The sequence below is a fragment of the Melospiza melodia genome, chromosome 1 (genome assembly GCF_035770615.1).
Source record: "Melospiza melodia melodia isolate bMelMel2 chromosome 1, bMelMel2.pri, whole genome shotgun sequence".
Classification (NCBI taxonomy): Eukaryota; Metazoa; Chordata; class Aves; order Passeriformes; family Passerellidae; genus Melospiza; species Melospiza melodia.
In genome coordinates this window covers 121,362,769-121,917,277 of record NC_086194.1, presented here as the reverse complement: position 1 = coordinate 121,917,277, position 554,509 = coordinate 121,362,769, and the positions used below count along the sequence as shown (strand labels likewise).

General features: G+C 39.1%; 2 protein-coding genes across 11 annotated transcripts; one reads left to right on the top strand and one right to left on the bottom strand.

Annotated features, from left to right (window-relative positions):
• Positions 1 to 87,014: 87,014 nt before the first annotated feature.
• Positions 87,015 to 99,577, top strand: NAPG (NSF attachment protein gamma). Its single transcript, XM_063166057.1, has 12 exons — positions 87,015 to 87,160; positions 89,256 to 89,323; positions 90,453 to 90,537; positions 91,123 to 91,140; positions 91,682 to 91,712; positions 92,173 to 92,282; positions 92,420 to 92,486; positions 93,148 to 93,218; positions 94,107 to 94,185; positions 94,683 to 94,762; positions 95,500 to 95,629; positions 96,598 to 99,577. The coding sequence occupies exons 1-12, from the start codon at positions 87,105 to 87,107 to the stop codon at positions 96,745 to 96,747; spliced, it is 945 nt and encodes a 314-aa protein (XP_063022127.1). The 5' UTR covers positions 87,015 to 87,104; the 3' UTR covers positions 96,748 to 99,577.
• A 24,552-nt stretch (positions 99,578 to 124,129) lies between these two features.
• PIEZO2 (piezo type mechanosensitive ion channel component 2) lies at positions 124,130 to 410,490 on the bottom strand. Of its 10 annotated transcripts, none has more exons than XM_063165966.1 (55): positions 410,423 to 410,490; positions 360,634 to 360,729; positions 308,059 to 308,184; positions 275,907 to 275,949; positions 254,399 to 254,561; positions 241,497 to 241,707; positions 238,676 to 238,889; positions 222,813 to 222,981; positions 217,506 to 217,637; positions 216,384 to 216,422; positions 214,913 to 215,051; positions 214,445 to 214,581; positions 212,122 to 212,358; positions 208,205 to 208,328; positions 206,381 to 206,628; positions 205,574 to 205,722; positions 204,637 to 204,810; positions 201,327 to 201,368; positions 195,858 to 195,890; positions 195,271 to 195,512; positions 192,185 to 192,345; positions 191,121 to 191,297; positions 190,819 to 190,944; positions 189,216 to 189,416; positions 187,952 to 188,156; positions 187,710 to 187,811; positions 187,075 to 187,240; positions 177,471 to 177,714; positions 176,185 to 176,281; positions 174,215 to 174,374; positions 172,353 to 172,442; positions 170,207 to 170,328; positions 169,307 to 169,378; positions 165,195 to 165,298; positions 163,085 to 163,183; positions 160,733 to 160,841; positions 159,035 to 159,103; positions 155,664 to 155,830; positions 153,848 to 154,023; positions 144,941 to 145,330; positions 143,324 to 143,582; positions 142,624 to 142,806; positions 141,949 to 142,201; positions 141,076 to 141,208; positions 140,512 to 140,659; positions 140,188 to 140,402; positions 138,314 to 138,472; positions 136,864 to 137,011; positions 134,192 to 134,380; positions 133,672 to 133,764; positions 132,378 to 132,550; positions 130,894 to 131,010; positions 128,864 to 128,943; positions 127,394 to 127,562; positions 124,130 to 126,464 (listed from the first exon to the last, which is right to left on the bottom strand). In XM_063165966.1, the coding sequence occupies exons 1-55, from the start codon at positions 410,484 to 410,486 to the stop codon at positions 126,212 to 126,214; spliced, it is 8,391 nt and encodes a 2,796-aa protein (XP_063022036.1). In that variant the 5' UTR covers positions 410,487 to 410,490; the 3' UTR covers positions 124,130 to 126,211. The 10 variants fall into 10 exon arrangements, with proteins under 10 accessions (XP_063022036.1, XP_063022046.1, XP_063022089.1 ...); XM_063165976.1 differs by having other exon boundaries at positions 217,506 to 217,634; XM_063166019.1 differs by lacking the exon at positions 163,085 to 163,183.
• Between the last annotated feature and the right edge of the window lie 144,019 nt (positions 410,491 to 554,509).

The window sequence follows — 554,509 nt, the reverse complement described above, 5'->3', positions numbered from 1 at the left end:
CCAGTGAGAGGTTTAGTTGCTTGCAAGAATAAGACACTGTCCCCACTCTCAGGTGGGGACATTCTAGTTTGGTCTTAGAAATGCAGATAATATTGCAGAGTGTCATGCTTCCTTTTTTTTTTGGTGAGAAACAAAGTGCATTGATGTATCTGTTTTTAACCCTTAATCCTTCTTCCCCCACCCTCCAGGATAGAGAAAAATGCTCACTACGAATTACTTAGCCCAAGTTAATGAACAGAAAACAGATATAGCTCAAGTATTGTCTGTCAGCAATAGCTAATGGTAGTAATACTGCTATACACCAAAAATGGTCTATGAAGGAATTAGCATTGTGGAAACAAAATGCACAGATTATAGATTAATTGGCTTTTGACTTTGAAGATCAGGCAGTACTGCATCCTCTTACACAGTGAAAAAGAATGCTCAGGGACCTCAGTTTCAAAAGATCAGATTTCACAACATTCCTATTTGTTGAGCATTCACTAATGACTGAAATTATTAATCACAAAGTTAAGCAAATGAATGATGTGGGTAGGCAAATTCAAGAAGTTTTTCTTCATGTATTATCATTTGGGTCATATCACTGTATCATAGGAAGGGAAGAGAAAGGGAAATTTAATCTACATCTTGGCCTTCACACTGTTTGACAGCATATTAAAGTGAAGAATCTGTGTAAGTATATTCTATAATTTCAGGCTCCCTGGATATGATAGATACTTCATGCAAAAAGTTTACTTTCAGCACAATTTTTTATCATTTCTAAAATAAACTCAGTTGCACATTTCAGTTTGTTCAACTGAGATAACGTTCAAAGTAATGGAATTAATTATCCCCCTTGAGCTCTTAGCTGTGGCACTAAGCACTCACTGACCTGCTAGACCATTGAAAGTATTCTCTTCCTCCTTCACAATCTTTAACAGGTCAATATAGACTCTCACATCCAAGCACAGCTAACCTGGAGTACCTAATGCACTACTTACTGTCCTCTGAATAGAACTGCACTCAATACCTGGTTAATATTTGCCATATGCAATGTGGGATATGCTTTTGTGATAGCTGAGAGCTAACAAAACTATTTACAGAGCAGAGGGGGTTAAGTGTGCCACTATTTTCTTCTTTTCTCTCTGCTAAGAGGGCTCTGTTTGCACTCTCTGAAATTAAGACGTGGTGTGACCTCAGCTTAGTTGGATGGATTAGTTGGGTTTTTATTTGGTTTTGATGGGTGAATGCAGACAAAGACAAACTATCCAGTCTCAAGTGGATGGAAAATAGACATGGATCCTGTGCACAGCAGTATTTGTGTGTCACTGCCCAAAAATGCAGGTAGTGAAGAGAGAGGCAAAAGAGTGAGGGAGTTAGTTTTGCCCTCAACAATGAAGGCATTGAGTTGCTTTTGACAGATATGTACACAGACCAGAACTCCTCTGAGATGTTTGGTATCAAAATACTCTAAAGAACATTAAGTTGACCCTAAGTGTTGGCTGAAGGATATTAATTTGTGGGGGACAGGTCTGGAAAACCCGGGGCAAATGCTGCAGCCATGGGTCATCCCCTACAGTTACCCAGGGGTGCATGAGAAGTCAGCACTGCTCACAGACATCCTCTGTCACAGCGCAATGGCTGCTCTGTGTGCTGTACACCAGCATCAGTCTGGTGATGTGTCATGTGAACACCTCAGCAGGAGCTCTTTGAAGTACGGAAATTAGACCTGCAGTTGTAGAAGGCACCCTTGTAAATGAAAAACAATTTTCTAAAAGAGTCAATCTTCGTGCTGGAGAAGTGCTGCACAGTGGGCTGGGAGCACTAGTGACCTCCCAGTGTCAGCTGCAGGGCATGTTTGACAAGCAGACTCATCTGGTGAGATTCCTGATGTCCTGGACTTTTCATCACAACCTTTTCCTCAGTTCTCAAAGTGTAGTTTGACAGCTGAGCTTATTCATATTGGTCTCATTTTAGCAGTGATCAGAGATAAAGGACTCAGTCATGGGACACAGGTAGCAATGTTTCCCATTTCTAATGGAGGAAAAAGCAACCCGTTTTAGGGAAATATTGTAAAAGCAGATATTTCAGCACTTGTGAAATGATGGTGTTATCTGCCAAGAAATCAAGAGAAAGGGAGGATTTTTGTTTTGTATAAAATTGACATAATTTGAAAGGATTTAAAAAAATCTAATGACTTTTCAGTGACTCCTTCCTCTGTAATTGAGACAGAAGTGTAACTCAATCAGAGGACAATGTTGGTTGGTTTAATGCACAGATTATAGTTTCAGAGAAGCATTTATTTCCCTACACACTGGACATCTGGAAACATTCCCCTGCCACATTTTATTAGAACATTGAAATCACCTCGTTAAATGATATGGAGGGATTTAGAAAGCAAGGTAATTGTTGGGAGATCAATCACCGATTAAACTTCCCATGCCACTTTAATATGTTCCCATTTACTGCAACAGACACTCATTCTAATCATTGGCTATGCCATTTAAATGATTTTCATCACAGACTTCCAGGTTTTCTGAGCCTTCTCCTGGTGTAATGACCCCCACAGCATTTTCCTGTCTTTGTTGTTGAGCAAACGAGCTGATAAGCAATGAAGTACATATGCCAAATTACTGTTTTACCCACTGCTGCTTTTCTCTCAAGGATGCAATAGTAGAAAAGGGACTGGACAGAAAATCTCACCTGCTTGTTTACATCTGTTCTCTCAAATCCTGAAACAGAGCTTTATTTGTGCCAGTACACCACAGACTAGATGAAATGGTGAGTGTCCTGCTCTGACCAGAGGATATTTGAGGCAGATAAGAGGGAGTACATGGTGGGGATTGGAGTCTGAAGGCAAGTGAGCATTCAGGGAGGAAGGTGAGATCCACTGGGGAGAACTGAAGTGCTGAGGGCTGCCTTGGTGAAGGTGTGCAGGAATGCTGAGCCAGCATTTGACATCTCAGAACAGGAGGCTTTTGAAGGAAGAATATCACTGTTGATGTTGGGGGAAGGAGAAGACCATCAGTGCAAAGGGGAAGCTGTTGAGAGGTTTTGATTAGAGTGTTACTGATTAAGAATTTTGAGAAAGAAAAAATACAAACCAAGAACCATACCTGGACAGGCACAAGTGTCCTAAGGGTCATGGGGCAGAGTTGGCACAACTGAAAAATGGATGTTTTCTTGATGAGAGGAAAATATTCTAAAATTGTGCCCTGTATCAACTTTTTTGCTTCTTTGCAAGGAGAACCAAGAAAATTAATGTCCATATGTGGGTCTTATGGTCTATGGCAAAGTTTTTTCTGCAAAACTAGATACAATTGAGGTACCTACATAATTGTGTATCCTTCATGGTCTTTTCATGAAGACGTGCGTTGGAGAGAGCAATTAATCTGGTTAATATTTATTTGCACTTTAATCCCCTTTTCTGCCCCACTCCAAACTAATTGTGTGTGCATTTGTCCCTCCCTTTAACCACTGCAAATAGAAAGCAGACGGGAAGCCAGGAGCTTTGACAAAAAGCAGGAAGAGGAGAAGAAAAAGCCCTGAGAAAATGATAGCCACACATGGCACACTCTGATCTCACTGTAATGAGGAGGCTTGTAAAGGCTTGCATTTGTGGGTCATTTACCCGTGCCGTACAGAGTGTTTGTTTTACTTGGTAAACAAGGATCACAGCACTCCGCTTTCAGGCAAATCGATTGTGGATATATTTTCAAAACTGAAGTTGAATGACTTTAAAAGTGTGTAATAGCTCTCACTGCTTTTCGTTTCTTTTACACATAGCTTTTTAAATGTTGTGTGACTATTGACAGCCCTGGAAGGTAATCTAGGGTGATTTTCCCCTTGTTTTGATTTGGGCAGTCAAAAGAGATATAGCTCTTTTCCATGTCCAGATAGCACCTGTGGAATTTCTCTGTCTCTGAAGCTATTTTACTCCAGTTTCTGATGTTTCTGCCTGGCTCTCTTTTCTTAGCTATGATTTCAGCATCACTCTGAGGTGCTCAGCCATCGATGCTGCTCACATGTTGGTTTGCTCCAGGTGCAAGGAGATTGGCTTGCCTGGTGTGGAAACCCAGCAGTACAGTATGGACTCAGGCTCTGCCCCTTGGCTCTTGCCTTGCTGTTACCAGCTTGACCCACACATCAAACAAAAGTAAACTTGATCTTGGACATGGTTTATGAAGAGATGAGAGACATGGTCTCTGTTGTTTCACCTCCACACAGAGCCCCAGAAACCTGAGGGTTGCTGCACAGTGACCTCTCCTAGAAATTATAGACCAGTTCTTACCTGTGCAGTACAATGTGATCCAAGACTCTCCACACAGTTTGGGTAAAGTGCCTTTTAATGCTCTCTGTTAGTGACTGCCCTTTGATGTTACTCTCAGTATTTGAAAACTCAATGTTTGTGTTTCTGCTCCTTTGGTCTTTGTGGAAATGAAAAATATTTTACCACTCTTGCAAAATTATGCACTTCAGATGTACTTTGGTAATTTTTTGCAGGAGTCCTCGGACTTACTGATCAAGATCCGCTTCAAGACCTCAGACTGAATCCAGCTAAGGCAAATTTGTATTTATTTTTGCAAGATACTTCATGAGTGCTTCTAGCTTTACCTGAAAACAAAATACCTTGACACCACGTCTTTAATCTCACACCTGCCCATTCCACAACTAGATTGCTGCTGTCCTCCTGTGGGTCTACTCCATCCCCCTTCCTCCCTGGGAAGCTTCTTATCCTGCCTTCACCCCCCAAAATCCAGCTCCCTGCATGCCTGACAGGGCAGCAGCCCCTCAGCCCAGCCCCACAGCCTTCATTGTCATGGTGAATCAGCAGCTTGAATACCAGGTCAGTTCTCACTCATGTGCAACTCTTTCTGCTCTGGGGAAGCTCTCAGGACCCGGGCAGTGTCAGTCCTCCCAACTCTGAGGCTCCCTCAGCGAGGGTGTGAAGGATGCTGACAGCAGGAATTCACAGCAGCAGGGTATCATGCTGCTTACTGCCTGTGAATTTGGTGTAACACGAGGATTTTGGACAGAAGAGCCATTTGCTGTGGGCTCTGGTAATCCTCTGCTTTTGGTCTCACATTAATTTTGTACCCTATGGGGTTTGTTCTGAGTTTCATAGTCACCTTCTGAAAATAGTGAGTTTTGGCCTTCTTCCAGCTAAAAGCCAAAAGGACTGGGTTGGAAGGAGGGAAGAAGCAGAGGGAACAGGCACTAGGCTGAAAACTTTTTCCATGTAAGGGGATCGGCTGGGAACACACACAACCTAACAGATTCTAAAAGCTGCCTGCTGCCCTACCCTTTCCAGAAACTCTCTCTATTCTCAGGAGGGGGAAACAGCTCTTGAGGCAGCTTTTCTCCAGGCTGAGAGAAGGTGGAGGTCATGGAGTCAGGAACAACTTTGATGCTGGAGCTGTGAAGACTTGACCTGTGACTGTAGCCTGCCTCCTGGTCTTCCTGAGATTAAATTATTATATAGAGCAACTCCAGAAATAACACCAGTCATTTAACAAGGCTGAGGAGTTTTTAACTCTGACTTAGCCCTGACCTGTTTTGTGATGCTGACAGACCCATCAGTCTGTTGTGTTCCCAGTTATCCCTGGGAGTCTTCCCCAGTTACTCCTTGTTTAGCTAGGGGGTGATGAAACCCAGGGAGTGACTACAGCCCAGGCTTGGAGGGCTGTAATTTCTGAAACAGCATCTGAAAAGTTTGAGGATGATGGTGGGATTTGAGCAGGTCCTCAGCTGGGACTGCATTCCTGCTATTCTCAGCAGAGGAAAGCCACACTGCATCAGTGGATAAGTGCTGAGAATGGCTCTGATAGCACAACAGAGGGACAGACTATTGGACAAAAGGAAGGGTGATGCCAAATTTTGGGGCACGGCCGTTGGAAGGAATGCCCTGGCAGTGCTCCAGGCTTAAAACCCCAGCTTGCTATAGTGGGTGCTTTTCATCCAAGCTTTCAGAGACATCACATCAGTTTGGTTTAGTAAATATTTCAACAGCGTTTTGAAGTTCCAATGAAAACAGAGAAAACCTTTGATGTCTACAGACCCTTTATCCCACCACACATCTCACCCCATGCTTTTCAGCAACATTGTTTAGTCAGTGCTCGCTGAGGCCAAAGGGATACAAGGTGCAAAATCTTAGGCCCACTGAAGTCAGTAGAAAACTTTTCCCTGTTACAGTGAGGCCAGGTGCATGCTGAAGTAAGTCAAAGAGAGTGATTTTGGTTTCTCCCTTTCTCTCATTAAAAAAAACAACAAACAAGACAACAAAAAAACCCCAAAAATCAAAAAACCACCCAAAAAGAATTCTGGTCAGAAAACAAGAACCTCTGACAAAACCCCTAAATGAAATAAGCATCATGTGTGAGGAATTATTTTTAAATTATTCATTTATTTTTGCAGGAAGGGTTGTCTTGGACATTAATCCATGGGAGAGAAACTAACTGAGAACTATTTTCTTGATGGCCAGCCTGGAAATCCCTGCATCACTGAAGCAGTAGTAACAATTGTCTCCTGAATGGATAGACATGGATTTTTCACATTGGTTTTCCCTAAAAAATTTTTTTCAACAAAATTATTATTCTCCTGCTGAAAATGCCTGTTCTGTGATATGGATATTTTATGCATATTAATCATTCCAGAAAAAATTCCTACCCAGCAAGTCTATTCAATGCCTTAATATTTTCCTTCTTTGTGTTTTGTTTTCCAAATGTAAATATTAACAGTAATTTATAAGGCTCACAAGGAGACTCCCAAGTTTAATAAAGCTGATGTTGTGAGTCTTTGCTGTATTACATTTCTGCTTGTTTGAAAATATAGTGCAAAACAACTGAGGGCCAAAGAATGCATCGACACAAATTGGGGATTTCTGCCATACCTGTGTGGGTGTTTAAGGGGGAGAACACTGCATTCTGAAGTTTGACTCCAGTGAATGTGTTAGTATACATGCATAGTACCTAGTTTGTTTTCCTTTCTGTTTTCTCTCTGCTACTCTATCTTTCTCTGTGTCTCCTTATATTTTGTCAGTGTTTTGTTTATGAGTAGCTTTTTCCATTTTTGTTTTGTTTCAACCACCAAGATGGATTTTAATTTTCTTTCCTTTTTCTTCCTTTTCTTTTTAAATTCCGTTTATCTTCCCATTCCAATTTATTTTCCTTTTATTCCTGCTTCTGCCTTTCTCTGTGGGAGCTCATCCTTATCCCTGATTTAGTGTGATAACACAGAAAAATCCCCTTGTTTTCAGAAGCTCCCCTCTGTCTCAGGACAAGCACTACGCTAGACCGGCTCCTGACAAAACATAGCCCTTTTGTTCAGCATGTGTTGGCTCACCCCAGCTGAATGAAATGGCTTTGTTTTAGGTGCAGATAGTAAGCTGGGTCTGCCTGGCAGGTGCATCTTGCAGCCACTGTCACACTGCAGTAAATTCTGTAATTACAGGTCATGGAGGTGGAGCTCTCCTTTGATGTGACTTTTTCTGTTGTTGCAAGCGGATACAATTTGACTGAGATATCAAATGCAGATAGCAGTAAAAATTTAATTAACAAATCAAAGCTTTTATCTGGGGTTTTAGAACTCAAGCCAACAGGTTTCTTCAATCTAAAGAAATCACAGAGATGGAGGGGCGAAGGCAGTGCCTTTGTAGTGTATACAGCTTACGACCTTTTTTATAATGCTTGCAAAGATAAAGCCTCTTTAACTGTTACTTTCCCTTTGAGAAGCTTTTAGATCTTCCCCAAAAGCAAGGATATTGTTCACTTCATTTTCATCATGTTAACTCTTCAGTGTGTGTGCATTTCTCTCATGATACTGCAGATTACTTACCAGGGGAAGACAAAGCATGCTCACACTTCCCTTCCTGCAGCTGGGACTGCACAGGGCACCCCACTATTCCAAATTCGTGTGCTGGATTGATTATTTCTCTTGTGCTGAGCCAGACAGTGATGGTGTCAGTGGCTTGACATTCCTTCCATAATTTACTTACCATCTTAACAATGAAAGCCTCAGTGAAATGAGGCTGAAACTTGGCTCTTAGCTCCTTCATCTGCAGGGAAGTGGATGCTCTTCGCTTTCAGTGCTTTCCACGAGTGTGTCATGATCAAAGCAGATGGGTCCACATGCTGACTGCCTCAGTCACCCCACTCATTCTACTGCTAACTGGGAGCTGGGAGAGCAGCACTCTGCCTGTTACATGTGGTGTGTGTGATTACTGCTGCCTGTGAACAGAAATAAAGGTAAAACAGCAAACAACAACAACAACAACAACAACAACAACAACAATAATAATAATAACAATAATAATAGTAATAATAAAAAATAATCCACATGCCTGGTGACACCTCTGCTAGAAGCCACATGTCAGAGCACCCCAAAAAAACATAATGAGAGATATATGGATAATCAAAGCATGTCGCACCCTATATCTCAATAAATACAACTGACTTGCATTTATGGGCCAGCTCTTTCTCAGAAGTTATTTCCAAGGCTGTGTACAGACCAAAGTTATAAAATGCTGCATGACAGATTGAAACAGAATAAGTAAAAGAAAAATTATCTCAGCTGTTCACCATGATACTATGTATTTCAATTTTCAAGACCTAGAAGTCCTTCAAATGAATGAACACTCTCTGAGAGAGATCCCAGGCTCATCTGCTGTGGTTCTGTAGAGTCAAGTTGTCCTATATGTGTTATTCCTGTATTTCTCAGTGTATCTGAGATTGGCCCAGGAGTTGCTGCAAGTTTGCACACAAAATTCCTAGTTCTGGGAAACGTGTAACAGTATCAGACAGCACTTAGGAAAGTCTTAAATATAGGAACACTTAATCAGGGTCTTAAGGACCTGCCTGAAATGAAGCCAAAGAACCTGAGTCAAAGACCTCTGAAATCAGCACAGCACCACAAACCTGTGCTTATGCCAGGGTCTGTTCAGAGGCTCTCACCTGGAATTATAGATCTGGATTTCTGAGCTGACTACTAGAGGGACTACTGAAGTAAAACTCTACCAATTCTAGTGAATTTATGGTGTCAATTATATATAGCACAGTTACCCAAATCCAAACTCAAATGATCACTGTTGCAAAAGCATCAAAAGCTTTCCAAAATTCTAGCTGGAGTGTGGAGAACTCTAAGAAAAAAAAAAAAAAAAAAAAAGTAAAAACAAATAAAAGAAAGAAAGAACAAAAAAGGAAAGAACGAGAGAAAAAGAAAAGATAGGCCATCCTTATATTTAAAGCATGCAAATTAACTTCTTGACATTTGCATTACTAATTTTAGTGCTTTGATAGAAGTGCTCTGTTACCAGACTTTAAAGCCTCAGATATCACCTCAAACAGCTAAGGAAAAAAGAAGGAAAGACTTCAAAGTGAACAATTACCTGTTGATGATGTATTATATTTAAAGGCTCTGGCTGTGGATTAAAGCTAGTCCTAGGATTGTTAATAGCCTGCAGTAAACAACTAATGAATCAAAGAAAAGGAACAAAAAGCAGCTCTAGTTGAAGGACATTTCCACTAATACCAAAGCCCAGAGTCTAAGTGTTAAGTGTAACACAATAAAATACAGTCATTTCACACTAGAGTGTATAAGAATTTAGAAAAATGGTCACAGGTGAATTATTAGGGCCTGTCCTTTGAGCTTTGTTCTCAAAGCCCTTTGATGTCATTAACAGCACCAGGTTTTTCAGTCCTCTGTTCATTTTTTTTACATTTACATGCAATTTTTATGTTGTATAATGAAGAGGATAGGTCTGAATGTGAAGAGCTGTACCTACAGCAGTGATAGAAACAGCAAAATTCCAGACAGGAGTAAAAGCTCAAAGAAGGAGGCACAGAGCAGGAAATGGAGAGAAAACAGCTGAAAACAGTGCAGTGTAAATTGGATGTCTACAGGGATCTCTCTGATTTGGAGCTGTTAAGAATCTTGATGAAATAGGAAAGTCAGTGATTTAAAGGGGGTGGTTGGGAGAAATTATTTCAACATACTTCAGCTAAGTAGATGACAGCAGTGCTGCAATCATAGTCCTTCAATCATGGCCCATCTTTGTCCCACCAGAGCAAAACCTTTTAAGCTGTTGGCAGCATTCACATGAGCAACAGTGGAAGACCCTCATTTCCTGCTAAATGGAGCCCTGATTTGAGAAGCTTTAAAAAGGGAATGTTATTTTTACTTAAATGTGTGGGAACTGAGGTAAGGGAGAACTTTTCAGGGGAGTGTACTTTTTCCTCTCTGAAAATCATTTTGGGAGAATTAAAGCACAGCAAAACCACTGTGAGCTTGCAATGCATTAGGGTGATATTGATACATACATATGTGTGTGTGTGCATGGTGCTAAATGACTTTTCATCTTTTGTCAGATCTAAGCTTTGAAGGCTGCTAGATCTCCTCAGGGTTTAGGAATTGATTGAAAATAAAGGAGAACTAAATGTGGATGATGCACATTGCACTGCACAGTGCACATGCACTGAAGAGCTAATAGGCATTTTTAATGAAAGCGATTATTTTTAAGACTGAAGAAAAAAACCCCAAACAACAAAAACCCAAAGCAACAACAAGTCACAACTAGACAAAACTAATTATGCTCTAGAAGTGGCCTACGGATCATCTCTGTCTTTCTGCACTCTGTGGTGAATTGAGATAATAGTGTATCTTCCTGAGGTAAGTTTTAAAACCAGTCTGGCTATTCAGCAACCACCATATCCAATCTGTAGCAGGTCTGAATCATTAAATTTTTAGGGTTGGAAGGGTTCCCTGGAGATCACCTAGTGCAACCCCCCTGCCAAGGCAGGGTCACCTGCAGCAGGTTACGCAGGAAGTCTTTGGGTGGGTTTTGAATGTCTCCAGAGGCAGATTCCATGGCCTCTCTGAGCAGCCTGTTCCAGCGCTCTGCCACCCTCAAGGTAAAAAAGTTCTTCCTCATATTGAAGTAGAACTTCTTGTGTTTCAGTTTATGGCCACTGCTCCTTGTGCTGTCACTGGCCATGACAGAAAAGAGTCTGGAACCACCCTCTTGGCACCTGCCTTTGAGGTATTTACCTCCATTAATGAGATCCCCTCTCAATCCTCTCTTCTCTAGTCTGAACAGGCCCAGCTCCCTCAGCCTCTCCTCATAAGATAGATGCTTCAGACTCCCAATAATCTTTGTGGCTCTCCACTGGACCCTCTGCAGTAGCGCCTTGTCTTTCCTGTACTGAGGAGCCCAGAACTGGACACAGCACTAGAGATGTGGCATCACTGGAGCTGAGGGGCAGGATCACCTCCCTCCACCTTTGGCCACAGTCTTCCCAATGCACCCCTGGATACTCTTGGGCCTCCTGGCTGTAAGGGCATTGCCAGCTCATGGGCAGCTGGTCACCCATGCATGGGCAGCTGTCAGCCCCCAGCCTGTGCTGGTACTTGGGGTTTTCACCTTGCTCTACACAAGCAAGGGCCACTAGCTCTAGGTCTGTGTGGGAAAGACCGCAGGATTCTCATCCCCAGCAGGAGAGATGTTATGTGCCTGAAGTGCTTCCTTAATCACAGGATGCAATATGGTAACAATTAATTAGTTTTTGAGAGTGAAGACTGTTTTTTTTCCAACCATAATAAGTTACTGGTTCAGAGCTGGGAGCTGCTTGCCCACTCTTCATGACATCACTCACACTGAATGAGGACTCGTTGGTCAGCTCTCATCTCAGGGAAAGGATTGCTAATGTACACCTGAGATAAAAATCAGGCTACACAAAGTGTCTCAGAAACATTAAGAAGGATATGAGAGAGAATAAGTCAGCTTGTGAAAAGCCAGGAAAGGACAGTGTACACATGATGATGGGGGCAAGGCTTTCCTCATGACGTGTAGGCAAGAGTTCATTTTATAATGATTGTAGAACTAAACAGAGAAAAAAAGTGTCCCAACTTCATTTTGAGTATCAGTCTTTCCCTACTGGATTCTGGCATTCCTGTCTTCTACCATTCCCTGTCTTGGACATAGGTGCCCTTCTGGGGCTGCAGTCCCATGGGAGGCAGTGAGTCAGTTTGGTGTCACATCACCAGTGGACAAGAGTCCCTTCCACTGCCCCATCTCACCATCTTTGTATTGCCTTTGCTGTCTCCTGACTGTAAGCTCCTGCTGCTTACCATGTCTGGGTTTATGGAACACTACTTTACATGATTTCATTCCAAATATGGCACAGGACTAACATAGAAAAAATGGCTTAGGGAAGTATCTGATGAAGATGGAGCTGACCCAAAGGAGGGTGGGGCAGCACTGGGAGATTCCCTGAAAGGATAGAAGAGTATGAAAGGAGGGAAGGATAGAGGAAACTTGTCTTTTCCCAGACACATTAGCTGTGAAACAGCACCCAAAGACATTTTTCTGAGTTTTGTTAAAGTCCCTGGAAAGAGGCAGGCAGTCTGAACTGTGGAAGCTGAGCTGCTCCCTAGGAGTTTGAATAAAGATAGCCTGAACAATGAATGTGGACTACAAAACAAACATTTGGAAGCTGAAAGTTAAATGAGGTGAAGCCCAAGCATAATCCTTAGCACTTCAGGTAAATTGTTCATCATTATTCCTGTAGTCACTGTTTGCATGCATGTATGTGACAGCTGTCTGTATGTTTGGGGTTCCTTACTAGGCCATACATATTTCTGCAACAAGCTGGCAGTTTCCATGTCCTGTCTCACCCTTGCTGTCCATATTTTTTGCTGCTTGCTGTGAGGATTACATCCTGTGTAGTGTTTTGTTATTGAATCCCAGACCTCTGGAAAGTCTCACAGTCAGTTTGCCAAAGGTTGCCCTTTTAGTGCATTATTTGTTTGTGCTGTAACAATGCCCAGAGGCCCCTTTGTGCAGAGCAGCATCTGTGGCTGGTACATTTGCAGCTGTTTGTCCTAAGGTCCAGGACAAGCTCTCACAGCCCCATCCCTGTCTCTTCGATGCACAGTGTTTTCAGCCATCATTAAAGCTTAATATGTTCCATTTGGCACCATTGTAAGAAAGCTATCTTGTTTGGGGAAAATGTATTTTATTAAGCCCAAAGAAAAGGCACAGCCACTTATGGGTGATGTTGTTGATTATTCGCGAAATGTCATTCCTGAGTTGTCTGGTTTGCCAAGTGTGGGACATATGTTAATAATTGACAACGAGCAGAGTGGATCTCTTCTATAAATGGCTGTTTCAAGACATGACTAGTAATAAAATAAAGGGGCCAGGGGTTCCTCAGAAGATCTAACACTGTATGTCCTTTAAAGCTGTTATCGCTAGCAGGCGAGACTTGTTCTCCCCCTTTCTCTTCCAGACTGCTTTTCTTCCTGTAGAACCTCAGGCCTGTTCCTCATTTTTGCTGATGTTGCAACAGACGGGTTTTTTGTTTCTTCAGGAGACAGCTAGCTGAAATCTATGTCTTATGTTTCTGAATACACTTTCCACCAACATTTGTGCTATCCTTAGTTGAACAACTCCAGCAATGGCATACAATGATTTTCAGGGACCTAAAGGAGGAAACAGTTTCATGAAAATTACTTAATTATTCCTATGGATTCTAACTCTTCATTTCAGTTGCACTGCAAAGATGTAAAGTATTATAAATACTTCAAAAGAGTCAGAGGCCTGAATTTGCTCTCATGTCACCACTGCTTTAATGTGAAAACAATGATTCAGATGACATAATTTCTGAACATACCAGTGAGTTGGAAGGGTTTGAACATACAAATAATTATGTAGGTATGCAATCCTGCAGAGTCTTTTGTTACCACAGACCTGTTTGCTCCAGGAAGTTATTGGTCCGTAGTGATGGAGGTAGAAACAGGCTTTTGAGAGACGTAAGTACCACTGGAAATTGAATGGAATGGACAATATAATGCACGCAACAGGAAAGGTGCCACATATATAAGGCTCTGTCAGCTTTGTCTGATATTTGGTGGGTCAAGATTATATGGTTGTTTGGGTGGCTGGTCACTTTTTTTTTTTATTTTGCAGAATACTGATACATTTGAGTGTAGTTGTGGTAAAATGATGTGTAAGTAAAATGATGGATGCTGGAAATCTGTCCTTCTGGTGACTTGGCCTAATTAGCAAGGAGAAGAAAAGAAGGAGGTGCAGATGACTGATGCAAAGTTATACCTGCCTTTTATGATGTGGCTTTCTTTCATGTCTTAGTAGGCTCCACTTTGCTATGGGACACTTGTGTAACAGAAGAACTGGTTTACATTTTTGCCTGTTCTTTCCAAAGCAACACCAGCTGATGTGATCCGCCCCAGTAAACATTAGCTAACTACTCCAATATGTTCTGTGTGGGGTGTAGTCTAAACCAGAAAATGATGCAAAATTCTGCATCCCACTTCCCAGGCAACAGCCATGGCCAAATTGGTGTGTGATTTATGCACCAAGAGCAATAGCAGCCCAAGGAGCACTAAGGTCAGCAGGAATCTTTCCACTGACTTCAAAAAGCATCATCTCAAGCCACCTGAGACAATGTTAGACACATTTACCCAGAAATAAACATGGATTATGAAACATTTCTGAGAGTGTGACTTCTCTCTTTTATTCAGTCTGGTGATGAACAATCCCAAACCAGAGATGTCCTGGCCCAGGAGAGATGACATTGCCTGGCTGCAAATAGAGCCAAACCTTTGGTATTTTCCATTTGCCCCAGCCTCCAGGATGTGAAGCTTTCCCTGGCCCTTGGGTAGAGGTCAGTCCTTCCATGTGGAGTCAGCATTTGTTTATCTGCTTTCCAGTTTGTATTGCTTGTTTCCATTAAAGGAGGAAAGAAAGGCAAATTACATCACTTTTTGGAAGGAGAGGGAACTGAGCTATTTTTCTTACCTACTTCATATCTATTTAAGTCCCATACATCAGTTCTTGTGCATAAAATAAAGTAAAAATCATAAATAGAAGGGCTGATCCCTGCTTCTCTGTATCCACAATTTTAACAATAATGGATTTACATTCAGCTGTTGGACTCATCATTTATTCACTTTGTATAAGGGTGGTACAGCCTGACAACACTGCTGCCTGGTAAGAAGTCAGAGAAAGTGCTCTAGCAGGGTCAGGCACCATGACTTGGGAAAAACCCAACCAATTAGCAAAACTCCAGGAGTAATAGTATCCCTCACAAACCAAGGAGGGACCTTGATAACTGCAGGGTTGAGCAATTAGTTTTCAGTTCAGAATTAGAATTTCTTATTGAATACTTTCAGGACAGAAATAAAACCAACAATGGTAATCTAGAGAGGTTGGATAAATTAAGCTTTTATTTTCAGCTCTCCCAGCTATACTCTGTTAAATTACATCTTGTTAGGACACGAGTAACAGTGATTTCAGTCCTGTGGCTCTCAAATTATGGTTAAAACCATGACAGGGCCTGAGCTTTTCCTCTCTCCCCACTCTTTCTGCCACATGAGTTATGACTATCCAGGGAGCAGCAGGAGTAGGTTGGAGAGGTAACACTGAGCAACGTGGGTGAGGGGAATCAAGCATGACAAAGTTAAGTATTACCACCCAACATCTGATTTCTTCTAAACAATCTTTGCATTAAGAGAGCCAGAGACAATGGTATTATGTTATTGCTGACAGTAATGCCTTTGTTGGGATATATGTTTTGCTGACAGCAGTTGAAATCTTGGAGGTATTTGCCATTGGGAACTAGGTCCCATCCCTCCTAGTTTGTTTATTATTTGCAGCTCTGATGCTTTGGTCTCTCAGCCAGCTGGCTTGTGTGGAAAGGGGGTTCCTGGAAGAGCAGCTTTAGGCTGGCTCAGGCCTTGGGGGGTCGTTACCATGTCCCTGATTGTGCACTTGACACCGACACGCTGGGTGATTTAGGACCAGACACTTGCTGTCTTTGCCTCCATTTCCCTCCAGTGAAATTGTTAATGGTGGTGGTGCTTACTTTACAAACTGCATAGAGCTGTACAGTTGCCAAGCTCTCTATGAGGCAACAGATGACATCAATTAGTTGTTTTGTACAGGCCCAACACTGAGAAAGAAAAAGGTTGTTTTAGTCGCTGTGACACTGAGGTCATTATGTTTCTCCATCCATCTTGAACATCTAGCCTTGTAGGGCATGAGTCAGGATCAGTTGTGCACTTTGCCTTTCTGTGTTCAAATACAGAAAGGACCTGTAAACATGTCAATAGTCAGCATTTACCATCTGATCTATCAAAAGATAAAAACATAATGTGATTTATTGCCTATCTTTACTTCGGGCCTGGTCTGAAAGATTTTACTTTGTTTGCTCAATGGACTTGTAATTAAACAAAGAAAGAAGAAAAAAGCCCAAAAACCTAGTAATTCTCTTTGTTTTCTTAGTGCTCATACTGTTTCTCCATTATTTGGTCTTCTCCAAATTTCTCTGAATTTTACCCTAAAGATAAACTTCTGCTTCAGTTTGAAGTTAAAAGCAAATTTTGCATAGACTTTAACAAAACCAGAAGAGGCCTCAATGTCTTGCCAAAACTTTTAAAAGATGAAGATGCTGACTTGCTTAGAGGAGATGCTTTGAATTCTTCATAGTAAAAGTTAGTTTACTAAATACTGACTTAATGCATATAAAAAAGGGGGGCAACCCCCTAGAGTCTCATGTTACAGAACAGAAAAAAAATGCCTCACTTGTTTGTGATTAAACCAAAGTCTTATGGATTACTATGCATTTTTTTTCAATACAGGAAAAGCATACAGGGGAAAATTGGCAATTGATTATGACTACCATAGTTCCACCAGTGCAATAGGAGCCAAAAAATTTGCAGTGTGGGATGGTTTCTTTGTGTAGCATTTTGGAGACACATCGGGTTTTTTTGCACAGACTAATGTGTGGCCTTTGCATCAAGTCTATAGTTGCATTACATTTGATAAGGGTTCCTAGAAATTAAGACCTTAAAACAGTCTGTCATTCATACCTTTGCAGGGTGGGGTGAAAGTATGAAATCTCCTCATTAAAAAAGAGCCAAATCACATTACTGGAGAAGATCAAGTTACTGGACTTCATGCACTTCATGAATCTCTGGCATGGTGTTTGCTTCAGGATTGCCTCCAAGATGAGAAAGAGGAAAAAGACCTGTTAAAAAGACCTGCTGGAAAGCCTGTGGTTGTGTCCTCCTTAACTCAAGCAATAATCACTGCAGTTTCCTTTCCCAGTTGTTTCCTCGTGACCCATTGATCCTCCTGGATCCAGGCTCTGAGATTTCAAGGCTCTTGGCAGCCCGCTGAGCTCTGAGGGAAGAGGTAGCACATGTGTGTGATGAAAAGGGTGAAAGCTTTATGGAATCAGCTCTATTTTCCCTTCCTCGTACAGGTGCTCACTTATCACTGTAGTTTTTCTGAAAGATCAAAAATAAAGTCTTCCTGGATCTGGAGCAGTAAGAAGTTGTTTTTATTGCAGAAATGTGACACTGTAGGAGTTAAAGTAAATCCCATTTTTTGGTTTTTCATGGTGAAGCTGCCTTGCCATATTTAATACCGCACTGTCACCAATATTGTGCAAAAGCTTCAGTACAAATTGAGATTAACAAGTAGCAGTGACACCACACCAATAGCAATAATCTAAAGTAAATTATCTCTTCTTCCCACTGTTCTTTGCCTTTGCATTTCTGCTCTGGCTGAATTACAAAATGCTCTAGGCCATGCATTTTATTGAGGTGACTGCAATTCTGCAGTAGCAAGCATTTCTGCCCTTTAGCTGTTAAGCACATGGTGCTCCAAACATGACAGCAAACCACTAGGAATGTCAGCTGCATCCCACCCTACTGGGAATTAAACATTTTTCTGAAGACAAAAATATTTCCCTTGGCTGATATTTAATAATAGCTAATAATAATAATAATAATAATAACTATGATGATGATGATGATGCTGTGTTTTGAAAATATGTTTTCCTAACCTTGGAGTCTGAACGCTGTATATCAATTATTTTAATCAGGTCTGATATTGTATGAAAAGGTTTGTATCATCCTTAGGAAAAGACAGTAACACAAATGAAAATGGATTCTCAGCCAATGCAATCCAGAATTCGTTTTATTGAAGTGTATGATCAGCTTTGTTTTCTTCACCCCAACTATGTGACCATTACTCTAGCGGCAAAGAGTTAAAAAGTGGTAGCACCTTTTGATAAATAATCACTTAGCTATCAAGAATCCAGTTCCTTTTCCTTTTTCCTCCATGTTTCCACCTTCTGCTTTCTTTCCTCTTTGTACTTTTTTTTTTTGTTTGTTTTTGTGGTTTTTTTAAGGTTGTCTATCTGGAAGCTAAGCAAACACTGGCTTTCTTTCTTTCTTTCTTTCTTTCTTTCTTTCTTTCTTTCTTTCTTTCTTTCTTTCTTTCTTTCTTTCTTTCTTTCTTTCTTTCTTTCTTTCTTTCTTTCTTTCTTTCTTTCTTTCTTTCTTTCTTTCTTTCTTATGAGATTTTGGTTGAGGTAGTAATAAAACGTTTGTGGTGAGCATAAAGGGGCCATCTGCAAGGCCTCTTAAGCCTTGGGATCAAGACACCCATAAGCAAGGGTTCAATGCTTAAAAAGTTACTCACAAAGTAAGCATATCAATGAGGTGCACTGAAAGCAAAGCCTCCCAGAGTGCCTCTCTCAAAGCTGTTCTTTTAAGCTTTTGGGTTGCTTCAACCCACATGGCTTTGAACAGAGCTTCTGAGGATGTCTGGGTTAAAGTTGGCCTCTTTTTAACTTGAGGACAGCCTGCTCTCCTACTTCTTCAGCTACTGGCCTGCAGGCAGGAAGATAAAGACCTGCCCCATCTCATGTGCAAGGACTGCAGATTACTGAGAAGGCTTTGGACCTACATATTGTCCATAAGACCTCCCTTAGTAATGAGAGTGCCATTAAATCAAGGGAATGTTCTCATGAATGGCCTTCCCACAACCTCTGCCTGTTGACTATTTGCAAGACTTGTTTACTTTCAGTGTTAGATGATGAAACCTGATGGGGACTACTGCCCTCTCTACACAAACATGTAAAGGCAGGGACCCAAGGGAATGGTTCTTCATGTTTTCACTTCTGCTTGGCAAGTGAGGGTTGCCTTTTGACTGAAGAGCTGGGAAAATCAGCCCCTCCTCCAGTGTCCTGATGTTATGGCTCAGGCACCAAAGGGATCTGGGAGAAAGGCGGTGAAGGCAGCACGAGCTGCTCCTGCCTGCTCTGTTTCAGGAGGCTCCACACTCCAGGTGTCCGTGTCGCTGTTGGTCCTGCACTGCAGTTCCTGCACCTGCAATGGCCCTGCCACCCTGAGGTAGCAGACTGGGACTTCCCACCTCTCACATGTGCCACTTGCAGTGGAAGAGGATGAGATGGGAAGACCTGACTGAGTCTGCTCCTATTGCTTCATTTTCAGTAACGCTGCTGAGGCTCTCAGCTGCTGCCTGCAGCCTGCTTATCACTGTGCTCGCTTATCACAGTGCTGACGGGCATTGTGATCCTGAGTAAGTAGCACTGCAACAAATTTGAGATGTTGGGTGTGAACTTGTCTGTTCTAATGAGCTTAGAAGGTCCTGATCCCTCCATTACAAGAAATTTACAACGCAGCCTGGAAAAGGTCTAGAGGTGGGCAAAGATGATCAGAGGTACAGAAAGGCTCTGTGTGAAGGATGACTAAGCTAGGACTTTTGTATATGGAAAGGAGATAGAGGAGGAGGAGGTGATACATTTACAAAATAAAATATTGAGTGGCATGGAGAGAATGAATAGATTGTTTTTTTTTAACTCCTTTACAGTACATGAGGTGGGAGACATCAGATTAAGCTAATAAAATAGTAGGGTTCCAAACAAAACATCTCAGTCAGCTGACCCATGGATGTCCTTGACAAAGGATGGTGTGGGTGCTAAAGTTTTTAGGATTTCAAGGACAGACTAGAGATTTAACACAAGAATGATGCCCTGGGAGTATTAACCACATAGAAACCACAGCCTCATCAAGAGGTTCTTGTTCTGAAAATATCAGAAAATTGGGAGAGTCTTACAGGGAGTTTTCATGTTCACTAGGCATCTGCTGTTGGTGTGGTGGGAAGTAGGATAGAAGCACCTTCAGTCTGACATTTTACAGTTTTCCTTCTGTTCTTCACAGCAGTGAAAAGTCTGCAAAGCTGTAGAAACTATGAGTAGGCTTTAGGTCATTTAACTTTAACTCTCAGAAAACAGAGGCTCTAGAAATCTCCCAGAAATCAGTGGCATGGAGGGCACACCACCCACCCTAAGACAGGTATCCAAAAGGACAGATGAATCACCATCTCCAGCTACCTTTTATTTCTGATTTCCCAGGGAGTCCAGACAGCTGCCTCGTGTTGGATGACTAGTTTCTTTCTAAGTTCAGTTAATCTTACTTGAGTGAGACTGATCCTGATTAAAGCGGGTTTTGGCAGTAGGTTTAAGGCCTTTTTCTGCAAGGTTTCAAATGCCACTGTGTTAAGGCTAGCATTTATTAGATGAGTCCTTTGAAAAAAACTCCTTGAGCATGACTGGGAATTTCACTCTTCAAAGGTCAGTGGTCTGCAGCAACAAAACCAATCAAGCTCTACCTGGGGTCTGAGGAAGCTCTGTTTCAGAGTGTGGGACTTCTGACATTTCACTGCCTATTTAGACACTGCATCTGAAACTAATTAAAAGGAAGGTGACTGATAGCTGAGAGACAGAGATTACTGGCTTGTGTTATACTGTCCAGAAACATTACATGACCATTCCCAGCTGTTGTTCCGGCATGGGGTACACCAGCTGTCTCATCAAATCACTCCATGGAATAACAGCACAGAAATCTTCCGTATTATCCTGCCATAAGAAAAAAACTCCTACTGACAAGACCCCAAAACTAAAAAAGAGTATCTTGAAAGCTAATTATTTTTTGCTTCCTCTGATTACGTTTTGACTTCCAGGAAGCAGATGTAAACACAGTCCACATCTATTCCAGCTTTGTAATCACCAGCCTTTGTTTTTGTAAATGTATCTAAACTGCTAACTTCATTTTCACAGCACTTAAATTACTTGGAAAATTCTTTCTCATCCAGATTGCCAAGATGTAGAGTGACAGACTGTGGCACTCTTGGAGCAGTGTACCCTGCCTGCCTTCTGTGGATGCTTCTGTGGATATGTTCATCACTGTAGCACAGCTTTCCAAACCCATCAGATATTGCTGAATGTTATATACATATTAATTAAGTGAAATACATGCCTTTTTCTTTTTAATTCTGCCTTTTACAAGAGATTGTGACATTCAAGACGTAAAATCAAATTTGCACCAGAACTTAGATTTCAGAGGGACAGACTTAGTAAAAGACAAGATTAGCAAAAACAGCCCTATTGTATTTTCCTTTTGTAAATTTGACTGGATGTAATTCTTTAAATGAATAACCAGTATCTTATCAACACAAAGCTGCTATACTTGATCCCAGATATGAAACTGGCAGGAAATGGTTTACTACAACAAAATGCAGAAGTGTTCTTTCACCAGCTTGCCTGAGGAAAAGGCTAAAAATGTTAAAACTTTAATTGTAGCTGAATTTTAAAAATACCAGATGCTATTTGATATTTAGATATGGAAATAATAATAAAATCTATGAATACTAATTCTTCAAGGTCTTACAGTGTTATAAACCCAGAATAATGCCAGTGAATACACCCAAATTTTGCTGATACAGAACTGGTGGAAGGGTAGGTATTTTTCACTTGTTGTGTTTAACCTGGCCAGACCTTTACCTACCACAGTCATTGCTGTATGTGCAAAGTTCAGACATCAGAGCTTTTTGTCTAGAGAATATGAAGCAACACTATCCTTAGGTAAAGAGAGCCCATAACACATTCAAAGGCTACACAGTGTGGGAGAAACTCATAATTTAAGCCAGTGTGGGTGGCTGAATACTCTGAATCCCTTTATGGATCTTTTAAAAGTTATGAGCTGACAGCATTGTACCTTACCTACTCCCCTGAATGCCATTTCGTGCTGTCCTTGTCCTGCTGGGGAGGTAAGCCTTGTCTAATGAGTAAGAGTATCTAGATACCTTCCTCCCCTTCACTTCAGTTAAAATTAGGCACAGCAATGCCTTTGTGGGTTTGGGCCTGGTGCTCAGTGAGATATGGCAGGGAATCAAAGTGACCTGCAGGAACAGCATGGCAGCTGAGCAGCTGCAGTGGGTATTTTGTGGCAATGCTGGTGGCAGATGGACCAAAGGAATTGTCTCTGGAAGCACCACGACTCTTCTCCTCTCCATGCAGGAGCCCACACTCACCTGAGGTTGATGCTGACTCTCCAGGATGGACGGGAATTACAGCTGACCGAGTAACTTGTGCTAGCTGTCCCATCAGCTCTCTGCAGAAAGTGTTTTCTTAGAAGCATTTCTAGAAGTCCTCTGCAAGTTGGTGGTGTGGCACTTTTTTGGAATCGGTGAAAAAAGTGACACTGCAAGCAGCCAGACAAGGGTTGGACAGTGTACAAATACAGCTTCCAAGAAAAAAGGCTAATATCAACAAATGTGGGTCAGATACACATAATCATTTATCTGCTCTGGCCATACTAACAGTAAACCAGCTGCAAACATATGCAGATGACATGCTGAGTGTACTTCAAAGGCCTTTTACAATCCCTTAGCTTGGACTGAAGCAAGGCAATGTGGGTGCCAAGGCAGACACAGGAATCTTCCCCAGACAACCATTTCTGAGCCTGGCATTGCATCCTGATTACTCCTTTTCAGAAAAGGAGAGCTGCCATAATTACCTGGTTTCTTTCCTGTTATAATTGGCACTAAGCAACATGGTTTTATGGTTGCATTTAATTCTCAAGCCTAAAGAAAGGGAGAGAAGCCTAGGGCAGGGGAAGGTGGGAACATGGGTTATAGATGAAATAATCTGTAGGGCTGGGCAATTTAGCTAGAGAGCCATCAAATTACCCAGTGGAAGGATTGGGGAAGTTCCTTCCCAGTTTTGGAGGCTGCTTCAGACAATGTTCTGGAAGTTTGTGTGAGGGGCAGGCTGTCCTGCTGCCCTCTCAGGGTCATCATCCAAGAGCTGTGCTGGTGACAGAGAGACACAACAAGCACACAGAGTGGTTAAAGGCTGGTCTGCAAGGCCAGGAGCTGGGCTACATGGGAGCAAGTGTCATGCCTGCTGGGAGGGCCATGTCCCTGTTAATTCTGCTCAGAAACTGCCACCTCACTTTGCAAATGCTCTGAGGATTTGTTGTGAGCCTTTCATGGCAGTGATGTGCACCTGGGCTCATAAACACTGTGTACCACCCATGAATCAGCACTGGTATGGATAAGTCTCGGTGTACTTTCGTTTTTTTCCACACAGATAAAAGATCCCTTAAAAATATCTTTCAGGTGTAGTTCCAGGATATTTTCCATACTGGATACAGCTACAGATTTCCTATCTTCCCAGAAACAAAGGTGACACAAGGGTTGTGTACAAGGCCAGGTAGTAAATAGTGCTAAATCCCAAAGAAATGTCATCATAAATATCTGTTGATTTTGGAGACATGTAAAAATGACAACGGAGCTCAGGTTCAGTAAATAAAAAAAAAAAAAAAAGTATAAGCATCTACAAGAAAGAAACATTGTGCATGTATAAAACCCTTCTTGGGATTGTGATTTTTCCAAAGTGCTGTGAGTTGAAAGTTGTTTTTCATTCAACAGCTACAGCTGTGACTCCAGCTGTCCCTCCCGAATGTTATTTGATTCAGGAAGCCTTTCATGCTGAAGTCTGACCTTTCAAAGGGATTCATATTGTGTGTGTTACCCCTTTTTGTGCTTCATTATGTACATGCTGATGAGCTGAGGGTGGTGGCCAGGTGATAAATTGCCAGCAAGTGATAAATTGCTAGATAACCTACTCATTAGTTGGAAGGTTTGTAAGTAAAGAAGAGAGGAAAGAACTGTGAAGATCAAGGACTGTTAGTGGAAGCTGGTGAGAGGTCCCATGGAACAGGATTAAATGAGTGAGTCTCAACCTGGCTGTGTTGATGGGTGCTGCCTGTGGTTCATGCTGCTCTTTGGAAGGGGTGGCTGGACATTCCCACCGTGACTGGAAGGTTTTCTCCTTTAGCTCTTTGCACATGTGAACTTTTGTGCTTAGGCACGAAGATAAATTGCTCAGCCTGTGTGTACCTCTGTAAGTATGTGCTACTATGATCTTCAAATGAATAGCCATAGTGTCTGCTATGTGGAAAAAAGAAAGTCTTCTCCTTGGGGAAGCAAGGGATGGGATTTGGTTGATGCTGATTCCAGCATGGCTTGAGATGCAGTTTGATATGTAAGGCCATGCAGTACAGCAGTGCCACCTTCCACCGAAGGAAGGCTCTCCGTCTTGTTGAAGAAACCCTTAATTTTAATAAGATTGATTGTCCTTTCCTGCCCAAGACAAAAACATCACACTTTTTTGTTACCTGTGAATGCTGGTAAAATACCTGTAGAAAAATGTTGCAGTTTCTGGCATTTTCTTTTGGAGCTCTTGAGACAGCAAATGCTTTTCAAGGTGTGCATGGCTGGTGGAAGCCATCCCTCTGCCTTAGCTGATAGAAGCTCATATTCAGTGCCTATCAAAACTTAATTCTTGAAAACTGCCTCCTGAGAGAAACACTTATAATTAGCTGGGCTTTCCTGAAATGAGTAGGTGCAAATGAGCCAATTTAATTACTTAATGTAGCAGACTTTCCGTGCAGGCAGTTGTGGATTTTTCTTGTCTATAACTCTTTCTGACAGAACTTGGACTTCTGGTCAGTCGGGGCTGGCAATCAGTGTGAAATTATCTGTGTTTTTGCTGGTATTGGAGTGAGATTGGTCTCTTGCCATAATTTTTTGACAGCACAAGCCACATGTACAAAAGAGACAATGCTGGAGTTGGACATAGACTTATGGATCCCCTGTGGCTGTCTTCACACCTATGACAAGAAAATGCATGATATTGGCACTGATGGACCAACTTTGCGAACTGTCCCAGAAGTTGTCCCTGAAGCATCCAAGGAAGACAAGAGTTAAGTGGATGCTCCTGGAAACAGAAGGGCAAACACACAAAGCATGTTAAGCCCAGGCAGGCAAGCTGCAAGGATGCTGTGCACAGAATAAGCCTAGGAGGAACCACAAGAGATATGTTGGTGCTTTCACAGCTTTGTCTGCAGTGGGAGATCAATCTAGACTTCTGTGTTGTGCCCAAATACAAGGCTGGGAGCAGGTAACCTCCTACCTCTTTCTGCAGATGTTCCCATCTGCAGTAAGTGTAGTCTGGAGGAGTTTGTACCAGCTGCAATGGACCAACATAAAACACTCTAAGACACATAAAACTTTGTTGCTATGAAGTGCTGGTGCTTGACAGCAAATACTTTTATTTGTCAATGCATCAACAGCTCACCTGAGGAAGCAATGCTTATTCTCACTGATTTTTTCTCAGTATAAGCAATGCTTATACAGTGATTTTGAAGGCTCGTCACTGTAAAACTTTGGGACCATTCACCAGGGATTTGTGGTGATACTAGTGTTTTAGGCCCAAAGTTATTTTAGTGCTGCAGACAGCTGTATTTCAAATTCTTGGGGCTTGGAGAAGGATGGCGAGCAGTTAGCAATATATTAACATAGGTTAAAAAATACTTTGGAATATCTGTGCCTAGCAAACACTATTGGTAGGGTGAGGGGGATGTGGCATTGAGGGCTTGTAGCCACCAGCTTTCCAGACAGTCTCTTGTAGCATTCTGTAAAGGGTCACAAAAACACTAATTTCCATGACTATTTTGTACAAAAACATCTTAAATCCTTTCAAAGACCTTTAAGTGAGATGCAATTTGAAGAGAGGAACTTTTTTTTCCCAATTGAGCAATGGAAAGAACTGAAAGGGGAGAAGCCATAAAATTACAGGCTTTTTGGGTTATCCAAGAAAATCTTCATCTGAAAATTAGAAGCAGGAACATCAGGTTAAGAATGGGATGAGAACAATTGCTTTGATAATAAAAGGACAGAAAGTGGTTTCCAGCCCTTAAAAATTACACTGTGAACTCCCACTCTAAATCAGGATACTTATAACAAGTAATGCAGTCTGTGTTGTAGAGGGGGGAAGAACAGTAGGTAGGAGGAATAGGAATAAATTACCAATAGCAGAGGAGGTGGGTACTTGGTGTAGATTGTGAAAAATTCATGCCAGGTAACGTCTCCTTGTACATCTAACTTTTGATGAAAATAACATTTTAAGAACTTCCTACTCTCTTCTCATCCACAGAGTTCTATTTACATCCACACACCCTACTCCTCCTCTTCCTCCCCTCCTTGGTTGGGCTGCACAGATGTTTAGGAGGCCACTGGGAAACTGTACTAGTGAATTGATCAGAAGTCTTTAAAAATCCTTGCCAAAAAGCGTAAATCATCCCTGTGCTGAGCTAGTGGCCCCCACCTGTTTGCAAGGTACAATTATTTCCACTCAAAGTCTCTGTGTGGAGCTTGCACATTCTTCCACAGCCTGGATATAGCTTGGGGTGCCAGCATGTGGTGTGGATGAGCCTGGTTTATCCCATGTGCTGGCCACAGATCTGTCTATGCAAATCCTGACTGAGTTTTGTAAGATCAAGCCCATCTTTTATTAAAGACTCCCAAAATTATCCTGTTTTCCTGTGTTTAAGTGTTCTCCTGACAGCACTTCTTTGTGGAACATCCTTTCCTTAAAGCTTTGTTAAGTAGTAGGGACATACATAAATATGTACATAATCCTGGGACTGGCAGCCTTGTGGATGCTATGCACATAATCCAAGCTTGTCACTGGGAGTTATGAGTATCCCATGACAAAAAGCAGAATCACAGTAGCAAGCAGTGATCTGGTAATCTGTACAAGGTGGGACTGCTTCTGCCCCTCCTCATCCCCATTTAAGGTTTCTCAAAGTAAAAGATACATTGATAATTATATTTTTGCTGTTTTCATCAGCAATTCAACTGTATGGGTTTCAGTTGGCTTAATATAAAAATTTTGTTTATAACTTGCGCTTTGAGTAGTCACCATTTTTTAAAATGACAAAATCTAGAAAAAACCTGATACCATTAAAAATACAACATCTACAGAGAAAAGCCCCAATATGAAGTTTGCTCAGGTTATTTCAAAGAAAGCATAGTTACTGCAATAACTGTTGATCCAAAACACTTCACATGTGGGAAAGTTTAGCTGAAGAAAGAACAGTTCATATATATAAAGACAGACATCTATAAAAATAGGCATATAACTTGACCATTTAAACTCCTAATCATGAGTTTAAATAGCGAGGTCTAGCTCACTTCCTTTTCCCAGTATTTCATCTGCAGATTTATGGGTATAAACTCTAGGAGAGAGATCCAGTTTACATGTTCTATCCTGCTCCATCTGGCCTTTTAAGAAGGCTCACACTAAGGTGGTTATATCTTGGGATGGAACATCTTCATATGGTGGTGATAGTTTGTTCCCTTTAAAGTATTTTTCTATTGTGGTTCTGTGTTTTAGAGGAGCCAATTAAAAGCATGCTCTTGGCAGGACATGGCTTTTTCAGCTTATCAAGGCTGGAACTTGCTAGATAAGCTCTGTTGCAGTCTATGCCTGTATCATGCTGCTGCAGCTTTTAAATGTGCTGTAACCTAAGGCTGCCTACCAATAGTATATTACTTCCTATACTTGGAATTTAAATGCTGGACAATTTGACTTTTTACTAGGTTCACTAGAAAGTTATAAAGAATTATGTTCCAGAATTTCTTTTTTTTTTTGTTTTCTTCACATTTAAGCCTTGTTTAAGAATTCTATATTGGCTTCATGCTGAGGTCTATGTGCACTTAAATCGGTGCATGGGGAACCACATCCTGCCAGTTGGCAGCTCCCGACAGCTTTGCTGTCCTGGGATGAGAATGGGGGTGGGTGTGTGGGGGCTTCACCTTGTGCCAAAACTGGCCCTGACCCACAGGTAGATGAGCAGCTATTGCTCTCCAGTGCTGTTTTGGCTTGGTATGAAATAGAGCTGAGTGGTGTGCCCAGGAATAGGATGTTGGGAGTTGACTCCATGCCAGGAATCCTGTTCCAAGGGACTGGGAAGTGCTGGGTGGCTGCTGGCTGGTGGTAACCTACTCTGCTGTGACATCATCTAAGGATTTCCAAACCATCTAAGGATTTCCAAATCTAAGGATTTCCTTCCAACATAAGGGCATGTTAAAGGATCTTGGGATGTAAAGTACATATTTGCCACAGCCATGCTAAGATCCTTCAAGCCAGAGCCCACCTAGTGCAGTTTGAGTATTTAATACATTTCTGGTTTTAGTTTAGCTTATTATCTGCTTCCAGCTGAGTCACATGACTGTAAACAGATCAGTTTGTCTCTAAGGAAATCATCCCAGAAAATTGGGCGAGTCAGATCAGTCCAAATACCATCTCCATCTGCAGAAATGAAGATTTTAAAACTCACATAAGGTTGACCAATGTTACAGTGCTCCTGTTTCCTCTCTCATGTTTTTCTTGGGTAAGCATATAATTTTCTGGCACAAAGTCTGATTTGTTGCATGGATGCTGACATTGCAGCAATGTTCCTCAGCACATCCCAATTTCAAAAGAAAAAAAGTGGCCTACTTCAAAGTAATGCAGATATTCATGAGCTTGTGTCACCAAAATCAATGTGGAGACCTAAACTTTAAGAAAAACTAGTTATAAAATAATTTGGGTCCTTGAGAACATTGTCCTCAGACTTTTTCTTAATAATGTTACTGTCATAGAATTGCAGACAAAGCAAAACTGGCTAGAACTGCCACAAGAGAAAATTCTCCATCAGCTCAGCTCCACAGCAGCTCACAGAAACGTTGCCATTGCTCATATTTTCCGCAGTTTGGTCAAGTGGCTGCCTGCTCGCAGCAATTTAGGTGCTCAGCAGATGACAGCTCAGTGCAGAAGCAACGCTGGAAAATGTCAGCACTTGGAATAGGGACACAGAGCAAGTTTGGGATTGGGAAGGTGCTAGAAGTGCTGATGAAGCACTGATTTCTTTGCTTTTCAGATTCGCCTTTCAGGCTTGTGCTACTTGTGAGGAAGAGCAGATGGCTGGTTCTGCCAGTGCCCTGTGCTGTGGGAAAGGCACAGGAAGAATAAAATACCACCAGTCACGAGACACAGAGGTGTGCAGACACCCTCTCATTACTGTGGGGAAGCTCGCTGAAACAAACTTATGGACTGCAGGCATACACCTGCTCAGCACTGAGCCCTTGCCTTCAGGCAATAGGATCACAGTCCTTGGGATGTCTGCCATGATCTACTTATCCTTGAGTAAACAGTTGTTAATTCCTCCTCTGGATAATGTGTGACTAACATTAGTAGGACACCCAATTACTACTCAGAGCACAGTCAAAATTCTCTTCCTACCACTTTGCTTTGCATCCCCCCATTTTTTCTGCTTCATTTAAAATTTCCTCTCCCTACATTTCAGGGCTCCTTCTAGGCCGGCATTCTGTAAGCATCACACCTCCTCAGCATGCCAAAGTACCTGTCTACTTTGTTCAGCCATAAATGACAGAATACCATTCATTTCTCTGATTCCTACAGCACTGCCTTTTACAAAAATGCCATACTTCCTGGCCTTTCCCAAAGAAGCCGGCATCCTGCTGTTCTTGTCATAAAGCACTCTGAAACAGTGGGGTCTGAGTCCCTATTTGTTTGTTTGTTTATTTATTTATTTATTTATTTATTTATTTAATCTGGAGTCTTAGTGCAGTGAGATTTGTGTACAAATTGGGATATTAGTGAGACATATCTTAACTTCTTGACTGGAAACTGATCACCTCGCTTAATGCTGTCAATAACATGACTCAAACCCAGTGAGTTCAGATACTGCCTTTGGGTTGATCCAGACTATGGAAAAAAAACATTTAGGATGGAAAGTAGTCCAGAATGTTCTCTTGTTAACGTGGCTGCTTGTACTTGAAATTTAAAATATGATGGCTGTAATTTAAAGTGTGATCTTTAGCTTTTGTGCCTCCAATTCTCAACTCCATCGTGCTGCAGTGGGAGGGGAAGGGGAAGCAAGAGAGCAACATCTGATTTGGGAGAGTCTCCATGGGGGTGAACTGGGGAGTATGATTCCTAAACCATGGCATCTGCAGTAAAAGCTGAGAATCTTCCTGTGAAGAAGACAGCTGGTTTTCAGAAGGCAATTTCTGGGCTTTTTTGACCCATTTAGAATCATCAGACTCTGGGTGTCTTCAGTATGCAAAACTTGTGCATGGTATTTTTGAGCAGTCTGCTTGCTGATGAGCTGCTGCATCACAAAGCTGCCTAACTGGAGCAGCTTCTCACAGCAAGGCTTTCAAATGGATGTCATTGACCTAAGCTGTGGTGCCAGCAGCAACAGGGACTGGAGGAATTTTGCATGTTTTTCAGTCTGAAGTCCAGATTCTGACTAAACTGTGCACGGGTGCTGGTATCCAGTGATGAGCTGTTCTCAGTCCCAGCTGGGTACGCTGCATATCTTCTTTCCAGCCTGTAGTTCTGGATTTTCTGTCTGATGTGGTTTTGAAAAGTACTAGCAAATTCTTGCAGAAGTCTTCTGTTTCTAACTGCAGCTCATGGATATTCTCCAGGCAGAATGGCAAAACTTGTCCTGAACTTTCTCCTCTTGCTTTCTGATAAAGACTGGTTGACCCTCCTTGGTTTACCTTGCATTTGAACTGTGGTGTTGGAAGAAATCCATTCTGTACACACATAATCAAGGCCTGTCACCAAACCTCCCCATGGTGTGTTCCCGCAGAGATTAGCTATGGCCACTTCAGGCACAACCCACATGTGGCAGCTGTGGGTAGTGAACATGATGTTAAACATCTCCTACACAGAGAATCATGAGACAGACTGCAGTCTCATTAAGTCCCTGGTACTCTCCCATTCCTATTTTGTTCATTTAAATTCCCCTGAAGAGGGAGTATCAGCTTTCCAGAAGAGAAGAAACACTGACTGCTCACTGAGCAACAGCTGAAAGATATCATTTTTAGACTTATGATTTCTTTTGACATTGAATGCTTACACTGGAAGACACATTTTTCACTACAAACTATTTCTATTTTGCTTAGTAGAGCAAAAGAAATGATTAAAGCAAAAGCTATTCCCAGTTTACAATCACTTCTCCAAGATGGTAATAATAATTGACCTTAGGTTAGTCTCTATATAAATTATATTTGAAATTGTATAAGTTGCAAAGAAGCACAGCCGGACAGTCCCCAACACATTTTCCAAGAGAAAATTACGTCAGATTTCAGTAAGACATGGAGTGAAACTTGCTTTAGTTCTTAAATGCTGTGCCCTAAACAGAAATCAAGCACTTGTGTCCCATATGTTACAAGTATGATGTTTTGCTAGTCATTAACAAGAAAAGCATTATGCTTAATCTGAGGCTTTTCTAAATCTTTTTTTTTTTTTTTTTTTTTTTTTTTTTTTTTTTTTTGCAATTACGCTATGGAAGGGAGCAGCTGAAATAATAATAAAACTTTACACATGCAGGGAACTTTCATCTGGGAATATCAAAATAATTTATAAGTCTAGTTAAGTTTATCTTGATATTTTCCTAGGACGCTGCTTTCCTGTGGCATTTGGTAAGCCAGTAACTTGGCCCTGGTTTAGCAGAAGGGAGAACTGGGGCACAGAAAGGGTGAACAACCCATGCAGGGTTACTGCAGCAGATCATGGAGGGTTAGCCGAGATTCATGGACACAGAAATGGGGTTTACATGATGGGTTTGGCTTACTCCTTGGTTTCTTATGGTAGGGAGGTCCTCACTGCCAAGAGCCTTTCCCCCATCAGTGTGGAATATCCAAGTCCTGAGGATCTACCTCTGGGTGCTGGTAGCTGCTTGCCTCCCTCTTAATCTCATTCAATCACAAGGGGTCACTTGCTAGGCTCCCTTTGGATGCCCAAGCCCCTCTCTTCCCCATGTCAGAAAATTGGGCTCTGCCCACTCCCACCTGAGTGATGGACTCCCAGACAGCCACACTTACAGGGGAGGCAAAATGCACCTGTTGAAAGCCTGATGCATCTTCAGGTTTCTAGTAAGCATCCTGAGGTACCTGGAGAAGAGCAATCCCTCAGTTGTAAGTAATGAAGGCCTACTTCCTGATGCTAAATCCCTAGCTGAGAAGAAAGTGTGAAATCTCCTGACCACTGAATGTGGGACCACTCTAAGGAGTCTGTCAGCCATTTAAAAGACACATCTTCAAGAACAGGGGGTGGCTCTGATCTATGTCATCTGTCTCTCTTGAAACAAGCTGACCCCTTGTTCCAAACAGCTCCTTTCTGTCTGGAGCTGCAAATACATCTTCTTTAACAAGAACATATTTTCACAGGCCACAAATCAAAGTCTTCTTCATCAAGGGAGAAATGCCCCATATTTCATGGCAGAGAGGTTGTAAAAGCGCAAGGGTACTCCCTGAGCTAACCCTGGGTGTCTGAGGATGGTCTGGGCTGGACCTGAAGCAGAGCCACATTGTGTGCTCTGGATAGAGGAATTTTCCTGTTGTGCTCATTTCTGCTGCCCATGTGACATCTAACTGCATAAAACACTAACTGGGAAACATAAATCTATAGGTCTTTAGGCAGGTGCCAATGTATAGGCTTATGGACACTTGCAAAAATATTATAAACTTTATTTGTTCAGTTTTATGTGTGTTGGGCAGAACGTGTTATGAGGAATAAATCAAGGGTGAAAAAAAGAAATGTGCATTATAGCTCATTGTCAGTCACACACAAGGACTATGAATTTTTTTTGGTGGAGGTTCCAATAGTAGTTTTAAAAGAACCTTTTCCCTTTCAAGGATGCAGAATATAGGAGTTGTAGGAATTCAGAGATTGTAGGAATATCAGACATCTTCCTATAGAGATCTGTAGGAATATCAGAGATTTTCCATCCTGCACTGTTCATTTTGTTTCCATATCTCCCCTCTCCTTAAGTGCTACCTTCTTGCTATAATTTATAGCTGAGATTTTTGGGCAGGAGGTACAGCTTAGAAAGTACAGTGAGAAGCTTTGGAAACCTGGCAGAGTGTGGGAGCTGATCTGAGACACCAGCATTTTTGTAGGATAAATGAGCTGCTCAGTCAGGTAAGGGGGCACCCAAAATTGTTATGAAAAAAAGTATTTGCCTTCAAAAATCTGCATTTAGACCACACACCCCAGTTATATGATATCTCAAAGCAGAAAATAGCTTTTATTTTCCTGGAAGGTACCATGCTGCTAATTCAGAACTCAAACACCACTACTCCACCAAAAGAAAATGCAAATCAGGTATCTGCATGGCTTGCAATCAGGAAAAACCAGGGGATTTTTTTTTTTTTTTTTTACTATTATCTCTGTTTTTCCAGTGATTCTGTTCAATTAACATGACTAGATGGACAGATCCCAATGTCATTTTTGGATTCCAAAACAAACAAAAATAGCAGGTGTCGAGCAGACTTGCAGATCTTCCAGCAATTTTATTCATTAATGAACTCCAACTTCAAATACACCCAAAGCTAACATATGTACAGAAGGCTTAAATTCAGATGTGTTGAAGGAATTCCAGTTCAGGACATTTTATTAACCTCCACATAACTGATTGTGCTTTAGCTCTGCACATGTTTTGATTTGTCACTGTTCAAAAAAAATCAACAGCGCATGCAGATCAGATGCCTGGTTGAAATATTTTGTGAAAGTGAATGATCAAAAGCAGGTCAAATGCCTCATTCTATCTTGCTCAAACATGTTCAAAACCAGAATAATTCATAGCATTTGCTTAACTTTATTAATGCTTTTTGTCTTTTTTTTTCCCCTAAAATCTCTGTAAAAGAACATCACAGTTTGTGAATTCCAGGACATAAATATGTACATACACAAATTAACTGCTAGTTATGATGTGCATTAAAAACCTGACAAACAAGTATATTGAAAAATTCATTTTATGAGTTGTTACTTGCTTGAAGAGCATTATTAAGGTATAAAACTGAGATGTTAGTTTAAGTTAGAAGGAAAATTCTCACGCAAAATGAGTAATACAGAGCCTTAGCTTGCAAGGTGAGACAGGGTTTTGGTGTGAAGGTCCACATGAACTGGGGAGGTTTGTATTAAAAGTATTGTTATAGTCTGGCTTTTCTTCAGCAGTTGATTGTGGCAGTGAAGGACAGAAATGTCATCTTTGGACTGTTTCCTAATTTCATTCTCTTAATGAAAATTCAGCCAGTTTTCAAATAATATTGCTGCTGTTGATTGAAATTTTATAAAATCTTTCAGCACATATGGAAAAGTACCTTCAACATGTACCTTTAATGGTTTTAGGAAGAAGGTAATTAAAACCACATACTTCATAATGAGCAATGTCATTCTAAATCGGAAAACTTTCGTATGTCTTTGATTTTTTTACCATTACCCCTTTTTCCTTGAAATCTGCTATAATTTATGGGAAAACACTAGTCTTTTGTAGAATGACATGGAACTGGGACTTTATAATCTTTCTAAGTAGTATTAAAATGATTTCCCACAATTGTTGTTTCCTTTAGGATGATTAAATGTCCTTATCATTACCATTCCACATATACATACCAATTGTCTGCAATAACTTGGTTGGCAATCAATGCCTCTTATGGGATTTTTTTTGTTTAGTTGTAGTCTCACTTTTCACATGGATGATACATCTTGCCCATATTTTGGACCAATGTGTATTTCTGTGTATGTGTTTATATGCATATGTGTGACACTGATTTTTAGTTTGAGGATCGCTGAATGTGTTGCAAGACTAATTACTTTCACTGTTTCTTTTGACTCAAATCTTTAAAAAAATTATTGTACTTCAAAGTGACTAACATTTGGTTTCTGTTTAGAATGAAGTTTTGAGCCAACTTTTTCTTTTTCCCCCTTCTCTGTCTTCCCCCTCTCTCCTCCCCCAACCTGCCTGCCTAATACCTGAGCCATTTAACAGTGTGATTAATGTGAAATAAAGATCACCCTGGATTTCACTGTCTGTAAGATGAATTATACTCTCCAAACACAATGTAGTTGGAGACTTGCTCTTCACATGTGGTGAGTTTTTTTTCCCTCTGAGTGCACTGTCTGATCTATACATGAGGGACTAGTGAGACACACACTGTTCCCTGCAAGGTTCTGGTTTGATGATAATTTTATTTTTAGGGCATTGTTATTGATATTGGCTAGCATTACTCATAGCCTTTAATCAAAAGGAAGAAGTGATAAAGACATCTTTACGATAAGCTCATATGTGATAAGCATGAGAAATATGGAAAAAGATTAAAGAGCTAGTATCTTGGCCTCAGAGAAAAGAGTCTTTGTCCTGTTAAAAATAAAGTTGACCAGATGTGCTCATTTAGGCATGGCAGCTCTCATTTTCTCATCAAACACATCACTGGTTAGGCTTTTAAAATCAAAACCTTTTGAATTGGAGTTCCCATAATGATTTTTACATTGCTGTGTGACCAAGTTATGCAGGGCACTTCGGCTTGTACCTTTTTTCTGCAGGTGTATAGCCAAAACAAGTTGGCAACTAAATATGTCCTATAATTCCTCACTGAATCAGGATGTCAAGTGACAAAGTTTGTCCCTTGCTGACCTGTTCCTGTGCATGAACATCTTTGTTGTTGCACTGAAGTGAGGCAGGTTGTAAAAAAAAGAAACAACAAACAGCTGTAGGTGCAATCGTCCTATTATTTAACCTGTAAAATCACTCAGTCTCTACATCTATTGCTCTGAAAGGGCCCAAGGAGTTAAAAAACCAAACTTATAAAAATTAAAGAAAAAACTAAGTGAAATACCAACCAGGCCACCTGTCCCTGCAGCACTCACCCACCGGGCTGCATATGCTTGCCACTGTTTGAGGATGAGGTTTGTCAGGAGCAACAGCATCTGGCAGGGAGGAGTCTTCATTTGCACATTCAAGGTTCGTGCGGTTAACCGAGCCCTTCTACTTCAGGGTCACACACAGCTTGTGGGAGCATTTTCTCATTAGGTTTTACAGTTCAGAGGAGACTGAACATATTGGTCTGCAGGACTGCTGAGAGGTTAAATTTGAGACAGGGATTTTAATTGGAATATTTGCATACAACTGTGTGCTCTGGAATGAAGACTTATTTTTCATTCACCCTGGCAGCTGACCGCCTAGGTTCCTACTCCAAGTACAGAAAAGAAAAGGAAAACTTTAAGAACTATATCTCAGGCAGCAAGAAGCATCTGGACATATCCTAAAATAAAAATTTTGGTTATGTACCAGGCATTTATTCCATCACTTTGACTGTATTATGCTGACACTCAGTGAATTCCCATCCTCTTCTGCATTTTTGAAGCAGAACCAAAACTCTAGGAGAATATATATTATTAAGGTCCCCCCCCTTTTTTTTTAATGTGAAAATTGTCTGCTTTTGAATGCTCTGTAGGGGAAGTAAGTCTATCTTTCAAATGTCTTTTTCCATAGACAGCTCTTTCTTGTCTATCAGGAAACATTACTGGCTTTTGCTGGAAGAGTGTAATGAAAGAGCTGTTTAGATTTTACAAGTTCTGAAACAATAATTTTATTACTGTCGAGTGGAACCACTTTTAATGTTTTTCATGTCCTAGATGGGATTTATCAGTGTTGACAAAAACCTTAAAGGGGTGGAGAAAATAGTAAACAGTCTTTTAAGATGGAAGATTATCGAAAATAGTAAACAGTCTTTTAAGCTGGAAGATTATCCAAGCACCTAGCAGCTCTGATATGGATAGTTGATCTTCAAATCTGTAGGAACAGGCACATGGCTGCATCATCTTACCTGATGAAAATCCTATTCAATTTTTTGCCATTCTGCCCCAAGATTATGGAGGGGACAGGTAGGGAGAAGGTTTTATTCATCTTTCAGCAGTATTTCACACCCCTCATTCCCAAATGACAGTGAAAGAACTGCTGATGGTCTGTGATGCCACAGGCCATGCTTACTTGTGTGAATCAGCACTGGAAGGGCTCCACTGGTGTACTTTAGGTCCCTTCCCACCCGTCAGATTGTCACAGAGCCACAGTCTTTTCTTCACTGGGCCTTGCTGTGCAAAATGCATCCTTTGCTGCATGGCAGGTTGCTTGGTGGGCTGCTCAGGCTGCATGTCTGTGTGATGGTTTGCAAAAAAGGCATGTAGAACCCATCACACACCTACACCCAGTAACTGTCTTGACTTCCTGAGCCCCTTGTATGGTTAGGAACGGGGATCAGTAAAGATGAATGGTATCTTTGGTGGTCATTCAAATACAGCAGAAAACTCCTAGGGGGCAGATGAAGTTTGTCTGGCCTCTGCTGCCTAATGACCCTTTTTCTGGAGAGTGTCATGCTGAATTTGTAGTGGTGTCTCTTTGTTTAAACATTGACTTTCAATTTATTATTTAAGGGACCCAGCCATAAATTACTGATGGATCATTATTTGCCCTTCCTAATGGTAAACTGAACTGTGCACACAAACATATCAGAAACAGCTGAGGGTAAAACGCTTTCTAGTCTGGCAGCCCAGCACTTTATACTGGTGTCACTTTGATTAACATAAACTGTCAGTGGCCATGGCAGCTAGAGAAAAGTTTGTCTTTATTACCTGGAAACTCAGCAACACAGTTGTTATTGCTTTGGTATGGCTGTGGGATGGAAAATGGACAGTCTGTGATGCCCCGTGTTGGGCGCTGCGTGAGCACAAGCCAGAAAGTCTGGTTCCATTTCCAGGTGCTTGGAGCAGAGGGCTCTGGCCTCCTTGGCCACAGACCATTTTCAGGGAGGCAGTAGACATCCTCCACAAATGTTCAGGCAGGGCTCCTAAGAGCCTGTGCTGACTCAAGTGAAAATCCAGCTAAGTGTTAAGCACAATTAAATGGACAGGGCCCTCTGGAGACACTGCCATATTGTTTCCACTTCTTAGGCTTCCTTAGTACTAGGGATATCAATAGGCAATAATATAAACCTATCCAGTAGTTTTTTCCCCTTGTAGGATCTGTATCTCATTAATTTTTGTGGGCTGGAGAATATATCCACTAAATACCTAGTGGACTAAGCCCACAAAAGTATGATAGTCTTGGTTTACAAGCTAAGCAGTGTTCCCCAGGTAATCCTTTGCTTTTTTTTCTCCATCACTTGCTGAAATGGAGCTACATGTAACTAGAAGGGAGCCATGTGGGAATAAAAGCATCCAAACAGCGAAACGTGGTGCTGTTAGGAGCACGGAGGTTGGGCTGGAGACCTAAACAAACCTCATTTACTGTAGATAACAGACTGCTCATACTGCTGTGTGCATTCAACATTTTCCAGCGGAGTTATGAGTTTTCTGGATGATGCACATTTTCTATGGTTGCATAAAGAATTATGATATAAAAACAAGGCAAAGCCAAGCTGGTGGAGTTTCATTCACTGCTGGGATGATTCTTATGATGTGTAACTGATCCTCCAAAACTGATCCTCTATGCTTATCTAAGTCACATCTACCACTTCTGACCCCCCTTCAGCCCCCACATTTAAATGTGAGAGTGATATCATTATACAGTCAGAAATGTTTACAGTTTGAGTTTTTCTTTGGCCTCCTTATATTTACTTGTTTGTTTCCTTATAACGTCATGGTTCTGCTTGGAAATATGTTTGGCTACACGGGAAGAGTATCCATTCCAATTTATGCTTCCTGACCTTTGGTGAAGCTAAAATAAATTGCTTTTTGGAAAGAAACCAGAGGCTCTCCTCTCTATTCCTTTCAAAGAAATCTGACCTTACAGTTGTTTCTTGTGGGGACAGTAGAAGCTTCTTTGAGCCAGAAAAAAGCAAACAGGAAAGGGTAAAATTTTCCTATGCTGGCTTTTTTTTTTTAATAATTCGGATATTCCTTGAGGGACACAGGGTTTTTCAAATCTTTTTTCTTATTGACAAGGCTGCTTTGCCTGTCATGCTTTATGCACTTAACTCCTTGTTGCTTTAACAGAGTATCTGGCAACCCCCAGCCACTGTACATGTGTTCCCTCTCCCGGAGCCCTGATGTGGCTGCTGCTGCTCCCTCTAATGCACAGCCAGAAAGGATGAGAAGCCGTGCACAGAGTGGACAGAACTAATGAAGTAAGGTCTGCAAGCCCCTCACACAGCCTTGCATGAATTCTTGGAGATGTTCCCCCAGCTGCAGGGGTCATGGGCTGGGAGTCGAGCTGCAAGTGCTGCACAGGTATGGCATAGGAAACAGAGGCAATAAATTCTGCCAGCTGATGAGGGGTCATCACTCTGGCACTTTTATGGTCTCGGGGATCACAGAGAGGCAAACATGGCATCAGCTTGCAGCCTGTGCTGCTCAGGGGAATTCCTGGAGCCTGCGGGTTCAGGTGCTGGCAGTGCAGGCCTTGAAGTCCCAGATAAGCTCTGATGTCTTCTCTGGGCATCTGATTTCAGCTCCAGCTTTCCCCAGAGAGTGCTCAATTCTGTCCAGGGAAGAAAGTCAGCTGACTTACATATGTAACCTTTTGCTTTTTCAGACTAGGCACATGTGTTTGGAAGAAAATGACAGGCTTAGGAGAGCAGTGACCATGAATTTCTCAATCTTAACCATGTGCCTATCTATGTCTTATCAAATCTGAGGCTCAAGGTTGTGTGAAGTATTTTAAAATTACTTTCTAAAGTGAATAAGCAATGAACCATCCTGATCATTGTTAGGGAAAACAATGCCATTGGAGGAGATCAGGAAAAGTTCCTTTCTGACAATTCTTTTTAACAATGTGATACAATTTATTTGAAATTTGGGTAGCAGTTAGAGGCAAAGGGAGAAACACCCCTTTCTTTGGTTAACCTTGCTCGGGAAATGTGAATCACTGAACTAAATAAAGTTTGTAAAAGATGCTCTGAAAATACTATGCTACGCCCTATAATTCAGCCAAGAATGAAGGAGGCGGGAAAAGAAAACATCAAAAGTGCCTGCTTTTTTTATATTGCTTCCTGGCACATTTCTCTTCCCCCACTTCCCCCTCCCCCCTTCCCATCTTCTCTCTGGTTTTGTTTTGTTTCATCTCTTTTTTGGTTTTCCCCCTTTCTTTTTTTTTTTTTTTTTTTTTTTTTTTTAATCCTTTTCATTTTGTAAAGCTGGTACCATAACTTTAACAACAATCTTGTTGTCTACAGATGACAACAATGAGAAATGCCAAAGGAGAAGTGAGTCCTGTAGGGACCAGATGACAACAAAGGCAGTTTTCAACATTTTTATTAGGACCTCATGATGTACACATGAAAAATTAAGTTCAGAATATTAACTGCTCTTCAGATGGCGCCGTTTAAGTCTGGAGGATGTTAACATTCCTGCTGCATGACAAAGGTCCCCCACCGCCTGTGTTGATACTCGTCCTGCTCAAAGAGGCAGTAACATCTAAGGATGAACAGGCTGGGCACCAAATCCTGCTTGAAGGCTACTTTCACAGTAGGGATTTCCTAGCACCCCCTTGCCAGGGTCAGTTTGTCCTTGAGGGCTAGGCTGCCTAGCTCTAGCTCTTTGCAGCACCCCAGCTGTTTCATTTCCACACATTTGAATGCATGCTTTGGCAGAGAGGATTATTAGTGGCAGAGGAGAAAAGGCAGCAGGGAAGTACCTGTCCCTGAAGTGTGGGAGTGGGAGTTTTGATGCTGTTTGAACAGCCGCTCGTGGAGTCAGGTGATATCATGGGGAAAGAGTGTAGACTGTTTGTATGGACAAACCAAATTGTGCTGGCCTGAGTGGATACTGGGAGCTGGCAGTGGCATGTAGTGGCAGGGTGACAGCAGGCATTGGAAGGCCTTGGGCTTGCTCCCCCAGTGCTTGGGGCAGCTGAGGGTGAAACCCATCCCTTCAGTGTCTGGCATTCAGCCTCACCTGTTTAATAGAAGTGTAGCAGGGGGAGCGTGTGGCTCACAGGAATGGTGTTCCTCTGGAGCATGCCTGAATCTGCCCTACGCTCCTAACTGTGAAGAAAGCAGCAAAAAAGCTTAACTGTCTTATTTTCCTGTCCTTTCTAAAAAGCAATACTGCTGGGCAGACCACTGCTGCTCTGCCCTCTCCCTGCCCCTGATGGATGCCTGGTGGCTGGCTGGAGTTGTGCAGCCACCTGGGCTTTGCAGAGAGGTGGTAGCTCTCACTGCCAGGGAGGCACAAAACCAGCTTGTTGTCTGCTTTTCTCTCTCTGTTTTGCTGGCTGACCCCTTGCCCCACCTCATAAAAACAAACACACACAGCCTGCCTGACTTCCAGGTGCTTTTACTGGTTAAAGGCCCATGGCAGCAGATGCAGCCAGGGGAGGGCTGGGGCCTAAGGCTGGATGGGAAGGGAAGGAGTATTTTTCCCCAGGCTGCCGAGCTCTGCAGTCACTATTGAGCCTGAGGGCTGGACTAGCACGCATGTGGCTCAGGCAGTCCCCATGGAGCACTAATGACCTTTGGGTCCGTAGCTTCACTGTCTCCAGACCTGGTGCTTTTCCATCTGGTTCCTGGTATTCCCTTAAATCCCTGCTGGCTGTTTAATAGCAGTCAGGGAGCTTCAATGAAGCTGAGGTCACTTTGACTCACTAAATGTCACTGCTTCTAAACTGGAACCAGACTGAGTTGAGGGTTGTGTTTCTGCTGGGGGGAGCAATGACAACATGTCCTCTTGACTCTTCCCCAGATGTTGATCATGAGCCCACAGCCTGAGCTCCAGGTTTACTGTGTGTGAGGGTCAGTCTCTGCAGTACATTTATGAACATGCCCCTGAGTGGACTGCTTTTCTTTAGATGAGGGTTTTATGTCAAAGTCCTTATATATTTTGTGGGGGGTTTTTTGTGTTTGTGTGTACTCATTGTTTGTGTGTAGCGGAAGCTGCCTGATGTGCCCAGCCTCTGTGAGGAATATATCTGAGCACTCAGTAGGCCAGCATGAGCAAAGAAACTTCTATATGTCTTTAAAGAAACTTCTATATGTCTTTAAACTTCTATATGTCAGTGAAAGCTGAAAACAGATGATTTCTGACAATTCATTGGCTTCCAGATCTGCTGGTAGCACCAAGAAGCTGTGGCCAGTTAAGTACTACTGAAACAAGCCCCGAGCCTGGCTGTGCTTCACTCTGTGGCTCTGGCTCTGCTGTGCTGTCAAGGAGCCGAGCCTTGTGCCAGGAGAGCTGCCTCAGAGACTGCTGAGCCCAGGGCACTGCCCTTGGTCTGTGGAGAGAAGGCTTGAAGCTGCCCTTCCATGCAAAGCTTGAGTGCTCTGCTGAAGAAGTGATTATGCTGCCCTTCTAACCCCTCACCCTTTTCCTAGTTTTTCTTCCTCTCTTCTTAAGAAAGTAATGGGGGAAAGTTTGAGAGAGAATAGTGTTTGCTGATCTTGTGCAAAGCATGGTGACAAATGATGGCTGGAGAAGCATGACAAGGCATGTAAACTTGTGCTAATGGAAACCTGTGTGTGCCAGCTGAGTGTTTATTCAGGCCTGTCACTGTCAACAGAGACCCCTTTACAAGTATTGTTTGTAGTAACAAGTGCACCATGAAGGCGAATGTGGCTTTGAATTCTATGTATTTGCCTCTTTGAAAGAAATTAAAAAAAAAAAAAGCCATTACCTCATTTTGACATGGAATAATGGTAGTGACTAAATACCTATTTGTATGTCTGCATATTTTGGATTTAATTAGCCTCCTTTCTATAAATCAAACTTCCTCTTAATTGCACTGTTCTCATTGGTACTGCTGAACATATGTTACTGTCCCAAGTGTATGCATCCAGTTTGTACCTGCATCTTTTGATATCCCTGGCTGAAGCAGGATCAAAAAAGGAAAGGATCAGCAGTGTCCCAATGTTTTTTCTCTGCAAAGCAAGAGATAAAGGAGATTGTTGAGCAGACTGCCACACTTATTATTGTGGCTTTTCAGCAAAATGTTTCTCAACTAAACAAGTGATAGTGGAAGTTCATTTTGAATAGAATTTACTGATTTGCAGTTACTTATACAAAATACATACAAATTCTTAAACCTGGCATAAACAAAGCGCTAAATCTTATTTCAAAACTGCATTAGAATGTACTGTATCCATTCTGTAGAAAAAAAAAGGAATATCCAAGGAGTTTTGCTGATCTTTGACTGAATTTATCACATATAGCTTTTTTCCCTTTTTAAAAAAATAAGAATAACCTACAGCTGTACATTTTTGCTAACCTCGTGGACCTATACAGATACTACTGAACAGGATGCCAGTTGATTGAGACTGAGAATTCAGAGAATCAGAAATAGGACTAGATAACTAGGGTGACCAACTTCCTCTACATTTGGGAATTTAGAATAGCATCCAAGCTTTGCCTGTTGGATCCCCTATATTGCATCACAAAGAAATGAGCGTGTGATGGCACACACCAGAAATTTGAGATTGGTCTGTTTCTGATTCCACTCTGACTTTCTGAGACTCCTAATTTCATCATGCCTCAGTGTCTTTTACTTTAAAAATGCCAAAAATCCACACTCAGCAGTACTTTCCTCAAAAAGACCCTGTGAAATTTAATTGCTTTAAAATTCTTGAGGGGAGTTTTGGAGAGAAGATCCCCTTGAAGATCTGCATCTGCACAATGAAGCAGGGATTAGTTTAAATGGTGAATGTGGCCAATGCAGTGATCTTTGAGCTGAGAGAGGAGTCCTGACACAAATGTTGTCTCTTATTTTCTGGTTCACTGGTCTTCTACAGAGACTGCTGCTGTACCAGGGTGCCAGTAACGCCCCCTGAGCATTTTGGTAGAGCTGATTTAGGGATAGGCCCAGATGTGTTTTGGGTATGCTGGCTCACCACCCTCCCAAATGTAACTTAAATCTCAAAGCTGCAGCAGAAACTGTGGGGAGGCAGAGTCTGTTGTGTGAGATAAAGTTTTAATCTCTCCTGTTTCCCTTGGCACTCCGGCTAGCTGGGCACACAGGAAAAGCATTCAAGTCATTTATGCATCTGGCCTTTTTGTATAGCCTTGGGAGGACCCTGCTTACCAGGCTCTGCTCTCTAGTTCAATAGAAACAGCACTCAGTTCGTGAGCCTCTCAAGAGCTTAACTCCCTGTTACTTGGAAAAAAATATCTGCATCAGGTCTTAAGGTCCTCTGCAGCTAAGCTTTCAGGGTGGGCTGTTGAAGTAATTTAGGAGGTAAAGTGTAAAAACCTGCTCCTGGAAAGAAGTGGAAATGGAAAGAAATAATACATTCGAGTACATCGGGGGAGAGAATGTGCAAAGCAATTTAAGCCAGAGCAGTTTAAGCATTGAACAGTGGATGGTGGAAGATTTGTTGTCAAGTGTTCCCATTTTTCTTTATCAACTTGAGAAGCAAATTGCTGGCATTTGGTTCAAAATGTACAGACCTCTACTGACAATGCCAAACTCTTTCAGATGCTACTGACTCCAGAATCCAAACTACCAGTTTCATCTGTGCTTGAATACTGGGCCTGCTAGCAACGTGCTTAACAATGTTTCTTGGCCAGAGCAGGCAGTAATTAATTGGTTTATACATGTTTATACTGGACAGAAACTAACCCCTTGTTAGAAAAAACTGTGCATAAAAATAGTTGTGACAAAGAGCCTGGACTCAAAGAAGGACGGTCCCTTAGGTCACCTAAACAAAATCTCTTGTTTCCTTTTGCTTTTATCAGGAGGTATCTTTGAATTTTTACAATGAAGTATCTTGCCAAGATCCCCTGGTTTCCGTGACTCAGAGCTGTGGGTCAGCAAGCAGCAGAAATGCACGAGCACTGCTCCCTGCCCAGGCCAGCCAGCCTGCCCTGACACAGGGTGTGCTGTCAGGCTGCATTACTCCCTGCATGTGGCCCCAAGGGCTCTGTGTTTCCAAATGGCCCAGCGACAGAGGGACAGGCAAACCTCACTTGGGGACCTGGCCTTGAGCTGCTTTGACAGCCCAGAATAATAGAATATTGCAAGGCACCTTCTATAGCCAAGAATATTGCTACTGAAAACCCAGTTTTATTAAGAATCTTTGAAATTCCCAGGCTAAAAACAGATGTGCTTCTCTAAAGGTGCTTCTGCTGAAAGGTTAATTTTGCATTAGTTACCATCCAGGAGAGAAATTATGTCATCAGTGTACAGTTAGAAATTTGCCTCTAGAAGGGTTAAAGCAAAGAAAACTCTGAGTCATTAGAAAGGAATAATTTCTTTATTTGAAGCACACATGAAACAGGAGTCCGGATGGCGAAGGAACAAAGCCTTATTCTTTCATGTGCATTTGCTGAACGCCTTGGTGTCTTAGATAAAGGACAAGTATCTACTAGTGGATTAACATTATGAAAAAGTCAGGATTAAAAAAAATAAATAATTCTCAGTGAGGCTGTGTAATTGAAACTGCATAGAAGTTCAAAAGCTTAGGCCAGTAAGCTCCTGGCCACCAGCTAATTCATGTATTTTATGACAAGAAGGCAGAATGCTAATTAACAGAACAGCATATGGAGGGGGAGAATGAGAGGGCTGCATGGATATTCGGTGACAACCATCTGAACTTCAGAGGCAGTACAGAGGGCTATTAATGCACTCCCTTGCCCTGTCTGAGAGTGCTGACCTCACTTCTAATCCTGCCCCTCCAGGGTACTTAATTTCCAGCATTGCTCAACCCAGTCAGGCCTGTTTAACAATTTCTTTTCTGAGTTAGTCTCTTTGAAGAGGCCCTATTTTCTGTTCAGTGACATGAAAGAGATACTGATGTTGATTATCAAAGGCATGTGCTCCAAACCACCAAGTGTCTAATGCCCAGGGGAGGTAATATTATCTCTGCCTTCAACATTTACATCCTCCCGCCAAGAAAGATGTGGTGGTTAACTAGCACATCTTTTTTCCTTCCTACTAATTTTACATGAGCTATTAATCAGAGGGGAAAATTAACTAATTCTTCAGCTTGTAGGTCATGCTAGGGCAGCACTCTCATCTAGATTAAAGGGACTGTGGACTGGTGCAAAGTCAGCTGTGCTGTTCCTCGGAGCCAGACAGGTTTATGTATGGTCTTTTTGCTGCATTGCACCGATGAGGTTTCACTGCAAGTCTGTCCAGTGGCTGCAAACCTTAGCCCAGCTGCACAGCTGGAGGGCTGGCAGCTCCCACCTACTCCTGCTTCTGGGAGGAGTCTGCTCCACCTACCAGCTGCCAAGGTAAAGATCAATCAACATCTGCCTTCTCACTGAGAAAGGGAAAAATCTCTCCTGAAGAAGGAGCTCTTGGCCATTCACCTTCTGATGAAGAGGGAAGGCAGCTCTACTAAGCAGTCACAATTGCCTGAGCTTTTAACCCAGAAATCCTTGAAATTCCACTGTGGGCAGGTGGAGCTCAGAGGTAAAAACAGGGGAAGCAATTGCTACCTTAAATGAAGCTATCACTTAGGGTTTCTTTCTATAATGATTCCCTACTCACTGGCTGAGGAACTTTGTCTGCTGCAGGGCAGCAGAGAGAGCTGTGGCTCAGCATAATTGCATAAAGCACTGACAAATGACACCATTGCTGAAACTCATCTCCTGAAGCCAGTGGTCATGCATGTGCAGCAGCAGGTCCTCTCTGATGCAGTGGTTCAAGTCCTGTCCCACCATGACCCTCACTGTACAGCAGCTGAACTAGGCATGCATGTATATATATATCATGCTTCTTACTATGGATTCTGGGGTCTGGACTCCATGGTGCAAGAGATCTCCTTCAGCTTTGTGTCAAGTAAGATTACACAAAGCCAGAGGGCTTTTTCTTGAGATGGGAATTGAATCCTAACCTCTCACCTTGTGTTTCTCTGCACCTCCTCCCCCCCCCCCCCCCCCCCCATCACTCTTAAGGTACATTCTTCTGACTTCCTAGATGACAAAAAAAAAAGCAATCCCAGAATACTGGAGGATGCTGTTTAGCTGAAGTTTAGCTGGATCAGCATTTCTTAATCTTTTGCACAAATCCATACTAAGGGATTTCAAAATACTGTGTGCACTGATAATGAAAACAGTGTAGATATGGTCACTTAGTTTTAAATTTTTATCTGTGATAACATTTTGAAATAAGGGGCTTTGAGTTGATAAAAATGGGTCATATAAGCATCTAGACAGATTTATGGCAATTTAAGTAGGTCAGGTGCTCTCTTTTGAGCTGAACACTAAGAAGTCCAGTGAAAGGTATCTAAACACTTTTCAGTGAAGTATGGCCCTGTGAGTTTTTATAACATTTTACAAATATATAGTATCAGACACTGACTAAACACTTAGAAACGTGTTGTTTTAACAGTGTCTGAAAGCAGAATGAACATGAGCTCCTGCTCTACCCATGGATCCATTGTGGGCAGCTGTCATCTGTCTGTGTGTTGGGTTCTTCCTTTATAAAGATGTAACTACATGTGCAATATCTCATGTAATTATTGCAGCAGAGCACACGCAAAGCACTTCTGGCAATAGGAGTATCTGATCTGCACGTGTTCTTGCTGCAGTGCCAAGCCTGGGGAAGTTTTTCTACTGCTTACTTGTGGACCTGCCCTTCCTACATGCAAACCTTAGATATTCATTCATTCTCTGTGAGAGCTGACCCCAAGTATTTTTGAGGTTTTTCACAAAAATTATTTTGACTGAAAGAACAACACTTAGGTCAAGACTTTCAAGCCTTTGCTATGTTTTTGCCTTTGTCCTTTATCTGGCATGCACAATACAGATAAAAGCCTCCTTTGGCACTCTTATGTGGTTTTCAGCTCCGTATTGCTACCAGCTAATGAGTAATTCCTTCACCACGGAATTGCTAATGAGTTTCTGCTAGGAAACACAGAAATAACATGTAGGAGCAAATGTTCATGATGTGTTTTCAAAAGTGCTTGGATTTGGTCTTCCAGAAGAGGATTCAGCAGTGTTTTCCTCAGTCTTAATTAATCCCAGAATAAAAAAGCACCGAGCTGTGTTCAGACAGTTCTGTTTTGACCAAGACTGACTTTATTCAATAGTGTGTCTGCACATAATAATAATACATTTTGTGATGACTGGGCGTATTCTGCCAACACTTAGCTCTGGAACAAAGGACAATGGCAGTGGTGTATGAAAATGTGTGTAAAAGCCCTTTACTGATGAGATCTACACTGGACAGATCAAAAAACAGGATCTTTCACACAGGAGGAAAAAAAAAAGTATTATTGCTGTTTTATCTTGATTTGGAAACCAAGTGTTCTGGCTCATCACCAGCATCAGACTTCTGCTCTTTTATGCTTCAGCCTCTGGAAAGTCCAGCCTTGGACTGAGGCCACTGGGTAATAACTGGAAGCTGCCATTGATCTAGAAACCAGGAGGAGCTGACACAATGGCAGGGCTGGAGCTAACCAGACTAAATGAACCTCTGTTCCTCAGTCGTGACTTGGAGGGAGCCATGGAAAGAGCTAGCAGATAGTCCAGTCTCACGCTGAAATCAGGGCAGGCTGAACTGAATATCAAATGTTGGCTTTAAGCTGGGTGATGTGTTTTCCCAAAAATTTCATTTCTCACTAAGAGCACTGGTCTTTGTTGTAGGATGTTCTTACATTTCAAACATTCCTTGTTCCAAGGTGAGTTACTTTATCTCATTTAAATTTCATACATTACAAGTAATACCTATATGTTGTCTGATCCAGCTTATTCCACTTATGTTCTCTTGTGTATATAAACTCTGAATACTTTATGTAACCAAAAAAAAAAAAAAAATTAAATGTTTTAACAATTTATCTTGCTTTGGTTATTTTAGACTAGCTGTGAACTAAGCTGTTAATATATTTAGCTCTTACATTGGCAATGGCAGAGCTATAATGAAGAAGACTACATTTGCAGCAGGATTGCCAACAACATATGTGTTTGCTCTTGTCATTTGACAAAAAATTCAGAATTTTTACAATAGGCAAGCTGTGCAGCTCTGATTAGCTATATCCAGTTATCTCAAATAGTCCTCTGCACTAAGGCTGTTTAGAAAATGGAGACTTTTAAGAGGAGGTTGCTGGTTTCCAGACCTTTAGCTTCATAGTAATGGAACTCAGTAACACACCAGCATTTCCATTTCAGTGACACTGATACCATTTTGTTGATATATTCTTATGTCTTATGGGGGAGTTTGTCTGAATTTTTTAAATTTTGTGTTTCCTTAAATTTGAACACTCAACTCCTGACCTCAGAACCACTGGAATCCATCAATGTTTGACCACATTTCCCAGGTATAATTGGGTCTATGTCAGCCTGTTGTGAGCAGGCTACATGATAACTACATGAATACTATGCAGACCAAACTTAATTAAAGGCTGTTAGTAAAGTGGCATTTCTAATATCCTGTGATACATACCACAGTTAGACTAATGTGGTCAAAATACATCCACTTTTTAATAACTTGTCATGAATGCCCTGGGCTTGGCTGTGATAGAGTTAATTTTCTTCTTAGCAGTTGGTACAGTGCTGTGCTTTGGATTTAGTATGAGAATAATGTTGATGGCACACTGATGTTTTAGATGCTGCTAAGCAGTGGTTACCCTAAATCAAGGACTTCCAGTGTCTCATGCTCTGCCAGTGAGCAGGAACATGGCAATTTAGGGTGTAGCATGGCCAAAACAGCTGACCTGAACTAGCCAAAGGCATACCCCATACCAGAGAAGGTCACACTCAGTTTATAAACTGGGGGGATTTGGCAGGAGCCACCTGTCACTGCTTGGGGTTGGACTGGGTATTGATCAGTGGATAGTGAACAACTGTATTGTGCATCACTTGTCTTTCTTGGGTTTTATCCTCTCTCTGTGTCTCTTTTTCATTACAGTTCTTACTATTATTATCATCATCACTACTATTATCATTAGTATTAGTAGTATATTTTATTTTTGAATTATTAATCTGTTCTTTTCTCAACCCATGAGTTTTACTTGTTTTTCCTGTCCTACTCCCCACTGGGGGGTGGGTGTGTGTGAGCCAGCAGCTTCATGGCAGCTCAGCTGATAGCTGGGGTTAAACCACCACAAAGCAGTATATAGGTTTATCCACTGATGCAATTTCCACTACCAAGTTGAGCTGGTTGGCCCATTTTTGTTCACTAAAGTGTCTATGAATCAGCTGATTTATCATTACTACTGCCAACACTACCCATTTTGCCAGTGGGCTGGGTATCTATGTAGCTGTGAGCAATCAGAGAGGACATTCAGGCAGAGTATGGTCTTCCCTAGAATGAACTTGTGCTTTGTGGAAGCTCCATGTCAATTTTTTCCTTCTCCATTCCCATTTCATGTAATTCTTGAACTCAGAGGATGTCCAAACTATAGGCTCCATTAATCTTTTTCATTATAGCCTTGCCAGTGACCAGCACCCTGGAAAGTGTCTTGTGTAGTTTCTAGGAAGGTAATGGTGTTTAAAGAAGTCACAGTATTTTATCCTGATGGTGTTGGTTCTCTGTGTTGTGAAATTTTGCTATTGGTCTGCTCAGTATTATTAAACAATGCTCAAGTCTTTTATTATCTGGAAGGGACAGTAAATGGGTTCAGTTTTCAGTATCTTGAATTGCTATAAGAAGTGCTGGGGGCAAGTCTCAGAGAACATTCATCCACTGTATTCTTCTGTACTAAGTTCACAGCTGTTCAGGACATCTGTGCTACTCAATAGCTCTTGTTACCTTAAAATAAGGTAGGCAGTTTCCTCCACATTTCTTCCCAAGGCTAGAATTCTCCCCAAATTGTTCATATGATAGTAATAATCAAAATTAACTTCAATTATTGCACAGCTTTTTTGCCATGCTCTTTCTCATGCAAAACCTTCCTGCAGAATTATGTCAGTTTCTTTTATAGAATTTATTCCCCCAAATATACTTAAGAAGGTGGTTTTCATGTTCCATACAAAAAATGATTATTTTTCTGAGGCCACTTTCCCTGTCCTTATATTACCAGAGAGAGAGATACACAAAAGCATTATATAATTTATTGAACATTGGAACTGATCGAGATAGTCTTCCTCCCATTACACTGCTCAGCTGAGCTCAGCAACCATCAGAGAAATGCTGGTGGTCTTGAACATGAACTGCTATGTTTTTCTAGTTGACAGATTTTGAGTGGAGGCACAGTTGGCCTAATGCCTCTTTTTCTGGGCAGAGTTTTTACATGCAAAGCAACAAATGCAACCTGTGGTCAAAGAGTAATGTAACCATTCTTAGGTATTTCATACTTACACAAACATCTTTCAACACAGCTGCTCTGTACAAGACAACACTAGGATGGTTTCAAACAGATCTGTTATTGTCATTCTGATTATGGCACAGCTGAGGGCTTTGATGAGCACAGTAGGCAAAAAGGCTGCTGGCACAATAGAAGAGTAATTTTTAAAAAAAATGCTCCAAAAATAAAAGGCTGCAAATCCAAATTTAATCTTCTAAGCACTGAGGAGTTTCTGCTACGTGTTGTGTGCTGTTTCTCCAGGGTAGTCAGAATCAAGTCCTAGCCCCAGAGGAAGACAGGCAGTGAAATTTCTTTTATGGTGGGTCTTTCCAACTGCATGAGGCAGAAGAGCATCTCCTGTAGAATCGGCTCTCTCACAAGCCACTAGGCTTTTTGTCAGCTTTTTTCTCTTGGTTTTTTCCTGCCTGTGACCACATCTCACTTGCAATTCAAAAGAAAAAGCCATGCAGTCCTTTCCCTGGGACAGAGACAACTCCTGCAATGCCCCACAGCCTGTCTGCTGCCGCAGAAAGCCCTCCCTGACTCAGTGACTTATTAGCAGCCAGGGCTTTGCGGGTGACCGCTCACACACCAACTACTCCCTGCAGCTGCCTCAGGAATTGTCTGCTTGTTGGGGCTGAAACAAGAGTGGCAAGGTAAAGTAGCCTCTGCTCGGTCCCCAAATTCACATGGAGGAAATCATGAGAGGCAGCCTGGCCTGTGGAATGTGCTCATGGTGTGTGCTTGCATTTGCTAGCATGACAACAGTCCTGAAGAGGCCTTGAGACATTTTGGGGCCAGTGAGGGAGGAGGCATTCACACTTGTGCTGCTCCTGCACTTCTTCGGTTGAGAAAGATTTCACCACAGAGCACATAACAGAGCAGGAGAAAGCTCTGGGCTTTTCAAGTTTTTTTGCAATACATTAATGTGATTCTTAGTGAGGACTCTTCTCCTTACTTAACCTGTTGTGCCCCACTGCATTACATTTGACTTTGCTGATGAGCACAAGGAGCGCCTCTAGTGAGCTTCCAAGCAGCCCAATGCTGAGGCTTGAAAATCTTCACAGGTGCCTTCATGCTCCTCCTCTCCCCTCCTCCATCTGCTTGAGGGGATTAGGGCCAGGCACGGAGGTGGAAATGACCACAGAGAAGAGAGGAAGCACAGCTGAAGAAGGCAGAGCTGGAAGCCTGCCTGGCATGAGAAAGGGGAAAATGAAGGCAGAAATAGGAGGGTCAAACAGAAGAGTATTGAGAAAGGAGAGAGGAGGTAGAAATAAGAAGTGATCCTTTCTAGTCTGCAGGTTCCCCAGGCCAGGAACCTTACCTGCCTCTGTGATTGCATGCCTCTGTGGTTGCATGATTCTCAGCTATTTTGGGTACTGCTCTGTCATGTAGAATTCTGAGCACAGTGTGGGAACCAGGGGGCTGGAGGGTGCTGCAGTATTGGTAGCTTCTCTTTGCTAGAGACAGGGTGAGATGCAGATGTTGTGCAAAGTTCTTTGCATTTCTAGACCTGTTGAGAGCTTTCTCTCAAGTAAAAGCTGTTGCCTACAGTTAAGGTGTGGAAAGACAGTATGAGCGTGTCCTTTGGAAAGAGAGGTTAACAATTACAGAGGAAAGGAAAATATATATCATAAAATGAGATGATGTGTGTCACCTTAAAAATCCTGTGCAGAGTTGCTAATGGTACTGTTGTTTTGAGGAAGGTTCATTACATTTACAAATCATAGTCTTCACCCTCAGCCTTCTCCCCAAATTTATGTTCATGCTCCTGCTCTGTATTCAGCAAGCTGAATGAATGAGTGAATGTATGAATGAACGAATGAATGAATGAAAAAATAGTTAATATGTGGCATGAAATGCTAACCTAAAACTTTCATAAATGGATTCCAGTCTATAACTGTCCAGTTAAGAAAGTGCAGCAGCTTTACAAATCGAGTGATACTAGACTTGGGCAAGCCAAGTGATCAAAGGTACAGCCAAGCCATAGTGAAACACGCCAAAAAACCAGATATCAGCCAACAAGGCTGACTAAATATGCGAAGTATGAAAAAAAGAGAAAATAATAATAGATATGTAAGATCACTGTGGCCGCCAGGAAAAGGTGCCAAATATCCCTGCTGGCTTTGATTCTCTTGGCCTGGATCTACAAGTAGATGCTGAGCTGAGCCCAAACGAGGCATCAAGCACGAGCCTGGCCTGCTCCTTCATTGGCTCAACAGCTCATCCTTGACAGAATGTGTGAGCTGGGTTCACTATGGAGATTGGCTTGTCCATTGGGAAAAAAGCAGAAAAGCCTGACCTGATCTCCCCTCACTGCCCCTGAAATGAGGCCACCTTTCAAGGTTTCATCAAGATCACTCCCACTGATGTTATAACACTAATTTCTGTTTCTGGTTTTCAGCTGTGATCTGGCTCCTGAGAGCTAATGCTCCTGAAAGCAGCCAGGTCTGCTTTCATTTGTGGCTGCTTCTCCCCTGCACAAAACATCACAGGATTAGAGAGGTGTGGAATGCATGGTGAATGCTTCCAAAGGTTGAACATACTCCAAATATCACATTGACAAAGGCGTTTCATTAGTGTTTTTAATTTCTTTAATGAGATTCTTCATCAAGGTCTGTAGATGGCAGTAGGTTGGTTTTTTCTGAGGTATTTTGCTCAAATACTTATGCAGTAGGGCATGTGCTTTTCTCTACACAAACTTGGATCTCTGCAGGGTCAACCCACACTGAAAGTGGTAACTAGATGCCATCCTCCAATGACTTGGGTCAAGGGTTTGGGGTATTTGATTACTCTATACAAAACTATTGACCAGGTGCTTAACCATGAATAAAGAAATTAACCACAAATAAAGAAATTTCCTATAAATAAACAGAAAAACTGAAAAGCAATAGTACAATACATCAGCTTTTGATATTTACCTGTCTCTGGAGTCTCTCAGCTTTGTGCTCCTTATATTTACAATGGCTTTTGGCAAGAGAGATAAGTGACTTAAAATAGATAAGAAGAGTAAAAAAACATCTGAATCAGCAGTGAAAAACTCCATGAGTTTTTCCATTGCCACTAGTGGCTTTTTGGACCAAGGCTTTCCTGAATTAGAAGTTAGAGACACAATGTTTGGCTCAGAGCACATACTTTAAAAAAAAAAAAAGGTATTCATTCAGATTTGATCCTGATATGCAAAACAAATGTTAAAATTATTAGAATTACTTATGTGATAATTGTTTTTCTTCAGGGCAAAACAGTAATTTGAAGAAACCAGAACCATAACTGATCTTTTGGTTTGTAATTACCTTTATAGATGCACAATTACATAGTTGGCTCTGGCAATTGAAATTATTCTATTTGCTTTTCTTTGTGCATGTTGTCTGTAATTACTGCATCTGAGCACAGAAGATGCTCTGTAGTTGTTTTGTGAGACCAAAAGGATGAGGCAGCCTGTGGTTTAGTTGCTGGATAATTTCAAAGACATTTTGAATACAACTAAATTCCTAAGGAATTGCCTGCTTTGTTGAGTTACTTTTATTCTTCTTCTTCACCCTCTTTTTTTTTTTTTTTTTTTGTGTGTTCTTTAGGGTGTGGAGTGGGAGGAGAGATGACAAGACCATATGGGCTTATTTACTACTCACAGAGGAGTTCAAGCATTTCTGTGCCTGCTCTAAGCATTGTGGAATGTTGCTAACAATTGCAAATAATTTTATGCTTATTTTGCAATCTGCTTGAACTGCATGACTGAAGCCCTTGGTAGTTTTGCTATTGTCATGAATGGATGGAAACTGTGATCTTAAACAAAAATGTGATGCTGAAGTGTACTTCCCCTTTCTTAAATCTGCAGATAGGCTCATTGGTGCCATTCTCTCATTTTTGGAAAACAAAGGGCTGGATGAGAAGAACTGGTCAAAACATGAGGATTATGACTAAGGACAGACAATTCAGCATGATTGTACCATATTTTCATTTCCCCTGTACAAAGGACAAAGAACTTTGTTCTGTGATCTGTCTCTGCACGAAATACTTATAGCATATAGTAAATCTGTTGATTGGCATACTTGCTCATATATTTTGGTTTTTATTTGTTTAATTGGAAAGGTCCCTTTACAGCATTCTGGCATAGTAAAACAACTCCAACTCAGACATAATTTTCAAGGACTCCTGTCTGATGTCTAGACTTCTATCATATACACACACACACATTCTTGTATATAAGAGAAGTGCTATGGGCTACAACCTTGCCCATTTGGCAGAAGAGGACTCTTTTCCATAAAACTAAGGGTTATGTGTGCTGCTTTCAGCCAGTGGAATAAATACCCCCAGGAACTGAGGTCCTGCACAGACTTAGCGCTGTCTGCCTGCCTGCTGCAAGTGCAAAGTGGCTTTTTCAGGCTTGTCTTCTGTAGTATAGATATATATCAACATACATAACCACAATTTAAAGTAACCCCTCAAAAATAAAATAATATAACCCAGTGAATTTCACTGCTCATGCCTGTCTTCCCTGAGGAATGGTGAACAAACAGATGATATGGGCCAAGTCTTAGTCACATGGGAAGCTCTCAGAAAGTGCTCAAAGGCTACAGTAAAGTGCAATACTGGAACATGAACACAACAGGAGGAAATATTCCCCGCTGATTCTTGCTAACAGCAAGCTAAACATTTGGTCAGGACTTAGGCCTTTCTTTGCTGGAATCTCCCTCTTAAATGCTAATAATTTTGGTTACATACTTAATTTTCTAATACACACCTCTCCTTTGGCTTCATGACAGTCAAATGGGATATAAGTGAGGGCAAGGGCACACTTCAAGTTTTCTCCTGTGTGCTATGAGAATCTGGTCCCAGAACTGAGTTAAACTGAATCAGACATGAGCTTCACTAACTTTGCTATCTGCCATAAGCAATTCCATGGGATCAGTTGTGGTTGTGGTTTCTTCAAGAAATTTTTTTCTACAGAAGAACTTTTAGTTTCTCTTACCTCTTCACCCGGACCTTGCTCTGAGAGACACCATACCTGAAGGAAGCAAGGAAAGTGAGATGTACAACCTAGAGCTATCATACTTCCAAATTTACCCTGCACTTTGTCTCCCCTGATATTTTGTCAATTTAGAGGATTTTCAGGAGCATTCAAAATTCTGACAAGACATTTGAAAACCCCGAGACAACAAAGACGTGGTAAAGGGAAGTGCTGTGCAGCCACAGACTGCATTTATTCCTCCCTGAAGGAGCCTCTTTGGTGCAGTGGCAGGTGGAGAGCCCCAGGCAGATGGAGCTGGGTGGAGATGCTCCAGAGAATAAGCCAGAGGATGAGTGAGGCTGGCATGCCAACCTTCACCACAGCCAGAGACAGGGGAAACACCTCGAGGGAAAGATGGGATTTTCCCCTGTGTTGTACCTCAGTAGCATCTGGCTCTGTGTTATCAACGAAGCTTCAAATAGCTTATCTTCTGCCTATGTGTTTGTCCTCCTTGCCAGCCCAACATTTCTTCATTTGAATGTGTGAATAATAATCCCCTGAGTAGATATGCGTAATATAAAAGCATACTAAAATCCCCAAATATTCGGGGAAAGATCTTATCTTTTGTTGCATGGAAAGATGTCTGCAGTCTGGCTTCAATAAAGGAATAACTTAAAAGGCAGAAAAATAAGCAGCAGAACATCAGCTCTCACTTCAGTGTGTAAACTTTGGAAAGGCCACCTGTCAGATCCCTGGTGGAAAGCTGCATTTTGTTTGGCATCTGGCTGATTGCCACGATGAAATGTTGAAGTGTTTGGAAACCTGTGGAACTTTCTTCAAAAGGCACACTTCCCCTCCCCCTTTCTCTAAATAATTAAATCTTAAATGTTCTGGCTTGCAGTTAAGAAAAGATAAAACACAACGGCAGGATTCTTTCAAACACACTAGCTAATAATGTGGGGGCCTTTCGTGTTATTTATTTTAGCTTTCCCCACATGAGTTACAAAAAGAAATTGCCTCAGTGTCACCTTAACTTTTCATCCCAGGCAGTCACTGATTCTGATCTTACTAACAGTGAAGTAAATCTGAAGTAACTCTGTTGAAATGTGACCTACTTGCAGAGGATTGCCTATTTATTCCAGTGCAGAACTGGCATGCAAACACAACTGTGATCTTTTAAGTCTTGTCCTGTCATGAAGTGTATCAGTCACTAGAAGCTACTCCAGATTTGGGAGACTCACTCCTGATTTAACCATTGGGACTAAGCAATGTCAGAAAACAAAATGAGACCCACAAACCGCATCTGGGTGACGTCTTGTGAAAAGATAAAAATTTCACGCGAAGTCTGTTTGACAGCAGGGGCATATTTTGCTCTGATCACTCATTTTGACTGTTTTCCCCAGCAATACATTGTGTTTCAGGGTCCTGCTCGAAGCAAGTAGTTTTATTATTCCAGCACTTTTAGGAATGCAAAGTTCCAGATTAACACCATCTGTTGTTTGAAGATAAAAGTAGAGACACTGTTGTTAGTGGCTAGTTCTTTTTGTAATTGCTGTTCTTTTAAGAACCAGACATTACAAAGTTACTCTTTCCCCAGTAGATGTATAGGGGACTGCCGACAAGAGGATATATGCTCTTGAGAAGCTGAGCCCATATTTTCTTACAGCTACATGGACTATTTAAGAAAAGAAAATGTTTTATACCTTGAGGTTTCTTGTTGGCTTTAATGCTCACCGGCACTGGAGAATGGAGGGCCTACAGTCAATTGTGGCCTTGATGCACAGACTGGGCTGCCAACATTCAGCTTTCTCCCATTAACATATCCTAAAGCAAAGCATGAGAAGTCAGTCTGCAGCTTCTGCCAGAATGGTAGTGCCTACAGATGAAACCAAGTGCTGCTGAAACATTCCCCACTGTTTTCCAGCATGTGTTATGCACACCATAGAAGGGAGCAAGCGCTGTTCCTTCTGGGGATCTAACTCTCTGTCTTGCATATGGGAGTTGGAAGAGTGCAGGGACAAGACAGCTTGGTGATCTTGTCTTCCATGCTGCTTAGTAAATCCAAAGAGGGAAATGAATTTGCCACAGGTAAAGGAGCACAGCCAGAACCAGGAACTCGACTGTAACTGTGCAGTTCTCTCTGCACAGGTCTGGCAGTGTTTTGCCCTAAACTCAAAAAATACCTGTCACAGGCTTCCAAACACTGCCCAGCTACAGCTGGGAATTAGCACAGGACAAGGACCAAAAGGCATTTTGGGTGCAAGCACACTGTTTAGACAATAAGGCAGTTTAGCTTACCCTATAGCTGGGTGCTGTGCTTGTTGGCCTCAGGGCAAAGAGCAGCTGAGCAGAGACAGCTCATTTAATTCACCACCACGCTCTGATCTACCCTTGGGAGAAGCCCAGCACCCAGTGACTGGATACCTGTTACAGGGTCCCTTTTGAGATGTATGATGTATTTCCTACTGGATCCCATGAGGTACAAGTCAGGCTTGCTGGCATTATCCCTTGACTCTGGTACAATGTGGATTAATATCAATATCAGTATTATCTGAGACGCAGGCAGTTAAAGATACAGGTAATCGGATGGCAATCACCAAATTCAGCTTGCAGGAAATGGTGTTGTCTTTACTGACACATGCTGAATTTCATCCAGGAATTTTGGGGTCCTTAACAAACTCTGTCTCATATCTTTTGATGAAAATCTGGAGGTTTTATATTTTAATGTCCAAGTCTTGAATATTTTTTCTGTGCTTTAACTGAGTACAGTAGTTTAAAGAGGAGTATTGTGCAAATAATAAGAAATGAGAAAATCCTCTAGGACAAAACTGGTCCTCAATATTTCAAAACTGGTGACAGTGTCATTATTTTAAATAAAGCAGCGTATTTCATAGCTCCAACATTTAGAATATATTAAATATTTTTTCATTACAAAACTAAATCTGAAGGGAAAAAATGTATACATCTATTAATCACAAGCATATTTTTCTCATGTATTACAGAAAACCCAAAAAACCACTGGGATACAGAAAACACTGAAAAAGGTTTCACTTTAGTAAAATTTCTTGCCATGTCCTGGAATCTTTACTTAGGCAAACACAGTGAGAGGGTTACGTGAAGCTTCCTAAGTTAGGCCTGCAAAGGTCCATCTAAAATTTCCAAAAATATGTGAACAAATGGCTCCTAAGTGGAACCAAAGGCAAAGCAGTTACTGGTCACATTACTTCATGTTGCCTCAGGGCAATCACAAGCACAAACACAGGCTGGGAGGAGAATGGATTGAGAGGGGACCTGAGACGAAAGACTTCACAGAATCACAGAATCACAGAATACTTAGGGTTGGAAGGGACCTCTAAAGATCATCTGGTCCAAACCCCCTGCCAAGGCAGGGTCACCTAGAGCTGGTTACACAGGGTGGGGTTGGAATGTCTCCAGACAGGGAGACCCCATGACCTCCCTGGGCAACCTGTTACAGTGCTCTGCCACCCTCAGCACATGAAAGTTCTTCCTTATGTTGAAGTGAAGTTTCTAGTTTATGGCCATTGCTCCATGTCCTGTCACTGGGCACCACTGAGAAGAGTCTGGCACCATCCTCTTGGCACCTGCCTTTGAGATATTTGAACGTCTTTCTTGTACTGAGGAGCCCAGAGCTGGACACAGCCCCTCACTAGGGCTGAGGGGCAGGATCACCTCCCACCACCTTTGGCCACACTCTGCTCAATGCACCCAGGATACTCTTGGCCCTCCTGGCTGTAAGGGCATTGCCAGCTCATGGGCAGCTGGTCATGCACCAAGGCTCCCAGGTCCTTCTCCAATAGGTCAAGCAGTGTGGCCAGCAGGGCGAGGAGGGGATTCTGCCCCTCTGCTCTGCTCTGGTGAGACACCGCCTTGGGTGCTGCGTCTTGGTCTGGGACCCCTAAGGAAAGAAGAACATAGGGTTCTTGGAGTGGATTCAGAGGAGGGCCACAACAATGACCAAAGGGCTGAAACACCTCTCCTGTGAAGACAGGCTGAGATAGGCTCCAGGTAAACCTAACAGCAACCTTCCAGTTTCTAAAGGGAACTTACAAGAAAGTCAGAGAGGGACAATGTGCTGTTCCCCTTTGAAGCTCCCTTGTATTCCCCTCAGACTTTCAAAGATAAAGAGGCATCCCAATCTCCCATTCCTAGCCTTCAGGGGAATTATACTGCAACCATGTCGGGTGAAAAGCTGACAGACAGCTTAAAGGACTTTTTCCTGGTTTAGAATCTGAGGACAAGCCCTGTGGCATAGCCCCTGAAGCCTGCCCTTTGGTGAAAAGAACAACTAAAATCCCTTAGAGGCTGTGTAAGGGTATTTACACACAAAGATTTTTTTTCTCCAGAGCCTCTTCCTGCGGGTTTAAACTACAATGGGGATAGTTCAGACCACCATAAATGTTGATACAATTGTAGGAAAACAAGAATCCAGTTTGCCCTTTCCTGTCAAAGAGTAATTTCTTCACTCTGAAAGCGATGACTGAGCCCTGATCCAAAGAAATCCTGAATGCTCAGCAATTCATGTTAAGGAGCAAAACAAAACCTAAAATCCCCTTTTTATTCTGCTATAGCGTTTTGGTAACTTTTCAGCGTGCTGTCATCTGGTGACAACAAAGGCCTCATATCTCCTTTCAAAAGCCTTCCTTTTGACCTTGTACTAATTAGAGTACATGTAAAAACAATTGCAAATTAAAATTCAGCATAATATCTGTGTTAGCTGTTTCTAAAAATAATGATGAATGGCACAAAGAAATATCAACACAACAGCTTTGCGTAAGCTGCTTGTGATTTGTAAATGTCTTTGGTTAGTCTACAGACTTGCACACGTTTTTTTGACTTTTATGAGGTTATGCTTTGCTCAGATTGCTGGTCATGTGTTTAAAAGCTAATATGTTGACTTTGTTTTTAAAGCAAGCATGGGGTTTATAAATCAAGGACATGTTTTCATCCCCATTGTACAGGGGTGTATACATATCAGGATGTACTACTCAAAGATAATAGTTTAGAATCACACATAGGCCTGCTGGAATTTTGTGTTTGACAGAATATGCCCATCCCAGCTGAGAGAGGATAATGCAAATAATGTAATGCAATATTTGGGAATTTCCTTGGGAGTTGTATAATACTACATCCTCTTGAGGTTCAGTGATGAGCTCTCCACATCATTTACTAAGCATGTTAGAAATGTGAGCACCTAATTCCTATTTGGATCTGGGGGAACTTGATCCTCATAGAGATTTTTTGTGACTCTACAAAGATTGCTACAGCCCAAACTGTGTCTTGAAGGATAAGAGAGAAAATTCCTTGAAGTAAAACCTGTTTCAGTCATGTGTATCCCTCTCCTTGTTTCTCACTACTGTGAGAAACTAGGAGACTAATATTTTCAAGGTTTCATTCTCACAAGGTGCCTGTGGAATGCTTGGTGCTAACTTTTGTGTATTTCAGTGAGCAGCCAATATACATTTTTCATTGAGAAATGATCCTGAACAGCCTATGCTGTTATTCAGAACGCCTGGGGATGTGACAGGAATTTGTTTTCACTGTATGTTTCCTTTCTAAGATTTTAAATAAGGATAGCAAGATGTCTGAAACACTACAATGGCAAAGCAAACGATGCAGATCAAAAGACCTACTTAGTAATTCACTCGTTAGGGATACTGGGAGTTAATGGGAGCTGGGGTAGCTCAGCTCTTCAAAGGATGTACTTAGAGACATCTCATTCATCTGTCCTGCCCCTTTGGCCTATGTCCCTATATGATAAAGAGGGATACAGGGGTGTATGGAGCCTGGAAGCAGCTGATGGTCCTTGAAAAAATTCATCTGTCCTTGCCTGCCTGGAGCCTGCTCTGCATGGTCTGAAGGCCAAACATCAGTTGTTGGGGCAGCAAAAATCTGCTTATCTACTTTCATGAGCCACCATGACTGGGGATTTGCTGACAGGCTACTTAGGAACAAGCAGGAAACCTTAGCTCATTTACCCTTGAGCAGGTCAACAGCAGATCTGTACACACAGTAAGGGACTTACAATAATGCAACAGCCCCCTTTCCTGTCAGTTCATGAATAGAGAGATGGAATAGCTTTCATTTGATGCAGCAAGAGATAGTACAGGTATCTAGAAGTAGTATGAATCATGATCTCAAAGAAGAGCAATGTTACCCTGAAGGTGTAACTTACTGTTAGCTTTTGTGGTATCAGCTGGTAAGCAGACTGGAATCAGTCTATCTTAGATGCTTTTTACTCACAGTACAGGCCAACACTCTAACACAGCAAGAAGACAAACCTTTCTGAACTCAGCTAATGCCCAGAAGCATGACAATTGGTGAGCCTCATCTTCTTCTAGCCTCGCTGGCATAACTATAGCTGCCCTTCTTATTCTCATAAGAGTGAGGCTGAGGCTGGGAGAAGATTGCTCATGGTCCTTGGCACCTCCTCTGGTGTTGGTCAATGACAAAATGATGCCTCCCAATGGGAATGTAAGAATCATCCCAACTTGCCCAGCGCAGTGTCCTGCAGCTCCCTGCTGAATAGGACACAAATGGAAACAGCCAGTGTGTCAAATGAAGCTGACCACATTCCACAGGAGTTTTTGTAGCCCCCACAGGTGGACACCCAGGCTGTATGCACAGCCCAGCTCTTATGACAAAATTTGTTCAGTACTTTGACTCCATAGGAAAAACAATCTTCAAGAATGAAGACTTTCAGACGCTGGTCTCCACTTCAGATAGTGTTAATTTATATACCCTTAGCAGATCATGCCATCAGTACAGAGGTGGGTGAGGACAACTGTAGTAGAAATAAGGTGAACAGCACCCCAAAAGTGGCAATTAGTAACTAGACAGCCCTGATGCAAAGAGATTGAAGTTTAAAATAAGAAGTTTGCAAAGAAGAAAGACACCAGAGAGAAACAGAGTACCTGGGCTATCTGCTGTTTCCACACCACTCAAATTTGTCTTTTGCTTCTCTGACATAATGCTGCTCTGGATTCTGCTTTCTCTGGCAAATCACCAACATGGAAACTCCTCTTCACTTTTTCAGGATCTAAACTTCCCAGCCTTCATTCTTCACATCCAAAATAGATGCATACACATGTTTAAATGCTTGCTTTTTTTTTTTTTTTTATTGTATAAATACTCTTTTTCCTTATTATGTTTGTATTTGATCATGAAGGAAATCCTACAAAAACTTACTCAATACAGGATCCTGTTCAGTTCTGGAACACTTGTATCCAAGCCAGCGTCCCCAATGCACTTTCATTATTGAAAATAATTACCTAAGTTTGTCTCACTAACAACACAAGTTCTTTGCTAATCAGTAGAAAGCATGTCACTTCTACAAGTGATATTCCCTCAAGCTTCACCTTCTTCCCTTTTATTTTACATTTCTGATTCACAGATTTCTCATTTCAGATTTCTTTCATTTAGAATTCTTCCATTACTCATGCTGAAACTGTAAAATGAAGGTCCCAGTCACAACACTAGGTTTTATGACTTTTTTTGTGTATATGGGTGGAATGTTTGTATAAAACCATAAATGAATACATAAAGAGATCAAGTAAAACATGGCACCTACACTGGATTGCTTCTCCTCTTTGTAGTTATTTCCACTTGCATATAGGTTTGCCAGGCTAGGACTGCAAAGGTTAAATCTTGCTTGGAGAGCTTTAAATTATATCTTTCTCAACTCTGAAGAGCTTGAGATTGCAATTCAATTTTCTTCAACAGAGGTTTTTGTTTGTTTTGGTAATACACCAAGTCTTTCCTGTGAATGTCAGCTCAACATTCATATTATAATAACACCTAGAAGCTCAGAGCTAGAATTAAAATGCTGTTGAGCCTAATTGCACTAACTGCTCTCTAAACATAGATGTCCTTGTCCCAAACCTACAAGATATGACAAATATAAACAGATGGCTAAGATAAAAAAAATAAAGAAATCAAACAGGATATTCCCAGTTCTTAGGAGTCAGTGCTCAAAACTCTTTATTCATGTATCCATAATTCAGGTGGAAGTGAATGCTTAGGGGATGAATGTAAGAATAGTGCAATTACAGAATGACCTTCCCATTGCTTTACCTCCCAGATTCCAGTACTAATTTGTTTAGGGAATCCTTAAGTCACAGGCTGAATCTACATTGTTGTGTTTAGCCATGTTGCATCAGTTTTTTTCCATGAATCTGTCTTAATTATTTTATAAAAGTAATTTTGGGCTCCAAAGCATCCTGTGACAATGAGCTCCCCATTTTAATTATTTGCAGAAAGAATACTTAATTTTGTTTGCTTTGAACTGCTTGTCTCATAATTTAATTAGTTGCCAATAAATTCTTACAGTTAATTGTTCCCTATTTATTTTCTCTGAAGCAAGTATCATGAGACCCTGCTACAACTCCCTACTGTGTGCTTTAGTTTTAGCTAGCCTGAATAATTCTGTATTGTTGCTAACTTAATCACCTCATCCTTCAGTCCCTTCCCAGTTCATTCAATGACCTGCAAGTCAGTACAGCTCCTCATATGGACCTTACTGGTAACCTCCTTCAAATTAACAAGGCAACTATTTATTCTTACCCTTTATTTTCTAAAAAATTAATAATCTATGTGACCACTCCCATGACAGCTTAGTTCCTTTTAAGCATTTCTGTTAAAAGATGTCAAATGCTTGCTGATAAAATCACTGTATCAATTGAATCAATGTAACTTACATGTTCAGTGACTGGATCAAAGAACTGAGATAGATAGTACTTTTCCTGTAAAAGGCTTCACTCTCCTCTTCAAGTCTTTCCTAGATATGTCGTGATTATCCATGTGTGCACTAACTGGTTTTTTTTTAGATTTTCCATTGTATTTATCACCTTGTATTTCTCTTGCGCATGGGCTGATTTAAGCAGTATATCACGCACCACAGCTCAGTCGTAGCCTTCACAGCAAGCTCCTCTGGGCCATTTAGGTAAACACCACATGGTCCTGATTAACAATTATTGTGTGGTTTGCATTTTTGTCTAGGCACAAAAGTCCTTGTATCAACACTTCAGTTTGAGATAAATCTTTGGACTCTTCCTCTGTAAAGGACAGTCCTGGTATAGGAAACGCCATAAACTTCTCTGCAACAAAGAGTGAAGCCTTAGCATCAACATTAGCTTTTACGCATAGATCATTTTTCCGGCTCACTGATTCTCTGGCATGTGTCCTGCTTTTGATGTTTGAAAAGTTTCTATTATTAGTTTTTAAATACCTTTGGTAAATTGCGTGCTTCGTATTGGCCTTCCTTTATGTTTATCTTGCCAATGTTTATGATTTCTTCTATTTTCCTCTTAAAAATAACCCCCAGTTCTGAAGAATGAAATATTACACCTGTTAGCTTTTATTGTTGTTGTTGTTTTAGCTGCATTGGTTTCTTTGTTTACTGACCAAAATTTTTAACTAGTAGAAAATATTTTGTCTTTCAATATAGTGACCCTAAACCTTCTTCTTGCTCTCATTCTCTCAAGTGTTAACTTACCCTGTTAGTTACTCAACCTGATTCACTTTGCCTTATCTTTCACTGGCTTTTCTGAGACTCAGTGCCAAGGGTCTGCATTTCAGAATCTTTCTGAATTAACACATTGTGAATCAGCTCCTGCTCACTCATCAGGCCTAATCCAAGAGCTTCACCTCTTTGGATCTTTCATTTTATTTTTTTGAAATTGCTAATATTTTCATTATTTATAATTTAGATCAGCCTCCTCTTGCGGGATATTTACCTCATCTGCAGTAGGGTGACTGAAATTCCCAGTTACTACAGCATTTTCACCCTGACAGCTTCTCATATCTTCAAGAGTCAGTTGGAGTTTCTAGGATTCTGAACATGTTTTTTCCCTACAACCTCAGTTCTCTCCAGGTGCTACAGAGCATAAGCTGTCTACTCCTGTCTAGTGTATTTTCATGTTTATTATACTCAGCAAAGTTTGAGGAAAAGAAGCTCTTCAGCTCTGTCTCCAAAGACAGTAGCAACCTTGTTCCATGGATTTTGGCATCCTGCCTTTAACAATGTGCAGTTCAGGATATCAGACTAAGGAGAGGCCCTGTGCAGTACTTTGGATGAAAGAAATCTTCTTACAGATCTGCTGCAACGTGATCAGAGCCAAATTATTGGAGATTTCTACATCAGCACTGAAACTGGTGAATTTTTCAATGTCTTTGTGCTAGAACAGGTTTTATGAATATTCCCAAGAAACATTCCAAAGCAGATTATAGTAATCTTAAAGAAGGTCTTTGAATATAAGAGTCTTGGCAAAGGACATTTAAGCTTAAAAATAGCAACCCACAAGTCTTAAATTATTGTTTCTTTTTGCACCCAAACCTTGAAGTTATAGTAAGACTTCATGTTAGATTTATAAAAAGAGAGCACATCCTTTGACAAGATTATCAATCATAGATATCTCACACCTTTAATAACTTTGTGTGAACAGCAATGACTCATTTACTTCTTGGCACAGTACAGCTCCCTGTCTCAGTGTCATAGCTAGAGATGAAGGGAGAAAATTCAAAATATCTAAAAATAAAAGTTTAGGAAAGTGGGAAGAGAAGTATTTAAAGACACTATTTCTGAAAGATAATAGAATGGAAGTTTCCTCACATATGTGAATCTAAACTACTACAGATCTAAATGGGGAAAATCAAACAAAAGTATTTTATTAACTGTTAAATTGAAAGCAAATGGACCATCTTAAGGAATTATTTTTACCATATGGTACCAGCTGTAATGTTATATTCTTCCTTCTCCCCTTTCTGCATATCGTAAGCCATATCTAGCTCTTCACTTTTTAATCTTGTTTAATACCAGAAAGAAGTAAATGCCAAATGGCCTACTTCTATTGATGTCATTCATTCCCAATAAGTTAAGTTTTCATTTCAGGTACACAGCAATGATTGCACATGTGTTTTCTGTGGCTATTTCTGTGGTTGGTGCATCTGCACAGACTGCAGTGAAAAAGGGGATGTGCACAGTGCTAAATTGTTAAAGAGAGAGAGACATAAAGTGATAAAGGATGAGTATGCTAAGATGAAAAAACTGACTAGTTGACCAATAAATGATTTTTAAATTTTTTTTTTTACTTCTGTTCATTTCCAGTAAAATAACTTAGTCCCAGGCCTAATATCACAGATTGGCCTGGGTTTCATTGCTTTGGGAAATCTTTATAATGTCATGTCTTCTCTGTTATCTGCAGCAGTATTTCTAGCACAGATTACTCCTTCTTCACATATGACAGTGTTATGCTATTCCAATCCTGATGTCTCAGAAAAACCTTTATTTTTTCCTGTGAACAAAGTCCACTCCTTGCCTGTGTTTTAATTACCCTGTGAATTTTGTCTTTTATGTCCATATTAAAAGTCTCTCAATTTGTACTCCAAAATCAAATGGGTGGTTTGAGACAGTACTTTTCAAGTAACAGCTCTTATTGCCATAGGTGAAGCTGAGTGATAGATTAAAGAGGACATAAAGGCACCAAATTCTGTAGCCTTTGGTAGCTGTGGTGAGCTTGGGGTGAGGTTGATGGCTCCATGTGCCTTGAGGTGACTGAGCTGCAGAACTTGAATGCAAATATTTCTTCCTTGTACCTTTGCCAAGAGATCTAGTCCCCCTCAAGATTGGAGGAAGCAGCTATCACATAACACAGTGGATGATTTGGGATTGTTAGTTGGAACAGGAGCTAAGTCTGCAGGTATCGTGTCTATTGAGGGCTGAGTACAAAGCTGTTGTACTCTCTCCAATACTGTTTCCTCTTCTGTGTGTACTCAGAGGTTTATCCTGTGGAAGCAGAGACTTTCCTGCCTTCTAAAGCTCTAACAGGAATTAAGGCAAGGAAATGCTGAGAGAGCTGAAGTCCCGAGGACACTGTTGTACTCCTCTTGCGACCACGATCCCATACCTTTTCTTCCAGCACACTACAGAATACACTGGAGTTCAAATAGTGGGAGCCATCCCAAAGCATGCATGCTGTAAATTAGAAAACAGCTACAATGGGAAGTTGCAGAGGGAAAATATGAAGATACAGGCTCACATTTTCTTATGGGAATTTTCCAGGTAGCTCAGAGAAAGAAGTGGACCTCAGAAGTGTGAACCCAAGAAAAAATTAACCAGAAATATCTGCAGTATTTCCAGTAACAGAGAATAGCAGAGAGCTACCCAGCACAGCAGAAATGTCACAGACAAGATAGCACTTTATCACTAGTGTCATTCTGGTCAGGAGAGAAAAGGTTGCCTTCCTGGAACCAAGAGCAAGCAGGCAGACATTCAAGCAGGTGACAAGCTTGGTGAGCAGACTTGATGTCTGAGAGGCTGCCTCATCTGCATGGGTTTGTTTTCTTTTCTTTTAAGCTTTTATTTGTAAATATTTTTTTAATTTATCATCCACTCAAAATGTTATAAGCACTTTGATTTTCACTTTATCTTGGCCTGGATTAATTGGGATTTAGAGAGAGATGAATAATAAATAATTTCTTAAGCAGGGAGCATTAGACAACAGCTGTATGTATCTGTTAGAAGAGCACTACTCTGAGAAGCACAAATGAATTCAGAGATAGAGCTGGTCCCCAGATTAGGAGAGAGATGACACTGATTTTTTTTTTGTTTGGATTATATGTTGTAGCTTGCACGAATAATTATTACCCCTCTCTATTAGTAGGAAAATGTAGGTCTCCTTCAAAAAGCTGTACTTGGCTTATGCCCACATTCAGAATCTTTTCTGTGTGGTGCCACAGGAGATTGCCAGGCACTCTCTGAGCCTAGCTTGAGACATCTGCTGTAGGAGGTGGGTCTCTACTGCATTTTCAGGAAGGATGTGCTCAGACTGGTAACAGTCTAGCTATAACAGGCTGGCAGGCACTGTAGGATGCCAAATGCACTTCAGAAACACGGTAAATTAAACCCATGCCGTGCCCTCTCCTGCTGTTAGGAGAATGGCTCTGCACTGCTTTTTGTGTAGTCACTGCTAGCTTGATACCAACAACCAAGCCAGACTGTTTAAATCTAGTTCAAGTATTTGTGCATAACACAGCAGTGCAGAAGTATCCAGGAACTCTCATTACATTGAACAGACAAGCTATTTTATATTTTTAGTGGAAAGAAAAAAACAACAACCCTGCAGTCTAAAAAATATTTACATAGGACATTGCAATTATTGTTCAGAATTAATGAGTTTTATCCCCTCCTTTTGGCTTAAAGAACACAAAATCCCAATGAAAGGAAACAGATGTAGTTGTTTTAAGCATTTCCAAAGGAAACTGCAGTAAAGTCTGAAACATCACTGTATAAAAGGCTTGTGTGTCATGGAGATGTTCTGATATTGTTTTCATTTGCCAGCTGTGTGTAAAGAGGGAGTTATGTCTGTGGCCAACAGATCTTCCCACATCAGAGCAGTAACAACAACAAAGCAACGGAAATATTAGGAAAACGCTAACTTTACCTTCAAATACACTTGATTTTCCTAAACAAGAAATGTGGATTAGGAATAGTTTCAAAGAAAAATGGCCAGATTTTATAATGCTCTACTGAAAAAGACAATAAAAGGAATAAAGAGCATTAATAAAATGAAATAGTCTAAAGGGAGTTTGGCCAACAAATAAGATATCAGAACATTACCTCCTGGCTCTCCTTGTTAGCTATTTCTTGTCATTCTCTATCCTCCAAGAAAAATACCATCACTTTCAGTTGATCTGAAGAGATAATAAGATATCTCTTATTAGATAAGGCATAATAAACTAGCTAAGAATTTCATTTCTGGAACTGCAAATCAGGTGATTCAAGTCCAGCTCCTGCCTCTGCCTTTACCATTGGTGTTAAATGTTATTATCTGTGTTATGGTAACACCTAGAAAAATCAGTGTAGCAGACATTTCTACAGCAGACCCATAAAACTACAGTCTCTGCCCTGGAAACACCTGCAGCCTGGTGATAGAGGCTTCCTGTGCTTGGTCTTTCTATCAGCCAGTCAAACTGGGAGCTCCTGTTTGACCAGGATGTCTGTATGACCCGACTGTGGGTTTCCGAATGGTGTTCTTTTTCTGTTTCTTTCTACTGACCCCTGTGCTGGAAAAACAACTGTTTGAACATGGCAATCCACTGGTCACAGGTCTGGTTTTGCATTCAACACTACACACTGCAGAGATATGTTCAAACCTTGCTGCATATGGAGTCCAAGCTACTGAACTCATTGGGGTAAAAAATTGAATCAACACATCCAAGGTATAAAACATCTTGAAATGCTTTTGAACCACATGGTTGTATGATAGCATGACACTTTAAATTACTGACTACACTGGTTTCATCTGGGATAGTGTTAATTTTCTTCCTATTAGTTGGTACAGTGCTGTGATTTGGATTTAGTATGAGAAAAATGTTGATAACACATTGATGTTCTGGTTGCTTTTAAGAAGTGCTTACCCTAAATCAAGGTCTTTTCAGTGTCTCATGCTCTGCAGTGAAGCAGGTGCACAAGAAGCTGGGGGGGAGAACCAAACAGGCCAAAGGAATATTCTATACCACACAATGTCCTGCTTAGTGTATAAACTGGGGGAAGTTGATTAGGGGATGCTGATTGCTGCTCAGGGACAGACTGGGTATCAGTCAGCAGGTGGTGAGCAGCTGTATTGTGCACCATTTGTTTTCCTTGGATTTTATACTACTTTCTCTCTCCTCTTACAATTATTATTATTTTCTTTCAATTATTAAACTGTTCTTATCTCAATCCACAAGATTTATCTTTTTTTTCTGATTCTTCTCCCCACTAGATGGGGTTAAACCATGACACCAATGTTTTCTACTGGGAATGCAGTGGAAGTGACAAAATATCTTCCACAAACTAAAAAAATAAAATGCACAACTAATATAAAATAATGGCTAAGATCTGCAGTAAAAAAGATGGTAGTTCTCCCCTGTGAAAATCGTGTCTTGGGTGTGTGGTTTTCTTAATGGATTTCTTTGACAGTGTCTTTCCTCAGTCAGTTGAAATGTTGACACTGATAGCCACTTCAGTAACCTAATTACTCTCTTTGTATATTCTGGTCACCTTTTGCATTTCAAAGCATTATCCTTCAATTTACAAGAACTATAGTATTGTCCTGACAGCTTCCAGTTAAACTAGGAGACCTTAGAAAGCCCTTAACCCTAAAAACCTAAATAAAATTTTACAAAGCCCTAGTACCCTAATGAAAGAGTATATAGGAATAAACTTCTGGTGACCCAACAGAAAGAAAATATCAGAGAACAATAAACCTTTCAGGAGAAACTATTTCGGCAAATATATATCCTGTTCAGTGAATACCATCTACAGTGTTAATAAAATACAGGAAGGCTGTCAGAGCTCACTTGCTGGACAAAAGTTCTAGAAAAGGGAATTTTAATTTTCTGCCAACAGAGGACTGTGTTTTCCATAGAGTGAAGAAAACAAGGGTCAGTTTACCAACAAGGGCATCCTCTCCTACAGGAGCCACAGGGAGAGAGTTACACAAACCAAAACCCAAAAGTGGAATTGTGGTAGCTTGTGCCATATCTGCCCAACATTCACCATCCTTTACCTGTTCTGCTGCGCTGAAATTCATCCATCATCAAGGCCTCTGCTCCTGTTTCAAAGATGTGCAGCTGAGAACAAGACACTGATGACTGAAGCTGCAGGTAGCAGAGGCTTGGAGTAATGAGCTTCTGCAGAAAGGCTCCTCACAGCCCTGTTTTGACAATCTGTGTGTATGTGTGTGGTTTTTTGGAAGGGGTGAGGATACCAGAGTACAGAGAGAGAACAAAAGTACAGATAAGAGTTGTCCTATGCCCAAGGTCAAATGTTTTCAAAACCCTAAAATAAACCGAGGCCATCCTGTATTTGTGATCTTATTTGGCAATAAAAGCAAAATTTATTTAGTTCTTTCCCTCTTCCAGCCTTCTCAACTGTTAATTCCAATTCTAGACTAAGCCCCAATGCATCTTGTATTTAGTATCTGCAACTTACTACAAGTCCCCTTAACATAATTTTTTTCTTAACATTAATATCTTTTACCTGTAGCTTGCAATTCTGTATTTTGTACTTATACCTGCATGTTTTCAACACCATTACCACACAGTTGTCCCCTACAAAGACATCAGAAGACTCATCTCTACAACCAGCCCCACCTTTCCCTTTCTAACCTTTTGTATCTTGAGTCCAGCAGCCATCCATCCCAGCCTGGTTCATATGACACTATTCTGGTAATTTGCAGTCTAATTAGGATGCACAATTCCAGCTTAACAGCACTGGACAACTGCTGTGCTTCTGTGTATTTATCAGCAGAAGCTCTGCAGATCTGAGAACTTGCTTCTTGAGGAAGGCAATTCATTTTCAAATTAGTAACTTGTACACACATTTTCTCCTTCCTCCCACCAGCTTTAATTGAACAAAGTGTTTGAAAGGTACTCCAGAGTAAGAAACTTGTTCAGTTAAGACACCAAAGCCAAGTTCTTTCCCTACTGTGGACTTCCCAGGAGAAATCTGGCAAACCTTATAAACATTTCCCTTCACTATCAGTAAAATTTAGTAAGTGAGAAGGCTATAGTGAGAATAAATCAACTAACAACTGCTCCTAGGTATCCTGGGATTGAAACCACATAAATTCAGAGAAAGCTAAAAATCTGGAGGCTGGGAAAAAGTGAATACAGTATAATAAGAGACAGTGTCTTACTACTGTCCCACCAATGTGCCTCATTAGTATGGATTACAAGAAAACATTCAGAAATGAGAGGATAGTTTGTCCCCAGGCCCATTAAATTCTTGACCCCTGTTTAGCAGCAGTGTCCAGGAGCCCATGTCCTTTTTTTATTTCTTTTTTTTTTTTTTTTGATGGAAAATGTTTCTTAGGATGAATAACCTTAAGACAAGCTATGAGCTTCACACAGGTCACAAATAATCCTGCAAGCTGAAACAGCTTGATCTTTACTACTTTGGTCTAAAGTCACCTAGGGACTGTTGCCTTGGTTGAAGTCTTTGATCAGTCTTATTAATCTGACATAAGTTTGTAAGCAACTCTGAGATTAATGGAAAACAGAGAGATGCTCCAACAAAGATCTTGGAAGGATGACTCAGAATCTACACAAAAATAAAACATTAGAAACCTGCCCTCCTAAATACAGACCAGTGCATGAACTGGGCAGGCGATACAGCTGAATGGTTTTGTTAGGCTAGGCCCAAGTACAGTTTGTATATTGAAATTACAAGTTTTTTAAGGCAAATAAGAGGGGCAGAACCTTGTTCTACTTGTTCACATAAGCCCCAAAGAACAGACCCTGGTAAATCAAGGGAAATGGGCTTTTTCTAGCACAATGATAACAGTGCTCTTTTAATCAGCTTAATAAGCCTTCAAGTTTTATCTTTTTAACATCCAGATTTAACCTTCTATCAAGTTTACTTAGTTTAAAAAGGAAGGCTGATCTCATTTCCACCAACTGAATTCCCAGTTGTTATTTACAACAAATAATTCTGACATTATCCTTCCAGATGCATGTTGAAGGCCAGAGAAGAATATCTGTGGCAGTCTGTCATATTCTGATCCTATATCTCATTTCCCCTTTTGCTTACTAGGCAGACTTCCTTTTCAAAGAAGGTTGCTGAAAGCATTTTTTAATAGATAGAAAGCAAGTTTCTTTGCCCGTGGCCTCTGGAAGAATTCCAGATCTTAGTGGCATAGCTCTGTGAAAAGTGTCTTTCTTGTTGCTTGCATTTTCTTCTTCACTGGTCAGCGTTTGCTGTCAAACACAGCATTGTAAGGGCAGTCAGCTGCCATTCAAAGTAGTGCTGAATGAAGAGTCCAGCCAAGCTGCAGCTGTACAGGACAGAGCACCAGCACACAGGCAGAGATCTGGGCTTACTGTGGTGATACACTGGAAGTGACATGAGCCAAAAAGAGAAACTGTAGTGAGACAGCAGAGAAGCAGGCTTGGCCTTAAGTGACTTCCCTCATATAAAAGACAGGTTTAAAAGACTGTTGCCTTTTCGTTTTTCTTATCTTATTGTACTGTTCTTCAGAAAGATCGTAAAGCTGGTAATGTCCCCAAAAAGACTTCTAAAAGTCTTTGCAATGTACCAGATTAGCACTGGGCAGATGCTTGTAAGGGAAACAGTTCATTGAGCATCGAACACACTTGCACCTAGTTCCTCACAAAAGGGCACATCAGTTGTATGCATGCATACAGCCAGGCACATCGGAGGAACAAACAGGATCTTGATGTCTGCTTCTAATGTGTACAGGAGTGATATTCATGAAAGAAACCTGAATGAGCTGCAATCGCAGTATGAAGCCTTAATATGACTTAAACCTACCTACAGTGGTCAAATTTCAAAATTGTGCAATAGGCTAGCAAAATGTGAGCACATCACTTAAACCAAGTCCTTAAAATATATGTGTACTTCAGGCTTGTATAAGAAGATTTAAGGAATGTATAGACCCAATTTTGGCATAAAAGTAATTTCACATCTGGAGAGATCAGAATATGTGATTCAATCTGTTCACAGCTACAAGGGATAAACTGTATATGAAGGTTCTCTTTGAAGATTGAAAGGCTGCTAAGAGTGAACTCTTTCCATTATCTATGCTAAGTATCTCTGTATCAGAATCTTTCCTGAGAAACATATCTATCAATTATTTCAGCTAGAATTTGGCTTCGAGCATGTATACTGATTCCACCAGGTACTGCCATGATAATACATTCAAGCATTGCCAAGTATAAGCATGTCACACCTACTCTCAGGGCTTTTTACAGGAAACTAGTAGGTCCATAAAATCCCAGCTGTCACAGTCAGAGAAGAAAGGGGGATGCTGTTCAATGTCTCTTCCAAGGGAATCAAATAAAGCTGCTAAAATTCCAGGTTCAAAATAAATCAAAGAAGCTGATTGTTATTGCACCAGGTAGATAAGCTGTGGAACACCTCTTCTGATACTGCAGAAGAGGAAATTTTAAATGGGTGTGAAGGAACACTGGACAAACTCAAGTAAAAAAAACCAACCATGGCTTATGAAATATAAAAAGTAAATTCCACGTAGAAAGTCCACAAAATGAAAGTATTTGGAAGATAGGAGAATACAAGTGGAAGCATCCTATATTATTGCCTTCCTACATAATTTTCTAGCCATTTTGGCTACTCTTGAAGAGTAGAAGACTGTAAGAGATGGTTCTATTGTCCAACCAGGTGTGACTCCTCTTAGCTTCTGACAATCCTCAGCCTCAGATTTGTCAAACATGAAAGACTTCAAAGCAAACAATCCCTTATTTTATTTTGTAGAGAAAAAATTAATCAGTCTTTGAGTTACAGTGTAACATTAAAAAATCATTAAAAAGATAAAGGCCTCAAAGAGAAATTATAATGCAAAAGCTGTGAGATTTTTCCTGCTTGCTTTATTATAAAGCATATAAAGGAAGAGGTTTCAGCTAAAAATAAAATAAGAGACCCTCACTAACTGGGTCTCAAGTGCAACTGATTTAACAAATTGTAGTGTCAATTTCTCCCACCGAAAAAGGAAAATGAGAGAGTAACTGAATAACTGTTTTATGTGAAAGAAATAGCATGTGTAATAATGGCAGATGAAACATTTTCAGATGGATGTACGATTTCTGTCTGTGAAGGCAGAGAAGAACAGTAAACTAACAGAAGGTTGTAGAACCAGTATAAATGTGGCTGCTTGATCTGCTAGAGGCAGAAAAGTCTTTAACATGTTGGACAGTACCTGTGGCGCCTGTATATCGTCTGATCAAGCCTTTACTGGTATAGTCTTTCTTCTATTTTTCTCCTTAAGAATGTTCCTTCTCAAATATATTTCTGTCATTTGTAATGGCTTCTGCTGCCTGCCTAGACTTTCCTCTGATAAACCTGCATTATTTTTCTCACTACCTGATAAAAGATTCTTCTCTGATTCCCATCCCCACAGGATAGCTAAAGTGAGCAGAATCTAGTAGTGGCAGAAAATTCATTATATAGGGTGACTATCCTTTGAAAACATTTAGTTAAAGAGATTTTCTGTCTGTGTTACACCACAAATGTGTTACTACTTCCCTTCATCTTCCTTTCTGGAGGAACAGAGCAAGCACCAAATGATGGAATGGAAGAAGGCAATCATTTGTACACTATTTTCACTGTTTCTCTCCTTTTTTTATCCCCCCCAAACTGAAATTAATATACTGTGGAGAGATTAAAATGCCAAGATATTTGTGGTTGATCTAAATGGAAGCAGCGATTGGAGGATCTGCTACATAAACGCGTCTGTGGGCCAGATTTGCTTAGGAAACCCACAGCTGTACTGCAGTAACACTCATTTTCTTCCTGTCTTCCTGGGTAGTCACATGAAGAGAATACATGGTCTTTTCCATTATGTAGGTACAGCAGTCAATCTGGAATACTTCAGCAGACCTTGCAACAAATATCTGAGAGGGAAAACCTGGTATCGAGCCAACATTTTTCCTGGTAATCCTAATGAAAGAACATATGGTGATCTGAATTAAGATTTAACCCAGAACCTGATCCAAACTTTGCTGAAGTAGGAGGATATTTTCATCCAAATTTAGGTCAGAAGTTTGCAGGTTGTGACCTGTTTTTGTAATCAGACAAATTCACACATTCAGTGAGCAACAATCTTTTCATAAATTCCAATTTCAAAGCTTGGGTCAGTGATTGAAGATCCATCATTGCCTGGGTACTGTTTGTACATGTGTAAGTGTGCCTTGAATTATTTTTATAACACAGCTTGCTGTAAAGAAGTGATAACTTGCTTGTCAAGAAAAGCAAGTCTATAACACAAGAAATTAATCTCTTCATGCTGATTAACTGTACTTTGTTCCACTGATCCCTAGAAGAACTGTTACATGTCCCTTTAGAAATATATTTATTTAATATCTTTATCACTGAAGGGAGAAGAAAAAGAAAATACTTAAGATTACTAGTGGCAATTAACAATATCTAGTAAATAAAAGTAATTTTTTTCAGAAGGAAAACTTGGTTATCTCAGTTAAAAATTACATTCCAGAAATCCTTTGTAATGTACTTTCCTTCCCAAAGGTTTTGTAAATTAATACATCATTTGCTGTGTCTGTGTAGGTTCGTACTTGTTGGCAAAAGAAAAGTCTTGGAAAACAAAATAGCAAAACTCCCAGTTATAATAAAATCTAACCTCAACCACCAGCCTGCTGGAGGTGGTCTTAACATGACATATTTAAACATTAAAGTCAACTAGCATTACAATGGGAATGTGATGGGCTTGACAACTGGTATTGCTTACCTGAGGCACTCACGTGCAATTTTAGTGTACAGCTGAACCGAGCTAATTAAGTCCTAAAGGATTAATCCAATAGTCTTGTACAATTTTTCATCCTACTGGAGTAACTTTACCTTTGATTTCTGATTTAATAATGAACTTGTCCTCTTCATGGATTCTTCCAGACAGTTTGATCTTGAGGTTTCTGTCAATAGACCACCTTCATTATAAGCAGCTTGGATCTATATAATCTGATTTTTAACATCTACATTACTAGAAGTCTCTGTTGAACAACAGATGAGATGGTGCACCTGTAAGGTAGCTGAGCTACAATTCAGGGTTCAGGAACTCCTACCATGGGATGTCCAGCAAGATGTTCAAATTTGAGTAGGAAAAATCCAACTTAGTGCCTATATGCTTCACATACAGTGTTTTTCTTTTGACGATAATAAATGTTGGAACAAAACTCCTTACCTTATGTAGACAGTCATGGATAAGGAGAAGGAACAAGCCTATGAGGGAACAAGCCTCCTGTGTAAAGTCCAGAGCAGTACCCTGGCCCCAGGAAAGCAACATTCCTTCACAGGTGAGCATCTGCAGAAAGATAAGAAATCTGTGGCTTCCTTTTCCTTGTTATTACTGTCATTGGTGATCATCACCCACACTGCTCTCATGGGAATTGGAGAGGTCCTTCTTCATGCAGGGGCTGCCACTTTATTGGCAGATTTTATTTACTCTCTGTTTGTTTTCCCAGAATTGTTCTGTGAAGGGGGTGGTGGGCAAGGGATGCCGGACAGAGAGGAGATACCCACCCTTTCTCAGGGCACTGCCTGATATGAGACCCATTCCTTTGGCTCATGTGACACAGCTGATTCTGAATCATTGCACAGCCCCACTCCTCAAAAAGAGCCAGAGGCCTCGCCACAAGCAGTTTACCATGAGCTGCACACTGGCACAGGCAGGCCCAGTCCCTGCCCCAAGGGACTCGCAGTGACAGGGCTGTGCTGCAGCAGAGTCCTTTGTGAAAGCCTGTTTGTCTCTGTGGAGGAATGATTAAACCCCATTATGCAATAGTGGCTTTTTCTTCCGTTTACTGTCTTTACTCCCCATTTGTTTCCATGGTAGCAGTATGGCAAAATTAGGATTTGTAATGTAAAATCAAGGAGAGAGACCATTTTTTCCTGTCAGAAGCCGGTTTGTGATATATTGAAATATATCTATGACAGCTAAACCTAAATCTGTTCCATAAAGAACAGATACATTTAGCAGAAATGTCAAAATCGGGAATTTTGTTTCATAATAGTCTCCTTCAGCCGGAGATTATAGGATTTATTTTTATATTTTTATGCTCCAGCACAGAGACAATGCTTAGGTATAAACCCATACATATCCAAAACAAGATTACAATTTCATAGCAAAATCTTTTACTACTTTAAACGACATTGCAAATTAACTTAAGGTTATGTAACACCAGAACATACCACTCCTGTCTGGCACCAACCTAAACAGTTCTTAATATGTGTTCACATAGAGCCCTCCTGTGTTTGCTAGGTTTCATTACAACAGCCAGTACATCTGACAGGCAATTTATTGACCTACATGGACATGACTGAGCTCCAGAAGTGAGTGCCAAGCTCCTGTCCTCTCACATTTACACAGCATGGACTGTTGAATTCCACTTGCCAAATACTGTATCAAGCTCCAAAAGGTGACAAGTGAGAATCTGTCACTAGCTCTTAGTTACACCATTTTTCAGTGATAGGTATCATAAATATCAGTATTTTATTTGTTGTTACAAGTATTGCTTATGATTTTTATCACATAATCATAGAATGGCTGGAAGAGATTCAAGATCATCTAATTACAGCCCCCTGGCCATGGGGGAGAGATACTTTTCACCAGACCACGATGCTTAGATCCCCACCCAACCTGGCTTTGAACACTTCAGGGGATGGGGCAGCCACAACTTCTCTGGGCAACCTGTTCCAGTGCCTCACCACCCTCAAAGGGAAAATGTTCTTCTTAATCTCTTATCTAAACCTAATATTTTTCAGTTTGAATCCATTCCCCCTAGTCCTGTCAGTACACACCCTTGTGACTAAAAAGTCCCTCTCCATCTTTCCTGTAGGCCTCCTTCAGGTACTGGAAAGCCACAATTAAGTCACTCTAAAGCCTTTTCTTCTCCAGGCTGAACAATCTCAATTCTCTCAGCCTTTCCTCATGGGTGAGGTGCTCCATCCCTCTTGTCATCTTTGTGCCCTTGCTCCAATGGGTTGTTGTCTTTCCTACCCTGGGGACCCCAGAGCTGGATGCAGCACTGCATGTGGGGTCTCACCAGAGCTGAGCAGAGGAGCAGAGGACAGGTGGGAAAAGAAAGAGAGAACAGTGTAAAAAATGTAGGAGGTAGAAAGCAAACACACAGAAGCTGGGCATGACGCTGTGCTCTGCAACACTGAAAGGCAGAATGCCATGTAAGAAGCATATCCATTGCAAGGAAGACCTGGCATGCAGAACTGAAGGAAAATGCTACCTTGAGTTACCTTTCCTTCTCTGCAGGTCAGTCTGTAGTCATCATTGATTATTTGTGCAGGGGAAGCAGATCTGTAAGTTCAGTAATTGCTCTTTGTGAAGCAAGTTTAGAGACAAGAAGATGCATTTTGCAGGTTAAAAGAAAGATTTTGTAGTTGATTTACCCTATAGTTCTTCAAAATAAAAGTGGAGAAGTAACCCCATTTCCATAGATTAATTTCTCACACTACAAGCAAACATAAAGAATACAAATTTTAGAAGGAGGTTTTGATTCACCTGGATGGAAATTTTCTCACTAGTGTTTTCAGAGGATATGGCATTAATGGTAATTACATTTAAGAGAATTCATTATGCTCACATGATTTTAGCATATGAGAAAAAATTTAACTATGTATCTTTGGACAGCCCAAGGATAGGATATTAAAATTTTTTTTCACAAAATACCAAACATTTTCTTTTCATGAGAAAAACACCTCTGAGTTCTGTCCTACACACACTACAGCCATAAATGGTCTATTCTGGATCAGAACATTAAGTTAGAGATTTTATCAAAATAAGTCAGATAAAAGAAAAGGTGGATTATTTAAACAAAATTAATTTAAATTATTCTGGTCTACAGGATTAGGGCGAAATACAAAGGTTTAATTAATTATGGGAAAATGTGACTTAGAAAGGACTATAGAAAAGGAAATCATGTTTACTTAAGTTTATTTCAAGATTTATTTCTATATTTCAAGGGAAGATCATGAATGGGCCATAGCTAACTATTCTGAACGAACCAAGATATTCACTCTCTTCTAAATGTTTTTCATTAACTCAAAAGGGCTGTTTACAATACAATAATATTTAATTACTATGGCCTACTGGAAGAGAAATCTAAGCTCTGGTGGGACAATGACATGAAATGCCTAATGTTTGTCTAGGCTTTTGTGGACATCATTTTCTTTTTGTTCTGGAAAGAAATGAATGAAAATCTTTAAATGCAGAAACCAGGCTACAGTTAAGACTAATGGGAATGCATTTTTTGAATGTCTTGTTTAACACTTCCAAATAGATTTTCAAAAGTTCATAAGGACCAATGAACCCAAATTGGACATCAGAGTATATCTGTGTGAAGCAGCCCACTGAACTCTTAGAACTTTGAATAGCACACAGAGGTGCTAGAGATGTTTGATTTTTTTATTAGAGAATAGAAATTTCATGCACTATAGTGACTCTAGTCACAGATTAAATTCTAAAGGAGATTTTTGCTACCTTTATCTAAAGACCAAGACCTAATGTACAGATGTAGTCCCTGTAGGGGTAACGAGTCTTTGGGCCACTCAATCAAATGGAATCCTACTATCAAATTCTCCTTTAACATTTAGAAAGTAGCTCACTGCTATGTTTGAGAGTAAGAATCACCAGCTTTAACAGTGCTAAATGAACTGGAAGATTTATTTTCTTTACTTCTGATGTTTACATGGAGAACAACAGAGCCTCACTTCTCAGTCACTGAGCGGCCCATGGAACTGAGTTCAGTACCTTGGGAGGCCTTCAGCTGCACCCCCACGTGGCTGCCTCACCAGCTTGGATAATCAGGTCACTGGAAAAGACTTACAAAAGTGCATAGTTTGGGCTGCTGCAGACATGTACTGCTGCAGCATGATAATAGAGGATGTAAATGACAATTCAGAGTGGCAGAACTGACTCCTCTACAGGGGGAAATAGACTTTGATATTATCTAATCAATGGTGTCATGAGGTAGAATGTTCAGATACATGACCAAAGCAATTAGTCTCAGAAAACATTTTTATGCTGAGGAGTAAAACATTGGGGGAATGCAGCAGATGCTTTCATAAACTCCATGCTGCCATGTGAAACAAAACCTAGCAACTGTGACTCTGTATTGTGTCTCATCCATAGTCCTGATGAGGAGAGCACTGTGTAGCAGCTTCTGTCCAGGCTTGCATTCCTGGTTCTGCCTAGGAGGCTAGAAGATCTCCACAATGCTCTTCTGAAGCAGACTAAGGAAAACAATGTAGAAGAAGGTTAAGCCAATTAAAAACAAACTAAAAAGTTATCCCTTCTCTGTAAATCTTGCTTCATGTGTGCAAAACTATGCTGTCAATAAAAATGAACAAAAGCTTACTGATATCCTCGAATAAGGACAGCCTTATTGATTTTATTGGGTATTAGTGATCTCACTTCCCTGTTCATGGGTGCAGAGTAGAAGGTGGCACCTGAAAGAATCAGTCATGATCAAATTTGGCAATCCTATAGAAAAGCGGAAAACCCTAATTATGCTTTCAAAGCTGACGAAAACAGTTATGTTTTCCTGCCTCTGTTTTGGGATCTATTTCAAATAGTACTTCAGTGAAAAATTGAAGGATATGTGCTCATGTCAAGTTATGAATGCCTCGTGATTTGAGGAGCAATGCTACACGTCATTCAATGAGTCACTGAGCATCTTGTTGTTAAACTGCTGCAAAGCAATGGAAGATCCATGGAAAGCCATTAATACTGCATGGATTCTGCGGGAGGAATAGCTGGCTTAACACCAGGAGAATCTGATGTGAGAGTTTTCTGTAGAGAACAATTCAGAAAGAAGGGAGAATGAAGAAAAACAGGAGAGGTGTCCAGAGGTTCTGGAATTGCAAAGCCAGAGCAGAAAAGGTGTCACGTTTTTAAATTATGTATGTGCTCTATCTTGAGCAAGTTACCTCATCAAGAGAAAGAGAAGCTAAAATAAAGCTATGATTACACATTTATAATGTGGTACTTCAATTGACTTAGGCAATTCATGCTTGCAACTTATATTCCTGCCCCCTCTTCGTGCAGGTGTGACTGCTTGGTAAATTGCCAGAGGGAAAAGAGCCAGCTAGGAAGAGCCCAGCCAACAAACCATGAGCCTAGCCCAGTAACTAACTGGCACCCTGAAGGAGTCAAGGTGATTCCAGAAGCGGTTTTGCAGTGAGATCTCAGTCTCAGAATGGGAAATTTTTGCTCCAAAGGTCATCTTTCCAAGACCTAGTAACCAACAGAATGAAGATATTTTTAACTGGAACAGATTGTCAGGGCTGTGGAATTGCCACCAGTGGAAAACAGAAAATAGCAACTTCTCTGAGACCACCAAAACAAGCTCTCCAAGCATTTGTTAAGGGTGGGTCAGGCACTGGTGGTGCACACACGCATCAGGTATGAAAACAAATTATCATCACTTGTGAATGCAGTGGCTGAGAAGATGAGGAAATATCAAGGAGTAAGACTAGGGGGTGATAAATGCCAAAGGTACTGAGCTGTTCAGATTCCCATTGGAGCATGTGGGAACTGGTGTGGTGCCAATTATCCAACCCTGGGCTCTCAAAAACCCAGCAGAAATAGGTGACTCAACTTTCCTCCAGTAGAGCTCTTTTTCACATCTGTAAATACTGTACATTTATTTGTGAGTCATACATTAAGTATTGTACAAAATTAATTTGACTTTAAATAAATTACAATTTGAGGGTTGTCATGACTGAGGGAAATGGATTATTTTTGGAAGCAAGGGAGACCAGGGGAATGGTAGGGATTCACTCAAAGGGTCTTGATAATCATGATGCATCATCTATCTTGCTTCTTTCTGACAAAATCAACCTGCCTTACCTATGTGGACAGGCCACCTTACTTAACCTTCAATAGGAGCATGCAAATTATGTATGTTCAACAAATCGTGTGGAAGGCATTATGAATGATTCACATTGGCTCATCCTACCAGAACATCCTCCTCCTCTCTCATGTCCAATGAATCTGGAAATCCAAGTAGACATTACCACCTTGCACCAGCTGTGATATTTATAACACCTCTCTCTTTATTCTCTGACAGCTAATAAAAGGCACGCTCACACTGCAGTCCTCTGCTATTTAATTAAAGACAATCAGTATCAATCTACAGAAAACCAGTCTTTATTAACTTTCCTCAGAGGTATTCATTTGCTTTCTGCCATATCCACAAAGACAGTAATGTCTGAAAGACAAATAAGTTACATGGATTTAATGCTGAAGACAGGAAAAGGAAAGATACCAGAGCACTGAGGTGCTGGCACTGGGCTGGAGTGATCACAGAGCACATTTCTGTGTATATTATAGGCCCAAAATTTGTCTGACCCAAATGTACATTAGACCATTAGTGATGGCCCAGTCTTTCTGGGAGAAGAAATATGCAGATCCCTCTCCCTTCCTCCCAGATAATTTCCTCAGCATGGTGGTGTAATATTGTAGTTATGACTCCAATTTCAGACACTAATAAATTACATGGCAGAACTTTCCATGTTCTGCAGCCATAAAAGGGTACCAGACAGAGGTGAGAAATCCAGATCTAGGAAAACTTAAATTCACCTTCCAGATCCACTGGAGTAGCAGATAGGATTCAGCAGCTGACTTAAAGTACATTTTGCTGCAGTCAGTCCTGACTTTCTGCAAGAACACAACAGATTTATAGAAAAGTTACAGTTCATTGAGAAACAAATTTTAGCTATGGTTGTACTAATAGTTTCATATAACTAACAACTCTGAAGGACACCCAGGCTGCTCTGATGCCAGGGCTGTGGGGGGATCCAGCCATAGTGGTGGAAGGTGCTGTCTCCAGCTGCTTGCCTACAGCCTTTAGCCAGAGGTTATCCCCATGAAGTCTCACACAGGTGCTTTTTAACCTGTTTAAGAAAAATTAATTGTAAAGCATATGCACCTTGTTTCTCACAGCTTGATTCCTTTAGTTGCAATGGCGCAAATGAAGAAATGCTTAGATAGAGGACAGAAGCTCTCTGCAAGGTGTAGTGATGGGCGGATGAGGACTGGCTAATGATCAATGACTTCTACTAATACAGCTATTTACAGAGTTCACATCTTTGTCACTCCAACTATTATCCCTGCAATTTTTTTTCACATTTTACCTGGTCATTTTTCAGCACCAAATTCTAATTCACAGCCAAGCACCAGATGCTGTGATATGATCCTTCCCAGATGTAAAATCTCCAGAGGATCCATGTCTACGAAATAAAAGCTACCCAAGAATATCCTATTTCATTTAATACTAGTCTTGGAAATCTTTAGTCTGGTCATTCCAGTATAAAGTGTAACCAGACAGTGCACATGTGCAGTTTCACTAGAAAGTGAACAGATATTTACAACCTAGGGAACAGAGCAGGCCAGAAACCCTAGCAAAAACAAACACACAAACTAGGAGTCTTAAATTTGGTGCTTCAGAACAACAGTCAGATTATTCTGTCATTCAGTGCTGCTGTCTAGGATTTAATTTTCCTGGTTAACACGAATTTATTTGAAAGGCACTGCAGCAAGCTCATAGTTAGCTGGCCAGATCTATCCTGGCTGACATTATGAGGGAAAAAAAAAAGACAGACGTGATGACACAGGAATCCTTCTGATCATAGCTTCCTCTGCTTTATACCTGCTACCACCAAGCACTTGCCAAAAACCTTTTTTGTGCATGTATTATGCAAGACTAGCTATTTTCTCCCAGTACTCCTGTGACAACTCATCTGCTTTTCAAAGCAGAAAACCTCTCTACAACCTTTTTCCCTACTTTGATCTAAGACACAGAATAATAGTATTTAAGATTTAGTAGGAATTTTCCACCATCTGCAATAGATGATAACCTCTCAAGTGCAATGCAAGAACCAAAGTCAGAAAATTAAGTGTCCATGTCGTCAAGGGAATGTGGGAAAAGGAAGGGAAAGCAATTCAGACTGGTGAGTTTTATGACTACCTAGAGTAAAAGAAATCACGTAAATATTGCTTCTTTTCCCAGTTTGAGGTAGAAACTTGTAAAGCTCTGATTCCTGTAAAGGGTATGGACTTTCAGAGAATCACAGAATACTGAGTTGGAAGGGACCCATAAGGTTCGTTTCAATGACTTCTAGGCTCTGGGAAGTTCTGCAAATTTAACTAGGTTCTTGCTTTGCTCTCTCTTTCTGGTGTTCATAAATACTTCACTTATTCAGATTGGAATAAAATAATGATGTCCAAGATTGGAGAAAAAAATACCTTCCTGGGCTCCATGACTGATCTCCTTTTCCTCAGGGTTGTTTCACGTTAACAAAACAAACTAAGTCATCAAGGAAGCTGGACATATGAGCAATTACAGAGACTTTAGCATTTTTGACTTAATTACTGAGTGTATAATTTGGGTATCTTGCATGATTGTGTGGCCTGTGTCAGCAACTCTGGTGTGCTCAGCCACCACTTACATCTTCTGCATCAGATCTCTGTGCCAGCCCGGCTGGAGACACCCTCTTGTTTTCACCAACACTGAATCAGAAGGTCATGTCTCAGCAGAGCTGCGTCTGGAGGCTTCCTGAAGGCAGGGAATGCAGTGTTGCTCAGATTTTGGCCTCTGAGTTGTGCACTGATAAAAAACTGGCCTCCTTTTAAAAACCCTGGGAAACGCAGGTCTTGCTCATTGCTGTTCTGGGCTGTGTCCAGTTCTGGGCTCCTCAGTACAGGAAAGACAAGGCGCTACTGCAGAGGGTCCAACAGAGGCCACAAAGACCGAGCATCTCTCTTAGGAGGAGAGGTTGGGAGCTGGGCCTGTTCAGTCTGAAAACTGAGAGGGGATCCCATGAATACATATAAATGTCTCAAAGGAGGGTGTCAAGAGGATGGTGCCAGGCTCTTTTTTGTGGTGTTTAGTGACAGGACAAGGAGCAATGGTCACAAAATAAAATGCAGGGAGTTTCACCTCAGCATGAGGAAGAACTGCCACTGAGGGTGGCAGAGCGCTGGAACAGGCTGCCCAGGGTGGTCGTAGAGCCTCCCTCTGGAGACATTCAAACCCCATGTGGACGCGTTCCTGCGTCACCTACTCTAGGTGACCCTGCTTGGCAGGACGCGTGGAGCAGATGATCTCCAGAGGTCCCTTCCAAGCCTAACGATTCTGGGATTCTGTGTGATTCTGTACTTTAAAACCCTTCTGTCGGCCTAGCACAGGACGGGGCTGTGCACGGGAGGTGCTCGTCGCCCCCAGAGCGCGGCACAGGCCAGCGCTGGGCACCCCTGCCCACACAGGCCACGCCGGCGGCTCCGCGCCCAGGGCCGGCCCGCGGCACTCCCGGCACTCCGGGGCACTCGGAGAGCTCCGGGCACTCGGGGCGCTCCCGGCACTCGGGCACTCCGGGGCACTCGGGACGCTCCGGGCACTCGGGGCACTGCGGCACACTCGCGGCGCTCCGGGCACCCGGGGCACTCCGGCCGCGGCCCTGGCGCAGGCGCGGGGAGCAGGCGGGGCCCGAGCCGCTCCTCCCGGTGCCCGTGATCCCTGCGCCGTTCCGTAGCCGCAGCGCAGGGAGGCGGAGGAGCGTGGCCGAACCCGGCCCGCCGCGCTGGCGAGATGGCGGCGCAGAAGATTAACGAGGCGCTGGAACACATCGCGAAAGCGGAGAAATAGTGAGCGGAGGGCAGCGGGGCGGAGGGTGCGGGCTGGGGGGAGCTGGTGAGCCGCTGCCAAGCAGCTGCCAGCTCGGCACCCGCGCTGTCCGGGCCGCCCGGCGCTCCTGCCCCATGGAGGCGGCGTGTCCCCTCCTGGCCGGGCAGGGGGGCTGAGGAGACTCCGTGTGGCAGGCGGCCGCACTTCGGGAGAAGGGGAGGGAGGTGGCGGGGCCGCGGGGGCCGGCGCGGAGGGATGGGGGGCATGGCTGCTCCACCCCTCCTCTGCCTGAGGGGAGCCTCCCTACGGGGCTGGGTGCTCTGGAGGGCCTGCTGCCCCGAACAGGGACGGTACAGCGGCCCTAAGACCAAACAGTGCGGTCGGTGAGGCCGAGCGGCTCAGAGGCCTGGAGCCCGAGCAGTTTCCTTTAGGGCCTTGTGGCCTCTGTTGCTCCGACCCTGACGGCAAAGCGAGGGCTGTCACTTCTGCCCTTCCGCTAAAGTCAGTGGGAGGAAGACAAGTCACAGAATCAGGTTGGAAAAGGTGTCTGAGATGATCGTATCCAACCCGTGACACAACACCACTCTGTCAACTAGACCAGGACACTGAGTGCCATATCCAGTCTTTCCTTAAACACCTTTGGGGATGGTTGAGTCTATCACCTCCTGGGCAGCCCACTCCAATATCTAATAACCCTTTCTGTGAAGAATTTCTTCAAAATGTCCATCCTAAATCTTCTTCTTTTTTCTAGATGTCGATCCTAAATCTCCCCTGGCACATCTTAAGGCTAGAGTCAAGTGGGAGAAAAGAGATATGGAGACTATGTTAGATAAAAGGGCTTGACTTTGCTGAGGTGGTGTGTGTTTGTTTCCTGTCTGTGAGAAATGCGTGATTGGTGCTTCTCAGGTGGCTTCAAAGGCCTGTACTTCCGTTTGTCTCGGAGAGCTTAACATCTATGATAGTCTGTAACTGTGCATTTTAACACTGAATATAGCCATTTTGCTGAATTGCAGAGTATGGTATACATGTAACAGAGCTGACTAATCCAAGGATGCCGTACTTCTAGGAAGAGTAGTGAGAGGCCCTCTGGAAATCATAGATCAAATGTATAAATTGGCTTAGAGGGAAAACTTTGAAATCGAAAAAACCCAGCATATCTTACTCAAGTTACTTGATTGAAAGTGCCCTCCTGCAGAATTAATTTTAAGCTTATCTGGAGAGCACTTAAAATAAAAGGCACTAAGACCTTAAATTGTGTGTAGATTGAGTGCATTGTGTATTTCAGTTTGATGCGTTTGGGACTCTGACTGTGATAAAAATAACACAGTATAAAGGCTTGTGTTAGAGTTACACATTCTGGTCATCATCCAAGTAAGACAAATAGATCACCTTAGTATCCACATACAACTTAGTATCCACAACTGTTTTGCCAAGTAAAGAATGTATTGCATCTGATGTGTTGGCCTATAACAAACATGTAAGCAGACTGTAAAGTTATGGTAATATTTTAATTTCTTTTAAAAATGAGGAAGCCAGCATATTGAATTCCAAATTGCCTAATGACTCACCTAATTTTCCAATGTTCATTTTTCCCTATGTATTTATGCCCATGTGTGGGCACCTTTTAGTGTTGTGATCTATTTTAGACATATAAATGACGTGAGTCTTTGTGTTGGTAAATAAATTCTTTTATTTGTGTATGCATTGGAGAATCATTGATAATTCTCAGAAGCAAAAAAAACAGTCCTGTAAAGGAATGCTGGAAACTTCCTGATGTGTGAAAAAAATATTGTCAGGTGTTGTGGTATGAGAAATCTGGAGATATCATGTTGGTGTAGGAGAAAGTATTTTTCTTCTGCTGAGAAGATGGACTTGGGAAGACTCTCTGGGAGCAGTAGGAGCATGTTAGGGTGAGAGTTGTAACTATGGGAGATAATTGCAATGCTTTATGCAATTCTTAACAGTGCTGGCATTTATTTTTACAGTAGTGATGCCACCATAGTATTGGCACATAGGTAATTGCTCATTTCCAGGGCTGTTCTAAAGTTTGAAATGTATCTGAAGTGCCTTGATAGTAAAACATAATATCTTTACTAATTGTTTCTTGTGTTTTAGCCTGAAAACTGGATTCTTAAAGTGGAAACCAGATTATGACAGTGCAGCTACTGAATATGGGAAGGCAGGTATGTGGCAGTAAATATGGCCATATATATTTCAAAGTATTCATCAAGCTTAGTCCCCTATAATGTTTTATGTATTTTTACTGCATTACTGTGTAAGTAAAACTGTTGTGAAGACTAAATGTAAGATGAAGCAACAAGAGATCCTCTTGGTAGCACTGTAAAATAAATTTCAGGTTGTTTTTGGAGATCTAGAACAGTCTCCAAAACCAATTTTTTTTCAAGCTTACAACTTCTATTTTTTGTATTGCTATATGTGACAAAAATAAAGCTTTCTTTCCTTCTTTCACTTGTCCACCCCCAAATCCTGTGACTTTATCTACAAAACAACAGACGTTCAAGCTGGTTTTAAAATTTTGCTTTATCATCATCTTATGAAATATGTCCTGTCGAAGACTGTCTCAGTAAGGTGAGATGCTGCCAGCTTGGGGTTTTTTTTCAGGCACAGTAAGGTCTTGTCCCTCCCTTTTTCCACTGCCAAGTGACACATTGAGTATAAAATCCTTACTTGTTGATTTATTTTTGTTCTTAAGCTTTTTCTTCTTTCTCATGGTAGTAATTTGTCGTGGTCTTTTGGCTTTTTACTCTAGGCATTCTTGCTTATTCACCTAAGACTGAAGACAAAAATACAAACTTGGAAGAACAACTGGAGAATTTATAAATTGAAATTTATTTTAAATCTTACTTTATATTTTATTAGTTAAACAAGATAGAAATATATATTTGTACCCTGACATTATTGTGCTGATGAAGTTATATGCTACCTTTGTTGGTGGCACATTTCTGACCTTGTATAACTTCTAATGATTAAAATGATATAAATATGCATTTCTCCATGTCTGTAATTAAAATCCAGCATGAGTGACTCTCAAAGTCCAGTTAAACACATTGAGAGTTGTGTATGATACTGTGGTGGTATGGAAGTGGTGTTGATAATAAATGTCTTTAATGGTAACTTGTAACTAATGAAACAAGGAGAACTGTCTGGGATTTTTGGGAAGAGGTTGGTAAATTGTACCCATGCATTTAAAGAGCCTGTTTGCATCTCTAGGTAGCTAAACTCTTGAGCAGCAGTGGTAAAAATGAAGACAATGTCAAGTTGTAAATAAAATCTTTATTTGCTTTTTTGCAGCTGTTGCTTTTAAGAATGCCAAGCAGTTTGACCAGGCCAGGGAAGCCTGTTTACGGGAAGCTGAGGCACATGAAAACAATAAAGCGTATCTTTTCACTGACTGAGGTTCTTTCCCAGAAGCTGACTAGTTGCTACTTAGATTGGAGTAATGGGGGTTGGTAGCAGGTTATTTAATACATTTGCACATTTGGCAGTGTAACAGAATTGCTTTTTAAAAGTCTGTTCCTGTGTGCTCTGGGTGAGAAAACTGAAGAGCTGTTGGTGAGAAAGTTAGTGTTGTCCCAAATAACAGCTGGCAGGTGCCTGAGATACCAAGGTACTGCTTCAGAAATTTAATTGGTTTTTAATTATCTATTAATGCATGATATAAACTTAATGAAGCTCTGATATTATTACAGTACTTGTAGTGCTGTTTAGTAAGCAGGAACATATTTTAAGTAAGTGCGCTTTTTACAACTTTTTATGTAGTTATACATTGGTATATTGCATTTATTCTGTCCTTGGAATTATTTATTTTTGACAACTTGCCTGTAGTTGTAGTAGGTTTGATTTGTCTTTATGGGGTTCCTTGCTTTGAAATTAGAAGTTGTGTAAGATCTTATACATTAATATTTTTGCTGCATTATGTTTTTGTGGCTTTTGTCCTTGACTTCAGCAATTTCATGTCTAGTCTCTTTCATGCTGCCAAGTAAGTACAGACATGCTAAGTAATATGAAACAGATTTTTTAACATACAGTACATTTTGATCTCATAGTAAGTGTTTTGATTCAAGTAATTTTGCTGTTTCATAATTAGTTCAATGGAAGTGTGAGCTAGGAAAGTTTGAAAACATGTAATGGCCACCTGAAGAAATTATGATTTTGACATTCTTTAGCACCTTTGCTAGCAAATTTTTTTTCTTAGATGAACTTCTTGTAATTTTGGAGTTCTGCACTGCTGAGCTAATTAAGAAATTTTTAATTAAAGAGTATTTCAGAGATGACAATAATCCAAATATTGCCTGGGGATTGGGTTAGAATAGGTTTTTACTGGGAAGTGTGGTTGAATTTTGGAGATAAAGTTACATGTATGCTGTGCCCTTAAATAAAACACTTGAAACATCTTCAAAGCATGAAATATTAACTGTGAAGATGTTAGATAGTCAGTGCATGTTAACTTTTTCTTCATAACTACAGCTTGTTGTAATACACCATCTCTGACCAAATTGTACATTTTTTTTTCTCTGCAGAGCTTATGAACAAGCTGGCATGATGCTAAAGGTATTCTCATTTACTAGTTTTTATTTTTAAGTTCTATTTTATAATGACAAATATTGTGCAGTTTTACAAATATATATAAGCAAATTGCATATTGAAGTGAAATTTTTTGTTGACTTATAGTCCCCATCTCTGCCTTCAGTAGATTAGAAAAGCAACATTTGTATTTGGGGTAAAAAATAGTTTTTCTTTTGTAAAAGAAAAGAAGAGTTCCTCATGTCAGAGGGTAACAGAAGAGTGCTGCTGCTTTTACTCTAAACTACCACAAACTCATGACTTACAGAAAAGTTTAGTACTTAAAAGTGAATTTTATAGAGTTGGTGGTTAACTTTCACTAGCCCTACAAGTTTGTAAATAAAAATTAGAATCTTAATAAAGAAGTTATTGCAATTTGCTTTGATTTGTGTCCTTGCATGTGAACTCCTTTCCTGACAGCAGTGTTCCTGTGGCTGTTGCCTTGTAGGAGATGCAGAGGCTCCCTGAAGCAGTTCAGCTGATCGAGAAAGCCAGTATGATGTACCTGGAGAATGGGACACCAGACACAGCAGCCATTGCCCTGGAACGGGCTGGAAAGTGAGTCTGACTTATTGGTGGCTAGAATCTGTGCAGGGCATGGGTATGTCTGTGCTTTTCTTCTATGTCTTTTTGATGCTTTCAGGTAAAAAATATTTTTCTTTCATCTAAAGAGAAAGTATTGATGTTTATTACAGGTTAATAGAAAATGTGAGTCCAGAGAAGGCTGTGCAGCTCTATCAGCAAGCAGCATCAGTGTTTGAAGTAAGTGGGGGATTTTTATTTGTGTTTTTAGTTTGCTGAGTTATTTTCTTTCAGCTATAAAGTAAAGAAGAAGCCTAAGATTAGGTTCTAAATTACGTTTCCTTCATTTTATATCAGTGGCTGAGTAATGAAGCTGAAGGCTTCTCATGCTTTAGAGAAGGAGATGACAAAAGTTAGGAGTCAGTTTGCTTTGCCTTTTTCTCAGTTTAGGACTTGACAGAATCTGAATTTTGTAGTTCAAGTGTTCTGCCTCTTGGGCAGAACAGAGGGTAGAGTACATATCTGCTGATGAGTACTTGAACCCAAAATAATTTGAAATCCCTGAAGGCACAGAAGGATAGATTTTGCTTGATGCTCCACCCATTACATGAGACAGTGATTTGCCTTTTTACAAGTGGCTTTTATGTAATTTTCTATTGTCAGTTATTGTGGGTTTTTCAGATTAGCAAATTTGCATTGACATTCCTCTGCTGAGCAAATCCATACAGTAGCTGGCTGTGGAGCACCAATACACTTTATGTTTCCCTTGAGTGTATGAATTGCTGATCTAATAGCTTACAGTTATTCTAGGTTACAGGTGACACACTTAGATTAAGGTCTAGTGGTCTTTATTCTGTGCAAGTGAAATAAGAATGTCTGAATTCTTTTTTTTCTTCTCTAGAATGAAGAACGTTTACGGCAGGCGTTAGAAATGCTAGGGAAGGCATCAAGACTTCTGGTCAGAGGACGCAGGTATAGCTTTATCCCTTTATCTTCTTCTAATGTTTTTGAATCTTAAAATGTGATTTTGATTGTGGTTTTTTTTGTTTTGGTGTTGTTTGGTTTTTTATGTACTATTTATTCTTATTTGAGACTCACTTCAAACTAAGGTCCAGTTTCTGTGAGATATGCCATATTCATCCAGGAACCACCTGATGTTCTGTTCTGGGCTGGGAGAATGTGAGCTGAAAGACTTTTGCTCTGTGAAAACACCAGTTTTCATTAATTCTTAAACTACTTCAGGATTTTTTGGTTTTTTTTTTCCAACATTAATATGTAGAAAGTACTTGAAAATCTTCTATAGCTGTGGGATATAAAGCAGAGGAATTAGGACTGACCTGAAGAATGAAATCTGCAGTGGTCTGGTTCTGGACTTCTTAAAGAAAAGTGAATATTGGAGTCTCAGTGAGACAAGTTTAGTTGTAAATTACTTATACCAAATTTGACCTTCCGTTCATCTTAGACTTCCTTCACTGAAACACTTAGGTCCTTTAAGAACAATATTGCTAGTTCATGGATATCTGACTTACTGGTATGGATATCTGACTTACTGGTAGCTTATAGTAACCTCAGGACATACAGAAATGTGTTAGTGTGTATAACAAAGCATTTGTCTTGTACGGTGTTACAAAAACCAAGGTTTCTCTGAATAAATACCAGAGGTGTTCCTAGCACGTAGACAAAAGGAATTGCTGACTATATATTTACCTTATCTGTTAGTAAAATCTACTGCTGATTTTTAGTTGTGTTGCTGTTTATTCAAGTAGACTTGCCACTGTATTAATTAAACACTTTGTAATTAGCCTTGGGTTCACTGTGTTGTATTCCTGACACTGATACTCCTGGTTTTTTGGTTTTTAGATTAGATGAGGCTGCACTGTCTCTTCAAAAGGAAAAAAGTATTTATAAGGAAATTGAAAACTACCCCACTTGCTATAAGGTAAAGTCTAAGAGAGAACTTTTGATAATACATTTCAATTTTTTAATTTTTGTTGTTACTGACATCTGACAGATGATGGGCACCTCTTGATTCAGCAATAAGTTCCTTGCTGAATGATGAGAGTTTGTGGTAGTGGTGTTTCCCCAAATTTCAGCTGTGCTTTTGTAAGTTTTAAGATGCCATTATCTACAGGAGCTGTCAAAACTAAACACATAAAAAATAAAGATGTTATCAATAAAACAAACTACAAAAACTGTTACTTGGGACAGCAATCCATTAAAATGTTATAGGACATAACCTATTTCATACTAGCTGAGATTATGGCTTTCTGCTTTTTCACTAGATTGTTCTGACTCAGTTGTTGTGTCAGTATCTTAGGATGGTTGTGGATGGTAATGACCTTTCTCATACTAGATATTAACAGTCTACTATTTTTCTCATATTTTATTGGCAATTTCTAAAGAATTGTAAGGCTTGTTTTTATTTTTTTTGTTTAGAAAACTATTGCTCAAGTCTTAGTTCATCTTCATAGAAATGATTATGTTGCTGCAGAAAGATGTGTGCGGGAAAGCTACAGGTAAGTCTACTTTGTGTCCTATGATTTTAAACTGATTGTTTCACTAGTGTAGATCTATCTTGCTTGACATTTTTCTTTCATAAATTTTCAACCTGCACTTCTGTTGACTTACAATACAATAATAATGTCCCCTTGTGTATGGCTATCAGGAATCTTTTTCACACATAACAATTTAGCTATAGTGGCTACAGTGATTCTTCTTAACAAACCTAAAATACAGAGTCATAAAGAACTAGTTATGTGTGATAGGGGAAATGAGATGGAAATCAAAAGTTCTTGCCACGTTACAGGAGAAAATTTTGGTGTCAAAATATGGATTAGTGTTTAACCCTGGCAGTTCTTCATTTCTACTTTCATTGGAACTTCAGTAGCAAAATCTCAAAACAACATGTTTTTACTTAAACTGTGTTTTTAGTGAAGTGAACATATGTGTAAGTTAAATTGTAGTACTTTACCTTTAGAAATAATCTTTCAAAGTCAGTCTTTAAACATCTTGCTTATGTTTTCCAGATCTCAAATTTTATATACAGAAACTCATGACAGAATTATTTTTGTATGTGAGGTGGAGAAAGAGTTTATTGACTTATCAGGAAAAAAAAATAAAAATCAAATATTCTTGTTTCGTCTTAACTATGATTGTGGTCTTATTTGCATTGTGCAAACTAATATTACTTAAAGTTTAATTTTTATGAATATGATTCATGTACCTAAAGAAATCAACTCTTAATTTCCTTCAGTATACCAGGATTTAATGGAAGTGAAGACTGTGCAGCACTGGAGCAGCTTTTAGAAGGGTATGATCAGCAAGATCAGGATCAAGTTTCTGAAGTCTGTAATTCTCCACTCTTCAAATACATGGATAATGATGTAAGTAGACAGATCCTGTGATTGGGGGATTTTTTCAGGTTGAGAGGGTGGGGATTTTTTCCTAGTAGAGGAAAATAAGAGCACAGTCTGTGCATTTATTGTGACTTCCTGTCATGCTGCCCTTTGGTTGTGAGCTTCCTGCATTCTTTTACTTTGCCTGCCAGTGATGGTGCTGCCTACCTTTCAGATGGTGCAGAGAGTTATGTGAAAGAACAGCTTGTTAAGGATTTGCTTAATTTGTTTAATGAGTAGACCAAAATTCAGGCCTCTTCTGTTTGCTTCCATAAGAGCAAGAACAGTCTGCTGCTTCTGCTTTTTCTCAGAAATACCTTGCAGCAGATGAATATGCATAAATATGAACAGAGCAGGATGCATACAGGATGGCATCATTGAATGATTTTTTCCATTACTTATTCTTAGTAAGGTACTCATTCAGGAACTCATTTTGAATTTGGAACCAGTAGTTGTGTCTCTTTCCCCACCATTTTTTATTTAATTGAATTTGTAAATTGTAGGAAGTATAAGATAAAAAAGGTGTGAAGTAATGGAAACATCCATCCCTACCAAACCCTGTAGCAGTATTGGCTAATTTCACTTCATTGAATAGTAAAAATTGAGTTACTAGTCTTGCTGAACAACACTTGTAAAACTGTTTACATGATCTAATAGTAGATAATGTATGAAAAGCTACATACAGAATTATTTCTTTTCTACATAAAGCTTGAACCAGAGGAGGTTAAAGGAGGTTCAAAATGTGGCCAATTTATTTGATAATAAGCAGCATCAATACAGATCTTATATCCCATTCTCAGAGTATTTGAGAAAGAGAAAATTGGACCAATGTTATGTCTATTCCAAGCTGAGAGCATCATCACCCTGTTTTTGTACTGCATGTTGCCTGCTTGCTTATTGTGAGCATCAGTCAATTCTGTGATAGTACAGAAATTAAACTTGCCTTTTATTGTCAGTATGCCAAGCTTGGTCTTACCTTGGTGGTCCCAGGAGGTGGAATGAAGAAGAAATCGCCAAACGCTGCCCAAGACAAAGCCAGAGGACCAGCTGCAGCGGGCTCCCATGCTGATGAGGAAGAGGATGAATATTCTGGTGGACTGTGCTAGCTAAAGACTAGGTTGTCATATCTGACTGACTTGTGATGCTGAGCATATCCAAAGGTACCAGATTTACCAGAGCTTCATTGCAATTGTGATATGGGAATCCTAATATTAACTTGGCAGCTTCTGGGTGCAGTGCAGGAGAAAAAGCATGATTGTACCCATCATCCTGAAACATCTTTGGACTGACTTCATCTCTTACCTGGCAGGAGCTTCCTTAGGGCCCTGCCTTCAGCTGATGGGAAAAATTGAGGAGAGTTTAACTAAAAGCACAGTTTAAAAGAAACCAAAACTTCAGAAGCACTGGAGAGGGAGTAGTACAAAATTTTAAATGCTGGATTTCAACAACTGACACTTCTGGTCCCAGTAAGATGTTTGCTGTTGTCTTCAGAGTTAAATGTATCATCATTCATCTGGCTGTCTATCTCCTTAGTTTAAGGCCATTTGAGGCAGACTGTGCCAGGCAGGATTTTTACTTGTGTAAGCACTAGGGGGAGCATTCAGTTTGTTTCCAACATGTTTTTACTGCACTGGGGAATATTATTTTAATACCTTATTTTTACAGTATCCACATGAGTATGAAAAACACAAAGTCAACTAGTTTGAAGTTATCTTGCAAGCTTAAAAGAACTTGGAAATAAATGTGTCCATAGTGTTTGTAATGTGCACCTTAGAAAAGGAAGAAGTGAACAACCATTCTTAGCAGTGTTTTTGAAGCATGCCATAACCAAAAAAGGAAACTGAAGTTAGCAGGTAACGTGCACTAAATATAAACTTCTGAAGACAAATGTTTAACAAAAACTTACATGGAATGTTTCAATGATATGTTTGAGTTCATAAGTGTCCTAGGTATTTATTAGCTAATCAGTATGCTGAAAATATGAAAGAATCAAATGTCTTCATACATTAGCATGTATGAAGACATTTGATTCTTTCATATTTTCAAAACATTGAACAGGTGTCTCCTATAAGTAACATTTTTCAAACTTGCTTAGAATCCAAGGTAACCAAATTTTAATGGATCCTATTTATATTTGGTTTCAAGTCATCGTATGTTTTGCAAGCTTCATTAGTGTCCTGAATTTTTTTCACCATTTTATGCTTAAAAGTTGTTGAGTCTAGAAGTTGAACCTGTGGCTTGTTTTTTCAGCAGGACCTAAGCAAGGTATGCACTAGGGTGATGCCACTTGGAATCCAGCAGGGATTTGTATGTGATGCCCAAAGATCTGTAAACAAGAGACCAAAAGCACAGTCTAAAGTGTTGAGATAGTTTCTGCCATATTAAAGAATTGGATGTCAACAAAAATATCAACCACATGTGTGACAAAATTGTGTCAGGTGTAATTGTAATGGAGGTTCAAATTTTAGAGCGCTAATGCTCACTTTGCTTGGGGTGAATAGCACTCAGTAACATTGAGCTAGGAGCACAAACTGCAGTACAACTTGCTGTCACATTAGAAGGTCACATTATTCAATTTAATGGGTGTTCAAAAACTAGTTTTTTGTCTTTGTCTTGTGTAATAATAACCATGAGTTTTAAAGCTATTTAAGATGCACCTGTAGGTCTTCACTATCTGATAGGTAATTTCCCTTTGTTACTGATGATGTATGTAAAAGTTTTGGCTCTGTAAAATTTTAGGAAGTGAGTTGCTTTTCTCTGAGAATGCTTGCAATTGTACATGAAAGATGGTTTTGAAGACTTTCCTAGAATTCTAGAACTCTTCTAAAATTTTTGCTGTTGGAGGAACTCGCTGCAGTTTAACTGGAGTTTAACTTCTGCCTTCTGGATTCAAATCAAGTGGAACATAACACTTACTATGGTGAGTCTTCATCACAGGTAGAAAAAAATGCACATGTAGGAACTCAGGGGACACTAAGTTGTTTTCTTCAAGCATTTCCTGCTCCTTCTAGTTCTGAAATCAGTTTTATTGTGTGAGCCCAAGGAGTATGCTTTTTGTGTGTGTGAACAGTTGCATGTATCTGAAATGATGAGGTGCATAAGAAAATTGGGAACTGTGTGTGCTTCTGTGGAAGAATTTTCAGATTTATTTAAACTGTGCTTGTAACACTAACAGGCCCTTAAAAGAAAATTTAAAATTTCTGTTGCATCTTAAAGACATACTTTCCATATGACAAAAAAAAGTGCAAAGCTGTCTTCCTCCCTCCTCAAGTTGTTTCTTTGTTCTGTGCCAAGTGTGGAAAATCTGGGACAAAAGTGACTGGTACTAAACATGTTAAGCTGCCATTAATTGACATTTCTGATTCTTAGTAGTAGAATCTTAATCTTTAATTGCAATGTTGCTGCAAAGACCAAATCTGCAGAAATGGAAGCATCTGAAAATAAGATGGTCTATTTTATATAACTTATTCTCCTATTTTAGACAGTGAAAGTGTGTTAGGAATGTTAACTGCCTTTTAGTAAATGTTTAACTATAGAAGAAACTGTCTGTATATTATGTGTTAGTGTTTGTTTCTATCTTTCAAAGCAATTTGCACACTTATGTAAATACCATTTAAGTGATCTAAAATGGAAAATATAACATTTACAGCAAGAGAATTTCCAAAACCAGTGTTGACTGTAATAAAAAAATAAATTGTGCATGGAGGCTGAGCAATGGCTGATGCAATGTTTATGTAAAATCAGAAGATTTCTAAATTATCTGTAACTTAATAGTCAGATGATCAAGTGCAGTGTTAAACCTGTGCTTTATTTGTTTTTTTTCCCCAAATCTGTGGTGTAATAGAGTACAAAATGTGTTTGCAACAGCTCTACAGATGCTGCCTCTTGAGGCTGTGTGTTTCACCAACATGAAGAATAAAACTTGAAATTAATGCATATGTGGTAGCTTTCTCTGTTGTTGATCAGGTCCCGCTGAGGGCCACCATTTGAAAATTAATGTTAATTATATTTAATTTGTCACTGGGGTAGATTTTCAAAGTGTTTTTGGCATGAGAGTAAACGATTGGAATCAATGGAGAGTTGATATCAATGGGAGTTTGAAAAACAGCTAGATTTCACACAGCTTAAGGATGTGAATTCTGTAATTCTTTGGAGACTTCATAATAGTAGAAAAATCACCTTTTCTACTATTTTAAACTGAAACTTGCTGGAATATTTGAAGCTTGAAGAATCTGGCACTGAAGTTCTTCCAGTGTAGCAGGAATTGTTCCTTAGATGCTGCAAATATGCAGCTGTATAAAATTATAAGAACTAAGCTGCTCTCGGGAGAACAAAAAAAAAAAAAAAAAAGCCATGTCATCTAGATTTATAATAAGTAGTGAACTTTTTTGGATGCAGGAAATGGAAAAAAGAAGCGACCCCAACCTCTATGACTAGTAGTGGTAATAAAATTGGAGGAAGTAGATGTAACTTTAGAGAGCAGGAGGGAACCACTTGGGATCTGCGGTTTGAGTCTGAGCAGGGCCATGAATCTCCGAGTTAATGGTGTGTAGGTGCCGGCGTGCCCAGGAGCTGGGCTCTCCTCTCCTCTGCCTGTAGGGGAGGATGTGCAGAGACTGCCTTCCGCAGGGCTGGCCGCTCTTTGTTCAGAGCCGCTGCCCTTCTGCCGCGATTTCCAGAGTGGCTGTCGGCCTGGAACAGGAGCGGGAGGCAGCTGCAAGGCTGCACGTACGTTTCCAGAACATGTGGCTGTTGTGATTCATCTGCTGAGTCCCGTGGGAATCGGGGTAAGGAGCGTGGCTGGGCTGCGCAGTGCACACTGCCAGCATCTCCGCTGGTGTGCGACCAGTGTGGACTGTGCCACAGAAGTGTTCCAGTCCTAGAGTGACAGAAGCGGGCCCCAGCATGTGCACAGTGAAAATGGGTTACCAGAAGTTGCCTTGTTTTCCATTTGTATTCACGTGTCTTTATCTTGCGTTGTTTCTGGGCTCTGAGTAACCCCGGTGTGTGTGTGTCATCCCAAGAGCGTTGTTCCCTCTCAGCGCTAGATGGTGTCGCAGAGCTGGCACCGGCCTTTCCTCCGCTGCCAGGAGCCTCTGCTCCGTGTCCAGAATGGCTTCTGCCTTTAAATATGCTCAGCTGGAGCGTTGGTTTGGTTAGAAATATCCACACGGGGACCTGCCCTTGCTGCTGCTTGTCGTGGCTTGAAACACCTGCCCGAAGTCCTAGAAGTCAGCTTAGGAAGACAGCTTAGGTTGTTGTGTTTTCACTTGTCAGAATAGGCCTGGGAAATTGGGCGATTAAGAGCCAGGTTGTGGATAGTGGGTGGGTGGGCAAGGAAAGCAGTAGCCAGTGTGCACTATAACCTGTTAAAAGAAATTTTTAGTGCAGCCACAAAATTTTATGAAATGCCTCGTGCACAGACATGAACAAGTATAGGGGGCAGGGAAATTAACAAAATGGAAGGAGTGAGGAAGCTGGTCATCAGGCAATGGTATGTTGATGGGTGGAACAGAGAGCTCCTGCTGTAATTTGTTGAAATGAGTTTGCTTAAGAAAAATATGCCACTTCCTGATTCATCCACAGAGGCAGGGAGGGAAGGATGAGGACTGGCATGACTGCTCTCTGCATGCTGGGGAGAGGTCCTGCTGCAGTGTGCCATGTGAGGCAGTCTGAACACAGACACATTACATCCTTTGCCTGTCACTAACTGACTGGAATTCAGGAATGAAAGGTAAAACTTTATAGCTGCAGACAGGGACTTCTTTGTGTGTGTAGCTGACAACTTTCTAGCCAATGCTTGCTGTGATGGACTGCTCAACAAATGTCCCAGAGTAATTGTCTTGGTAATAATAGAGCAGAGATTTCATGAGGTGTAAAGACCTATGCTACCCCATGTGTTTTATGGGTGCCAATTATTTTATTTAATTGGCCACCATCCAGTCATTTTTTGGCTCCTCTTTTGTGTCAATGTGTGATTTTCCAGGCTGAATGACTGGAGGAAGAATGAGGATCCTCTCAGCTGCACTGGAGCCCAGAGCACAGGTTGGGTGTGTAAGGAGTGAGTGCTTAAAGCTGGGTGGAATTGGGGGCTAAGGCAGCTGTGTAGCAGCACAGACTGAGCAAAGTATTGCAAAGCTTTAATAGCAGAGCTGCAGAAAGAGTAGTATATTTCGAAATTCTCCTTTAAGTAAGAAATGATCAGGTAACTTCTGCTACTGCCTTAATGTTTATCTTCCCAAACGTACCAGATTCTGCACCTTGTGGGAATTCCTGAGAAGCCATTTTCTTTGAACCAACATCAAAGAGTTATTTCTCACCACTTTGAAATACTTCAGTCTAATCCTGATGCACTTTGGTGAAAGGCCGTGCTGCTGAGAAACATTGGAAAGTGAAAGTAAACACCCTTGTTTTCTGTTGATTCAGGCTTTGGGGTTTTTTTCCCCTTTAGATCTTAATATTCTCTAAGATGAGGATTTTTTTCCCTTTGTAGATCATGCATGTTAGTATGCAGTCTGAAATTCAAATAGTTGTTTTTCTGTATTTGTCATCCTGCAGCCAACAGGGAGCAGATTTCTTGTGACTGAGATGGGGACAGGGACAAATCAAGAGTGAAAGTATGCATGTGACTGCACACACTACTCACTTTTTGGTTCTGGGTGTGCTAACACAGAGCTACTTGTGATCTCTTCATGGAGAGGCTGTCTTATGGGTTCACATCTATGTGGTTTTGCTACCTCTTTTCCCTGGAGATGCCATGATTGGAAAAGTTCACACCTTGGAACGGGTGTGAATACCTCATGGCCAAACAAAATCTGGTATTAATGACATGCAACCAAGGTAGTAAGTGCAAGTAGCAGCCTGGATGCACACACATGCTTTATGCATTTCACTACTGGCATTTATAGCATGATCATTTTTGTTTTAGAAGGTCATGGATATCTAAATCAGAAATCCTATTTCAGAAGTAGCGTTTCTTCACATGACTGAAGTGCAGTAATGGGATGACTTGAAATTTACTGTAATTTGGGCTATACATTAATTACTTCAACACTTTCAGGGTGGTTTCTGTTTCCAGGATAAATTTCTGTGTATCTGTTTTGCAGGTATGGGAAAACATTCCACATTTATGATCACTTCACTGGACTTTGAAATAGTTTGTTAAAAATGTTGAAGGGGAGAATTCAGAGTAACTTTCTTCAGGGTATTTCAGGAATAATGCCTGTTGGGTTTTCCCTTTCTGAGTTTGTGTTGTGGATAATTCCACTGATGACTTTGTGTAGTATTGTATTGCTATAATAAAAAAAATTGCCACTTTAAAATATAGGTACTGCTGCTACTAGGACTTTGATATTTATGAACCAGAATATGGGAGATATTAATCAATACATTCACTATGACTGAAATGTAGAAAGAGGCTAGGAGGCAATGTGTGACGGAAAGGAATGAACTTAAAGAGAGGAAACCAAGGAGGATTCCAGTCCAGTGCTGAATACTTGTGCCCTTTTATCATTTCCTGATTGTAGAATAAGGGTGAAGGAACAACTGGAGACAAAATACATTTGTTTTTTGACAAATAATGGAACAGCATGAATCACACATCAGATAGCTTGTGTAAATCACAGAAATCACCATTTTTATCAGACACTTGAAGGTAGTTTGAGCATAGTTCTGATGCAAGGCAGCAGGGGAAAGCATTTTGTATGATGTCCCTTCAATTAATATCAAATTTATACTATTCTGTTCTAATGCATTTATTCAGTAGAGTTCCCAGATGCACAGCAACTGAATAGAGAGTACAATAAAAAGGATCCTGTTTGCTGCATTATTTCCTTTCCTTTTTAGTTGTGTACATTTTGTCTTTGCTGTAGGAGCAGGAGTCTTCCTTGAAGGCTTTGCTGTATATCTTTTGCAGGGTGGGTTGTTTTGTTTTGGGGTTTTTTTTATTTGTTGGGGTTTTTTTGTTTTGGTGTTTTGTTCTGTTTTTGTTTTGTTTGGGCTGAAGAGAAACCAAACCTTTGCTTTAGGTGGATATTCCAGTACATTTTCACCCTTTTGACCATTTTTTTGTTGGATTCTCAGCATCTTATTAAAATCCTTACTTTTTAATTTAAAGGTGCTGAACTTGGTTTGCATCCACTGATAAGAAACAGTAGTTTCTCAGTAGAGTTAATGTACTACCATGGATCTGGAGCAGATGGAAAAACTCATAGTCTTTGTCAGGAATCCAGGATGTGCTGTGTTAGTGGCAGAAAGGCTGGCATCTTGTCACTGTTTTCCATTTTTATCTTTGACCAAATGTAAATAATGGGTGAATATGACACAAAATCATTAGATTTAGGCCATGTCCATGTTGAGAGTTGTGGTAGATAAAATGAAGTCTTGAATTTCCAATGTACAAATTATTTTACCACCCTGAAGCAGATTTTTAGGGGCTGTCATTTGTCACCAAACTCTTTTTCTTTTGAGTGTGGAATTCATACTTTTTCAAGTTAACTTAAAGAAGTTAAGTTGGTGGTGTGGCTCACTAATATAGCGCACACTGTACGATACAGAATTATAGAATTTGAGACAGCTGGGCTAAATGTGAAGTAATTGCTTAAAATAGGAATGGTATGGTCTTTGTCAGTCTTCTAAGTTATTTTTGTGTAGTTATTTGTCTTTGGCTCTCTTCCTGATTTTCCTAAACTTCATTTGTAAGTAGTTTTTAAAGTCTTTGATATTCCTGATTTCTGTATGAATGGTTGGAAGTATCTGGCAGTGATTTTCTCTTCAAATGAAGATTTGAGTTATTCCTAGACAGCTGTGGTATATTTTTGTTCACCTTGTCAATCTCTATATTATATTTGTCCCTATGGTTCACTTTGTTTAAGGGATGCCACATTACAAATTAACGATGTGAGTCTTACTTCATGACTTTCAAAGGGTTCTGGGTTTTTTTGGGGTGGATGACTGGCAGCCTGTGGACCTTTTGCAAACTCTGATAGTCAGGCTGTAATCAAATTGTTTGGAGCAGAAGTCTAGGACAATTCTTGATCTTGTTTCTGCTCGTTGAGCTCTTTAATAAAAATCTCTCAGTGGTAGGAAGGAGAGGTTCCGTGAAGAGCCTGGAAGCTGCACATCCCACCAGTGCTGAAGTTAAAAGAATCAAAGGGTGAAACTTTTGTAACCAGCAGGAGAGTGTTTTGCGGAGAAAAGAAGAAACCTCACAACTTTATAAAAGTTGTAAAGCTTGGAGTGTTTATTACAGCACCGGACGCATGCGGAGATTGCTCTCCTTAAAAGTCATGCGTACCTCTGAGAAATTCAGATCTCCTTTTATCCCCCTCTCGAATACATATGCATACAATCTCACAATAAGTTCATACATATTCATTTTTATGGGTTTCGTGTGACTTTTACCACTAGTTCCTTTTTATCAGAAAGAATTCCGAGGTCAGGCTGACTTGCCCTTACAGCAGTCCCTGTCTCTCTCATCTTCTGTCTCCTCCCCTTTATCTCTGTCCTTCGCTGAAGTAACTTCACTGAGCTTAGGCCTTGCAGTCTGGGTAAGTAACTACGATTTCTAACCACAGACTCAACTCAAAAATGTACATTTCACCTAAATTAAAATGGATTTCTATCCTGGAAAATTTTGACTTTGCTTCAAGAGGATGAAACACTGTGATAGTCTGTGCACAGATCCATCTGCACCCATGAGTGCATATGCCTTAAAAAAAATCACTTTCATGAAAGGACAAGAAGTAACTAAGGTAAGGAAATGGCATTTATTTTTTATTCCTTCAGTGATGCAGATTTTTAAAAAAATTATTATGGATGCTTTTATAGCCAATATTGCAATCACAGAGCTAGAAGCAAATTCTGAGCTCTAGTTTCAGATCTGGATCATCAATTGAATGTCCCTGGACCTCAGTGTGGGAGATAAGTTGGAGTCCAGTGTTCTCCAAGTGCATGTTAAGCAGTAAACTCTCCTCCTCTCTCTCCCTCAATCTTTCTCACTCCTGTTAATGTATTTGCCTACAGACAGAATAGAGCAGATCCTCAGCTGTGCAAGGTGCACTGCCTCGAGGCAGCCAACTGTACCCACCAGCCAAAATTCCTGCATTTGAAGAATTGCAAACCTTTGGCTTTCCACCCTTTCTCCCAGACAGGTCTCCATAGCAGGCAAAGGCTGGACTGAGACTCCTGTATGTGTTTACCAGGCATAGGTAAACCCTCTCTTAGGGGAATGATACTCACTTTCTTCTTCAGTCAGGACTTCTAAATGCTGGATCGTGCTTGCCAAGTCCCTGAGTGGAAGAGACAGGTGGATAGAGAGATTGAGGCCACAGATGAGTTGGAGGTTGAAACAACATCTACCATTTGTCAAGGTCATTAATTTCCAGGCAGATTGTCTTTGAGCTCCGTGGGGCTGTTTGAGTTATTACTGAAATGCAGCAGTTTCCAGAGTTGAAGGATTCACAGCATAATAGTATGCAGAAACCTCACAGTGCAATAATATGAAAAATAATTGTCTCTAAATACTACTATGTATGGATTTAAAATAGGAATTTGATGCTGTTTAGACTAATTGCTGGACTGGTTAGCCTTCCATCATCACTTCTGTTTCTGCTACATGCCTTGGTTCAGCTTTTCTCTTCTGTCATGAGAATTTATTGACTCATATTGTGGTCATGGCCCTGTTACACCCAGTGATCCTGTACCAGCTTACTCTCCTTCTGTTTGGTACTTAGAAATTACCATGTTTCATTCTGTTGGTCTAACAGACTCCTAATTAGACAGTTCCTAAGCAGTAATGCCATGTAGGAATAAATCTGCCAGACAGTAACGTTGCTGTAACTCTCCACTTATAGTGAGTGGGTAACCTCAGGTCAACAGCATTTGTATTCTGCCTTCAGTGGAACCAGGGCTGAATGAAGAGTTCTGGAAAGGTATAAACATACCTGAAGTACTGGCATTCAGAAATATGAAAAAACCTCTGAACATTATGCATTGAAAGCTTTAGCACAAGTCTGATATACTGTCTATTACAGTCAGTCCTTAGTTAATTGCTGGCATTTAAATACTCATAAGACCTGGAATCTGACATTTGTTGGCTTCATCCCCTCCCTGCCTCCTTCTTTTGTCCTCCTCCTCAAAAAAAAAAAAAAAAAGGTAAAAAAAAGCACACTAGTTGTCTATATGACAATCTCATAAATTACCATGGTGGAGTTAGTTTTCCAGCTGCCTGTGACCTGCTGGGTATTTGTTGGGGGAAAAAAAAATCTAAGAGTTTCATGTCTTAATATGAATGATTCTCCATCCTAAAGTTTGGACTGGATTGATTATTCTCCAGTTTGAAATATTTTCCTCTTTTATTCCAGGAGTAGTAACATTAAGCTAATCCCAGGGAACCTGCCACTCAAAGTGCTTTGGAGAGATAACATAATTGGAGAGAAGAGCTGGCAATTCGCCCATGATTTCAAAATGTTATTGGTCTCTGATCACCACACTAAATGGAAGCCAGGTTCATTTCAGGAGTGACTTACTAACCCAGAATGGAGTTAATTTTAACAGAGAACATTAGAAAAACTGTTCAGCCAATGCTAGTGTTGATGTTGTGTCTTCAGTGTGTTAAGAAGAGCTGCAAAGCCACACATGCATTGCTGCCCCAATGGTCAGAAATTTCTGTGAACTTGCAGCGCAAAGCTGTGCAGCACAACTTGTACCTCATAACCCACAAAACAGGAAGAATGCTTATCAGCAATAATCTTGCTTCTACCTTTACTTTTTATCCTAATTCAATTAGCTTATAAATGCATGTCTTCTGAGACATGCATTTATAATGTTTAAGGTGCTTTTAACTGGGAGTGATGGTTGGGAAGCAATCCAGCCAGAATGAGGACCGGCAGCTAGGGACACGGTTTCCTCCAGGCTTTCTCTCTTGAGGTGAGAGATGTAACATTCAGTTTAATCCATCTACTTCAGGTAAAGCTGCAAATAATGGAAAATGGATGACCCACAGTATTTGGGAGATAATGCTATGGTGGTTTCTCTGGATATACAATATGAACTCATGGGACTGACTAATCCTTTTCCTTTGCTCACTCACCTAATTTCATTTCTCTTCAGCCCCTGTAAGGAGATAGAGCAATGAAATCAAGGCAGAATATTGTGAGAAACTGAACTCTTCATATGGGGCAGCTGAAGAAGTCAAGCATCTGATAGTAATTGGTTAGTAAATTAAATTTTAACAACCTAGAGTTTGCATGCAGTCCAGTGCTTCTCCCCTAAAATAAATCACTCAGATTTTCAAATATGAAACACATGTTTTCTGTCTGACCCTGTCTTTCATGGAGCAGTGGAGATTGCAAACGCAGATGCTCAGCTTTGTCTGCGTTCTTGGCCGCCGAGGCCGTAAATGGCAGCTTTGCTCTCGGAGTGCACGTGACACTGACATTGCTCGGTGCACTGCAGAACAGACACAGCTTCAGGCAGGCAAGCTGAGCTGGGGCCTGCTCAAACACTTTCACTCCCTTTAGGCCTTGTTCACCCTGGGCAGGACTGTGACCTGGGATCACAGGCCTGTCACCCTGATTTTTTAAGATTTTCTAAGCCTTCTGATGTTTACATTCTTCTAACGAACTTTCTCACACACTTTCTGTAAATAACTCATTGTTTTGCATTCTTTTATGGGGGAGGAAAAATTTGATAGACTGTTAGTTTGTCCAGTGTCATTGAAGAGGTGGCACTTTCACCCTTCAATCCACTGTCCCTTTTGGAAAGCAATAAATGTTGGAGTCAGGTAACAAACTCCCCTTTGAGAGCAGCGGTGTGTACTTGTGTTGTTTTGTGTCCTATAGCGACACAGGCCCAGCCTCTCTCCCCTTCCTGGCCTGGGAGGGAGGGAATGCCAGCTGCCCCTGTGACATGGCTGACAGCAGAAGGCTGGCAGTCACCTGCCTGTCGCAGACATCTTTTCACTAAAAATCCTTTATTAGGATTTTTTCTCTTCTGAGGAGCTGAGGCCTCAGAAACAAAATGAAAACAATGGTTATCTGCTGCTGTGGAATGCATCAGGTGTGTCTGTGATTGGGCCATCTTGAACGTTTACAATTAATGGCCAACCACACACCAGATAGCTTGGACTCTCTGTCCGAGCCACAGACCTTTGTTATTCATTCTTTTCTATTCTATTCTTAGCTAGCCTTCTGAGGAAACCTTTGCTTCTTTTTTTTTTTTTTTTTTTAGTTAGTAATAATGTAATATATATAAAATAAAATAATAAATCAAGCCTTCTGAACATGAAGTCAACATTCTCGTCTCTTCCCTCATCCAAGAACCCTTGTTACCACTGTCACACCTGCCCTCTCTGCCTGCAGCAAAATGCAGACTTTTCCCCTTTCCTAGCTGTTCTGGCTTAAGCCCAACAGCCATGGAGCACTCTGGCTCAACTGGTCCCTGATGGCTTTCCCTAGGCTTGTTCCCATTTGAGCACTGTCACAAGTGCTCACCCTTTTCCCAGAGGTGTTCAACGGACCTGCCCAGTCCGGTTTACTTTTGAGGGCTAAAGCCCTGGTATTGTTATTCCCAGGAGAAAGCTGGGGCTCTCTGCATGCCATTTCTTCCCTCTTTCTCATCAGAAGGACATGTCCCAGTCTGACACCTAATTTTTAGCACTGCTATTCTGGAGCTGAAGGAGAAGCTGCATGTTTAAAGCTTCAGATCTGCTGACTACAGTCAGGGGGAATTTTCCTGTGTAGGTGCTAAGTATTATTCAGTGTAAGCAAAACTTGGCCTGTTAGTTGTAATTTTTTTTTCCATTATAAATCAAATCCTCTCTTTAATTTTTGCTTGAAATTTCTCCTCCTAGAGAGGAATTTGCTGTAGCTATAACACTGCTGTGAGGTATTCCAGCCACGAGAGCTTGAAACTAGTTTTTTTTCCTTTTCTAGATGTTTCTTAGGGAATCTGACTTGGTCTAAGGCCTCTGTAATTTACTGATGTATTTTGACCCATAGAGTGATGTTGCTGATTGTTGGAAGAGCAAATGGATTTGCTCCTGAGGGCAGTTTAGTAGTCTGAGGGGTTAAAAAAAGCTTCTGATGAAAGCACATGTTTTAATGCCCATGTATCACTGCTCCCTAGGGCTTAATTGGACAGCTTGAAAAATTAAAGTCCTGTGCCTGAACTTCCTTATAGCACCAAAATAAAACAAGCCTTGGTTTCAGGGGAAGCTGGGCTTTGCCTTCCCTCAGATGTGCTACAGCACTAGGAAGGGGCACTCTGGGACTCTCCTCCAAGGAAAGGACAGTGGATCTCCCCATTTTCAGTCACACTGACCCATCACTCTGTTGGTGATCTGTAAGACCCTGTGCTGGAGTCTGGGAGAGGAAATAGAGGCAGTGGGGATGAAGTGAATAAGAACTAGAGAAATTAAAATGTGCAGAGGCCAAAGGCTGGAGCAGGACCATAATTTCAGCCTTTTGCTTTGAGGAGACAACGTTCTTAAATAATATCTGAAAACTCCTATTGCCTCCTGTCCACACCTGTGAACAGGATGGGACAGAAAGGACACATCAGTGGGATAAACCGTCAGTACCAGGGTTCTAACACTGATGTCATGTGTGATTTGGGTATTTTACAGTGATCTAGCTCTTGCCTGGTCCTGTGCACCGTCTCCTGTACCTCTCCATTACTACCCCATCACATCTCCCCAGCAGGAAAGGGCTGAAGACAAAAGGAATCTGGTCCCATGGGCTGAATTGCCTGTAAGAGGTTATAGCACATTTAATATGCAGCTGCAGAGCACCCTCTGTGTTAGATTCAGAGGGAAAGGATTCAGACAATGTGCTACAAAACCACTTCATAACACACGTTAGAGTTTGGTAAGAGGGATCTGTGCTGCAGATCTGAACTACAGTGGTTCTGCTGTGGGCACACCACTAACAGGAAAACAGACATTTGCATTTCACTGCAAAGAGGAGTCCCCAGAGAGCCCTGTGATACCTTGCAGTAAGCAACACTTAACAAGATTTTCTTCTAAGAGTCTCTCATAGCCATGTAATACCAGGAGAATTGTTTTGAGGTGGGAAGGAATTCTTTAAAGCACTTTGATTTAGTTGCACAAAAGAATTTGTCATGTGATCAAAAGTACAGTCTGTAGTTCAGCATTGCTTTGGATGTTCACTGATCATTTTGAATCTTAGTTACATTTCTGATCTTCAAATCTTGCTGGTTACATGAAGCATGTGGAGCTGCCTTTGTGCAGACTTCTGTCAGCAGCCTTATACTCTTTCAATGCCTGCTTTCTCGTACAGGATCTTCAGCATCTTTGTTTGTGGGTAGTTACAGCTCTTTTATTACTATTTTTAGAGCCTAGGGTTCTAATTTCCAAGCTGATGAAGTCCTTATCAATGTTAAATGAGCCTTTGGAGTAGTCAATTATATGGTAAGGGTGGAAATTAAGTTTTTACCTACTGAAATATTTTATTGAAAATGTTTTAGCAAAACATCCCTGCACTAGCCACTTAATAGAGAGTGTATGCTGATATCATGAATGTATTTTGTAATGTAAGAGGTCCTTTCCACTCATTTAGGGACATGACTATGCAGTCATTTCTGCTAGAGGGCTACAGTGCACGTAGATTGTAGTTTCATGTAGGAAGCTAAATTGATGTACTTCATTCTCCAGATTAACAGGCTTATTTTATTTGAGATGATTTATTTATTATCATTTAGGCTTTTAAACCTGGAGATGTTAGTCACTACAGCCTATTATTGTAAAAACTAAAAGCTAAAGCTTCTGTATGAATTGCTGTTTGTTGACAAGCTCCTGCATTTCAATATCATTTCGATTTGTGTGCTATTACTGTCTGAATGTGGTTTCTAGTTCTGCATTAAATTAACGTAATAACACTGGAATTATTTAAGATTTGCTTTTTTTGGTTTTTTTTTTTTTTTTGCTTTTTCCCCTGTTTTCCTCTGAGGGAAAATGTGTTAACAGCAGTCTTGGTTGTGATGTGACCAAGAACATGGCAGCACTCTCCAGTGAAATTCCCATTTGCAGTGATGTTTGCAACCAAGTATTCTTTTATCCTATATTGTGCACAGCCATGAGGCTGATGAAAACAGACCTGCAATCCATCAGTTCTGAGCTGTGCTGCAGCCTCTCACTATTGCACAGGCTGCCTTCATCACCCTGCTTCAGCTGACTTCTTTTAAGCCAAGCATCATATTCTTTTACTCAGCAGGCAAGCCCTTCCTGGAAGCTGCAGCGCCTCCTGTTAAACCTGGCGCCATCTGGAAAGTTGGCTGCTGTGCTTGCTGGGTCCAAGGCTGTGCTGATCTGCTCTGCCCTGTGCTTGGTGGTAGAAGTGTCACAGCTCTCTGCAGCTGGGTTGTGGCAGGGCTGAACCAGGCTGAAGGAGAGGCCACGATGCCTTCCTTGCATGGCACAGACCCACAGAGATCTGTTTCTGTGCACTGACTGACAGGGAAGAAGGGAAGCAGGTCTGATGGGAGGTTTTGGAGTTTTTGTGCAGTCCTTGTTACTGCTTTGTGGGCACCAGAAGCTGTGGGGCTGGGCACTCCAGACAGAGATGGCTCCACGCAGGCTTGTGGAGTTGACCTTGGAGATTGAATCTTTTGTCTCTATGAATGAGTGATCTCTGTGTCTCTGTGGTATCTGCAACTTTTGGAAAAGGAGCAGATGTGGGACTCTGCAAGCTTGCAATCTTTCAGAGCATCGCCTGGATCTTGCTTTGCTGGTCTGGGTAGAACCAGCTCTTTGCTGCTGACACAGGTCACTGGAGCAGGGTCTGCTCTAAAACTCTCCTGTTTGGGATTCTCCCAACAAAAGGTGCCAGCTACCAAGTGGACTCAGCCCATCCATGATGTTCTTAAGTATGTCCTAAGCAATCTACCTTGGGGGAGCATCTGAGTTTTGTTTCTTTTAATCACAAATTACTTAAAGGCCTGCTTTGCTGAAAAAAATCCCATACTGATAAGCTGCTAATGTAATGAATCTATGCACAGTTATCTATTCAATGTATTTGGTTATATGTAAAATATAATAATATATGCATTGCATTAGCTGATACAACAATTGCTTAATGCAGAATCACTCCAATATGCCATGGGATGATGCATATGAGTAAGCTTTAAATGTGTTTTTTTCCAGCTGAGCTACATGGCTGTGAATCTTGTTTCCTCCTGGCTACATACAGTATCTAATGGGGGAGATTGCACAGACTCTGCTACACAGGCAATTCTTTGGAGGGGGATTTCACTGCTGAAGGCTCCCATATTGTTGCCTTTTTTCCTAATTAAGACTGCTGTTAACACTTCTTCCCTCAGAAGAGAGATTTAAATCTGAAGTGACGCTTCCCCACCACCCTTCCAAATTATCTGAGAGCTCAAGGTTCCTACAGCAAGTGTTGTGGTTTCTCCTGTAAGCACCTTGAGGCCCAGCAAGCTGCTTATGGCCACAGCTGAGCTGGGCTCAGCCATCCTGCTGTGACAGCAGCAAATTCCACTACTCCTCCAGTGCTCTTCTCTCTATGTTGTATAATTATTCATCTGCCTAAACCTATAAGTATTTTTTCCTTTTTATTCCAGCCCCTGGGGATTTAGGGAGTTAAATTTTATTTAACGTCAGTGCAATTGTCTGAAAATTCGTTGAGTGTGAACTGGGAATTCCCTGGGAGAGGGCTGGAAGTCCTCCAAACTCATAAGACCTGGAGATCTTAGGGCGCTCTTGCACAGAGTTTTTCATTGTGGATTTCTTTGCCAGATCAGCTCTAAAACAGACTACAGATCCTTGTGATGAAAGCTGAAGAGGGCTGAATGCTAAAGAAAATATAACAGCTGCTGGACTGTGCAAATGTGCAGTCAAAGCAGTACATGACTGCACATGTACTGTATTTGGAGAGAGATCCAAAATACAGAAGTTCATGGGCTAAAACTCACTGAAATATCAATTACCAGACTGTACAGTGCAACTTCTTCAGAGGTGCTTGTGTTTTCAACTACCTGAAAGAAGGTTGTGGTGAGCTGGGGATCAGTCTCTTCTCCTGGGTAACAAGTGACAGGACAAGAGAGAACAGTCTCAAGTTGTGCCAGGGGAAGCTTGAATTGGATATTAGGAAAAATTGGGGTTGTCAGGCATTGGAATAGGATGCCCAAGGAAGTGGTGGAGTCATCATCCCTGGAAGTGTTCAAAACAATGCATAGACATGGCCCTTGGGGACATGGTTTAGTGGTGGATTTGGCAGTTCTGGGTTAGTGGTTGGACTTGATGATAGTAAAGGTCTTTCCCAAACGAACTGGGTTTATGATTCTATGACAGGACTTAAAAAACAAAATCTCTTTGTAACCTTCTCAAATCTGCATTCATTTTTTGCCTTTCAAAAGTACTGGTTTGTGCCATTGCCTTCTGATCTTGTCTGATTCCATTCCTCCTCCCTTTCTTTGTCTTTCCTTCTGTGTGTGCATGTCTTGTGCTCCCACTGATGGGTGTGTTTTGGGGGAAGGTCTGCCTGGTGCTTGGATCGCTTTTCCTGTTTCCCTACAAGACAATGCCAGTTGCTTCATGCAGGCATTGGGCTGGCCCATTCAGTTGGCTTGAGCTAGGAGCAGCTCTACTATTTCACCTTCACATGAGCCTTTCTGATATTTTTTTATCTCACTGAGAGCACGACAGCTGCAAATAAACAATTTGCTGTAGTGAGCACAGAGACTTGGCTGCACAGACTTGTTGGCTCTGGGAGTAAGCCTGAAAGTTAAGTGAGCCAGCAGAGTGGGCAACTACCTGCCTCTACTAGCCCTGGAAAAATGCTTGTCCAAAAAGGAGATCTGAGCATCTCTTCACAGGCACAGCCTTTTTGTTGAGGCCCTAGAAATCCAGGGAGTGATCTCTAACTCAGCTGGGTGATCTCTCGGATCCACTTGAAAATAAGGAGACACATCATCCAGCAATGTTTCATTTCCCTGTTGTTCACTCATTCCTCTTTTGGGGAGTTGCCTATCTTCAGAATGCTGATGATCTGCTATTCCCCTAGTTATTGTAATAGATCCATAAATAATAATTTCCCTCTCTAAATTATATTTAATTATTCTGTCAAGGTTATTTCAAGAGCATGCAGCCATCACAGGTAAAATCCATATCCACTTTTCCCTCTGCCTCCCTCTAACATCTCCTACTCATTCAATTGGGAAAGTTGATCTGTGGTTTGGAGAGGCTGCATCTGCCTCCAGCAAGAGACAGTCAGCTTTACCTAGGCAGGGATCTGCTTACCTTGAAATGCCACCTCTTCATTTCACTTGTAATTCAGCAGTTCAGAGGTAACTGCTGCCTTATGTTACTGAAGTAGCAGAGCAGAAAGATTGTTTTGCATGACTCACATGTTCCACATTTTCTGTAAACTTTATTTTCTGTGTGGCATTTGCCTGATGCAATGAAATCACTGCTTGCCTGATGCAATTTTTTTGTCCCAGCGGTGCAAAGCTGTAAAGACAATCTAACCTTCAGCAACTGAGGTTCAGACACTGCTGCAGCACATGGTATTTGTAATCCTACCACTTGATTAGGTGCTGAATGGTGTCTGGAGAGGCATATGTGCTAATTCAGTTAACTTGAATGGCTCTGCTTGAAAAAAGAGAAAAAAAATAACTAAAAAAGGAGGAATTACATCATAGACCTGGTCCCTAAAATCCATTTCTGTTCAGGGTCTTCCACCTGCGTTAGATACTTTAGGTAAGCAAGCTTTTAAACAATGTGTTGAGAATCAGTGCCATAACTGCCTCCAAAGAGTTTTTTAGGAGCCTTGATCTTGCCTTTGACAGGCACTGAAGATGTGAAGAGAGAGACAATTCCTGATGTGCTATGCAGTCATGTGACCCTGTTAATTACACTTCATTCACCCTCCCCGTGTCTGCTCTGAGTTCTCCTCTTGCCCTGCCAGCCCCCTCCCCACCGCCCAGCCACAATGTCTAGACTGCTGCCCTGCAAGGGGCAAGCGCTGAGCTCAGCCCTTTCCAGTCAAGGAAAGCTCCTGTTGAGGGAATTTCGCCTCAGAGACGAACGCGGGCTTAAGCATCCAGTGGGTTTGCAAGCACTTTATATCCCTGGGCTCTCCGTGCCTGTGTTTTGCTGGCTCAAGGCCACGAGCAGGTCAGTGCTTGGGGCATTATTGCTACTGGCTGGCAGCTGGACAGCTCGTGTCTCACAAAGAAATTTCTCTGCCGTTTCAGACCTGGTTTTCTTCTGACCCAGGGTGAGACGCACAGCTCTGGAGAGTTTTATGGGACAGGCATGCCGTAAAAAGCTGACAGCCAAAAATAACTTTTCCCCGCTCCCTCTTTTCACATCCCACCTTCCAAGCCAATATTCACAAAGGGTGGGGAAAGGAAGGGAGAGGCATGAGAAGACTGTCAGGAAGAGCAGTGCCTGTAAAACTTTTGGGGTGGGCTGCAGCATCTGCTTTGGTTGCTGAGCCCTGAAGCATTCAGTCAGTAATAAAGTTTCACCCCAGAGTTGTTTTTGACAGGACTGGAACTCAATTTCAAAACCACCCTCGGACATTTTATCAGCTGTAATAAGCACACGGATTGAAGAAGTAATAGCTACATCCTAAATGCCACCAGCACTCTCCACAGGAATAAAGGTTGAAGAAATAACCTTTCCCCAGGAGATGGTGATCATGTGTGTTGCAGACATCTTTAAGAACAGAGTCTGATGTGGTCAAGGAGAGGGAAGTAGAAGAGTTTCACAGCAAGGTGCTGGACTTTAATGTGTCTAAGGACAGAGACCCCCACAAGTTTCTTTATCCCTTGTAGTTAAAAAAAAATATTTCTCATATCTAATGGGAATCTGTGTTGGGACTTGTGAATGCAGCCTCTTGTTCCATCACAGTGCACCTTGGAGAAGAGTCTGGTTCCATCCTCTCTAAAGCTACATTTTAGGCAGTTGAAGATGAGAACTCCCTTTATACACCCCAAGTCTTTCTGCCTATTCTTACTTGTTTCCTAACACTGTTTAATGTTTTATATTGCTTCCAGAGACCAGAACTGGGGTTAGGACACAGCATTAAGTGTAGGTTTGCCCCACAAGCTGTATCCCACTGAGGAGCACAGAAAATGCCAGAAGTGGAAAGAGAGCTTGTGGGAGGAAGGATGTCATAGGGAATGTGTGGTGACTCCTGTTTTAGGCCTCTGGATTGATCAGCATAAACATTTCCTATGGTTTGGAATTGAATGGCACTTAATCTTGATAGTAAAAGTCTGGAAACTTGTGCTAGTGATCACTGCCGGAAGGAGTCAGATTTTATGCTTTATAAAACATTCTTAGTAAATGCAGTACAGTCATATCTCATAGCCATCCTTTCTGTAGAGAGTTTCTTTTTTTTCCCTGGTGTGGATGTTTGTCAGGAAGTGTGCATGATGGAGGAGGGCCAGCTGTATGGTCGTGTACCAGCAGAAATGGTTCACTCACGGGCAATGGCTCAGTGTGGTTTCTGATCCTTTTGTTGACTGTTTCTCTGCAGCTGCAGGAGGTGGTCCTGTGCAGGGGGCATGGGCTGGTGCAGCAGATACTGGAAATTTTCCCCTCTTGTTTGCTGACTGGTAACTGTGAGAGAGGGTGAAGATAAAGGCATACTTTCCAGAAACAGAAATAATCAGATGCTTGCACCACGATTCAGAGTTCAGTTCTTATTCCGCTGGCTGAAAGAGTCTACTTATAAACAAAGAACATGAAAACTTGGGTGGTACTGCTCTTGACATCCAAACCAATTCTCCTTCATTTCATATGAAAATGGGATATAAGTTACAATTACTTTGTGAATCCCTACTTTGGACTTTTTAACTTCTGTGAATCTAATTTCTCAATCTGACTATTCCATTCTATTTATAAATTGAAAGAGGCTGTAAACACCTGCAAGCAAATGTTTTAATTGCTATATCAACAGCATAAGCATGTATGGATGGCTTTTAAAATGGCATAAAGGACTGAATCTGGTAGTATCTGCCTTTGTGAAAGTCAGGTGCACTTGGACAGAGGTGTGCCTTCCATCAGTCTTGGAGCCTTTGTGGCAGTGATCGGCTGCCACAGCAAAGTTATACACCACCCTTCCATCCACAGCATGTGTAGGGTTAAAAAGGAACAGGTGCAGTGTAGAGCCCTTGTCAGCTACCTGTAGGTGCAGCTGCATTTGTCACCTCTAATAGTCATCCCTAACCCACCCTCTTTAAAACTGTCCCACTCTAATTTCCTCTTTACTGCTGCCTTGTTTTTGTGGGGCTTATGTGAGTTAGGAGTTTTACAGGCAAAAAAGGGTGGGTTTCATCTGCAGGTTAAACTCGACCATGGGAAGCAGGTTTTTCAAAGTCATAAACCAGAGTGTTGGCTCAGGCTGAGTCACAGTGTCTGAATCTTGGTGAAATGCAGCCAGATCGTGCTGTTGATTAGCTACAGCAGTCCTTGATCTATTTTGATCCATCCTGATAGGTTTCATAAGTACAGGCTGGGAAAACTGATGAAGGAAAGTAAAAGGTTCAGCTCCTAGTCAGCAGCAAGATGCAGTGCACTTAGAGCTGGCTAACCTCTCTGCTTTGTGGGCCTTCCAGATGAATTTGTAATAGTGAAGGAGGAATGGTTTTGGAAGTAGGTGTTGCCAGGTGAAACTGAAAACACATTTCTGTAAACACCACTGGTTGCATTTATTTCTCAGACTTAAAACTGGTGGTTTTTCTTTAACAATCCCTCATGTCTGGTCACCCTTGCATCATTTTTCCATATTACCTGTTGCCATAGTATTCCAGAAATTGTGCCAATGTGATTTGAGATGAGTGAAATCGCACATTGCTCTGTGTTTACCTTTAAGTTGGACAATGAGAATATAATGGAAAACTTCACCAGATGTCTAAAACTAGTAGGGCTGGGAACTGTATTTGGGAGAATATATTCACGTGCATAGCTTTAGATCTATCCTTTAGCTCCCTTGTTCAAACCTTTGGCCCCTTGCATGGTCCAGTGGAAAGAGATGCCCCAGTTCAGGGTATGCAGGTTCTTCTTTGCCCTCAACCACATAGGAAGCATGAAAATGAATATTAAATTGTTCTTTGCTGCTGCCAAATGACTAAAGCTTCTCTTCAACAAGTGACCATCAAAATTTATATGTGTATGTGTGTGTATTTCTTTATCTTCCAGATATCATGTTGAACTGCAGCCCCAAATGCAAGCAGAATTGTCTTCTCTTGCATGTGTGATCCATATCAATACTGCAAGATGAAAAGTTGTAATAAAGAAAGCTTAAAATTATTTACATGTCAAATAGTTCTGGTGGGACCCAGTGCATGACTAATAAGGAAAAACTTCAAATGGGTACATCCTCTACAGATCCCTTTTAGAGACGTTAATTCCTCTGTCTGTTTCATTGCACTTATTCAGCTCCTGACCTGAAAGGCAGAGAAGCTCTTTCCTGAGTCACTGAGCCCTAGGATAGGTTTGTGTAGACAACACGCTTCCCCAAATCCTTTAATCCTGTAGTTCACATTCTTGTAACTGGAAGTGGAGGACACCTCAGTGAGCTGTGCTGGGCTGCAGAGAAATGCTCCAGTGTATCCCTCAGAGGCTGCTGGCTGGGAAAATGCCCTTTTCACTGCTCTGCATGCCCTGCTCTTTATTTGAGCTCAGTGCATGGGTGTCAAAAAGCCTGGCCACAGGAAAAAAGGCGCTCTGCCTTAGACTGCAGGTGTTGGAATTGGCTTCCCCAGGCTGCAGCCAGGACATTTGGCTCAGAGGTGCTCCCTACAGAGTTCAGTGGAAGGTGGCACACTCTGTTTGGGGCTGGCCACTTTGGTTGGTGACTCTAGCTCTGCCCAGGAGATGTGGGGAAGTGTTCAGCATAGGGAGAACCTCCCTGGATGTATTTGGAAGGAGACCTGGGGACATCTGAATCTCTGCTTGATCAGCTGAGAAGGAAAGGGATGGCTGGAGCAGGGAAAATGAGAAATGCATTCGCCTTTTGCTCCAGCACAGCAGACTCAGAATCTGTCAGAAACCCTGATGGAGACCAGTGCCCTTCCTCTCCTTTGGACCCCAGAAAAGACCACCACCAATTTTTTTTTTTTCTTTTTTTCTTTTTTTTTTTTCCTGAAAGCAGTTGAAGTAGCTACATAAATCCCACAGACCTGGTGGAATGGCTGTGGAGTCTTGTCTAAGCAAAACAAGCAGGAGAAATATTACTTCATCAACAAAGTACTCAGAATATGTTTTGAATCCATACATCATGAGCTAAGCACCAGATGGGCTGGCTGAGTACTGTAAAAGAAACAGCTCAGATAGATAAACATCTGATAGATAGAATGATTCAAAAAGCCATCTGAAAATGCATTTTGTCTCCTTGCTCACAAATAACCTTCAGTCATTTTGTTTTGCAATGAGGTACTTTCAGCTCTGCTAGATTTCCTTAGCTCTTTCATTGTGTTTTTTATTCGGGTGGGAGCCCAGCTGTGCCATTCCAGAGGCCAGACTTCGGTGCCTCCCGGTGCCTTGTGCTTGTGGAGGAGTGGGAACCTGGCTGTGCAAGAGAGAGCTTGAGGCTGGGCTTGAGCTGGAGCCTGGGGAGGAGGCAGGGCTGGCTGGCACGGGGATCTCTGGGTCAGAGCCCTGGCAGCTCCGAACTTGTGCAGATTTTTCAGGGACAGGGAAGGGGATCTGTGATGTGGCACACGTGAGACCTGATGGCAAGGGATGGAGCTCAGCAGAAAAAGCCACCTTGGTCACAGTAGGCACAAGGAAGAGAGCAGGCAGTGTTCAACCATGCAAAAATGATGATTTTTGACCTCCAGGGGCCCCATTGAAACAATCTGAAGAGATTTACTTTACTTACGTGTCTGTCAGAGAAATTGGTAGATAGAAGCATTTCCTGAGTTTTTTTCTCATCCAACTATTTGTTCCTTTATCTGTTTTCTTTTTTTTCCCTTCCCCTTTGAATAACAAGACCACAAGCAGCTGCTCATCTCTCAAGCTATCAGCTTTAAGCACCATAGTTCTGCTCAACTGATGGTGAGTTATGGAATAAGAATATAAAAAATCAGCATCTTTTGCAGATCCCACTTGCCTTTTTTCAGGCCAGGTAACATGGTGTTGTATCAAGCCTGGAGTTCATCCTTATTTTGTGACCCTTTTTGAAGAAGAGTATTTTGAAACTTTAAAAGATAATTTTAGAAGGCTTTCTGTGAAAAGGAGAAAAGTACAGTTCATTTTTTGTCCAAAAGTTCCACGTGTTTCCTTTTGATATGTGATGAACTTTACAACTATTTTCTCTCTGTGATTCAGCCCTCTCTCCCTCCTTCCTGTCCCCAGCATTGTTTAAAACAGGGAAATTTTTTTATAGCTAGATGAATATCTAGTTAATACACTGCCTTGACCTCCAAAGTTTGGGCTCTACAAGGTATTTGGAGATGTCAGCTGAAAGGCTTCATAAATATTTTAACTGCATTACCTCATTCTTGCTGCCATAACATTAAAAATGTGCTTTCCCTGAATGTTTGCTGCAGGAGTCTGACGGTCACGTCTGTGTCTGCTGGCAGCTCCCTCTTCTGCCCCAGCACGAGCTGCAGGAGACAACAGCTTGAAATATTAATGAGAGCTAATACAGCAAAATTGTGCTCTCAAAAAACAGAGAGAGAGAGAGAGATGCACACTGTCCATGTGTATGGGTGTGTTTGATGTATTTGAACGTGCAAGGCAAGGTGCTAAGTTGCAGAGCAGGCATTAGCTGGTGTCCAGCACAGCTGGGCTCCCTCAGGCCCTGTGGAGGTGTCAGATTCCTCACACCAAGACCAGGTTCCCTCTGAAAAATTATATGACCTCATGAAAGCCTTTGAAGGAGGTTTGGGTTGGAACCACAGCACTGAGAGCTTTATGCCAGGAGGGGATCCTCGTGGGTGCATTTGTGGCCCCCCACGCCAGGGAAGTGATTGTGTGTGATCTTGCTGGTGAGGAGAGGCAGAAAGAGATGGTCACAGTGCATCTGAGCTCTGTGTGTGATGTGTGTCCCTCTAGATAAACAATCCTGGTTTGAGCTTATGATCTGCTGAGTCCAGAGCCTGGGACTAATACAGGGTTAGTGTTTTCATTTTGTGCATTTTGTTAAGCCTATCAGTAACTTCTGCACATTGAAGAGGGATAGTTTCCTTCATACATGAATACTCCTCCAGTTACTCTTAAGACGAAAGTCCTTTCCTTTCAAGAGGAAAGTCTGCAGTCTCCCTGGTCATCAGCCAGTGTCCAACTAGTTTTCTTCATAACAGAAGATATTTTTCATTAGATTTCTGTTTTAATAAGAGCTCTAAATGGCAGTCAGTGGAACTGGCCTTGGGAAGTACCTGTCAGGCCAGGAGAGGCAAGGAGAGATGTTTGCTGGTCCCTTCCATGGCTTGCTACTTGTACAGCACATTCCTGAGACAAATCTTGAAGCTAAGATGTGAATGATTTCTCATACCATGAACTTTATCAACTTGAAACACAGGATTGAAGGATGAATCATTCCCACTGAATGATTCTGAATACTTATTTCTTCTCCAGCTCTTTTTCTACTGTCTTAAGTATCCACCTTAACTCTTAATATAACCTAAAAACACCTGTAGCCCTTCAGTACAGTGGGTCAGGGTTGTACTGCACTTGCAAGTTCTGCTCCCTTGGTTGCTGAACAGGAATTTGCTTTTCCTATTGCATGCTCACAGGTTGCCTTTCTCTTGTTCTCCCCAGGCTTTTAATAAAGCATTGGATTTCCTCTGGTTTCCTTCCTCAAGAAGGAAGCAACAAAGTCTGAACTAAAATAGCCCATATGCACCCAGAGTAGAAATTCTGTTTAAATATCGCATAATGCCAGGCAGAGCAGCCACAGTCTCTATCTATCTATCTATCTATCTATCTATCTATCTATCTATCTATCTATCTATCTATCTATCTATCTATCCATCCATCCATCCATCCATCCATCCATCTATCTATCCATCTATCCATCTGTCTATCATCTATCTGTATTAACTACTGAGGGATTAACCAGTTTACCAAATCAGGGAAAACTGTGAAATCTTTAATTACACAAGCAGTGCAAGCTGAACCTTTTGCCCTGTCACACAGGCATGTGAGAGTTCTGGGATGCCTGGTGGTGCAGCTGGGTGTGTTGTCAAAGCACTTGTCCTTGCTCTGACTTACAAACTCACACCACTGCCTGCGTAAGCACATGCAGGTTTCTAAATAGAGCCAAGGAAAACAAAACTGCAGCTGAAATTTGCTTCTCCTCCTGCTTTAAGGAGTTATGTCTGGACTATTGATGGGCAGAACGAGGGGGCTAATGCATCCACAGACTGGGAAAGCACACCAGCAGGTTACTTTGCATCTCCGACAGGATCTTAAAATCGTGACATAATTCAGATTGCAAGGGACATCAGGAGATTTGAGATCAAACCTACAATCCAAAGCATGGCCACTTACAACAGGATGCTTGGGGCTTGATCAGCCAAGGCTGAGGATCTCACAGCTTCTCTGGGCCCTTGCTCCAGTGTTTGATTGCCTCATGGTAAAAATAATTTTCCTTTTATTTAATCAGATCTATCATGCAGCTCTGCAGAGATTGGCTTTTCTGTATCTCACCATCAGGCAGCTGTAGGCACCAATAAGCTTTTCCATGGGACTTCTCTGTTGTAAGGCTGAGCAAGCCCAGCTCCTGCAGCCTCTCTTTGCATGTTGTGCTCTCAGCTGCCTGCTCAGTCCAGTATGTCGATATCTTTCTTGCACTGGAGCCCCCAAAGCTCCATGCACTTCTCCAGGTGTGGTCTCACAAGTGTGAAATAGAGGGGACTAATAAATTTCCTTGACTTTCATCTGTGATCCTGTAAGTACAGCCCAGCATGCTGTTGGCTTCCTTTGCCTCAAGAGCGCGCTGCAATTCCCACCCCTGGTCTTGTCTCTTTTTATTCTAAAGCTGTTCCCAACCCATCTGCCTAATCTGCATTGCTGTAAGGGTCAGTCTGCCTCAGAGGCAGGATTTTTCTGCATTTGCCCGAGTTCGTGAAGTACCTGGCAGATAATTTCTGCAGCATCCTGAGATCTGCCTTTCGAGGAAGTCCTGCCCCTGTTGTTGCAGCTGCCCAGCCCACGCCCCAGGAGAGAGCTGACACACTCATGTCATTGCAAACCTCCCCAGACCGAGGTTCAGTGAAGTCCCCACTGCTGAAAGGGCACTCTGCTGTGTCCTCCAGGATGTTAATAAAGATGTTAGATGGTACTGGTCCCAGTACTGACCACCTAGAATGCCCCTGGAAATTGGCTGCCAGTTCAACTTTTTCTGGACAGCTGGGCTCAAAGGATGGTCTGGTACACTCCTCACCCTTTGCAGGTAGCTACCCAGTCCACATCAGTGATTTGACTATAGGCTGTTTTAAAAAGAAATAAAAAAAAAAAAAAAAAACCAAACCAACAGAAGAATCCTTTTATTTTCAAAGTTTGATCAATCCATGAAAGAAAGAGCAGCACATTTTTTGCAAAGCCCAAATAACTGTACAGCTCGTTCTGAAGACAGATTTTTCCCAACAAAAAGGAAGTGCCTGTTGAAGAGAAGGAACCAGGAAGGGAGCTGGGACCAACTGTGGCCAGCATGGTTCTGGCTGGCTGGTACCTTTAGAAACACACTGCATCCTTCACACTTCTCCTTCCAGTGTTCATCTCCTTAAAATCACTGGACACCCAGGTGAGGATCCATCCAACTATAAAAGACATTTTAGCATCCCCGAGTGCTATGTCAGGGCTGCCCTGTATATTTCAATTTTCATTCACAGGACCTATGGAAGAAATGGAGCAAAACTTTGCAGGAGGGAATGCTGCCTGGGTACATGAGCAGCCACCTTTTCACTTCAGAGGAAATCAGGTTGTCTTCCAGTGAGTTCCAGTCATCAAATTATTTTATTGTTACAATATCATGAAGCAGATTTTATTTTGTGCACGTCAAGGTGCTCAAAGTGTTAGTTTTCACAGTATAGAATGGATGTGACAGCATTTGTCATGGAAGCACTCAGCAGAGTATGTTTCAACTTCATTTAGTTGTGCTGTTTTATGAAGTTCTGCAGTAAAATGTGCCAGCAAATTATGTTAGTTTCTTTCTGGTGATTAACTAATCATTCATATAATAAATAGCAGCTAACTACAAGAAAGAGATTTATTTGTCACAGATTAAGAAGAATGTCAAACTTTTCCCATTTCATGTAAAAAGGCAGAGGAAAAAATACTTCTAAAATGACTTTGCAACATGTGCTTTAAGTCATTACTGAATCAAAACTACAAGTATATCCTTTTAACATACCCTACCCACTCAATTACTTTTTTTCTCAGTTTTTTTTTTTTTTTTTTGACATGGAAAGAAACCTACTTTGCAATTGTAAATTTTCATGCTGCAATGAGCCATTTGCTTCACTAATAATAGTAATTTTTAAAAAAAAGGGCATTTCTCAAGCTCATATGTATGTCTGTATTTGGGAACTTAAAAAAAAAACCCGTCTCAGATGTAAAAATGTGACTTGGAACATGTAAACATTTTTGTATACCTGAAACACTGGAAGAAGAATATCAGCTAACAGCAAAACAAGAGTTGCCTTAAATCATCGAAATGGGAAAAAGCATGTCATGGGGAGCAGAGAGAAGCACACACTACTCAGTCTTTAAAGGGTTATAAGAAATGAAGTAGCACATTAGGTCATTAATTTCACTTTCTTTTCTCATCCAATGGAAAGCAGTAATGCTGAAGAGAATGGTCCAGCAGAACACCCCAGAATTCAATAATTATTCTAGCCATTAGTTAATCTTGACAAAGTGTCAAGTTTCAGTTGCTTTTTCCTGAGAAAAGTCATTGATGTTTGGTGGAAATGTCTCATGTGATCTGTACAAATAAAATAAGGCATTTCAAGAGACTGTTACTTGTTTTCTGACTTGTTTTTACTTTTTTTGCTGACAGAGGCTTGTCCACAGTGTCCTTTGTACATCAAAACCTCTACTTTTCTACAAATGGGTATGGCTAGAATGTCTTCAGTTCCCAGTGTGGCCCTGGGTGCTGGGTGTCCTGAAGGCTCGTCAGTGTCCCATTACTGTAGCTTGAAAGTCAGTGATGTACAACAGCATATTGCACAATCCAAACTGTGTGGCTCCAGAGAGGATTAAGAAGGTACACTGGAGTCATCTGTGGGTTCACTCCTTTTGTTTCTCTCTAAGGTGTAATGGTTGTCTGGAAAATTAAATTAGCCAGACAAAGATGCAAACTTTTTGCTGATTAAATTACAAAGCAGTCCCCAGATTGTAGAGGAGTGGCACATTAAAAACAACAAATCATTCAACCTTCTTCACTGTTGATCCTTAATTTGAAAGGCAGCATGGATTCCTAAGGCCGTAGCTTCCAGGATTCCTTCAGTGAAAAATCATTGCTACCCAGCTATAAAAGGCTTAACTCTTAAGAGAATATTGTGCTTTTTTTCTTTTTCCTTTAAAATTCAGATTTAACCAACTTGATTTGCAGTGTGATGCCAAAGAGATCAATTAGTTTTTTCCCTAGTCCACTTGATCATAGTCTCTGGTGAGCGGTACAGGAATATTAGTTTGGCGTACAGGTCTTCCTCTAGTTCCAGTTCTCCAGTCTCTCGCACCAGGAAAATGTCAGTGCATAGCTTCAGGATTCGGTCTACATTGGGCAGCTCCTCAAACATGATGGAGTGAGAGATCCCACTGAAGAATTCACGGACAAACTTCCCTATCACCAGGACAACTGAGGCATACAATCCCATAATGCTGAAAAGAAAGAAAGGAAGAGTTCAAATTGTGCCTCGTGAAAGGACAGCCAGGTGTGAGGAAGCTCATCCACATGGCTAACTGTAGTCTGTCAGTGGGCTGAACGTCAATTTCCAATTAGGGTCATGTTTCTGCTGTGCCACAGGATGAAGGAAAATAAGATCTCTTCAAACACCTCACAAATCTGGAATCATGAACAGCTGACTGCTGTTTAGCGGCTGACTAAAATTCTTTGACCTCAGTTGCTGATGGTCACATGTCCTGCCTGCTACAGCTTGGAAGTCACAATTGGAAATCAGACAGCAGCTAAAAGCAAATAATCTGTCAGGTTTAATATTTAATATTTTTTATTAAATGTGTTTTTTGTCTTTTTCCAAGCTGATTCAAATATTTTTTATTAAGGTATATGTAACTGGTGACAAACTAACATTTACCCTGATAATCTTTCTATGGGGACTTCTCCAAGATCCTACCAGAAGAGTGTATCTCCTGGGAATGCTTAGTCTCCTGCCTTCCTCTGTCTGTGGAGATGTATTTCATAACTCTTTCACACCCAGGGTCCTGGCTACAAGATTGGGAAGGTGGAAGGCACCAAAACCAGCCAGAGTTCAGGCAGAACTTGACCTGCAGCTGAACTAACATATTTTGAGGTTTTTCTCTTCAGTAGGAAATTGGTGTGAAGGGTGCTTCTGTTTTTATTCCCACTGGAGAGCAGTTATCAGGGGTAATACTAACCTTGCAAATATTAATCCTTCTACAGATAATATTAATAGACATGGATTTGAAAATCTCACAAAACCCCTTTTCAAAATGTTATAATGTTCAAACATTACAACAACGACAAACAATATACCCCCAAATCAGCAAATAGTCACTTCTACTTCTATCTTATGTGCTTTATTTAATTTTAGGTAAAGATTTCCTCTTACCCATAACCAGCCAAGAATCCAAGGCTTGGTGGACTGACTTTATCACTGAATATGAAGAGTTCAAGACTCTCATGAGGTGTTTTATGTCTTTTTCCAAGCTGATTCAAAACCCACCATTCTTCAGATGCATTTTTGACAAGGGAAACTGTAATATTTTCCCACTTGCAGTCTATTGAAAAAAAATGTGTTAATATATACACAACAAAAATTGAAAAAATCAAAAATTTTGAGACAGATACTTCAAACATCTGCATTATAAAATGACTGAACAATGCAGAAGCAAAATTCTTCAACTCCATTTTACATTATTTCTGTATACAAAACTATAAAACCCAGACTTCTGTGTTTTTTCTTCTGCAAATCTGATCTGAATCTGCATTAAATATGTAAAATATGTCATATCACCTACATACTCTTCTGTACAACTGTCAAATAATTTTGGTATTTTCAGGCCAAAATATCAACAGCACTCATCACTTCTGCATTTCATACTTACAAGAAACACATTGAACCTGGAAGGGTAGCAGTTAGCTTTTGTGTCTTAAAGAGAAGCTATCACCATAAACCATTTGTGTCTGATATAAAAGATATTATTCTCTTGTGCCAACAAAAGGGTGCTATCCTGTTTTATGCATACTGATCACACAGACAGGAGATGAACTCTGGTCCTCCTGAGAGTGCATTAGCAGTGCATACATTAAAGCCCTTTCAAAGAAACTCTGATTAGGGACCTGAACAATGACAGTGAAGCACTCTAGAAGAAATAACTTATTTCTACTCACAGAGCCGAGTTCAGAATTATTTTTCTTGGTGAACCTTGACAAGAACATACTACATAGCACTACTACTATTACATCCAAAGTCCAAATGTAGCCTCTGTTGAGAAAATTGCTCTTGGATAAAGACTTGTTCCTACTATTCCAACCCAACAGGTTTTTCACATGTATGTATGTGCATGGATGCACGTATTCTGTATGTCTGTGAGTACCTGGATGAATTCTGAATTTCAATGAGTTATTTAAAGTGGATTCTTTGTAGCCAATAAGGAAGGAATAGCTTGGAAAACCATAAAAATAATGCAGTGTTATTATTTAAGCTGAGGAGCTGCATTTGCAGACATACAAAACTACTGACTGTTCACCGTAAGGTAGCAGGGAGATGTGGAGAAGTGAACTTGTAATCACTTACACATAAAACAAAGGAAAAGAGTTCCTAAAATAGACTTGAAGAAGATGGACTTCATCCTTAGAGTCCTTACTGTTAAATTCAAGCTAGAATATGTGGAGATGCATTTCTGCGTTATACTGTATTATTACCTTATCTGTCCTCAAGCTTGCAGACACCAAGTAAAAAACCATTTTAAGTGCATTCAACACTGAGGTGCCCCATAGCAGCTGTGAATATACAAGTGTGAGTGCTGCCTTGCACTTCTTTAAACCATACTCTGTTTTCCATGGTCTGGAGACATACCTTTCAATAGCTGCTTTATGGGTTTTGCCAGAGAATCACTTGGAGCCTTGATGTAGTATGGATAAACTTCCTCTAATGTTCTGGAAAAAAATGAGAAATCAAATATTTCATATTTTTATACCTCTAAAATAATTTAGAAACACCTAACAGTGCTATACACAGTTCCCAGTGATTCTTAAGTTATGACTTTATAGTGTTCAGGTGTCACATCTGAAAATTAACTGGATTTTTCAGCTATGTTTTTTCAGAACTTCAGCAGAGACTTCTGTCCATAACGCCACCATTCACACACCATGAATTCCACATAGCTGGGGCACGTGTGTTTGCATGGAATGCAGACTTTATATTTTGTTTAAACAAAGCTGCTTTTACAGTCAGCAATAAAGTACATAATAAAGGCAGCACATTGCCAGTAGTAAACAAGCTAGAAAAATATGTTGTGAGCACAGCTATTACTTCAGAATTGCAAGGTGGTGTTTTAATAATAACACCTGAAAAGAATGAGAATTTTTGCCGGAATTTTTCATTGGGAAATATTTTCACAGCTTTTAGGCGGATTTCAAACATCTAAAGAAAGATGTTTGTAAAAGTTCTTCCACTGGACTCAAAATCAAATAATCTTGAATGGGAATAAATTACCAGTATCTAGAGGGAGACACATTTCATTAAAAGCAGAGACACTGTCCTAACATTTTCCTCAAATGACTGAAAAATTCCAGGGAAGAGGAGCTCTCAGATAAATCCTGTGACACTTGGCTACATTGCATACACCAGGCTGAGGAAGAAAAGGGTGGCAATTGAAAATCCCTTCTGATCACTCTAACAGGCCCAAGAAAGGGTCAGCAGCTGAATTGTCCCAGCAGAGGTGGCAGAAAGCCTCCTCAGATGCAGAAGCATCTGAATGGCTAATAGCTATCACAACCATTTCTCCTTTATGACCAAGTAAAAAAACCTTAAATCTACAAAACTACTGCAAGACAGGCAAATGCAGCTATATTGTCTACGTTACTGCTTGCCTTTTGCAAAGAGAGAATTATGAATTAATAAATTTTTCCCACAAATGAGAAAAATCTACCCTCTGTGGCCCTGCATCACCTCAGGAAATATTGCTGTATCTTCACACAGCAGAAAAGAGGCATGCAGTATTTTTAATTGCAATGATCACATGTGCAATAGCAGTCTGTATGTATGAGTGTGTGTGGGTGCAGAAAAACAGCTGTGCACAGGAAAGGCAAATCTAATTTCTACCTATTAACAGATAAGAACCCCTCAGAGTTTTCACAATCTCAGTTGGTCTCAGCTTAAACTTTTCAACTCCTTTGGCCACAAATCAGATGAAGTGGCCTTCAGGGATGATGTGTTGGCTTAGCAGTACTTAGAAGCTACTGCTGTAATGAAATCCCCAGTGAGAAGGTGGAAGAGGAAGAGCCAGACTCTTCAGATCTAAAAGAAGTCACCACTATGGTTAATGCTATAAGGATATATCTGTAGAATAATGTTTGATATTCATATGAAGTGCATGCCTTGTGCATTTCCATCACAGGAAAAGGTCTGATGTCAGAAATGACTGCAGATGTTACCCTTTGACTGCAGTGATTTAACACTTCCTTGCCAATCTAGTACTATTCAGGAGTAACAATGTGAGATACAGTCTGGATATTTATTTAGAAAAAAAAATCTTCAATACAACATCCTCAGATCAAGTTGAACTGATGTAACTCAAAGATGAGTTGAACTAAGAATATACTGAACTTGTGCTTATCCAAAAAATCAAAGAAAAGTTACTAACAGCTTCACCATGCTTGTTGTTGATGATCCTTTGTTCTGGGTCCTCTCAGCCTATATTTATAATAGGAAACAAGTTTTCACCTTTAATATTACTATTACTTGCTTTCAGTGCTGTTGGCATCTGTTATTAGAGGGGGATAGATGGGCAGATAAATGAAACATTTGCACAAGCTTGGCCACCTTGGGACATCAGGCTTCAAAGGGGAAAGTTTGCATATAAATAGAAAAAGAAAATAACTTACACCTGTTCCGGTTGATTTTCAGCCATCATGTTAGCAATATCTATTCTGGTATGTGTTTTTAGTGGGAAGGTAAGTTTATCTGATGCTATTTCAGCCTTGGCACCAAGGGAGAGATTCCTGTTGTAAGTAAAAGGGAAAACACATTGAGAACCTACAATGAGAGCATAACCTAAGCTGGGTGAGGCAGCTGCTGGGGGCTGCAGAGAAACATCCGTGGCAGATGATGTGCAAAGGCAGAAAGCCTTTGTAAAAATGTATGCTGCCTCTGTGACACAACAGGACCAAATTACTGCTGCTCGTGGCCTCCTGGCCTAGAAGAAAGGGAGCAGTCAGGCAGAAGGTCACTGTGGTAAGCCCAGAACATTTTCAGTCATTTGCGTTCACAGCGTAACCCACAAGATACAATTTGAGGGTGAAAAATGTCGCCTTGCACTAGCGTATGAATGCTTGTAGCCATGAAAGCATATGGGCAAACTCAGTAGCAGAACTAAAAATTAATGTGAGGCTCAGAAATGATGGAGTGATGTAATTCACTAGTTAATAGCCACTGATTCTAGGGAAATAAGGGGGCGCGGGGTGGGGGATGTCAACTAAAGTTGCATTAAATTCATTACAAGCCTATTTCTGACTGTGGAAGAACGGAGCCAGCATGTCCAGAGCTCCCACAGCAAATAGACTGACCTGCTTGTTGTGCATAGTCTTTCAACAATCCAGCTTCTACTTCCAAGGAAACATGTAAATATGGAGGGTGCAAAGGAACTTGGATTCCACAGAGTGATGACTTAACTCCAATTTAATCCAGTAATGTACAGGAACCCCATCTGGCAGACAGTAGCCAGCAAATGACCTTGGTGACTGGGTGTGCTCTAGCCTGAGTGCAAAAACTTTATACTCCAGGCTGTCTCTTTCAAGAACTTCATTGTAAAGTCAGTTCACTGGGGCCAAAGAAAGCTTACATGAGCAAAGGTCTTAACAAAATGGATCTGTGCCATTGTTATGGTATTTGCACATAAAAATTGTTGGTGTCACTTCCGGACTCCCTTAATAAGAGGATGAAGAACTTCTGTTTGTATTTCCTCATAGGTTTTCTGCCTTAACTAGGTCTAAGTGAATACACTTTCCATAAATGTTAGCAAGGTTGTTGTTAAGGGCAGTTAATTGGAACATCCCCACCTAAAACTGGATAAAAAATTCTTGCTTTTTCTTCCTTACTGTCAAATCCCATTGAAAATTCCACCTGGACATTTTAAATAATCTATTTGCTAGTGGCTCCACTTCTTTATTTTTTGAGAACTGCAGGCAACAAATGTTTTCATAGGTAACAAAACTGACTTCTCTCTGGCTCTCTCCCTCCTACTCTGTTTTTTTGCTCTGCCATATAGAATTTGCTAAACAACTAAACCAAAAATGCAATGTGGACCTGTTCTACTGAGCTAATGCTTGGCAAATGATCCATCCACCTCATAATAACTGTGTTTAATTACCTCTGAATGGTCCATGAAATAACTAAAGTGAAATCAGCATTTAAGTCTCTAAGTCCCTGTATCATTTTATTTCTGCTGGGAGGGCTGATGGTCCACAAAGAGTTTGAATTTCCCTCCAGGTCTGCTCGAGTTATATCTTCTCTTGCATAGCCCTCTAGAAACTGCAAGGCAGCCTGTAGGTGCAGAAGAGGAAAAGAAAATTTCAGTGCAGTGATATTCACAAGACACAGAACCACATTTCCCTGTCAGACAGATTTTTAAATGTTTGATTAATTGTAAGTGCAGTAGTGTGCACTGATAATTTTCCTCAGGTACCAACTGGGGCTTGAGATAGGAAGGGGAATCAACAAAATATAGCCAAGCTAAAAAGGCAAAACAAAAATGGCCTCATTGTTTGATGGCCATGTTGGCTAAAGCGAGTCTAAGAGTTCATGAAACAAACTCTGTAGAGGCTATTTAAACTCGAGTTAAAATTTTACTCTGTCTTTTGTTAAGTATCTTCCTGCAAAGAAAAGTGTCTGCGAAGGATGAACCAACTAGAACCTCGCAACTTCCAAATGCATCTAGGCTACAATATTAGTGCTACTGTACATGGGCTATGTGGTAGGATCTAAGATCAAATTCTAATATCAAATTCTTTAATGAGCTAGTAGCAAGCACTTCTTTTAAAGTTATATCTGATCAAATGTTAGTTACATTAGCAATACAATAGCTCCTACTAACTACTAGTCCTTTTCCTGTAGAAACCTGTGGAAACTGGGCGTGTTGCTCCATTAAACACTAAGACTGTGCTTAAACGCTTTTTTTTGGACATTTTTATGTCAAAAAATTTCTAGGCTATGCACACTTTCTTTTGACAGCACCACCATTCCCCACTGGAAGGTGAAAGATGTGTGCTCTAGAAAGGAGCATGGGGCTTAAAAGTGCATAAGGCATTGCTTTGTCCCCAGCACATTTTCTTTGGCAGTACACAAACAGCATCACATCTCCTGCCGGTTTGGGTCATTTAGAGGAGAGGATTTTTTTCAGACAACAGGACAATTAGGGTTTCTGCCTTTCAGGATTTTGTGCAAAGATGGCTGCATTAATGGTAGCTTGTCTCACCATAACCCAGCACTGTCCTGACAAATTATGCGTCTGAACTTTTTTTCATGCAAATCCTCTTTATAGAAATACCTTCCAACTGATGACAGTACTGATGACCACTTACAACTACACAAACAAAACTCACAAAAGGCCTCCATGGAAACATGCACACATTTTTAAGAAATGAGGTATTCTACTTTTCACTTACAGTGTTACCCCTATAGCTTCTCATAAAGTCACTGAACTCACTCGGATCCAAACTTTTGAGCTGATTCTGCTGAGCACTCATGGTAAAAATAGGCTGGGAAAAAAAAAAAACACATGCTTATCACATTTACTTCACATTGGCTGCTACATACACAGTCCAGCATCCTGTGCATCACAGTCCAAGACAATTATGGCACTCAATTCAACAAGACAATGTTATAATCTCCTTCCTCTGAGATGCAAGCTGCCTACAATTACCTTATATCCACCATGTGGACCTGTAGGATAATTTATTCAGTTTCCACTGGCAGTAGAGGCTGGTTTTGACTTGAAAATGAGGATAATATATTACATCAGTGATAAACTAACATATCTTTAAACCCAGAAGGGGTCATTTATGGAAGCTTGCCAGGTACCTTGCATAAAGAAGGAGGGTTCAATTGAATGGAAGGAAGAAGAAATGGCACAAGGAAATATAATGCAAAAAACAGAGATTGCTTTTAGTGTTTCTTCTTTTTTACCTGATAACCTCCTAGAGTTATTGTGATTGATACATCTAGAGGCTTGTTGGTGATGCCTGCAACAGATTTGATTAAAGACATGAAGAGCAGTGGGAACCAGACAATACAAATCAGCAAGACGATAATCATGCCACCCATTCCATACTTCACAACTTTCTTTTTCTTCTGGCCTCTTGGTTGGGGATATCTCTGCAAAAGCAAACAGCAGTATGGTAACCTCTCTTCTATCAAGAGATTTGATGGGTGAATATATAATGATCTTAAGGCTTCCCATCTCTTGTGGTAATTTGCTACCCCGTATCACAACAGCTATTTTGAAATTTTTTTTTAGTCAAACCTGCACAGGCACCCAATTTCTGATGGCAACAGAGAGAAGTGACAAGTGAACCCAAAATGTGCATCCAGTGTGAAAAATATTGTAAACCTCTGTGATTTTGATTCTTCACAATCATAAAAAAAGAAGACTTTAGGTAGGATAATTTGATTTTTTTTGTTTAAGTGCTAGCATGAACTCACAAGAACAAAATATAAAATAATAGCTGAAACAGTGATACAACAATTTATTCCAGAAACTGCTATAATGAGGGACCCACTTTCTTGTATTTGCACTTCTGAAAAGTTTTATCACAGAACTCCTTAAGGCAGACTTCCTCTCGCAGGTCTTGAAATGCTGCAAACTGTATATTGTGGCAGATGGGGGGAGCAGGAAAACTGTTTGCCAGCAACTGACATAAACAATCAGTTAAATTTCTGATATTGCACTACCCCCACAATCATTTCACACCTCACTTACAGTATTTCTAAGAGCTCACAGGCTTGATCCAATCTGTTTCTACACTGACTCCAATTAACTAATGTTAAAAATGTTGTTGCTGTTCCTAAAGTCTGGATACTGCTGATGTAACAACCTTCTCTTTCTTAGCTTCTGAGGACAAAATGACCGCTTTTCTTCTCCCTTCAAAGCAAATCACATGGCATGTCTGTTCTGCCTTGCCCATAATTCCTGTCCTCCACTATTTGGCTCATGATTGAATACTCTTAATACTCTCGCCATCCTGTAAAATGTCTTACTTTCACTGTAATTTATTTTGGTGTAATTCTTTTACTGTGGTTTAACTCCACAGAGTTTCGTAGCATATCCTCCATGAATTGCACACCACATGTGCAAAATAAATATGCACTGTACTGCACTGCACCTCAAACACCCCAGGAATCTGGCTTTCAGGAAATTGTTCTTGCTTTGCAACATGAATCCATAAAGCCCTATGAGAATATTACATTTGTAATACAATGCTTTATTTAAAACCAATTATTTACTTTTCAGAAACAGTGTATCAAGTAATTTGTCTCATCCTACAGAATAGTATTTTCATTAAAATATCCTATCAAGATCAGCAGGGGTATTATTATTATTATTATTATTATTATTATTGTTGTTGTTGTTGTTGTTGTTGTTATTGTTATTTGTCTGGAGGATATTAGTTCAGGCATTTCTAATGATGTTACAGAACATCTCAGTGGGACTCTAGCAGTCCAAATACTTAGGCATTCCCCTCAGTGAGAGAGAGAGAACAAAAGTACCTTCAACAATACTTGCAAAGTTGTAACACAGTTAGTTTTCTGTATGGCATTAGAACATACATGCTAGCTTAGACATGGGAATCCTCCCATGTCAGATCTCTGCTACACATCATGTGAATTTTAGCATAAAAATATGCGATGAGATAGACAGTCAAAGTAGAGCTGGGTTATTACTTCCCCAACTCCTGAAGTTCTTCAGAACTCCTTCCATTCATGGCAGAAGTGGGAGTCACAGAGAAAAAACCTATATGCATGATTTGTGTGCACTGTAGCTCGGAGTTAATCTATGTGATATACTTAGAAAGCCATTGCCATTAAGAGACAGGATTATAATAAAAGTAGAAATACGTCAGTAACACTTAAAAGTAAATCCACTTCAATACAGATGTAGAATTTCTGACTGGTTTGGTCACTCTTAAAATAATGTTTAATATATTTTTAAAATTGGCAAAATGAGCAAGCATATGGTTGCAATCTTTATAGCAGTTACAAAGAATCCAGAATTTGCAAGTTTAATTTGAACTGAAGCTTAAATGATTTAAAGAGACTGAAATTTCAGTGAGACAAATGGTGGGTTTATCTGGCCTGCAGTTTAGTTCTGGATGTGCAGGGACTCTCCTGGAATAAAGGAGTCGGCTGAATTCCCTCTATAGTTACATGAACCCAGTGTCCCTACACTGCAGGGCATGAGCTCTTCCTTCTACTGAGCTTTCTCCTCAGCTGCAGCTTCCCTGCTCCTCCAGGTTACTCATTTAGTTGTGTGTGACTGTGGGAATACCAGGACTTCCAACCCCAGCCTTGAAACCCAGGCATGCAATTAAGCCAGCAGGCACATGCTTCTGGAGTTCACGTTAATGGTGGAAAAATCAGAGGGGCACAAAAGAGAAACCGTTTGAAGTTTCATTCACAGCAGCTGCCAACTAACATAAAGTACCCAACAGTCTGGATATTTCTGAACACAAGTGCCAGGCATATCTTCCAACAAACTTTTTGTGGTGGATTCCTCAATTATTTAGGGACTCATGATTATTTCTCTTCCCTCCTGCATGGGGGAAGAGAAGGTCTGAATCACTCATATGGGGTTTCCTTACTTTTTCTGACTCTCGCCAACACTTCAGGATGAATATATGAGCATAGATATCTTCAACACAGATCCAGCTGGAAAGACTGAGAGTGGTGTCAGTCCAAACCCAGTCCATTACTGCTCTCAGCTCAGTCAAAAATGGAACCAGGCGGAACCTGAAGGGAGACCACAGCAGGTAACTTGTCAGAAACAGAGGCATCACATCAAACAAGCACAGCAAGTGTATATATGACAAGAGGGAGAATTAAGACAACACGAAAAGAGCTTAATTGGGGATTCTGTAAACACAAATGCAATCACATCCTGAAATTGCCATAGCTTGTTTTACTCTAGATCTTCTTGCCAGGCCATAAATATGCTTATGCATCATGATGTCCATAATTGTGATTGAGCCCCTGATGGAATAGTACAAGATTTCCTTGATTCCTCTGACCTGGGAGAGGAGCACCTCTTTTCTACAGGATGGTAGGATTCACCTTCTTACACCTTCTTACACCAAGTGTTGCATGGCATCTTTGCAGTAGGTGGGCAGCCCTCTGCTGCATTTGGAACTGGGCTTTGTGCCTCAGGATTAAACAGCAGAAGAAGGTGGGAATCAACAGGAGATCAACGCACAATGAGCAGCTGTTCACTGGGCATCATTCCCTTTCCTAGTCCCATACTTTAAAGAGTATTTCATGTGAGGAAAGCTTTCTTCTGTAACTTTTACTTGGAATGCAAGTAGCCTATACTGCAAATACTGTGAAAAGGCTGAAATGGTTCAATTTTTTTTCTGTGAATTACACATATGCTTCAAACTGACTTAATCACAAGGCCACTGTAACAGTGTAAATGGAGGACGTGGTCTGCTTGTGTAAAACCACCTTTCACTCCGAGGTAATGCTGCACCTGTTCCTTGCCCTAACTCCTGAGAAGTTGCAAATGTGCAACACTTCTCAAAGCAAACATCTTTTCTTTTGTGCTTATTTTTAAGTTCCAATTTCTCAGGTGTGTTGTCTTTCACTCCATTCCTTTCACCTGCTGAGGTACAGCAGGTAGACCTGCTCCAAAGGTCTCTTTGGGATTTGACACCTTACTACTTTTTAGGACTGTAGAACTAATAACATTACCTGTTTTCTTGCACAATATGTAGCCTCTATTTCTGTTCACAAAGGTGATTTCTTAGAAGTGTTAAAAATGTCTATTTATTTCATAGGGTACTGAATGGCTGACTGGCATATCAGGCTTCTGGTTTCAGACCAAGAGATGGAATTTTATGAAGTTTGCCTTCCAGAAATAGATTTTTCTTTTTCTTGTGGACTACAGGGGACATATGGCATATACAGAGAGTGCTGTGCAAAATTTACTGTCTTATTTCCAGCAGTCTGTGAAGAAAAGTCATTAATAACCCCAGCATTTCGCTACAGCAGATCCTTATTACACAAAAGAAAGAAAAAAGGCAGTAAGTCTGTGCTTACCCTTGAAATAAGAACAGGTTGACATAGTTATAACTTTTTGTGAGGAAGTTGCCAAGAACACGAGTTGGATATCCGCAGCGTATCTGATAAGCTGATAAGCCAAAATAAACACATTTCACAAAATACCAGAGCTGGGCAACTGTGTTCTGGCTAAATTTCCTGTAAAGGAAAAGATAAAGGAAAATTATGAGCTTTGTATCTGTGCTCGACCAAATTAGCTTGAAATGGTTTTTTGCTCCTGGCAGTTTCCCCTTCCTGAGGTCCTGTGAAACGGCCTTGGTTACTAATCCCATGGCAGGGTTAAAAGAGTATTGGAAAGAAACTGAATGAAAAAGTCTAAAACCAGCATCCACTGCCACCTCAGGCTCCCTAAAGAGTGAAGGCTTTGGGCAGTGCCCTCTCCTTCCATGCTGAAGGTCCCTTGCTGCCCAACACAGACCAGCCTTCCTCAGCCCTCATGATGGCTCAGCCCTCTGTGAGTCCTGGGCAGGGGCTCAATCAAGGCAGCTTTAGCACCTACTTGTGCTCATGGCAGCACCTTGTACAGGAATTTAAGATGGAATGACCTCTGAAAATATTTTCTGCTTGATTCAAGTCTTATTGCAACAAATAGTTCAGATAGCTCTTCACTTTCTCTTCTCTGGACTGAACTAACCCTCAGCATGTGCCATTCTGGTTGTTATTCAATAGCACAGTGGATCTGCAGCAGATGCCTCATGATGGACAGCATTTGCCAGCCAGCCATAACCCAATATTTTCAATTAAATCCCACAGAAGCATTTTAATTAAGAAATTTGCAAGGAGCTCTAATCGCACTTAGAAGGAATACAGGATGTTTCGGATGCAGATTTGATATTAACAACTTGATATAGATTTCTCAAAAGCACAAAGTCAAAGTTATTTTATTTCCTAACAATTCTCAATGTGCAGTAGATAAGAGATCCATTTGAAAAATAATCTTTTTTTCAAACTTGTGCACAATTGCTACTTCACTTTCTTTTTAGACGAAGTCAGACTTTTCAGTTTCTTTTACACTATAAACCTATTTCTTTTTTCCCAGTAAAATAACTTGACTGTTAATGAAGAGTAAGGTGCCCAGGTGATACACTCAATTTCCATGGACAGCAAAGGGAGTGAGGGAAATTCTTCAAGGCAACTTAAAGTAGGAAAAGGGGAGTTAGCCAAACACTGTGGATGGAACCTTAACACCACTGCACTGCAGACTGCAGTGGTCAGTTTCTTGAGCCATGAAATGTCAAATGAAAAATGAAATGGTAAATAAAAAATGTTAGATTTGGGAGTGAGCCTGACCAGGTATGCAACAAAAAATTTCATGCAGCGGGGTGACTGCCTCTACATAACCTCCAGAGCCAAGTGGCAGGAGCACGGGGAGAGAACTTAGCTCTTCAGAACAGATACATATTTTAGACATTCCTCAGTTTAAGGAGATTTAAATCCATAGTTCACACATTTCAGGAAAGTGCTAAGTTATAAGTTACTCTGAGGGAGACATTTTCTACTCACTCTTCTAAAGCAGCATGCGGCAGTCTTGGGAGCAGGGAATTGGATCAGAGGCCAACATTGTCTCAGCTGAAGGCTCTAATCACTCAATTACAGGCAATTTCTCTTTCACCTGCTTGCATTTTGGCCTAAACTGAGAATATTTCTGTACCTATATAACTAATTCTTCCTCAAACTTACATTGGCCACAGTTACTGCTGTGGAAATGCATTCCAACTTTCTGCTTAGAAATGAGGAAAAAAGGAACTTGATCATGATTCCAAAGCCTAGCTACAAACTTCTCCAATTTAAATACAAAGAACTTGGTAGAGCATCAGTATTCCACCCATATTGTTTCTTTATAAGGCTTATACCTTTCTGTCACTCCAGGCAAGATAAAGAACATCCAGAAATGTATTCCGAAAACAAGGATGACCTGGAAGATGACTTTTCCCATGACAGTCTTTTTGAGGTACAGTGCTCGATCTACCACCATGGTTCCAAACTGAATGAGCACCATCACCAAAAATGCCTCTGGGACCTGGTCCTCTGATAATGAAGAGGTGATATCTGCTGCAGCAGAATGTTTCTGAAAAGCAAAATATAAGGATGGTCAAGGATAAAGGACACTTGCACGATATTTAGCATCTACAAGACGTAAATCCTGCTGAGGATTTACAGATGCCTCTGTGACGTACCCCAAAAGCCCAAAATCCAAACACAATGATGATGAAGTCCACCGTATCTGCGAGGAACATCAGCACGTACACATCAGTCACTGCACTGTAGTCTGGATGAATAAGATTGTAGAAAAACTGTCTGATGGGCATGTACACCTGGAGAGTCCTAAAACAACATAGACCACAATGTGATTTAATAACACATAACTTGCACTGAAGAAAGTAAAGGTTGAGTGTGGTGTTATTAATATTTTTAAAGATATCTAAGATCTACTCTCACAGCCTTCACAGGACTGCAGAGACACCAGACCTTTGTTCTGATTGCTTCTAAACCACTGTATTAGGATTTGTTCAGTAGAAAAATACACAGCCAACCAAGGTCACAAGGGACATTTAACTTTTTTATCAGGCAGATGCTATTTTAACAACTGCTGATTTGTCTGATGTTCAGCTGGTGGGACATCTGTGTACAACAAGCACTTGAATTAACATCAGTAGTAGCCTGCTCCCTTTAAAATGCTGGCTTACTGCTTTACTGTTTGGAACCTCCCCCAGACCCACACAACTCCTCATATTGCTCACTTTTTAATTGTAAAAGCCTTGGCTTTGATCATCTGTTCTCGAAACTTTTCCATGAGAAGCTCTTTTCTAGATTTTTGCTTGATGCTTAACACACTGCTTCCCTTCTGACTGCTGTTCCGTGTACTGGTACTTCCTGGAAAAAAAGGGAGCAAAAGAGAAGTCAATTCAAAAGAAAAGTTTAAATACTAAAGTTGGAAAGTAATGAATCTTGAGACTTCCATTTCATATGACTCCCACATTTGAAAGAAGCTTTGAAATGAATTCTTCTTTTTTTCCCGCAGTATGATAAAATCTTGAGAGCACCCACTAAAGGTTTAATCACCAGCAGATCAAAACTTGATTAATAGCTATAAAAAGAGAAAGCAGACTAGTGATAACAGCAAGTATTTGATTGATCTGACTCAGTCACCTCAATTGGTATTATATATATTTAGGCTACAGTATTCCTGCCCTTTTTACAAGATGGGACATGTAATCTGTTTCAATTTAACTAATAGAAACATTTTCTCAATTCAAGTGTCTACAAATGTAGATATGAAAAATACATGTGCTTTGCATTCCCTCTAGCTGGAGATTATGCTGGACCAGAATTCTGGATCTGGTCGACACTGAGCATTCCAGCATTCCTTTCCCAGCTTTTGGATAATGTCATTTAGAAAACATAATGAATCACAAAGTATGGCTCTCCATTTGAACTTTAGGAAGGCTTGGAGTGTGTTCAAACATGAAGATACATTGGTTCATATCCTATTTCATCACTGAGAAGCAGCAGCATTCAGGAGCTCCTCAGCAACCAACCCAAGGTTTCAGTAGAATGATCCTATGGGAAATGAACATTTGTCCTTCCAATCCCAGAAACGCCGTGACATTTACCTCTCTTAGATCTGTGTGAGGAGAAGCTGGACCTGTGAGAAATCTGGGATATGCTGCTAGAACTCTTCCTCCTGATGGCAGTCTGCTGCTCGGGGAAGTGGACATGGATGGACTCCACAGATGCGGCCAGATTGACAGATTTCAAAGAGGCAGAAGAGCCTCTCCTGCCTCCTGTCAGAGAGAGCTCATCATCAGTATCCTCTTTATTGCTGGAGCTGTCTCCTTTCTCATCTTCATCCCACAATCCATGGCACTAGTAGAAAAACAAGAAGAGAACGTATCAAGCCTGTATTTCTGTCACAGTATTTATCACAGGCATTGCTCAGCTCAGTCACGTGTTCACAAGGGAGAAGACAAATTCAGTGTGCTGGGATTTCATCGAAACATTTGGGTTGCAGAATTTCTTTGAGATCATCAATTCAGCTGTTAACCCAGCACTGCCAAATCCACCACTAAACCATGCACCTCAGTGCCACATCTAAATATCTTTTAAGCATTTCCAGGGATGGTGACTCAACCACTTCCCTGGGCAGCCACTACAAATGCTCAATAACCCTTTCATGGAAAAAAAAAATCCTGATAACCAAATGAATGACTTCTTTATATCACAAGACTGATTTAAAAATTAAAATTAAAAATGAAATATAAATAAGAAACTACCTGAACCCAGATTACCTTTAAAATGGATCTGTGGAAGAATAGAGCAAGAAGCTGAACAAGATCATAGTGCACATAACCCTCTTTCTTCTCAATGCCAATAATATTGGGCGGATGGTAAGGTTTATCCTTTGTGTAATCCACATGTTTATTCCAAGGAAAGAAGCCAAACTGGAAAAAGTATTTGATGACAATGGCCACCTGTTCAGAAACACAACACACTTCTGGTGTTTTATAAGCATGTCAGATATAATAGCCTCATGACAGTAAGAGGGATAAAATATATCTACTTTGTCAGTTTTATGAGAACATAAACAAGCATACTCATTACTACAGAGGCATAACACTTCACATTTCTCCAGTAATAAAGTCAATCAAAATTCAGCAGCAGATGATACTCAGTGGTACTTGAGATATCACAAGCAGTGAATTCTGTTTCTTGATTAACCATTACAAAGCAACAGTTTGCAAATTATCTGTTCTTGTGAGAACTGCTTTACATGCCAGGAAGGATATTGCTCATTGTAATGAAGGAAATAACTAACATGATCTTTCCATACCACAAAAATTTCTGAGGACTTTAGCAAATACTTGTATTATTATGAAGGGCCAAAGGCCCAGCCCAGATCCCAGGGATCAAAACCAGCAAGGAGGCCATGCAAAGATTCCTACTTCAGATTTCTGTGTTTGACATGGGCTTGCAAGACCAGCAGCATACCTCAGTGTAGACAATGGCTGTCATCCAGAAGCGTTTGCTTGGCCGAGGAACAGACAGCATGGCCCACAGGAATATAAGGATGGGAAGCACCAGAGTTATCATGGAGGCAGAGATCATGTGGTTGAGGATGATCACAAAATAGCAAACCATTTCTGACCGGGCCACCAGTGTATTGTACAGGGCATAAATAAGGAGCAAGACTCGAGGCTGACCAACATAGAACTTCTCTGACTCCTCCAACTCGTCATCATGAAACATCCTGTGAGGAGCAGAGTACCACAAATGAACTGAACATGAACTTCACAAGAGCTGCTTTTCAAATTGCTATTTTTCCTTTTGAAAAGTAATAAAATCTTCTGCTCAGTCCAATGGAAGAAAAAAAAAAGGGGGAATTTGATATTATAATCAAATAGCCTGATTCTAAGCTCAGAAAACAAGAATTTCAGAAAAAATAACTAGAAGCACTGTTCTTCTCATTTTTAATTTATTCAGAAAGAGAATCAGCCTGGCCTAAGCACTTTTACAAACATGGCTTTCCTACAGCTGCCCAACCAACACATCTCATGCAAATCATCCAATACTGGTTTGGATTCACATCCCATTTATCAGCACAGATAGGAATTTACAGAAAAACCAGAGGTACATCACCAGACCTATGTTTTGAATTGTCCACGGGCACAAGATTAGAATCATGAAAATACCCATGAACATTGCTTGTGTCCAGTCTTCTATTTATATGACTCAAATAAATATGAATATGAATATGAATATGAATATGAATATGAATATGAATATGAATATGAATATACATTCATAATCCTCTTTGCTTTTCATAAAGTTTTTTGGCCTGGGAAGGAATCTTACTGAAAAGCAAAAATTGCTATGGAAAGCCAGAAGACAAGACACTGCATCTGGCAAAGTCAGATCTATACAGGCTCTCTCTCCAGGTACAGGCAGGCTGAAGGCAGTTCTGTGCTTTAATATCTTGCCCCTGCTTTTGGGGAAGCCCTCTCCAACTAAGCCAGGCCAGAGAGCAGCTGAAGATGTGCAGAGGCACCATCCCCACCTCAGTGCTGGTTGTGCTAGTGAGCACAGTGTCCAAGGGGCAAAGAAGGGAACACCCTCTCCCTTACGAAAGCACCTAGCAAGTTGGTGTCCCTCCATAACCCTCAGCTCCCACTGGCTTGAACAAAAACTGCCAAAGGTCAGAGTTTCCCTTTCAGTAATCCAAAATAATTAAAGGAGAAACATTTTCCCAGATAGCCCTGGAGGAAACTCATTTGAAATCACAGCTGCCTGGAGAAGACCTTTCCACAAAGAATATTGAGAAAAGCCCTTGACCCCAAGACAATTGCAGCACAGAAATTCAATGCTAATGCTAGAATGATTAAATATGGTATATAGGAAGAAAGCAGAGATTCCTTCCAAGATGAATTTGAGTCACTTTAGAAATCTCTAATTAGAACAACTGCACAGGAAATGAGCTTCTTCCCTTAAACCAAACTTAGCACAAGGTCTGTATCAGAAATTTTAGGCTAGTTCTGAAACAAAACCCCAAAGTAATAACAAAATTTTACACACTGTGATCAACAATTTTTCCTGGTTGAGGATTCTTACTTGTTCAGGAGCAGCTCACTAGCTGTGAGCTCATGTGTCAGTGGGGGCAGAATCCTGTCGAGTTTGTCTGTCCGGCTGTCGTCCGGGCTCACCATCATGAGGCTCTTCCCAGCTGAGTCATCTGGGGAGCCAAAGGGAAGGTGTTCAAAGCTGACAGCTTTGCTGTAGGAAGGTGGAGCTTCTGCATTGCTGTCCACTGTGGAGTACAACGGCACATCGGTGTCAGGAGTATATGCAGCTCCTTCTGAATCCAGGCTGTAATCTTCCACCTCCTCTTCCTCCAACCTTGATGCAGAATGAGCTCCTTCTTCTTCATGCTCCCCTTCTACTTCCTCAATGGTTTCTGTGGTTCCCTGACGGGAATAGAGCATGGTGACCTGTGTGGGTTCACTGTTGGAGATGGATGAAGAGAGTCAGCCAAGTTTTACAAGAGTCATGATCAAGAAAAGTTTGCTAATTGTACCTTTATGCAGACAGCTGAGCAACTTCATTGCATTCCCAGGCCTTCAAAGTTCATATGATCTGTTAGAAAAGACATCATCCTGATCTCCTTTTACACAGATGGAACATCTGGCTCCATCTGTTCCCTAAATGACATCCCACTGAACTCAAAGTGATTCACCATCTTTCAGCACCAGCAAGGGGCAAATGAATACTATCAACAAGAGACACTACACTACCTTTTTGAAAGTAGTTTGAACTTTCTAAAGAGAGTCAACACTTGCTATTACATCTATTTAAGATATGCTCCATGGTGAAGGATAGGCAGCCATGGGATTCCTTCTAAACACAGTGCTTTAAACAACCACTGTATGAGTGTTGTACACAACTGGAACATGAACTGAACACACACATATCAACTCTGATTCAAATAAAAGAAGATGTAACTTGCTAGCATGAAGAAATACAAACCAAATTACAAAACTGTTGCAGTAACAGGGTATCTTGCTTACCTTTAGATTGCCCTATATTCTTCAATACAGTCTTCCCTTTTACTTTACCTGCCTGCTTTACTTCTGTATGTACCAATTTCTGGATTCAGCTCTCTGGTGGACTCTGATCAGTTCTTTGCTTGATTCACCTTCCTTACTCTTGGCTTGGCATAGACTCGCAGAATGGTTTGGGTATGAAAGTACCTTAGAAATCATCTAGTTCCAGCTCCCCTGTCATGGGCAGGGACACCTCCCACTAGATCAGGTTGCTCAGAGCCCCATCCAACCTGAACTTGAACAGGGATGCAACATCCATAATTTCTCTGAGCAACCTGTTCTAGTGTCTCACCACCCTCTGAATAAATAATTTCTTCCTAATATCTAATCTAAACTTGCCCTCTTTTAATGCAAAGTCATTTCCCCTTGCCCTATCACTCCATATCCTGTAAAAAGTCCCTCTCCTGCTCTCTTGTAGCCATCCTTTAAATACTAGAAATTCACTCTGTGGTTTCCCCAGAACCTTTTCTTCTCCAGCATGAACAACTCTTTCAGCCTGTCTCCATGGGAGGGGCGCTCCAGCCCTCTGATTGCATTTGTGGCCATTCCTCTAAAGCATTTTTTTACCTCTCCCCTCTCTCTCTTTTAGTCTCATTCCACTCCTTCTCCACGTTAGACAACAGGCACCAATTCAGTGTCTTTGTTGGCTGCATATTCCTGTATCTCAACAAGATAGAGAACAAGATTTCACATAGCTCCTATGACATTAATGGGGCCATAGTTTCACATAAACTATAGTCTTTTAGAGAAAACTGGCATTAGCAAAGCCATCTGGCACTACCATCTTCTGCCAAAATTAAAAATTAGGTTTCCTTTTATTTTTTTTTTCTTTTATGCTGCTTCCAAACTTATTGTGGCTATGTTAGGTCATGTTATTTATAGCAGAGTTTTAATTAGACCATGTAACACTTATGATGATGTGTGTTTGGATGATTAACAGTAGCACTCATACTGGTTAAAATGTACAAATTCAGAGAATCCCTGATTTGAATCTGATTGCCTCAAAAAAATTGTCAAACACTTTCAAAACTGAAAAACAATGATGCAAAATTACATAAAATTTCAGATTTATAATATTTATTAAATTATTGAAACACTGCTTCCCAATGTCATTTAAATCCCTGGCTTTTACCTGCTGAAAAGTGAATTAACAGTTCTGAACAGTTCATTCTCTTGCACTGGATATTAATATTATTTGCTTTTTTGTTATAGCTATTTTCCCTTTCCTAATTCCAATACCTTACTGTAAATCAATGGTAAAGTAATCACAACATATTTCAAAATCTTTCCTGAATGGAAAAAAAAAATTTGAAAAACTGGCACAATGGTGCCTTAGTTTCTAAAATTACATCTCAGTCCATATTTAGGGTAACTGATTAGCTGAGAAACTTAACTTCCAGATTCCAATTTAAGAACAAGTACTGACTCAGTAACTGAAAATAAGACACTTTTTTAGCTGAATAAATACAGCCTGTTTTTATATACTCAGCGTAACGTTGTGGAACAATGTTAAAAATACATGAATTGAGAATGAAAAACCCCCAAAAACCAGAACAAGAAGTGAAACAGCAAATTAATCCTAGATTATGACCCTGACTTTGAATCTCAGACTGTGCCACGACACAGGAGGGAGTAAAGCTTCCTGTAACCATGCAAACCTCTCTGCACACCACGTGTCTGCACACACAGGCCCGTGTACACTGCAGTCACAACAATGGTATGAACAAAGAACAAAGAGTGAACAAAGGAGTGAACAAAGCATGCATGAGTTAAGCACCTTGACACTATACTGCCACTGTCAGCGGATGAGGAGGACATATCCATGCTCTGCATTTTACGAAGCCTAGGTCGAGCGCGCTCACTTGTTTTAGGAACAGAGTCTGGTCCATCTAAATCATCAAGGGTTGACTGCCTTGAGAACAGCATGGTTGCTTCAGTGTAGCAGCTACAGCAGCGCAAACAGTTATAGAGACAGTGTTAAATACAAATGGTGTTATGGTACACATGGTTCAGTCAACAAATATGCTCGCCATGCAGCTAAACACCGACACAGAGAAAAGAGATCCAGAGAGAAGATAAGGATTTGTTTAGAGTCACCAGGGAAACACATTTCTGTGCACAGGTTAGTCATGGTCAATTTCATATAGGGGCTATAGAAGGCAAACTATTCACTATTCAAGCAGATATGGAACCAATATAGTGCTCTACATACTTTCCAGGGGAACAGGCTTATATATGTGAGCAGGTTTTATTTTGTTTGTTTACCCCTGAAATTTTCAGATTCCACAAGGATGTTTTGGGAAGGAACCTCCTCTGTACAAATTTTGTTTTATTATTGATATCCTGTGCTGAACCTTTTTACACAGGTACAAGCCAATTTCCTAAAAGAGCCCTTAAAACTGAGTAGGCTCACACTCCACAAATAGGAAAATAGCTGTCAGACATTGGCTAATCCTCTTTCCAAGCCAAAGAGCCAAATCGGATATGTTACTTAGCCAGTAAATGCATGTCAAATATAACCTGCTCTGCATGGGATGGCTTTTATTTTGATATTTACTAAGAAGCCCTGATGATTCTTTCCAAAAGATTTAATTTATTTCAATCACAGCTTAAAAGTATTTCAAAATTGATAACATGTGCATCTTGAAATAAAGAACAGATGTAATAAACCCTTATCTCCTTTCACTTATCAAATACAACAGGACACCAGAAACATACACAATACATTGAGCATTCATGTGTAACTGGAGAAAAGAAGAACTGGATGAGTTATGAGAAAGAAAGTATATAATTAAATACAAGCATTTAACAGAGCAACAGGAAAGAAGCAAATACATTAATGACATATGGTAGGTAAAAAGATTATTTCTCCTGTAAAAATCTTTGACAAACACAGATGTGGATGAAAAGAGTTGAGTGGTCTGATGTTTTACCACATGCAGTGACCTGCCTGAGTCTCTCAGATACAATGAAAGAAGAAAAGACCCCAGAATTCAGGATTTACACTCTACTTTTCTTCTTTTGACTCCATTTGTATTACACCTGAGCTGTGGCAGCAGGAGATTCGCTTCCTTGGCAAGCATGATGTTTGTCCAGGGGCACAGAGAATTGGGAAAGAGGTCAGAAAGGAAGGGCAATGGCATTTTCCAGGTTCCTTTGGTCTTGCAAGCTTGAAGTGAGAAAAAAAAAATCTGCTGGCATGAAGTTACAGTCTGCAACTACTGACTTTAGAAAAATGGGAAGGAAAAAGCAAAAATATGTGAAGAGAAGAAGCAGTTATTCTTAGGCCTACCCTCACTGATGATCTTTTTTGACAGAATGGCTTTTTTGACTGAGGCTAAAAGCATACCTTGGCCTGTGAACAGAAGAAAAGAATCACCAAGATACCAAAGGTATTGTGAAATATTTTCCTTAACAACAGCCTCAATGGCAGGGGCACCTCTGTCCCGTCAGTTCACGTGGCCAAAATCCCTTTCAAGGGGTTTGCCACTTCATTATTTCTGTGTGTGCACAAAGGCACATGAGGCCCTGCAGACAAAGCCTGGAGGGCTGTCTGCATGGTTATGGTTTATGGCCAGGGGGGACCAGGGGGCCTGCCCTGGAGGTGGGATTCAGCACCTTAGGAGTTCAGCTGCAGCCTGGTGTTACTCACCTGAGGGGCTCTTGAGGGAGGAGGCTTCCCTCTGCCCCTACAAACATGGGATATAGCCAGGCTGTTCTATCTGGGAGGCTTTGGTGCTAAAATATGGGAAAATGGCAGCAAGCAGACAGTACAGTTTTGCAGGTGACCCTTCTGTCTATGCGCTAGGATGTTTTATGCACGTGTCATTTTAGATCTCAAGGGCTGAGTTTATTCTTTTGAAGGGCACACCTAATAATAAGGTGTTGAAGGATTTTAAATGCAGACATAGTTCAAGGGGAACTGTCCGAGGGACTCAAGGAGAGCAGCTGTTTATGTTCACATGCCCACTCATATATTTTCAATGGAAGAAACATATGCCAGCTGCCCTCCCAAGCATGCCAGCTCTGACCTCGCTCCCAGAAAAATCAAAGGAAAAACATCTATTAATCCCAATAGATGAAAACATTTGTCAAGATGAGGGCCTGCAACATTTGGTTTAAAGCTGTTTTAAATGAAGAATGAATCATCAGAGTAATTACTAACTGAGCAGCTGCAATGTGTCCTCAAATATCAGGAGATGTGTGTGAGTTGTCACCTATAGCACAGTCTGTGCATTCTTTATTTGCTTTAGGAGCATGCTCCCAGACATGGAGGAAATGAGAACACCAACAAAGTGAAGAGATTCACACTGAGCAACACTGATGTTGACACAAGTCATTGCTTATGACATAAATTTGATCCTAGCATATCTTTCTAAGTGATTTTTCGAATTTATGTTGGAGACTTTGAGAGTATTAGCTCCTTAAAATCATTCAATGACTACTTATTTTAAATTGAATGCTCATTAGAAGTCCCAAGTTCAAACATTTTATATGTAGTTGATCAGATATCCATTTTAAATAGGGATACATGTATAGCAGAGAAGTTTTTATCCTCAGTGGGTAGGAAATTTTTAAGCTTATGAGCTCCTTTTTGCTAAACAAATTTGCCCTTCACAAAGAGTTTTTTAGCTTAGTGAGTGGGTGAATTACATTTTTTTCTGTTTTTTCCTCTGTTCATGGGTAAATTACTGACTGGTATTATCTGTTTGTTATCTATATTACTACATTCTCCATGACTCCAAGAAAAAATCCCAGCCAATCCCTAACAATCACAGGCCTAAGTTGGACTTTGATCCAGCTCAAACAGGGGTTCTCCTTTCATCCTTCCTTCTGCCTCTAGGCAAAATTACTTCTCCAGTACCCCCTGCCTCAAGCCCTATTCTCCCTTCTAGTGAGGGAAGCACAGATAAAAGGTGGTGCTCTTAAAGACCCCAACAGGGATTGCCTCCTTCAGCTCCTATAAAAGCCTACACAAAGGTAGAGTGAGGAACTGAAATTGTTATTTGTCATTGGCAAAAATGAACACAAACTGCTTAGATAACCTGAAATCTGACTCAGGGCCTGTGTGTAGCTGCTGTTACATAATTGTAAGCAAGACCCCAGAAAAGCAGCCAACTAGTTTTAGTAAGTTCCCTATCATCTTACTGAAATTCACAGGTTTTTTAACTAATAAACAGGTCCTCAGTCAAGTGGAAACAAACTGCAGTAAATGCTCTGCCATGCTAGATCCCAATCCCTTCTGGTGGTGTTGCTCAAAGAGCTTGGTAAAGGAACAGAGTCAGTCCCTTCTCCTGGCCCATATGAACTTTGTGCTTTGCCTGTAGGATACATGAGGGCATTTACACATAAAGAGAAATGAAATATCCTATGAATACCTCATAGTTTCTACTGAGTAGAGAAATGACTGCGAGTAAATGACAGCCCTACTAAAAGAAAAAGAAAGCCCACAAAGGACACTCTATGTAAGTCCTTTCAGAGCTTTAGCCAGGCTAAGAACAACATCCCTCAATTAGACTTATGAGGGTCAGCCCTGAACTTTACAAGAAATTTACAGCTCCTGCAGCTAATCAGGAGGGTTTTTCTCTTTGGCTATCCAGTGTTTACATGTAGTAATTCCTATCCTGAGCACTGAGGATTATTCCATATTTAAATGGAATAGCTTCTGTGCTTCAGCATTCCTGTGTACTTACAGACTTGTTCACTTTACTCAGGGACTGAATGTCCACTACAGAATTTTGTCACTACAGAATTTTTAGTAGTGCAACCAAAGGATAACCAGAACAGAACCCTTCTATCCCTTCCCAGAAGTTCTCCATTGCAACCTGAGATACACAATCACAGGGATGCTTTAGATTTACCCAGTCACTTCTACATTTACTAGAAACAATTACTTAGTTATACAAATTGCCACATGCTCTTGTTTGGGTAATTAAAAAAAAAATCAAGCAATAAACTCATAAGAATTTTAAAACATTTCACCTTTCTGAAAAACAACATAGGCACCTCTGTAATCACTTGAAGATATATGCAAGAGTGCCCCAACAGACAGATGGCATTATCATTCAATCAGCAGACTCATTGTTACTTCCTCTATTATTATAGCAGATGTCCACAATTTGTAATACTCAGTGCAAGAATATTTGATTGTTCATTACCAGAAAGAGAATTTGAGATTAGAGAAATCAGTCATAACTCTGCCTTTGCTATTCCTTTGTTTATAAACCCTGTGACATCTTCAAAGGAAATTGAGATGACAGAAACCCATGTCAAAGATTTAACTTTTTCTGTTGCAAAGCATCACTTCAGAATCACTGAATTCTCTGAGTTTGAAAAGAGATTTCAAATGTGCAAATGTGCTTAAAGCAGGGTGAATAATGGAGGCTTATTCTAAAAAAAACCAAAACAAAGAACAAGTTGAGCTCAACATTGGATACCAACTCATTGAAGAGGCAGAATCTATACAGTAAAATTAAAAGATTTGTTTTTCTTTTTTTATTAATAATTTTGGAATTGGCTTCCTTTTGTTTATGGTTAAAGTTCCTGCTGATGATTGCATAGTAATTATAACTTCTATCTATAGTAATCAGGGTGACCAAAAACTATTTAATGAAAGCAGGACTGATATTACAGGTGAGACTGAACTTTGTGGAGTTAAAATCTGCCCTGCAGATATCCAAGCGGATCCAAGTGAGCTGGCAACAGAATTTGACTTTCAATTTTTCTCACATTATCTGACTCCTGTAAAACTTTGAGACAAAACACAAAGGTGTTGCTCAGTTGGGCAACAAGCCACTGAGAAAGATTTGTTCAGGTTTGGTGTTTTTACTGGAGTGAACCTCTCAAAGGCCAGTGCTCACTGAGGAGCAATTTGTGGATTTTTTTTTTAAGCATAATACTCACAGGCAGTCTCTTAACTCTGCTTTTCAATACTATCAGAAAGAAGACAACCCCTCCTTATTTTCAGTCTGCTGACATCTACCCATATGTCATTAGTAAAAGCTATGCATAATTTAGTGCACACAGAAGTTTCTGAGTTTGCTGGGAGTATCAAACACAACAAAATACTGCCACAGCTCACAGAGGAGCAGGACACAGAAGGCCAGGGATTTTGAAAGAGCTGGATTTCCAAAGCCCTGCCTTCTCCCCCTCATGTTACACAAATTCTGCAGTATGGTAGAAGTCAAAAACTCCAGGGACATGGTGGGAACAGACTGCCTCTGTAAGAGAGGGAAGGGAATGTGTGTGCCTCTGTGTGCATGGAGCAGCAGGAGCAGGCAGTAATTTTGGCAAAGGACTTGACAGCATCCGTTTTCAGAAAAGAATGAGGAAGGTGGTTTTCCTGAACTAGTTTGAGTATTTGATTAACAAACATGTAGCTCTGCTGGACTGTAATCATGGCAGCTGGGAAACCAGGCTCTTCAGATGGTTTCTGCCCTGTGGGTATGAGAGGGGATTTTGTTCTTTCAAATGCAGAATCTCTTTCAATGCAAAGCCTTTTCTAATTTGTGGACAACAGACAACAATTTATGCTACAAAGACAAAATATTCACCATGAATGATCCCTTCCCAAATTATATGCCTGAAATCCTAAACCATTATCACAGAAGCATCCTCAGCACCTCTTAAGTTCCATTTATTTTCACAAGGAACAGAATGTCAATGCCATTGACTCCTAACTCTAGGGGAAACTAAAAGCAGTGGGGTAGTCTTGCAGTGGAAAAGAAGTTAAGCAAACGAGTGAGTCCATCACTATAAAGAAAAAGTAACATATAGTAATTTTCACTATTAAGATGGCATGGACAAATCAAAAAGAATTCAACATTGATTAGAAAGTTCATCCGTACTTAGACAATATCTAATATTACACCTACTGTATGATCCCTCTGTCTTTTACAGAATAAAATTAAATCAATACCTGGAGATGCTGTCATGAGATGCTGCTGAATCTAAACTATCCATTCTTTCAGATGCTTGCAAACCAGAAGCTTGACTGGGATTTTTATCAATTTCATCTAGTCCTGACTCCTCAGAAAGTTTCATCATATGGTTCTGGTAATATAAATGGATGCTCTCCCGTGTTGGAACATTTCCCTGTGGAAGAGAGCAGAGGTAGACACACATGGCCAGGGGCAGGTGTATTCTTTGAGGAAGCAGTTTCTTCTGTCATTTGGAAAGTAACAGATTAAGGACTGTGCAAACACTTTCCTAGTAAATAGCAAACTACAACCTTTTCCTAGAGCAAGCCAGATTTTGACTTAATCTACCATGGCCCAAAGTGTTGGGTTTTCAAGCAAAACTGGAGCAACCCATATGGTTTCAGGCAATATTTAGCCACCACAACTCTGCTGGATGGACTGCAGATCCTTCAGCCTGGGAATGAGGAGTGGACTGCATCCATGACTCAATGTGCACTCCAGCAACTTTTGATGGATCTCTTTTAGATAGCTTTGCTGACTCTAGGAACAAGTATTGGTGGCCAGTAGCAGAAATTTTAAACAGAATAAAAGCCCAGATCTAGATTTTAATTAGTGTCCCAAAATCAAAATTTATTCATGAATTATGGACACAGATGGAAATCCATGAAAAAAACACTGAAGACCTTTACTCTTTCTCTGAAGCAAGTACATGGAAGGACAGTTTTATTAACTGCCAGACCAGATCTGGGCACACACTCAAGTCTTTCTGGCTGTGATATTGTAATTAGAATTCTAAAGGTGTATTATAAGAATAAAACTGAGAATTTTCTGTTCCTAGGCAGAAATATATCCAACTCATTCCACTAGTGATTCCACAATACTTTTTATAACTTATAATAAAGCCTTATGCAAGGACCTTTTCTACTTAACATAATAAAGGTAGTCTAAAATATTGCCTGTATTTCCTTTACTAATTTCAATAGTTTCTAGTACTTCAACTTTGACTCTCTACAGTGTCCAAAACTACAAGACTCAAAATACTCAAAATCTGATGTTTTGTAAAAAAAAAAAAAAATTCAAAAATCTTAAGAACAAAATTTGACTCTTGGGTTTTTAATTAGGTATGTTTGTGTACAAGCTGTGTTGCTTCTTCAGTGGTAAATGTTGGTGCCATTATGACATCTTGAGTCTGAAATGATGGCACAAGTTACATTCTAGCTCCACTGCAGGCTTGGCATAAAGGATAAGAATTGTATCATCTACTTGCATTTAGGAGATCTAAATACATTTCTGTTTACACTATCAACAATAGTCCCTGCTAATAACAGGTTTTGCTAATATACAACTAGCTTGTGGAGGATCACATAGCTCCATTCTCACTGAAGAAATGTATGCCTGTATGTTGTCAGTCATTTCCAGAGCAAGTTTATCTACAAGAAGAGTGAAATATGCAGACTGAGATAGTTTTTGAGCTGTTAAAAATGCCAGCCTTTCACTACCCTCCTTGAATCTATTCTGTCCCTTCCGAACCACACTATACTACAGAAGTGTGTCAGTCAAAACCATACATCAACCTATCAAAGAATTATTTTTCCCTTAATTTGTTATGTGCCCAGGTAATAAATCAAATCATTTATTCTTTAAGGATTTATAAGCCACCAAGCTGTAAAAAAAGTCCAAACTTATTTTTAAAATGCACGTGTATGTGAGATTTTCATAATTTTCCTCCTCGCTGCCGTGATCTGAAGAGACAGCCTTTCATTTTTCACCGAGCTGGAAATGGTATTAGCAGAGCAGAAAGGCTGAAGGCATTACCTTCTTAATCTCCCTGGTGAGCATGCAGCGCTCGATCCTGAGCACGGTGGAGATATCGATGTGTTCTCTGGAGATGGAGTTAAGCCAAGCTGTGAAACTGTCCAGCGTTGCCAGGAAAAGGACCCAAGTAAACTTCAAGATATTAAATATCCTCTTGATGATGTTATCTAAGGGAGAGCAAAAGCAACAGGGAATTAATGAGCACAAGTGTTTTTATTGTACTTTTGCCTGGAGTTAGATTAATTTTTCTTTTATTGTCTAATAATGGTAATCCAGGCTGTGAAACCCTGTCACACTAAGGAATCTCTGAAGATGGCTGGAGGCCTTTTGGCTGTCTGCACCATTTTCCTGACTGTATGCCTAGGCTTATCATCTGGAATCCCTATTCCACCCTCTAAGTCCTTGGTCCTGCAACTGTTAGTCAAATAAACAGTTCCTGATTTTAGAGGGACACTGTATGCACAGGTCAGTGAAATGAAACACAAGGATTTGGACATCTCCTGAGAGTGTTAAACATCACCATGTCCTGTGATCTGAACAAGTGCTCAATCAGTGTGTTGAGCTGAACCTCTTCAGGGTCTAATCACTTGTGTTTCTCTCTGCACAAACTTTAGCTTTTGTGCTTGAACCTTTCTAAGCTGAATTTTAAAGTCTAAACTGCCTAAACAGTCTTTGAATCTGATCTCACATCACTTTGAATCATACTTCTCTGTATTTACTGTTTTCAAAGCCTCTGTTTGTCTAAGTACGCTGCACTGTGCCATCAATGATCTCAGATCAACAAGCATAAATAGGACAACTAATAATTTATAAAACTTTATTCTTGCACCATTTTGGCAAAACAGTACACTTTACCATGAATAAGGCTTATGGATATATACCAACAATAGTAGCTTTATTTTGCTCAGCACATGTGTCTCAAGTTAATTTCTCATTTCAGTAGTTCATTTGGCATTAATAATGGTATTTCTCAGCCAAAAAGCAGCACTTCCACCTTATTTTTTATCCACTCACAAACATAAACACCACAGTAGAGTTCTCATATAATATTGCAAGTGTTCAAGGCCAGACTGGATGGGGCTCTGAACAATCTGGTCTAGCAGAAGGTGCCTCTGCCCATGGCAGGAGGGTTGGATTTAAGATCCCTTTCAACACAAGCCATTCTATGATTCCATAAATCTATGAAACACCGAAAAAATTCTTTTCAATAGTCAGTTCCAGAGCTAGCTGTCCCTGCTAGGTTCTAAAGCCCAGAGCTCTGGGTGTAAAGACAAAATTTCGATTAAGCAGCCTAAGAAATAGTAGAAAACTGTCAATAATCTGCCATGCATGATTCTCTCAACACCATCACTTCTTAGCTGTACCACAAGATGGCATGCAAAACTGCAGAATGAGTGCACAGCTAACCTTACAAGTACTGAAAAAGGAAAGCTATAATAAATAAAAAAATTTATCTGGACAGGCAGAGTTGGTGCATGCACATTTATGTGGAGAGAAACTATGAGAAAAATTCACTAGTGGTACTTTCCTGTAAAGTGGGTGCTGAAGTAGCAGTGTCTCCCATTTACCTGAGCACTGCCGTGGAGCTGTCTGCTAGCACTGAGCAAAAGAGAATTTGGCACCCTCCACTTGGTTATATAATTATTTCAATAATATTATACCCTTTTTTTCAGGCCTTTTCTATGTAATTTAGATTTGGAGATTTTAATTTTTTTTTATTCATTCAATGTGCAAGTCTTGAAGTTGAGGAAATCCTGCTATTAAAAACTAAATGTAAAGCTGCTTCTACTTCAAGGACCATCCATTACCTCTGAATTCCAGACAATATTATGAGTAGGTGAAAAGAGAACAGCACAAATACACAAAATTATATAGCATATATTGTTTTTTAACCCACATTCTTCCTCTCCAACATGGGACTATTGTTATTGACTTCAAGAGAAGTCACTGCTCTCAGGTTAATTTATTTTTTTTTAATTGACCACCACTGGCCTGGCATAGTCTCAGCATGGTGCCAAGTACTTCCAGTCCCATCTGAAAGGTTATTTTACTCCCTAGGATGGAGGTGACTTAGTATACATTTTTAATGACACTGTAGCTGTTCTGGCACCTTTGCTGTTCAAAGTTTTCTTAAAAATAATCTTTTGGGGATCAATTGCATCTAAACATCTTCAAAAAGGGAAACAATTACTTTGTGCAGAGAAAGCTTCTCTCTGCCTGAGAGTGTGAGATAGGATTCAATCTAAGGTCACTAATGATACTAATGATTAAATAATGATTTATTACCAATTACTGGATAATTTTTCTGGTAATTTTCTTTAACAAGTTTTACCTAGGAACAGCCAAAATATTTCAACAACAATATAAAGCACTTAAAATTTATTATTTCCAATATAAATTAATTATAAACCTCTATCTTTTCCCCCTAACTCCTGTGTAGCACCAACACCACATCCCTAGAGAAGCATTTGTGTGATTTACTTCAGTGTTTTCAGACAGATAACTGCATTGCCAGTAAGTAACAAATAAAAAACCCACCATCCTCCCACTCCCCCCCCCCATTCTCATAGCAGTGCAGCCCATTTATTTGAGACCAGTGCTCTTGTGAGATAGAAATTATACCTCCCACATCCTTTTGGCCTCTTCCCTCTGTAAGTCAGGGACACAATTCTAACTGGAATTGTGGGAAACAATTTTATATAGAGAAGAAAAGTAGCTCTTGGTAAAGTCTCACTGAAGGTAAGCCATGGTGAAGATTTACTTAAGAGGAGAGTCTGTTTTCTTCTTTTACTCTAGTTAGAGACAAAGAGCCAAGCTTGGATTTATGATCTATTAAATTTCTTTGTAGGAAAAATCTGAATGTGGGCAAGATCCTGAAAACTGCTGGCATTTCTTCTGCTGGATAGAACTACCCAAAGTCTGATTTTGAATGAGAATGTGTAAGATCAGGAACATGTAATGTTTTTAGAGTTGATTACTGTGCCTTGCTGAATGGATAAGTACCAAAAAAAGCATTGTACTAACCTTGCTAAAACACACTCAAAATCAATGGACATTTTAACACAGGGCTGTGTGCAGTCAGGTCTAGAACCTTAGCTTAAGTTACTCTGTAAGTAAAATACACAGCAGTGATCAAGCCTGAGCTGGCAGGTGTATTTGCTTAAGTATTTAGAGAGGATGCAGTAGTTTTTGGTCCACAATTAGAAGTTCCTATGCTCAAGGCTTGTAGATCTTGCAATAGAAAATGTGATAGTAGCTAGGAAGCTCTTCCTGCATCAGTCAGAGTGGATCACTGCAATGCTGTCTCTGTGACAGACCACTGGTCACAACTGCACTGGAACAGCACAGAAACCCTCATTTTGCCTTTATACCTGGTCCATCAGATTTCTTCTTGACAGGTTCCTCCTCACTGTCCTCACAGTCTGCATCATTGCCACCTCCTGCAAGCAAGGAGCAAACCAGAGAGCGTTACACCTGCAGAAATGCTGGTGTAAATGCCATTCCAGCTAGAGAATGCCACAGTTACTAAGCAAGAGAGACTGGTTCCTCACCTACCTCCACAACAGAAAGCACATTTCCATTTCCAAAGCACTCAAGGGAAGGGACAACCCTGTCAGTGAAGGTGTTCAAGGATCACCATTCCTCTCTTGTAATTTGCAGTGGTGTTTTCTTACTAGATAGGCTGCTGAGTGAGATCCTCTGGTGGTGTAAACCCAAATACTTTCTCAATCAGCAGTCTCACCTTCTGCTGACTCACACTTGATGTCATTTATTCCTCTCCTGCAAAGGGCAACCTGAGCACTGCTCTGATCTTTTCCTGCCTTTGGCCCACCAAACCTGAAGGAATTGAGTGGGACCTTCAGGCTGACCTGAAGGAGCAGAGTTGTTTTGACAACACCACATGCATTTATTGAGGCCTGTAGCTGAAGAGTATTGCAGAATCACAGGCAGAAATGAAGGACAAACAAGTGATCCTCCTTCTATCTAAAGCTCAATAACTGCAGCTACAGTTTCAGTGGCAGAAGCCCAATTATAAATTCCTTCTTTATGACAGAGAAAGATGCCAAAAAAAGGAAATGGCCAGCTGATTAAACCTGTGCTCTTTTCCCCATCCATACTGACCAGAAAAGTTTTTGAATTTCTATTTTCTAGCTTAAAAATTGAGAAAAAGATCAAGATAAACCACTTATAAACTGGTGTTTTCTTCAGGGGCATGAATGATTTTGCACTGCCACAAAAACCAAATCAACATTTGTATGTTTTCCCTTCGCTATCTACTGAATTTACAGATTTGTGGATATTTGGGTTCCTCAGTGACTGCAACATGGAAAGTGAAAAACATTTCTTTATATTCTTCTTCATGTATCAACTCAAGCTTCTTTAGGGAACAATATAGGAAATGTGGCCAAAATAAATAATATGTGTCTATTTAATGGAATTTTTTTTTACAGCTCCACTTGAACTACAGGAATTTGGGAACTCCTTAATGAAATAGTTCTTCAGCATCTTTCCCTGGGAATGCACATGGCTTGACCATTGAAAAGAGTGACTTTGGTGAACTCTAGCCTGTACAGAAAGATAAACTTTTTTATGATATGAGGAAGTGAAAGGCTAATGTCCTCGCTCTGCCAAACACTTTGTTTGTACTCCTATATTTTGGAGATATGCTATTAAGTTCCTGGTTATGTGCTTTATAAAGTTATGTCTTTACAATTCACTATTGCAAGTACTCCCACAAATGCTTTCACATAGCTGATGTTTTCTGCAATGTGTTGAATCTTCCTACTCATCAAAAGATCAGGGCATTTCTTGCAACTCCATGGAAATTACATATATCCCACCTTCCCCTGTATCTCCCTAAAAGTGTGCCATGCAGAACAGAAGGACATGGCTATGCCTGACCTTGTCACGGGCTGCTAAAGGAAAATAACACCAGCCAAAGTCAACTCAGTTTTTGAGTTCTTAGCCAGCACTGAGAGCACTTCTCTAAACCTCATCTGCCTTTCACTACCAGAAACAACAGGCAACAGTCAATATTGTATTTTTTTTTAATGGAAAAGGTTACCTACCATCCCCAGATCCTTTTCGCCTTCTCTTCTCTTTCCCAAAACTTTTCTTCTCTTTGCGCCTCTGTCGTAGAGCTGTTTTAGGGTCAGTTATCCAGGCTTGATAAACAAACTGGAAGGAAAAAACTCATTTATATCAAGGTTCCTCATGTTCTGAGAGCAAGCCATAGAATAAGCCACAAGCAAGACTATATAGTTTGAGTAAATGCATTCAGACCTGTGGGGGCAAGGAAATATTTTTAATCCCAAATCAAACACCTTCCCTGCAGATGTGCTGAGTTTTCATGTGCTATTTTTGTAAGTGTAAAGCCAAATGTGGAAATACTTGTGGGTGACCCAAGCTGCATTAGAACCCACAAAAATGTATGCTCTGAACTTTGGGAATTAATACCTTTTTGTGCATATGGGCTACCTTGTCTGAATCTCTCAATTCTGTATCTCTATCACATTACAGACAAGATGCAGAGCAAAGGAAACTTTTAGATAAAGTGCTGCAATCCACTAATTAAAACATCAAAAGATATAGAGTGCAGATGTACAGGTAACTGTATTTTTCACAGCTTAGGTATTTTCCCCCTCTGTATGTCCCAGTGGAATGTTCATGGATTTATTATCCATACATGGTCCCAAAACTGGCGCTCAGGAATTCCTCAGATTGCTTCCTGATTTTAACAATGGTGTTTCAGATAAGTCACTTATAGATCCTTCTGCTACTGTTTTTCCAGTTGTAAAAAGAAGACAGTAATACTTACCTATCTATCCAAGGTATTTTATGGGACAAAATCCTGCTCACAGCACTCACTCAGATCAACAGTCTGTTGACCTGTATAACTGCATGAAGCATTGGAATTGGGCCGAAATATTTATAAATTATACAGCAGTGTGTGTAAAAAAAACCCCCAAAAGTAGGGGAAAAGGTGTTCTTTTGCTCATTTAATGGTTTTCATTGAAAAATGGTAATTATCTTCAATTGTCTTCTATTTCTAAGCAACACAGGCCACTAGCAGAGACAGAGCAGGGAAGCACACAGATGCAGGCAAGAGGTTGAAAAATCACAGTAACAAAACAGCTCTATCTAATTCACAGCACAAACATGCAGATGATGGCAAAAACACACATATATCTCAGTGAAGCTGGAATTGCCTCTCATAGGACAGAATGGTAAAATTTCTACTTAATTTTCCTTATAATTTTAGAACTTTCCTATGCAAATCACTTTGGAACATTTAAAGTATTATTTTAAAACTGTTAAACTGATGTTAATTTAAAAGGGAAAAATACTTTGTTTTGTTTTGTGAATGTATACCGCCATGGAGAGGAAATTATTTTGATACTGTTCAGAAGAAGATCCTCTTCCAAATCTCTCAAAGTCTGTACTTTTACTTTTGTATGTCTGAGTTGTTCCAAACAAGCACCACATGAGAAAATGTGTGGGATCAGAGGCTCTGATTTCCCTTTGCTTTGTAACAGGTGCTTTCTAATGAAGGTGATCTGGGGAAATGGTGATACTTAAATGAGCTAACACCACATTACTTTACTGAAGTCAGAAACTGCCAACATCTTCTATTGTCATTTAACTGTGAAAGTGTACACTAGCCACAATGATAGTGTGAATAAAGAAATTAGAGCTAAAAGGTAGACTTGGAAGGGGGTAGAAAATTAGGATTAAGAAAGGGAATTTGATTTATAAGTTTAATGTAACTACCTATGCTAAGCAGGGGATATTTTAGGAGCATACTGGTTGCATACTAGTCTAGATTTCTACCACTGCAAAAAATTCCAATTTCATATCTTTTAGACTTTGGAGCTGGTACTCTCAATCTTTAACATCCACTCCTTACAAAAGTCATGTTACCTATGGAGTGAAAAATAATACACAGTGCCACAGTTAGGAAATGCTAAATGTATTGAAGCGGGGCAAGAAAGAAGATGCATAAATGTTTTTTTGTGATGATAAAGGCCAGAAGAGTAGAGAGCTGAAAAGGGGTTTGCAGCAGAATGTGTGTTTAACAAACCTTTCACCAGCTTTCTGAGATCAATTACCACTGTGCCCATAAGATACATGCAACTTGATGTGACCATCTTGTAAATCAGTATCAGAAGAAAATGACAATTTGGGTCTGCATTTTTTCTCTGGGGTTGTGTGTAAAAACAGGATAAACCACTTTCTTGTGATTTGACCTCACCAAAGTTATGGAATGCATTGCATTTACTAGGAATGAGACTTCTGCTGTCATCATTTTTCTTATTAATTCATATAAGAGGAAAAATGCAGACGAGGACAGAGGTATACATACACTACATCAGGAACTGTGGGGTGGGTCACATACTGAGCATTTGCAAAATGTCAAGTACCTTTGCTGCTTTGATTAAATACTGAAGAATAGTTTTGGGTAGTTTAATGATAGACTTTGGCAAGGCTAAAATGGCTGAAGCAAATTTTCCAATAGCTCTCTATAAAGAAGGACAAAGCAAGAGTAGTTAGTAGAAAAGCAGAAAATATTAATAAATAGGATCTCTTTAATTACTGTATCTAGAATACTAAGAACAAATTTACATTCATAAACTTCAATATGAGAAAAAGATAATTGATGTTGTTCACATTAAAATTTCAATGATATGACTCTTAACTGCATGCATTCTCTAATATTTAAAATCTCCAAGTTAACCATTGAAGGGGCTACTGCACACAATTTACACTGAAAGAAAGATCCTACATTCAAATAATTTTTTAACAGAATCTACAACAAAGTTCACTTGGCTAGTATTTTTATAAGACCTTGTGCATGATGATGGAAGGCAAAGAAAGTATGATGACCATAGGAAGAACAAACTTTCCATGAAGAAAATAAATTTTCTGTTTTTTACAATTCTCTGCTTATATAAAGCCATCCAGCATGTTTATATTGCACATACTGCAGAACAGGCCACCTATCCAGAACATCTGACCAAATTTTGAAATAATGAACAGATCCTCCATCCCCAAACTAATAGTTTCAGGACTGAAATGAACAAGAAACCCAAATCCCAGCATAAATGAAACAATCATGTTAACTTCTGACCTCAAGTTTAGACCTCTTTAGCTCAGTGCTTGGCACCAGCGCATCTGTACAAAATGATGTCACCAATTCTTTTATAAATGAGAAGAAACAAGAATGCAAACTTTCCTCTATACCGGCATGAAAACCGGAAAGAAAAATGACCTAGAAAGTCATGAGCCATTTCTGTGGCCCAAGGTAAGTTAAATGCAAAATATATTTAAAAAACCAGTGCAACACTAGAAAACAAAACTTACTTATCACATTATTTTGATCTAGATTTGTTTTGCCTTCATTAAGGTCGGATTTTTGTTTTCATGTCATTGCCATGCAGTTTAATCAATGTAGCCAACTGGCAATGTCAGTACAGAAATCAAAGGCACATTTTATTAACGAGTTAAATAAAACTTGTCTTTCTCTAATTCAGTAATGTTGTCTGGGAAGCTTTGTTTGAAAGATTTTGGCTTAGGGAATGGAAAAGCATGGAGGCAGTTTCTTGCTCTTGCTTGGGTTGAATGTTCCGCAATGCGCCGATTCCGCAGTGATGTGAGGTTGCCTCTGGATGGGAATACTCAGCTGGAAAAAGCTGCTTCTTTGATTAAGCTTTTGAAGCTACAGACCTGAGAAATTTCTGCAGCATTTCAAAAAAGTTCTTCAACCAGTGAAACTTTAATCTTATAAAAGCAAAAGCAAGTCTAGATGTAGGAGTATTTCACTAACTTCTTCACCCACATTTTTCATTTAAGCCATCCAGTATATCTGGTATTGTCTAACACCAGCCAGTCCACATGGAGGAAATCAGATAGGAAACCTCATATATCTTTTTAACATTACAATATTGTCCTGCATCAACACAGTCTGGCACTAAAAATGCAAATATATTAATTAACACTGCCCTGAAAATTAAAGAAAATAAATGGATGTAGTCTCCTTTTGTAATTTTCTAATCCAATTTTCTAATCCAATATTTCTCTGGCCCACTAGGTTCAATAATTTTTTTTAAAATTAAGTATGTTTTCTTTTTCATGAAAATATGCTTATTTTGGGGATTATTTCTTCATGGAATGATAACATCCCCTCAAAAGCACTAGAGACATTCCACAGTAGCATCAGAGGCAAGTCAGCTTCCTCAACTGTCTTTATTGCAATGCAGAATAAAGTAAAGCTTGGGTTCTTTAACCTTTGTTTTTTGCATTTTTGTTATTTTCAGGCATATGTGAATGAAGATATGACTCTAGTATAGTTTCAGTAAGAATTTGATAATGCTTAAAGCATAAGGCAAACTCACATTTTAAATCAGCAAGAAATTTAATTTCCAATACATTTCAGGAGAAGGAACTGGCAGCTTTAACATATGTGCTGGTGTTATGAGAAATCTACATTTTTTTTTCCAGATGTCAACAAGATAGCAAATTACCATAAAGTACCTGAAAAGCAGATTTTTTTCGAGGCTCTTCCTCTTCTTTTTTTTCCTCTTCCTCTTCCTCTTCACTATCCGTCTCAAACAAATAATAATTTCCACTTCTGACCACTAAGTGAAACAAAATATTTTTTTACTTTTCTGAAAAGTTCTATTCTCAACTCCCCCAAGACCTATGAACAGGTAGGCAGTCATTTAAAAATTCATAACCAGGAGAGGTGAAAACAGAGAAGAAGCAAGAGATGAAAAGGTCTCAGGCAATTTATTTTATGTTAGTCTGCAATGCTTTGGGCATGAATAAGAACTATACAAGAACTAAGGAAAGCATCCCTATAAAACAAAATGTAAAGAAAAGGATTGAAGTTTATCAAGTTATACAAAGTTACATTTTTAGAGAAAAATGACAATAAAGTCTAAATTTATTGGGGACTTATAATTATTTGAGGGAGTAAAAAAAAGCCCAGCAGCTACGTAAATGAACTTACATGAACAGAACCACTGGACAAAAAATACAGAATTTCTCTTTAAATCATTGAGGGAATCCTTTAAACTAGGCAATGGGATAGTATTAGTTTGATGAGGTAATGGAAAACCTTGGCTTGTCTAAAACAAATCCCTTGGATTCTATTAACATGATTGCAAATGAGTTTCAATTTTTTGCCCATGGATTCAGAAAGATTCTGAAACCTTGATACAGCATAGGTACACAGTGATTAAGCTAGGCCTTATATCCTTGAACAGAAGCAATGTTTTTATTTCACAGATGGCAACAGGCCAACAGGAACAAACATGGAAAACAAAAATAAAAATAAGGTAATGAGCAAGAGAAAAATAAAAATCACAGCATTACACTCAGCAGTGAAAACTGGTAATTAATTGCCACATTTAAGCTGAAATATTTGAAGGAACACTTATTTAGATGAAAATTTACAAAATCTTGATATATGTATTTATATAAAATTATATCTATCCATCATTACAGGTCTCTGGAAAAGTAATAGTTGTAATTCAATCATACCTTGAATTCTACACAGATCCTGTGTGCACAGATGATCACATATAACTACTCACAATCCTCAGAGTAAGGCTGTGAAATTTGCCAGAACTGATCTTTGGATCATAACTTTGCCATCTGAAACTCCCTCACAGAGGGCATTTTGTGCCTCATGTGTGCACTTATGACTTTTAGCATCAATGAATGTGCTGCAGAGGGACAGAAAGTCCACTCCAACCATTCTAATTGTTGCACTGAGGTGAAAAGAAATTTTGGAAATTTCCTGGATGAAACAAATGGATTTTTGGTGCTGAGCCTTCCAAAAAGGCCCATTTAAAATGCGTTGAAGGGATGAAAGCATTTTATGAGCCAGTAGCCTGCAGTTCTCTTTCATAAAATGCTATCTTGTAGTCAGCAACAGAAATTGTCAATGCAGATCAGCTGGGTAAGGTTTGACATTAGGAAAAACCTCTATGGCAGTACAGCTTTGTAAAGGCTCAGAGTAGCACTCAGTCAGACTTGGAATGCCTGATCTGGAAACAAATAAAACTACATTGATCTCCCTACAAAATTTTTTAGGTTAAAGCATATCTGAGGGGACGCTCCAATGTAGCAGTTCCATCCCTTTTACAGCTCAAGAGAGAGGTATGATTGAATAGCAATAATGCATTCTTGCACACATCAAAATGGAGCAAGCGGCGTCAGTCACCTACAAGGCTTCCTGAAGAGACCCAGTTCTACATGTAACACAATTCATGGCCAGATTGGGCTTGGGAGACCCCTCTTGTACTGCAAAATGTGGCTTCCTCCTACTGAGAAAAGGGATGTACAGGCTTTTTGTGGGATGAGATGGAGGATGCAGAAGAAAGCATGATCCCATCATCTGCTTGTGCCCGGGGGTAAAGAGCTCCCCAGGGCAGCTGCAGTCACCATCTTCTGCACTACATCAGACACAACTGTGTGACCCAGGGGAATCTGAGCATGTGGTCCTAACTCCTGCTCATCTTTGTGGGACTTCAAAAATAATCCACAAGCATAGGAGGAATCACACCACCCTACAAGGGAGATTGTGAGTGACTGTCAATGAGGAAACCCTCGCTGATATTTTTATCTGCTCTACTCAGACCCAAATTCATTACTGTTTTAATTGCTACAATATACAAAATGAGGTCTTTTTCTGCACAATAAAATTTTAGCAAGTGATATAAAAATAACAATAAAAATCTAAATTAAAAACTTTAAGCTTGAGTGATTGTATGCATATATACACCCACAAACCCATTTACTGAGGTGAAGAATGGTGCAGAATGCTGCAGTTACAGTGGTGTTCCAAAAAGAATGAGCGGGGAATATCAGTCTATTCCCAGTCTGCCTGCCTGTAAACACCCATGTTTCACTGAGTGTGGATGTGGCAGGAAACTGCTGGCTGTAGGGTCAGGGTCTGTGATGTTTCCCACAAGGTTTTGCATTATTGCAGTAAATAATTTCAAGAATGCTCAATATTTAAACACCAAATTGCAACTTGCCACCTAAGAACGTTAAATAATGAGAACAAAATAAGTAAAAGCCAAAGTCAATATCTCTCTGTGCAATTCTTCTGACTACAAAATCAGTGATGAATAAACAAGAGACCATATCCCATTCCTTCAAAGTCATGATAGCTTGAAATTCTATAGAAAAAACTCACAAATCATAGTTTTTATTTGTTTTTTCATTGTTGTTCTAATGAAATTATGGGAAAAGAATTTTATTTTCATAAGGCTTTTGAAAAGGATAGGTCTCTCTAAAGTGGCAGTGTGCCCTTTAGAAAAACAAAAATAGAGGCACAGTTTACTTGTGACTTGATAGAAATAAAGATCCCATGTTTGGTAAACATTGCTGGCAAATATATGTCTGCTGAATTTATAAATAAATACATATAGGTAAATGAAGCAGTATGTAAATGTGTAAAATTATGATGTGGAGTAGCTCTTAAACTAAACAACCAAGCACAATATAGACATTCATAATTAAAATGGCATGAAGTTGAACTGGGGGGGTTTAGGTTGGATATCAGGAAGAAATTTTTCACCCAGAGGGTGGTTGGGCACTGAACAGGCTCCCCAGGGAAGTGGCCCCAGCAGCAGCCTGACAGAGTTCAAGAAGCACTCTGTGCTCTCAGCACATGGTGTGACTCTTGGGGATGGGCCTGTGCAGGGCCAGGAGCTGGACTGGATGATCCTGATGGGTCCCTTCCAACTCAGCACATTCTGTGATCCTATGGTATAACTCTGATCAGTGCCCTACATTTAAGTATTTCTTTCACATCTTCAGAGGTTACTAAACAGTTCATGTCTGATTTCATTCAACAAACATCCAATTGAAGGACATTTGACTTGAGATTGCAGCCTACTCAGTTTTGCTCTTCTACCAAATCCATAATGTAGCAAAGAACTCTATCATATGGGCTGGGCTACAAACAAATTGCATCATAATGCCCCAATTATATGTGTGACACATGCTAATAACTTCTTGTGCACAAGGCTAGACATATTTTTTCTCTCAGGTAAACACAAAAAAAAAATGGAAATAGCAAAACAACTGGCATCAACCACACATTGAAGTGGCATAAGACAGATGGAGCTGAGCTCTACACAGCTCTGTCTTCCTGCCTTACTGTGGTGCTCAGATTTCTACAGTTGATACTAAAATGACTGATGAACCATAAAGAAAGATGTATAATACGGGTATATGAAAAGGAAATGATGACTAATCTTAGAATGCATTGGCAAACTTTCACAGTCACATTGTTAAATATATTGAGCTTTGCAGTATTGGGGAGTTGAGACCTTTGAGGTCAAGGCAGATTCTTTTCAGCACATGTTTATCTGATTTGATATTTTTCTAAGAATGCTCAATGTATCATGAGCTAACTTTGCTTCCAACACACAGAAGTTCAAAATGTTGTTAAATTCTTTGCAGATTGGAAAGTAGAAATAATTTTTTGAAAAAAAAACCCCAAGCCTTCTATCAAGTCACAATCACAAAATCAGGCATAAAACAAACAGGCTATGGGAATGCTTTCATTCTGGTCAAGGATATAAGGGTTAAATCCACATATTTGTAAGAGGATTGAGAAAACCTACTGGAAGCATGATCAACCCAAGGCCGCCACCACAGCTTTTTTTTGCCCTTGGCTTTCTCTTTGTCTGCATCTCCTAAAATAAAATATGTTCAAATATTAATTTTACAAAATGAGAAACATATTTCTTACACTGATTAATAATTTTTATTTTCTCTCAAAAGAGCTAAAATTTCATGAGAACATCAGATGTCAGGTTTACTGAATACATTTAATATTAAAATAATTCAAAACCGTGACCACTAAGCAGAAGTACTCTGATTTTTGCAGTAGTTAAAACAGCATTCCACTCTAAAACAGCTAAAAAGTTGAGTTTCATGTTTTAAAACATACTGTCAGAGTTGACTGTAATTTAAAGAGGAAAAAAATTTCCCTCCACTCAAATCCTCTTGTATTTCAGGCTCCAAAAATTTTTAAATCCACTAATTGCTGATCCCAGGTCAATGCTGGAAATGTGGCACTAGATAGGTGTGATTTTATCTGTGCCCATGATTTTAAATAACATTTAAAAGCACACAAAAATTTCAGTGACTGAAAAAAATCCAGAACAGCATCCAGAAAACATTGCTGGAAAAATGTTGGTGCTATCTATTTGTAAAACTGCGGTTTATAGATAATGACTTCTACCAAAACAAACCTCTTACTCTTTCCAGCTCTTTGCCAACAGCCTGAAGTTAATCAAAAGTATCCTCAAAGCGAACCAGTTTCTCTAAACCTTGTTTCAGTACATAACACAGATTTTTTTCTTTTTTTTTTTTCTGAATCGAGCCTGAAACTGATACTCAGCTAACAACGTTGTTATGCGCTGGCAGTTTGGCAGTTTTGAGAAAAAAATTATCACTTGTCCAACTAGCAGTTCTATCAGGTCCTTATGGAAATATGGTACAGGAGTAGCTAATGGTACCTTCATCATCCTCTTCAGAAACCTTCCGAATCTCCGGCCCCTCTGAGGACTCCTGGTTCATGCTCAGCATCCTCTCTTTTCCCTTCTTGTATTTTTGCTGCCTGGCTTTGATGCGATCCATTCTAGCAAAAGGAAGAATCTTATTAGATTTACACCTTCAACCAGCCTGGAAAACAAGCATTAAACACACACACACACACACACACACACACACACACACACACACACACACACTCTCTCTCTCTCTCTCTCTCTCTCTCTCTCTCTCTCTCTCTCTCTCTTTCTCTCTCTCTCTCTGCAACTCTGCAACACTTCTAAGGGAATTATTCCACACTGTTCTTAGTCCTGCCCTTAAACAGAAGGAGTTACATTGCTCTGAAGGGGCTGGCTGGGAAGACCAAGCATAGATGTTCACTCTGTTGGTCAGAGAGACCTGGGTTTCCTGCTATCATGACTGCTTTACTTTCTCCCACTCAACTATCTTGTTATCATTTAAAATTGCTTTTCCCAAAACTTGCCACTCTGAAACAGGGATTTGGTTGTCCCTGCACTGTTTGTACTACATCTTCATCCTTTAGGATCATTTGTCTCAATGGACATCAGTGACAAATGGTGGTCCAGTGCTATTTTTACTGTCTGGGGATGAAGTGGGATCAAGCGTACCCTCAGCAAGTTTGCAGATGCCACCCAGCTGTCTGGTGCTGTTGGCACAGCTGAAGGGTGGGATGCATTTCAGAGAGATCTGGACAAGCTCAAGAAGCTGGTGTACAGGAATGTCATGAAGCTGAGTAAGACCAAATTCAAGGTGCTGCACCTGGGTCAGGGCAGCTCCTGATATCAACACAGGCTGGGGGATGAACTGGTTGAGAGCAGCCCTGCCCAGGATTACTTGGGGCTGCTGATGGGTGAGAGGCTGGACAAGAGCCTCAGTGGGCACTCCCAGCCCAGGAACCCAGCTGTGTCCCAGGCTGAATCCAAACCAGAGTAGGCAGGAGGGTGAGAGAGGGGATTCTGTCCCTCTGCTCTCATGAGACCCCACCCCCAGTGCAGCTCTGGGGTGCCCAGCACAGGAAAGACATGGACCTGCTGGAGAGAGTCCAGAGGAGGCCCAGAAAGGCAATTAGAAGATGAAGAACCTCTCCTACAAGGAAAGGTTGAGGCAATTAGGGTTGTTCAGCCTGAAGAAAAGGCTCTGGAGAGATCTTATTGCAGCCATTCAGTACTTGGAGAGAGCTTATAGGAAAGATGGGGCCAAACTTTTTTGCAGGGTCTGTTGTGAGGACAAGGGGCAATGGTTTTAAACTGAAGGAGGATTGCTTTAGATTGGCTATAAGGAAAAAGGTTTTTCAATGAGGGTGGTAAAACCTGGTCCCTGGTTTCCCAGAGACATGGTGGATGCATATATATATATAAAAGCATTAAATGCATACATCCCCAGACACATTCAAGGTCAGGCTGGATGGGGCTCTGAGCAAACTGATCTCTTTGAAGATGTCCCTGCTCATTACAGGGGGGTTGGACTAGGTGACCTTTAGATTTTCCCCTCCAACTCAAACAATTCTATAATTATGTGATTCTATATAGGTAGAAAATACGGTCCCTGCAATCTTCCCATGATTCTTCCATTATGCAGCATGGAAGAAGCTGTCATGAGTGGGCTTTGACACTTGGTTAGGAATCAATTAGGGCTTTCCATGCATTGTGTTGAAGGAGCTTTGAAACTTTTTTTTTTTTTTTTGAACTTTCTGCAGTTACCAAAGAAATTGTTGGCTGCATGCAAGAGAAACCAAAGTGACTTATGGGCTGTATAAAGAGAAAGGATCTCCAAGCCACTTGAATCGAAAGCAAATATTTTCAGTGAAGGTAAACATATATTTTGCACTTAAACACCACAGGAGGAACCACAAATAAAACAGAAAGAGCAGTCATGCAACAATTTTTTCCAGGAATACAGATAACAGATATACAGAACAAAATTCTAGTGATGGTAAAGCATTTCTATAAAAGAAAGTGGTGGATAAATACCAGAAGCTAGTATTTCTATCCAAGAAAGTGCAAGATAAACACCAGCAATCAGTTGTATGTACATATGCATAGAAATAAGCATATATATATATATATAAATATAAATGCATTAAATACATACTGTCTTTTCAGTTGATCCATTGATTTTTTTTCCTCTTCAATTCTTGCCTTTACAGCCTTGACAATTGTAGCCTGAAAAAGCTCAGCACCCCTACATCAGAAATGGGACAGAAAAAGAAAAAGGAGAGGACATGTTAAATGTTTCTAAGTCTTCCTTATGGCAACTAATCACAGAGAATTCTATGTTCCTTCTATACATGATCTTATCTGCATCAAACAAAACTAATCCAGGGTGTGAAAGAGACAATCAATTGCTCTAAACCAGTAACATCTTTATATACAATCATTTCAAGATCTGGGGCCAAATGCTGTGAACCCTACTCAGCCTGTATGTTCCTCTAGCTGCTGCTCAAGAAATTCAGTTACCAGTCCTCAAAACACAGAACACAAGTAGGTTCAAGGATGAGGAAGGATTTCTTGCACATCCTCAGGATTTCTTCATAGTTATTTCAGCTTTATAATCACCTCAATCCCCTGCCTCAGTCCTCCTGGAAGTTGTGAGCAAGGTCCAGCTTTATCTAGGACCATGGTAAGCATTTATTCAGCTTCACTTTTACCCTCTGAAAACTATGGTGCTTTCAATCTGATGATAACAAACCCTTGAGCAAGTTTCTGATGTGCCAAGAGAATCTGGCTTTCTACCCCATTACATTAGAAATTTAATCGGTTCATTGATTTGAATGTTATGACCATTCTTCCTAATTCACACATGAACTTTTAAGGCTCTTAAAAGAGTCCTAAAGTCCCTCTCAAAGAAGTAACCTAGATCTAAAGTCTTTCTTTTGTCAGGAATTCAGTAAGAAAAGCTATAATTTTAGAAGTCTACTCTTTCATTCTGGATGCACATTTTCCTATATAGGATGTATTTTGATACTCATGATTTTGCTTTATGCTGTTTTCACTGTGAACCCAGCACACCAAAAGAGGTACAAAAAGAGTACAAAAATGCTATTATATTCAGCATAATTTGGCATCAGAACTGAAATTCACTTCAGAACAAAAGCCTAATGCAATGTGGGGTGGAGGTGTAGGTCTTCTTGTAGCTCTCTTTACAGGGCTGAATTTTGTTTATTATAGGGAGCTAAACATGTCCCCTTCTTAAAATGACCCCTGGAAGAGGAAGATAAAAACTACTTCATTTCATTGCATACAAGCCAATTTTTTCCTGAAATACAGTCAGAAATCAATGTCTGTATGTCTTTTGAGGAAAAAAAACCCCACAATACATTTATTCCAATATTAACAAAAAATTTCTTGGAAACCCTATGGAAATTAAAACCAGTATTTCATTCCTCATCTGCCTTCATATCATAAACCAGAAGAATGTTTGTGCTAGTGATGGCTGTGAGTTAATGCTTGTGGTATAACAGGCCAATGAGGTTAACACTTCTTGTCAAACCTGGTCAGCGTTCAGTGATGTGACACTTCCCAAAAGTGCTCCCTTTTCCTCCCAAGCCAGAGGTAAGAACTTTGCTGTCTTCCTCCTCCTCTCTCCTTCTTGAGATGGGATTTCTAAGGACAATTGTCTCAAGCTCTAACAGCAGAATGTTTTCTTTCCAAGACTTAGAAACTCTGGCATTCTCTCTCATGCACATCAATGTTGAGAGAATGCTGCAACACATTTTCAGAGCTTTTAACAGGAGCAGCAGATAGCATTTGGTAGAAAGAATTGTTTAATTCCTATTAGATTCTCAATGAATTTGTTTTCTTGTGTCAAAGCTGGGTTTGCAGTTATGAATTTAGCATGGATTGTTTAAATCAATGTTGAAGGACTGTTTTGGTACTACCTATAGTAAAAATTAAGTACTGCCACCATGAGAGATTTGAGCTGTTGAATTTAATTTCTTTTAAATTTTCTGTTACCTTGATGCTAATATCTGAGAAGCTTTTATATCTGCAACCACATGAAGGAAGTAGTAACTCATGAAGACTCTTCTTTGCAGCAACAGGAAAGCAAAACATATACTGTCCCAAATGATTCCTGCTTCACCACTGGGCAGTTTACAATCTGGATTGCTCGTTGCTGGAAAAAGACACAATCAGCGTTCAGAATTCTTCCATAATATTTAATGAATTAAATAATCCTAGCCTTTAAAATTGTTTGAGTTATTTTAGATTTTCCTAAAAAAAAAACTGTCATGCATTTTCATTTGAGGTGTGCCATAATTTCTTTCACAACAAACTGAAAAGCTTCCAACAATGTGATGCCCCTACGCGCCACTGTCCCCACAAGTAAGGATATAACAGAAGTGAATCATTTGCATATAAATTCACCCTACTTTAGTAAGTACTTGAAAACAAAGAATGGAAAAGGCATATTTTTTGTTACACTGAATTATTTGATTTCAGTGTTTCCTAAAATGGCATATATCAATTTTTTGTCCTATTCTCTTCAAAGTGACTTTTTATCTCATTTTTTAATTAAGAACACTATCAACAGGAGAAATAAGTGGTTTATTTTTGTCAAAATGACTTTTTGACTGTCACCACTGATTATTTTTATTTTTCTTCTCCACAACTCAGTTCAATGCTCATTTCCATTGCATAAGAGAAGAAATATTTGAAACCACAAAACTGCTTCCTTTGGGGTAGGAGGAGACAGACAGAGAGGAAATCCCATTCCTCCTACCCCTAGATTTTGGCCTGGGCTATTTCTTTCTTCCTTTATTCTCTGTAAGACAGATCTCTGGGGGATATTAAAAAATTAAACTGGGTTTTGTGGAACTGGACTATAAACTCCATGGCCTATGCTGTCCTGTAGAAGGCAGTAGAAGGACTCCAGGGACAGGCTCTGGCTTGAAGCTGGCTTTTCAAGCAAGCAAGCCAATCCAATAGCTCTGAAAGCTCAAACTCCAAGAGCTTCAAAGCCTGCTGTGCCCAAGCCCCGGGGTGGGAGTTTGAAAACCTGTGCCTGAGTTTCTGTTGCTGCCCAAAATGTTTTGGCTAACACAAGAATTCCTGGGCACCTTTCATCCTGTGAATTTGTGTCTTCCTATATACTTCCTTTTCCCCTATCCCACACTTATCTATTAGGATCAATCATGATGACAGGACTTCAGAATTTTGCTGCAGCCTCACTAGGCTGAAACAGCTCTTTAATTTCAGAAAAAAAACAAACCAAACCCAAAAACACACACAACAAAAACTTCTGCAGGTGTTTTCAAACTGTTAATCCAGGGTGTCAGGACAAAGTGGAGACTAATAGCTCACTGAGATATGAAGGGTTTTGCTCTCCACACTTCATTCATCTTTTCTCTCACCTCCAGCAACAGGCATTATCCACTCTATGCTTTTTATCACCACATGAGAATAATCACAAGGAAAAAAAATTGCCAAAACTATGTCTGCATGCAGAAAAATTACCACTTTCATGCCATTTCAGTGAGCTGAAGTGGCTTCCCTTTTGAACCACTGAAACCTGGTACACAGGGAGGGATGGGAGCCCACACTGCATATGGGGAGTGCAGCTGGGAGAAGGTGCCCTGTGCATGCAGTGATGGTGAGCTGACCTTTTAGCTCAAGGTGTACAGCAAACCACAGTATCACATCACCTGCATATCCACATATGTGTTAAGTGCCAATATTTGTGAATTGTTCATTTACAGCAAACGCTGGCTGTGGGTGGATGTATGGGCATGGTGGCAGTTTTCTCTGCATACGTGTCCCCCTTGTTTCTGTGAAATGTTTTCAATATTCTGTGTGGCTAATCAATATAAATCCAGGATTTTTCAAAAGGTAATATATCAAGGGATGGCACAACTTAAATATGGTTGAAGATTTTAAGGTGATTCTTTATTTATAGAAAATTATGAAGAAAAAAAAGCTGTACTTACGAATATGGTAGCCTTTAACTGTACAAGCCAGGCTAAATGCCTGAATCACCCAGCAGCTCTTTTGAATTAATGATTCAATGTAGCCACACGCTCCTATCTGCAAGTAAAAGGGCAGTTTTATATAACAAGACATAGCAGTAATAAGGATTGAAAAATTACATGTTTTTACATTACATGAGAAATAATACAGCCGAGGGCAGTCAAAATTATTCTCATTACTAAAAGAGCTTGGAAGAAAGAGTGGCTTTACCAGTGACACACAAACTAGTCTTAGACAGAATTTGATTTTTTGATTATTAGTGAGACAGGAGGTATGTGGGGCTTGTTTGAGTTTTTGCACAGAAAGGGACACATCTGGCATACGATGCAATGTGACAACTAAGCAACTTTATAAATCACTGACTTAATCCTGCAAACATACATGGACAAGTTTAAGACACATGTAGCTCCACTGAATTCCCAAGCATAAAATGAAGCACATATGTAAGCATTTAGAACATTTGCAAATTCAAACCACCCATAAATCAATTTTATTTCAGTGTAGTGACTTAAATAAATGTAAAAAGAAAAATGTCTCTTCTTTGCAGTCCAGCACTAAAACTGTTCAAAGCTAAAAAGCAACTGCCAGGAATAAAGCTAAATTTATCTTTCAAAAAGATTGAAATTACTGGCTTGTCTTAATCACCTGTCAGTACCACTGCAAGGATACATATAAAAGAGTTAATTAATCCAAGAAAAATCTTTCATATTTTGCAGAAGAATTTGACATTTAATTATCAAATACATCTGTTTCCACCTGAATTTCACACTAGTTCTAAAGGAAACAGGAATGGAGTTTGTAACTTTGTAGTCAGCTTCACTAATTACATTACATCACACAACTGCATCTCATACTAGTTTGAAAATTTTTTATTTAAATAAATTGTCCAATTAAATGTGCACTACTTATCAACAGTAGGACTAATTTTGCACTTCTTACTCATTTTTCATTCCTCTTTTCATGAGACTTCTAAGGAGAGACTTCATTAGACAAAGAAACCAGAACCTGGCCCTTAGAAAGTAGGTGGTGAGCTTTTACAGAGTCCAACTGAGCTCATGGGTGCACATTTCCCTATGATGGATATGTACTGCCATTCCCTAGCAATGCTGAACTGAAATGGAGACTGCTCTGTGCTTGCAGAAGGCTGTGGTTCCGAAAAAGAATTTTTAATGACTGCTCAACGCACTGTGCACACTTCCAATGAAACAGAAGTGCTGAGGGCAGAGGGAAGGCATCAGCTCCCTACCGACAGGATGTTCTTCATGGTGATCACGAAGACGTTGTAGGCAATCAGCCAGTCCCAGTAACGCAGAATGCTCCTGATGGGCTTCAGCAACAGGTCTCCACCAAAGAGAAGGAAATAGAAGCAGGCCACCAAGTAGCCCATACAGAATATGCTGATCCTTGTGGTTCCCGTGATGAAGATTATGGTAAGCACAAACCAGAAGAGGTAACTAAATATTATCACCTTATACATGTCTAAGTAGGACCTAGAAGTAAAATAAGGAGAAAAAGTTACCATTTTTTTCTGAGGGCAATGCTGTCTTTCCTCTTTCTGCATCACTGGCTGACACTTGTGCCAGGGTCTTCTGGGCATTCTCACACTTCAATAATTGTGCAGGCACTGACCACTAACACCACAGTCAGGGGGTTTGGTTCATGCACAGGTCTGCCTGGGTCACACATTTCACTCCAGCTCCTCCCTGTGCATAAGCACCTTGTGTCACCTGGTCAGGGTGCTGTGCTTGCTGCAGGATCAAGCCTTGCACCATGGAAGGGAGGACATCCCGTTCTCACCAAAATTCAGGGGAGAGGGATATTGTCTGCAATGCCATATAGGAGCTCTTAAGGCTGTCTGAGATCATCTTTCAAGAAGTGTGAGAAATAGTATAGCAAATCTATTTTAAAAAGCCAACTACAGTACACCCCTGCAAACAATTCCATATTTATTGATGACTTCTAGGGAATTCAGCCTGGTCAAAAGACTAGTTTTCATAAACAGCTGCTAAAAATATCCTTCTCTAATGGAGATCAACTGCAAAAGTTTTGAGGGGGAAAATGGTTTCTACAGAACAGAAATGTGATAGAATTTACTGAAACATTTACCAGGAAGCTCTGAGGGAGAGCTATCTGAAATCAGCCTGGCCCACAGTGGGAAAGAGAGAAAAACAATTTGGTGTTTTCAGATTCCTTAAAATGTTGACTTAATATTGACTCAGTGAGCTTTCAAACAAGAATGTCTGCCAAAGGCAATACCAAATACTACATATAGCTAAACACTGCAAAACCAACTAATTCTTAGTTTCCTCCCATTTATAGATTTGATTCCAAATCTAACTATGTTTTCAGAGTCTGTTCACCCAGGCTGCATAACTACATTTGTCAGGAAACCAGGCAGGGAGACAGAGCTACAGGAGTGCACATATACCTGAGCCAAACCATGTAAGGAGCAAATGAACTAAATGCACTGTATGAAGCCACATAAAAAGGCCCCTGCTGCTTGATGTTCTCAGGCTCAGAACTTTCTAGGAGTATGTATTTATAGTCTTACATTTATAGGCCCATATTACACATTTTACCAGAGAGGCATTTAATGAAAGGTAAAAAGAAAGCTCCTTTATGTTTATTTCCCGCAAATATTTAAGAAATTTGTCATCTACTGCCTGTGAAATCTAAAAATATCATGACTTTGGAGATGTTACTGGGTTCTGGATGATAAAACATTAACAAAGAATCAATATGTGCTGGGACAATGAAGAAGACATCAGTCGAGGAGGTCTTCATTAACTTGATGTGCATTAGAAATGGTGCTCTCATTGTTTCTCCAGAAAATATAATTCTGTTTGATATTCTTTTAATAATAATTATTGGTGTGTGGGATGGCTAGGAAGAGATCACTTTCCTGACACTGCTCTATTTCAAAAGGCTTGTCCTTTGCTACCAACAAAATGCATCAGCATATTTTGAGAAAAGCCCAAAATGGAATCAAATTGATCCAAAACACAGCAATGTCTTAATACTCGTCAATAAAAATGAACTCTGACTCTTTGAGACTGTCTCAATCCAAACTTCCCAACATATACATGTGACATTTGTATGAGTCATAATCAGTCATAATTAAAACTTTTGGAAATTAGAGAGAATATGAAAACAAAGACAATAATCTAACCACTTTTTCACTATAATCGTAGCCATTTGCTACAATTTAGCAGTCATCTAAAATATTAACTACACCTTTTCTTCTTATATCCAAAATATGCATTAAATATAATAGCCTTGGGCATCTCTAAACCAACCAAACAACAAGACTGTATGTAATGGAAGAATTCTTAGAAGGGAGGAGGCACTAGAATGGTGTCAAGTGACAAATGATACAGTCCTTAAAGATGGAAAGCATTCTGACTTTTATAGCTGTGCAGTTGCAAGCAAATCCAACAATAAAAATGGCTCCCATGAATTCATCTTGGAGTGGACGTCTCACAAACGGTGTTCAAACAAGTCAGCCAAAGCACACCTAAACAATGAAGACCACCAAGCATCCAAGGTACTTCTGTGCTATCCCAAGAAGGTGGCCACATTGAACACAATGAAGAGAACCACTCAAGTTGTTTCAGGGAGATAAAAATTTTGCTGAAATCATGTTTCTTTCAGTTACAATATACAAAATCTTGTCTGTTACAGCATAGAGCCATGCATGCCCCTAATTTTCATTAATTGATATGGAAAGGTCAAGTGCTGTAATAGCAGGAACAAAGACATGTCTTGGTGTGGAGTTCTCTACATGTTACCTCTCAAATAATTTGACACATTCTCATAGATAAATCTTTAAATTCTGCCTCAAAGCCCAGAACATTAGGAAGCGAGGAGTTTCTGTTCCTTGCCCTGGGATCATAACGCAACAGTGGGAGGCTGAAGGACAAAGACACCCCAACAAAAGACCCTACACAAACCCATGAGGACACTTGAGGTGCTCACTCTCTGTTTAAAAGCTTCTACACAGACAGGAGAAAATGCTAAATCTTGGACAGCATATACTGTGATTTTATGCTTTCACTGCAGACCACATAGATCATTAGTTCAATGTCATGTAAATCCTCCAAACTCTCATTTTCTAAGTGTTCTTTAAATCTCCCTTCATTCACCAGGAGCAAAAGGCCACCCTCCGGATGTGATATTTAATAATACACCTTAGAAATCTGCACAGCTCGTTCCCAAGGGGACAAGTGGACATCCCAAGGGATGACCACCCCTGGTCATCCCTTCAGCTCTACATTTCAGCCTCTTTTTTGGATTTGGCTCTTCAAAATGGTTTCAAGAAGAAAATTTGCAAAAGCTTATTTACTTTGAGGGAGGACAGAAGGAATGGATACTTTTCTGCCCAATTAGCCTCCAAACCCACTCAGTGCTGGTGTGATGAATGCAGAAAGGTGGGAGGGTGCAGCGGGAGGCTAAGAACACAGACACACATCTGAGTAAGATTAGCCACTACACCAGTGCACCAAAAGCATCCAACTATGGCTTTGACTACAGCATGACAGCCTCTGAATGAGAAATTACACAGAAGAAACCTGAAAGATTAATGAGAAATAAAACCCACTGATTTTCCAACCCTGTCATTAGTAGAACCCACTAATACTCTGGATAACATTTTGGAAAAACTTACTGTATCAATTTGCTCAAAAACAAGGAAGACAAAGTCTGAAGTTCATTCCACACATCCATCAAAGCTATTTTAACTTCAAATGGCTCTCTATATCAAATTGTCTGCTTTTATTTTCTAAAGTTTTATTGGTCTTACCATGATTGTTTCAATATTTTATTTCCACAGGAAATAATTTTTAACTGTAATACAATGCAGCCTGTTGCAGAGAGATTGCTCTAGGTGCAGTTGTTTTGCTGGCATGCTACACGATGTGTTTGGCTATGACCAGCCTAATGTCTGGACCTCTGCCTGCAGGCACCAAGAGGTGCCGATCCTGCAGCCAATAATCCCTCTCAGGAAAGGTATGTGTCCTCAGCCAAATGTTCTGCCTTGAAATTTAGGGGAAGAACACACTTCTGCTTACACCTGGTGAAAGCCTTTTTTGGTGATGGATGCAGCTGAAGGGTTCTTCATGCTGGAGGAGCTGCTGTTGTGCAGTTTCACTGTTTTTCCCTAGCAGCCCCCTGCTTTGAGCGTGATACTCACCTTCATATAACCCCAAGGCTCCTCCTGTAGCCTTCCTCTGATGACATACTGTCCCTATACATATGTGTTCAGTAAGCTTCGCCTATTCCCAAATTTCTTCTTTCTTCCATATCTCCTGTTCCTCACACTCTTAGCAGCCTGTGTGACCCTGCATCAGAGCTTGTTTCCCCTTCTAATCTCAACATTGCTAATGTTCCCAACCCAGCTTCTATCTTCAAACCCTCCCCCTGGAGTTCTACGTTAGCTTCCAGAAGGGAGTTTTGTTAATTTTCCCTCTGCCAATTTCACCTAATCTTTTGAGAACTAGCTCCCTTATTTCAATGGGCTTCTTCAAACCCAGTGTCATGGATCCCACAGGTCTTAGTTCCTACTATTTTTGTTAAACCCTCTCAAGGAACTGATATTCTTTTATGATTACTTTCTTACCAGTGAAGTCCTTCCTTCATGCTTCTTGTATCCACCTTAAAAATACCCAAACTCACAACTCCATTATTTGTTGAAGCTAATTTTTTTTAGCAACAGAATGTTTATCTGCTTTAAATACGACAGGAAGCCTGTAATGTTCATTTGCAGGTCCTATCTCACTAACCTAAGTTGGAGCACAGTTCCAAAACTGGCATTACAGCTGCCTTTCAGACACTTTACCTGACTCCCCTCATGATGTTTCCCAGAGTACAGGTATTAAATAAGACAGTTCAGTGACTGTTTCTGTTTCTAAGTGGAAAAAAGCAGATTACAATCCCAAGCTTTTTTCCCCCTGAAAATGTCTAAGAGAATGTCTGAAAACTGCTTGGGAACTGAAATGAGAATTTTCCAGCATTAGAGACTGTGGGAAAGGATTATCCTCAGTGAGGTTGCTTTAAATCCTGTGTCATTCTAAAAGCTCCTATTTCTATTCTTTGTTCTTATTTCTGTTTCAAAGTCCTTTGGATGTGCACTCCTTTGGGGTCAAGCACATGTCCCCTGGGAAATCTGGGGGTGGAAAGACAAGAAAATTTCAGGAAATCTCTTACTTAGACTATTTATCAATGTTGAACTCAAGTATTTCTCCAGAGAGAAGAAAATGAAGCATTTTGGAAATATGTTCTTCTTCTGCCATTGTTTATGCTGCAGTTAAAAGTTTTTTATCCATGTCTACTAGCACAGTGACCAAGCAGTATCTTCTCAAGCAAAATAACACTTCAGAAAGGGTGCTTTGGTCTGCAGGTGCCATTCTTCTACATAGCAGTAAATACACATCAGGCTTCTCAGAAAACACAAGAATACCAAGCATAACTTTTAAATTTTTTTTTCTTCTGCTTCATAATTTATTCATAACCGCGTTGTCTTCCCTTACTGTTTGGCTCTTTCTGACTGACTTTTGGAGAAATGCCATTATTAATTTCACCTGCTTGGATAAGGTTTGAACCAAGTTCTTGTCCATACTACTAGATGTTTAGACCATTCTCAAACTTCTCTTGAAAAGCATAAGAAATGTTTTTAGACAAAGCCCTTTCAGTTCCAAATTGTCTTGGATGGAAGCCAGACACACACATTTACTTCTGAGGTAGATCTTCAGTGGATTACCCAGAGTTTGAGAGTCCTTCTTTTCAAGATTCATAACTCCTAATAAAATATTCAGTCACCTTAAGATACTGTCATCTATTGGTCTATCTACTGGTTCTTCTTTGAAGCAAATTAAGCATTTAGGATTGCGTGTGTGCAGTGTAATGTCTCAAAAATAATGTAATTGAAAGTCTGGGATAATCTATGTTGTAGTGAAAGCACTGAAGGAGACACTTAAGAGCTCAAAGAAAGGTAAGATACCTTGAAGAACCTAAGAACTGTTATGCAGTTCCTACTAAAAGAAGGTCTGTTTATACTTAGGGACATCATCCTACTTGTTCTCATTACACATTCATGCAGCTAACACTACATAAAAAAACCCACAAAAACAAAAAAGAAGAGAAGTTATAGCTTAAAATGGGGTGGAAGGAAGACCTGTAAAACTACAGATGAGTGAGCCTTCCCTCTGTGTTTGGGAAGATCACAGAGCAGGTCTTCATGGAAGCAATGTTAAGGCATATGCAAGACAAGAAGGTGATCCTAGCATGGCTTCACTAAAGGAAAATTGTACATGTCCACTCTGGTGGCTTTTTTATGATGGAATGACTGCAACACTCTTTAAGGTCAACAGATAGAGAAATGTAATCTACCTGGACTTTTGTTAAACCTTCGAGATGGTCCTACACAACATCCTTGACTGTCTAGGCTGCAGTGACATGGATTTGACAAATGGACTATTCAATGGATAGAGAACAGGCTGAATGGATGCAGCAAGAGAGTTGGGGACAATGGCTCCATGTCCAGGTGGAGGCAGGTAACAAGTGGTGTCTCTCAGGGCTCTGTCCTGGGACAGGTGCTCCTCAATATCTTCATCAGTGACACAGAGTGGCAAATAAGTGCACCCTCAGCAGGTTTGCAGATGGCACCAAGCTGAATGATTCAGTTGGCACAACAGAAGAATGGGATGCCATCTGGAAAAGCTTGAGAAGTGGGCCCATATGAACCTCATAAAGTTGAACAAGTCCAAGTGCAATGTCCTGCATCTGAATCAGGGAAATCCCAGACATGAGCACAGACTGGGAGAGGAATTTATTGACAGCAGCCCTGATGAGAAGGACGTGAGAGTTCTCATCAATGAAAAGCTGGACATGAGCTGACAATTTGCACTCACATCCCAGAAAGCCAGCTGCATCCTGGGTTACCTCAAAAGACGTCAAGGGAGGTGATTCTCCCACTCTACTTCACCCTTGTGAGATACCATCTGGAGTACTGTTTAAAGTTCTAGGGTCCTCAGTCTGTTAGAGTGAGCCCAGAGGAGGTCCAAGAACATGGCCAGAGCACCTCTCCTATAAGGAAAGGCTGAGAGAGTTGAGGTTGTTCAGCCTGGAGAAGAGAAATCTCTGGTGAGACCACATTACATTCTTCTAGTAATTAAAGGTGTCCTATAAAAAGAAGAGAGAAGTGTTTACACAGGGATACAGGGATAAGACAAGGAGAAGGGTTTTAAGTTAGAAGAGGAGATATTTAGATTAGATAGGGAGAAATTCTTTACTCAGAATGTAATGAGGCACTGGAACAGGTCACCTGGAGTTGTGGATGCCCAACCTGGTCTAGTGGAAGATGGCACTACTCTTGCTAGCAAGGTTGGAATTAGATGATCTTCCTTCGAAACAGAAGGTCCCTTCTATTTCAATGCAAATCAGTCTATGATTCCATGATTCCCTGCCCAAATATCTACAAGAAAAGATATTATAAGCAGGAATATCTTTTGTTCCTGAATGTGTTAATTCATGGGTTTTCTAGTAATTCATGATTCATTTTTCAAAACAAAAATATCCCCTTTTTCTTTTTCTCTGCCTTGTTTTCCTTCTTCTCCTTATTCACACAGCATAAAACTGTCACATGAAATGGTTTCAGAGATTTTTGACATTTAGGCGGAACAAATATAAAGTGATTGCAGTTCATTTGTTCAGCTCACCTCCACTAATGGGTTCTTTGATTTTCTGGGGTTTTTTGTATTCTCAATCACTAACATTACCTACTTCCTAATACGTGCAGCAAACTCCCAATTAAATGGTTGGATATTGTTAATCACCTCTCCACAGGTCTCCTTGGTCAGCACACACCCAGCAGTGTGTCTGAGTGGATGTCCTGTCACCAATGGCTTCAAGTTGATGCATCCCATGCACATAATTCAAACCACAGAAATCAACCCTAAGGATTGTGGAGGGGCAGAAGGCCAGTTCAACTCGAACTTTGCTTTCCTGATTCTGATTACCATCCAAAATCTTCAAATATCCTCTGTGTTTCAAAGTTTCATGTTTGTCCATATGGGTATATCTTATACAGATGATCAGAATTACCAATCAGATTCCAGAAAACAGTGAAAAGATCCCAAAAAGAGGCTGCTTGAAAAACAGTGATTTTCTTGTCTTTTTCTCTTCCAAAGACAGCTTTAAAACACATTCCCATCAGCAATGAGTTTTCTTCAGAATTATTTTTTTTCTGGACTTAGGGAGGAAAATTTGATCTTTCTGTCAGAAACCAGTGATGGTTTTTACCAGTGACTAAACACACCAGTGTGTCCAATGCAACTGCTGCATCAGCCTTTGCTAAGATGGACACAACTTCAGTGGCAAGAGAAAAACTCAGGCAATCTCCACTACATTTCCTCAACCAAGCCCTATTTGTTAGCTGTCTTTTAGAAAGCATTCTCATTTGATGAAGCCTTTTGAAGAAAGAATAATATTTCTCCCTTCCTGCTTATGTTATTGAATCTAGAGCACTGGGTACACTGTGTAGACTGGAAATTCTCAAGGGGGAGAACTGCTCAACCTTTGCCCAGTAGCAACTATAAATCTCTGGACAAATGAGTCAATTGAATGTTCCAATGTAACAGAAATAGCAGGATTGTCCTAAAGATCTTGGGTAGGACTTCCAGGGATACCACTTAATTGGTAAAAGAAATAAAAGTCTGTCATCAAAAGAAGGATTCTTACAGACATTAGTTCTAGACATTTTTGAAATCCTGTCATACTCAGACATCTGTTGGTAACATGCATTCACAGATCAAGTCTGACAGAACATCATAGCTAAGAAATCTTACTCTTCCCATTTACTCTTGTGATACTGCACTAACTTTCAGAGACAACTTCAAATAAGAGCATGTCCAGCAAAATTCAGAAGAGCTGAGCTAATCTGTGTTTTCTGAAATGATCACACAATGGAACAGTTACATTTTTTAAAGGTTGTTTAGAACAGACTGCCTCAAGCTCTGCCCCATTATGTGTTATTCACCTTCTTAAACTGCCTTGTATGCAATGCTGAGGAACAGGACATGTCAGTTGTCCTTCCAAGGTACTTTTATAGTTCTTATGTCTAGATGAAATAGCACAAAGGACAGTCTCTTAGAGTATTATTTTGATTGTGCTCAGACAACAACTGCACAGGACACAACTGATGACTTTTTGGCATTAAAGACATACATGGGAAACTGCAGACTACGATGGATTCTTGCTAACATGTCTGTGTTTGGGGAAAAAATAGCAGAGCAGTTAAGTCCACCATAAATGCTGCCCTACTGGGCATTCATGGAGGGAAACTCAGATTTGAGTACCAAGATTTTTCCTGGAGTTGGAAATAGACAGGGTTAGATTAATCTAACAGTCAAACTACTCTTTTTTCTCAAACTTTCTAAATCCACATATGCACAGATAGTATGCAGGAACTTGTGACCTAAAGGTGAATGTTTTGCAATGTGTTGGTTGTCCAAGACAGTGGTGGGACATGATGATCTTAAAGGTCTTTTCCAAACTAAACAAGTCTATGATTCTGTGAATGCAGGCTTTCAGGCAAACTTATCACTGAACTTCTCTGGAGAGCACTTAAAGCAATCATCAGTTTTAGGAAGATGTGTTTGCATCCACCCTGTTCTAAACCAGATGCTGAATACTCAGAAATTAACTATCTGCTCTCTCATACAGCAGTATGTTAGATGGGAACATATATGGATACAAATTCCAAGTAAAATTGGAAGCTATGAGAAAGACTTTTAGCCTAGTGAACTTTGTGAAAAAGAAGCACTGTATTTTCCAAGTGTTTAAGATCCAGTTTTTACCGGCAGTGGATGAAGTCAGGAACAGGATTATGCTGGCTAAAAGATGCTGCATCAAGGTTCATGCAAATTTCCACATTGTCTCCAGCCATGATTCGTACTGCAGCTTTATTTTCATCCTCAAATGTCTGCCTTTGCAAGGATGCACACAGAAGCAGCATGAAGTCATCTAGGAGAAAGTAGTGATTGCAAGGAAAAATTCAGTCATCAGCATAGGTGTAAGGAGAGTTTTGATGTATCCTAATGTAGTTACCAGACTGTTTTCCCACACTCTGAACCTCCAAGACTGAGTGGTTTTCAATGCAATCAACTCTGAATTGAAATGTACTAATGCATTTAGGTTTTTTTACCTGTCATTGTCTATGACTTTTATGGAGAAATAAATGGAAAAATAGGAAATATTCATACATTTTTACACTGAATTATTTAAAAAGGGATACAGGAAAAGCAGATGCAAAAATTACTAACTCTGTGAATTTTTCTACTACATTCAAAGCCATGCTTAGTATTCAATCACCCAAAAAATCTGTCATCTTGCTGCTGAAGTGTAAATGAAAGGCTGGCTTCAAATTCCACTGCAGAGATGATTTAAGCAAAGGATATATAAACACTTTATAACAATGTGCTAAAATACTTACACACAAGGAAGACAGGGTTTGGTCTCACAATGAAGTCTGGAAAGTATAACCACTTTATGATGTTGGAGTTGAAGTTGGCATTGCCACTTCTCCATGGATAGTCTGTGTGGCAGGAGAGTGCAAAAATTCAATCAGTACTTCATAACAATTACTTAACCCTTTTCTTCAGAACCCTTCCCAATTTTCCAGCATTTTTTCTATAAAAGCAACAAGCAGTAATTTTACATAAAGGGTGTCCTTACCTTTACAAGGAGCAGGTGGGATGCCAATGCAAAGGAAGTATTGGAATGTAATGATGCATGTTAGAAAACAGCAATATTTTGGCCAGATCTCTGCAATAGCTTTTCTCCTACGTCGATACAACACAGCAATCAGCCAGAAAGCATGAATCATTGCATAAAAATCCATCCTTTGACCAATTACATTCACTGATAGAAGAAAACAGGTCTGGAAACAAAGTAAAGAAACATAAACAACTTTTACAATCTCATGACTAGTCAGTACAGCAATAATAAATTATTGTGGATCCTGACAAAATTCCTGGATGTGTCTTCATCTGTGCAAATCCTGTGCAGGAACCTGTGCAAACCAACATGCTCCAACAGCAATTTCCACCACTCCACCCAAAGACCCAAAGTTTTGATACTCTTGTGTCTAGAGCAGGTTTCCATTATGTGATATCTAAAGATACCAGAAGGAAAGAGCCTTGTCACAACACCTAGTGTGTGAAATTGTTAATTGTTAATTGTTGCCAAGCCAAGCAAAGAACATACTGCATAGTCACATATTTTGATAGGATGTACAGATGTGGAAGAGGAACTATTAAGATTGGTACAATTTAAACGTGTCCTCATGTAGGAAATGGACAAGGCATTTGGACCATACAGCTTCTATCAGAGATAGACAAATTCAATTTCTGCAAAAAAGCTTCAGTTTTCCATTATTCTAAAGGCTCTGCATTTCAGCATTTCTGTTCTCTGGCTTCACTGAAAGCAGTCCCTTCACTCAGTTCCATGAAACGTTTTGAAACTTTGTGAAAACTTCATTTATTCAGCGCACTATGCTATTTTGGCTTTCTCTCTCCCCAGATTAGAATGATTTAAAATTATTTCCCAAAGGAAATAACTTGCTGGGCTTTTAAAATTTTTATTCATTCTTAATCCTCAGATGGATGTGAACAGTTTACTCCATTGATCATAGTGGCAGTAATGTTTAAAAGATAGGTCAAGAGTATCATTATAATTAAATTTAGGATGCATTACTCTGGGAGTTGCCTCCTTCAGATAGGCATAGAAAATTGTGAACAATCACTATTTATGGAAAGATTCTTGGAAAGTACATTTCATGTGCACATGAACAAACAGACAAGGTAAGGGAACAGAGATGACTAACATGAATGATGACTAATAAGCCTCTAGATGTCAAACACAACCCAAGCTACTATTCAGGAATAACACATTCAAAAGGTTTGGAATGTTAATCTAAAGAAAAGTAATGCTTATTTACCTCCAAACCAAACTTATAGAAGAAGTAGTTTATGAAATACTTGACACAGTTTACAAGTCCATCATCCAGATGTGCTCTTGTAATATCATGGAAAATGGTTTTAGTCACAGGTGCAGTGAGGTTATTTCGACATCTGTAGTATTCTTGGTGACGGTAGATAGTAACTTCAAAGGCCAGAATAGCCAACATCAGTAAATTATTCTATGGGAGACACAATCAGGAGAATTTTAAATAAAAGTCAAAGCCACAAGAAGCTATAAAATTTTGTGATAAGTATAAACCCATTAATATTCAAATTGATGCTATCAGTGAGGACATCTGCACTCCAAAATGCACTGGCACCTATTCCCAGCTACTATGACTGAAACAAATTAAGGTTCACACCAATTCTTGGATTTTGAAGAATCATACAGGCATCCAGAAGACACATATAAAGACATTAATTAAAAAATACTATAGTAAAAAATAGTTGTGGAAATGAAGGGAAGGAAAACGTCAACGTGCCCTCTCATGTTTCATAGATTCTCTTAAGGGATCAAGTTTTGTTTTGCAGGAGATAGAAGACACAAACATACACAAAAATAATCTGCAGAGGTTCAGCTGTTAAGCACTAACTTTCCAAAACAAGGATGTTGGGTAGAGCAAATTTAACCTAGGCACTCTTTCACATGAACAGTCTATCTGTCAGTCTTCACTCAGGCACAGCTCCTTCCATCCCAAAGCCAGATTGACTAGGACACAGTCAAGGGTGGCTATGAATTGATTTTTTATTTATCTCAGGAGGGAGATCTGTCCTATGCTCAGTAGAAGAGAGGTACTAAATAAGTGCAAAATCTGGTAAAAAGACCAGCTCAGAGAAAGTTCCTCAAGGAAGTCATAACTAAAGCAGAAGTGGAAAACTCTAGATCTCTGTTCCTTGAGAAATATTTGGGACAAGAAACTCCTGAAACAGGTGTCACTGGGATTTTTATATTTTCTCTCAACCTTAAACTGTGTATGTAGAATGTCAGAGATTCTTTAAATTAATAACAGGTATGTTTTTCCCCAGGACTTGGCACATTGTCACTGTAAGTAAAGTTTTTTAATCAAGACAGGAATAATAAAACATTGCTCAAAGGCATCAACCAAAATCAACAAGAAAAACAAAAGACATCCATTTACTAGTGTTTGAAGTCTCTTAACTCATTATATTTTCTAAACTGTGGCTAAGGAATAAGCACTTAGAAAAATTAACTTCTAGCACACACTGTCATTCAGGACAATTACTCCATTAGACCCATCAGTACTTTGGCACCTGAAAGCCATGGATCTCTTCATTACTTACAGTTCTTAAATATCACATTTCTTAAAAAGCTTTTAACAGATGGTAGAGTCCAAAAGTGATAATTCTACATGAAAGAAAAATTAAATTGGTACTGCATCCCTTCTGGAAATGTTCTGTGTAACAGATGTGGTTTTCTGTTGCCTCTTTCGCTGTGTACTTCCCTATTATCAATGGTTTGCATTACATTTTTTTATGTGTGTGACAAATTATTTATTTCAAAGACATGATATTTTCATCACAAATAAGAAGTTATCTGAATACAGACAACAAAGAAGTTACCCTTAAGTACACAAGAAGGGGACTAGACTTTCTCAATCCAACCCACTCCGAAGGATCCACTGGCCCACTGTAGAGCACTGAGGTTTTCAGTTCTTCTAAATTGACTTTAGTTTCATTCTCTCCTGGCTAAAAAGAAAATGCAACAGTTATAAAACATTACTTTAAGAGTGCTTGGGAAGGGTATGATAATCAACAATAATACATCAGGTGAACTGTTATTTTTGTAGTTATTATGCTTCCTTTTGCTCTCCTTCACTGAAGTAGACAGCAGTCAAACCTGTTTAATATGCATTTGTACTCACCAATGTACAGTTTCTGGAAAATTCCTTGGGATCAATAGATGTGAGCTGATACAACATTTTGCAGACAATAATTACACATGTCCAAACAGTGCAGATACTTGATGCCAGTGGGCGAAACTGAGCATATGGCAAAGCAAGAGCCCAGGCAATTAAAAACACAAAGTTAAGCAGAGACACCTGAAAGCAAAAAAACAGTACAGAAATTACATAGAGTAACAAAAGAACTGAGAAAGTTTTACCTTTTCCACAGTAGGTAAAAAAAATTATTCAAAAGAAAGGGTCATGCAGAAACTTTGAGGAAAATACTGAAAAAATAAATTACAACAATACCCACAGTAACACAGACACAAAGTAGCAGAGTGAAGAAGGAAGAACTTTACAATTGGTTTAGGAAGCCATTTACCACCTACATAATATTAATACTATTACAGCCACAAAACTCCAATCTTCCTTATCAACAGATGTGAAATATAATGAACGACATGCAGCTTCTGCTGCTTTAGTACTCATGAAACAAAGAAGACACAGATCCATGTGATGAGAGACCTTCATCCTCTTGACTTTTCCCCCACAAAAAAAAAAAACCCAGAAAAGTGATATCTTTTTGTTTTTAGTGAATCCTCTCTTACTATCCTGTTTATGAAATGGCTATGACACATACAGAACTCACAGTGCCCACACCAAAAGCACAGCTGAAAGTGTTGCTCCCTTTTTCTTCAGGCATAGTTCCACATTCTTGTTTCTTAAGCACCAGATCAAGTTTAAGCAATTTTTCTACCTTTACCTTCCCAGTCCTTTTCTGTGCCTTCCATCTTTGGATGGTACCCACAGACAGTTTGAGCAGGAGAGAGGGTACGTCTCTTAAATCCAAAGAATTTTAATACCTGGAGAAAAGGTATTACCTGGAGAAAAAGGGACTGAGACTCTTGAAACAGAGAGAAATGTGGAAGATGTCAAGGCAGGTTCCCAGTAGGTGAACAAACCCAGCTGGATCCCACAATTTCAGTGAGGTCTGACAGGATGCTCACATGATGTGTAAGAGTTTACAGTGGATGTTTACTTGCCTCTTTCACTGTGACCCAGATGATGTAAGAGGAAACAATTTTGATGATGTGAAGCTCCAACAGCCACCACACAAAGACTTGCATCTTGTGAAAATACTCCAGGAATTTCAAAAACAGCACAGTAAGGCGGTCGATCACCAGATGCCACTTGTTCCTCAAATCTGCAGGGATGTTCAAGCAGAACCATTGTAAGGACAAAACCAGAAGGGCTCTCTGAAATGGAATACTCCACTAGACAACAATGATCTTTCTGCTTCTCTTCTAAGCCTTAGAGTAAGATAAGATAGAGGATAAAGGCACAGATCCGTGGCGAACTAACTAAAAGTGGGGTTGAAGCCCACTTAGCTGGGGTGCTTTCCCTTCTGATCCACATTCTCTGGAAAGATTCTGCACTTCAAAAGCAGCAGTGGTGGCCTCCCTTGCCAATTTTGCTTTTATTCCTCTCATCAGAGCTCTTTTTGGACTCTTGTCCTCCAGTATTTTTGGACCTAAGTTTAGAGATCTCACTCAAGAACTAATTCCAGCCCTGGTCCTTTTCCAGCTCAGAAAAATAAATTTTTTTTTTGATGTTGGAAGCTATGGATCCAGCCTATTTTCAGAAAGCGCAGACTACGACTACTACTACTACTACTACTACTACTACTACTACTACTACTCCTCAGAAAGCTTTTCAGCCAGACTGGAAGGAATCCATGCACTCTAGGATTTGGATTCCTTTCACAAGAGTTGAGACAATTTGATGTGGACAGTTTTAGATTTCAGAATTATCTAAACTGCCTTGAAAACAGCACAGCCTTTTAGAGTGTGACCTGGGCCTTCACAGGACATCTAAATCAACAAAGGCAAACTGTAGCCCAGTCAAATATTTCCCTCTGTCAAAAAAGCTTTATCAAGTGGAGATCATGAAGTTGGATGAAAGTATCCTTTCACAGGGGTGTTTGGCTAAAAAAGCCAGCCTCCCAGATAGTACTCCAGGGAGCAAACTTGTGGCATCACCTGTTACATGTGAGTGTACATGAGAATACATTTGCTGAACAGTGCTCTCTAAGTGACCACTTCGCTTGTGGGCTGGCTGTAAAACTGTTTCATCTGGCTGGTACATATTAGTATAGAGTTTTCACACTGTATTCAGGGTTTCAAAGCATTTTGGAGATTAGGAGGGATTTTGCATGCTGTGAGAACATTCTTTATATCAGAGATGGAAACATTTGCAAGTGATACCAAAGCACATCATTGTCTAAGCTGGTAAAAATGCAAAGGAGTTACCACCTTCTTTATGAAATTATTTCAAATTATCACTTTATTTTATATGTAAAGCACACCAAGATGGTTACTCATGCATATTTGTGTGAAGAACACATGCACTTTTGTGTGAAAAAGCAGACTTCTGGAATACCTCACAACTAAATTCCAATTTTTCCCTTTGTGTTTTTTCTCCAAACACAACTTAGAAAATCCTAATAAAAATGCTGAGTGATGTGAATTCTGTAAGCACGTAATTAAACTTGAGAAATTAATTAAGCTACAGAACTCTAATCCTACATGTGTTTTTATAAGCACAATGTGAGTATTTAAGGGTAGTCTTTACAGGGTTAGACGTTCTCACTCATTCTTTCATTGCATTTGTTTTCATTTGCAGTCTTGCACCATGCAAGATGTATCCAGACAGCGCCAGTTAAGTGGAGCAGGCAGATAAGGAGCTCTGTCTAGCATGGCTAGGCAACACACACAGGGAATAAAATACAGGCCTGACTGCATCCACTGAAAGATTGTACAACACTCTGTAGGGAAGTCTGAAGCACACATGAACATGTTTAATGTCAAAGCTCTGGCCACGTGGCTGTGTAAAACAGTATAACTCGAGCAGAAATAAATGCCATGTGCAGCTTTAAGATGGATCCCCTTGCGCTATTCCAAGCAACACCAGCTGCAGCTCCCCAGTTCCCTGCTTGCATGACTCACTGCACAGAGTAATGTCCACCAGCTGGTCTCTTTCCCAAAGCCCTTCCAACAAGCTGGGATGGCTGGAGTGCAGCCTCACCCCTCACAGACAGTATGAAGGCTGGCTAATAAAGGTTTCCACGGCCCATGACCACCTCTGTGATGACAGCTGTTTCAGCCAAGAAAGGTAAGCTGTTTCAGCTGAGGTTCAGGCACTGGAACAGGCTGTCCAGGGAAGTGGCGGAGTCACCATCCCTGGAGGCATTTAAAAGATGTATAGGTGTGGCATTTAGGGACATGGTTTAGTGGTAGATATGGCAGTGCTGGGTTAATGATTGGACTCAATGATCTTAAGAATGATTCCCTGATTCCCTAGGGCTGCTAAGCCTGATGTGCTGCCATTTTGCCTTGACAAAGATCCTCTCCCTATTTAGGTGTCACCGTCCTGTGATTATTATGAGTAACTAAATTTGTAGTAAAGCCCTTTCCAAAGAATACATCTTCCTTGAGTGTTAAGTGCTCTTTCCTAGTTTCACTTTTGGCTCATATTATAAACTGATTTATGGCAATAATTCATTTTAGAAGGTCATAATAACAATATCAAGGATGATAGTATAATCCATACCCATGTCTGCCCTTAAGCTTTTTTTATGTTCATCTGGCATCAATTACATATTCCATATTCAGAAGTGAAAAATATGACACTAATGTGCACATGAATAATGAAGCAAAGCCATTGGGACTCCTGGGAAGAGATGCCTTGAAAGCAGGCAGTATCAGGTATTAAATATGTATGTGTATTATTTTCTGTGTTGTAAGGAGATTTCACTCTAAAGAAGTACTTGGGACTTGGGGTAGCCTTCAAATAATCTAACCCAGACCACCCAGAAGAAATGGGCACTAGATTTCTGTTGGTTTCTTCTTCTCAGCATCCTACAGTACACTTTTTCCCAAGAAGAGCTTGTAGCCTGTTGAATAATTGACAAGTAGCCATCTGCTCAGTTCAGGCTCTTTAACAGAGGCTGCATGTGAAACTAGAAGGAAAACCTGGTGATTGAAGTTAACAGGGAAGACCAATAACAAACCACCTATTGACATTATTAATTAAGACTGAGGAAAGAAAAATTTGCAGCTGTAGAGCTTACCTGTAGTTTCTTCTTCCTCTGATTCATTGTCTTCATTGTCATCATCATCATCATCTTCTTTATCCTCATCGTCCTTCTCTTCTTCTTTTCCTTTTTTGACCCTCCCTTTCCCTCCCTCCCCCTCTGGCTCTTCCATTCTTTTCTCACCAGCCTCTTCCAGCATTTTATCCTCTTCCTTTTCTCTGCTGGCTGTTAGATTCATCATAGTTATGTCAGGCAGGCTTCCATCTTGGTGCACCAGTCTGTAGGTAAAGAGTAGCATGTCAGCAAACTGAGTAGTAATGACATTGCAGTCTTTTTGTTTTTCAAACTGTTTGATTAGAAAAGAATTAACTGTTCATGGAAAATGCCTTAGAAGTAGAACAGTTAATGATTCTGGTACTCTCTCCAAACACACACTGAAAATTGGGTCGTTGGAATGTATTAGTAACTACTTCTCACTCAGATACTAATGGTTAGTTAGTAATGAGTGGTATTGACACTTAAACTTGACATTTTCCCCACTGGAGAAAATGGTCAGAGTTTAAGATGTAGAAGCATGAAATGACATTAAGAGGAAACATTTCATGACTTCACTGGGGACTTACTCATTTTGGTGGTTTGGTATTTTTTTCTTGAGGCTGCTCAAAGTAATTGGAACAGAAAGAAAAAGGGAGATGAGAACAGAGGGGTTACAGAAGAAGGTCATTGACAAATACGTCATGCTACATCACAAGTCATAAAGCATTCTCCTACTCCATCTGCAGAAGCCTTCTGATGCCAAGAGCATGCCATCATGACATTCACGGGGTGCTTCTATAAAGAAATGTGGATTTGCAGCACAGATGGAAAGGGGGCAACCTATTCACACCAGTGCTAAACGTGGTCAGCGCTGTACCATGCTCTGAGCAATGCAGCTGAACCATCACAAGTATCACTGTAAATGCATTTCCACCGTCCTCCAACTAAAAGATGCACCTGGAAAGCCAAGAAATTTGCAATTTTTCTTCCAGCTATTGGTTTGTGAATAAACAAAAGCATGAATTCCATGGCTGCAACTTCAGAAGATTTTTATACTATCTGTCTTTGGTAGTGCCATTGATTCTCTCTCTCTTTGCCACATCTCACAGGGGATTTTTCTTTAATTTATAATAGTCTCCATCTAAATCTATCAGTAAGCTTCACACTACCAAAACTGGGATATGACCGATTTAACACAGAAACTATATTTCTTTAGTGTCAGATGCCTTTTTTTCCCCCTGAGATTATTCAGTATACATATTTCTTTTACTAGAGAAGATAAATATTTTCTTATGGTTTTCTTTTTTCTCCCAGAACTGTGCTGTTGGGACTCACCTCCCATAGCTGCAGAAAACCCAGTTTCCCTTTGAATATGACTCCTTGCAATGAAGTCTCCCTTTGGCAAGCGTATGATTAGGTCATTAAATGTTTGGTTATGCTATTGAAATTACTACACTCAGCATACTCTCAAGCACAGGTAAGGCTGCTCTAAAATGCCATAGTATCATCTCAGGGATTTATTTTTCTTGATGTGAAATGCTGGCCTATAACAGGAGACATTTAGACAGGAAATTCTGCCATTTTAAGGATTTTTACAGTTCAAGAAACTAAATATATAATTTTTTTCCTGATCATTAAAAATTAAGAGAATAGACTAGGCAGTTAATGAGAAATTCAAACAAGCAGAATTATTTTTCAATCATTTGGGAGCTTCAGATTCTTCAAGAAGGAATCTTCGGAGTCTCAAATGCAGAAAAACTACAGAAACCTGACTAAACAATCCTGAAGTAGAAATACCATGCCAATTGCCATAAAGCAGAAAATGTGGTTTAAAATTAGAAGTTTAACAAGGCATTCAAAGGCTAACAAATATCAAGTAATAAAGTTAAATCAAATTTTAGCCACATTCATTGTCTAAAATTCCTCATCATTGGTTGGGCAGGGAACCTGAGTGTCTAATAACCTGAAAAAATCTTATACTCAAGAATTTATTCAGTAGCTTTGGCTACTCAAAACAGAATCATAAAATAGTTTAGGTAGGAAGGGACCTTAAAGTATCCACTACCATGGGCAGTGATACCTCCCAGCAGACCAGGTTGCTCAGAGTCCCATCCAACCTGGCCTTGAACACTGCCAGGACTGGGGCATCCACAGCCTCCCTGGATAACCTGTTCCAGTGCCTTACCACTCTACACTAAACAATTTATTCCTAATAACTAACTTAAATTTCTCCTCTTTCTATTTTAATCCATTACTCTTTCTCCTGACACTACAATTCCTGATGAAAAGTCTCTCTCCAAATTCCCTGTAGGCCCTCTTCAGATACTGGAAAGCGGCTGTGAGGTCTCCAAGCAATTTCTCTTTCACTAGGCTGAACAGCCCCACCTTTCTCAGCCTGTCTTCATAAGGGAGGTGCTCCAGTCCTCTTATCAACTTTGTGCTAGAGTAGAGGCACAAGTCTCTAGACAAGCAAGTCTAGAGAGACTTGCTCCAACAGTTCCAGGCCATCTTATGTTGGAGACCCCAGAACTGGATGCACCACTCCAGGTGAGGTCCCCAGAGCAGAGGGGCAGAATCACTTCCTTTGACCTGCTCACCATGCCCCTTTGGATGCAGCCCAGGAATCCATTGGCTTTCTGGGCTGTGAGTACATGCTACAGGCTCATGGTGAGTTGTCCATCAACCATCACACCCAGGTCCTTCTCCTCAGGGCTACTCTCCATCATGTCTCTGTCCAACCCGTAGGTGTTGCCGTGACCCAGGTGTAGGACCCAGCAATTTGCTTCACAGAATCTCATGAGCTCTGCATGGGTCACCTTCTGAGTGTGACAAGGTCCCTCTGGATGCCATCCCTTCCCTCCAGTGTGCTGACAGCACCTCACAGCCTGGTGTCTTCAGCAAACTTGCTGAGGGTGCCCTCGATCCCACTGTCCATGTCACCAACAAAAATTTTGAACGGTCTCCGCCCCAGTACTGGTGTTGAGAGACACAACTTGTCACTGGTGTCATGAACAGGGAGCCATTGACCAACTTTGCATGTGGCCATCCAGCCAGTTCTTTATCCACCACGTGGTCCATTCATGTGTCTCCAATTTGGAGACAAGGATATCATATGGGATAGTGTCAAACCCTTTGCATAAGTTCAGGCAGACAATGACAGTTGCTCTGCCCCTGTTTATCAACATTGTACTCTTATCATAGAAGGTCACCAAATTTGTTAGGTATGATTTGCCCTTAGTAAAGCCATTTACCAATCATCTCTTTTGGGACTCTTTGATTATTTTCATATCTAAATCACAGATCAGCTAGCATATACACTAGAAGGATATTCAAATCTCTATATAAAGTTACTAAACATCAAGGTTCCCTAAAATGACATAACTAACTTATATTTACCTAAAACTATAATAAAATACCAATAGGAGGGTCATGTATAAAGAAGAGAGAACGAATTTTCAGTTCAGTTCAAATATAGAGATCCTGGTTACTATGAACCATCAGTGCTCATTTAAAAGGCAATGCACCATGAAATGAAAATAACCATATAATCAGACAGGTTTTGTATATATGCAATTGCACTGATTTTTATGAGGTATTTTCCCAAGTGACTTTTATAATGAAAAAAATCTACTCACACTGATGTAAATCAAGGACTTAATGACTTACCTCAGTGTAAATTGGACAGTAACACAGTAACTCTATAGTATTTGGTATGAGTGGACCCATCTTTCTCTTACTCATATAATTCCCATTCATGTTCTGGATATCCAGGAGGCAAATGGGGTTATAAAGATTGGTACATATAATATATATATATACATGATAAAGCCTCAGTATGAGTTTGGCTTCCAGTAGGCTTATTTTTATTGGCATCAGTAGGCTTGAGCATTGGATCATGTGCTTAGGAGATCCAAGGATATATAAAATGCCCTGCCCACTGTTTGGAAAGTTAGTCTATTTGGAATCTTTCTTCCAAAACTTCCTTATGTATTGCCAGGATTGCTTTTCCAATTACTTTTTTTTTTTTTTTTTTTTTTTTTTTCACTACAAGATCACATTATATTGTAACCAACAACACTGAGGTATTAAGATATAAAAAATTCATGAGTTTAAAACTTTTAAGACATGCTACCCATACATCTTCACAGCTAGTGAGATATGATTTAATTGTTGAAAACCACATACTAGTGGGAAATTACCCCAAATAACATAAAGGCATTATGTTTGATACTAAGGGAGAGAAATAACTAAATAATAATACAGGTAACAAGCCTTGAAGGTACAGCCACAACGGCTTTTAGCTGAGAGCAATTTCTTACTCTCAAGTTCATTAAATATGATATCAACAATGAGAAGTATACCAATAGATCTAGTTTTTGGCAACAAAGCAATTTCTGTGGCACTGAAATCAGGCATGTGCAAAAGGTCCTTGCTGGATTCTTAGTACTTTCACCTAATTGCAATTTACTGGAGCAGAAGATTAATTAATTGGATGCATTATTAAGTATCTTTTGTCTTTGATGATTTTTTGCCGTTTATAAATTGCTTGAAATTTCCGGCTAAAAGAAGTTCTCAAGTATCTTTCATGCACAGCCTTAAGAACAGAAAGCTTTCTGCTCTGCAGAACACTAGTGACCCATGTCCCAAATACTTGGTCTCCAAGACTCAAACTGAGCACACAGAGCCATACCTCCACTGGCAGGACACTGAGTGCCTTTCCAGGGCTTTAAGGGGATATGCTGTTTGAATCCAAGCCCTGTTGGGGTATTTGGACAGGCCAGGAATCCTTGGTGCAGAGGTCCCTCTCCTTTCATTGGGTGTGTGTCCATGCTGAGGCCTCCACCGCTGTGTTGTGGCTGCACCACAGCGCTGTCTATGCCTGCTCCCACACCTCCCTGACCCTGAGCCTGGCATGCAGACTGACACCCTCTCTTCACTGCACACCTGGCTTCTCTCCATGGACTCTCTGAGGCCTCACCAGGCTGTGCCTGACCCTCTTACCAATTCCAGATCTGATCCTCACCCTCAATTGTCGGTCCATGTCCCTGACTACCCATGGGCGAGAGCCCAGCCTTGCCTCCTGGCCATGCCCCTTGGCAACCAGCTTGCCTGCCTTAGCCAAGGTGTTTGCCCGCACCACTCCCTTAAACACACGCTCTGTGGACCAGAATTCCAGCTCTGGTGAACTTCTAGGAAGGGTGACTCAAACCGTGTGATGACATTTGAAGAAGGAGCATGAACATGACTCATAAATTGACTTCTTGTTAGAGCAGGTAGTCACAAATATCTAAAATATCTAAACAATGCATCTCCTTGGTTTTTCTGTTTATATTTGGTAATGACAACAACTCAGAAGTCCTTCTATTCTCAGAGATGACTTAAAGATTGCTCACATTTATTCCAGTTAAGTATTTTGAAAGGAATCTAATTTATGGAACAGTTTTCAAGATGCCATTTATAAAGGGATGATAATGATGGCAGTTTTTGTAGTCTGGATCCTGCAGCACCCAACTCAGTCCATGAATTAACAGCCTTGGCATGCAGTGGGTTCAGTGTTCCCTTTCCAACTCTGAAATTTCAGTCTGTAGAAACTCGTGTAAATACCATATATTTAACTGAACAGGCCTCAAATTCCCATTCTTACATGCTTGAGAAAGACAGGGATGTGTGTCTCTGTGTTTGTGTGTCTGGGTGTACACAGGCGCATGCAGTCATGCATCTTTCCATGCACAAAGGGTAGACAAACGAGCCTCCTCAACCAAATCTATTGTCTGCAGCCAATTACAAATAGCACCAATTATTCCTGCATTGAGGCATGGGCAAAGTTTAGGAGAATTCTCAGCTGGGAGAAGAAACTCACAACGTATAAATATGCAGAAGAGGTGTATTAACGGCTTCATCAGCTTTAGGGAACTGCAACACCTGAACAACATTATCTCCCTGCTTACTTCACAGTACTGCGCAGCAAGAACATACTTTGCTTTAAGGCAGCTAAGAAGTAACCAAAAAAATAAGATATATTGCTTTTAAAGGAAAGGAAGAATTGAAGTACCCACCTATTAATTATTAGATATACACGGCCATTGACTTTGGCATGGCTATGAGGTGGGAGATGAAAGCACAGGATGAAAATGGGAAATGAATTAGAGAGAGAAAAGAGAGCCGTTAAATAGGAACTGAATGCACTTTCCTGTCTATCCAATGTGTTATGACACATTGTCATAACAATGCACACTCTGAAATTTTAACATACACCATGCAGTGAAAAGTCTAGGAAGCTTATAAATGCAATTCTTCAACATTTAGATCCTATGCAACTTCAGTCAGAACTACAAATAATTTTCATAGTCCTCAAAATGTGAGAACAGCCTTTACTGCTTTAAGTAAGCCTTAGAATACCACCAGTTTTTAAAATATTTTTTTTCTTTTAAAAAAATATATATGTAAAGGTAATTATGGCAGAGCATCGTATCAGAGACATTATCTACCTCAACACCTTTATCTCTGCCATCCCATAGTTCATGGTACAGCAAGGAAATGGGTTTAGAAAGTCCTAATCAGAGAATTTTTCTTTCTCTTGCAGATGTAAAACTGTGACACTCGGTTCTGACACCTTTATAAACAGTGAGAAGTGCCTCACTTTGCCAGCTCCAATGTGCCAGTTTCTGTGTCCTCTCTTTGCAGCTGGCAGATCCTTACTCTTCAACTCACTCTGCAAATTTTGCTCATGAGAAGCTGCATTTTAATAAATGAACATTAGCAATTTCAACAGGACTCTTCAGTCACACGCAACTGTAGTACCGTAATCACACCTGGCAGTTCAAATGCAGATGGAGGAACTGGACGTGCTTTCTTTACTGATTTCATGACCAGCTCTCAGCTGCTGTGATTATTTTAAGAAGTTTGCTATTAAAAGGTCTGAATTCTGTTACTCAAAATGAAGGTTCTGTTTCTTTATTTAAATTTTTTGTTGCTGAAGGTGCAGCATTAAAGCAGTTTAAAAGGTAAAGCATTTGTTAAGGGAATGCTAGTGTCTCCAAAGCAAAAAAGGAAAATTAATTTTTAGTAGCTTTGAGAGAAAACTGCACATATATATGAATCTTGAATCTGTTTTAATTGCCCCTGCAACTTATTGCTAACATTACTCTTAAGCTGAAGATGGTTGTTGTGTTAGTTCTTATCCAGCTTTATGCATCACCAATACAAACATCCGCTGTGCTCTTATTGTGAAGCTTTGAACTATAAAGTCAGCTGAGGCTCAATAGTGATTTATTGCATCAAGGGAAAAAAAGAATTGGATTTTCATATGCCAGGCAGTGTTAGTAGGAGTACAAACCAAGACAACTGCTCTGATTTGGGTATTGGTCATAACAGTTAAAGCTTCTCTGGAGGAACAAAGGAGATATGTGATATTTGTGATTTTGAAAATACTGCAAAATGGCAAATGTAGCACATATGACATATCTAAAAGTTAAAAATATTAGCTACTTATTGTGACTGCTTAATGCAATCTAGTACACATTTAGACTCAAAAAAACCAGCATTCTAATGCAAAAATAAAAAAGCTGATGAAATCACATAATCCTCTTAATCTGTGACTTTAATAAAAAGCCTGGTACTACAATGAATGTCCACTTTCAGCATGATATCTCAAGGCTATTTATTCCTGGCAAAAATGTTTGCTCACAATGCATTAAAGCATTTTGTCTTCACAATCAGCAATTCCATCCTTCAGGAATAAAGTGACTTTAGTCACAGTGATCCTCTTCATGCCACCATTTGGAAAGCTGTATAATATTCTTGTATCCTTCATATGCAATGGAAAGATTTTCAAGTAGTGGTTGCACAGGCAATGTGAACCCATCAAAGTCCTACAAGTGCCTCAAGGTCTTTTTATTCTGTGTCTATTGGATCACACTAGAAGGGAGGTGGAAACTTCCTTTGTTACTCAGCACAAACTGAGTGCAAACTTGGGGCTGCCAGAGAGCTTGCAGAGTTACTGCAAACTGTAAAGCATTCCCCCAAATGCTTGAGCTCAGGAACAGCCCCATTTCAGCTCAGACATGTATCTGGGCTCTGTTTTCAGGACCTGGCCAATTCCAAGTTCTTAACATGTACCTACTGCTGCACACAAGTCCACTATGGGCAAGGGAAGTTTGCTCTCAGGCCATTACAAAAGCACCCTTGAATCTACCATCACATTTAGCAATTCAAGAAGAGCAACAGGAGAGTTGTTACACAGACAGATATTTACAATTAAAGTTTAATCCCCCCTCCTCCCCATTAGGAAATTTTATCAAGTTCGATCAGTTCTGGTCTTAGCAATTATTTAAATATAGAATCTGGAAGTATTCTATAAAACTGGAGCTTCTTCTCATGGCACAAACTTGTACCATACACTGTGAAGTAACTTCATGTCAACTTGAATGTATGAAAAATAATTGAAATGGTTTTTAAATCTTGCATAACCCAGAACATAATTCTCTGTTAAGTAATTGGCATTATTCCCTGTGGCATTATTCCCTGTGGTCTATGGGGTGTTATGCAGCTAGCCCACGTTCATAAAACTGCAGCTGAGATACACCTATCACTAGACAGGTGAACATTCTAAAAGTGAAGTCTAAATTAATTGCTCTCTTCAAAGAATGAATGTAATTGTCATTGCATAATATAACATTAAGTACTACAAAACCATTTCTCTCCTTTATACTCCTGGCTGAGGATCCTAGGCCAGACTGGTTTTTACACAGGAAAATATGTAAGAATTGAACACTGGAAAAGTGATGTCCCAGATTCATGAAAAAACACTAATGAACGTCTGGATGAAATCACCAAATGTCTAGCATAGCCAAGGGTCAGTACTATGAAAAGTAACCACAAATTCGGAATTCTTCTATTTCTGAAGATCAGCTTTACAAAAAGGCCTAACTGTTCAATGCAAATGTGGTGTTTTCCACAGATTTCCAAATCTTCATGTGGACCTCAAAATGGATGTTGAAAAAAAAGAAGTGACCCAAATTAAAAGCTGTATTTCTTATTACTGACAGGAACACACATACAAAAGGGCACACAAAGTAATTAAGCACCTGACTTTCAGTAAAGGTCAAAGCCAATTAAGTAAATAGATAAATGCCACTAGTACCTTTGAAAATGTATCTTAAAATGAAAAAGTTCAGTATGTAGGGGAAATGGGGAGAGACAAATACTTTGGCTGTAGTGGGGTGCTGGATACTGTGCACTTTCTTTTTAAGCCAGGTAGTCATAGCGAAGGCAAATAATATCTACCGAGAAGTGATCATTACAAGATAGTCAGAAACAGCATTTCCATACAGATAATCAATAGCTGAATTTACTTTGCTTCTTTACCTGTAAATAGTGTTGTCCTGTTTGCTGGTTACAGCTTTTAAATCAGTGATCTGCAGAAACCGATCATGGAAATAGTGAAGGTGTAAGATACACACCAGTAGGAAGGAGGTGGGGATAAAGATGCGTGTGAATAGATCAGCCACAGAAAACTGTTTTAAGCCAAGATCCTCTAGTCTGAAAAAAAAAAAAAAAGCATTCCACTAAGGCATCTTTTCACACAAAATATTCTTTCCATGAGACATTTCTACAAATTATTTGCAATAGAAAATAAGGGGATGGTACTTTTTGTGTGGTTTTGGTTTCTAAAATTCTCCCAAACTAGCAAGTTTTACAATGTAAGTATCCTTTGTTCAGACTCAGTAATGTAGAGAGGTACTGTAAAAGTACAGTCAAACGAACAAACCCTGCCACAGATCTCTTGAATCAGATGAGTTTCCTCTTACTGAAAGTCTTGCACTGGAGATCTGCTCACATTGCTTATACTTTCCAGAGTAAGCTCTACTTGAGAAATGCCCAACTCATCACAAGGATGAAGAATCCCAGTCCTCCTTATTAGCTGGAAAGCAGGTTCACTTTCATCAGTTCCAAACATCTTGCAGATCTACCCTTAATCATTCCCTGGATCTGGTTCCTATGGTCAAAGTGGTGAAGAGAAGTATTGGCACTGTATTGAGAACATAAGCAATCCAAAGGCCTAACAGCCAATTGGAGAAAATACAACTCTGAGCTCCTCTCTTGGTTTTGCTCACTTCTATGGTTACACCAATAAATCTATGGCTTCATAACTGAGTGCCTAAAATCAGCTATGCCTGAGAATGGCTGCATGAGATTTTTCTCCTACAAGAAGGAAGACTTCTCTTAGATCCTTCCATCACACTGAACTCAGATAAAAGATACAAATAAAAAATGAATCAAAAAATGAATCAAAACCACTTACTTCCTTTCATCCAGGCCTGTCATGTTCTTCCACAACCCAGGGAATGACTCAAACTGGTATGTGTAGATGAAGATAAGTACCAACATTGTGTAAACAACCACTGACATCCAGAAGTACTTTAAAATCTTTCTCCACCATTCATAGTGTACCTGAAAATCACACACCAAAAATGCTGACACAAGCTGAAGGCAAAGACACTGACAGAAATATTGACAACATTGTACTGTTGAACATGGATGAAGAACACTATGTTTCCCAGCTGGTCTGAAGTGAGCAATGATTACCTAGTGCCAGGCACAGATTTTTGAGTTAGTTTTCACTCCTGATGCAAATGCATTGAAGTAAAGACTTTTGTGCAAAAATGTCTGATGAGATATGGGCCATAGACACAAAGTCAAGGACCACTTCAGCCAGCTAATTTCATCACCATTAGGTGATGAAAATCCAGGAGAGGGACTCCCATGCTCGTTGGAGTGTGGAAGCAGTGTGGACCAGCTGTCAGAAAAACTGGTGGCTATGTAGAATGTGCATAGACTCAGAATTTTCCACAAAGGTTCCAGAGCTTATGGTGAAGTGGCATGGCAGAGGTGTGCATTGTATCTAATTTACATGCACTTTGCCTGTCACTATAACAGAAAACCAGAGGAAAATTAGTCTTAATCCATTCAAATGGTCTGATTCTGTTGTGTCTAACTAAACAACAAGTTCACTGCTCATGAATTCTATTTGGAGCCACTTTATTACCAAGCTAAAAGTACAAACAGTTCTATTCAAGGATAAAATTCAGTTAACACAGTTCTCCCTTACCTGGTAGAGGGCCACACAGAAGAGGAACAGTACCATGTAGATGATTTTGTACATGACAATTGTACCCTCAAAGCTGACAAAGAAGAACATGCCCCCACAGACGTAAATCCAGTACTTGATTAACATAGCCATCACCAGCTTCCCCAAGACTTTCATAATATCCTGTTCATCATCCTCCTCTCCCTCCTCCTCCTCTTCCTTCTCCTCTTCCTGTTCTTCTGACACTTCTGCCTCCTGCGACTCCTCTTCTGCAAACACAGAGTCACATTTGGCCTGTCTCTTCTGGGGAATTTTAGTAAGAATTTAAATGGGTGGAAAGTAAAATCTCTGCACACAACACAGAAACTTAAAACTCAATAGTCACAAGAGACTGTAATTCCTAATCATGCATGCCTCCAGAGCAAGGAAAAGGGTTTTAACTTCGTACGAGCTTAAGCCTGCTGCTGGAGCCATAGGGCACATGGCTATACATCCTTACCAGACACCCACCTTCTCTTTGTCTGAAATGTCAGCAGCTTTAGTGGAAAATTAGAGCTTAAGGGTTGCATAATGGATAAGAGCCAAAACATTTTCCAGATACTCTTATACTCTCCAGTAAGCAACCTTTTGAATTGGAAAACAAAGAGACCACCAGCACCACCAGAAACCTCTTGAGTTTAAACTCTCATCTCGAGTTCCAGCCTCTTGTCTTGAGCTTCATCCTTTAGATAATATTGTGTTTATCCTCAAAAACCACAACCAAGGGAAAACATTAACATAAACCCAAAGAAGCTTAAAAAATAGAAGTGCTGCACTAACACTGCAGTTTTTCAAAAAAGCTACCATTTATCCAGGTGCTGCATCTGGGCCAGAAAAGAAAAGCTGCTTTGGCCCTATGAAGAGGTCAAGATTCCCCAGTTATTAACCTTAAGAAGTATGTGGAAAGCAGGGTAAGTGACCCCCAGCAGCAAGTACATGTGCAAGTACCTAGATAACAGGGCTTGATAACAGGGCTTGCCAGAACCACAGTACAGTTGTTTTTCCTTCCACTGAGAGCAATATTGAAACTTCACCATCAAAAGACTTGCCCACTCCTTTTGTCCCACTCACCATCCCCCTCCTCAGGCTCTTGCCTTGAAAATCCTTGTAGTACAGCTTTGACATTGATCAGATGTTTTACTGAGACAAAGACCATAATTAATCAGAGACAGAACCACACTACTGCTTCCAGGGCTCACTTTCTACCATTTCAGTGCACTTAACATTTTCAGTTTAACATCCAGAGAGAGAGGGCAAGGAATGTCTGAAGGAACATGTGCCCATAGCAAAAGAAAGAACAGGTCGCTGAGTTATTAGGCAAGCTGAATCTATAAAAGTAAACTTTGCTCTCAGGTGTGCTTGAGCCCCTGTACTGAAAAAACATATCCTTTTTTTTCCCACTGAAATTTGTAGTTTAACTTCTGTGTCTGTAAAAGAGTTTATGCACCAACACAACTTTCAAGGAATTTAGCAACTTTTCCTAGGTAAACTCATCTCCTGTGGTTAAACTTCAAGGCAATTCATCCCCTGGTTTGAGTTGGGAACACTGCAGTAGACTGATCATTTGGAAGTTCCATGATCTTTCTGAAATGAGTCATTTTATTACCTTCCAGTAAAGAACATTTTATATGAAGTTCTAAAGTTTATAAGTGTTTTACTTCTATAGCTCAGAGATAGTTGCACATAGATTTTGTAATATCTTTCTTCGCTAATAACAGATACCTTGCTAATTGCTTTCAGCACCAGAGAAACACAGTAACTGGAACTTCTATCATGACTGAAGGACTAAATTGGATCTGTCTTTACCTTTTTCTTCATTTTCTTCACTTCCAACTTTGACCTCAGATAAAGTAGCTTCTTTTAGCCGAAGTGCTTTCTGTTCAGTGAGGTGTTGCCTAAGCAGTAGCCAGAAAGTAATTGTGAAAAGAATCTGCAAACAAAAATCAAAACAAAACCAACAGACTAATTGTATATCCTATGTCCTACTGATACAAGCATAGGTTTTCACAAATTTTGTATGCCTTTGTTTTCTCTGTTTCTCAGAAAATGGCAGCAATGGCAATGGTGCCAAAGTGCATCTTATGGCAAGTTATGTTATTTAGGAAACATCCTGCATTACAGACAACTTTGCTTCATTTGCACATTTTCATTTCTTAAAGGTATTCAGTTATATGCATCTATTCCTACCCTGTTTTATTCAGTTTTTAATTACTGTCTTATAAGTTTAGCAATCTTCTTATTATGCCTTGATTGATATAATTCCCATTTGCTGGGTTTTTGTTCATTTTTTACCTTTTTTTCAGGGAAGAAGCATATGTAAGAGTGTGGTGTCATTATCATGATTTTGTACATCATAAATATTTTGATTTAGGAGGTTTGTTACTTCAGGTGCTTAAACACAGTTAATTAAAAATCCATTTTTTGTATGTATTGCAGTTACAGAAGACCCAGTCAATGGAATTTGCTTTGCATTTACAACAGTTACAAGAGCTGAGATAGCCCTTTATTCTTTTAAGGGCTTCAAGAGATGTTAATTCAGTAACAGCAGGATACCTTAGGAATAAACAGATCTCTTTAATGAAGAGTGCAATACTGTGTGTTACAAAAAGTTACATTCAACAGCTTGCAATACCAAGAGATGGACAAAATTTAGAAAACAACATGATATCTGTTGTCACACACTTGATTTTATGTTTGCTTTCTATAAAGTTTTTTGATAATTTCCCTTTACAGAAGGAGACTTATTTCACTACATAGCTAGAAGAACAGAAAATTTCAAAGAAGAACCACGTAAGAGCCAAATATGTGTACACAACAGAATGGCAAGGCCCGTGATACAGTGTAATTTTTTTTCTAATGCGCCAGACTTTAATGGGGAAAAGGATTGCTCCCAGGAGATGGGTTTTTTTTATCGATATTGCTGCTAACACTGAGCCATGGCAGCAGATTGTCAGTCTGTGTGACTTGTCACAGGTCCCCAGATACCTCCTGAAGCTCTAGCTTTTCCAACACAAACCTTTGATAACTGCAGTGATTAGCTCTGACTTCCTGCCACATTTACCTCCTTGTTCTACTCGGCATTTCCACAGCCAGAGTTGGCTCTAAGAAAAGTCTTGAAGGGTTGCAGATGAAAGAAATGCTTTTAGCTACCTTTTACAGTATAGATTCTATCTCATTTTCAGACGAGGAAACACATATAGCATGCAGACACTTATGCAGAAAGAATTACAGTACACTTCTTTCTGCAGAATACAGTATCTAGTCTCCATTTAAAATCAACCATTATTCAAAGGACTTTAAATTAGGAATAAAGAGGGGTACAGAGTTACTAGTAGATAAACTACTAAAGAGAGATTGATAGGCAAGGCTAACAAGCAATGGGTGCCTGGGGTGATGTGAACAAAAGGAAATACATAATCAGCAACACAGGGCTTATTCAGGGTCACTGGAAGCATTTGTATATATAATCAAGGGAATTACTTCAACACAGCCTTACAGGGAAACCTGCCAGATTCCTTCTGGGAAAACAGCATGTCAGGTGCCCCTCTCAAGTGCCTGTAAACTTGAGCCCTGCAGCATGGTGAACAAACCCAAGCAATCAGAGATCTCTGTGCAGGGCTGTGGTCTTGTTGGGATGAGAGAGACAGAGTGTGATGCCTTGAATATTTGCAATACAGAGCCTCAGGCTCCTTAGGAAGCACAGGCCAGAAAGATGCAGAGGTGAGGTTGGGATTTGCACAGCAACACAGCTGGAATGCAGAGACTCTGCCTGCATGCATAGAATCTGCCTGGCCATGCATGCACAGACATGGTTAGAAAAGTCAAGGCCTGAAACTGAGTTTGGCAAGGCACGTCAAGCAACAAGATTTGCTTCTGTACATGCCTCAGCAGAAAAAGGGAGGCTAGGGAAAATCTAGGCCCTGATGACTGGGGTGAAGGGCTGGGTGGCACAGGGCATGGAAGAAACTGAGGTAGCAAATGCCTTCTCTGCCTCAGCCTTTGCTAGCAAGACTGCCCTTAGGAAACACAGTTCCTGGAGACCATGGAAAAGTCTGAAGCAAGGATGAGTCTTCCTTTGGTGGAACAGGCTTGGATCAGGGAATATTTAAAGAAAATGAGCATACATAAGTGCATGGGTCCTGATGGGATGTGCCCAGGAGCTGGCTGGTGTCACTAGTAGAGGTTACTCTCAATGACCTTTGATCAAACGTGGTGATGGGAGAATTGCTGGAGGAAAGCAAATGTCACTCTGGAACATCTCTCCTATGTAAAAGACAAAGCTCAGGAGGAATCTCATTCAATGCCTATATATATCCAAAGGGAGGCATGAAGAGGTTGGAGTCAGACTCTTTTCAGTGGTACCCAGTGATGGGACCAGAGGCAATAGGCACAAATTGAAACATGGGATGTTGCCTCTGAACATCAGGAAACTTTTTTCCTGTGAGGGTAATTGAGCACTGGCACAGGTTGCCCCAGGATGTAACAACAGTTTCCACTCATAGGGATATTCAAAAACCATCTAGGCATGGTCCTGGGCAATCAAGATGGCTCTGCTTGAGAGTTGGACCAATGATCTCCAGAAGCCTTTTTTGGCTTCAACTATTGTGTGATTCTGTGAAAGTTATGGAGTACATTTAATTCAGCTTAAAAAACCACATTAAACACCTAATGGCTTTATGGATGTGGCCGAATCACCATATACACACACCAGCTTCCTTTCTTGACAGTATCTGTTTTAGACAAGATGATATAGCCAATGAGAAATAATACCAAAGGGAATGAAGTATTAAGACAGTTAAAATTCCTTAGGGATTTATAAAGTCATTGAAAAAAAAAAAGTAAAACTTCTCTTGCAGAACCCCTTGAGCTTTATCCCTCTTACCAAACCAGCCCTACTGTTACAAGACAAATAATACAGCACTCACTAACTTTCAAATGCATTAAAGACCCAGAAATGGTTGTCCAAAAGGTATTGCCAACAAGGAAGATGGCGTACAGAATCAACTTAAATTGTAATTAGGGGTCACAAGGGAAGTGATCCACTTAGCACAAGGGGAGCAGTGCCAACTAGATGCACTCCCTGAGATGCCCCTCTTGGGTGCTCTAGGAAAAAAAACATCCTATTTTTGCTCAGTCCCTTCTCCAGGAGAAAAATTGCAGAATGAAATGCTTTTTCAAGACATTAAAGAAAAAGTCTATCATGCACTGGGGTCAGCAAATTCTCTTGGTTCTAACCTAAAATGGATTTCAACTCATGCTGATTCAGGTGTAAGGATAAAGAATTAAACCTCAGCCACCCACTGCTATGTGCTGCTGCTTGTGCCAAACCATTAGGGAGTGAGTGGTATTGGTAATTGCAATGACAACACAGTTGCCATCACAGTCACAGACATATCTGACATCCCATGGGTGGTAATCTAGAGAATCAAATAACATCTGGTTTTGAATCCAGTTTATAAAACCAAACAAGGGAGCAATTTCAATCCACCAAGTATTTTTTACAGAATTATCATGAAAACCTAAACGGTGTCTGAACTATCTAGTATTAGCTTAATATGCAATTAGCAGTTTTCTGAAGACTCTTTCTAATGATTTACCCTTTGCTTTAGAATTGCTACTGAATACTGTGGATGCACTCTTAAAGAAATGTCAAGAGATTCAAATTTTTATCACAATATACTTTGTGGTTTCATAAATAAATCTCAGCTGTTTGTTGCACTTACCTTTGATGCCAGCTCCCCAGGTTCCTTTCTTTTTAAAAAACCAGATACTTGAGGAAGTTCATCATTCTTGAGCTCAATACTCCATATATACTGTAATATTAGCAGTAAATTTCCATAAAAAACCATGAATGGTGAACTGATCATGGCGTATTTCCTTCGGTCCCGAATCATCCACAATGTGCAAGACCAGATCAGTAACACAAAAGTCAACCAGCTGTGATATGTGATGCTCCATGCCTGATGGAAGGAGGAAAGAGAAGAAAAACACATCCACAAATGGATTCAGGAGCAGCACAGATGCAGATTTCCAGTTACACTTCTTTCACATATTTTCATTTTCATCAGAATCTCACCCATATTAATCACCTAATGGACCAGCTAAAATAAACCCCTTGGAGAACATGCAGAAAGTAGATTCTGAGGGCAAACCCTTGATGCATTAGCTGCACTTTGTAAGCAGACTCATTGCTTCTCATTACACCAAAGTAAAAGAGATGGAAAATATAAATTAAAGCTTGAGCACAGAATTTTTTCTTGCAAAATAGCAGCAAAGAATTCAGAGCAGAAATGGCAAAACCGAGTCAATGGGTACTGCATTGAAGGCCCTTGACAGCATTACAAAACAGCATTAACTCAATACTGCTCTTGTTTTTGTGGAATCAGTTTAAAATGGAAAGCTATGGTGTGCACCCATCCAACCTGAAGAACATTTAGTCTATAGTAACTGTGGTAGATTACCTGAATACTCTCAACTATAGAACATTTTCTACAGATTTCAGAATTCTGTTTTCAAAAACTTCTCTATTAAACACTGAAGAAAAGGATTTAGGGGTTTTAAGTGTTTTTTATCTACATTGCGTTATTGATTTAGGACTAAATTTAGCTGTATATCTGCTGCTATAACTGTGGAGCAGCTGCCAACAAAGCATTAAAAAATTATTAAACATTAAGAATATTTTTGACAGGTTAGCTTAGCCCTCCAGGAAATTGTATCTTTTAAGGGTATGTGAAAAACACTGATATGCTACTTCTCCATGCTCGTATGAGAAAATAGCTTACACTGAGCTGTCTTTGGCTGTAGTATAAACAGAATTTCCATCAGAGCATACCACAAGTAAATTCATAAGTTAATTTGGATCACATAAAATCAGAAAATGTCATGAAGATAAAAGCTAGCATTAAACTACAAGTAAGTTCTTCAAATATATAGTCTTCTTTTATATTGAGAGATATAACCCTGGGAATTAATTAAAAGAGAAACACAGACCTGGTCTGGTAGGTGTCTCTGCCTAAGGCAGGGGGTTGGAACTAGATAACTTTTAAGATCCCTTCCAACCCATACCATTCTATGATCCTTAGATCATAGAAGTACATGAGTTTAAAAAATAGGAAAAAAGTTACTGTGTCAATATGAAAATAACTAATTACTTGTTGATATCTCAGAATGCATCAATCCAGGTCCATATTTTGCACAAGGAGCCTGCCTTATTTACAGGGGAAACTTTTTCTGTTAAAAGACAGCCAATAAAGTTTGAAACTTTATGCAAACGAGAGGCAGCCAAGGTAATTTGTTTTACCGTTTTTAAAGCAAAATTGGGCCAAGAAGCTTTATGGTGAATTTCATCATAGTTGAAACTTCTCCAAAACAGTAAAAGCAAAGCTTGCATTGGGAATATAGAAAGACATCTAATCATTATGTGGAAACCTTGGTATAATGCAGCTCAAAGTGTTTGCAACAAGTAGGCTTAAAAACAAGCAACAGCATGAAAAAGATAAAGAAGGGTAATAAAACAACATGAAAGTCTGCCTTGGCACAAAGTTGTATTTTCCTTAAGATCTTTCTGTGTCAGTGCAGGAAACCAGGCTTTACAGATCCTTTCTTCTCACAGAGTCATCTCACAGAGTCATTGGATGCATGCATTGCCTGAATTAGGAACCATATTTTTACAGTTTTCTATATCAGTATGACATACATTAATTTTACAGGTAAATTTTTGAGTGGTGCAAACACATGACAAACCTGCTTGTGTAAGAGCTTGGGAATCAATAGAAAACTGAGACACAGAGATTTTTTGGTATTCAACAGACAACAAAGCCTGGGGCTCTCAATCCTGGAAATGTCCTATTTAAAGGTGTGCAATAGGCCTAGGAATTATACATTAATAACCTAAAATGGGCTCAAAATTATGCAGACACTATCTTGATATTTTTTGAGCCTGATACAAAGACTTGCTGAAAACAAAACAATGAGACTACTTTCAGAAAAACATGGAGAAGACACTTTCATAAAATCAGAAGCATTCTCTTTATTGCTAGTACTTACCATCATAGCTATCAGAGCACAAATGTAGCTTTGTTTCATGATAAATTGAAACACAGAGACCAGGGCATGTAATTTAACATTTTCCTTTTCCTCCTGAGTAACTTCCTCTTCTTCTTCCTCCTCCTCCTCTTCCTTTTCTAAGTAGAAAAAGAAATTCTTATTTGCAATCCAGGAGAGGATGCATGTATAGAAAGTACATGCATCCTCTCCTGAAATTACTTTGCAATCACTCTGATGGCTACTCCAAATCACTGCGTTGGTAGGCAAAGTATTTTGGATGGTATACACCTAGAGCCCAGGTTACAAAACTGTTATATGGGTAACCATCATTGCAAGGTGACAGCATTATTTAACTTTAACAGGCCCAAAGAGCTTACCAAAATGGCAAGAAATGCTAGAGGCAGGGACTGGAAATACAGAATAAGAAAAACACATGGCAAAAATGACAATTCCTAGGCAATTTGCTACCTGACACGCCATCCGAGGGCTCCCACTTGTACTGTGGTGTGGAGTACACGTCTGCTTTGGCTGGGCCATTCTCTAGTGGCAGTGCAGGGTGGATGGTGTGATAGTCTGCAGGGTTCCCGTTCACTGTCACCAGCAGCACCTGCCAGCACACCAGAGAGAGGCAATGCATTTACCATGGCTCTTTGAGGAGTGGGACTCCTACTTCTGTGTTTTGCTACTCTCGAGTGCCAATGTTAAAAGAGTTTAACAAGCAGCTGCAGTTACTTCCAAGAAATTGATATGTTATAGTCATGTTGCATGCAAAAGTAACACAGAACAGCTTCCAAAATTTATTGTTGCTAGATTTTTATGTCATACCAATAGAAGTAACTAAAAATTCATCCTTCTTCTTAGACAAACTACTACATCAGGATTTTCAGACTTCAGTTCACATCTAGTTATTTCCAGTAGTTATTAAAATAATGGGTATAAATGACTTTCCAATTGGAATTATTAGTGGTGAGATCTATATTTGCAGCTGTTAATAAAACCACTTGTGGTAATCATTGTTATTGATTGTACATTTTTGTCACTTGGTAGTGCTAACTCAACACTCTTTCATTGTTTTACTTTTGTGACTTCAATTTCAGCCCTTGTGCTTGTTTGAATAAGGGCTCCAGCAATCACAACCATCAATATCTTTCCTATTGGCAGAAATTCACATGCTGTGGGTTAGTGATGGCAATATGTGCTCAAAACTGACTTCTGCTCAGGCTGTGAAACAGGAGCATATCTTCCTTGTCCAAACTATTCACAGGCATGTGCAACAGCCTGTGAACTGTTTCAGAATAGTATCTGGGTTATGTTCAGTCATATCCAGCTGCACCAAGTACAGGCTGTGGAGCACGTTTAGATTAGGCTACGGATGCTCCTAAAATTCATCTCCATCTCCATTCTCCTGTGTGTGCTAAACAGAGGGGAATTTTCTGCTTTCAGAGTCTGCTAAGGTCTGTAGCAGTCAAGATAAATGGATCATTTGCTGTCTGCTCAAATAAAGACTTGGATTTTCTGTAATCTGCAAATTGAACTCATATGTGCTGTCGGTCATGCTTTAAGGGCCTCAGCATTCCAACACGAATGAAATAAAAAAATATAGCAAAGAAACTAAATCAAATTTAAAGGTGGCTTGCATTAGAAAGCATATTTTCATATCTTATTCAAACCCAATGAAATAGCAAAGATCGTTTGCCAGTTGGTACTACTACAAGCAGTTTAATTTCAAGTGATCAATCAACGGTTTCTAAGGGAAATTATTAAGGAAGCAGAAGACAATTACATTTAAGATAATCAAGATTATAGGGTAAACGGCAGGCTAACCATAAATCTAGAAGTTTTAGAAATGTCATCTAAGGTTTTATCTGTATGTATCATTGTTTGTATTTACACACATTGAGAAGAATTGCGAAATTAAAAAGACTAGTAGTATACTAACATCCGATGGCTTGTATTCATCTTGGGTCATTGACAGAAGCTGCAAAAAGCAATGCAAGAACAAATTATTATAGAAGCACAGCTCAAGCATTAGTAAGTATGACTTCTTGAATACATGCATGTATATGTGCTGACTTTTGCAGATTTGCACCAAGAAATTCAGAAAGAATTCTTAAAAAGTCAGCAGAATTGTACAATACCATAAAATTGTATTCAGTGTGCCATAGCATTGACATAATTTTACTGTATGCTCCTGTAAATTTTAAACCAGAACTGAGAATGTTGTATTGAAATTTTGGATACTAAGTCAAAGAATTAATCAGTATTGCATTATACTGATTAACTGCTTTCTAATGTCTTTCTAATGATCCAGTGCTTAAAAACTAAGTTTTTAAACAATCATTAGAATTACTACAATTATAAAAATAGTTCCAATAAAATGGTGATACAAATATAAAATACATTCCTTTATCCATTTGCCAGCTCCTTTCCCATTACAATTATTATAGTGGATTTCTTGGGGCTTGAATATATGTGGATTGAGTATATATGAATACTCATATGTCCCAAATTTGACAATAACTCAACAAATGAAATTTTGCTGGGCAGCTGGTGCAGACAGGTGGTAGAAAGCTGGATCCTTCCAGGATATTTAACATAGCTGCCTAAACTGCCTTGCTTTGTATCTTCAAGAAGGACACCAGTGTGCTTAGGAGAAGATAAGCCGGCAGTCCCCACGCACCAGTGACAGTGCTAATTAGTAGCTACAAGGTAGATCAGATCTTTACACAAGGTTTAGTTCCCTAACAGACTTTCTAGCTGGTTTGCTCAAAGATAATGGCCCCAAGCCAAAAGCCCAGTCCTACGCTTCTTAAATGTGGAAACCAAAAACATAGAGCATGCTTTTCGTTTACATCCTCACACTAGCTCCTGGTTTTGTTTCATTCATTTTTACAAAATACATTCCTATCCTACTCTGCCATGCAGCCTTGATTTTTATATTAATCAGATATTTTATGTGATTTATATAATCACACGTGGAGATCTTGCAACCTACGTAACACCGCTTCCCTTAATTCAAAGTAATTGTGTAATGCAGAGACCCTTCGCCCTCCAGTCTTACTTTTCTCTCATCAGTTGTGTAGTGGCTTGCATACCACAGACTGCGTCTCCTCTCTGCTGTCATTGGAATGGGGCTGCAGGGAATTTCTTTGTCATCCTCCCTGCTGACAGATTTCTCTTCATCAGGTGTCTGCTAAATGACAACAAATGACAGCACTAGCTGTAGCTCTGTAAATACAATCTTAGCACAGGAACTGAAATTCCGCCCCCCCCCCCCCACCCCCCCGCTGCTGTTCCCTCTCCAAAGCATGTCTGAAGCACCTTTTAAAGGCTAATTAACCATTTTTAGCCATATTAACCATAATTAGCCACCATTAGTGGCTAACAGACTTGGTTTATGGTTGATGACTCTGAGATGACATTTTCAGAAATATTGACAGCTTTTCTATAACTGCTGGTTACATGACACCAGAATTACACAGACCTCCAGGTACTACCTTAGTTTACCATATAATCATACCATGAGCATATAGAAATACATAAAATATAAAACCCACAAGGTGCAATGTCTAATTTTCAAGGCAGTGTATGCTATTTCAGAATCTTTGACCACTGTTCCATAATAACTTTGCTGACAAGCCAATAAGATAAGGACTTGACAAATGGAGCACAAGATGGGTGGAGAATTAGCTAAAATGCCTTTCTTCAAGTAGGGTAAAGGCTCAAATACAAAAAGGCAGAATGCCATGAGTGGAGCTTCTCAGAGACTGGCACTAGGTCTAATCCTATTCAAAACTACCTAGATGGAATTGCACTCACACAAAATTTGTGAATGATAAAATCTGTGAACTGGGAGGAAGATAAGATAAAATAAAATTTGCGAACGGGCCAGAAGAAAGACTCACCACCCAGAGATGGGACACCAAAAACGACACGAGTTTTAACAAAGATAAAGTCCTGCAGCTGGAATAAACACACATAACAGTAAAGGCTGTGGACAGACTGTGTGGGAAGCAGCTCTGTGGAACAGGCTCTGGTGCACAGCAAGCTGAAAAAGAGCCAGCAGTGGACTGCACTCCAGCAGCAAGGAAGGCAGACACGTCCTGGACTGCATCAGCCAGAGTGCTGCCAGCAGATCAAGGGATCTGATTATTCCACTGTGCCTGGCAAGTGTCAGGCCCTACCTGCCATGCAATTCTGGCATCCCCAGTTCAAGAGAAAATCTGGACAAGATCGCACAGAGAATTGTCAAGATGATTAGAGGCTTGGAGAAGCTGAAGGATGCAGGAATCAGGGGGTTTCTTTTCCAATTTATGGCAATAAAATTACAGTTTTAGAGAAGACAAGGGTAGTATTCTCACAGGGAGGCATAGTTATAGGAGAGGAGACTAAGGACATAATTTGCTTCAGGGAAACACCTTCTGAGTATTAAAAAGAAGTTTAAAATAATATATATTTTTTTTTAATTATTTTTTCCCCTTCACCATGAGAACAATGAACCATGCAAAGATTTGGCCCTGGAAAATCTTATCTGATTTTCCCTCAGAAGTTGCTTCACATGACCTTCCCAAGTTCCTTCCAACCGGGACTGTCCTATGACTCTGTGATTGTCTCTAATCCACGTGGTTTATTTCTCCATCTGAGATGGCAAATGCTGTCACTAAGCTGAGGAGGAGTGCAAACTTCAATAGGTTACAGCTTCTCTTTGAGCCCTACCAGAGCCCTTCCTGCACTGTTCCTCCTGAGCAGCAGCCTGCTGCTGGCCACTGTTCTCATTGCTTAGGCAAAATCCTCTGATGTAATACAAGAATAAATCAGGGTGCTGGGCAGAGGTCTGCAAAGCTACCCGTGAGAACAGGACATCCAAACATCCCAGCTCATTTTGAAACTCTCCTCATTCCAATCCTAGCAGCAAGGTCCTATTTTTTACTTGACTTAGATAAGCAATGATTATTAATTTAGTTTCACTTCTCAGAGGAAATGGTAGCACATTTCACATATGATTGTATATTTATATTTGATAGTAAAAAGGCATTCCTAGCAAAACTGTAAGATGAAATAAACTGATTCTGTGCTTAAAATACTTGCCACTGCCATTTGACACTTTAATATAAATATGAACCATAAAGAACTGCTTATCAAAGGCATTTAGTTTGGCACCAGGGTGACAAAAACAATACAAAAGACCTAAGACACATACAATCATTTTAGTTAAGATATTTTTAGCCTTAGACACAACAGGGAAGGGTGGGAAATCTTGTTTTTTCTTTCTCAGAAGAGGAAGAAAAGTCAATACTAGTCAAAGAAGCACAGCTTGTGAGAGTACTTTGACTTGCCTAATTTTTTCAGTTCTTGCTCAGCAACTCTTAAATACCTCTTAATTAAAACAGTTATAATTCTTTTTAAGAGGACTCTACATTCAATTGCTGTAGCTCTGCTGGCTCCTGTGCTATTACTTACCACTCACAGCACAGAATGAATGGGCTCTATTCATCTATTCAGCGCCAGCAGTTACAACTGTGAGCTGAAATCTCCAGAGACAGATTGCTTTTTCTTATTTGCGGAGGTAGAATTTCACAAGACTCAATGTTAGAACAAGTCAGGATCCAAAACAGAAAGCATAAGAAAAGCAAATCTTCCACTGACTGCCACAGCCACTTTGCATGAGTAAGATCCATTCAGAATCCCATATGGAGAGCATACACTGAAATTTCATGCATGCCATACTTTGGCACTGTGGTGCACACACAAAAAACTGAACCCTGAAACTGGGGATTTGAAGTGGGGGTGTGTTTCTGTAAAATTGTTCATCACCTGCAGCATTTAGAGACAGTCTCAAGAGTATCTGTCTCAAAGACAATTTTTGCTGCCATCCAGGTGGAATTTTATCCACAAGAGGACCCCAAGATGTAATTCACACAAGGAAAAAAAAACCCATCAGGTCTACATGTTTTACTCTGCTTTTTAGCATCAGCTACATCAGTATTATATTTAGCTTATGCAATCTTTTTAGACTGAAAAAGTATTTCTTTCTTGTTTCGTTCAAAACAGTTTTTGTCCAAGAACTTTTGAACAAAATTCCTAAGGTGAGCCACTTCTTACTGTACAGGACAGCAGCATATAGAGAAGAACTTCTTTACACCAAACACCTCATAGCATTTTGTCTTTGCCATTTATTAAACACCAGGTAGGTTAGTAGTGAGATCCTAAATACAGAGTAACTTCAAAATCACCGGGGACTGAAAAAGCAGGTTACTTAGCTCCATAATGAATCATTTGCACCATAATTACACAAGTTTAAAAACATTTCAATGATACCTAGAATTATTCTGGATTTTAAAAACTGAGAATGCAGTCTACAGAGAAAAGCTAGTAAAAGAAATTTTAAATCCTGATCTATGACACCACTAAACAAAACCAAAATGCATATAGACAAAAAAAAAACAAAACAAAACCCAAAACCATAAGGAGGATATGTGCAAAATACAGAAAATACAGTAAATTTTGCAAATCTCAGCATCTCTTTCTAATGACAAACACTTGCATCACTAACATCCTGTGCATCAAAAATAAGCATTAATGCATGGATACTCCTTTCTTTACAGTGTTCTTTTTTCAAACTAACTTTTATCTTTGCAGGGAAGCATCATTTCCCTGGCATCTGAAGTTCCCTTGGGAGTGCCAAGACTTGGTATTGCCTTTCATGTAGCCATGAACTTGCCATCAATGTTTCTTAAATTAATGTCTTTTAATACATACTCTAGCTCAACTGCCTGGAAAGCATCTCTAATTTCACTTGCTGGCAGTTCTCAGAGACTGGTTTTAGTGTTTTATGGGAATATCTATCTCAGATACCACAAGCACTCTAAAAAAAAGAACTGCAGGCAAGACCACTATAGTTCCTCTCAAGTCCCTGTAGGAAATTGCAGCATTCCCTCCCTGCTAGACAGAAAGACCCACTTCTCTCCACTAAAAAAGCACAGCAACTAACTTAGGTCCAACACCAAACTTTTAGATGGTGGCTGTTGGATGAAAACAACCCAGGTACTGGTAATCAATTCCCAGACTTGCTGAGATCACACAGCTCACACTAACTGCATTTCACATGTGGCTACTCCTCTGTGGGCAGTTTTCATGGTTTTACTAAGCAGTTTGTGAGATGTGAAGTTCTAGTTACAGGCCCAGTGCTAAAATCATATTATTATTATCTGGAAATCTAATGTTTCATTTAAAAAGAGAAAAGAAAAATCTAATTTCCAGAAGCTGCAGCTGCAGAAAAAATAAAAGGAAAAAGACCCTAAAAACACCCAATGCCAGAGGGTACTGGATCACAATGATATGACTTTAGAAAAGAGAGTATTAAGATTTTTGGGAACTTAAGATACGATTTTTTAATAGCTCAAGGTGATGGCTCAGGCATCGGTCACCTTTTGAAGCCAAATTACATATTTGGGGATATGTAACCCCCAAATACCAGACATCTCAATTCAGAGGTGATGTATTTTGATTGCCTTTTAAAATGTTAAATGGTTACATTATCCATTATATAAAGAAATACCCTTAAAATAAGAAAACCTTCAACATTTTTATTTGCCTCCACAAACTCCACTAATTCACAGCAGAGTCATGAGTATTTTCATTGTGGTTTACAGCACTACTAAACCTCAACTTGAAAACTCCCATCAGGCCTCTGAGGATCAGGAAATTAATATAAGTAATGCCTAGGATCATCCTTTTTATACTTTCAGTTTCTAAGCTTTTAAGATACCTCTGGGTTCCCATATACCCATTTTCCTCTGAAATTGGAAGAAGTAAAGGTTTTTTTCTTCTCCTTGTTCTCTTGCTCTTAAATGAAAGCTGGGATTTTTGCTCACACACACAGGAGGAAAGGTTTTAAGAAAATTTTTCTATATCTTTGATAAAATTACAAATATATGCTTTGTCTTACTGCATCCTGTGCCAAAAATCCTAGCTCTGTTCTGGCTGACAAGCCTTAGGTGCTGGCATTTCACTTGATAGCACCTAAACTTGAATCACAGACTCAGAATCATTTAGGTTGGAAACAACCTTTCAGATCATTGAGTGAATCAAGTCCAGCCATTACAGCATAGCAATACCTGCTTTCCAAATCAAAGCATTAATGCTCTGCCATTGCATTCCTTGCATAATTGTCCCGATGATTTTAAGAATAATAGCCATGTTAGATCAGACTCTTGGACAAACTGAATGAAAACTCCAAATTCAAAGTACCACCTTGCACTTGCTGTCTACTTCCCGTAATTTTCCTAAAGCTTTGCACCTCTGTTAGTGAGCATTTGCCCTGGGCAGTTTCCCAGCCATCAGTCATGGGAAGAGAGGAGGAAGTTACCCTTTCAATGGGCTCCTGCAGCCAGAGACGGATGAGGGTCGCGAGGGTGTAGTACATCACCAGCAGTAAGATTGGGTTGGCGTGGTGATACCAATGTAATTCCTGGTTTTTGATGATCATCCAAGTGCTTGAGCAGTTTGTCTGAGTAAGAGAAGTGACACCAAACAACCTGTGAATATAAAAAAACCAAAGCAGCCACATTAGATAATAAACACCAAATCTTAAAAATGTTTAAAAATATTTCAGAGGGCAACTTTAGCTTATGTTTAGTACCAATTGCTCTGTTCAAAAATAGCACCTGCCATCACATCTAAAATGTAGTGAGTATTTTCATTCCACATATTTAGTCAAAAGAAGTGGGTTTTTACAATTGCTTTTCAACATGAAAAATGGGAGTATAATAACATTACATCTACTATGTCCTATGAAAAAACATGCAATGATCTGCTCCCCGTAGATCCAGAGCTACAGAAAGTGGGAGGAGAAAATCTGGCTGTAAGTCCATTTGGCAAATCACAGCAACATGACATTTCAGAGAGATTTAGTAAACTGACGTGTAACACCATTTCAGTCATCCTGCCAGGACACAGCTGTAAAGTAGATCTTCTTGGCACACTGAACAGTTTACAGGTCTTTTATTTTAAAAACCTAATACTATTAATAAATTGTTATCTAGTAATGCCAATGTTTAGAAACATACAGGGCTCTACTGAACACATAGTTTTTGTGAATAAAAAATGAAAATATTCAGAAAAGGTATTGTTTCAGATAATCAAATAACTGAGGAAAGAAAAAGAAGAAAAATTAATTAGAAGTATTATCAATGACATGAGATATTTGATGTTTCTGGAAAAACTGGGATTACACAATAATGCAAAAAAACCCCACTTAGTATTAAAAAAAATTCCCAAAATTTTCAATTTAATACAAGATGTTAGATGCCTAGTAGATGTGTTAAATACTGAAAAAAAAACCAAACTAATAGGAAACAATAATTAATCTGTTTTATTATAAAATAGCTCATAGAGTTCAAAAGTTAGGGGATGAGCTACCAGTAGCATGCATCAGTATTCATTACAAATATTTGGTCTATTGACAAAAGCTTTTTCCACCATAATGTCTGTGAGAGTTTTCATGTTTTACCGAAACAAGGTGTAAGAGACAATTAAGAAGATCTTCTTATTGGTAGAATGATAAATCCCAAACTATTGTTCCTTTGAAAGGGTAAACCAAACACATTAAATAAAAAAAACAAACCCAAAACGTGAAAGAATTTCTGCAGGGGGATTTAATTTTCAAGAGTGTCTAAAAGCTTAGTTCTTCCTTAACCTAGTAAGATCCAACATGAAAAGCTGAATGAATACAAAGAGTAAGCACAATATTCAACAGAGGTGTGCTGCCTGAAATTTGCCTTCGGATGCCGCAAAGTGCAAATATTATATTTGTTCTTAACGGGATTTGCTGCATGGGCACAATAGCATTAACTCACAGAAGGAGAGCTCCATAGGATTTTATTAACCAATCTATCAGCACTCACTTCTCATTCTGATTGTCAACAGAGGCCAAAGATATAAACTTTAGGACCTTTCAGAGCTGTTGGGTAGATATAAAGTTGGGAAAAAAAACATTAAAAAAATCCTGCGTACAAAGTAAATTGCTGTAATTTAAAGGAGCTGAATGAGCTGTGTTTGGAGCTGACTCAGACTCAAACTTCCATAGCATCCAAGAACATTTGGAGTTGATGTTACAGCTTGGCTCCATCTGGGTGAAATGCATGCTGGAATGTATTCTGTTCATATTTCTATCAGCAAATAGGAACATCTTGTTTGTCTGCTTTCCTCTCTCCTACTGACTTGTCATTTTTGCTCCTCAATGATCAGGGTTGTTGAGCTCCTATTAGTTGATGAGCTCCTGTTAGTTTCATCTTTTACCTCTGTTTCACAACACAGTTCTCCATCCTTGGTTTGTTTCAAGCTTTTCTAGGCAAGCACAGTATGATTCACCCTATTTCTGTCTCATAAGCATCAGAATCAGAGTGAAATCCAATTCCTACTGAAATGCAAAGTCTTTCCATTGACAGTTAGTGATGAGTGTTTCTTACAGAAATGAGGGAAAGTTCCTGATGGCTTTCAGAACCTTCTGCCAAGCAGACATGACCTTCATATCACATATTCCATTCCTGTAGTATGTTTTATAATATACTATAGCTAGAAAGCCAAATCAACTAATGTTTCACTTTTATCTCCACTGAAAAGAAAACATTCCACATAATCCTAATGGCTAGGAAATTTTGTTATGCTTCAGTTATATTCTCATTCTCTTAGCTTCATTTGTTGGCTCCAAATTATTTGTACATTATAATACTGGACTTAATTCTGCTCCCTTCAGGTCCTGCATTCAGCAAATATTAATAAGTTACAGCACATCTTTTCCCTCTAAGTTGCCACATGGCCAGAAATGCAGTTTAATGTCTTTAACTTCAATTTATTCAATGTATTTTTCTTTGTCTCATAAAGCATGGATGCAGAGGAACTGCTCCTCATTTCTGATTTCTCCTTGGGCTTTGAGACCTGTTAGTCACAATGTACTCAACACAACTTTCTCTGTTTATTGCATTCAAAATTCTCTGTTGTCTTGGGAATGCTCGTTCTGTCTGTTCTGGCCTCCAATAATGCTACAAGTTGCCACTCACTCAACATTTAGACTTCATCATTTTCCTCAATGATGAACATTTCCAAAAATGTTCTGCTGGTGCAGAACATTTTTCAGAGGAATAGAGCCATCTTCCCTTACACAAAGCTTCTAATTACTCAGGGATGGCTGCTGTAAAATGTATAAGCAATACAAATTAGGTCATTATTGAGTTCTGCATACCCCATTCTGCAAAGATTTTTTTTACATTCAGTATTGATCCCAATCAGCTGTGTTTGAATCCAACTCTGATCTTGCTGTGACTTCATCTTACCCAACATACATGTCTGCCATCAGTAAGCTCAGAATGAGCCCTAAGTGGGAGAAACCCACTACCAAACAAGTCAAATACTTGTGTGCCTGGATACAGAATATAAACAAAACAAATAATGAGACTTATTTATTAATGGATAGAATTTGCGTTTCCAAAAGACTGCATGCAAGGTCACATAAAATGGAGGTGCAAGATGTGAATAGATCAGCATTTCTATTCTTGCAAGGAACTAAAGCTGGGTTTTTCAAAGTCCTCACTCACTGGTATTCTGAAAAATACATAGCAGAAATAATAACTGAATAATAATAATTTGGAAAAAGTTATAGAAATTATAAAAGGCCAAGAGGAACTTAAACATCTGACTGAGAAATGCTCTGAGATAACAGTGAAAAAGTGTTCTTAAAATAAAGGTGGCATCTTTTTGTTCAGTTAATATTCTATAAGCTTGTTTTCTTGGAAAAGATTTGTATTGAATCTGTAAATCATCCTTCTAGCATTCCCATTTTCTATATTAGTCTAACATTAAAATTCAGAAGACGAATTTCAATTTCACTTAGAAAAACAAATTCCTGTTGCATCTACAGTAATTTCCCCTAAGGAACCGTCAAAGTTACTAAAAATCTATATTGCTAAAACTTCTATTGCATTGAATTACTTAATTATTTCATTAATGTATTATAAGAAATGGCATAATTACTCACGGTACTACATATGAAGAAAAAATACCTATGTAAACAAAAATATGCTTCATATACAGAATTACCAAAGCAGTCATTACATATCTGTTAGATCTGTGAATTTTACATTCACTAAAATTATTTGGAATTTTTTTTTTTTTTAAAAACATATTTATAAGTTCAGATCCTGCATGTGCTCATGTTTTAAGAGTTGACTTCAGGCAAGTATTTGCCTTGTAACTTTCAAGGCCAGGAAAGGAAGTAATAATTCTGACTTCCTGCACAATATAGGACACCCAATAATTCCTCTATTGAACAACGATCTTGTGGTGGAATAGGAGTTTATAGCCCAGAATGGCACCCAATCTTGACCTCAATTGATAGAAAATCTTCTACTTTCTCTTATTCTTTTTCATGAGTTTTAGCTTCTGTAATAGTTTTGTCTAGATGAGATTTCCAGTTCAGCTGCTGAATTTTCCCACAACTCTGTGTACTCATGCACACAGTACTTTTCACAACACAATAGAGGAGGGGGCAATTTTTCCATATAATTTATGAGTTTGCATGAAGATTACAGCTTGAAGAAAATGTCTGCATCAAACCCCTCTAGGAGCTGCGTTTTCTGATTTAGCATTTAATATTATAAGATGCTTTTTTATATTTTTTTCTTCTTTTAGGCCAGTACCTATTGCACGGTTATTCCCAGCAAAGGCATCAGAACATTTTAATGTGCTGTGCTGGATTTGCACGATCCATCCTTGTAGAACTTCTGAATTTGTGTTGGATTTTAGGAACTGTCTGAATCTTTATTTCATCTGGATATCTTCTATTGCATATTTATTTCAATCTCCTCACATGAAAGGAGATGAGAGTGGTGTCTGCAAGTCTAGGATAGGAGAACGAAATATTGAGACTGACATTTGAATAACTGAGCCCTAAAACTGAGATGATAAAAATGACCAAATGAGAGAAGAAAAGAAGAGTAGAGTAAGCAAACAAGAGGAGAATAAGGGAGGGAGAATAAGGGAGGAAAGAGAGCAACAAATTCCATAAAAATAGGCAAAAATTAGTATATTTGGAGAAAGTGGTGGTGGTTGTGGTAGAAATATTATTTTTCTGGGGCAAAAAGGACTGAAAGACAGGCAGAAAAGTAAAAATTTCATATTTCACAGTACAAGCGCTGAATACTATCTCATGAAGAATATTTTAAATACTGTAATGGCTGTGTCCCAAACTCTAAACACTGCTTGAAGAGTGAATCTTTTATCAAACATTGACTTAAAAGAGGTGCATACTGTTGTCAGGCTTGAAAGTGTTCTGTAGGTAAGAGAGAGAATGCAATGGAATGAAATGTAAAATAAATTAGCATAGATAAAACATAATTCCTACACAATCCTCCTAAAAATCAGGAGTTCCCTTTTCATACACAAGCCATCCTGTTGAGTTTTCCATACTTGACGAGCTACACAGAAGTTAAGATCCATAAACTCATATCCATAATGCCTCTTCCAAGAGAATGCTACAAGCTACTCCACTCCTCCTCTTTGGGCTATGTGCCCAAAGCAACACATGCTGTTGGAAAACACTCAGCCAGGTCTGTGGTACCTTCAGACCCATCCTGGCCTTCCAGAAAGTCATTACTCCCCAGGCTATTGGCTGGGAATTCAGACCATACTGGGGCTACTGCTCCAGGGTACACTGAACTGACACCACATTTTTACAGAAATAGCAGAACATTGGGAGGAAAGAGGTGGAAAAGTTGGCTGAAATGCAGAAGGCATCCCAAAGAATTAGGGTTAAAGAGAGCAGAAGGCATTTGGTTTCACATGGATTTTTAAAGGAAAAAAAAAAAGAATGAATGGAAAAACTGGCATTTGTCTTTCCAAATCATGTTATAAAATTCCACAGAGAAGGAGTCGATCCTTCACACCTCCCCTTCAGCTCAGCAGGACAACTGTGCAGGGAGATACAAACCTCAGTACACAGCTGGACTAAAGTCATTAAATGTGTTCATACTGGAGTGATACGAGCTTTAAAGAGCATTGCAAGTATTTTTAGCTCTAAAAAGCCCTAGACTCTGCTTTGGTTCAGACTTGGATAATTCCGAACTGGCTAGATGGAACTGTGCCATATTAATGACCATACAAAAAGTTGACTTTTTGGGCTGAGGAGCATTATGATAAATTTCAGCTTAACAGTTCAAAACTTTTTTTGAAATATCTGTAAATGTACACTAAGACTGGAATTGTTTTTATTCAGCATGTTGCTATCCCAACGCTGTAATACAGGCATACACAATACAGGCATACTTACCTACTTGGTAGGTAAGTAGATCATTCTAACTTTTGTTTTAATGTCATCAAATTTCTATAGCTCTTTAGCAGATGTCTTATGTCCTTTTTTTTCTACCAAGTTTTGGTTTTTGGTTTCCATAGCTTCTATTGGATCAAAGCTTTTCTGGCAATGACAAAACCAGCCCTTGTATATCTCCCACCCTCTTCTGAACATCAGTGACTTTTCTTTTAAAGGAAAATTAATTTCAAATGCACATCTACTGCATGAGAAACATCATGAAAAAGTGAGTAGTTTAAAACTTGTGTGCTAATATTATCCATATAATGAGGACAGAGAGAAATTATGAGCCATTAATCAGGGAGCTGTAGAGAAAAGATGTCTTTAAGGATGGTGAGTTACATAAAAGCTTGCAAAACCTGTAAATACAACACAAATCTTAATTCAAGGAGAAAAAAAGGACCATATGAGCAGTTGTAATAGAATCACTTTGCTTTCAAGATCATTAACAACTTTAAACTAAGATGATAAATAGTATCTACTCTATAAGCTGTTTTTTGTTTTGAAGTAACCAGATAATCAAATTTTCTCTAAGACTATGTGACTGGAAGCTGTTTAGAAATGGGCATCTGCTGAAAATGACCAAACTTCAGACATTAAAATACTTCACATGTCTGAAATAAAACAGTTTCCCTAAGGGGAATTTAAGTCTGAACATGAAGACTTGTGAGCTCTATATCACATTTCCTCCAATAATTTAGCTTTGTACTGACTCCCTATTACAAAAAGCTTTCATTGCTTTTGAAGCAATAATTAGGTCAATGACCACTGTTATCACCAAAAATAGGTGTGGTCTATTAATCCCTTGTTTACTGAGACAGACAAAAGCCATCTTCAAAAGCCTTAAATGAAGATTTATCCTCTGAATGGGTTTCTTCTCTGCATTCCCAAATCTTTCCATTATCCATGACACAGCTCAACTTTGCTCCGAGTTTCTAGTGATCATCAACATTGACCTTGCTCCTTTCAGCACATCAGTGAGCCAGAAAAGCAGCAAGTTGCTGCAGCCTTTGGGGGCCTCTGCTGGGACTTCCAGAGGCTCTCATCTGATGAAGAAATGTACTGAAGCAGAGATTCCAATATCTTTTCATTCCCATCAGACATTTGAGCATCTGGCACAGGGAGAACTGCCAGATAGGATAGCAAGAAGGTGGTGAAGTGGGAATAAACGTGCAGGAGAAATTGGTTTAGGACTCCTGCCTGATAACTTAGCTAGAGTGACTCCATCAACATGATTATTCCTCACCAGGGCCAGCATTGTCACTGCTTTGATAGCAGCAGCCTGGCTCATGTTGAGGTTAGGCAAATAGAATTTGTTCTCAAATAAAATTAGGCAAATAGTTGGGGTTTTTTCTGTCACTAAAATCAAAATATTTTAAATGCAGCAGGGTTTGGGAATTTTGGGGTTTTTATTCCAAATAATTTCAGCTATGAACCAGAGGCAATTCAGTGTTTGCAGCTGAAGGATGGAGGCTGCAGGAGTGAGGCAGCCTTGCTGGGATGAGAGGATGAGAGAGGACAATCACCCCAGCAGAGAAGGCTGGTTGGCACCAGTGATTTGCCAGTTACTCATCCTCCTCATGTACATACATATTCCCTGTGACCATAAAGGGGCATGAAAAGCAGCTAATACTAAACAGCACCACCTGAGTATGGACAACACCCAAGCTGCATGGAAAAAATTAAAAATATTTAATGTTCAGTTGGACCTTCTACTCAGAGGTGAAAGTAATGAGAAAACAGGCCCAGGCTTCTAAGGACTCATGTGGAAAGCATGGGAAAGCCAAAGGCATGTTCAGAAACATCCATGGACACAAAGGCTTCCCCCTGTGAGAGGGTGAACTCGGACACTCGAGCACAGAAGAGAAGGCACAGCTCAAAAATGGCACAGCTTAGCAATGACATGGTCAACACAGGCTTTCTGTGCCAATTAGTGACTGAGGCTATTGGTTTTTCAAAATGAGTTAGATGAGCTGCTGAAAGGAAAGGAACCAACAGCCCCAGGTCAGAAAGTCTCTCACAGGCAGAAGGGGGAGAGTCTGCTCCTAAAACTCAACCAGTAGTGCAGACCACAGACAGCCTTGTTGTCCTAAGCTCAGGTGCTGGGAGAAGAACAGAAGAGCTTGGGTAAAACTTCAGCAGAAGTCACTTAGGAGGAGGAGGAGGAGTGCTCAGGTAACCCCAGTGAGCATCAGCATTCAGCAGGGTGGTGCTGACCAGAGCATGCAAGTGACCTGGCACAACAATTAACCATGCAACTGCCTAAGAGCTTTACTGCTACCCCTTAGAGTGACATGTACAGAAGAACAGAAATTGTTTTAAAGTGTAGCTTCATACTATTTTAACTTTGAGGCAACTTGGTCTGTGATCTAGGATTCAGACTGCAGCCAAAGCTTTGCGTTTTATTCCAAGTTCTGGCTATCTTGGGAGGGTTATTTGATTCATCTAACTTCTCTGTTAGGGAATTTTTCCACCTCTGAAAAAGGAGTGATGATACTTTTCAGTCACATTGGGGCAGCCTGCTAGGTTCAGTGATGCATGCAGAGGATAAAGAGATTTTCCACTTACTCAGCTGGCAGTGAAACAGGTTGAAAAAAACCACAAGAGTGATGGATACCTTCATCGAGAGGTTCTGCAGTAGAAAGTATGAGCAAAGAAAATATTCCTTTTTAGCAGCAAGTGCACTAAGGCAGAAATATAAGCTATGATTCCCATTTGGCTTTAACCATAAAAAGAAAGTAAAATAGCAGGATATGGAAAAGAAGATAATGGGATAATGAACAATAATGCCCAGGAAATGTTTGGAATTTACCCAGTTTCAAAATGAAAGTGGTATAAGAGCTGATTTTAAATTGGTTATAAATTGAATATGATTGGCTCAGCTTTTATCAGCAAGTTCCAAACTTCAGCTAAATGAGCATAAACAAGAGATTAAGCACTTCTACTCCATAAGAAGAAACTGGTGTAGACTGCCCCTGCATGGACAAGGACTATCTCCCCAGTGTGTGCTTGACTGAGGTTACTCAGAACTGCCTTTTTTACCTCCAAGGAATGTGGGATGATTCATTTGTTAATGTTGATACACTGAGCTGAAAACACAGAGTGTTAAATATTCTTCATCACAATTTCTGGTGATGCCAGAGTACAAACATCATTGTTCTTGAGCAGACCTCTAGAAAACAAGTTTGCAAATCCAAGAGAAGTTTGCTAATTACAATCCATGTCTCCTAACACCACAGAATAATAGGAATACAAACCTGGTAGGAGGAGAAGGGTTTTGTCTCTTTTCTGTCCTTGTTTTCAGGCACTTGAAGAATGATCATAGAATGCAGATATGTGTTTTCCAGAAAATACAAAGAGAAAGTTAAGGGGTCACTTCTTTGCAGTCACCCTTTTCATGTCCACCCAGGACAGGTTGTGAGGGGCAGGGAGTCTGTTCAAGTGTCATTGTTGAGATTGGCCACTTGCAAGCCCATGGTGTGTATGGGGGAGTGGAGTGATCTGTCTCTGTCTCACCCTACCCATGAGCAGAGCTTCTGCTAGCAGAGAGGTGTGCTGCCCACAGAAGAGTCAAAGCTGCCTGAGAGTGTGCAAAAGTTGATGGCTACATCATCAGACGAAGTGCACGCCCAATTCAGGTGAATCGGAATCAGCAGGCAAGTTTATCACAGAATACCAGCAATTCTAAGATCTTCATCACTTCCCTCTGACCTCAGTAGTTCAATGCATGCAAGGAAGAGGAGCCTCTGTGCAACACACAGCTATCTGGATGCAGGAAACATTGAGGAAGAGGCAGTTCACCAACATTATATCACACGACAATGGCTGATTTCTATGTTTGCAGCTTACACTCAATTTTCAGATGCAGTGTGGTCATTGTTGGGAGTGTTAAGGCTCCCCACTTTCCACTAATAGAAACCTTCCATGACCAGGCCCAGCCCCACCAGGCTGCCAGGGGTGTCACCAGTGGCAGGCTCACCACTGTAGCAGAACACAACCGGGAAACCAGTCAGTTCCACATGCAGAAAACCATTGTTTTGAAAAGGTCTTAGCAAATGTCTCAGTTTACACCTATTTCAAGCCCAGTGGAAGACAGAGATGTGTAAATCACCTGGGGTGCAATATCACTAACATGAATTAAGTTGTGCCTGCTTATTCCAAGGCTAGATTTGGCCCTTGATGCAGCGGGGCGGTGATGGTGAGTGCTGACAGCTATACCATGGGCATGGGAAGGACTGCTCTCCAGGCAAATTGCTACTTACTATTTCCTCTCTTGCCTTTTCCTCATCCAACCTTTCATTATAAAGGGAGCCCAAATAAGTCTACCTCATATTTTCGAAAGAGATGATAATAGCAAGGATGATTATTGTCTTTTGTCAACAGGAGAGCAAACTTGCATTTCTAAGCTGTTAACAGAATCATTCACTTCTTTTCCAAAATATATTTTAACAAATACAAAGAAGTTGAAGTTCTGAGAAAGCTAAAACATTCTAAGTAGAATTAAACCCTAAAATGTGGTACATTATAGAGCTAGTATGAAACTCAGCTGCAAATTTCTGTAAGAATAAGGACAAATACCTAATGTCTCTTCCTCTGAGACAAAATTGTGGCTCTCTAATCAAATCTGGTCATGGTAATCAACATGGTGGCTGGCCTGGTATGTTTTGGAGCATGTTCTGCAACTGCAAAGTGTCCTTTTGCTGATAGAGGATGATGGAAACAGACAAGTGCAGTGCAGTGTCTTTTCATGGCAAATATCCAAGGGTCTGGCCTCTGTCCTGGCAGTGGTACTGCAGTACCACAGTGAGAAGCACCTAAAAATACCAGGCAGAAGGCATGAAAGCTACTGCAGCCAAAGGGCAGCTCAGTATAGCACACATAAATGAGCTCCATCTTTTCAAACACTGGCTTGTGACCAAGTCAAAAGGCAACCCCAAAAACCTCAGTTTCCTACAAGGTTAAGAAAATTCTGCCTCTCAGATGTGAGTCACCTTTGAGACAGGTGCCAAAGAGGGTCTGCAGCAAGAACTAGCAGTGGCTGCAGCTCAGGTGAAACATGTTGCCCAGGTCTTGGCCCCAGTGGAGCTGCAAAAGCAGCAGCAGCAGAGCAGGAGATCAGTGCCTTGCCCTGCAGAGGTAATCAATCAGCTACATCTCACTATTTTGGCAATATCTGCTCTCCTAATGGGATTTTATTTGCAAGGTTAGTGTCTAACTTAGGAAAAAATATTACAGCTGGATCTGATCTGACCCTGATCTGACAACTCCAGGAACATTTTTGAGACAGTGCTTAAGCATTTATAACACTGGTTGAACAGAGTATTTGGACTACAAAATCCAAATCTGTGTCAAAGCTTCCAGGGAAGTCCAAAAGAAGAATTTTGGACTGGACTCTTCTCAGATTAATCTGAAAACAAACTGAATATCCTAAATCTACCATCTGTAGCAGCTATCTTTTCTCCAAAAGTAAAAGAGTAATTTAAGTAGGATTATTATTAGTCACTGTAAAACCGATTTTAAAAGTCCTGCTTAAATAGATTTATAGACATCTTTCAGATGAAAATTTCCTCTTGAACAAAACTCCTTAGACTAGACTTCCCAACTCACACTGCAGCAAAGCAATCAGCTGTGTAATTCCAAAATTCCCATTCACTTAAGAAGGTGTGAAATAAGGTACCACTGTGAAGTGGATGACACTACCTGGACTCCTAGGTTTGCTTCGTTTTGTAAGGGAGGTGCCTTCTACAGATGAAACCAGTTGTATTTAAACTATTTGGAACATTACTTGCCTGAAAACTACAAGCAAGACAGACCTAAACTACAGGAAAGCACACAGATTTTAATTTACATTGGGTTGTTGGATCTTTAAATTAATATGCTTATAAGCACAGTTTTGGACAGGAATAACTCTACTGACTCAGGGCAAACCTCATACCACTGCACTGATCCTATTTCTTCATGTTGGCAAGGCCTTATCATTTCCCCAATTACATTCTTTTGCCAAAATAAACAATATCAGGAAGAAAGGAGGCAGCGATCTGAAAAATGGTGAACATATTACTGTGTATTTTTTCAGGCCGTGACACCGTGTACCTAATTTCTAAAGTCATTTTACCTCATTTTCTTGTTTTTACTAACATCGGTGAAAATAATTTTATGGTAGAAACATGATACTTTCTGAATTTTGTTTTAAATTGATACTTCTTGCTATTTTCTCCCATCTTTGCAATATTTGTATATTGCAATATTTGAGATATTGCATCAATTTGCAATATTGATTTGCTGGCAGCATGCCTACCCCTGATATACCAGTTATATTCAGACTTTTCAGTACACTGGGCATTTTTCAATCTGCAGATCCCAGTGCTCACTTCATGGCATTTCAGCATGTTTGTGTTTATGCCACTTCTACCTGCACATCACAGATCCAGACAGCCACAGCAGCAGATGTGAAACTTCCAGGACAGCAATACCTCCATGTCCAGTAATATCACTCTGGCAAGTACTCAGGGCTATGTTATCACAATATCCAATTTTCAGGGGTGAAGTACTTTGCACAATCCCATGAGATTTCAGGGTAAAACATGTAAATTCACCAGATGTCAGGTTATCCCTCCCAAGAAAACTGTTTTCCTTTGGTGACATAATTCAGTCACTTCTTACAATCACAAATGGTGTATTTTTTTGAGTTGAAGGGTTCTTGAAAGGAAGGAACAGCTCAAGGGTGATGCAAGTCTTATCTGAATAACACTGTTAACTTGGGAATTTTCTGGTTTGTTTGGGTGTAGTTTATTTAGTCTGAAATCAATCGATAATCTGACAAGCTGAATGCATTACTATTCAGAAAAAAACACATTTTTTATTGATCAGAGAAACCACTTGTACATTTCTTGTAAACTTGAGAACTCAAATCCAGAAAGGAGCTTTTAAAAACACCAGACTTACATTCTGCTGAGAAAAAAAAATGTCCACCAGCAGCCCAATAGGAGCAGGTTTCACATCTGCCCTTGAAATTCAGGAGAGCTTTTTCTGGGGATTGGACCCTCAAAAATTTACAGAGAAATAAAAGTCCTTCTTTCATATGGAATCACAGAATAATTTAGGTTGGAAAAGACCTCTAAGATCATCGAGTCCGACCATTAAACAAACACTGCCAAATCCATCTCTCAACCATGTCCCTAAGTGCCCAGGTTTACAGATCTTCTAAGTATCTCCAGCGATGGTGACTCAACCCCTTTCCTGAGAAGGCTCTTCCAACGGCAGACAATTCTTCTAGCACAGGAAGTTCTTCTAATATCCAATCTAAACCTCCTCTGGTGCCACTTGAGGCTATTTCCTCTTTTCCTGATGCTTTTTACTCAGGAGGAGACCAACCCCCACCTCGCTACAACTTGCTTTTAGACAGCAACAAGGTCACCTCTGAGCTTTCTCCAGGCTTCTCCCTGTGTCTTCTGCAGAACAATTCCAGTTCCCTCAGATATTCCTCATAAGACTTCAGCTCCAGACCTTTCACCAGTTTTGCTGCCCTTCCCTGGGCATTTTCCAGCACCTCAATGTCCTTCTTGTAGAAAGAATTTGGGGAATCAAATTCTTTTCTTGGCATATAGTTTGCCTATGGAAGTCATGTACTAGTATTAATGAGAACTCTGCATATTTAGCACACCTTCAAACCAAGATTATACATAAAATAGCAAGGTATTGATTTTCTTTTAGGATGCAAAATGCTAAAATATTTTTTCTGCAGCGTTCTGATACATGTCTCTCATTTTTCCTCCTCTAGCCACTGCTTATATATCAGCCCAAGTCAATCGTTAAAAATCATCAGTGGCCTTTGCTCACACTAAGATTTTCACTTCCAAGCTCTGAGAACACCTGCCTTGATGCTCTTCAAAGACACCTCCCTGACAGCAGATCAAAGTAGATCCAGAATAGGAAGAGCTTCAAATAAAGAAACAAGGAATACTGCTACTGCTCCTTCTGCTACCATTGTGCGTAAGTTGAGTGGGGGTTGTTGTGTATATTCAAACATAACTTCACACATAATTTGGAACATCAGTCCCTCACATGATTTCCTGTGTAAAAGGCAGAGTATTCAATAGTACCAATTCAAGAGGAAGTCTGCAGGAAGGTAACATCATTTTTTTTTTTGTTTACAAAAATGTCAGTATGTACTCTGAAATCCAATGCTGGGACATTTTTTAACCTAAACTCCGAAGGTGCTTTTCTTTTCTACACCAAGGCAGACACAACTTTCTTGCAGCTTGATTTTTTAATTTCAAAAATTAATGACTAAGTTAAAGTGCCATATTTGTACTGACAAAATTTTGCCATAAAACAAAGAATCACATTATTTACAATCAAAGAAATTACTAAAAGAAATTACTAAAGAAATTACTATATTACCAATGTCTTGATAATTGTCTCAAAACAATTATCTCAACATAAATTAATTTTAAAAAATTAATTTAAAATTAATATAAAAATACTAAAGAGAAAAAGGGGACTTCACAAATTATGCATAGGAAGAAAGTCGCACATAATGCAGCTAAATTGCATTTCTTCTTGAGAAGATGTCATTGCTGTCTGTTGCTAAAAACTGTGAGTAGATATCCTCAAAGCCAAATGGTTGAGAATTTTGAAGCCATTCTCTTTTTATTTTCTTAATACATGGAGGAAGTAATATAAAAGGTTTAGGGAAGTTGAGAGCATTTCAGCTTCTTGGCATTAGAAATCATCCATTCTCCTATCTCGACCTCTAGGTGGCACAAAAGAACCTAAACTAAGCAGGCTTTCCTGATTTTTCAGGTAACGTTATGCCCTCCCAATCAGACCCCACAAGTCACCAGTTACAGTATCACAAAACACACGTATCTATTAACCTGTATTAAATAAAATGTCAAAATAAGTACTAAAGTAACAGCTACGGTAGCTAGATAGCTCCATTTTACTGCTTTTATTAGTGCATTGAGAGATAAATAATTAATTGATTCTCCACAGTACCTCTAATTTCCTTTCATCTTCAGCTTATAATAAAAGGTACAATAGGTTTACTAGAAACAAAGTTAATGTTCACATTTAGCTTAATATAAGGATTACTACAGCATTCAAAAAACATACCATAAAAGCAAATTTGTCATCACACTCCACCAGAAAAAAAAATAGTAATGAGCAAAATACATCCATTACTTAATCTTATTTAAGATTACAGTGTGTAGAAAATTAAAGGGTCAGTGAAATCACAGCCAGTCAATATTTACTGCAGAAGTAACTAGAAATGCTGCTTTTTTTACTTAAGGTAAGGAACTGTTGGTATGAAGATCAGCATGTTCTATACGAATCTATGTGACCCGAGAAAATTTTTATATCATCAGCCTAATATGCACAGTACATGAAGGATCCCAGCAGCCCTCAGCCTCTGCACACAAGAGTGGCACCACAAAAGCATTTTGCTCCAGTTAAGGCACTATGACATTAGACACCAGAGAATTAATTTTCTTCTACAAAAAACCAAACATGCATTTGTATATTTGCCCTTGTATCAATGTTGCCATCAATTTCCTTAATTCCTACATTAGCCCAATCATTCACACACACATCTGAGGAACACTCTGAGAAAAAAACAAACAAACAAAAGTAACCCCCCCCTCCTAACCTGCTCCAGCTCTCTGTCTGCAATTACCCAGTCTGGACTTTCCACACTGTCATTCAAAACCACTCCATCTGAAAAGATTTGACTCTTCCACCACTGAACAAGAAGGTATGTGTAAAATTTGCAAAAGCATTATGTGGAAGATCATTTGCATCAACATGTGACAAACAGAGCATTGCATCATGTGCCCATAATTGAACAGGAAAGGAATTTTTCTCACCTGGCATAGAAATCTTTTGGTGGAACAACCTCCTGAAAGAACTGTAGCTGGTACAGATAAAGTCCAATCAAGTGTCCTGCACTGAATATAGCCATTAATACACACAGACAGCTGAATATCAGCGGATCAAATGCTTGGCAACAGGACCACCATGTGCACAGGCCCAAAAACACAAAGAAATACACAGCTGAGGTCAAAGATGGCACCATCATACCTGTAAAAATAAAAACATGGAGTGTTGGAGAAGTACAGAAAATATCAGCATTTGTTAAAAATTAAATTTGACAAGGTGTGTATTAAAAAAATTGAATAAATTAGTTTTCTGGTCATTATAACATTTAGCTTTAAAGACTGCTATTAACTTTGAGACTAGAAGAGAAGGATCTTCTTTTTATTTGTTCAATTCACTAATACAATATCTCGGCACTTAGAATACAATCACTCTCCAGGCTTTCCTCTGAGATGGAATTTTTCTCTATGTAAAGATGTTTCATAAAGCATGGAGAAAAACTGTGGAGTGGCTGCAAGGGCAGCTAATACTGCCTAAGACTACCAGTGTATAACTTTTGAGTACAAGGTGCTAAAGTGGCATCATGGATGAATAGTAAAAAGCCTCCTCATACAGATATTGCAATACCTTGACACAGTAAAACAAAACAGACCCTGATTCATGCATCAAAATGAAGAGCTTTACATAAAATCTACAAATAATCAGTAAATGTTTGATTTAAAAAAAAAATTTAACTCCTAGAAATGTATAATTTACACAAGACAAAGACCATGCTGTCACACACATGTATACTGTTTTTGCTTTTGCACATGTAGCTGAGTATGGCAATTCAGAAAATGTCCAACTGGTGAAGGAGACTCAGTGCTCTCCTGGGAGCCTGCAAAAATAAACTAGGAAGCAGGAAAGATATTCATGTCTAAGAGTGGCAACTATGAGAAAATGATGTAAGAGCTTGCAGACAACACAGCAGCCCAGTGGATTCTCGGATGCAACAGTGCCTAACTAGCAGGGGCCCCTGCCTAAATTTATTTTTAGGCTTTTTAACTAGTAAATGTCTAGGAGCCACCTTCCCCAGGACAGACCTGCAGGCTCCTGGTGCCCCTTAGCTCCAGTGTGTCTGCTGGCCCTTCCCCTCACCTGGTTTGATGTGTCTTTTGGGAGCAGTGCTCCCAGGGATGGTCCTGAGCTGAGCTGAGTCCAGGCATAGTAAGGACTGATATCCACAGTTATATACCTGAGGTTCACCATCACACCTTTCTCATCATATTTTAAGCTTTCACCTATTGTGCTGTAAAACTTTACCCAGAAATTTCTGCCTCCAGCCTGTAACTATTCCTTTTCTTCTTACAAAGAGACACTTTGTCTTATTCCAACACTTCTGGAGAATAAGAATACATGATATCCTAAAATAAGTTATTTATTATGGCCAGTTACTCTGGCTGCGAAAAATACAAAATTTATTTTTGGCCTGAAACTGCCTAGATTTACCATTTAACTGTTGGCTCCTATTATCAATTCTACTAGATGAGATACCTTAAAAAATGGAAGCACTTTGTATCTTTGTCAGTTCTTTCAGGCTGCAGTCAAGTCACCCTTCATTTTTTTGGCACGGTAAGTAGGGAAGTATTTAACTTATAAAGCTCAAGGTCTCTCTCTGGAGTACAGGCTTCTCAGACCTCAAGTACTTTTTGTAACTCTACTCTGAACACTTCCCACTTCTTGTCTTGAGTTGGAGCTCCACAGGCAAGATGCCCATCACCATTCAGAAGAAACTGCCCCCTGCCACTGCTGCACAATCCTTCTGCTTCCTCTTGAACATGGATGATGTTCACCTATGTAGAGTGGCATCAGGCTTTTTGAATTTCTTTATTTGGGTTTTTTTAATGACATCTCACATCCCTGGTGTCAGGCTCTATGGTAGTCCATATATTTTTTCTCTTTTTAGATGTATTACTTTCCATTTGGCTACGTGTAAGGCTGTTTAGCACTCTTGCTTAAGGAAAGAACCTGCCTTACTAAAACAGCCACACCTCCAATCTCACCATTCAATATCAAACTTTTTTGTACTGTTGTTTTATACTTCATATACTGAGAGCTCATATTTAAAGTTGTAACCTTTATATGTAATCACTCCATTCAAACATGTGACTTGGCAGGTAAATGCTAATCTACAATTCCATGATTTAATTTTGAATTTAGTTACAACCTATAGTAATTTTGTACACTTCTTTTCTGGGTGTAGCTGATTATGTGGTATTAAATCAAATGCCTTATAAAAAGGTAGGCTATATAACATCAAAACAACTACTCTTACCAACTAAATAAAAAAAAAAAAAAAAATAAAAGGAAGTCTGCTTATCACTCTTTTTACACACAACATGGTCAAACAAACAATTTTTTTTAAAGGCTATGTGAATACAGTTCCTTTTTACACTTAGAAGGGATGAAAGCAAACCTATGAATTCACTTTAATGTAAATATATACACACGTAAAACGTATGTATTTACATTACACACACACAATATATATCTAGTCATCTATAATATGACTCCCATTCACCATTTGGTTATGACAGCAACTGTGAAAATCATAAATGGAATGGCAGGGCCACACAGTATCAGCACAAAAAGAAATTAAGCAACTCAGCATATTCCAATACTTGCCAAAGAGTTAATTTAATAAAATCAGCAGCAATTTCTTTTCCCTTAAAAATTTCCATTGTTACTCCCACAGGTGCCAAAGTGCTGAAAACTCATTTGTTAAATGCAGAATCTAATGGGCTCCTGAGGAAATTTTTCAAACAAACCAACCTGCTGAACCAAGTAAAATTGTAACAACAACTTTTCCAGTGGTGATTATCATATTGCCAATAAACTCCCTCAGTTTGGATGCTAGGAAGGCAATTCTACGCAGCAGTTTTAATTTCATGGTCTCCTCAAATTCTGCTTCTCCACAGTCATCGTCATCCAGATCTTCTTCATACATCAAAGCATCATCTGGCTCTAATTTTTCTCTTACAGCCTAAAGGAGAAGGAAGGAAAAAAAATAGAATGCAAAAACACAGAGAGAGAGAGACAAAGGAATCTGAAATTAAAACCCACGCAAAAAATATTTAACAATGAAGTCTTCTTACAATCTTCGACTATGCCAAGTACTGAGACACAAGAAAGACATACTAAAGCTAGAGATGTACATCAATGGCTCCCACTTCAGAGCTGTCTCAAAATAAAAGGTTATTAAAGGTGGTCTCTGGGAAAGGTTGCACAACAGGCTGCTTGCTCATTTACACATGAAATTTGGTTTGATTATTTCAGCATTCTTAGAAAGATAAGCATCTTGCTATCTAATATCTTTTAAACTCCTCTTTGCCTCAAAGGTTTCAGTTATAAGCTCCAAAAACTGTAATCCCTGGGTTGATATTGCTCAATACCAAACCCTTCCCAAACCCATTTTTCATCATCCCTTTCTCTAAAGACAAAACCTAGAATGGAGCAAGTAGGAGTCATCTGGAACAGGGCAACAAGGGTTGAAATGAATGGACAGATAACTCATTGGTGACAAAAGGGCAGCTTGGGAGAGAAATAAGAGACTACGCAGAGGCTTGGGGAGAGAATGAGAAATGTGGAGATCAACTGATGGTGAAAGAAAAGGTAAAAATGTGAGCAGGAGAGACGTAGTGAAATCTTAAGTGAACTACGACAATTTAACAGGGGTAATGAGACCAGTGACTTAGAACTACACAATGGAAAACAGAAAAGAAGGAAACATGGAAAGGCCCATCATACTTGAGCAGTTTGTTAGGATTTGGCAGTGGCCTTCACCATCAAGTCTCCATCGTATCTTGGAGACCAGAAGACATATACAACTATTGAGTGATGCAGACTAAATCATCAACCCACAGTGAGAACCTGCAGGATTAGCAAGAGGCCCACACATAGATACAATTTATGGAAAAATTAGTCATTCATGGAAATGTAGGGGCATATTAAAAAAAAAAAAAAAAAGTAAGAGTCTTGAGCCAGGTTCTCATTTGGTGTAATATAGAATAGCTTTTTTGGCAGTAATTTAGACTTGTATTAGCTAACACTAGTTCTAGCCAAACCATATCTCTGTGTGTGAAATTTAAAGAGAGATTAAAAAAGAGAGATTATTAGTATTTTTCATCAGAATAGCAATTTTATATGTATTGGTGACCTTTGGCAGAAAAAATTCCACACTGACAGATAAGACTGCAGTAGGAACAGATGAACTCTCAGCCTGCTCAACCAAATTCTTCTGTAACATTACGTGGATTCCCAGAAGAACAAAACTCCCTGTAGATGGCTTCACTCCTTCATTTCACCTCTAAGATTGTTGCCAGCTTTCTCCTCTTAATTCAGAGCATTAACGCTGCTGTGAATGTTCAGGAAAACAAACAAGCAAACAAACAAACAAGCCTCTAAACAAACCTGCTTGTTTTAAAGAATCTATTTCACGGACAACAAAATATGTAATAAATATAGAGGGCTGATCGGGGAAATCTACATTTCCATTTCAAGCCATGCAGCACAAAGAGGCATTCTGTGTGTTCATCACTGCTGCTCATATCTGAGCTCCTATCCCAAGGATAGGAAACATTAAATATTCAGAAAGAATGCTGACAATAGGTGCAGCAATACTTTCTGCCCTAACTTCCACCAGAGTTGTTTCAGTGAGGAAGTTAAACAAAGGGCAAATGTTACAATCCTTTTTGATTGTGTCATAAATACTAGATTAACAAGTTCTTCATCTAGTCCTTTTGGGTCCAATCCTGCTTCTCGTGCTCTGTGCCTTGAGTTTAATATAACCGGTGAACAGTGAAACCTTCAATAGCATCCATATCCCAAAGGAAGAGAATGAGTGAGACTGATGGACATTTAAAGGTTTTGAAGTGGCACACTTCCTAAACATAGATCTGTGTGAAGGAGACCTTTGTTTCTTCGGCTTGTGCCTTCAGCTTGCTGAAGACAATACACATTAAGACTTACATTCACTTTAAAAATATATAGGAATCCAAATAAATAAATTATTTCATGGAAGGCCATCAGTATTCATCTGTCTTTGAACATTATGTTAAACATAATGACAGGATTCATATATTTATTACAGCTTAAAATTTCTGATTGCTATGAATTATACATAGGCAGGAACAGGAAATAAAAGTCTGAAGAGTCACAAAAGACAATAATAAAATATTCTGCAAACAAGCAGAAAATGCTTTTGCGGGGAATATGAAAATAATCAAAATTTTTTTAATTATAAATTGGAGGAAAACACACAATACCTTCAAATAATAAAATAAAAAGGAGGACACAGAAATAAGGAAACCATACAAAACATCCCAATGAAATGTGGAACTTGATAGACTTTTCTGTCTCTCATCCCTACCTGCATACCTAACGTCAGGTGCCAAATGCCCAAATTCACACCTCAAAATCTCCTCAAGAGAGATCTTTGGATTTTATGTCATAACTAGCAGCATAATTTTTTAGCTTTACCAGGCTATTTAATCTTGCTTCATTAATCTAAAGAACATTTAGGCTACATTTTTCCTTGAGAGTTAAGCATTAATAATCTAGTCCTGACATGTATGACACAGCACACCCAGGGAGAAGCAGTAGGGAAGAGGATATTTCAATGGACCAGGATATGACTGAAGTTGGGAAGGAGATGATGGTCTGAAGTTTCCATGGACTCAGGCTTCTACACTTTAAGCACAGCTAAAAGCTTCAGTGTCCATGAGTTACCAAAGAAGTTCCTTGGTTTTTAGCTTTTATTTAGATAAAGCTGTAATAAATAAAAACCCAAACATATCTGTTTTTAATTCAGTATCCAGGATCAAAGGCCATGTTCCAGTGTATGTCAAAAAGACAAACTTTGGATTCCCTACTCTCGTATTTGCTGCCCTCTAACAGGATCATCTGGGCTGGCTTTCCATTTTCTCACATTGAGCACTTCCAATTGCAGAAGGCAAGCAAACAGTGAACAGTTTTCACATCCAACATGGTGATAATGTGCTTGTTGTTTTAACACTTTCTGATGATTAAAAAGCCATACAAGTGTGCGCTCATCACAGAACACCATTACTTCAGTCAGACTGCTTTGCAAAGCTCTTTTTTACTATGTGGATTAGTCTAAAGCTACAAACCCATGCTACATAGGCTACAGTTAGAAAAATACTTTTACTTCCATAATAAATTACCTATTATGCAATTACAGGATCCCTGTGGATGCTGATTAAATCAAATAAACTTCTCCATTCAAGGAGTATAGAGCATTTGTGAAGCCATAAACATGTGTTTCCATGACCCTTGCTCTGTAGAGCAGGGCCTCAGGACTCTTTATAAACAAACTAAATGCAGTTTAGGTTTTTTAGCAATCATGTGGAAGTCCCTGGAGTATTTATTGTACAACACTTTTTCAAACTGCCAAACTGAGATAGAGAACAGGCAAGGAAACAGTACAGCTCCTGTGGCAGCTATGGCAGCTGGTCTTGTGGCCAGGCCAGAATGTCCATTAGCTACTTTGGGAGCTGCTTTTTCAACATCCAACTTTTAAATGTTTCATCTGGTACAGTATAAACACCACTGCACAGAGATATCCTCTAGTCCCAGAGATGTATTTACTAACAGGAAGCCTTAACTCTAACCTAAACCCCATTTTTGCTTCAGAGCACTCCTTGCTTTGTACCTACTTTTAATAGCATTGTATCTGTAAACACAAATTTGGTCATTTATTGACTTTTCAATTCTAGAGGGGCCACAAATGAAACCCTTAAAAAACTCAAATACTGACAGCAAGAAAATTTAATTAGCCAGAATTATTACACCTAAGGGGATGCAAGCCTCCTAACTCCCATCCTGCTGAATACATTGTAATAATTATTGGGACCTCTCAAGCATGCACTGCTAAGCTCACAAGAGTAAGTTCCTGTGGGTGTTCAGGTGCTTCTTCATTGTACTTGGCTCATAAATGCTGTACAAATAGCCTCTTTTCAGTATTTTGACACTCCCAGTCAGTATCACGAAATAGAGAAAAGCGGGAACGTTACACTTTTCCAGCTGTAGCATTCCAGACCTCAGCACAGACTTCTAACCCCTGCTGCTGATAGCCACGCCATATTCTCTCAAGGGGAGAGAATATGGATTGTCTTCATGCTGTCTCACAGTTTGTGTGCCGTGGGACTCACAGTCACACCATCCTGCTGACATTGCTACTGTTAAAGTGTGATTCTCTCAAGATATCACCACCTACAACTACTTCTTTACCTCTAATCAGAGATTTTTATTCCATACCTGTGATAGAGTAACACAGATATTATTTGTTACACATCTAAGTCTGTTAAAACCATGAGGCCCAGGTTTCTGAACTTCCCATTTCAAAAAAACTCCTGTAATGAACAGCTTGGTTTAGAAATTATCTGAGAAAAGCTATTTGATTCAATTTTACCAGCAGAACAATAGAAATAGGCTCTCTCCTCTCACACTTAGATCAATTGCCTCTGTAGTCACTTAGCTACTGCATTCAACCTATCATAACATGACTGAATTCCTATAAATAAGTTTGCTCTAAAAGCCCTCTTTCCCCCTTAATAAAGATCTTCAACCTTTATCTTCAAATACAAGATAGTTGCAGCAGTAGGAATAATTAAATTAACCACTTACTTGCTATTAGAAGCAGCACTGATGTAAGTGAATATAGAAAAAATAACCAAACTAAAACAATATTCCTTAGACAGACCCAGCTGTGAACAAAAAAAAACTGGAAAAGAAACTGAACTGCTACTTCTTTTACCATCAAAGGAACTGCAAGCCCTTAATGTGATATAAATGACTGCAGTTTCAACCTGTGGTCAATACTAAACCATGTTAACACAATCAAGTATTGAATTTTCAATTTTGCAAGAAAGTGTAGAACTCCACTGTTCTGAAAGCATCAGCATGTGAGAAGCGGATGTCCTTGCTTTTCCTGCCACAGAACGGATTCAAAAATTTCCACATATATTATTCCCACATGTCATTGAACTTGATTCCTACAGAGATGGGGCTGCTTAGCAAAAGTATCTTCCTTAAGGTCATCTTGTGTGAGGTACATGGGATCTACAGAAAGACAGAAGGGAACACCAGAGTACCCAAACATGGGCTGGGCATGGAGAGCTGGCTGGGGACTGCAAGCTGGGATAGAAAAAGGAAACTGTAACTTCAAGGGAAGGCCCTGCTAAGTGATCTGAACTAATCAAGTGAGGGACTGCAGTGAATCTTTTGGAAGGTGTGACATTAATGAGATAGATGCATCTTGGGATTTAAGCCATTTATTTTAGTAATTTCTATTACTCAGCTGAATCACTGAAAAGAAAACAATAAATTATCTTTAAGTCATATAGATCTTAGTGAAAAATTTTATCACTTGTACATCTTAAGTGTGCTAAAGCTTGGGTTCAAGGCCCACACAGAAAGATAGATGTAAATCAAAAATAACTTTCTGATATCAGAATAACTTTCAGTGTATTTGGAGTAATAAATGCCATACATACACTTCCACAGTAAAATCTACTGTGGGAAAGAGTAACTCATTGCAAAAAAAAAAGATCAGCTATTTACTGGATGCACATAAGGACAGAAGCATTTGGCGAGACAAAGGAAATTCAAAATAAATTAATAAAGACAAGAACTGTTCAGAATCAGGACAACAGGAAGGCAACTCATTAAATCCTGTATACAATAGATATTGTACTGACAGAACAAGAGATTATTTCACTTCCCAAAGTACCCATTGCACCTGAGCAAACACTGAGTGATTTCAGCCAATCACTGGGCCAATATTGAAATACAGTTTCACATCTCAGCTTCTGAAGGTTGTCAGGCACAGAAGCCAAATGCAAAAGAGAGGAAAACTCACAGGCAGAGTTTAGTGGTTTGGCCTGAGACAATTAAACACTTCTTTTTTAGTGAAAAGGAAATAGGAAGAGTTGGGTTATGACTACAAGGCACAACGCAGTTAACTGAGCGAGAGCAGGTATGCACAGCACCTATATGGAGTAATTCCTGGCCCAAGAAATACACCTACTCTACCAGTATGCATCTTGCTAAGAAGAAGAATAAATACCCAACCGTGGTGCTGTGATTATTTGCAAACCAGAGTGACTTGGATACTTCTCCAGTACCACCCGGAAGAACCTCAGACTACTGGGATGAATAGAAGAATGTGATGTCTAATCTTCAAGAGGATCCAAAGTCACTTGTCTTCTGTCTTGCAGAGCAACCTTTAAAGAAAGATGTGAGTTTTTTCTCCCAATCAGAGGAATTAATTCTAGAGAAGAAAACATTATACTGAAGTAAAAGAGCAGAAGAACTAAAAAGGTTATCATGCAGCTATATATGTGCAATATAAATCAGATGTTTTCTAACCACCAGAAAAGCAAAATTACAGAACAGGGTCATTTCTGAAACAATGGGATGAAGGAAAACTGCCCTGTTTTCAAGATGGTGCTTTCTACCTTCCAGAGGGAATTGTGTGATATATCTGCCTGCAGTAACAGCAGACTGAATTCCGTGAGTCAAGAGATTCCTTCTCCTGATGTGTTATTCATCACTTAGGCTCATCACTTAGGCTGTCCAAATGCAGTAGTATTCCAGGATTTTAATCTCTTTGTTAATAAATCTGTGTCTCAAAAATTGGAAGGGAGAACTGTGAGTAACTGTGAGTGAAGAGCTGCCACAAGAAGAATTGCATCCTGTCTTGTTTCTGCCCAGAACAGGACAGGTGCACACCGAAGTTTCCCGTCCAGCAGGCTGACAGCCTTCAGTAACACACTGCACTATGTAACATCATGTAGCTGCAGCCTGCTGTAGTGTAATTACATATTTGTGTTAAGACTTATCCAAAGACATGTGCATCAAACCAAGGAGCTAATGTAACTTGTAAACTTTTGACCCTTGTTAAGATGAGATGCATTAGAATTGTTACTGAGGGAGGCAGCTGTGTAAGGTCTGGCAAACTTCACCACTACAAACATCACAAGCAAAGAGATAAGGGAATCTCATCTACTCTTAAAACAGCAGGAAAGAAAAAGTTTAAGATCCTGTTTATACCATGTTCAAAGCACACAAAGACCAAGTGGGTTTGACCAGTTCACCAGAGGTCAGAATCAGAGAAACATTAATAACCAATTGGAAAGAGTAAGCTAGTGCTGTGCTTAATATGGGCAACAAGAAGATAAAAGATGAAAAATAATAGAGGCATCATCAGGAAGCTCAAAGAAGTCAAAACATTCCAACCCTCTCTAAGAAGTTCTTTTTCCATAATATTTCCCACAATAGCAATAATTTTCTATCTCAGAAGAGAAGCAAATATTGAAAGAGGAGTTGCATATTGAAAGATGTCTAGAGAAATCATGGCCAAAACATCCCATGTCAATGACCACTAGTCAAGTCAGGTGAATGTTTGATACTGGTAAAATCTAATTAAATTAAGGCACAAACAAAAAACAATAAATCATCTAAGGAGAAATATATCCATCACAGGCTTCAAGAAAAATGAGGTGGTCCTGTAGAGAGGGTCATGGGCACCACTGTAAACTGCTTAAGGCAGGTTACATCTGAGGGCAAGAAAAATGCAACTGCAAAGACTGGGACATCAGACCTTTCTCAGGGCTGTTCACTTCACTCATGCAGGACATTCAGGTAGGTGATATGCTGGTAGAATTGCTTAATCCTAAAATCTCTGAACCTAATAATCAATGTCATAATATTATCATTTAAATCAACAGTAAGACCTTGCCTGAAATGCTGAGGAACTGATAATCTCTGCATCTCAAAAGAATATTGCAGAACTATAATTTGTTCAGAAATAAAAAGTAATTAAAATGACAGAAGAAATTTTAAAAAGACTGCTTAGCCTTTAAAGGTCAAATATAGAAGATAGCAAATACATTTGTTTTCCCTTACACCATCTCACTCTAATTTATTACATGTAAAACAAGGGATCTTCCATAAAATTAAATAGTGTTAAACTCAAAATAAAATCAAAGAGCACTTATTAAATTGTGAAAGCCCTTGCTTCATGATACCACTGAAGCCCAGAAATTAATGAGATTTTATAAGAGTCTGGGTAATTATATGTTTAACAAGATTATTCAGAGTAGCTATAATTATAAACAACCTTTTTTGGAAGGGATTTGAAACCACATGCTTTAGGATTAAAGTCATTCTCACATGAGGAGAGACCAGGATAAACTGTAACATTGCAGAAAGATATTTTCTTATTTGCTGTTGTCCTTATCCAGCAGGTACCAGCTACTTTCAGGATAAGGATACTGGTCTAAAAGTGTCATTCCTATGCTAGAAAGTCCTTGGACAAGGCATGGGACATGGGCAGTTCTCAGAGCCTGTCTGTTCTGTCCTGTCTGGAATGTACTGCAGTTACACTTGGGGACCTGGAGCAAGTGACAGCTCTCAATGCACTACATTTTCAGTGGAAGACAAATAGCCTGTCACTGTTTAGACAGACAAAGATGGGGAACATTTTTATTGCTTCTGTGTGCCCAGGGACACAGGAGCTGAGAGACAGATGAAGTAATAGGCTTGAGGACACAAACCAAGTTTGTGGCAAAGTGAGAACCATGATGGTCCTCCTGATTCCAGCCCAGTATTTTGAGTCCAGGCCAAGCTCTCCTCACATCCTTCTCAAACTTTAGTTCATTAAAAAAAATACTCTACTTACTTTTTTTTTTTTTCTTTTTTTATTCTCTTTTGAGATCCCAAACAAATCTCTGACTGCTGCAGAAAAGAGGACGGCTGATAGCTTTGGGATCAACCTTGCTTATGAGACAAAGTCAGGAGCTAATGGTCCTGTTTGCTTTCTAGGACATCATGCATGAGAAACGAGCTTCAATGGGCAAGACAGCAAGTGCTTTACGAGCAAGCTGCATTGAAGACTACAACAGGGTGTTTTCAACTAAGATCAACACCTCTTATAAAGTTTAAGTTGTGCAATTGCAGAAGGGTTTTCCTTCCTGCCACTGTCACTTGAAACATCAAGCAATTCATCCACAGTCTCAAGAAAAGGCTCCTTCCTTTCTATACCTATCAGACTGTATATACTGTATTTGCATTTTGGCACATAAACCGCCATCTGCTCCAAATCAAAAATGTCATGCTTTCAGCTGCAGCTGGGAGTTAACTGTTGTCTCTTATTTTCTTCCACCTTTCACACCTTGTGACTGCCATTGTGCTTTTCAGCATTTGCAACCCGGGCCTGTCTCCAGCTGAATTCACCTGCTTTAAATTTTCTGGGCCCTAATAAAAAGGGCTTGCAGACACGTTTGCTCCAAGTGTGCAACCATTTAGGGGTGGTAATGAGTTGGACTGCAGCCTGGTATCTGGCAGACCTTCCCACTCCATGACTCACTGTTAATTAAAACCACACTCTGCTTATTCCTGGGATAGTGTTACTTACAAATAATTGAGTGTCTCACTGCCTTAGAGCCTCCTTCCTCAGTTCTATTCTGTAGAATAAACTTTTCTGATGGAGATCTGTTTCCCTTAAAGTTGGATGCAGTGTAATGGAGAAAGACATCCATTTTTCAGCAAATCCTTGTTGTTCTTTATTTGGATTCTGATACTTTTTCTTGTTTTGAATTGCATCTCAATCCAAAAGCAATCTGATCCATCATGGCTGGTTTCTCAAGGCTACTGCCATTCCAAAATACAGCTGCTCAACTGGAGGCATTTTTACAACATGCCCATATATCAACAGAAATGTGATGGGCTCACACAGTCCTTTGAAAAGGTTAATTATAGCAGTGCTAAACCAATTATTTAACAGGCTTTCCTATACAGAAATGCTGGAAGGAGCAAATAGATTAACCTTTCTTTTTTAATTAAGCCTACTTTGATAGTATTTCACTCTCCTACAAAGCAAAGAGGCCTGGGAATCATTCAATGTAAATAATTTAATGCAAGAAGGTAAAGCTGCAAGACATTGCTTTGGCTTGGAAGTACTTGATTTATAGAACCATCTGTGGCTAGGCATCTATCAACCTCAAAAGTTACCTCTCTAAAGGCTCTGCTAAGTCTATTTAAATCAGCTGATGGAATCTTAAAAAAATCTCCTACCACAAATTTCTGAGGGCTGGTGGCAGGAATTCTCAGCAGCAGCTCTTCAACTCTAGAATTACCTACAGAACTGGTCTAACAAACCCAGGACTATTTCCCTTGGAGGTACAATACCAAGTTCAGCATTTCTTCTGAAGTGTCTTTTTGTAGGACAATTGCTGCTGCAACTCAGTTTGTGTTTTCTAATTCAGTGGAGTTGCAGCCTCAGTAATGAACTGCACCAACACAGAACTACAGGCATCAGTCAGCTCAGGCAGAATTCAAAGAACTGGTCACTTACTAAGTCTTCCCTTTTCCAGTGTACTCTACCAAGAAAGAATTGAAAATTATGTGAAACCTACACAGTTTGGACTCATTTTAGACTATGCCAACATTCTCCCAAATTCAGACATTCAGTGGCCTGATCTCCATATGCATTAGGTTCCTTTCAGTCAGTCCTGCCAAATACATATTCCTTGCAGATTCAGCTGCTTCTGCCTCCTCCTCCTAACTAGCAGAAATGATTCCAGGATGTTATGTGCAGACACCTAGAAAGAGAAAACTGAAGTTTGGAAAAACATTTTTAATAGGTATTTGATCTTCCAATCTCCATTTAACTCAACCTTTAAAAAGCTACCAGATTACTCTGATGTAAATTCATCATTTTGGCTGTGAAGGGCAGAAGTCTTTAAAGTATTTGGGATCCCCTCACATAACAGAAAATGTTATCCCCTTTTTTAAAAAGATGCCTGGGATAGAGCTTTGGTGTCACTAAATCTAAACACAGCTGCTGTGTTCACTACATATTCTGCAATATATGCAGTTTACAGAACATAAATAATATTCACTGGGTTTTGATGTGAAGAAAAAAAATATATTTACACATATTTCTATTTGCCCAGTATTCATGTTTCTCTGCAGTCAGAGTTTTCTTCTCTCCCTCCTTCTTCCCTTAAGGAATACTCTTGCCTTGGCATTGGAAGTAGCCAGTCCAGGACCAGCCTGATATAAAGTTACACTCTGTGCTATGCAGTTAGGGTTTGTTAGCTCAGTTTTTCTCTTGCACTGGAGGGAAATGGCTTTTGAATCCAGCCTGGAAGCCAGCACTCATCCTCCCCAGGACACTGACCTCCCTTTGACCCAGACCCCAGGCTCAGGCTCACCTCTAAACCAAAGAAAAAGTGAATATCTAAACATCATTATCTGGTTTCAGAGGAACCAAACTATGCCTATCTTTCTTCTGAGTTTATGCCACCCAGATTACTCCTCCTTTTGTGCTTGTGAATAGTTTCTCTTCAGAAGATCAAGAGCACCAAAGAAGTCTGTTGGAACTTGCTTTGGTAAAATAAAACTTGTTTAAGAGGACAGCTGAACACAAACCATGCTAATAAGCCACACTTCTTTCCTTTTCTGGGTATAGCCCAGGGTTCTAGCCTGCTGCAAAATCCATTTTGCACAGCTTCAGCGATAAAGCAGATTTAAAGCTGATAAAACCATGTTCCAGGAGACACAAAGCTTTGCAAAGGCACATCAAACCAAACCCTACATATCCTCCAACGTGCTGTTAAAAAGCTGCAACCTTCAGGCAATCCACAGCTGCCAGGAGAGCCCATAAGAATTCCAACTGCAACTGAGTATAAAGCACAGCCCTGATATTGATCTCTCATGTGCTAGAAACTTGACCAGCTTCTGGCACTGCCACAATCCAGACAACCTGGCAACATGCAGGGAGGCCTCTTTTTACTCTATATAGTGGCACCAAAATGGGCAACTGATCCCCCTAAATATCTCACTCACTTCAAAGTTCAGTTTCTATTTGAAATGAGCAAGTTGAAATTGTCTCCCCTAAAAATGGTGCTTTGAGAGTAAAGAAAAAACATTCCACCCATATGTAAAAGAAGACAGAAAATGAGCCCCAAGCCATGCTAGACAGTCTGATAAAAAACATGTTAAGATTAGTAGTAGGAATTTCTCTGCACCCTGGCCCAAATTCCCTCTGTGGCTTTTTATATTACAAAATTGTTTTCCTCTTTCTGTGGATTTTTCTGCATTCAGTATCTCTGCTACTCTTCTCCCCACTAGTAAAAGACAGAGAAAACACATCAACACTTCCAGCTAAGCCAAATCATTCTCAGTCTCACTCAGTATAACCAAAGTTTTAGATAACTCCTTCCATGAACTTAACAAACATTCTCTCTTCTATTTTTTAAGAGTAATTTCTGATAATCACTCAGATGCTGCTGTACTTGGATAAGAAATCTGAAAATAGGAATGCTATCTAAGAAACTGAGAACTGTATGTAGCAGAACAACCTTGTCAGATTTAACCAGCAGCTCTGGTGAAGAACAACTTGTGATGGACTGTCATGATTGTTTTTTAACTCAACATTATTTGAAAAATCCTGTAGCATATCTACCGCTTTTCATATTCTGCTTTGTTTTCTCAACATAATAACTTTAGATTTTTCCACTTTAAAACCAATAATTTCATTTCCTGAAAGAAAGTTTACTACTTAACATAGCCAGCGCTCATGAAACCACTTCAGAACACAGGAACAAAGCTCACTAAAAGCCATGCAGATAGAAATGTGTATTTGATACCATCTCCTCATTTTCAAACTGCATGTTGCACTGTGCTGCATCCTCGGTTACTGGCTTCTGGAACACGTTGCGGCAGATAAGCCATATTGTCAGGCTAGCAATGAACATCCCAATATCTGGTACAAATAGTCTGATCACGTTCCCAGCATCTGCTCCTTTCACACTGTACGGGATGAAAAAAATAACAAAAAAAGAGAAACATTTGTTATTTTTAATGGCATTTTCAACTGGAACAGAAAGTAAGCTCAAGGCAAGGAAAAAACCCCAAATCATCAGTAATAACAAATCTTTGCAGTATGGGAAATATAAAGATGATTGAGGAACTCCAGACAGACAGATATTTTTGCTCTTGAGAAGTACAGAATAAGTGATTATTTGCTGGGAGCTTGCACACTCTTATTGTAGTGATACTTAGCATTTTGATTAACATAATTCTGAATCAATTTTTTGAGAGCAATACAGGAATAACCTCCAAATTCAACAGGCAAGATTTCAGCTGAATACCTAGAAAATCCATCTGTATGAAGCACAATCCTTTTACCAGCATTCCTTGCAAAGACAACAATATCCAGGTCCACCAAAGATGAGGATGTCCACCCTTAAGTAAGCCCTAATCCTTCTTCCTGGCACACAGAGGAATGACCAGGATGTGCTTAATATTTTGACATGTTTTATTATGTTTACTGATGCCTTTTGGGGTATTTAAGTACAAATATTTAAATGCTAATTAATATGCTCAATCCCTGCCAAAGAAGCCTTTCTTCTGCTCTGAAAGGTTTGTAAGGCATGATTTTTATGCAGGAAAAAGATTGCACTGTTTCATTGTGCAGATTTAATTGCTCACACTAGGAAATACAACTTTTTGGATTTGGACGTGGTGTCTGAATTTGGTTCACTGTTAAAAAGGAGAACCTGAATTTAGGTTTAGTGGCACAACAAAGTTTTTATTAAGCTGCTGAATGCACATATTAAACTCACAATTATTAATGAGAGGAAATAATCATAATTAATTGAAAGCATGAAGTTAAGGGTTGTTAAATATGCAGCTCCAATTTATTTAATTTTTTTACAGGGCTTTAAATCTGTAATCAGTTCTGAGGACAGGTGAACCATCTGTATAGTGCCTTGGGCATGGCTGACTGCACTAGGTCTTCACAGCCTGAACTGGTAGAAAACCTAACAGGTTGTTTTACAGATGCAAAGAAAGAGTTCACCTCTGGCATTTCTTCATTGCAGCTTTGAAGCCTAAAATAAACTTTGGGAAGGAGTTACCTGCAACTGCTGTGATTAAATGCAGGCCTGGAGTATCAAAAAAGTCTCCAGTGTGATTACAATACAACCACTGTCAAGAACTGTGTGGGTCGGCTCATACACCCACGATCAAATCCAACATTTCCATCACTGCTGCTCTGCTGACCCAGCTTTTCCACTGATGTGTATCTTGCAAAATAACATATGCTCAATGTGGGAATAAGGTAAGTGATCAGAAAGCTGGCTTTAATGTTTGTTTCAACAGCTTAACCCTGAATGGTCATGCACTGTATGGCACTTAAGTAGCTTGAAAATATTTTTCTAATGGCTTTCAGTTGTCCTGAAACAGAGGGAAAAAAAGTAATTGAAAGATTTGCAAAAGAGTTAGATGGCAAAATCCTTGCTGGACTGCTTGCTTGTTTCTTGTGCCACTGGTCCCAGGACAGCATGCTGTAGAGTCAACTGGCCTATGAGAGCATGGCCACTCTGGTTAACATTACTGAAAGTCCAGGCTTGACATGAGCCCCCCATTCTTTTTGCAGTACGGTGACCCCTAATGTCACTGAAGATTAGCCCAGGCTGCACCTTGGCAGAAAGAGGTAAAAAGTACATGTTTAATGAATCTTTTTCCCAACAACAGTGTACACGCATTTCATGATAATGTTAATGAACTTTTTTCAATAATCCTAACCATTGTGATGCCTAAAGAGGCTGACCTGGAACAGAGGCTAGGCAGAGTTAAAGGAATAAAGTAGGTATTTATTATAAGGCCTTCAAAGGATACACATTGGGCAGTTCAAGAGCCCGGCTGTGGCTCTGCCCAAGACAGACCCAAGATGGATGCAAGATGCATGACCAGTCACTAATTTAGACACTTTTATACATTTTGGTCCATTTACATATTGGAGTAAATTATCCAATTACAGCTTCAGGTTATGAAGTCCCTTTGTCCCTGATTGCTCTCCTCAATTCACTGTTGTTTATACATCTTGAGCCTAAAGCTGCAGTGGTGTCCTTGGTTCTCAGGCTGGAAAAGGATTGTTTTGTCTAACTACCCTGTGAAGAGAACTTGCTAGCACTTTATATGAAGTTCAGAGTCACACACTAATGCAGTACAGAATCTAAAATATATGAAAGCTAAAATTTAAGGCATCACTTCTATAAGGGAATTTTTTTCTTTATACAGATCTGGATTCTTAACTAATTGAAAATCAAAAATTAATTTTGCACCACTTCTGAAGTCCTTCAGATTCAACCACTCACTTGTGTACAAATTAAAAAGTGGCAGCCTTCAAGTACCAGCGCTTCTTAGTGGCACCAGGCTCTCCTTCCTCACATTGTACTCCCATGGAGCCATGCTGGGTATTCCTTTGCATATCCCGCTCCCCAGACTGAGGGGAGACCCCTGCGGGAGCCCTGCCCCTGGTGCAGCTCACATTTCTTTCCAAACCAAGTGCTTCTGATCTTTCAAAATAAATCATTTCGTGTGCTGTTGTGAGAGATGTAACGCACAGCTCAGGCTAGCAACAGAGAGACTGAACAGTGATACCTAACCATGGGGTGGGGAAAAATTCTGCACATGAATAGTTTATTCAGCAAAACCAGTTGCAAATGTATGCTGTCCCCACTTCCCCATGAAAAGGAAAACAAATTGACCTTGGTGTGATAATTAAAAAGGAAACAAAAGATCGCTTGAAAGTAGAGAAATGTATATTCTCCTGTAAAGCAGAATAATAAACTGCTTCATTCAACCCCAAGTAATTTGCTCCCCACTTTTTCACAGCAAAAGCTAAAACAAAAATCAGTTATTCCCACTTGTTATCTCTGGCAATACAAAAAAGAATGGCAAATACTGCCATCATTCCACAAACATTTCTCACTTTATTTGCGCATTCACACATGGTCATATTTTGCATTTGATAACAGTCTATACATTGTGCTCTTTCCCCCAAAAGAGGCTTTTAAACTACCAAGTTAAACAGAAGAACAGGAAACCTATTCAGATCTCCTACAACAACAGCTTTTTTTTTTTAATCCCTGCAAGAATCTCATGGTGTTCAATGAATTGGTCATAGCCTTTGATCTACAGCTGGTAAAGCATAATTTATTCACTTAAATGAAATAATTTACCTACAGGGCAGCTCTAGTTGTAATAGATACCAGTGACTGAAGCTTATAATTCAGCCATAAACATATTCTGCAGTATAATTACAGTAAATGACACCTTTAGTTTTTCCTTCTTTCTTACAGGATGCAGAAGAAAACAGCATGGACACACACACAGACACATACATACAGACACACAATGGATTAGGGCTTTGAAATGGTTTATTACTTTCCCTTGACCAAAGAAATCAAATTGCACACAATTTTTTAGAGAAGGGACTGCTACAGTTAGAGTTGCAAGAGCTCCTCTGTAACAAAAATAACTTTTGTAGAACAAAATGGACTTAATCTACTTTTCTGTCAATATGTGAAAGTGTTTTATCATATCAACATACTCCTAATATGGCAGTTTCCTCATCAGACAGTGTGTTCCCCTGCTGATTTCAGCTGAATACTTTAAAATTACTACTTTACAAAGGTTCATCTATTTTCTGTGCATTTATAGAATTTTCCTAGGACAGTGCGACTCTGGTCTATTCCTGTATTTCTCTGCTGCTCAAGAAACTGCACAAAATTTCCTACTTTATCTGCACTGAGAATAGAGATAGCTGTGGACACACACGTTAGAACCATTGCCTTACTTCATGCACACTTACTGGTAGTCAAACAAATGTCATCATAATGAAACATTACATTCTTGTTTGGAGCTGTAGAAATCAGCATTTCTGTTTTCTGAAAATAAAATTTTCACTTTTTGCCTTTCTAGAAAAACTGCTATTCACAAATTAAAATCTTTCAACTCCCACTGAATGTACAAAGCTTTGGTGAACAGTGAAGTGTTAATACTGCCAAACCTGGCCTGATTTCATTTCTTTAAAATGGCAGACACTCTAACTTCCTCTTTATTTCAGATTTACAGACTAAAACTAGAAAGACAGCAGAACTATTATATTATATTAGATTTAGAACTCCAATGTTTTCAAATAAAAAAAGTAAAATATATAGTAACACACATGTGAGACACCCTGCATAATGTACAAAATAGTCCACATATAAAATTAATACTAACAGTCTTCAAATTTAAATATTTACTATTTTGTTACAAATAAACAAAAATGGGAAAGAACAACCAGTCTTTCTTAAACAGAATTCAAATTAATTCAGCATCAGCAATGTATCACAATGTTAAGCTTATGTTAGACAATAAATAAGATTGCTTCTAGATTAAAGAACTGTAAAAAAGCTTGATTTTATATTGGATACTAGGTAAACAAAGTATTTTAAAGGTTATTTTTTATTGCAGCTTAAAAAAGTTATCAAAAGTCTTACATACTACACACTACATCTTTCCATACATGCACACATCTTTCCTCTTGTCCCTCCAGGGGTTTTCTATAGCATCTCTTTACTTCCTATTTAATTTAACACAAGAAAAGAGGCAATACTGTATTAACAGTTGGCAAGTGATAAACTAAGAAAGAGACGCATAGATGCTAATAATTTCCATTCATCTGTTTGGTGACTGTGAAACATCTGATATTCCTAATTGGATGTAATATTTCAGGGTAATTAATACACCTCTGTAAATGCTTACAGCTGAATTCCCATGGGCTTCATCTGCAACTGTAGTCATTAAGTTTGGAAGTAAAACAGGCCCAAGAACCATAAGTATGGACCCCTGGAAACATGGACTGGCAGTATTTCACAGGTGCTACGCAGTACGGTGAATGATTCATTTGTTTATCATCAGTATCCTCTCTGATCCAAAAATAGTGGAAACTTCAAGGGTACCAAAGGCTACTAACCAGATGGCCTTAGAGATGTGCCTGCTGATCCTTGCTGCTGGAAGAGAGTGTTGGGAATGGCTGCAGCTAGAAGCTAGTTAAAGAGGCTCCTTATCCTCTCTCAGTTTGAAATAAGGATGAAATGTCTGATCTGATATTTACTCTCCTGGGAAACTCCCACTTTCCTTATCTGAATCTAAGGATTGCAGACCCTGCCTGAGCCACAGCACTTCAGTGAACACAGGATGCCCAGAGTTTATATTCATGGTGCCATACTTGCCCCTGCTAGCTCAAAATACAAGTTTTCTATGATGTTGGTTCACATGGCAACCTTGCCACCACGTTCAGGGCAAACCTGCACCATGGGTAAGGTTTAAAAGCTGCTGAGCACTGGTAGATCTGCCCTTAGTCCTCTCCTTGCTCATCAACAAATTGAAAATAAATTATATCACAAAAACAAAATACAAACTTTGAAATATTAACATCCACAGTGCTGTGTCTACTTTCTCTCTCTCCTGCACTGCCTTATGGTCCTTTCAGTTCATGCAGAGCATGGCATGTGTTTTACCCAAAATACCTGAAGTTGCATTTTCAGAGAATATTGGTCGTGCAAAGTAAATGTGTGGGAGGAAGAGGGAAGCAAAAATGCATAGAAAACTACTTATAAAAATATTTAGCATGCACTGACCTACCCAACATACAAGTTCAAAGGGCTCCTGAAGTATTTGCAAAATCTAAATCACTGCTTACAAACTATGTCTGCACGGATTCAAAACCCAAAAGTACACTTTGCTTTTTCAGGAAAGATACCTTGCAATGAAGAACACACTCTGTATTGCAGAAGTGCTTAACCACGTATTAACCAAACATTTGCTTTCCAAACACCGCTATGCAGAGAGAGCGAGCAGCTATTTGAAACTAAATGTATACCGCCAAGATTTTGGTGCCTCGTTGCTTGCATAAAACATTCCACATTAAGAAATTATGGATATGTGCAACAAGTAAAATATTGGTTTGTGGTAATTCTTCTCTTTCTAAAGCACCTATTGTTTCTTTTTGTTCATTGATCTAAGAAAGGGCAAGCTCCAGCTTGCTCAGAGCAGCACACAGAAGATTTAAACTTCAGCAGGGGTTTTCAGCTATCATGCAAAGCACTCAGCTGCACCACTGCCAGACTCATGACAGGACAACACTCAGCTCGCTTTGCCCGTGTCCCACAGCTCCAAATGTGGAGCAGGACTCAGGCTGCACGGCCAAGAGGAAGGAAACAAAATCCCCTCCGCACCCATGGCACTCTGCGTGCCAGCCTCACAGCACAGCAATAGAAATGACAAGTCCATCCACTACACAAATTATTTCAGGTCAAAATGGGAATGTGATCCTAGATGGAGGCAGAGTCAAAGTGAGCAGAAGAGACTTGAGGACACCTCAGCTATAAGTGAATTTTGATCTTAAATCTTCAAAGAAACTCTCTGTTTCCACTTTGAATGCTTCTCACACAGACTTCTTGCTTCTGCACTCATTGTGTAAGGATTTAGCTTAAGCACTAATTCAGTATTCATTGATCTCTGCAAAACATTCCCAGCTAAATTTGTCCATAATGCTCATAAATATTTGGTAACTGGCAGCGAAGTGTTTGCATAAAGGCATACAGATATCCATATGTTCCACAATAGTCCTGAGTAAAAGAAAGTGCTGACAATCTGAAGCAGGCTGACATTCTGTGATTATTTCAAAACATATTTTCTCCCTCTCTCCGCAGTTTTCATACTCTAGTTGGAGCATGAACAGATCATCACTTCAAATTACATTTCATTTCATTTGGTTGCCAGCATATAACATTCTCACAGAAAGTAAAAGACACATCTAGATTTTCCAGTCAGCTGCAGATGAGGAGGGAATAATATTTCCCTCAATTACAGCAACCAACATTGTAAATTACTGTCAGTTTAAAAAGCCAAATTATCTCCAATACAGAAAAAAAAGCACACAACTAGCAGCGGTTCAATCTGGAGGTGCCCACTGCACCTTAGTGTTTGCACAGGAGACCCTTCTGTCCCACAAGACGCATTCCTAACTTAAAATCATCCAAGTGACTCTTTGCTGGGATGGGACAATTCCTCCGTATGAAACAGCTCCCAGTCTCCCCTGCCTGCTCTGGACATGCCCATCTTTCTCTTCACAGCATCAAGCATGACAGGACAGAAAGCAACATCTAACCTTCCTCATCACTACCTGCCTGAAAATCCCAGTGGTTTAGAAGCAAGAGAACATGGACATTGCTGGAAGCAGGCTCCAGCCATCAGAGGCATATGTACAATATCTCTCCTCACTCCTCTGCTGACTTCCATTAAAACTGGCCAAACATCCTGATTCATCCCACTGGTGCACTTTGTTCATTTCTACAGCGTCAATCAAAAAAGAAGCGGAGTAGAAATCGGTGGCAAACTAAATCTCTCAATGCCATTAGATGTTGCTTCTAGTTTTTCTGTAAAAGGAGCCTATAACACAATCTCTGGGTGGCAAACACCCCACATCCATGTGGCAGGGGAGAGGACTAGTCCCCTGCACTGCTTGATGCCATCTGCTCAATGGCTGGATGTGTGGCCACCAAAGGCCTTTCTCAGGTACAGGAGGCAACTGTGGTAGTTTTGCCAGTGTGGAAGGCTCTTACCTTGTCTTAGCATTGGACAAACCAGGATTGCTCAGATCCAAACTGGGCAAAAAGTAGCTGAAGTGAAGGGCTCCAGGCTGGCTGGGTGCCAGGAGTGAGCACACTGCAGCAGGCTGGTCAGATCCAGCACTCAGTGTGTTCCTGCTCCACCAGCCACAGACTCCCTTCTGTTTCATGTGCCAGTCTCTACTTGAGATCTCACATGATTTACTCATGAACAAAACCCAACAAAAACAAAATAAAACACAAAGCCAAACTGTTAAGCATGCATCCTAGAGAGTTTTTTGGATGCTGATTGCAATGCTGATTGCTCTCCAGATTAAAACAAAGACTGGCTCACATTGTGCTGCTGGTGGGTTTACCAGTGCACTGCTCCCAGCTACCACTGTACTGCAGGAGGCTGGGCTGTGCCAAGAACAACACTGACAACAGTCTCACAACTCAAGTGCTCAAACAGCACAGGCCATAAAATATCTTCTATCAGATGTTCCTTTTCTTTGAATCCCTAGGTTGAATGGCATGAGAAAAGTTAGCTGAAATTAGCTGAAAAGAAAATAAGCACAAGGGGTGGTAGGAAACGAGCAACCTGAAAACTGAACACAAACAGTTGGATAAATAAGATTCATCCTGAATGGACACAACTTCTAAGAAGGCCTTTTGCCAGTGCTGAGGCAGCCCAGACCATCAGATCAACATGACACAATGACAGGTTTCAGAGGCACAAGGATTCTACACGGAAATTGTCCGAGCAGAGAGAATTCTTCTCCTTCAGTTAGCAGTGAGGACATATCTGGGGTACCCAATTTAACAGTAATGATGAAACCTCAGGCAAAGACTGCTCTGTCATCATTTCCTTCCTTCTATTCCATGGTACTTTACTTGTCAGCATCTCTTACTATATAGTGACATGAGGTTACTCTTCTTTTTGCAAAATACCTAGACTACTGTAGCATGCTGTAAGAAATGGCAGAGTAATAATCACACATTTTTCAGCTTTTCCTTTCAGCGTGGTAGAAATTAATAATTTTCTTGTTAAGTTATTAAAAATAATCCTGTTCTACTTCAGGTTTCATTTCCCTTTAATCTCATTGGGTTGCTGACTGCACATACACTGCAGTTGTTAGCAGAAAGTAAATTTACCTATTTGATTTACATCCCTGAGACTCATGAGCTCTTATTTGTCTCCCTAGTTTTATCTAAGGCTCACCTGGGCACCTTATTAAGCCCTTTTGTTTGTTTAACCACTAGTCACATAAAAAAGATTACAAGCTGCCATCATGTGATTTGGGAATTCTCCTGTCATAAATGTGCAGCCAATATAACACCCCTGTGGCAGAGGCTGGCAGAGAAGTATCAGAATGAAAACAGGCACGCTGTGCACTGCTAACATTTCCTAGATTGACTGACCTCCTTCCACAGTTCTCTTGAAAATCTATGTCTCCAAGTAAATCAGAAAATAATAGAACAAAATAGCTCAGTTGAAGGGGTCTTATAGCAATCTTCTTGTCCAGCTTCCTGACCACTTTAGAACTGACCAAAAGTTAAAGCATCTTATTAAATGAATTGTCCTCATGCCTTTGACTGGCTGACAAGGCCAAAGTCCTCAGACACTCCTCTCAGGACGTGCCTTCCAGCCCTTCCATCAGCTTTATTGCCCTCTTCCCAAAAATGACTTTAGCATACTTCTTAAAATATGGGGCCGACAACTGCACATAGTGCTCAAAATGAGACTGCACTGACACTGCTTACAGGGGGAAATATTGAGTGCACCACAGTCTCTTATTTTTTTCTGAACTACTAATTTTAATTATTGCCATCTCCCTGACATAGGCTACAATGAGCTCTACCTTAAAACAATCCATTTAGTTATTTGGTTTCAGACTTCTGGCTGATCGCACTAAAAAGAAGAATCACCCTCTTTCTGCTCAAAGAAACTGAGAGGGCCATCAATATTCCAAAAACATGCACAAAACTGAAGCTGCTAAGTGGGAGCCTGTTAGAGACTGAGGAATGGGAATGGCATAAAAAGCCTCCCTGACTCGTTCTGCTAAAACTGTACTTCTGCAGATGACCAACATTACCAGAGTAAGTCTTAGAGCAGAGTCAGAACTGAGGCAGCATCCGCAGTTGAAGGCCTGGTCTATGTGCATGAGTTTGCAAAGGAATGTAGCAGCACTTGTGTTATTTCTGATTCAGCAATTACTCTCCAAGCACCTTCACCTGGAATTCAGCCTTGAACAAAGCTGATACAACACATAAAAAAGTCATAATGATATTGTGATTGACAAAGTTGTGTCTTGACTCACATGGATTCTTACAGCAGTTTAAAAAAAAAACAAACCAAGGCGTAACAGAAATAACAAAATAAGATTGACTAAGAGGATGCTTCAGAGACTTAATTAGAATTTAATAGAGATTTTTGTCTTTCAAAGTTTTATCATCTCTCAGACAGTAAAGAGAAGGATAAAGTTCTTTGCTCACTCATTTTGTTATGGAAAGAGAGAGCCAGATGATCAGCTGATACCAATTATAAATTATAGGTCAAGATTACCAAAGGAAATGAAATATGGAGGCTGACTGATCCAATTTCTAGCAGCACTGAACTGGAGCAGATGTGAGCGTCAAGCCCTGCAACGCTTTCCTCCCACATGTCTTTTTCTCTCTGAATGGCAGCCCATGAAGGGAAAACTTGGCTTCTCAGTAAGTTCCTGCAATTCATCTAGGTTCCACAATAACAGCATATATTCCTTTGTGTTCTGACAGTGTGCAGAGACGACAGAAGTCCCAAGTGAACTCGGGGTGTTCACCTCCGTTCCACGTTTCTCATCATATGCATATGGTAATGAATATTTACTAGCTCTTTGGAAGAGTCAGTACAGAACATTTACTCATGTCAAAAAAATGGGAAAAACCTGATCCTGTGGAGTTGTCTTCCAGGGCTAGATTAATTTTTCAATACAAATGTCATTTTCTGAAAGAAAGAAAGAAACCTCACTAAAGAAACCTCTATTTTTTTCTGATTAGCTATTCACCACTTTACACTACTATTTCACATTAGCTCACCATTTGCCCAGAACATCTAAGACTAATCTTCCCATGAAATACAAAGTCTGCTAGAATTTTCTGTTCACTCAGCTACTTTCCCTGGACACACAGAAAAGCTGTTCATATACTTGATGCTGTTTCTCTGAGTTTTCTAATCACTCTGAACAGCTCCAGAGCTCTCAAAAAGAGGAGCATTTGGCCACTCTTTAAACACATTTTAGGACTTGTGCACAGTGGGGTTGCTGTAACTAGTGTACCACAGTGAGTGTCATTTAATGCACAACTAATAGGTATTTTACTTTTAAAAATCAGATTTTTACTTTAAAACCCCCACTTTGTCAGCCAAAAGAAAGCTATGAAATGATTGTGCAAAACCACTGTGACAGAACCCACAAATGTAGTCTTTTACCTTTTAATTACATCAGGCTTTATCATTATATCTTTGTATGACTTTTTATCCTCATTTTTTGCATTTGCGTGCTTTATCCTCTTCACTGACAAGTATTTAATTTCAAAGTTATAGCTGATTTGATTGCTCGTTCACAACTGCATCTGCTGCAGCAATTAATCTTTGGTTGTGCAATCACTTGCCAATGTCACCACATAGCAGCGGGATGCAGTCGGATGGCAAACACACACATACACTAAAGCCACAGGAAGACTGTAAATAAATGAAAAGTAACCAAAGTAGTTTTTCACATGCTGAATCAAAAGGAAAGAAATGTTATGACACTGCAGTGACAGTGGGAGGGAAGGGAAGCAGTTATGCCAGATGCAGAAGATGACAGATATGCTGCTGTGTGCAGAGCAATGTGGAAGAAATATAAAATCTGCACTGCTGCTCCTACCCTGGCAGCTTGGCTGACTGCATTGTACAGGATCAGATCTCTGGCAGTCTCTTGATCCTCTCTCACAGTGCAGAAATCAGGCTGGCATGCTGGAGAAAAGGTAGCTTAAAGCCATTCCCTTTCTAGATTGAGATGGAGTTACACTATGAGTGTTGCAGAAGAGTCCTGCAAAGCTCAAATATCACTTTGATAGTTTCAAAAGCTTTACTGGGGATGCAAAATTCTTCTAAATGTTCTCCCTCTGTAGTCATGTGACTGTGACAGTCACCAACATTTCCTTACAAAGATACACACACCCATTTACAGCCCTTACAGCTATGAAGAGAAGATGTAAAATGTGAAGCAACTTCACTCTTAAATGTTTGAAGTCAGGAGAAGAATAACAATGATTTTAAATAATTCCAATTTGAAGCTATTCATGATTATTCTTGGCATCCAATCTTTACTTGTTTTTTACTTCAAGTTAGAAAACAGCAGAAGAGCCATTAAAATACTTCAGGGAATGTGTCTTTATATGTGCAAAAGAAGAAACCAATGTCACAAGGAAAACAAAAAAAATATTTTTTGTTTCTTACTAAACAACATTACATGCTGAAATGTACATGTCTTTGGTATCTTCAGTAGAATGTATCTAGTACCAAACACCTTCTTACAGGCAGTGTAAAATTTTAATTTCTGTTTTGGTCCAAATTGTTCTAGCAGAGAGCAATTCTAAAACTGGAAGGATGTGACAAACCCATATTAATTGCTCTTTTTTCCTGGCCTATCAAATTATTCCTTTTCCCAAAAGCTATCCCCAGTGTTGGAAGCATTGGAAAGTGGTTTTATAAAAGTATTTGTCTTGGTTTCTAAACACACCTCTGCTCTACTGTTAGAGAAACACTATGGTGTATGTTAGGAGACTTCAGCCTTGCTGATAAATAAATGAGTTTCAAGTTTCAGGTTTGTTTGATGGACTTCTCCAAGTTCATAAAAAAAATTTTAAAAAAAGAAAATGAGTAAAGGAAAAAAGTGAGGAACCTTTTTATTCATAAATCATCTTGCAATTAGTAGTAACACTACTGTGCTTCTCATCTTCTCATCTACACACAGCTGAATTTCAGATTTATCACAATTAAGAGATTTATTTGCCTCCAGGATGTTTGTACACCAGCTCTCTCGCTGCACAGGAGGTGCACAGGAGGCAGAACAGGAAGCAGGACTGTCCAGCTTCCCACAAGTGAGTGGCTTCTTGAACTTCAGCCTGTCTGGGCAGAGGATTAAAACCCAGTAATCACACGAACGTGCTTTGCTTGTATTTTTTACATGATATACTTGTATTTTTTACATTTTTCTACATGATTGTCGTCTGGACTACCCAGTGTGATGTGCACCTTGGGTTTTTAATGCTTGAAGTCTCTCTAAGTTAGAGAGTTTAGAATTCTCTAAATTGTACAGAATTGACTATATCCCCTAAAAACTAGTTTATTTATTTATACTACTAACAATGAATTTTTGCCTTGGTTCCATAATGTTTACTCTCATGAGACATATCTTTGAAATCTACTGAGTTGCTTATATAATGAAGGACTGTGTGTTCAGACATTTAGAAAATTCACATTGCTGCTTTCTAAGTTGTTTAAAAACAAGATGTCAAAGTAGCTGCAATCAACCCAGAGAAACTCCTTTCTTGGCATATTACAGTGATGTACACCAGAGAATAGCCATGAATACTGTAATTATTTTAGGTAGAGATTGTTTATATTACCATTAAGACAGCCACTTAAACATACAGATGGGGGGTTAAAACCCAAAAAAATCTCTTAAACTGCTCAAAACAAATGAAGTTACTTTAGTGAATGTTTACCTATTTTGTGATAGTTTTATCACTTTTCTTAATAAGAACAGCTTTGAGAAAATCCCACAAGTAAGGAAGCAATTACTGGTCTAAGTGTTTTTAGCCATGTGGTGACCATCTAAAAAGCTCCTATTAAAAAAGTCTCCCTTGGTGAATTATTTTTTACAGTCTCACAGGTATGCTACACAGAGGCTACAAAATCATCACTAGCAATATATTAAAAAATATTCTGTGACATGGTTGCTAGGAAGAAATGTGTTTATTATGCAAAAGCTAGGGTAGTAAGTATATTGCAAAACGTACAAAAATGACATCTGTCAAAAATCAGCTTTTCTTCTAGGGAGAGGAGAGGAGAGGAGAGGAGAGGAGAGGAGAGGAGAGGAGAGGAGAGGAGAGGAGAGGAGAGGAGAGGAGAGGAGAGGAGAGGAGAGGAGAGGAGAGGAGAGGAGAGGAGAGGAGAGGAGAGGAGAGGAGAGGAGAGGAGAGGAGAGGAGAGGAGAGGAGAGGAGAGGAGAGGAGAGGAGAGGAGAGGAGAGGAGAGGAGAGGAGAGGAGAGGAGAGGAGAGGAGAGGAGAGATTTTAATTGGAAGGGAGCTACAATGATCATCTCATCCAACTGCTCTACCACCAAAATTTAAAGCATGTTAATTAAGGGCATTGTCCAAACGACTCGGGCAGGCTTCACAGTCACTGCAAACAGGGGGCATCAACTCCTCTCTAGGAAGCCTGTTCCAGAGTTTGACCACCCTCTTGGTAAAGAAATGCTTTCTAAAGTCCAGTCCAATCCTTGATGGATGCAGCTTTCAACTATTCCCAGAATCTCTTCATGGACTACTACAGCATGCCCGATACAAAGTATTGTTTGAATAGGGAATCAGAGGGAGCACACTGAACTGACTACACACAACAACACTGGAACAAAGGTCAACATTGGAATAAAATCCAAGGTAAGTTAGACTGGTTTAAAACAAGGTTTAAATTGTTTCAATTTCACTATTTAATATAGACTGAAAGATTTCAGTTGACACATTGTTGGTGAAAAAAAAGCTACTTAAATTTTCCTCATATCTTCTTAAACATTTTTTTTCCCTTTGTAAATATAATTCAATTTTTATTTTGGCTTTCTCTGTAACTCAGACTTTTATTTCAAAGTCTTGCTTTTTGTCAGAGCAGAGAAGAAAACTCAATTTAAGATAGAACCTCAGGCATGCAGAATATATCAAATAAAACTGAAAACACATTTCTTCCCCATTTCCTACGCTATAAACAAGACAAATACTTCAGCACACACATGCACAAATTCCACAGCCCTGGCCACCACGAAGTAACAAAAAGAGAGAAGCTTTGAGAATTAAATTAAAGCAACCTCAGTCCCCCTGTCTTCCCAGGACTCAGCACCCTGTGCTGCCCTTTGCCTGGACACAAGTGCATGCATGTGGGAAGCCAAATCATCTGCTGCTTATCGCACCCTGAGAGAAGAACTGCAGTGTTACGGCTGGAAGGACATGAATAAGGCTTTCAGTTGTAGTCCTCCGCCTTCAGATCCCTACCTATTAATTAGGTTTGGCAGCCTGGGGCTGAGGCAGAGGTAGCCAGTACCATGTTTGGCCCAGATGAGAAAGGTGTGGAGGGCTCAGAGTTGGTGCAGCACCTCTTGTCATGCCTTCTGCATCACCAGCGTTGCTGGAGCTGTAGCCTTTGGGGATCTCTGAACCTCAACCCTAAAAACCCTAAAAGCAGTTGGGGGTTGAGGATGAGGCCCTCAGTGACATGTTTTACCAAGCAGAGAAATGATCAAATAGAGATATCACCCAGAAGACAACATGGTGTTACAAGCAATAAACTGCTCTTTTATTCACAGCCTCCCAAGGAGGCTGTGTGGAACTGGCTCTGTCTCTCAACTCCTTATGTTACATTTATCTGCCATATTATTCAAATAGCACATGTAACCATGGAATATTCAAAACTGCAGAATAAATTCACATTCATTAACTCCTACAAAAGTGTGATGGCCATCATATATTAAGAATAGAAAGTATAAGCAAGCCATTAATTAATCTAATCTCTCCGATTTGAAGCACATCAAGGATGGTATGGTGTGGAAGAGAACCCTGTCAAAGTAAATGCCTGGGCACTGAAAAATTAAGCACTTGCTTAAGTGCTTCGAGGGACAGGTGACCAAAACAACTTTACTAATACAGCTATTTTTTTCCAAAATGGTGAAAGATGTGCCTGGCAGGGGTTTTCCAAGTCCCTTTGATTGCACCACTGCATCCCTTTTTACCTTGTCTTCTCAAATTATTCAACATTTGTGAAATGCATTCGAACTGCACTGTTTCCTTTAAAATAACCTTTCAAGGATTAGATCGTACAGCCTCATGCAGCCCCTGGCTGAGGCAATGCTCCCAAAATGATGTCAATGGGAGCCTTGCCCAAGAAAGGACTATAAGGATTCAGATGTATGTGAAGAAAGTCTTGAAATACTGGAGCATGGTATCAGGATAAGACTTTATATTTCAAGTGTATATTTATTCTTTACATTAAATCACCAAAGAGCGTGGGGAGAAGAGGGGGATGTCACTTTGAAAAACCATATGGTGCTTTGATTTCCAAGCCAGAACTGTGCATACTGAATGTTTATAGAATCTAGTGATATTCTCTCCTTTCTGTTTATTCCTGTCACCCAGAGAAACTCCGGCCAAGCACCAATCAAATATCCAAGCAAGCAGGGGGAAAGAGAGAAAACAGCTCACACCAGTAGGCTCATGATTAGCAACCTAAGCCTGGAAGGAGGCGTTTGGGAAGTGCCTCTGATGCATTTGGATTCCAGCGCTCACCGCATGTCACGAGTGGTTTTGGAAATTGAGTTCTCAATCTCTGCAAGGGGTCGAAAAGACATACACAGCATTTCTGGCTAGACTGAGCAGGGGCATATGTGGAGCAGCTGCAAAAGCGGACATCCCTCTGCTCTCAGAGATCAGTGTAAGAATAAAAATGCATCTCAGCAATGACAGCTAATCTGCTCCTGGGTTAGCTGTGTCTCCCCACCTGTGGCAAACGGGGCTGCTGCATTTACTTTGCCTCAAATAAAAACAATGCAGAGTGTCCTCCTTATCACCCTGTGCTTAGGAGAGTAGTTGGAGGAGTTACTGAGGTACATAGGAGATCTGAAATCTATCTTAATAGGAGACAATCTTCATATCCAAGCTCTAGCCTTGATATAGAAATCTTCAGGTCTTTTTCCTTGGGAGTCTTATTCCCTTCCCTGCTCTTATCTGCTTACCCTTTCCTTTCAGTGTGAGAGCAAGCAATCTCCAACTACCCTTTCATTTTTCAGAAACAGTAAAAGGGTTACAAAAAACATAACAAGCTCACAACTCAATACAAAGTATTTTATGAACAGGAGCAGCTTTCACTGCTGATCACCCTCAGCATCACTTCAGAGAGAGTCTGGGATGCAGCTGATGCACTTTCTACACAGATGTTGCTGCTGTACTAAGTATGGTGCAGAGAGGTCTTATTAGCATTACACAGGGTAGAAATCACCTAATTTTGCATATCTATATTTATATCTATGTAACTTCTAATTAATAAGTTTTTGCATACCATGAAAAGAACAACAATTTTAGAATCAGATTAAAGCTATGTCCAAAATAAAACCTGTATTTTTGATATGGAAAACCTTTCCATTTTTATAAAGATAATTTCCTTTTACTGTGAAATTGGTGCTCAAAGTTCCTTTCTCTATCCTTGAAACAACTATTTACTATGAAAAACATACTTACTGAAGGTTGCCAAAAGTGTAATAACCACACATCTGTTATTCTTCAAATATATATTTTCTAAAACATTTGATATTTACTTCACATGTAATAGCAGTTATTAAATCTTCCTTAAGTCTGCTTTGTGGAACCATAATGTAAAGCATTACACGCACAGGAGAAGCACCATGGGAACAAATGCAAAAAGGGAGTAGAAGTGTTGTTAGTAGCTGAGTAACTTACTAGTCACATTACAAACTATAACCCAGAGAAGCATAGTAAGAGGAATACTGGAAGTCTGGAAACCCTGCAGGAAATGAGTTTTATGAGGTTCAACATAATTCATTTAAAGTTTTAAAATTGTTAGATAATTTATAGATCAACAAATATGTAAAAACAGAAGACATTCCTGTAACCACTACTGAATCTACCATACAAGGACATAAACTTCATCATCCGGCAGCTCAAATTAGAGAAATGTAGGTGTTTAAAAAAGCCTTATTTTGGTTTTCATTTTCCACAGCATGGCAACATTTACCCAGGAGCATTTCCCCAGGGCTGGTGGTGGCACTTTGCAGGCTCTGCACTGCAAGCCTCACCCCAGCCATGAGCTGGAAAGACACTACTGCCTGCATTACAGGAGACCAGCTCTCTGACTGAACTGATCTTCTTTCTTTTTGAATTTTAATAGGCTTTGTGCATTAAGCTCTCTTTAACTGCCAGAGTATCCAGGAAACAAGCACAGTCATGGTTAATTGTTCATAACTATTCTACTTGGGAATTCAAGTGAGCCTCCCAGCAACAGGACAAAAGGAAATGGCCTCAAGCAGTGCTGGGGAAGTTCAAGTTGGACATCAGGAAGAATTTATTCACAGAAAGGGTGGTTAAGCATTGGAACAGCTGCCCAGGGAAGCAGTGGAGTTTCCTTTCCTGGAAGTGTTCAACAAACATCTGGATGTGGCACTTTTTGCTATGACTTAGTTGACAAGGTTGTGTTTGCTTAAAGGATGGACTCTATGATCTAGGAGATCTTTTCCAAACTCACTGATTCCATGATCCTATGATTTTCACTAAATATGACCAAAAAATCTTAAGTCATTGAGATGAACAATGCTTTCTAAACCAAGTTTTTAGTCATATTTGGAACAAAGAACAAGAGAGTTGACTGCTTTCCAGACATTTTTATGCATATGTGGGTGTCATGGACATGCACCAATAATGGACAATAATCCCCACATTAACAGTTGCAAAAAAGTCATCTTACTTATCCATACATCTACTTGCTTTGGCTTACTGAAGACTTTTTTTTAAAAAAACATTAAGGTGATAACTTGCATCACACATGCTCAGCCTTTTAAACCATGTTTCTAATAGGACAGCACAATGCAATACAATATTTTCCCTAAATCTCAAAATTGCTCCTTAGTGTTCTTCTTGCAGTCAGGAACTGCAGTCTAGATCATGCTGGACAAAGGTGGTGACTAACATAGTATGTTACAATTAGCTTATTTGTAATGTCTCAAAAGACAATCAATAACATAAAGACCTTAATTTATATCTATCAAACCCACATATACTCCTTTTAATTGAAAAGCTCTTAACTCCAGTCATTTCCTGGATATAAAGCTACCTTACTCGAGCTCCAGCATTTTTAATTTCCCTTGCATTGAAAAGCAGCATCCTCAGCTCACAAGTAATGCTTACATAAAAGCCTCGCAGTCAGATCTCTTGGTGCCACATTGTTTTTCAGGATATGAAGACAACAGTAATGTAAACACTCTACTACTGCAGAATAAACACCACGTAGCCACAAAGCAGTGATGACATCACCTGTAAATTATATGGGATTAATTTTCTGCAATGTAAACTGGCTGTCTATGTCTCCTGTTCCTCAATGCACTCTAAAACTGTTTGCTGAGAACAATTAATATCTTCCGGTTTTAAAGCAAAGATAATTCCCCCTTAGGGCATTACTTCACGTTTCACCTTTTGTGTATCTAAGAATCTTGCTTCCTCCCTCCTGAATGAGAATGTTCTTGCTCAAACAACACATTTAAATGCTAGTGATATTTCAAAGCTGACTCAGGTGTGCCTAAGTCAAAAGCTTGCAGAGAATAAAATTTTAAATAGGCAGACATGTTTCTGCTGGTTCTTTCCCTAGAGTTTATATAAATAAACACAAGAACAGCTGTATTGGATCAGAGCTAACATAGATATAGCCCACTAACCTGTCTCTATTTGTGGCCAAAAAGGGATTCCTACTGAAGAGAGTAAGATTAGGGAAAGGATGTAGCAATACATCCCAGAATAAGCTCTCTGCTTTAAGAGATCTGCAGACCTGAGATTTCTGCTTCTGTGACTGCAATTCAAGTGTGATTCCAGCATCTAGGTACTACATATAGGAATGTGTTTGCTTTGGAAGCTATTCTTCAAGATACAAAAATTACTGATCTTAAGCAGTGACATATGATATTAAGAAAATATTGCTATAAAGGACTTAACACTGAACTTCACATCTATGTTTCTCTTTAACCTTTTACTCAACTAATTTGAGAAGTTGTGGATGCCCCACAGCTTGTGTTATAGGCCAGGCTGGATGGGGCTCTAAACAACCCATAGCAGGGGGCTAGAAACTGGATGACCTTTAAGGTACCTTCCAACCCAAGCCATTCTATGATTCAATGATTCTATGATATATTCCTGTCATAAAAAATATTGTGTTAAAAATGCAGGTAGGATAATGGATATTACTATTTTTAAAACCCCAATCTTAATTGTTGTATCTGTATGAAAGGCTTTATCTTCCTTTCTTTTTTCTCCTTTCTGGTTCTCTGGAAAAGCTGATAAGAGAACACATTTGATTCTATGACTATGGCAAGCAAAGTACATTCAAATCTTCACCTCATCTGTGCTAACTAAAGTGCTGCTTCAAATAAAGTAACCCCAGAGTGACAATCAATCTTTCAAGGTGCAGAAGTGCCGCTCAAAAGCCTTTCTGCTTTTCAAACTAGAGTGGCAATAATGGCATCTGCACAGAAAATCCCTTCTACATACTTGCCTCCTCTCAGGAAGGCTTCTCTGCTGTAATTTAGTCTATCAGTAATTCTCCATCTTTCTTGTGGTATGTACCTTGCATATGCACAGCTAGCAGGGATTCTTCTTCTTGTTTTGAAACATATCAGAAGTTGGAAATTACCACCACAGAACTTCTAATGAACTCAGCTAAAAAGATGCTGACCCTTATCCATTCTCTCTTTCAAAACACAGACACCGAGTATCAATTCATTCTAGAACTCCTCAAAATTTTTTTTTTTTTTTTTTTGATGCAGAGAAGCAGCACCAGCAGATGCACAAGAGATGCTAATTCACAATTTGGGTGATGAAAGGTTTATTGTAGTGTCCTGTGGTATCACGCTGAATGAAATGCACATCAGGGACCAAAGTGGATGTAACTTGGGAAAAAAAAACCAAAACAGCCTGTTAAAAAAAACCAAAACTTTTGAGGACATCAAATTTAGCAACCGAGTGTTTAATTTTCAACAATATCCAGAACTTCAAGGAGAGGAGATTCTTCTGCTTACCAGTTGTAGAAGAATAAAGATGACACTGAGCACCCCACCTGAATCCTTCTTTACTTTACATCACTCTTTACTGGACTTGGCCTTGTTTAATTTACAAGACACACATGTGTTTCTGGTATGATGACCTTGTGGCTAAGCTTGTCTGCAAGAAGTTCTTGCACTTGAGGAATGCTGCATATTGAATTTTCCTCTGGCACTGAAAAGGTCTCTGCCAGCTTTGCTCCTCTTTCAACTTCATTTACTTTTGTCAACTCGTATGTCAGAGATTAGAAGTCTTATGGAAAAAAATATGAGTGAGAGCAATATTTTCACTCATAAGTAAGACTTGTGGCCAAAAGGTATGTCTCTTTTTTAATACCAGCATGCTGTATAGCCACCAGCAAACCACATGATGAGCCAAGTTCATATAATGAATAAATTGCTTCAGATTGACTCAGGAAAGAGAAGAGGACACAAACAGAAGAGCTGAACACATATGTGCATGACACTGCATGACTTCCACGCTAAATTTGAGGTCATTGATATTTTCAATCAACTAAAATAAATAACTGTGCGCATTTGTCTCTGCAGTTTTTCTTCCTTACTTTTTTGCACTAGTAAGGAAATAAATTTACGGCTTACCTTTCAAAACCAATCTGCCGTAATGTTTTCTCCCATGTCGAACCTGCACAAAGAGGAGAAAAAACAAACACCCTCAGTAAAGAACCTTTTTTGTATGAACACTCTTTTCCTTTCCTTGTGCAGCTGGGATTTGTATATTGAGGAGATTTTTCCACCCCTAGAGAAGTACCTGTAAATAACACAAGTTTTCTCCAGAGCGGAGAATGTTGACAGAGGTTACCACCAGGTGACAAAACAGTGAGAGGGGCATCAGCCTACACAACCTGACACTGCAGAGCAGCTACAGTTCACTGAAATTCCAAGGGTGGTCTCCTCTGCTAGAGCAATGTGATCTGGAAGCACTGAGCTGGCACTCACATCATGCACTCTTCACATTTCAGCTTTTCACTTTACTGTAGTGTTCGCCTGATTCTTGCTGAAAGCTTTACAGCTGCTTCTGAAATCCAGCCCTTTTATTTTTAAGCAAAAGCATGAACATGTATTCCTTCCTTATTGTTTAACCCTTCATACCAACAGCTGCAAAGGACTCTTTCTCAAAACTATCAAGGACTCAGCCCCACAAACTACTCAAATGTGCAGACTCCTTCAAAGAATTGCCCTCAGTATTTTTGATGCACTTAAATGCACTTCAAATTTTACCTAGATTTTCTCCAAAATAACCCCCCCACACACTTCAAGCACTAGGCCTTTAGTATTCAGCTCCTGGTATATTTTTAGCTTTTTGCCAGTCCTTTTTTTTTTTTTAACTACTATGAGATCATTATCAACACAGGCTACTAAGAGCACAAATATTTCAAGTAATGCAGGTCTGCTCAGTAAATGCGTAGGAGGACTGCATCATAATTTGCTCTCTGTCCTTTTGTGCTGCTGTGGGAAATGCAACAGGACTGTATGCCATGTAAGCAACTATAGCTCTTTTTGAATGATTCATCTCAATCATTCATTGAATTCTCGAAATCAGAGAAGTGCCAAAAATTTGTGTTGCTGATGCATTCCATCACCTAAAGGGAAATATAAATTAGGAACAAAAAGATTCCTGTGAGTGACATTAAGCAGCACTTTTAATTGTCCCCATTCAGTGCAAAGCAGCAGAGATTTCAGGCCCATATCCAGCAAAACACAAAGCAGAAAGAGACTTCAAAAGCAAGGTGCAGAAATCTCTACCTCTATATGGGAAAAAAAAAGAAGTTACATTCTGTTTTGGAATAACTGAGCAATGTTGATTGTTTGATGAGTAGCGAGATCTTCTACTGTGACATCTCTATTTGCCTGAGGTGGGGCAAAACTTCTGCCTTCACAACTACATAAGACAATACACTCATCACACTGAGTTAATATTTATGAAAAGAAGTCCTCTAAAGACACCTCTAAAGCAGGACAAGAAATACTCTCACACATTTATTTCAAATAAATGTGAAAAACGAAAATAATGTCTAGCACAATGAACCATAAATGACTGAGATAAATAAAGACCTGCTCCATTAATGCATCCCCCAAACCCATTGTATTCTGCTCATCTTTGGAGTGTAACTGGATTCAAACAGCACCTATGAATCAAGCCATTGTTAAAAAGGTAACTGTGCCACTCCAGAGGTGGCAGGGCAGACACAAGCAATTCTCCATATATTTTGTGCAATCCTGCTGACTCTGGAAGAGCAGCCAACTCCAAAGATTTGAAGAGTGTTGAAGAAAAGAAATCTCAACAGCACTTCCTAAAGCAAAGACCAGTACTGACATCTTTAGTCTGAGTTTCTGTGCGTTCCACTGTTATGTATATAAATACATATGTATGTATTCACATGTGTATGAATTGTTCACCCCATGATTGGCTACACCTCATTTGTAATATATAGATAGAGTCCTACTGGAGAGAGAGGGTAGAGAGAGAGAGAGAAAGGAAAAAAGCTTTAGAGGAAAGGGAATTGTGTCTCCATTGGTTTGAAATAATCTTTTGGCTGCAGCTGGCCACCAGAATACTCTTTGAAATGCATCTGACTCCTCTGAAGCACAGCCTGCCAAGAACACAACTAACATTTCATATTAAAAAAACAAATCTTTTTTATGGAGTCTTATTTTAAAATGTTTACGATCCAAACATTGGGTTTTAAGACTTGCCAATTCCATGCACAATAGTATCAACTTCTACACCACACTAAGAGCCAAAAGTAAATATCCTGAGGTAACAGAAGCACTAAAAAGAATAGCACTATTAAAAGTCTAGGAAACCTACAATTTGATTTAAATCTTATCCGTTGCTTCCAAAACATAAAACAGGGTTTAAGTCACATAATTCTCATGAAAATAAAAAAAGGAGTCAATCAAGAATTAAAGACTTGATCCTGCTCCCAAGGAAATCAATAGGAATTTGGCTATTCAATTCAGTCTTTCTCTCTGCTACGACTGGGGAAAATATTCACCCCTTGATTTTCAGAATCAATCAACTACTACACTTGAGTTACTAAGTTAAGGTGGCTTCCCTTTCTTTTTTTTTTTTAGCACTACAACAAAAATACTGTAACTGTTTATAAGAATGCCTTAATCTGGTACCCATGTAATTAAGTTTTTTTCCCAAATATTTTCTCCAGAGTACCCAACCATCCTCATTTATTCCAAAAATTCTGTTTCACATTAACAGCTCTAGCTTCAATATTCGTCAAAGAGACAAAGCATAATGGACTTCCAGAATTTCTGCTCACATTTAATAGGAGCAATAATAACATGCACACCATGCTGACATATGCATTCAATGAAATCCTAGCATAGGAATGAAAGTATAAGAATAGGGGATTCAATAAGATAAAATCCAGAACATCTTCCTTAAGTCAAAAGTTTCCTTCTTTGACAGGTAGGCTTTCATTCACAAGGCCGCTGCCATATTTAGTTTGGCTTGGTTTCAACTCTCTGCTTACTATGAACTTAGTAAGGATGAGAGGACTCACACACCACTGCTGGGCTGTTCACCTTTACAAAACATGGGCGTGCCTTGCTGCTGAAGCGCACTGGTGGGCACAGGGAAAACACAAAATGACACATTCACGGGATCACAGAATCATGGAATACCAGGTCAGAAAGGACATCAAGGATCATCTGATCCAACCTTGGATGAAAGCACAGGCTAGACAAGATGCCCCAGCACCCTCTCTAGCTGGGTGTTAAAAGTGACCAATACTGGGGAAGAATACTGGGTAAATTATTTCCATCCTTTTATGGAGGTTGCACAACTATTCACCTTGAGCCGTACCATGCCCTATCTGCCACTGCTGCAGAGATCTGTAGATGTTGGGGGAGAAGTCTGGCATTCATTGTAATTGAAACTCAAACCTCCTTTGCCATTTCTATGCACAGGTGCATGAAGGTCCCTGTGGATCCTGTGGTCCCCATGGCCATATGCAGTGATTACCAACAGCTTGCTGCTTTCCCATTTCTCCAGAGTCAGTGGCTACATTAAGAGCTACATGCCTGTGCCTAACTCTGTTCTTGAGGCTTTCTAACAGGAAGAATAATAATTCTTGCATTCTTTTCTCATTGTGATCTGACATAAGGACCAGACAGAGAAAATGGGGCTTAACTGAACCAAAAGACAATGTTTGACATTTTTCAGTGAGCATTAGGCGAGCCTGTCAAAATTCAAGTATACAATCAGAACTATATGAAGGTCTCCAAAGACTGGAATAGGAAAAAATATCTCTTATTTCCATCAATCCGAAGTTAAAAAAGGTTTTTTCTGAGTTTTCTGTCCGTGGGGTGTCACAGAGAGTCACTCAGACTCTCTGAAGGAACGAGCAAGGTACCAGACATACCCCATCACACTTAGCTCAAGAGTAACATGCAGGTGTGACATATATAAATCTGTTATGATACTTCAGAAACAGGCAGATATTCTTGCAATAGTAACTTCAATGATCATTATCCTAACATTTTGAAGGAAAAGAATTTCGGAAGAACAGCTGAATTTGTAATGATTAAAATATTCCTATCAATTTCAAAACTTTGATCTTAAGCCTGAGACACTTCCTAGTATTCTTCAAACCGTGGGGAATAAAAAAAAGGGAAAAAACCCTTTCACATATTCAAGAGATACAAAACTGAGGTACAGAATACTCCAGAAATGGAAAGAAACACTTTGCTAAACATTTCCATTGCAGGTGCCCCTTCTCTCAGCTCTGCTTCTCAAACAACAGAGAACAGGGCAGAAGTTTGCAGAGTCCAGCCCAGCCAGACCAGTTGGGGTACCTGAGTTTCTTTAATGGACACCTTACAGCTTTCAAAAAATTGAATGAATACATTAGCTTATCCTGCTACAGATTCTTTTTCAGTAGAGACACACACACTACATAAACCACTTGAGGATCTGCAGCCTATTTTCAACGGATTGGGAAACATTGCTCTGCTGTGAATTCTCCTTTATCACCTCAGTACTTACTAACAAGTGACTAACAAGTGTTACCATTACTAATGAGCTGAAATGTTCACACCTGATAAAAACTGCCATATTCAGAACATATTTGTTTCAGCAGCTTCATATATTACTAACAGCCTTTACAGTTGCTTGTTCCTAGTAGCAAGCTTCTATCTTCTTCCAAACAAAAACTAAAACAACTATGGTTTTTTAAAGAAATCCTACTTTTTTGTTGTTTAACAAACATAAAACCACAGGTTTTGTGAAACCAAACAGTAGTTTTGACTGGAGAAATGTAGGTGGCATAGGGAAGAACATTCTCTTACTTGCTGCACAGTACCATAGAGATACTGTTAATATTTACTTACTCTTGGCTATCCAATACTTAGTTACATGCAATGTGACTCTTACAGAAATAATAATTTCTCTCATGTGAAGGACATCAGACAATGCTACCTTGGCATTTAGCATCCATCTGTCTATTTTGAGAAATAAAGCTCTCTTACACTTCCTCTTCCCTTGACTCAAAGTACTTAGCCTGCACCCTGCACTCATCACTTGGTAATTTTATCTCCAGTCTATCATCTGGGATAATGACAACAATTTATTTTAGAATGAGATCTCCTAGTATGGCATATTACTACTCTGCTGTGCTCATGCTGATGTTTTAATTCAGAACTGGAGAGTGTTTCTTGGGCAAATTTTTTACCATGCTTTGGTTTGCACCACTGAGCAATCTATGAGTGCACAGACTGGATTCCTTTCTCATGAAACTAAAGCACAGCCCAAGATCCAACTGCTGTGTTTCAGCCACCAGCTCTTTTTCTGTCTGCATGACCAGAGCAGAGCTAATCCACACTCAAAACACATCAAAACACGGCAGGCAAGGACTCTGCACCAAATGCTTCACCCGTATCTCACTGTGCTCCTTGCTGAGACAGATGCAGCTCACTCCACCACTCCCTGTGCCTGTCCAGGAGTGTTCCCAGAAAAGCTCCCCAGTTACAGCCACCCTGAGGGATGAAGGGGCAGGTCGGGGCGCTCACCCTTAGGATTGTTTTCTGTATCCCATCCACTGCAGTGAGCAGGAGTCTTTCTTCTGCTCTGATGTACAAACAAAGCTCAGCACTGTCACACTCCCTGCAAAACCCCAGGGAGCTAAATGTGTAAGGCAAGACAGCAGATTATTTAATTTTTAAAGCAACTCCTCAAGGAGAAGAAGTAAGGGGAAATCTGGGCTGCTACAATTTGCTGTGCATGCTGAAGAGACTAAAACCACCAGTAAAACAGAAACTTAGGGCCAGTGGTCCAGGATTCTGTCTAGATGAAGAAAGTGATTGCTGACTACATACCAGGAAAGAGTCATATCAAAAAGAAAGATCAGATGTTGCAAGCCTTTACTTGCCTTCCACTCATACCAGCTTTCAACAGATTTTTTTTACTGAATAAAGAGCACAGATTTGATCCCTTCACAATAATGTCATGGGAAAGATTTACTGTGTATTTTCTCCTCTGAGGAAAATAATAAATTACTATCGTGAGATACAAAAATTGCTTTCCAATAAAAAGAAAACTTGAGTCATTCCATGTTAACCGGAAAAATAATCATCATCAAAAATGCTAATTCTCCTCTGAGGAGATGTTATGAGTGGGAACTTTTACTAATAAAATGAGCAGAGGAGGAATATAGAGCAAAGTGCAATGGTACAGACACTACATTTGTGTGTGCACACATATGCACATTGCTTTAAGGTGAGCATAAATAAGACAATGGCTGTGGTAAAGTGATTAGCAGCTGTATGTGAACAGTCACCACTTCCAGCCTGTGGCTTCCTGGGAGCTCTGGGGCTCCAGATATGTGTCAGAAGGGCTCTCACAGAGAACTGAGGATCCTAAAAGCAGCTGCTTCACAGGCCTAATCCATATTCTTTCTTTTTTTTTTTTTTTTCCGCAGTATCTTGATTAGCACTTAAAACTGGGGGGCTAGGGGAGCATTGTTGTTATTTTTTTTTTAATTAATCATGTAACTTAAGATAGAAAACACCATGGGAAACACCCCTTAGTGCACCCGGGATATAACTGATCCAGCATCTCGCTGGCGGCAGGGCCAGATCCCAGATCACTTTGCTTTATGGTAAAACCTGTGTCTCTGAGCCTGATGCAAAGTCTATACAAATAACTGGAAAGCCTTGCATCGAGTTAATGGGCTTTGATAGTTTGCTGAAATGAATAGCAATGAGGAACAATAAAAGTAAAAAACTCAGTCTCTATATGTGAAGATGACCTGATTATTAAACAGCAAGTTAAGAGATGTGTGGGAAAAGTAATGACTTGGAGAAAGAAAATGTGGGAAAGTACTTTCTGCATTTTTTCCCTCATGAAAGATTTGTTTGAAATGATACACAGGTAACAAAACAAATTTAAATTGGCTGAACTGCTTCTCATATATTTTTAACCAGCTTTTTCACAAGGATGACAGGTCCCCTAATTTTTGTAAAAATCACTACTTCTTTTATCTGCTTAGATATATCAGAAACATTTACAGGCAATCTTCCCCTGCAACACACAGAGGCTTAAAACCACTCTTATTTTAACCTCATTTAATTTCAAATTTATTTTCTCAATGAGGCAGCAAAACAGCAAAACCCAAAGCACTAGAATATCCTTGGGGAATGTATTCCAGATGAAATCCAACACAGCTAGCTAATGGAAAGGGCTTTTTTGCTTTTGTTTAATATTTTATTTATCTATTTGTTTGCTGTAATGGTTGGTTAGTGGGTTTTAACCCAAGTTTCCAAGGATATTTCATGTTTGAATTTATTCTGCTGTCTTTTATTCTTTCTTTTGAAGCAGAACCACCCCTCTTCCCCCATTACTGTAGAACACCTCAAAAATGGATGAGGAAAAGGAAACAATGTGCAGAGCAGAACACTGCAGGTTACCAGCACTAAGGGAATAAAGGGTAACAAGTCCAATGGTCCTTAGATATCTCTTATTCTTTTCTACAGCAGAAAACAGCATCAAGGCTCCAGGGAACAGCCTCAAAAGAAGGCTACTTTTCCTGCTGCTGCCATGGGGGATTGCCAACCTTAAGCCAGAGAGTCACAGAGTCTGAGAGGATCAAAGTTTGCTCCAGACCTTCTGAACTGGACAAATAATAATTTAATGAGTCCCTTTTCAAATATGGTAGACTGGTTTTGCTTTAGTTTTCAAAGTAAAAGAAAACTTGTAGTAAGTTTTATTTTTCATAAGCCTAAAGAAAAAAAGGGTTTTGTCCATTTTCATTGGCAGAAAAATGCTCTTGTCTCCTATCCCAAGCAACACTGCTCTGTCTGCTAAGGAGTATCTCAGAGGCAAGGTTTTAACTTCAGAGTGTGACAGGCATCCTTCCAGCCTCTAGAGATACCCTCTGCTTACTTTTATTGTAACACAATATACTGTTATGAATAATAACATCAACCTAGTTTCCTGCAGCATTCAATGTGTGCAGCATACCAGCACAAGGAATTTGCTTTTCATTGTCTCCTTTTGTCTTTTTGTCTCATCTGAAGGAGGGGAAGTGGGCACATGATTCTTCATGGATTTTTCAGCACAGACACACGGGAAGGGGGAAATAGGCAGGAAATGTGTCTGCAGTTGCACATCCATACACAAGAAAGTATGGATGTCATAAATAAGAATAGGAAACTAGGAAATCTTGCACAGAAAAGAGACAAGAGGGACATTATGAAAACAAATCCCAGCATTCCAGTGGTGGCATCTTCAATTCCACTTACTGCACACCAGCTAAACCATGCTTTTTCCCTGAAATTGCTTTCTGTTTTTTTAACTTTTTTTTTTTTTTCCTAAAATTACTAAAGAACCATTTCATTCACACTATTGCCCTCAGAGATTAAGGAAATTTTTGCACAGCACAATGAAGACAGCAATTTGTTGTTCTTAGGCATAAGGTTCTGCCCACATTCTCAGCTTTCAAAAACCAAAACAAAATTTTAAAAAGCCACCTAATTTTTTTTCAGTGACTAGAATGTCACAAGTGCTGTGGGAAGGACAATATCCAGAATAAACTCCAGAAAATAGGCTTGAGATGTGTACAAACTTAGCACACCACCTTCCACAGAAGCAGAAAGCAGCACTTTCAAACCCTCCCTCTGTCTGCATGCCATTAAGAGAAGGCAGCAGTGACTGCATCCAGCAGCCAGACATTCAGGGCACGGAAGCTGGCTCACTCCCAGAGATCCCTTCAGAGAAGAAACCTGGATGCAGAAGGATGTGCTCCTCTGGGCAGTGGTGTGGAGCAGGCACACAGACTCAAACAACCAGGATAGGGCAACGATAGCTACAGATGTTATTTTTTCTCCCTAGAAAATATGAAGATGCTTTATCTAGTTCAGCTGAGAAGTATAAAGGGTTTCTTTTGGTTTACTTTTCTTTCTCTTTGCAAAGCTAAAAATTCTGCGATTTCACTCAAATTTTCACAAAGCTCTAGTCTGTGAGATCAGAAAGAGCAAAGATCTTGGGCTCCGATTCCTCTCATGCAAGACAGAGCTGACTGTGTAGCTGTAAGGGTGTCCAGAGAAATCAAAATGTTCAGAGAAAGCAAAACTGACAAAAGAACCAGGGAAAACAGAAGGCAATGAGGTGCCAGTCACAGGCTCAGCCCAACCCCTCGCCTCTAGACATCGGTGTTTTGAAAACACTGCTGCCTGCTGCCACTCACTGGAGAGGAGTGCATGCAGACAAGGGGGTGGTGAGGAGGAGTTTGGGCAACTCAAACTGGTGGGACACACCAACACCAGAGAGACCTCTCACCCTCCCAACACCTCTCTTTTCCAGCTCACAAGCACACAGCTCTCAGCACCCCCTGCCAAGCCAGGAGAGACACAAGCCATGCACTTTGCCACCTGCAGTCTGCTCCCCTGGACCCTGGAACATCTACTGGATTTCAGTACCACTGGCTGGGGACAAGAGGCACAGGTGAGTATTGCTGATCTGTACTTTGATCATGACCTGTGGAACAGGGGAAGCCTGTACTAGAAGTACCCAGCCAGGTTTCATAGCAATCCAGCTCTGCGTGATTGCTTTTAGTTTCATCTATAACAGACTGCAGGATTACATTCAGTGTACTAGGAGATCATTTCCCAGCACTTAATTAGCCTGCCACAAATAGTATGAGCACTATCAACAAATTAAAGAAATCCCTGGGTTGCCTAATAATTTCCATTTTTAAAAGCACTCCATGGCTTTTTTTCCTGTGTGCTTTAAACAGTTTACAAATAGTTTGCTCTTTCTACAGTTACACAGCCTTAATTACAAGTATTAAGAGTAATTTCTCCCCATTTAGTTTGCTTGGCTAAGTCTTAGTCAAAAAAACTCAATAAAAGCACTGAAACCTTTGCCATTCTCACATGCTATTAGATGATAAGAGTATTCTCACACTTACTTCAAGTGTGGTTATTTTGTCCTCACTGGAATGTGTTTAATTTGAGTGCTTCATTAGGGTATTAAGAGAGTCATACCTTTTGAGTGAATACTGAAGAGAATGATGAGCAGTAATAATTTTCTACTCAGCAGGGATTTGCATTTTACAGAAATCAGGGGCTGTTTAGATGTGTGATTCTCAAATGCATTCTTAAATCATGCGCTTTATTTTTTCACGTGCTGCTTCATTAGAAGTGATATTACATCAGGCCTAATAGAAAAAGGACAAACACTTTATTGTTTGCTTCTTTTCAAAGATGCACAGCCAACAACAGCAACACTTCAAAGCTACTGCCAGTTGGCAAGTTTTCCCAGTCCAAGCAGGTCTGAAGAACTGGAAGGTCCCACAGTGGGATTAGTATGTCAAGTGATGGAACACAGGTGCAGAATTAGAGAATAAGCAGTTTATAAAGCACCTCCAAGTGTGTATTATGTGGAAACATTCTTGTTCTGCTCAAAATAATACACAACAAAAATGCTACAGTTCAAGAGAACTTGTCTGAAAGATATTGGCCCACTTCCTAAAACTGTCTCACACCAAACTTTTCTCTGCATCAATTTTACAAAATGAATACCCTGAATATACAAATCTGGGCATCTTGGCAACATTTTCCACAAAGCATAAAGGCAATTAAAATTTCTTTTCTTTCCCAGCTGAACTGCATTGACTATTTTTTATGCAGTTGCAAATGTTAGCTATTCACAGCACTGGAGGACAATGAACCTGTTACATTCTGAAATGAAAGCAAAGACACAAAGGAGAGAAAAAAGTATGTTTGATAGGAAAATGGGCTGGAAAGTGTAAAAGAGAGATTTCTAACAGAGAACAAGTCATACATAAAAATGTTGACTTCTATTGAAAAGAGATGCGAATGTAAACATTTGCATTAAATCTAAACTTAATTTAGATCTAAATGAATCTAAGCTTCAGTCATGCATTTTTTATCCGCAGTGATTTCTTTAAAGACACTTTGCATGAGAAAAAAAATTCACAGTCTAAAACCTTCATACCACCCTATCTAACTACTAATTTGGAAAGGAAATTAAGTGGTGGAAATAATAATACTACTAATAATGTTAATACTACTACTAATAATAAATAAATTCTACTACTAATAATAAATTCTATGTCAACACTTCAGTGCATTTGTTTTGTACAGCCAGTGGATGTAAAGCATTAAGACTTGCACAGGAGTCTCAGTAATATTTCATCCAGCTTTAAAAATTATATTTTCAGGATAAATTTCCTCAAGCTTTTACACTTTTCATGTCATCACCATATCTGCATAGGACAGAAGGACAAAATGATGCCTAACTGGTTCTGCTTATGGGGGAAGAGAGCTCCTGAGAAAAAGGAACTATTAACAAAGCACACAGAGATGCAAGAGGGACTCACTTCACAAGGATTCTGCAATTGTTGGTGCTGACAGTTGCTTGCCTTATAACCTCTGGTCTCTGAAATCAGGCTGCAAAGCAAGATGATACTGAAATACAGGCAAGATCTCACACCTCAGGCCATCTCAGAGAAAACCTGAAAAGCTCCAACGTTAGGCACATCTATCCATACCTAGATAGGCACCCACTGGCACATCAGCAGAGCTTTGGTGATTAAAATTGTATCACCAGGTCAAACACTTAGAAAAGTTAAAGCAAAGAAACAAACTAGTTCTGGGACATGTAATCCCTTCAGAAGATTCAGACATCTGTAACCTCACAAGGACCAACTTTCCAAAACCTGCATATGTTTTGGTTTCTTGAGCATCAACTTGATAGTAATGTTATTCATTCTTTACAAAAGAGCAACAAACAAAAATAGGTTCAGTGGATGACTTGGCAAATATCAAATACAGCAAAGCTTCCAAGCTACTGGTCAGGCTAGAAGAGTTGTGAGCAAAAGCAAATGCTACTTAACAGATTTTGGAGGTCTCTGTGAAACATTCTCTGACTGCTGTCAAATTTTGTTAAATTTTATTTTTACTATCAACTGTGTACACTAGAAAAGACACCTGAAAGAGGTAGTAAATGTCACTGCCCAACCTAACACAACCAATTTTATCATCCAAGCATTTCAGATTTTTACAAGGGGAAAACTTATTCACTATTTAAAATTTACTCAAATTCACCTTATATCTTCTGGAATTTGAATGAGCCACATGGGTAGTAAGTCTTTATAGCTACTGTTACTTATGCTTTGCAGAAACATGATGTGTTAGTGGCCACATCTTCAATCCACAGAAGAATGAACTGCACTCCCTCTTTTTCTCTTCCTGTGCTCCTCAGCCCACCCTAATATTTCACTTCTATAGCAGGAGGGCAAATTTGGATTCTTCATGACTCTGAATTGAAGAACAAGTCATGTCAAGAACTCTGAAAAGTCAACATTTCTGAGGAACGCAACACCAGCCTTTCAGAGGAATAACACATGAAATTCCAAGAGTCCACAAGTCCACAAATGTCAAAGGAAATCCCTCACACCACTGAGGTTGGATGTGCAGATGGAGAGACAGAGGAGATATTTATTTGATACAACCCAGCTTCCCACCTCTTTCCAAGAACAAAGATCACCATATCAAAGTCCATGCACTAGGTCAGCCCCACCACCAAGAAGTCACTGCAGTTGTAGAAGAAAAACTGTATTCAAACCGCTTAAGAACTTTAGTTCTCTCTTAAGTGGGTAAAAACTGGCCAGACTCTAGTGTAAGGGTAAAAAATCCAAACAGAAAACAAACAAACAAGCCCCTTAAAATTACTTATGAACAAAAAAAAAAAAAAAAAAAGAAAAGGAAAAGAAGCAACCTTACAGGTTATTAATCCGACTTATTTTCTCATTAGGCATTAGTTTCACATTACTTGAGATTTTAAAGCAATTTCCAGCTTTAAATAAATACTGCTTCATTAAAAATTATGTACAGAATTAAGGATTAGTTCACAAGAAAGATTATAAACTTTGGGTAGATTTTTTTTTTGCCATTAGTGCCTCATAACGCAGCAATTGTTGAATTAGTAATACATTTGTCAAACCTAGTAAGCAATTACAGTTAATACATATAAAACAAATTACTGTCCATTTCGGCATGTGGAAAGCAAAAGTTTGGCATGAGGTTCCAATTATCTACTTAACATGAGTCATTCCAAAAACAGTGGGACAAATTGTATCTTAACTCCCAATGTGACCCTACTGAATCCAGCTTCTCTGCATCATGGCACCAGTCCCAAAAGCAGAGTATCCAGCAGGACTTGTCTGGGTGCAGCAGCCAGCCTGCAGAAACCAGAAGTCAAAGGGCAAGGGTGGGAGCTGCCAGTTCAGAACAAATGCAACAAGCCAGCCCAAGTGATTCCTCTGAGGGGGTCAAACTTCAACCAGGGATAACTAATGGCTTCTTTTCTACACCACAGTGAAGAAATAAATACATACACTATGTCAAAAATAATGGCCCATGCTCCATACAGAAAAACCTGGCACAAACAAGTGACTTTGTTTTGACAGGTTTTTGCACATGAACTATGGACCCTGAAAAATCTTAGCCCAACCTTCTACTGGCTCTCTTTTGAGAGTGAAGCAGAGACAGGCTGACATTGGAGATTAGTTGTTTTTTTTTTTAAACCCTGTTAAATAATTCAGGGCTTCATCTCCTGCACAGCTGCTCTTAGCAGTTTCCGTGGAGTGATGTGGGAGCTGTGAGCAAAATTATCTCTTAGCTTTGAGAGCTGCATGCAACTTCCTATTACATTGTATGCTGGAAAGCATGCATTAAACCAATACAAATACCAAATTTCACAGGAGACAATGAAAAATTAAAAGCATAAAAAGGAAAATAAAGAGTCAATTTAATGTGTTGCTGTCTCACATGTCAGACGAAAGCCAAGAAACAAATTCTGCACTTTGATTTATGAACAAGCTCATCAGAAATCTAAACTATTGCCCTTAAGATATCTCACATTTTGTGCATTCCTATGCCAAGAATTCAATTCTCTCAATTTTCTTTCTAAATTCAAGGAAAATATCTTTCTTGGGGGATTTGCTGGCACCAGCACTGTCTAAGGGCCAGGAAATGGTGGGATCCAGCTGAGTTGAGGGTTGTGTAAAAACACTGAAGTGTACACAGTGATTACCTTGAAATGCAATCCAGACAGGATACAAAAGCTGGAGGAAATGCTAAAATTCAGTATTTTATGAAGGGCTAGGAGAAGAGGAGGCTCTAGGCTATACAGAGCTGAGGCACAACACTGAATCATGAGGCTCAGTAATGTGCTACTGCAGTTTATCATCTTTCCTCAGATGGAAGGAGTTTCTCCTTAGGTAGCCCATGAGGGACAGAAACACTGTGCATTTCCTCTTGTATCAGGCCCAACAAACACACACATTTCTCAAACCTTTTCTCTCATTCCTTCCTCTTTGAAGCTGGCCTAACAGAATAGCTGTGGATGATGGCTGTGTCATGGAGAAGATCCTCCAGGAGCTCAAATTTTTTTTAAAGTGAGAAAATTAACAAATAATGACTTCTTGATTTACTGCATACATCTCTCCCTCTCCCCATTAGTACTGGAAGTCACTGAAAAAAAGGAAATTTTTTCATTGCTGTTTCCAAATGCCTTGAAACCTGACATTTAGAATCTCTGTGTACACCTAAAACATTGGAAATGTTCTGAGAGCCTTTGGAATGAGCCACTGGGAGAAGAATAGATTTGCCAAGGAGTGGTATCAGGACTATAAGTTTATGAGACTAAACATAATTTTATTTGCTTCATTCTCAAGAGATTCTTTCAGTGTCAGCAGAAAGGGACCACAACAACACTCAGGTCAGATGTTTATGTGACTAACAAGCCAGCAATAGTGTTTGAATTTCTGAGAGAAGTGTTTATGTTGGGAGGCCTCCTGCTGCTCTCAGGAAGCAGGAACCAGGAATTGTAAGTAGAAATTAAGAGAGAAAAATAAGGTATCCCATTACTGCAACAAGCCAAAGGATGAAGGGTGTACATAGCACACATTTGTCACTGTAAGAGGAAATGCAGTTCAGAAGAAACCCAAACACAGCATGTGAAGATATGTTGGGCTAATTGAACATAGACACAGTTATTGAATGCCATCTCTATAAGGCATAACATGCTTTATGTTTGGCACACAAATAAAGCGGTTTAGAAATTGCATTAAATGACAAGTAGTGATAATGGTACAAGATTACACAAAAAGAAATTATTTTACATATAGAAAAGGAAATGGATCCTAATGTACTCTGTACATCTTCTTACATCTGCCACTGCACTGCCTACAGTGAATGAACATTGATGTGGAAAGCAATGCTCTGTCAAGGTTTGTACCCAATAAAAACTGAATAAGCTGAGAAAGGCCAATTCACTGCCTTTACTGAGGAGCTGAAAAGTGACCCTGGTGAAAGAGGAAGCTCCTGTTTAGGAACAAACAGAATCTACATCAGAAGCATATCCACAGCTGAGAACATCTGCAGATAGACACATATTTCAAATAAAATTTTATAATGTTTATTCAAGTCATTAAATGTTTACATAATTGGTACCCTACGGCCTGATTTTTTAATGTATTACCATATGTCTTTTGGAGTCTTACTTCCTATTAGACTTTTGCACTGGTGAAATACTGTACTTTCTACTAGAAAACAACCCTTGAGAAAGACAGAGAATGAGGACATGATAAATTGAAGAGGAAATCTCCAAGAAGGCCCCTGAGATATCTCTATGAAATCTGCTCCTGCAGGGCCCAATAGAAACATCAAGGTAAGTAAACAAGTTAGAAAGTAGATTGCCATCACAAAAAATTTGTCTCAGTAAGAAATAAACACTCACATGCAGAAAAGTTTCCTATCAAGGTCTGGCTGGCAAGGTATGCTCAGGATAGGTCATTGCTGAACCACAATATGAAAAAGCTGTCTATGCAAGAAAGCTTGAAAAATCTTCTTTTTATCCCAGCAATTTCTGCTCAATTTCTTGTGTACCAAGAAGTTTTAACTCTCCATGCTCAAAGCACATCAACCTTGAATTGAACCTGTTCTTCCATCACTGGGATGTATCTGCACAGCTATGATGACATTTGCTGACAAAATCCAGTCTAACTTCTCATGAGGTGGGACAACAACATAAGACCTGATCCTGCTCCTTCTTTATGTCATTTTTGTAAGATGATATTAGACTTTGGCATTCGAACAGAGTTTAACTATTACTCTCTTAAAAGAAATCTTCTAATAATGATTTTAGTAAATTGTTTTATGAGAGATTTCCAACTCATCTTCAGCATTTCACAGAGGCTACAGTGTTTTAGAACTTCCATACAGACACTGTAGATACCAACAAAAACCCAACAGCAAGGAAGTTGAATTGTCACAAAGCCCAAGAACCAGAATTACAAATGGGTATATCTTGACTTGATGCCAATGATATCACAGAAAAGCAACATTAAATTCCCAAGACACAGCAACAGCAGAGACAGTCAAAGAGATCTCCCAAAACAAAGGGTAGATGGAGCCACGGAAATTCTTCTCACATAAGGTACTTTCAGTGTGCAACAAAGGTAATGAAGTTTTAATAAGAGGCATCAGCTGGGATGCTGTCACATCAATAAAAACAAATCTCCAGGTGAAAGGTAGGTGAACATATGAAAACATATGTGAACACTGTTCATTTCAAAGCCGAGATTATTTGACTCTACACAAAGAAGAACAAGATTTCTAGTTAGAGAGATCATTCAAAGCCTAGCCAAACACTGGGAAATATCCAGAGAGATTATGACCTAACTATCCACATCCTGGACTAAGAATTTCAACCCACCCCCCCCCCCCCCCCCCAAAAAAATAATCGCATTGTTATTTATGCTGAAATATTACCTAACTTTTTTCCAATTTCTGTGTTCCAAAATACACTAACCTTCTTCATAGTAATACATTATTTATTTCATTTAAACAGCTTCCATATAGAACCTCCAGCTGAGGAAGGAATAATGAGCAAACACATGTTAGGATAAAGTATCTAAAGAGCAGAGTGCTCCTGATGGGTTTGATTTACATCTGAATGGATTTAGCATCAGCATTTGGAAATTGCAAAGTCTACATTCCCCTCTCCAAACACAATTTTTTCAGCTCATAAACCTTTTTGAAATTTATAACAGTTTGCTGAGCAGTGTCTTCTGCATCCCATATGCTAGGGGGATGGGAGGTTTTATTAATATTAATGGAAAATTACAGCAGCCAAATTTTTGGATCATTGACCCAAATATAGAGGATACTACCTCAGAATCAAACACAGCCAAAAAAGGTACAACTCCAAGGTGAAAGTAGCTATTTGTACCACAAACAGTAACATAAACCAAAAAAACCCTCTATAAACATGAGATCACTCTGGCAATGATCCTAACTCAGAAAAGGGAACACGACAGTGAAAGTTTTAAATAAATGCAGTCACTGTGTGACGTGCAGAAGACAGAGAGGGAAGTGGAGCAAGTGAGAAATATTTATCCTGTTTTCCATAATCTGGTAGGTTTTTATTTTATTTTAAATACCAAAATTGTATTGAAAAATCCTAGCCACGCATTCAACCTTTCTTTATTCTCAGAACTAGATCTTACGCCTTTTCTCAAGTGAGGACAGAACACAAGGTTTTGCGACTGCTTTTGCTAAATTCTCCTTGCATTAGCACATGGGCAGACACCCAGCTAAGCCTTGCATCCCTCTCCACAGAACAGCCTGACAATGCACCTTCTACCTGCTCATGTTAAAGAGAACTGCTGTTACATATGTAAAAGATCTAGAGAAGGGGAAAAAAAGGGAAAATTTAATGCATTTAGGAAACATGGAGTTACCCTGAATGCAGTTCTCTCTCACCAACCCAGCAGTGGTGGTACATCATTGCAGTGTGGTGCTGTAGCACCAGCAATGATACACACAGCATCACTTTTATGGCTTCCAGGGACACATCAATCCCTGCTAATGAAATGTTTATTTAAAATTAAATATTCTTTACTTCAATTAATAGCCTAGTAAAGTATAAGCATTTAATGGTGTTTACAATATATATATTACTGTACAACAAAATTTAACTCTTGTAAAAAAAAAAGTGAATTTTACATTGCTGGCACACAGCACTGTATTTACAAAATAAAAATATCCTGATATTTCATACAAGTTTTGAGAAATCTCTGAAATCATCAAGAGCTGCCACTACTTAAAATGTAAAATCTTCTCTGAGAAAATTACATAGCAAAACAGAAACTGATTTTTGCCTTCAGAATTAATACATCAGCCACCAATAAAATGCAATATTTATTGTCAATTCCTGCAGCTGCTGTTATAGAACCTTTCACTCTTTACTATAGCTAAAAACCCCCAAAAAAACAGGAACTGTGAACTATGAAGGGAAATGTGATACCATTTTTTACTGTTATCCAGAAAGACATAGAATAGATATGGAAACCCATCTTTGACTTTTTCCAGATGTTCATGGAACTCTATCAGCATTCCAGCATTTGTTTTATGTGGATATGAATTCTGTGAACTTCCTTGCTCAGGATTTTCCTTTTTATCATATATATATGAGACAATTCTGACAATGTTTCAGTGGGGATATGAAAGGTCATAAAAACAATCTCAAAATTCATGTGTCATGGGTGTTGTGTAATCTAACTTGTGGAAAGGCTGTTGAGAGAACAGGATTGTAATGAACAGGTGGTATTTCACTCTCAAGACAATACAGTTTCATGAGCTGAAATTTATTGTGGTTAGAAGACTTCATAAAATTGTGATCTGATGAGAGTACAGTAGCAGAAGAGGGGTCCAGTTCAGCATGGCTGTAGAACTGCTACACCAGGCAGAACCATCTACTTGTCAGCAAGACAAACCTGATCTCTACCAATTCCTAGAAGTTTTCATTTAAAAGCTGCATAAAAAATTTTAATGGCACTTACAAGTACTACTGGAAATTGAAAATTTTACTTAATTCAGTGCATTAGCTAAAAATTATTTATTCCCTCCCCCAAAATCCTGATGAGACAAAATCTGCATGAGTAGCAGCTTCAGGGACTTCATCAGAAATGCAAGTCCAAGTCATGGACTCTGAATGCCCATGTCCATCTGCTGACCCTCCCTTCTCCTCCTGAGAATTTTCTAAGCATCTGACCAAGAAGTGCAAGTTCAACAAACCATTCTTGCTCACTATCTCCATTCTGCAGAAAACAATCATTTACTGTGTGACCAGTCCATGTATTGTGGATAACAATACTAACATTATTTCCGTTTTGATAATAAGACCCCCGGCTTTTCTTCTTTTTTTTTTTTTCCCTGCTAGCTCTAAAAGTAATACATCCCCTCTAATCTTGGCTGGTCTGTGCATATTTTTGGAAGCCCCCTGCTTGGAGTCAAAGAAGTTGAGCTTCTTTTCTATTGACCACTAGAGGACATTTTCCTTCCTCGTTGGTACTTACAACTTTCTAAACCTTGGACAATTTCATAGAATTTTATTATTGAAAAAATGGTGCTGAAATGTCCTCTTCCCCACTTAGCAAGGCTGTCTAATTGCATAATTCAATCAGCCTGACTCCTGAAATTGCACAGGTTGCTGTGCAGTACTAAAACTTAATAATCACAAAAAGTTCCTGCTGTAATGAATGAGGCCCCTCAAGATGAAAATGTGCATGTGTGTTTATATAAACAGAGAGAAACTGAGCACAATCTGATAAAGGCATCTCTTGTCCCCTTCACACAGCACTGTTAGTGTTTCTGCCAGTCTTCTACTTTATTCTTAGTTAAACATAAAAATCAGATAGTCAAAAATAAAGAAAACTATGTAAATATTCCTCTCTGAAATAATGGGAACTGGGAGACCAATAACTTTTACGAAGCTGGAATTGTTGCCAGCACAACAGCATCAGCTCCAATTATTTTTTATTCTTGCCATGTTTGTCTGGGATATTTTAGAATCACAGATTCATAGAATCAATAAGGCCAAAAAGACCTCTAAGATTACCAAGTCCAACCATTTGCACCGCCAGAATATTCAATGCCAAACATCTCAAGTGCCACATCCACATGTTTTTGTTACCTCTTCCAGGCATGGTGCTTATAGGACTTTCACCAGTATGTCTTTTCAATTCCACAGGTTTCACACTGCAGCTGTGTTTAACTACCCCTAGGACAACCACGCCCTCCAGGTGTATATAAGATTTTTTAGGATTAAAATTCAGTTTGGCACCTAAATTAGGGAGTACATTTTAAAGAATGATGGTGATTTATTAGACTCTACATTGGGACCTCTTCTGGATGTAATTTGAGTCTTTCGTCATGTCTACAGTGAAGGTAAGAACATCGGTTCCCTCATGAAACATTACATTATTTGCAGACAAATTTTTTTTGTGGGGTCTAGAAAAAGCAGGAATTTCCTGGAGCCTGCTTTGTAGCCAGCCATGGCATCACCAACAAACCACATGGACACAATCCCACGACGAGGCCAAAGTCTGCTGGCTCTAAAGGATGAGTTAAAAAAGTCATCCTTTTGTGTTTCAACGTTCTGAATTTGTGTGCCAAAAAGAATTTTTGTGCCACCATGAAAAACAACTTGCTATTTATTTTTTCACCATAGTGACAGTAGGTAAGGTGATACATGAACAAAAGAACTTAAAATGCTATCAGTTCTTATCACTGGACACTTACCGCTCTCTGCTGGGAGCTGGCTATCTTCTTCTAAAATGCAGGAGTATACACTTAAATATACAGTTTTACAGGTATCAATGACTAATTCATGTACTCTGAACTACATTACTCTTGATTTCCTTCAGGGACTACGTCCATTCACTGTTCTACACCCCAGAAGCTCGGTAAAGCTTTTGACAGCCACTGGCTGGAGTGCAGGCTTTTGCGTGTTTTTCACTACTTCAATGTGAAAACTGTGTTTAACTGGTTTACAGTTTTAAAATCTGCATTCAATGATATCTGATGACAGATGAAAATCAACTTAATTCTCTTAATCATTTGATAGATACTGTGTTTTATTCTCCCTATTTCTAGACACATAAAAATAGGACTAAAGATTTCATGAAATATTTTTCATTTACTACACCCTTCACTGATGCTATTGAAAATCTTCCTGGTTTTAGTCTAGATGATGACTATAACATCTCTGAAATCCAGTTTCTTGATTGCTTTAAACAAACCCCTAAAGAAATGCACTATAATTAAATTCAGCAGTAAACACAGTATGTATGCATTCGTATACGTATATGTTAAAGAACTCGCTATCAGGAAAAATGCAGGAGTTGAAATGAGGGGGATGTTTATGACTTTGGAAACCAAGTCTAACCTTTAAAATTCAGTGTTCTCATCCTTCCAGAGATGTAAAGGGTACTTTTTCACCCTTTGTGAGTGTTACAGAATTGTTCTTAGTTATTTTGTTCTTTGTTAAGAGTAAGCATTGACAGATGTGCTGCACATTGTTTATGCAAAAGGTGTAAGGTACAGCACTTTCTGGCATCCTGTGTGGTTACTGATTTAGACTTGTATGTCTGGCAGAACTTGGAGGGAATTTTGAGACAAACTTTCCTTTTGGAAGTAAACTCAAAGCATGCAAATTCCAATTGTATTTGACCCAGGTTTAGGACTATATTCTAACACACTGATGCAGGAGAACCCACCAAAGCATTTCAAGTCCAACTCCATTAAGAAAACACTTTTTTCCTAATGGCTCCAAGCCTATTTATGTGAGCAACACTTTTTGCTTTGTTTTACAGGGTGATTTATTTTACATCACAGCTTCCATCAAGGGCTCAGTAAACTCAGCCCTTTCAATTAGAGGTTAACCTCAATTCAAGACCTCATTTTTGTCCAGTGCAGCCCCTAGCCCACACTGGCCAGGGAAGCCCACCCACTGGGGTGTGCACTGCCAGGGATGGCCCATCAGAGCTGCCACCCCCAGACACAACACTGACCTGTCCTTGCAGCTGAGGGGCCCAGCTGGTGATCCAGCTGTGCAGAGTGGCTGCGGTGAGCAGCTGTCATCATCTCCACTCGGATTTGCTGTTTGCTTTGCAGCTGCTGACGTAAATCACCAAGAGGTGCAGAAGGATGAAGCCTAAAGGCTCTGGCCCAGGGACCAACTCCTCTCAAACTTGCAATGTGGACACAAGTTCATGCACAGGTTCACAGCATCACACTAACGAATCGAGTTTTCTAAAAATACTCAACACGATTACATGATGAAGAGCAATCCTTAACCATGTAAACAGCCAAACAGAAGAAACAGATCCCCAGAAATAAAGTGAAATATTTATTCTCAGTGGAAAGTATTTGTCTAAATAGTGTCCAACACACAAATATATAGTTTCCTACTCCTGAATAGTAATACTACAATAAGACTCCCCAGTAAAATATTTATATTACAGTGATTTGAATAATCAACAAGGGAACATTTCAGCATGGTCCCTACACCAGCCCAGAGATGCTGGTTGCTAAAGCACTGTAGTGCTGTCCTTACATACCTCATTCTGCTACAGCCAAACCCTGCCAAATGAACCTTGATAACCTGGGTCAGACCCTGCAGACAAGTTTTTTCACTGTAATCATCTGAACTGCCAGTTTCTGATTTTGCTGGTCTTCAAGGATTTTGTACAATACGGAGAACAGGTTTTGTAGTAGCTTGGTACTTAAAAGCAGTTGGTAATGTATGCTGATAAGCTTTTCATACAAAGGTTAAACATACAACTAGGGGACAAGCAAGCGAGTGGCTACTCACAAAAATGTAGAAGTCTACTCTGCACATTTAGTTCCTAATTTACTAACAGCACTAACCCCAAGTATAAATCAACAAACAGTTATGCTTTTCTGCTTTTATTTCCTTCACACATATATTCTGCGCTCATCTATTCAAGTTTTATTGAATTCTTCACAGCTGGCCTTGATTTCTTCCTTCTGTTTGCTACTTCTGCTTCTTGCTTTTAGAGGACAGAGGGAGACAGAAAACAGCTGCTCCATCTCTCCTACAAACAGCCCTAAAACAAGCTGACAGTGATGGTCACACTCTATTTTATCACCCTGCAGTCATCCTAGCTACAACTGGGACACTAAAAAGAGAACTGTCCCAGTTTGCATCCCAGCATCAGCAGGTACACTAGGTGCTTCCTTGGGTGCTCCTTGGGAATACCTTCCAAAGTCCACCAGCTTCAGAAAGAAGCTGTAGAGCCCCATGGGACACCCAGCAGTTTCCCAGGTCTTCTCTCCAATGCAATTCTGACTGTCAAAAATACAAACTGTGAGGGGCAGTGAGAAGGGTGACCTCCTACATCAGGTTCTCTTGAATGGTCGAACACAAGTGAGGGTGCCAACACCACCTCAGCAGAATAATACACACTATACAATGGAGTCACACACCATGCCTCAAAGTGACTCCCTAGAATATTGCTCAGTTTTCACATGGCAGCCTGTGAGTCCAGAAATAAAGACTCCATAAGTACAATGAACTAAACTGCTAAGTAATAACACCCAGCAGGAAATTAGGCAGGACTTATCATACATGCCTAAGAAGCAATTACAGAAGCTTCTGTTTCCCCAGTCATAAATTTCCTGGCTCCATAAAGCTGCATGGAAAGTGCTGAGGAAATGTTAACATCCAATATGCACTGAATGAAGGTAAAATTTACTTTCATATACAGAATAAGCTATTGTTCTAAGTTTCTGTTGAGACAAAAAAGACACGCTAACACCTTTGACTAATTAAAATTTTCTCATTGGGTGTGTTCCACATGTTAAACATTCTTGACTCTTGGAATCATTGAAGTGACTGTCAGAAGTGCTCCCTGGTAATAGTGTACAATCACACACCTTTCTGGGACCCAATATAATGACCATATTGGTGCCACCACATCTGGGTCTCACTGCAGGTTTTTACAGCTAAGCATTCTTTATAGTCTCAAGCTCTTCATGACTCCATAGAGAAGTTCCTTATTATTATTCTTATGACTTCAACACTGCACATCACCTATGCAAGAAACAGTACATGATGAAACCAGAGAGTGATAGGAAATATTATTTCCTTTAAGTCAAATCTCCTGCCTGTCTGTAATTTCCTAGGTTTTCAGAGGTATTTGCTGTGTGAAATAGCAAAACAGGAGCTTCAGCTCTACTTCAGTCCTTGTAAGAATCACTGTTACTAATCTCTGCACAGGTTCTGAGATTTTCCGTCTCTCAGTGGAGAGCTGGACAAATGGCCATTTGCTGCTTTCTAGCTCATTATTCTGCAGGCTCAGAGGCTGATAAAAGGGAAGCTCTGAAGAAATCCTATTCTCTTTATTCTGTAAACTGTGGTATTTCCACAAGGCCCCCAGCCACCCAAGTGAATCCTGCCACAGGCTGTAGGGTACACACAACAGAAGAGGAAAAGCTTCTTCTTAGAGGAATTTACAAGTTAAAGCAGGATTTTTATTTTTTAATCCACATGGCACTGGGCAGATGTCACTAAGACAGCCTTAACTGCTTTGGATAAGAAGGACAATATCCATATATTGACTTTTGATAAAGTTTCCACAGTTAGCTTTATAAAATTATATTAACCTGCATTCTGCAAAGATTTGCAGCTTCTCATGTGCTCAGTGTTTAGCAACCTGTTAGTAATATAAGCAATAAAGTCACATAGTTGGCTGAGAACATAACACAAAGTCAAACCAGAAGAAGTAACTTACTGTCCCAGCTTTGCTGGGATAGAGTTAATTTTATTCCTAGTAGTTGGTACAGTGCTGTGTTTTGGGTTTATTTTGAAAACAATGTTGATAGCACACTGATGTTTTGGTAGTTGCTAAGTAGTGCTTACCCTAAATCAAGGACCTTTCAGTGTCTCATGCTCTGCCAGTGCAGCAGGTCCACAAGAAACTGGGAGGGAGCACAGCCAGAGCAGCTGACCCAAACTGGCCAAAGGGATATTCCATACCCCAGACCGTCATGCCCAGTACATAAACTGGGGGGTTGGCTGGAAGGGACTGTTTCCTGCTCAGGGACAGGCTCAGCATTGGTCAGTGGGTGATGAGCAACTCTGTTTTGTGTGTCACTTGTGTGTCTTGAGTTCTCTTTCTCTTTTTTATTTCAGTAAAATTAGTAAAAGCAGCAGTAGTAGTAGTAGTTTACTTTCTTTAAATTATTAAACTGTTCTTACCTCAACCCATGAGCTTTTCCTTACCTTTTTCCTCCTACTTCTCCTCCCCATCCCACTGGGAGGTAGAGGGAGCAAGCAGCTGTGTGCTACTTACTTGCCATCTGAGGTTAAATCACAGCACACATCTTTCATAAAACCTGAACAAACAGACTCTCCAGGCAACTGGCTGTCTGTACTGATTTAATTCATAAATACTGTAGTTCAGGACTTCAAAAATATGTAGGCATCGAAGTTCCATTAAAAATAGACTTTTATATTATGGAATTTAGTATTATCAGTCTTGCTGGCCGCATGAAGAATCTGTATAATCTCTTCTATTAAAATATTGGTTTAAAATTTGTTTTTCCCACTGTGGCACCACTCACCACTCTGGAATTCATCTAGCTAAAAGTATGGACTAAATTTGTACTATATTGGCTGTCATAGACATCACAGCCTCAGACAACTTAGAGTTTAAAATATATAAACTCTCAATGAAAGGTTACTCTGATTCTTCTGCAGTGCTACAGCTGGTTGTTTCACCCCATAATAGCTTTGCTAAACTGGACATTCCACAGTTGTTCTTGAAACAAGAGTTCATTTCTGAACCTTCTTGCTGCTTGTACAGAAACCACACAAGTACAATCTGATGACTGTGATAACAGAATAAACTGTTTCTTAGATGTTTAAAGGCATTAATTTTTGCTCAGATTTTGGCCAAGATTATAATCTTTTAGATAACACACAAAAATATGATTAAAATGTAGATGTTCTGCAAGACAAGGGCCACTTATACTGGAAAAGACATTGAAATATCAATTTCACTGAGCAAAAAAAGGAGTATGATGCACATACAACTGAGGTCACTGAAGATCTCAAATTTGCCGTTAAACTATTTGTTTGGAAAGCACCTTAAGCATTTGCCTGGTTGAGATATGGATGTGTTTGTTTGGGAAGAATGAGCTGTTTTGCCTGGGGTGCAGTGCTTGAGCACTCTTTAATGAAGATAACTCAGCTTTCATTTTGGTAAGCAGAACCATTGGAGAGGACATAATGACTTTTTCAGTATAAAGATGCTTACTTTGCTATGAGTTCTGCTCAGAAGCTTCTTACTATTGTAAGAATGGCATTAAGAAAATGCCAAACTTACTAGTTTTCTTAATGCCATTTAGATTAATTTCATTTCATATGAAGCAATAGTTTTGAAAGTAAAACTGCCAAAATTATCAAGACAACTAGTAGGAAAATACCAGAATATTTTTCATACAATAGTATTTAAAATTTCCAATATTTTAAAAATATGTGTTTTCAAGGCAGTCTCCCATGAAATGATGTGTCAAAACAGCCAACAAGGGGCCATGAGATACACTCAGACAGGAGTTGGGCCAATGACTCATGGTATTTGAATGACTGGCATTCATCTACCTTTGAAATAGAAATATGAAACCCTGTATGAAATCTCAAACTTTTTTTCCCTTTATAAACAAAGGCAACATCTTTATTTCCAGTGAGTTAATTAATCCAGCAATAAACAACAACCTTTACCAAAGCTATACTTTACAAAATCAGCACAACCTAAGAAGTATACTCAGGAAGATATAAAAGGCATGAAATCTCACCAGGTACACAGGAAGGAGTAATTATTCAATCCTATGAAAGGTCAGCTTCAGTCCTGAGCCTGAGCTTTCAATAAATGGTGAGACATAATTTATTTGTACTGGGTACTACTGCTTCCTAATATAACAAAATACCTCAGGGACATGCTGGTAGTAATGCAAACATAGGATGGTCTTTTAAGCCAAGAAATAATTTCAAAATTTATCCAAAGCAGAAAGTTATTATGATTCCACAATGGTGGCATGCATTTGTTTGACATTCACCATGGCATACCAGAGACAGAGAATTATCTGATTTTAGTTCCCATGATCTAACAGAGAAGCTATCTAGGCAACTTGGTGCTTTAAATCTATTCTACCCTTTTCTACATATAACCATTTTGTAAATAAAGCACTCCAAGTAGGCACAATAAACAAAAGATTCATAGAAAGTCTATAGAAGGATTTCAAGGTACCCATTTAAATTCCATCAGTTCATTTATGTGATGTATAAGAAAAATATCCAGAAATATCTTAAATGCTTTTTTGTATTTTTACTAATACTGACTACAAACTTACTTAGTGAGTAGTTGTAGTCCAAGTTGCATTTCTCATGAACAAAAATAGTGTTCCAGAGAATAGGCATTTTAGTAGATTCATTCACAGAAGTCAAGATCAAGGTATGATAGAGGAGCACAAAATAAGAAATGGAAGTACATCACTACAGGGAAAAAAAAAAGCAGACTTCTTTTAAAGGCTGACTAAACCCAAGAAGATACATTTGTAGTGTGTATACTTACAGAGTATTATGATGAGGAATAATTGCACTAATTTATTGGAAGTAAAGTTTAAAATTAACATTGTGGAAAACATTCCTGCTAGTGGTACTGCCATTTTTAAAGATTTTTAAAACTAGTCCTAGGAAAGAACCATACTGTACATACTGGAGAATGCAACTATTACCTTGTGGTCTAATCTTCAACTGCCTGCCTGACAGGTTCTATACTCAAAAGATCTCACCTGATCTAATAACCAGAATTTTATTCAATCAGAAAAAAAACTTAATAATGAAATTCTACTACTGCATGAATACTCAGCTCACTCTTTCTGTATTAATTCTTTTCCTTTCTATGTCTGGGAGGTATTCAATGTTAGCTCCACACACTGAAGTTGTGGCTAACCAGAAATCTTTCATTAAGCTAAATAAAGACTACTAACAGCAAAATTTTATTAGTGCTAGGCAATAGTCACAAGGCTCTTGAGAAACAAGAACCTTCTGCTGGCCAAACATTTTTAAACACCTCAATCAACATGCCAACATCATTTAGAGAATGCTGTAGCATTTTGTAGCCATCCTGAAATAAAAGCTATATGAACTCCAAAAAAGGAAGGGGATAAAAAAGATAACAAACCAAAGAAGCTAAACATTCCAGGAATTATCCTAAACTGATTTTGAATTATTTAAGTCCAGGATAACAGCAGAATGTTTTGAAATGAACCTGAAATTCTATATGTCTGGTTTGTGTGTGCAGATGGGCTCAACTAAAACTGCTTCTAGACATAAAAGATAAAAGGATGGTTGATCTTCATTTCCAAAATAAAACTATAACTGTATAAGCTTTAAGAGGTAATAGTCTTTATCGCACCTCTAATTTAAATATTTTTCAAGTGTTTCTGTTACCAAAATGAAAATATTGTCATAGGTTTTTATACAGCAGTGTAAAAAGAAAAACTAAAACCAGAAAATGATCTTTTGATTCAGAAAATTGGCATTTGAAAACATTGAGACAAACTAACCTATAGCATTTGCAGACAGTATTATTCTGCCCTCTCACCTATTTCTGAAATTTCCAGGAGTTAGATTAACCACACAAAGGCTTCTGCAAGGCATCTTGTCCCAGACAACACCTCCCACTTGGATTATTGTTGGTATCAAACTTCCTAATGGCGTATTCAACTCCTGCATCCAGATCGGTGACAAATACACTGAGAACAGGACTGCCTCTAGAGCTGAGCCCTGAGGGTCCTGGGCCCCACTCACCACAACCCTTCAACCCCTGCCCTTCCAACAGTTCATCAAACAAGCACATCTTGAACCTAACAAATAATTTTTTTCTTGGAGGACAGTATCAAAAGCCTTACTAAAGTACAGGAAAAATACATCCACCAGATTCCCTTCATCCACTGGGCAGGTAACTTTACCATGGAAGGATATCAAATTAGGTAAACAGGAGTTTCCCTTAGTGAACCTGCGTTGACTGTGTCTGATGACTGCATTGTCCTTTAAATGCCTTTAAGTAGTACCTAATATAAACCTTTTTATACTTTTTTCAGGAACTGAGGTTAGAATAACTGGTCTGTAGATTCCTGGACCTTCCTTCATGCCATTTTTGTAAATTGGAATAACACTGTCTGGCTCCCAGTCAGCAAGGGCCTCCCCAGACTCCCATGACCTTCGGTAGATAATTATGAGGGGACCTGCCATAGCATCCACTAGCTCCCTTTATGATTTGATTTACTTAAACTTGGGGACATACTACAATTCTAGAAAAATCAAAAGAAATACTAAAGGAAAAATAAAAATTTATTTATCCAAAACCCCTAAAGGTGTTATTGCAGAAGGCCCCTACCAGAGAAGCCACTACCAAACAAGTAGATAGACAAGTCTTGATAAATAAAACTTTCTAGAGAGAAAACAGGCAATCATCAACTTCCACTGTACTATAAGAATACTCACCTACATAAACACGGGATTGAAAAAAGCATGGTCTGTTTCCAAGAAAAGGATTTGTGGGTTTCAGCGAATTACAAATAAAAAGCGTGAGACCATTGCAAAAAGCACCATTCAGTAGCTCCTAAATAGGGAGTATGACTTGCAGACACTTGGGTAATTGGTATATTTCAGTATATGCTACTAAATTCTCAGCTGAAATAGTGCCTAGCTTTGGACACTAAGCTTCAAAAAATATCTGAAAATCTAGGAGAAAACAGAAGTAGACCAACAACAATAACAATCTCCTTCCTAGAAAATGCAGTGCATGAAGAAAGTTTGAATAAGCTGAGGTTGTGAAAATAGAAGAGAATGACAGAAAAGAGTACATATGACAAACGTGACTGCAGCCTTCAAATACAAAATGGGTAACCATAAAGACTAATGGAAAGTTTTTCTTAATTTCCACATCAGGCTGAAGGATGAAGACAGGATATTTTGACTAATGGAAGAAAAATTTCCTTATGATAAGCATCAGAAAAGACTGTAGCTGTAAAAAAAATGTTTTATTAATAGTGGATCTGGGTCTGGCTGGAGAAACAGAACACATCAGTCTTCTAGTCTACACTGCTGAACTTCTTATTGAGCAAAAAGAGTTGGATAAACATTAACAGCAAGTCTAAAATGCAGAGATCATAACACTATGAAGATGCCATGGGCGAAGCACTGTCATTTCTCCAGCTACGGCTCAGTCCACATCTGCAGTCAGTTTTGTACAGCCCTCCTCATATGGCTGGGGAGCAGTGGGGCTGTGTCACTGAATTGTTACAAGAAGTACTACCAAGGTCCTTTCTGGAGCGGGAATTCTGTCCTCACCCACACAGGAACATCAAAGTTCTGGTATCATTAAATGACAATAATTGACCTTATTCCCTGACCTAGCAAATGCTTTGGCCTTTTCCAGCCCCTACATTTACAACAATCTTTAACTTCCCCTTCAGCATCTTGGGGGTCCAGCAATGGCAGCATCAGATTGCCCTTTTTATTGGCTTCACCTGGATCTCACTGACTGTAACCATACCAGTAAACAAAATGGTGCCAGTTTACTCAGTATTCAGGCGCTGAAATTCAACAGCTGAATATTTCATCCTGCTAAGCAGTTTAAAATCTCTTGGAACAACTTTGGCCAACCAGCTTCTTTCACAAACAACTTGGGCACAGTTTGGGTGTTCCTCTGGAACAAATACCATTCCCAACAGGAAACTTGAAAACACCCTTTGGACTCAGGAGGCAAAAAGAGCTTAATGGTGAGTGTGTGGGAATGTCATGTCAAGTGGCCTTGGTGTCAGAGAGCAGTCTGATAACATTTAATGCACTCCTACAGCTACACCCCACTGCCCTGTGAGGCCCCAGGTAAGGATATCAGTACTAGTGGCAGCTGAAAGAGGAGCACCTACACTCAACAAATGTGAATAAATAGTAAAAAATGGTACATTTCATCTTAAAGAATGGAGTTTTCAGGATGAAATAATTATTTTAATTCCCACTGCAGACCCCAGTTACCACCACAAAAGGAGGAAAAAGCCAGTGGTTTATCCACAACTCTCAAAAGCAACTCTCTCTTAGAATTCTTTACTCATGCAAACAGTGTCTAGATGATGCAATTCCTCCAATCTAAGTAAAAATTATGGCTTTATAGTCATAAGAACATTAAACACATACAGAAAACAATTATTCCAGCTCACTCCATGAATTACATACAATTTTGAAGAAAAAAAAATTATTTAGGCTCTGAAGGCCTGATTCGAACCAACAGAGCCCAGGATATTCCAGGTTAAACTGGCATTTCATGAACACAATTATGCCTTTTACTTTAGGAAATGGTTTAAGCTAAAGGTGCAATGGTAATGCTCACTTAAATAACAAAATCCTAAGAAAGCCTGAAGTCAAATCCTTTACATCACATAAGGTTTCTTGTGCTGAATTGTAGTACAGCTGTTTACTCAAGTGGCAGCAGCATACCTTGTGATAAATTAAATGGACACTTATCAAGGGTAAAGTTGACAGGTTTAAATGTTAAATGTAAGCATGGGAAGACAAGTACAAATAGTTTCTACCTGGAGGTTACATATATAAATCACAGGATAGATATTTTAATTAACTTCTGCACAATAAAGAATGTTTGCTTTCTGAAGTATTGAACAACATTTCCTGAGAGAGGAAGATACAAAATGTCATGCAATATATTTTAAGTAGAGCTTACACATAAATGAAAAATTGAAAATCCCTCCTCCCATACAACATAGGCAAGAAAGAGACAAATACTGTTCAGAAATACAAGTTTTGGAATCAATATTTAAAGTTAAATTAAATGAAAAGGGAGTTATGCCAGAGAGGGGCATAATACATGGATAGAGGGAGGTTTGTGACTTTATTTCATTTTACTCCAAATTCACTGAATTACTATCTAATGACAGAAATGAGTAGTTTCCTCAGGTTCTGAGGTGATTTTGAGAAAGCCTAAAAGATGAAGTCATAACAATAGTCAGTTGTAAACGCAAAGAAAATGCATCTCTGGTGGGAAAAAATAGTTTTTTATATATATATATACACACACATATAATAGTTATATAAAAATTTCTTTTGTTTCTTAAGTCCTTCTAGTTTTCTTACCTTACTAACAGTAATTTTTAAGGTAAAAAATTGGAAAACAAGAGCAAGTTGCAAACCCACAGGAGCAAAAACCTAAGTGCCTTCTTATCAACCTTTCACCTTTCAAACCACTGAAGCATTTGGACAAATTTTAAATGCTAATAAAATCTAAAATGCTTTACTCACAGTTAAAACCAGGTTCAATAGTTTTTGCAGCTTCAAGACTGTTTATTGTAATCTGAAAGATGATGTGCAGCAGCAGAAATGATAGACTGGTGAAACACAGAGATTTCAATAATCGTCCTGTATGCCCTAAAAGACAAAATATACATGCATTTAATAGGTGAATTTCTGAGCATTGCTTAAAGATTTTCAGTATAAAACCATAAAAATATCATGACCAAGAATATTTCTACTAGTCAGTTCCACATTAATCATGATTGTCCCCTATGGTTAACATTATAGTAAAAATCACACTTTAATTATAGTTTCTTTGAGTACTCTTTAATCACAAACCACAAGAATTGCTATTGCCAAATTTTTCCATTTATTTTTTTTAATTAAAGAAAAAAGTTTAAGTCTCCAGAGAGCAATTTTACATAAATAATAGTATCACAATGCTTACCAACACATTACCTGGTACTTAGACAAAACAAGAATAATACTTCTACTTTTGGGAACATAAAAGCCTGTTAATCTTACTACTCTTTACAAAACTATTACACAGCAGAGGGCATAACGAGACACAAACCTCAGTCTGCCACAGGAGTACAGACATACTTCCAATGAATGCTTTGCTTTGTGCCAACTACCCTCTTCCTTCAGAAGTTTTAAACATAATTTTCAGTATACACTGAAGAACTCTGTGCCAGACACATTTGGTCATAGTTCCTCTGTGATTTACTGGATGTCTATTCAAAAGCCAACAGAAAATGTTTGATGAAGATTTAGAAATGCCTTATAAATCCTCTAGGAAACACTCAGCTTAATCACAGGCAGCCAAAATTGCAAGGTATGAATAAATAAACCATCAGTATTTCAGGAAATATGCATTGTCAAGAGAAAATTGAATTGCTGATAAAAGACAACATTAAATATCACCCTACCTGACCTATCTGCAGTAACAGTTCTACTTCCAAAGCTTATTAAACCTAGATTTCATACCACCTGCTTCATGCATTTGAGGTTAATTTTTTTAATTTGCTGATTAAGAAACAGCACGACTGACATTCTTGTCCAAGGTTGTAAATAAAGCCAAGGCTATAGAGGGCAGAACTTGCAGAGTATACCTTGGAAATGGTCACTCTACATGCAGCCTGTTTTGTTCATACTTATTCTGCAAGGAACTGTTTCGAGCAACTACTAGAAAGAAGATGATCGTTCGCATTCTGCATCTAGCCAATAAACCATATTTCAATTTTAGATTTTTTTCTAGTTCAAGCATAGGTCATCAATGGCCTAAACAGTTGTTGATAAAGCAAAGAATGAGATAAGAATGATTCAACAATTTTAGAAAGTAATGGACTATCTCCCTTCATCAGACTCCAAATTTTTGCCATACCACTATCCTGAATGCAGATTTTGAATACCAGATCTCTGTAATAAACTTCCCTGCTCTTTTTTTAAAATGTAATAAATAATCATTACAAAAATAATTTAAATGGTACAAATGAGCCTACGTATGAATTTTCTGCAATCCAAAAAGGAAGTTACATTTGCTAGATATGTGTTTTGTATGACCTATTCAATTTTGTCACCAGAGCTCACACAGAAAGGAGACAACATGGGTGCCAGAGCATTACTTCAAAAAGACTGGATATTAAAATCTTTGGGCCACTTTTTGTTCTCCTTCTGCAGAAGCTGGCCTGGTGTCCCATCTTAGGACAACAACTTCTAAGCACTATAAAAGCAGAAAAAATAAAATAGGTAATATTTTCAAAAGCTTTAGAAGAACAAACATATGACAAGCTATATATTATTAAATAATTTTTTCAATATGATGTCATATGTAAAGTAGTCCAAGGACTGCTGTATTTTACAATTCTTTTGCAAGCTTCAATATTTGATGCTTCACTCCTCCATTACCAGATCCCACACTCATGGTATTACAAGCATCGCACCCTCAGAATACAACAAAATATAACTAAAAAAAACCTGTCTCAAAGCTGGAGAAAGACAGTTTGACAATACAAATTTTGTAGACTTAAAAGTGTGTCCAAATGTATAGAATTCGAAGACAGTCTGGCGATTTATGAAGCTCTAAGTTACAAACTCTCTCAGTGCTTGGGAGTTATTAGATATCAAGCAAGAGATTTTTCATGTGGAAGTGGATTTGAAATTTTTTGGTAGAATGGTCTGAGTCAGCATCCAAATGTGAAAAAATGCAATACAATTAGTCAATGCACATTCAACTCCCAAACTATCAGGTCTATTTTTCAGTACTTTTGTATCACTCCAAAATATATCTCAGTTATAGACTTCACTTCTTACAAGTTTGAAAACAAAGATCTTTGAATTTAAATTGAGCGAACCATTTCTTTTTAAAAAGCTCTTTTACAGCTGTCATTCTTTTAAGAATTGTAGAAAACCCAAAAATATATTTCTTCAAATGCTGAAATGTTGAAAAAAGATCTCCTCCTGCACAAAGCCAGGAAAAAAATGTAAAGTACTATTAACACTCAGGATAATAAATAGTCTCTCAGTGTACTGGTAAACATGGCCGGATAAACACACATCTGGAAATCGGGAAAGTATGTTCAGAGCAGGTTACAGTATTCCTCAAGGGCTACTCCCTTCAGGGCCTTCAGTGGGACAGGACCACCATGAGATTCTACTGAGCAGGAGCACTTTGCTTGCACCACATTCATCTGTGCCAGCAGAAACTAGAAACTGGAAACTAGAAGTATTTGGAGAAAAGTAAGAAATATTATGACCCGGATTTCAAAAGTTTGGAGCTGCATCAACAACTTGGGAGAAATGGGAGTGCTAAACTAAGTGAATTACTGAATACGTAATTTATGTTAAGGAAGAAGAAGTGACAGATTTGGAAAAGGGATGAGTTTCAATTCATAGTGGGGTTTGAGTAAACCCACTTAACTATGTTTTTACTTACATTTTTCTCTTTCTAGTGGAAACTTGGTTCTAAATGGCACAAAGGAAAAATTAGCTGTATGCATACAGAACTGAGATGGTGAGAAAAGAGACAGCTGAAATAAAACAGAGCTTCTTCCAATGAAGAAGAAAGGATTTTAAAAAAAAATCCAAGGATGAAAAAAAATCTAATTCACTCACAATTTTACAATTCCTTTGCTAAAACATATCTCAACTTCTCAGTTGCCCTAATGTAAAAATCCTTGGGGACATGAATGGAAGCTGAACATCTCACAGAGAAGGAGATACATATTGTACAGAAAGCTGTGTGGAGGGAACAGATGTGCAAGAGAACATTGCCCCAGCCGATACCAGAATTCACAATATCAATTCCATCATTTCTAAATGTATAGGCTTCTGTATGTCCAACAAGACTAAAAAAAAAGAAAAAGCTGATGGCAAAGCACCTTGGTTTGGAACTTGAGCACTGGGTTCTAATTTCACTCCAACAACTTCTGAAAACTACAGAGGATAGAAAGGAGAGAGAACATTTGTCTCAGAACTGGCTGAAGGACTAAGAAAAGTGGGCTTGCCTTCAGGTGTCACTGCAGGTGTCATTTCTAATGGTACCCAGTGGGACCAAAACCTGGCATGTACCTCTAGAAATGTACCCCAGCACGTCTCAAAGCTCCTGGCAAAGGGCTTTCTCCCCTCTGATCAAGCCTGCAGGAAGCCAGACAGGATGTGAAGGCTTCATTACCCTCTTTCTCTTCAGCCCAGATGTAACATTAAACTGGACTCAAGAGGGCCAAAAGCTTTTCACACGTGGAAGAGGAATCAATTTCTTATTTTTCAAAGGTAATCCAGCCAAGAGCTGGATTAGTAATGGCATGTCCCCCCCAGCCACAGGCATGTAACCTCAGTACAACTATTTGAATGTGTTCTAATTGGACTGCTGCCTCCAACACACACAGGCACCCCTTGACACCATGACTGACAAACACAAGCTTGGAGCGTGCTATCCATATTGTGTCCGACAACAATGAAAAATTCTTGCACATTCATGTCTACACCTGGTAGTCTTCTGATCTTTTTTGCTACCCTCTTCCCTAAAACAGCAAGAGTATGTCAGAGTTTTTTGCACACCTGGAACAGCCTCAGAGCTTCTACCACAAGGATGGGACATGGAGTAACTGAATGGCCTGTTGTCACTGAGACCTGCCTAAGAATCACATAGATTAGCTCTTCTATGGCCATGAGCCTTAGGCTATTACAAAGGATATGACATGATTGCTATATGGTATCATATCACATGGCAGTGGTTTGGAAGGTGCATTTTCATTCCACACGGCCAGGTTCTGATCTATTTATGGGGCATGGCAAAGAATTTGTTGAGTCTCTAAAAAAGTGAATAATACTGCTAACAACTTATCTTGATTTTTTTAATAAACAGTACTATGCATCTCTATGCAAAGCTGGCAATTTCAAAGGGTCGTATCCCTTTGAATGGCATAATGGAGAAAAATGTAATTTAAAACTTAATTTAAGACTGTTTACTATTTCAGCAGTGTAATCCCACCATCATATTCATACATATGCTGCATAGCTTCACCTAAACAGCAGATTAAAGTGTTTGGGTGTCTTATTTGAACTTTTTATTGCTTTGCACAGGTTTTTAGTTTTTTTTTTTTAATGTAACCTTAGTGTTGCATATTCTGAATTTTGTTCATTTGGGATATTTCCAACATCTCTTTAGCTATATATTGTACTCCAAATTGGTATAACACTCTCAATTCTTCTTGAATAGCCATGTTTATGAATTTTTTTACACAACACTTTCTATTCAGATCAGAGTAGATTAAATACCAAAGCAAAAGTAATTTTTCATACAACAATCTCTGATAGCACACAGTGAGTGATAAATATTAATGTACATTTATCTCCTGAATTAGTGACATTTCACCTAATAAAAATACTCTATCACAGCCATTCAGGATTTTTTTTCCCATAAACCTCTTCATCAGTAAGTGACAAACTTGAAACTAAAGAGGTCAAACTTCTGCAGCACACACAGACACAGTCCCAAAGAATTTGTTTCATCTAGAAACTGAAAAATCCTAACTTGACTTTCCATGAGGAAACCTAACATCACCTCAGAGACCAGCTGGAACCAGGGTCCAGAGAAAAATCTCCTGCTCCATGGTTCCAAATAGGAATCTGTCAACACCATCTGAACTGTAGACTGGGGCAGCTCAGGGTGGGAAATTAGGAAAACATTTAATTCACAATACATGTCTTTTGGAAAAATCTGGAAGTTTTGGAGTAATATGATCTGCAAGAAAAAAAAAAAATCAAAAAATGATAATTTCCCGTATAAAAGAAATCCCACCCTTGGCCACCTCTGGTTAAAGTGTCTCAAGATACCACAACTACCTTATTGACATAAATGCAAGAAAAAGATTTCTTATTTGAAGCTGGATTCTGCCAAAGGTCCAGAGGCAATAAAAATACAGTTAGTTCCAGGCAATCATGAGGAAAATGTAATCAGTAAGTTCAGCATGAACATCAGCCACTTTGTCCGCAAGTGTCAAACATAACTTCCCACATTTAAATTTACACAGCAAGGAAAGTTTACAAGAATGTAACGAGCCTGAGATATCCATCCTCCATTGGACAGGAAAACTTTGTATTTCAGGATGGGCAGTCAGCAACACCGAAGAATGTGGGCCAGTTCCCATTCCTGAATTCACTGCTTCTATTGCACACTAATCGACATTTAACGCAGCAGGACACCTCCCGAAGACCATGCAAGATGAAAAAAATGGTTCAATTATGAGTTCAAGTATGAGTTTTAAACTCAGCTGATATTGCCAGATGACTACAGAGTTACATTTGCAAGGCACAAAGAAATTTAGCCCTGTCCTAGAAAGCACTTAAACACATTCACATCTTTGAGCATGCGGACAGGGACTGAAGGGCTCTCAGTTGCATAAAAGGATCAGAAAAGAAGGCTGAGTGCTTCACTCTCAGGGTATCAATACTTGATGTGACCCAGCCTTAAAGCACATAGCTTGCAAGTCAGTGAAAGCCAAATCCTTTTAGATGCTTCTAATGGCTAATTTTCTCTAATTTTCCTAACAGTAGGCATAATCTCATTGTTTTCAACTCCCCATGAACTTTTGGATGTGAAGACAGACAATGCTTTCCAGTTTCAGGTTCTGTAAGAATGATGCTAAATGCCAGAGGCAGTTACACCTGTTATTAAACAATGTTTTCCAGATGTAAAATATCCATTGTATTTCTGCACGCACAAGGCAGCTGTGCTTAGAGGTTTGGCCTCTTGAGTGCTGAAGCAATGGGATAAAGCTATCAACAATGGATAGAGGAAGGCAATTTTTTGCCAGGACTGTTCTAAGAATAAAATTTGATAATGGTGTGCTTCGCACACTGTTCAATTATATTGTGCAATGTCAAGTCATTGATCCACCAAGCAAAGTATCTGGATATCAGCTCCTATTCACAAAGTCTTACATGAACACCTTAAGTAGACTCAAAAAAGATAATGCTTAAATCATCCTGAAGCTGCCAGGAATTATTTGAATGGTTTAAAAACTACTACTGAAAGTGCTGCCATCCTTCAACTGCACAGTTAGCAGTACATCCATATTTAGCTTAATAGAAAACGCATTAATATTCCCCTTCCCCACAAAGAGTATCTTATATTTCAACATCATCTTCTATCCAGAGGTTGTCAACTTAGCAAAGCCCTAAAAGTGGGCAGACGTCAGCACTACAAAAATACAAACCCACTTGGTTTACTCACTGGATTTCCAGCAGCAAGACAAAAGCATCGAGCAGCTAATGCCATTGCCTATTCTGTAGTTATCCAGACCCAAACCTCAAAATGTGTATCCACGAACAACAGCTCGGGACTTCATGCAATTATTTATTTTAGCTAGGTTTAAATGTGTGTGTTCTAGCAGCTGCACAGAAATCCTGACCATATAATTATAAGTTCTAGATTCAGAATTTTCAGCAAAAGCTTTGCAATGGTTGAACAGTTTTGTCCATACTTTCCTGAACATATCCATTATTCCCATGTGTAGCCAAGTGTCACAATGTATAACTGCAACCAACAGAAAAATTTTCTAATAAATTTACCAAGAAAAAAAAAAAATCCATGATTTCTTAATTTCAAACAGCTCTTTGTACGATCGTTTATTCATTTGCATTTCAAAGTGGAATATTGCATAGATGCTAGAGCACATGAATTTGCAACAGTTTATCACAAGATACGTAATTAACTGAAAATTTTACTTTTAAAAGTAAAATAAGATACATTTTTCCAGGCTGTGTATTTGCACACAAAATGCTGGCTCAGTTGTACTATTCATACACCAACCAGTTTCCTCACATTTCTCTTTTTGCTTCTCTCGCTTTTAAAAATACTACAGAGCTCTAAGAAGGAAAAAAAGTTATTCTAGAGATAGACACTTTGCAGGAATGCCAACCAGACTTGGGTAAACACAGTCAAAAATGTTATGTGTAATTAAAAAAAAATTATTTAGAAATGAAAACATAAAAGTCCTGCATAGCATAATAAATGTCTCCTTACTCTAACTTCTTGCAGGATTTCCTGTTTTTCCTAGAAGTTTTCATGCCCAGAATTCTACTAGAACTGAGCTGTATCCTCTGCATCAATAGACAATACCATCGTTCAAGCTACTCATAATCTCTGAGTTGCAAGTTTACACAGGCAATTCATCCATTTTCTTAACAAAATATTTTTTCAGACAAGACTCAGAACTTGACCATTCATATTTTTTCCAGATGATACTCATAAGCTTTCAAAGCAAATAACAGTTACTTGATGTCTGCTTCAGAACTTGACAGGTGGCTGGACCAAGCTAAATACAGGCAATAAACATGATCTCAGATACTATTGCAAATGAACTGAGAAATTTTAAGTCAGAGCTATTCTTTCACAAGAGGACTTGAGAATTTTAAAACAGAGTTCCAGTTCCTTCCCTCGAGGAACTAGCCTCTCCATGTTCATCACTACCAAATAATATTTCTTTTGATTTCAAATTCATTCACTGATTATTATGTGTTAGAAGCAGTGCTTGCAACCTGGTTTCTTCATTCCTCTATCACTGTCATAAAGAGCAGGTAGTTATCCAGTAGAAAATTCCTTCAACAACAGAGAGGCCAAACAACTACCAAGTAACGGGAGATGGCAGCAGGGCACGTGCTACAGAGGTCAACCACATTTTCAAAAAATCTGTACTTATTAGAGAAGAATACTTTTGTCTCTTGAGTACCTACCCACATTTGTTCATGAGCAGTAAACAAATGTGATGCAGGTCAGGGTGAGAGAAGAAAGCCAGAAAATTACGTAAATAGCGCTGATACAACTATGGCAAACCAAACCCTACACCATGATAATTTCCCAAGGGAGTGGAAGCTGTGGTAAAAATTTCTACCTTTGGCAGAACTTCTCCCAGAAGCTGTAGAGGCTGCTTCAGCTGAGAAAGAAGTTTTGAAAAGAGTTAAACATCAGCATCTCTAGCACAACATAAGGGAGCTCATGACCCAGTACAAGAGCCCTGAGCTAAAATGCATTGGCATTTCAACTTTGCGAAGCCCTCTTGTCAACATAGAGCTGAAGTAACCTGTGCAAGGGCATGTTGCTATCTTATTATAAATCTTCCACACCATCTTGGTGATTTCTCATGGACATCTCCTCACAGCACAGCCAACAAACTCCAACTATCCTCTTGAGCAGCTAACCCACACTTTTATAGCACTCATCCTCATTGGACACACTTGTGGACTATTAAGGACAGGCCTGTTGCTCATCTTTGGTGATTAGCACAGCTGCAACTCCTCAGGGGTGAGATTGCCTTCTGCACTATCTCTATTCTCTTACATTCTATCCCCCCACCAAGAGTACAGCATCGCCTCCCTTTATCACCAACGCTTCAGGGAAGCAGAAAGATGGAAAAGTAAATAACTTTTGTAAGAGATTTGGTTCTAAAAGTTTCCTGGTGTTTGAGAACATTCTGTGATGCCTGTATGCCACCCAAGCCATGACACTTTCTTCTTCTGAAAAAAATAAAATTACCTTCAAAGTGCTTGTTCCAGTGGGCAAATGGAAGAGAACTTGATAGCTTTCCATAATTAATTCAGTTTTTCTAAGAAAATTAAAATACAAGCTTCCTAGGAGTCTAGCTATATTGTATATTCTGTAAAATTCTGTAGAGAAAGAGGTTGCAGGAAGTAAGAGAAACACAGACCAATAAATCTGACTCACATGCTTGGCAAATTGGTAAAAACTAAAACACGGATGATAATGATAATTAGACAGATAAGGGACTACATGCACAAGAGTGTCCAGGTAGTTACCATAGAAAATGGTAAGGCTTACCAAAGCTTGGAAATTTTTATGGAAACCAGAGAAAATGTTTAGAAGGAAATTTTAGACAATGCAGGAAACCTAGTTTTCAATAAAATTCAGGTGAGTAGTTCAGAGGAACAACCTTCTGCCAAAGGTTTACAGGAAACGTTCTGTCATGGGAATAGAGGAATCATCATCTTGGGATGTATCAGCTTTGGCTGAGCGGTCACTTTTGATTTATTTTTCAGTCCAGTTGCTAGAAGTCTGGGGGTACACCAGGAGCTGGAGGGGGGGGACAGCCATGGCAGCTGACCTGAACTGACCAAAGCAGCCTCCACACTGTATGGTGTCATGCTCAATGTATGGAGCTGGGGGAAGAGGGATGAAGGGTTTGGAGTTAAAGTGTTTCTGCCCAAGTCACAGTTACATGCGATGGAACCCTGTTTTCCTGAAGGTGACTGAACACCTGCCTGCTCATTTGAATGAACTCCTTGTTTTGCTTTGCTTGTGCATATTGCTTTTCCTTTGCTGTGAAACTATCCACAAGTTTTCTCACTTTTACTCTTCTTTCTGCCCCATGCCACAGTGGGGAAGTGAGTGAGTGGCTGGATGGGACTTAACTGCTTGCCAGAGTTAAACCATGAGAGTCACCTATAAATATATATGTAATCCAGACAACAAGGAATTCAACTGTGCTTACAGAAATCCTAGATGTCTTCATGAGAAGAAATCACAGCATTGCTCAACATTTCACAAAAGGCTTATACTAAGGAAGAGTGAGGCTCAATGAAACACTGAACTCCTAAGTGACAGCATTAGTGTTTTCTTTCAAAAGTGTGCAAAAGCCATTCATCAGACCATCCTGCAAACCAGGCAGAGAACAAGATCTGTATTATCACTATTATATCAATTCCATATATGCATACACAACAGTTCTCCTCTCTTCATATCTCTGTGTGTAAAAACATAGCTGTAAAATAGTTTGTTGGGTTCTAGGTAGAACAGATAAAGCAATTTTTCAGAAATAATCCACCACGCTTAACTTGAAAATATTGCCTATGAATTTCCTCACAAGGCTACAGCTCAGGACCATAAATGAACCATCCTATTTCCATATGAAAGTAACAGTTGTAGATTTTGGACAATGACTGCAGAGGGAATCAAACAGTCCATTTTGACCCTACTACTCTGTTTCTCATAATGGAAAAAAGTGGCCAACATTACAGTAAGTTGAGCCCATGCCTGCAAGCTGACTTTCAGATAATTGTGTAGTTATGTAATGAATGAACAGTGATGCTCTTCCCTCTTAGGATGGCTGGTACCATGGGCCAGGCATTTGGTGGCAACTGTCCAGACACTTACAGGATAAAAGATAGAATCCTTACCAGGCAATGACACTATGAAATCTTAAATTGCTTCTGTGAACAAAATGAATGGTTGATGCTATGAAGGGAGGAAAGATAGTGGTGCACATTAATGCACAAATCTTGGATGAAGAAATTGATTGACTTTTCTAATGATATGGATTTAACAAACCCTAGAATAAAAGGGATAATGTTTACCTTAAAATTTTCATAATTATTTTTAAGCAGGTAGAAAAAAAATCAGTTTCCGAGAAGACTAAAACTCATGAAAAGGAAACTAAAAAGAGTGACATGTCAAAATGGGAAAAAACCAAGTCAGGTGTGGAACTAACTCATAATCTGAAATATCCATCATCCTGCAACCCACTGTGAAAACATCAGAAACTGTGAACATAAAAGAAGCTAAGAACCTCTGTACTGATACCCATACAAACCAAAAGTCCATTATCACCAAGTAATCAGCAGCAGTGTAAACAGTTGTTCAGGGTAAGCATACAAGAACATTAATACTCCCTCCAAGTCTCTAATCTTTTTCAGATTGCTTGAGGCAGATCTTTTCAGTAAACATCTCCCTTGTGGACTTCCCCAGTGCCTTTCTCAATTGTGAATACACACAATGTGTGTATTGCCACAGGTCAATGGCTCACTCTATGAAGAACATCCTTTTGCTTCCTAGTTCTCATATTATGAGAAAAAGAGAAACTGGTCACTATGCATCCTTTCCCCATCACCTATCAATTTGTATCTCTCATTCATACAGTCTTCCATGTGCATTTTTTCTCAGCTAGAGCCCCATCATGCTTAGCTGTTTCTCAGACACTGCTGCATGTACTTCAGCTGTCCCTGTCAACCACCTCTAAACTCTTTTTCAGTTTTGCTACAGTCCCTCTGGGACAGGACAGCACTACCACTACAAAACACAGCCAGCTTATGGCTTTATACAGCACTACAAAGATCTATTCACTCTCCATTTCATTCCTTTATGTTCACATCTATTTTCTCAATATCTGCTGAGGCTCTGAAGTAATGTTTCCACAGATCCACATATCACAAGCCTTCGATTGCATCCCTAAGGGCCAATGTCAGCTCAGTGACCAGTGTTTTTTCTACGTGGGATTATTTTTCTTTTAAAATTTACTTTTATATACATTTGTCACACAAGAATACTAGTGAGGTAAAAGGAAACCAGTGCATTCACTGACTAAAAGGATAATAATTTTTTTTTCCTCAGAGATGCAACTGAATGTATAAAAGTTACCAGATGCATGCCCTCTTAAACATGTGATATTTATCTAGAAATGCCAACTATCTCCACTATAGGAAATATCCTTCAAAATTCTCTTGCAATATCAGATACTTTCAAAGACTGTAAGTTTTATCTGCTTGTTTCTGAATAAATAAATACTCTCAAAACACAACTTATCTATTCTAGTACCTGGAACTTACAGTAAGAATGACTGCCTAACAACAAATCAAGTTTGTCATAGATTAACTTATTTAATCCACATATTAAAAACTACCCAAAAGAAAGTTTATGCAGTCTTTTAAGATAAATAACTGAGTTCTTCTCTACAGTCCTCTGGGATTTTATCAAGGTTTTTTCAAAGGCTAACCAATTACCAAGCATTCACTGCAAGACCTTGGCTAAGTAATGATTGTGTCCAACTAGATCCAATATGTCTGGCATTTTGTCCACTGGGGTAGACATAAAAGGATCAGTAGTTTCATTCTTTCACGTACAGCAAAAATTATGGGAACCCAGCAGCCAAATGCAGTAAAACTGCTTCAACACTGAAGCTGAATTTGGCATCCATGCTCCGCACACATGTAGCTCAGTTGTTGTCCAAGCAGCATTTCAGGATCCAAGAGGCCTCTGCAGTGGTATATGAGACATCACTGCAATTCAGCTGGGATTTCTCACACATCTGCCTTTCTGGTAGAAGGATTTGGAATCATCCCCTGGACAGAAGGAGGGACAACAAGCTCAGATAACTCTTGCAAGAATCACAGGGGACTAGAATAGAAGGCTGCAGCATTTACACCTCTTCTTGTAGCTGCTTTTTAGAAAGGGTTGCTACTGGACCACTTTTAAAATCTTCTCCCTGTGGAAGGAAACCTAGGTATGGAAAGAGAAAGCCAACAGATAGAGAGAGTATCAATATGGAAAGGGTATGTAAGATTGATTGGAATGTACATAGTACCATGTTTTACAGAGTATAGTTTTAGCATTCTGCAAAGCAAGGAAGTGCAGCAGAATAGCTTGCTGCTTGCATGGCTTTAAAATGGTTGCATGATTTTTAAATGGTCACCAATATTGCCTTTGCAGACAAAACATCAAAAACAAACAACAAAGAACCAAACCTCCCAAATGAACAAAGAGATCATTAAGAGGCATAAAATGTGGAGACTATGCCAGATATAAAGGGTGAAGATATTCCTTTTCTCCTTACAACTTTACAACAAGTAGTTTCAAGTCTTGCTATAGAGTGTGAGCGAAAAGGTCCCTGTGATCCTGCACTTTGTACCTTTTGTTGAATGCTAAGGGCACCAGAAATTTCAGTCTTCAAAAGTCCCTGATAGCCTGAGCTTGGGTCCAACCTGAGTTATCTCTGTCTACCTCTCCAAAAAGAAAAGCAATCAAAGTATTATTGTTTATCTGTCATACGTGGAGATTCATGTGGGGAAGGCAAGAAGAAAACCTTTGTTTGGCTATGTGACCTCTGAATGTCCTCTAAGTCACTGACACCACTGAAGTAGTGTAAAGTCTAATCTGCCATTAGCATAATCTCATTGTCACTACTCTTGTAATGAATAAACTGGAAAGACTCAACAAAAAAATTTCTAAAAGTTCTTAATACAAGTATTTTTAGGATAAGGGGAGAATGAGTACTTTTTTAATATGAAAGAAATTGAAGCATGTTCACTTATACAGATTGGTTTTACTTTTGGATAACCTAAAAAATACTGTTATGAAATAGGAAACAAAGCTTGCTTTTGAAATTTTCATGGAGAAAATGAGCGAGCTTCAGTTTAGCAGCATACATGTATATACAAAGTTGTGTACACACAGAAGTAAAAACCATATATTGGTCACATAAACACAGGTAAGGCAGATGATCTTTTCTCAGCCTACAGTATAGTTAATAGTCTTACTTGCATGCTGAGAGGGAAAACTATACCAAATCCATTTTGCAATCGAGGTTTAGACTTATAAGAAAACACTTTTCCTTCTACAGTTCCAGCATGGCATATTTTGGACACTGGAAAAGGAAAGATTTGGCTTCACACAGCATTATCTCTGTATCACAATCAGAATCAAATGCAAATGTCATTTAGCTGTTTCACATACTTAACACAAAATGAAAACACTTTAAAATTTAGTCTTGTTTTTAAATATTTTCCTGTTTTCCACTTTCTCATGCATAACACTTTGCTACTGGTCTGTAAGACTAAAGTTTAACTCTGTTACAAAGAAATAATTCAGATTCCAACATGATGTGTTAGTGTATAATAAAGTGAGGTGTCAAAAAAACAACCATACTTCTGTGAATCTTGTAGGATTATTAGAATTCAAAAAGTGTTCACCTAATAATGAAGAGGAAAATGTGCATTTGTTGTCATACTCCAGCATCCTAACTAAAACTCTAGCATATACTGTAAACAAAAAAACCCCACAGCCCTACAAATTTACAGATATATACTCCTGTAATAAAACACATCTGTATTCAGTACAGTCAGTAGCCTAAGCTATTTTCCAGTCAGACAAATTCAGACCTTTTCTTAATCTACAACATACTAAAAATATTTCATATGAAGCAAGGTTCACAAAGCTCATGAAAGTGGAAGTCTGATTCTAGTCTTCATTGCCAGTGTTAAAAAATTCAGGCTGAAATTCAAGTTGCTAAAGGAGCTTTTACAACACTTGGCAAGAAGGATGAAATGCCACTGTATAGCTCAAGAAATCAAAAATAAAACTATTTAGTTTGATCTTACCAAAGTTTAGGTATTTTCTTTATATTTTTTTCCACATGGCAAAGCGAAGAATTTCCACATTGGCAAATATCAACATTTCCTCATGAAATAAAAAGCATCTGATTTTATTACAGCACCTATTCCTCTGAATTAAAAACTATTTGCTAGGAATTTTTCATAGAAAGTTACCAAATAGGAGGAAGAGAAAGGATGTTGGGAAAGAACAGCAACAACACACAGCATCAGCATGCATCCTCTGAAGTGCTAGTGACACTTCAAAGGAGGACTAAGCTGACTGGTTTCATACAAGCATGGGGTTTGTGCAATAGATGACGGAAAATCCTGCTACAAATGTTTCAGGGCCGTTTGCTGGGGACAACCCCTGGAGCACATTCAGGGCTTTTTGCCACATGTAAGTGATGCAACCTTGTAAGCACGCGCTAAAATAACCGTGTTTGTGTTCAAACACCACCAAGGCAACATCTGATCCCTCTGTGTTATGGACAGCTCTCTCTGTATGGATGTGGGGCATGCTCAGGCACACACAGTTGCATCAGCATTACTTCAGGTGTGTGCTGAACCACACCCAGATGTTGGGGTATTAAAACCTAAACAACCTAAACACACAAATGTTGGGGTATTAAAACCTAAACAACCTAAACAGCCAAATGTTGGGGTATCAAAACCTAAACAACCTAAACCCAAACAGTGTTTCTGGTATTAAAACCAGAAATGGTGCACTGGGCACCCTGCAGTAAGACATGCAACTCCTACCCAGCACTGGTGAGGATGGACCAGACCAGCCTGCTCCGCCTCGACATCCCACAAGAGACAAGCATGCCCTCCCCTGGAAGCTCAGCTCTGCATCACTGTCAACAGGAGCTGAGTTTCCAGCGGTGTAATAGGGATATTTCCCTCCCTGACCCTCCACTGCCACCCAACAAAAACACTGGGAGTGAGACAGCCTGCCATGACAGTAGTTGAACAGCTCTCTGGGTTTCTGCTCTCCTCAGACACTGGGAGAAGCAGTATTCTCCTTTATTATTATACCACGTTTCCTTGTGTATGTCAACTGTTCCTTAGTTACAGAAAACTGTACTCTTTCCAGACAAGTGTAATGAATCTTCAGAAAAGGAGTAAATTTTATTTATTTTTTTAAAGCATTTTATAGTAACTCCCAGAAGGAATGAACATTTTTATTTACAGCCTTGTCTGCTCATATGTGAACACATTTCTATGTAGCCACCTCATGGTAGCATATCCTAGCCATCTTGTAATGAAATTATTGTGAACATATCAGCAAGACATGATCCCACATATTTAAGTCATTACAGCAAACTTTGGCTTAGATGAAAGTACATTAGTTATTTTAATTACAGCTGAGTCAATCTCCATTAGGTATGAATAACATTTGGCCAAACTTTTCCTGTCTTTAAGCTAAAGGAGCCTCCTTTAAATTTTCATTTGGAACTCATGTTTTTGAGATTCACATCATTAGTACAATTCTGGCTTAACTTTCACACTACCATTATCTCTTGCTTAGGAAAAATGAGAAGAAATCTAGTACAAAACAGTATCAGTTCAACCCATAATAATTTCCTAGACTGATTTAATACCTAATTACTAAAACACAAAGGATAATAGACTGGAACACAGTAAAAAGTTCCTGTTTGCAGAATTCTGAGGATGACATTTTTAGACACCTAAGGATCTCTACAGAGAATTTTGGTGATTTTGGTGATTTTCCAGAGAATATTGGGAATAATTGCAGAGGTATTGCAAGACGGTTCAGCAGTGATGCACCTCAACCAACAATCCTCTGTGGATTTCTTTACGAAAGCGCAGGTGGCTGGAACAATTGCACTGACAGTACCATCCTCATTTAGTCACTTCTATCTTCCATAATATTTATTTGTAAGTGTTTCAGTGATCATATTCACAAGCAATTTTTAGTTTTTTCCCACTGCTGCTGACAGTAAGACAATGGTGTCAAATCATGTGCAAAAAGGGAGGACATCACTGACATCACTGTGGAGACAAATAAGTTCATAGAGAGGGGCCCCACAAGTAGATGACAGACCAAATTGTTCAAGGGCTCTCAGGCAAGGCTTTCATCCATTGCCAGTGCTCAGGAATCTTCTCTGAGACAGCAGAGCATCCAGCTCTGTGTTCACGTTTGATGGCAATTCAGCGTCACCTTCTTCCCTTGCTTAAAGGGATTAAGATCCCATTTCTCACTGCACCACCATCAGAGGCTGCTGGCTGAGCCTGCCCAGACCCAGGGGCCTGCTCAGCTCCAGCAGGCACCCTCCAATGGCCAGATGAACCACAGTCCTGGATCACAGCTGTCCTCACTTTCTGTGCAGTAACCACTAACCCAAGTACCACACCCTGCCACTGTCCTTGAGCCTACTGCCTTCTGTCCTCGGGGGGCTCAGCCCAAGGGGCACGAATACATGTCTTTCAACAGCTGTGACACTGATCCCTGACAACTCAACCTTGCCAAGCCAAACTGGGAACATTGATGGAGATAGCTCACATATTGGGAATTTAAGATACTTGAGGTCAGCTGGCAGCTGGTCATAGATTTTAGGGAGCAGTGTTTTTATTTGGACATCTAATACGGAGCCTAGGCAATACTATGCATCTAATTGCTCTTGGAATTCTACCTTCTCTCCACAAACTCCTTCACAAAGGTCTCAGCACTTCACATGGTTCATTTCACAGCTACTCTTATTTATGCCTACATCTCTAATGCCCAAACTCTTCTTTGAATCCATAAGCCCTGTACTAGCTTAGAAATTTCTAGAGGTGGAATCTGGATGAAGGAAAAGGAATAAGAAAGAAATTATTTCCTATTTTGAAAAATATTCATCAATCATTATATACAATCTGTCTCTCAATTACTCCTAGTCCCCTAAATATTTCCTGAAGTCTTAATAAGGCTAGTCAGGGAACAAAGACAGCTCCATGTGATCAGCATAATCATTTATCCCAGGGGGTTGGAACTAGATGATCTTTAAGGTCTGTTTCAACCCAATCCATTCTATGATCCAAAAGACCCTCAAATTTAATATTGACTGACAAGTCACAAAGCCAAATTCTGACTTCTGAAAATAATCAGAAGCTGTCAGAGACACTTAATGATGTGTCACTGTTCATCTTCCAAATAGAAGTATGTTTAAGAAAACATGTCTAGGTTCTCATAAGCATCTAGAATAAATATATGCAGAACTCTGGAAATCAGAAAATGTCCCAAATTATTACTCTCTAAAGCATTTAGATCCTGCATTATTGGATTTTTTTGAAAAATTCCTAATTCTTCCTTTAATAACCTCAGCACCTCTCAAATGGATCATTACAGATACCATGAATATCCTTATGTATTGTCTGATCACAAACAACATGCTAATTGAAGTATTACCATAACTATAGGGTTTTATGCATTCAGAAGGGATCCCAAGTCTCAAAGTCTGTGGAAATGCAGAAGAAGAGACTTAGAAAAGATTCTGTCTGGTGCAAATGTACCAGCAGGCATGTTAAGAGGGTAACCTGACATGGTGCTGTTAAAAACCAATGATGTTCACAGTTTAAAAAGAGTCTGTACAGAAGCAGGCTGTGAAAAGATTCCAGGAATGCAGCCATTCACTGCAGAAGTGTATTTCAGGTTCAAAGATTGCAAGACAAGGAGGAAAATCCTCCATGCACATGTATGTGTGCTTACATCCTCCTCCTTCCCCCAAATTCCAGCAGCAGAAATAATGTAGGAGAAAGATGGAGTAACCAAAAGTAGCTAATTGCTCTAAGTCATTTTAGGAAAAGTGAATTAAGTACTAGAAACAAGATCTGAATAAAAACACAGAATTTAAAGAAATAATTTTTTAAAAGGAAGGTAAAAACAGATCTGTGTCATGCAGAAGAAATGGCATGGTGAATTAAAAGGACCTTTTTTTACCTGGAAATTACAGGCTACTCAACGCAGAAGGGAAACATTCTGGAATTTGAAATATGCTTAAAGGGCCTAAAACCCAGAACAGGTGTTGTCTGCCATCCAAAATTACTTTGAAGAAATTAAGGCATACAATTAAGGGAAACTTTGAGTCATCATGCAATGTCACATACAAAAAGAATGAGACATAACACTACCTTATTTTCTAGAACTTAAATGCTCTTTCTCTTACTGAAATCTATTATCTCCTGAAAGAGAAAACCTCCACAATCTGTAAAATCTGAATACTGTAAATGAAACATAATGCACTGGCTTAGGAAATCAGCCAGCCAATCTAGACTGAAGCACCTCAATATATTAATTTAAGATTTAACAGGCACACCTCTTCCAAAACAGAAATGTAAAGCTGAATATGAAGGGTGAGTGCTTGAGCTGAATCAGCATTGCTCCATTGAAGTCAACTGCACTACACTGTTCAAAGAAGATGAGAATCAATGCTCTGTTTTACACAAACAAGCATTAGCAAACACACCCAATATTCTGCTGAAATTTTACATCCCAGTCAGACAGCATTTCTCACCTCCAATCCAAGAGCATAAATGAAATGGCTCTGTAAACTCTCTGCTGGTAACAAGAAGACAAAATTTGGCAGAAGGAATCCTTCTGCAAACATCCAATGTGGGCTCAAAAATATTGTTCAGTGGAAAACCACTGAAAAACTGATTTATCTTTAGCTACCAGATGGACTCAGGAAAGATAGATGAATTCTGTAATGGAGATGGAATGTCCTATTTTATGTCTGTCTCATTACCATTCTGTATCTCCTTTTCTCAGACTTCAGTAGGATTTTTAAAAGGGGAACACTTTCACTTAAAAAGCCACTAATTTTAAGAGTTTGTTTAGGTTTTAGCAGGGAAGCACTTCCTTCAGCTTGCCTTTAAACTTCAGGACATTTAGATAAGGGAGAAAATGACTAGTAAAATACCTCTAAAACAAATACCACATTTGTAACTTCAACAGCCTCCTTCCTTTCAGAGTCCTAACAGCTGTGCCCTGAGTCTTAGAGGCTCATATTGTCACTGCTTAGAAGAATAGTAAATCTATTGCTGCCACCATGAACAGCTTGGGAACCAGGGTCAGGTTCTGAATTGCACAGGTCCAGTCTTTGCAAAATAATTAACGTGGCCAGGACTGCAAACGACCTAGCTTCTCTCACCAACTCTAATAATAATAATTAAAAAAAAAATCTCTAATTATCCTATTTTCTTGTCAGGCAATAACAACTTATGCTATTAAATAAAATGTACAAAGTCATGCAAACACAAGCAGCAGAAGAGTGGTGCAGAAAGCAGGGCTCTGAATCTCTGACCCGCATCATGACCACAACAGACAGGAGAGCATTGAGGGACAATCAAGAGCCTCAAAAGGCAGCAGGAGAGGAAGAAGAATAAACTCAAGTGTTTGCTGCAGGTGAGAGCAGGCAGTTGCTCCCAATTAAACTCTTGTTTCAAAGAGCTCAGGGATGGCATCTCTGAAAATCTGTCCTTTGCGAGTAGCTAAGTGCAAGGACAAAACTAAACTGGGTGCACATTTTTAAAGTAGTATTGTTCCCAAATACTTAGCAACCCTCTTCCATTAGATGTGCCTATATTCTTGGCTGTATGTGTGTGTTTATAAGATTTCCTTTCATATTTCCTGTAATGCTCATCACAGTACAATAACAACCAGGTTCTTTCTTATTCCTTGGTTCCCTTGTGAACCAAAACAGTTTTAATGATCTCCCTAACTTAGGTTTGCTGAGAGTCAGCTAGGTACAGCACACACATGTGAGCAGGTCACTGACTTCTGACACAGTGTTTAACCTTTTGCTTCCTACCCCACAGTGTCTCTCCTATTTGTAAGGAAGCAGCTTGGAGCTTTGAATATGCCTTTGTGTGAGTAGGCTTCCTGCCTAAGGAAGTAGCATCAGTTTCAGCTGAGGTTTCAAGGCACTCTACTGTGAATAACAGTGAATAACACACCCTGCTGTTTTGCCTGGGTTTGGCTGGAACAGTTAATTTTCTTCTAAGTAGCATTTTGGATTTAGTGTGCCAGTGAGCAGGTGCACAAGAAATTTCAGAGGGTAAGCACAGCCAGGACAGCTGACCCAAACTGGCCCAAAGGATGTTCCATACCACAAAATGTCATGCTCAGTTTATAAAGTAGAGGGAATTGGCCAGAAGACACAGATTGCTGCTTGGGGACAGACTGGGAATCAATTGGAAGATGGCAAGCAAGAGTTTTGTGCATCACTTGTTTCTCTTGGGTTTTATTCCTTTCATACTACTACATCTATTGTTATTGTTATGATTACTATTATTAACATGACAGTAATGATTATTAAACTTTACTTCATTTCTGATATTAAACTGTTCTTATCTCAATCCACAAAGTTTACCTTTTTTTCTCAATTCTCCTCCCTACTGGAGTGGGGAGATGATGCATTACAGTGAAAGAGCAGCAGTGTGGGTTTTGGGTTAAACCACAATGCTGTTCCACCCTTAGAGTACATGAAAACAACCCCAAAAACCAAAGCAAATGCTGTGGCAGAAAATACCATTGAAATCCAGGTGGGCTTTTGTTTTAGGTATATATATCCTAGGATGAATGTCACTGCACAGTCAGCAATCAAACCTAGGAGTTATTGGTCTTAAAATGAATATAGAAATATGGCACAGAATTGTCTTCAGACAAGCCTGATCACTTGGAGTGCTGGTTTAATTTTGATCTACTTTTCCACTTTTCCCTAGAGTGGAAAAAAAATTATGGGGTGAGAGGGAGGTCAGAAAACTGTCAAGAAAACTGTCATGGAATTATCTGGCGTATGGTTTGCCAAAGGGCTGAAGTAACTATCCAAGTTATAGGATGCCTTATCACCTGCCAGGTTCAGACTAAAACTGACTGGAGTCAGTTTGGTGTCTACCCTCCATAATCACTTTTATATATTTCTTAAAGCACCTACCACTTCACAGGACGTGCTGTGAGGATTTTCCTCTGCTTAAAATTAATGAAATACTTTTTCAGACACTACTGTTATTTCCTGTCCTACTAAAATACACAACTATCTTAAAGCACTTAGAAGATTAATTGGTCTGACCTGGCTAATTTATGAATAATAATCATGGGTTTGGTCTCTGGATGAGAAACTCATTTTCGTTTTTGTCATCTGTTGGACATCATTTGTTTGACTTGGCTATAACCTGGTAGAAGTGTGACTCATTCTCTGAGAACCAGAGTCTCCACAGAGTTAAGTATTCTCATTCTCTCTCCATTTCTAAAAAATAATTCTTGCTTTGTGACTGTGTTTCTCACTGCCTTGTCTAACATGTTTATGGGGTGGGGAGGAGTGGGGTGTTTGTTTGTGTTATTGGTAGTAGTATCTTGGGCAAGGTATTTGGTAAGGAATAGATTTCAAGAAAAGATACAGACCTCAGTAGCAAGGTCTCTGGCAAGACAAACCTGTCTTGTAAAAGAGTTTTTGGTCAAAACTGGCAAAGGATGGACGAAGATACACACAAAGAGGTTGCTGGCAATATGGCTATAATTTATTAATGTCACTGTAACAGGAATGATGGCTTCATCTGCATGCATGTACACTTGATGGACTTTCCCCTCCATTAACAAAAAATTTAAAAAATTAAAAATTAATTCCTTTATTGCCAACACATATAGCCATGTTGCCATCCCACCTTTTTAGGCCTTTCTTGAATTTAAATGCAGCACTAGGTTATCAAAGCAGAAAATAATCACTTACCATAATTTTCTGTGAAGGTCAAGGGGAGATAGATGACCAGCTACATGAGACAGATGATAAGCTAAAATCACGTGTCATCACAAAATAATGTCTCAGGGAGTGGGGAAAGAAGTAGACCTGGTTTAATACTCTACTGTTACTGCCTGGTTGTGTTTTCCAGTACCTGACAAGAGCCTGCTGACTGCAGTGCTCCCAGCAACGTGGCATTCATAATGCTGAGCACCAGTCAAGAAATGTCCTGGCACTGCTCTGTGGCAGACAGTAAATAACTGACCTCAAACATTGCGTAGCTTGAACTGAAGACACCAGGAATATAACTGGCATTAGTCAGCCTACCTGTCTACTCTCCAACATGAAATAACAGACAGTGTTAACTTCAAGGTGAAATTTTAAAATAAGAACATTAGGGTTATTTAAGTGCTTACTTTTGGTGACAGGTTGTAGGTGGAGTTTTTTTTAGTGTGGGTGATTTGAGTGTATTAATGTTGAGAAGATAGGTATCATCCAAAAAACACTCATGGTTCACACACTTCCTGTAAACTTGAGCAAACACGGCAATTTTCAAGCCGGGCCAATTTTTTTACTCAATTTTATTTGGCTTACAGTGGAGTTTATAATGAATCCTGGCAACATTTTAACTAAAGAGAGACTATCTCCCATGTATAAGCAAAACTGTTTTAAATGTGAGTCATCTGAAAATCACCATAGTCAAAATGGATTGATGTTTAAAAATGAGCTTAACAATATTTTAGGGAACCCAATCTGTATTTTAAAGTAAGACCAGACTATTCTAAAAATTCAGCTGTTACTGAAGTCTCACATACACTGTAATTTTACTGCACAGCACTGGACTGAAAATTTATCCTTGTTTTTAAATGGCACTGCATCTCAAATCTCTCCTCTAAATTTCTTTTTTTGCAAATGTCTGCCATTGGTATGTGTCGAATGTGTACAGAACACAAACAACATTATTTTGCCAGAAAATAACTTAAGAGTGCAACAGATAAAGAAAATTATTTGTCTTCCATTATTTTAGATTTTTTCAAGACCTTTCTTTTCTTTTTTTTTTTAATCCTTCAAATTTTCAAGCTAGAAGTAGAATATGAGCCTACAATGAAACACTCCATGCATCTGTACTCAGATGAATTTTTGACACTGCAGTTTTAAGTTAAGGCCACACAGATTTCTCCTCTCTAAATATGGAAGGAAGCATGAAATTTGCTTTTTTCACAAGGACAAAGGGCTAAGAATGAGTCTAAGCCAGCACAGAATTCAAGAAAGGCGAAGTATTCAGAGAAGAAATACATGAGAAACAATCTCCAAATCTGCACTGAGCACCAACTCATGAACCTTGTGCTATCCAATGCCATCTTAATATCAGCCTCAGGCTACCATTTCCCAGACGCAACTTTCCCCCAGATTTGGAAGGTCAAACAAAGTATCTGCTCACAACACTTAGAGGGCAGGATATATGTGCATGTGGAAAAATGCTTTTCAAAACCTACTATCTATTTTAGAAAGCAAAAAGTGGTGGTACCTATTCCAAACCATCAGAGTAGTCACAAGAATTCAGCATGAAAAATCCACATGCATACATGCATCTTTAACAAATATCATAGGGGAAAATCCCCATATATCTTCCTAATTCCTACATGAAGTATTACATCCAGCAGAGCATTCACAAAAGATTTTATCAGCACCATAATGAATTTTGTTGCTGAATCTCAATTATTACGATCCCTCATACATCTAGTTATATCATTTAAGTGAGAGTTAAGTATCTAAAAGCAAGCAGACAAAGACACAGCCTAAATCCATTTTCAGTTTCCAAATCTAATACTCTTCTTTGAAGATATGTCTTAATAAAAAGCAATGTGTTTTGCTGGGTAGAGGAGGAAGTCAGCAAAATTTTAAACATTGTTATTTTGTAAGGCTGTGAGAGACGTTTAGATCATTTTACTAAAGTGGCCTAATGTTTAGCTTACAAATAATCACTGAAGCACTTTTCAAACAGTCTGGAGTGCACAGGAGGGATTTAGTTTAAATTTGAATTGTAAGTATTGAATAAAAAATGTTTCTTTTCCCATGGTAAATCCTGTACCTGGCTTATCTCTAGATTTTCCTTCATCTTTCATAATGATATCTAGTTTCCAGGATTATCTTATTTATTTCTGTTACTCATTTTTTGTGTACATATACAACAGCACAAGGAAGTACTCATCCAGCCATCTGAATATCTTCACAACAGTAATATTATGAAAAGCTTTTACACAATTGTATGTAAAATGTTTTTTCAATATTGTATTAAAATGCATGATTTTTATGTCATATTCCAGTAACTTATTCCTTTCCATATGCCCAAGAAAAAAAGAATCCCCAAAGGTCACAAAAGAGTGCACGTCCTGGGTTTGGCTGCCAAACCTCGCCCAAGTCCTTATTTCATAATCAGAACATTGTCTCCAGCTACACATTGGTCATTTGTGTTCTGCAGATGTGGAAAAGGTTAAATCACCAAATAAAGAAGTTGAGGTTAAAAATGGTTTTCTCTAAACAGTCATATTTTTGTGCTGAAATGAAACTAAAGGCTCAGAGAAAAAAAACTTCAAATTTAGGACACAATAGTTCATCTTAATAGCAGATAAAGCATATTTGTACTGCCTACACAGTATTTCTCCTGTACAGAAACTCAGTCTGTCAGAAAAAGCAAAGGAGGCAACAAAACTTCAAACTAGTTTTTTTTGCATAATGAATCTTGTTGATTTAAGCACATAACACTATAAATTACCTCATACGGCTTGCAAAGTGCTTATGATGCTGATGAGCACCAGTAGCTGTAGTAACAAACTGGACCCTGCTTTAGGAACTGTTCTTTCCAATCATCATTTTTCTGCAATAGTCAAGCATAGGGGTGTCTGTAATAAGAAGAGGCTTCCCCGGTGCCCACTGATGCTGATGTTTTTGGCTCAAGATTTAGACCAATCATTAGGGGAATTCAATCGTAAGAAAAAGTTGCACATTTGGTAAAATTAATGACTGATTTCACAGTCCCTAGAGAAAGCCAATAATTCCAAAACATGTTGCACTCCACTTGGTTTCAGGTCCAGACCGTTGCTGGTTTTGAGTATCAGTGGAGGCCAACTACAATTTGGCTGACCTGCTACAGGAAAATGTCCAGCCAAAACTGATCCCATCTTTACAAAATGGAGATTTGTCTTCATAAATACATTTCTTTAGGAATATATTCTCTAGGTATCTGAATGCAGAGATAGCTTGCTTAAAAACAGTCAAGCCAAGTATTTTTCAGGCAGTGCAATAAAAGATCCTATTTCATGGGACCTTCCGATGCCCTCAATAAAAGGAAATGGAAGAACCTTGACCCCTAATTTTTATACAAGTGTACAAGGAGAGATTATCATTAACCTCCTATCCAAGATCTGCCCAAAGTGCTTACTTGCTACTGAAGTGAGAAGTCATATAACTGCAGAGGTGTTTAGGAAAACAGGAGTGAAGAAACTGATGGAAACATTCACAAGGATATTAACAGTACCAAGAAATTTCTGAACAAAAATCCAAGTATTTTAGATAATTGGAAGCAACCATGACTTATACCACTGCAACACAGGAAAGAGAACCTGCCTGTTGTTCAATTACAGTAATTCTAAATTTTCTAACAATCTAATTCAGCTTTATTTCAGACATTAAGCAGAACACATCAGCACCCCCTCCACAAAAAAACCCCCAAACCAACGAAATCAACACCCTCCCACAGAAAAAAACTCAAAACCCACAAAAACAATTACAACAAAATAGACAGAAAATACTAAGGGAAGAGGATAGAGTTTTAGAAATTATAAAACAGCATTTTAAACTGATGTTTCCAGCTATTTACCATCTGGCTCATTTTTTTAATGTAAGGTTTCCACCAGGAAATACTTGTTTTCAAAAGATTATTATTGCATTAATGTCAGGATCTGGTAAGCAAAACAAAAAAAAAAAAACAAAAAAAAAAAAAACAAGTCCAAATCAACAAACAAACAAAAAGCCAAAGCTAATAAATCAGCTAATAAATCAATCAGTCTTTGGCTTGTCCTATATTCTAATCAGTCTTTTGTAATATTGGATATATTTTAAATGTGGATTTCAATACTTTGCCTTGACCTTGTAACTGTTCTACATTTAATGGTCTCAAACATAGACTGCCATTATCAGGTTACACTTCTTTTGCTGATGCAACAGTCTTCCCAAAACTACTTCCAGTAATAACATTTTTATTTGGCTTACCCTGATCTAGCCCTTTAGCATAATTACTTCTTATCATTGAATCAATACAACACTCAAAATTAGCAGCTGATTTGCACATTTTACAGACAATTCAGATGAACTGAAATCCTGATTTTGGTGGAGTGCAGTCTTCCCATTGCAGAGGTGGAAGCAGGGGGTGGCCAGGGGAAAGCACAAAGGAATGCAAAGTTATCCATATTGGCCAATAATTCCTAAGAAAACTCCTGAAACTGCCAAAATTAAAATGCTTTTGCTGCTCTCATTCACCTTTAAACATCAGTTAGAATAGAGACTGTGCACAAAAATAACACATTTGTACATTTTACGCGGTCTCCTCTGACCTCTTAAACAGATTCCTAGGTATGTTTCCAGTGCCTGTCCATTTGAGTAGTAAGGGAATATTCTGTCAATACTTTACTTGCTCTGCAAAGCTTTCACTGTCTTGCCCAAAGATGAGCACATACTCATCACACCTCTATCTACCCAGAAAAGTTGAACCTCCCTTCCTCCAAAAACAAGAAACTAAAATCAAAAGTTATGGCACCTAAATCTTCTATATAGGCATGGTTAACTAATTTGAAAATGTCTTGTGCAGCTTAGCAGGAAAGTTCCCAATCCACTCAAAGCAATCCAAAACAAGCCTTTCAGATATGAAATCAGAGTGCTCACGTGGGGATTTACAGATTTAAATCACAAAACAAAATCTTTGTTTTGGAGTTGCTTTGGAGCCAATCTATAGTTAGGGGTTTGAAGTGGGGATCTCAGCCAGTAACTTCAGAGTTGAGAGTCTAAAGGGTTGGACTCATCTCTTGTTTTTTGTAAAACTAAGTCTTGCAAACTAAACTAATATATTATTAAAGGCATTAATGAGGCAATAATTTCTTAAAGTAAGTGAAATCATCTTATTAATACAAATCCCAGTGCTACGCTTACTAGCTTGCCCAAGTATCTCAAACTTTTATGAAGATCTTAAAGCCTCCAGATCCTGAGCTAAGTTTCCTCCAGCTGAAATGTGATTGCCTCCAGAAAGGAATACCACAGTTATCTTGCAAATCAAAACAGCACTACACAGCCCTCTACACCACAGCTAGAGAATGCCAGATAACTCAGCCTCACTGAGGAAACTCTACAGCCAATAAAGTAAATATAGACATACCCAGAGTGCCCCCTAAATGATAATTTTAAGTACATGTAAATATTCCGCTAATTGAGAAGTTGCCAGTAAGTAACATTAGAAAAAAATTGCTATGTATCAACAGATTGGTCATGTTCTTGAGTCCTAACCATTTTCTCCTTGCAGATATTCACAAGATCTTAGTTGTAATTGTCAAACTTGAAATCTAGCCAATACATTTAATTAGGGAAAAAAGGGACTAATGGATATACTTAAAAATAATTACCCACAGATTTTTAATAATGTTCAGGAACTTGCTGCAACTTTTTTATTGTAAATTCACTCCCTTACTAAGTTAATATTCAGGTACTGTGGAAGACACACGATAAACCCAAACTTTGCCTTTAAATCTAACTGGCCTCTAAGTCTCTCTCTGACTTTCACTGCACTCTTCTATTTCCTGCCCGCACACAAAAACCCTCTTATTTAAAACTGATTCTGAAATAACTTTGTGAGATGTGCAGTAGCTGAAGCACACTGTCTCTGACCTATCCACCACTGAGCTTTTCTGCCCGTTTGATCTCCAGCTCCAAACCACTGCTTCCAAGCAAAGACTGCTGTGAAAACAACTGCACTCCTTCAGCAAGGAACCGACATGTCAGGTCTATACCTCTTCTACATGGCAGTTAAGTTTTCCTTTTAAAATTAGTTTAAACATTTATTGGTCTGAGCTGCCAGTTTAATTAAACATTTTTTGTTACAACTCCAAGAGTTGAAATTCTGGGGCTTCAGAGCGCCTATGCCAAAATCCAATCTGCCAAAGCACATTTTTTTGTTCATTGGCAGCTGAGTATATAGAAATTGGCTCTGAAAAATAGGCCAAGGCCTGTAACGCTGCACCGCATGCATACAAAATGCCTGAAGGTGCCAGCAAGATGTACTGCACACAGCTTGACTTCACAAAGTGCATATGTCTATGTCCAAAGCACCAGGTCAAGACTTGGAGTAAACTCCTCAAAATTAAAGCCAGAAAGCAATTCCTTTCTGTTGTGGTTACTGTATCTGTTTCTAGCCCAGAAACATTAGGGAGCATTCCCACAATTGTGATCCAAGTTGGTTCCTGTTTGCATCTGTAAAGAAGGAGGCATTCCTGCCATCCCAGCACAGAGTTAAATCAGGTCTATTTCTCCAGTCTGCTCTTCATGAGACATTGCCCCATGCACCCCAGAGCTTTCAAGTGGCTGTCACATAGAAACAGAAAGGCATCATAGGCACAGACATCCCGTCGCTAAAGGGGTAGGGTATTAAAAAAAAAAAAAAAGGAGTGGGGGGGAGAAAAGGGAAAAAATGCAAAAAAAAGCAGAGAGGATCCCCCTCCATGCCATGGCTCACAAGTGATAAATGCAAGTGTACACAAGCAATGCAGCCTATTAAAATGACCAATTAAGAAAAAAAAACCCCAAAAAACAGTGAAGTTTATTGTATTTTCTACCCAGAATCACAGAGCCATGAAATGGTGTGAAATATGTAAACTCTGAAAAAAAGGAGTGTAACACAAATGAGATAGTTTTACATATTTCTCAAAACTCATCATCACACAGTATAATGATTTAAAAAAAATTTAAAAAACCTCAGATAAATAATATGAAAAAATATTATCATATAGGTAGAACCTTTTTAAAAATGGTCACCCCTCACCTCATCTGCTCCACAACCACGAAGATGATTTAGCTATGGTCCAAATACCAGGGTGGAGAGTGCTCCACCAAGAGCATTGGGCACCACAGTCTCAGTAATCCTTTTAAATATCATCTCTTTTCTTCAAACAAGACTTGTGGGATTAATTACACAGAAGAAGAACAAAGACAACTCAATTTAAGGATTATAAATAGCAGTTTCCAGTGCTAACAAAACACACATGCTTAACAATGGAAGGTTAATTTACCTGGATTATTGGATTATGGTCATTTCACTCACCAGCCTGAGCATCCCCTGGGGGTATATATACCCTGTACTCACTGGCCAGCCTTAACTTACCCCTCTCCAGCTGGCCCAGAGGAGCCAGATTAAGCACCAGGAGATCAGCTACAAAATGACTACAAATTACTCCACTCCTACATTCGCTATCACTTGAGGATCCTGTGGAGAGGACAGATTAGATTTTCTTCTATGATTTTTCCATTTATGCAGCTTTTTCCATGGCAAACTGCTCTGAAGAGATGGACTAAGCCTCCTAACAGCCCTTCACCTTCTCATGCTCCAGCAGCTGAGCCTACGCCACAAGGCAGGTGCCATCCTTGTCACAGTCCATGGGTTTCCTTTGGGAAAAAAACCCAGAGCATGTGAAGATGAGAGAGGAGGAAGGAGCTGCTATGGGCTCTAAGAGATATCCCAGGCTGTATGACTGGGGGTGAGGCTGAAGGACTACATCCCTAAACCCATTTTCCCACTGTGCAGACACCACCAATGTCCAGCTTGATGTAGGACAGACTTCAGTTCCCCCAGATATTGATCTTCAGCAAGCACACATGCTTATGCTGCTTTTCTCATAAATTACATCAGCTTTGGTTTCACCTGTGAGACAAAGTAAGCTTTCTTCCATCAATCACGTGGACAGGAACTAAAAATATATAGAAGAAATGTACACCACAGTCAACACATAAAATAATGCCAACATTGATCCATCCATGCAGAACTCTGCTAGAGTAAAACTGCTGCCTAAAGTATTTCTGCCTATGCCTGTTCTCTAATAAAACTTTCATACAGATGATGCCTTGAGATGAAAACTTTTCATGGTAAGTGACTGCTTTCTTCAGGACACATTTCACTGGAACGCCAAAGTCCTACTGTTTTCACCCTGAATATCAAGTCCTCAGTTTTTGGTCAAAAACATAAAAGCCTTTCTAAAAAATCTGGTAAGAAAAACCTGACAAGGGTTTAGCACAAAATTACAGATTTTTCTACAAAGATTATTCTGATCAGGGTAATATTAGGAACACTCCACAAAAGAGATGTCTTCATGGACACAATTACTTACCAAACACTGAAGCAATCATCAGATTTTTTCACCACTTCTTTTTAGTTCTGTGAAACTTTTTGTGCCATGTAAATGGTCTCCTAAGAGCAGTTCCCTGCATGCCATGTTCAGCACACGTGGAACCATTTGACAGACATTGGCCTAACAAATTTTTAAGTCCATGACTAGAAAATCATGCAGATTCTCTACTTCACTTCTTATATCAAGCATAAGTTATACTGCTATATAAAAAGGGTAGTGCTTGTGCACCAGGCTCTCCCTTTTTATTATAGAGCCCCTAATCCAAAAGCACTTTTTTGAGCTCCAACACCTGGCATATTGTCTGAGAAAAACCACGTTTCACGGAATAAAATACTGGAACATCCAATTGCCCTATTTAACAGATAGATTTTTCTACAGAGAATATATATAAAAAAAGAACCTAGACCTTTATAAGAGAGATCCATGTTAATTAATAGCCCTTGACAAAGAATCACCATTTTTCACGTCCAGATTTGCCAGATTTGAATTTTTTTTCTTGTGACTTATGCTCCAAGCACATGCAGCCTCAGACTATGGAAATAAAAATACTAAAATCACTCTCCTGTAATGCCAGAGTCTTCACCTCTTCAGTGAACAATTTTGTTCCCCAGTGTTTGTTATTTTTTCTGAGGAGAACCAGAGTAAATAACCAAATAATTTTAGAGACACTGCCTGTTTACACCCAGCTGACTTTGTGCTCACCTGCCCTGATCCTTCTCTGGCTCCCTGACGTCAGGACCACGCTCACGCCCAGATGAAACCCAGACAGTGGTTAGTGGTGTGAGACCAGTCTCCAAACTTAGGCACCAAAATTAGCAGGTCTGAACAGGGCTGTATGAAATTAAGTTTCCCAATACCATTTATCAAGTAGATAAGAATTACAAGCTCACAGGTACAGAAGCTGGACACACTGCACAAATTATCTCTCCTCTGAGCACAGTATAGACCAAGACCAAGGGAAACTTCTAGCCCTGCACTCAACAATTCATTCCTTACCATCAACACACCCAAAACAAAATTGTCATGGTTCCAGGATATCTAGGGTAACAGAATGAATTTTGGTTGACAAGGATAAATTTGGGTTATGTCAAGCACTTAAGCAAGTGCTAAACAGTTGTAATACACATACAATGAAATTCACGAAAAAATTCTATTTAAATATTTGTATTTGATTTCACTATAAAGAAATTATCTACTGGAATGATTGCAGAAGTAAAGCCAGCAAATCTACTCGGATCAACATTGAGATAGGAACTGACTTGAAAAATAAGTCATCTCAGTAACAGTTAAAGCCCTAAAAACACATAATTACTCAGTTAGGAAGATGGAATGGATTCAGTGGTCTCTCACAAAATTGTGTAGCATCCTTCCTGTCCTCAAGAATTAATAGCTACATTTAATAGCGTTTCTCAGTTGCATTTGGAGTAAAAAATCTACTCAGCATAAAGGTTATTAAATTCCTAATGATAGCCTTAAAACTACCCCTAAGTATTTTATTTAAGAGCGATCAATAAATAAGTATATTTGGTATATTCAAATCAAGAAACTGAATGAGCGTGTGAACAATCCATGGAGCAAAAGTTAAACAGCAAAACAGTTTTGAACACTCTGACTGAAAACCACAGCTTTCCAGACAACAGAAGCTATGGTAAAGACAGAGACAGAGCCTGAACATTGCATTAGGGAGTCTACCCAAGTTCCTTCCGCAGTACGTCAGCAACACCTCCTCTGCAGTGCTGCTAACAGCTCCTCTAGTGCACAACCAAAGGTGCATTTCTGATATATGAAGAGATAACTTTGCCTCTGCATTATCTGAAGCTGCACAAAAACACAAGGGGGTATGGAGAGGAGGGGACAAAGCAGAGATCCAATTGCCCCAAGCACCAAACTCCCTGCCCATAGCTGCATGTGAATGTGTGCACGTGAAACAGCTCTAACCGAGAGATCTGACTCGGGGGTATTGAAGAAATCATGAGCTGGCAGGCAAATCCCATGGTTTCCAAGCCTTGGATGCCTTTTTCAAGTCACCTGCTTCACTGAACTGGGGGCTATGTCATTAAAGAAGACACAAATAGTAGTGTTTCTATTCAGAAGTAAGCAGAATTTTAAGCTCCTTGCTTCTGGTTTTATGCCTGCTATTGCCTCATGAACAAAAAATGTGGCATTTATGTTAACTGCAAACAGGCTAATCCTGCCCCTTTCCTTAGAAACTGTAAGTTTCTGTGCCTTTCTACAAGTCTAAAGAGAAATTACAGCAACTTCTGTTTTCTTGATCTAGACCCAAACCCAAGAGTACACATAATTTCTTGTGAATTGAAATGACAAAGATATATCATCAGCATTGAAGCCTTCCACAGACAAACAAAGTGAAGAACCTAGGAGATAGTACTACATGGTATAGGGCCAGAGCCTCCACAAGCATAAATCAAAAAACTGTTTGGACTGTAATGCTGTACAAAAAATTCCTCCATTTTGTTATCTTAAACTGCATTTTTTTCCAGGCATTTTAATTCAACTTGATATTCATCATGTGCCGGATTCTGTACTAACTGGATGTCATGGAAATGCGTTCAGTGAAATCAAAAACCTCATATCGAGCATCTGAGTGCTTCCTAGGAATCTTTTCAACATCCTTCTGATTGCTCTTTAAGGTCAGGAAGAACAGCTAATAAAACTGATTTATAGATGATTAAAAAAAAAAAATTAAAAATACCTGAAGATCCAGAACAGAGCTTTAAAATGCCAGGAATATTTTTTTCTATGGAAACCAACACATGAGTCTTCTAATGCAGTCAGTCTTCCCTACTTTCATGCTTTAGGACTGGGAGATGACTAAATTCAAGGTGATGCCAACAAGCTAGCCCTCATCCCCATCTTGATCTCCATCATACTACAGCCCATCATCATGAAAGACTACATGAAACTAGAGATAGTTTTGAAATACAGGATGGGGGACACGACTGGGATGTAATAAAGAATGCATATAAATCTGATGTTTCCTGACCAGTCAGCTACAAATACAAGAGTCTGGATGAAATCCCAGGGTCATGTTTACATTAGTGAACGGTGACAGGTATATATCACTATGTTTATTTGTGAGGCAAATTGTTACTATGCTGCAGTTTTTGACAAAAAGGCTGCACTTGCTTGTTATGAGTAGTCCACAACAAAAATCTGACTCATAGAGGTCAGCTCCAGTGTTTATATTACTTTATTTGCATCAACCCAAATGTCAAAATAAGTACAATTTACTGAAACCAGGCTCCGTCACAAATTACACACCACAGAAGACACAGCACTAAATACACATAATGAAATACTTTCACATTGCTTTTATAGTCTGAGGAAATTTTTATAATCAAATTTTTGTTAAGAAAAAAAAAAGGTATTCACATGAAAATCTCTTCAAACCAGATATTTTGCTTGTGGTAATTAGTAAACCAGAAAAGGAAGAAAACTCTGTGACCCTGCTGCCTTTCACCACAGACCACCAAGTGTCCCTGGAAGGTTTCTGTAACCTGATGATCTGCCCCAAAGCACACAAGAGGCCACTGAGCTGGGTGAGATGAGTTACCATTAGCTCTGATGATTACTGCAGTGGTAATTACTGCAGCACCAGAGGCATTAGAGGCTAAGGCAAATCTGCAAAGCTGTCCCCATGTGAAGTTGGCTTCCAGCAGGGAGCATCAGGGGAATTTAAATGTCCTAAAACTATTTCCTTACCAGCTCACTGCCCTTCTTCCCCTGCAGCCCTACAGGCTCTGTCCCTCCCCAGTGTGCAGCACACACACCTCCTTGGACCCCTCCTGCATGGAGACAGGAACACCAAGTGACAGACGTGGCCTGTCCTACCCTACTGAGAAGCTCTTGGTAACCCAGAGCACTGTGCCCAGTGCCACTTGCCTAACCCGTGTCACAAGGAATAGTTCTGTAATGAATGGGGCTGTGAAGGAGGCTCTCAGAGAATTTGTTGTTTTATGCAGCACTTCCTTTACGTTTACCTTGCAAACAGAGGCAAATTGTTTCTTTTCTACTAAGCAGAGAAGCTGCTAATATTAAAAACAAATCTGAATCTCCTACTGAGACTTGGTTTTATTTTCTTTTCTTTTTTTTTTTTTAACAGGAGCATCTTGTGAACCAAGACAAACATGTGAGGCTTGGTTTGTGACCAGCAAAAACACATATTCTAAACATCAGTGGACTGCAAGCAACCCTAACTTTTGCTACTGGTCTCAAAGTATTTACACAGAACTTCAGCTTGAAGTTCAACTTCAAGCTCAACTTCAAGCTCAACTTCAAGCTCAACTTCACTTCTATTATATTTTTTACCTAGAATAAGAGACTAAAATCGACCAACACAAACCTCCCAATTAGATGACCCTCTGTAAAATGTACAAAGTCAAACAACCCAAGGAGCAAAACTGCCTCTGCAAGAGAAATTCAAAGCACTTTCTATTGTCCCTTCTCTCACGTGTGGCTCCACATTTGTGATTTTAAGTGGAAGAACTTTCCAGAGTGGAATAACTACAGAAAAATCCATGTATCCTAGGAAATTTGGAAATAAAAGGAATGTAGATTTTTCTTGGGGATTAGTTTATTAGGAAAAGCCCTCACACAAACACATAAGTGAAATTCTCCTGGTAGAACTTTAAACCTACGCAATCTCCCTTTTACAGAAAGATTGATACTTTGTTCAGCAAAGCATCTGCACAAAATGAAACACTGCCTTAGTAGCTTCACCTCAGAAGGACCATCTGAAACTAGCCTCGATTCCCTAAATTAGCTCAGCAGCCCTGTGGCACAGTCAGGACAAGGACAGTTTTTGTTTTAGATCGAGCAGCATTTTCCAAGCATGCAGCAATGTTCTTCTTCGCATGGATCCTATTTGCTGTGCAGCTGTTCAGGTTTTCCTTACTCTTTTACTAACTAGTTACTTCCAGTAAGAAGCTCTTCAAATTTTATTGCACAGATAGCACATGTAATAATGTGCTTATTGTTCTCTATATTTATACAAGGAATATGGAAATGGAAATTACAGGAAAGCACCTGTACCTATCTATGTGATGATCACTTCTGGCTATATTATGGCATTATGCATGTCCCTCAACCATGCAGGTGTGCCAATAAAGATGTCTTGTGCCTTTCCTCCAGGGCACTCGATGCTAACAACCTAAAAGCCCAAATGCATACAATCCATAAACATCCAGTTGGAAGCACCAAAGCAACAAAAAGCGCCCCTTCTAAGTGATGGATTTAAAGCACCCCTTTAAGTGATGAATTTGATGTTCTCAACCATATCTCATTACTAAACTGACTGTAGCAGAAAGTACATTGGCCTACGAGACCACACAGCACCTTACACATTTTTGTAATAACTCTGTTATGAATAATAATGAATTATAATAGCTTAGTGTTTTTTCCCAATCTAAAATATATATGACCAATCCAAACAAAAACATGGGACTAAGAGCAAGTAGAGTGGTAGTGATGGGTGCACTACACTCTCTGGAACAGTCTAATATATCCAGCTGCTGGACAAGCACCTGGAACAGCCACAGCAAAACAAAACACCATTAAAGCCTGCTTCAGATGAGGAGCTGGAGATCATATCATAATGAGACCATTTCTACAAGTACAAAGTAATTTAGTTTAGTGAGCACGCAGGGGATTCACAGCTAAACAATTGATGGAGACATTCTCTGCTCTCCCAAGCAGTGTGAGGTTTGTCCTTGGTTCCCGTGCAATGGGAATGGGGAATGGCAACCCCTCTCCACCTTGGAATGTCTGTATTGCAGAGAATATTGTAGCTAAAATTTCTATTATTTCTATAAATATTCTCTGTATCGCAGAGAATTTTTACACCTAAATTTCAGGGAAAAGCTGCAGAGACAGCCACATCATTTTCTCATGGCTAATGTGAAAAAATAACATTCAGCACATCTATTTGAAAGGAAATCACTTTAAAAGAAGGTTTTGTTCTGTGTTATAAACTTACATAATGGGAGGCATTAGGTGACATATGATCAGCTTTATGCTTATATAACTCATTGTCATCACAGCCCCTTGTCTTTCTCAACTGGACTTGCTCTAGTAACAATAATGGACCAGCTCTGCCAGGACACTGGCTTTTATAACACCATCTGTAAACTGAGGATTCTGCAATTTTATCATAAAAATATTGATCTATACATTAATAATTTATGTAGAAATTACATTGTTATGTTTACATACAGTATGATTTTAAAACCTACTATATTTAAAACTAAATCCTCAAATCCAGAAGTTCTTTGCTTTTTTTTTTTCCCAGAGGGAATTTTTAAAAATGTTCCTCTAGAAAGGTGCTGTGCTCAGGAATATCTACTAGCAATTAAGCACAGCACTCACTTTCTGGAGGGCGGGGGGAAGAAAAGAAGTCTTCAACAACTCACCTATCACCTGAAAATTTTTATTTGCTATTTATTCAGTTTTGAAGTTGTTTCCCACTGCAAACTCTCCAGCCCTGTTTCTCTGTTGAAAGATACACACTTAATACAGCAAGGTCACCCCACTAGAGTGCTGATACCTGGATACCACCTGCAGTATCAGGCCAGGCAATGCTCAAACCTATTGGACCACAGTATCATTAACCCAAAAGTCAAAGGCCCATCCAGGATAAGAGTCCTCCTTCCCCAGCCTGAAGCTCCCCTTGCTGTTTACCAGAACCTGTCCTCAAAGGATCCATGCAGTGTATCTCCTGTCATTTGTCCCCATGGAGAGGAGAACAAAAAGGGACTGCCCTGAACGAGCACACAACAGTGCCACCTTGCAGAAGTAACCCCTCTGCCACGCTTCTGATCCTGGCAAAAGGCAGCTGCTGAAGGACAAAGCTGCATCAAAACCAAAACTCAATAGCAAATAATTTCTTTTTAAAAATTCTTCTTTTCAAAAGCTTGTTTTCCCCACTCACCCCAACGCCTCAATGCATTAGGGCCACTGAAATGATGCCAAGAGGGACAGTATGCCCCATTCAAACAAAGCTGTTTTAGCAGCAGCGCTATCCAACATAAACTTTGTGACTTTGTACAACATTCTTCTACAAAATAAACTCAAGCCATTTGCCAGCAATAACCTATATATTGATGTGGTATTAAGGGAAACTTGGAGGCTTCAGCTGGGAGACAAACTGTCAACCAACCACTAATTAGTTTTTATGATGTGACTCATAGTTCAGTAATTTCCCAGAATTTAATCACGGGGCACCCAGAAAGATCAATTAAAGAACAGGCTCAGAATTTGTTAGAGCCCTGTGTGAGACAGGGGAAGGCAATGACCTCAGCAGCTTTGCCACAGAATTTTATGAATTAACAAAGAAAGGATTTAAAAGGTAAGTTTAACTAATCTTGTGTTTCCTTGCAGACCCATTCATTGTTTTTACAAAGGACTGAGTTTTTTAAATTAAGTAAAAATGGAAGGATTGTGTGTTGTAGCTACTGTTTGTTTTACAGCTTCATTTACATGAGACCATTCTGTGTGTGACTTAAATTACTCCACTATTTTTTGCTGCAACTTCTTTTGTCTCCCACAATAAAGAGGGGAAAAAAAATCAGAGTAGGTATAAATTTCTTTAGATTCTCGAACAAGAATCATATTACATTATCAGAATGGATAGTATTCTTCTTCACAAGTATTCCCCCCTAAAAAAAAACCAAATCCCTTATAAAAATTCTTTTAACAACATTTAATAAAAAGAAAAATTAAATTTTTGGCCACAAAATTCTATTATTTCCTTTATCCTTTCACTCATTTTCAAGCTTTTTTATTCCCCCAGCTTAACACAATGAAACCCATGTTATTTCCACCTCTTGCTTTCTACCATCAATCTTTTTTCATAAACTGAATGAAAATAGCAATAAAATGCTAAAAATTGTTTTTTTCAGTTTTTAAATGGTTTTGCTTATCAAACTTACTGAATCTGATTTTTTTTTACTTGCTAATTTTGTTCCTCTATGCAAATGTATAGAACCAGACAAATACTGCACAGCTGTGACAAAAATTTCATTCCCTGTCTTTCTGGGTTTTGTTCTGCAAAAAGCTCCTCTTTGCTGAGAGATTTCAGAAGAGGAGATTGAACTTATTTTCCTGGCCAAGTTATGTGAAGCAAGGTTATACTGAAATGGTCTGAAAAATTGAGGATTTCTGAAAATCTACTAAGCCCTTTTATTTAAATAATAATTGAAATAATCATAAGAAAACCACTAAATGTAGCATGTTGTTTTTTCTTACAATAACAAACAGCTCCAAACTGAGTCATGCATGTTACATCTGAAAACAAAATAATAAAAAAAGTTTTGTGGCTTTACATTTTCTCTTAAAAAACAGAACATTGAAAGTTCGTATTCTGATCGTGAGTTTTTTAACTTCTTCAAAGAAAAATGATTGTATTTAATTGACACTGTCTTTGTACTGACTGCGGTGATGATGATGATGAACATTTGATGAGGAATGATGGAAAGCTAGAGCCTTGGACACTGGGTTGGGAAGAGCTCTGTATCTATAAGTTGCTGCTACTATTTCACAAGATTCACAAGCCCAGTACACAACACTGTCACACAACTAAAGAAAACCTTGAGCAGGTCGAGATCCTCAAGCCCCCCTGGATGAAGGCATTGACTGTGGGGATGCTCAGAGGGCACCAAGGTCTGTAGCAGCTCCGCTTTGCAAGAATAATCAAAAACTTAGGGAGAGGGATTTGAAGAAGAGTGGGGATAACAAAAAGGCATTGTTAGCCAAGAGCACTTGGGATACAGGAGAACTAGATTCAGGTCTGTGCTCTGAATTAGAACAGGATGTTAACAAATCTGCTGGTGGGGAGGAGGATGTGTTTTAAAGTTCCCCGCTTCATCCGGAGGCAGAACAGAAACATTTGAGTAATGAGAAACTGCACACCTAGCCCTGCATCTGCACCAACAGCTTCATTTTCAAGAGTTCACAGCTCCCTCTAAATCACATTAAGACCAGGGTTTAAATGCTAATTAGGGAGCATGTGCATATTAATTTTCTGTTTCCTTCTCTCCAAGAGTAATGGGAATGCTTTTAAATGCCTTTTGTTTTGTTTCTTATGGGCTTACTTGGTTTCTTAATATATTACAGGGCACTTCCTGCACTGCTTACGGAAGCAAATTTCCCACTGCTAGTGGGAGTTTTCCCTAAATAAGGTCAGCAGATTTGGTCCCAGGGGAGTGAACTGATCTTCAGGCTTAGCTACCCTGAAAATCTAGCAGAAAGCAAACCAGATATCATTCATCTTTAGAATTTGCTACTATATCATATCCTTCTCCAAGGATCATCATCCAAGACAAACAACTAGGAAACGTTTTGCTGCAATAATCCTTTCAATTAAGGCTCCCATTACAGTGAAACAGCTGCTCAACTAGAATACATCTTTGTAATGGAACTATTTATTTCCCAGAAAACATTTCTTTAGTTAAGACAGATGCAATAAACCAGATCCACGGAAGTTGCAGAAATCAAAGCAGAGAGCAAAATATGACCAGCTAAATATCCTTGAACTGAAAAAGAAGTGCTTTCTATGAAGGTGCAATTTATGTGCCTGTGTTGACAAAAAAGACTACTCAATTTAAAGTATGTGTGGCATCTCACACTCAACATAATGTCAGTGAGCTGCAATTGAAATAGCAGGATAAGCCCTCACACATATACATGATTAGAAAGAAAAAAGAAATCACTCTAAAAACTCTTGTCCTCTGTCTGATTAGTGATATTTGTGGGGGCCTCTAATAGCCCTTTGAAATGTCCACATCATAAATATTTGATGGACAACCTCTTGCTTACTGTCAGTTAGGGGCTGCTCTTGGCATGGAAAGACAAATGAATCAGCATCTTGTTCCTGCCTCCTGCTCCACACATACATGGTTCCCCTCCCAGTCCTGAGCAGCCTGCTGAACACTATTTATTTATTTTATGAAAATCTCCAACTCACATTATTGTCATTCAAATATAAACAGTAATGAAAAAAGCCATTATCATGAAAAATTTAATCCAAGCTTTGTAAGAGTTTGTAAATGAGCAGTTTTCTTGCTGACAATTCAGCCCCTGAGATGGCAACTCCAGACCTCTTGCATATGTTTCAGACAGTGGAGATAGCAGGAGGAGGGGACATTCTTCTTTCACTTACCAGTTGCCAACGATTTGAAAACCTTCCTTGCCAGTTGTGCCTCTGTTGGTGACCAGTGCTGCAAAAACCAGGGAAATTAAGAGAAGCACATTCCAGTCAGATGATGGATAGATGTGCCCTAGCAGCACTAGAACCAGGATTACTTAAGATCCAGGAAGATATTAAATATTTGCTCAAACCTAAATGATTCCATGATAACAGCAGCTCCACATTCCTGTTTCAGGAATGGGTTCCAAAAGAGCATTTGAGAACAATCTTCACCCATAAAGGCAAGACAAGTCCTCAGGCTGAGTGGAGCACCACATCTACCCAAACTACATAGACATTTGTCTAGATGTGCTTGAAGATGCCAGGGTCTGTACTGCTGCACCACCAAATGATTTCTCAGAACAATCAGAAATACAACTGGTGAACAACCAAGACTTGGCTACCTAGCTCTCCTTTAACCCTTAAATCCTTTGAAAAAAAAGTAGTTCATAAACAGTGTCTGTGTGTCACACCCTCCTAGTTTCTTGTTCAGCCACTTAGCAAGGGTAGTTTTCTGTGCTCATGACAGGAACAAAGCAGTTGGAGCACAAACCATCAGACCATTCTACTAGGTGACAACAAAAAAGACCTTTTAAGTCATACAACTAACAAGTGGAAAGGAAGGTAGATGATCTCAAGAGAAGGAAAGAAAAATACAAGGATGCAGTATTCTCATAATGGAGATTGTCTCTGAGTCTCACTATAACATGAAAGTACAGTGCTGATCTGCAAAGAATTAATACTAATCTAGATTTCTACTTTAGGCTTCCCAAATTCCTGGGGATGTAGAATCTGGATTCAAATCCATTACAGACACAGGAGCATCCACAGGAAGTCAGGCTTAGCTATGAAATCTGATAAGAGGCCTAATATCTACCAATTACTGTGCTCTAAGGACAGTATTATTTTCTGTCATAATAAGCTCCTGTCAAAAGTACATACTTTTCCATGTGTGAGGATGAAATTCAGAGTAAAACAAAATAAAATCCATGCTTAGCACTTAACTTGAGGAGCAAATCTCTTGCTGACAAGAACCTATTTGAAATAAGGTCAAATGAGAAGGGAAAACACAGAAGAAAAATAAATTACGTATGAATTTTAAAGAAATAGTGTCTACCTCAGTGGACAAATTTCTGGTGCTACCAGAGAGAAATTCATAGCAAAAAGCAGGTGCCAAGGCTTTGAGGCACCAGGCACCAAGGCAATGAGAAGTCAAGCTGATGACATCAGCTGCCTTGCTGTCTAATACAGTCCAAGGCTCACTTCTTAATGGCTCTTCAAACACCATCTGGAGTAGTAGATTCAGGATGTGACTCTGTGTAGTGTGATTGCCTTCAAACAAGGCAATAGAATTGGAGTGAAAGGGAACAGCTGCGCTGCTCTTGAAAAACTGCACTGATTTTATTGATATTCCTCTCACCTACAGGTCAGCCACAATAACAAAAAAGCCTACCTATTAGCTTTCTGGGTTTTTGTACCCTTCCTGTAAGAAAGCGTGATAAAACTTGGTTGTTTAACATACAGGAGTATGAGAAATGAGAATAGAGAAGCCCAAAATGTGTTTTATATTCTTCTTACTCTTTCATTTTCCAAACCAAATCATAATCCTCTAAGAAAATATACAGTTCTTCTGACTGTTGAACTCTAGAAAACAGTTCTGATGACCACAGTAAGGATCCAAATCTTCCAACATTGTCCATCTCCATGACCAAACCACCAGGCAGTTTCAAGTCAGTAATTGTGGGAACTCAGTACATCACTCCTGATGTCCAGAGTTGCCGAGGTTCCCCCTCGGAAATCCTGGAATGTTGCCGGAAGTGCTTGGTGGTTGGATTTTGACCCTGCACGGGATGTGCCACCTATATAAGGATGAGAGGATCACTTGGGGATAAGTGGTGAAGGAATTGATTATTCACAGGGTGAAAACACAGGTTTTGGAATCTTGGTACAGGGGGGTTCTTAGGAGGCAAGATGGAGGAATTAGGGCGTGCCCTGTCCTTCTCTTCTTCTTGTCATCCATCTTTGATGGTGATGCTGGCACTTTGGGATTGGTTCACACTAAATCTGCATTTGTTAATAAAAGTAAAAGGTATTGGAAGGTAAAGGTAAATATCTTAGACATGGTTTTTAGTATAAAAATAGAAAACTGCCCAGAGGGAGGGCAGTGTGCCTATGGCTGTCTTGCTGGGCAGACCTCTGTCAGGCTGGCAGACAACTTTGTAGATAAGAATTAATAAACAATATTGAAGACCGAAAACTCTGAAGAGTGCTTTCATCCTTTGGAGCGTGGGCTGCCTCAAGGCCATCCTAAGCCTAACCAGGCCGAGACAACAGGCCGAGGAACGGAGAAGTAACTGTTAATTCAGCCTAATGTAAAATAAACTAAATAACCCTCCCCAAAATACTCAAAACGTGGATAGAAAACCTCGACAAACCATCTGACTCCTACCATTTATATACAGGTTTTCTGGAGACATTGGGCAAGTGATTTCGGTAATGTGGGTTTAGAGGCATTGGCTGGGTTATCCTACTGCCCATCATCACAGGATATATTCTGGTTCACGATACGATTATATTCCATTTTGAAGTTAGATGGGTCTTTAGGCTCACTCTGTTCATTAAAAGTCTGAAACCTAGAAAACTATCTCTGGTCCACCATACATACACAGTTTCTAGATGGTGTGCCAGCAACCCCATTTAACTCAAAAAGTCCTCCTTCTCCTCAAGTCCAAATCCAAAATGACGATTTCCATTTGCAGACTGAAAAAGTAGGAAATCTATTTTAATCTATGAGATGCATTGTTTTTATCTTATTTGTATACATTAGCATCAGCTTCTTGGGACTCAATCTGAATTGACCTTACCAAAGTATTATCTAGGTTGCTTAGCACAACTCCTTTTTAGAACAGACATTTTCATTTAATCTCTTTTTTTCCAGTAGCCTCAAGATATTTATTCTTCTCTTATGAATATACTCCAAAATTTGAAAAAATACAAGTTCACAGTAGTTCATATCACAGGAGTTCACATGCAAGAGCATTTCCTCTCATTTTCTGTATTTGAGCTAATATATCCATTCTTCAATTTAGGGTATCACACTCAGGTTTAGGAGGAAGATTATGCAGTCTTTAAAACTTTAACATTTAAACTCCTTGGGTCTTACTTCTTCCTCACATACAGTAAGTTTTCTTTTTCCAGCCTCTTTCCCAGGTGGTGCTTTAGCTTTTGTCTCTGTGTTTAATAGCATTGCCCTGATTCAAAACTGAAGCACACAATCCTGTCTAAAATTTGGGGCATACCCAGATGATATTTGATTCCTACTTCATCCTTACTGCAAGCCATGCTTTTAATTATTTTATATTCATATAGATAAATATTTTCTATCTATATTTTTATTCTTTGTTTCAGCTTCCTTGGAAAAGTTTAACTCAGCTTGACTTCTGGCAAATTCTATTTCATCTGACCACTTCTGACCTCTAAGATTATTCCCCTTTTACTCATCCCTTCCAAACTCTGTTTATTCTTAATGTTGTTTGTGGGAGTTTTTAGTCAGCAACATAGGTCTGGACTTCACCTCTAAAAACCACCCATGCTTGAGATGGGAGTTCTAGAAAGATTGTTGCATTTTTTACTAGAAAATGTCACCACATCCAGATGCTTGAGCTCTTCAGTCACTATCTAGTTTCCCTGAACTTATGGTGCACTTCAGGTTAAGAAAACCTTAAAGATTATTTTCTGTTCATTTTGGATCATAAGAATAGTGATGACTAACTCTCTCTGACGTCTGTAGTCCCTCCAAACCCAATTTTAAAATAACATTGACTCTTCACAAGTCAGTAATTGTTTAAGAGGTTGCATGCCCCAGGGAAATATTTGGCTGTATGGTTATTAGGATCATTCATCCTCTAATTTATAGTAGACCATAACAATTGCATGTTGATTTTCTCATCTAGTATTATCTGAATTTGGCCAAGATCTTATCAACCTCCTACCTTCTTCCTGAAATGTAATTTTGACTTTTAAATTACTCTAGCGTAGAAGCAGATTCAAAAATATCCCTGCAATTTCTCTCCAATCTACTTGCTCATTGACAGAGCTAAAAAGCTGCAGCACTGTAGACATTTTTTATTCTCTTTTAACTTTGTATCATGCAGCTTTTGACAGAGCTCCATCAAGAGGTCTCAGAATCGTCAAAGGAAACTGCTGCCTCAAGGGCCAGTCCATTCCCACTGTGGGGAAAACTGGGCAGGAGAAAGTTCCTGGCTTAGATGGAAGGTTATGATTCCTGCTGTGTGTAACATATATAAAATTACCAAATTATGCCAATGAACCCAAAAAAGGGGGGAAAAAAGGCTCATTAAAACAAAAAATATAGAAGCGTAACACTTCTCTAATAATTGATGCACAAAGCACATTAAAAGAACAAAGGCAATTTAAGTTGGAGAAATTCATGCTTCAGGACAAAGAAGAGAGAACAAATTCTTGAAGTTTGGTTGTCCTGGCACACCCAGCACCACCCTCTTTCCATCATAATCTGTGGCCTGACTAATCAGAACTAGGATTACTGGACTACACGGAGGACATCCAATCCTATTTTACATTCTAAGGTGCTGCTATTTTCATATGATTTTGTAAAACACATTTTCATAAGTTCATTATTTAACTCCATTTAAAAACATGGCATAAGGTCATTCTGAGTTTAAAATCCTTTCACAACCACAGCAAGCCTACATCAGATCCCTAATTTGAGAATGTGAGCACATTCAGGAAAGTGCTTTTGTCAGGGCTCAACTTCACAGTTGGGCTCTAAGCAACACTTTCTGTGCTTGTGTCATTCAAACTCAGGGCAGAAATCTCTACTTATGCTTTAATGGCATTAGATAGGAGGACAGCTAGCTCACAGCAAGCTCCCCTAATCTACCATGCTGTTTCTCGATTACATTCCCATTTCTGTGCTCTTTCACCTTCCAAATACAACAACAATACAAGTTTTATTTTGCACATCCTTCCTGGAAAGGAAGAAAATTGACTAATTTTCAATTATTTTAAAAAAGAAGAACAGAAAGGACAACTAGAAAAGTAACCTTCAGAAGCTCTACAGAGTAAAATTTATATTATTAGGTGTTGCATGTAGTTTAATGAATCAGGGGAAAAAATGCAAAAACATTTTCAAACTTATTGCCAAGAACAAAAATTCCTTATTTGCACCTCTAAATTACTTTTCTATGTAATAAATTTGAATTTACTTATACTTTGGGGTAAAAGGAAGCTTGAGTTTGGCTCTAGCTCTTTAGTCATGGCTAGAGTTAAATTAAACTGATTTAATTTATTTTAATTTTAATTTAAGAGTTTTATTAAACCATGGCATGTTTAGTCTGAAGCTGACTATCACCAGGGCAGGGTGATCAGGGCAGGGCTTGGGATCAACTTGAAACATTAAAATAACTAAAGAGATCACTTTCAGATCAACTGAAATTGACTTTTTTCTTTCCCTAAAACAAATGCTATTTAATACATCAGCAGAAATATTGCTTTAAAATAAATAAGCAGCTATAAAAGTGCTCATTCCTACAATGAAAACAGTTTGTAATAGTGTCAGCCTTCCTGAAACTAGCTTTTTCTTGTCATTTGGGAAATCCTAATAATTTAGGATTTCCAGCTCTATCAAAAAAAATCCCACACCAGTCTAATTCCAAACACCTTATTTCAAAAGCCTCTGAAGAATTTTTGCCCTTTTTACCAAGACTCATTTCCCTTCTCTACATTTGAATCTTTCCAAAGACTCATGTCATTAATAACCACACAAAAGAAAAAGACCATATCAATTACTTAATTGCAAGTTAAAAAAATTTCTCCTAGTTATTTTCTCCTAAAAAATTTCTCATAGTTATTTTCTCCTCCTGATTTCTGTACTGTTGCCCCAGCTCTGATGGTTCTGCTTTGCTTGCAAGTCTTCAATCAACATGCTGCTGAGTTTCTGCCATACCTGGATCCAAAAACATTGCCAGCACTCATATAAAACATGGAAATATAAATGGGTAATACACTGTCTAATCAGCCACTCACTGGGAATCCCTTCTTACAGTCTAGTATGTGAACGCTAAAAAGTGAAACAGCTCAGGCACTGGAGTGCCCATCCTTAGAGTGGTGTTCCCATTTGGGAACAGCATTGGGAGGTGGTGAGAAAGTCATGAGTGAGTATTTGTTATCACACACAACTTAAGAAAGATACAAGATTCTTGTACCGCACACTGTCAGTCCAATGCTTCTTGTGAGTTCACTTTCACTTAGTTGAAGGGGGTTCTAATTAATTTCTTAAGAAAATTTTTTGGTCCTACATAGTTAGGACCAATAACAGAAATGTTCATGGGCTCTTAAGATGCAAGAGCATTTGTGAAAGTGGTTAATGTAAAGATATGGCTCCGTTTTCACTCTCACATTGCTAAAATTTCAAAGAACAGGTACTTCTTATTGGATTTGGCCCACTAATTATAAATAACACACTGTTCACTCCCAAGAGAATACCTTATAATGTTCAGAGTGGAGAAACCTAGCTGAGAGGCAGCATTTTAAGTCAAAGGATGTTTATGTAGCAGCCTGGCATGTCTCCATAAGAAAACATGTGCCCAATCCTGTAGAAATCCCACTTGTTATTGCTCAACAGCATTTTCTAACTTATAAAAATGTCTTCATACTGATGCTTTGGGCTAGTACAAAGAAACTCAGTGGTTTCAAAGACATTCCAAAGAGTTCTCCCACCCTGTTTAATCAGCATTTCTATTAGTGCCTGAAGTACTTTCTATTGATCACCTAAGGATAACAGGGGATAAATAATTTTCCAAGTAAGGAACAAATCATCATTGTGGTTATGCAGGTAAAAAGTGGATGAAACTCTTCTCCAAATCACATAAACCTAAATCTAGATTGACCATAGAGTATCGTAAATCTACCAAAGAATAGGTCAAAACTCAAGTTATACTCCCCAAAACCATGAAGACTTTTTATTGAAATACATGTTTTAAACATGGTTTAGAACATATCCCTTCTCTTTGCAACCAATTAATACATTTTAATTTATAATGAGATCAGCATATTACTGCGTCTATGGTGTGTCAGAGTCCAATATCCATTCTGGCAGACATGACTGAAAACTCTCTTGAAGAAGGAAAATGCAGTGTACAGTTCATCAGCACACAGGAAATCCTGAAAAGCTAAAGCTGAAGCTCTGTGAAAGCAGGTGATTTAGTAATATAGAAAGTACTCTTTTCTCACCTACTAAAACCCATTCAACTGTGATTTTTTTTCAGTGCAAGAGTTTACTATTAAGGGGTTAACCATCTTTTTTTTTCTCTTTTGTGAGTATCACATAAAAATTTTCACTTAAGCTACCTCTTTTGTCCAGAAGTCTTAATACCTTGCAGCACAGATGAGGTCTAAAATTATGTTTCTAATTTAAAATATTCGGACCCACTGGAGGCTTAAATGGTCAGTTCTGAGGACTACCATCAGAACCCATTTTCTGTTCAGTAAATATACAGGTTTAGCCAATTCCTGCCTTGAACATCTAAATCAGACTACTCAAGTCAGGTGCTTAAAGTTACACACTACACTCTTTCTACACTCATCTGCACTCAAAAAACTGAGTGCAGATGAGTGTAGAAAGACTGCTAGTAAAACAGATGTATTGTAGAATTGATGAGTGCACATAGGGGCATTGTTCTCACACGAAACTTAAAACAATGTTTGCATCAAGTTTTTTCCCATATTCACTTGGATCAATACTCTCCTGTAAATCCTTCAGCTATATTTGGTGATCCAAATTTTTTACTGCAACCCTTTTGTATCTTACAATTCTGTGCAAATTATTGCAAATCACAAACCCTCTAATATCTGCAAAACAAATTCCATTGTTCCATTTCTTTACCATAGTTTCAGCCACGCTCAGAATAATGCTGAATTAACAATTTTTTTTAATTTTATTTCATCATTTTATCAATCTAAGCATTTTTAAAACATCATTTTTACTTATCTGAGTGCTGTTACAAGTTCATTTTTCCAGCAGAGATACAAGTTTTGTCATCCTGAGCAGTGAATTAATTCAGAAGCAAACTCATTATTTTTGCCATTAACAGAAGCAGACTTAGCAAAACCTAGTCCATGTGTGAAATCAACTGATTCCCTCCCTCACTTTTTTTTATTTACATCATGACTGGCTACATAAAAAATATGAAATTAAATAAAGTGAAATAAAACACATCTAAATGTAAACTCACATCTCTTACCGGAAAAAAAAAGCCACATAAAACAGGTATTTAGTACAGCTAAATGAGCCATTTGCCCAAGACTGGACCAATCTATGTTGTCATGTTTTATTACTTCTATAAAAACATCATGTTCAAGCCTTTATTAAGGATGAAGACATAACTGCAGTAGATATTAGACACAAAGGAAAAAACATGTCACTAATATAAACAATCTAACAACCAAAGAAGTTAGAAACTAGACTGTTGCACAATTTACTGTGTACTTGTCAGCTCCAGAGAAATAGGTAACAAATCAGTTACTGATTTTAGATATAATTCATACAGAAGAATTACTGCTGAAATCACAGGGCTTCACTACACATACAAAGAGGTAAATGCCTCAAAAACTGTTCCCATTTGCAACCCTTGAAAAATTGGTCAGGCTTCAAGTTACTGCTGTAGACAAGAAGATGTTATTTGCAACAAATGTTTCTTACAGAGTTGTCTCGGCCTATGTTCCATAGGTTAGTTTTAAGATGCTGACAGGTGAAATACCAACCTCTTTTGAAGTATAGGAGACAAATTCTTCAGTTAGAATTGAAACTAATACATGGAAAATAGGCAGAGACAGACAGCGAATTATATCTTCATGTTTAGGGATTAGTATTACTTTATCTTAGTAATTAACCTTTTTAATGAGATTAAATATTTAAGGAGTCAAGAAGGAAAAAAATTACTCATTAATCTTTAAACATCATCTGAACTATTTGAGCGAGTATAATAGTTTTTCTCCAGTGTTTCTAAACTTTTAGGTTTCTGTCAAAATTTAAATTACTCTAGACTGATATAACCCATTTCAGAATAATTTCTATTTCTATATCCTGTAAAACCCTTAAGCTTGGTGAAGAGAAGCTCCATAATTTTAGGAACTGTAAAGTGCAAGGTGACAAACTGGGAAAACAGATGGAAGTGCAACAGAAAGGAAAGTTGGTCAGAAATTTTGACTGAAGAGCTGAGTGCATCAGGAGATGATGAGGAAAGAAAAACAGTGGAAAGCTAGAAATTTAAAAAAAAAATTTAAAAAACTTCTTCAAAACAAACAGAAATTCAAGGAAATTTGGTCAGAAATTTTGATTGAAGAACTGAGTGTATCAGGACATGATGAGGAAAGAAAAAATTAGTGGAAAGCTAGAAAGCGTAAAAGAATTTTAAAAACTTATTCAAAACAAACAAATTCAAGAAAATAAAATATTATCTGAGTGACAGAGTATTAGGGGGAAAATACAAGTAAAGTACATAAACATAGACTCGGTTTGGTTTTGGGTTTTTTTAGTAAAGTTTAATTTATTTAATTTTTTTAACTCTGATTTACTGGTGGTTTGGCTGGTTTTAGCTAATATATTTAAATATTTCCTCTTTCTTTTCCATCTTCTGAAAAGAAACAAAAAACCCAAAACAACATCCCTCAACACTTTCTAGAAAGATAAACCTACACACACACAGAGTTTAGAAATGTAACAGGGACAGTGGGCAAAGTGGGTACACTCAGAAATACTAAATTTTTATAAGAAAATAATTCAAACACATGATAGCATGACATTCAGGGGAAGTGCAATGCAATGCGATACACAATACAGGGAAACTATCCAAAGTCCTACGAAAGCATTTTCCTCTGAGGAGAGATTGCTACCATCAGTGATGCAAACTAAACTCCATTAAGTCACACAAGAATTAGTCCTAATCAAATAGACTTTTTTTATACTCTAAAAGAAGAGAATTTGTATGTGTCTCTACTCTCCCTTTTTGCATCTAGAAAATGGTTCTGTTTATCCAGTCAAACACTTCTCCTGGCACACACAAGAGGGGCAATGAAAGTAAAACACAAAACCAATGGGGCAATTGCATATTATGTGCAATATAATATTGGAGCAGCTGCAACCAAATTCCCAAGGAGTCTTTCCCTCTCAATTCATACCTTCAGCACCTTTAAGAGAAACTCTAACCCACAGCTGCACATTTACTGATGTTCCATGCCTACATTGTCCTTGTAATATTCCCCTGTAAAAATGACTGGCAGCCCCACTAAGAGTGGGATTTCCCACTTTTTATGCTTGCTTAATTCATTTTTCAGGCCTGTTTTTCCTGGTTCCACTGGCTACTGACACAGACAACATAAACTGAGCCCACCCAGTTGGTATGGATCCCACCAAAAGACAGGAACATCTGACCTACAAAGACAGGCTGGAAGAGCTGGGATTGTTCAGAATGGAGAAGAGAGGGTTCCAGGGAGAACTCATTGCAGCATTCCTGTACTTAAAACAAGTCTTATAAAAAGGAGAGAGGGAGGGACTTTTTATGCAGGTAGATAGAGACAGGACAACAGCAACGGTTTAAAACTGAAAGAGGGCAGGTTTGGATGAGATATTAGGAAGAAATTCTTTACTCAGAAGGTGGTGAAACACTGGAACAGGGTGTCCAGAGAAGCTGTGAATATCCCATTCCTGGAAGTGTTCGAGGCCAGGTTGGAGAGGGCCCTGAGCAAGCTAATCTAGTGAGTGACATCCCTGCCCATGGAACCAGATCATCTTTAAGGTCCCTTCCAACCCTAAGCATTCTATGATTCTATACCAATCAAAGCTTTGTAATTTAAAATACATAAACCATTTACAGGCCTATAAAGAACCTCTTTCCTCCCTCATTAGAGGGGATTGTAAATACCCCAAGTTATTACATTCTTGCTGTAGACAAGGCAGGGTGGCACACCTCTGTATGTGATACATAAATGCTTGAATGCCTGATGCAGTCATTTGTCATCTCTAAAAGCAAGCCCTTCGAGTTATTTTTGCTAAGGCAGTAGTATAATGTCAGGATGACAGCTGTTTAAATAAGTACCTAAAATACAATTGAACGAAAAATCTGTATCAAACTTAATTCTCATAATTAACTACCAATTCAGACCTAGAGTAAATCTAGATAAGATGGCTTTGGGCGGGTTCTAAAAACTCATTTTTCACCCAGATTACATCAGTATTCCAGAGGAAATAATGTCATAAAAAGGAATGCCAAGCAGTGCTATCAGACAGCCCTGATGCAATTTGGGGCAAACATGGATGGAAGTCCTTGGGCACCAAAGCCAGCATATTGTAAAACTACAACATGAGGGAATTTACAGAGTGTATTACAAGTCAGATCACTTAATGAGGGGGAAACACTCAGGACTTCACCTTCTACTCCATCAAAGCTTTTGCATGTACTCTGTGCACCACAGACTGTGAAGAACGAAGCAATGAACTTCTTACCTTGCATGGTTGCTTTTGTGGGTTCTGAAAACAGAGGAATGAGCAGGAGGTAGATGAGGTAGACAAAGGAGAGCCCATTATAACGGAAAGCACAGGCTGCAATGAGAGAAAAGAAAAACAACATATTGTTTAATTGGCCTGATAAAATCAAATTAAATGGCACAAAGCATTTCCCACTTGAGTTTATAATTGACCTTGTCAACTTTTGACCACTTCTTTAAACAATTTTTTCACAGTATTCAAGTTCATGCCTAAAGTGAATCTTAGAATCAAAGATTAGGTCAGGTTGGAAGGAACCGAAGTGGGTGATCTGGCCCAGTCTCCCTGCTGGAGCAGGGTCATCCCAGAGCACACTGCACAGGATTGCATCAAGAGGGTTCTTGAGTATCCCCAGTGATGGAGACTTGTATCAATGAAGTTTTACCAGCTATATCCAAAACAACTTGGTTTTGGAATACATATATATCTTTAGCCCTGCCAGAAACACGTATTCCAAAAGAAATTAATTTTCACCAGACACAACTTCCTGAAAACAACTGTGTATTGTGGAATATCATGGAATAGTATCAGGGAAACAATAATGGGAATGAGTTAACAAGTTATGCATTAATTGGTCCTTATCATCATCACATCTGTCCACTTTAATTATAAAACAAAACTGCAAATGCTCTCTATTGGCAAATCCATACAATAGCTACAACTTTTGTTTCCCAAACTAGCCAATGTTTTGAATAACTGATTTGATTTCCTTAATAGTCTTGATAGAAAACTCTAGGTATACACTCCATATCTGCAGGCTGGCCAAGAAGCATGTGAAATGCATGAGTGCCTAGCAAGCAGGAAGAATAAGAAGCACCCATTCTCTCTTTCTGAACTGATATGATTCCACCATCAGCCTTAAAAAAATCTGTCAAGGACTATAAAATCCGCCAAAGCTTGATAGAGGGGTTTTCTGAGTAAAATCCAGAACCCCTAAGAGCAGCTTCTCATTTTCCTGTAAGAATTGCTTTTGTCACTTACTAAACTTTCCTTATAGTCACAGCCTTTAAAGACCAACTGAAGACTTACACCTACATTTGTAACTATAAAAAACCTGCAAGACAGAGTAAATAGGACCTATCCCACAGGGAATTCCACAAGCAATTATCAGAGCTCTAAAGTCAATGTACTTGAGAAGAGGGAGGCACCTCTGCTATTATGCACCTACTCTCAGGGTCCTCTGCAGAGGAGCACAGAATGTACAATGGCCATTAGAGGCCTTCTTGGAAAGAATGGCAAAGAGGACACTCCTGATATCAGGACAAATCCATAAATCAACTTTTTGGTTTGTTGGGTTTTTTTCAAGTTCAATTTCAGGGTGGGAACAAGTTCTGTGGCATTCATAGGAAGAGGTACGATAGTGGTTTAAGGCCTTTTATGGCCTGAAGGCTTTTCCATTTCAATGGGAAGGACCAATGTGCTCAGTCATTCTGGTAGCAGAATATTAACATTAGCAGGTAACACTATTATCCAGTTATTTTGGGATTGTGTCAACCAGATTTTAATCATGTTAAACAGCCTACTTATTTTCAGTGCAATATTATACTCATTTTCTTCTTTCTTAAGGACTGAGCTTGCTGCACTTCTTGTAGAGCACCTAGCAGTCAATTTCCCAGTACAAATACAGAAAACAGCAACTGTGTGCTTTAAATGTCTTCCTTCATTAGCTGGAAGTCACTGAATGTCTTGCTAACAAGTCTGTGTCAAATATTTAGAACCTCTATTTGTATCAAAGCCTCCTCCAGCAAACTCAGCTAGACACTGCCAGGAAAATTTGTATTTATTTAAGCAGTTGCAAGAGCTCTAGCATTATGTTTCTCAGAATTATGAATTAAACTCCCCAAAACCTAGCTGCAACATTTTTACTATTCCCTACTGCAACTATTCCAATATTTTTATTTTGTGTTTATCTCCATTCATCTAGTGTATGTGTCTGGACAGATGAGTGCCTTATCAAGCTAAGGTGCAAGATTAAATGACTGAATATAATTTTAGCAAGATAAAAGATTAGGAAATGGCAGCTGCACTACTTTCACATGTTGGCACTGCACTACATTATTATTTTGTCAAACATACATATTCCTCAGTTCTGACACTCAAAACTATCTAGAAAAAGTTTCAGAGCATCAAATCAGCTTTAGTTTGTCACTGATGCAACAACAAAGGACCCAAAAAAGCAAATGAACCCATCCTCTACACTGTCTCTGGTATTCGCAGAGGTCTCTTTCTGCAAAAGGAGCTGTACACAGGTGTCCAAAACTATGGAAAATCCCATTTAAGATCAATGGAATTCCATCAACAGAAAAAGCACCTATAAAGATTAATTTCTTGGCAAACCAGATGAGATAGAAATTTCTGGGTATTTTGGATACACTGGTCAGTTTGAAGTATCAAAATTAATGTAATTTTAGCATTTTAGGCTTGTTACTGCTTCTCAAAATTGTCTAATCGATTTGCAAAATTAATTTCAGATGACTTCTTGAACTATATTTACCTCAAAATTTACTGCTTTCTATTCCTAGAGCTGTGTACTCAAAAGCTTTTTTTTTCCTCTATTGCTACATAAACAGGACTGTTAAAAGAGATTACATATCCATTCAAACCTTCCCTTTCAAAAGATGGGTTTGTCTACACCAAACACTGAACAAAAAAGCTTAAATTGGAAATTAGACCATATGTGCAAAGTCCATACACATTTCCTGCTCTTCAGGCTTCCCTTTAAACCATGCTTCACCATGTTTTCTAACAGCCTCTATTGACAAAATTTCAGAAATGTGATTTTCAACTGTGAAGTTCTGCTGTTGTTCACAGCCCAATAATAGCAATAATACACAATTGCAAAAAGACATAAAAAGCAGAGCCATTAATACAAAGAATTAGTAGCAAATTAGGTTTTATTTTGTATCACCTGAAGTACTTTAAAGCACCGTCCCTTAGGAAGAGAAGAGCACTTGATAAAATATAAGACTGACTTCTCCATTCATAAGTGACTACTTAAAATATTTCAGTCTTAATGTATAGAAAATAAAAGGTGTTGTATAAACCTTTAAAGATTTTTATCATCTTTCACAGCAGTGGACAAGTTGATTTATAGCTAAAATATTTAATCCATTTTTAAGAACGGTATGCACAGTGTGTGCCATACAAAATTTAAAAGGAATCTCAAAAAAAGCCAAAAAACCAGAAAATCATATATCACGTGTATCACATGTTAACCTTGTCCTTCTAGAATTTATTTTTCATTGTTTTATGTTAGCCAGACTAGGCCTTTGAAGAAATTTAATCCTGCTTCATAGACACATCAGCTTTCTACATGTAGAATTCTAACAGCTGTTACATATTATTATTTCATATTTATACCAACAGTTTTCTTTCCTCCATTTAGAGATATTAATTTGTATAGAATTGGTGTTTTACCTGTTATATGAAAAAATACTGGAAAGCAAAGTGAGGGGCAATAAAGAAATTCACAATAAACATGAACTTGGAAAGAAGAGGAAAAAACCAGCCTCATAAACGATGTGTTTAGTTTTAGTCCACAAAAATTTTAAGAGTACTTAATTCAGAAGTGGAAACTACGTGTTGAGAAAAACTGGCTTCAAGAGCCTCCTCATTTGAAAACTAGAATTCTGTCAAAAGCCACAACAGCAGAAAACAAGACAGAAGGTGAAGACAAAATTAGCCATCCACTCAATATTTCTGAATTTACTTTAGTAAAAAAAATTAATGTCATTATTGTTAAAAGTATAATGTATTGCTTGTTAAACCCTTTTCTGTTCAAGAAATATGTAAAAATATCTCTTTCACATAGTTCTACTGTAGTTTTGAGAATATTATGTATCCTTCTTAGTGTTATCCTATCCAGAGTCTTGTGTGCTTTAGCATAGAAGAAATTAATTCTGCCAACTACACTGAAGTAATGTGTCTTCTACTTCAACAGGATATTGCATGGTGTTTGCATCCTGTTTTAACAACTTTACAGCTGCAAGATTATTAAGAAAGCTATGCAATGATATTCTTCAAAAATGGTACATTTAGACTAAAATTTGGCCTGTCATGCTTATTTTTCCAGTAACACAAAAAAATACATATTCAGTGAAAATATTAATTGGAAAAAGTGCTGCTGAAAAAATGTCTAACCCTGAGCAGGCAAGGGTAGTTGGCTAAAAGACAGAGGTGATGCTGTTCACTCATTCTTATACCCAGCTGATCTGAAATAAGAGACCAAAACACAGAAGGGAAAAGGAATCAACAGCTGAATGACCTTTGAGACTTCTCAGTCTCCAGGAGGCCAAGTGTCCAACTCTCAAAGCTCGGACAACTCAGCATCGGATTCCTGCCTGTAATGCTGTAATTATTCTTAGTTATCCTATGGTTAATACCTATTATATTCACATTGTTCTGAAAAAATCCTCAATTACCACGCAATTCAGATGACTAAAACAGGCTACAGATAACAGCCTTTGCTACTAGGTGTGACGTGAATGAGACACTGGCACACACCCCAGATGAAAAGATTCTGGGGCAAAAGCTCAGCCTAAGTCAAATGCTGAAGCAAATCTATCTCCCCCTCCAAACCAAGGTGTTCTAAATGACAATCCATGGATGTGTCATGAGTGGCCAACTCTTCCAGGAGCAGATACAGTTAAGATCCCTCTTACCAATAAGGCACTGTCCTAAGGTCACAATTATTCAGGCCTTTCCACTTGTGCTGCTCTCCAGTAAGACATTTACCAGCTGGTCCCCACATTCTCTGGAATATTATAAACTGGTGAATTTTGGGGGGCTTTTTGTTGGTTGGTTAGGTTTTTATACCCCTAATCACCTTACTAGACATCAGGACCTGCCCTACCAAGGCAAGTAGGTCCAGCACTAGGCCGTATGGACTTGGCCTTCTGTCAGAGACTGAAGTGTTACAATTTATGGCTTAAACATCTTCATTGCCTATTATAGCAAAACTGCACAAAAGCTGCAGGGAAAACCACCAAAAACCTGAATGGAGCCCTACACTGTTCCTTGATGGACTACATGAACAACACAAGAGCTTGGTAAAATAAGTACATGTTAAAAGAGGTAAGGTGATTTAAATTCTATAGAATAAGAACTGCTGGAAATAAATTAATGTACGCAGCATTCTTTAACCAAAACTCACCCACGCACATAGTAGCAATACAATAAACTAGCAGCAAACTGCCCTCCAGTATTTCCTCATAGTTCCTGATGCCTCTGCCCCCAGAGGGAGGGATGTCCTTGAGAAGAACCCCCACCTTATCTCACATTGAGACAAAGACCCACAAGGCTGTACACAGCTCGCTCTGCTGTCTATGAGCACCACTTTACAAACTAATGTAGTAAAAAGTGAACTCATTCAGTGTTGGCACGACAAAATGACCCAATATTAATTACCTGCAGAGCTGAATCTCCCAGAAAGATGATCAACCAGTTGCTCTCATCTCCACTATAATTTTATGCACCAATGACTGCTAAGATACAAAGTGGAAGGCAACCTCACATCCCCTTTTCAACTCAGTCACAAGTGAAAATCTTGTTTCTGAGGATTTCTCACTTTTACATGAGATAACCATTACTAACCAAATGCAGTAGAAAAAGACACAGTCTTTTTACTTAGAAGACTAAGTAAAAAGATTAAGAAGACTAAAAGTTAAGTTCACTTGATCAGAAATATGCATTACCACTTCTGAAAAAGAAAATTGCACTTTTGAAAATTGTTTTTTTTCAACCCTTCTAACACTTCATATTTCAAATTTGTTTCAGAAATACAAAATTTGTTTCAGAACTTTTTCCTCCGAGATTTTTACATTAACAATTAAAAAAAACACACATTGCAAAATTAGTTTATGCTGTAAACAACCTATTTTAAAGAATAAAACTGTGATAGTGACCAAAAATGCTCGTCTTCAAAAACTATAACTTCTTGTAATATATCTGATAGGCATATATCTGATAGGCATAGTGCCCAGGGAACTTTAGCTCACAGATATTTATTTTATTTTACTTATTGAAATTCAGAAAATGGATTAACACCTGACATAGTTTTGGTCTCACTTCTGAGTAATTGCACTTAAAATAACACTTGTGACAGATGAGATTGGAATGATACACTGCTATGCAAGACAGTTAAGTGAAGTGCATGTAATCTTACCATCCCTTCAGAGCAAAATAATGGTCATAGCCTCTGGTGTGCAGTGCAGAACTGTGTCTGCTCAGGACAAGTTCCCTCCTGCATCAGCCCATACTCTTTCCACATCCAACAGCTCTGCTGATAAGGCCGTGCTAACACACACCACTCCCCATCCTGCTCCTGAGCCAGCATCTCAACGCGGGGCTGCTCTGTGTGCCGCACCCAGAGAGAAAAAATGTCTTCTTTGGGAAAAAAAACCCAAAAAACCACCAAAAGCATGAACACTTTGATGAACAGATGAATAGAATGCTTTCAGTTCATGTCAGCACTTCTACAACCACATTTTTTCACCTGTCAGCATTTATCAGGAGAGATAACTGCTGGATAGTGAACAGTTTTGCAATGGCTTGGGAATTTTTTTTCTCCTTTGCTTTTTCCTGCCTTTCCTCTATTTCTCCAAGCAGCAGTTTTAGTAAGCTTTCTCTCCATCACAAACCATCTGGAACAGATTTTAACTTTGTGGCAAATATTCCACGGGAATCAATCAAGAGGAGGAGAAGACAAAACACCTTGTTCACCACTTTCTTTCAGCGCTTAGGAACAGGAGCTGTGTTTCCCAGCTGTATTTGACAGCAAGAAAATGAACAAAGGATCTTAAGTATAACCATACCACAATCATCATCTTACTTAGAATAATGTGTTTTAAAGCTGTATCCACTTTCACAAGCAAATCCATGTCCATACACTTTACTGCCATGACTAAGTATACAAATATTTCCAAATTAAAAAACATGATGGACACCATCATCAGTCATTTTTCCGATTCAAAAGATCCACTTCACATTGTAACTCATTTCCATTTCAGTGCCAACTGAAACTAAATTCATTTATTTGTATGGGAAGTGGAAAGAGATGTCTTCTTCTTCCTCCACTGAGGTGGCTGCCTGCAGAAGGGATGCTGTTTGCATTCTCACCTTTGCTTCACCAACAGCTCTTTATCTCCAGGCTCCTCTCTCTAGGAAAGTAACTGGGAGCTAAAGAAATAACCCTGCTCCTCACTCATTTTCATGGGATGAGAAAAGCATGTTCCTGTTTCCCCGGACATCTGGAGACAGTAGTCTGGTTCTGCTGTTACAGTTGCATAACCCTGTCAAGACTCAGACTAAAAATAACAGCAAACTCAGAACACAGATGACAATCAAATGTCACACACAGTGCTACTGCTAAACATAACATCAACCAGGGACAGATGTGCAGAGAGCTGGGTAACAGAGAGACAGACCTCCATGAGCAGAAAGGGACTGAGACCTTCATTTACAGCTGCTAAGAAGCTACAGACACCCAGAACAGCTATCCAGTCAGATGCTTCCAGCAACTGGAAGTGTGAATTTCAGCATATATTACCATTCCTCCACCACCATTCCCATTCATAGTCTTTTAAAACACATAAATCACCATAAGCCAATTGACATAAGGTGCAGAAAGAACCAAGTAATTTTTTTCACCATCTGTTGCTTACTGACATCAGTCCTAAAAAACCCTGAGTCAGATGAAGGATGTGTTAAAAAACTAACCCAGATAAACACTTCTGAGGAACATAAATATGATTAAACATCAGAGAGGTGTTAACACTGAAAAATATGAGTGTCATTAGTGTAGTTGATTCACAAATATGAATGCAGAGTTGGAAACTTTGCCATTATTTATTCCAGCAGAGGAAAGGATAGATAAACTTCCTTTCTTGGTCCATCACTGAATAAAAAGGACCCAGAGGATTGCAACTGCAAGCTATAAATCTGAATGGATGAAGGAGCGTTTCAGACAGTGCTACAAAGCCAGAGTGTTTACCAAAGGAAACAGAATTTTTAAAAATAGGTAACTCCAGGATATCATCAAGTGCATAAAGGAGATACAAGCTTCTCATTCTTGCAATGATGTTGCAATCTATTCTAAACTGATGTTGCTTGTAGAAATAATAAATCCCTTTTTATTTGAAGAACTGTGCATTTCTCTCTCTCCTTACAAATACATGAGATAGCTTTCTCTCATTGCAAAGAAATTTTGAGCTACTACAAGAATCTACTTAGGAATGCCATGAATTTTCTTGCAAACTATTTCTCATAACTCAGAACCAGGAAAGGAACCTGAAGAACTGAAAGAGTCACAGAACTCATGGACACATTAGGAGGCGGTTTGTAATCCACAAATCTAATCTGATCTTTAAGATTTCCTTTTCTGCAGAAGCAATACTGAAACCCATCTGACTCCCAATGATATTTCACATGCACATGACCACAGTCTCTGTAAGAGAGTTCTACTGGGACAGATGCATTTTACTGTGGGTTTCAAATGCAACACTTATCTAACATTGAATGAAAAAGGTCATTCAGAAATCCTACTATTGGAACAGAACCATGGTCTTGTCCATTTCTTTTATTATATCTTATTACTTTTTCACACAGCAAAGTAATAGTTATTATAATTACTCCACATAGCAATTCAAGGAAAAAAAAGTCTTAATTGTGAATTTATTTCAAGTAGTAACGTCAATTTCCCAGAAAGTGCAGGGCACATCTGCTTCTGTTTCTTCACATGTCATTCAAGAAACTGCCTACATTCATGGAGTTGCCATCTGTGGCACTCTCTTCAGGTTGCCAAATCTCTTGTATTTCTGGAAGGCCTTCTTCCATGTATTGATTTTCTTTTGTACAGCATCCGTAGCAATGTTTTCTTCCTCTGGATATGTTTTGAAGAAACTCCCCCAGACTTTTGATAAGCTCTCAGCCAAACTTTAAGAGCAAGACTGGAAATTGAAAATGATTTAATACCCCTTTCATGTTTATAAAACAAACCATTGTGTCCTTGTCCAAGAATATTTGAATGTGGGAAGTTAAGAAGTTTAACTTGAAGAAAACTTCCCACGCAGTTAGTAATTCTAATCTGTTTATATCTAGGCCCAATATAAAGTCTAACTACGTATTTCTTTGGAGTCAAGCCACTGTCCTGAAGACACCAAATAGTATCATGCAGCATCCCACCAGAATAAAAAATAAAACAGTCATCCCAACAAGGAAATCAGGGTCCTGGGCTCACACTACAGAACTTCTAGAGCTCTCAACTTAACTAATTGCAAAATAAAGGATTTTTTGTTGCAAGGGAAGACAGAGAACGAAAACTTGTCATCATTAGGCCTGTTCTGAACACAAGGAGATGGGTGCAGTAAATTTAAGGGTGTCAATATAAATCTTCATTCAAAAAAAACCCAATACTGTACATATTTCATTTACGGAAAACCAAAATAAAACCAAAAAAAAGCAAACCAAAAACACAGCATGTTTTTAATTAAGCAAGATCTCAAATTTGGAGAAATGAGTCCACTGAGAATCTCAGAAGATCTGTTCTTGACAAAGAGCCAAAGTATACATCCTGGAGGATTAAAACTAAGTGAAGAGCACATTAAATTTGATTTAAACATATCTCAAAAATATAAGAAATATATAAACACCAAGCTGTCTTTCAAGTTAAAAAAAAAATAAATTGTTTTTCTTTACCATCTCTGCAGGGCAGCCAATGATCCTTACAGACAAGAGTTCTACATACAGTGAAGATAACAGCAGTAAAGTCTTACATAATCCTTGTGACTTTATTTATGAGCACTTCCATTAGTATAAATTTTTATCTGGTTAACAAAGTATTTTTGTCAGTAAACTGACCAAAAAATTTATACCATCTGAGAACACAAACATGGATTTCAAAGTGGTCTTTATGAGCAAACTGACCAAATTAGTCTTGGATGCAGTTTATAGCTCCAGAAAAGTGCCAGAATAAGTAGAATACTGGGGTTTGTTCAAACACAAGGATTCTCTTCATTAACAGTTAGACCAATGTACAAGAGCCAGTCAGGAGTGTGTCTCAGGAGTATTCTTGTTTGTCATGCTTGAAAAATAACTAACTTCTTCCCTTCCTACATCGTCTTAAGTGATGGAAGTGGGAAGACAAAGCTGCAGATAGAAAAACAGCATCTACTAAAAAGCTTGAGTGACACCTAACTCAGTAACAATGTTCTGTTAATGTGTTATTGGAAAGTTCATTTACTACAGAAGGAGGAGAAAGTTTACCTAAAAGTAGGTGTAATAACAATAATAATTATTAAAAGGATCTATTGAAATAAATTAGTTGTGGTTTGGTTTGCTGTTTTCATTTTTTTAACCCAAGAAAATTGAAAACATTTTTCCAGTTTGAAATCAGGTGAGAATAATGCTGGAAATGTAAACTTTTTCCTGCTTTATCCATTCATATAAGATAACCTTCTCTCTCATAATTAGCTATCCACTTCCAAAGTAGTTCAATGTGGTATTATAGTTAATTTTGAATATTCAATGCTCCCACATAATTTTCTTGCTTTTCATTACTAAACAATTTTGAGAACTAATTTTTTTAATCTAAAACTTCCAAGTTATTTAATTATAGTTATCAGAAAATGCACCCTTTATAAATAAATAAACAATCACCAAGACTGCCTTCTCAGCTCTTTGATCAGAATAAATGCATATTAGCAGCAAAATTCCCACCATCATCATAATTGGTAGCATAAATAAATTAGGACCCTGTTACCAAGATATGGTAAAGCAAGCTGGAGTTAAGTGTGACTACATAACAAGGAACAGATCGTGAGCATGAGCAGAAAACATTTATCCTTTGCTTAGGGCATCACAGTCCACTCGTAAAAACATCAATCCTCAACAGATAATGGAGTGTGGCTTCAGTGCCCCCAGACTACCAAAGAACATTACAGAGCAGACAACTTCAGTGCACAAGAATACTCCGAGTAGAAAAAAGGGAAGTATCCTTACCGAATTTATACAGGTAAGAAACCGATCCAGAGAAAAATACTTTATCACATTTACATGACAGGTGTGAGCAATATGACCCCAAATTCCCAAAGCTAAACCTGCAGTTCCAAGAACACAACCATCCCACAAAAATTTATTATTGTCATTTATTATTGTCTCTCTTCCTAAGGGTGCTACATGTACATATAACAAGACTTTACTCTGGAATCAGTATTTTTTTATTCATGAGAAACAGAAACCCAAAATTATCCCCCTAATCATATTCACATTGTTTTTCTGGTAGATTTCCCCATAATATGTGTGTCACTTTCTGTTTGAAAACATCAAAGACCGAGTCACAAGCTCTAACTCCATTTGTCACAATATGCTGTGCTGCACTGCAGCATCTGAACACCTTTGTGTTCAGAAAAAAAGGAACATGTGCCAAATACAATCACACCTTCTGAGAAACTGGAGGTAGTAAAGGGACAAGGATGCAGCTCCAGCACAGGAGGCCAAAACTGTTTCCATCCTTCAAGATGACAGTCTTAATGCTCCTTACCTGCCTCCAAATGCATTCATTAGCTGCCTTATGTGGGATCTTAAAGGGGAACAGCCCTGTAGCCATAGATCCCTTCATTCAAATGGAAAAAAATTGTGAGAATATATTTACAGGAAATCATAAATCTAATATCAGAGCCTCAGAACTTTCAACCACATCTTGTATGAAACCTATGTTTAGTTCTGCATTATGATTAAACACATCAACGTTTGGCACGCGAAAAAAAAAAGAAGTGCAACATTATACCCATTTGAAAAAGTGGCACATTTGCTTTCCTGTAGGTCTTGTGTTTTAAGCCAACAGGCTGGTTTAAATCTGAACTGCTGGTATCACTAAAATTGTATATTAACCTTTAAGAAAACATCAACAGATACAGTAAAATCATACTTAACTCCAAACCAGTGGGTGGCTTTGCTCTTCTTCTTCTTCTAAACTAACAGTCATTGAAGCCTTTCCCTTATTTTACTCTCTTCCCTCAAATTCACAGCAATCCAATAAAAAACCAGTTCAAATTTAAAGGATAAAATTTCAACAAACATTATACAATAATTCAAAACAATCTAATCATTGCCTTCAGTGGTTAATAATACAGAATCTGATGCTTGGTTTACCTGAACTACAAAGAAACACAGGAAACCCAGGGACCTCATTCAAATCAGCACACGAATGCCCTGATCCTGCACTCCTTACACAAGCATTTTTGTCCTCTTTCCCAGGACTGTTCCAGGAAGGGCAGATGAATTCACAAACTTCACCAGTATCCACAATCTAGTAGCTGAACTTGCTTGTTCCTTAGACAAAATACACTTCTTGCTCATAAACCACTGTAACCTGATCAACCACAGTGACTCAAATCCGTCATACCAAACTCCTGAAAACAGGAACAACCAGCTAGAAACCTGTCCTTTAAAAATATTTTTGCGCTCTGCTAAGTGACCCTTAACCAACAATACCAGATGAAAAAATAGCGACCATCTCAAAACATCCAAGAATACTGCTTTGTTTGCAGGTGTAATTCTTAAAACCAAAGAGATTTTTAGTTTAAATCCATTTATTGGCACAGCAAGACAACAGTGTGCATGCCATGTTCTCACTCTCTCAATCAGCAGACAAGACACTGGTAAACTGGACTCTTTCAGCCAAAAGTGCAAGAAATAAAAAAAGCAGTTTTCCAGAGGGGGCCAAATACTGAATGGACTCATCTGAAAATGGGAACTGTAGCCCAACGTATCCCAAAGAAGAAGAAATGTTATTTTTGTGTCTGGAGACAATTTGAGTCAAGCTTGATAAGAATATTTCTAACCTCTGAAGTGCTTTGTGAACTTCACCCTGCACTGTACAGCCCAACAAGGCTGCTTTTGTGGATGATGACACAGAGCACAGACAGCAAAGCAACCAATGTGCTTGTCCATAAAGAGTTACAATTTTAACTCCAAATTTAGAAAACACACAAAACATATTTGTGATCAGGCACGAGACAGGCTACTAATTCAATTTCTACATTTTATTAATTTAGCTCATCTCTCCTGCCAAAAATGCAATCACCTTCCAGCAGATGAATGTCAACCAGGTAAGCCAAAAGCCATTTATCAACTTTTAGCTGAGAAATATTTGAAGAGCTTAAAAAAAAAAAAGGCAAGTATTAAAATGCAGATTGGAACAAGCATGAATGGTTTGATTATTACATGGAGTCCTGGAGTGGAAAGAGGGGAGCACATCCTGTTTCGAGGTTAGGAAAAGTTGGCAATCTGAATCTGACCCCCACCCTATTTTGTGAGATCTCTGCATAATAAATTCAGCGTTTCAGAAGAAAGCTTCCATTCTTGTCCAGAAATCCTGTGCAAAGGAGTACAGAAAAGTGGGTCCTCCACTCCATTTTTTTCAGTCATCTACAGGATTTCCAAAAATAATACTTGCCCAGATGTTGAATCAGACTTTTAGTTTATTTGCAGGCAGCAGAATCAGTAGATTTGAAATTAGCTTCAGATGCTGTGAGTGAGGAAATATCACTTCCCTCCAAATCCAACATCTACGAGTTTTATGCATTTTTATGCTTATTTTAAAAAAAGAAGATTTATAGGCCAAAAATTAATATATGAGCTCTAAATCAATGCCTCTTTCAAGATCAGAACTTCAGGATGCAAAGAAATCCTTAATCATGGTCAAACCTGGGTACTAATTGTACCCAAACATTCCACCTCAGCCACCTGCACTCCTTATTTTACTGAAAAAAACCCCTACAAGCAAGATTATATAAGCTACAACTGGTAACAAAAATGGCAGACCATCTCAGATACAATAACTAAAAATATATCTGCAGTTTTAACTAAGTTTTTTCTTAGGTCAGTATTGAGATTTATTCTTGACCCTTCCAATCCTGTATTTTTCATTTGATTAATAAATTTAACCTCAAAACAGGGCAAAAAGATGGAGCCTGTATCTCTAATGCTTGATCACTGTATTTAAACTTGGATGAGGTGGGAGGGGAACACCAAAATTCCCCTCAAACAATAACAAGCCTGTCCACCAGGTAGGTATTGCCATGTTCCTGTAACATAGGAAAGGTTTGCCTTAGGAAACTATACTTCATGGCTCCAACATCTGCTATTTCTTCTTAGTCAAAGCACATCCAAAGCATGCAAAAATACATTGCAGCATATTCTCAAATATCTGGATGCTTCTATTAGAACAGTTTATGTCTGGGAAATGAGGATTTAAAATAAACATGGAGCCAAATCCTAAAGCCTTTAAGCTGGGCAAACTTCCATTCCCCAAACTACAGCGAAAGTCAAGTTCTTCTCTTTTTTTTTTAGGTTTATACAGATTTAAATGGATTGAATCACATTTCTTGAATTCAGGTCTATTCATCTGAAACTTAAGACAATCTTCTAGTGAAAATGGAGAAAGAACAAAACTCTAGCCTAGGATTATTTCAATACGAAGCATCAGGTCTGCCAAGATTACAGCACCAAAACCAGGAAAACAATACATTTAAATAGCACTACAATCCTGCCATTATTCCAATGGTCTTGGACTAACCTCTTTGTCCCTACCATTAATCCTCTTAAGAACAAAAAAGGACAAAGATAATTCTCTGGAATACCAAGACAGACAAGATATTTTTAAAAAATGTAATAAGTATTGGTCTTAATATGTTTCATATGATCCATTTATCTATAAACCCTGAAAACAGTACATGTTAAAATCCTGGTCACCAGAAAGCAGCAACTTTTCTGGCTCCATTTGTACTCTTTTGGATACAGAAGATAAGTGGACACTTCTCCATGTCCAAGGAGGATTCTTCCCTCAGGCATGGGGACATGAAACAGCTCACCAGAAACACCATCATGCAAACTCAGCTAGGCAGGAAGAGGTAATTTTACAGTCTGTGCGCATGTAGCTGAAGGAATAATCAAGAAAACCAGAGATTGTACTACTGAGCTCTTCCATGATGTTTTGAAGATGCATATGGCTATTTTTCAAAGAACCTAAAGCAAAAATTTTGGGGATTTTTTTTTTTTTGAGGGGGGAGAATGATGTACAGATGCAGAAGATCAAGGTTATAATAAGCAGAAATCAATTCTGAATGCTGCACTTTAGCTATTCCTGGAACCTTCTTTTTTTTTTTTTCCCCACCATTTGTTCCTGAAACACAAGCAGCAGTAGCACCAAAAAAGCAAAACCCAAAGAATATCCTTCTAATAAAAATACATTTTTTTGTAAAAGTGATACATGTACATATGCTTACACACACCCAGACTAAACCAGCCACCCCCTTTGTCATGGTTCAACCCTAAGCTAAGCACCACACAGATGCTCACTCCCCACCCCTCCACTCCACCCTGGTGAGATAGGGAGATAGGGAGAAGAAAAGGTAAAAACTGGGGATTGAGTCCAGAAACATTTATTAATTGAAATAAAATAAAATATAGTAATAATAATAAAATTTATATGTAAAATACAGTAGAAGCACTAATAATATTAGGAAAAGAGAGAGATAAAACCCAAGAAGCACAATGTAGCTGCTCACCACCCACTGAGCAATACCCATCCTAACCCCAAGCAGTGACTGGTGGCTCTCAGCAGCTCTCTCCCCAGTTTACAGACTGCCCATGACCTTCTATAGCACAGGATATCCCTCTGGCTGCTCCAGCACACCTGTCCTGCCCACATTCCCCACCAGCCTCTTTGTTCACCTGGTCACTGGCAGAGCACGAGACACTGAAAATACCTGGGCTTAGAGTAAGCATTACAACTAAAACAGCAGTGTGTTATCAACATTGCTCTCACACTAAATCCAAAACACAGCACTGGGCCAGGCATTAAGAAGAAAACTAACTCTGTCCCAGCTGGAAGCAGGACACCTAGCATAACTAATCCCCAAAGTATAAAGATATTAGTTATCTCAGTATCTGGAGATCAAAAGTTGTCACTTAGCATGTTACAAGTGAAGTTTATTCTTCCAACCCTACCTTGTGATACCAAGCATGCTGGTCTCCTTCCCACACCTTACCAAAATTTTTATCTTTGCAACACAATTACCATTAACACTAAAAGTTTTGGGAGGCAAAAAGTCATCTCCATTGCTAGTCATCTCACTCCACTTTATTCTTACACAAGCTACTGTAGTTCCAAGGCAATCACGGTTACTATTCCTCTCAGTTTGTTCTCAAGAGAAACACTGAGCTCAAACCACTGCTTTTCTCTTCACAGAGCTACCAAGCAAGCATCATGATCTCAGAGTACTCAATATAGACTTTACAAGCATTTCAAAATAATAAAAAAAAAAAACCCTCACAAGAATTCTTCTGAAATATTTATACTGTTTATCCATCAGTACTACATAATACAAACTTGTGACATGGTGTGTGTAATCTATTTCCATCACATTATTTACATTTAAATCATGTTTTATGCACGCTGGCATTCAGTTAAAGAGACTCCAACAGCCCTGTGTATATATCTCTTGTGCCATTGAGTCTGGATATAGCCACAAAATTTTGGATTGCAAAAATAGTAACAAAACACTGGAGGTAGCTCACAGAGCATATTATTGGGGAAAGAAGTTAATTGTCTCTGTCAAGATGAAGAGAGATTAATTGTTTCACTTAGTCAAAGTGGAAGATTCTATAAAAAGACACCTGAAGGGCAGAGCACACCATGCAGGAAGAAGGAGTGCATTACATACTGGATTACTGAGTGAACTGACCTCATGTAAATTGAAAAAAACAGGTTTTTTTTTTCTCTTCATCAGTAACCCCACACCAAAACCAATGCCAGATGTGCTACTGATGGACTTAGCACTGTTCAGGAACATAGGAATTACATTTGAGCAGATTACTAGATATTCTGTGGCACTGTGTGAGTTCCCATTTTCCATAAAATCCTTCAGGAATGTGAAGAAGAAGCTTTACTGTCAAGCAAAATCAATTGCTATAGAAAGCTTCACCACTACATCAAGCTTTGGAGCAGAGCTTGGGCACCAGGTTTACCCATAGCACCCAAATTAATGTGGACTAATGAGGAGTGAGAAACTAAAGCTGAGTAAAGAACCCAGAGGTTCCTCACCCAGAGCAGTCTGCAAAGCACAGATGCTGAACTCACATTAGTGGTGTTTCACTTGTTAAGTGAAAACCAGGTTTATTTTTCAGTTCAGGCCCCTGAACACCATTAGAAGCATGAAGAAGTGAATGTCACTTCATAGAAGTAGTATCTATTCAAACTAATTGACATCTCCCCAAAAAGAAGAAACTTGGATTGGAAGGTTTCCCAACTAGCTCATTTGAGGAGAGCTTTCTGTTTACTAGGGTGATCTTACAGGTCTTTCACTTCTGATTGTGTGTTTAATTAAAAAAGCAAATCCATAGCAAGCTACCCTAATTCATAGTGAGGAATGTAAATTGTCACACAATGACAGATAGTTTAATCCCTGCAGGGTGTGAAAACTCAGTGGCAGAACACCAAATAGCATGAAGTCATAGATATTAAGCAATCAGCTCTTATTTCTTCTAGTTCGGTCTCAAAATAAAACAAAGAGGAAGGAAAGAAAAGGGCACACAAAAAAAAATCTAACTCCATCCAAAATACTTAAAATTATTTTCAAAACAAGGAATGGCTATTATTGCCTTATAATCTAGTGATACTCTCCTAAAGAAAAACATCACCTCCTCACTTTGGCTTGCATGAAAGGAGCAATCCTGCCTCCTGACAGGCTGCACATTTGAACTACCCTTGAAAATATGTATTTAGGAAAAAGTTTATTTATTTGGAATTCTAGGTTAGAATTCATATTAAATCTCCAAAGCAAGCATAAGGACATTGAAACCTCTGAAATCCTGGTTTTCTGCTTAAGCAGTTAAAAAGATACAGCAACTCACAAGTTCTAATGCCTAAACATCCCTGTGCACAGAGACACAGCTCGCAGACACAGCTTCTGTTTGGGCTCATCTGTAATTTGTATGATTAGTGCAGTGAATGTGTGCATCAATACCCATGTGGGATTTGTTTTACTGGGTAAAAACATGCTGCTCACAGAAACCCTAGCAAGTGTTTGTCTTTAGATCAATATCTGGATCCATCTGTGGACGTTAACATAAATAAGAATCTGTATCCACTTCTTAGAATTTAATATCAAATTCTGTCTTTGGCAGAAGTAGCATCAAAATGATGCCATATGAATCCATGATTCATACTGCTCCAGACCTTTTCTAATGAAAATACAAGACCTAAGTACACAGTCAGATGCATGCCTCCATATTAGTTTTCTTTACTATTATTTTTCTTTTACAGTTTTTTGCACTTTCTGCTTCTTCTTATCCCTGTGAAGTTTTTCTTCATTAATTCTTTTTAAACCAGTGATTGCAGGTCTTCAGCCACTTTCACCTGCAAAATCTAGTGGAGGCACCCTCTATGAATTTGACAATTTCTCTTACAGGCAACTTTTCAGCTTTCCATTCTGATTCATCAGCATCCTCTACTATCACAGCTCTCTGTTCTTCCCATACATCCATGTAAATCCAAATCACAGATATGATAACTGAATTCAAGTTTTGGCTGATATTTCATAAAAACAAAACCAAAACCAACTAAAAAAGAAAAAAAAAGAGGAAAAAAAAAAAACCAACAAAAAAACCCCAAAAAAACCCCCCCCAAAAAAACCAAAAAAACCACTCACCCTCAAATGCACCATGATTTCAGCTACTTCATGCACAAATATTCTCACCTTTTGCTTGTAACCTCCTCCACTACTCTTTTTCCTCACAGAAGTTTAGTAGTGATGAACCTGTGGCTTCATTAGCTCACACAGCTCCTGAGTAATTTAAGGGCAGCTCCAGGGCTGGAGCTACACAACAAAACAAAGAGGAAAAAATAATGAACCTGCAGCAGCTCAGTGACCTTGGGACACAGGCACACAGTGCCACCCTGGTTGCACCCTGGGAAGCCACTGACACCTTCCATGAGCTCACTAGTGCAGGCTGGCTCTTTTCCAATAACTGTTCAAAAATGGGCTTTATTGGCTTTCAGCTAATTGAAAATTCCAGTAACAAGTCACATGTCAACTGCCTAATGACAAGAAAACAACAAATTATAAAATGTTGTACAGGGAGAAAACATTTAATCACTCTCTAAACAAAAGCAAGAAGTTTTTACATGTATTTTTAACAGAAAAATACAAGGGGGCTTTGTTCCCATCTTGGAAGTTGACAACAATTCAACTCAAGCCCTCAAATAAAATAATTCTAATCTCCATCATTCTAACACTCAAAACAAATACATCCAACATACCAATAAACTATGACTAATTTCCCTCATTTATATAAATTGTAATCATTTATATGCAAACAAAACTTGAAATTTATTCTAGACAGCATACTCCTTTACAGCAGAATCATTAAATCATTCACTGTCTTTACATATGGTTAAAAAAAAAGCAAAGATTCATTCTTAACAGGTTCATAGATATCCTGTTACTGTATTAATTAATTTTAAAGTTGTTCTGAAATGAGACTCTTGTTCTGGAATTAAAAATAAAAAAAAAAGAAAAGCAGTAGTCTTTTTCTTTCTTTGTCCAAATTGCAACATGGCTAAAAGAAAGACTTGTACAGACTTACCGCCCAGAATAATATTGTGAAAATCACGATTAGCATATGACAAAAATGAAATATTACCCATTATGTGTTTATTTATGAGATTTCTAATTTGCTTCACAAGAAGCTTAAAAGGATGGCCATAAGCAAGACAGGAAATACCAAGAATGTTGACCATCATCCACAAGCATGCTAATGCGAAACAGAATTTGTAAGAATACAGAAAACTGTACAAATTAATCTAATTGAACTCTGTAGCACCAAAGTTTAGCTGTATTTGGAAGTGAAAGCAAGTTAATACTCTGAGAAAGAATATAAAGATCTCAGACCTATTTCCACATCGCATCCATCTCAATATCACATACCTCCTTATCACATCCACCTCAACAGGAAACTTTCCAGGACTATCCTGTCTCCTAAAAAACACTAGCACACAGGTGATGTGATAAGATATTGTGATAATAACACATATGTTGACTGGCAGAAGTTAAGAAAACCTTCTTAACATTGATATCATCACTTAACATTGATGCTAAATTACTTGCCTTTATCTCAAAAATCTCTCACACATGCAAAGTAATTTATTTCATACAATGATCAGTACAGCTGAAACAAAGTATTAGAAGCTATTTTTGAGAGAGAATTGCAGTGAAACAGACAACTGTTTCTATCACAGCCTGCCAAACAAGCTAGGTATCTGAAAGATATTAGGAGACATGAGTCTAACAAAGTTTTTCTTCCTACTTGCCCAACTATTCTTCAATTACTGACCTCACTGATTTCCCCTGCAAGAACTCAGTCCCAAGTTTTTAGCTGCTAGAAGGTGACAAAATGTCTAGCAAAATTTTAAACAAATAATATTAGAAAAAAAAGAAAAAAGTTACTTATTGTCTTTGCTAACTAGTATGAAAAGGCCATCCAGAAAACCTCTAGCTTTCACATAGTACAAGTATCTGTAATTTTTTGGACTTACACTGAACCTCTTCATGAATCATCAATGCACTTTATCACCAAACCCACTGACAACAGTGGGACCTTGCCTAATTATTATGTGCCAGAGAGACATTTTTCTTGTCCTTCAACCAGAGCTCAGAGAACAATGAAAAATTAAATCTTCACCACAGTGTGTAGGGGTGAAATGTGAAATAGCCAAGCATCCATGTGTTCTTCTCTGACAAAAGGAAATTTGAGGGTATTCAAATGCTCATTAAAAACATCTGTCTCAATGCTATATCCATCTGCAAATATTTATATTGTACTTTTAGACATTTGTGCTTGCATGCAGAAGGTCTGAAAACAGGCTGAAACACTGACAAGTAATACATGAGCCAAAAAGATTTAGGGGATGTATTTCACTCAAAACTGTATCACAAAATACTTCTCACATGAGTTAAGAATAGCCTCTGTTAACCTGGATGACCTTACTGCAGTATTTTACAAAGATACACTTCTGAACTGTACAAAAGTCCAAGCACTGCCTTCTCACTTGGCACATTTAATGTAAAACCTAAACCAATCCCACTCTTCCAACAATGTCCTCTTCCCTGCTCCCTCCTGCTCTCCCCTTCCCAGACACAAATCTTCTCTAGTGCAGCTGTACTGGCATCCAGCAGCTCCAGGCACTCAGGAAAGGAAACAAGCTGGGAGGCCATGAGAAGGACAGATGGCTGCAGCTCTGGTAAGCATTAAAGCCATTATCTCTAGGAAAGTTACACTAGATCCGTCACCTCACGTCTCACTTGGAAGAGCTAGGACTGCTCTCCCTGCCACTTACATCTCCTTCCCTTGCAAAGGAGGAGGTGTGCACATGAAGGTTAAATGGTAACTGGGAGAAAAACACCTTTAAGGAAAGATCACAGTGATTACCTTCTGTGTAGAAACCTTTCTGAACCCAAGTCTCCTAAACTAAACTTAAATACAAGGTGTAGAAGACCTTGTAGCCTTTAGGGAGCTCAGGAAACTCCCAAATTTCCTGAAAATGGTAACATCCCATGGATACAAGCAGATGGAAAGATATAAGGTAAAAAGGCCTTCCAACATTCTTTATGCTCAGTAGTAGTGTTAAGAACACTGTCTCCAGTAGAAAAGATTTTAATTTTTTCCTACAGTATTTTGGAATTACACAGGCATCCATGGCCTGAGAATCAACAAATAGTCACAGTTAAGACTGGTTTAAAATTTCAGAGAGCTAGAAAAGACAACAATAAATGCGCTCAAAAAAAAAAAAAAACTGTGGAGTCTACCTTTAAATTTATATGACAGAAAGCTTGCGAGCTTTCCTGAAATTGAGTTTTGCCTGCATTGCCCCACCTCACCATCTTGTCCCTGCCTTCCCCAGGGAATGCCAGAGCTGCTTATGCTCTTCTTTTGCACCCACCAAGAAAACGTGCTAATTCTATCCAGTAAGGCAGAAGAAGTGGAGCATATCCCTGTGGCCCTTACTGAGACACAAGGAAAGGGAAAAAAAAATCTGAATTTCCATAAGAGGATCCATGACAAGCATTAGTTTAATTCAGCTCTCCAGCCCCAAAATCTAAGCTACTTAACCAGCACCAACACTTAAGTGGGTGCACATGCTGCTAATGGCCTTCATCATCAGTATCTGCACAGCTCATTTGTGGCTTCCAATATTTCAAATACCACATTCAGAGTTAGAAGCTTGCCATCAAAAGGATTCAAATATTACTTTGCGTTAGCATTTTTTAATGAATATTTAAATAAACCCTGAGAAACCAGATCTGAAAATGTAATATAACAGAAATCTAGAACTTTAATGAAAACAAGCCATTATTACTAATAAATTATACTCTGAGTTATGTCAGATGGCTAAAGACAAACATCTAGAGACAAGGATTAATTGTATTTTTCTTAATCTGTAACCTGAGTTAAAAATAAAAGGCTCACCATTATGACTTAAAATCTTCAGCTGCCCTAATACAGCCACGTATTAAAATGACTATGATGCAAAACAGATTTTGAAAAGGAACTTAAAAGAATCAGAACTACATTTCAAATCTCATTTGATTTCCCATGCTGACTCTTCAAAAGGTTTGCAAATGCCAATATATAAGTCTTTCTCTGTCCAAAATCTACCTTTTTAATATTAGTCATTAACAAAATTCATTGTGGTGCTTTGCTTCAGTGGATATTTTTAAAAAGGTATTTAATAGTTTTTACATAAAATACTGTAACAGATATTCACCATCAGCCACCTCCAGGACAGCTGTTTTTTAAAATTAATGTTATTTCAATTTCAATGTCTCTTTCTAGTGAATAGGAATATATTCTGATTAATTCTACAGATCTGCATAAAGTGGAAGGATTTGTAAAATCTCTATAGTATTATATTTGTGTCTCAAATGAAGAGAAGCTCTAAGTACACCATCTATAGAATGTTTGACAATTATGACATCAGTAATTACTGATATACACAGGAGACTTACTGGTAGACAATGTAATAAATAAAAAGTAATGCAAAAATAATTAACCATCGACCTTCCTAAACGTCATCAATATGTAATTTCAACTACTGAAAGTCCTGGTTTAGATTTGGGTACTTCTGTAAATATGGCATAGACAACTTCTGTTCAGAAATGCCAAGGATAGTTTCCCTCAGTTTTCTAAATGCCATGACACAAAAAAACACTGTAACATGGATTTATTCCAACCGATACTTAAGATTAAAGATGAAAGCACCTTATTTACACCTGTTCACAAAACTGTGTTTATAGTTTAATATTACATATTATCTGCATTCTAAGTATTGTAAATGCTTTGCCCCTCTGTTCCCTAGTTAAACAGGGGATACCTGACTTCTAGACTTATGTTTTATCTGAAACTGCTTTTCGTGTTCTTTTTGATAGCTTAAGCCTGGAATAAATTCAGTTGGATAAAATAATTGCAATTTTAGTCAATATTTCATGACCTTACCTACCTCACTTTAAGCAGTAATCTGCCCAAAGACACAGAATAATGAATCATTCATAACTAACTGCAATATGAAAGAGTAGAAGATCCTCCTTTAGAAGAAATTAAACCTGATCCTCTAATTGACTTGCACTGAAAAGATTTAATGTCAAATGAAAGTGGTACAGAAGAATTAATTTGGGGATTCAGTGAAGACATAAATGGAGGAGGGGAAAGGATGTGAACAATTTCACTTTTCAAAGTTCACCTGTGAGCTTAGACCTTACGGATAGACCATAAAGCTCTTTCTGACTGCCCTGTACTGATGGCAGGGACCTAGGAATTACTGCAGGTACCAGGCAAGGGCATCCCCCTTGCTTCAACACCCTCTTGCTCTCTCAAGATGGGATGGTGAACCACTTTGGGAAGAAGGAGCCTGTGAACTGCAATAGCCTTTGCTATCAAATTATCACTGTCTATTAGGAATGTGTTATTGATATACTGTAAAACAGCTGAAGCCCAGGCTATTTTCTTGTTCTGTAATGCAGCAAACACATCATTTCAGCCCCAACAAGTGGAGCCTGCTTGTAATTAAACTAACATCTGTTGATACTTAATCCACTTACTCAACTTCTAATACATGCAAGATTTTTACATTAATCTCTTATCCATAAGGATGTTCTTTGACCTGTGCTTTGGCACTAGGAAAGTCAGTGTTGACTAATCTTGACTATAACCTTAGACCCCTGTGCTTTGGAAATTAATTTTTGCCCTGGGATTCTCATTTTCCGGTTTAACAAATGATGCAAAATTAGAAGTTTACCTTACTTATGAAGATTTGTTTGTTGATTCTAACAGAAATATTGCATGCTTCATCTAGTCTTCACAAGCCACATTTCCTGACTTACAGGGCTCATAAAAAGTAGGGAAATTCAAATTTGTAATGAATTATATATTGGGTTGGTACTCCGTTGCACATTTGCACATTTTCACAAACAGGGCAGTTGGAAGGAGATAAGAAATGTTCTGTGTGGATTTTCACAAATTTTATCTTCATTTCTGATAATAGGAGTTCTCTCCTTAGCATCTTTCTACAATACAAGTTTGCCAGAGGATCTTTGCTGGTATGTTGAAAGGCTAAAATTGTTTCTATTTTGGATTTTTGGGGCCTTTTTGGTAGGATGGTTAGAAGCTAGGTAAAACGTGAAAAGACAGTTGCAACAATTAAGGCAATCAGCCTGTGATGCACAAATCCTTTTAGAGAACAGAATCCACCACAACAAGAATTGTCTAAGTACTAACACAGGATCAATAAAAATTTTTGTAAAATAAGCAAAAGATTCTGAAAATCTAGGACAGCAGCAAAACCCAGAGCTCAAAGGACATTATCCTCAGTATGCTCAACCTCTTCCTGAATTGCAATAAATAGAACATAACAGCCAACTGCTGTCACTAATAGGATTATATACATTAGCAACCATGAAAAGGGTATTTTGCAAATGAAGGATGGCTAAAAAAAAGCATTATTCAATTAAGTTGGAATACCTTTACATGCCCCACTTTTACACGTTAAAGAAAAGTGTAAATTTCATTGCTTTTCTTTTTACCCTTTCTTTTTAATTGCCTTCATTGCATCATGCAGTATAAGGATTACATCACAGGCCCAAAGGGAACTATGTAAGCAGGTGGGAAGTAGTTTGGAAAAGTCACTAGATTACCTGCACCTGCAAATTATGCTCTGAAAAGAAACAGATGGCAATTCAGCTTTGCACTGCTGCCTCCTCCACACCCACCACCAAGTGCTCTGGTAACGTGTCCGCTGAATGTTCATTCTGCATCTCTAAATAGACAGCAGAAAATAATGGGAAATTTTCTCTAAGACTGGAAAATATGTTTAAGTGTTCATGAACATCAAGTTTACGTGGTCTTAAAATAAGCACAGCAAAAAAAGGTTTTAAATTATTAAGAATCATTAGTCTTGATGCAAATATCCATGGAAAATTGGGCCCAAACTAACATAAATTTTGGTTAAGTGATGCACTAGTTAAGAATGTCTGCATTCAGGAGCTTTCAATTAAAGGAAGAGGACTTCAGAAAGCCTCATTTAGTGACAGTTCTGCTCAGTAAATGTGATAGAACAGACCAACTCTTGCTTAAGAATGTAAAGTCTTGAAAAAATAAATCTGATGTATTAACCTTTTCTTTCAAATGCATCTTCAATCTCTTCTCTTCTGCTTTCTTTCTTCTGTGAAAGAAGTATATAAAAATTATATTAATGTCATAAGGACTCACTTTCTGCATAGGTACCTAATCTCAGATAAACAGAGAGACTGGACTGAAAGAACACTGAAAATATGGATGGAGAAAAAAGAAAACTTTCTATTTCTTCACTGTGCACGAAAGAAAACAAGTAAAAGAAAAATATCATCAATACTGTAAATTCTTAGGAAGAAAATATTTTAGAATAATTAGCTTCATTTATTATTATCTCTTCTACTTTAATGCTTCTCATCACAGTAAAATGGATGGAGCCTTCCTCCCTCCAATGAGATTCCTTTGCATTATCTATATGCACAGAGGGGAACTCAGAAAGCTATTGGGCTTTTCAAGTCAATTTCTGGTTTTGCTCCCGAGTGATAAAACTGAAGCTAATGCAAAACAGAATCAAGGTTTGGTGGTCAGCTGTTACCTCTGGCTGTCGAGGTCTGGACACGCTGTGAAAAGGCACCATGCCCTCCCAAGCAGATTGAAGGGGAGAGCAAATATTTTCACTTGTTCTCTCCAGCAACCCTTGTGGTTGACTTTCAAGCAATTAGACAACATCCACAGAGAAATACATAAGAATATAGGACCCCCTCAGTCCTTTATTGCAGCAGGGAAACCCCAACTGCTCTGCACAAAGAGAAATAATTAGTCTGGATGATGACTTTTTCTCATCCATTTCTTTAATTGTTAATGTGGCTAGAAAGGTTTTCTTTTCAGGTGGTTTTCTAATGTAATTCATTCATGCCATCTGTCAGCACCTTCTATTACTTTTAAATGGCAGGGCAAGCTCTCAGCACACCAAGGTGCACAATGTTGGTGCCACCTTTGTTTTGGTTACCCCTGGAGGAAATGGGAGCATGCCAGCCACACAATTCAGCAGGTTAGCAGTGACAGCGGTAAATAGCTTGCAATTATGTAATGCACACCTGACAGCCCTACTTGGTGGCGCTTTGCTAGTTTTTAGCCACTCTGCAGCAATATATTTCACTGGTATTTTTACTGGCAGCATGATAATTTAAGTCTAGTAAACAGCTCCTCTGGCAAAAAAAAAAAAAAATTGGACACGAGGTTGAATTAACTGAACCATTAACTACGTAAATGTTAAGGAAAAAAATCTTCATTGGGCGCTAAAGACAAAAAAAAAGGCACAATAAAATAATGTATGTGGGGTCTGAGGGGAAATGTAAGAACACGTTTAACCTGTTTAAACCAAAAGTCTATCCTTGATCCTGGAAGGATTCATGAATAAAGTTCATTTAGTAGATAAAAGCTTCTAATCAGCTCATCAGTCAGTAAAGGTAGCCTAAGAAGAGAAGTGCAAATACACAGGGTAAAGAAAAAATTGTCATCCTTTTGTGGTTTCTATTTTTAAAAAATCTTACAAGAAGCTTCTAAGGCAAGAAAAACAGACATGGAAAGGTATAAAAACTTCAGTTTACCAAAGCCAGACCCATATAATAAGGTTCTTAACCAGTCTAGACAATTGTAGTAAGTCTTTGTTTCTATTTCAGCTTTACTAAAGTACCTGATGTTTTACATGGGAAGCAAATTTTAAAAAGGCTTAAAATTATAAAATGAAAGTGGCTACAGAAGTGATGTGAGTAATGCTGGAAATACTTCCCAGCTGCAGAAAGATCACCAGCAGAGTTCCGCAAGGACAGGTCTTGGCATGGGCACTACTGTTCTTTACAGTTGACTTGGCAATTAAAACACAAGTGATAATGAAGCTTGCCAATAACACAGATCAGGGAGCTGCACTTAATATGAGGGAAAATCAGTCTCCCAGAACTGCATGATCCCGAGGACTGAAAGAACACGAATTTTATTACAATTAGTAACACCAAGATACACTTAGTAACACCAAAAATGATTCAGTCCAACAAAACAAGCTGCTGTAAACATGGTTGAGTGACTATAAACAACAGTGTTTGCTCTGTTAGCAGATCAAATAAAACCAGTATGACATTGCTATACTGGAAGAGACTGTGTAATAAAAGACAACTGGCACAGGAATTATATCAATCACTGGTAAAACCACATCTAGACTGGAGTGGACCCGTCAATTCAATTACCCTCCTTCACTCAAAGTAATGCAGATAATTACTAGAAGACCTAGACTTCAAATTGTTTATTCAAACAAAAGACAGAGAAAATACCAGGTGTTCATAAACATGTAGGAGGCAGGAGAGTAAAGCCAAGAGTGAATAGAGAACAAAAGCTATTTATGCTAAAGAAATACGGGATTTTTCACTGCAATAAAAAGGTACACGTTTGCTATGAAGGAACTTTCATTGGGATTTAACAGGATTTTACCCTTGAGTGATGCAAGGCTGGAAAAACCTCTCAAGGAAGGCAAGAGAAGGGCAAACAAAAGTTTGATTTCTAAGTGGAGTTTGGTGTGTTTGGGTGGAGACCATATACTGCCTCAGCATGCAAGCTGAACACATTCATGAGTCAGAGGGTCTCAAAAGAAACCAGCTGATCTAATTTCTTCAGACATACCTGAGAGTGGACAAAGGTGGGCTGTCACTAGCTACATGTTAAGTGCAGTGCTGATGTGTAAGCTCACATATAACAGACAACAGACTTTAGGGAACACATGTGGGGAGAGCTCAATAGGAGAATAGAAGTTTTTTATTTCCTTTTATTTCTTTTTATTTTTTGGCAATAAGATGGACTGATGTTTTACCACAGAAAAAGTCTCTCTCTAAGTGTAGCAGGTTATGATGGCTCTGTTTATAGTACCTTTGTTTGCAGTAGTTCCTGGCACTTCATGCATTTTTCATAGCTGTTTCTTGTTAATACACGCTGTATTCCTTGGAGTGCCAACAAAAAGGGCACTCAGTTGTTACTAGCCTTCTGTCACTATTTTACTGACAAAACAAGTAGCAAGAACAGCAGCTTCTGACAGTCCTACAGGACTGAAACTTATTCATGGTGAAAGAAACGTGACAACTTAACTGCATCACAAAAGAACAGATGCAAATGCAATTTTCAGCCTGGTCACTGAGCCACTGATAACCACAAAGCTCTGCAAAACCAAATTTCCTTACTTGTGCACACAAAAACACAAACAGTTCTGTGCATTTCCTTTAATACATATTAACCCTGTTTCCAAGAGCAAAACCAGATATAATACACAAGCAAATGTTGATACCACCTCCATACATGTTTATTATTTTGCATGTAAAAACCTGGTATTTTCAGAAGCAAGAATCCAAAAAATGGATACAGCAGTACAGGAGGCACCCTGACCCTGTAGACAGTTTATCATGAGGCAGTCTTAGCAAGCAGATCTGAGAGTGCATTACGCCCTTTACATAAATCCTTCCCTATCAAAGCTTTGTTCCTTCTTCCTGCCAAATCAATAGATGGTCTCTGCTCCACTTAGCGACTGCTCTCGTGCACTCACTTTCATGTTCTCTCTCTCAACTTCACTATAAATGTCCCTTTTTCCTCCACATACATCTGGCCCCAGACTATACACTTTCCATGTCATCACAGCGGGGCAAAATGTTTCTCTCCTTTCACAGGCTGCAGCCTTCTACACCAGAAAAAGGGTAACAGCCAGCAAGTCTACTGTCAGCTACCCAGGACCAACTCAGATTGCATCAGATACGTGATTCAGTACTTTCTAAAGTTAGGGGGATTTTTTTCACTGCTGAGCTATGTTTGGTTTATATGTAAATTCAATTTAAGGTTTTGCATATACCAAATCAAAGCAACATGTTTACAAAAAGTTGTTCTAATCAGCCCACGCTAGCATTCAAAATTCTTAGATGAATACAGCTACAAAGAAGAAAAGATAAGGAAAAAAACCACAACAGTTTCTAGCAAAGAGTCAGCTTCCCAGTGGGGACAAGGCTAAAGAGTCCCAAGAGTATTGCAGCCATAGCTGCAGTAGTTTATCTCAATCCAGTATTTCACAGTTGTCCAGATAAACACGTTCCATTTTTCAAAAACAGACTCAGAGCAAATAAGTCTTTAAAAATTCTGCAGGTTTTCTCCTTTCCTAAGATCACTGAAAGAAATCCACCTTTAAGTTTTGCCTTAATGTTCATCCTGAAATTAAAAAAAAACAAACTAGAATTAAGAAGGCAAAGTTAAGTTGCAATTTTGAAATATTAATAAAGAATCTTTATAATACAGCATACAAACTAAGTGAAACAGAAGGCCCCAGAAACAAGCAAGTCTTCTCCCTCTGAACAAACAAAAAGTAAATGTCAATATATTAGTTTCCAAATTAAAAAAAAAAATTAAATAAATTAACTTTCAGGCATGTACAGCTTTTTATTAAGTATAAATTAATACAGTAATATAATACAAAACACAGAACAGACACACTTGTGTGAATCCTTTAGATTGGTGTATGACAACACTGCGTAATTTTTTTTACATGTCTTGAAAGAAGGAACTTAAAGACCTAATTGCTGCACTCATACAAGGTCACAGCCCTTGTATTTCACAGACGTAAAATTACTAAAATAATATTCCCAAGAAAAATCAAATTTCCTGAAAAAAAACAAGAATGCAGTTAATTTACAAGAAGTATCTCTATGCAGCTATGACGTTGTTTGTCCTTTTAAAGGTGTTAAAAAGCATAAGAAAGAGCCTATTTCTCCAAAAGTAAACAAAAAAAATAAATTCAGAAACACAAGGCACAACTGAGCAGACTCTTCCTGGGTAAATGAACCATCGAACACCATTACTGGCTGACTGGGGCTGCCTGACCATGGTTTTAATGAATCAGAGCCTCTGACTCATAAAAGGAGAATGTATTTTACTCTGGCCGAGTGCCTAATTCAGAGCTCACTGCATCCTAGGGCTCACTGTGTAGCACAGTTAAGATGGAAGGTCAGGACGCAACCACTGCCCTAAGAGGCGAACCACGATAACTCAACAGCAGCCATGCACAAGCAGTGACAGAGGAAGCAGGAGCTGGTGGAGCCAGGATTCCTTTGCTGAGAGTGTGGCAGGGGTTGTAGTGCCCCTGATATCCAGCACAACCCAGGACTGGCAGGAAGGCAGCTTCTCTCTGCTGCATACCAGCATCCCCAAGGAGCCCAGGGCTGCAGAGCCAGGAGAAGCTCTCTGCGCCAGGACAGCAAACTCCCAACTCTGCTGGGCTGATACCCATGCAGATCATCTCCAGAAGTCCTCAGCCTCAGGCACAGAGTCCCTGTGTCAGCTGAGGAACCACCTTTCTTGCTGGTGACAGCCCCAGAGCCACCCCATTCCATGCAATGATGGGTCCATGTCCCAGGGACCACATGCAGCCCAACGTGGGAAGCACAAGCTGGTCTGAGTCAGGCAGCTGCTCTACTTTGCTTTTTGAAGTCAGAGCAACTCACATCACTCATTTGGTCAAATTTCAAGAAGCCAGTGCTAGACTGTCACAGCCATTTCTTTGCTGTCTACCATTCACCATGGAGACAATCCCATGCCAAGGGAAGGGTGAGGAAGAAGAATGGCAGCAGGAGTGCAGACAACTGAGCATCTCAGAGACCTCTATGAACCCCAGAGCCCAAAGAAGGACACACAATGGAGAGAAAAGCAAGGATGAGCAATAACTTCTAGGGGGAAACAAAAAATGCACCAACACAATAATTTCTTTGGGTGGGGATTTTTGTTCTTTTTTTTTTTAATGCAAGCCAGAATCAGTTGATTCCTAAAGTAGGCAAGTCTGTACCTTGGCTGAGTTGTAGCAAGTAGTATTTACCACAGACCCTTCCAAAATTTCACTCATCTCTGGGAAAAGCACATCAAATCACACTAAAGGCAGATATTCACAAAACTAGATCACTATCTCCACAGTAACACCCTTCACCCCTTGAAATCCCAAGCCCAAAATACCAAATTCCATTCTGGAATGCATATTTTTCACCACTCCCTCTTTTCAGCACTACCTCATATTTGTCACTTTTGATGTCTCTTCTTGTGTGCCTAGTCACCTTCCCAAAGGTGCTCTGAAAGATTGACAAAACAATCTTTGTCTCTCCTCTGAATTTCCACTTCTCTTTTCACTGCCTGTTAGATGTAATATTTAATTCTTCATTTCTATATCCCTTAATTCAGTTATTTATAGAAGTCCTGTCACCTCCTTCCCTGTAATTTCTAGAAGTCACACATTCTTGCTGGCCACCACAGCTAACATATTTTCTACTGACAGAGTTATTTGATGTTTTTATTATGACTCTGCCAGCTGGCCTAGTTGGCTATCTTCTTCAGCTTCCTATCCTGCTTCCAAACATCATTCATCTCTTTGAACTCATCTACTCATTTCCCTATGTCTCAAATGAGACAGTGATTTCTTTGCCCTTTTCTATGGAAACCTCCTACCCCATCTCCCACCCTACTAACATCTCCCTTATTCTCAGTATTCTCAGCCCTCATACTCCATTTGCCTGCTCTCCTGGTCTTTGCTTAACTGCCCTTATCTACCTGCCTCCAAATACTTCATAAACTGGGGCTTAAAATGACCTGAAACACCAAATTCCCCTACAATTACATTATTATATCATTATCTTCCCCATTAATTGTTCTCTCCTGTGACATTCAGCAGGCCAATAAATTACACTCAATTTGCATTTCTTCAATTGTAATTCAGTTTGCTTCCAATAAAGGCGACTGTACTTCTGGAGTCGCACCAATGCAACCCCTATAAACCATGACTTGCTTTTCCAGAAAAATGACAAGCTCAGAAGCAGACCAGCTCCCACATGAGGACATGTGGTTTCTAAAAAGGAAAGTGTATTGGGTTTACATGGCCTGGTTTTGGTAGCAGGGGGGCTACTAGTTGCTCCTGTGAGAAGTCGCTAGAAGCTTCCACCATGTCCAGCAGAGCCAATCCCTGGTGGCTCTAAAGACAGATGTGCTGCTGGCCAAGGCTGGGCCAATTATAAATAGTGCTAACAATTCTGTGATAACAAATTTAAGAAGAAAGGAAAAAAAACGTTTTGCTATTGTAATTGTGGCCAGAGAAGAGTGGAGTGAGAGCATGTGAGAACAACTCTGCAGGTACCAAGGTCAATGAAGAAGGATGGAGAGGGGCTGCTCCACACCCTAGAGCTGAGTTTCCCCTGCAGCATGTGGCGATGATCACAGTGAAGCAGCTCTGCCCCTGCAGCCCACCGATATCCACAGGGATGCAGAGATCCACCCACAGCCCATGGAGACCCACAGGGGTGGAGAGATCCACCCACAGCCCATGGAGGAGCCTGCACCCATGGATGGATGCTGGGGAAGAGGCTGTGACCCTGTGCGAGATCTGTGGAGAGAGCAGCCCTGCTTCCAGGCTGGAGCAGCCCGTCCTTGGAGGACTGCAGCCCATGGAAGAGTGACCCACACTGCAGCAGTGTGAGGGGGTCTGGTGCCCGTGGGAGGGTCTCACACTGCAGCAGTTCACAGAGAGCTGTTGCTCATGAGATAGAGCCAGCCCAGAGAAGTTCATGGAGAACTGTCTCCCCTGGGAAGGATTCCATGGTGCAGCAGAGGAGTGACTCCTCTCCCTGAGCAGCAGAAGAAGCCACGGGTGATAAAGTGACCGTAACCCCTATTCCTCACCTCCCTAAACCAGTGGTGGCAGGATGTAGAAGAAAGTAGGGATGGGCAGAAGGTGTTTTTAGGGGTTTATTTTACTTCTTTTTGCCCTGCTCTGATTTTGTTAATAATAACTTCATTTCATATCCCTAAGTTGAGTCTGTTTTGCCCTTGATGGTATTTGATGAGTGATCTCTCCCAGTCCTTATCTTAACCCATGAACCCTCCGTTAAATTTTCTCTCCTCTGTCCAGCTGTGGAGGGGAGTGAGAGAGCAGCTTTTTGTGGCTGTCTGGCATCTAGCCAGTGTCAACCCACTACAGTCATCTTTGCTGGAAAATATGGGCAGTATTTTACTGTGGGCTAGGGAAATCTGTTTATCTCTTGCTAGAAGAGTTTAAATTCACCTACCAGCTACTTCATATATACTTTCAAATGCCTCCTTTGTGTGTTCACATACCCTCCTAGTTATATAAAAAAAAATTCCGTTCCCACCACTATGCCTGAATTTTTAATATTCTGCTGTCTCAGTCTTGTTCCAGGGATAGGATTGTCATACTTTTTCATCTGGAAGCATAATTCAGGGTAAAACTCCTCCATCTACCAACTCTAGTACTGGTAGAATCATTAATTTACACTTCTGCTGTAGATTTGTAGTGTTTACCACAAAAACAAATCAGATCACTTCATGTAGTAACACTAAATACACCTACACTCTCATACTTTTGTCAGCTGATTTACTTCACTACACTTTAAGGTATTCAGTAATGCCATAATGACAACATAATCAGCAAGATAATCCATTACTACTCCACAGAAGATAAAACCAGATTTCCCTCTGCAAAATGTTGTGCTTTGTAAAAGAACCATCATCCCAGCCTATAAACTAGGCAGTTTACCCGGTGATGTCTGCACAGGCACTATTTAAACCAACAAACAAAGAAACCAAAAACCTTTCTGAAATCTTTTAACAGACAAAGTCATTCACAAGTTGCTAAAAGACAGATCTTCAGAAAGAAACACATGTTAAGCCACACGTATGTTTTTCAGCAAACACTGGAAGTCTGGGCAGATACTGTGCCTGATGGCACTGAACACTGGCAAAAGATTTGCTGCTACGTTGTCTTTGACCCACAACCCAGCAGATGTTTTCAGCACTGCTGGTTGTGTTCTGAACCATGCAAACCATTTGCACAGCTTTCTGCATTTGACCATGGTAAATTTAACACACTCACTGAACATTTTTATTCTCTTTATGATTTTTACTAGCTTGTTTCATCTCATAGCACTTTCACAAGATCTTTGGATTTTCTAGCACATCCTTTCACAGAGACCTTTTGAATGCTAAATGCTTCCATTTCTACTGCCTAGGAAGCCAGCAAAAAACTGTGATCATGGTGTTCAGTCTTGTCCATGTGTCTTACACAGGTACCTAATGAAATCAAACTGTTTCCATTGTACTATGATTCATATTCACACCTAATTCATATAGTTACGTTTTTTTCAGATTATTTTTCTTTTGGTCATAAGCCCAATTTCAGATTTCAGTTAACCAAACCTCATCATATATCTAAGAAATGTATGTGGGGCTAAGTCTGTTTTTTCCCCCTGCTTGTTAAATACTGGGAAAAAATTCAGATTTCTCTTACAGGATCTTAATCTAAATTATTAGGATATAATTGTTTAATATTACTACTTTCAGCAATTCTGACTCAAAGAAAGCATCCTATCACATCTTTGCTATAATTATTTTTAAATATAAGATATTTCAAGTAGCTCTACCCATTCTATATTTGACTAACATTATTTCCAAAATAAGAAGACGGATGATGACTGTGGGATGCTGACCACTCAAAATTCACAAGAAATCAATGCAAGGTACAAAGATTCAAATACTACAAGGTCATTTGTGTCAGAAATAGTGAGGCCAGCAATTGTCCCCCTGTACTGGGCACTGGTGAGGTCACACCTTGAGTCCTGAGTTCAGTTTTGGGCCCCTCACTACAAGAAGGACATTGAGGCACTGGACCATGTCCAGAAAAGGATAATGGAGCTGGTGAAGGGTCTGGAGCACAAGTCTTACAAGTTGCAGCTGAGGGAGTCCGTGTTGTTCAGCCTGGAGAAAAGGACACTGGGGAGACCTTGCTGCTCTCTACATCTACCTCAAAGGACATTGTGGCAAAATGGGCCTCAGTCTCCTTTCCCAGCTAACAAGTCACAGGACAATAGGAAATGGTCTCAAGTCATACAAAAGGAAGTTTAACTTGGATTTTGGGAAAATTTTCTTCAGTGAAAAGGTTGGCAAAGTGGTCAAGTCACCATCCCTTAGGGTATTTTAAAGGCACGTAGATGTGGTGCTCAGGAACATTGTTTAGTGGTGGCAGTGCCAGGTCAACAGCTGGGTTTATAACAGGCTATTCCAACCTAAATAATTTTATTCTATCCTACTCTATATTGCCTCTACCATATTAGTTATGCCCTCTTAGAAGCAATCTAAATATATAATGAGCTTAATTATACTATAACATAAAACTGACAGGAAGCCAGGCTGAGCTGCCATGAAGTACGCAATCTTTGCATAGCTTCCTTTTGCAAGAAAAGTGCAAAGGACAATATTAAATGAGGAGGCAATTTGTTTGTGGTTTTTTCCTCAGAACACTCAACATCCATAAGGGACGTGAATCTGGTTTTCAGACAGCAGCAATTAAAACAACAACAACAAAAAAAAAGGCAAAAACCACTAGCAGCAAAGACTACTTTGACAGTCTAAGGAATCTTTTTTCCGTGTTCATGAGAAGAGACAATTATGTTACTCTTTGTGGAAGGAGCCTTTGAAAAGCAATGTTTTCTGCCAGGATTTTGATAAAAACCAGCATAAAACAAGTAACTTTAATGTGCTAACAACAGTTCTCTGAACAACAGCAGTAGTGTCCTCACCTACAGTTTTGATTAACCACTTCAGGAAAGATATTTTCCTTCCTTTGTGCCTAAACTTTCTTAACTTCTCCTTCAGCACTGCTTGTGTGCACCCACGACATCATTAATTTATTGACATCATTTGTTCTCTTACACTAACCAGATGGCTTCTGATGACTTTGAGAATGAATCTCAGATTATTTCTTATCTTAAGTGTAAGGAACAATCTAATCAGATACAAACATACCTCAGTATTGAAGAGAATGACAAGCTGATTATTAGTTATCTGAAGTTCCAACAGCAGTTTCTTTCTAATTTGGTGTTACATTTTCCTCTGATTTACTCAGCTTTGTGAAGATGAGTAAAAAAACCATTACCTAATTAATGGAATTCAGACACTGGCATTTTCAAATAACCTTATGGCACTGGCAGCATTGTTCTTGGACAACTTCCTTGGGAATCATTATGATGTTTTAAAAGAAAAAAATTTAAAAATATATATCTGCATCATGCCTGAAAGAATCAGATGACCTGAAATGTGAGGTTTTAAATCAAATAAGCAACAAATCCTAGCTGTCAACAGCAACATGATAAAAAATACAACTGTATCAATTCTTCTAAAAAATGTTACAAATTCATTTATTACCAAGCTTACTTAATATTCACTACCTGAAGGTAAAAATAAATAGTGTATGTTTACCTCGACTTACTTTGCTACCTTTTACAGTAATGTGAATTTTAAAAATGCTATTCTGTAGCATGCTCATCCTCCCCCCACCACTGTAAATGTTTGATTCACTCCTTATGCACAGACATGGGATGCAAACAGGAAACTTCCTGAATCTGATTTGCAAAAAAGATGGGTACCTCCAAGCAAGCATAATTCAGTAAATTACATGGAATCTGACAATTCTGAGTCGGGCCCATCTTCCCTAGTTTTATTTCATTTCTCACATACCAGGAGAGATACACCTACTCCTTACTAGAAAAATGTGAACATTTTGGTTACACAATTTTTATGAAACTCTAAAGCTAAAGTTACCAGTATCTTTAAAGCATTTTTAAAATACATACTATTTTGGTATTTCCCTGCAGATATAAATTTACTTTTTCAATGTCTTATATTTAGAAAAGAAGATAATCTCACAATAAAAAACTGGTTTGAGCAACAGATGACATGCAAAATGCAAATTTGATAGAAGACTGAAAAGCTACAGGAAGACTTGAGTATATTTCCCACAACTACAACAGCATAAAGAGCCCTCAGAAAAGTCATCTGGGCAGCTACAGCTATACCAATTATTGTTTTCCATGTTTTAATCACCTGGAACCCAAGGGCACCCCTGTGTAGAAGAACAGAAGAAAATAGTAGCTGCATATAACTTTTGGGATCAATAACTTGCCTTTTATCAAATGCTACATGCCACAAACAGTTCAACTTTTCAGATACTTAAACAGTAACTCCTCCCATGCTTCCTGCAGAATGAAAGAGTCTAGGGAAGGGAATTTCCAATACACAGTGGGTTGACCCTCTAAAAGCAGCACAGTTAACTGAACACTACAGTCAAAGAAATAAATAATAAATCTTTCAGTTTTCAAGGGAAAAAATGGAGACAATTCTGCTGGATTTATAGAACCCAGCACAACAGATTCTTTGAATGACCAGCACAAAGTGTTACATATGGCCAAAACACAAGCCAGTTTTTCAAATACTTGTTTCAAAATTCAACCCAACAGTAAAATAACTACTGCTAAAAGTAATTTGTCAGTTCTACATGAGATGGAGGTCATGTAGGAGAAAAGAATGCAATAGAGAAACATGCAGAGCTGATTTTTTCCTGTGGTTATAAAATAAATTAGCTGTCAAAGTTATGCAGAATAACAAGAAATACTGACTAATTAAAATATTCAAGTATGTGAACATGATTGCTGGGAAAATAATGCCAATAATTTACTGGCTAGTTAGCTCCTTAGAACCGCCAGCTTTGGACAGTTCTTGAAGTTGGGAATAAACTTTGTAGGTCTTGTACTAATTCATCATTCCATTCATTGCAAGTCAGTGACTGATGCTGGTGCCAATGTTAGGGAATAACATTCATTAATAATCAGCACATTCAGATGAGAAACACAAGTTTGACTTTTCTGAGCTTTTGGGGTGCATTTTGTATGCACTCAAACACAGCAAATCAAACATGCCCTACAGATACAGGCTGTAATTAATCTATTTTAAAGCCAAGAATGGAAATCTGCGCTTTCATGAGATTTGAGGTACCAGTGAGTTTACACAGATTGAAGAAACAACTCCCCCCAGGAGGAATTCCAAGATCTGCTGCTACACAGTTTAGGATCAAAACTCAAAAGCCATAACTAGAATATCTTGAAGAACATACTTTCATGTGAGGAGACAGAGTTTAGGATTTATTACAAAGACTTAATGCTTAGGTTCTTAAATGAAAAATGAGGAAGAAAAATTCCTACAAGTTCTGCCTGGGTAGCAATGATGACTGTTCAGATATAATATCCAAACACCAATCACAGTTTGAAAGTTCAGGGCTGTGTTTTGGGGTGACTTTTTGTTTGGTTTTTCTCTTTTAAGGAACAATAAAAATGGTAAATGCCTACTTTCTGTTTGTTACACTCAAACAAGGTCAAAAAGTTCCCAATCCAGTGTCCCTTTGAACATTCAACATAAGCCCCTGGGCTGTATCAAGTGCAGCACAGCCAAGGGAAGGGATTACTTCCTTTTTTCAGCTATCATTAAACCACATGCAATTTTGGCCCCTCTCAGGAAATGAGATATGTTGATAAATTTCAAAAAATCCAGGGGAGGATCCCAAAGACAGTGGAGGCTGAGGGACCCAGGCTCATTCAACTCCAAGACAAGGCAGTTTTTTGGTCACTTCACAGCAGCCTCCTGACCTAAGGGGAGGTTATAGAAAAGACAGCACCAGGCTCTTTATAAAAAACTTGATTACTGAGATACAATGGCTAAAAATGGAGGTTGGAGTGTTATAAGAGATGAAGGAATCTCAACTCCAATCTCAACTCCTTCGAAAGAAGGCATGAGAAACCCAAACCAAATAATTATGGAATTACTCCCCCTGCAGAAGAACATTATTCTTTCTCCACAAAACAGAGGCTTAATCTAGTGACTTGACTAGCTCATTCTTTATGCTGCTGTCCTTTTATAAAAACAACTACTATATTCTCATTTCTGAGTATTTCAAGGACAACTAACATGCATTAATTATGCAGGCAGGATACTCTGGTAATGGGACATCCTTGTTCCTTCCAGTTTGCAATATTGTGTAGCACTGGAACAATCTTACTGCTATTCCATTCCAAGAGCAACAGGAAACAGCAAACTCCACAGGGGGAAGAAGCAAACGGAACTCCCCCAAATACAGTAACAGTAAATACAGGCAGGAAATAACCTGATACTCTTGTTCTGCAATTCTAGCAACTCCAACTGCTTCATCCTCTGGGGCACATTAATGACCACTTGGACCTTCTGCCATTTCCTTACTGCTGCCAGTATGGCTCACCCAGCAGCCAAGTTGTAGGAAATAAGATTTTTTGTATTGCATCTTTTCTTTGTTTTAATGTGAACTTCCATAAAGGGAGGGGTGAACTTAAATTATTAGGTCAGCCCTGATTTCTACCCTCCAAACAGCACAGTGGGATTGTCTTGTACCCCTCAATCTATCTGCATCATGCTATGTTGAAAATGCAGGCATCAGGAGAGGCTTATTGAGGCTCCCAAATTTGATAGTGGCTTATTTCACATGAAGTTATTGTATCTCTAAACAATTTATGCCTAAAATCACTGTGGTACAATAAACTGCAAGGATCTTTTTTTAAACACACATATAATGAGTATGCTTACTTATGCTTTCAGCAAATTAGCAAGAAAAATATTTGTCAAGATCTTCAAGCAACTGTGAAGCTTTACATGCAGATGGCAAAGAAAAGCTGCAAGAAACAGGCCATGTTTATGTACACCAACAGCATCATGGTGGAGTTCACTCACTCAGTTCAATAAAAACAAATGGCTGACAAGTAAAACTCTACACATGACAACAAAGTCTACATACAGGTTAATAAGTGCAGTGAAAACCATGAACTACAGAGATTCCAGATAAAACATATTTTCACAGTTAGACACGGTGCCACACTGGTTTGTTGGGGTGTGTTGCCCAATTATACTCTGCGATGACAGAACAAAGTCATAAACTTGATTATCTTTACCGGGTGCTTTAGGAACATAGCAAAGCAACTTTGCTTAAAACAAATTTTTTAAAAGCTGGTTATTGATTTCCTTTCAATTTTGAGAAAATAAGCTATGGAAGTGGTGGGGTTTGTTTACTTAGCACTATACTGCAAATACATATGTCCTACATTTAGCTAACAAACAAGATGATTTGGGTCATACTTCACAGATCTTTACTTTCCAAATTACAGTTATTTGACATGGCAAATGTCTAGACAAGAAAGAAGGAGGAGGACAACAAAGGAGAACAATCAAGATGACTGTATACAGTTTTTCTAGCTGATGATACAGTTATCACAACAATTTCTTTGGCCAACAACACTACAACCTGAAGAAAACTATTTTATTATTTCACATTCAGAAAAGACACAAATATTTCTCTATGACTTTCTATAGAGAAATATACAATTACTGCCCTCAAAGAAAATGTTGAATGTGTCAATGACTCATGCAAAACCAAAAACAATTACAATTCTGTGCTTGCAACTGGAAGAGCCCTTCAAAATACATGCACCAGAAAGTCTTGTCTTTGACAAAGTTTAGAATGGTTAAAACATGTAGTTTCTAACTTGTTGTTATGTAGAAGTGTATTTAAGTACGTAACTGTCAAAAGAACACAGTGTTATTAAGGAATGTAACAGGGCAGGTTTTTTTAATTCTAAGCATGGAGTGAAGGAGCAACAAATTGAAACATGTTTTTGAATACTGTTTTGACAGTATTTGAAAATATTGTCACAGATGGCAACGTGATCTAATATATATTTATGGTTGTAAAAGTTTTCTACATACATCAGGATTTGTGGAGACAAATTTCCCTCACTTTCCTTTGGCTTATGAAATAATCTTTTCTCAGTGACCAGGAAACTGTGATTCTGAAAGGTGTTGTTAAAAGCCACAAATATAACTAGGGAAGAAAAGCACAACAAAAAGAGATGTAGCCTCTATGCAATCATTTTGCATGTTCCAGACATTTCCCAGTATATGAGAATGTAGTAAAATGAAATTCAGAGTACTTGTTTGCTAGATTTCCTTGACAATCAAATCAACATCATCAGAGGTGCCTAATCTGTAACCAACGTCACCTTTCACAGCTGGAGATTTACCAATTTGGATAAAGGCCTACTATCAAACTGCAAAAGTGGGGGTTTATGCTGGCTACCCAGCATGTTTCACTGATCATTCCTTTCTGAGCCTTTGCAACATACATTGCACTTTAAAAAAGCTAAACTAAAAATAATGTATACATGCAACCTGGCATACATGACTGCTAGCAAAAGGAGTTTAGTGTTCCTCAAATCACCTAGGACCTAATTTCTTTAACGGCACATATTTATAAAAAAATCAACATATTGTTTATTGAGTGGCATTAGCACAACTAGAAAAAGACAGCACTTGTTCTTCTTTAGCATCTCTACCCACACAGTGTTTGGCATGCTTCAGCACAACAGGAGTCCAGAACACACCACCTTAACCATTGAGGAAATCTTTTCCAGTCACCTATGCAACTTCTGATCACGGGACAGAACTGATCCCCACTTGAATACCCCTTGGTACTTCAGTTTTAACGTTTGGTTCTGTCAAGCTATATTAACTAATTAGTGGCTTGGAAACAGTAGACAGTCTGCAATGTCTGGAGTCCCAGGCTTTAGAATATTTTGCCCAAAAGGGAGTGATTAGTGTATCACCCACAAACACACTGTCACTTTAAGTTTTACTTTTATAAAACACCTTCCAAACTAAAGACTGCCTGAATGAATTCAGAGAAGAGCTACACTGTGCTGTCTATACAAGCTGTAAAGGTATCCTGTCCTGAAACTCCTTTTTTATGGAGAAGAAAGAATTACATAATCCTCATCCCTTTCTCTTCAGAACTGGACAATTGATAGGAAACTCAGAGTTGTTAATTTCTACAGTTAATCTTAATGGTTGATTTTATCCTTGCAAATGTTATTCTAAAGTGTTAGAGTAAATAGAACACTACACTGTTGTTGATTTAAGTGATTATACATACTTTCTCCCATCCAAAAGATTATTTACTAAGGCAACAAACTCAAAATTAATTTTAAAGTACTTCTTTTTATTCATGGTGGAATTCACCCATGGAATTCATTGCCACAGGATATTATCAAAGTTAACACTGCAGCTCAGAATTAATGATATAAAAGAAATTAAAATACATAATAGCAACCTTAATGTGACATTCAGGTTTTACAACTACCTACTCAATCTAGGAAATAGACAGGTAAGACCCTCAGGAAAAGAGAAATGCATTAATACAACCACATCCTGAACATAATGCATCAAAGGATATACTTCTAACAAACACATCAAAACAGCTTATTTACCTGACAAAATAACTCCCAGTATACCAGTTTCTCTCTAAAAGAATGAGAAGGTTCCCTCACTCATTCTGAAAACTTCTTATCCGCACACTACCAGCTTCTGACCTGCTTCAGAGACTTGTCAAAATGACAGAATGAAGATCTGTGATCACCACTAAAGTAATGCTACAGAAAACTTGTACCCTAAAAAACAAATCTGGACTGATTTAGTTACAAATATTGATCAATCCACTGCAGTACCGGGAAAAAAAATTATACAGCCTCTTACTAGCAAATCATACTTAGAGTATCTTTCAAACTACTTGAAGATATTGGAAAGGCTAAAACAATCTGCTGACTACACAGACTTTTTCACTAATTAGAACTTGCTAATTTCATTCTTCACAATGGAAAGTAAACAGTCTGTTTTTCAGCGTGCTACAGTCTAACACATGAAAGTAGTTACTGTTGTTCATCAAACCAAACATTATCCTCAAAAAAAGACACCACAGTTTCACAATTCTTATCATTTCAAAGTGAAAAGACTGTAGAGAAGAAAATGTGGAATGGAAACACTCAGCTTCACACTCTTGGAGAAAAGATATTACTGTTCTGAAGGAGGACATAATTTGGTGTCCCTTTCAGATACAATCCTTTGCATGATACTTCCTTCCAAGAGTTCTTTTAGCAACACCAGCCACTCTGAAGTTGTTCGGCTTGAGCCAGCATTTACAACTCTGCTACTTCAACAAAAATATTGTTAAAGATGTAACATGAAATTATTTTTGTGCTTAAGTGGTTAAAATGGTTGAACTCTGTCCTCCTGCCTACTGTATATCAGTTGCTGTTCCCTGAAATTTTGGACTTTAGCGAATACCTGAAATGAAAAAGTACCATAGCTACACACATACTGGTGCAATAATAGTATCATTCTCTTCCCTGATCTCCATCAGAAACATCCACCAAAAATGACTTATCACCAAATATACACAGGTCTGTCATTTCATGTTTTGAATTGACTGCTCTGATTAAAAAGAAGAAGAAAAAAAAAAAAGAAAACAGAACCAAAAACCAAAATACAGCTCAGTGTTGTACCTGCTATTTAGAAGACTGGGAATTTCATGCATGACATGATTTCCATGAACTCCAGCACAACAAATAAAGGATTCAGATGCTTTCCAGTTCTGACAGTCACCAGGCAAACTGTCCACTTTCTTCATCTCTCACCAGGCAGCTGTTGCCCACTGATTTCCATTTCCATGTTCAACACAATCTCTGGAACAAGCTACCCACCAGGTAAGCCCTATCCCTTGCACACTTACAGGTTCTGGTTTTCGCTCATCTTAGTAATTAAGTGGATTCAAATCACTTAACAGAATGGTTAGGATAAATAAGTAGAGAAGGTAAGAACCTATGGAGACAAGTTTTATTCCTATTTTATGGTGGGATTCATCTTTAAGTGGTATTTCAGCCTGAGTTCTAGGGAAGAAGCAAAGGCAGTCAACCCAAGATGGCTGTTACACAAGAGAGAGGGAGCACTGCACTTGCAGCAGACTCCTGCTTCCCCACTCTCCCAAAAACTCTTTTCTCTAGATTTTAATTGACCCTAAGTGGAAGCCACAGATATTGCAATGTCATTTTGCGCACAAGAACATCTAACCCTGTGCCTACAAGCCTGGAAAATGTTGTTCTTGCAAGGCTGTGGATATTTTGCTCCCGCTTGACATCTTTCACCTGCTCCCATTGAACAAGGCAAAACTTCCTGTAAATCAAAGCAGCCAGGTAAAATAAATTAAATCATTTTCATGACAAAGGAAAGCTTCCATTTTAGCTGGTTTAGAATCTCTTGTGCAAACTGACATCCAAGTTAACTTTTTTCAGCATGCTACCCACTAATGGTTCCTAGACTTTCTGTTGCTGTGACTAATACTTTCATGAGTGTTCTGGGACAACGCAGAGTTTTAGAACGCAATGGGAATTCTATGTGAATTTTTATCATGCTGGTCCCTAGCATTCTCTTGGTTCATCATAATAAATATTCCCCGATGTCACCATTATGACAAAAAAACCCACCAGCCTGATCTTTGCCTTCTTTTCAGTAGTTGACCAATTTTAAAACATAATAAGCATGACTTTCCCCATCTACAGGAAGTTTATTTCAATTTTAAAAATATATCAAAGTTTTTTGATATGTATGTTTACACTGTCACATGCAATGCCTCTACACAAACCGCCCTCTAGTCTGAACAATCTTGCACCACAACTTGCTATGTCATCACCATGACGTCATCTGCAGAGACAGGCACATAAAAAACATTCAGTCACCTGAAAACTGCAACAAAATAGTGTATTCTATGATCGTTTCTTGAAGAGCCACCTCAGTGAAATCAACGAAAAGCACAAAATAAATAATAATCCAAGCACAGCATGGTTCACTGCCTCCACAGGCTTGCCTCAGTATTACAGCTGCCCAATTTATTCTGTCTATAGCAAATGCGAGTAGCAGTAATTCAGAGCAGCAAAACGCATAGGGAGGTATCAGACTCTGAAATGCACTTCAAACATGCAATTTAAGAAGCATTTTAATACCTGGTAATGTAGTAATTCAGGTATTTCCCCCTCAAAATTTTCATCAATATTTGTTAATTTGGGGATAAAATATCACCCAAGCATCACGGAATCTACCTTTTCTTTCCAAGGCAGAACACAGACCTCACTCCCACTGAGGCACTTCCAGCAGGTGAATATATGTACTTTTGTAAATACTGTAATGATTTAAGAAATGTTCTCTGTAACATATTGTTCATATCTTGAAGAGATGCTAATTCTGATTCATTCAGTATAATTTTCATGCGTACTGGTTGCTGAAAGGAAAAATAAAAGAAATAAAATGAAGAAAAAGAATTCCTGCTATTTACCAGAGTTTAAGTATTTGGCTTAAAGACAGTTGTGAAAAATTCTAAATAATATCTGAACTCCATCACCAAAAAAATTCTGAAGTATTTTATTTTTATCTGCCATTGCTTTCAAAACACTGATACCTGCACTCAACCCCTCAGAAAACTCTAAGCTTTCTAGAAGCTTCTACAACTCTGAGTTCATCTGGGTCAAAATTCAAGAGTTCAGAAAGCAAGCGTAACTTCTGGGAAGCACTTGGCCCAGGCAACTATCTCACTGAAGCCCATTTGCTGATAACACACAATCCAACAGGATCAGTCAAAACCCAGAGAAAGCCATCCTCTGCAAAAATGTCCTACGCATTTTTTCCCCAGCACCCCATTTGAAAATAATCATATTTGGCTTAAGAGAAAACTAATGAATTGTGTGTGAACAAAAACAATTAGAAGCAGTATAATTGAAAACTGTTATTAAGTAAGCCAGCTTTGTGGTTCTATAAACCAAAGAAAGCAATTACCAAAAGATTGCTCTGATGCCTTACTTCAACACAAAAAAATCACTTCTTGCATTTTTCAAGTACATATGAGTAACAAAAGAAGACAGATTCACATCAAGGCTCAAGCTTTAAAAGACAAAATACACAAAGCCCACTTTCCAGCACCAGTGCCAAAAGCTCCCTCTCCTCTATTTTGTTACTTGTTTTTTCAGCATTGCACTACTACAGTAGAGAAAAAAATATCACATTGTAGTAATCACACTGAAAAAAAAATCCAATAAAGTACCAATAAGACTCTCTCAGTCTTATTACCAAACACGCTATTTGCAATAAGTTTCACATTACTCTAAGTTACTATCCAAACTCTAGGATCACATTGGACTGAACATAAGATTTTTATCATGAAAATAACATGACAGGATCAACCTTGAAGTCATAAGCACACAATAAGCTTTTCAATCTCCAAAGCCCTTTATTTTGTGTGTGTTAATTTCCTGTCTTTATCAGACACTCAAGAGCCATCATTCTGGAGCTTTTAATGGAGGCTTACCTGCACAAGATTAGACTTCAGTGCTACAGAACTGATCTTAAAAATTCTTACAAGCAATTGTGGTTTTTTCTCAGATATTTGGTACTGATCAGTGCCTGGAAGGTATTTCATCCGAGCAAACTGATATTTTTTCATAAATGCAAACTAGCATTAGTAGTTATTTTAAAAGTATGTAAACTTAAGGTATTTAAGGTATTAAGACTTAAAGCATTAACCATTTTAACAGTATTTAAAGAATCCAATTTCAGCTTAGCAGATGTGTTATTTTAATGAGTTTGCCACAGCTGCCACTGCCCTCCACATACTTGGTCAGGGCTCTCCAACCTCATTACTTTCTAGTCTTAGAAACAAAAAAACAAATTATACCATGATAGGAAACTGTAGGAACTGAGCATTTTAAAATCACACACAATGGATTCTGAACCAAAAGAACCACTCTGCATTTCCACCCTTTTGGCAGTGCCAGACACATTCACTGCCCAGACAGGGGCAGGAGACACAAGAGCATCAGTCTCTCAGTGAGTCCTTGCAGCAGCTTTTCAGCTGCGGATGTAACATCACCGTAAGTCACACAAAAAACCATCACCCTAAAAAGCCTTTTCCAGAAGCCCATGAAACACTTCCTTGATGCTTTGGAAAGGAAGAGAGCACTGGCTCAGGGATAACTCAGGTGCAGACACAGGGTAAGTGCAAGAGTGAAGACAGCTGAACTGTGATTTTCCTCCTAGTGAGGGCTCTGCTAAGAGTTTGTAAAGGGGGAAAAAATAACACCTACAGACACAGTAAACTAAGGTAAGAGAAAAGCTTTTTGTCCACTTACTAATTCCTCTCTCAAATCCAACTGAACAAGATCGCTAGGTCCAAACCCAAAAGTTCCACAGTGGGAATTCTTTTTCATACTGAGAATGGGAAGTGGCTCTTTCAGGTTTTATCTTTCGATTAGTAAGACTGATGAGCATAAGCAATTCATGACAACATCAGTTCTCATCTGTGGAAGTATTACGCCAATAAGTACTTCTGCATTACTAAATATCGGGAATATGGACAGCAAATCCACTTTATCTGAACTTGTTTTGATACAGAAGGAGTCTGAGTATTTGACAGAATAATATTAAAATAATGCTATTTTAATAGCACAGCAACCTATTATATAATGAGAATAATACTAAAAAAATTCACCTAATTCATTTCTTTGCCCCACAGGTCTTTCCAGTTAATTCATCCTCATACTTCAAAGATCCTTTATAAATTTAAAGAAAGCACGGGGTCTGGCTGATTCCAAACAGGGAGTTAGCTCTATGACTAACACTGGCCTTGAAAGACCTGCCTGACACCCCCACCCCTTGGCTTTGAGGGCACCCCACCACCTGCCCCATGCATTACCACCCATTTCCTCCACACACAGCGTTCCTGCACACCGGCCACCACGGCACAGACACCGGGTGCACAGGGACAGCCCTAAATCCCCTCATCTGCTGCCACGGATCAGCGGAACTGTGCCCTTCCCAGCACCAGTGCCGGCCACCCAAGCCTAGGGCTGCACCTGCGGGGAGGCCACGGGCTCTAGAAGGAGCAGAGAGCGGGTGCTGGTCTGGAAAGCCGCCTCCCTCTCATCCCTCATACAACCGAGCTAACAGCACCCACCGCACACACGGCCTCAGGCAAAGCGGCGGGGGAAAAGCGCATTTTCACTGCCAGGCCGGGGGGCTGCACACGGCGAGGCACCAGGGAGCGCCCTGAGTCCCGCATGCCTCCAGCTGAGGATGGGACCCGCGTCCTCCTTCCCGGAGGAGAAGTGGGAGGCAGGAGAGCGCACGTGGAACAGAGTGTCGGGCAGCTCCCGGGCAGGGTGGAGGGAGAGATGCGGAAATAGAGACGCGCTGGCCGGGCCGCCCCGGGGTTAGTCAAGGGCAAAGCCGCGGGAAGGACGCGTGTTTCGGGGGCCGCTGGGCAGCGCGGTCCTGCAAGGACGGCGAGGCCGCACGGAGGGTGGGAGTCGCTCCCGGCAGTCCCGGTTCGGCGCCCGCTCCGTGCGGCCGGGAAGGGGCCAGCGGCGGCCCGGGAGCCCCGCAAGGTACGGCCGGCACCGCTCCGCCGCCCGCGGAGGATGCGCCGCGCGGGGCTGACCATGGACGGGTTTTCTCTCCGCGCCGTGCCATTCCTAGCCCCCTTCCCCATCTCCCGCCCCACAGCCCCCACCGCCCCGGTGGGCACCAGCCCCCGCCGAGCTGCCCTCCGCAACCGCGGCTTTCGAGGCCACCCCGCGATCCTGCGATCTAACGGGCATCGGGACTTCTGTAGAGTTTTTCCAAATTGTGCGGAGGGCACGGATTAATATTAACATATTCACCCATGGCTGGACACCGCAGTTCTCCATCCAAAAATAATTAGTTTCTTGGATGGCCGCCTGCTAAGTAACGCGCTTTAATAGACTGAAATTTCTCTCTCTCAAAGTAAGGAAAATCTAGCTCCTGAAAACCTCTGTAAATTTGGGAACTGCTCCTTCTGAAAGACGCTCACTCTTCCCTTTACGAAGTACCCCCGAAACCCTAACACTGCCTGCAGGGCAAATCCTGAATCCTCCTCTCTCCCACGGCTTGCCCGAGGATGCGGGACGAGGCGGGACTCGGAAAGCAGCGGCAGCTGCTCCGAGCGAGAAGCCGCGGAGCCCCGCACGCCGGTGCCCCGGCCGGGAGCACCACACCACACGTGGGAGCCCCGCACCTCCGGGCGGACACCAAGGGCGACAAAAATTAATAGCAACAACAAACATATAAGAAATTAGGGGCGAGTTACGAAGTTTAAAGTTTCTTAGAGAAACAGCGGAACGGGGAAGATGCCACGAGGAAGGAGAGCGGAGCATCCCCCAAGCCACCGGCCCCGGCCGGCAGCGACGGCGCTGTCACGGCCCCGGGACGCGCACCCGCCCGGGGACCCACGGAAGGAGGGAGGGACGGAGGGACGTACCGGCAGTCAGGCACACGGGCAGGAGCAGCCGGAAGGTGAGCCCGCACACCACCTCGCTGGCCATCGCGGCGGGCGGGGGTCGCGGCCGGCCGGCCGGAGAGCCGTCCCTGTCTGCGCGCCACCGCCGCTCCTAGGGCCGCCCGTGAGCGGAGCCGCCGCGGCGGCGGAGCATCGCCCGTCCCTCCTCGCCTCAGCCGCGCCGCCTCACGCCTCCCGCCGCATCCCGGCGGCAGCCCATGCAAGCAGCGCCGCGCCGCGCCGCACCCCCGGCCCGGAGCACGCACACAACACGCCCGCCCCTCGGGGCTCCCCCCACCGCCCTCCCCCGCTCGCCCGACGGCGCGGGCTCAGCGGCGGCACCGGGAGCGCCCCGCGCCGCGCCAGGGAATTGCCCGCGGTGCGCCCGCCCCGCCCCGCTCCGCTCCGCGCCTCCTCCGCCCCCGCCCCCGCCCCTGCCTGCGCGCCCCTCCCCCGGCACCGTCCTGCCAGCGCGCCGGCTCCCGCTCTGCGCTCTAAACTTCGCCGGCTCTCCCTAACGCTTCTTTCCGTGCCGGTTTCGGAGAGGGGTGCTAACAATTTTTTCTTTCTTCACTTTTTTTTTCGTTTAAATTTTTGTTGTTAACAGGGTTTTTTCTTGACTGGGGAGCGGTTTTCTCTAATCTGTTCACTTTCCGGCCCTCCTCCTTCTCCCCCCCTTCCCCCTCCCCTTTCAGCAGCACATTTAGGTCCACAAGAGAATTGTCGCCTGGAAAAAAAATAGATCTCCGGTGGCTGGAATGTATTTGACTTTTCTGGAAAGCTTTTTACCCTTTAAAATACGGTGCTGGTTAGAAAATGCTGTGGGTTTAAAGGGACCGCGTCAAGGCCCAGCTGTGCGTGTGCTGAATGAACCTCTCAGGCGGGGTTGGAATAGCGATGCTGTAAAATATAAACTTATTAACGTTGTTATCAATACAGGTAAAAATGTGTTTCACTTTTGGTAATGTATTGCAATGCCTCACACTTAAATGAGGAAAGTTTAGATTGAACAGCCTCTTCCTGGGGGCAGTGCTTTAGGTAACTTCACTCCGGGGTCAGAGAATGCCGGAGCAGTGACCCTGTGGTCCTTGACATAACTTCTCAGCCCTTCCTCCTGGTGAAGGACCTCATCCAGTCTCGCTTCAAATGTAAAGAGTCCTCGATTTTGCTCTTGAAGTCTTGTTTGAATGTTTGTTTTGGGATTTTTTTTCCCTCTCATAATTACTTAAGCATATTTTGCTTTCCTGTGCTTTCTAAAAGAAAGTATTTTCATATCCGTCTTGCAGAGAAAAATAATTGCAAATGTGAACATGACTCACAGGAAAATACAAGAGGTCTTTTAAAGAAAAAAATTAAAACTATGCATTTGGGGGGTTCAAATTACTATTGTTGAGCCATGTAGACATCTGACTTTTGTTTTATGAATAATGGCAATTATTCATATATTCAAATATTATGTAATGTGTTAACAGAATCTGAGACAAGTATATTTGAGAAGTGAAGAACTCTAGACTTACACATATGAAAATGCTCAGGAAAAGCAGCTACAGAGAGTAATTCCATGTGCCTAATGAGTCTGATAAAAGGAACCCTATCACCAGAGCCTAAGCCTCCTCTGAGGAGGTACAGTCAGCTCACAGGCAGTGTGTGGAGTAAAATGTAACCTCTATCCATCTTAACAGAGATTGTAAGGAAGCCCCATCCTAGCAGGATGAATGTGACACTTTGGTGTGAGGGCACAGCCTGTGGAGGTTGCTCCCTCCCCCCCTCCCTCCCTCCCTGCATTCAGGCCCAGCATGGCTCACCCACACATCTGGACCATGAAACGAGCCTGGATATGTGATTCCCAATCTCCTGGCACAGGTTTCTGTGCACATCAATCTTTGTGAATACACCTAGTGATGGTGTCTGCAGGTGGCAGAACACTAGGATCAGCAAGTACTTAGTCTGCTAAACTGTCTGATCAGCCTGTGGTAAAGTCAATCCCAACATTGTTTTAAGACCACAGGATCCATCTTAAAAGTTTTTAGTTTCCAAGGAAGCTCTCCTTGCCTTAGAGGCTACAAAGCAGCAGTTAATAATAGTTGGTGTGTAGGATACATGCACAGCAGAAACATTCTGTGCACTTTGGCAACACATTTTCAGATACTGATTGGGTTTGGGGGTTTTTGTCTTGTTTTGTTGGTTTTGTTTTGATTTTGAGTTTTTCAAATTAACTAAAGCCAGGATAAAGTATTTATTATCTTTAGAGCAGAGTTACCAAATTCATTACTTCAGAAAGCATTGGTTTTATGCTAGTGTTTGGGAATTAATTAGCATTTTTCAATACTTTCCATTCACACTGTATGAAAAGAGGAGTTTAAATAAATGCATTGCGTGGCTCCTTACATTTTACCAGACTGTTCATCTACTGCAAAATCTATGCAGCCGCAGTGCCACCTTTTGGCTAAAACGTCTTTCGTGTAAGCAACAACATCTCTTTCCTGCAACGTGTTTGCATACACAGAATTTTGAGAGAACAATGAAACATCCATTGTCCAACCACACACCTCTGGAGTGGTAAAAAGTATAAAGAAATACATGAAGCCTTACCAAGAATTGTGTACACCTTCTGTAGCTCAGCTGTTGACAGAAACAAAAAATGCATTAACTTGAAAATTGGAGAGGCACTTTAGCCTGCATGGAAGCAATAAAGCACAGGACTGACTTAAATATAGAAAGAGAAACTGAATTAATGGGGTAAGTATCTGTTGATTAAGTGTACCTAATAGAGAACAATGATTAGAAATCGGCGAGGACCTGATTTAGCTAATGCCAGTTTTTTTAAGTTATGCGAAAGCAATTTGAATATAAAGCAAGAGGTTTGCTTCTTCCCTAAAGACATACAACTTACTGAATTCACATTGTGAGCCACTGAGTTTTCCTCTTTCCCTCTGCAAACCACAGGAAACTGCCAGTCTGTGTGACTCCTTTAGCATCCAGTAAATGTGCTAGCAGTGGATGTAGCTATCTCATCACCTATCAGCATTTCTTTCCCTTGCTTTCAGCTACCAGGATCTCAGTCCCCCAGATGTGTTACACCCACCTTAGTTAAAAACACTTAGCACTGGAGAGATTGATGAAGCCTTAATAAAGAATGGGAAGAAGATCTTACTTTTATAAAATAACAAACCTCAGCCATGAAAATATTTGATCTACCTCATCTTGTCACCTTTTCTGTAGTGATAACTCGGGGGGTTTTTTGAAAAATGTTGTTCCCGCTCCATCCAGTAGGCAAAATCAGTGGCAGTGAATTGAGTCAGAAGCCAAGAGAGCTACTGGGAGGGAAAAAGTCCAGAATGTATTGTGTCACCAATTCCACTAGGTAGAATATAATAATTTAGAATTGGTGGTTGAAGTTGACTGCATTGAGCTGACTGTCCAAAACAGTGCTGTTCAGAAAAACAGCTTCCAATTGCCTGAGCTGTTGTGTTTGTTTGGCTGTTTGAATGATGAACTCATGCTTTTGTTCTAACAGTCAGAGCCTCTGAATAATATAACAAGGGCTTGGCTATGGATACATATATATATATATATATATATATTACATGATCACAATCCATGCAGCTGGCTCGCTCCATAAACGAGTGCTAAACTAGCTGAAGAAATAAAACTCCTCTATATAAAAAGACAGCAAGGCATTAAGTTCCACTGAGAGGCAGGAGAAGTTACTGAAGCCTTTTCAGGGCAGTCACTGCTGTACAGTGCTGGTTTATATTTGTTATTCTTACAATATGAGAGTCCCGCTTTGGGGACCTGTGGGGAAGGAAATGGCTTTAACATTTGCAGTGATGATTAACTAGTGTGTTATGTCTCTTGATCCATGCTCCCTAAGAATACATGAAAACATCCTGCTCCTCGTACCTATTCTCCTCCTGCTCAGTCCTGTCAGCAGCTGGGGGAACAGCCTGCAGTGGCTCACCAGGAGTCAAACAATTCAGTTTTTAAGCTTAGTTCACATTCACCTCTGACTGAAAATGATATTGTTCTCTTCAGAAGAACAATATCATGAAGTTCAGTTAAACTTCAAAATAATATTTAAGTTCAGTTCTGGTTCAAGAAAAATTAAAAAAAAAAAAAAAGAGTTCAAGCTGATTTTTGGTTCAGAGTGAGTTTAACTCCCCAGTACCAGCAGAAGTCAGTAACTATTTTATCTTCCTAAATTATGAGCTTGTCTTACTTTACAATAAAGAAATTCATTCCACTCAAATGTATGCTGAGTAGGCATCCTTAGAAATATTCAGCTGCTCCAGCAGAGCAGGAAAGTTTCTTTGGAGCATCCAAATTTCCTCCATGGTTGATTTATCTTCCATTCATTAATCCACAATTTCACCACTCATTTCAGATGCATTAGAACTGGGCACAGGGTGTGCCAAAGCTCTCTAAAATCAAACACCAAAGGTCTGATTTTTTTTTGCCTCCTATCCTGTGTTAGTTTTCACAACTCATGTCACAGAGTCTGTCTAGAACTTTCATCTTGCTCAGTAAATACCTATTTATAGAAACTCTTGTTGATTGCTGGTCTTGTTTTGATGGGTTTTACAATCTGATCAATTAGGAAGTATCAAAATGTTACCATCTTTACTTGAGAATAATGTAAAACTCAACAAGAGAGAACTGTCAGGTACTCAAGCAGTTCTAGTTTCATCACATTTTGTACGACATCAAACCTGGCAGAATCCAAACAATGTCTCAAAGCATCATTTACTGTCTATGCAATTATAAAGGAAATCTTGACTACTGAACACTTCCACATAGATCAGAAGTTAATCATTAGGTGCAACATTCATTATGACTGTTAAGGGAAATGGCATTGTCTAGGGGTCAGTGCAGAGGACTAACAAAACAGAGCCGCTCACTGAATGGATGGAAACCAAAACCATCCCCAAGCTCCTCCTGCATTATTTTGTGGCTGCATCAATAACATGGGAAAGCTCTTCCATATCCATTAACAGGAGAGGCTAGACAAGGTGGAAGCTTGTGGGATCTTCACACAGAGCTGTGACATGACATACCTGTGAATTAACTCATATCAGGAGTAAATTTTAGCAATTATACATCAATTGTGTTTGCTCCTTCCAAATCAAGTAATCACCAGCAGGTGAGACACTGCTTTGTTTGCTTGCAAGTTTCTTTTCTTGGTAGAATAAGAAGCATAGGATAGCTTCAACAGTTCAGGATTATTAGTAATTTTAATATTTTTCTGATTAGATGATCAGATTTTTGTGATCGCTGAGACATATTATGCCAGGGATTTTTAAGCACCACACCTCAGTAGTGATCAAATAAAAAAAAAGAAAAATAATTCTAATTCAGCATACACAGGTTACCTGCCTGCATGTAATCATATTATACACTGGAAGACTTTTTCAAAAGATTGTGCAAAGTCTGAAAGGATTGTTCAATAAACAATGAACCATGAATTTTCCCCTGCGTGTTCAGAGCCCAAACATGAGCAGACTGTCAAATAACAAACAGGCATGTCACATAATTAAAACTGTCTAGTAAAAGAGCAGAGTTTGTCAAGAGTATTTTTCAGTCTGAAAAAAACCACAAGTAATAAATTTCCTACTCGTCGCTGAAAAAGAATTAACCATTAAGATTATCTGTTTAATACTTTTACATTTCAGGCATATTTTAAAGAAATTTTTAGACAAGATGGAACAATGCCATGAAATACAATTATTCCTGGTCATGCTCTGTATCAAGATCATTGGTTTGACTATGGATAATTACAACATGACCATAAAGTGCGTGATGAAATTAAGTGGTTCCAAGACACTCCTGCTCAGATTGCTGTAAACACAAAGCTGTGCAACAGATCCGAGCTAGCTGGAATTAAACCATGAAACATTCATCTGGACTCCTTTGGAAATGGCTGTCAGCGATGCTTTGCTGTGGTGGGGATATCATTAGTAGCTGGCAGAGAGATGGGCCTTTGCATCACAGAAGCACCATCGCAATTTACACTTCTGCTGGCGGCATCAGTGCAGAGCAAAGAGAAACGAGGCTCAGCAGATCCCAAAGCAGGCTGGACCAAAACCAGAATTCTCTGTGGAGCAGTATAACAGTAAAATAATAGATTTATTACCCAAGTGTAAGAGCAGACATCACTTCACACACCTGTGTTTCAGCCAGAACTCCTTCCTCCAGCTGAGCCTACGCAATCAAGGAAACCATCAACTCCTGCAAGTCCTGAGCTCAGATCCAGTTTAGGCTGACTGTGACTGAAATGCATCATTCCTGAAAGCTGGTCAGTGGGCAGGCATGCCCTAAAAACACTCTTCTTCGTTCACGTGGGATTCGTGGGCAGGGAGCACTCCCTTCTAGTGAGACAATGAAATGCTTTCAGTCCAATGTCTCTTTTCAGTTTCCCCACATCTTCCACCTCATCCCTCCCTGCCTTTCTGCAGAGCCTACTATTGCAACATCTGCTCTTCTGCAAGGGTTGGAGAAGCTCAACCTGTCCTTTTGCTTCCCTTTAAACAGACACTGGAAAAATCCTTATAAAATCTGTGTGTGTTGTTACCACACCTTAGGCAGCCTCAGGCAGATCTGCAATGTAAGGAAGCAGATGGGAATTTCAGGTTGGAAAGGGAAGTGGCTCCAGCAGGGCTCTGCTAAGAGAGCTGCTGGCATGCCTTAGCTCAGTCACCTGATGGGAGAGCAGACACACAGCCCTTCACCTCTCCCCTTTTCTCATTTTTCCTGTCTCTCCAGGATAAACTCATTGAGAGAAGCTCTTAGCAACTAAAGGACAAACTTGGCTTGGAGGATATGGACAAAATGAGGAAGAGAGGGGAAGGAAATAATTTTATGTTCACACACACATGTGTGTTTCATCCCTGTCTTGGGTAGGAAACAGGGAATCGAGAAGTAGGAGAGGAAGTCAGCTGATGAATGGTTCCAGGCAAAAGAGAATTACCTGGCAGGGTTGCTCCATACAGCAGTATACATTTAAAAATAATTTTGAAAACTAACTGGTTTGGACAGAGACATCTATCCCCAGAGCAACCAACAATGGAAAACGAAGCAACAATAATTTTCCATTCCAATGACCAGTGCTATAATTAGATAATAATGCTAGAAATTTAGTCCACTTTGAGGTGAAACAGGAAAGTCATGCATACTGCCTGACAGCTAAAAAAAATTAAAAATCCCTGTTAATTCATTTACGGGGACTGTTTCTGCAGTCAGACAGACATTTCTTTAGTAGTGAAAATTCAGCAGCTCCAAATAATTACTGCTGAACTAAAGAGACAGCTTCATGCTGAAATCTCAAACATCATGTGACACCAAGGATCAGACACCCTACACACATCGCTGGTGACCTGGACAACACCCATGGACTGTAAACTCTCCTCTAAGCCAAGGAGTCAAAGCTGGCAAAGGACAGGCACATTGACCAGTGTGAGAAAACCTGGAATACCACTGCTTGTAACACTTCTGTTTCATGGTACAAGAGGAGACAAGTTTGACTTAGAAAAACACTGCCTTCATTCTTAAGAGGAAGAACACCAATGGAAAAAGCATACAAAAGTTAAAGAGCACATGACCGGAGTTACAGGATGGAATCCTAATTAATACTTTTGTTAAAAAAACCCTCAAATTTAATTCTTCATTCAGATACCAGTTTGATTCAGCATTGCATTATAGACCAAAAAATATTAATTAAAAACCCTCCAAATAATCTAAATATAATTTTCTCTCTAAGATGAGAGGGAACCAATTCAAGTTATGCCAGGGGAGGTTTGGATTGCATATTAGGACAAATTTCTTCACTGAAAGGGTTTTCAAGCACTGGAACGAGCTACCCAGGGAAGTGATTGAGTCACCATCCCTCGAGGTATTTCAGTAATGTGTAGATGTGGCACTTAAGGACTTGGCAGTGCTGGGTTAGTCATTGGACTCAATGATTCAAAGATCTTTTCCAACTTAAATGATTCTGTGATTGTGTGATCATGCATTTTCCTATGGTCTGGGGTACAAACTGAGATTTGAATGTGAAATCAATGCAGGCATGTGAACATGGAAAATATTTCAGATCCCACATAAGCATTGCCAAACCTGTTTCATTAAATAAATTAAAAAAAAAAAAAAAAACAAAAAAAAAAAAACAAAAAAAAAAAAAAAAAAAAAAAAAAACAAAAAAAAAAAAAACAAAAAACCCACAACCAAACAGAAAAAAAAACCCTAAAACCAAAAACACCAGACAGAATCAATTATAGATGCAGACCTACATTTTGGTAGATAGTGAGGTTCCTTTCACTGCTTCTGAGTCTTAGATTGTTATCCAGAGATATAACATTTTCCATTTACATTATAGAGAGAGTATAAAAAAAAGTTTTGGAATTCATTCTGGGAATAGATCCTTTCAGCTACTTATTGAGTTATACCTACCCTGGTAGTTCCATTATGTTTTCCCATTAATTTTGTATTTTGCTTTTCTAATTGTATTTCTGCACTTATAATTACTAAAATCCATATGAAAATAAGTCAATAGTAACTGAACACAGTGTTGAATCTACCCAGAAAAAAAAGAAAAAAAGGAAATGCATGCTTTAATATGGCAAGTGGATTAAATTTCTGAGTAGGTTTATTATTCACAACAGGGTCAAGTCAATCTCCAAGGAAGCACAAGGAGCTCCACAGGATCAGATTCAACTGCTGATGTGCAGCCATCTGACATTGTGGGATTCATAAACCAATTTCTTGGTTTTGCTTTTTTTTTTTTTTTTTCCTACAGAGAGGTGTACTGGCATTCAGGTAATTGGTGTGTGACAGATCTGAGACATCCACCTGTGCAAGTGGCACAAAACAGGCAAAGCAAGCACAAGTTGTTGCATCTGTTCTACTCCTGCAAGGCTCGAGTGGGGGGCTCCTAGCCCTCAAGCACACACATAGTACCAGTAGCAAGGTCAAAGGATCTGCACCACTACACTTTCTCAAGTGATTCTGCTGCTGCACAGACTTCTGCTCTCATGGTGACTTGTTTGATAGCTGAAGTGGGCACATGTAAAGATTAGGTCTGTGATATGTTTTACATGCATGCATATTTTCACCACTCAGCTTGGGAGCCCAGTCTTCCAATAAAGTTGAGAGCTGCAGGCACGTTTAGAGGGCAATCCAGAGCTCCTGTTTTGAGAGTGCTGGATTTTTTTCTGAAGGTACTCATCTCTCCCTCCACTAACTCCTTAGCAAGACTAGAGGGTTGGTAGTGAGTCCATTCCTGGTTTACCTGCCTGTTACAGGCCCTTATGGGCAGTAGGGACAGAAAGGCAGCAGGATGCCAGAGCTGCCTTGCTGCTGTGCACAGTGGCATTCTTTACCATGAGGTAATGAGTCTACAACCCAAGATACCTGAGAAAACAAGCCTTTTGCATCTTTACCTGTCCTTGGTCAACTCAGCTCAGCTGGAAAGATAAACAGCAGGGTAAGGGATTGGCTGGATGGACACGGGAAGAGAGATGTGGTCAATGGCTCTATGCCCAGTGGAGGTAGCTGACAAGTAGTGTCCCTCAAGGCTCTGTCCTGGGACAGGTGCTCTTCAATATCTTCCTTGACACAGACAGTGGGATCAAGTGCACCCTCAGCAGGTTTGCAGACGGGACCAAGCAAAGTGGTGCAGTTGGCACAACAGAAGGACAGGATGACATCCAAGGGGACCAAGCTTGTGAAATGGGCCCACAAGAATCTCATGAAGTTGAACAAGTCCAAGTGCAAGGTCCTGCATCAGGGAAATCCCAGACATGAGCACAGACTGGGAGAGGAACTCATTGAGAGCAGCCCTGACAAGAAGAACTTGGGGATTCTTGTGGATGGAAAGCTGGACATCACCCAGTGATGTGCACTCACAGCCCAGAGCATACTCCTGGGCTGCTTCAAAAGCAGCGTGGGCAGAGGGTTGAGGGAGATGATTCTGCCTGTACTCCCCTCTGGTGAGACCCCACCTCAACTGCTGTGTCCAGCTCTAGGGTCCCCAGCACATGAATGGCATCGATTTGTTACAGATCCAGGGGAGGGACACGAAGAGGACCAGAGGGATGGAGCACCCCTCCTATGCAGACCAGCTGGAAGAACTGGAGTTGTTCAGCCTGGAGAAGAAAAGACTCTGGAAGGATTTTATTATGACCTTCCAGTACCTAAAGGGGGCTTGTCAAAAAGGAGGGAGAGGGATTTTTTATACAGGCAAATAGGTGATAGGACAAGGGACAACAGCTTTAAATTAAAGGAGGGTAGGTTTAGATTAGATTAATGCTTTACTCAGAGGGTTATTGGCAGTGGAACAGGTTGCTCAGAGAAGTTGTGGATGTCTCATCCCTGGAAGTGTTCAAGGCCAGGTTGGATACAGCCCTGAGAAACCTGATCTAGCGAGTGCTATCCCTGCTTGTTGTAGGGGAGATTGGGACTAGACCATCTTTAAAGACCCTTCCAATCCAGGCCATTCTGATTGTATGATAAAAATTAAACATTAGAGGGCAATAGGTTTTGATCAGCCCATAGCTACAAACACAGTTTAGTTTGGACATTTAAAGGAATTCTTGAATCTTGAGCAAGCTGGCTTATAATGAAAAATCAAGTGGCATAACATTATCCAAGCGTGTATTTCACCTGGGCAACCATGAAGTTGACTATATTTCTTTGCAAAATTTTGCAGGGACTTTCTTAAAATTACATCCTACTATTGAACCTCATCATGTGACTTGCATTCTTCTCACTTCTTCTGCATGTTCAGGAAAATCCTGAACAATTATGAAAAGCACAGTGACATTTTAAATACCAGTTGCCTTATTGTGTCTTTTCTGTACAAGTTTCCTCCAGAAGAGTGGTAAAAGCAATTTAAAAAATAAAAGTGCCGCTTACCATAAAACAAGGACTAGAAAGACAAAATAGAAAAGTCAGGGGGAGAAAAGATATTTTTAATATGTATTTTAAAAATTAAATTTTTCTACTGTCATTATATGATGTATTTTATTTTGATACAGAGAAACATAGTTGAGCACAATGCTGAACTTTATGTTTTATCACCTTATCCAAGGTGATAAAAACATGTTGGCTTTGTAGTTAAGGGACACAAAAGAGTAACCTAGATTACCACTGTCACAATCCCCCCTTGGTTATCAGAGCACAGGTAACCAGGTATGGTATCTAAGACAAGACTGGATGTACAGTGAAATACCTGACTCAAACACTCTGAGCATAGATCAAGAATGAGATGCTTCAAATGTCACGGAAGTTGGAGGCAGAGTTGAGCTTTTTCATTCTAGGGACATGACAGGATGATCTCCTTTTTGCCCTTCCCTTGATTCCTCTGGTCCCTTGTGTTTACAACAATACCAGGGAAGGAAAAAATCTTTCCCCTTCTGCCACGTCTCCTATCTATTTGTAAAATTCCCACAGTGTAATAAATAATAATAACAATTTTGCAGTGGTTGTCTTCTAGGCTGTCTTTATCTCACTATTTCCCAAACCCATATTAAAGTGACCTCTGCTTATTTGCAAATAGAGCTCAGAACTAAAACCAATGGAGGAGGATAGGAACTCTTTGGCTGGGATCAAATATTTTATTAAACATGATGCATGTCTCTTTGCAGATGAAAATAGACTAGATAAGAGGAATGACCTTCAGTTTCTCATTAGAGAAATGTTTTCCCTAATTCTCTCCTGTCTTTGCTTTGTTTTGAATATTCTTTCTTGAAAAAAAAGCTTGTACAAAGACAGCAATAAAGTGGTTTTTACAGTTATTAAACCACTATTGTGGTGGAAACAACAGTTCTCTTACTCAAAAATATATGTGTGAAGTAGTCTAAAAATAGGAAGTGAAGTCCCCATGAACCATGATTGTTTTATACTTTCCCTGCTTACAGGCTGGAGTATTTGGCAAAACATAAGTTTTTAAGTTAATTCAGAGCTTTTAGGTGCCAGCATTGACTGCTACCTGAGTATAAGAAAGGCACAAGCAGCATCCTCAAGGCTCAGAACCAATTTTTAGAAGCAAATAATTGTCTAATGAACAAAGGGGCAGAAATAGTTATATTTCTTCTGAATGTCTGTGTGAAATATGTGTCACCTTGGAGAAATCTCATAGCTAGGAGGGATACACACCATCCATGACCTCTGCAGTCACACAGCCTATTCAAAAGGAGAGGACAGAGTTTATACCAGTTTTCCTCCTTCTCCCCTTCCTAATTGTCTCCTGCACCCAGTCACAGATCTCCAACCCAAAATGCAGGTGCCAGCCATTAAGACATGCAGGTAACACATTTGAAGGGGCAGTGTCTTTATAACAAAGTTCAAATCCTAAGCAAGGAGTTCAATATAACTATGTCTCTCCTGGATGAGTTGCAGGAATAAGGCTAAAAAGCTGCTAATTCGGTGGGCTGACTTTGTCTGGGTTAATTTTCTTCATAATAGCTGGTATGAGGCCATGTTTTGGAGTTGTGAGGAAAACAGTGCTGGTCATTCAGGGATGTTTTAGTTATTGCTGAGCAGTGCTTACATAGAGTCAAAGTCTTTACTACCTCGCACAACACCCCACCAGTGAGAAGGCTGAGGGTGTGAGAGAAGCTGGGAGAGGACACAGCCAGGACAACTAATCCCAACATGCCACAGGGACATTCCACACCATATGGCATCATGCTCAGTCTATAGAGCTGAGGGAAGAAGAAGGAAGAGGTGTTTGTCCCCCCAAGTTACTGTCAAGAGTGATGGAACCTGCTGTCCTGGAGATGGCTGGACACCTGCCTGCCCATAGTGCTGAATAAATTCCTTGTTTTCCTTTGCTTGTGTGCACAGCTTTTGCTTTACGTTTACTGTCTTTATCCCAAAGCATGGGTTTTCTTACTTTTACCCTTCCAATTCTCTCATGCATCCCACCAAGGGAGAATAAGTGAGCATCAGGATGGTACTTCATTGCCAGCTGGGGTTAAACCATGGCACATAATCAACAGTCACACTGTAAAGGCCATGCTCAGACCAGAGTTGCTGCATCCAGTGTTACAGGAAGAGTTACATTTATATTCTTGATGCACTTGTATTCAGAGACCATCTAGTCAAGATCACAAGACAGAAATGGTTTAGCCTTGACATCACTGGCAATTCTAAAATTGAAAAGGGTTTGTTGTTTTTCTCTCTCCCTTAGAGAATTATGCTCAATATTTTCAAGGAACTGTCATTTCCTGTAAAATAATGTTTATGGTGGCAGGCTCTCAGTCTTTCTGGTAATTTATTTTCAGAACATTATTATTTATTGTAGCTGTTCTTTGTTCTCTGAGCTTTTTTCTGGCTTTCAGCAGGACTGCCCCATGCCTTTGCAAACTGTGGAGATTTTACAGTGTAGTGGCTCAGAGTCATTTCAATCTATTTGAATGAATGCAGAAAATGCCATCAAACTTCAGTACCCGCTTAAAGAAGATTGTAAAATGAACATCAAAGGAAGGGGATGCCCATGTCTGCATTTTCTCCTTCAAAAGCACTGGGCAACTCTGTGCAACAGCCATGTTTGTTTAAATCAACATGATGTGGGAAACCATGCTGTCTTTCAGTTTGCTGCTTTTCTTTAGCAGCAATAGCCACCCCACATCCTGATCACCCTTAGGTTCATATAGATGAGTGGTGTTCAACCACATGCATTTACCATGAAAAGTAATATAAGGAGGATGCTGAAGACCTTGGCATGACATAATAGATTCCTATTACTAGGTCATTCCTAGTTATTACTAGTCATTACTAGAGTTCCACCTCTACCTTAAATCTTCTGGATAAATCTCTGTCCAGTTGTAAACAGAAGGCAGTCACACAGTATCAGAATTTAGATCTAGATCTAGCTTTTCTTGAAGGAACTTATGTCAGTATGCTGCACAGTTAATCCTCAAAATAAATCAATCACGAATGTGTTTCTGACACTAGGAATGCTGCCTCAACATTTTCAAATCTTCTAGGCTGCTAAAGCAAAATTATTTGTCCCACTCACAGTCCTTGTGAGCAACAAACTTTCCATTGGCTGCAGAAAACAGTAAGAATTGCTTAGTGGCAAAACGTGCAATTGGCAATGCAGTTTGTGGTCACTAAATGGAAATCCCATGACAACAATGACTTCAGGGAACAGGTTATGGCTCAAACACATGAAAAGAAAGGAATGAAAGGCTCAAGTTCAGTGCCTTTCCCAGGAGACAAAATGTCTACAGAAAGCATACTGTGACTGGTGACCTACTGGGGCTGAGACCCAAAGTGCATTGCGTCATGAGAGGTGCTGACAGCATCTCCCCAGAATGTGGAGTTAGGAGGAATATAGGCATAATATTCTGCTAGGTTTTTACTAGGAAATGTGGAGACAGCAGGCAGTGTTTCCCACTTCCCCTCTGCTCTCTCTCACAGACACTTCCTTTGTCTGTACCAGCTGGGTTATTAACAGAATATTGTTTTTCATTCCGCTTCTCCTCCCTTTGGGCTTTCTACTTCTGGTCACAGAGAAGGAGGTAAATAAACCTTTTTAATTACATAGTCTGTCAGAATTTTTCCACACTCACCCAATCTATTAATTTTTTTGTACTTCAGATTTGTTTTTAACCCCCTTCCCTTACACTTAGCTTTTTCAGTTTGTATCTGAATGTACCAATAGTAAAAAGCACAACCCTTTCCCTGCAGAAACCCAAAAACAGTTGTTGCAAAACTCATTTTATGACAACATCAGTTTTTCCCTTTGTGTAGAAAAACTAATGCTTCTATAGACCTGAGAAATGGTCCAAAAGGAAAGATACTTACCACTACCTTCCAGCTGTGCAAAATAATGCAGTTTTCACATCAGAGAACCAAATGGGCTTTGGTTTCTTGTCAGATGACTTTCACAGATATATAAGAATATATTTCTTACTTTCCAAGGGGATTTTAAATGTAACTACATTTAAAGAGTTGGTACTCCACAGACCAAACTCTGACAACAGAGGAAAAATACAGTTGGGTATATTAGCTTCCAGATTAGCATTACTTTGGCTTTTTGAATTGGTGCTGAAACCTGTGCTCCTGTAGGAAAACTATTCTAGCCTTGAGGCATCGTAAACACAGGACATGGAGTCAACAGACATAAAGGAGTACAAAGATAATTTTTGTGCTAAATAAGAAAACGATTCCTTATTTGTAAGCATGGTGGTTCTGATACAAGGAAGATCAAATAGTAGCTCATTTCTAAATCTACATGCAAGCATATTTTCATTCATATAAACAACTTCCTCTGCTTACCACTCCCTGACACTAATTGCCCCTGTTCTGCCAGACACTCATCCCTAGCTCTTCCACCCTTACCCATGGAGACCCAGGACTCTGGATTCCCTCTTCAGGCATATACAAAGAATATCCTGGGCTACTGCACTTGAAAATACACTATTCTGAACCCTTTCCCATGAAAACAGAGCAAGTAGCAAAGATAATTGCCAAATGGAGATAGCCAGCAGTTTACTGTCATCAACTCACACAGACAACCTGGACACTGAGAGAAGAATAATGTTTTGTGTGCTAGCAAAGTCTTGGACAATGAGAAATGTTACATATTTTTCAGCAAGAAAAGAAATAATAGCTTTTTTTCCTTTCAAAAAGAATTTGCAACCTTCTTTTAAAACTCTAAGAATATTTGTACTATTTGAAACATCTATTTCTCCTGTATGTATACACACATATAGTAATATAGTAATAGTCTGAGAAAGTGATAACCTCTCCAGAGATTTTTTAATATACCTTATGAAATGAGAGCTTACTGCTGCCAGCAGTGAGCAGGGCAACTATATTATGACTGCATTCAGATTCAGACGATTTCATGGTCCCTTCCTCCCTCCTTCCCTCCCTCCTTTTCTCCAGAAAAGGTAGTTCAGGTACAGAGTCAAGGACACTTCCCTGCTCCAGGAGCTTACCTTCCAAGTCCCACTCTTAGACAGATCCTGCTCCTACCTTCCTTCCTGTATCCAAACAAATGCTGCTGTTGGCTAAAAGCAGGAAGAAATGGAGGTTGAAAGTGCCACCCTCTACAGTCTCCCCTCTGCTCCCCAAAACCTCTGAGAGGGAAGACAGAAGCAGGTCTAGGGACTGCAATGTTTTTTACTAACAGCTTGTGAGACTGCTTTGAGACTGCCCTGCCCAGAGATGCCTGGAGGAGTTGTCTCACCATGAGTTTGAATCCTGTTTCTGCCTGTTGTTATGAGCAAGTGGTTTCTACATGACCCTCTTGCTGTCCCACTCCAGCCTGGAGCTAAGCCTGGTCCCATCCCTGTGGGGGTGTGGGTCTCTCCTCTCAGCCTGAGCCTCAGCCCTGCTGCACCTTTCAAAGCCCTTGCAGAAAAGAGCTAAGAGACAGACAATCACAGTCTGTTTCCCCTGGTGTTCAAAAGCCTGCATTGGACAAGGGAAAAGATTGGTGAGATCAGGACACTTTATTCATAATTATACACAGATTTAACAAAATGTACAGCAGAAATGTTTTCCCTGACATGATTTAGAGGCCCTTATTGTACTACTGCTTGTGTTACCATCCTTAATCACAATGTCTGTGGTCCCATAAGACTTGGTGGGGTGGTAGGAGGGGACCAGACAGGAGTGATGGGGAGCCTGAGCACTCAGGGCATCCTTTACCAGAAGAGCTGTTATACAGCAGCTATGGGCTCACCTGCAAGGGGGCTTTCTGGGAGGGACAATAACAGAGCAGAAACCAACACAGATGTGGCAGCAAGAAGCAGGGCCACAGTTGCCAACAAAACATAACTAATTCCTAGATATTGCCTCAAATATCACATGGGTAACTGCAGTCATCCTGGTTCAGAGACAAGCCTGAAACATCTCACAGAGTGGCACATAAGAAATCTTTTCAAGATGAAAACTGCACCCTTCTTCTTTAAGCCTCCATGACTTCTCCAGGCATTAGGTATTTGCCATAACCATCATGGGCACTGTTGTCATTGAGAAAATTATCAGCTAGGTTATTCTTGTACCTATTGGAGCAGACTGTAGAGTACTCACTGAATTTTTGGCTTGAGACCCAGTCTTTTGGTGGAGGAGGAGAATGGCATTGAATAAAAATATCTTGGAAATGAACTGGCTAGAAAAGGAGAAGGTTGTGGGAGGCAGGGAGCAGCTCATGCTCAGTGCTTGGTTCTCCCCCGCCACTGAGCGCTTTGCCTGCACAGTCTGCCTGCTCAAGAATGAAATGCCTTTGCTGTCAGGCAGTCTGAGGGACATCCAACTCAGAGTCTGGCATTTCCAGGGTAAGAAGGCTGCAAGAGACCTTCTGCTACTTGAGTCTAATTTTAGAACAGAGGCACTGCTCCCCATCAGCATCACCAGGACGCCTTTGGATTGTCAATAGGCAGGGTGATAAAACAGACTAACGCCTTGCTGCACTGACACACATGAATTTCCATGGTCAGAAAAAGATCCTAACTTGAGGAATATTAAATATCAACTCAATTAAATATCAACTCCTTCGTGCTGAACAATCACCTGAAAGCTGATTTTAAAAGTAAATCAGGCATACTGGCGACTTAGCTGTCATAAGCTGCATTAGCATGTAAAAAACTTCTACCCACAAAGCAACTTGGAATTGTTGCTGTTCCTTTTTGCAATTATTTTATATCCTCAAGTGAACAATAAAACCCAAATAACGGTAAATTTTTAGGAAAAAGAAAAGGAAAGGAAGCTGGCCTCATGTCTTATTTTAACTGGATCTTTCCAGAGGAAATGCTATAAATTGCACATGTTACTATATAAGCATCCTATCAGTGACCACTGAAACATGTGGCCTAAAGAGATAAATGGGTTTATTGCACACACTACTTTTCTGTGAGTATATGTATATGCTCTTAATTTATTTTCTTCATTATTATCAAATACAATAGTGTTAAACCCTTAGGCATTACGGTGAAAGCCAGAAATGAGAATGGTGAGAGGAGGAAGAAATCCTAAAGTACCAAACTGAATGAGTGTAAGCTGCCAGGCAATACCCTTGACTGGCAGCTCCCAAAAAAAATGCTAGCTCTTTGCAGTGGTGAGATTTAACATGAAAGATGTTCTTGCACCTTAGAGATGCTGGATTATGGAAGAAGCTGGAGAGTCTGACTGGCCTGTCAAGACTGGTGTCTAAAAAGGAGATAAAACAGAAAGAAATAGAAAGAGACAAAAAAAGGACATTCATCTCTCCTTGGGGCTGTTCTGTGCAGTTTTTAGCCAGCACTGAATAAATCTCAAAAACAGATCTTCTGGGAACTCCAGTGCCTGGTTCTCAGCAGTACCTCTAGGCAAAGATTCAGCAGATGCTTACCTTGGGGAATCTGTCTTCTAAATGTGCATGGAAACACCCAGGGTACATCCATCCAGGGATCCTACAGCACTACATGACTCTGTGCAAATAGTTGCTAAGTAGGGAAATCTGCCTTCACAAAGCTGCACAGGGGTATAACAAAATAACACTTAAGGTCTGCATGATGCAGTTGCTGTAACAATTTGTGATCATATTTAGCTGTTCTCATGTCTTATCTTAAAAATTAGAAACTTTCCTGGATCTACTCTCAGGGTGCAGACAGCTTGATGTGATTGTGTCTAAGAGCTGCATGCTGGGGAAAATATGCACTCTTTGAACACATTGTAACAGCCCCCAGTTATCCCAGTTATCAGGGTGAATCAATATGGATTAAGCCCTGCCATCCCACTCAGCCAGTGCAGAAGCACACACTAACCACATCCTTGCAAGATAGCTTTGGTGCCATGTTGTTGAAGCTTATATCATACTTAGAGCACTTTGCATCCTGAAATTCCCCAACTCCAGCTTCTCTTTTGAACTCACAAGTTGCAACTGAAACCAACAAAAAGCTCTATTAAACATTATCCTTACCTAATTGAATATATTAGTTGCGTATAGCAATTACCTTCTCCTTTTTACAGTATAGTAAAGCACTTGTGGTATAATAAAATCTACCACACAGTGCTCAACAGCCCAGTGTGTTGAGCAATTCAGTTTTTAGTGCTTCATGTAGGTTAGGAATTGATTTTAATTGCCTGGCATAAATCACACAGTCCTACTGTAGAGACCCTTATTATTTCACAGACAGAGCTGGTTTTTTAATCCTGTATATTCATGGGGAATAACAGGGTAGCAGAACAAAAAGAAAATCACATTTCAGAAGTTTACTTCTGAGGAAGAGAGATTTGTTTTGAATTCAATGAAAATTTAAGAAATGCTCTGTACATATCATGAGCACAGTAGTAAAGAAAACTTTGTACATCACCACTAAACCTCAGGCACCGCACTTGTTTCATGAGGTAAACCTTGACAAACTATGTGAGACTTACAAAGAGAACTTACAAGAGTACAGATGGAAATTTATTTTGCTTACACAACTGCTTTAACCTCTTCCTAACATATCCAGAAATAAGATCTCCATGTATTTTGCATGTATGTTCGGATTTACAATGCATGTGAGAGGGAAGCACTCTCTCATGAAGTTTGGATGCCATTTGTAGGTTTTCTGTTCCAACACAGTTGAGTCATTTGTCTTAGTAATAACTTAAGTAAAATGAAAACTAAACCAAAACATCCAGCATTAAAAAAAAAATAAAATAAAAAAAGAGAGATTAAAAAACAGCTGAAAATGTCTATTTAAGAGTGAAATTGAAGTGGAAATGATCTGCACATGATTGTGAGCCATCATCTAATTAGTACATTCATGATGATACCATTTTTTGTCTATACTGCACAATAGTTCCTGAGGACATATGAACATTACAGGAAAGAGATTTTCATCTTGTATCTTTAAATATCTAGACCACAAATTCAGGTCTAATCAATACTGATTTACCTTTTTGTGCAAATACCAGCCCTGAACATTTAGGGTCTGCAGTCCTAAAGTCTCCTTGGCATTGCAGAATTCTGATGTATCTATGCCATCTGCACGAGGAAAAAGCAGAAGATGAGCACTGAGATTCCACAGAGAGGAGTTAAATTTTAGAGTTAAAAGCACCATGTATGGTGATAGAAAGAGATATCTTATGTTTAGTTACAAGTATCTTATGATTTAGTTACAAGATTTTAAATCTTCAAAGCTATACTTCAAGGCTCAAAGAGGTTTTTTATGTAGAGAGAAAAAACATCAATAATTTTTAAAAATCTGAAATAATTTGCAAAGCAAACTGAAAAATCATTTACCTCTAATTAATCCCATTAATTACTCCTTCTGAAAATGTTTAATTATTGCTTTCAGCATTTTTGAAGACCTTTTAAATTCATTATTGGACTATCAGCTGCAGATTTATCAAATCTAGACAGGCTAGGCCATCATTCATGGAACCAATTATACAAGTGCCAGTTAACCACCACATGCAAAAACTGGCTTTTAAAGTTCGCAGTGCTGTTACAAAGGTCATGGTGATACTTAGTGAAAATTGAATCATGCAGAAGTCGATACAAAAAGACATATTGTCTTCCTTCCATAAGGAGCTTTAATGCTATGCCAGTTTACTTACCATCAAACTCTGCAAAGTCAGCAAGCTAATAAAGAATTTAGGATTTATGGGCCCTTTAACTCAGCATAGAAAAAAAATAGTTAGAAAGTGACAGACTAATAGGCCAATTATCTGAAGAATATTTTGTTTATTTGGCAGAAATTACAAGGAGATGCATAATAAAAATACCTTCAGTAACCAATTTACTCCTACATTAAAATAAACTCATTCACGACTACTGTGCTACAGAAAGTACCATTAAAATGTTCAAAGTTCTTTCCTGATGCCAAACAAAAACTCTTAACCAAGGCAATATACAATATTAATATGGTTTTATGGTCAATTTATGTCTAGACACAAGCAATAAGAAGTGGAAGAATACTACAGAAATTACAGCTTTTATGCAGGAAACAGGAACAAAGCCCCAAAGGATTGTATCCACATTTGTCTTACTCCAGATTTAGAAATTATTATTTTTTCCGTATTAGGTATGGGTCTAAAATATTAGCTGTTTTCTTTGCATGAATGAACTCTGGAGAGGGAATAGTCTGACAGTTTTTTATTAAAAAATACTTGAATAAAATTTTGCTTTTTTTATTTAGCTGACATAACCCAACTGTACTGTGCTTCATACTGGCTAACAAATGGACTTCATGAAAATAACCACAAGTGTCCACAGACTCTGACTAATGACACAATGTCAAAGACCACAAACATCACATACTTTAGAAGTTTAAGTTCTGCTGAAAATTAAAGAAATGCAAGCCACTATGTTTCTAAAGCAATCAAAATAATGCTATCCCCATATTTTGTGATTTCACAAGCTTTGCATGAGACATGAAAGAAAGTTTAAGCCCTGTTTTTTCATTTCGGGTTCTTTATAAAGAGCATGTCTGCATTAATCATCATAGGAAGGCATTACAGTTCCAGTATGAAATAAAATAATAAAATGCCAATGTATAGTTCCCATATAATTAATCCTTTACATTATCTCCTCTGAGCATTACTTTACTAAAAATAAAATAGATAAGGAGGTAGTAACTGCACAATTTCCTTACTAGATCATGGGAAAAATGTTATTACAGAACAATATTCTCAGGATTTTCTGAAATGACTAGTGTCTCTAAATGTTCTAATCTGGGTCATTACTATTTAGGCATAAGGATTTTCATTGTTAGAAAAAGGGTGATTACATTTCTAAAATCAAGTTTCTTCAAGATACAAGAAACTGAACTTCAGGAAATTAAGACACACATATCACTTTCAAAGTTCTTGGCTGGAATTTTAGTTGGGAGAAGAAATAAAAAGCTATGAACTAATTTCTGTGGCCACTGTGTAACCTTTGGACTTCTTTAGACCTAGCTTCTTCCCTTGTTCCCTTGTGAGATGCCAGGAAACCAAGATACTTTGTTCCTACCAGATAACAGTAAATTCTTATTAAAGACTTACTTGTTTTCCTCCATGAACTCAAATTTTGGATCAGTTGCTGAGACATGGTGGCCAGTGCTATCCTGTCCAACTGGTGCTCCTAGAACTGTCAGTCTCAAGATTAGTGTTTGCTTAAAGGAAATATAAACCAAAATAACATACAAGCATAAAAAAATGGTAATACTAAATTTGTCTGATTTTCACAGTGGAATTTTCCACTTACCAAAGAAAATTCCAGCAGACAGAGAACTACACAATGTCAGAGTTTTGTTTTTTCATTTGTATTTAATGGAGAAGATTAAAGGAATCATTAATGTGGTAGATGAATCAAGCTATCCTTTTATTGAAATATAATTATAGGTATAATGTACAGCAAATCAGACTGCTAAAGTGATCCCACACTAAAACAGTGGTTTGATAGCTTTCTCTCCTGCTTGTATGACTTTGCAATGAAGTAATTTTTTTATGAGGCAACAGAGACACACTTGAACTATTCTACAAGATGCTCTGTAGGTGGGACAAATAATTTCTGGATTTTTTATTTATCACAATGGCAGCTTTCTTACTGTACATAGATCAGAGAATCAAAAGGAACTTGTGGAGATCATCTAGTCCAATTCACAGAATCAGGACTGGATCTGATATGGATCATCACCTGTTAACATCTTTTTATCTCAACCCATGTGTTTTCTCCCTTTAACCCTTATGATTCTCTCCCCCATCCCACCAGAGGAGAGTGAGTGAGCATCTCTGTATGCCTTAGTTGCCAGATGGAGTTGAACCAAGATAGAAATATATGGGCCAGAATGCAGGCATAAAATGAAAGCTATTTTCTTGAGAACTCATAGAAATTCAGTAGAATGAGCTGGAAAAATTCCTCAGTTTATGCAGACCCCTCCTGCTCTAATACTATCAATTGTGTATTGTGTCTTCAGTACAGCCAGTGTCTTCCTTTTCAATTAGCAAAATCAATAATTTTGGTATTTGACAAAAAAGTTAGGAATGTGGTGATTCACAAATACAGGCAGAATCACCAATCAAAATTCTGACAAAATTTTCATAAGAATTAAATCTTTTAGGAGTATCACTCAGAGTGATCTTCTAGAATAAGTTTACATAGTCATTAGTGAGGGGGAATGGGAAACAAGGCCGACATAATCAGCTTCAGTGCACCAAAACTTTCAATAAACACATTCTTTGGTAAGGTACAGTGCTGTAAAGGGCTCTCTACACACCACAGAAGGAATCTAGGTACTTTTTTGTTGAATGACTGAAAAAAATGCAATTGTGAAGTAAAGGATCTAGAACGGGGAAACAAAGAGATAAAGCAATATCTCTCATCAGTACATTTTTACCTGCAAACACTTAATGAAAAACCCATGGGTGGATGCCTCACAGAAATAAACTTAAATTACAGAACTGTCCAATGAAATTAGTTCAAGTATGTCACATGAGAGCTTTTTCAAGGACCATGGTTGCTTTCACAAAATAAGTGTGCAACAATTAAAATCCAGCAGAAACGAGGACAGGGAAAGAGAAAATGCCTTACAGTAACAGTTTTAAATGTTTTTTTCCTTTCACTTTCATGCAGGTAGTTCTGCTCTTGCCTGGAGATAGGTGAAAGCAGAGCTCAGCTCTGCAAGTGTCTCCTGAGGGAGCACAGCCCTTGTCACCACGGGTGCTCTGGAGGCAGGGGAGCTGCATGACTGCTGCTGAACGAGACCAGCCCTCAGCAATGCAACTACTGCCATGGCCAGAAACCAGGCTGGCTCTTGGCAACTTTCCCCATGCTGTTTCCCCATGCTACTCTCTCTTAAGTGCCTCATATGAAAGGGGTGTTTTTTTACCAGGGAAAGACCAGCTCTGCCCATGTGCCTGATGAACTCCCAATTCCTTCGCAGGGTCTGTTGACACAGCTGCCAATTAATGCCATTTGTGATGTACACAAATGACTACAGAGACTCACAGGCCAAACAGCACGTGGACTTTCATTCATTACTGTCATGGGTTAAATTTAAGCTGGTGACAGAGAACAGATGTGAGGGGCCTTTAATCTTGAGCTTTTCCATCCAGGCCTGGAAGTATTTCCAGGGATTTTTCTGAGGGCTATAGACCCAGTTTATACTGCATGAAAAATTATCAAGGTCACCAAAGGTCTGTGTTTTGACAGTGTCCAAGCAAAAGCCACTCTTTCCTGAGCACCTTTGATATAACCTTCATCCAAATCCAAATCTTGAGGTATTCTTCTGCCATACAGAAGCAGAAAAACTGTCAGCCATACCTCTGCACTGATCAGCCCCTCCCCAAACAAGAGGAAGAAAATTACACAGAGACCACAGGAGCCTTGGTTATTTTTGTTTGAATCATCAAGAGACAAAGGAAAAGGAGATGGATCCTCGATCCTACTGAAATGCACACGGCAGTGGCAGGCAGGACTAGTTTCTTCCACTATTCTCACCTCAGAAGGTCCAAATCCTTCTAGGATGCCATTGTCACATACCCAGCTGACCCATGAGCACAGAACATTTACTGCCATGCTCTGGGGATGCACTTCCACAGCTGCAGCTGCACTCCAAGATCAAACTCCCTCCCTCTGTGGTTCAGTGTTAACATTAGTGTGTGTCTGAATAAAGAGGTGAATTTCCTTTTGTATCTTTCCTACCATTGTGAATCCTCACATATCCATAAAGGCTTACATAGTGGAAGTTCCAGAATACTGTATTTACTACATAATACTATAAACCATTTAAACTATATTTTACACTGAGAAAAACAATCTCACACCAACTAATTGCCCAGTTTCTTCATGTGTGGTATTCAGTAATTGCTTGCACAGGGAGGTGATGATCTGTTGTTCTTTCAAAAATCTAGTAAGGATTAATGCAAACAGATCCCCTCTGTTCCAAACAGTTGGACAATAGACAGCAATGCAAAACAGAAGAGACCTTGACCCACTAACTTCAGGAAGAACCAGGTGTGTAGTGCACCGTTCCAAATCTGTTTGCACTTCTGAACTCTGCAGCTGTTAATATCTCTCCACAATTATCTTTCTAAACTGCTTCCATGCACATCTGTATCTGACAGGCTCAATTCTCCTGAGCACTTGAAATAACTTACAACATGCAGAGATACCATTAATAGGAATTCAGATGGTGAGGCTGATGTTTTTCTTCTTCATCAACATCAAGCATTTTCCTGGGAAAACAACATTTTCCTGCTGTTAGGATTCTACTCACAGAAGCAGAAAAGGGAAGTAGATGAAAACTAGTAAAAGCATTCAGGAAAGTAGACTGTACCATTCTGTGTGTCACTCTCCATGTTCATTTACTTTCTGTTTACAAGAAAAATTCTGGAGTAAAATATCTGAAAAACAGCCACAGAAAAATCAGGTCTAATAGAGAGAAATAGCCCACAATTTAAATCCTTTTCACTCTATTAAAGTACATTAAGGCTATTTCTGATATTTCTGGCTGTTTTGAAGGTGAAGCCACTCACATCAATGAATCTCTCCCCGATGCATTGATTTCATTTTACTTTGTCTCTTTTATTGGCAAACAGGTTAAAACACATATTTACACATTAATTTCTACGATCTTTGGCTCAGGCAAAATAATCTACATCTACGGAAAAATAAACAGCCAACAAATGTATTATAGAGCAGTTGCCAAAGGTTCAGATTCATTGCTGAATAATTTTTTCCTTTTAGTTTGGATACCAGCCCATAGTACTGAAAATTTGCATTGCAAGTATAATGAATGACCTTCATTTTGTCTATTCTGTTGCAAGCACAGCAATGAAAACAAGAAAATAATGTTAGGGAAAATCAGCTTTCCATCTTACTTAAATCCATACATTGATTTTCATTGAATCACAGAAAATTTAAGTGGGGAAGGACCTCTGATCCAGCCCCCAGTCCAAATCAAGACTATCCTCAAAGTTGGACCAGCTTTTCCAGTTCTTAGAGTCTTCAAGGACGGAAATTACGCAATCTCAGTGCAGTTTGCTTCAGTGTTTGAAGACTCTCATTATTAAAAAAAAAAAATCTAATATCCATTTGGAATCTCTGTTTTGTCCATTGCCTCTTGTCTTTTGCTGTGCACTTCCAAACAGAATATGGTCTCAACTTCCTTACAACCAGACATTAGGTAACTGAAGGCAGCAATAATATCCTCTCTTGGCCTTCCCTTTCTCAGACAGAAAAAATAGTTCTCTCAGCAGCATTTCCTACATCAAATGCTCCAGCCCAGCCATCCTGGTGGCCCTTTGCTGAACTCAGTCCAGTGACTTAATGACTTTTTTCATCATCTATTCCTACTGTATCTTGGTACATTCCATAAACACCATCTTCATCTAACGAGATGAAGTCTAATTTCACATGTGTGGGTGAATCTGACACTAGCAGCAAATGAATGATCACCAAATGGTAGCAGATAGATGCTTTGCAAAGAAAATCTCAGTTCTCTTCTTTTCTACATGTGCCAGTACACCATAGCACATCCAGTCCAGCATGTGCCTTGAGAAGACCAGACACATGCCCAGTTCTGTGGCAATGTGTTATGTAAAACGCGCTAGTGTGTAAGCTCTGTTGCCTAAAGCCTAGGCAAAATTATCACTTTATTATTAAATTATGGATTTCAACAAGGAGGTGCCCCTCATTACATCATGTATCCCCAAAAATATGATGCTGTAATGAGAAAAAGTCATTCAGCAAAACTAAACCCCAGTAAGTAAGAAGCTAGAGATGGTGCTGCAGGGAGAAATACAGAGGCATTTTGATTCCACAAATGAAGACCTGTGATTGCCAGGTATCTAACATTTGCCAAAACATTAAAGACCAAATTAAAGACTCATTTGAAATTGCATGTGAAACAGCTCTTCACTGATTTTGGAATGGCCTGTTAATACACCCCATCTAAATTCTGTGATTTGTATTCCTCAGATAACACAACATATGCAGTGCTGCTAATAAAAAGCATACAGAGTTTTCTAACGTGGGCTGGCAATAGTTAAGCATTATAATTTGAACAATGGGTCAGTGTTGAGGTGACTGCAGTTCAGTTCTCTTTTGCCAGCTATGGCCTAGCAGTGACTAAAGAGAAAGCAATTCCTGTCTATTAGCAGCTCTGAGACCAGCTAGCAGAGCCAAATGGTGCAGGTAACCAATGTGGGAAACATAGTAAAGGTAAGAAGACATTTAGAAAGCTGTGACAGTAGGTTTTAGAAATAGAAAGAGTAGAGAACTTAGAGTTGTAAAGTTTGAAAGTAGAAAAGTTATAATAGTACAGTAAACAAGGACATTAAATAATAGTTTGAGTTTTTGGTTTGGCTAAGATAGACCTTAAGGCTGTAGAAAAATATACTTAGTAAGACAGTAGAAAGTTTTAAGTTTAATAATAGAGTATTGTGTAATGTTAATAGAAAGTATATAAGTAAACATTGTTTGAAGTAAATGTATGTGTGTTTTAATGATTGGTTAGAATAATTATTTATAAGTTTTAGAATATATTATTAGCTAGACAGTTTTTTAAATGTTCTGTAACAAAGAAATCTTTGGCTGCTGTTGGTAAGATGTGAGTTGTTATTTTTCAGTTGTCTCAACTATGTAATGATACTGATGTTATAATAAGGCTTAAAGAACATTCCATCACTTAATGGAATCACATGATCCTTAAATAAACAAAAAATACATTAAATAGTGAGAAACTTTAAATTTTACTAGTGTACTTTTGTGTAAAAAACTTATAACACTGTTTTACTAGATAAAAAAAGCACATTATAGTAGAACTATGTAACACAAATTAGTTAATAAATAACTAAAACTTTGTCTGTATTTGTACTGAGAGGGGTAATTGTGGGAGACATATTAAAGGTAAGAAGACTTTCAGAAAGCTGTGAAAGCAGGCCTCAGAAACAGAAAGCAAAGAACTTAGAGCTGCAAATTCTGAAAGTAGAAAAGCTACAGTAGTACAGCAAACAAGGGCACGAAACAATAGTTTGAGTTTTAGGCTTGGCCAAGATGGACCTCAAGACTGCAGTAAAATATATCTAGCAAGACAGTAGAATGTTTTAAGCTTAATAATAGAATATTGTGTATTGTTAATAGAAAACATGCAAGCAAGCATTGTTTGAAGGAGGTGTACATATGCTTTTAGTGATTGGCTATAACAATAAGCTTTAGCAATATGTTATTAGATAGAAAGTTTTTTAAATGCTCTGTAACAAAGAAATCTTTGGCTGCCACTGGCAAGACATGAGCTGTTGCCATCTTTCAATTGTCTCAACCATGTAATGAGACTGATGCCACAATAAAGCTCAAAGAACTTATCCCAACAGTCCTGTCCTGTCTGTAAGAACCTCCAACACAAACCAAGGGATAGCATACAAAAAAAAAAAGCATTTTTCATTTTCTCATAACTGTGGATCAAAGTTTGCCCCAAGGATTACACTAATTTTTTTCATTCACTTTTTAAGTCTGCTTTGCAATATTTTCTATTAGCGAAAGACTGAATCTATCTATGCTGTTTTCATTTCTATCTAACTAGAAAAGTCATGTTGTCTTCATTAGAAATCCCAGACTCTAAAAAAAGGCTGAATTTTCATCAAAGTGCAAAAAGATATTGAAGATCTGTTTTCTTCTCTCTTTTGTGGACAAATTTCTCTTAAATTACTGCTGATGTTAAAAGCTCATGCTCTAAAGCCTTTGCAGATGTGCTGTTACCTGGTACAGTGTACACAGACTCAGTGTCTTTACCACTGCTCCAGTACAGGCTGTGAGCTTGGGGCTGGAATGTCAGCCACCACTTGCAAGCACTTATTTTAATGGATAAAATGACCACAGAACTTTTCTTACATCTCTGACATGGCTCCATTACTTTTACAATTTGAACAAGGGTAAAAAACCCAACCCAACTCCTTCAAGCTTTTTTTGATAAATGTCAGACAGGAAACTATGCTTTGAGAATGTTGTATTCACTTCATAAATTGTAAATAGATTTCATTATAAATTGGTTAGAAGGGCAAAAATTAGAGTACCATTTAAATTTCATTTTCACAAGTATTCATTAAGAAATACATGTGGTCTTGCATACTTCATAAAACAATAATGATCTGACATTTTTTTTCTTTTTTTACATTGGTTGAGGGTTCTCCAACAAACAGAACTATCTCCTGGAAAAGAGGAGCTCCCTTCCTCATGATTTGCATTATTTTTAAAAAGAATCAATGAACTTAAAAGTGACAAGAGTAGAGTTTAATTCCATGGAATATGTAGAGATGGTATGACCAAGAGCACACTTCAGATATCTACCTTCTCTTAATGGTGAAACCACTGAAGGAGTGATGATAGTTTCTTCAGGTGTGTTTCATGAATATTTACCCAGAATAACACTTTTGAAGAATTTGATGCAAATTTCACAGGTCTATGACTCAGAAAATAAATTTCATGTCTTGATTGAATGCTGGCATCTGAAACAGAACAGGCAGAAAGGTAATCTTCACTCACTTGAATCTGCCATTTATATAGTATGCAAAAATCAAAAAGAAAACTTACAGAGACAACTTTCTTATATTTTCCAGATTTTTTTTCAAAATTGTTTTTCTTTCTAGCTCAATAAAAGAACAAATATTTAGAAGCCTAGACTTCTAGAGAGAATTCTTTACATTAAAGACAAATATGTTTCTTTTTGCTGTTATAATCTAAGCCAGACAATGCTGTACTCATAAACAATTATATGATAGTCACATTTCATGAGAATTCATATCTATCTCTGCTTCAAACTTAAACCTTAAAAGAGATCTCCATTTCAAGCTCCAGCTTCCTTAGTTTATCTCTGGTCTAGCTGCAATACATAGCCCATTTGCCTCACTTTACACTGAAAATTATTTTGGAAATATAGTATTTTCTGCCAATTTAAAACCTTTTAAAAAAATTTACGGAACCCAAAGAATTGTGGTAAAAGTCCTGAACGCCAAAACTTCAAATAATAAGACAGATAAATAAGCTTTAATTACTGGAACAAGAGAGCTTTATGCTATGCATAGAGTGCATAAAATTCTTACTGGAACTAGCAGAATTTTTCACAATCACATCACAAATCCTTCACATAAGATGAAAATATATACACTAACAGTCCAATGCCAAGGAAATATTCATGAAACCACATGCACTACTAGCTGTTTCACTAACTGCTTCTATAAGGTAACAATCATAAATACCGATAATTACATCAAAATAACATCAAAACAGAAAGAACTTGAAAGACCTCAACTTCCAAAATGAAGATTCGGTGCTACATTTCCTTTACATCTTTATTTAGACACCACTATCAAGTATCTGTGATACTGCTAAGTTTCATTGAATGCCAAGTTATTAAATTTGAAATGAAAAAGCCAATAAACATTTTACAGTGGCATTAATTCAAGAGTTAAAAAATGGTTAAATTTGGATGTGTATTCATTTTGGATCAATACTAGAATTTAAATACAGGCTAGATACAAGGTCCAATTCAATTAAATCACAGACATCTCTATCTTATTCATCAAAGTTCAGGTTTCTTCACAGCTGTTTCACTTCAGTTTATGAGGGAAAGAAGGGCCTATTCCTAACTATGCAGTAGTTCTGAATCCAAAATTTCCACATGTTTGGATCCAACATTTGGGTCCTGGCCCACTTTTGCAAAATGTCAGAGCAAAGCCTTAAGACATCGAGTTAAGGGGATTGTTGGATTAAAGGCAAAAAAGGCATTTTAAAATCTAATTAGCAAAATTATGAATTATCCTCTCTGCACTATATATATTATTGCAGCATGTGTCCCAGGCATGACCCACTTCCTCATAAAAACATTTTTAAAAAAGGACTGGGCTACCGAAGTATCTGTGGGCATTTTGGTGATTCTGTTCTCTGTAACAGTAATATTGAGCAAATACTTTAGTTACAAAATGTTTCTAATATCTCATCTAGCTCAAAAATAATGTTTTGGGGAAACTGCCAGGAATATATATCTTGGTTTTTTAATTACAGTGGTTCCAGTAATGAATCTGCTTCCTTCACACCTGGAAGTGTTCAAGGCCAGGCTGCATGGGGCATTGAGCAACTTAATCTTGCAAGTGATGTCCCTGCCCAGGACAGGAGGGTTGGAACTAGATGATCTTTAAGGTCCTTTCCAGCCCAAACCATTCTATGATTCTGTGACTCAAATCTCAGTAAGTGCTTTTGACTAACTTCTAAGAAAGACAAGTTGACAAAATGTAGAAAATTTATTTATTCATGATTTATAACATGAAACTTCCCTGCTGGTATTTACTAATGGGTTATTCAATTTTATGATTAAAGTATGACCTCATACTAAAGTGAACATGAGAATACATAGCTACAACATGACATAACACTGTGACAGTCCAAGCCAGCCTGTAGGACGATGCAATTGTGATGGCAATTTATTAAGACCTTCATTATGAAATTTTTTTTTAAAGACAGAGACATTTTATGTCAGTCTGTTTTAAAAGTCATGAAACTTTAAGCATTTATCACGAATGTTTAAGCTAGTGGTGGTGCTTCACTCAACTACTGACATTCCATGTACTAAATCTTCTCTTTCTCACTGTCAGATGTAAATGGTCTGCCAGTGTGACTGTAAAGCTGTGATAAAATGCAGAGTGAAGAGTTGTCCTTGGGCCTAAGGAGCACTGCAATCCCGCCCTCTGGAATCTAAGTGTCATTGCATTTCACTATCTGTATGGCATCTTTTCAGATCTAGTGTCTTGAGATATGCTGGATGATGAATGTTCTCTACTGAATATTTCACTATTTCCCAACTTTTCAAGCATATATACAAGCTTCCTTACTCTTTCCAAAATAATGACCTTGTGCTTTTGTGCACCCATAAAATGAAGCCTTCTTGCTAAACATTTTATTCCAAGTAAAATACATAGTTATCTCCCAGATAGTCTTTGAAATTTTTTCAACTCAGAACAGTTTAACCAGTGATTTGAATTTCCTAAATTTTGCATATTTTACTGCAAATACAAAGATATTAAATGTAACTGCACTCTGGAGTATAGGGGTTTTTTATATTTTATTGTCTCCATCCATACAGAGGAGCTAATATAAAAATTGGAAATGTGACATAATGGAATTAAAGTGTAGTCAAGCTAAGTGATATTTGATGTTTCTGTAAAGTGAAAAGCAAATTTAATTGAAATTAGTTCTTAACTGAAAATTACAGGTCAGCCTCAAATAGTGACTAAAAATGAAAGCGAATTTTGGCACCTCAGTGTCTGCTAGCAAATGCAACATGTTATAGTTAAAGTCATAGACTCTGGGCCTGGCAAAGGAAACCAGAATCCTAGAAGTTTCTGAGTGCATCCCAAGAGTATGCATGAGTATTTTTAAGGAAAAATTAATATCCATTCCAATGGGTTCATGTAAGTGTAAGAGATCATGTCAGCATTTACAGAGTATCATAAACAACTATGTTGTCAAATAGAAAATTTCTTTATGCAAGTCCCTGCTCCATATTGGTTTGTCTCTATAGAAATAAGAATAAACTAAAAGGAACTCAGACATATTTTGATTAATAAAACTTCCTTTTGAAATTTTGAAGCTTTCCAAAAGAAGTTTTAGTAAAACCATAACAAAATTCTCTATGTTAAGTGATGTCATCCTGATGTTTTCTGACTTTCTCAAACACCAGAATGTTCTTTGAACTGTACTGCAAGAGCTTGGAATGCTTTTCAGACAGAAGTACCACCAAAGAAATCACATGGAAAGCAATTTCTGTTTTACTTCACTGTTCTCTGAATGATTATTAGCTGAAAATAAATTTAAAAATATTTCTAATTTGTCTCAAAGGAAATGATGGAGCTTTAGGAGTACTGCTAATTTCTTTAATCATTGCCCAAGGCTAACATTAATTTAGAAGTTAACTTCTTCCAAAAAGATTATTCTTTCTTCAAAAACTATTCTTCATCAGGAAAGCTTCCAAGTATCAATGAAAAAAATATGTATTTATTTACAGTGATCAAAACCTAGCATTATTTACTTTGGAGTAATTTTAGCAGAAACAGCAGAAACCTTTTCCAGTCTTTTTTTTTTTTTTTCCCATTAAGTAAAATATATTCTCCGTTTCATTTCACCATCTCAAAGGCCATGTTAATATAAATGCACATCCTAGAGTGAAAATGAATGGGTGGGAAAAGGTAGTAATTAATTACTCTCTGAGTAATTAGTTTAAATCAGGTAGGAGAGGGTTTGTTTTCCCCTAGTAGTTAGGAAATAAACCTCATGTCGTGGCAAGCAACTAATACGCCACAGGAGCTGCAGATTTTTTAAGTGTGCAAATAAATTTTATCTAGATGAAGATTTTGTGCAAAAAATGTTTGCCTCTGTTGTGGTTGATTGAGTCATGTGTCATAATCATACACAATTACATTTAAGTGCTCCAATGAAGGTGACAGCATTTTATTGCTTCAAAAGTATAAGCATAAATGCACAAAACTTTGTGTATCTCACTTAGCTGTAGTGTTGTATTCATTAATATCAACCCACCTTGGTAACAAGATGTAGCAATGGCTGACTGAAAGAAACAATGAACATGTTATTCATAATTTTAAAACACTGAGTGTGCTATCCTAAAGATATTTATATGCGTAAAACTAGGGGAAAAAAAGAAAAAGTTGATGAGCATTACAAAAAAAGCAGACTTGTTTCAACATTATTTGATTTTCAGAATGTGGTTTATCTATTTACATTTTTAATAAATTCACATATGTGTATTAGAATTCAGTTTATTCACTTTTTATTGTCTAGTAGATCCAAAGGACCGATTCTGTAGGGAAAAAAGAGACTTTCATGCAACTTTCTGGCAGTACAATATCATTCTTAGAAAATAGCATTTCCTGCATCAAACTGTACAGTAATTTCTAATTTAATATAAGGCTCTCTTGTAGTAGAACAATCACATCTCTTATGCTATTACACTTTCAGAACAATCATGCTAAATACAACTCATAGACTGTACTGTTAATTTTGTGTTGTACTGATCTTCTGTGTAGGGAGGGGTTACAGATGCTGTTAATATCTGAGGATTTTAATAGAGTAAGGCTGCAAGTTAGAAAGAGTGAGCTTCACAAGAAACAGTGAAATTTAAAATTCCCTGAGCTCAAGGGTGACTGACTTAGCCAGCCACCAGGTGTAGACATGCTAAATCTCTGTTTCCAGGCTTCCACACTGTAAGACTATACCTTCCTTTGGTTAGGGCAGGCTAGACACCAAAGACCATACATGGGTACGTTCAGGAGGGCATTTAAAATTGAAGGCCTCAATCACAACCCAAATCCTATCCTGCAGAGTTTGTTGTAGCTTCTGATTTCCCAAGAAACATTACAGACACCAACCATACTTACTAAAGTCAATAAATAAATAAAAACCCACTGCTGACTTCATAGCAGTGGTGATAGATTTATCTCAGGATTTTAATCAGACCTCAGGAAGGCAATTTTTAGCTGTGGCTTTGAGTGCTGACTATCTGAAGACAGCAGCTGAATTCCTCAGTCAAGAGGCCTCTTTGCAAGAAGTTGCCACAGCTCTTCAGGGTTTGGCATCCCAAGGAAGTGGCAGTAGCTAATGAGCAGTCCTGAGTCTGATGTCTGACCTCCAGGGAGACACTTAATGACCAGGAGCCCCTGTGCTCAGCACAAGTCTGCTCTGCATCACCTTTAAGAGGCACATAAAACCCTCTCTTTGCTTGTTATGCCTGAAGGTCAAGGGAACTAATTGTGCCCCTCCACTCTGGTGAGACCCACTTGGAGCTGTGTCCTGCTCAGGGACCCCCAGAACAGGAAAGACTTGGATCTGTTGTAATGACTCCAAAGGAGGGCCACAGAAGCAGTCAGAGGGAGGGAGCATCTCTCCAGTGAAGAGGGTTGAAAGTTTTGGGATTGTTCAGCCCAGAGAAGAAAAGGCTCCAGGGAGAATTTAATTGCAGCATTCCAGTATTTGAAGGGGGCTTATAAGAAAGATGAGGACAAATTTTGAACTGGGTCTGTTGCAACAGGACAGGGGGCAGTGGTTGTTTAAAGCCATTAAGGAAGGTCAGTTCAGAGGAGATGTAAGGAACAAAGTTTTTATGATTATGGTAGTGAAGCACTGGAACAGAGAAGCTGTGGGTGCCCTATCCCTGGAAGTGTTCAAGGTCAGGCTGGAGGGGGCTCTGAGAAACCTGGTCTAGTAGGAGGTGTCCTTGGCCATGGCAGAGGGGCTGGACTAGATGACCTTTAAAAGTCCCTTCCAGCTGAAAACATTCTATGATTTTATGATTCCCTGCCTACCTTTGGCAGCCAGTGTTACCTCCTGTAAGCCAGATACTCACCCATACTTAGTCTGGATCCTACTGAGCAAGGTCACATTTGCTTCATGTTGTCTTTCTCTCCCCTTCAAGAAACTTTCTTCATGCAATGCATTTTCTTTTACAATAATTTCTATGAGTTTGTGACAGAGAAAATGAGACTGCAGAAGCTTGCTTGGAATTCAGCTTGGAAGATGATAAAAGAAAGGGAAAACTCCCTCTGCTTCAGTACCAAGATTACAGGCAATTTCTCCAAAAGATTTTTATTTTGTTTTGTCTCTGGATAGATGATGTTGAAATACTTCAAAACAAAAATTTAGTTATATCAAGGAAGTAAAATGTTTCAGCTTAGGCCAGTTTGATTTAAAATTACACTGATGAGAGGAAACATCCAAATTATCATACTAAACCTTTATAGCTTGTGAAAATTGAATTTTTCAGTGAAATGTTTACTAGACATATATTTCATGAGACCATTTACATTAAGACATATTTTACAGGATCCTAGGAGAATGCATCTGGGAAAAACTCCTCAAGAAAACATCTTATGTTGGGAAAGGATAAACAATTAACAGGATCACAATAAAAACTCTTTGCAATCATAATGAAACAGTCTTTCCATCAACTTGTAAAAATCAATTTTTGTCAGCTCCCACTAAGACAGGTTGTACCTTATGCAAGGTATCTGTTCTAGGGGTGGGAAAGGCAATCAGGACGGCAGAAGGAAAGGAAAGGGAGGAGTTCAACTGCTCCCTGTTTAGAAAGGATTAAGGCAATGTTTTTACAGACATTCAGATCAATTAGGTATCAAAAAAGGTAATTATAAATATCTTCCCCCCCTCCAGATTGTAGTGAATATATTTTCACAAAAGACAGGACAAACTCCCTTTCCTATTACATATTTGGAAAACAAACAAAACCAACACTAAAAAAAAAAGGGGCAAAGAAATATACTGTCATAAAGTGGAATTTTATATTTCTTAAAGCTCTTTTACTTGATATGCTACTTTCATCTAGTCTTCCCCAGAGACATGAATTTTTTTCTGTAAAATAGATTGTCTTGAGTTTTCATCCTCACTAGTTTTCTGTAATATAGGAAAAGAAAACGTTCTTATTGCAGCATTGTTAGTTTTATCCATCTGGAAAGCATAGGTTTTCCTCTGTGGCATCCCAATGACCATAAGAACGGAAACATAATGACAAAGTTAGGTGGTTTAATAAGCTCCTAAAGTAATTTAATTAAGGAAAATCTACTGAGCTTTTAAGCATGTGTTAGCACGTGAGATAACATAGAAAGAAAAGATCCGTGTGCTTGCATCCTGATTTAAGACCTTGAGAACTTGGCCCTATGTTCAGTGGACAGAGGTTCCATAACCAGAGGAAAAGCATTCTCTGCCCTTTATAATATGAAACATGCAAGGTCATCTCTCATAATTTAGTTCACTACTGAATAAGTGAACTAGCTAAAAGCACTGAATGCTTTTAGAGTTTGACCATGGAGACTAAAAATCCATACCATGTTGGGTAAACATGAGTCATCTAAGCCATTGAACACAAAATTGTTTATAAACAAAAGATTTCAAAATATGGAAGCATTAAGAGTTCAAAGAGGGCTGGAAAAATAAATCATAACAACTGAAAAATAAGAAAACAAAATTTCCCTGATAAAAAGAACACAAAATCTACAGAGGAGCTCAAGATCCCTTAGCCATTCATTTATATCAGGATTGCTGGAACAGGTGGAGCAATATGAAATTGATTTTTTAAATCAGCCATCAATGGATATTACATACCTACACTTGCTACATATGCAACCTGTGAAATCAATCTGTGTGAACTATTAAGGTAAAGTTACTCATTTGAAGGGCAAATCTAATACTAAGTGTACAGCATTTTGATATTCCATTAACTCTGAGCATACATTATGCTTCAAAAATGAACATCTGCCTCCCGGTAATCAATTAAAAGTGTGAAAAACATTTCTAAGAATCATTGTCCTATAATAACAGAGGCAGTTTGAAACAAAATGTATTTAAGCTGGAAAAGGGAAGAAAGGATTCCTTTGAAAGACCAGAGAAGCTGAACTTACTCTAATGACAGGTATAGGACCTAACTTTTAGAACATCTACCAGTTAGACTAATTGGACATTTGTCTGTCTGGAGTCAAGGCTGGGGACTTGCAAGGGATGCAGTAATGTGAATTGCAGAATGACAACAGCAGATATGTGGGCAGCAGAGCTTGGGCTGCACACAAATATAGCAGGACAAACCCACCTCTTGCACTGACTTCCAAAAAGCACAAGGCCTACATGGCTGTGGAGTGTTATGGGAAAGGTTTGCCTGCTTGTCAGCTCTGCTACAAAACATTATTTATTGCATTTCCTGGATTCACTGCATCCCAGGGTCTTCATCTCCTCTTGTCTGCTGACTGTCCACAGGACTAACCACAGTCACCAGTGCTGTGGGATTGCCCCTTCTTGGTGAGATCTCTGCATCTGGGTTGTCCTTTGCAATGAGCTCATCCTTCCCTGTGGAACAATCTGACCTTACTGCTCCCCAGCAATTAGAATTATGCCAAAAGCACTCATAAATGAAATACCTCTCTGAAGGGTCAAACCCTAGAGAAAAAAAAACTTCTTGTGTTGCCAATTCAAGAGGAAATGAAGTTGTGCATTTAATATGCAGGCAAGAGAATGGCTGTGGCACCTCCAGATACTCCAGACTTAGTAAAAAAATCAATTCAGACTGAAAGTGGGCAAATTAATACTGTGGAACACAGTGGCTGTACTGTATAATCTGTATAAACACTCAATGTCTTTCTCTACATTTCAGCAAAGATTTAAAACAGGAGTCTGTGGTGAGCTGACATAATACTGAGATTTCATTTTATTTTTAAAATACACCACAGATCATTTATTAATACATGAAGGATTATAAATATTTAAAACATGTCTGTAATTGTCAAAATCAATGCACAAAATATATTAGCTGATTTTTGCACTTTTACTGTTTATTTGCTTACTCAGGAATTTGGAAAAGTCTAATTCACAATGGATTGCATCAGTAATGATTTCTAATATAAACATATTTTGTAAACTAAATTATCTGTTAGCAACATAAATCTAGACAGTTAGTTATACCATGACTTCTCTCTTGCATTCAAAACCAAAACTTAATCTCACCACTGTCTAATCCTAGAATTTTTTGGCTCAGGAAAAATTTCTCATTAAAGTCAATAGCCAACAGCAAATTAAATCCAGCAGAAATTTTACATGAATAAGGACATTGTGAAACTTATAGATGAAATTTTTCTTGTCATCACACAGAGGAAAGCATAAGAAATTCCCTTTTCTCCTTCTTCATGACTGTTTCAAAAGCTGATGCCAGAGCAAGCTATGAACAATAATCTACTCAATCTGGAAAAAAACTGTACACTTCAAAGGATGTTTGGTTTCTTTTTTCCACACATCATGACTTGTTTTACAAAACTTTGGAATCATCTTAAGCTTCCTTGTGTGTTACATACAATAACATAACTACATTCAGAGATATGTATGTGTCTATTTTATACAGAGACCTTCTGACATTCATTAACTGTGTTCCTAGGGGATGCACACCCAGGAGAGTGTGTGAAGGGAAAGGAGAGAAAGAAGAAAACCTGTCCAAGCCTTCCTAAGCAACAGCCACCCAGCTAATAAATTACAGCCTGTGGAAGGGCACCCACAGCTGTGTCTTTGTATACCAGCTGGTTCCCAGCAGGCATTCCCTCAGGACTCGGGCAGAACCTGGCAAAACTGGACAGGAGGATGCATGTCTGTAAGCCCCAGTGAGCCTAAAAGAAGATTTTGGCCCTACATTAAATTTTAGCAACTCAAACACAGGAAAAATTCTCCTCAAGAATAACACATAAATATACTGATTGTCATGGAATGGCAATGACTGAGAGCAGTTAAGATCTGAGCTATTAATTTAGTAGTGTATTTTAATTTCAAAATCCATTTCACTTTTACACCTCTGGTGGAACTGTTATGACTTAGTCATTCTTTGGAAGTAGCAGCCTCATCCTTGTCTTTTTGTATAAGTTATGACCCAATATAATTGTATTCAAACACTTCAGTTTAAAATACCAAAATTAAGAGTTTGAAAGTTAAAAAAAAAAAAAAAAAGCCCAATTCAAAAATCTTAAAAACCTTCCCCTAACTATTGATGTTGAGGTTATAAGGCCAATTCCAATGAAAATATTAAAACCACTTTTTTTCCTTTTTTACAGTATTAATGCAAATATTTTTCTATAAAAATAAAATATAATATAAAATATATATAAATATTATACATTATAAATAAAATATTTGGCAGACAAGTAAAAAAACACCTGGGATTTGTCTGAGATGATTTCTGGATTTCACTTGCTCCAATATCTCTCACATCTGGTCTGTTTTTGGCGTTTTCTGGTTTCCCTTGGAAACAACTGCAAAGACAGCCTGTTCTCCATGTTGAGATTCACCCAGTCACTGCCCATCTCATGTCCCACATGTTCTGTCTTCCAGGTGTTAGCTTTGTTTCCCAGTATTAAGCTCGCTTCCCCAAATCCATTCAAAATGCTGCTGTCAAAATTACCTTTCTGTTCTATGACTGTTGCCATGATGACCCCTTTGCTTCTTCATTTACCTCTCCAGACAGCAAAAGTTTTCTGTCTACCTATTTAGGGCTCTTGATTTTGATGTTAATTGAAGTATTCCTTGTGCTGGTAATAACAATAACTCTCCAGAACATTTTTAGATAATCAAACACATTATAAAACACTTTGTGGAACAAAAAAAAATCTAGTCTAGGTTAAAACAGTCTAGACTTACCCACACCAGGGCAAGTCTCATGGCCTCTCCAGCTGGAGCTGCTTTCAGAAGAGAGCTTGGCTGCCTGCTCCAGGGGAACAAGTGGTGTGGCACAGCAGAGAGAAGCAGGCAGGAGTGGGGGAGCTGCCATTGAGAAGAGCCCTCGACAGGCTGGAGAAAGAGGCAAACAAGAAGTTTGCCTCATGAAGTTCAGCAAAGGCAGATGTGAAGTCCTGCACCCTGGAATAATCACCAGATGCACCAGTACAGGCTGGGAGTTACTGGCTGGAAAGCAGCTCTGCAGAAAGGACCTGGGTATCCCAGTGAACAGCAGTGGCCATGAGCCAGCAATGTTCCCTCGGAGCTAAGGAAACCAACAGCTTCCAGGAGGTCCAATGAGGTGAACCTTCCCTTTCCTCAGCTCTGGTGAGACACAGCTGAAGTGCAGGGTCGAGTTCTGGGCTCCCCAGCACATGAACAATGTGGGTATTCCAGAGCAAGCCCAGCAAAAGGCCACAAAGGTGATTAAGGGTTTGGAGCCTGTCATAGGAGGAGAGGCTGAAAGAGCAATGACTCTTCTTGGAGAAGGAAAGACTCAGGGGGATTTACAAATATCCAAAACACATTGATGGAGGGAATAAAGATGGAGTTTGACTGTTCTCAGTGGAGCCCAGTGACAGAACAAAAGGCAATGGGCACAGATAAAAGTACAAAAAATTCCACTTATATGTGAAGATGATTGATGCCTCCCTCTCTATGCTGAGAGGTTGTGGAGTCTCCATCCTTGGAGACATCCAAAACCCAACTGGGACAGTATTACAGCGACCTGATGAGGTCTTCCAGAGTGAGAGAAGTGGACGAGAATCTTGTTTCATGATCAGAAGGCTGGATTTATTGATATATGATATATAATACATTATAACTATACTAAAAAGAATACAGAGAGAAGTTGCAGAGGCTGCTAAGCTAAGAATAGCATAGAAAAGAATGAATAACAAAGTTCTGTGTCCAGCAGAAAGCAAGGACAAACTCTCCTGTAAGCGGTCAGCAAATCCAAACACTCACAGAAGCCAATCACCGTTGCACCTGTTACATTCCACACCAGCTGATAACAATTGTTTACATTCTCTTTCTGGGGCCTCAGCTTCCCAGAAGACAAACAAATCCCAAAGAAAGGATTTCTATGAAAAAATGTCTGCGACAGGACAGCCTGGAGCAACCTGCTATAGTTGACCCTAATTTGAACCAGGGGATTGTAACAATGATCTCCAGAGGTACCTCTCAGCCTGAGACTCTTATTCTGTCAAGTCTGTGTTCTAAAAAATATAAATAACTTTTTTTAAAAAAGAAAAAAAAAGGTCTGAGAGACATCTGCCTCCTAAAAGCCTTGTGGAGAACATACTGTCCTGTGATACAAGAGTCCAAAGCATCTGTTTCAGGTCAGGAATACAAGACAGTGCCCTGTCTATTCCTGGGGGAGAATGTCTTTGGAGCAAGGCATCTCGCTATCCATGAAATACTACATGCAAATCCTACCTATTGAATGTTTCAACAAAAAGGATGTGTTTCTATAGAAAAATACTGACTTTTCAAAATAATCTCATATTCCAAACAGATGCATAGATAAACACCTAATTTTGTGCTTAAGCACGTTCTAATGTTGTGTCATTCATCATTATAAAGCATACAGATATTTTAAAAGCGCCGAACAAGTTGACTGCAATATAAACATCCATACATCTATCTTAAAATGTGCTTGTGCTATTAACAAAAGCTAGGGAAGCCTTTTTTATCCAGGCTTCTGAACCACATGAGGCCTTTTCTTCCCTAGGTCCACCTGCTACTGGGGAAATGGAAAATACAATATTATGCTACTATACAGCTTTTATAAACAGTGTGTGTCTCACCCACAACTGAACTGCTTTCTATGATCTTGTACTCAATAACATAATGCAGTCTTCCTTCTAGTGAATTTTTATTTTTTATCATATTATTTCCTTTTTTTTCCTCAAGGTTATTCCAAAAAGCTGTCTCTGGAATGCATTTTGAGGTATTCATCCAAATTAATCCATTTATAGAATCATAGAATCATAGAATCATTAAAGTTGGGAAATGCCTTTAAGATCAGAAAGTCCAACAATAAATCTAACTAGGATTAGATAATGGTTCTAGCCCATCACTGAAATGTCCCTAAGCACCACATAAACATGTATTTTAAGTACCTCCAGATATGGTGACTCCATCATTTCCCTGGGAAGCCCGTTCCAGTGCTGGACAACTCCATGCATGAGGAAATTTTCCAATCTAAACCTCTCCCAGGAAAACTTGAATATTTCCTCTTGTGCTGTCATTCATTTAACAGGTAGGCTAATTCCCACCTGGCTACACCCTCCTTTCAGGTAGCTGTTGAGAGCAGTAAGGTCTCCCCTGAGCCTCCTTGTCTCCAGGCTCAATGCCCACAGCTCCTGCAGCTGCTCCTCACAGTACATGTGCTCCAGACCTTTCACTAGCTCCACTGCCCTTCTCTGGACAGGCTCCAGCACCTCAATGTCCTTCCTGTGTGAGGGGCCCAAAACTGAATACAGGATTCAAGTTGTGACCTCACCAGCGCTGAGTACAGAAGGATGGTTCTAGTCCTGCTGACCACACACTTTCCGAACCAAGCCAGGATGACACTGGCCTTCTTGGCCACCTGGGCACATTCTGGCTCATGTTCAGTTGCTGCTGGCCAGCACTCCCAGGCCCTTTTCACTGGAATACCTTCCAGCCACTCTGCCCCCAAGCCTCTAAGTTTGTGTGGTGTTACTGTGACCAATGTGCAGGACTCACCACTTTGTCTCATTGAACATCGCACCACTGGTCTCAGCCCATAGCTCCAGCTTGTCCAGGTTCTTCTGCAGAGCCTTCCTACCCTGAAGAAGATCAAGATTCCTGCCCAACCTGATGTCATCTGCAAAGTTACTGAAAGTGCCTTCGATCCCCTCATCAAAGTCATCAATAAAGATATATAAACAGGGCTGGCCCCAACACTGAGCCTGGGGAATGCCACTAGTGACAGGATGTCAGCTGGATGTAACTCCATTCACCACCACTCTGAATCCAGCCACCCAACCAGTTTTATTTCCATCCAGAATGCTAGTGCTCACTGTCAGGAGTTGCATTTATTCTGGGCTTTCAAGAATTTCCCCCAGCACCACTACCCTGTTATATTTCAGGTCACTGGGTAGGAAAAAGTGATTTTGCTTTGAAGACACTATCCTGGCACTATCAGGCACAAGAGCCTCGATGTCATGCCTGCTACATGGCATTGCCTTGCTGTGACCTAAAGATTAAATGCCATTTCTGAAAATAATTTAGAAATAGGAGGAATATGCCTTTATATTATAAACCAAAAGAAATAAGTAGTTCTCTTTGAAAAAAGTAAATATTTGTTCCTGTAGGTGGATATTCTGACTTTTTGAGTGAAGAGTACTAACAGCACAAAAGACAGCCAGATGTGCACCAATCTTTTTATGTTCCTGCCAAAGGTTATTAGCCAATGCTGTTCCAAAGGAGTTAATCCACAAGAATTCAAACACAGATAGCAGCTGAGAGCAAGCAGCTAAAATCACTGCGTTGCTTGATCCGTTCATGCACATGGAAGTACTCTGCACAGTTTGAGGAGAAACTCACACATGTTTTGCTGGAGAGGTGCAGTACTGCACCACCCTCTTACTGCTGGCTTGATGACAAGGCTTTTCTCAGAGCAGGCTTCCAGCCAAACTGCTGGAATGGGGTGGCTGAACTGCTGCAGCAAACCAGACAAACAACAGTAAGCAAGCTTAGCACTAACTCCTGCTTCTTTCTTTTTCACAGGTCTGTACATACCTAGCACTCCATGCTCTTCCCTTTTTATCCTTTTGCCCAAAATACTTCATTTATTTATTTTTTTAACTCTCCTAAAGTTGAACTCAGTAGAAATACTGTCAGCACATGAGATGAGAAAAAGTGGTCTCCCTTATTGCTGGGCAGGCCAAATCCTGCCTAGGGAGGCATGAAATATTTTACTTTCTAGTAAATTTACTTTACAAATATTTTCCATTTTTGTGAAATTTCACATCAAAACCTGACCGTTCAAATTCAAGTTCTGCCTGCATCAACTTTTCTTCCCTCTGAAATATCTTGGAGATCATCATAAATTGTATATTTAAAAATGTGACAATTATTTCAAATATATTATAAATTGGTCAGCTGATTATGATGGATTAGATGAAAAAATGCCAGAAAAGGTATTGCCAACTAGCACAACAATCAGTAACTCCACTTTCATTGTTAAAGTGGATCATTAAAACACAAGTCTATTTCAGAATGATTCAGGTCTTGTCAGAAATTTAGATTAAAAGGTGAAATTTTAAAAAAGAAGCATATATAGAATCTCAATAAGAAATCAAACAGAAATTGTAGTTAGAAGGTATACCATTGAAATCTTTTCTGAGAAATTATTAAAACTTTTAAGGGCCTTTATTCTATTTCATACAAACACAATACTAGGCAAATCCCTGAGGTAGTGAAGTTTGCTTTTCTCTTAATTTAGTCATGATCCTTAAGAAATATTCTGCCTGCTCCTAGCAACAAATCCTTGGATGACTGACAATGCAGTAGATTGGTTATTATATCAAATCAATCAATACCCAGTGAAAGGAGTAAATGAGTACTCTGTGGGCATCTACAGTCTAAGATCATAGAAAAAAATGCTACTTTAAACTTAAATTTAGAGGCTTAAAATATTATCCATAATTGAGAAAATTTAAAAATGAGTAATTTTAAGAAAGAAGCAAAGGGGGAAAAATTCAATCTTTACAAAAGAAGAACAATCCTCTGAACACAGAGATTGAACAAGTGGAGCTTGTCCTCTGTGTGATTCAGTCAGGGAGTCAACACACCAAGTCGTCTTGGACCATGGTGAAGGTTCAAGGAAGCACTGCTACAGACTGCCCTGCCCTCACCCTGTCTCATCCCTTCCATTTCCCTCTGTCCTGCCTGCCCCAAAGTCTGGGCAGTAACACTCCAGAAGTCATGGCCAGTGATGAGATAGGGTGAGTTCATGCTTTCCTTTTCAGAGGAATGCAAATCAGACTATTTTGCCCTGATAGTTTCTCAAAACTCACACTTTCTATATAAGGAAAGCAAAACTGCATGAAAAGACTCAAAGGACAGAAATGTCAGGTGCTCATTCCTGAGTGGATCATTCCTACAGATATTTCATGCCCTCTTCATGCCATGTCATACATGTGCCAGCAGAGCAGGCTGTCCAGGCTGCCGGGTCACAGCAATGTTTAATAAAAATAATAATCAGGTAATGATTTTTAAAGGGTACCTAGAGCATACATAACCAGCATTACACAAGCAGGGGTCATTAAGGTCAGCACATTCCTCTCACAAAAGCAGCATGACAAAATGAAAGTTGTCACATGTAGACATTAGTTAGCTTCAGTGGAACCCCATTTCTTTCCTCTTTCACCTTATAAATCACTGCACCATACAACAAAGCTTTTCCTCTAACATGTCAGGCAGGATGAGGCCATTAGCCCCATCCCAAGCCTCCGGTGCAGACCTCACATACTTGATAATGGTCATCATGCACCACTCAGACAGCAAATATTAGGGAATTTTGGGCACACATAATCCTCACAGTACTTCAGCTCAATGAACTGAGCTAAAAGAGCATAGCAGCAACAACTGAGATTCAGTTTAATCAGAAGAAGGCATCCTTAATGAATTAAAAACATTATATTAACAACATGTTATTGACAACAAGAGACAAGACAGGTTTGGGGCACTCCTGGGGCAAGAGCTGGTGGCCCTGGGGGCCTTAAGTGAGGTCCTGGGCCATATTGGAGGATCCCTAGAGCCCATCCAGTGAGGGAGGCCTGATGGCAACGGGTCAGTGGCCTCAAGCAGCTGGTGCTGAGGAAATGATTTTCATCCTTCCCTAACTCCAGGAGTGTTACTGAAAACTCTGTTGGCTCCAGCCTCACAGACTGAGCACTCCTCAGCAGGTGGAGCACACAATTTCTGCTCCCAGAGCAGGGCACATTTGATACTTTACTTTAAACAGAGTCTGGTCAAGTTCTCTGGGAACGTTTTGCAATCCAAGCAAAGAAAATCAGGAAATTTTTCTTTGATGCAGACACCAATACTAGTGAAGGTGTACCACGTACTCTCAGCCCTACTTATTTTTTAATCCAATTTTGTCTTGATTATTTCTATCTTTGGGATGGAAATAAACCACCCCAGACTTTCCCACTGCCAACAAAGGTGGTAGTTTTTGATTTAGTAATTTTTAAAATTAACACATTCCCCCCCATCCCTATACACAAAGTGGAAATTAAAAAAGTCTGCCTGAAAATACGTGAAGAGCTACTTGTAGGAAATTCTTGGAAGGTACTGGAACCAAGGGACTTTAAAAGCCAATCTCCATGCAAGAAATTCTGAAAGAAAAACCTGGGACTGGTTAAATCTCTTTAGAATTCAGGCATGAAATGTCTAGTATTACAGTGCTTGCTTCATACAAGTAATGACTGCTTGGAGAGACATTACAATAATTTCGTTTCCTGAAATTTTCCCCAGTCCATTTTTTAAAACACATTTTAAATAAGTTATACATTGTTTGTAGATGTCTACCTTTGAAATTTAGAAACTGAGGCAAATAAAATTTAAGTAAATTGTTCAAGGTCCCATGGAAGTCTGGGTCAGAATTTCATTATCAGAGGTGAATTATGCTGTGCACATTAATAACATAAAGTGCAGTGGTCCAAGTTGCCATTTAGCTTTTCCTTCTTAATAAAAGCAGGAACTTTTCCTAGGTGAGTAGGGGATACCATATAAAAATAACTGTATTATGGAGAAATACTCAAAATATATCACATTCCTGCTGAGCCTATGATGGTTTTATTAAGCAAAATTATGGAAGATGCCCCTAAAAGAATCCACTGGCAGCATTTCTAGTAGTGCAAACATCCTGATACTAAACCTTCAGTGAAAGACAGAATTCCTCATCATTAGCATGTTGGAAGAAAAAGATAGAACAACCTTAAGTGGAATAAAGCAAACAACCTTATGTTGAGTTTGGGCAGATTTTAATATGTACAACTTCTATTATCCAAGCACGAATAAAGATAGTGCATATCTAATAAGCAGTTGACCAAAATCAGATGGATTAAAGATAAAAGTTCTGAATAAGTTTTGAAAGTATCTGTAGGTAAATTCGTAGCCCTTATTCATGCATTTGAAAACATCTAAAGAAATAATTGGTTGTCACAAGTACCAGTCCTACATCTTATCTTTCTCTTGCCACTATTTACCACAATGGAAGTGATGTTACACAGCCCTCATTAATATTTTTCCTAAAAATATGGGAGCTGATTTGGGAACATACATATTCCTCAAACAGATCTCCTCTTTTGAATAGATGCAACCCTTATTTTTTAGAGACATGGTTGCACCCTCTATTTATTTTCATCTCTGAATAAATTCCTGGTTATTCATTACCAAAGCTAACACTCTTCTGATTTCAGCCAGCTGAGGCAGAACAGTAGGCAGAGAAGACCTCAGGGTGCCCTGAGCAAAGCCTACAGGATAAAAGTACATTAAGTCTCTGCAGAGAGAGCTCTAACTACAAAACAGACATTTTAAAATAAAAAAATAAGATTATTAGGGAAAAAATGCAAGGTGCTGAGGACAGTATAGTAATTCTTTGGAAAGTTTTACTTTGCAAAATGGGGCAGGTGTGGGCAAATGTTTGAGCTTTTAAGTGGTGGAGGGTTTTTTTTGCAATGAGTATTGGATGAAATTTCTTCATGGATTTGCTTAGTACAGTGCCACATGCTCATAGTTTGGATTGATGAGGAAACCACATTGAAAGACTGCAGCAGGGGATAAAATTTCTCCAGCTGCTGTGGCAATACATTTGTCTGTGCACTGCACTCTACATAATCCTAAAGAATATTACCTGGCTCCAGAAGAAATAAGAAAGAATATATACTTCAATAATATATTTCAAAAATAAACAAAACTAAAAGCTACTAGGCCACTGCTTCTATATGAGACCAGAATATTAAAACAGAGCGTGCCATTAGGCAGGTATACAACCACAGGTGACTGAGACATAAAAGAAAGACACAATCCCAAAGTTTTTGCTCCTTAAAACTAATTTGAAAAGTCCACTCTACTGCCTTTGCCTTTGTGTCTAAAGAATTTACCAGTGTGGCAATGTAAAGCACTATACAAAATCTTTTTATTGAATTGGATTAATATTGTCCTCAATTAATTTGAAGTAAATTAGAGATTAACACCACCAAGCAGATGCATGCGTAAATAGCCACAAAAGCATCCTAGTCAAAAGAAAAGGAGAAATCAATTAATGACACAAGCCTTCAAGACTTCTGGACATCATCAGCTGGTAGCTAATGAGATGAGGAAAGAGCTTGACCTACAAGCAAGTACTGGCAGCAATATTACACCAGCCAAAATGGGATGCAAATCTGATCAAGGAAGGCCATGCACCCATCACACCTTCACACTGAATTCAAAAGTATTAGATAGGGTCAGACAGTTTTTGATTTTTTCACATGTCACACAGCAATCAGGTGGAGTCCATAGCTCAGTGGTCATGGTTATAGTATCATGGCTAGGAATTTAAAGCAGGACAGATGGAATTTCCTTCATTTAGGGAATCCCAAAAGTCTGCAAGAAACATTTGACATGCTCAAATGGTTTTTATGAATAGAACACTGTTATCTAACATGAAATTTTGCCATTTCTAGACTAGAACTCAGCTAATATAAATTAGCACGGGCTTTCCTGCAGGAAGTAAAAAATAAATATATCCTGTTAGAATTACAGGGGGAATTTCATGTAGGCAAAATCTAATTACACAAGATGGAGTACAGCCAGTGACACCAAGTAACACACTTACCCTTTTGAAATGTGTAGTAGAAATTTTTTTTAATAGTTAGGCTTTCTCTGGGCCTTCCTTTGTATTCATCTGAAATGCTCATTTGTGCAAAATCAGTTGTAATGGATATAATGAAAATTTACACAGGTCTTGTATAACTGGATTTAACAGCTAGAATCTGAAGTTTAGGTTTGCCAGCATCAGGCCACAAAGGTACCTTTGTATAGTGTCAAAATTTTTTTTGCAGAAACTGGAGACAAGTGGCAATAAAAATTAAAGTGTTGAGACTGTCTTTTAAAATACTTCACACACTTCATAAATAAAGTTCTGTATTTTTAGAATATTAATAAAACTGTCCTACTTCTGCCCCTCCAGTTTTAAGTATCCACTGTGTCCCCTTAAAGCAGTGACCCCTAAAAAAGGGAAGGAGGCAGAAAGCAAAGCCAGTAATAGAGCACATATCCTGATGAAACAAAACCAGAAAATTATTGACATACTCCCCACAGAACTCTTCAAAACCTATACAGCGAATTTCAAAACATCAATTTGTTACTGTGTGTGTGTGTCTAATGCCAACAAAGTGGCAGTGGAAGTGATATGTAATTTCCACATTGCCCAGAGTTATAGGTGGCCCATTGAACACTGTGCCAAATTCAGTGAATTCCTCATGTGTTCAGTGGCAAGCACTGTTGATCATGCAATGGTAGTAGTGGTGCTCTGTACCAAGAGCTGGCATTTCTAGTTCTCTATGTTTTAATTCCTTCCTCCTGCCTTTGGGGTAATTCAGCTGTGAAACAACTTCATTAGCCTGGCACTCTAAGGCAGAAAGACCATCACAGTGTGCAATGAGCAGAAACCCAGGAAGAGTGAGCATAGCTGCAACCACCCCTTGTATATGCAGCCCTTTGGCTTCTTGATTAAGGCTCCCAGAAAGCAAAAGCAAAGGAGATTCTCTGCAGGAGTATTTGTACTTCCCACAATAGAATCAAGAAAACAGTGAGCAAAGCTGATCAGCAATAGTAATTTTTTTTTCTCCAGTTTCTAGGATTTTTTTAATACTTGGAGCAGTGCAAAGTCATGCCCCAGACGTTTCGCATTACATTTACATATGGCTTGCTCATCACCCATTTTTGTCTTTCACATTCCAAAACAAAAAAAATTCTCTCCATTTGCTCATAAAATAAAATTTGTTCATATCCACATTACATGTGGAAGAGATTCCAACCAGGATGATGCCCAGTTATCTCGTCAAAGTTAAAAAGATCCCCAGATGTGAAGTGATTTTGGTATCCAGACATGACAACAAACATTTCAGAAGTCAGTCTTCATCAGCTGCATCTTGTTCTGAGATCCTTTCTTTCTTAACTGGATTTTGTAAATACATACCTGATAACTAACTGTACTAAATAATAGATATCAACAAGACAAGTCCATAAACTGAAACGTTATAAAATCAAATACATATTCAAGTATCAAAAAACCACTGAGTTTTTAATCATCTTCCCACTGTAGCAATCTCACACACATATATATTTCCATTATTAAATTCAGTTAGTTTAAAAAAATCCCTTTTTTACATACAAAAGTACTATTCTGGAGCATATATTGTTGGGATAAGGGGCATAGTTAAGGTAATACCTTGGGAGAACTCTAGGCAAAACCAGAAAGCAAACTTTGGACCAGAACACTCCCTCTGTTCAGAGTTAGTTTGAAGCAGAGTATTTTTATTCAGGTCTCTCTGGAAATTGTTCCTGTAAGCAGAAAATCTACTCTTTGACTAGCTTCTAGCACTTCAAAGTCTGGGCTCGTGCCACAGGATGAAATAGCTATTGAGTGAGAAAGGGAGCAAAAGCTTTCTGAAGCCACCTTGCCAACATGACTCAAACCAACTATGAAGGGACCATCTATAAAGCCTGAAAGTTAAAGCTCTCTTCACACAGCATTTTTTTACCTTTCTGCTAAAACGACCAGAAAGCATCATTTAGTTCTTTAGAGTTTCTGGCATCTCCAACCAGCCTGAAACCAGCAGTTTGTCTTTTGAAGGGCAATGATTTTTCTTTCACATTTTTGCTTACTGTAACAGTAAAGATTTAATACAATGTGATATATGAATACTTTATATTTTTCCTGAATATTAATTGTCGTAACAGAAAAATGATTGTGCTGCACAGCCAGTGCGTGGCTAGACAGTAGAGAAAATATTTCCACAGTAAATAAACAATGTAGCAGACATGGGTATGCCTGAGTTTATTTCAGGTGATCAAGTGATTAGCTGTTGTTTGAATTCCTGAAAGGAAAGCTGCCATCATCAACAATGTTTTCTTTTAATTTTTCTGCCAAATAAATAGGTATGTACACAGGAGATTTCCTCTAGTACCATAACATCTGTATTCAGAGCATGAGACAAACAATTGGTCTGTGTTAGCTGTCAGAGGTCATTAAAGAAAAATGGGTAACAAAAGAAAAAAGAGAGCACTGGAGAAATGGGGAAAACAGACTGTGTATGTGTTTCTGTTTAAACATTTGCCAAGCAGACCTCACCTACATCTTAAACACATACATGACACAAAAAGGAAGGAAAATCCATTTAATGAGAAACACTCTGTTTAGGATAATTTTTTAATCATGTGTTCATCAATATTTTTGTATTTGTGCTTATCTTATAGAGTTGAAAGCTACTACTCATATTTAAAAAACCTTTTGCTTGTTCAAAAAATAGTCCTTTCACAATCCCACAGCTTGAAACCTGTAATTTTGTCTACATTTTCTCTGTGCCTCATGCCAGCTTCTCATCTTTCACATGGTTGGCAATTTTCAGCATTAAAATATGTGTAAATTACTACTTTTGCAAGAGATATTAGCAAGTCATTACGGCTAGTTAAAAAGAAAGAGTAAATATGGAAATAGAAATATTAAAAATACTGTCTTCCCAAAGTCCCTGAATGCAAGAAGTATTCCATTTTTTCAAAAAATTCAAAGTATTCCAGACACTTTATATGAAACAAACAACTATTGCTCTCAAATTCAAGAAGTTTTGAGGAAGGTCTTGGTGTTAGTAATGTTCCATCATTATAAAAAAAATTTTAACCCTATTCTGAGACCTAGTGGAAAAAAATATTAAAATTTATTACAAAAGGGAATCAGCATTCTGAGTCTCTAGATATGCATCCTGAATAATAAAAAAGTGGGGTTCTTTTGTTGTGTAAAAAAGCATTGCTGTAATTTTTTAGAGTTTCTGAATGTCAGAGCCATATGAGGGAATTAAAAGATGAACTTGGAAATGAAATCCTAAGGGGGGTTTTAGGTAGTTAGAGTTATGTGGTGATGCTGGCTTTGATATTTTGATATTAATCCTGCTGTTTCTTCTCTATAGATCATAACTTTCTTAAATATTATTTACATTTGAAACTAGTCTCAAAGTCATCAAGAGCTGCAGTATCAATGAAGTTGAACCAGTGGTACCAAACTGCCTGCTCTCAGTTGTGACAGAAAAATTGCAGTGACAGAAATGCAGTGTAGCATGCAATCTACTAAAATGTATTTACCAAATTGTTAAAAACAAGACATATACCAACTGATGTCTATCCCTCTAATATTATTTTATCAGTCTAAAGGGCTTGAACCTAACAGGAGAGGTGTCTTACATGTTTTTTTATAATGGCCATTGAATCCATAGGAACTGAAGGGAAGCTGAAATATTACAGCTGGTGTTCTGAGAGAATGAACAAGACAAATGTACCATAAAAAGAATGGATAATAAAAACACTTCTGCAGATGAAACTGATTTCTTTTGAAGAATATATAAACTTACTAAGTCATAATCATTATTTAAATAGGGAGATCCATGTAATTTGTGGAGAACAAACTGCCAATAGACTGTGAAGTTTCAGTCCATTAAATACAGAGGAGTTTTATCCTATAATACAAATATTATAAAAAATTTAATTTTTGGTGTCCTATTGTGCAAAGAAAGTATATCCTTAATTCTGACACCAAATCCAGTCACAGCGAGAAAGCATTTAAAACACAAGGTTCTTAAAATGTAGCTGAAACAAAAACAATGGCAGCACCATAAAAAACATCAGGGGAGTGAATAGTGGTGAGTATTTTGCACAAGAAGAGAACATTCAGTGGAACAACTGGGTGTCAAATTTTAAGCAAATGGAAGCCGCAAAGTACTTCCCAAAATAATGTAAATTTATGGTGTGGAATCCATTGCCACAGGACACTGTAACTGCCAGAACTATGAGGTCCATCAGGGGCTATTAACACACTAGATGCAACCACCAGTTCAGGAAGTCCCCAGACCACTGATGTAGTGGTCCTTGTCAGTGGCAGGACACTGGGCTAGGAGAGCTGTAGGTTTGCTTGGGTATGACAAGTCTTAGTTCTCTTGATGCAGAAACATGCCACAAACAGTTGATTTCAGGTCAAGCTAAAAATAAATAGGAAGGAGCTTAGCTCAGCGTGGCCTGGAATACACCATTTAGAAAAAGAAAACCATGTAAGGACAGAACCTTAAATGCAACTATATACACAAGGTACTTGGCCACTCAAAGTCGTGGCAGGTTAAATTGAAGGAGTTCATCATATTGGTATTCAGAGAAACCCATTTAAGTTAATGGAATAAGATGCTGATGGAAGTCCTACAGAAGCACACAGTTAAAATCAATCCAAGTGAAAAGTGGAAGCATTTTTGGGAAGTAGGATATCGAATGACACACTGGATAGCTACACAGGTTTTGGATTAAGATCAGGAGATAAGATTAAGTATTTTTTTTTAATCATAAGCATATACCATAGAAAAGCAGCAGGTAAAGTCAACGCATAGTCCTTAAACATTCTTAATTATATCATAAAAGAATTTTGGATTTTGTACTGTGCAAAATTCTCACATTCATTCAAGAGATATTCCTTAAAATGTATCCAATGTCTAGGACCACTCTTCTCACCACGATATGTTTTCTGTATAGTGGTGCAGTGCTCTGCACAGGTACACCTTCATATGATGCATCACCTTTGACAGCAGCCTGTATTACAACTGGCACATGGATTAAAGTAGATGAGTATGGGCAGTATTGTTGTCTACAATATATAAGTGGAATAAGAAATATTTATTTGGAAGACAAGACATGAAGATGTAGCTCAGAGGCAGCTTTTAAGTTTATATTAGACATTACAGGTTATATTGCAGGTCTTTCAAACAACCACAAATTATTCTTTCAAGCTCAGTAATTACAGTTGCTGGTATTTCAGGAATGTCACAAACTAAAAGTTACATACTAAAGACAGAACATAATTTTCTCCAAGGTATATCAGAAATCCTTTTCCTGGATTAAACTGGTACAGACAACTATTTCAGTTGTGAAATATTTGGCAGGTAATTTTTGTTTAATGGTTGGTTACTAATCTAATTCAAAAGTCATTAAAGCCTGCCTGCTTCCTCACTCATCAACCTACTTATTAAGGTCAGCTCTATTTGCATAATGAATGGTTACACTGGTGAGATTCTGCTTGAGTTGCATAGGAAAGGCCACACAGTTTAACTGCAGATGCTCACAATGTCATGTCCAAATCAGAGGCAGCTCAAGTGTTTCAGTTAAAATTTAGACTCAGATGTTGCACTGCTTGTGAGGCTTTGCCTGGGGTGTGGGGAGATGTTGGAAATCTGCCAGTCAAGTCACTGCATTTCTAATGCCAGTTCTCATATCCAATACTCCCACAATTTGCTTTCTCTGCTTAATAGGAGTTTTATCTCACTGAACTCTGCTGAGTGGACTGAAATGTTAGAAATTTGTATCTGTTCACTTTACAGATCTCCCATCCTCCTGCCTGTATGCATTTTCAATGTTCAGTTCCTGAGTTTCTCTAAAGTAAGGGTTTCAGTTTTGACTTTTCAAGCACCTTCCAGCAGGTTTTTAGGCGTTGTACAACAAGGGTTGCCTGAGACTCTTTTTATTTGTTTTTCATAACATGAGAAGATATTTTGTGGAGTTGGCTGTGCTCCAGTTACACTTCTGTTGAAACAGTTTCACAGGCACAGAAACTCTTTCCTTAGCAGCATTCCCAGCCCCACAGTAGAGCAGCTGGCAAAGCACACTGTTGATTGCTAAAATGCAGCCTTATTCTGCTCCAGTTTGAGTATGGATACCACCAGACATCTCCCACCTCCCTGACAGAAAAAGCAGCCAGAATTGAGCACCTTCCCCTGTAGGTCTCCTTTGGGCCTTCTCTGGGTTTTATATATGTTTAGGTATTAATCTGGAGGAGATAGAGGCGGCAACAGAGAGCAATTTTATTTTATGGCCCACAGTCAGAGCACTCAGCTGGGAGGTGGGATAACAGTGTTGAAGTTGTATGGATTAAAGCAGTTTTTCCCACACGGGATGGAATAGCTCAGTGTCTGTGCCAGTAACTATAACATACTTTCTAGTTTATTTGGTAATGTCAAGAATATATGGTGCATCTTATTTATCCCTTTGCCAGTCTGGCTGTTAATTTCTCTTTCTTCTACTTTACAGTCTCAAAGACTATTTTTTTGCATTGCATTTAAAAGTGTTGCCCATGCCTGAGTTGACATCAGACAACTTTGGCCAGGCTAGTTTAGAGATGCCAGCCAGTCTACCTGCTAAGCAATGTGGAGGCAGTGCCTGGGCCTTTTGCCAGGCTTTGCTTTTCCACTGTGACTGCCCTTGAGTCCTTTTTAAAACAGGATGGAGAGGAGGTTTAGTATTGCACCTTTTAAACAAGATCAAAAATATTAGGATTATCAGTGAATTTAAACCAAAACGGAGAGTGGAAAAACAGAGAAACTCATCAACATTGAAGCACCATACAACCTGATCATTCTTTTAATTCTACTACTTCACAGTGTGTACTTATGAGAACCTATTCTTTTGGTGGCTTCACTCTTATGTAACAAAAAATGGCTTGGCTTTGCTGCTAGCTTTTCTGTCCATTACTTCTCCAGACATATTCCCTCTTAGCCATAAGTACCAAGTTTTCTCCTTCAGCTTTACTGCCTCCTCCCCTGTGTTCAGATGACAGTCTTCATATTCCCATTCACAGGATTTTCACACAGCAACTAGAACTCACAGGAAGAAGATTCACAGAAAGCTGTTTCCCAGTGGGATTCTTTCATAAACAAATTCAGCCTGAGCAGCTCTTATTTAGTACATTTCACACAGCGTGTTGTGAACTGCTGTGTAAGAGGAGCCATATTTTATTAACTTCCTGTATTTTTATATCAGAAGTCCCAGCAGAGCTGAATGGCTCTAGAATCTAGAGCAGGGTGATCAGGTTCTAGTAATTAGTCACAGAACGAACTTTTAGCTATTTGTTCAACAGCCCTAGGCAGCTGCAGATCTTGGGTTCTCTCTTTCCTACAAGAAGCAATAACAAAACCACAGTCCTCTTCAAATCAGTGAACAGATGGGTAATCACCTAACTGTAGCAACCAAGGGTGACCCTATCTCTACATGATATCAGACTCAGCTTGATGTACTTACTACCCACCATTACAGCATCTCTTATGGCATGCAGATTCATAAAGAAGTTGGTAGCACAATCTTGTCAAATGTCTTGGGCATGCAGTTGACTGAAAGGAGAAGCTCCTGTCAGGAAAATACGGATTTTTTAGTTCTCAGCTCACATCATGCTTTTCTCTAAGAAACACATGAATTACCATCCTGAATTAGCCTAATCATCCATGGAGAGCAGCATCCCCTTTAGCAGGATGTGTTTCAGTGTTAGGAATTTCAGAGAACTCTGCAACAGGACGAGTGTAACAACATGCTGTCAGCAAGGTTTCTTCCACCCAGGGACAAAATTGTCAGCTAAGTTTATAGCTGATACCTGATTCCCTTGTGTTTAAGTGAAATAGTGCTCATCACTGATGGGCTGGTACATCTGGCCTAAGTACCTGGGTAGGGCAAGAAACCTTTAAATGCCTCAGACACATTGCCCAAATCCACCCTAAGTTCTAGGCTTTGATTTCCAAAGTATTTCACAAATCATTTTCTCGAATCTTGTTTACACAACTCAGCTATAAATTCAGCTCCAGTTAACCATGGCCTTGTTATGATATCCAAACAAATCTAATGAGAAATACAACCTCCGAACTAAAATGAATTATTGGCAGCTATATAACAAATTTTCCACAAGACAACTCCAGATTTTGTCTATCTTTAGGGAGCACTGGGAAATCTCCTTTACATGTAAATGACTTTATTGCAAGTCACACAGTTATTTTTTTTTTCAATCCCAAGTTCTATGGCAATAGTTACATAGATATATGAATCTTAAGCTATTTATTTCCTTAAGAAGACTCTAGCATGCAGGTGTACAGAGAAAGGCTTGTAAGCATGTACCATAAAGGCTCAATCTATAAGAAGATCTCTTAAAGAAATGCAAGCTAATTATTTCTTAGAAACTCATTAATTTATACCACCTTCAAAATGGTTTATTGTGTTAGAGGAGACACAGATAAAATTGGGTTTTTCTGACATGATTTTTTTAACTACAGCCGCTGTTTCTGAATGTTTGGATTGCTACGACTTGGTAGATGATAATTTTTTCACCCTAGGGAGAATTACTTCCACTGCATCCTTGGCCCCTATAAGCATATAGAAATAATTTTTAAAAATTAAAAAAAAAAAGTCTTACCCCTTAGCTCCTAGATATGTATTAACACCAAGGTAGTTACACTACTTCTCATCCCTGGATGAAGAACATCTCTTTCTGTTTATACCAACATCTCTTTCTGTTTATACTGTTCAGTTTGTCATTCATTGCTTTTATAATTGTTTGTCTGCTATACCATATTCCCCACTTCCTTTTTGAATTACACATCATGTCTTGTGATATTTAAATAACTGCTACTAAATAAAATTTCACTTTTCCTTGCCCAATGAAAGGAACACACCGTACCAATTAAAGAGTTTTCTATGAAAAAATCTAATTATAAAAACATAAGGCCTAATTCAAAGCCCATTTTAGTCCATGGAAATACTTCTATTGACTTCTTTAGCCTCAATGCCATATTCAGCAATATTTAAGTTGAATAAGAGAGCTTATTTCCAGTTAACAAAAAATTCATGGGCATATTAAATGCAAATATATATTTACATTATCTCTACATGTTCCTATGAAGCATGTAAATAGATCACTTTGCAAATACAGTGTTTTGCCAGAGCAAAAACTTCACATGAAAACTCATACATTCTTGCATATCTATATATATTCTTGCATATCTATACAGGATTTTTACAGATAACATATGGAATGAGGAAAGAATTTCCTCTGTGAACATCGCATAATGGGGATGTGAAAGCTTCTCTGAGAAATGTTGGCATTCTTCAAGTTAAAATTCCTCATTCAATAATTTCCCATCAGTTAATGTCTGGATTTCTGGAGTGGTCAAATAGCCAGAGGCTACACTTGTTGACTAGTGGGCATTTCTACAGCCTTGAAAACCTGTATTTATCAAGGGACCCGAGCACAGAAATTTTCTCTCTCTCTTCCCCTCAGCAGGACAGTGGAAGCAATGAGATTTGCTCCTTTTTTGCATTGCCTATTTTGTGAAAGACCCACTGAGGAAGCCATTAGTAAATGGAGCTAGCTGGCAGAGGAAGGGCTTGCTTTGGTCAGGGAAAAGACTACACCTAGATCCAGCCTCTGTGCCTGAGACAGCTTGCTGCACAAAACAAAAGTCTCTGTGTGCAAATTCCCCCATCACACACTTTCCTTCTCCACTGTGTGAATTCAGCCTGGCTGGGAAATTGCCAGAGCTGCCAGCTGAGTAACTCAATAGAGGAGAGTTTGTTTTGAGGAAAGGAACAGGACCTGTGGCTCCAGCCCATCTTAGTGTAGGAGCTGGAAATAAACCACAAATACTGACAAGTTTTTCCTGTTTTCTCCCTGAGTAGAAAGAATTACATTTGCAGAATATTACCATTGACAGGAAGGGGATCAGAACTACATTTCCAAACTTTTTGAAATAGAGAAAATCCACTGAGTAATCACTAGAACAATTAAAGATTTTGGAGGTGATGCCAGCTATAAAACATGAATGTATATTTTGAAAGCCAGCCAGAATAATTTTTAATGAACTTTCTCAACCCATGTGGCCTCTAGATAAAAGAGAGTCCTTGCTTTGAGCGTGTGTCCTGAATGCAGGCAGACCCTGTGTCATTTTAAAAGGGAGATAAGCTTAAAACAGTAAATTTCTGCTAAATTCATTGTTATTTCAGAGCAGAACTTGGCATCTTGGGCTTATGCTGTCTCAACACGCACATTCATGTTTATTTCCCAACCCAGCTGGCTAATTCTGCCTTCCCATAACTTTATTTAAGGAAAGCTATCCTAGTGTTTTCTGGACAATGTTAACTTCCCATTATATTGCTAGATCCCCAGAAAGCAAAATCATGTCTAAAGGCATCGTAGCACATTCTCAGCAGCAAAATACTATCAGATGAATCATGACATTATTATTTGAGTATCCAGGACCTTTTGTGAAGTAAGTATGAGTGACAAAACAAACTTCCAGTGCAAATACTGGAACCTCATAATAATAGGCATTAACATTACAGGTCTTGACTGAAGTTTCTTGAAAGCACGTCCATATGTAAAATTATATAAATACTGCAATATTAATTAGATGTGTGCATTTGATTCACTGTAATTCATCAGAATACTCAAAAAATCAAACCAAACAAACAAAAATGCAAAGACTGTGAAGTTCAAGTATAATAGAAATAGTCAAAATTATATAAGACAACATTCCCTTCTTGCAAAAGATAAAATACAATTACAGGAACAGAAGTATACATGCTGTGAGCAGCACTGTGGATATAATTATCTCATGTAGAAATCCATAAGAAGTTTGCTTCCAGTTTTGATCAAAGATTCAGTTATAGCATATTCCCAAATTCACTGTTGTTTTCAAGCCTCTAGACGTGAATTTGTTCTAATTATTCTTAAACACAAATCAGTACTTTAGTCCTCAGTTTTCTGTTTGTCATTCTGTGAGTTTAACACTTCAGTCTTCATCATTGTTTCAGCATAAATATTGTATTATACTGTAAAATAATGAACAGGAGTAATTCATGTACAGCTGCATTGTTAAACAAACGTTATTTGTGTATGCTATGGATTTCTCAAAGAAGACCAGAATTACTCAGTTGCAAAAATCCACTGTATCTAAGCAATTTAAGAACTGACTGTTGGGAGTATCTTTCAAAAGAAAATGAGAACATATTAATGTGACAGAAAAGCTTGCCTAGTAGAAAAGACCCATTTATAGCAATGGAGATAAAGAGATTAATTGGCTTATAGTGGTTACTAAAAGCCAGTCAATGGAATATCAAATCTCTCAAAAGTGGAGGGAGGAAAACAGATTGTAAGCCATCAGTGTTAAATTAATCTTTTAGACTGCAATAACTGACAGACATGTCTAGCCTAAATGTCCTTGGATAAAAATTCAAAATGAGTTTTTCACAACCTGTATACAAAAGGCAGGGAAATCTGCTTATGTCTTTCATTTCTTTCACTATCTATTTATGGGTGACTTGCTTAAACTCCTGATGAAACTTCTAAAACTCAAGTAGAGTATTCATACTAATTTTCTGGACTGCAGATCACAACTTCAGTATGCAAGATTTCAGAGACTAAACTCCTCTATCACTTTTGTCATTCCCCTGAATCTATCTAATTTTTGATAAAAATCCATATTATATCTATAAGATTCAACTAAACGACCTTGAAATGCATCACGTTCCTTTGTTACTATTTAAAGAAGATGAAGACCAAGTCAAAAGTTTGCATACAGACCAGCAGAAAAAATCCCACTGGAAACACTGAACTATAAACTGAGACTCAAGAGTCAAACTGGGCTATGTGGTAGAGTAGCTAGTTCAGCATATGAATGGAGGCAGGCAGAAACTGGGAGTGCTAAATGTTCAATACTTGGTTAAAAGTAGGCCTTTCAGTTTTAAGAAACATCACTTTTGTAGCACAAATAGATAATCTTATTCAAAAAGAGCTTAACTAGCCATTAAATTTATCTCTAAAATCTGTCTGATTAATTTACTCTCTCTTAAAACCATTTTTAATGTCCATTCTCTTTATAACATTACAATTTCTTTCAGATAAGAAATGAGAGACAGAGACCTTGAACTAAAAAATATTGACTTGAACTTTGGATTTCATATAGAGCACCTTCTCTAGATGTCCTAGAGAAGCCAGACACTAGGAAAATTAATCCTCCTTGAGACTAGAAGATGCTTGTGGACTCCTGACAAGCCTAAATGCTATTGTTTTCAATAGGTAGAGGCAGCCAACAGACAGCTTTTACAATAAGAATCCCTATTGGAGTATGACCCCAATATTAGCAGGTAGATTGTGCCTGGGCTTGTCTGACCCTTGCTGCTGGGCCAAAGGTGGCAGCTGCGGTGTTTCACCTCAGAGACACTTTTGGCTGGCTGGAGGTTGCAGCTGGGCACTGAAACAAGTCCAGGCTTGTAGAACCTCAGTTTACCTTTGGTGGAAAGGCTTCAGGCTAGGGTGAAGAGGAAAAGGAGACAGATTCTGCCAGAGGGTCAATATCCAGAGTTTTATTCCATGGTCACAGACATCTGAATCTTGGCAACAGCTCCAACAAAATCCCAAGCACATGGTCCTGGCTCAATTTAAGCCCAGGGACAGGTGAGCACCAACCAGGTGGGAGGGGCAGGGTCTCAGGGACGAGGGACACATAGACAGGCCAATAACCCCAGAGCTGAAGGGCATCCTTTGAACCTGACCAACCACACGAGGCCTTGCTGGAATGCTAAGGCTGATTGACAGAACTCACTCAGCAAGGGGGCGAGGGGGAAGGGAGAGAGGTATTGCCACACCTGTGAAGGGACTGGGAAGTAAAACGGGAAATTGCAACACATTGCAATAAATCCCAGCTGCCATGCACAGATACATACACTGTATTAATGTGTGCACCTCTCTCTTTACACAGATGAAATGTTATTCTTGATCTTGATTCCACTTACTGCACTGGAGGTTGAAATCTGGGGGGTGATGTGGGCATGGGTGTGGTGCTTTCAGAGGAATGACCCACCACTGTTTTATGGAAACAGAGTGAGGAGAAGAGGAAGTTAATCCAAGCATCTTCTCTGATTTCCTTTATGTGCCATCTGTGAGAAGTTGCTGTCTGAATTCCTTGGACCTGGAGATATTCCAGAGCAATTACACAGTGCATCCTGTGAATTGGGATTGCAAATTTTCTGAGCCTTGTTAGATCTTTTGATTCTTTTCTGTTCAATTCCCTTGGTGGGTAGGGAAGGGAATGCTTAGGGCTGTATCACACCTAAATCCTTTTTAAGAAGACAAAACAACATGGATCTCGGTTTGTACCCACTCGCCAATGTAGCCAACTCTTTTTCTTCTTCAGTTTGTATGAAGTCTTGAAAGTCTGTAAGAACACAGCAGACAAGTTCAGGACTGTAGAAAAATGGAAAGCTCAGATTTACCTGACTTCCTCTTTAGTGACTTCAAAACCTGTGATGAGATCAACAAAATACAGACAAGAATCTGTATTCCAAATGTCTTCAAGAGTCAAGTTTTAGCTGAGAATCACAGAATAATGAGGTTGGAAGAGACCTCTAAGATCATCAAGTCCAACCTATGCCCTAACCCCTTAACTAGACTATAGCACCAAGTGCCATGTCCGGTCTTTTTTTAAATACATCCAGAGATAGTGATTCTACCACCTCCCTGGGAAGAGCATTCCAGTACTTTATTATTCTTTTGGTGTACATTCAAACAGCAGTTCATTCAAATTATTTCATATTATTGCCTATTTGACAATCTGTGTGTAAATCTTCTCAGATGCAACCAAAACCAGGCAGTGCCAAATCTGGAAAGCTTATTTTAAAGAGATTTAAAGCCAGAACAACTCAACAGCTGAAGTTGAAATGTTAGCATTGAATCATGCAATCTCCAGAGGTCAATTCCTTTCTTTATGTTTTAAAAGATGGCTTTTTAAATGTTGATATAACTCCAAGAGTATGGTGTTACTGGCTTCTTTACATCTTAAATATTATTTGATATACCCACCAAAGCTTTTTAAAGGTCTAGAAGCCAGCTATGCAAAAAAGGAGCTCTCCAGATACTAGACTCTTAACACTGCAGTTTTTCAAGTATTGGCACACTGTTTATGACAGGCTTCTATAAACTTTTTATTCTGATTCAGCAAAATAATCTGGCTTGCTGCAGAAGGGAAGAAGCTGCTAGATGGAATATTGCACAAAGAGAAACAAGGTAGGAATACAGTGTAAGTGCTCTTTGCCATTCTGCTAAGAAAAATGCACTATAACTAGCCAAACCTGTGGAAAAAAAAGATTTAAATAAAATAGTCATCAATGTCAGATTAAACAGGACTTGTAACAGAAGAACATTGCTATATCCACAGCTCTTTTTCTTTCCAGGCTTCTGTCTAAACTTCAAGCTATGTTTTCTTATGCATTTTACACTCTTCTGAATCATCTAGTAATTGCGTGTGTGGACTTAATAAAGATGACAGTTTCCAAATCAACTCAATATATTGCAGCAAGTTCTTATAGATACTGTAACTTAAAGTTCTTGTAGCACGTAACAGCTCTGAGCCTGTGAAGTCTGATGATGGAGGACGGTAAAGAGTGATATCTGTCATGGACATATTTTATGAAAAATACTTTTGACAGGATTTTTCTCCTGAGAAGCTGAGAGACCTCAGAAACTAAATGTAAACAATAATTATCTGCTGCTGTGGGATGCAACAGGGGCATCTTTGATTGGTCCGCATGAGTTGATTTTACTTGATGACCAATGACATCCACCTGTGCTGAGGCTGTGAGAAGTCAATCCATTCTTTTACTTGCTAGCCTTCTGATGTCTCCTTTCTCTTTCTTTAGTGTGGTTTTAATATATCATTTTATTTTAATATAATGTATATTGTAAAATAATAAATCAGCCTTCTGAAACATGGAGTCAAGAGTCTCATCTCTTCCCTTGTCCTGGGACCCCTGTGAACACCACCACAGATATCCTTCATCACAGTCTAATATTGGTGTAGTTTCATATCCAGAAAGTCAACTCCATCCTCTTTTGCTGCAGATGAGCCACAGACAAGTCATTTTCCATGAACGCATATCACCTCACCTCACTGCATCTACTGTCACAGGGAAGAGAAGAAGATCCCCCTAGTCTTCTCTCTTCTCTCTCTTCTCTCTTCTCTTCTTCTTCTTCTTCTCTATATGGACTGGTGTGGGAGAGCACTCATCACTGATCTCCATCCAGACATTGAGCTGTTGACCATCCATCAGATCCATATCTCTCCACTGTCCTGACATATCAGCTGGGCAAGAAATGGGTTTACATGCATGAAACACAAGCACTCACAGAAACAGGATAACACAGTGTGGTAATTTCCACCATAAATTTTCTTTCTTAGCATACAAGAAAGAAAGCAACTGAAGGCACTAGGGACTAATGAGAAACACATATCTCTGTCTTGTGCTCCTGGCTGAAAGTACCTTCAATTAAATGGCAGTCTGATTCCTTTCCCTCTAAAGGGGAAAGTTCTTCATTCATTTTCTGCAATTAAAGTAACAACTCCCTTGCCAAGATATTTTCTCAGTGGTGCATTCCTTATTCTTCACAAACTCTATAGATATCAAAAGATTTACTACAGTTTTGTAATCTGCACCAATCAAAACTATTTTACAGTGTTCTCACATCCTGACTATTATTTCCTCCTTTATGCCACAACTTCAGCTCAGTCAACACTGCTTTCTGGGTCTCATTGGACTACAGTAATTTTGAAGTGAAATGTACATTACAAATATATAAATATGTAACTTCTGATATTGTAGCCTTATTCTTGCTTCTGAAAGGGTGTCATGGCTTTAGGCAAACCCTTTAATGAAGCTTTGCCAGGTATATTCTATCCTCGGAGATGTGAACTAGAAAGTTAGAAAGCTGTATTAAAAATACACGTGTTCTCTGTGACATTTCCACAATATGTGTGGTTGAGAGCACCATGGGAAAATGAAGCTTCCCTGAATAACAAAGTGCATGACAGCACATTCAACCAACTACTCGGACCTAGAAATAATGCCTTTTTTTTTTTTTTCCAAAAGAAGAAAAGGCTGCACTATTGTTTGCTGACACATAAAAGTTCTCAGAGCAGGTTTGGCCCAGGCACAGTAAATGAAGTGGATTACAAAACAGAGACAGATCCTACCCTAATTAGTCTACTGCTATCAGTGTTTTATAAACCTTCTATTATTTTGGAGAAAGAGAAGAAGTTCCCATGAGACCAAAGAGGAAAGGTTATTCATATTGTTTATGATATTTAGGTTCCTACAGTCATTCAGATGTAAAATAATTCCACCTTTGGGTAAAAGGTTATTTATAATGGCAGTTTATTTAAACATATCAATTTTTGAAGGTGTTCATATGAAGATTTACTGTTGCTTACTCGATGGTGTGAATAATTCATTCTTTTCAAGACAAGCATACACTCATTTCAGAGAGGAAATGCCTCCAAAACCACATTTATTGACTTGGGGACCAGCATTCACCAAACAATATCAGATAAGTAACTCACAGTAGGAAGTAAGAGGAGCTTTAAGAAACATGCTGAAATGAGAAAAAAATTAAAAAGTTTTTTGCCCTTTACTGTTCACAGCAAAACAAATGATGTTTCTTCAACAATAAAAACCCCTATTTCACATTTATTAGTGCCAAAACTTAAAAAGACATTCTGGCTGCAAAATTAAGCAAATGGTGTACCAAGAACAACTGAAAGTAAACAACTGCATCCTGCTCTTCTCAGTGACTGGAGCTCCCTGGCACAGGGGCCTGTTAAAAGGCCCAGCAGTGTACCCTGCCCTTGGAGAAATTTAGCCACCTGGTTTGGGGACACAGCCAGATCCACAAAACTACTTGTGGTACTTGGCTACAAGCTCTGAAAGACTGCACAATGCTCCATTCTCAATTGTGCAAGTGGAGCCCTCTTTTGAAGGGTGAGGTCTCCCAGGAAGTATTTAAGGGGGTTGCCAGGGTACGCAGGAAAAAATTAGGGAGGCCAAAGCTCAGTTCGAACCTAATTTGGCAACTTTTGTAAAGAATAATAAAGAATGTTTCTACAAATATAATAATGGCAAAAGGAAAAGTAAGACCAGACTTTGCTCTCTACTGATGTGGGAGGGAACTCAGTAACTGCAGATGAAGAGAAGACGGAAGTGCTTAAAGCCTTCTTTGCCTCAGTCCTTAGTGGGAAGATGGTTTGTCCTCAGGACAGCTGTCCTCCTGGGTTGGTAGATGGTGCCAGGGAGCAGAATGTTCCCCCTGTTATCCAGGAGGAGGCAGTCAGAGAACTGTTGAGCCGCTTGGATGTTCACAAATCTATGGGACTGTAGGGGCCTAAGTAAATATATGTATTGTAAATATATGTATGGCAGTAAAAGATCTCTGTATTGTAGAAGTGACCCTGCCCTGATTCTAGTTATTGTAAATGGGCTGCAGCTGTGATGTCCTTGATTGGGCAGCAGCTGTAGCCCATGGAGGTAGCTGAGATTAAAGGGGGTGGGGTGGTCAGGGAGAGCCTTGGAGAGGAGCCCTGACTGAGAAGCAACAACACCACTGCTGTGAAGATCTGCTGTGAGAAAACCACCCAGAAGGTATGAGACTCTGGAAATATAATTATACAACAATATGAATACAACATGGGACCAGATGGGATCCATCCTAGGCTGATGAGGAAGCTGGCAGATGAGCTTGAGAAGCTTCTCTCCATCATTTACCAACAGTCCTGGCTCACTGGTGAGGTTCCAGATGACTGGAAGCTGGCCAATGTGACACCCATTCCCAAAAAGGATGGGAAGGAGCCCTGGTAATTATAGACCAGTTAGCCTGACCTCCATACCCAGTAAGGTAATGGAGCAGTTTATATTGAGCGTCATCAGCCAGCACCTACAGGACGAGCAGAGTATCAGATCCAGTCAGCATGGTTCTAGGAGGGGTAGGTCATGTTTGACCAACCTGATCTCCTTTTCTGACCAGGTGACCTGCTGGTGGATGCAGGAAAGGCTGTGGATGTTGTTTATTTGGACTTCAGCAAGGCCTTTGAAACTGTCTCCCACAGCACACTCCTGGAAAAGCTGGCAGCCCACAGCTTGGACAGGAGCACGCTTTCCTGGGTTAAGAACTGGATAGATGGCTGGGCCCAGAGAGTGCTGGTGAACAGTGCTGCATCCAGCTGGCGACCAGTCACCAGTGGTGTCCCTCAGGGGTCTGTGCTGGAGCCAGTTCTGTTCAATATTTTTATTGACAACATGGATGAGGGCATTGAGTCCTTCATTAGTAAATTTGCAGATGACACTAAGCTGTGTTGGGAGCATGTGTTGATCTGTTGGAAGGCAGGAAGGCTCTGCAGAGGGACCTGGAACGGCTGCATGGATGGGCAGAGTCCAATAAGATGAAGTTTAGTAAGTCCTGGATTTTGGCCACAATAATGCCCTGCAACATTAAAGGTTGGGGACAGTGTGGTTGGACAGTGCCCAGGCAGAAAGGGGCCTGTATCAGGAATAGTGTGGCCAGCAGGAGCAGGGAGGTCATCCTTTCATCCTTCCCCTATGCTCGGCACTGGTGAGGCTGCACCTTGAGTGCTGTGTCCAGTTCTGGGCCCTCAGTTTGGGAAGGAAGTTGAGATGAGTGAGTGCATCCAGAGGAGGCAATGAGGCTGGTGAGGGGCTGGGAACACAAACCCTGTGAGGAACGACTGAGGGAGCTGGGGGTGTTTGGCCTGGGGAAGAAGAGACTCAGAGGTGACCTTATCACTGTCTGTAACTCCCTGAAAGGTGGCTGTAGCCAGGTGGGGGCTGGTCTCTTTCTCCAGGCAGCAACTGACAGAACCAGAGGACACAGTCTCAAGCTGTGTCAAGGGAAATACAGGCTGGATATCAGGAAATTTTTTTTTACAGAAAGACTGAAAAAGTAGTGGAATTGTCTGCTCAGGGAGGTGGTGGAGTAACCATCCCTGGCTGTGTTTAAAAAAAGGATTGGATGTGACATTCAGTGCCATGGTTTAGTTGAGGTGTTAGGGCATGGGTTGGACTCAATGATCTTGAAGGTCTCTTCCAACCTTGTGATTCTGTGTGTGGTTCTGTAATCACTGCCTGAGGCAGCCACCTGTGACAGCTCATTCTACTTAGACACAGCTATAGAAGCTGTAAGGTATTCTTTCTGCCAGATTTTGTGAAAAAAGCCCTCAGAATTTGCTGTAGAATGGGTTAGTCTCTGATTTATAGTGAAAATTGTAGCTTAAAGAAAGGTTTGTGGACTAAGTGAAATGAAGTAAGGAATTGTGGGGTATGGGTGATTGATGACGGCAGACTGCAGAAGAATTTTTCCCCAAAATCAAATGAACCAGAAAATACACAACTTCAGAAAGAAAAGTTACCCTCTCATGTAAAGGGCTTCCTATTGGCAATTATAAGTGTACTGGATTCACATTCAATTAAAAGGGTTTGAGATCTATTTTCTGCTGTGTTTGAGTCTTGTTAACTCGGCAGAGCTGGGACTAGCTCCTGATGTGTATATTCACATGCTGTAGCAAGGACATCTGGCTTTTTTTTCAGTGCCACTTTTTCCCTTCCAGAATGTAGAAAATTCCCTACACAAAAGCATTCTGTCTATATAAAATCCAGTATTTATATAAAAATTGATGTTTATTGTCTTACATTTTGAAGAGAGAGGGAAGGCAAGAAGTTCTTACATGTAAATCTTCAAATGGAGATTTTCAGATCTTTTATCTTCCCAAATCCATAAAACAATTTGACCTCCACCCATAAGCAACTTTATAGCATATTACAAAATCAGAATATTTCTTTAATCCAAAACAATCATTCAGCTCACAAGTTCCATTATCATTCTTCATTGAAACAGCAGAAAGATCAGCAAGCCAACACATTGCAACAGACATGCCATAAAAACCCCTTATGCATTTAACAACCAATACACTGCACATATTCCAAGTAGGTAATTTTAACAGTGTGAAATACAAGCAAAAATACAAACTTAATATTACCCATAATAAACAAAGGTGTTTCTGTGCAGGCAGTCAGGACAGCTCAATGAATACAACAATTCCTGAAGAATAATCTTTTAAAGAGTAATTTTTTTTCAGTCAGCATTAATTGTACACTTCCAAAAATGTTGCAATAGAATTTGTAAGAGGGCCATGACTGAAACTCAGGAGAGAAGTGGAGAAACTCTAGTCCTGTAAACTTTTAATAATGAGAATAGTTGCCTATGCTTTTTATGGCAATATTCACACAATTAATATTGGAAGTTATTAATGTTTGCAAGGTAAAAAAATTTAAATTTGCAAAGAAAAGATTATAAGCAATTCTACTCCGGCATCTTTCCTAATAATGAAATGGGAAACTGTATGAAGTCAACCCAAACCAAGTATTTACACACAATTCTTAAGAACCTTGATATCTAAGAATAAAGTTTTTTAAAGTACCTCGATTAGCAGGGCTGAAGATAGATCCTTCCCCAACAAATGAACACAAAGCAGGAGTACTCTTTTTATTCAGAATTAGAATAGCATTGGAAAAAAAATTTTAAAAGGACTTAAAGTACTTTTCATGTTACGGAAATCTACACCATTCATTAGTGAACAGTACTACTACAGACACTCAGTTCAACCCAAACCACTCTTCTTCATGTGCTGGCCATTTCTTTTGAACCAAAAAACCCATCCTCTAAGAATTCATCTTCAGTCATACTTACACCCTCACTCCCATTTTTATTACTAATTTTTATTTCACTGTCCCTGTGAACAAAACAAGAACAGCGACTCATTGTGGTTCATGCTGCACAAACAGGCCAACATCAGGTTCTGCCCTGCTGAGCTTGCATACAAAATTACAAAATGCATTTCAATAGCAGAAATGCCTTTATGAACCAATGTAGAGACAGTCATAAGAAGAGGAAAATGTTTTACAAAGCAATCAGCAGGGAACATGCCAAGTTAATATTTCAGAACATATGTGAACTGATGTAGTTTCAAAATAGCTGTAATATTTTCCATTGTATTTCTCAAAAAATGTTCTTATTATTGAACCTAGAGCTGGATTCTACAAGTAAGTGGATCAGCTTTCACACACTGCCAGATAAATTCAGGATCGGTTCAACTCTACCCTAAAAGCACCAAAGGCTGTTCCAATATCAATAGTATTTTCATGTTTTAATAATCATTATATTTGCTCATACATGCTTTGATTTCACCTTTCATGAATCTGGTACAATAAGCTCAGCATTTATAAGAAAATGAATAGCCAAGGGAAAAGGTTATTTCCTTTGGCTCAGGCCTTACTCTTGCTGGGCTGGGCAGAACTATTCCTGACCCAGTTTTATAGGCTTCACAGTTGGCTGACCCATCCATCGTCAACTGATACGGATGTTAGCTCAGCATTGTCCTAGCAACCAAGAAAGCACACAAAGATCTGAAGGAACCCCAGCATTTAAACATATAATTTGAGATCTCCCATTCAGTGTGGTTTAGCAAGTGCAACAGAGAATGCTGGCTAACATGTACTAGGTAACAAGCTGCCTTGTAAAAAAGGTCAATAGCTCCGCTGGCTAAAGCAGGGTGCACAGCATGCTGCAAAAGACTGCCTAATTAATAAATAGCCTAAAGAACATGTGTCCAATCCAGAGATCATGTATCAAAACTGAATGAAGCAGATGTGACTATCCTGAAGTGCGTGCATACTGACAAAAAGCTCTTCTCCTTCCAGCAATAAACAATAGGATTTGTGCAGACTCAAAAAGGTTGAGTGTGTCCAAACACAGCCACAGCAACCCTGATACCTCCCAAGAATCCAGTTTCAACATGCTGTTAATTACTTGTCCTCCCCATTCTTGTGTTTTAACTGTAAGTATCAATGATATCACACTGTGTAAAGTGCATCAAGTCCAGGGTCAAAGGGAAGCACTGCTGTAAATAATTTTAAATTTAAAAAGAAACATGTAGTAATGTAAGAAGCGAAGTTCACAAATTACTGCAGAATCTCCACTCATGCACACTCCTCCAAAATGGTTTGGAATTACCATGCTAATTTAAACCTGAAAATCAGGGTAAAAGCAAGAAAATGGAAAGTTCAACTTCTTTTCAAATGTTTGCCAAGCTGAAAAATATTCAGAAAAAGAGGTTTAAGAAATAATAGTTTGCACTGGGAAAACAGTCTTCTCCTTATTACTGTGTCAATAGTTTAGAGGTGTTACTCTCGTAATTCTTGTAACAAGCTCCTTAATTATATTGTACTACCTGAGTTCATTTCATTAATCACCTTTTATTCATTCTTTCATATATTTAAAATATTTTTTGGTTCTTTTTCCTGTTTTACATGTTCCAGACTATCATCTTGCTCTTACAAGAAAGCTGCCATAGGAAGATAGGAGCACAAATGTCAGTTTGTGGCTTGTCTATATTTCAGCAATCCACTTGGCATTCTAGGGATGAATTAAAGCTTTCCCATAGCTAAGGTATGTGTGACGCTATATTCAGATTAGTACTCCTACAGATTTGGTGGAAAGCCCACGTGTAAAAATCCTCATGAAATGGACTTTTACTGAAAAGTTGTATTTACCCTTTACTAGGTATTCCTGCTATTCCCTATATACAGAAAGAGAAAATCCAAACCTGCCACAGGAAGTTTAACTACAATAGGTCATAAAGAGACAGATTTTAAAGGATATTCATGGCGCTCACTGTTACTTATTGCAAAGTCTGTTCTTTGCACTCCATACAACCAGCTGATTTCTCTATTTTTCTAACAGGATTGTCCACTGGCATCAGGCACCAATTAAGGTGCTACTCTGTCATAAATTGCTCCAAAACAGAGCAAATAGGTGGCTATTATTCCCACTCTTCCTGTGGAATGAGAATAAGATGCATTTAGGTCATCTATCTACTGATATCAATGAGATTATGAATTTAAGTCCATAACAAGGAAATTCTTCCATTATATAGAGCTTCTGGGTCACAAAATCAGAGAATATGCTGAGTTGGAAGGTATCCACAAAGTTCATTGAGTCCAACTCCCTGTCCGGCATAGGCCTATCACCAAGAGTCATACCATGGGCCTGAGAGCACTGTCCAAACACTTCCTGAACTTGTCAGGCTGGTGCTGTGACCACTTCCCTGGAGAGCCTGTTCCAACACACAACCACCCACTGTGGGAAGAACATTTTTCTAATACTCAGTGTAAACCTCCCTGACTCAGCTTTGTGTCATTCTTTCTGGTCCTGTCACTGGTCACCACAGAGCAGAGATCAGCGCCTGACCCTCCTCTTCCCCTCACGAGAAGTTGTCAACTGCAATGACTTCCCTCAGTCTTCCCCGTGTTGAACAGACCAAGTGACACCAACCTCAGAGCCATGCATGGCCCTGATGGATTTCCCTATTCTTATCAATATTATTAGGAGTCAGCATTTGCCACAAAAGCAACAGTTTTCAGAAAACAGTTTTTATTTTGTGACTTATAAACTGGATCTATTCACTCCTCATCAGCTGAGCCAAATGCTCTGGAAAAGACAACTCTTCATCTGATGGGATTGTTTGTTTGTTGGTGATGGCATTCTTGGCTAGCACAAAATATATGAAGTCCTTATATTGAGAAGGCAGAAATCAAAACAGACAAATCTAGAAATATAGTATTCATTGGGAAATCCAAGGATTATTTGCTTAAATTGTTTCATTCTTGCAGAAACATTTCACCATGGATGATGGATAGTACTTTACAATGGATTATGCTATTTTAGCTGAATATACTATACATTCTAATGTGGTAGAGAATAATTCCGTAACTTGAAATCACGTAACGACAATATTTAAACTAGGTTTAAATTCAAACCGTTTTCTAGGTTATAAAGCTTTGCATAGTGCACTTTAATAACTTTCTGGTATTTAAAGCAATTTAGTGGACACCTACTCTTTTAAGTCCCTGCATGGTAAAAGATTCTAAAATAATTATTCTGCCACCCTATATTCCTATAATGTCTACTTTTAATAAGGACTATAAAATCAATATTTAAGTAGTATTCTTCTCAAATAAACTTGGGGATTTTTTAGATTTCCTCTGGCAGTACAGAGTGCTATGTCAGACCTTTGACAATTCTGGAGGAAGACATTTTTCCTAATTTTTAAAGAGGGAATTGAGACTTACTATGTAACTTTTAATTGAGCATTCATTCAAGAAAGAAGACTGGGAAAGTACATATGCTTTAATGTCTTCAACATTCACCATAGTTTGTCACCAACTGAGTACTTCTCCTAACTGATCAACATTATTAAATAACTTTGTGAAGTCATTCAAAACAGAATTAGTAAATATAAACCCAAGCTAAGACTAAAAGTATTAAAATATCTTTTCAGTTAAAATTTTTGTAATCTCATCTCAGAATACAAAGAAAACTCCTGATTGAAATGTTCTACATCTGTATTATTGCTTGAATTTGGCTTCTCTTTCAGACTTGAGTAGGTAAACAACACTCAGGTCTGTATGTATTCTTCTACCAAGCATGTAAGAAGTACATAAAAGAAGTAGAAAAAGACCACAAATAATTTATTTGATTACTCAGTGCCTCCAATGTCATGAGGATGCCTTACGGTAATTTACTCCACAAGACATTTCTCCCGTTTTGTAAAGAGAATTTTTGTCCATTATCAAAAATAAATTCATTTGCATTTCCACAACTGCTGAAAAAAATGGAGAGGGGAAAAAAACACCAAGAGTGATGTCACCAACTGTGACATTAACAAATAGCCAGAAGTACTACACTAACAAATAATGTAGAACCAGCTAGACAGTTCGACCTTTAATGTCAACAGTAATACTACCCCATGATGAATGTGGTTAGAGGAACAGCTTGGAATCAGGGTCAGCAAATTTTTACTGCCTTATCATTAGACTGAGATGCAAAACCAATTTTTAGAAAAATTTTAATCCCTGTATTCAATAATTTTTAATTAAAAGCAGCTGCAGTTCTCCCCAGGTTTTGGAGGAAGAGTGCATGAGAGATGCCAAATGCATATAAGTACACAAGTTTGAAGAAACTTAATATGAACAGTTTGGCAATAACCATAAAAACCAAAAAAGTCACAGCTTGCACAAAAAGAGAAGAGAATCATATAAGAGTGGCTCAGTCTTTCTATTTACCAATCAAACAGTACCAGCACTACCACAGCTCACAGGACAGACAGCAATAGCTTCATATTAGAAATGTGAGGGAAAACTAAGCGATTGTTTCCTTAATTCTTACAGATATCACAGGCAGCTGAATCTTGGATTTCCTTGTCTACTTTTCTCTAACGCTACAGGTGACTCATGGATCTCCCCACTGACCTCCAAGGAGTGTATTTTCTTTATCAGGCCTTTTTACCTCTGTTTTATCATCTACCAGTCTTTTGGTAACAGCATTCTACAATGTTCATGTACTCATTCTTCTGGTGACAATGGGCATAAAGATGAAAGAACAAAAAATACACTCATGATACAAGTCATATTTCCAAAATGTAGCACTGTACAAAAATTACTAGAGAATGGCTACTCTGCCCACGCTTTGAAAACTCAGGCATTATATTTAAAATATGCATTCTCTCATCTTCAACTGTAGTAATTGTTATGCAGAAGTCACAGATATTGACAGAAGCAAATCTGATGGTGGCTGTTTATCGAGCTATCTAAGATGAATTGGTCACTTTTCCATCAATGGTAGTTATAAGCAATACATTCTGTAGTTTGTAGATATTTTGTTAAAGAAACATTTCTTCTTATATCAACAGTGTTTTTCTATTACTGCATCTTTCATAAGCTGAGATCCTTGCTTATTTTGTGTACACATGAAATTCAAATTGAAAAGGGTTGTGGCAGAAGAATCAGAAATGCTGAAAATACCACAGAGATTTTATGAGAGATTCCTTAGTGAATGCACATTTTTTAAACACCTAAAAAACCCTGTTCAGAAGAATGTAAGAATGGAATTTCATTTGGAATGGTCATGGGAAAAGGAATTGTCATGATAAAATAAGGGGTTTACTGGAATGCTTAGATTTTAAACTACTAGCTGGCTTCCAATTCCTTCAATCAGTGACAGCATTCAAATCACGCAAAATAAAGGTTCAGTGAGAAAGGAAGACTGATTTTCCATATTCTATAGAATTCAATTTAAAATAAAGTACTTGAAGAAAAAATTAAAGTAATCTAAACCAGTTAGAGAATAAGGTTTTAATTAGTCAAAGGCATTACTTTTATTTTAATTATATCCCTCTGTTCCATAGTAACAATTCAGAGTTCAGAGGAGGTTATGATTTTCCATTACTAAAACAACTCCATCATGGAATTGTACAAAGGAATATTTTTTCCCCAGCAAGATTTCTCACTTTCCAAATATGTTGCAAGGATCCTATGAAGTTCAGAGACTTTCACTAATAATTTGTTTCCTTGTAGATCAAAAAAATCCCAAATCTGTGTAAATCTAGGTAAATGCAGAATCCCATAGTTAAAATGTTTGTCCTTTCATGCCTATAGGAAGATATTTTACATAATATTTTGGACTGAAGCATCGGAACTTTTGTTACTTGTAACTAATCAGGGCTGTAGGAACAAAAGAACTATTGCTACCATTTCCAAGTTGAAAAAGACATTGAAGATTTTTGCTCCTAGTAGGCTTTCCATGCAGAAGATTGTTCTCATCTACCTAAATTCCCACAAATATCAATAAAAGACAATAGTATTACACAAGATATAAACTCACATTTAATTTCCTCAATATCCAAGAAATAAGGACATAATTTATAATGTGATCTGACTTATGAAAGTCATGAACCCTGAAATTTGGTTGCTTGTGGTCAGGACAAAGAGACACATGAACAGTGGACAGAGCCACATGTGGCACATTAGCCACAATTTGAAACCTTCTGAAAAAAGGTTTTTTCTCCCATGAAGCCTTCTGGAGAAAAGGACCAAGAAGAAAGCATACTATACAAATTAAAGGCAAGACCAAACAATAAACACGGATTATTAAATTCTGCAAATTAAAGGATTCATTTTTAAAAAGTAAATTATTTGCTTTTTCAAGAAAAAAAGATAGTTGCTATACTTCTCTAGAATTAAGTTCCTGATTAAAGGTCAAGACCATAATGTAATTTACAGCTGGTGTCAACAACGCTTCTCTTCTCATAGGCATAAAAATTTTGTATCCTCCCAATACAGTATACATAAAAATATAATAAAATTTTGTATCCTCCCAATAAAGTATACATAAAAATCACTAAGAAAAATGTTAGGAACAGAGTAGTCAACTGTAATATTTTTTTCAAATTTCAAGTACTGGTGCATTTTAATGTTGGAGATGCAAGGACCATACCTAACTAAGCCATTCCACAGCAATAAAAGAGAAGCAGGTATCTGAAATACAAAAATTAACTACTATTTCTGCTTCAAACTGATGGCAAAAGCCATTGGAATAAAAACCATCAATTTAAAATTCCTTGGTTGCTGTTATTGTACATGGCAATTTAAATCACGGGACTACCTCAGGTAAACATAGGTCAATAAGCCTTCTGTCACATGCTTTCCAGCTAAGAACTTTTCTATGTTTTTACAGTGATTAAAATTCTTGTGGCTGAAAGTAGTTGATATCGTGCATTCAAACCATTTAACTTTATTTTCCTAATTTCCTCATTCAGATTTTCATTTTTTCACTAGGTGGCTTAAAATTTCATTTTATTGGAGCACATATTTCTGTGAATATTTAACACAAAACACATGTTCACTGTTCAGGCCTCCGAGAACTCTGAAATCAACTAAGAATTTAAACTGCAGTCCAGTCACTTCACCATGAAATCTTCGTCTCAAAAGATTCATGCCAAAACAAAACACTTTTATGAACAGATATTTTTCTTAACTTCTGGTGTTAGAACAGCTTATATTGTCACATCTTATGCGGCACTACAGTTTTTGTTTTCCCTTTCACATTTTCAGTACGTAAATTTCTTAGAAATTCATTCATCAAAAAGCCTGACATCAGAAACTGAAAGAATTTATTGAATTTCTTTCAAACACGCTTGATGGTGCAAAACAAAATGCACGTTGTTCTCTTGAACTAAAATACCATGTTATTCCCAGCTGAACAAGAGAAAATGCCACTTCAAAAGAAAAATCATCAGAACATTTAAAGGAATAAATTTTCAATGATTTCAGGAACACTTGATCCATATAAATGTCTTAGAAGTAAATGCTTTCAGAGGCACTGCTCAAGCAGCAGGCAAAAGGGTTTCCATTTATAAAATGGCTCCTATTTAAGGGAAGGAAGGGAGTGCCCACTCTTGCTAACACGCCGGGGGCTGTCATTATGCTGCCATTAAAGCTTTCTCTCAACTCATAAACAGAGCCATTCCAGTTTAAATGAAAAGGGGAAAAGTCATTAAAAAAATAAAGAACATGTAAAAGGAAGAGACATTTTGCAAAACGCTTAATTGCACTAAGCGTTTGGAATCACAAACAATAGGGTTGTTCACTAGAAGCAAAACTCCCAGCTACAGTGACTATAGCTCAGACAATTTATTAAGTATCCTTTTGATAGCCAAGAGGACTTTTCTTTTTCTTTCTAATTAATAAAAAAGCACAATACTGAAAGGATCATGGGAAATCCTACACATCCATCCCCTTTCTAAGCTGAACTACAAAAGCTACCAGACATGAAATATTACACAAACCTTCAAAAATTTGCTCCAGCATGTTTTTTGCAAGATTTTAGGCTTTGTTAGCAAATTCTTGCATCTGGAATACCTTTTTTGGTTAATGGGAACCAAGGACTTTCAGAAGGGAGCAGAGGTATATTTGGAAATGGCACTTCCTGCGTCAACAAGACGAAACCCACCTTCTGATCAGCAAACATGAACAGCTTAAAGAAGCTTATGTGCAATGACAGAGGCACCAATGATTGATTGTACTGCCAAGTACTCCTCTATTTAACCCTTGCAAAGGTACTGTCAAGGAGGGGATAGCAATATATGCTATAGCTTTTTCCAACATCATGTGACATACCAGTTCAACAATAATTTTCCTTTCCAGCTTTGTTTCTGGGTTGCTGTAGCAATCTCTCATTGAATACATCATTTTTCAAAGCTTCCAGTTTATTTCCCTTACCTAATTCCCCTTCTTTATGAAATTTTGTGTGAACTGTAGCTTCTCCCTGAAAATTTTCAACAGGTTTGGTGTTTTTACAAAGCACGTAGGAATAAAACATTAGTATTCTGGGGGGTCTATGTCGGATGGAACAATTAAAACAAATTAAAACTTATTAAACACAATTCTCAAGAAGTAACCTTGGCAAGAACACTTTAAACCATTCCTCATACTTGAACAGTACTCAGTAAGGTCTTTGGACAGAGTAGAATGTGCCTCCAGGGTTTTCCTTGGCAAATTAGGAACTGAGTTCCGATCAAAGACTTTAGTAGTTACCAAGGTAAGTACCTTGAAAGAGTCAATGTGAAAAATTTGATAAATAAAGAGAATTCTCATTTAATTATATTTTTTAATTTTTTTTTCTTTTATTCAGGGGAAAGAGCATCATTTGAAGAAGCAACAACTGTAAGGCTGGTTTTCCACAAGTGAAAAATCAGTTTCAGGTCTTGCAGTGAAACAGGAGGAAAAGTCACTGACACTTGGCACAATAAAAGTAGAAATAACTGCATCCATGGGCTTGAAATGTCCTTCCTTACAGAGAAGCCAAATTCAGATCTGCTCTAAGCAGTAGTAAATCCATTAAGAGCAACAGCATATTCAATTAAAGTTGCATTTGTCATAGATTTGAATGCAGCATTATAAACCCACATTAACAGCAGAAAGATTGCCTATTCCAACTCTACAGTAGGGCAGGGTTGAGTGCAAGAAGGTAACCCCAGCCTCTGTAAAAGGGAACTTTGTTGAATGCTAAAAGCTTAAGTCAGAGCCAAATTATAAACCAATTTGCTTTCTGCATGTCAGGCAAGATGAATACCATTCATTGGCATGAATGCCTGCTTTGAAGTGAAAGAGAGCCCCTTCTCTTTCCCAGGAGCTGTGTAATTTTAAGATCACAAGATAAAAACTGTGAGGACTCATGAAATAGTCAACCAGCCAGAACACGGCGCACGATGCCATTGGGCGTTATGTCCCTATTATAATGAAGGGCATCATTTTCCTGGCCCCTGCTGTACAGATTCCAGCTCTGCAATGGGAAAAACAGTGAGTTTTAAGCATACATTACTTCCATGGCACATTATCAAGTCAGAAGGTTCCTGATGCCACACCAGATTACAGACTCCTGCAGCATTCCATTGTTGATTAGTAAGTATGTTGTGAGCCCACATGTGTCCATTTATATCCCAGACTGAAAATGGCCATTGTCCCATTCTCCAGAGATACTGGACACCCACTCCCATACAAAACTCCTCTGGGTTACCAGTTTATCTTCAACCATTTTTGACACTGAACTTAGCTCCACAAGTCACTTTTTCATGATAACATCAGTAAGCTGCTTTTACAAGTAAGGTCACTGTTTTAAGAAATGTTCCTTGGGCAAATGTTCCCTGGGCAAATGTTCTCCTTAATTATACTGGCACAACCATATCAACTTCAGCAAGGCTGAACAAATATAAACAAGAGCAAATGCTGGACACATTATTTCAAATCAACAACTAGCTGGTCCTAGATGAAAGGCTCTGGATAGACTTTAATGAACTTAGTTTCCTTGCTAATTCACTAAGTAAAACATAACACAATCTCTGGAAAACATATCAAGAAGATATTCAAGAAGCATAATTACAGAAAGTAATATGGGTTTGCAAAAGTCCAGAGGCAAAAAATAAAGAAACAATTGATGAGGCTGAATCAAACAAATGGATTGAGTCTTAGAAAACATAAGATGAAATCATAAAATCATCAATTGAAAGCTTGAAACTAACATTTCTAAGTCAATAACAATCCTTTGTAGCATAATGTAAATCATGGAAGAAAATAGAGTTCTTAAATTCCATTATTTAACAGTTAATTATGCATACTCATGCAAGATAGGAATATGCTATTAAGAAATACTCTCTCATTTAGGAAGTGGAAGAAGAGGCTCTAATTGCTGAATAAAGAAGCTTACTGTGAAGAAATATTTGTCTGGTTTGATCAAAATATTCAGTCCTGCTTTTATGTCTATGAATCCAGGTTTTCATGTTTTGAATTTAATAATATTTATCCCTTCTGAATGCTCCTTCCCCATGAGAAAGCTTCTTTTATTTAGCTGCATTGGCTTGCATGGTCATTCATTTCTGTAAACTTGACCAGAATAAATTTCAACTTCAGTCTCCTAAATATTTGCTTATTTGGACCGGATACTCTAGAGCCTTTGAACAATTAAAAAACAAAATACAGATTCACATTACAGCCTTGCAAAACAAGTCTGCAATGGAAGAGGGTGCCTGCATAAATCTCTGTAGGTTTACCAGTGGCTGTTTCTACAATCCACTTTCTCTCTTCACAGGGTCATTCTTTATCATTTTTATCACTTTCCCAGTCTAGCTTCGTGAGAAATCTCTTAACTATGAAGTCCACTAAAAAACCCCACTTTTAGAGAGTCATCTACCTTTTCCCTTGGACTCAAAATGGTTCACTCATCCCATGAATAAACTCACCAATTATAAAGTTTTGGTGTTTCCACAGATACTGGTTTCCAGGTTTGCCCATGCCACACTGGAAATTCACAGTATCAGCTGGAAACCAGGGTCTTGATTTTGGGGGAATATTTTTGGAGCAGTATGTTATAAACAAAATTAACATATAGTATCTGGTAGATGACACCCGTCTCTCCTCTATTTAAATTGTATGTGTTAAAACCAAATCTGGATGTTTTGAAGTCAGCTAAAGAATTCTATCAATGGAGATTGATTTTTAAGTTTTTTCTTTTAAGCTAGGGGAGGGCTAAAGAACTGGAAGGAAGCTTCAAAACCTTGAAGTTTGAATATACAAATTTTAACTGCATTATTTTTCCTTCTTTTTTGTAACAATTAGATATGCACTAATAAAGGACCAGAAAAATCTAAAAGATTCAACTCTTTAGGTTTTAACAAGACTAACAATAAATTCGAGACTATTTTTTTTGCTTTACTGTGTATGAGGTGTGATTTGTCTTTTCCCATAAGCAAGATTTTGAGCACAACAAACTGAAAGACGTGAAATTTTTACTGACAAAAATTTTAAATTTTTTTATTTTACAAAAGCTGGGGAAACATCAGGTAGGGAACTTACTAGATCATCAGCATGGAACATGCTAGAAAACAATGGCATAAAAAAATCCAGCTCACATCCAACCATACTTCCAGAACTATCTTTGCAAGCTGAAGATCTACAATAGCTGTAGACTGAGAAACTACCTAATAGTTGAAAGTAAGTCTCCTATAAAATCTTCTAACAACTAGAAACTACTGATTACATTTTTCAGTATTTATATAGTTTTCTTTTTTCTTTTGCAACTTCTATAAAAATAATGCTTTCAGGCTTCCCTAGTGAGAAAGCACAAGAAAGAAGAAAGTAAAATGCTAAATAGCTTTAATGGTTTAGGGCCATCTTCAGCAGGATATGTAAATCACTTGCCTGTTGGATTCTGTTGAACCAGAGTTCTCTAAAACTTTAAAGTATCATATTAAAACATTGATATAGAAGAGGTGATCTCTTGGTGTGTAGTCTGCTATGTATAACAGTATGTGTAATCATAGGAACAGAGAACTGTACAGGAAAGGACGTCTGGAGCTCATCCAGTCCAATCCTCCACTCAAAACAGGCTATTTCAGAATCAGATCCACCTTTGAAGATATGTCAGGTTGCTCAGGCCCTTGTTTAGCTGAATTTTTATAATCTTGAAGTATAGAGATTTCACAGCCTCTTCAGGCAGTATTTTTCTGCGTCTGACTACAGTCAGAGTGAAAAAATTATTTCCTAACACCTACTACAAAATTCCTGAGTTGCAACTTTCACCTGTTGTGCCTTGTCCTGTCATTGTGGCCTACTAGAACCATAGTTGCATTTTCTCAGCATCCACTTAATTGATGTTGAGGAGAGCCATAAGATCTTCTCTTAGTCTTTTCCACACACAAAAAACCAACACTCTCCATCTCTCCTTAAATGCCATGTGCTCCATCCCATAACTGCCTTGATGGTTCCCTGCTGACCTTGCTCCATTGTTGACTTCTTACTGTGTAATCAATCATCTAATCTGTAACAAACTGCCCAAAGGCATGGGTTTGTCAAGTATCAAATCTAGAAGAGCAGTGGAATAAATATGTCATGACTCAGAAAATTCATCCACCACTCAAGATCTTGCATATAAGAATGGAGCATTTTGAACTTCTCACAGAAAATGATCCCTCCGTAAAACATCTTCTAGTGTAGCACAAAGAGTCTGAAGGCTACCAAAAGCATTTTTTAAAAAGCAGCAAAATGCAGCTAACAGTGGAAAAGAGACTAACATTTTAAGAATGTCTGTAATAGAGTCTGACTGCAGTATCAGAAAAAAATTACAGAGTGGAATTTAATGACCAGTGAGAATATTAATTTAGGTGTTCATCTTTCACGCCTGTAAGAATCTGTAGAGACAATGATAAATATCCAAAGAATGGTCATGGGCATTGAGAAACATGTTTCTTAGATCCCTAGGAGCTTTTTTTTATTTATTGAGGAAATCATCTAGATAAATTCAAAGACCAGGTATGAGTGGCTTAGAGTTTAGCTTTTAAGAAAAGTAGAAAAGATCATTTAAAGTTGAGAGCAAATAAAATGAAAGAACTAAGGCAACTAACTGCCTCAGGAAGAAGAACAGTTAGAGCAGCCACCAGAAACCAGATAAGTCCCAAAAACAAGGCAGCCTGAAGAGACCAGGATGGAAGCTTTGATTAGAGTTGCAGAGCACTCTATTTTATTTCATAATATGCTGATCTAGCTGACACCTTGGAAAATGACACAAGACCCTATTCTGGTCTCTTTTCTAATGTCATCTTTTTTCTCCCTGCCTGGAAAAATCAAATCAGTAGGATTAGAGCATAGCAGTTGAAGAAGGAAAAAGGGAATTCTGTCCATTTTGTAAGTGAACACAACACTGTTTAGAGTGTAAAGGGTATGGCATGCCAATTTGTCAGTCAGTAGTGTTCATTCTGCCCAAAAAGGACAAAGTACAGCTGGGAAATCAAAGGGAAATAGGAGTGTGACTGCAGCCAGTGCTCCCTTTGTTGTGTGACATGGAAGAATACTTCCCACCACACTGTCTCCCTATGCACTGCTGGAGCTGCATGTGGCACCCACAGACCACACAGCTACCACCACATTCAGTTTACAGCTAATATTGGCACTTAATAATCCATCCGAAAACAAAAAAGTGCTCTCTGTCTCAGGGTCTTGCTATCTTTCCAAAGATTTTTCTTGTCTTACAACATCATGTTTTTCTTTAAATTCCCAAATCACCTTAAAAAAAATATTAGGAGCTCAAACACTAGGGAGAAGGTGGGTAGGAAAATAGTCCCAGGCAGAACAGGAAGGCCCCTTTGGGTGGTAACCTGCATTTAGACTGGCTCACAGTGCTTGTGACCCCACAGTCCCACTCTTCCTAACCATTTTTATTTCCCAGAAGAAGGAGTTCTTTATTTTACTGTATACTTTGCAAGAAGTTTCAATAACTGCTTAACCTCTACCATATAAGCAGATCTATTTGACAGTGATATGTAACCAAAATATTTTCTAAGCATAGCAGCAAACTACTTTGCAAAAATCCTTTTCAAATCTGTATTTCATAAATTATATTTGGTTCCGTAGTATTAGTTGTTAGTGTCAAAATGTTCATGAAAAGTATTTGGTTGCCAAGAAAATATAATTTATGTCTATTAGTGTTTCAACAAGAAATTTTCTGGACTAAAGAAGCAAAACAGAATCAGAGAAGGAATCTGTTCTCCTCTCTTTTGAAATCTGATTCCCAAATATGTTAGGAATAGGTATCAAAGTAAATAATCCTGTTTGTCTGCAGAAACTGGCAACCACACTCTACAATCCCATTCAGAATTATCAAACTACAATCTGAAAACAAGATAATGCAAAGAAGCCCCCAGCAAATCTAACTGGCTGGATAGGAAGGCTGTTTCAGAACCTCAGTGTTTCTGTGACTGGAAGCCCTTTCCAAGTTTTTTGCATTCTTTTGCTCATGACCAGTCCAGATGTTTTTCTTGTGCCAAATTATTCTTCAGGTTGAAGAGTTGAAACAACATATCTTTATTTACTTTCAAAGTAGCTTGCTGGCCTCCCTAGCTATTAAGGGACAGGAGAGAGACAGCTCCAGAACTTCATTTGAGATTGTCAGCTGCCTCCTCTCTGTTACAACAACATGAAAAATAGCATTCCACTCCTCCCAGGTCTACCTGAACTGCTCTCTGCAAGAGACAAGCAGAATAAAAGTAAGCAAGCAACAAGTTTCTTCATTAGCAAAAACCACATGTATTTTCACTGCAGAAAGACAGGACAAAAGTCTAATGCTACATCTGAACAACATAAATTTGAATGAAAAACAGATTTCCAGGATGACTGATTTGGAGAGCATGAAATCTATGATCTTGTTCATGGGCTCAAATTTGGAGATCTTGACCCACCTCCTAAGAAAGGGCACATCACCATTGCTTTTATAGGCACTATTCTCAAAAAAACACGCCTGGAAGAACAATAGGATTTCTAGGAACATTGTTTTTTTAATTTTCGGATCAGAATAAAGGCAATATTTTCAGGACATTTGAAGGATAAAGCCTTCAAAAGCTCAGGAGAAAAAAGTAGACTAAAAAAATTGGTTTTTTCAATTGCACAGGATTAATTTACAGTACACGGACTGATCATTAAAGCATAGAGAAAATCATGCTGATATTTTCAAGGTTAAACTTAGGGCCTGGGGAGTATAACTCTCTCGAGGGTGGAGTTTTTTCCCTTTTTTTTTAAATCTCAGCTCCACTTTTCTTTCCTCCAAGGCAGTGAAGTTCCACGACTTTGAGCAGAGTTGGATGCTCCAAGTTCACCTTTGAATCTGTCATCTACAGTCTGAAAGATTCCTCCTTATTTTTATCATCTTAGTTGGAATGAAAGAAGCATTTTCAGCTATCTTATCAGCTAGCATTGCAAGACTCTGTTCTCACTCCCATCTTAGGATGTATTATTAATGATAGAAAAGAACAACAGGCAACAGAATTTTACACAATTGATGGTGCTGAGTACCATGCCAAGATATTATTAATGTAGCTTTTTATGAAAACAAAAACAGTTTTAAAATACAGCCTGTAGGTCTACGGTTTAATATTTCAGGACAGCAGTCTTCTGTGGACATTTTGTTTCAAAACAAAAAGCAAGATGGCTCTAGGTCAGCACTACCAATGTCTGTGTGTCTCTACTCCCTGTTTTACCTCCCCAAATCACTGGGCATTCTCAATATATCCTCGGTGCTTTTATCCCCAATCCAAAATCCTGCAGGAAACTTGAGAACAGAATCAATTATTTTTGTTGTGAAGTTCAGTAAGAGTCCCCATATCACAGTCCCACAAAAACAGTTATTAAATCAGAATTGGAACGGAATCTAAGCTGATTTGCTTTCAAGGTCTGGTTTAACTGCCAATCGTTGTCCAAAAAAGCCCAGTAAAAAAAACTCATTGTTTTAGCTTATTTTCATTATCAGAGCCGTTTTGCTTGTTGTTCACATTATTATGTGGAGAATAAGAAGAAAAAAGTTGTTCCAATACTAGTCTTCCACACTGAGGCTATGGATACCAGCATCCCAACGTTCTTATCAAGCAAAGGCGATTTGAAGAGAACCTGAAACTTTGGTCGGGGGTAAGATAATGCCAAGTACCAGTTTGGATCTAACAGCAGTCAGGTATCAGCATTGCTCTTCTGCTTGCAAAACACCCAGCACTGGAGCTGTGGCTTGCCTAAAGGAGTTTTCTCTCAGCAGTTTCCTGAAAGCCAGAGAAAGATGAACTTCATTTCCACCAGTGAACTGTAACGGGAGAGCTCTGATGATACATTACGCATAAGAAATGAGTCATGCTGCGGTTTCCTGCTTCAGTTTATTGAGTGCAGAGTTGTTTGGCCTTTTTCTCCAGCCGTGACCCTTCTCCTGCTCACAAGTCCTTGAAGATAGCTCTGTCCTTTCCCAGTCTTCATAGTTACAGTAAGGCTCAAGGATACAAGTTTGTTATGCAGACTCTTACTTTTGGCCCAGAGGCAAAATCTTACACCCACATCTTGTAAAATCTTGTAAAATCACAGTGGCCAACAACAGCCTGAAAGACAGACAAGATCAACAACTATACAGCTGTATTATAACAGCACCAGTGTTTAAAAAGAATCATTATTATGGATCTTTATTGTAAATTCCAAATAATTCTGCAGGCTGCCTTCCTGATTTCAAACTCCTCCAGAAACAGCAGCATGATGGTTTGAACAAACCAAGAGCTGCCTGCTGATGGAACATGACAGGGCCAGAAGTTCAGAACACTCTAGGTGCAATCAACTGGTTGAAGGGAAATTTGTGCAGTACCTGATAATTCTTTTATCTAATAAGATAAAGCATTCTCATATATACACATTCATCATAGGGAGTTAATGGCTTATAATTATGGTTCAAATATTTTGCTAATAGCTTAAATATCAGTTAGGCATGGGAAAGGAAAGCAAATAATGAAGTGGAAGTGCCTAAAGAGAAAGTAAAAATTCAGTGCTCTAAACAGTGTAAACAAGATATGAGGCAGAAGAAAAAAAAAATGCAGATGGTCACTTTTGACCCCATGATGTGTGCAACTGATTATCAGGGGTACACAACCATGGATCTCCTTGGAAGACAGTCAGGCTACTCCAGTTCAGGTCTAACTAAGCTCTTGTCCTTGAAATCAAGAATGCTCTTGGCTACAATACTTTTCGGTATGTGAATGTGTAGTGTCACATTTGACTAAATTTTATCATTTTTCTATATGCATACACATGCAAATGCCCACTGTCAACCTGCAGATTCCATACAGTAGCTGTGAATTTTTCACATGAAATACTAAAAATGTTATTCTTTTGACCAAACCATTTCCCACATCTGCCTCATTGATCCCTTTGTCCTCATACCATCTTAACATATATTCTCTCATTTTCTGATATTTTAGAAGATCTTTCACACCCTTTCTTACTAGCTTCTTTCAGAATAATTCAAGTTCTCTTGGGGCAGTAGTGACTGGCAATTCCTTCTTCTTAATAATTATGTAGCTATCTCTTCTCCAGTGACCGTCTTATCTTCAAACTCCTTAATATTGCTGGAAAGCTCCTTGAAACATTCTTCGTGAAAGGGAGTTGCATTTTGGCAGCTCTTATGAAGTTTTCTTTTTGTTGGAGGCAGAACTAATTCATCTGAAGGGCATTTTTGTCATCATAAATATTATTGTGGTGACAAGCAGTAGGCATTTTGAATTCTTCTCTGGTGCACCTATTACTCGCAAACTTAGCTCTTTTAAAGCCAAATCCTTCATATCTACATCAGGGAGGGAAAGTGTGTAAGCAAAGCCCTGCAGATGTGTGCAAGAATTTACCCACCATTACATGTGGGACTCAGATTCAGCAGATCTTGTGGTTCTCTCTCAGCTTTCATTCCCTGGATTTCCTAATAATAAGGGTATGAATTACAGCCAATTAGGATGATAGTTATTGCTTGGGAAAAGGCAACTGAAAGGAAGAAAACTCTTCCTTCAAAAATGTTGGGAAGAGGACATTCATTGATGGGAATAGTTAATTTTTATGGAGTCTATTCAGTCTGGTTTCTAAGTGCAATCTTAAGTGGTGCTGAAAGCACTGCAGTAAGAGATGAAGTATATGATGCATTAGAGTCTCATAGCATCCGGTGCATGATTCCAGTCTTCACATGATAACAACTTTTAAGATTAGATCAACCCTGGATAACATCAGGAGAAATATCTTTTTAGTCAGCTATGCATCAGTGCAGACCCCAGTCTTCCCTACTGCCCTGTTAACACAGAAAAATCACATTTAAATCCCAAAGCTATATCTACAGTGCTGATAGGTGACTCTCACCAGCCTTAGTCACCCAAATATAGATGGAAAACCTTAAAATACTTTCTCCAGTCACTTGTAATCTAATTCAAATTATTTATCAAAAAAACTTTTATACATCTTCTGAATTACTGCTGGATTCCTATATTAGCTTGAATAGTCATTTTAGTTTTTTGAGTTGCTATTTAGTTTTAATGCAGGTTGTCATGTCTGCCATCAGTTTCTGAGAAAAATAAAATGTAAGCAAGTTACAAAACTATGTTACTGTGAAAGAGCATGTAGGGCAGGAGTTCAATACTTTAATAACAATTTTTCTGGACATATTTCACTTTAATTTGCAAGGAGATGAGTTTAAAGAAAACAGCTTTTTCTGCAGCATCCCCTGTGAAACCACACGACTTTTAATGGTATAGGCAGTAAGTCTGTGCCTATATCCTCTGTTACAATGTCCCTAAACCCTCCTCTGATTCTGCCTGTGAACAAACTGCTAACCACATTCTGGGATCCCTACAAGTAGATTAGCACAGTCCAGCAGAGCCCCTCCAAAGGCACTATTTTCCTGAGTTGTTTCTGAACAGACAGAATTATTTGTTTCAATGGTCCTTAACATTATTTCCCAGGCAATTCCTTCATCTGTGAAAGATTGTATCTACTGCTGAGGTGTGGGGGCCTGAAGAAAGCCCTCAGTATTCATAGGATATTTTCTCCTTATGAGATGGTTGAGCTCCAGCCAGAACTAAAATCATTCCTGGTTTGCAATACAATAATCCAGGTGGGTAAACTGCAGCAACTGCAGCAAACTTTCACTTCCACCAGACCCTGCTCAGAAATGGTTTTGCTTTGCCTAAGCACAGTACAACCCAAGACACCCCTGGCTGTGGATGTTGTTATCCCCCCTTATCAACACTGCGCAAGGGCTAAGATTCAGGTAACAGCCCTTGTGCCTTACAAACATACCCAGACAATTACTGCAACAAGGGGCAAAGACAAAGAAAACACTGGACAAGTGTTAAAATAATTCCTATGTCAGAATATATTACAAAGTTTACTCTCTCCTTTAAGGAATAACTTAATATTCTTATTTCATGTCTGAATTATATAGATGCAGCTTATTATAAGGAGAGAAGTGAAACAACTTTTTTAAATCAAGTGAAGTTGGTTTTACCCTCCTGATGTTTCATTAAAATAACAAAGGAAAGAGCTGCCAGTTTTCTGAAGCAAGCAGTAGATAATTTCTTTCACCACTGTCACTTTCTTATTTGTAGAATTCAAAGTCTTAATACTGAAAAAGGGGAAAAGTGACCTGTAAATTTCAAATGAATTGCATCAAATATTTGTAAACACCTTGTGTTGCATTAGTCAAATATTTTTGAGTCTCAAGAGATTTACATTCACTATTAATTCTAATTTTGAGTTAACTTGAACATATTTCTCTTTTATCCCATTTACTAATTACGTCTGAAAGAGACAACATGGTTAATTAAAAATAGACCTCTATAAATTTGTAGGAATTATTTTGATAAGTACTGTTGTATCTCCTTTCAGATTTCATCTACACTTACCCATAGTGCAAAAGCACCTCATAACTGAATGGACAAAATTGAGATTCTTTTCATTCAGTGAGCCTCATACAGGAAGAGATATAACCTGTTGGATTATTTTACCCTCTTTATTGCTCCTATGCTTAATGTTGTAAAAGACATTGCAGCACAATGCATGCAAGCCCCCACAACCTAAACTCCTTAAATGGAAAACCCAACCATTCATTTTCATGAATGTAACAGAAAATAGGGAAAAGGTTGAATGTGATTAATGGATTTCTCCTAGATCGATATCACTCTCAATGAGACTTCAATATGGCCTTGGGTTGCCTTTGTAAAGACTGTAATATTTACTTGGAGGAAGTGCCATTTTAAAAATTGTGGGGCAAGCCTGTTAAGGTAAGGTACATTCTGATGCTCAGCATTTCTTTCCTAAATAGCAAATGCCTAGACTCTTGTGAGTATAAATGATACTTAACTTTATTATGATAACAAGAATACATTTCTTGTCCTCGTGCTTAGACAAAAGAACTTGAAGGTGTGATTTCTTTAACCCCTTGTGCTCACTATTTGTAACATCTGTCGGCTTGAAAGTCAGTCAATTTATTTATATTTTAGAGTAGAACTATATCTGGAGTACATCAGTAAATCATATTGAATGGTATTTTAAGCAAGTTTTCAAATGTTTAACAGGAAAAAATGAATTTCCATGTGTTTTGCTGACACGCACATGTTTCAGGAGGAACCACTTTAGAGTTTCTGACCCCACTATAGGAAGAAATATGTTGGAAGTATCCATGTGAGTAGATCTGACCTCAATTTGTGAGACCTCCAACACTGATTTTGACTGTTTTCATGCAAAAAATGTCTCCTTGTGAGGTTCAGAGAAAGGTGGATTCTGTGGATAGTGTTTCTATAGTGTGAATTAACAACAGAAGCAACTCACATCTGCTGGTGGTCATATTTTTGATCATAAACTACACCAATACCTGGCTAAGAATCAACTTAAAATCATGACTACCCTAGAGTTTCTGCAGCACATTTCTATCCTGAACTATTCTCTACTCTAAGAATCAGACTCACATCTTTCTACAGACAATCGTCAACCTGCCACCTTCTTCCAGTATCTATGAATCTATTATGGGGTACAGAAGAAATGTATTAGAGAACGTAGAAAGTATCATTAGAAGTATGTTCTAGTAGGACTTGTTCCATAGACTGTATTTCTCTGTGCTCTGCAACACCAAGAGCTGGTGGGCATCCACCTGACAGCAAACTACAGGGATGGTTTTCCCAAAAGTGCTATCAGCCTGTTGCACGCTTCAAAAAATTACTGGTGTAATTCTCTGTCTCAGAGAGACAGAAATAAGAGATGAAGGTATATGAAAACAAGTTTTGTATTGCTTGCAATCATCTCTAGTAATCACTTTCAGACTGAGTGTGTTTTTGTATACGGGGTGTTCAGGATATGCCTACGACAATTGTTTTAGGAATGTCTGGGACAAAATGATTATATACTTCTGTAGTTTTCTGCAAATGAATAAATCATTACAAGAATCACATGTGCACATCTGAGAAATAATAGATGAGAAATGTTAACACAGGAAAAACAAAGATTAAAAGCTGCAAACAAATTGCTCATGGAATTAATTTGAAAAAGATTATTTAAGGAGCATTTTCAAAAAATTTTATACAGTACTTATCAGAACTGGCAAATTTAATGTGCTGGATTTCAGCTTTAGAATGTTTTGTTGGATTTTGAAATTCCAGCATGTTTCATTTAGGGATAGGGTGGGATGAGATAGACGGGGATGGATTGAGATGGGAAAGATGGTACAAAAAAAGAGGCACTGCCTGTAGAATAATGGTGCATTTTTCAGTAAATAGATCACATCACAAGCATTAAATCATTCCAATTATATGTGAGATTGTTTCTTTGATGTGAAGAGGATATCTATGTGTCTTTAAAAGGAAAGATTTGCTCTAAAAAGCCAGTGAAACTGTGTCGGTATTCAAGATAAAAATCTTCATAATTTATATTTTCTGAATTCAACATCTGAAGAATGTAAATCATAGAGAACAATGAAGTTATAAAAAGCATCAAGTGTTCTTCCATGATTATTTGTGAGGGTTTTTTCCCTCACACTTTCTAGTGTTCTGACTCAAACAAACAGTAAAACTACTTGGTTTAACTTTGTTATTTCGGTTAAATTCTTATTTCCTGTCATCTCTATTGTGGATTCTACAGACAGGATAAAATACAAAGAGTTCATCTGTAATTAAAATTGATTCTATCTCAGCAGCAAGACAGAGCATGATAGAAGATAGACAGTGTATTTGGTGAGTAATTTTAATTAGGATAGTTGGGAGAGAAAAAAGTCTCAAAGCTTTAATTTTCTGATGTGTTATCTAGAGAGTGAAGCAGATTAGGGACTTTTAATTTAAATTTGTAAGGTAGATGATAAAATCTGTGTTACAAGAATATATTAATATAGGCTGAATCCAAAGGTAAAATGTAATTTTAAAATCGGCTTTACACAAGTGAGTAAATCCTAAGGATGCTTCCAAAATTAGTGACTAATAGAAAAAAAAATTCTTCTCCAACTCTGAGTATCTCACACCAGTGATTTGTATTCTCACCTCCTCATGCTTTCCCATACTTTACCTCCCTAACCTGGGGTTTAGAAGTTCTTTCTTACCATATAAAAGCCAAAATCCTTGTGCACTCATAGGACTACAGTCGCTGAAATGGAGAAAGGGAAGCAGCAGTGAGCCCTGCAATAAAATCAGGAAAGCTGGCAGACCTGACGCAGCCACTACTGCCACTGTATTTCCGCACAGCTGGCAGTGATACAGGATAAATCCACTGCCCACTGCCTGTCCTCCTGAAGAGCTCAGGCCCAAAACCTCACCACTGATTCCAGACGGAGGTTGCTGCTGCAAGTAGCTTCCCAGTATTTTTGAAATGCAGTTCTATTGCCTCAAGTCTTCAAAACCTTGTCTCCAGGTTCAGTGAATGGCAGATGGTGCACTCTGCCACAGCCATTAAATTTCTATCCTTTCACTACTCCTGGAAATTTAATATTTGTTAGCAGCCTTATTTATACAAGTGAATAGAAATTATGCAGAAGGAATTCAAAATACATAGAAAACATGAGTCAAGATCTATTTTTATGGATCTTGTAGGAGTATAGGAGTCAGAGGAAGCTGACACCTGATCCCTTTTTAGCCATCTGTAAGTAAATGAAAGTAACAAAACCAAAAGTCAAACATACACAAAAGCATGCACACTCAGAGATTACTCATCCCCTGGTGAAACTTCAGCTCCCCTCTGCATTAATTCACCTTTCATCCTTCACACATAGAAACATTTGAGTTAATACTACACAAACCACACAGATTCAAACCCAAAATGCAGGGTCATCACTTTTCTAAAACCCTGAGGAATTGCAGGGTTATGATTCCTGATTTGTAACCATGTGCTCTGAGAAGAGTTTTGGACAGAGAAGGCCAAGTATGACCAGACAAAAAGACTTCCACTTTTTACAGTAGAATGTCCAAAACTTCACAGGTAGGGAGACATTCTTATGGGCAATACCTGACTTGAAGATGCACATCCAGAAGCTGTCTTTCTTCAACCAGTGGAGATGTGCAGCCAGTCACCTCCACACCTTCTCCACTCTCTTGACTGTACGAAATAGAAATGCCTATTCCCCTGGCATTTCTGAAAGATACTGAAATTAAATGAAGCCCCAAAGAGAAACAAGTAGTCCCCAAGAGAAATTAATAAAGTGACACTAGAGCTGAAAAGTCTCATTTTGTGGTCTCATTTTGTCTCCAGTAGAACGAGTCACGCAGAGACAATATAATCCTCTTTTTCTTTTCTTTTTTGATAATTTACTTTTAACTGAAGGGTCAGTTTGAAAGAGAGAGGAGAAAAAAGTCCACATAGCTATCAGAAGCCAGCAATTCACAGCCATTTAAAGCAGTGTAATAATACCATGGGGCAGGGCAGGTTTCAAATCATTAAGCAGACCAAATCTTGAGAAAGGAAATTGTTGTAAGACTGCATTATTTATAAAGTTAAACTATTCACTGGACTGAATCCAAAGTAGTCGTTATTAAGCAGTGAAACTTTGCCTGCTATGAACAAGCCATTCTGCTCTGTCTCATATCAATATTACACATAGCTGGTTTTAGTAAAACTCCTGGTAATGAGTTTTGGACCTATGTAATTCTGCTTCTGATCAACTTTTTAATCTTATCATTACAAGTCTCTTTGAATGAAGTTTACAAATATGCATGTACAAACAATCCCTCCAGTTATAACTGCAGCATTTTCAAAGGAAATAAAGAACTTGAAATTTGACCTGCAAACAGCCTACTTGCATTCAAATGTCTCTCTCATAGTTTGAAAATGTTCCTGAAAACTTCTCCACAAGTTTCATTTTCTGGTTTGGTGGCCAGTCCTAAAAAAAAATTATATAATATGTAGATGGATATCAAAATCTTATGGGTTATCCCTGAGAGAATGATCCTACCAATCATTCCCATAAAGATTTTCCTTTTCAATAATCATGGAGAAATCAGCAAACGTGTTCACTCTAGGCACTGAGAGATTTAAAGCACGGTGCTCTAACATTTCATTGAGGTTGGGAAAAGAATTTGCCAGAGGCAATATCATTATGCACCCCACCAGAATCTTCAGAGAACAAGAAGTCTCAGAAAGAAAGAAGAGATGGAGAATGACAGAAGAGTAAGTAGTAAAATGCAGGAGATTTTTCCTGAGTTCTCTTCAAATGGCTTTTGTCTGTAAGAGAAAATGCAATATTCTTGTTCATGGTTTGGTCTTTCTTTCTGTAAACAGGAAGATACAAAATGAGGATTGAGGGCCATAAAGGTACAATATTTAGTTTCATCAATGCTGAAAAATAGGGTACTCCAATGCAGAAGTGGGATTAGGAAACTCCGCTAAGCAGGCTTGCAAAGCAAAAAACAAAAGACATTATTACATCACATTTGTAAGCAGCATTCACAACAGGTTCAGACTCTGATGGACCTCTATTCACCTTTCAAAAAACCTTGTGGAGGTCTCACACCATGCCTGCAAGGGAAATTTTACAGATCACCAACAGAATCCATCAGAAACCAAAGGGGAGATTTCCCAGTAGGAAGCGTCAACCACACTACCATGCTAATAATGCTACAGCTGACAACAGCTCTCATTATTTCCTCTGAAGAAGAAGAGTTTTAAGAAATCCTTATCCTATGGAACACTGATTTCCCAGTCACACAATGAACAGTGGAAAGAAAATGGAAGAATTTTTTTTACTTAAAACTGCAGGAGGGATATTGAATTTTATGAATGAAAGCAAAGGGACCATTCCATTCAGCACCAACACCCAGTCCTCCTTTTTGTGAGGAGTTCTGAAAATGAGGCAACTCGCTGCAAATAAACAAATAAAAGGGAAAGAGGACAGTATGAATGGATTCATATATACTCAATGCATAGAGAGTACGTATTCAGCTGCAAACATCTTGAAATTAAGCCAGAATGCTCAAAGTTGTCTTTTCTTATGATGTATGTGTTTATAATTTTGAGTATGATACAATTTTCATATATAGAGGTAAACAAGAAGACAATAAAATGATATTACCAATTTTTCAGTCCACTTGATAACTTATTATCCTTAAAAACAAACTGATGGATTAGATCAGCTATAAATTAAAATGATAGATTTACAAGTACCTGTATCTCAGCAGAATGTAGCAAAAATGGTGTCCACAGAGGGCACACCAACCGATAAGAACTTTGTTTATAGTCTGTCTATGTGGAGAGGAAAAAAAACACATTCTTCCAATTTGCCATGCTCCATTCTTGATGTTTACAGGCATTTTGAGGGAAAAAAATCTAATGGCAATTTTCTACAGAAAATCAGTTTCTGTGCAAGCCCTTTAAATAAATGTTTCCTAAGGACACACACAAAGGGAAATTGAGTGACCTGTATGTCATTCCCCTCCACTGGATATAATTCATATAATTATTCAATAGTCACGCAGAGACAAAATTATTCAATATCAAGATTATTGAATAATTATATTAATCATCGAGACACAAGTGGGAAGCATAATAAGTGAACTCCTTCAGGTCGTGATGCTAATCTTATGGTTGCTGTAAGTTTAGGCAGCCTTCTGCATAGCACTGCAAATCAGCCTTTTCTCAGAGAGATCCTTGAGGACTTTTCACAAGGAGAGGAGAGGAGAGGAGAGGAGAGGAGAGGAGAGGAGAGGAGAGGAGAGGAGAGGAGAGGAGAGGAGAGGAGAGGAGAGGAGAGGAGAGGAGAGGAGAGGAGAGGAGAGGAGAGGAGAGGAGAGGAGAGGAGAGGAGAGGAGAGGAGAGGAGAGGAGAGGAGAGGAGAGGAGAGGAGAGGAGAGGAGAGGAGAGGAGAGGAGAGGAGAGGAGAGGAGAGGAGAGGAGAGGAGAGGAGAGGAGAGGAGAGGAGAGGAGAGGAGAGGAGAGGAGAGGAGAGGAGAGGAAAAAAGTAATAGCAAATTGTATGGACTTAAATTGCTTGCCAATTCAGATTCACTTACTAGAATTCTTTTCTGTTATTTATTTTTCAGGAGAAACAGAACACCACAGAATAACTTTACTTCATGTTTGACATATATAAGTGTAATGTTCAGTCTGTATCAGGAAATGTCTAGTTCACATTGCACATATCGTCCAGAAGGCATTATTACCATAATTCAATAAAAATTAAAAAATAATAAAATTAATAAGGATCTGGTTTCACATACATAGTTCTCTGGTTTAAAGAGGAAGCTGGAATATGTTTTCCAGAGAGTATAGAAATATTTCCCATGGAGGATACTCCACAGCAGAAAGTACCAGAAAAACCACATTAAAAAAAACAGACTGTGAAACTCAAGTGTTTTCAGTTGAATGTACCCATTTCGTTCATGTACTTCTTGCTTAACTGGGATGACTACTAAAATTCTTTGCAATCACCACTCAGATGAGATAATTATTTGAAAAGATGCTCGACCTAAAACAACCTAATAAAGGCTACTGCAAAGAGACCAAAATACAAGACCAAGAAAAATCTAACATAGTTTCTGCTGTACCAATATATTTTAACCATTTTTTTTTATTTACTTGAAACTGAATCTGAATCACAACATGATTCTCTGTGTGAAGAACTTATCATCATTATTTCAGGGGCATCAAAAGCTCAGCAACATTCATCAGCATTTTGTATGAAATTCCAGCTGAGCCCTGAAGTTCACCAGATGTCCTCATATTGGATTTAGGTATCATCCCAGGCAGGGTTAAGAATATTGCAGCTACCATTGGGTTTTATACATGTCAAAAACAAACAACTCACAACAGCACAAGATGAAAAAGGTTATAAAATAAAAACATCTCATGTAAGCAAAACAGCTTGAAGTTGATTCCTGGCATGAAAAACAGTATCCTCAGAAAGTATAATGCCTCTGTTCCTGCCAAACATCTGTGATGGGTTTACAAGGCAGCCAGAGCAGGGGGCTAGCTTTGCCTTGATCTTTCTCAGCAACTTTCCCCCCAAAAATAATAGACTTTTAAATGTAAAAAACAACTAAATAATTAGGAGAGGGGAGGGCATGGATGAGAAACACCAAGACCTAAAAAATACTGAAACACTACTTTTTCCCTTTAATTTTATCTTTTTAGTCCTATCTTCTCTCCAGGCTTAGAACCAGTGATTATCCTGGTTGCAACAACCTCCACTCAAAAGTTTCCTTTTGCCATTAAGAAATTTTATGACATTGAAGATGTGGCTGTCCAATACCCTCTGCCCCTCCCAGGGGCAGTCTCTAGACTTCTCTCCCATTGTGGAATCTTGAGAATTTTCTCTTTCCTGAAAAAAAAAAAAAATTCTTGCCATGGTATATCTAATCCAATTTCTTTAAAAGGAATACAATAGGATTCAAACAGAATACAATAGGCAGCGAGAATAACGAAAGTCCAATGCTGTCCATCCAACACCTTCAGTGTTTCCTCTCTCAGCATATGGTCCAAGCTCTGAAGTACTTCTTCCTGGGCCAAATCCTCTACCTTTCTGTTACAAAGAGTGGAAAGAAGAATAGAGCAAGGTTTGCTGGATTACAGCTTTACTGCCACATCTGCTCCGACTGCAGAGGCATGGTTTGCAAACAACTGCCTGGACCAAAAGCCAGGACAAACATACCAAGTTCTGTCTGCAGTTTATGTTCCTTAAGACAAAGAGACTGTTTCAACATTTACAGCACTGGCCATATTTTGGCTCCATTGTGCTTCCCAGGAGCTGCTGCTATATATGTGCAGTATTGTATTAAGCTTCAAACTTAGGGGTTTTGTTTCTTCGTGTTCAATTTTGAGGGGGTTTTTTTTCCCCAAAATGTGTAGGAGTTAATGAATTAATTTGCAATTAACTTAGGCTAGAGTCCTCAACAGCTATTTATGTGTTGAAATATCTCATTAATGAAAGCACAGCAGAATATAATCTAGCAGCTAAAGGTAAGTCTATAAGCATCTTAGTTCTAAGCCCATCTTTCTCTACTACAGCTGTGTCTGACTGTATTTTGGCACAAGCTAATCTCCATGTTCCCACACAGCTCAGTGCTCTTTTAGAACAGCTGCACAGCATTTGGGGGGGAGAAATTGCATGATGTGAAGTATTCCAGTTAACAGCATTCACTCTGCAATTATTTTGCAGCCACACAATGTCTAATTGGGTTCTAGGACTTTAAAAAGGGATAAAGGAAACAATATTCTCACTCAAATCTTCCCGTATCCCATTAACCATCTGCTTCAAAAATGCACTCCAGGTTTTAGATAGCAGTAAAGCAACATGTGGAAGATGCTACTGGATGCTTATCATCATCAGTTCTATAAGTCTTAGGAGCCATGAGTCCAGCTGATGGCAGATGAGTTGAGGGACATCAAAAGAGAGATAGCAGAAGACTAAGCAAAACCCACAAAACTTTTTTCAGAGCAACTTTATTCAGTTGAACACTACTTCTGGTTTCAGCTTGGACACAATTGTAATGCAGACCTGGCATGACCTGCATGGAATGGAGTGATGACAGAGTCATTTTTCTAAAAACCACTGCAAACTCACTCTGAACAACTGAACCTGAAGACAAACATCAAGGTTTTTTTAGTAGGATGAACAAAAAGTGGTCATTACAATTTGGAAGTTCACTACCACAGCTTCCACTAATTGACAGCTAGCCAGTTTTGTACACTAGAACAATCTTCAAGATCTTCTGGGAGCAGGCAACATTTAGATACTAAACTGCATTAAAAGTGCTATTCAGACTGTCTGCCTCAGGTATACAGTAAAGGAGTTCAGAATTCCTTTTCTTCTTTTTCAGACTTAATCTCTCTGTGAACTGTATAGGGAATTCATCTCTAAAATCTGAATTACATTTAAGTGAGATAACTGATGTATCCAGCCCCTAATCTTTGTCTTGCACCAAGCACAAATCCTACAGGGCATTTCTGGTTAAGGCCCATTTAACAGCTGTGGAAATTTCCTGAATAGCAAGCCTAATCAATAGTTCCTGAATAGTATGTGTAAAGAATAATGACAGGAATGCTTGATGGCAATGGAAGAACATTCTGCTCCCAGATCCACAGTGTTCATTAAGGATGGTGGAGGTACTTCTGTCATTGCATGAGATTTAGCATTCTCTGCATTTTTCTAGATGGCAGATAAGAGAGAGAAGTTTATCCAAGACCTAACTAAACTAGCTGAAAACTACCCTGTGGGTTGGAAAGGGATTACGGATGTCCTACTAGAAATAAAAATACCTGCTTCCTGCTTCTTGAAGCATAGCTCCCACTTCACACAAATTCTTTCTGAGGAAGTGAAAAAGTTCTCTAGCAAAGGAGATGTTGAGAATTTTGTCTTCTCTGAAAAAAACAATTCTTGCCAGGGTACTTCCAATCCAATTAGCTGGATGTAAGAAAGAAAAAAGATTTATATACATACCAGTCCCATGAAAATCATGTATCTGAAAATCTCCAAAACTGATGAGGTGGTGTTCTCACACCTTAAATGCTGGCTATAAGAAAACAAAGTATTCTGCCAAGAAGTAAATTAACTGTATTTGTATAAACATTTATTAGTCATTGTTGGTTTGGAATGAGATCCAACACAACAGGACGGATTTAAAACACAGGAAACTGAAGAGGTCAAACAAGGTGAGTACACATATATACTTAGTACATGACAGTGACATACCCAAGTCACTGTGTTCACAAAGGATGCATTGAGAAAACCTTGGGAGGCTCTTCTTCTTCCAAAGCAGGCATTTTATAGCACCATCAGCCAATCATACAAGAGAGGGGGGAAAAGAGGACAGTTGGCACATAAACTGTCTCAAGGTTCACAATTTGTTACATTCCATGTCAGTTAAAATCACTATCCCTAAATGTAAATATTCTCCTGATAGCTCCCTGCCTTTTCCAGGAGCACTTATTGTATCTCTTATTATGTTTTCTGAGCATGCTGACAAAATGCTCTAATAAAAGGTTGTTCCTTGGATTAATCACAAAATTAAGCGGTCAATGAGAGCTGATAAATTAAAGAGAGAACAAGTTTAATCTCACAAGAAATTGTTATTTGACGTCTTTTCCCTTTTGTCCTCTTTCTCCCAAGTCCCTCTTCTGCCCCTTGTCAGGAAATATGAGATATTTTGAACCATAATGAAAACCTGGAAATATTTCCTTTATCATAGATAAGTACACTGCTAAAAGGCGTACCTGGTGTAAGAGATACCACATGGAACCACTCTGCTCTGGATACAACTACCAGGATCAGGGAAGATCTCTCAGTATTCTTTTAGCCTAAAAAAATCACAATTTTTCTTTCAATGGAACAAAGTTTCCAAATGCATAAAAATCTACTGTTTTGCTGTTACACCAGCATGCCCAAGTTGGAGTACTTACACAGTAAGAAATGTCACCCAGCTGTTCCTTGGAAGAAACAGCTGTTGTTTACCCTCACTGTCTGACCACACCCAAGAGGAAAGCGAGAAGGCAAATAAAGGGAAACAGACAAGAGGTAGTGAACATCTTGCCTTACCTTTTTCTTTCATAGGATTCTTCTTTATTAAACAAAATTATTGGTTAATATTACCTTTTAATATGCAGAGAGTTTTATTCACCGTCTCAAGGCAAACTGCCAGAATTAAGCACAGAGCATAAGAGCTCAATATGCTGATCAAACCATGTGCCAAAGTACTTTTCCTCCCTTGGTTTCTTGTCGGCTGTAAAAGCAGTTATAGAAACCAAGCAGTGATGCCATTCATTGCATTTAATACTGATGGCTTCCTTTACCTTGAGGAAAGCAGCCAGCCAAACAGAAAGAAAGAACAGGAATGAGCAGGGTACTTGGTACAGCTGCACAGTGGATTTTCTAGTTTTAACAAGCAAACATTAAGCATCTGGCACTGTTAAGAAACTAAGACTCTAAAGAGGCACATTGACCAACATAACAGAAATAGAAGTGCTTGGCCATTGTTTGAAACTGTCTTACTATATGCACCTACTGGATTTTATTACAGTTTTTTGTATTTTCCAGCAGGACTGCTCCACAGTAATCTCTACCTGGATTTTGTATCTTTCCTTTCATGAATAATGTGCCAGACAAGACTCTGATGTCTGGCAGACCTGTGCCTCGTCTGAAAGCATATACTGGCCCAGAAAGGCAAGTTAAGTGGATTCAAGGTCCTGCCCCCATCAGCTCAAATTTCTGTGACAGAACCAGGTAGCAGCAACACCTCTTGCACAGGTTCAGTCACTTTCTCTCAGTACCTACAGCAGAAGTCTGGTTCCCTTCCTGTTCTGCCACATGATACAAAGAGAGATACAAAATGGTTTATGAGTAGCTGAGATCTTTTGAACAAGTTTACACAAAGGTGCACAAAGAAAGTTGGCAGATTGATACCAAGGAGGAGTTGTGCTGTATGGAGGGGCAGGGAAAACATAAACTCTCTAGGCCAGTGAGCTGCTGCCTTTTTTGTATCCACAGGAATATCATTCTAACAGCTTGTTCTGGAATACTTTCAAGTAAAACATGACCTAGGAAGCGGCTATCCGTTCTGTAGTACGAAAGATTGGTATCTTGAGTCAACATTGGGAAAAAAAATAAGCAAGAAAATAAGAGATTGCTGTTACTAAGTAGAGAAAGTATGTAGCATAAAGGGTCCACAAGTAAAAGAATAAAGCACATGTAAAAGAATAGCACCTTAGAAAGAAATTTTCCTTGAAAATTCTACTATTAATCTAACTCCTGAATAATTAGCATATTTAAAATACTTTCCAAGATTCCTTCTTGAAATGCATTTCAAACTTTTTAGACATCTTAGAACACTGGGAGGTTAAACATTAAGTAGCAAAATATGAATGTTTCCAGAGCACTAGAGTATAAAGTTCTTTCCCTTACAAATAAAAGTATCTTTCAGGAATGGCATCCAAGGTAAGTAAACTGATGATACTTTTCTTTCCAGACACGTTTGGGGAGTTTTGAGTTTCAAGTCCAAGTGAAGTCAAGGAATTTATTTTACTTATTGTTTGTTATCTTTGATCAAAAAAATAAAAATTAACAGAGTGATAAAGACACAGTCACCTTTAAAGTGGTTCCTTCACAAATCAAGACAGTTCTGATGCTTTAGAAGGAAAAATCTGTGTGAATGACACCAAAGACACTCAAAGGAGCAAGTCTGAATTTGTTCCAAAAATCCTTTGGCTTCATACACAGAAACCCCAGCACCAGAGTTTAGGGATAAAAGAATAGCTCTCTCTACTATAAAGATAATTCCTTTTTATTTCTAGAAAAGGAGTTTTACAATACCAGTAAAAATAGTTTTCCTCTGAATCTTCCAACAGAAGATTCAGACAATGCTCAGAAATGCTCAGAGACACTCAAAGCAGATGAGCTTCTATCATTAAATCCTTCTCAGAGAAAATATTTGGACTATTACCAAATTCTTACCTAGACCACAGAAACAGGACAGAAAAATGTTCATGTCTGTGTTTTATCCTCCTTTTCTTTGCTTAAAAGGGTTTTGATTAGTAGGCAAAAGGAATAAGTGGCTCTCATTTCCTGGGGAAAAGTATGCCCTTCGTCCCATGTGGGCAGAGACTAACAGCTGCAATCTACCTATGCATTTCTGCAGGTGACATCACTCTAAAAGGGTTGGTTCTTCCAATACAGAAAGCCACAGGGGACTGATCAGCTGGGGCAGTAGTCTCCTTATCTCATAGCCAGACACAGTTCTGATCAAAGCTTTACTTTGTATGAAAAAGAAAACATAGGCCTCTCAAAATGAGTACATTTCAGCTGAATTTCACTTCTCATTTTATTTAAAAATGCATTGGCATTTTCAAATCTTCTTTATTGCCATTTCATGATTACTATTTGCATGCATCACCATCTTGTATTTACTACCATGTGAAAACAGTTTACTTCATAAACCACAAAAGCCCTTAGATATTCCTTTCAGTGCAGCATTAATAATGTAATCTGATGCCCTGGGCATTAGGCTACATAGTTTATCAACAGCACATTAACCACTCAGTACTTTCTGCACAGTGTTGCTATCTTGTATACCATCAGTTCCTGCCTAGATCACATCTATTTTGACTGAGAAAAAAAGGTACCATCTTGCCACTAGCTGGTGGTGATTAACTCTGGTCTCATCCCAGAGACATCCCAAAATATGATTCGTGATACACCATAGACAGTCATTCCACATAGCATCTGAAAATGAAATTTCAGATTTACAGGTAAGGCTGCAATTCTTCAGAAGATTCATATGCAGCAGAGTTCTTATTGTAACATCTTTTTTGTGACCTTGCAAAATCTATTGTTCTCAAAATCACAAAATGGTTTAGATTGGAAGGTACCTCTAGGGTTGTCTTGTCCATCTCCCTCTGATCAAGTAGGGCCAATTGACTCACTTGTATTCAGCAAGAAGCATATGAATACCAAACATGAAAACCCAGGCCCTTGCTACAACTCACCAGCTTTTTAACCAGTCTGAAAACAAAGGGAGATGTGCAGTGGCAACACTCACCCTGGCTTGCCTCACTGCAGGCTGCAAGGGGCAGTTTGCAACCCAATATGCTCCATCCCAGATCATCAAACCTCACACCACCTGGATCATGACTTCAGCATCCTTCATATCCATTGTATTCAAACAGGTAATTTTTTTTTTCTTGCAGCTTACCCCTCATAGTTTTCATCCCTGTAACATACCTACTTTCCTGTTATCCTCAGATTCATCCATTCTTTGGTGTAGCAAGCGCAGAAGATACAGTTTCATCCATCCATCCAAAACCAGATCATCCATTATAGCTTTGGCTTAAACTTCACTTTTGTACACCCCATGCTTCACTGCTTTATTTCAGCAGTTCTTGAATGCACATTACTTGCACGTGAGATGTCAGGAGATTTCATTTGATAATAAGCTGACTATCAGCAGAGCTTGCCCAGCCTGACCACTATGCACACAAGCTGCACTTGACAGAAATTTTTTTGTGAATATTTGTTTATGATAAAAGGTAATTCAAACATTTGAAACTACAGCTTCTTTAAAATAGAAATTAGAGCAGTTTCACAGCCTCATAGAGAAAAACCTTGTGGGAGAAAAATCTCATCTACAGTATTTCGAGTTTTCAGTCTCAACCATTTTAAGATATTCATATCACTGTTTGGGCTCAGAAAATAACTTGGTGAATTTTCTTAAGAGTCTCAGGCTGGATGATATCAGAAATTCCAATAAAGCTTTCTTTGCTCATTTTTAATGGAAATTTGAATAAAATCACAGGAGTATCCAAAAGTTAACTCTAAGGAATATGAGATAACTGAAATCAATAAAATTATGCTAATATTGTTTATGTTAAATCCAAGACACAGAAATGCACCCCATAGCTGTTCTTCATACAAAAGTACACGGAAAAGAAGGTATTTTGGCCAAAGTAAGTGAAAACAGAGCAGCATTTTCAGATTTAAATGGTAGTCAAGAGAGAATTCAAGAAGCACCTGGGCAATTCTCACAGGGACATGGTGTGATCCTGGGGTTGCCCTGTGCAGAGCTGGGAGTTGTGAGTCCCTTCCAACTCTGGATATCCTATGACTCTGATTCTAGAGAAGTAATTTTGTAAAACACAGACATCTAAAGCATGAGGTCTGAGGCTGAGACATGGTTGTCCAAACATTTCTTGAATTCCATCAAGCTTGGTGCTGTGACCACTTTCCTGGGAGCCTCTTCCAGCGCCCAACCACCCTCTGGGTGAAGAACCTTTTCCTGGTGTATAACCTAAACCTCCCGTGACACAACTTCAGGCCATCCCCTCAGGTCCTATCACCGGTCACCACAGAGCAGAGACCAGTGCTTGGCCCTCCTCTTCCTCTTATGAGGAAGCTGTACGGTGCAATGTCCCCTCAGTCTCCTCCAGGCTGAACAGCCCAAGTGACCTCAGCCACTCCTCATGGGCTTCTCCTCAAGGCCCTTCCCCATCCCTGTGGCCCTCCTATGGACACTCCCTGAGAGTTTGCTATCTTTCTTACACTGCAGTGCCCAAACCTGCACACAGCACTTGAGGTGAGGCTGCCCCAGGGCAGACCAGAGCAGCACAATCCCCTCCCTTGCCTGGCTGGCAATGCTGCACCTGATGCCCCCCAGGACAGGGTTGGCCCTCCTGGCTGCCAGGGCACTGCTGACTCATGTTCAACCTACCATGCTTTGTAATGAATAAAGCATATCTAGATTAAGTCCACAACTTAGGAAATGAGACACAATAAAGTTTAAACAAAAAGCTGCTGAAATGCTACTAACTTTAAATATTTTGGCTTCCTATCAAATCAGAGATCTTCAGGTTTGGTTCTAAGGCATTTTAATCACAAGAAGTGTTATCTGAAGTTGTAGATGCTTAACACTCCCAAATGCAATGTATAAGTTTGCAATTACGTATCATGGGCTTAAAATCTTGTATGAGAAGATAAAGAGAACTCTCCTATACTCTTGTTTAGTTCTATACCTGCCTAGCAGGGCAAGGTGGCAATTTTAGGGAGAAAAATCAGCCATTTAAAGTTTCAAACATAATGTGTTGTTGACTGGCCTACAACTGTGTCTCCTAAATGGATTTCCATGGTGCAGCTGGTTGAAAGAACCAGGTATCAAAAATATCAGATATTGTGGATGGGCACATGAACTTTTATTTATGCACAAAAAGATCCCAGCTGCTAAGCATTAATACCACAGACGGGGTTTTCATTACATCACTCTTTTCACAGAGGATGAACATATTCTGTGTTTATACAACTGCACAGAGAGAAATAGATGGTTGGTTTTGCTTGTTGCCAGAGAATCTGAAACTTCTACAGTGAATAATTATAATCAAATAAACAGCTGTCCCATCCAACATATTCTTATTTTCATAATGCCACTGAAGGCAATACTGATCAGTACCAGCAAGAATTCAATCTTAGAGGCAGAATCAAACTCTACCACTTCAAGTTTTGACATAAATTAATAACATACCTTGAAAACTAAGTAAAAAAGTTGTATTTCTTCCAAAATCTAAGTGGTTAGGTTTGAAATGGCTGGTTTAAGTTTGAGGCAAGCAGGTAGACAGGCAGTTCATAACCACAGCAGCTAGATTTGTGTTCGTACTTCCACCCATTTATCAAAGTCACCCTCAATTATCTTTGAAAGGTCATGGCAACTTGGGAATGTTCCTGAGGACTGGCAGAAAGCAATCATCACTGCTCTCTTCAAGAAAGGCAAACAGCAGGATGGGAGGAGCTATAGACTGGCAGCCACACCTCAGCGCCCAGAAAGGTGATGGAGCAAGTAATCCTATAAACTATTTTGAAATATGCTATGAACAAGAAGAAAATTGAGACAAGTCATCATGGATTTAGAGACTACTCAGCCCTTGGTGAGCCTGCATCTGGAGGGCTGGGTCCAGTTCTGGGCTCCCTGGACAGAGATGGGAGTCAGTCCAGAAAAGTGTTGTGGAGGTGGTTAAAGGAGAGGTGGGATCTGACACACAAGAAGAGAGCCAGGATTGTTTAGCATGGAGAGCAGGGGTAAGGGGTAAAACTCAGGGGTAATCTCATCAATACATACAAATATCTGATGTGAGACAGTAAAGAAGACAGAGCCAGATTCTGCTCCGTGGGGCCCAGTAACAGGACATGAGGCAATGGGCACAAATGCAAATCCACATAATTAAGCTTAAATACAGCAGAACCTTTATTACTGCAAAGGTGGTTGATGACTGAAACAGGTTACATAGAGAGGTTGTGGAGTCTCCATTCTTCAATATAATCAAAACCAAACAGGAGAAGACTCCCAGCCTACTCAAACTGAAGCATTAATGTTGAACTAGATGTTTTTCTTCTATCCCCAATAATTCTTCTTTACCAGGACAAAGCTAGAAGAAAATTAATATTCCATTATTTCTAGGTACCCTTTCTGGTGTGGTAATGAAGCACTAAAATTGTGTGCATAGTTGTCAACTCTGTGTTTTTATACACCTTGCATCATGAGGTCTGCTTTCCACATTTGTTTAGTAACAGAGAGCTGTGCAGTTTATTACTTGGCTCTGAAAGATAAAGTCATGAGTAGAAAGCAGGAGAACTCATGCAAAAGGAAAAATAGGAAGGCCAGTGGCAAAATTTCTCTCCCTAATATCGTTAGTGCATGGCCATGTCTCCCACTCAGCTCAGATGAAAGGTCACAGAGGGAAAAATCTCTAAATTTTCCTAGAAAATATAAGCCTCAACCAGAACACCTGATTCACAAAGCTGTACCCCTTTTTCTGTAATACAAGGTATTCCAGGTCTGCAAGGGCACAAAAGTGAAGCTCTGGAGTAGAGCTTCCTACCCTGGAAGTGTCTCTAACCATTTTATTCTTCTCCCCATGGCAGCTGCTTTTCAAAAACCATTAAAACCTCATGTCATTTCTCCTTTTCTCTAATGCATAGCACTCAAAGGAAACAAATTCCTCATTATTTCTCTCACAACATTACAGAAGCACAGAACTAAATAAAATGGAGACCCACTACCCATATGCAATGGCTGTTTCCTTCACAAATTTCTCCATACCCCATCTGTTTCAGGGGAAAGAAGGGGTACAACATCCGTCCTCCTCAGAAGTCATGGCATAATGTAAAACAAATGGAATGGAATAACTGGGTTTTGGTACCATTCATTGACTGCAGACAAATGAATTCACCACACATCATCTTATGCAGCCACTAAGGAAAATAACTTACTGCCAGGACAGTGTCTCTAAAAATCTCTGACACTTCTCTCAACTCTATTCATCACAGCCTGGATTTATTAAATTGCAAAAGATTGTTCAAAACTGAGCTCTTCTGGTACTTAAGCAATGGGAGGCTGAGTAGGATAAGAACAATAGGACTCTCATTTATGTGATTTAATTAAGCTCGATGGAAGCTTCTGATTAGAATATGTGTGGGCAGTGGTTTCTTCCCTATTTAAAATGTTATTAGAGGGAATCCAGTAAGTGTTTCATTATTGTTAAGTGCAATCAGAGAAGCTGTTTTCTACCAATTAAATGCTGCTAAATAAATAGTTAAAAGCAGTTAACAGTATAATGCTTTGCAGCTGGTGGATTTCTTCTCAGAAACTTCACAGTAGACATGTTCCTCTATGCACACATAACAAGAGAAATTTGAGGAAAGCACCTTAAAAACCAGAATGGTACAGCTATTCATTGTCAAGATAATACTAATGAGGTAAGAATAACACCTTTTTATGTAGGGGGAAACAAGATAAATGGCCTTGCATCTTTCTCATGCACAGTTAAAGCTGCATGATGACTTGCATGTAGCCTGTGAAACTTCACTGAAGGGGGCTTCTGTGCCCATACACAAATGTGTCAGGACTGTATTGCAAGAACACCTTGGTTCAACTTCTTTTCAAAATGGAAGCCTGAAACACAGACCTGTACAGCAAATTGTCACCACTTGTCTCATGGATAAAATCCAGAAGAGTTGGGGTTAGGTAACCTTCCCCCACGCATCACTAAGCCTTGTGCAGCTCCACAGCTTTGGGAACAGCTGGGAAAAGACTCACTGAGAGCTGTTCTACAAGTACTATTCCCACAGCACAGGGCTGTACCTGCTTAGAAGGATCTTCATTGCAGAGGTGAAATTGGGATGACAAAACCACACTTGTATAAAAAGGGAAAGTTACAATTTCTAAGTACGCAGCAGAGAGAAGAGATGGAAAGTGATCTTCCTAAAGTCCTCAACAGCTAGGTAAGTGTTTGTGGTGGGTTTTCTGTGCTGTAGCAAAACAAGCACATTTAGGGCACTTCCATTCCTAATTAGACATCATTGTGCTGATACAAAATTTTTGAAATAGCTTAAATTGGAGGTGAGTCTTGTTGCTTTCTTAAAGCCCACAGAAAGCCTTTAAAACAAACAGCAATCAGAGCATAAATACAACATGGATTTTACTCTTGACACATGCCCATCCCATTTCACCAGCAGAACATCTGTGAAGCATTTCAGATGTGAATGTTACATTGTTCTACTCCTAAAATGAGAGGTGAGGGAAACAAGAGAATAGATTCTGAGTTGCAACTCTGCCTTTTTTCCTTTTCCAAAATCCCTTTTGTTTTATTACCCCTGTATGCTTTGCCTGGCAACCCCAAAGCACATTTGTTTCCGACTAATACTTGTGATTTTTTTTTTTTTGTCTCCTTGTTTCCCTCAGTTTGGTGTGGTTTCTTGCATAAGCAGGGTATTCCAAGCACGGAGTTATATTTAACAACCCTCTCATTTCATTGTTTGTATGTCAAGTCTAACAATGGAAAACCACATTAAACACAGACATATTTGCTCTTTAAAGGCATTTTCAACTAAGGCTGACAAGATGGAGTCACAACTGTCTCCTCAATAATATAAGAATGTGCAATCTTTGCCAGGCAGCATGGTACTTTGATACTCCTCTACTTATTTGAGTTACTGAAAATAAGTGACCTCACCTTATCTAAAATGGTCTCAGATCCCCTTTTCTTAATATACAAATAAAGTGGAGCCCTTTCTGCCATGCTGTACTTTCATAAATTAAGGAATAAGCAGTATGTGTGTTTCTCTCAGAGGATATAACTTCATGTTCTGCATTCATTTACAAGTAGTGTTACTCTTCCATGGTTACTCCTACAGAACACAGTGAGAACTCGCACTTTGAGCCATCTTTCTCCCTGCCATTTTAGATTGTTTTGTACAGAAATTTTCACACTGAGATTAGAGTTAGAATCTCCTCAGAGTCTCATGAAGCATCAGGAAATTAAATAGAGGGGAAACCAAAAGGGCAACAGCCGAATACCCCTGTAATTATTAGAAGAGAGAAGTAGAGGATAATCATAAATCCTGCAGATAACACTGCAGCCCAGAGACAGGAAAGTCAGTTGTGGATGCAGCCCTGTCAAGGACTGGGTATCAGTCCTCTCCCCTGCCACTTTCAACTCACAAGCTGGCACTGAAAAGTTGTGAGCTCTCACAGAGAATTCATGGGCTTACTGCTGAGCAACTGGACAGTCAAAAAAAACCCTGGAATCCACGATGCTACATCTCCTTTTTTTGATTCTCACTCTAGGTCTTTATTTTGGTGCTGACTGAGAGACTGCCCATGTTCTGTGGAGTTCTGTGGAGTCAGCAACCCACAGAACAGTCAACCTGATGTGTGTGGGTCTGTGCAGTGCTGCTCAGATTCCTTGGCTGCAGGACAAACTCACTCAGCTGACAGAAACAGAGGAGCCTGCAGGTAGCTCCCACTTGTTTTCAGCAATTATCCTGCCTGGGAGGTCTTTCCTTATCTGAAAGTGTGGCAAGAAGTTCTCATGATAGCCTCCCTCAGGAATACAGCTGTTTTCTTTTTAAAAAATTACATTTTACCTTGAAGGACCAAAAGAGAGAGGATCTCTTCACAGCCAGGGTTGGGTCTGCTCTGTGCAATGCACCAGGGGAAAAGGCATCTGGACTCCAGCTGATGTTGCACAGATGTGGAGCACCCAGTATCTGCAAGGATGCAAGATTTATTTGTTATTTATATTCGTGTTCTTCTATGTCATTAAAGGAGTTATTACGACTTTTTTTTTTTTGTTGAGACTTTCTTAATGAGATTCAGAAAGAAACCTGCACTGTCTCTCTTTCACCTCAATGCTCCTAAACTTCCCAAGCCCCCGCAGAACAGATTTGGAGGCCTGTAGGTCCAACCAACAAGTGTACACATGAATTTACAGCTTCTAAGGGGGGCAGACACTCTATATACTCTAAACACCTTTTCAGATATGGGATATAGTTTTTAATCCCCACTGTGCAATTTGTGCAAGACTTCAATGATAATTTCTGGATTTTGATGTAACAGCTAAGCCTGACAAAAACTTGGAGTTAGAATAGAGGTTAGTGAGGTTAGATGAGAACCAGTGTGAAGGCAGCCCCAGGAACAAGTAAACGGGTCATTAGTAGAAGAGAGGTGGCTGCACAGACATCAAGAGAAAGTTGCATCACTTGAAAAGAAAAATCTGCTTTGAGAAGTAAGAGAAGTATTACAGTAGATTCAGTCTTGATTATGCTGAAGGATTGAAGAATTCCTATCACTACAAAGAACTTTCTTTCTGGAGAGTTAGTTTTCAAGAGCTCAGAGCACAAGTACATGCCATAAAGTTAATCAATACAGGTTTAGAATTTAAGACTCTGACAGAACTCCCTAATGTACAGCAACCTCTGTTCATAATGCTGTTGAGCCCCTCTGCATTTTAGTTGGGCTTTGTTTGAATAGTGCTAAACAAATCAGTGTTTCAAGTACAAAGAATAGTGTTATGAAATTGGGAATAATATAAAAACTACATTACAGTAGGTTGCTCCTAGTGCATCAGCCTATTCTCAGTAGGACTATAGAACTACTAAACTGGATCATATCCATGGCCTGCTCCAGTACTGCCCTGCAGCTATGACCAGGACCAGAAATTGAGAGGAAGAAGTAATCAACTCCACAGGACACAATATTGTAAGACTTTCCTCCAAACCAAATTTTTTCCTGACTCTGTGCTGTGAGCTGCAGCCTGGCTTACACCCTTAACCTCACTCTAGTTAGAGACACTGTTAGTCCACAGGAGCTGGAGATGCCACACAAAGCATGCCCAGAACAGCTGCTCCAGTGGAGCAGCTCCTTGGTTAAGAGCAGGCCAACAGAAGGTTGCCATGAGCAAGTACTGCTGCCAACTTCAACCCAGGGCCCTGAGCACAACTCATTTAGCACTTTCCATTTTACAGCAAGAATTGTTCATCAGACGCTGAGCCCAAACCACACAGTCTAAAACACTCCCATGCTAAGCATTGTTTCACAGTGTGACATCTGAACCTCTCTTCCAAGATATTTCTCACTCAATGTTCCATGACCAAGGATTTCTTCGCAGGAGCCTTCTTCACAGAGTCAGAAAAATAATCAACTCAAGCTTTTTGTGGACATGACTTTCTTCTCCTTTCGCAGATCTGATTTTTTTATTTTTAAGAGAGAGACTAAAAAGAAATCCTGGATTTAATATTTAATCCTATTGCAGCTAGGCTGCTGACCTACACATGTTTTTTCTGATCATGCTTCTAGTTCAACTGAGCTCTTCCAGCAGGTGAGTATGTTGAATTAGATGCTTTAAGCCAAATTCAACTACACTGGCTAATTGAGTTTACCAACTTCCATTAATTGTTCCTTTTCTTGGTGGATTCACAGATTCCTGCTAAACTTTTGTTCTCAATATCTTTTTGTGGCATTAGCCAATGCATAACAGCTACAAATTTCCTTTTATATGCACAAAATATTTGCATATTGCAAACATTAATAGGTGAAACAAGTTCAGTGGGACAGAAAAAGGGAAAGGAAATGGGATAGAAAATTACTGATAGTTTTCTTTCTTTAAACAGAGGCTAAGCCAAGGCAGAATAATTGCCTGCTTGTCTTACAAACTGTGCTCCAAAAATGTATACACTGATAAAATATCGTTTATTTTAGTCCTATTCAAAATCACACCACACTATGAACAATTATTATATTAATAAAATGGGACCCAAATAGCTTACATTAAGTACCAAATGGAACAAGAATAATTTGTGAAATAAAAATTAATCCACTGTTTGAACACAAACATTAACCTATTTCCAAGCAAAAGATGTACTGTGAGTGGAGTAAGGAAGGGCAAAGGGCAGTATTGAGGCTGGGAAGCAATATAATTGCATTCTATTGCTAGATCTGCTGCTGGTTTCTGGAATGCCATTGGATAAGTCAAAGTGCAGAGCTTTTTTAGCTGACATAGCAATCCCTCTCCTTCTTCTTCCTTCCCTTTCTCCCACTTATCTGGAGCCATGTTCATGACTGAAGCACTCTGAATTTCCCGCTGCCTGGCATCCCTAGAACTCAAAGAGATCTGAAAAAGATTATAACCTATTTTGATGAAAAAGTAAGAATCAGATGTAAGTTTCTGATGTTTAATAAATAACACAAAGAAAACATTTACTATGTCAGTTTAGATATTAAAGACAACATTCTAACAAATTCTATTTTTTAATACAAGCAAAAAATCAAGGTATGTTGCAAATTATTCAAATCAAAACATTTTAAACTTCACCTAATTCATCAGTAAAATGAAATCCTATTATTTGCCATGTTTTTCAATATAAGTTCAGTAACAGAAGTCAAATGTAAATTTTTTAATTTCTACTTTTAAGGCACCTAGAGGACATGCTGCCCTTAAATACTGTGAAAAACTACAAAGGTACTCAGGGTGCATGAGGATCAGCCACTCACAGTTTATATGCAAAGAGCATTGCCTTGACCTTCCTATAAAGCTTCTCACACCAAAAAATGTCTGTCAAAGGAGATACAAAAATTCAACAAATTACTTTTCCCATGTCTTCCATCATGTTTTACTACTAAATGTGAAGTGTGATCAAATGCCAGACTTAGCTTTATGACATACAATAATCTCATATTAAGCTGCTCCTGGCATTTAGGAAATAACATTTTAGAGGTACACTGGTATGCGATGCTACCTACAGACAAAGCAATTGAAATTTATCAGGAAACCATTTAGTCTATTACAAAAAGAGGCCCTAGTTAAAATGCTTTGATGGCTCCCAGGTACTATAATCGGTGGTGTTCATTTGCCAATGGAGCTGTAAAAAGAGCTTATGGGGACACTGCACACACTTGTGTGAAGCTGTCTGAGGGACTGGGGTGCTTTCCCCTCTCCCCTGAGCAGTTGCTAAGTGTGTGCTTCCATACACACAGCCAAGCTATCCAGCCTTCAGCCAGTGCCAAGGCACTTTACACCCTGGGGACTCACAGCACTGCACATTCCCCTGCTTCCTCAGGTGAAACACTGAAAAAGCACTGGAAAAAGAATGGTCTGACCTTTCAACCTTTCCAGCCTGCAGAAGAGCCAAGCATATTAGATCTCCACTTGCTCTTACTGAACACAAAAAAAGGAGAACATCACCTCAACAATTATACTACATCTGTCTGTCCATAATTCTGAAACTCATTTTCTCTTACCACTTTGAGAATCACAGCATGATAAACACTGATGAACCCTGCAAGTTCAAACAATACAAGAAAGGATACAAGATGTGTCCATTTGAAGTGGCTTTTCCACAAGTATTGGTTGCATCCAAAGAGGAGCAATGATTCACCATTCCAATGGACAAGTGGCATCCTTCAAGAGTCCATACTGGGACCAGTAACAAAGATGTCCATATTTAACATCATTGACAGGAACATGGACAGTGGGACTGAGTGCATCCTTGGCCAGATTGTGAGACAGGACCAAGAGGAGTGGTGCAGGGAAGTGGTGCAGTGGCAAGGGATGTCATCCAGGTGATGCTAAGACAAGCCTGAGGCCCATGGAAACCTCAAGAAGGTCAACAGAATGGAGTACAAAGTTCTGCATCTGGGTCAGGGCAACTCCAAACACGGATTCAGGCTGAGATGTGAAGGGGTTGGGAACAGCCCTGAGGAAAAAGGCTTGGGGGTACTGGTGGATGAAAAACTGAATATGACTTGGCAGTGAGTGCTCACAGCTCAGAAAGCCAAAGGTGTCCTGGGCTGCATCCAAACCAGTGTGGCCAGCAGGGAAAGGGATGGGATTCTGCCCCTCAGCTCTGCTCTCGGGTGACCCCATCGGCAGCGCTGCATCCAGCTCTGGGGTCCCCAGCAGAACACAGCCATGGACCTGTTAGAGCAGGTGCAGAGGAGGCCACCAAGCTGATAAGAGGGCTGGAGCACCTCTCCTATGCAAACACATTGAGAGACCTGGGTGTTCATCCTGGAGAAGAGAAGACTCCAGGGAGATTGCTATAAAGCAGCCTTCCATTCCCTAAAGGGAGCCTACAAGAAAGGCAGAGAAAGAACTTTTGCACAGGCAGGTAATGATGGAAGGGTAATGGCTCTAAACTCAAAAATGGTCAATTTAGATTAGATGCAAGGACAAAATTCTTCCCTGTGAGAGTGGTGAAGCATGAGAACAGGCTGCCCAGGGAAGTTGTCAATGTCCCATCCCAGCAAGTTTTTTAAGACCAGGTTGTATGGGGCCCTGAGCAACTTGGTTTAGTGAAAGGTGTCCCAGCCCATGGCAGGGGGAGTTTGGAACTCAATGGCCTTTAAGGTTTCTTTCAACCCAAACCATTCTATGCTATTTTAAAAGCTGACAAGAGTGATCTTTCTGAAACATTTCCTGTATTTCCAGCTAATGTTGTCCTAAATCCTCCAAGAATATTTTTCCCAGAGTATCACACAATGGGCTAGATATTCAGGAATTAAATGTATATGTCTCAGATTTAGTCAGTCATAGATCTTACCCAATGAGCAGGAAAAAGCTATTCTTTTGCACATTATGGGACACAGAAGAACCCAACCAAAGCAAAAAATATGTTAGCCAATTGCTAATGGGAGGAGAGAGATTATTTTTTTCTTCCTGCTGTATGTGCAAGGTAAAATGCAACTCTAAATGCAAGCATTTTGCCTCTATTGGCATCATTTATAACTGCAACATAAATGAGACCAGTACAAGGACAGTTAATAGCTTTCTTTCTTGCTATTAACACCACCAGAGTGTGTTTTGAGGACACAACTGAAATTAACAGAAACAGGGCAAAATAAGGTAATCTTAGATGGCAGCTTTCCAGACAACTACCTTTTTGCCAGTTCTTCTTTAAGTAGGAAGCCCAAGACAAATGCAAGTAGAGAAAAAAAAAAGTAAACTTTGTTTCTAAGCCAACATATACAGAACAATTTTTAATACTTTATGTGACCCTGATAGGGACAACACTGATTTTTAAAAAAAGAATATTGTACTCTAATAATTAATTCCAGATCTAGTCAACAATGGTTTCTAGAGATTTTAATACAAACATATTTTCACTTGGTTTATATTAGACATTCTGCTCAAAGTCTATACTTAGATATTCTCAAATACCATAATAATATGTACCAAAACCACAGGGAAAAGTAGATGGGCAGATGTGATTTTAATTACTGAGTAGCTTCAGAATTAAAATCACAGCTAGCACAGACAATAGTTCAAAGGCAGTAGGATAAATCGCAATCTTCTCAAGAAAGTCTCTACCTTAGCATGACAATAATGGGTAAATGAATTTTAGAAAAATCTCCCACAATTTTGTTAGAGACACTTGTAAGTTGATCTGTAATTGGGGTTAGCCTAAAACAATAGGGATCATTATCTGAACAGCTTGCAAACTATTTCTCTAAAAGAAAAGTCTGAAAAGGTAAAGTGCTTTCCTCTGACAAATGCAGCAAGGAAATGTTCATATTCCAGTCTCATAAAGAAGTTTGGGGGACCAAAAAAAAAAAAAGAGGCTGGATAAATTACAGACAGTCCCTAAGGGATGGAGGAATTTCCTTCTCTAAGGACAGTGGAATACCAGTTTAGTCATCCAATGATTGCAACAAATATGGATTTGGTATATATTCCTTTTTTTTCCCTCCTATTAGTCATGGTGCACCAAACACATCACTCACTGCTGTGTATGCTCTGCTGCAGAATCTCCTCCCTCTTAACTCAGACCTAATGGCACATATGGCACCTGAGTGCTTCCAATACGTCCCAGAGAGCTAATACAAGCTTTATGGAAGAACATCCTGTCCAAGAGAAAACATTATGTTCTTTCAAGCCAAAAGCTCCACCTTACACATTTCTGTGAATGGTCTCTCTCCTTACTTCAGAATTTTCAGTTCTTCAGACCTTTTTTATCTCTTCTCCTATTCATGCCATACAGATACACATATTCCTTTTAATGTGAGAAAGTAAGAGTGTCAAGGTACCAATCCAATACACATATTTTTAATAAAGTGAAGACTTGATAGCAAAGTATTTTTCACCCAGTTCTCTCTCTTCCCTCAGATTAAACAGGCTACCTTTGAACAAACCATTTATGTCAGTACCTCGAAATATCCGTTCTGTCCCAATCACTCATCATCATTCTGCTGTCCCAGTGCTGTAAGAAAACAGCATCAGTGGAGCAGAAAGTCACCTTCCTGCATATGGACTGTTACATTAATTTTCCAAGAGAGGAAAGGAAGAGGTTTTGGGAAAAAAGCATAGTTCCCTTATATCCACTACACAACACATTGGCTTCTAATACATGTGTCTGTTTTCAGGCAGGACACAGCACTGGGTTATGCTTAGGAAGTTTTAATCTATTTAAAGGATAAAGTTGATTTATTTTTCTTTCATCATGGTTCCACAGCCACATTTAAGAAACGTGATTCAGGCTGTCACCTAGAAAATAAATGTGTAAACTGGGTTCTCTGGTGTCTTTTCTCTGTATTCCCTCTTAATGTGTGAAATCCTGAAGAGGTTTAACAAGTACTACTTCTTTTTGTTAAGTAGTTCTTGAGAGAACTATTGTCACCAGCTGCTTCCTATGCAGTGGCAGCAGACCCCCATCTGCACTCTGTCCCTGTGGGGACACTCATCCTGTCTCCATGTTTCTGTCTGGCAGGAAAGAGGGGCACTCATCCTTGGCCTTCCTGCCTGACCTCAGAACAAAGAGCTCTGAGCAGAAGGAAGTGCAGATAAAACTCACCCACATGATCTAATACTCACTCCTAATACACAACTAACCCCTCCTCTGCACCGTTCTTCCAAAGCAACAGTAAATTTGTTGCAATAGTGTTGTAAGATGAGTAAGAGGGGCACAGAGGCAGATGTAACATCTGCAACTCTGCTCTGATCATAACAGATTAAAATTTATATCACACTGAATTGTTGAAGTTTTGGTTTTTTAAGATTAGATCTCAAGTAGAACTTTGCCACTGCAGTATTTTCCCTCACAATGCTGGCAGTGGTGAAATCTAAGAGTAAGTGAAGATAGTTTCTGGGATTCTATAAAGACAATGCTATTCTCTGTGGCCTAAAACAACTGCTTGGATAGGAATTTAACTAAATTACCTGGATTTTGATTTAATAAATTCTGAACTTGAAATCAGAGGACAAATATTAAAGTAATTCTTACATAATTCCAAAAAAAAGAAAAAGAGAAAGTTCACAAGAGTGATACACAGCCAATGAAAATACTCTAGTGTATTTGAGTGTGCAACACAAGATTTATTCTCCTGTGTATATAAATCTGTTTCACACATTCAAATAAATGCAGCTGTGTTTATTCCAGAGAGCAGAGTTCCAGATGTATACATACAGAACTCCAGATATACATATGAGCACCTTATTACATTACAATTTTCCATTACATTTTTCTAACACTTAGGATTTTATGCCACAGAGCCCTCTGGAATATGCCCCAGTACTTTCAGCACTTGCCCAAACAATACAACCTGAAATCCTAAGGGCCACCCAAGTTTGAATGGCTGTGATACCACATCCATGTTTTGCCTGGAATTGAGAGGAGGCTTTCAGACTGTAAGAATATAAGGTACAGGTTCAGCACTTGAATAATACCATTCTTTCAGCAAAGTGGTACAACTGTGAAGCCTTAGACCTTACACAACTTCAATCTATACTAAAAAAAGAGCAACTCCAGAAGAAATTCATATTTTTGCAAACAGGCAATGTCTGCTTGCAGCCACAGTATCGAAGAAATGCCAAAAAAGCTGACAGTGATACACACACAGGAAGGCACTGGACTGAAAATGTCTGCTGATTTTCAAACAAAAAAAAAATTTCTTCTCTAAGTCAAATTACATTAGGATGGATTTCAGAGCCTCACAGCATTAAGTAGCAGCTCCCATTAATAAAAATGCAAAAGGTATTAAGAGCACAAAGCAATAAGCTTGAAAACATAAACCACACCATTCACTGCACAGCCTGCTTTTTAGATACCATCAGCATTACTGTACTATTTAAGACACACACTATAGAATTAGTACTGCCAATGCAAACTGCTGTGTTCTGTAAAGTGCAAACAAGAAACCTAGACAATTTAGATTACAGTTCTATAGATTATTTCACATAATTGTTTGTTTAGCAGATTATATTCTCAATATGAAATGTACAAAGGCAATATAGATAGTAAGATGTCATGGAGCACAACCTGAAAATCAAAGCCACAAAAGAGTGTAAAATAAACAGAAATACAGGGAAGATTCTCTACTAATGTGCAAAATGGGTTACTTATATTAGGAAAATATTGTTTTTTTACCAAATAGCAAAGGACTGCAGCAGGAAAAAAATAGTGAAAACACTGTTTTCAAAGGCAAAAATTTAAAATCAATTTAACATTTTGGGTTTTTAGTCCATCAACTTATTGTGAAGATTTCAAACAACTAGATACTAGAGGCATTTATTTTTTTGAAACCATTGGTGAAACCTTTGTGCAAATCACTCTGAAACCTGTAAATAAGTATTTCTCAAAGAATAAAAATGCAAGTGCATTTCACAGTTGTTTTCTGATTCGGTTCATAATTTAGAAAGTCTGTTCTCTGTAAATTATCACATGCTGTATTGCAATTGATTTTTAAAATAAATCAATTTTTCAAATAAAAACCATCTATCTTTATTGACTAATAGCACAGAGACAAGTTGGAAATACTTAAAACATAGTTGTTAAGGGATCTGATCCTTGAAAGAAGAATTTTGCTTTCCATAAAATTACTCCATAATATTTTAACTCCTTCATAGTGCAGGCAGTCTAGAAGAACGGTATCAAGAAGCTTCCATGACACTTCCCTTCTGGCCTGAGAACTTCTATATAAGGAATGTACACAAAGGGCACATTTTAGGAGGTTACTGGCACCTGAAAGTGGCCCCTGAGGTACAGATGTAGCATTGCTACCATGAGAGCTTATAGTTAACAGTTTAAAAATGAGGTGTGGAGGGAGAGAGCCCAGCATTGAACCTTTTCCGGCGCACACACTGAGGCACTGTACTGCTTATGTATCCAGCAGAACCCTCATTCAGCTTGTAAAGTCTAATCCCATACCAGGCATACTTCATGGAAACAGTTTAAAAATAAGTGTTCCCAGTGAATAGCAGGTGAGACTGCCCTACAAAATCTTTTTTGGCTTGGGGCACAAATCTGCTGAAATACTTCACCCTAAAGAATGATAAAAGAAGAATTGCTTGAAACTTTGGTCTAGTCTGGCTGGTGTCTGGACAGAGCCTGATAACTCTTACATTTTATGAAGGAATCTGCCACACTGTGTGTGTTTACACTGCAGGTGATGAGCAGCTGAAACAGTTGGTTTCTGTTCTAGGTGGTCTCACAAGTTCGAGCATTTTTCATCCAGAGACAGACTGAAGGGAATCCACTGTACACACTGAGCTGTAATGGGATTTGCAAGCACCTAAAAAATGAAAATACCTTATGCTTACTGCAACTGAAACTCCAGATCCTTTACTAGCAGATGACTGAATTGCTGACAAGAGTTCAAAGAGTTGGTGATAATGAAGTCAGGCATAAGCAACGTGCACACCCTGGAGGAGTCAGTAAAGCAAAGTGAGAGGGAATTTGACAATTAGATTGTGTTAGAAACCACTATAGTACAATGCAAACAAACTGAAAGATTACTGACAAGTCAGCAGTGAGATTATCTGAAATAGTCTGAATTTATATTAATCCACCTATGCACATTTCTCCCTCATATAGACTCAAAATACCTTGGCAGGACTATTGGCTGTCCAAGTGAGGTATAATTGAACCCTGATTTAGCATTTCTACAAGATGAATTAAAAGGACATGAATATTCAAAACTGAAATTGTGTTAATTAAACACCCTCTATATTATGTGCTGGTTTTGACTGGTGTAGAGTTAATTTTCTCTACATCTAGCACACAGAATAAGACATGGGACTTAGAAAATGTGATAAATACTAAAATAGTTTTCCTAATGCCTGAAATATGACACAATATTATATTTTGATCCAAAGGCCAGGTCTTTACTGACAGAGTGGGACAAATACACTAAGGACACATCCTACAGAAAATATAAACACTGAATACAGAAAATATTTGGGTGTTGGTTGTTAACACTACAACAGCCAATGTAGTGGCACAGGGTACTGCTTTTTCTGGATTTCACCTGTAAGCCACTGGAAAAGAGAAACTCTCCCAAAGGTTAACTTAAAGCATCCAGATTGGGCTTCTCTCCTTAGACAACCCTCAGGCTGACTCCATACTGGGTTCACTCTTGTAAAAACAGGAAGCTTTCTCTTCTTCCTATTTATAAACAGCATTTCCTAGTCCCCATTGAACCTAATTTTTTTATTGAATTCTAGCAGCTCACTGACTGTTTCACAAACTATCTCATCTGTGCCCCCAAATCCACACCAGGTACATTTTAATGCCCTATTCATACAGAAGTGAGAAGGATCATTTTCATGAATAGAACTATGAATGCTCATACTCCAACAACTACAAAGAAAGTCCACGGCTTGTCATCCCTACTGTCCCTTCCACAAAGGATAGCTGATCTTTTGCACTCAGCCATCTGTGCACAAAACAATTCGTGGAAGCACAGAAGCCGGACAACATCAATGACTTCATAAGGCTGTGCTTACTCTTTCAGTATTCCTCTACAATATCCTGGCCAGTGCCTGCAATGTCTGTTTCAATGTAGAAAAAAAATACACCTGTGACACTCTGACAACAATCTGCAACAAGCACCAGAGGAGTGGAGGGTCCTGGGCTGCAAGGTACTACAGTGTTAGCAGTAAAAGTATGTTACTATGACAAGAGGGATCCAAATTCCAGTGTTACATCTAATCTGCAACATAACAAGCTTAATATCTCCATGCCCTTCTGTGCTAAATTTTAGTCTCTAGAGCATTTCTTATTTCCAACCATCATACAGTTACTCTCCACTGAGATGCACAAAAAGTTGAAAAGGCTTCCAAACAAGAAAATATTCTCAGAAATAGATATGTGAAACCAATGTGGGTATCATCTCTTTTAGAGAAGTAAATTAGCATTTGCTCTATGTGACTAAATAATTCTTTATTGATCAGACAAAATCATGCTTTTCAAAAAAAAACAATGTATCAGAATACCTCACCAACTCTGTATGAACCTTACACATGCAGCAGACTGTGCCACTGCTAAACATTATTTATTCCTTTAACACAGGACCACGGAATGCTGGGGTTGGATGGCACCTCTGGAGGTCATCTTGTCCAACCCTCTTGCTCAAGCAGGGCCACCCATAGCTGGTGGCCTAGGGCCACGTCCAGGTGACTTTTTAATATCTCCAAGATTGGAGTCTGAAAGACTCCACAACCTCCCTGGCCACCTGTGCCAGCGCTCAGTCACCCTCACATTAAAAAAAGTATTTGTGGAGGTTCAGAGAGAACCTCCTGTGCTTCACCATGTGTCCATTGCCTCTGCTCCTTCGGATGAAGGCCTTGCTCTGCCACAAAAGTTTTGTTTTTACTGCCAAAAAGTTTGTTTCTACTATCACTTATTTTATTTCCTATTTAATTTGTATGACAAAAATAGATATTCTAATATACTTGTACTACCTGGCAGCATCATCAGACTGTTATCAACACACAGAGCAAACTATCACTTCACTGTATGACATGCAAAATCTCCTCAGTTAGTCACCAAGGTTTTGTTTGAGCCACAAGCCTGTACTACCCTACATCACAATGGCATTTAATTTTTATTAACTAATGAATACTATTTTAAAATAAAGTATCTCTACTCAAGCAGCTAGTAAGATTATGCCTCTTTCTTCCCTAATTTTAAGGCAAAATGCCTACTGTAAGTTTTGTGCTCTTCCATATAAATTTGCATGCAAATAGGTGCTGTGAATTCGGTAATGAAGTAGGCCCTGGCATTATTTTTGTCATTTCCAGCAAATCTCAAAGGCAGGCAGCACATTTAAGGCAACTTTTTATCTGAAGTACAAGTTTGGCTGGCATCAAGGCTGCAGACTGCCATGAAAAAGGCAAAGTAAAGAATACAACCAGCAAAGGGCAAAGTCAGAGGGCTCTAGATGAACTTCTAGCTGGAGATATCCACTCCCATGAATCCCTTGGTGCCAACAGAACCACACTGAAGGAAATGTCTGGAGGTTCTTGTGTTTAGATGGGAAACTCCATGCAATGTGAGAGAGGAGGGGCCCAGCTGTGCAAGCACCCTGGCACCGTAGCACTGAAGCAAACACTGCTGATCTGCCAACTGTGAAGTTTGTCCAGTTGCTAAACTGATTTAAACAAGTTTGGTACGTCTTAGTGCTTGTTCACAGCACTACACAAGGAGAATTTGAATGTTTATAATGTCATGCTTGGCTAAAGGCATCTTCTCATTGCCTGATTGCCAATAACCTCAGCACCTCTACAGCACTTTGGGGCAAGAAACCCCCACTGCAACTGAGGGCAGATGGGCTAAGTTCCATGCAAATGTGAGGAAAAAGAGAGGGAGACCTCTTTCTTTAAATGTCCAAGGAAGTGTGGCAGTAGAAGGAAAAACAGCTTAGGGCTAAGAAAACATAAAAACTTCAAGCCTGGCAGACAATTACATCATGAACTATGCACAGCAACTTTGATGGGCAAAAACAAATAACATACTGAAAATACTTCCCTTTTCATCACTTATTTAAGAAAAAAAGCCATGTAATATCAAGAAAACAGTTGGGTAATTATTAAGTAGACCCAAAAGAACAAAGAGAATGCTTTTTTTTTTAAAAAAAAAAAAGAGTAGTTGAATGGGGACAAATAAGGTGAAAAGTCAGTTTCTTCCCTTCAGATGAGAAAAATTAGGTCAGACAAAACTCCAGAAAATGTGCTTGAGGAGGCTTATGAGCTGCCAGAAGAACTGGCATTAGCTTAATGATTAATTGGAAATCAAATTATTCAAAGTCTTACTTAAAAGTACTTGAAATTAAACAAACTTAAAGATCTTGGGACTCATTTTCCTTACACTTTGAGTACAATTGTAGAGGGGCTGACATCATGCACATAATCATCAAAACAATTCCTGTTCTACCTATTTAGCTGATGAAAGAGAACAGTTAAAGGAACTTAGACTGATAATGAAAGTGCTCATAAAAATGAATGGAAAATATGTTAAAATGTGGAGTACTACAAACTAAATGGTAATGACAATAATATCAAAATTAAGCAGTAATTCTGACACGTTTTTATGTATCATAACCAAAATATGTTTGCAACATTTAAAACAAGAACAAGATCATGTTTAAAGCAAAAGAGCAGGGATTGAGAGATGTCCTTATTTGTTTAGAGTAATTTTTGTTTGGTTTTTTTGGGGTTTTTTGTGAAGTGAATCTTATTACCAGAAATTCAGAAAGAAATATCATATATGAATGAATACTACACTCATATAGAACTACAAAGAACAGGAACCCATCAATCCAAAACAGTCTTAGAATGTATTTCAACATTGAATTTTGGGATATCACATACTGTTTTTTAACAAAAGAAGTTGAATATTTAACTGATTTTTCAACAAAAAGTTAGAGGGTGGGCCATGAATGTATCATTTCCAATACTTTGATTATTCATTTTGGAAATGAATAATCAAAGTATTCAGCAAAATGTTTTTTTCAACATTCTCTCATATCAACTGTAATGAATTAATTAATAAATTTTTATGAATATTAATAGAAAACACCAGGGAACCTTTTTTTTTTTATCTGTCATGCACCTTTCCTGTGGCACCTGAACCACTAGTACACAGATGTCTTGACTAATGACATATCCACTATGGGAACCTATTTTTAAGCCTTGGTTGCACTCCTCTGGATGCCTGAGACATCTCAGAACCCTCATTAATGAAGCAATGTATGTTAGATAGTATGATATGCTGAATCATTTCATTTCAGTAGCATTAGACAACTTTTCTGAAAAATAAAAAAAAAAAAGTATGAGGAAATCAACAAGAAATTTATAATCCTCACAGAATTTTACCCCAGGGTAGAAAAGTGAAAACACCAGTTAGAATCAGGCAAGTTAGAAATAACACTAAAAGTCCTGAGGCCTGAAATGGCCCTATATTCCATTTCTCAAGTAAATAGCAAAGGAAAGATTTATAGTTTGCAGAAATGTGCAAAACAACCATCCTGAGCCTTGCTGGGATGGAGTTAACTTCTTCATAGTTACTAACATGGTGCTGTGTTTTGAATTTCTGATCCAAACCAGTGTTTTGGATTTTTTCTGAACAGTGCCAAGGCTTTCTCTGTTTCTCACACCTCCACCACACCTGCAAGCAGGCTGGGGCTGCCCAAGAGGCTGGGAGGGGACACGGCCAGGACAGCTGACCCCAACTGATGACATCACGCTCAGCAATAAAATAGAGAGGGGTGGAATTTTGGTAGGTGAGCCATACTTCACTGGGGAACTGACTGGGAAACAGTCTAAACACAGGAGTTGATGCATGATTACATTTGTATCACCTCTTTTCTCTCTTTTCTTTCTCTTCTCCTTTACTTATGTAACAATTTTTATCCTGACCCACGAGTCTTCCTGCTTTTGTCCTTCCTTTCCTCTTCCCTCACCCTCCTGCAGGGATGGGGGGAGTGAGAAAGTGGCTGTGTGGTGCTTCACTGCCTGTCAGGATTAACCCACAACAACAGCATAGTTTTGTAATAGAGAAGTGTCCTTTTAAAAAGTCATTTTGTAGCATGAGTCAACCAGGTTTGCTGCCAGAATGATCTGACATTTAAAAGAGTTTATACCAAAATGTGCCCGTGTGCCATGTCTCGGATGGCAAGACCTGGCTGACTGCCCATTCACATCTGTTCCCAATATGTACCCCCAGAAAGCAATGAAAATCCTATAACCACAGCCTCAATATTTATTTATTTTTCACAGCAAACAACAAGCTTTTTCATTAACTGAGCAGTGACTTTACATCAAATGTGTTCAGATCTAATGAGTTCCTGTCATGCAGGAACAAGCATAACCCTTGACAGATGAATTCAAATAAGGATTTGTAAACCTTAGTAAAGAAGAGGGAGGTAGAAAGAACAGATAAAAGGAAAAGAAAATATAAACAAGTATTAAGACAGTTTGCATTTTGGCTTTCACCTCCAGCTGCATATTTAGTTTCAGAGAGACTAGAAAGCATAAACAAAGTGTCCAGATATAATGAGTTCTTAGTTATGAAAGTAGATTCATTTTAAAAAAGCAAAAAAGCAGAAAGTAATCATAGCCATCTCCACCTCTAGGACAGCAGATTTCTGAAGACAGGATAAAAAACCAGGATGAAATTTGGACCCAAGTTAGACCTGCTCTGAATTACATTTTTTCTACATGTTGAGTATCAACAACTTCCATCTATGTTCTTTCCAAAAGGACTGACTTGCAAGTGATGAGTACTTCGCACTTCAGTTTAAATCTGTTACTTATTCATGCATTTAGATGTCTAACTTTAGACATGTGTGGTTAGCAAATATCAGCCTTGGACCATCTTAAAAATAGCATCAGGATTTCTTTGTTCTACTTTGACTTCTCAATGGAAACAAAAGAATGCTTTTCAGTTTTTAAGCCTCCGACTTTTAAAAACACTCTGAGGGGTATGGAAGTCAAGGGTGCTTGTTTGCAGTGCCCTGCTCATCTTCTCCATTCTCCCTCTCCCACTCATCACTCCACTTGAAGGCACGCTCCCAGTTCCTGCTTTGTTCTCTGGAGAACTGAGGTGTGATAATTCACCATCCTGCATTGCTACAGAGTAGCAACAGATTTCATTTAATTACAGAACTGACGACCAGCCCAAACCTTCCGTCCACACACAAGGTGTGTTTTTTACAAACATGTATCTTCTCTAACAAAGCAAAACGTATATTTTAGAACAAATAAAAGCAAAATTCTAAGTAAATGAACAAGCCTATAGACAAGGACCCCACACAAGTGACAAGTGTGAGTCACCTGTCTTAAATGCACTGGGAACATGTCTTGCTCTTAGTTAATGAGAGTGCTATTAGATCCTACAGGTTCCCACCTTCATCTCTCTCTTAGGAAGCTGCAAGTGGTGGCTCTGCATTGTAGATATTACACAGAATGTTTGTTATACTCAACCTAGTTGATTAACAGCAATATCACACACAAAATCAGGGTTACAAAGACATATAACTTGACCAGGAAGTCTAGAGACTTTCTGCCGAGCAAAAGCCCAAAAACTTTCAAAGTCCTAAAGAAAGGGATTCATTTGGTTTAAGATCACATCTGTCCTAAAGGAGGAGTTCACTGATACAACCCTCTACTAGCACAGTGCAAAACTACTTCTACCAAACAGAAAAGAAAGAAGGAAACCAAAAGCATAAACAAACCACTAACTAATGTCTCAAAAGCACCAAAACTGTGAGAAGTTCATCACTTGTTCTTTAAAATTTTATAAAATTTTCTTGAGCAGTTGATGTTCTCCAAATTTTCATTTAATATTTATACAGAGATAGAGATACAAAGACACAGATGTTTGATAATAAAGTATTCAGTTATGAGTAATGTTTAATCTTACTAAATCATTCTAAATCCAGGACTAAGCAAGATACTTCAGGCACATTCTGCTTTTTAACCTATAAAATAAGAAATTATTCTGAAAATTCTCTTTTTTTCAACACTAATTTATGGGGGGAGTTAATTGGGAATTATTGGAAAACAGTCTCTAAGTCATCTTTTGTTTTGTTCTATCGGTTGTCCAGATCCCCTAAATAGTCAAGAAAATGCTTCAATTTTCCCTCATGCATCTGTAATAAAAAGAGTTTTGTTTTGAAAAATATTACTTGCCTTGGTGCATCAAGTATTTTTCTCTGACATAGATATATTTGCAGTCTGAGTAAAAACCTTCATTCTCTCTAATTTTAAACTTTGGATTTTTCTATAATAATCAATATCATGCCTAGATTTGAAGTATACACATTTTGCTATTTGCAATTTCAGGAATATTTTCTAAGCCTCATCTCTAAGCTCCAGCAGTTGCATACTAGAAAAATCAGGCAGAGCCATGGAACAAGGTGTGCATTGTGGATTGTACTGAAGCATTACCTATGACCATGGCTCATCTGGCTGCTGGGTTAACAGGTCACTGGCATGGAGCCACCAAATTTCAGAGAACAGCCTCTCATGGTATTTTGATATTTCCCTTTCTGGATTTGTCCCAACAGGGAAGTGCTGGAGCATATGAAAACTGGGAGTGGAGCTGGGAAGCTGACCAAACTATTTCAAACCTCAAATGTTTAGGTTAGATGTTTATGTGGTCTTAACAGACTCACCCATCCCTAAATATTAAAGCATCAGGAATGATTATTTAAAAATACAGGAATGATACAACAGTGCCTGCCACTGTTAAGAGCATTTCACATTTCTTGCAATCAGTTCTGCCTTAATGAACACACTATGTGAGTACTTTGGGCATAGTTATAGGAACAGGATTTTGTCTTTTCCTAACTCTTCCTAAGCTTAGCATTGTAGATTGCCTGGATATGCTATCCATTTGCTGTCTTTAACCTGGAGCTGCTGGAAGAGCAAAGTAAATAGAATCTGCTAAATAGTCAGGTATCAATGCTGGGGAAGAAAACAAAAAAAAAAAAAAAAAACTAAACAAAAGCAAACAAACAAAAACAACTAGCCCTATATTCCTGCAGAGAACATGGTATTATCCCATGCATGGTTCAGCCCTCACTTGAGACAAAAAGAAACAAATAGTTCTGTGCAAGATCCTGGATTTGGGTGTATGGGATTCATGGCTATAAAAAGACAGTAATCATTTCTCTACAGAGGGGAAAGGGAGATCTTGCAGTGCTTGAAAGGGTCCTTATCACTGCAAAGCATGTTTACCATGGAGCTTTTAGGGCCATCATTGTTATCATTATAGTGCAAGAGTTCTATTGTCAGTACATTGCAAGGGTTCCATATTGCTAGAGTTTCATATCTCTTTATTGTTTCTTGTAGGCACTAGAAGAAACTCTAGGCACTGGCTCTTACTTGTCCTCACAGCAGCCAGCTGACTCCAGTTCCCACCAATCCACTCCTTTATAACACTTCTTATTGGCTACAGGTGCAGCCTGTTAACATCAGGCCTGCTCCTAATCTTTAGTAATTAGCTCAGCTGCAACTCTTTAGGGGATAAAATTACATTCTGTACCACCTTCACTTACCCATACTGTATCCCCCTACACATAACTACATCCTTTGATTTCAGGGGGGTTTTAACCTGAAACCCTGAACAATACAAAGCACTGAAAGACTCAAGGGTCTGTCAGCTGAAACAGATCAAACTGTGTTTTTCTTTCATTTTACTTACAGTTCACAGTGATGGCCTCTTCGTTCACCAGTTTATTGTCCTTTTTTTGTGCTGGGCACAGGTGCCCAGGCGCCGGGGCAGCCTGTGCGAGGGGAGCCAGGGCTGCCCCACAGCCCCCACAGCCGGCTCCAGTGGACACTCGCAGGACACGGCCGAGCCCCACAGCCCAGATAGAGACCGCTGGAAAACACACCTGAACTCGGGTCAGAACCCTGCCTGGGAGAGATAAATGGGGGCGAGGAAGGTGCTAGAAACAGCCCCCGAAGGCGGGGGAGGAGCTGCTCCCGGCACCGGAGCAGAGACTCCTCTGCAGGCAGGAGGGACCGAGCTCACCCTTCTCATTTATCTCACTCCTCCATTTGCTGCTCTCTCCTCACGGCTCTCTGAACAGGCCCGTGGGTGCTTTACACACCACACCCTGCATGTGCACGCCTGATAGCGCAATCAGAAAATGAGAAAGGAGGAAAAGAGCTGAAAAACCTCCAGTGTCAGCTGTGGGTGATGGCTCTGGGCGAGGGACGCCCTGAAGGACCCCAAGTGCAGAGCTGCCATGGCTGCCGCAGCCAGCGGGCCTGCAAAGCCCAGCCCTACGCTCAAAAGGGGCCCAGAAGGATTTAAATGTATAATTCCTTTCGCTCTGTTTTACCACGAGCATTTTAAACTGCATTAAGAGGCTTATACTAATGTTTTGAATCATTACGCTATCAGACTTTCAGTTTGACTGGCCACTGAGGGCAGACCTGAAAGCATTCAATAATGTTTCAAAATTTAAGTGCATGATGATGAACAAACAAACGTGTTTTATCAATAGAGTATAAAGTATGGCCATGAACTGTGCAAAACAAATCTGGGATGACAAAGCTCAAGCTAATCTCATCAGCCCAGCAGCCTGCTATGTAAGATTTCTTAATGTCTTTGGTCTCATCTCTGACACTGCGAAAGTGATGTAAAATCTTTCACTGTGCAATATTGAAAAATCTGGGATGGGCGTCATAGCAAGGTGTGTGAGCTCCTTGGAGGGCTGTAACTCAGCATCCAGCTTGGAGAGGGAGTTTGAGCTTGGTTTGCCTTCTTCAGTCCCAGCACCTTGAAGATTTACTGCTCATATCGTAACTGATCCTAAAGGGTAAGTTTGGAGGACAATTATTTTAGAAAAGATAACTCAAGAAACATTTGAATGAATTTAGGAGAAAATTACCCACCTAAGAATAATGAACACACAAAACATTACAAGTGTTCAGCCTAGGACAGTGTATCCTTTCAAATTTAAGCCAACCTAGGGAAAAAGAGGAAAACAGACTATTCAGATAAGATGGCAGGTGTTTTCAGACACATTGGCAGATGTTAAATAAAGGTTTAGTAAGAATGACACTGACATTCACCAAAGACAAACATGGATGCCATAGAGTGGAAGAGCTAGTGACTTGTAAGTGTTTAATGTTTTTTTTTAAATCCTCCTTCTACAAACCACTCTTCTTTCATTAGAGACCACTGATCAGACAGCCTTTCACACCACCAGTTATTTACAGAAATCGAAGGAAGCTCCTCGTAGAGGACAACAGTTATTGATATAAAGGAGATGTAAAGGTAAATGAGGAGCAAAGGTTTTTTTGTTTCTTGATTTTCCACGCACTTAAAAAGGCAAATTTGCTGGAGTGGCTTTGTTTATAAGTGTAGATTGAATGCAGGAACTACTTGACCAAGAAAATTGATGATTAAGTATTTGCAGAAACATTTAGAAGTTAAGATATTCTGTTTTGAAACCTCTTTTATAAACTATTGTGTTTCTGTTCAATCCAGGAAGTGACAGAATTTCTTTTGAACATATTCTATATTCCCAGCAAAATTTTCATGAGTTAATGCCTTAAAACTGAAGACGATATTTTATTTATTTAATTTTCCCCATAAGACTTGAAATAAAGTCCTATTCAGGTATCCAAACCAGAAACTATTAACAAAAAATAATATCACCTTGTAAATAAAACACCCACAAGAATTGGAAGAGGGGAAATTGATGGAAACTAGGGAGGAGGGAAGATACCTGATCTAACAGCCATGGTGCAAAAGCAGCACTGGTTTCAAAGCAATGATTTTGATATAGCTCTATGGATGACTGGCCTTTGTGGAAGTTTTTGAGGATATAGGAATTTGAATGCTATGCTGTAGAATTTAAACCTCAGTAAATAACAGCACGAACCTTCAGCTGTTTATCAAAGCTCTTTGATCTGTAAACCACACAAACAAATTTTACTATAAATTTTAGATTCTACTTCTTGAGCCCTCTCCACAAAAATAATGGTACTAGAAATTCATATGCCAGTAGGAGTTCAAGTATATTGAAAAAGAAACACAGAATAGTTAGCTATGAAAATATACTTTAAATGTTATCTCTTCACAGTAACCCACATGACTACAAATAAACAAATAATCTCTAATTATCTACATGGACTTTGTTGTGTCATCCACAATCAGGAATGATTAAATGTGCTCCTTTCTTTCTGCATTAGATATTTTATTGATGCAGCATGACTTACCTGAAAGACTACCCTGCTGTGTAGCCTTGGCTTTAACACTGTAGAAAATTAGCTGTCTCTAGAAAGATACATATTTTTGTTATGCTTCCTTGAGCAGAGACAAAATTTCTTGATTTCTGGTTTAGCACACATTTTCTTACTAATTTATGTACATGTGAAACTGAGTGACTGGTGAGTAAAGAGAAGATAAATCCTCCCAGCTACAATTCTAAAAAAAGATTTTGCTTACAGCAGATATCCATAGTGGAATCATCAACTTCTGTGTGTGCCATTTGATCCAATAGAAAATAATGCGAGTATACAAAACAGAGTTGAATGTCAGCAACAGTACATAGTTTTTAGGTGGCAATCAAGAATAATGCCTACCCATACTGTGCAAGGAATAATGAGGGAGCTCAGTTAATCACATGAAATTGTAGCAGAAGGAACCATTATCTTTGTTGTCCAAAACCAGCAGGTTTTAAGAAAAAATTTAAAGGATGAGGCTTGGTCTTATTCCAAAAACAAAAGGGTCTGGAAACAAAAAGCTTGAGACAAAGGACTTTAACAAAGATTGCCTAAAACTATTTGCATGTGTGCATCACTAAATTTTCCCAGAAGAGGGATAAGTAAAGTCTCTTTGGTCCTCCTGATACACTAGTCCATCACAGGAGAAACAAGGAATGCAAAGCAATGAGAAAAAAAAAAAAAACGAGATGCACATTGAAAATTATCCAGTGTCTAAAGAGGAAAATATTGAGGATTGAATATATTATTGACAAACAAAACCTTTTAAACTGTCCTAATCTTTGTATGTGGATGTTGATCTTTGCTGTAGGGATTACACCCATTTTACTGCTTCATGTAACATTGTTTTGGCACAGAATCTTTGTGGATTTGGAGTATCCTTTACTAAGACTGATAGAAGTCATCTTTCTCTTAGGAAACAATGGGATGAAGGAGATAACAGTAGACATTTCAGAGGCATGGTTCTTCCAGAAAGTAGATGTATGAATAGTGGAACAGAGTTAATTCTTTATGTCTTTAAAAGCTCGGCTAAGAAAAACCAAACCGCTTCACAGATGCTCGACTGTGCCTCTGCTCAACCACAAGCAGTTGCCAGTAGAAAGTATATGCCTGAGGAAAAAAAGCATTTCAAGCTTTATGGAAGGTAAGCTACTGTGAGAGGTTCACAATTCTTTTGGGACTCAGCTTTGAAAACAAAGCTCATAATGTCAATATAGAAAAGCCCTATTGCTTTTAAACTGTATTTGAAAACACTGTAAGGGAAGGAGCTCTTTGTTTTGTTTTCATATGTAACAGTGGGATTTTTCAAGCATCTGTTTATGACTTTTACAGTCTGAGCATGGCTGGAAACAGAAGTAAGCACAAGTAATCAATGCACAATATTATTTTCTTTATTCCATTCTTTTATGTCTACCTTTCTCTTTAGGAAAACTGGTCATATTTCACACTCTAGAGGATAGGTTATATAAAAATTTGTCCTATATAGAAAGCAAGCATCCTCTGAGAATATAATTTCTTCCTGGCTAGTCGAACAATATTTTTATGCCTTCATATAGTTAAAAAATCTGTTTGACATTTCTGATTTAATACTAGAAAAGCACAAGCCAATTTAAAATACACAAAATCAATTATTATAGCTGAGTTCTCTTACCATGGCCATGTTCTCAATCAGTAGAATTACATGAGAGTTGTAACAAACTTCAATTCTACTACACAAAGGATATTCCATTTCAGAGACCCTGTCTACTAGTCCTCTGGAAGTAAAGCTTATTGTTCTCACAGCATGATTAATAGAAATAAAATAAAACACTACCAACAGCAAAACAAAACAAAAGAAACAAAGAAAAAGATAACTGAATTAGGTTTTTGAATAGTAATTTGCAATTATCATTTTGTTATGTTTGCATATCAGGTTACAGAACATAAATATGTTTTCAACATAATCCTTTTTTGTATGATGCCATTGGTGTTCTTTCCTAGTTAATTTATGCAACAAAAGTTATGTGCTTTGTGTAGCAGGACATCACAAATGAAGAATTATCATCTTATTATTTCAATTCCAACCCATTTAGAGATTTTTACCTCAGACTGGGATTTTCCACAGTCCCAGTAGCCCCCAAGTATTTTCTGAACCTCTTAAAATATGGAAGAGAGAGGTACGCAAGTGCAAGAGTTGTCTGTATGGTCACACAAATGGAAATGATGGCTGTGTAGTGAGAAAATATTGATAAAGTAATGCTTTTTCTTCCTGTTCTAAAGGGAAACAAATAAGTCTTTGTTTCCCTTTAGAAGATGAAGGATAACACACCATATACCCTTCTCTGTTTGCAGGTGCCCATGTTTTGTGATATTTATCAGAATATACAGTCTAGCTTCCCAGCAGCAGGCGAGGAAATCAGTTTTCTGAAAACCTCTGCCAAGGACTTAACATGTGTTGAGTGTTTCCAGCTCTTGAGATCTCTTCTGGAATGTGATCCAAGTCTGGTTAGATCTGGAGGCAGCTTTGCAACAGCCTATTTCAAAATCCACCCCTTTCTTCTCCCACAAACTGCCTGTCATACTATTCGCATCTGAGATGGATGATGACCAAATTTGGAGCCAGGGCCACTGCAAGAAGTCATCAGAACTCCCCCATACCTTTACTTCTGAGCCCACATTTCTTCAGGAAATGAGGCACATAAGCAGTTGGGAGAAGATTTGCTCCCTCCTTTGCCACTCCTTTTTATTTTAGGAATTAAGTAGGTCTTGAGTTCTTCCTTTAATGTGCAGCCTGCCTCTAAGCTAAGAGCTTCTGGACTGTTTCATCCCAGCCTAGAGTAAGAGGTTTCATACAGGGTTGCTTCTTTGCTCCAAAGCCTTATAGAAGCCAATGTCTTCCAAAAATACAAGAAGTTTGACAGAGGGTTGGTCTGAGAGCTCACATAAGAGGTTCAGGCTGGCTAACCAGAAGGTTGACAAAGAAAATGTAAATTTAGGAGAACAGTAGTTATTGAGGCAACTAGGATATAAACAAGGCACAAAGAAACACAGAAAACAAGGCAAATTTTACCAGTGACATATAAAAAAAGACAAAAGCAGTGAGGAGGGGGACCTTCATTGAAAGACTCCCTCTTGTCATTCTCTGCTGTATGTTCTTGACTTTATCAGCCCAGAATGTGGACACCCCTTGGAGAACTGAGTCACTTACAGAAGTCACCAATGCCCTGCAAGATCTCTCAGGCTGACAGAAAGAACATCTGGAAAATGAAGCTTTCGGTTTTCAGGATGTTGGAACAAATATGGGAATCCCAGTATGCAACAGGGCAATCCCAGGGGTAGAGCTCTGCTCTCAGAAACATAATATTTGAGAGACAGAAGTCACTAAAAAATCCACAAGTACAGTATAATCTTTATTTTTAAAAATCTGGGTCAACTATCAGATCCCATCTGATTTATGGTGTTGAGCCTTTGGATTGCTGAAGCATACAGTGTTGAGTGATTCACTGTTGTACTCTCTCTCTGCACATCAAGGCAAGCTGCTGCATAAATACTATCTACCATAGTAGGCAGATACACAACCATAAAGTGTTCCAAAAAGCTATGAAATAAGTATAGCTTTAGAACTCTGTATATATATATGGCTCCAAATATATTAAATACTTCATCTTCAATGAAGTAAATGTCTTTTACTTTTCCATTTAAGATTTTTTTTAGGAAAGACATTTTTTCTTTAAATGTTTCTAATTTTTCTTTTAAAAATTTCTTTTTTCTAGAGAATAAAAAATAAATTTCTTCCTAGGAGTATTTAACTTGAGTCATGAGAATATGAGGCACAAACACAATGATTAATTTTGCATCCTATTAGCCTTGCTTTTTTGCAACGTAGCTTGTTAATGCCAAGGGACTAAGTGGGACTTAATAGGTGTTTAAAAATAGGTGTGAAAAGTAAAATTAAGTCACCTAGTAAACATTGAGAGGGATCTTAAACATTAAATACAGGAAGTACTGGTTTTATTTCTGCTCCTCATATGAGAGAGAAGAAGTTGTTTCTGTTTTATCCTTAGTCTCCACAGCCCTCTTTTGACACAGTGTCCTGGTACATTAGGGAAGGTACCCCAATAAGTGTGCTAGGTTTTCTGTTTGGGATTGCTTGTCTCTCCACCTTGTCCTTCTCTTGTTACTTTCTTATTGGTTGCACAGAATCTTCTACATAAAGGGCTTTTAGTGTTCTCTTCCTTTTGTTTTCCCCAAAGAGAATCTGCAGTTTTTTCATACTCTTGAAGGGAGGCAAGCTAGCAAACATATTGGTGTCAGCCCTAAAATAGTGTGAATGCAGATTTAAAGCTGCCAAACTGACAGGAGACACAGTAGTACTTTGTGATTTCTCTGGTGGCAAAACTAGCTCCAGATATATTCAGTTTGCTGCACTCCCAGTTTTGCTGATTCAGCTCTTGGCAAAGTAGACTCTAAGCAGATCAATGAGCCCAGTAAAAAGTGAGACTAGGAAAAGTCTTTACCTGTGTATTTTAAAGGCCACAAAGCATTCAGGGGAAAAAAAATCTTGGATATAGACAGGACCTCAGCTTGAAAATCCAATTCTTAACATGTTATATAATGATCTCTAGTCCTCAAATTCATTGATCAGTCAAGGACAATGTGTCAAATGTGTCAGATATGTCATTTCTCAAAAGAAACTCAAGCAGACAGCAGAAACAACAGAAACTTACTAGAACAATGTCCACGTGGATGGGAATAGTACAAGATAGACAAGGCCATCTGACAAATGAGTAAGCAAGATAAACAAACAATGTTTTACATTATTTGAATTGGGGGTAAGCTGCACTATGAGAAACAGAAAAGGCATCTATTTAATATTCACAGAGGAGAAATTGATTGAAAAAGCAAATCTAGAGAGGCAGAAGATGAGTGGAACAATTTAACCAGAGGTTCTACAAATTAGAGCTTCACAATAAATTAACTGAATTTATCTTCATGACACCTTTATAAAGGAATATTCTCATTTCACTGATGAAGGACCAAACCACAGAGGAAACACATGGCTGAGCCAACTACCAAACTCATATCACACATTCCTTCAAAGCTAAACTGGAAAATACATATTGTATGTATTTCAGAAAGTAAATAATACAAAAGGGAATGAAAAGAGAGGAAAGAGAGACAATGCAGAGTGTTACTGAAGAGAGGTGTGATTTTCACTAACCTTCCATTATATTTCAAACTTACTGACATTTTGAATCATAGGTACAGTGTGCTTGTCTACTCGAAAGAGGAGGTTTAGTGCACATCTGTAGTAAGTACCTAGAAGTAGTCTCTTTTGTTGAGAAAGCAGATTGATTATTTTGTGTTAAAGTCAGACCTAACTTCTCTCTGTTCTCTACAAAATTAGTCCAAAACCCAGAAAGGGACTAGTGCAATAGACCAGTTTCATAATAGCTCCTTCATGCCTTTGAGCAGCAGGAGGATGTCTATATAAACAAGTAGTACAGTGTAAGAGAAGCAGATATGGGAGGTGAAATAGCTGCTGCAGAGCCAGGATCTGCTCCATATGTATTTCAAGCATTTTACATCAGACTGGCTCTAAACAACTTAACAATCTCTGATCGCAGGAACATGTTATATTCACTCCTGAATCACATCTTCCAGTCCAGCTTCATTCAAGAGCAGCCCAGCTGGTTGCTTTGCAATCACTCCACAAGGCAAACCCTAACATGGAAAAGGGGCCAGTGTTGCTGTTTGCACACATAACTAAGACAGTAATTTAAACATCCTTCTCTATTGCAAATTCAGCACTGTGTCAGATACAAAACCTTGAGTTCCTTGTCTTTGTGTACAATTTGATGCATGGCTGAGAGCTGGGAATTTGGGGTGTCTGTTCTTTGAGGTGTCACTGATCCTCACTTTCTGTGGAGCAGATTCAGCACAGGAAGACATATTTACCTACAGCATACGTGATTATGCAAATTGGCACAACCAGACTTGGTTAGCTTGGCATGCAAATTATCCCTTAGGGATATAAGAGACTTGCCTACCAGAGAACAAATCCCACATTTGCCTGGAATCAGAATGCTGCCGAAAGAAAAAAATCCCACTAAGAACTAAAATCTCTGTGGCCTTCCTCAGATATGACACATATTCAGTCTATTCCAACCACAAACACACATCATTGTTATCTGGTTGAGGGACTGCATCAAGGATTGCTTTTGTCCAAAATTTGAAGGCAAAATTGTTTAAGTATTCATTAATGCTTCCAGGAATGCAGTGAGTTACCTTAGCAATTTCCTTCTCACAATGATGCAGACAATATCCCATGCAATGCCTCTAAGGAGAAATCATGGCTGTCATTTCAAAGTTAACATCTTACACTATTAAATCCCTAATTTGGTTTATTATTTTAAAGACTTACCTTGTAGTCATTTAGACAGGCCTTGGAGAGTACTGGGAGCCATTCCAATTAGAAATGAAATTAGAATCTAAGTCTGTAAGAGAAATCTCAGTGCATTTCCCGATCAGCAGACATACCCCGTTCCAGTTCTTCTCCCATAGTCCAAAAGATCCAGGAAGGGAAAGGATCTGAGCATATCCTGTGATGCTTACTGTATCTCTGTATTCCAAAAACGGCTGACTTCCAATAAGTTGTAGATTCAACAATAAATGCTCTTGACCAAAAATAGTTTGGTGTTCAATTACCAAATGCATTTTCCTATATTGAAGGTTCAGTTTTGCTGAATGCCCTGAACAAGAAGATGAATAGAAAAGTGATGGTTTCCTGTTGATTGCTGCAAACTTATTCAGGATAGTTAAAAACTGGCTGCAAGGACTTGCAGAGTTGTACTGAGTGGTTGGGAAATAAAAAGGCAAGTGGAATTCAGTGTTGATAAATGCAATGTGCTGCACATGAAAGAAGTGTTTCTAAATAAAGATGATGGGTTTAAAATTAGTATTATGACTAGCGTAGCCATGTCTTGAATACCCTTCAAAGTTGCCATATGGAAGCAGATAATGGATAGTAGAAATAGAAAGTTTGGTGAAGAATGTATGATTTGGACAAGTTTTAAGCAAAATAAGATTAGGTTTCTTCAGCCTTGAAAATAGATAGCTAAGGATTATATTAAATACTTATGTAAAATTTCTGCTGTCCCAGAAAATGCTTACATCCCGTGATCAGTGAACAATGCTGAATCCTTCAGATTCTCCAAAGCTGTTAAGCATGAAATGGCTGGTATGCTCATGAGGCACAATTATTTCATTAAACTGAGACTAAGAGATGTCCCAACATAATATTAGCTGATACAAAATACGACAGGGTGAACAGACTTCCAAGTTCTCCTCACCAGTGCAAATTTACACAACCATATATATTGTCTCAGTCAGATAGGGAATGAATGTCCTTCCAAACTCTGTGTCCCATTGTTAACTCAATTGTCTTCATTGGCATTTCTTGTTTTACCACTAGTTTCAAGGAAAGCTAATTTTTCCATTCTAACTCCCACCATTGCCAAGTTCTTGAAACTTTACCTGTTTGAGTTCCATATTTTAGCACAGTAACAAGCACATTTGCAAAGGTTAGTTTGGTTCCAAATGTTAAATAACGAATGGTTATAAAGGGTGTTAATGAAAGTTCTTTCAAAGGACAAGTGAACATTAATTTTGCTAAAAATTAGAGGACTCAAATGGTAATGTTAAAATAATAGTAGCAAATTTTTGTATGAATTCAGGAGAGGTTTACATTGTTAGCATATGTTTTATTACAAGGAGACATTCACTATAATTATCTTCCCAGTTTCCTTGCATTTGATATTTGACTATCATTACCTCTATTTTTAGTAGAAGCATTTATATTTAAGTTTTCAAATTACTCAGAATGCATAAACAGGCCTTTGCCACAAAGTACAGAGTGAGGCACAAGAAGAAACTGAATGTTGCCAGAATATCATGTCTTGTTTCTCTACATGAGTAGAAAAATCAGTTTCAGTCATACAGCTGAAAGGATGGAGACAACATGTTGAGCAACTCAGCTTTTCTCACAGCACAAGGCAGCCATTTCAGAGGCAGACCTCATAAAGACTATGTTAATAAAACACAACTTTTATTTTGTGTTAAATTGTGGAACATTAAATTTGAAGAGCAAAAGTTTCAGACTTAATGGTGGAACATGAGCTAGCTGGAACAGTTCTGAGCCAAACACTGAATGACCATTCCTGAATATCGCACAGAAGAAAGCAAAGCATTTCATTGCCTGATAACCTTCACACGTACATGGAAAGAAAATCTCACTGAAGGATATTTAAAATGATAAGATTTGTTTCAGGACAGGATTGAAAATCTGGAAAGTGTGCAAAGAGAAAGCACTACAGGAAATATTTCTCTAGCTGGTAACAGCGGGGAGTGTTGGATGTATGGATCGGGGCTGGTCATGACTGGAAGCAGCAGGGTGTGATAGCAAGAGGCATAGCTGCACATCAGCCCCTGTTTCTCACAGAGCATGAGGTTCTGTCAGTCAGCACATAGCTTTCTATCCAAAGGCACGCTGAAAACTGGCAAATTAGAATTTGAAGCTCAAACCCAAGTTCACTTCTGGTTTGGAGGTTGTAATTTTCCTACTGTTACATATCGTATCCAGGGGTGAATGAAGGACTTGGACATCCTGCACACTCTGCTGGCAAGCTGAATTATATTTGCACTTTTCAAACATAAAATAATAGTTATGCTTCCAGAATTCCTCTAACATTGGACAACAAATTATTATTTTTTTAAGGCATTTGTTCTTCTTTCCATACAAAATCCATTCATTCAGTTCCATAGCAGAGCAATTTTTTCAAGGATTATGTTCTTAATGCCAGAAACAAGGCTGTTACAGTGTATCTGGAAAACTTTTATTGGTAAAATAATCTACAAAAAGCCTATAACTAACAGATAAAGGCTAAGTTGTTTAATGAGAGGCATGGAGCAGAATAGAAGTTAATGTAGTTTCCAGAATCAGGACCTGGTGACAAAATGCAATTTTCATAGGGGGTTTGTCTGATTTTAAGATACAGTGAAAGTATCAGAGCTCACCATGGCTGGGTCGAAATGTGATAGCAAAAAGGTTATTAGAAAACATATTATTTCTAGTATTCACAAGACATAATAATGTGAACATAAAAACTTTGGTGCCTGTGTGTTTTCTTTTGAAGAGCCAGATAGTTACATATGGAACATGCAGACACCATGTAATACTTCTGTTTCTTAACAACATATAAACGGTTTGATGGCTTTTTCCATAAAAGTAGCTTTTTTAATGACTCTGTTAAAAATATGTTTTATTGAAAAACAGTGGTGTAATGAGGTTTGCCTCTGCAGTTTGCAGTAGAACAGGACCCAGAAGCCCCAGGCTCAGTGGTCAAAAAAAAAATGACAGAACTGTGATTCAATGTGAAGTTAAAGTCATAAAAAAATCAAATGTAATGCTAAGAATTTAACCATAAAATACTAATTGTAATACTAATACAAATTGTCATGTCATGTCCAGTAAATCAACATCAAAAAATTTAGATTTAATTTGCTTTGATTAGAAAATAAGTCAGCAGAACAGAATCCTAGCACATTGCACATGGTTTTTATAGTCTTTTGTATAACATTGTCTTCCCCAACTGATTGGAGATGGACTTTTAATACAGCTGATTGTCTTCTGCAAGCAGGATGTGAAGCAAGTACAGAGCTGGGCATTGCCTGACATATGCTGGCATTTTACAGGCCTCAAAACAAAGCACTGTGCTGCACCTGCTTCTGGTCTGTGGAGAAGCAAGACCACTAGAAACATGACAGGCATGGAGTAATCCATCCTGAGAGTATGCGCTGATATTCCAGTTGCAAAGATGTTTCCAGAGCCTGTGTAAATGGAATGTGTCTTGCGTACAGTTGAACTAGCTTGAATTTACAAGAGAGATCTATCAAGGCAGTAGAGAAACTATATATTAAAACTCATTTCTGAAAGGAAGACATATAGCTTACCCAGCCAGCCACCTGGAAGGTCTTATTCACCTCAGCAACTGACAGTTCAGTGATGCTCCTGACAAATTTCATCCTTTACATTATGACAAAAAAATGAGAGCTACTGCTGGCTCCAGGAAGACTCCTCCTGCTTTTCAGGCAATAGTTTGGTCATCCAGCTGGCCAAAAGCAATAGCAGATGCAAAGAAACTAATGGGATAAGATAAAGATAGTTCAACAAGTGAAGGAAAGGTAAAAGGAGGGGAAAACAAATGCAAAGGCACTCATCATCTCCCAGAAGCAAATGCTCAGCTAGCCCCAAAGCAATGGCTACTTCCCTCAAAGCCCGGAAGTTTTATTGCTGAGTGTGGTGTTAGCATGAAATAAGCTCTCAGCTTGGATCAACTGTCCCAGCTGTGTCTCCTCCTAACTTCTCTCCCACCCATAATCTCCTCTCTTGAGGGACAGACCGGGGAACAAGGAAATCCATTATCTTCCACCTGAGAAACTTAACTGTGGCTTTGATAGGTCATTGCCTTGGTACCACATTTCTTGCCATGACCACTGAGATATACTGCAAATGTGGACACTCCAGGTTTTGATACTGATGAAAGCACTTGCTCTCCCCCATTTTTTTCTGGCAATTTTAAGGTAAAAATTATTCTCATTTTTATGAGAATAAGAAGAAAATAGTAAGAAATTGGTGAAAATTTTCAAGCTTTGTTTCCAATATACGTAAGGTATAATGGAAAATCACTAATACCTCATTCTTCACTTGCCCTGACTCTCCATTCTAGTGGGCATAATGGGTTTTCAAAACAAAGATGTAATGTACTGTAGATGTCATTACAAAATCAGAATATTTTAAAGTTGTGCCAGCAACATGATGTTGGAAGTTACTATTGCTCCTTCACAGCAGCGATATATAAGCCAGCATTTCTGGGAAAAGTTCTCTGTGAACATCTCTGAAATGCTTTTTGGAAAACTCTTGAGTTGCCACTAAGTTCTTAATTTTGGTCGGCTGTCTCCCTTTTGGTTTCAAACACAACTTGTGGAGTCCCACATTTATATAGTGCAAGAGCAATTCTGCTGCAGCTCAGCTTTTCCAATAAAGCTACCACACTTTTTGGAGCATGAACAGTGTAATATTTCATAGGGCTCCTCTAAAGAGGGAGCTCAGAAATGCCTCTTATTTTTGAAGTTCTATCCATCTTCAGCTTATTTTGCAATGATAAAATGAGCCCTTGGTCCTTATGCAGGGCAGTGTGCTCAATAATAACGCTGCTGTTCTCATAGAAGCAGTTTTAAGCAGATCATACTTTGGTAGCTACTTAGAGGTAAACTAGCAGTGCTAAAATCTTACAGAGAATTCTGTCTGTAAATGTCATAATCAATACAGTTTCCCTTTACTAAATCCCCAGAAAGTAGTTGGGTCTATGCTGTAGGTAAAGGTCACTGCTCTAGTCAAATTTTCTTCCCTGCACTCAAAGAAGGAAAATCAGTGTCTATTTCATTCACTGGGCCATTCTCAAAAATCCAGACCAAGGGATTATAATGGTGAAGGAGAAGATAGGTTTCCCCTTCAATTAATTGTGTGGTCTCACTTTGTTTCATGACTGGCTTTTACTCACTGCTGACTGTATTTTTTTCTTCTATTCTTTATATAATTCTGCACACTCCTTATCAGCATGCCTGACATCTAACTTTAATTGTATAGTTGTGTATTTGGATATCTACCTCATGTGGAAATGTATGAAAGGGAGAGCTAAGCAGGTTAGAAAACATGAGGAAATTACAATAATATGGTGATAATGTTGGCATGTGAGGTGAGCATTCAGAAGTGTACTGTCAACACTGTAATGTTCCTTGATTAATGTTTCTACATAATTAACTTCACTTGATTTACATAGACAAGAAGACTATTTAGTAAACCTGAATAATAACCTACCCATCCCTGAGAA

What these genes read in the sequence shown, in the direction of transcription:
- NAPG (XM_063166057.1), top strand. Translation starts at nt 87,105, where the DNA reads ATGGCGGCGCAGAAGATTAACGAGGCGCTGGAACACATCGCGAAAGCG. An exon ending in ACTACCCCACTTGCTATAAG is followed by an intron (nt 94,186 to 94,682) that starts GTAAAGTCTAAG and finishes TTTTTTGTTTAG; the next exon opens with AAAACTATTGCTCAAGTCTT. An exon ending in TGTGTGCGGGAAAGCTACAG is followed by an intron (nt 94,763 to 95,499) that starts GTAAGTCTACTT and finishes AATTTCCTTCAG; the next exon opens with TATACCAGGATTTAATGGAA.
- PIEZO2 (XM_063165966.1), bottom strand. Translation starts at nt 410,486, where the DNA reads ATGGCCAGCGAGGTGGTGTGCGGGCTCACCTTCCGGCTGCTCCTGCCC. An exon ending in GCCCTCGGATGGCGTGTCAG is followed by an intron (nt 214,582 to 214,912) that starts GTAGCAAATTGC and finishes TTTTCTACTTAG; the next exon opens with AAAAGGAAGAGGAGGAGGAG. An exon ending in GCGAAAAGGATCTGGGGATG is followed by an intron (nt 159,104 to 160,732) that starts GTAGGTAACCTT and finishes CCTTGCTTGCAG; the next exon opens with GAGGTGGCAATGATGCAGAC.